Source organism: Pleurodeles waltl, chromosome 3_1, assembly GCF_031143425.1.
Source record: "Pleurodeles waltl isolate 20211129_DDA chromosome 3_1, aPleWal1.hap1.20221129, whole genome shotgun sequence".
Classification (NCBI taxonomy): Eukaryota; Metazoa; Chordata; class Amphibia; order Caudata; family Salamandridae; genus Pleurodeles; species Pleurodeles waltl.
The window spans coordinates 581,695,456-582,233,094 of record NC_090440.1 but is presented as its reverse complement, the minus strand read 5'-3'; the positions used below and the strand labels follow the sequence as shown (position 1 = coordinate 582,233,094).

At 44.5% G+C, this 537,639-nt stretch overlaps 2 protein-coding genes across 2 annotated transcripts; one reads left to right on the top strand and one right to left on the bottom strand.

Annotated features, from left to right (window-relative positions):
* Positions 1-52,596: 52,596 nt before the first annotated feature.
* MRPL21 (mitochondrial ribosomal protein L21) lies at positions 52,597-178,949 on the bottom strand. Its single transcript, XM_069223025.1, has 7 exons — positions 178,788-178,949; positions 158,902-158,959; positions 132,133-132,218; positions 105,259-105,422; positions 91,595-91,647; positions 69,305-69,408; positions 52,597-52,721 (listed from the first exon to the last, which is right to left on the bottom strand). The coding sequence occupies exons 1-7, from the start codon at positions 178,885-178,887 to the stop codon at positions 52,657-52,659; spliced, it is 630 nt and encodes a 209-aa protein (XP_069079126.1). The 5' UTR covers positions 178,888-178,949; the 3' UTR covers positions 52,597-52,656.
* An 872-nt stretch (positions 178,950-179,821) lies between these two features.
* Positions 179,822-399,017, top strand: IGHMBP2 (immunoglobulin mu DNA binding protein 2). Its single transcript, XM_069223024.1, has 15 exons — positions 179,822-180,002; positions 208,526-208,695; positions 227,426-227,618; positions 228,223-228,320; positions 240,945-241,108; positions 245,513-245,713; positions 256,072-256,219; positions 266,265-266,439; positions 272,797-272,979; positions 286,681-286,799; positions 287,120-287,214; positions 324,994-325,117; positions 357,031-357,900; positions 371,384-371,568; positions 398,801-399,017. Exons 1-15 carry the CDS (start codon positions 179,923-179,925, stop codon positions 398,996-398,998), a joined length of 3,003 nt encoding a protein of 1,000 aa, XP_069079125.1. The 5' UTR covers positions 179,822-179,922; the 3' UTR covers positions 398,999-399,017.
* The last annotated feature ends 138,622 nt before the right edge of the window (positions 399,018-537,639 follow it).

Sequence of the window (537,639 nt, the reverse complement as noted above, 5' to 3'; positions counted from 1 at the left end):
TCTGTGAGTGGTTGTGTCAGTGTCTGTGAGTGGGTGCATCAGTGTCTGAGTGGGTTTGTGAGTGGATGAGTCACTGAGTGGGTTGGTGAGTGGGTGCACTAGTGTCTGGGTGGGTCTGTGAGTGGGAATGCCTTGGTGGGTCTGTGACTGGGTGTGTGAGGATTAGAGTGGGTCTGTGAGTAAATGTGTGAGGGTATGAGTGTGCCAGTGAGTAGGTGCATCACTGAGTGGGTCTGTGAGTGGGTGCATGAGGTTCTGAGTGGTCTGAGTGGGTGTATGAGTCTCAGTGGGTCTGTGTGGGGGGAATCAGTGTCTCACTGGGTCTGTGAGTGGGTGCATCAGTATCTGAGTGGGTCTGTGAGTGGGTGAATGAGGGTCTCAATGGGTCTGTCAGTGAGAGCATTAGGGTCTGAATGGATTTGTGAGTGGACGCATAAGGGTCTGAATGGGTTTCTGAGTGGATGTGTCAGTGTCTGTGTGGGTCTGTCAATGGGTGTGTGAGGGTCTGAGTGGGTCTGTGAGTGGGTGCATAAGGGTCTGAGTGGATTTGTGAGTGGGTGCGTAAGGGTTTAAATGGGACTGTGAATGGGTTGATGAAGGTCTGACTGGGTCTGTGAGTGGGTACATTAGTGTCTGAATCGGTCTGTGAGTGGGTGCATGAGGGTCTGAGTGGGTGCATGAGGGTCTGAGTGGGTGCATGAGGGTCTGAGTGGGACTGTGAGTGGATGTGTGAGGGTTTCAGTGGGTCTGTGATTGGATGTGTGAGGTTCAGAGTGGTCTCTGAGTGGGTAAATGAGTGTCTCAGTGGGTCTGTGTGTGGGTGCATGAGTGGGTACATTTTTTGCTTTCAGTAATGACCGAGTTGACAAAAATCTCTGGAATGCACTTCTTAGTTTAAAGAAGACATTTATTATTACTTCACCACAAGGTTTCTGAAAAAGATTAGTGTCTGAGTGTGTCATGAGTGGGTGCATGAGGGTCAGAGTGGGTGCATAAGTGTCTGAGTGGGTGTGTAAATGGGTGCATGAGTATCTGAGTGTGTGTGTAAGTAAATGAGATAATGTAAGAATGAGTCAGTGGTTTTTCTTCCAATTTGTTTCATATTTGCGAATATTTTGTGAATTATTTGTGAATATTCATGAATATCATGCTATAAGTTGCCCCTAAAACACACCTATATAAGACCCCTGGGGTCAGGGTACCTCCACCCTAATCCCTTCTGCCACTTTCAATTAGGATTTTTACCCCTGGGAAACGTGTCTCATGAAATAAAATGGCAGCCGCAACTTTCTAGTTAGGTTGGGGTCAGCTAATTACAGTGCTTCTTTTTTCACACACATTCATGAATTTCCACAAATGTAGGCAAATTATTTGTGAGCCCAAATATAGAAATTTGAATTTCCTTTAATATCTCAAAAACTACTCAACGAATTTACACCAAATAAGCAAAAGCGTAATCTGCGTACTGAAAGTTAGCTTTCAGCTAAATTTGGTGTAATTACGTCCAGTGGTTCGAACTTACCATGGAAATGCAACTTTTTTGACCCTACCACTTTTTCTCGCTCCCCGCTTGAGTGATCACCCCCAAACTTTCCAAGCGTAACAAGAATCACCAGGGCACTTTTTGGGAAAATTTCAAATACATTCGTCAAACGGTGCCAAAGATATAGGCAAGTCAAAAAAAGCTTTTTCGATGGAAACTAGGTCCTAACTATAACTACCTACTGGCGATATATATATTACAGGACTCAGGGTCTCTGACCTTGTGTACTCCATAACAAAACAAAAAAACTATAAGGGGGTAGAGTGGGGACACCCTGACCCCAAGTTATTATTAGGGTTGAGGGGGACACAAAGGGACCACTCGCCCGATTAATGTTATAAGTGGGTAAGGTTCAAAGACCTTAACTTTTGATTAAAGAAAAATCTCTGGAAGAAAACAAAGGTTGAGTATAGTTAGGTGTTAGAACGATTCATGGGCTTATGTTAAAAAAGAAAAACGCTGAAATACACCAGTTTTATATTTCTTAACTACCTATAAATGTAGTTGGCTAAACTAAAAAGTGTTAGTAGGATGATAGCATTCTAGAGAACTGTTGACTGATGTGAATATGCATAATTTATATAAATATATTTATATTTAGGTTTCATCCCATTATCACTGTTATCAGAATTGATCCAGCTTGGACTACATCTACAATTGTTAACTCCGATTAATTTTTCCTACTGTGTTCCGAGGGGCGAAGAGACTCACATCACAATTATTTAAGATCAATTACAGTGCAATCAAATGGTCACACATTCAATTTTGGAGACCAACTTAAAGTTTCAAAGGGCCTTATTACAAACTCAAAGTCAAACTTACATAAATTAGTCTCAAAACGATGGTATTGTTATACAGAATCACTAAAGGAGAGTTAAGTGTTGCACAATATTGAATCGAATTATCATATGGAATACAAATATCTCAATAGCAACAATGCAGAAAATCAAGAAAAGCGTTTGATGTTTAAAATACAAAATCAAACTCTCTTGCCTAACCATTTAATCTAGATTCCTAACTATTCTAATATTTAAAAATGTTTCAGAGAAAGGTCAGCATAACAGAATGTCAGTAGACGATTCTGTCAAGAGAGTTGTGTGCAGCATAAAGCCGCTCAATCTCCTCAAATACGTCCGCTCTGTTCAAGGGAATAAAGGGGTCCCAACCTTTTGCGATCTAAACCACACTTAAATCTTGGCCCCTCTAAAGATTACATCAGTTTCAAACTCTTCCTCTGCAAACCAAAGCCATAAATCAAACAAATAATTAGTAACAGTATAAACTTTAAGGGCCATATGTACAAACACTTTTTCCCATAGACACAGAATGGGTAAAAACCTTTGCTACATCTGGTCCTAAGTTTCTTCTATTTGGCTTTGGTGCATCCTCAGGCTCAGGAATTTCAAAACGATAACTGTCAATTCAGAATACTCCTATCCTTGTAATGCTTCTCTCAGACTTTCTTATACCTCACGCACAATAGGCTCCTGATTAGTCTTGGCATCTGCAGCTTCAGAAAAACATGCAAAAAGCAACTTTACAATGAAATTAAAACACAGGAATAATGTGGCCCTTCACTCCGGCCAAGCTAAAAATGCACAAGTACACTTTCGAATTAAATAGTTTCTGTACGTCTTCTTATATTGAATATAAAATAACTGTAAAGAATAATAATACTTAGAATACTATAACAAACATTTTTCAAACAATGTTTAAGTACAGCATACATGAAACATTATATTCATTTGTGCACTTTACTTGTATGAAATTTATTGCATCACGTTTAAATGGGAAACATTTTCACATTATGCAGAAAAACAACCACGCTTCATTTCATGTTTTAAAAGACATAGGTGGTCATTACAACCTTGGCGGTCGGTGTTAAAGCGGCGGTTAGACCGCCAACAGGCCGGCAGTAAAAAAAATGGAATTACAACCGTGGCGGAAACCGCCAACATAGACAGCCACTTTAACACTCCGACCGCCATGGTGGTACAAACAAACACAGCGGAGGTCACCGCCAACAGACAGGCGGAAGACAATGTACCGCCCACAGAATTACAAGCCACCAATCTGCCACCTTTTCCGGGGCGGATTTACCGCGAACAAAAACACGGCGGAAACATCACTTCGAAGGGAAAACGCTCACCTCTGCACACCCCACGTGGAACCAGGACGCCATGGAACCAGAGCTCCAGATTTTTCCAGCCTTTATCTTCCTGCTCCTCTACCAGGAGCACGAACGCCGGCGGCGAAGTCCACGGTGAGTACTGCACCTACGACACAGGGGAGGGGGGAAGGAAAAAACAGTGACACACACACACGCAACACCCCTCCCCCACCCTCACCCACTACAACACACACGCTAATACATCATGATACATCACAGTTACAACCCTCAACCCCCCCTGGAAGAATGCAAGGACAAAAGGAAATGAGTTGAATGATTGTGATATATTCAATTACATACATCTAAAATATTTACAAATATATACATTTATTGCCATATACAATTAAATACACCAAGAACACAAGTCCAAGGGAGTCCACCATCATAGTCCGTGGATCACTGGGCCCAAAAGGCATGGGCGAGGCCCACACAAGATACCCAAACAAGACGGAGAGAACACTGCAGGGGCATCAGATAGAAATAAAACAGGCACCTCAGGGGGAGGGGAAAGGGTGGGCACCTCAGCTGGTTGAGTGCACGATGCCAAATCCACGAGGGGGCCCCATGCCCACTGTTCAATCCTGGGGAGTGCAAAGCCACAGTCTCTCAAGTCTCTCCAGTGGGTGGGTTGCCCACTGCTATATCCTGGGGAGTGCAAAGCCACAGTCTCTCAAGTCTCTAAAGTGGGTGGTTTGCCCACTGCTATATCCTGGGGAGTGCAAAGCCACAGTCTCTCAAGTCTCTCCAGTGGGTGGGTTGCCCACTGCTATATCCTGGGGAGTGCAAAGCCACAGTCTCTCAAGTCTCTACAGTGGGCGGTTTGCCCACTGCTATATCCTGGGGAGTGCAAAGCCACAGTCTCTCAAGTGGATGTCAATCTCCACTGGTTCTGGAGGGGGCCTTGTGCCCAGAGTGCTTCATCCTGCAAGGACTCAGGTAGTGGATGTCAATCTCCACTGGTTGTGGAGGGGGCCTTGTGCCCAGAGTGCTTCATCCTGCCAAGGACTGAGGTAGTGGATGTCAATCTCCACTGGTTTTGGAGGGGGCCTTGTGCCCAGAGTGCTTCATCCTGCCAAGGACTGAGGTAGTGGATGTTAATCTCCACTGGTTCTGGAGGGAGCTTTGTGCCCAGAGTGCTTCATCCTGCCAAGGACTGAGGTAGTGGATGTCAATCTCCACTGGTTCTGGAGGGGGCTTTGTACCCAGAGTGCTTCATCCTGCTCGTGGCTGCCTCAGTAGCGTCAGATCTTTTGGCGCTCATGGGCCTGCGGTGCTTGTGGCGGCGGTGTCCTTGGCAGCGGTGCTTGTGACAGCGGTGTCCTTGGCAGCAGTGCTTGTGGCAGCAGTGTCTTTGGCAGCGGTGCTTGTGGCGGCGGTGTCCTTGGCAGCGGTGCTTGTGGCGGCGGTGTCCTTGGCAGCGGTTCAGCTGCTGGCGGTCCTGTCTGTGGCAGTGGGGCTGCTGGCGGTCACCTCCTGGGCAACAGGGCTGCTGCTTTTGGTCCTGTCTGGGGCAGTGTGGCTGCTGGCGGTCGCCTCCTTGGCAGCGGGGCTGATGGCGGCCTTCTCTGCCGTGCTGATCTTCCCAGACTTGCCGGTTTTCTTGTGCCCCTTCCCCACCTTGGAAGGTGTCGCAGCTGACTCCACAATCCCAACTGACCCCTGGGAGAGGCTTTGGTGGCTGGTGTCTCCCCCCTCTCCCGCCGGGCACTGGCCAACTTTTGATGCTTGACAGGTGGTGGACTGTCCGTGCTGTGGCTCCTTGCCACACTGCCTGCCCTGCTGCCTGGTGCACTCCATAATCCGGTGACTACTGGCACCACTGGTCCCTCCGATGTTGTGGCTGAGGTGCTAGGTTGGGACCTGGAGAGTCGGGCCCTAGGAGACTGACGGGGTGGGGGAGGTGAGGGAAAGAGGTCAAGGGTGGCCAGGAAAAGTTTTTTAGGAACACTGGGACAGGTAGATGGAGGGGGTTTGGGAGTGGAGGAAGAGGTAGTGGTCGTAGGAGGTGTATGTTTGCTGACTTTGGGTGAAGGTGCATGGGCTGGAGGCTGTCGTGAGGTGGATGGCTGTTGGGTGGGTGTGTGGCTGCGTTTGTGTAGTTTGGGAGGAGGGCTCACAGACACACTGGTACAGGACACAGGGGATGTGTGAATGTGAGTGGGGGTGGTGACTGCACGTGAGCAGGGTGTGGTGGTGGGTGTGCTGGTGATGGACGTAGTGGCTGAAGATGTAGTGCATGCAGGTGTGAGTGGAGACGAGACAGGGAGGGATGAGGGAGACGAGGAGGAGGGGGACACAGTGGAGGCAGTGGATGTTGGTATGTCTGCATGTGCGTGATGCTTGCGTGAGTGCCTGTGGGATGTGTGGTGCTTATGTTTGCCTGAGCTTCCTTTGTGTGTTGAGGTGTGTGCATGCTGGTCTGATGGTGTGCTTGGGATAGGCTGAGGTACAGGGGTGTGGGTCTGGCTGGAGGAAGTTGGAGGGGGGAGGCTAGAGACAGAGACAATGGCTGCCATTAGTGCTGAGGCCAGAGTCTGAAAAGCTCGCTGAAGGGCTGCCTGACCAGAGTGAATGCCCTCCAGGAATGCATTGGTTTGTTGCAACTGCCTCTCTACACCCTGGATGGCATTCAAAATGGAAGACTGCCCAACAGTGAGGGACCTGAGGAGGTCAATGGCCTCCACACTGAGGGCAGCAGGGGTGACAGGGGCAGGGGCTGAGGTGCCTGGGGCGAAGGTGATGCCCACCCTCCTGGGTGAGCGGGCACAGGGAAAAGGCTGAGGTGCTGCTGGGAGGGCGGTGCTGGGGGGGGGTGGCGGCTGTACCTGTAGATGCGGGGGGCACAGATGGGCCCGCCACCGCAAGCGTGCTCCCATCAGAGGAGGAGTCCGTATCGCGGGTGTCAGCTCCTGTCCCCGCCGTGGAGCTCCCCTCGCCCTCCGTCCCACTGGTGAATTCGGAGTCCGTAGTCTCGCCCTCCAGGGCCATGTGGGATACAGCTCCCTCCTGCTCCAGTGCCACTGCTCCTCCGCCTGATGATGCTAATGCACACAAGTACAGGGAGACCACAAAAAGGGGGTGGGAGACAGAAGAAAGACATGTTGAGTGCATGCAATACCGCTACCGTTGGCAGAGACGACAGACACAGAAGCCCCCTGCACTACGCCGTGCACTTGGGGTCCACTAGTCAATCCCGGGGACATGGCTTACAAGGCTATGGCCGATTTCTGCACACATGGATGTCACAGGAGCCTGACTAGGTGTAGTTGGCACTGTACCCAGGTGGGGTGGGGTGCCACAGGGTCTGCCTGAAAAAGGGGACTTAACTAGCAAACTCGCCCTGGCCTAGGGGAACCCACAGCCCACATCCCCCACCCAGACACCTACAATGCACGCTGAATCAGCTGAATGAGAGTGTACTCACCCCCTTGTTGCTGCTGTGATGCCCTCAAGCGCCCATCCAACTCGGGGTACGCCACCGCCAGGATCCTGAACATCAGGGGGGTCATGTTGCGATGGGCACCTCTCCCACGTTGGGAGGCCATCCCCAGCTGGGCCTCCATCGTCTTCTTGCTCCAGCAGCGAATGTCCTCCCGTCTTTTCCAGCAGTGGGTGCTCCGTCTGTGGTAGACCCCCAGGGTCCGGACGTCCTTGGCGATGGCACGCCAAATATCCTTCTTCTGGTGGGCAATGACCTACAGGAATTGTACAGGGGAAAAAGAGAAGTTATTACCAACGGCACCGTCACAGTCATTGGCCCGCATCCCTACCCTTGCCATGTGGCACATGCACTCACCGTCGTTTCATGCACGCCTCATTCTCCCCCCCACCTATCTTTCATCCACACCACTCCACACAGGCATTGCCCATACAGCATGCTCCCAGTTTACTTACCTGTTTGTCTGGAGGACCGTAGAGTAGTGTGTACTGGGGGAGAACCCCATCCACAAGTTTCTCCAACTCCTCCGTGCTGAATGCAGGGGCCCTTTCCCCAGACGCACGAGCCATTGTCTCTTCCAGACTGAGGTCACTGCAGCACTTGCAGTGTAGGTCCTCTCCTTTCGAAGATCAGGTATCGAGTGATTGAACAGATAGAAAATGGCGGTCACGTCCGCGGCAGTGCGTACCGTCACCGCCGGCGTACATCGTCATTGGCTCCTGGGACTCATAGGGTCCAATGTTAACCAATGCAGAATTGTGCCGCAGTCTTCGACTGCCTACCGCTACAGTGTACAACGCCAGCGCAGTTACCTCATATCCCATTGTCCCACTTTACAGGTCAGGCAGCTGCCATTTCAGGGGCCCACATGGCTTTATTTTTAACTGCGTCACACATACCGAGGGCTTGGCTCAACACTCGTACAGGCAAATTTCGGTTTATGAATAGTTTTCTGAGTAAGCTGTGTTTACGTACCTCAGAGTTGGTTGACTCTGTGCTCGCTGTTCTCCTCCATAGGCACCTTCCACTGGGGCATGTGAGGAGATGGCGGCATCCTCCGGTGTACAGACCGCTGGTGGACCTGTCGACAATGGAGGAAAGACATCTGAACATCACCTACAGGCTTGATCGTGCCACAATCCAGGAACTGTGGGCCCAGTTGGAACCAGACCTTATGTCAGCTATCCGCCATCCCACAGGAATCCCCCCTCAAGTGCAGGTGCTGTCAGTAGTCCATTACCTTGCAAGTGGGTCTTTTCAAACAACAGTGGCCATAGCATCAGGGATGACCCAGCCTCTGTTTTGCAACGTGTTGTCCAGAGTGTTGTCTGCCCTGCTGAAACACATGCGCAGCTACATCGTTTTCCCTCAGGTGGAGGATTTGCCTACAGTGAAAGGTGATTTCTATGCCCTGGGACATATCCCCAACATCATAGGTGCCATTGATGGGGCACATGTGGCCTTGGTCCCCCCCGCAGGAGTGAACAGGTGTACAGAAACCGGAAGAGTTACCATTCGATGAATGTGCAGATGGTGTGTTTGGCAGACCAGTACATCTCCCATGTTAATGCCAAATTCCCTGGCTCAGTGCATGACGCTTACATCCTGTGGAATAGCAGCATCCCTTATGTGATGGGGCAACGCCAGAGGCACCGTGTGTGGTTATTAGGTGAGCACCTGGAACCAAATCAGTGGGAATAGTTGTCCGGGTCTGGGGATATCCCTAAGAGTTAGTGTGTGTCTAACAGTTGTCCCTCGCCATTTGCAGGTGACTCTGGTTACTCCAACCTGTCATGGCTACTGACCCCAGTGAGGAATCCCAGGACAAGGGAAGAGGAACGCTACAATGAGGCCCATGGGCGAACTAGGAGGATTATTGAGCGGACCTTCGGCCTCCTGAAGGCCAGGTTCCGGTGTCTCCATATGACAGGTGGTTCCCTATTCTACTCTCCAAAGAAGGTGTGCCAGATCATTGTGGCCTGCTGTATGCTTCACAACTTGGCTTTGTGACGAAAGGTGCCTTTTCTGCAGGAGGATGGTCCAGATGGAGGTGTTGTGGCAGCTGTGGAGCCTGTGGACAGTGAAGATGAGGAAGAGGACATCAACAACAGGAACTCAGTGATCCTGCAATACTTCCAGTGAGACACAGGTAAGAAGACAAACCTGCCTGCTACATGTACATTAACACTACTACCTCTCTACTGTCTGTCCTTTTAACCCAGTGTATGGTCACTGAGTTTTCACTTTCCCTTACGATTTCACAGATGTGGGTCCCACTGTGTGACATCTGCTTTGTTTCTTCATGGACTAGAGCTGTGTGACATAGGTATGTTGACATTACATTTGAAAGAGCATTTTGTCACTGTAATTGCTAATACACTAATTTGAAATCACAGACAGACTCCAGATTGTTTTGTGCTTTAATGGTGTTTATTTAAGTGCTCAATATTGGAGGGGGTTGTAAAATGGTGAGGGGTGATGGTGGAGGAATGTCCATGGCAGAGTCCAAGCTATTAGTCTCACAGGTGCATTGTCCAAAGGGGCATGGGAAGTGGAGCTGGGGCAGTTTGAGGATGGACCGGGTGACAAGGTGGGACAAAAGGATGACAATCAGGGTGGTCTGATTTCTTGGCGGGGTCTTGGCATCGTTCTCTGTCTTTGTCCTGGATCTCAGGGACCGTTTGCAGGGTGGTTCTCCATCTGCAGGGGGTGGGGTGCTGGTCCTGTGGCGGTGCCTCCTGTCCACTAGCGCCGGCGGAGGTGGTGGGCAGTTCATGTTGTGCCACAGCATCCCTCCTGGTGTTGAGGACTTCCTTCAGCACCCCTAAGATGGTGCCCAGGGTGGAATTGATGGATTTGAGTTCCTCCCTGAAGCCCAAATACTGTTCCTCCTGCAGCCGCTGGGTCTCCTGAAACTTGGCCAGTACCGTTGCCATCGTCTCCTGGGAATGATGGTAGGCTCCCATCATGTTGGAGAGGGCCTCGTGGAGAGTGGGTTCCCTGGGCCTGTCCTCCCCCTGTCGCACAGCAGCCCTCCCAGTTCCCCTGTTTCCCTGGGCCTCTGTGTCCTGAATCGTGTGCCCACTGCCACTGCCCCCAGGTCCCTGTTGTTGTTGGGGTTGTGGGTTAGCCTGGGTTCCCTGTAGTGGTGGACACACTGCTTATTGACGTGTCCTGGGGACAGAGGTATGGGCCCGCTGGGTGGGTGCTGTGCTGGTGTTTCCAGAGGGGGGAAGCTCTGTGGTGGCCTGTGACTGTGTCAGGGGAACAGACTGTCCTGAGGTCCCAGATGGGCTGGGCTGGTCGTCTAGATCCAGTTGGACAGAGCTGCTGTCATCACTGTGGGCCTCTTCTGTTGGTGGTGTGGACATGTCTGGACCCTCCTGTCCGGTGACATTGGGTAGGGGTCCTGCAGGGGTGTAAAAGCATGATTATTGCATCTGTGTGTGCCATGGTGTGCAATGGGTAGGTGACTGTGTACCTCAGTGCTTCCATTCCTGTGTGGGACCTTCTGTGATAATGGTTTAGGGGGGTGTATGGGTATGTGCAGTGGACATGCTTTGGTGATGGGTGTCCATGCTTTGGTGTTACATGCAGGGCTTTGGGATGTGTGGTTTGTGATATTGGGACATTTGTGAGGAGTTGGAGTGATGGGGTGAGGGCGACTGTGGGGGTATGTGATGGCATGCAGGTAGGGTGGGGGATGTAATAGTAAAGATTTGACTTACCAGAGTCCATTCCTCCAGCTACTCCTGCGAGGCCCTCGGATTCAGAATAGCCAAGACTTGCTCCTCCCAAGTTGTTAGTTGTGGGGAGGAGGTGGGAGTCCGCCGCCAGTCCTCTGTACCGCGATGTGGTGTCTTGAGAACACGGAACGCACCTTCCCCCGTAGGTCGTTCCACCTCTTCCTGATGTCATCCCTATTTCTTGGGTGCTGTCCCACTGCGTTGACCCTGTCCACTATTCTTCGCCACAGCTCCATCTTCCTAGCTATGGAGGTGTGCTGCACCTGTGATCCGAATAGCTGTGGTTCTACCCGGATGATTTCCTCCACCATGACCCTGAGCTGCTCCTCAGAAAACCTGGGGTGTCTTTGCCATGCCATGGGGTGGTGTGGGTGATGTGTGGGTTGGTGTGTGTTGTGATGTGTGGGATGATATTTAGTGGTGTGTTGTGTGAGGTGCATGGATGTTATGTGGGTGATGGTGTTGAGTGCCTGTGAATGCTTGTTTGTAGATTGTTGTGTCTCTCTCTGGCCTTCTTTTGGAATTTTTGGTATTAGGGGTTTGTGGGTGATGTGGGTGTGTGTTTTATATTGTATTGGGTGTGTGGGAGTGGTGTGTATATGTGTATCAGGTGTGTGTATTTCGAATTGTCCAATGTGGTAGTGTTTTGTAAATGTGTGTGTATTTTGAGCGCGGCGGTGTGTACTGCCAATGCAATACCGCGGTTGAAAGACCGCTGCGTCGATTCGCGGGTCGTGATAGTGTGGGTGTATATCCTGTTGGCGTGACGGTGGAGGTTTTGTTTTCGCCAGTTTATCACTGACCTTTGGTGTGGCGGACTTGTGTGGGTGTCTAGATTTTGGCGGATTCCGGGCTGTGGGTTATAATGACCGTGGCAGTATTCCATGGCTGCGGCGGTGTGTTGGCAGTCTTCTGCACGGCAGTAAGCGGCTTTTACCGCCAATGTTGTAATGACCCCCATAATGACACAGTCAGGTTACACTCTCAACCTTCCGTCTGATGATTTTTAGAGTTATCATAAACCCACGTCATCCGTGAATAAGACTCTCTAAAACCTGGTTGTTTTATACAACTTGTACCTAGATTCCGCCAAGAGTTTCATATCATCATGATATTTAGACTGGTTATCTTCCATCTCAACTTCTGCTCTCTTTCTCTTTCTTCCTTTCTGAATCCTCATTCTATGGAAGATTTTATATCAAACCAACAGAACTATTCCCAGAATAGAAATAATCAACAATGGTCTCAACACAAAGACTACAATTCCACTAGAGCAGAAAATCCATTTCCAAGTGCTTCCCGTGCACCAGTCACTTAAGGCTCTTTCAAATCCTTTGTCAACCCAGAAATATTCTGGATATACTAGTGCATATTGTTACTTTTATCCGGAACATAGGTACAACATTGTTGGCCCTTCAGCATGCAACCGACTCCTCCCTCTTTTGCGAGCAGCAAGTCTAGCACAAGTCGATTTAGCAAAACTATTGATCTTATGGCTACCATCTCGGTGTTTACCAACAACAATGCATTTGAAGTGTTAGTAGCTAATTTATCCACTATTGTGGACAACTTTCTAATCTTCAGGTTATTCAGAATCACTCTCACTGATGGAATCAATGCACCAAAGGCATCCCCTACTGTTAGACCTGACAGCCTTAGGGTGGTCACCCCTAACTTTTTGCCTGCTTCCCTCCACCTTTTAGATACTGTTTTTCCTGGTTTTAAGACTCTGCACACTTTACCATTGCTAACCAGTGCTAAAGTGCATATGCTCTCTCCCTTTAAACATGGTAATATTGGATCATACCCAATTGGACTATTTCATTTACTTATAAGTCCCCAGTAAAGTGCACTATATGTGCCCAGGGCCTGTAGATTAGATGCTACTAGTGGGCCTGCAGCACTGATTGTGCCACCCACTTAGTAGCCCCTTAGCCATGCCTCGGGCCTGCCATTGCAAGGCCTGTTTATGCAGTTTCATTGCCAATTCGACTTGGCATTTAAAAGTACTTGCCAAGCCTAAAATTCGCCTTTTTCAACATATAAGTCACCCCTAAGGCATGCCCTAGGTAACTCATAGGGCAGGGTGCTGTGCAGGCAAAAGGCAGGACATGTACCTGTGTAGTTTACATGTCCTGGTAGTATACAACTGCTAAATTTGTTTTTACACTGCTGTGAGGCCTGCTACCTTCATAGGCTAACATTGAGGCTGCCCTCATACATTGTTTGAGTGGTAGCTGCTGATCTGAAAGGAGTACGAAGGTCATATTTAGTATGGCCAGAATGGTGATACAAAGTCCTGCTGACTGGTGAAGTTGGCTTTAATATTACGTTTTTAGAAATGGCACTTTTAGAAAGTGAGCATTTCTCTGCACGTAAATCCTTCTGTGCCTTACAATCCACGCCTGGATGGGTTTAGTTGACAGCTCCCTTGTGCATTCACTCAGACACACCCCAAACACAGGATACTCAGCCTCACTTGCATACATCTGCATTTTGAATGGGTCTTCCTGGGCTGAGAGGGTGGAGGGCCTGATACTTGCATGTAAAAGGACAGTAGCCTGCCCTTACACAAAGGACTGCCACACCCCCTACTGGGACCCTGGCAGACAGGATTGAACTGAAAGGGGACCTTGTGCACCTCTCAACCACTCTTTGAAGTCTCCCCCACTTCAAAGGCACATTTGGGTATCTAAACAGGGCCTCTGTCCTACCAACTCAGATACTTCCTGAAGAGAACCTGAACCAGAACCTGCATCCTGCCAAGAAGACCTTCCTGGCTGCTTAAAGGACTCACCTGTCTGCTTTCTGTGAAGGACCGCTGCCTTGCTGTTGCCCTGCTGCCTTGCTGCTGTCTGGCTGTGGTGAAGATGTGCTCTCCAAGGGCATGGGTAGAGCTTGCCTCCTGTTCCCTGAAGTCTCAGGACCAAAAATACCTCATCTCTACAAGAAGGACTCCTTGTGCGGCGAAATTCAACGCATAGCCTGCCAGAAATGACACACAGCCTGCACTGCGGTGAAAATGTCACTGCACGCCGAATCGGAACTACGCTGCCCGACTTCGCATCAAGAAGATCGATGCAGCGCCAGCGTAGCGACCAGAAATTTAACACGCGGTCCACCGGATCGACGCACGGCTAAGCCAGAACAACGCAGCCCGTCTTCCAGAGAGGAATAGACCCAGCGACTGCCGTGCAGTAGAAAATTAGATGCAACGGCCACCGAATCGATGCAGCTCCTGTGACTTCGTCCTGCCAGTGCAGGAAATCCACATATCGTCCCCGGGGTGCCCAAAAATCCCGCAACCCGAAGAGGATCTACGACTGAGTGCCGGAAATCGTCGCACAGCCATCCCTGCGTGAGAACTAAATGACGCATCGCCATGTGCGGCCCGAGAAATTGACGCACACCCCTTTATTTCCACACATCTCCTCCTCTGCGGTTCTTTGAGGAGATTTTGCACGCGAACCAGGTACTTGTGCTTGAAAGAGACTTTGTTTGCTTTTAAAAGACTTAAGACACTTTATATCACTTTTCCAGTGATATCTAAACATATACTTATTGCATTTTAATCAGTTTGACCTGCATCTTATCAGATAAATATTATATTTTTCCAAACATTGTGTGTTGTATTTTTGTGGTGCTATATGGTGTTATTGTATGATTTATTTCACAAATACTTTACACATTGCCTTCTAAGTTAAGCCTGACTGCTCAGTGCCAAGCTACCAGAGGGTGGGCACAGGATCATTTGGATTGTGTGTGACTAACCCGGACTAGAATGAGGGTCCTTGCTTGGACAGGAGGTAACCTGACTGCCAACTAAAGACCCAATTTCGAACATCTACTATTTCAGCAGCACTTCCTCCTCATCTAGTTCTAGCTTTCATCCTCCACACAGGATGTTTAACCTCTTAGCTGCTGGGCCTTTTCTCCCCCAGTGCTGAGCCCTTTTTTGGCTATTTGGGGTAGTTCGTGCTTAGGCCTTCATAACTTTTTGTCCACATAAGCTATCCACGCCAAATTTGCGTCCTTTTTTCCAACATCCCAGGAATTCTAAAGGTACCCAGAGTTTCTGGGTTCCCCTGGAGGAGACCAAGACATTAGCCAAAATACACCTAAAATTTCGTTTTTCTTTTTAAAAAATGGGAAAAAAGGGCTGCCAAAGAAGGCTTGTGTTTTTTTCCCTGAAAATGGCACCAACAAAGTGTTTGGGGTGCTAAAATCACCATCTACCAAAGCTTTCAGGAACAGGCAGAGTCAAATCAGAAAACCACATTTTTCAACACAATTTTGGCATTTGACTGGGACATACTTAATTTTTACTATTTTTGGTGCTTTCAGCCTCCTTCCAGTTATTGACAGGAATGGGTATGAAACCAATACTGTATCCCGGAAAGCTAAGCATTTCTGAAAAGTAGACAGAATTCTGAATTCAGCAAGGGGTCATTGGTGTAGATCCTACAAGGTTTTCCTACAGAAAATAACACCTGAAATGAAAAAATATTGAAATTGAGCTAAACAAACAGCCATTTTTCTCCACGTTTTACTCTGTAACGTTTTACTGCAATGTCACATTTTTTAAAGCAATATAACGTTTCGTGTGCTGGACTCTTCTGGTCGCAGGGATCTATAGGTAGATTCCTTAAGATCCCTAGGTACCCAGAGCCAATAAGTGAGCTGCACCTTGCAATGGGTTTTCATTCTATTCTGGGTATACAGCAATTAATTTGCTGAAATATATAGAGTGAAAAATAGGTATCAAGAAAACCTTTGTATTTCCAAAATGGCCACAAGATAAGGTGTTGAGAAGCAGTGGTTATTTGCACATCTCTGAATTCCAGGGTGCCCATACTAGCAGGTGCATTACAGGCCATTTCTCCAATAGATGTCTTTTTTACACACTGTCTTACATTTGGAAGGAAAAAATGTAGAGAAAGACAAGAGGCAAGCACACTTGTTGTGCTATTCTGTGTTCCCCCAAGCCTCCCGATAAAAATGGTACCTCACTTGCGTGGGTAGGCCTAATGCTCGCGACAGGAAAGGCAATATGGACACAGCACATTTTTACACTGAAAGCTGACATGTTTTTTGCCAAGTGCCTAGCTGTAGATTTTGGCCTCTAGCTCAGCCGGCACCTAGGGAAACCTACCAAACCTGTGCATTTTTTAAAACTAGACACCTAGGGGAATCCGGGATGGGCTGGCTTGTGGGGCTCTCACCAGGTTCTGTTACCCATAATCCTTTGCAAACCTCAAAATGTGGCCCAAAAACACTTTTTCCTCACAATATGTGCTTGGGAAGGGACAGCAGGACTGTCCTCATCACCTCCCTCACAATTTACTGGAAGAGGAGTTATCTAATGGGACTTCTCTGACTGAAAAATCACTCCCAGAGTCTGCGCCATTGTCCTATCCCTCAGATGCTGTCTCAGTATTTGCTGTCTCAGTCTCTGATCCTATGTCAGAGCTGTCCTCTATAACCTGAGTGACAGCGTCAGCAGCAGTCATCCATCAAGATGCCATCTCTGCTATTAGCTAAACTGTTGCTCTAAAACACTAGCCTACGTAAACAGTCACAAAATTGATTGTGTGTGATACGTGCAACAGTAGAGGCCACCTTACCTGCGCTTCATCCCTCAATCAGCACATTCTTTCAAAACACTCAAAAACACCTTGTCACATACCATTCGTCACAGTCTTTAGTAACTCTAGCGCCCAGTCCAACAATCATTATTGGTTCTCCCACTCCCATGTCTTCCTCCTCGGATTCCCTCATTACCATCCAGCAAAAGTGCCTTTCATCTCTCCATAGCCGCCACCCCTCCCGCACATACATTTGATTAGTATTAAAGCATAGGAAGTGGCTCACTTTACTAATGTACTCAGCTATCTACATAAAATACAGATTTGCTCTTTGCAGTAGGTATATAAACCTTCGGCGCTTCTTTATGGCACTAAAACTGCCACTAGACAAAAGTCTGATCCTTTTGTATCAGAAACATAATCACAAAATCTTTTTTTATTGCTGCCTAAAAGCTACAGTTGAAATGCGTCAGATGAAGTATGTGCTTTGCTTTGAAGACGCAAGCTGCAACTACAAGACAACTGGTGGCAAATATATATATCACTTTGATATGTGGGTCTGGTTTTCCTGGGGGCCGATCACAGCCCCCAGGCAAACCACCCTTATTGACAAAAGTGATATATATATATATATATATATATATATATATATCTCTCTCTCTCTCTCTATATATATATATATATATATATATATATATAGTTCTCTACATAGATATATCTATCTACATGGATTTATCTATAGCCATGTAGATAGATATATCTATATACATAGATAAATATATCTATATGTATAGATCTATATATATTTATATATATAGATCTATATTTGTTTTTAGTAGTTGTATGGTTTCCTTGGGGGCCGATTGCAATCGCGCTTGATTGCGACCCCCCCAGGGGCCACCTACCTCATTATGAAAAAACATATGCCCCTGGGGGAGGGGGTTAAATCTCTGGTGTCTAGTGGCGTTTCCTGGCCCTCGAGGGCCAGGAAATGCATTCAGGAAGGCCTCGTATGAAAGGGGAGAGTCTCCCCTTTCATATGAGGCCTTCCCGAATGTGGGGCCATTTTCCCCATCGGAGCAGGAAGCAGCCTTACGGCCGCTTCCTGCTCCAATGGGGAAAACAACAATGTGACGTCAGCGCGCCTCGTGGCGCGCTGATGTCACAAAGGGGCGGGTGGGGGTGGTGGGGAAGACACGGAAAATCTTCTGTGTCTCCTGGGTAGTGAAAAAAAAAATCCTCTGGTGTGATGCACCTGAGGATTTTCTAACCCCCTCCCTGGTGTTGGCCACTGGTCGTGACCCGCACCAGGGAGGTAGTGCGGGCGTCGTCCACTGGCCGACGCCCGCACTCAGCGTGTTAAGGTGCTCCACATGATAAATCTTTGGAAACACTATTGCTAGATAACATGTACCCTGCCAACCTTTTGCCAACTTAAAATATGCATGCTGTCCACAAATTAAATACACTCCAAGGATCACAGGATCATTTCCATCCAAAAAGAAATCACTCTATCCTCTGACATCAAAAACATGCTCACAATCACAATTTTGCTTACAAACAGTGGATCTTTATACCTCTGGTCAATATGTATACACAGTTTCCCTTTGTGTTGCCAGTCTCAAGTCAATGCTTGTAAATTCCCTTGCACTTGATGTTATATTTCTTCCTTCTTCCATTTGTGTTGTGCTCTAAAATTTGCATCTGTTTTTTGGGGATTTAGCTTCTAATTCTCTTCCTCAATATTTTACCAAATTCAGGAATTTGTTTTCAATCTCAGTCGTTGAGCAGGTTAAATTATGTCTATGTGCATATGTAATGTCTAAAGGTGTCAATGATGCAAAATATTTCCCTGCAAGTTCAGCACCTTTAAAAGAAGGGTTTTTATTCAGATGCTTAAACAAGGGAACTTCTGGCAACACTAACTTACAGTTTGAAAAATAATATAAAAGCTTCCCTCTCTATAAAATACACTCATTAGTTTATTACAAGAAATACAGTCTGTCAGTAGAATATGGCTAGTGATACCCTCTGAAGAAGAATCAGGTAACTGTGTACAAACATAACAATCCCTTGCATCCATTGTATTAATATATTTATATAGCAATTTAAAATATACATTAGCAGAATAATCTCCTCTAGATTCATCTAAATGTACCGCTTTTTCATTTAACTTGTAGTAATTATTATCTTTAGGGCTAAAAGTCAACAGGGAAATACTAGAGGATAGCTCCTTTTCTTCAGAACGTGTGGGAGAAAATGCTCGGATTAAGCAATACTACTAGTATTACAAAGAAAATGAGCACCAAAACACCAACTATGTATTTGCATCTAACTTTCTGATTTGGCTCCATTACATCTTTAGAATCAGATCGATTATCAAATAAACACAGCAATGGTAAAATACTTCGTCATTGGTTTTACCAACGGAAACAGCAAGAAAGTTCAAAAGGTTCAAAGTTCATTTATCAGCAACATGCAAATCTTCATGAGACTTCCCGAGCCCTACTCCGCATTTTTCTACATGACAACCCTCCTTCTTCTTCTACTGGGGACTAGGAAATCTTCCAAACTCCTTATCCCTATCAATGTAAATGTCTCCAATGTGCACACAAACCTAGCTCATAGATGACAATGAAACTTCAAAATACAGTTCAACCACAATGTTCAGTTCTTGGAGGTACAGCTGATCTTGTATCTTGATCCCAATATTTCCAGAACTCTTGATCTGTGGCTGTGTCATTTGCAAAGTAGGTCCACTCGGGTGAAGAATACCTACGACTAGGCACTCTTGTGCTTTTCGACCTTTTCAGCGTCATACCCTCATCTTCACTTTCACTAAAGTCAGAGTTTTCATTCACCTCAGCAATCATTAGTGGCACTCGTTCTTTAGACAAGCTCACTTTTCCTTATTCTTGTCTTCTGGGTCAATGGTCTCCAGCTTCCACTCGCTTTCTTCCAGCACTCATTCCTTCTCCTGGGTCTGATTCTGAGTCTGACTTGTTCACCATAGGACAAGACTCTATACTTTCTGCTTCAGAGTCAGATGTGACTTGTTCAAGACCCTCTTCTGCTTGCTCAAGTGCTGTTACAAACTCAGGTAGGTCTCTGACAGCTTGACTAACCCCTGCTGTCTGTCTCGTACCTCTGGATCCTCTGGAGCAGGTGCTGTTATATAAAGGGGACGTTCAATCCTATGAGTATGGGAAGTGTGTATCTAGTTGAGGAGACCGTCACACTTCACAGCAGTCGTTGTAACCAGTATCACCTGATATGGCCCACGCCAAGGGGGTTCCAGACATGTTTTCCTAATGTGCTTTTTCACCAATACCCAGTTTCTGTTCAATACACAGCACTGTTCTCATTATGGGGGGGACTGTGACTGCTCCAATCTGATGAGAGACAGAACACACTACATCAGATAGCCCCTTGCAATAATCTAGGACCATATCATCTGTTATATTCACCACTTGATTTGCGGGAATCACTGACAGTCTCATCGCCCTCCTCATCAGCATTTCGTGGGGGGACAGTAAGTTTTTCGATTAGGTAAACTCCGAAGACATATCAACACAAGGGGCAAAGCATCAGAACATTTCAAATCAAATCAAATCAAATCATTAACATTCATAAAGCGCGCTACTCACCCGTGCGGGTCTCAAGGCGCTAGGGGAAAAAGGGGGGGTTATCGCTGTTCGAACAGCCAGGTCTTTAGGAGTCTCCGGAAAGCGGAGTGGTCCTGGGTGGTCCGGAGGCTGGTGGGGAGGGAGTTCCAGGTCTTGGCCGCCAGGAAGGAGAAAGATCTCCCACCCGCCGTGGAGCGGCGGATGCGAGGGACAGCAGCGAGTGCGAGGCCAGAGGAGCGGAGGAGGCGGGTGGGGACGTAGAAGCTGAGGCGTCTGTTGAGGTATTCCGGTCCCTTGTCGTAGAGGGCTTTGTGTGCGTGGGTGAGAAGTCGGAAGGTGATCCTTTTGCTGACAGGGAGCCAATGCAGGTGTCTCAGGTGTGCGGAGATGTGGCTGCTGCGGGGTATGTCGAGGATGAGGCGGGCCGAGGCGTTTTGAATGCGTTGCAGGCGATTTTGGAGTTTGGCTGTGGTCCCGGCGTAGAGGGTGTTGCCGTAGTTCAGGCGGCTCGTGACGAGGGCGTGGGTCACGGTTCTTCTGGTGTCGGCGGGGATCCAGCGGAAGATCTTGCGGAGCATGCGGAGGGTGAGGAAGCAGGCGGAGGACACGGCGTTGACTTGCTTGGTCATGGTGAGAAGAGGGTCCAAGATGAAGCCGAGGTTGCGGGCGTGGTCTGTGGGGGTCGGTGCGGTGCCGAGGGCCGTGGGCCACCAGGAGTCGTCCCAGGCGGACGGGGTGTTGCCGAGGATGAGGACTTCCGTTTTTTCAGAGTTCAGCTTTAGGCGGCTGAGCCTCATCCAATCTGCGACGTCCTTCATACCCTCTTGTAGGTTGGTCTTGGCTCTGGCGGGGTCCTTGGTGAGGGAGAGTATAAGTTGGGTGTCGTCGGCGTAGGAGGTGATGATGATGTTGTGCTTGCGTACGATGTTGGCGAGGGGGCTCATGTAGACATTGAAGAGTGTTGGGCTGAGTGATGAGCCTTGGGGTACGCCGCAGATGATCTCGGTGGGTTCTGAGCGAAACGGAGGGAGGTAAACTCTTTGGGAACGGTTTGAGAGGAAGGAGGCGATCCAGTCCAGGGCCTGGCCTTGGATCCCGGTGGAGCGGAGGCAGGTGATTAGGGTGCGGTGACAGACGGTGTCAAAGGCAGCCGAGAGGTCGAGCAGAATGAGGGCGACTGTTTCACCGTTGTCCATCAGGGTTCTGATGTCGTCAGTGACTGAGATGAGGGCGGTTTCAGTGCTGTGGTTGGTTCGGAATCCGGTTTGTGAGGGGTCGAGCAGGTTGTTGTCTTCCAGGAAGGTGGTCAGCTGTTTGTTGACGGTCTTCTCTATTACTTTGGCTGGGAAAGGCAGAAGAGAGATGGGGCTGAAGTTTTTTAGGTCGCTCGGGTCAGCCGTAGGTTTCTTTAGTAGGGCCTTGACTTCGGCGTGTTTCCAGCATTCGGGGAAGGTAGCAGAAGAAAAAGAAGAGTTGATGACGGTCTGGAGGTGCGGGGCGATGATGTCGTCGGCTTCAAAGACATCAAAGCACAAACTTTTGCAAGTCTTGATATCATCATGCCATTTTCCTGCTCAAGAAGACCTAAAGCCTCATGTCTGCAGCTGCAATGCAATCTATGTTCCATTTGCAATGCTGCACACAACAATTTCAGGACCTCATTGTTAAAATTAGCTCCTTGATCTGATTTCAAAGTAGTCGGAAACCCAAATCTGGGAATGAGTTCCCTCAACATTAGTTTGGCTACAGTAAGACTATCATTTCGCCTAGTTGGGTACGCTTCCACCCAACAGGAAGATGCACACAATGACCAAACAATACCTCAATCCATTGCGCACAGACATCTCAATAAAATCCATCTGTATCCTATTGAAAGGTCCTCCTACCCTTCCTATATGACTCAATGTGACTGCAGTTCTTTTTACAACATTATTCTGTTGATATAAAACACACCTGTGACATAACGCCTCAGCCATCATTCTGAATTTTGGATCAAACCAGGAGTGCCTAAAGAACCTCACCATTGCGTTTCTACCAATATGAGTTGGGCTGTGGAAAAGTCTAGCCATAGGAGGTAACAAGCTGTTTGGTAGCACTTGTTGACCATCCATTGAAACCCAAATGTAATCATCTCTTGTGACGCAACCTACTCCAACCCAGTTCTGTTTTTCCTCCTCAGACACTTCCTCTTGAAGCCTTTTCACATCATCCCAGGTATCAGCTGTTGTCAACAAGAGGTTAAAGTTAGTCTCCTACATTCCCTCATTTGTGAATTCACCATTAAATGTACAACTATTATGAGCACAATACTTGGCTACCTCATCGATGTACCTATTGCCCAGAGTCACATGATTATCTCCAGAACGAAGGGTAGGGCACTTGAGCACTGCAACTTGTTCAGGAAATTGTAGTGCAACCAGGAGGATTCTCACTTGTTCACCGTCCCAAATCGGAGATCCAGAGGACGTCATAAAGCCTCACTGAGACCACAGTTGTCCAAAAAATTGAACAACACCAAAGCTGTATTGACTATCAGTAAAGATTGTCACTTTCCATTGATCAGAAATGCAACAAGCTATGGTAAGAACACTCAACTCAGTCACTTAGGCGGAGAATATTCCTTCAAGCCAGGAAGCTTCAACAACTCCAGAAAAGGTACAGACCACATAGGCTGCTCTTAAACTTCCTCCACTGTCTCTCAAAGATGAACCATCAACATAAAGAACAAAATCGAATTCAAATAATGGTTCATTTTGAATATCTGGGCTCAGTTTAGTGCACAGTTCAGTAACATCAAGACAGTTGTGGTCCCCTTCACAATCTTCACTGGTTCCTTGACCCACTATTAGTAACAGAGTAGTAGGATTCAAAATCCCACAACATTTTGTCACATTCTCTGCAGCCAGATTCATTTGCTCATATTTAGTCAGTCGATTGCTTGTCAATTTCTGTGTTCTGGTTCTAGTCAAAAAAAAGTTATACCAAGTGGGGCACGTACACAGTTAATGGGTACATCACAGCAATATTTTCACACCTCTCTATACTAGTACTGACCACTGCTACTGATTTTAGACATCCAGCCAATGCAAAAGGACCAGGATCTAATGTGGCTGAAAAGTATGCCACTGGTCTCTTAGCATTTCCATGTGTTTCAGTCAGCACTGAAAGAGTACACCCCTTACTCTCACTGCAGAAAACTGCAAAAGATTTGTTATAATCGGGCATCCCCAGAGCCGGGGCACGACACAGGTATTCTGTCAGCTCTAGGAATGCGACAAGGCAATCATCGCCCATGATACTAGATCGGACACATTCTTTTTGTAAAGGCTTGGACACCAGGGAAACAATGGGAGTCTACTATCTACAGTAGCTCACCATTACAAAAAACATTTTGACTTCCCTCTGTGTAGCTAGTGGACTCATTTTCAATTTGGCTGAAATCCTCTCTTGTGACACCTTTCTCACTCCTTTTTCAATGTGGTGTCCAAGTTATTGTACCTCTTTCTGACAATATTGTAACTTTCCTGGGGATACCTCATGTCCATTCTCAGCCAAGTGGTTCAGTAATGCAATGCCTCTTGAGTATTCAATACCACCATCAGGTCCTTGATAAATTGAATCAGGAGTGAATTGCAAGTCATGACCAAAGATCCTACATTTTTCTTTAAAATCTGATTAAAGATCAATGGATATTCAGTCTACCCTTGGTAAACTTGGCACCATGCCAAAACCCTGTTTCTGACCAGAAATGCAAAAAGGAATTGCCTATCCTCATGCAACGATACTGGAAAGAAGGCCTGGCACAAATCAATGACAGTGAACCACTGATCCTCACATGGAATCAGAAACAATATTACAGCTGGATTTGGTACCACGGGGCAACACAGACCAACAATGTTGCTTTTTTTTCTACGTTCCTGTACAATTCTGAACCTGCCTTTTGGCTTCTGAAGACCCATAATTCGAGATTTGCGAGGGCTCCCCATTATCTCCTTCAGGATTCCCTGTTGTATCATGTACTCGATTACAGGAGTTATTCCAGCAACCATCTCAGGGGTCAAATTGCCCTGTGGGGTTTTCAGGAATCCAGCATTAAGTTTAAAAGTTATTCAGACAGGTTTGACACCTTTAATCAGTCTGATATCTTTTGCTGAGAAATCCCACACTTCATGCTTGCCAGCTTCTCTCAAATCTGGAAGCAAATTGTGAACTGTTAATTAAGTCAATAAGGTGCAACGAGATGAATTCCTTGGCACTTTACAGAAAGCATCTTCATCCTGAGTCTGAATCTTTATTCTGTATGGGGTACAAAAGAAAACATAATTTAACTTTGTAAGCAAGTCTCTTCCCAAAAGGTTAACTGACTGTGGTTATTCAGGATAAACCTGTGCTTGTACTCAAAGGATTCTATTTTCACAGTTATTGGAGCAGTTTTTTGAGCAGTCATTTGCTTGGTCTCTACACCAAACACTTGGATTTGTTTTCCAGAGAGGGGTAGGTTTGGAACTTCTACTGCTCTCAGAAGGTTAGCACCAGTGTCAACCACAAATGACACAGGGTGGCCATCCACTTCACTGTCTATGAATGTTCTACTGTGCTCTACCTCTATGGCTGTCTTCCTCCTCTCTCGCGCACCGTCAGGCTGTCTGACCAGAGCCATCTCCCTCATTTGAATCGGACAAAGGGTATTGTTGGAATGAACTGTTATGCTGAGTCAAACTTGCCTTCATTCTCAAACCTCGATTCATTTTCTGATGCCAGCCAACATCATTTTGCTATGGCAGCGAAGATTGAGGTACTTGCATTATTTAAGCTTCGGGTACATCAAAATTTTGGCTCCTGGGTCTTTGAACACCTTTCATCTGATTAGAGATACTATTCTGAGAAGACAAAAACCCTGCATTTTGGGCCTGTTTAGGTGGTTTCAAACGACATTTCTGCTTCCAGTGTCCCAGCTTATTGCAGATGTGATAAAGAGTTGGTCTTTTAAGGCTATTTACATCCATTCCTTGACCTTTATTGTGAATTGGATTTTGTGGTTGTTGGTGTTTTAAGAGACATACTGGCAAGGCCAGGTTATGCTCTCTCAGGATGATACCATTCACTTACACAGCTAGCACTATCCACTGGGACATGGAAACATAACATGCGCTACCATTCAAATACAACACCAGTGTTATTTGAGAGTTTATTTGCATTCATATCATGTTCTACAGCCCTGCACACTTAGTAAAACAAAAGTCCATTTCAGAATGCCACCTCTGCTTAAGAGTTTAAATAAGATCTTCCTTATTTTCTCAGAAAGCTCCAGTAGCTGAAAGCCATTTTCCTTAAGCCAGCCAGGGAAGTGCACTTCACCACTGCCCTTCTTTACACAATTTATATTTACTTCCTTAATGTACTTCAACCTCTTTTTAAAATTGTTTCTGGGACATCCTAACCTCTGTTGAGAAAACAAAGAAATTAATTGATTTTCTACTTTCTTAAATGCAATGCACAAAGGCTGGCTTTCTGGAGTATCAATTCCTATTGATTAAATGTTTTGAAATTCTAGATCTCATCTGAATGTTACTGTGAAACAACCCTTATTAACAAACATAGGTTTACCATCCTCTGGTGAAACTTAAACTGTTTTTTGAGACTACTGTAATATGTACAAAATAAAATGCTTACTCTAGTATCTTGCTTTTTTTTATACAAATGAAAATTGCAATATTTCTTTATGTCCTATTTATTGATGAAAATATATATTTACTTTATTTCTACTACCTATATTGTCTCAGAGAGCAATGCATTTCTGCTTGCCAAAAATTCTACACTTTTTGGCTTCATCTATGAAACACTTTTTGAATATGTAGTATTAATCTATGGACTGTGCGGGTGGTCACCATAGATATATAGCCCGAATCCGGTTCAAGGAAAACTCGCACTGCAGATCTATAAATACAGGTGTTTTATTGTCATTCCAGGAACTCATCACATCAATATGTTTCAAACCCTAGGTTTTGTCCCTGTTCCATGTCAGCATGCTACCACACTTGTGAGCAATGAAAGCAGTGACAGAAGCATATATTTTCATCTCCTTTTTCACAACTGAAAAAGTAAATCATATATAGGGATCCCAGTTTTGTGCTATTTTAATCATTTCTGTCTGTATTTATCCATATTTATTCTTTTGCCATTTTATTGGAATTTAGCCATATTTATTTCGTGTTTTCAGAATACATGGAATTGTTAAATGGTATATTTCCATACCTATTAACTGATTCAACTGATAAACGCCTGTTGTGTTTTAGCAAATTGAGCAGCCAACTATAACAAAACACTACAACCACAGGCATATAGTAGTAGTGTATACAAATATATGTTAACATATGATTATACTTAAGAAAATCTCATCATGCGACAATCACTCAATAAACACAATTCTCTTATTTTTCCACTTTTAAAAGTGAATACTGACAGGAAAAACACTGAAGCAGTTGCATTGGGTGGGACGGATTGCTAGTATCTGCATGCCTCAACTCACCAGAAGAATCTGCATTTTACAGCAGAGCATGAGCCTGCATCCCCCCTGCAACTAGCTGTCACTGGTTCCTCTGTTGCAACTGGCAGAGAGGGCAAGTATTGAGACTTTTGGCAGAAGTCATGGAGGGGAGTTTGTTATATATTGTATGTAAAATGGGTCTTGTAGTAGTGTGCATATGAGGACAACACCGTTTTTATCCTTTTTACCAGGCTTAAGATATCAGGTTACTAGTTCAGCAGGAAGTAATCATCATTCACCAGCAGGCAAACAATAACACCCAATAAATGATTGTTCAGTCAGTGCTTTTTCTTTGAAAAAGTGAAAGTACATTTATTACACACATATATATGTCAGGCAGGTTGAAATATCTTTGGTGACATTCTGAAATCACATTTGACTCCTACTGAGTCATGACCTCCTGAAAATCACAGCACCCCCACCCCCACCGATGCTAAAGAGAACTTCAAAAAATAGGTGGGTATCACTTTAAATAAAGCAGGCCTATTGGCTTTGTCACAGGTCACCACATCAATATATAAGGCAAGCCTATTGGCTTTGTCAATGGGTCACCACAACAATATGTAAACCTATTGGCTTTGTCAAGGGTCACTACGTTAACATATGAGGCACACCTAATGGCTTTGTCAAGGGTGCCCAATGTTTATCAAAAAGCACAGTTGTCAATATGCCGACAATAAAGCATTGAAAAGGGAACATAACACATATCTTTGAGTCCTTCTTATACTCTTTTAGATCACATAGTATGCAGCACTGGACTCAACAACTAGAGGTCCCTGCACCCCCAGGTTATAAAACAACTGTTCCAGCCCTAGGAGTGCTTTAAAAATAATGACAAAGTCTCCCCAGGTCATGAGAGACAGGGTTGATTTGTAAATGAATTTTGTGGGGGGTACTACAGTCCCTTCAGCCCCCAGAGTACATGGAATTTATGTTGGTGTAGCTAGCCCCTGCCCTACTGGGGTCACCACATGGAAAGACAAACATAGGCACACTGAGCCCCACAGGGCATTATGGGGTGCCTCCTCAGTGGATCAGTAAATATTACAGCAGTGACTCTTCTGCTGTTCAGGAGAGCCACATGCCTTCATTTTCTATGTTGTTCCTCTTTTTATGGCATGTCCTGGTCCAACCCAGGGCACCCCCAGCCATCTACAATTGTTGGGGCAGCTGTTGTGTTTGCCACTGTAAAATAATTTACTGTGCCTGCTTTACTACTGTTAAGTAATTTGTTATGCAGCAACTATGGTCCACTCTTGCAACAATGGGTAACGATCCTGCACTGCTAGATCTACTCATAGATTATGTGAGAACAACTTTGCACAAGCTGGAAAGGGGATGGCGGTGAGTTGACTGGCCATATTCCAGCCAAGCGAGGAGTGTGTCAGGGATGTGTTCTCACCCCAACCTCGTTCTCTTTTTATGTAAATGATGTAGTCAACTTTCTTAGTGCTTGTGTTCATGACTCTGCTAGGCTGGGGGGTTGTTGCATCCCTGCTCGGATCTTTGCAGAAGAGACCCTTCTGTTATCTCGAACCTCACCTGGGCTCGAAAACCTACTCAACAAATTTGCTGATTTTTGCAATCATCAAGGTTTAGAAGTGAATATTACAAAAACTAGATCAAGGTATTCAAACCTCACAGAACAGGCAGAGGTGAGCTTCTAATGAAGGGTTTGACTCTGCAAACGGTTAACAAATTTGATTATTTGGGAGTCAGAATTGATAAAACTAGAAATTGGAAATCCCATATCCAAAAATGTGAACTAACTGGTTCACAACGCTACAGTGCTAATAAAGGGATGTAAGGCCACCATTTCCAAATCTGTCTCTACCACCATTGAGATCTACAGGGCACAGGACCAGGCAGCAGCCATGGAGGGGTCAGAGATCTGGGGTTTTGAAAACATCAGTGGTTTGACCCTCTAGGAAAACAGCTTTCTGAGATTCCTGTTTAATCTATCTCAGAGTACCCCCAATGACCCTGCTATTTTTTAACACAGGACTCAAAAGGATAGGTCATGTGGCATGTCATGTGGCATCTCTAAAACCCCTTCTCTATTGGGTTAGGTTGTGGTCCACCCCCAATCTACAGCAATACAGGCTTGTTGCAGAAGACATTTTGAACTCGGGGAAAAGCACACCTTATCCCATGGTTCTCGGATGTTAAATCCCATTTTACTGACCTGGGTTTAAGCGCCTACTGAAGAAATCCCTCATCAATTAACACTTGTGCCAAGCTCGCAGTAAAAGCTGCTTTTTGGAACAGCAAGATCATTGCTTACCTTTGAAATGCTGAAGTAGGGGGGTCTGATGGGTGATTGTTTTAACAATTAAACCTGTACCTGCCCTGTAACCGTATATGGCTGCAATCCAACCGCCCCGGGCCCACTCCTTGTTTTTAAAATTCACATTTGTCTGTAAAATTACCTCTAATTGGAAATCAAACCGAACCAAAACACCATAATGTGCATTTTGTAACTATGCGATTGAGGACATTGAACAAGTTCTATTTTTTTGTGTATACTAGGCCAAGGCAGACCTGGATTAAGACACTTTGCATCACATTAAGCTTGAGACATTTTAAAGTGGCCCACTTTTTACTATCGGATACTAGTCCTCTCCGTTTTCGGACTTAGTCTACATTTATATGCTGTGTGGCTACTTAGGAAAAGGGCAGGTATTATGTTACAACACTGTATGTTTTACTTTCATTAGTTGTTTTGCCCTTTACTTGCTGGTTTACTTTATTTATGTTGGTATGCCTATAAATCATGGATCTACGCAATTATTTTACTATGCACTTTATACTGCTACTAGCTCTTATGGACTATTTGGCCCATGCATAATTAAGATTGTGTTTTTAGACGTTACTTCAGATCACTTTTTATACTTACCAGTAGCCCACGCCAATTGAAATGCACATTTTATTGTTAATTTTTAAGCACAATTATGTATATGAAAAAGCATTTTTTAAATGTGATTTTCCACAAAGCTAAAAATGTGTTATGGGCTAATTCCTGAAATAAACCTTAGTATGAATGAAAATGTGTTATGCTTGCTTTTTATTGACTGTTATTCTTTGTTATGGTTTGAGTTCACTTACCTGCACGGAGCTTCCTCGAGCACCGTAGGCCTGTTCTAGCATGTTAGTTGGAGTTACTGGTGAGTTGGAAGCTGCCTGCGACTTCTGCTAGTCTCCTCAAGCTGTTGGGGAAGCTCATGATAATAAATTCCCTGGTTGCCTTTCCTTCGCCAGCTGCCTCTTCTTCATATTGGCGACGAGTCAAAGGAAGCTCCCCCAACCGTGCTACACCGCGGTTGGCACCGCATCTGTCAAGTACTGGATTGACTGAGACTTTGTTCCAACTTCTCAACGGTTGCTGACGAGTACTGACCCCACCATCTTGTAATCACCACTGTGGTGCACGGTGTGTGCTTGACATTTTGGAGTTTACATATTGGCCAGACGCAATTGCAGCAGTCATCGCATCCGCCCACGTCGTCTCCTCAGTTGAACAGTTTAATGGCCTGATATAAAAGCTCCAGTCCGTACAGCAAGTTTCTGCTGTGAGCCATCTAGCCCCCTCATGTGTTATTCCGCCGAAGTAGAAGCTGCAGTCCATGAAGTATGTTTTCTCCGTGAGCCACCTGGCCTTCCTCATATGTGCGTGCCGCCATTAGGTTTTTTGAAGTTGCAGCAGCAGCAGCTCTTGGTGAATAATCTACATTAAGCCACGCACTTTGCATAATTCTCGAGTCTCGCCATCATATGATTTACAGTACCTGTGTTTTACAAGCTGGCTCCTGAATACGGGTGCAGTCGCGCCTTATTTAACTTAACTCATTCTTGACATTTTTACAGTGCCTCTTTAAATCACATCAACTATTCAGCTATTTTTTTGTTTGTTTGTTGTTATATTCTTCTTACCAGGCAGCAGTGTTGCAACCCTCCACCACCTTTACTTCAGAGTCCTGGTCATCAGCTAATGAAATGGAGCAAATGGCTTGGACTTTTTAATAATTTTATAATAGTCATTGATGCGGACTTTTTTTTTTTACTACTGCAAGGAAGAAAGGGTAGTTATTACATATCATAAGGGACGACGCACAATAAATATTTAACCATCTTCTTGTTATAAAGGTTCTGAAAGGCGTTGATGATTATGGTGAGCTTCAGGAAGCTTTAGACAGATTGAGATAACATTTTACCATTGGACCAAATATTGTTAAGGAGCATTATCATTTTATTACAGACATCAGTTACCTAATTAACCTATTGTGGCTTCTCTACACATTTTGTTTGCAACTTCTGATTCTGGCAATATCACTGAACAATACATTTCTGACCAAGTTATCATGCATGGTCACAAACAAAATACAGGAGCAACTACTGAGACATAGAAATGACGACTTGTTAGAAGTCATTGTGGCAGCTAAATGGATTGAGAGAGCAGTGAGATCTGTAAAGCCTTTAAATGGTGGATAGTTTGAAGTGGCTGTTGTACGTAGCTTTAAAATAAATAAATTTGACAGAAGTAACAAAGCCGCCATGAATACATCTAAGTGCTCAAGATGCAGTTCTGGAGCTCATTTCAACAAATCTATGTGCCCAGCTATCTCAAAGGAGTGTTTTTAAATGTGGAAGGGTAGGTCACTTCTATAATGTTTGAAAGTCTCAACATAATGTCAATGACATTGTTGAAAACTCCTTGCAGGAGTCATTCAAGGAAACTATGGTGTTGATGTAGGAAAACAATGATGCCATGCTTAACTGCTGAAAAAAAAAACCTTCTGTATTTCCCAACCAGGAAGTCGTCAGTGGTGTAAAAACTGTAAAGTTGGTGGATTACGGAACACCTTTTCTCGTTGATGTCTGATTCATTTTTCAAGAAACAGTGGAAGGACAAAATGTTAGAAAAGAATGATGTGCAGGCCTACGGTTACAGTAAGGCAGCCATTAATATTTTGGACTATGCGGATTCCATCTCATTCTCGCATTATCTTAGGAACAATTTATGTATTAAAAAATGGTCAACATGTGCTGGGGTGGAGGCACCAAGGGAATTTGGGACTTGTCTTGGAGCCATCGTCTGACCTTCCAACTTACTGTATGGCTATAAATCAAGGTATTGAAAGTGTAAGTCACCAAAATAAGGAGGTTTTTCGCAAAGAGCTGGGTGTTGTAAAAAGGTTGTCTCACAAAATCGTACTCAAGGCAGGAGCGAGCCCTGTTGGACATAAGCTCAGAGATGTATCAGTTAGTGCCAAGAAAGAACTTAGTTTATTACTCTGACAACTACAAGATGAAGGTTTCATTGAAGCAGTTGACTCCTCTTGAATGGGACTCACCCATAGTTTTAGTCAGAAACAAATACCGTCCTGAGATTATGTGCTGATTTGAGGTCACTAAACAAACAGATCATTGTGAATTGTCATCCATTACCTAAAATTCAGTAGCTCGAAGGAGCTAGATTTTTCACTTAACTTGAACGCAAATCAGCGTGTCATCAGATCGAACTGGAAGAAGGATGTAGACATTTGACCATTTTTACTACACCTGAAGGAGCATTTAAGTATGTTGTTAGACTGCCTTTTGGTTTGGCATCAGCTGCATCCATATTTCAAAAATGTATGCATTCCTTGTTTAAAGGTATTGATGAGGTCATGATTTTCAGGACAACATCCTGGTGTATGCTAACACTGTTCTCTGAAGTTTTAAAAATGTTGTAGGAAAAAGGGATGAACTTACAGATGGAGAAATGTAAGTTTCTTACCCAAGAAGTCGAGTATTTAGGTCATATCATTTCTGGTAATGTTATTGTTTGATTCAACCCACTGAAACTTTAAGGAAACCTTCTGACAGAGATCAATTGAGATTCTATTTGTGAGTGTGTGAGGTTTTAGTTTCATTCCAGGTTTTAGTTTTATTCCAGGCTTGTTAATATTTTTTATCAAATAGCACTATCTCTTAGTTATTTACTTTAAAAAGGAGAAAAGTTCAGTTGGTTGCCGTAACACCAAAATGCATTTGATAAGCTCAAGCACTTAATTATGAATGCTTTGCCGCTTTTTCCATTTAATCACAAACTATCATCTGTATTGCATGTTGACACCAGCATTGAAGGTTTACGAGTTACGCTTAGTCACAAATGGCAGAACACTGAAAAGACGGTGGCTTTTGTCTCAAGGTCCTTATCTTTGGAGGTTTCTAAGTATTCTAACTCTTGAAAGAGAGGCCTTGGCATGTGCGTGGGCAGTCAAACATTTCAAAACACATCTTTGTGGAACAAGATTTACCATTAAAACTGACCACAACACACTGTTAGCGTTACTTAATAGTAACAATACAGGTAAAGTTTCTGCTCACTTGGTCCGGATTCTTTCTAAGATGCATGATTATAATTTGTCTGCTGATTATGTTCCCAAATCTAGCAATATTGTGGCAGACTGTGTCTAGGTTGCCTATCTTCACTACCAGAGGTAATAAAGAAAATAATTGAAAAATGTGTGTTTGCGTTAATTACATTTTGGGTTTGAGTGAGAATATGTTTTGCAAGGAATGTTGGATTGAAGATCTTAAAGAGGATGCCGAGTTAAAGAAAAAAGTTGATAAATTTACCAGCAAAGGCTGGCCTTGTGAGAAACTTCTCTCTCCCACTATGCAATTTTTTGGGAAATTCAGAGATTCCATTTTTTTGGAAATGATTTATTTATGAAGGAAGAGCCTGTTATTCCTCTTAATTCCATTTGCCAGGCGATTATTAGTTTGGCGTACTCTGGGCATTAAGGTCAAACTCTGACTAAGGAACGGGGCCACATATGGACTCTCAGATTTCAAGTTACATTAAGCAATGCACATTCTGTTGTAATTCAGACAAATCATTGGTCACTAACAGAGTTGAGACTATTCACACAAGTTTTCCAGTCAGGCCTTGGGACAAATTTTCATTGGACATGTGTAAAGAAATGGCTCCCTGTTGCAGTTACCCCCCACTTTTTGCCTGATACTGATGCTGACTTGACTGAGAAGTGTGCTGGGACCCTGCTAACCAGGCCCCAGCACCAGTGTTCTTTTGCCTAAAATGTACCATTGTTTCCACAATTGGCACAACCCTGGCACCCAGATAAGTCCCTTGTAACTGGTACCCCTGGTACCAAGGGCCCTGATGCCAGGGAAGGTCTCTAAGGGCTGCAGCATGTCTTATGCCACCCTAGGGACCCCTCACTCAGCACAGACACACTGCTTGCCAGCTTGTGTGTGCTGGTGGGGAGAAAATGACTAAGTCGACATGGCACTCCTCTCAGGGTGCCATGCCAACCTCACACTGCCTATGGCATAGATAAGTCACCCCTTTAGCAGGCCTTACAGCCCTAAGGCAGGGTGCACTATACCACAGGTGAGGGCATAGGTGCATGAGCACTATGCCCCTACAGTGTCTAAGCAAAACCTTAGACATTGTAAGTGCAGGGTAGCCATAAGAGTATATGGTCTGGGAGTCTGTCAAAAACGAACTCCACAGCTCCATAATGGCTACACTGAATACTGAGAAGTTTGGTATCAAACTTCTCAGAATAATAAACCCAAACTGATTCCAGTGTTGGATTTATTAAAACATGCACACAGAGGGCATCTTAGAGATGCCCCCTGTATTTTACCCAATTGTTCAGTGCAGGACTGACTGGTCTGTGCCAGCCTGCTGCTGAGAGACGAGTTTCTGACCCCATGTGGTGAGAGCCTTTGTGCTCTCTGAGGACAGAAACAAAAGCCTGCTCTGGGTGGAGGTGCTTCACACCTCCCCCTGCAGGAACTGTAACACCTAGCAGTGAGACTCAAAGGCTCAGGCTTCGTGTTACAATGCCCCAGGGCACTCCAGCTAGTGGAGATGCCCGCCCCCTGGACACAGCCCCCACTTTTGCGGCAAGTCCGGGAGAGATAATGAGAAAAACAAGGAGGAGTCACCCGCCAGTCAGGACAGCCCCTAAGGTGTCTTGAGCTGTGGTGACCCCTGCCTTTAGAAATCCTCCATCTTGATTTTGGAGGATTCCCCCAATAGGAATAGGGATGTGCCCCCCTCCCCTCAGGGAGGAGGCACAAAGAGGGTGTAGCCACCCTCAAGGACAGTAGCCATTGGCTACTTCCCTCCCAGACCTAAACACACCCCTAAATTCAGTATTTAGGGGCTCCCCAGAACCTAGGAAACTAGATTCCTGCAACCTAAGACGAAGAAGGACTGCTGAGCTGACAAACCTGCAGAGAAGACGGAGACAAAAACTGCTTTGGCCCCAGCTCTACCGGCCTGTCTCCCCACTTCAAAAGACCTGCTCCAGTGATGCGTTCCACAGGGTCCAGCGACCTCTGAAGCCTCAGAGGACTACCCTGCATCTAAAAGGACCAAGAACTCCAGAGGACAGCGGCTCTGTTCCACAAAGACTGCAACTTTGCAACAAAGAAGCAACTTTGGAAAACAACACGTTTCCTGCCGGAAGCGTGAGACTTGGCACTCTGCACCCGATGCCCCCAGCTCGACTTGTGGAGAACCAACACTACAGGGAGGTCTCCCCGGCGATTGCGAGCCCGTAAGTAGCCAGAGTTGACCCCGCTGAGCCCCCACAGCGACGCCTGCAGAGGGAATCCAGAGGCTCCCCGTGACCGCGACTGCCTGCTTCAAAGACCCAACGCCTGGTAAGGACACTGCACCCGCAGCCCCCAGGACCTGAAGGATCCGACCTCCAGTGCAGGAGCGACCCACAGGTGACCCTCTCCCTTGCCCAGGTGGTGGCTACCCCGAGGAGCCCCCCCCCCCCTTGCCTGCATCGCTGAAGAGACCCCTAGGTCTCCCATTGAACTCTATTACCAACCTGAAGCCTGTTTGCACACTGCACCCGGCCGCCCCCGTGCCGCTGAGGGTGTACTTTTTGTGCTGACTTGTGTCCCCTCCGTGCCCTACAAAACCCCCCTGGTCTGCCCTCCGAAGACGCAGGTACTTACCTGCTGGCAGACTGGAACCGGGGCACCCCCTTCTCCATTGAAGCCTATGCGTTTTGGGCACCACTTTGACCTCTGCACCTGACCGGCCCTGAGCTGCTGGTGTGGTAACTTTGGGGTTGCCCTGAACCCCCAACGATGGGCTACCTTGGACCCAACTTTGAACCCTGTAGGTGGTTTACTTACCTGCAAAACTAACAAACACTTACCTCCCCCAGGAACCATTTTTGTGAAAACTGTATATGCTATTTTGCTAATTCAAAGTTCCTAAAGTTCCTAAGTGAAATACCTTTTATTTAAAGTATTGTTTGTAAATCTTGAACCTGTGGTTCTTAAAATAAACTAAGAAAATATATTTTTCTATATAAAAACCTATTGGCCTGTAATTGTCTTTATTGTCTTTGAGTGTGTGTTCCCCATTTATTGCCTGTGTGTGTATAACAAATGCTTAACACTACCCTCTGATAAGCCTACTGCTCGACCACACTACCACAAAATAGAGCATTAGAATTATCTCTTTTTGTCACTATCTTACCTCTACGGGGAACCCTTGGACTCTGTGCATGCTATTTCTTACTTTGAAATAGTACATACAGAGCCAACTTCCTACAACATGTTTGGGTGCCCATGAGAATATTTCCAAGGCAAGGTCTATGTTTTAGTTCTCAATTACTATTTCTCCAAATGGGTAGAAATGAATGCTTCCTTAGAGAATCCTCAACGTCAACACTTATTATTAATAATGGTAAAGAATTTACTTATCATGCCTTACAGAAATATTTCAAAGACAAGGACATCTTTCATGGAAAAACTGCCCTATATTCTCCTAATATGAATAGCCGTGTTGAGAGGTTTAACAGAGTTATAGTGGGAGCTGTAAAGGCAGCATTAGCTAACAGAACTGACATCAATACGTTTGTAATGGAAAAAATGTAGGGCTTACCATTCCACTCCCAAACTGGCTACTGGAGTTTCACCATTACCATGTTAAATGGGAGTGTATCTCTTACCTCCCTCAATGCTTCTTGGATTAAGCAACATTTACCAATCATTGGCCTCAAGCATATGTACAGTAAAGCTAAAGTCAATGTTTCCTGTAAAATTGGTCATGGTAAAGATAAAGTAAAAACCTCTTCTGTAAAGTTATCTGTTGGGGATTGTGTCAAAATCAAATTAACCTTTCATATCAAGAAAGGTGAGCCCACATTTTCTAGAGTTTTCAAGATCGCCAGGTTGGGAAAATGCTCCAACAAACTCAACAACAATTCCTGTGGGAGTTTAACCAGATTAACTGGAGTTTGTGAACATTTGTTGTTTTGCGAAAGTGAGAATGATGACAGCAGGCCCAATTCTGGGGGAAGTGTAGAAGAAGGCTCTCAATTTTCATCTCTTGCAGGAGAAGCTGTGTCTGCTTCCCTTGTTAGTTCTTCCCTTCATAAGGTTCCCAATCCTGGATCTCAAGGTATTATTGTATGAAAAATGTGAGGGGGGGGGAACTAGTCATGGAGATATGTTTCGTTATGATCTGGAAACGTCTGATTCTCAACATGTTTTAGAAGCACCGTTGTCTGAGGAGATTGCGGTGGATCGGCCCACGTTAGAGACTGTGATACCAAGAAAATGTTCAGATTTTGTTTTAACTTAAAAACATTTGTTTTGTATATGTTAGGGGAGGATGTTCTGATTTTATATTAGTTTAAATATAACTGTTTAGTTATACATATATATATTTATTAGGGGAGAAGATGTGTTATGTTTACTACTGTTAAGTAATTTGTCCTGCTTGCTTTACTACTAAGTAATTTGCTATGCTTGCTTTTATTCACTGTCATTCTTTGTTTTGGTTTGACTTCCCTTTCCTGCACGGAGCTTCCTCGAGTGCTGTAGCCCTGCTCTATAATGTTGATTTGAGTTACTGGTCAGTTGGAAGCTGCCTACCTCTCTGGCCGGTCGCCTCCTGCTGTTGGGGAAGCTTATGACAATAAATCCACTTATTGCCTTTCCTGCCTGCTTTCTCTTCTTCAGGAGCACAAGAGGCCCACTCCTGCGCTGCTCAGCCGCCCTTCTACCTTCAGTGGTGCAGGAGCTGGCAACAGCTTTTCCTCCTCTCGCCAGGTAGGAGCAGTCTTCTTTCGTGGCTCTCGATCGTGGCAGGAGCAGTTCATGTTTCTCTTGGGTCCCAGGGATGGAGTCCAGGGACTGGTTTTGTCTTTGTGGGGCCCAAGGATGGAGTCCTGGGCCCCCTTTTCGGTTGATACTTGCCAGGTTGGATCCATTCCGTCATCCAAGGTGCAAGTCTGGGAGGGGGCACCATGCATGCCCCCCACCAGAGCAATAATTAATTTAAACATGTGTCGACCTCTGGCCACTGGCCCAACCTGGGGTACAATTCAGGAACAACAGCAAAGCACCATGTGCTCCATTTTAAAGCACAGGGCAAAGGTCAAAATCTTAAAACAAGCATAACTCCAGGCTCGATGGGACGATTTTGACAAATTTGGGCTAATTTTACTTCTGGTGTTGAGTTCTAGCCACCAGATGTCTTTTCAGCAGACCTAAAAAGGGTGCACTTTTCAGGGAGCTGATTTCACTGGCTTCCTGCACCAGCCTTCCTCTCTGCTGTGTCCTCCATAGCCAATATCCATATCCAATGGGAATTCAGCCATTTTGCAGGGCATCTGGAGGGCAGTGGAGTTTAAGTCTTTCACCACCTAGTTCTCAGTGGGTGATAAGGGGCCAGCATAACTGGCCCTTGGAGTGACCCACGAGTCCTGTGATCAGCTGCAGATGAAGTACTGTCCATTCAGACATCAGGGGGCTTGTCCTTCAAGCTGCCCAAGGTGTTGCTGCTGTCACAATCCAGGTCCAAAGTCTTGCTCTGCTTAATGTTCTGGGGTGCCACTTTTATGCCCAGTCCAGCTTGTGGAGGAGGGGGGGGGGTTCCCCCTTTGTCTAACTTTCCTCCTTTCCTGGGTTTGGATCCAGCCCAGTTAGTGACACAAAGGTTGGTTGCAGGTTTCTGTGTGTACTAGGGAAAGTCCCTTTGAAGCGTTATCAAGGCAGGGCCCAAATCTTTCCTAGCAATCCAATCAGGAAGACCCACTCCCTTTACACCTAGGTCCCTTTGTGCACTGGCTGGCTCTATACAAATTTCCTACTGGAAAATGCATCACCAGTCCAGGCAGCTGGAAACTCCCAGAAAATTTAGGAAGAATAAGACCAACTTTCTAAAAGTAGAATTTCTCAAATTATAATTTAAAATCTACCCTCATCATCAAAGAGGAATTTAAATCACAATTCAAACGAGTGTAAGTAGTATTTTTTAGCTACTACCAATTGAAATTTAGCATTTAATAAATATACCTCAATGATTCCCTATGGCAGCAGCCAGCCTTGCTACAGTGCAAATCGTTTTTGGGTATAATTCACTGTAAGCACATGTTCAACATTAATTTCTAGATGTCCTACTTTTAAATATCTGAATTCAGCCTTTATGGCCAATAAGGATTGCCTATGAGTTACGTATTTAAAAGGAAGGTTTACACCTGTCAAAAGTAGTATTTTGACAGGTCAGATTTGCAGTTTAAAACTGTGAAAGGCAGTTAAACTGTGTGCACAACTATAGTCTCTTACATGTAGCCTGTACTACAGTAAATGTGTTCATATGTAACCAGCCCAGTGCCCCTTACCCTAGCTGCATTGCAGCAGCCTTATCTTAAAAAGCAAACATGTGCAGCCCAATTTACCATGAAATGACTTGAAGTGAGACTCCTAAACGGACACTCATCCACAACAGAAGTTCAAAACCGGGTGATTAAAAATAAAAACAATCTGGGCATACTACATGGGCAGAACACATTTGCAAAATCAGGTATCTGTAATTAATAGGCATGTGGTGTGTCTTGTGTATGTGGTGAAGGTGGTATGTTAGGTGTGTTGTGTTATGTTATGTGGATTTGTGTAGCACAATATCACCTGTGATGGTATCCTGGTGCTTTGCAGGTGTATGGCTTACTTGAAGAGCCAGGTCTTCAGCTTCTTGCAGAATTAAAAAAGAGATGAGGAGGCTCTAATGTGGTGTGAGAACTCATTTCACGCTTCAGCGGTGATGTAAGGTACGACCTCCTAATATGGTTTTTTGAATGTGTGGGATATGTCCCACAGAGAGTCTCCATGGTTGCTGGAACTGCACGTGGCCCACCAGGAGATAAGCTCAGCAGGTGAACTATTTAATAGTAAAAGCAGCTTCATTCTTGAGGCAGAGCTGAGGAAACATCTTGACAGGAGGGCATCCGGAACACCAGTCGGCCAACTATCAAATAAAAATAGGATAAAGCATCCAAACGTTCTAAACATGAAGCAACACAAGGGCAGGGCAGGGAAAATGGAGGCTGATGGAGAGGAAGAGGAGAAGAATGGAATAATTACATTGCGCATAATCGATGGACCACAGAATGAAGCAGTAATACACCAAAACATAACAAAACTCTCCTTGTTTTCTGCTCAAATGAAGAGGCCATTTTCATGTGGCATATTGTGCAATAATCAAAGGAAAATCATTTTAAATATAAATTATGCTATATCGGCTCTCTTTCATGCTGGCTATCCACGCAGTGCTCCACCATTTGTTTCACAGCACCGACACGTACTGGAATGCAGGGGTGCAGCTGCTACCCACGATAAGAGTCAGTGGGGCCACACAAGAAACCCCTCATTCAAAGTTGACCACTACACATGAAGCTGACTGTTGGCCATCATAGGTGACACAGATGAAGGAATTCCTCTCACTGTAGGCCCAAAGCTTGTTACGTTTGCAGGCATTAACAACGCAAAAGCAGGATATGGCGAGATAGCACTGCCTGACGCTCCCGTTGACTCTCACTACATTATCCTCCTGCAGGTTAATTGGTGGCAGTTTGCCTAGGCCCAACACATGTGCCTTCAACCCCTTCTGTGCCGTGGACGTAATAGTTACGTCCAACGGCACAGTGCTCATGTGCCGAGGACATAACCATTACGTCCTCGGCACTGAGCTCAGAGGGTGTGGGCTTCCCTCCCAACCCCCCAAGGCAGGGATGGAAGGTGAAGCCCTTACCCTTGCACCACCGACCCCCCCCCCCCTCGAACCCCCCAGTGATGTCTGATGACATCAGTGCGCATTCACGTGCTGATCTCATCAGAGGCCACTTCCCCATAGCGCGATCAGAAGAGAAATGCAGAGCATTTCTTTTCCAATCATGTGATGGGGGCCCTGAGAGGCTTCAAAGGGAAGGAAAGGAATTTCCTTCCCTTTGAAGTCTCTCGGAGCATTTCAAAAGCCGGATTGTAAAGCGATCCGGCTTTTGAAATGCCCACTAGACACCTGGGATGTATCTTTCAAAGGGAAACTGGCATTAGGGGAGCGACCCCGTGGGCAAGGGTCGCTCTCCGGGGAGCAATGTTTTTCAAGGCCTATTGCTGTTAGGCCGATCTAGGCACTGGGGATCTTTTTTTTTGGCGCCAATTTCACGCAAGGGGAGCGACCCCTTAGGCAAGGGTCACTCCCCGTGGGGGGGCAAATTAATTTTTATCCATTTCTGCACCCCCTGGGAGCAGACCGGCCTATTGGTATTAGGCCGATCTGCCCCCAGGGGGGGCAGAAAACTCTAGGCGCCAGGGAATTTTTTTTGTTTGTTTTGTTTTGTTTTTTATAAGTGGGGATCGACCCCTTAGGCAAGGGTCGCTCCCTGGGGGAGGGGGGTGGGGGGAGGAATGAGGGGCAAATTTATTTTATGCCATTTCTGCCCCCCCCCCCTCCTCGGGGGCAGATCGGCCTATTGTTATTAGGCAACCTCTAGGTGCCAGGGATCATTTTTTGGGGGGTTTTTGTTTGTTTTATTTTTAGAGATGGGGAGCGACCCATTAGGTAAGGGTCGCTCCCCTTGGGGGCAAATTGTATTTAGATCATTTCTGCCCCCATGGGGGCAGATCGGCTGACTTTTTGTTAGGCCAATCGGCCCCCAAGGGGGACAGAAACAACTAGGCACCAGGGATCTTTTTTTTGCACCAATTTCACGTAAGGGGAGTGACCCCTTAGGCAAGGGTCACTCCCGGGTGAGGGGGGGGGATTTATTTTAGACCATTTCTGCCCCCCCTGGGGACAGATCGGCCTATTGTTATTAGGCTGATCTGCCCCATCTAGGCGCCAGGGCTAATTTTTTGTGTTTTGTTTTTTAGAGGTGGGGAGCGACCCCTTAAGCAAGGGTCGCTCCCCTGGGGGGAAAATTGGATTTAGACCATTTCTGCCTCCCTTGGGGGCAGATCGGCTGATTTTTGTTAGGCCAATCTGAAACCACTAGGCACCGGGGATTTTTTATTTATTTTTTGCTCCAATTTCACGCAAGGGGAGCGACCCCTTAGGCAAGGGTCGCTCCCCTGGGGGGGCAAATTTATTTTTGGCCGTTTCTGCTCCTCTTGGGTGCAGATCAGAGTATTTCTATAAGGCCGATCTGCCCCCTGGGTGGAGAAACCCCTTAGGGACCAGGGATTGGTGTGTGTGTATGTGTGGGTTTTCTTTTGGGAGGCAGCCCCCCCAAGGGTCGCTCCCTATGGGGGCACATTACTGTTGGCCATATCTCTCCCCCTTGGGGGCAGATGTGCCTATTTTTGGAAGGCCCATCTGCCCCCAAGGGGGAGTGGGGGGCAGAAAGCCCACCAGAGACCAGGGAAGTTTGTTTTTTCCCCAAAATTAAGAGGGTGGGGGTATGGCCATCCGCCCACCCCAAATAAATGGGGCCAAAGTTGTTCTGCCCCTGAGCCACACCTCGGGGGGGGGCAGAAAGTCTACTAGATGCCAGGGAATTAAAAAAAAATATTTATATATATTGGGGAGGTGGCTACCAACCAGTATGGGCCTGGTTATGCCCCCATCCCAACTGAAGGGGATAACAGTCTTTCAGCTCTCCCCCGCACTCTAAAACATCTTATCCCACAGCAAGCAAGAAGACTTTTGATTATTTTGGGTTTTGGTTTTGCATTTGGGCCATTAGAGCTTGGCTAACTCTCAAAATCGTTCCACTTGGAATGGTGAGGGCTGCACTTTATGGACTTTGGGACGCTGCCATGTAGAAAAATCCACAAGACCTAGACACATCTGAAAAGTAAACATCTGGGTGATTCCAGGGTGGTGTGTTTCACATGCACTCCGCACCATTTTTGTACCCCCAATGCCCTGCAAACCTCCAACTTTGCTGGAAATCACACATTTGTCCCACGTTTTTGTGATGGAACCTTCCGGAATCTGCAGAAATCTACAAAATTCCTACCACCCAGCATTGTCTCATCTATACCGATAAAAATTCTGCTGCACTTGTCAGCTTAATTTTTTTTTCTTCAAACTGCCCTTTTGGACCCTTTTTGGTTCCCCCTCAATATCGACATGTTTTTGGCTCTTCTCTTTCACAAGCACTCGGCCCACCTACACAAATGAGGTTTCATTTTTTCCGGGAAACTGAGGGGAACGATGGGTGGTATGTAATTTGTCCCAGTGCAGTGGTCCCACACAGAAATGTGGGGAAAATTTGATTTTTTAGCTAAATGTGAGGTTTGCTGAGGATTCTGGGTAAGAAAACACTGGGGGATCCACGCAAGTCACACCTCCCTGGACTCCCTCGGGTGTCTAGTTATCAGAAATGTCTAGGTTTGGTAGGTTTCCCTAGATGGCTGCTGAGCCCAGGGCCAAAAACGCAGGTGCCCCCGCAAAAACAGGTAGTTTTGTATTTGATAATTTTGATGTGTCCAGATAGTGTTTTGGGGCATTTCCTTTCGCGGGCAGTAGGCCTACCCACAAAAGTGAGGTACCATTTTTATCTGGAGACTTGCTGGGTGGAAGGAAATTTGTGGCTCCTCTCAAATTCCAGAACTTTCTGTCACCGAAATGAGAGGAAAAAGTGTTTTTGGGCCAAATTTTGAGGTTTGCAAAGGATTCTAGGTAACAGATCCTGGCCAGAGCCCCACAAGTCACCCCATCTTGGATTCCACTAGGTGTCTAGTTTTCAGAACTGCACAGGTTTGCTAGGTTACCGTAGGTGCCGGCTGACCTAGAGGCCAAAATCCACAGCTAGGCACTTTGTAAAAAACAGCTCTGTTTTCTTTGTGAAAATGTGATGTGTGCATGTTGTGTTTTGGGGCATTTCCTGTCACGGGCCCTAGGCCTACCCACGCAAGTGAGGTACCATTTTTATTGGGAGACTTGGGGGAACACAGAATAGCAAAACAAGTGTTATTGCCCCTTTTCTTTCTCTGCATTTTTTCCTTCCAAATGTAAGACAGCGTGTAAAAAAGACATCTATTTGAGAAATGCCCTGTAATTCACATGCTAGTATGGGCACCCCGGAATTCAGAGATGTGCAAATAACCACTGATTCTCTAAACCTTATCTTGTGGCCATTTTGGAAATACAAAGGTTTTCTTGATACCTATTTTTCACTTTTTATATTTCAACAAATGAATTTAGCTGTATACCCGGTATAGAATGCAAACCCATTGCAAGGTGCAGCTCATGTATTGGCTCTGGGTACCTAGGGATCTTAATGAACCTACAAGCCCTATATATCCCCGCAATCAGAAGAGTCCAGCTGACGTAACGGTATATTGCTTTAAACAATCTGACATCGCAGGAAGAAGTTACAGAGTAAAACGTGGAGAAACATTGCGGTTTTTTTCACCTCAATTTCAATATTCTTTTATTTCAGCTGTTATTTTCTGTAGGAAAGACTTGTAGGATCCACACGAACGACCCCTTGCTGATTCTATAATGTTGTCTACTTTTCAGAAATGTTTAGCTTTCTGTGATCCAGCATTGGTTTCTCACCCATTTCGGTCACTAACTGGAAGGAGGCTAAAAGCACAAAAAATAGTAAAAATGGGATATGTCCCAGTAAAATGTTAAAATTGTGTTGAAAAATTGGGTTTTCTAAATCAAGTCTGCCTGTTCCTGAAAGCTGGGAAGATGGTGATCTTACCACCGCAAACCCTTTGTTGATGCTATTTTCAGGGGGAAAAAACACAAGCCTTCTTATGCAGCCCTTTTTTCCAAATTATTATTTTTTTTTTTTAAAGAAATTTTCCCTTTATTTTGGCTAATTTCTTGGTCTCTTCAGGGAAACCCACAAAGTCTGGGTACCTCTAGAATCCCTAGGATGTTGGAAAAAAGGACGCAAATTTGGCGTGGGTAGCTTATGCGAACAAAAAGTTATGAGGGCCTAAGCGCAAACTGCCCCAAATAGCCAAAAAAAAGGCTCGGCACAGGAGGGGAAAAGGCCTGGCAGCAAAGGGGTTAAATCCTGGTTGGCAACAGCACACACAAAGGGGATCGCATCAGCGAAAACAAGTACATCAGAACAGGATGTACAAGGAAGAGCTGAGATGCCATCTGTGCAATGACAAAGTCCGGGGCAGAAGATCTTTGACTACCTGTGTGTGCAGTCCAACCCGAGCGACAGAGAGGAGGTGGCCCGGAAAACATCAATCAAGGGCAGGCTCTGATTCGCAAAAGTTGAGCCATGCTTTAACAAACCTTCTAATTGGCTACACGTCTGCCAGAAATGGACACAAATGGAGAACACAATGTCAATATCCAGATGCACGGTGATGAAGAGAGAGAATATCGGAGGCAGAGTGGGCGAGAAGAGGGAAATTAAAAGTGACGGGGGGTAAGGGGCAGCCACTGTGTGTGTGTGTGTGTGTGTGTTAATTCAGGTCAGTAACTTAAAAAAAAAATGTTAACATCCATGACATGCCAAGGACTGAAAGACGGCCTTTTTGCCAGTGCCAACACTTGCTGGAGCCAATGGCTGAAAGGTTTGTTCAAAGGTACCTGTCAATATATGTGTATGCCTTCCTATTTATGTAATTTTATTGGATTGCGTGTTTGTGAAGTTTGATGAAAACAGCTCTTGCAAGACAAAGCTGTCTTTATGTACGACCTAAAAACCAAAAAGCTCTTCATAACATCCAATGACACTTTCTAGAAAAAGTAAAGCAAAAAGTGTAGTAAAAAGTGGAGAAAAAACTCTTTAGCCACTTTCAAAACTGGGGAAATATGATTGTATGTAATACATTTACACACGCACAAACGTTGTGCATCAGTTAAGTCAACACTATACAATGATCTTCTCGACTAGCATCTGTGCCACAAAACCTAAAAAAGCATTGAAATTTCCCAGAGAAGGTAGTTACATGACCTTGCCTCAAATCCAGGGTTCATGACTTATAGCCATGAAGAGTAGGCATTCTGAACCCAATCCTCGCCCCCTGTACTCAGTGAACATTATCTTGATTTGTAGTGGTCGTTAGGCAGAGTGCTGGCAGTGGATGAGGGGGGGCATGGGATTTGGTCGCATCTTGCATTCACTCCTCGTGATACACCCAGACTGCAGCAATGTGAAACTGTCAATTTGCACAGATCGTGACTTGCGCCAACGCCCCGGCTAGTCCACGTGACCCCTGAACCCACAGCACAGTGCCTCGGAACTCATTACACGTAGCTTTTGTCCATTCACCCAATGAGCAAAGATGCGGGGCCTGTCCAGAAATCAGACCGTCCAATCAGCCTTCATTCCGTGGAAATCAATATAAACGGCCTTCTGTCAACCCTGTAAACACAAACTATTTACCATAGACAATCGGGTACAGGGTGCACTGTGCCACGTCCTTTGCCTAGTTCTCATATCCACAGTACATGACCTTTGGATGTGAGCACAGGGCACTGGGTGCAGTGTACGACTTCCTGGGGTTGGCCAAAACCTCTGCTTACAACCTTTGAAGATGTACTCCGTGCCTTGTGTAGTCAAATTCCTCAGGAATTGGCCTTCAGCCCTTTCTGTGGGCATTTCTGGTATTGAAGAAGGCACGGGTTGAAGGGCGTGGGACTGGATTATACCCTCTGGCTATTCTTTGTGCCCAGATTAGCAAAACACACGGCTTATGACTGTCCTCAGCAGCCGCTGGGCAAAGAGCTTGGCAGAAAACATTCGGCGGAAGTGGTGGCCGCACACCTTGTATCCACCCCTTCAATACTACTGTGGTGAATAGAAGTTTCGGTCCACAATAAAGGTATTATAAACAGCTTTAATGGTAATGCGCGACCTAGCGTCCAGCAACTCGGAGAAACAGCAAACTGTCATCTCCCGAATCCACTGAACACAAACATTCTGAAGAGCGCGCACCGAACCCAAACACAACATATCCTCTTGCCTTCACATAGACTGTGTACAAAAGGAAATATCTAACATAAAACATAACTTAAACAAAAACAAGTTGTTACTTAATAATACAGTTTTTTGTTTTTTTTAAATCAAAAACAATTATAAAACCAAATCACTTCAAAATATAATCTTTAAGATAACCAGGACATCTGCGAGACCTCGTCAATTGCTCACAAACCACTCCTTCTGTTCGAGACTTCTCAATCTCTTGAGTTACACTTTGTGATTCACTCTCTCCAGCCTCAGAAACATAACCCCTACCAGGAGTAGATTCTCTACCTTCATTTCTTACAGCATCAGAATTAGTACTGTGACTTATATCTGACTCACCATCAACACTCCAAAAGAAAGAGCTAGAACATTCATCCTCCACCTGACTCGAAACACACTTCCCCCCCTTCTGATAAAGAGCCACATTTCTCACATTCCACTTCTCTCCTTCCTCAGTCTCAACTTGAAATCTTCCAACCTTCTTCACACGAAAGGGGCCTCTAAATTTTGAAACACCCGCTCTTACTCTACCTGACTTAACCTTGACCCAGTCACCCACACTCAATCCGTGATCATGCTGACAGGGAACACCCGTCTTGTTACTACCACCAGATGCAACCCACTCTTGAAGCCAAGAAGGAATCAATTTCGTCCCCATCGGTCTCCCCCGCATCACACTGAAAGGAGACACACCCATAGTACTATGAATCGTGGAGCGATATGCTCTTACCACATCAATTATCATCTTCTGCACACTACAGTGATTAGCCAAAGCTAGCTGTATAGTTCCCTTGATTAATCTGTTAACCCTCTCAACTATTCCATTACCCTGTGGGTAGTACAGAGAAGTCCTGGTGTGTCGCACTCCACAATTCTTCAAGAACAAACACATCTCATTCGAAGTTAACTGAGTGCCATTGTCCGTGATAAGAACCCTGGGAATACCTTCCTCCATGAAAATGTCTTCCAAAACTTTTATGGTCGTGGTAACATCATGTACAATTCTAACCACTAACCATCTAGAGTGAACATCCACAATAACAACAGCAAAGCGCATTTGAAAGGGAACTTCCATTAGTGGACCAATGAAATCCAAACAAATCGTGTGCCAAGGTTTTCCCGGATCTTCAATATGGCCTTCCACCCTACCAACTCCCACTTTCAACCTTTTCTCACTCTCTTTGCATAGTGCACACTGCTCCACCCAACACTTAACCTGCCCATCCAAACCAGGCCACCAAAATTTTTCTTTCAATCTTCTGCTAGTCATCCCCTGGCCCAAATGACCCTCATGAGCTAAAGAAAATAACTTAAACCTCAGTCCCACAGGCGGAACAAAACGTTCCCCTCGCATCAATACACTGTCCCCACAACACGACAGCTCATCCAACACATCCAAGAAAGGCCTGACAGACAGTGGAAGCGTACTCTCCCTTCGAATTCCCAAGGAAACTAATCTAAAAACACTTTTAAGGCAATCATCAACTGCCATCTCATTCTTCCATTCATCCAATGTAAATGTACCTAAACCCCATTCAACAACACTACCAATAGAGGCCACAGCATCATCTGTATCACAAGACTTTACCAACTGGGCATCCACCTTCTCCCAATCCAGAGACAACTTGGACAGACAATCAGCCTGAACATTTCTCCAACCCTGAACATACTCTACACAATACAGATACTCTTGCAATCTTGCAGAAAGTCTAGCTAACCTTGCTGACCCCTTACCAGCACCACCAGCCGATAATATTCTCAATAAGGGTTTGTGATCACTCCTTAAAGTAAACTCCAACCCCCACAAATACGTTCTGAAATGTTCTGTGCCCCAAACAGCCGCTAAAGCTTCCCGCTCAATAACAGAATAGTTCCGTTCCGTTTGTGTCAACGTACGAGACGCAAACGCGACTGTCTTCTCTTGTTTCCCATGAACTTGTGACAACACAGCTCCTAAACCAGTCCCACTGGCATCCACAGTCAGGATAGAACGTAAATTAATATCAAAAGCTGACAAAATACCTGCACTACAAATCTCACCTTTAATACGATTAAAACCATCCACTTGTTCCTCAAGCCAACAAAACTTACTCCCTTTCCTCAACAACTTCCTTAGACACTCAGTCTTGCTCGCAAATTTATGTACAAACTTGGAGTAATACTCCACCAGTCCCAAAAAGGACCTCAACTGGTCTTTGTCAGCTGGTGCAGGTGCAAATTTGATGGCTTCCAACAGGCTTTTCTTCGGTTTAATACTACCTTTAGCAATAGAATACCCAAGATAGTCAATTTCCTCTACCAAGAAAATACACTTCTCCTTATTCAAGCTTAGACCAGAATCTCCAATGATCTTGAGTACTTTCCTCAGTGTGACATTGTGTTCATCAACGGTATCACCCATCACAAGTATATCATCTTGAAAAAATAATACATCCTTGAATTTTCCAAACATCTGACCCATCAATCGCTGAAACACACTCGCAGCGGAAGCCAAACCAAAAGGCATGCGAGTAAATTGGAAAGTACCTTCCGGAGTGACAAATGCTGTGACATGCTTGGAATCAGGATGAAGTCTAATCTGATGATAAGCACTCCTCAAATCTAATTTAGAGAAAAACTTACCATTTTTTACCGCAGATAACAACTCATTTATATTGGGTAAAGGGTAAGTATCTACGACAATGTTCTGATTTACTGACCTCAAGTCCACACATAACCGAACCTTCCCATCCGATTTCCGCGTAATAACAACCGGGGAAATCCATGGAGACACTTCAACCAGTTCAATGATACCCTCAATCAACATGTTGTTAATCACTTTCTTGACTTCCTCTCTTGCCACAAATGGTATCTTGCAGACTTTATGTTGGATAGGATGGGCATCTTCTCTCAATACTATTCTATGCACGTAGCCCTTTAGACATCCTAATTCTTTTTTAAAGACATCCCCAGCACCTTCCAAAATATCTTCCAAAAGTATATTCGCAACCACCAAAACCTGATTGGACGCTCTGGGACTGATGACAATGTTGAGATCATATTGATGCATCCAACCCAATATAGGTGGGCCCTCAACAGACACATAAACTTTTCCAAGAACTTTCCTACCCCCAAAATGAATTTCCTTCAACATGTAACCCAGCAACCTAATTTCCACCCCTTGATATCCCCCCGGGGATATATCCTTAGGTAATAACTCTTCATTACCCCAAAAACGTCTGAAAAGACTCTCAGGAATAATGGTGTACAACGAACCCGAGTCCACCATGAGGTTTAATTGAACCTCCCCAATTAAAAAAAAAGCTGTCGGTCTATAACATCGACGATCACTCACACTCACTTTCACGTTGGAGTCTTGTCCAACCACAAGTACTCTATCCTCACAAGGAGACTCACCACCTTCCTCAACCAAATTTATGCTTGATTTAAACTCCTTAGTACCCCGAGTATTTTCTCTACACACACGGGCATAATGTCCTCTGCGACCACACTTGCGACACTCCTTATTGATGGCAAAACATTTCTTGAAGTCACCCAAGTGCAAAGTACTACCACACCTAAAGCACTCCCTCCCCTTACTTCCACCAAGTATGTTTTTCTTTGCTGCAGTTCCCGTTTCTGGTCTCAAAATTTTAGAATCATTTGTTAAAGCCATAACTTCCACAGTTTTCTCTTTCCTTTCCAGTTCCTTAATACAGCGTTTCGATTCCTCCATCACTTTTGCCAAATCAATTGCTTCTTGTAGCGTGGGATTCTTTGCTGCCCATAGTCTCTCCTGAATTTTTTTATCGCGGCACTGCACAATGAGTTGATCACGTATCAGTTCTTCTGTCATAGTACCAAACTTGCATTTAACAGACAATTCCCTCAACCACGACACCAAAACATCAATAGACTCATGATGATCTTGAGGTTGTGTGTAAAACTTATACCTAGCTAAAACTAAATTAGTTTCTTTTGCAAACCTGTTCTCCAACCTCTTAATTGCTTCTATATAAATATCGTCCATAGGCTGTCCATTGGGCCCCATACAAGGAGGAAGATATTTAAAAATCCTTTGACCCTCACACCCCAGAGTACTCAAAAGGATAGCTTTTTTCCTTTGAGGAGTATAACCCTGACCATCCAAGGCAACAATGTAATTCTCCAGCATTTCCACCCAATCCTCCCAAGGTAAGACTGGCACCCCTGGAACAGGTAGAAATAAAGGTGGTGGAGAAATATTGGAGTAGTTGGCCATCATAGCAATTGTCAAATACGTATTAACACAAAAGAAACGATACAATGCAGTAAACAGAAAAGCTATGTGGCCATTACTTGAACATCATAAAAGCAGGTAAAAAATTCTCACAGTAGAGGCACTTAAATGCAGTCAGGAGTTTCACAGAGTCCCTCTAGGAACGAGCAGAACAACCAAAATAATGTTCTCCCACCTCCACCTGTTTTAACACTTAGACGAACCAAGGCAGTAACACTTCTGGGATATAGCCTCAGAATCTACTTCCTACACAAGAGGTTCCGGTTGCACAAGAGGTTCAGGATGTAAAAAAACAAAGACGTCACATCAGCGCCGGCTCCTGCGCATACTGAAAGCCCCAGCCGTTCCGCTCCTCCAGAAAACACTGCTCACACACAGGAACAGCAGTAGTGTAATAAGTAATGACACTCCTTCCTCAGTGCCGGCTCTCCGCTCACACACCCGACCGAACACTAGGAAAACCGCTCTGGTGCTCCACCCAAAAACTTCAATGTCAATGGCAGTATCAGCGCTGGCTCTCCGCACGACAGTAACGACGTTGGCTCACAGCACGCTAACACGAAGCAGCACACTCAAAGCTGCCTCGCCACTCCAGTGAAAATCGAGGTGTGAACAATGGCGCAGGTGCACCCACTTCTCCCTTGGGAAACAGCAATGTCGATCGTATCCACATCTCCAATAAAACACCCTGCCGCTGCTGACCTAGGTCGCGCCAAGTCCCTCGTCGCCAAACTGTGGTGAATAGAAGTTTCGGTCCACAATAAAGGTATTATAAACAGCTTTAATGGTAATGCGCGATCTAGCGTCCAGCAACTCGGAGAAACAGCAAACTGTCATCTCCCGAATCCACTGAACACAAACATTCTGAAGAGCGCGCACCGAACCCAAACACAACAACTACCTCATGCTCTAAAACGTACAGCACATGACCTTTACCACTGCACAGTGGGCGCTGGGCGCAGTGCTTGGCAATGCCCTGCCTCATCATAGCGCATCTATACCTGGCGCACAAAGCTTTCATAAAAGTACAGAACGCCGAAGGCACAAGCATCGTCCATCAATCAGGCCTTTCACCCTTGTTCCGTCAACCTTCGGCTGTGGACAGCAGGCACTGGGCACACGCAAACAGTTTCTGTGCACCCTGCATCCACTACCTGCGCCCTTTAACTAAAGGAGGCCCTGGGAGTCAGACATGCCATTTAGCCGCACCCAGTGCGCAGTCGTGATGCTGCTACTCTGCAGCCTTTGGCCACTAACAGCAGGCACATGCCCAGGTGCCAGCAGAATCAGGGGACATAGGCCAGGCACTTTGGCCACATGCACGGGGAATAGCCGTGACTTCTTTTCACGAGACAGAATAAGGACTGAGGGTGGGGTAAAAGTTGCATAAAATTACATACCATTTTGCCAGTTCGGCACTACGATATCGCTGAAACAAATGCCCAGAATACGAAGAGTGAGAGGGAAAATATTTTTATTGTTTGCTTAATATAAACGTGAAGAATTGGAAACCCCTATTACGACAACCGTGGAGCAAGTTCAATAGTGTTTATCCGCAGGACCGTCTCCGGGTACACAATAACTGAAAAACAGAAATGAAAAGTGTTTAAACCGGCAAGTCACATACAAAGCATTAAGTTCTTCTGGTACACAGGAATTCAATGACTTGAACGCTAATGCAAAATGTCTTCATAATATTTATATAACTATCTTACAGAAAGCGCCTGGGTTTCGGACCTTCAAAGAAAACTAATACTTGCTGGATTAAAAAAACGTTACTTCGCCGGTAGTATTCATTTGTCGCGCATTTCTTTGCTCAGTTAACATAAAAGGTATTTGAATTATGTGAATCATAACTGCGATAAAAACTATTTAGTGGCAACCAAATGATTTAAATCCTGATTTTGTAAAAGGCTCTTAACTTGGACTGCTCCCATAAATCAGAAAGAAGGGTGTGGATTAATGTGAGAACTGGTGTCCGTTAATGAAACAATTAAAGAGGGAACGGCAGAATGAATGGGTGACTGAAAGCATAAACTGGCAGATGAATAATTAAATCAGTGCACTGCTGGCTGTAGGGGGGTGGGGGGTCTTGACGAAGCTGGAACTGAAGGATCATGGTCTAAGAACAAAGGGAATCAGAAAAGTCAAGTGGATAATGGCGTGAATCCTAGTGAGGGCACACCAACACAACCATAATATTGTCAAACACTGAACCAGAGACAACTTTTTTTAATGTTAAAAAAGATAAGTATCACACAAGAGGCTATCCTGACGATGAGCAAGTGTGAGTCCATACAAACCTACAGCCTTGAGGGACTACTTTAAAGGCCAGGTCTTCAGCTTCTTGCGGAACTCAATAAGTGAGGAGGAGACTTTTATGTGTAGCAGCAGCTCATTTCATGCTTTAGGAGCAATCTGGTCTTCTGGTTGCGAGGGATGAGTGCATGTAGGAGTCTGGATGAGCAGAGGTGTCTGGAAGGTTCGTGAAAGCAGATGTGATTGTTGATGTGTGCTGGGCTAGTGTTATGTAGTACCTTGAAAGTGTGGGTAAGGATTATGAATTTTGCTCATTTAAATATGGGGTGCCAGTGGAGCTCTTTCAGGTGTGGTGTGAAGTGATGGGAGTGCTGCATGGGAGACAGGGAGTGATTCTGGCATCTGACTTCTGAATGCTCTGCAGCCTTCTAGTGAGTGTTTTGTGGATCCCAGAATAGTGGGTGTCTCCATAATCTAGCCTGCTTTTGACAAGGGTGTGTGTGAACGGTTTTCCAAGTGCTGAGTGGGAGCCATTTGAAAATCTTCCTCTGCATCTTCAGGGTCTGAAGCCTAGGCAGTGATGGTGTTGACTTGGGTAGTCATGTGGAGTTTGCGGTTGATGATGATCCCGAGGTTCTTTGCATTGGCGTAGGAATGCATTTCCTTGGATTCCGGTGGTCGAGTTGGAGGTGGTCACTGGTGAAGTGAGATTCTTTACAATGGCCAAGATGTCTTTGCTTCTGTTGGTGTTAGCACTGATGTGGTCTACCTGAGATGTGCATTTGGTGGCCAGTACCATTTCAGGTCGACCGCAATGGATTGAAGTTTGGGTAAACCAGGCGGGTTGCACTGGTCAGTTTTTTCTTTGGGACTTAATCTACTTTCTGGAACTCAATGTTTTCCAGAGTGGCAAATTAGAGAGCTGAACCTGGAGAGGGTACCTTAAAGTCGGGAATGCTGTCATTATGCTTCCACTGAAATCACTTATTTTGGTACCAAAAACTCTGACCAAGCCAAATCTGTATTTTGTAGTAGCAGAGACTGCTTCGCTACTGGGACAGATTTGGATCCTTACATCAGTCCAAATGTTTAGCTTCAGACGTAATCAATTTTTCGGTTCTCAAAATCCACTAGCATGGGAATACTGGTAGCTGTTGCCAGTAGTGCTCCACCAGGCCAGATACCTTTATTGCAAAAGCCAGTTTTTAGACAAACCTGGTGTTCTTGCTTACTGAGGGAGCACCCTCCCTGGGGGAGCCTCAGCACTTTGTTCCAGTCCCCAGGAGGTAGTAAGATAATAGAGTCATTTTCTCTTATAGGAAATTTCTTGGTCACTCCTGAGTGGTGTTACGTAGTACGTATGCATTCATTATTCATGATGAAATGGTGCTCTAATAATGTCTTGTGCTCTATTACTATAGCCTCAGAGCCTATACTGGCCATTAAAGGCCTGCTCCAGCGTTAAAGGCCCGAGCTGAATGCGAAGGCCTTTAACAAGGGAGCGGGACTTTAATTGGTGGTATAGCCCAGCTACGGTAGGCTATATGGCTATTAGAACATTCCGCGACTAGAGGGAAGAATGTTCTAATAAAATAAAACAAAGTCCTCACGAACCCAAGGGGATTAGTGAGGCCTTTTTTCAAGGCTGTTGCTGTGAACAAAGAACATTGGAATGTTGACGCTCCGGGCTTTTACCAGCCAGTAAAAGCCCAGAGTACTCCATTGTCTCCAAAGGAGCTCCCAACATTCCAATGTTCTCATAGCTCTTAGATGTAGATAGTTCTATCCTTGGCAGTTGGTGCCTGGCTGATGAGATGTGCAGATTAATCTGGGGTTGCTGAATAACCTAGTTTACTATCTTTGTAAATGCATCATTAATCACAGACTTTCAACAATCGCAACTCTAGGAGCTCAAACTGTTGATAGGAACAATTATTTCTGCTCTATAAATAATTGTTAATTTTATTGGATCTGCTGCTGATCCTGCTTCAAGGTGAGACAACGTATCTGTTTAGTGGAGATTTAGATACATTAGGAGCAACTCCTTAGGCTCAGAGGGACCACAAATTTATAGTCAAAAAGAAATCTGCACAACTGAAGAAAAAAAGATGTACTTAAAACTGCATTGGATGATCTCACTACTCATTTTCAACCATGGTTTGCACTGCTATGGATAGCTTTTTTTCCACTGTAAACAGGGTATTTCAGAACCAGTAGAAAATAATGTGTCAGCAAAAAACACACTGACTATTTCATGTAAATTTCGTGCGTTGCATGAGGAAATTATTTGTGATCAAGTAATCCCTATATCAGTGGGTCAAGTGCTCAATAAAGGCTCTGAGTCACAGAAAATCCTAACGGGAAGGAAGTAGTAGCAATAGATAAGAAGGCTGAGCTTTCCAAGATATGTGCTAAATCTTCTTTAAGCAATACTGTAATTGCCAGACGCTGAAAAAAATAATTTAAAACAGATAATTTCCACCAAGAAACGAAACAAAAAGTCTGGTCGTGGGGTTTAATCTAAAATTCTACAAATGGAACTCTAAATGATTAGGACAACCGTTCTGAGTGCTATCCATGAAGAAGTAAAACACATTAAATTCAGAATAACTGTTGCCCATCAGTTAGACAAAAGTGTTCGTTCTGTGGCATTGTAAGTCACTTTGCCTGAGTCTTCTCCAAAAGATGTCAATTTCAATATGAAATTCAATGTGAAATGTGTTAATGATCGATCCAATGCTGAACCACCATGCATCAAATAAAACAGTGGAATGGAATGTTTCGAGAGTGTAGACTGTGACGTCTGAGTTTAAATACCAATACTAGGATGAGCCTGTATCTAAACTGGAGAAGGGCGGCAAGTCACTTGAGATTGTCGCAGATTCTAGTTCATGTTTTATTACTGTTAAAAGGAATGAATGGAGGAATACATTTGCAAGTATTACTGGAGATGGGGATGAATTATTGTCGCCAGGATATATTTACAGAAGGTTTTACAGTTTATGTTATAGGGCCTTGCCATTTGGCTTTAAAAGAAGAAAGACATAAGGGGAGTTTTATATAACTGTAATAGGTCCATCTGGCCTACGGTGGATAGACCAGGGAGATTTAGGTATCACAATGGATCCTAAAAGCAAGGAACATGTTGTAGTATTACTGGACGGTGAGAGGAATTGTGGACATACTGTATGCTATAAATTGCCAAATATGTATTCTAGAAAAGTTAGGTCACTAGAAGGATTTCACCAAAAGACCATTCATAGGAAATAGTCTAACCCAGTGTCTCACAAAGGCAGGGCCACACCCCTGGGCATCAGGGACTTGGCACCTGTAGAATTAGATAAAACAGAAATGTTGAGCAACGTCTTTTTTGTGACCAAGTGTCCTAGCCATAAAAGTGCCAATTTATACCTGTACAAATCCAATTTCCCTAGATTTTGTAATATGGCCAGTTTATGATAAGGGGACATGACCAACCCCAAACCGTCCCTAATGTGTTGAAAACCTCTTTCCAAAACTGAGATTGTGCGGCACAGCTCCGAGCTCGGTGCAAGACATCTCCATTGTGCCTATGACAGCTCTATCACTACGGGGAAGAGATCAATCCACTTTTCCACAGCCTTTGTCTGCTAAAGTGCATGCTGTGTAGGTATTTTAGCTGGATGAGCCAGGAGTGAGTGGTCAAAGCAGACTCTCTAGGGGATGCCAATGCTTCCATTCAGCCCTCATCAGAAATACGGCCCATATCTTTTTCCAATGCCTGGTGGAGCGCACCGAAGGAATCAGGGGTGTTGATGACCAGGGACAGATAGATGTGTGTTATTTTTTGGTCCTGAGGATCCTCGAGGCTACAGCCTCATCTCAAGTGAGTTAAAGCGAGGGAGCATCTAAACGTGTGCCACATAAGGGGCCAGTATGTGACACAGTTGAAAGAACAGAGTTTGGTGCAAACCATGCTCCTGAGTAGGGGTTTAAGGGTGTCACCTATCACCACATATCCCAGGCAGGGCATTCCCATTATGTCCCATTGGTGAATCCCTGGAGTGCTGACACTTGCAGGAACATTGTCCACGTAGAGAGGGATTTCCTTAATCATTTTCTGTCCCCAACCCAGGTCCCCGAGATTGTCTCTCCCCAATCAGAAGACTATCTTGGTGGCCAATGGGGGTGAGGGATTCCCCTTGCAATTTAGTGTGTCATAATATTGCTCATTAATGACCAAGAGGTACAATGCTGTATAACAGGACATGATGCTGACTGCCGCAATGAAACCATCATAGGTGGATTTAATGCAATCTGGTTAGCAACCCTCAGTACGTCGTGAATCTCTAAGAATAGAGTTGATGGTAGCAAAGGACGCAGGGGGAATCTCAAATGGAAACTTTTTTAGTTGCTACTATAATTGCAGAAATGCCACCATTTTGAAAATGGACTACCTCTCCAAGATGGAGAGTGGAAGCCTCAACTAAATCCTAACATAATCAGTTAGTTTGACCAATAGTGGCTGACTGTTATGTGTCCATGCCTATCAAAGGTTCTGAGTGATATACGCACCCAAGTATTTAAAGCTGCCTACTGTAGCTGTATGTCATGGGCTCAGTGTAGACGCTGTGGGTGTTTATCCACCAGAAACACAGAGGATTTGGTTTTATTTAAATCTGCTTATTTCTCTAAGATGCAGAGCACCTGTAGGGTTCAAGGACATGACCATTCCAGACCCATCGAGAACAGTAGCACATTGTAGGCATAAAGAGCAATCTCATCAGCCAACCCTGGCAACCACTTAAATCCTATTATTTTGGCATCTATCCTGACCCACTCTGCTTGCGGCTCAATGGTCAACATGAAGAGCAGGGGCGATAGAAGGCAACCTTTGTGCGTCCCACACTGTATCGGGAATGAATCAGAAACATCCTTCCCCACTCAGACTCCAGTAGTGAGGTCTGTGCATACGAGTCCAACACATTTGATAAAAGTATCACCCAAGCCGATTTTGCGCAATAATGCAAATAACTAGTTCCACTCCACAGAAGCAAAAGTGTTCTCAAAGTCAGCTAGCAGAATCCATGCAGGGCTATTTAGATGGTCTGCCCATGCCAGAGTGTTATGTAATCACTGTATGTAATGTCGTATGGTACATTTGGGCATGAAACCAGACTGATCCTATCGGATCGAAGAGAGAATGACAGTAGTCAGTAGGTTGGAAATGCATTGGCCAGTATCTTGACCTCCACATTTAGGAAAGAGATCGGTCGATATGATGAGTACAGGTCTGATGGTTTGCCTGACTTGTGTACTAACACAACCGGGAATCTATTAGGTCAAGTGCTGCTGATAATTTTTGTGTAGTAACCACTTCTTCAAGGGCATTATCTTTGATTCCAACAAGCATATTGTGGGTAAGCCTCAAAATCAGCTAAAGCTTTGAGTCAGACACGTGAGTACAACCTGGAAATTTACAAACTTTGGGGGTCACTCCGACCCTGGCGGTCATGGACCGCCAGGGCCGGGGACGGAGGAAGCACCGCCAACAGGCTGGCAGTGCTTCAGGGGCAATTCTGACCGCGGCGGTAAAGCCGCGGTCAGAAAAGGGAAACCGGCGGTTTCCCGCCGGTTTTCCCCTGCCCCAGGGAATCCTCCACGGCGGCGCTGCAAGCCCCCCTTCCCGCCAGCCTGTTCCTGGCGGTTTACAACGCCAGGAAGAGGCTGGCGGGAACGGGTGTCGTGGGGCCCCTGGGGGCCCCTGCAGTGCCCATGCCACTGGCATGGGCACTGCAGGGGCCCCCTAACAGGGCCCCATTAAGATTTTCAGTGTCTGCAAAGCAGACACTGAAAATCGCGACGGGTGCCACTGCACCCGTCGCACACCAGCAACTCCGCCGGCTCCATTCGGAGCCGGCTTCATCGTTGCTGGGGCTTTCCCGCTGGGCGGACGGGCGGCCTTTTGGCGTTCGCCCGCCCGCCCAGCGGGAAAGTCAAAATGACCGCCGCATCTATTTGTGACATGTAGTGCTACAGATTCACATGCTTTGCTTATTCCTGCCATCTAGTGCTGGGCCTGGATGTGTGTAAGTTGTTTTTCTTTGAAGAATTCCTCTCGGGTCATGAGGTAATAGGACTCCACCTTTTGCTTGTAATGGGCAGGGTCATCAGCTTCACTGTTAGATTGTTTTCCACACAGCGGGTGAGAATGGAGCTGGAGCAAAGGGATATAGGAAAGAGAGACAGAAGAATGACCATGCATGAAGAGTAAGAAGGAATGATAACTGCAACAGCCAGAGGCGTCTGGGGAGCAGGGAGGGCGCATGAGAGTTTAAAGTGCTACATGCCATGAATAGGTGCTTGCAGGGTAAGTAACATTTTCCGTTTGAGGCACGTGTGGCTGTACATACAGATGCTGTGCACAGACTGTAAAGCAGCACCCCCCCCCGCCAAGCAGTGGCTAGCCTATGGAAGTTGCAGAAATTGGAAAATGGTACATACGGTTGGCAGGCTAATACATCCACACAGTAGTGGTTAGTGAAAGTATGAGGTGTAGACCAAGTAGCTGCTTTAGAAATGTCAGCTATGAGGATATTCCTGAGGAAGGCCCTAGAGGCCTCTTTCTTTCTAGTGGTGTGTGCCTCTGGAGGAGGAAACAAAATCATTTTAGCTTTCATGTAACAAGGTTCGATACATTTAACGATCAATCCGGCTATGCCTGATTTCGATAAAGCCTTCCCGACATAACAATAGTCTTCAAACGTTTTAATGCCGCACCCCGCAGTGGGGAAAAAAACCATCGGCCCCCCTCCAAATCTTTCACTATTATTCTGTTAATTTGGCAATGTTTTAATATGGCTAAACTTAAGCATTGCAGTGAAGTTCTGTTCCTCTTTTAAATGCAATCAAATACATGATGCCAAACATTCTATTCTGGTCAGGAAGACCTTACTAATGTGTAAAAGTATCCACAGTGTGATAATTAGAAGTGGGGGTTTGGAAGTGTACTTGGAGTCCCTTCCCTTTTGACACATACTCCCAGCTTGGATATAAATGACAAAACATGGCCCATTACAGAACGGTTTACTGCTGGTCATTTTTTTCAGCTTAAAACAAAGCCCAGTTATTAGCTTAATGCTTCTCTTGGCCAGAGCCTGGTGCCCTCCCTGGGATTACTTCAGGGACCAACGGGGGGCCCACCCCCTACCTTGAGGACCTCTGCCTTATACAGTTCAGAAAAAATGACTAAAAGTGGTTGAGTTTTTATAAAGGAGTTTGTCCTATCCACATAGTACATTAAAACTTGTTTAACATCTAAGGTATGAAGAGCTCTTTCTGGAACAGTCAGGTTGAGGGGAAAAAATTGAAGTTCTATAGACTGGGTAACTTGGGAAGAAATTTAGGGTTAGTGTGAAGGACCACACTATTCTTATGAACCTGAAAGAGGTTCTTCCAAAGTTAAAGCCTGGAGCTCAGTGACAGCTCAGTGATGTGGAGTCTTGTGAGGACAATGTTATGATTCCAAATCAAGGCTGCAGGTACCCAAAGAGGAAAGACTCCGAGGTTCTCCATAATGTTTTAATAACTGGAATCCTAAAAAGGGAGACTTGCTGCCTATTTTGGAGATAAGCAGGCACAGCCACCAAGAGCGGCCGCCTGGGTTGCAGACTAGTCCACATGTTTAGAGGTATAGGAGGTAACAAATTATGTTCTGAGCGTTAGCTGGCAAAGGTTCAATATAGTTTGAAAGGCAGTAGCAAACCTTTTCCATTTGGCATCACAACAGGCAGAAGCAGTGGGCCCATGTGTTTCCTTAACTATATTCATGCATTTAGGAGGAGGATTGAGGTAACCAAAATCTAAGACTTCAAAAGCCAGATCACATGTTTGAGATTCCTGGGGTCTAGGTGCCCGATTTCTCATGGTTCTGCGTGAGAAGGTCGAGTCTGTTGGGGAGCTTCGAGCGTAACCACCAAAAACTCAATAAGGTTGGTGAACCAAGGCTGTCTGGCTCCAGTGGGAGCCACTAGGATGAGGGAGGTTTGCCGCAGCCGTCAAACCCCAAATGGAAGGAAAGGGAGAAGTGGAAAAGAGTAGGCAAATATCCCTGACCAGTTCATCCATAGTGCTTTGCCCATGAACTTTGGGTGTGGGAATCTGGAGGCGTTGTTTGGGCATTTAGCGTATTCTGCTGTGACGAAGAGGGCCACGTTTGGAAATCCCCAGATCTGGAAGTACTAAAACAGGACTGTCAGGTGGAGTTCCCACTAGTGGACTTGTTGTCACATCCTCCTGAGTAGGTCGGCAAAGTCACTATCCATTCCTGGGATGTACTCGGCCAGCAGATGGATCCTATGGTGTAGAGTCCTGCAACAGATGGACTGAGCTAGCGGAGAAAGCTGCGGAAGTGAGTGCCTCTCTGTTTTTGTATGTCCTGCAAGGCTGTCACATTGTCCATCCTGACGAGGACCATCTTGCCCACTATGTGGTGAAAGACTGCTTTGAGAGCTACATGGACAGTCAGCAGCTCTAGATAGTTGATGTGGAGACACATGCGACTGGGATTCTACTGTTCCTGGACAGTCAGATTCCATAGATGTACCCCATCACCCAGTGAGAGATGCTTCTATTGACATGATTACCTGAGGAACTAGGTCAAGAAAAGGCTGCCTTTGCAGCAAATAGTTGGTGTTCCACTACTGCAGAGCACGATGAAGGTGGCCGCTGATCAACAGTAGATCCTCCCAATGACCTTCTGCCTAAGACCTTTGATGCGATAAGCATTCCTGCAGTGGGTGCATGCGTAGTCTTGCATCAGACACTATGGCAATGCAGGAGGCCCTTATGCTGAGGAGGAGCATGACTGTCCAGACTCTGACCTATTTATCTGGCTGAAAAAGAGGTAGCAATGCATAGAATGACTGGACTTTTGCCGGACTCAGTTAGGCTTTTAAGACCTCTGCATTGAGGGTCGCTCCTAAATAGAGCTGCATTTGAAGGGGTTGAAGATGGGACTTTACAGCGTAGACGGTAAAGCCCAGTTTGTGAAGCAGGTTTATAGTGGCCTGGGTGTGTACACAACACTGCTGTTGGGTTGTTCTCTTTATCATTCAATCGTCAAGGTATTGGAATACACGGATGCCCCGTCTTTGTAGGTGCATGGCTACTACTGCAAGGTATTCTGTAAAAACCTGAGGAGTGGTGACCCTGAAGAGTACCATTTTAAACTAGCAGTGTTTTCCACTTACCACAAACTCGAGGTAGAGCTGATGTGCTTGATAAACCGGGATGGGGAAGTAGGTGTCCTCGAGGTGGAGTGCAGCTATGAAATCTCCGACAGTTTTGTATGAGAAGATCGGGTCGGTGGCGAGCTGGGAGCAGGTGGCACAGACTTGATTGCCTTCAGCACTTTCTTTGCCATTGAACCGAAGCTGGGTGTAGGATTCAAAGTATAGGGTCGGTGCAAGCTTTGCCCAAAGGCTGTGGTGGCCCAGAAACCTGTCTCTGTGGGTATAGAGCAGCTGAATGGCCATCGTGTGGTGGAAGTTTAGAGCGGGAACAAGGGAGAGAGGAAGTAGGAGCTGTACTCATGACCTGTTGAGCCAGCAGGAGGTCTTCAATCTTGAGGTTGGAGCCGGAACTTTTGTTGGGCGAGAAAGCTTACTCGTCAGTGGCTGATGGCTACAGATGATGTTCCCCGTAGAGGTCCAGGGTGCCGAAGAAGTCTGGGGTATTTTCACCACTCCTGCGCAACATCTCAAGTCTACTGGTACAGCGATCTCAAAGAGTCGTTTTCGACCAGAAACACCTGCATACTTCGCACGAGGCCTCACCGTGCTTGGGTGAGAGGCAAAGATCACAGACCTTGTGGATGTTGGCCCAGGGGTTTTTCGCATGACACGGAGGGCAATATTGAAAAGGTTTCCGTTCTATCGCAGGCGAAGCAGGGTGAGAGCGGACCGGATGGAGGGGAAAGAGGCCTCAAAGGGCGAGGCCTCACTGGGGCCTGAAGTCAACCGTAAAACTACCCAAGGCGACTGCAGGCATCGGCCCAATACGCGTGAAGGGGAACGCAATTGAATACAATACTGACTAAGGGAGGGGAACCATGGAGGCAGAAAAGAACACCGTAACAGCATCAATCTGGAGCATGGGTGCATACGTTCGAACCAGAAAACAAAAAGAAAACAATCTAACAATGCAGCCAAACTCCATGCACATTACAACCATGAGTTGGCATCACATTACCTCGTGACTTGAGAATTCTTCAAAGAAAAACAACTTGCACACATCTGGGCCCAACACTAGATGGCAGGAATATGCACAGCATGTGTATCTGCAGCCACACATGCCTCAAACATATATTAATCAGGGAGTTTGGCTCACCATAGAACGATCCTGTGAGTCCAACATATCGACTGATGTGGTCAATCTAGGTGTGTGTGATCTGCAGCAGCACCCTTATCAAAGAGGCATGGCAAAACCTCTAGATCCCACTTGAATCAAGAGTGGATCAACTGGGTGTACCCCACATGAGCCATGAATGGACAGTTTGTCCCAAGGAGAGTCTCTTGAAGGAGAACCATGTAAGGGCTATAGTGTTAGCTGCCTTGAGGACTGCACTTCTCTTTATTTTGTCCAATAATGCATTAATGATCCATGCGTGGAGGTGAAGGCGCACTCCTCTTCCAGACATATCTGCAGTCATGGGGAATAGGGGAACCATAAGGGTGCATATATGTGGTGCACTGTAGTCTGAGGTGTTGTGCTTAAAGTTAGTTGAACACATAAAATAAACTGCTAAACAAACCACCCAATGCTCCCACATTACGTTGCATGGAACTGAAGCATCTGCTGAGGGGCATCGCCAAGATAGCCGCCAACGGGGCAGAAAAGTCCTACTGTCTCTTGCGTAGTCGGAAAATACATGATTCTCCAGGATTCGTAATAATGGACCTTGTTCTCTTGTGAAGCACATGATTTCGTCTCAATCTCTGTAATCCAAAAAACGGACAATCACAGGAGTAGGAGGGACCCCCGGTGGTGGCCACTCTGCCCGGGCCCTGTGTGCCATTTGCATGATGAAACATTAGGAGAGTTTATGCCTCAGCACCAGTGTAGAAAGCCATTCTTGTAGAAACTTTTCTGGGTATGTGCCCTCGCAGGATTCTGACACCCAGGCCTCTGCCTCTGTAAGCATGTCAACAGTTTTTCAGAGGTCTTGATGGAGCAGGGCAACATTTAAGCCTACTGCTCCTATTTTACCCTTGAGGGTTTCCTTGGAGTTTTTTGCCTGTAGAATTGCTGATACTTCCATTGTGTAGGATTCCGATGGTTCTGGTTGAGCTTCTATATAGGGTAGTGCCTGTGAAGCATGGATCCCCCTAGGAATGCGTGAACTTATCAAGTCTGCCTTGTTTTGCCCCAGGTGTGGTCTTGCTTTTGCCCAGGTTATCATGTTGGGTTTCTGCTAGACGCCCGGAGTGTCAAGTGGAAAAGTGCCAACCAGCCAGCCCTTTATAGGAGATGTCACTCCACAGGCTGCAAGGCCCCAACCCCGCATGAGTCACAACACCCTGCAGCCAGCGCAGTCTATCCGAGGTGATCTAGACCACTGCATCAGTCTTTTAGGGGCCCCAGACGCTGCACCCTCAATCAGCAACCTCAATAAGAATTCCCTCCCACCCTCCTTCAACATGCTCCTCGCCGTTGGTGGGAAAAGAAGCTTACATCCTCAAGATAGGCTTCAGGGCAATGGGTTTTCTCCAGCCAGAGGTCTTGCAGGGCCCAGTTCTCCGTGGTCAGCTGGGGCTTCTGGGAGCCAGGTGTCTTTCTGCTTTTTGTGTCCCAGTGGCATGTAAAAGGAGGCCAACCACTTGCAATATGGTGATAAGTTCCAGTCAAGGACAGGAGTTCTGGCGTCTTCTTCCTGCAGTCAGGCAGTAGTCCTTCAATATGTTTTCACCCAAGATCCAGGATGTTCTGGTTATTTGGTTTTGAGATGGCAATCTTATCTTGCGCACTAGCCTGTGATTGGGAGCATTCCCTACACTCAATCATGACTATTTTCCTGAAGTATCACTACATCCGTTTCAGCTCGTCCTCTCTTTTCAGAGAGGATTTAAAGAGATTGGGTGGCTAAAGTACTCTGAAGAAGTTGGAATCAGTCTTAACCAAGCTTTTGAAAAGCAAAGTGAGTTATAGGAAACATGATATGAAAAGCGAAACAAGATTAGGTGTCATGGATACAAGGCCCTATGAAGAATGCTCAACTAAAAACAGGGTAGTGTACATCAAAACAACATGAGAAAAAAAGACCAGCACATAATCCTTGACAAAAGTATGTGTACAAATTGCATAGGGCGTGGAAACTGCATTCAATAGATTTTATAGCAAAACCAACAAAATTCAATAACATAACACATTCATTAAGGGGCATTACAGTACATTATAAGGACTATACACTAACCATGTTAAAATGAAAAATCTTAAAAATCACTGGACACAACTTCAGAGGAAGGGTCATTAGGGTTATAGTTAAAAAAATTAGAATCCCTTATATTTTCAATTAACATTAGCTTGGCAAACATGACTATTCCAAAATGTACTATACATGATCCTACATACCTAAGATGCCATCATTTATGATGCATATCACTCCTGTTGGAAATTGTGCCTGCCTGCAGGGTCACCTTTTTGCTGAACCCTGTTTTTATTGACAGTAGAACTCTGTGCACTTTGCCCGTGCTAACATGATAACATTGGCACATATAACTTACCTACAAGTATCTTTTATATGGTGCCAAGGTGTACCCCAGGCATGTAAGTTGTGCCATCCACTACAATGCTTCGTAAACATGTCTGCAGGCCTGTCATCAGTAGCCTAGACATAGAGGTTTTCAATGCAAATTTGACCTGTTAAAATAACCCCATTTGGCAGGCCTAAACCTTCCTTTTAAATATTTATAAGCCACCCGAAGTAGGCCTTTATTGCCCTTAAGGCAAAGTACAGAGTATTTAAAAGTAGGACATGTCAGAATGTAATGTTAAACATATCCAAAGTGAAAAAAAGTCCTAAGAGCTATTTTTACGTAACAGGGTTGGCTGTTCCACCAAAAAGCATTGGGATAGAATATTGCGTTTAATACATGTTATCTCCACCTAGGACATAGCTGGAAATATAAGTGTTGGATTTTTAAACATATTTATTGCAAGCCCAATACGCTGGTGAAGTTGGATTTGTAATACATATTTTGGAAATATGACTTTTAAAAGGTTACCTTTGCCCTGCCTGAAGTCCCTGAAAGCTAAATCTGCATTTTGTTCTTCCACGTTCACCAGCCACTAATTAGCATTTCAATAGGCGTGAATGAGGTATGAACTTGCTCACAGGACAGAAAAAAATAATCTTGGCTGCGGGGAGATGATGTTGTCCCCTTGACAGGATGGCCTGTGGGCTGGGCCCAACGATTTGATTAACTTCAATGAAATCTACCCTGTCATAGGCAGAAGTAGGTAACACCCAGGTCTGAACCCTTCTTTTGTCACTCCCGCCAGACCGGCCACCGCCAAAGTGGGCCTCTCGCTGACATCACAATGTCAGATCCTGCTGGACTGTCAAGACCTGCCTGACAGGTTTTGGGGGATTTTTCATGATATTTGGGGTACACTCCACAAGAGGGACACAAACAGCAAAACAGTTTGTGTGCATCTACTATATGGTTGCTAAAAGCTCAGCTTTGTTCTACAGACTTCTATCTCAGAGTTTGTTGGGGGTACAGGGAAAATTTTAAACTGTGTTTAAGTGTGTTATATGTGGGAGTACACTAGGCTTACCATAATATACTCCTTACTCAGACTCGCAGTACTCAGAGCCCAGCCCCGAGAACCTTTACCTCGTTGGTCAGGGCATCCACAGGGGTCATTCTCATCCACTAGCTGGTGCCAGGCATAAATGAAGCATCTCCAAGCATCCACTTCAAACACCCCTGGACCTGTTGAAGATCAAAAGAGGACTGACCGCTGTCTAAGACCTGAGAAGAGCCCAGAAGACTGGCCCTGCTTTCCATGTACCCAGGATAAAGCAGTGGACTCCCAGGGCCATAAGGCTGTCCTCCTATTAAAGCTACAGGGACACAATAAGCTCTAAAAAGTATTTTCCTGCAACTGCCCAGTGGCAAGTGGGCTTGGGCTGGACTCTTTCATTGGCCTCTGTCTTCCACACTTTGAGTCTCTAAATGCCACCCCTATGGTCATGGGGGCTTTAAAAAAGTACTCCTGTGGTGGACTGGAACTTCATATAATAAAATCTGAGGTAATTTCTTTAACCAGGAACCTGCTTAGTGTATCTGACCTGCACTCCATCACGGTTAGCATTAAATTGTACCTTCATCCTGTTCTACAGCAAACCACTGACTATTATTCACACTTTGTGCTTCTTGGCGCTATTTCTACTTAAAACCTTAAAATTTCATATCTCTGGTTACCTTAATTGGATTTTTGTCATTTTATTATTTACATTTTGCTCAATTTTCTAATTCAGTTTGGAATTTTTAATATTTTGCATTTTTACTTTAAACTGTTTTAGTACTGCATAAATACTTTACACATTGCTCGAAGTCAAGCCTGTCTGCTCTGTGCTACAGGAAGTAATTATTACTTGAGGTGGGCACTTTCCCCATCAACTAATAACTCAATTTCTTACAAAGCCTCTGTGCCACAGACCCTTCCTGGGGCCTTTTATGTAAGGGCAACATAAGTAGCTAAAAGCAATGTATTGGGTACATGACATAGCCACATTTGTATTAGCATAGATTAGAGTGAAATCGCATTTAAAGTTGTGCAAATACACACAAATAGTAACAGAGGTAGGGACTGTTAGCCCACAGAAAAATAGCTTTTTATGTTTATCATGTTGTCCTTGTTTAGCCAATTTGAACATAACTTTCCAAAACTGACAGCCTACTTTGCTTTTTTAGTCAAGTTATATGTAGAGGGACCCAATGCTACACTTTTCCGACAAAAGTATAGGAGAAATGATGACCAAGCACACAGAATTACACCAAATGAGGTTTGGAATTAAAACTTTGTAGAACTTGAAATCCTGTAGAGGTTTGGTGTAAGCCCTTCATTTGTGAAAAGGGTGACATTAAATGACTGATTTGAAAGAATTATTTTTGAATGTTATATTTTCTACAAAGATACATTTATGAACAACTGAGGTTCTCCTCGCTGCATACAAAAAATGTAAAAAGAGATGGCATCTAGTTTTGGAAAACGTAATTTACCAACATGGCAGAACTATGATAAAGCTCCATAAAGGATGCATGGTAACACATACCTACATGTATATGGTTTGATAATATTTGCCATGACAAGATGATAATTATTAGGAAGTAGCAAGTAGTTCTTCTAAGGAGCAAAGGCAGTTCACCCCACATTTACAAGTTAGCCACACTATTTGAGCTATGTTTTCATTAGCTACCAGGTTGGACATTTGTCCTAATGTATGTGTTTTCATTAACTATCTAGCTAGACACTTGACTCAATGTATGTGCTCTTCCCATCAAGGACCATACCTAATTATGATCTGGGATAAACAGTATACTTCCCTTGTGCCTCACTGCAATACTTCCAATTTATCTGAGGCAATATTACATCTCAGCTCTTTATATAACGTTTTTATTAAAACTACAAATTTTGGACTGAATCCCCCAAAACATGGAATCCTGTACAAAAAAAAGAAATCCCAAGCCAGAGAATCAAATGCCTTAGGAATCTCAGACATTAGTTTTTTCTATCTTCTACAGTTATAAGCAAAATAAGGTGTTTTTTCTATTATCTTCTAGCACCTTCTAATTACTGTACTGACAAAAGTGTATTAAAAATAAGCACAACGCATGAGAAAGGACACATATTTCTTACTCTTTTTTCTTTGGTAACGGTGCCTTTTCCAAAAGCGCATGAGAACTCTCGGGCAGCATTCTGTCTTTTCAATGACTGTAGCTTCTATTCGTACAAGGTCTTTCCTTAAGGGAGAAAATGAGAAGACAACCTGAGAAAAAATCTGCAGTGCATCTCTGAAATTCGCATTGCAACGAACAAAATGAAGCTATTCAGCTGAAAATCTAGTTTACAAAAATTATTCCGTATTTTAGTTCCATGATTATTAACTATTCCCCAAAAGTCAAGTTATCCCTATATTCCGAACAAAATTGAACTTCATATTGCAAGCCACATACTAGGGCTGTTTTAAAAAAACCTGTAGAGCTTTATCTAACCCAGACTTCTCTGCTGCATTTGGAACTCTTAATTCAACACTGTCTTAGTGAGATTCTGAATATGTAATACACTCTGTACCACCTCTGGGGAGGTTGGTGGGGGAATACATGAATCCACAATTGATGCCAATGCTGAAAAACTAGCAACTGCTTTACAAGCAAATAACACATTTCGTCAACAATGGATCCTTTAAAGATCTATACGCCCGATGGCTAGAGCAAAAAGAGGAAATTTCCTGGGAGCTGGGGGAAGGTGGTTCTTCACTGTATAAACATCTTTAGGAACATGTTGCCAAAAGGCATGCATAGGTAGATATGACAGCCGAAGAAGATCAGAAACCGACAGGAGGTTGGTTTGTATATTCCTGGCAAATATGTTTTTGGCAAGCAAGCAGGGGTTGAAATATTGCCTTTGGTCAAATGACCTGTACCACTATCAATTAGTTGTCTCATTGGCCTTGTAAAATGCGTATTACACAGTGAAAAGGCATATTTCATCTTGATTTTAGCCCTCCCATAGGCAATGAAAAATTGAGAACCCATGTGGAACAAAATTGTGTGTCGATTAAAGTAACTTATCACTCTATTTCCATCTACCATTGGATACTTATGACGTCTGATTGAAAGACATAGAAAGAATGTTTCAGATGGAATTTTAAAAATATTTCCAGACAGAATCCGGAGTATGTATTTATTATCACCTATCTGCCTAGGGGCATATCCCGTGTGGCGAGGATTTCACTACCCCTCCTTGCAGAAATTGATTTTAAAAAAAACTTTTTACTCCATTTCTGCACCACCTCTGATTTCCAACAGATAAATAGGCAGTTTTAAGATTACCTGGAAACTAATAAATTAGTTAATACCAGTCAATCTGTTTTTTGTCTAAGACACAGTATGGAGACACCGTTACTTGAAGTGACCGAACATATTAAATTATCCCTCAACCAAGGTGGCAATGAGCCTGCTTGCTCTATCAGTGGCATTTGACACTGTTTTCCAAAGAGCTTCTGCTACAATGCCTTAAATATCTAGGAATTGATGGCTTAGCGTTATACTGGATAAAATCATTCCAATCTGTTTGGCTGGTCCCGTTTTCGTCTGGATTGAAGCTGCTCTCTATCAGGTTGCCCCAGGGCTCCTTCCCTAGCCTGACTGTTTTCAATGTTTACTTGGCTCCGTTAGTGATCTTGGTGGAATAATTTGGGTTCTGGGTGTGTCCTATGCCAATGACACCCAGCTTTTTTCTTTTTCGAAAGGGGCTAAGATTGATTGCTGTCCTCTTAAGCCCTACCTAACTGTGGTTTCTGATTAGCTTTGTGCCAGTAATTTATTGTGCAACACAGAAAAGGAAGTGAATCTACTGTTTGGGTCTTTTCTTAAGCATTGGTGCCCTAATCTTTGGCCTCACTGGGCCCCACCATCACCCTCAAAAGTTGTATAAAAAACTCAGACTTGGGGTATGATAACATCTTATCCCTTCAACTGCAGATATCTACAGTGATATGAATGTGTATTGGCCTGTTAAGAGCCTTAAATAATGAAAATGTCACTTACCCAGTGTACATCTGTTCGTGGCATCAGTCGCTGTAGATTCGCATGTTTTGCATAGCTCGCCATCTGGTGTTGGGCCGGAGTGTTACAAGTTGTTTTTCTTCGAAGAAGTCTTTCGAGTCACGGGACCGAGTGACTCCTCCTTTTGTCTCCATTGCGCATGGGCGTCGACTCCATCTTCGATTGTTTTTCCCCGCAGAGGGTGAGGTAGGAGTTGAATTGTAGTAATAGTGCCCATGCAATGGATTGACTAAGTATGTACCTATTTAAGGTTGAGATGATATATATACAAATAGTTGAAGGTAACTTCCGAACTGCTACAGGCTCCCGGGGAGGCGGGTGGGCACATGCGAATCTACAGCGACTGATGCCACGAACAGATGTACACTGGGTAAGTGACATTTTCAGTTCGATGGCATCTGTCGCTGTAGATACGCATGTTTTGCATAGACTAGTAAGCAGTTATCTCCCCAAAAGCGGTGGCTCAGCCTGTAGGAGTGGAAGTAGTTTGAAATAATGTTCTTAATACGGCTTGACCTACTGTGGCTTGTTGTGCGGATAACACGTCTACACAGTAGTGCTTGGTGAATGTGTGAGGCGTAGACCATGTGGCTGCCTTACATATTTCTTGCATTGGGATGTTTCTTAGAAAGGCCATGGTAGCACCTTTCTTTCTGGTTGAGTGTGCCCTTGGTGTAATGGGCAGTTGTCGTTTAGCTTTAAGGTAGCAGATTTGGATGCATTTAACTATCCATCTGGCTATACCTTGTTTTGATATTGGGTTTCCTGCATGAGGTTTTTGAAATGCAATAAATAGTTGTTTAGTCTTTCTGATGTTCTTTGTTCTGTCAATGTAATACATCAATGCTCTTTTGACATCTAATGTATGTAGTGCCCTTTCAGCTACGGTATCTGGCTGTGGAAAGAACACTGGAAGTTCCACTGTTTGATTTAGATGGAACAGTGAAATAACCTTTGGCAAAAATTTAGGATTAGTCCTTAGGACGACCTTATTCTTGTGTAGTTGTATAAAAGGTTCTTGTATTGTAAACGCCTGAATCTCGCTTACTCTTCTTAGGGAAGTAATGGCGATGAGAAATGCAACCTTCCAGGTTAGGAACTGTATTTCGCAGGAGTGCATGGGTTCGAAAGGTGGACCCATAAGTCTAGTTAGGACAACATTTAGGTTCCATGAAGGAACAGGTGGTGTTCTTGGTGGTATAATTCTCCTAAGGCCCTCCATGAATGCTTTAATGACTGGTATCTTATATAGGGAAGTTGAATAGGTAGTCTGCAGGTATGCAGATATTGCTGCAAGGTGTATTTTAATGGAAGAGAAAGCCAGGTTAGATTTTTGTAAGTGAAGCAAGTAACCCACTACATGTTCTGGAGTTGTGTGTAATGGTTGTATTTGATTAATATGGCAGTAGCAAACAAACCTCTTCCATTTACTTGCATAGCAGTGCCTGGTGGATGGCCTTCTGGCTTGCTTTATGACTTCCATACATTCTTGGGTAAGTTGTAAGTGCCCGAATTCTAGGATTTCAGGAGCCAGATTGCTAGATTCAGCGATGCTGGATCTGGGTGTCTGATCTTTTGGTGGTGTTGTGTCAACAGATCTGGCCTGTTGGGCAATTTGATGTGGGGTACTACTGATAGGTCTAGCAGCGTTGTGTACCAGGGTTGCCTTGCCCAAGTTGGTGCTATTAATATGAGTTTGAGTTTGTTTTGACTGAGTTTGTTTACCAGGTAAGGAAGGAGAGGGAGAGGAGGAAAAGCGTAAGCAAATATCCCTGACCAGTTCATCCATAGGGCATTGCCTTGGGACTGTTTGTGTGGGTATCTGGATGCGAAGTTTTGGCATTTTGCGTTCTCCTTCGTCGCAAACAAGTCTATTGCTTAACAGAGTTTGAAATAGGTGTTCAGAATTTGGGGGTGAATTTCCCATTCGTGGACCTGTTGGTGATCTCGAGAGAGATTGTCTGCGAGTTGATTTTGGATCCCTGGTATAAATTGTGCTATTAGGCGAATTTGGTTGTGAATTGCCCAACGCCAAATTTTTTGTGCTAGCAGGCTTAACTGCGTGGAGTGCGTCCCCCCTTGCTTGTTTAGATAATACATTGTTGTCATGTTGTCTGTCTTGACGAGAATGTATTTGTGAACTATTATTGGTTGGAAAGCTTTTAGTGCTTGAAAAACTGCTAGAAGGTCTAGGTGATTTATATGCAGTCTTGTTTGATGTACATTCCATTGTCCTTGTATGCTGTGGTGATCGAGGTGTGCTCCCCACCCTGTCATGGAAGCATCTGTTGTTATTACGTATTGTGGCACTGGGTCTTGGAAAGGCCGCCCTTTGTTTAAATTTATGTTGTTCCACCACAGAAGCGAGAGGTAAGTTTGGCGGTCTATTAACACCAGATCTAGAAGATGACCCTGTGCTTGAGACCACTGTGATGCTAGGCACTGTTGTAAGGGCCTCATGTGCAGTCTTGCGTTTGGGACAATGGCTATGCATGAAGACATCATGCCTAGGAGTTGTAATACCATCTTTGCTTGTATCTTTTGTGTTGGATACATGCGCTGTATGATGGTGTTGAAATTTTGAATTCTTTGGGGACTTGGAGTGGCTACTCCTTTTGTTGTGTCTATTATGGCTCCTAGGTATTGTTGTACCTTGCACGGCAGAATGTTGGATTTTGTGAAGTTGACGGTGAACCCTAGTTTGAAGAGGGTTTGTATGATCTGATTTGTGTGATTTGAGCACTCTATTAACGAATGGGCCTTGATTAGCCAGTCGTCTAGATATGGGAACACATGTATTTGCTGCCTTCTGATGTGTGCAGCGACTACCGCTAGACATTTGGTAAAGACTCTTGGTGCGGTTGTTAATCCGAAAGGCAGTACCTTGAATTGGTAATGTATTCCTTTGAATACAAACCTTAGGTATTTCCTGTGCGATGGGTGTATTGGTATATGGAAATACGCGTCCTTGAGGTCTAAAGTTGACATGTAGTCGTGTAGTTTTAGCAATGGTAATACTTCTTGTAGTGTGACCATGTGAAAATGGTCTGATTTGATGAATGTGTTCACTATTCTGAGGTCTAGGATTGGTCTCAGCGTTTTGTCCTTCTTTGGTATCAGAAAGTACAGTGAGTAAACCCCGGTGTTTATCTGTGTGTTTGGCACTAATTCGATTGCATTCTTTTGCAATAGTGCCTGCACTTCTATCTCCAGGAGATTGGAATGATGTTTTGTCAAATTTTGTGCTTTTGGTGGTATGTTTGGAGGGAATTGTAGAAATTCTATGCAATAACCATGTTGGATAATTGCTAGAACCCAAGTGTCTGTAGTGATTTCCTCCCATGCTTTGTAATAATGACTTATTCTTCCCCCCACTGGTGTTGTGTGGAGGGGATGAGTGACATGTGAGTCACTGCTTAGTAGTAGGGGTTTTGGGGCTTTGAAATTTTCCTCTATTCCTAGGGAATGGCCCTCCTCTATATTGTCCCCGAAAACCTCCTCTGTACTGTCCCTGGTAACTGGACGGTGTTGCCTGTGAGGTGCTGGCTTGTGTGCTCTGACCCCGAAACCCCCCTCTAAAGGGTGTTTTACGGAATGTGCTGTAATTCCCTCTGCTCTGCGGGGAGTAGAGTGCGCCCATGGCTTTAGCAGTGTCCGTGTCTTTTTTGAGCTTCTCAATCGCTGTGTCCACTTCTGGACCGAACAGTTCTTTTTCGTTAAAAGGCATATTGAGAACTGCTTGCTGAATCTCTGGTTTAAATCCAGATGTTCGGAGCCATGCATGCCTTCTGATAGTTACAGATGTATTAATTGTCCGTGCAGCTGTATCTGCAGCGTCCATGGAGGAGCGGATTTGGTTGTTGGAAATGGTCTGTCCCTCCTCAACCACTTGTTTTGCCCTATTTTGTAGGTCCTTGGGCAGATGGTCAATGAGATGTTGCATCTGATCCCAATGGGCTCTGTCATAGCGCGCAAGTAGTGCCTGGGAGTTAGCCATGCGCCACTGGTTTGCAGCTTGTGCTGCGACTCTCTTACCAGCTGCATCGAACTTGCGGCTTTCTTTATCTGGGGGTGGTGCATCTCCAGATGTGTGGGAGTTGGCCCTTTTCCTAGCTGCTCCTACAACGACAGTCTGGTGGCAGCTGTGTAGTGATGAAAGCCGGGTCTGTAGGAGGCGCCTTATACTTTTTTTCCACTCTTGGTGTGATTGCCCTGCTTTTGACCGGCTCCTTAAAGATTTCTTTTGCGTGCCGGAGCATACCAGGGAGCATAGGCAGGCTTTGGTAGGAGCTGTGGGTGGAGGAGAGTGTGTTGAATAAAAAGTCATCCTCGACCTGTTCTGAGTGGAGGCTTACATTGTGAAATTGTGCTGCTCTAGCCACCACTTGAGAATACGCAGTGCTGTCCTCTGGTGGAGATGGCTTCGTAGGGTATGCCTCCGGACTGTTATCTGACACTGGGGCGTCGTATAAGTCCCATGCGTCTTGATCTTGGTCACCCTGGCTCATGGTGGTGTGAGCTGGGGAATGTGATGGAGTTTGTGCTGGTGAGACGTTAATCACAGGTGGAGGAGAGGGTGGTGGGGTAACATTTTTCACCACTTTTGTTTGTGGTGTTTGTTCAGTTTGGAACTCCAATCTTCTCTTTCTTCTAATAGGGGGAAGGGTGCTTATTTTTCCTGTCCCCTGCTGTATGAAAATACGCTTTTGCGTATGGTCTACATCAGTTGAGTGTAGCTCTTCCTCAAACCTATGCTTTTGCATTTGGGAGGTTAGCGAGTGCTCTTCTGTATAAGAGCCTGAAACTGGGTCGGTTGCAGTTTGTTTTGGCACCGAAACCCTGTCTGCATCTTTTTTCGGCTCCGAGGTGACTTTTTTCTTTTTCGGGGCCGAAACCTCTCGGCGTCGATCTTCTTCGGTGCCGCTGTCTCGGCGTCGAGCCGTGTCTACACCGGTATCTCGGTGTCGATGCTTGTCTCCAGCACTTTCTCGGTCCCGAGAAGGCTGCATGCCGGTGTCTCGACCGGAGTCGGACGATCTCGGCACTGTTTGGGCCTTTTTCGGTGCCGACGGTCGGTCACCGAATTTATGGGTCGAGCCATGGCCTGGTGGCAGTGGCGTCCCCTGGGCCTTGTAAATCTTCTTCTGAGTGGCTTTCGACGTCTTACTCACGGTTTGTGTATCGTCGAATCCTTCGGAGTCCGATTCTTGGATCGAAAAGGTTCCCTCCTCTTCTTGTTCCTCGAACTCCCGGTGGGCTGTCGGCGCGGACGCCATCTGAAGTCTTCTGGCTCGATGGTCTCGGAGTGTTTTTCGGGACCGAAACGCACGACAGGCCTCGCAAGTGTCTTCACTGTGCTCAGGTGACAGGCACAGGTTACAGACCAAGTGTTGGTCTGTATAGGGGTATTTATTGTGGCATTTGGGACAGAAACGGAACGGGGTCCGTTCCATCGGCGTTCTTCTGCACGCGGTCGGGCCGACCAGGCCCCGACGGGGGATCGAAAAACTACCCCGAAGGGCACCGGAGCTCTTCGATCTTCGATGCGGTGTTGAATCTAACTACGCCGATCCCGAACGCAACAATACTGACGAAAATCTTCCGAAATTAGCTATCTTTCCGTTCCGAAACTCGGAGCGACAGGAACACGTCCGAACCCGATGGCGGAAAAAAAAACAATCGAAGATGGAGTCGACGCCCATGCGCAATGGAGACAAAAGGAGGAGTCACTCGGTCCCGTGACTCGAAAGACTTCTTCGAAGAAAAACAACTTGTAACACTCCGGCCCAACACCAGATGGTGAGCTATGCAAAACATGCGTATCTACAGCGACAGATGCCATCGAACATTTATTTTTATTTTTCTAGGACAACAGTTGTCCATTTCATTATTACATCCAGGATGGACTATGCAAATGTCTAGTATCTGGGGATTGCCAACTATTTGATTAGGAGGTTTCAGGGTGTCTAGAATGCTTCTGCTCAGCTCATTCTTAGGCTTCTGCATCACACGCCTATGTCACCTCATTTGTGTTCATTAATTTGGCTCCTAGTAAAGAAGATACTTCTATGTACATTTTTTGTCATGGCATATGCAGACTTATCTTGAGTTGGCCCTCAGTATTTGTCTTTAAGACTCTGGTGGTCATTACGACTTCGGTGGTCTTTTCGTAAGACCGCCAAAGCAGCGGGCGCCAAAAGACTACCAGTGCGGGCAGTCTGAAGACCGCCATATTACAATGTCATGGTGATTTCTGGTGGAAATCCGACACTGCCTCTATTACGACTTCGACCAGGCTGACAGTTTCCACTGCCAGCACTGCCACATCAACAGGACTCCGCCTGCCGTATTATGATGCGTAATACGGCGTGGCGGTTTCCTGCACGCCAGGGTGGTGCCAGCGGTGGAAAGCTCAGAGACCCATCCCTTCCCAGATGGCCACCTCGCCGAAGCAGGTAAGGAGGGGGCTAGGAGTGAGAGGGTGTGGGGTGTTGTGTGAATGGGAGTGATGTCTGTGTGTGTGGAAGTGCATGTATGTCGAGGGTTGTGTTGTGTGTGTGTGAATGTGGGGGGAGTCTGAGTCCATGCATGCAAGTGAATGGGTGTACCTGAGTGAGTGTTGGGGTGCGAGTGTATATGTAAGTGAATGCGTGGGTGAGTGGGAGGGTCTGTCTGCTGGTGACAGGAATGGAGATTCCTGTCGCCGGGGTGCATGACCGCCAGCATTTTTATGGCGGGGCTACCGCCACGACAATGCTGGTGGTCTACAGAGTCATAATACCGATGGCAATATTGCAGCTCCTGTCTGGCCAGAGGTGCTTACCTCCGGCCCAGGGGTCTGACTGCCCTGGCGGTACGGGCGCGTTTCGGTGGTTTGGCTTCAGCCAAACCGCTGAAGTCGTAATATGGCAGTCTTCACTTCTGGCACGGCAGCAGTAAGACCGCCACCAAGAGTCTGGTGGTCCAATGAACGCCAGACTCCTAATGACCACCTCTGTTTTTACTTGCCAGTCACAGCTTTACGCTTCTGTGAATCTTTCTTGGCTGTAGTTCCCAGGATCAGACAAAGCCAGGAAGGGTAGATGTTCCTTCTCCTATCTTGCTGCAAAGGAATGGAAGTAACTTCCGTCTGGACTTTGTTTTCTTAAGTCTGAGTCCACATTTAGAACTTAAAACCTGTCTATTTGCTCTGGAATACCTGTCCTCTTGCTGTTAGTGCCAGTGGCCGACACCCGCATAGCCTCCGCAGCAGAGGGTTGGGGAGGGATCAATGGATCCTGTGGTGCAGAAATACTTGGTGAAGTTGAAAATACAAGGGTTTATTCATGGAAAAGGACTCCAGCCTCCAAACACCCAACCTCTTTCTTCTGATCTCTCAACTGTCCACTACCAGAATACAGAACTTATAAATGCAAGAAAAGCACATTCCAAGCAAGGAAAATAGCTAACTGTCCCACATCTTCCCCCTAAACATAACCACAATAAAAATGAAGAAAAGAAGACAACCAACACAGAGAACATAGAGGAGGAAGGAGGGAAACCTACAAATATTACAGAACAAGAGGAAACCACAAGGTAAGACAAACACAAAATAACACAAGGCTAATCTCTCCCATATGCTGTAATCCAAATGATAATACAATACAATGTACAGAAAAAGTAACTCCTTATGCATTAAAATACATACATAAATGATTAGTTGATCATAACTACACGTTTCAGATTCCAAATACACCCATCTTTCACTTTAACAGCTTTTTTAAACATCTTAATAACTTTGAACTTGGAGGCATCAGTTTTTTTTTTACTAGAAGTTTTACTACCACCAGATCTTAAACATTAACTTCCATGTGAGGCACACCTTTACATAAATCCTAAACACCCTTTCTCTGTTCCTGTTGGCTCCTTTTGCTTTGTAAGCAGCCATTAGAAATCTTTCTATATCTTTCCAACCACCCTCGCGCCCCTCTCTCAGCATTTTGTTTTCACCCAATATGGACAATCACTGGTACTCAGTTTTCTTCTCTGAAACATCTCAAAGGGAGTTTGATTAGTAGTCTCACAAGGAGTAACTCTACAAGCCTCAAATGTCCTCCATATTTCATCCTTCCAGTCCTTTCCAGACACTTTAGCAGGTTGTATACTCTCTTTCAAAGTTCTAATACATTTCTCCACCATTCCATTCATTTGCAGATGATAGATCGAGCATTTATACTATTGTATATTCCTTGAACTCAAAAGGTCTTCCATTGCTTTTTATGTAAATTGAACCCCATTTTCTGCGTGAATAGCACCTGGATTACTTTTTCTACAAAAAATATTTTCCAAACATTGTATCACTGCCGCTCTGATTCTACTGCAACTTTGGACCATCTAGAAAACATGTCCATCGATATCAACAAACGAGTTTGACTCTCATGTCAATGGGGCCCACAATGTCTAATGCAACTTCTTCTCGGGGTTCCAAAGGGATCTCTACGTATCATCGGCGGTGTTCTCACCTTCTTAGTCTTGTCACTCAATTAACATTCTACACATTCTCTAATTACTCTATCAATCTGTACATCCATCCCTGGCCACCAATATTCACACCTTAGTTATTCCTTCGTTTAGCATATTCTTAAATGTCCAACATGATCTAAGTCTATTAACTGTTTTTCTAAAAATCTCTACAGGTACTAATTCCTGCTTTCTCAAGACAAGTCCTCCATTTACAGATAATTCATTTTGTGCTCTGACATATCCTTTCTCCTCCTCATTTGATGACTCCCACACTTCAATCAGAATTTTGTCACACACAGAAAATAGAGTTTAATCCTTACAAATTGCATCCAACCATTCAGATTCTGAGATACTCCCCCTGTTACCTTGCACACTTTGATGGCTTCATCCACTCACCAATCTTTGACCATACCACAGCCATCATTCTTGGTTACAAGCCTTGAAAGCCAATCTGCAGCCTTGTCTGAAATACCATGCATATACCTCACTTAAAATTGAAAATCCTGGAAAGACACAATCCATTTATTTACAAATATGAGTAGACACTGAATCCAAACCATTCCCCCCCCCCCAGAGACTTAATGTAAGGGTTTATGATCTGAATATACTGAGAATCTTTGTCCCCATAATAAATGTTTTACATTTCTTAATAGCCCAATAAACTGGTAGAATACCTTTATTCTGGTCCTCTCACCGACCTTGAGGTAAAAGTTAAGGTAACCTCAGAGTTATTTTTGGTTAAGGTAACCTCAGTGTTATTTTGAAGTTGTTTCAACACTGCTCCCATACCTGCTGCTCACTAGCATCAATATGAACAGCACACTTCAGTCCTGAAATAAATCTACTCAAACTTTGAGCTTTTCCCAAAGTCTTGTTTATATCAACAAATTCCTTTTCCCAAAATTGAGTCCATCAAAATTCAACAACTTATAAAAAAAATCTTTCTCTCTAATGCTGTATGAATACTCCTCGCTTTGGAGTCGATTGGTGCTGTGTCTGTTTTCAACCAAATACCATGCAAATAGCACCCCACTTTACCAGAAAACACAGATGGGAATTCCGCTACCAAATCCTTGGGAAAATTCTTCACACAACTTATTTGTACTTGCGGAACAACATTTGGGTTTAAAGTATGGCTAATAATTTCTGATGGGGCCAACTTAATAGAGTATCACCTACCACAGAAACAAAGACCTTGCCCTCTGCTTCATTATCTCTAAAATTAAAATGACCATCAAATTACCTTAGTAACTCTATCAGCTTTCCACCATATGCATAGGGATTTACATCAGGCTCCAACAATTTTGCTTTCCCTTTGAAAAGTTTGTCAGACATCACATAAGACACGACAGTCAATGTGCACCAGAATCCATCACCATTTTCACGTTCACTCCATTCACCATCACAACGTCCGTGGGATAACCACACTCTTCCTTTATCTAATTGACTGCATCAGATATGGTTAATTCAGAACACTAACTTCATTTACTTTCTCCCCACTTCTGTCATTCAATTTCCCATTGGTTTTGGGAATAAGCCCAATCTTGCAACACATACCATAATGCCCCTTCTTACCACATACATTGAACTCACACTTAATAGCAGGACAACCCTTGCTATTTGCCCAAAGGCCAACATTCTCACACCTGAAACAAGCCCCTTTAAATTTCTGAAAATTCCTGCTCTTGCAGAAATAATTATTCTTTGTACCAATAGCGTTTACTACTGGTTGTTCACTTACACCTTAACATAAATTTATCTCTTATGCGTTCCTCAACATTTGCTCCGAAATTACAAGTGGGAGATAGTTGTTTTAATGTGGTGACATATTCTTCCACTGACTCCTCCGGTAGTTGAGGATGTATGTAGTATCAATACTTTGGGTAGGTAGTGCCCGTCTACTTTCTTTACATACATTTCATACTCGTTCAAGCAAGACACAGTATCATCACCCTCTTCCTCATCAGACAGAATTGGAAGATGCTTGAAAACCTCTTGCCCTTCTGACCCAAAGCAATACAATAACAAGGAGGCTTTTTTCAGCTGAAAAATTTGATCTACATACTTTTAATAATTGCAAAATTTCTTCCATTTGGACTATTTTGATATTGGTTCACCAGGCCTGGGTAAAAGGGGGAGGTGAATTGTTCTGCATTTTTTAAACACCAAAAACAAGTACAACACTCATACCACAAAACAACAAAATATAACAGAATAAAACACCAGTGCCCAATGTGATACTTGAGTCTCCACTTAGAATATTACCTGACAAATTACTATTTCTCAACTAAAAATCATTGAATGGTAGACCGTTACCATATTTTTAAAGTGGAGGTAAATATATTTCTAAACATGAAAGATCTCACCATCAATATCATCCAAACCAGCAGAAAGCACCAACCAAGACAATTTTGCAGTAGCAAGGTAATTCCATAGAAAACCAGAACACCCTAAACGCACAGCGATGTTCAGTAGAAGATCCCACCCACTTTACCAGATCCCAAATATGCTCATCGTACAAAGCAGAAGAATCCACGCTTCAGAAAATAATAAGCACTGTGGAGTTAATGTGTAGACACCAAAGCCAAACAGTATTTGTTTACGTGAGGGAGACGCTCACATCAGCACCGTAGCTTAGCAATATCTGTGAAGTGATGCTGATTTGAAGACACACATATCAGCGCCATACATGCTCTGTGACGCACGCGGGCTGGAACACGTGCGTGTTGAGGATTCTGGAGGCTCATTACAGATCAGAAGACAATACTCGCCAGAAGTAAGCCCATGCATTTTCAGATCCATAACCAGTTAAAGAGCGCAACAGTCAGCAATGAAAGTAACAATTTGGCCAGGGATTAAATAGGTAAAAACAACGTACTTCAACAACAATTTAGGAGCATCTTTCTCTCCTTCTCTCACTAGCTTAGCGCAGAGCCGCTGAGGAATCTTGACATCCCAGGCCCTCCAAATAGAAATTATAAATATATCCTACACCCACCTTGCTTAACAGAGAAGCACGATGGCCCAAATGAGGTCCAGTAGTATGGGAAGGGAAAGAACAACATGCCAAGGTTTGAGACTGGTTCTATTTTAAGGGGAACCAATGAGGGAATCAGACGCCCGCCAAGCACAGAAGGGACCTTATTAATAACAGCAAACAAAGAAGGAGGTGCCCGTCATCGCATTATGCACGCACAGAGATCCCTGGAATGGGCGTGGCTTCCAAACGCCCTCAGCTACTGACCCTAGCAAACAGCTACTGGCTAACTCCTACCAAGCAATAAGCCCTAATTGAAAATTCAGCTCTTGGAATGTACGAGGCCCAACTGACTGTGAAATCAAGGCAGCGGCTATAATTAAGGAATGTGATCTTGACACCTTGCAGCAAACTTGAGCTCTCCACTCGTCCCCCTGGCCTGACTTCACAGCCTATGAATCACCAGCAATAGCCTTACGGGCAGTGGGCCACGCCTCCTGAGGGGTGTCAATTTATGTCAACAATAATTTGACGGCAATCAGCGAGACGCTATGTTAAGGAAATGGTGACTACATCTTTATTAAACTATCTGCGGCTAAGGCTGACAATGTAAAAACCAGGCTAACAATTATCATTTTAGGGTGTATCTATGTTCACCCAGCAAAAGCGAGAACAGAGGCAACCTTAGCCACATTATTCCCCATTCAGAAAGATCTATCGGTCACCTACCCAGAACACACGTGGGTCGTGATGGGTGATTTTAATGCAAACCTGATGCCCTCCATGTTGGACTCCCATTTGTGGCACAGAACGATTAAGTATGGGCCATACTCCTGATTAATAGGCAGCCCCAAAGAACTGATAAACAGGGAGTTGTTTTGGCCTCCTTTCTAAATCAGGCTTGGCCTGCGCTTATTAAATGGGAGGTTCAGTACAGACTCACCTGCTGCTTATACACATATCTCCTGTTTCAGATGGCCACCCTGGACTACATCTGAGTGTTGGTGGCTCATTTCTGAGACATCACCAAGTTCAACGTGACTCTTCCCTGGCCAGTGACCATGCCATTCTTTCCTGTGAAGTCCAAGTCCTAAAGCCCACCCGGCCCAAGATAAGTCACCTTGGCATCCAGGAACAGCTTGAGCCTGTCAAGAAAATAAAGTGGTCCATGGTGAACCAAGAAAAGCAAGGAGGAATTGTGAACCTTTTCTTGGATACTACCCAGCAAGCAAGTAGCGAAACTATTGCCGTGAATTTCTGGAGTCTCTAGCCAACTGCTTGAGACAAAATCTAAACAGTTCAAGTGTGATAGAAAATGGCAAGTCATCTGCACATTCCAGCTCAGCAGCAGATATGAAATATCAAATAATGAGCTTAAAAAGCAACCTAACAAAGTCCTGCAGAAGCTTAGCAAGCACAAGGTGGGAAATAACTAACTGCAAACCCGTATTGTCACCATCCACCTAAAATACAGAAAATCCCTCCATGCTCAAAGGAGGGACGAGGAAGCAAAGAGGGGGAGTCACCTCACACAAGCTTATAAAATCCAGAGACCAGAGAAAAGTTTGGCAATGGGTCAACAAATGCTTCAAGCTGAACCACCAGGCAACTGACACCAATATCGCTCTGGGAAACGGGAAACCCCCTATAAAGGGTCTTTACATGGACCATGCAGTAGTCCATAGCCCACCATAGCTACCAGAAAGGAACCTCAACTGACTCACAATGCAATCTGACCCAAACAGTGAATGCTTCTGACCAACATAAGCCTGTGAGGTCATACCACCACTAACCACAGCTCAAGCTGCGCTTGTCCTCGAATCAATGTGAGCAGGAGGTGCGCCGGGTCCAAGTGTCATCCCTGCTGCAGTATACAAGTGGGCCCCTTTTCCATGGGCCACAGTGATGGCACCTCCTCTCTAGGACTTTGGGCGAAACGTAGCAACTGGGGTATTCCCCAGAATCTACTAAAAGCAATCATCACCTTCTATTCGGATATCTGGGTGAAGACAAGGGTTAGCACTGGATGGGTTACCATGGGCAAAATCCAGACCAACAAAGGCCTGAAGCAAAGTTGCATACTAGCACCACTTCTATTCCATTTGAATCTGGCAGACCTCCAAGACCACCTGGCATGGGTGAGGGCATTTCCACCCGTAATGGCCAGCCTCAAAACTCAAACACTGCAGTATGCAGACAACACAGTCCTGCTAGACCAAACACTGATCGGCCTCCAGAGACTCTCACAATACTAACAGTCTACTGTAAGGCCACCTGCTTGAAAGTAAATATATATAATCTCCCGGAAACTAACAAAAAAATGGGGCATGGTTCAACAAGGGAAAGGCTTATGAAGTGGTGACCACTTATAAATATTTGGGAGTCTGGCTGGACTATAGGGGCCGCCTAGAAGCTCATATCACTGCTCAACAGGTGGTAGCCAACTTCCTAGAAGGGGCCTTCTACAAAGTAAAAAAATCAATGAGCACTCTGGATCTATTGCCACTTCTGAGGGTAATAGGATGTAAATGTATCCCCACTGTGGCCCGTGTGGCATTGACCTTTAGAAACAGAGTGGCCAACAGACTGGATAGAGCACAGTCATCTTACTACTGAAGAGTTTTTTGCTCCCAAATTGCACTTAACATGCTCAAATCCAGCCAGAGTTTGGGCTAACCTTGCAGCAATGGCTATTAAATGCCGAGTTTGTAGCTTACAGTCTGAAAGCCGTGCAGGCGAGGGAGCACACGCTCAAAAACTTCATTCGGAAATGCCCGGCAACACACTGGCACAGGTTTCTCATCCAGGCATTGGAGGATTTAGGGGCACATACAATCTGGACAAGCTGGCTTACGGTACTAGTGGCGGGCAAACTAAAACAAGCCAGGCTAATTTAAGCAGATCAAGACGCACAAGCAGTGAAAACATTGGGGCATGGTAGCCTGGCTTCGATGTATGGGCCAGTGTTACTGCCATCCTACCTCTCCTTGCTCTTCAATCTAACCATGAAACAACAAATATTGGGCTTGGGTTTTGGGTTAGATCCCTTGAAGGCCTATTGGTATGGGTGGAGGAACTCAGTGGAGTAAGATGCTTATTCAGAGGTAAGAAGAAAAACTTTCCTGAGCTCTTCCAGAAAATCAGTGAACACTAAGATTGCGAACAAAGATGCCAAGGTCCAACTTTGCAATATGGAGTGATTGTAGACAAAAGCCCAAATAACAGAAGAAAAATGTATGGAATATTCGGTCAAAAAAAGACTATACTGTCTCATTGTGGTACATTCTGCTTCTGTAGACACCATATGCAGAACCTCTTTCTTATAAAGGCATTCCTTGTCCTTGTGGAAGGTGCTTTGCCGACTCCAGTACGTCCACGCAGTCTGGAAGTAGATTCAGATGGCCATCCTGCATATTTACAGAAGCTTGGAGGTGACTTTCAGAGATGCAAGGCTGTGGTGAGAAACTTGTTTGATGTCCTGGAAAGGGGGTCAAACCAGCACAGTGGCGTACTGATTGATTTCTGGAACAGGAGGTAATGATTGAGGTGCCGCTACTGAGGAAGCAGCAAAAATCATGTTTGCACTGTGCTGCTACAGCTTCAGTGTTTCTTGATGAGAAGCAGTAGCAGTGGAGAAGCATCAAATCCCCAACCCCTGTACATTGGTTCTGTGAATCTAGCAATGGAGGTTTAGCACTTTGCAATTTCTTTCCCTGTTGACAACATATCAATTTTTGATGTTCCCCCTACTCAATTATGACACAACTGTGTTTTCTCTCCAGAATCTGCTCTGTTCAGCCATCTTAGAGATCAGAAGACCCATTGCGCAGACCTCAATGATGCACGCCTTTATAATAATATTGAGTCAAATATCACTTCTTCTCAACAGATTTTTTGATAATTGCTGTTGAATTATTTGTTTGTATCAACCCTGAGTCAAAAGTGATGGATGGAAGGAATAAATTCAGAGACAGGTTGAATGCATGCTCAGAGGCCAACATCGGATATGGAATGACTGCTGTGGACTGTCACATTGTCCATTATGCAAGCCTACATTCCATGAATGAGTCTGTAATGATAGTTTCAGCTGTCTATCACATCTGAAAACACACGCCTGACAGCAGGATCACAAGGGAAAGAAAGGGACTTCTATTAGATAAAATGTCAACCTGTTAACCCAGTTCCCAGTTGTCTGGCATTACTTCTTGAATGGGCACACATGCAATGGTCTTATGTGGAGCCAAGTGTTCAGCAAAGGGAAGAGGCTCAATGTCATGGAGCCCAACAGTGAGAACATCTGCCAGGTTTTGAGAAGATGCAAAGCTACAGGGAGTAGTTATCACTTGAGAACTCTGTCTGAATGTGTATTCTTTGAAATTAACCTGGAATGGTTCCTGGACTGATTGGCCGGAGTCAGTGATAGTTTCTTTTAATTTATTTGCAGTCCAGATTACACAAGACTTCTAAAGCTGCATGAATAAACTGTAAAACCTTGCGAGACCAATACTTTCTCTGGATGTAGATAGGTGATAATCCACTGCTGTCTCTACTGCTACAATTCTAAACAACACCCTAGTAGCTGACATGAGACAGGACATATGATTGATAGGGTCAGTTTCTTACTTCCAACACACAAAAAATCCTTTCTTCATTCATTAGTGTAAAGTGATGGTATGCATCCTGTGGGTTAAAGGAAATAATGAAATCCCTTTATCCCAACTGTTGCTAAATTTGATAAAGCAGTATAATTCTCAATCTTTCTTGTTTTACCTTTGCTGTCAGCCTTAATGTCCAATATAAGGTAAAATATGTTTTTCAATAGTTCTTTCTTTGAAAGTAGATTCCTTTATTTTTCTCTGGTATTGCAACAAGAATTCCAGAATCTAAAATGGAAAACATCCTATAAAACTACCATCCATTTGCCTCTTGCTATGCTCTACTGGATGACATGGGCTTATTTCACTCACCAGGGTGTTCAATGGTGTTGGTAGAGTTACTGACTGGGCGGTCTTCCCAGTGCAGCCAAGGGATGATGGCCCCTATGCCCCGGATGATCTGATCCTGCAACTGGAAAAACATTTCATTCTGTTGCTGAGATTGCAGGGTCCATTGCCTTCTCCAGAAGGGTGTCTGAACCTTCTATTTGTGCTTATGGGAATTAACTTCTCTTTTTGATTCTAACTGTTATGAGTGTTTCTGGACCAGTCTTCATTTTCTCTAGTTTTCTCCACTGTATGTGCCAAACCGAGAAGATCCTGAAACAGGGAGCTCTATGATGTTTAGATTTATCTGAAAGTTACAGGGAAGCAGTTGAGCTACAGAACCTAATCACTGCACTTACTACAGCCCCGGACATGGACTGGCAGATTTCCTGCATCTTTCATTACAGTGGTGATATAGTCTGAGTTGGTCATTCCATCCTTAATTTTTTAGGGAAAATGCGCTTTACGATCCGTGAATTACTGTAACAAATCTTGTAATTATCTTGTGTACAGACCAAATACGGCAGATGAGCTAGCCACACAAAGAGCTTTTGCCGGCCTTCTTCCCTGTGGAATGCAAACATCAGTTCTCGTTGTTGAAATGCTACTAAAGTCTATAATGTAAATGAGAACACATTCAACATTCTTCCGCAAAGTTCAACAAACAAGAGAGTTAGGAGGTAGGTCTTCTGCAACAAAGAGAAGCATTGGTCTTTAGCATTAACTTTTGTCTTGTCTGCTTTTCGCGGTACTGACTTAAGACAGAGATTAGGACAATTTCAAAGCTTAGTTGAAGGTGGAAAGGTTAAAGACTTCTCTGGAGCTCAAAGCTGTGATGTTCTAAACAGTACAGAGGTTTCTTCCTAAAAAGTGGTTGTTCTAATGTGCACCTTTATGGATTTTCTGTTAATAACTTCTTAGAATACCACATTGTTTTCAACTATTGACTTAAGAATCTGGATGTCATTTAGAGTTTTGAAGCAATGTTGTCCTAGCTAGTATCCTGATGTAATGCATGAAGGCATATGCCTGTATTCAGAGTGGCGATCTTGAAGAGGTGGGTCAAGGTGCCTGAATCATCCCCTCAGCTTCACCATCAGGCAAGGAACATTTAATTATAGTGGGACCTGAATTAGCCTTGGTGGTACCAGAGTAACCAACTCCACCAATGGAGAACAATAAGAGGGTGCACATCCTCTACTAGAAAGAAAGACACTTCACATAAAGCTGTTTTGCCTATTCCCTTGAAGAATAAGGTCTCTTTCATGATTAGCCCATAACATGAAGGCTCCCGATGGCTGGGCTCCAGATCTAAGCCAATGGATGGCCTACTTTAAGATAACAACGCCATTCAACTCCTTGGCCTTTTCACAAAGGTAAAATTGCATGCGAGTCAATCTCCATGTGTGTATTTACTCTTATACTTTATAGTAAAGGTATTACTTTTAGCTATTCACCACTTCCCAGTGTAAAGGTACTACAGAAGTGTAGACTTGCTTGTCTCTACGCCCTGTACTCCAGCTCAGACCTCGAGTAAGCACAGAACCACACATGGCCAACCACTGGTACTGCAACATCGTCCCTCAGAAAATAATGGAGCTTAAAATAGAGGGCCAGAGCAAATAATGTAAAGTAAATGAATTTACTTTAAAAATATATATATTCTTAAATAGTAAAAAATGTATATAAATAATATTTTATAATAAAATATGTTAACTTTTTAAAAATGTTTTTATGTTAAATATCTACATTAATTTAAATTAATTCTATACATAGCACAATCCTTCAGTTTATTTTTCAACATTTATACAGCTCTTTATTTTGTCTCTTATTTTAAGTCGAGCCTACCAGACAGCAAAGCTGTCTTACTGCAAGGACATATTGGGCGCATGCCAAAAGCTTACCTAGGAATACATCCCGCTCATTGCTTACCATTGGCTTTGAGTTTTGTCACTCACATTTGCTTGCTTTCTATTTGCTGGATTTATTTGTTTCAGCCCATCCATCTTGTCTTCGCCCCTCTTGTGGAGCAGAGCCTGCTTACCCCCTCTCTAGTAGGCTCCTTCTATTCCTACTCAAGTGCTTTCTTTTCGGATTTTTTTTTTTTTCTAAAAGCACTCCATGAGCATGCATGTTTTCTTCCAGCTTTCTTCCTGTTGCACTTCACTGCCCACCCTGAGTGCACCACACTGTTTTCTTTTCCTCACCCTCGGTTATTCATTGCTTACCCCCACCATCATCCTTGCTTGCTGTCTGCTCTTGCACGCTCTTTGTGCCTGTTGTGCTTTTGAATCTGTGCTGCTGCAGCTCGCTCATTAGTCACTTAAATGATATGAACTCTAGTCCTGTTGTTTACACAGCGTACTGCTTGACCCAGCATTTAGGTTCGCCTTTGTGAGTTTTATGCTAATTTCATCTAGATATATAACACAGCAATGAGCAAATTTCTAATACAAGCCGGACCCTTTTTAGGGTTGAGCCTGTGTCGCATGCACTTGCGCATGCATATCGCTTGCGAGACGCTTTAGTAGTTAGAAAAGGGCTCTGAGCCCCGTCCATGTCACGTCAGTGTTTTTCTTTGGTTCGTGGGCTTACCTTTTAAAATCTGCTTGCTTTCATTAGTGGAAGGAATGCACACGTCATGCCTTTTCCAGTGGTTAGCCCTCCTCGAGCGCAGCAATCAAGTACTGAAAAGGCTCGCTGTTTTCCATCCGATTTGTGGACTACTTTGTGGACTACTTTTAATCTTTTTTTGCAGCGTGATCTCACTTGGCAGAAGTCGAGGGCTCTACATGACATGGACCCTGTTACATAGTTAATTGCACTTTTGCCGGTTACGTAGATAATTGCACTTTTGCCAATAGGTTTCACTACAAGTGAACTGTAGCGGAGGTCTTTTTTCCCATTTAATGTGGCAAGAAAAGTCAGGTTGGGAGTTTACAACTGCTAATAGCTCTAACTCGGAGAAATGCGAGACCTGTGCATTGCAAATGCTTGTTGGCTTTGTGAGTGTACGTTAGCAGTTTCAAATAAATGAATAACAACAATAAACGTATTGTAAATTAGAATTGGTAATTACAAATGGTACCTATGAGTCCATCACTCTGTGCACACTGGAAAGAGGCCAAGGTTTGGGTGAGCATGTAATTTGAACACCGTTATGACCCACCAACTCACACTGCCTTCAGCCTCAGCTCCATAGCTGCCAACCTTGCCCTATCATGAGCACCCTCCCACAACCACAGTTAATCCAGACACGTAAATGCAACACAGCTCACATGTACCATACAGGCATAGAAAAAAAACAATAGCTCAGCCTTTTAGAGACAACACCTCTTGACTTTGCTAACAGTTATTAAAGCCAGTTCCAATTACAATGCAAAATTGCAATAAAGCAAAGAGAGTTTACAAATGTTAACAATTATGAATGTCACTACTTCCCTAAAATGTGCAATGAGTATATACAGTAAAATATTGATAACCCACTGGCAAATCCAATATGCCCCGTTGGCAGACCTATTGCTTCGGCTGATGCTTGCTGATTGCTTTTGTTATGGTGGTGTTCTTATTCATTTTTGCTTGCTGGATTTTCTTGCTTCTGCTTATTACCTCTTCCTGTTCTCCTCTCAATTTTCCGTTCTCCTGCTGTGCTGTCTTTTAGAGGATAGTTATGATGTATTGCCCAAAAACCCTTTTCTTGCTCACTCGAGGTTTTTGTAAGATGGCAGTGCAGTTTTACCCCTTTCTCTGGTGCTTAGTCCTGAAGGTACCCATTTGCCTATCTGTCTTGTTAAACAGCAGTACCTCTTGACAGCTCTGTACAATAATCAGTGAACTTTATAGAGGACTTACAATCACTATGCCTAATCACGAAAAACATTATCACAAATCATCTTACCCCAGAAGAGGTTTTCCAATCAATGTAAAATCATCACTGCCAACAAGCAAGACCTAAAACAATAAAAAAAAAACTCAGTCTGATCAGATATGTTAAACGTTACTCCCTTAAAAACACAGCCTTTTTCGTCCACCCGTACCCTTCTTAATGAATCATGCCTCTCAGTGCAGACAATACTGTTTTTTTTAAATTGCAGTTTGTTTCTTTCCTCTATTCTGGTCAATATTGGAAACTTCCTCTACCACAAAGACTTTTCTACACATACCTTTACCACGCATGGTTAAAAAAAAAAAAAAAATCACCTTAAAAAAAACCCAAAAGTTACAGTGACGTTATAGTTAGGTTCTGAAGTTACTGGTACAAAACCTTAGCCATTCACCAGCTTAGTTATAGTTATTTCAAGTAACTTAAGTAACTATAACTCATGCCCCCGCCATGCACAGTTTGTTATGAATAATTTTATAACAAATGTTACAGTGATATTATCAATTATATTATAAAAGATGTCATGAGTGTTGTGATATCTGGGGTAATTAGCAGTGCATGGTGAGGGCGCAAGTTATAGTTTCCTAAGGGCACGAGTTATAGTTACTTGAAATAACTAACTAACTGGTGAATTTCTAAGGTTTTGTATGAGTAAACTCAGAACCTAACTATAATGTCCCTGTAACCTTTGTTTTTTCCAGTGAATGTCTATGCTTTTTTAAAACGCAAAGTCATTTTAATTACTATACATTAACCCAACCACCGCCACCACGGTGGGGGTTGGCTACAGGTCCTGGCCTGGGGCTAGGCCCTGTTGCCAACCCCCTATAACCTCCCGACTCCTGGCGGCACACAGCCAAAGGGTCGGTCTCTTTGGATGTGCGAATAGGTGTGAGAGGGTGTGTCTGGGTGTGAGTGTCTGTCTGGGTGTGAGAGTTGGTGTATGAGGGTCTCAGTGGTACTGTGAGTGGATGTGTGATGGTCTAAGTGGGTCTGTGAGTGGGTACCTCAGTGTCCGAGGGGGTCTGTGAGTGGGTGCATAAGTGTCTGAGTGGATATGAGAGTGGCTACATCAGTGCCTGAGTGGGTGCATGAGTGTGAGTGGGTGCATGAGTGTGAGTGGGTGCATGAGTGTGAGTGGGTGCGTGAGGGTCTTAGTGGATGTGTGATGGTCTGAATGGGTCTGTGAGTGGATGTGTCAGTGTCTGAGTGGGTGCATCAATTTCTGGGTAAGTCTGTGAGTGGATGCATCACAGTGAGTGGGTGTGTGAGTGGAAGAAAGACTAAAAGAGAAATTGAGAGAGAGGGAAAGAGATGGAGAGTTTTTAATCTTTGATAAATGATATCCTTAGAATGAGATATTACTGGACAAATTGAAAAGAAAAATGCATTTGTCAATTAAAAAGAGCGAGATAACCTTTCAGTAGGAACCTTAAACTTTTGAAGTTTAAAAAAAATTAAAGAAGGGAAATGACAAAGGACACACCTGGAGTAGAACCCTGAACGTTTAGACCATAGGTGACTCCTTATTGTGATGCTTCCAGACATACCTATGACAGTCAAACCACGCATGTGGATGGAAAGAAATGTGACTCACTAGGAAGGTATAACAGTCAAAACACTAGTAAATGAACAAATACTCTGCCAAGCGATACTAGGATTTGAACCTTCAGCCTACTGAGTGACAGCACAAGACCCTGACTATTACGCCAGAAGTGACTCTGTTCTGCATCCAAACATGAATCTAATATTCATAACAAAACATCTTGTTAGTCTGACTCTTTGAAGTCACTGAATGGAGAAACCATTGCAGTAACAAACTCTATCCCTCTCTCTTCCGTTCCTTTATGGGACGGAAGAGAAATAAAGGGAGTGACAGGACAGCGAGGGGAGGCTGAAGGCTTCCACGGTCCTAGCTGGATCCCCACATCCTGCAGGAGTCGGCATTTCCACCACAAGCAGGGAGCTTTAAATGGCAGCTCCTTGCTTATAGGAGCGATGTTTTCATCTGTTTCCCTGCAAGCATATGTGCGTGCAGGAAAACAGATGAAAACTACACTTTTTGCAAGCAGGAGCTGTTTGACTGCTCCCCTGTCAGAAAGGAGACTTTGTTTGCTTTTGTTTGATGGGAGTTATCAGCTCTCACCAAGCAAAAGCAAACAGATATGTCCCAAGGATGGGCACCACAGGACATAGCAGGAGTCAGCCCTGGAGGATGGAGGTCTCCAGGGCCATCACTGGCTCTTTGAGGGGGACCATGCGTCCCCCACCAATGTGAACAAGCCCTGAGGAGGTGGTGGTCCCCAGGGCCGAGGGTCCATGACGGACCCCCTTCCTATTTTAAATTCAGCCCTGGGGAGTCAGCAATCCCCAGGGATGCAGGGGGAGGGGTTGCGCACCCTCCCACATTCATTTTAGTTTAAAGCAACAGGAAGGTGGTGGACCCCGGGGCTGTGAGGAGGCAGACATGCTCCCCCACACTAATTTTACTTTAAAGTCCTGGGGAGGTGGTGGTGTCAGGGGGAGGCCATTTGACTTCCCCCACATGAAACTATTTTTTTTGCCCAAGGGAGGTGGTGGTCCCCAGGGTGGCCATGTGGTCCCCCTGCATTTTTCATGCTGATCGCCTCAGGGGGAAAAAAACAACTTTTTAGCCCTGGGGGGTTGGGGGGTGGGTCCCACTGGGTGCCCAGCACCAAAGCTAAGGAGTCAGGGTGTTTCTACTCTGGCACCTTTCTTTGGTTTTACTTTTTTTCTGGACTCGAGTCCAAAGATGGCTGCCAACACTTCCTGCTTGAAGTGTTGGCAGTCAATCACTTACCAGCACGGGGACAACTGGGTGCGTGGAGGATGTGTGTCCCTATATCTATATATTCTTTAAACTCTAATTTCTCCAAAACTACTGATTAGATTTACACCAAATCATGAAACGTGTGCTTTCTGGACCAAGACCTAACTTTCTGCCAAATTTGGTGCAATTCCATTCAACGGTTCGGGCTGTAGTCGTGTTCAAAATCCCTATGGGAAAATAACAGGTGAAAACGCTTTTTGGTACCCCCCCCTTTTTCTCAGCCCCAGCTTGACGAATCACCCTGAAACTTTCCAGATAGCAGCTGAAGTGAGTGTAATTTTATTTTTATTTTTTTAGGAAAGATTCATCAACTGGCGCAAAAGATATAGGCAGGTCAAAAGACACTTTTTCTATAGAAACTAGGTCCTAACTGTTCCTAGTGGCCACCACCAATAGGTAATGTTATCTATGGAAAATATCACTTACCCAGTTTACATCTGTTCGTAGCATGTAGTGCTGCAGATTCACATGCTATGCATAGCTCTTCTGACATCTAGTGTTGGGCTCGAAGTGTTACAAATTGTTTTTCTTCAAAGAAGTCTTTTCGGAGTCACGGTATTGAGTGACTCCTCTCGGTTACACTGCGCATGGGCATCGACTCCATTGTTAGATTGTTTTTCAGCAAAGGGTGAAGGAAGGACTAATGGAGTGTAAGAATATAAATAGATGTCCATGCAAATGTAAATGTATCTACATATGTACAAATGATAAAACTTTCAACGACTACAGGCTTCCGGTTAGGAGGGAGGGTGCATATTAATCTGCAGCACTACATGCCACGGACAGATGTACACTGGGTAAGTGACATTTTCCGTTCAATGGCATGTGTAGCTGCAGATACACATGCTATGCATAGACTACAAAGCAGTTAATCCTCCCTAAAGATAGCGGTGGCTAGCCTGTAGGAGTTGAAGTTGTTTGGAATAGTGTTCTTAAGACAGCTTGGCCAACATTAGCTTGTTGCTTTGAAAATACATCTATACAATAATGTTTTGTAAGTGTATGAGGAGTAGGCCATGTGGCAGCTTTACATATATCAGCCATTGGTATGTTTCCTAAGAATGCCATAGATGTACCTTTCTTTCTTGTAGAATGTGCTCTAGGTGTGATTAAAAGTTGTCTTTTTTGCCTTAATGTAACATGTTTGTATAAATCTAACAATCCATCTTGCTAATCCTTGTTTAGCGATAGGATTGCCTTTATGTGGTTGCTGGAAAGCAACAAAAAGTTGTTTTGTTTTCCTAAAATCTTTAGTTCTATTTATATAGTACATAAGAGCTCTTTTGAGATCAAGAGTATGAAGGGCTCTTTCTGCAACTGAGTCTGGCTGTGGAAAGAAGACTGGCAATTCCACTGTTTGGTTTATGTGAAAAGGAGATACTACTTTTGGTAGAAATGTGGGATATGTCCTAAGTACCACTTTATGTGTATGGACATGGAAAAAAGGTTCCTCAAGAGTGAATGTTTGTATTTCACTAACTCTTTGTAATGAAGTAATAGCTACTAAGGAGGCAACCTTCCATTTCAAAAATTGAATTTGAGAAGAATGCATGGGTTCATGAGTCTGGTAAGTACGATATTTAGATTCCAAGTAGGAACAGGTGGTGTTCTAGGTGGATTAATGAGTTTTAAACCTTCAATGAAAGCTTCTATAACTGGAACTCTAAATAGAGAGGTGCGTTGAATAGTCTGCAAGTATGTTGATATTGCAGTAAGATGAATTTTGATGGATGAGAAAGCCAAATTTAATTTCTGCAAATGAAGTAGCTAGCACACAATATCTTGTATTGATGCTGTAAGTGGATCAGTGTTTTTAGATTGACAGTAGCAAACAAATCTTTTCCATTTGTTAGCATAACATTGTCTAGTAGTAGGTTTACATGCCTGCTTAAGCAATTCCATACATTCTAATGGACGTTTTAGGTACCCAAATTCTATGGCTTCAGGAGCCAAATCGCTAAATTGAGAGCACTGGGGTTTGGGTGCCTGATTTGACCCTTATTTTGTGTTAATAAATCGGGTCTGTTTGGGAGTTTGGAATGAGGTAGTACCGACAGGTCTAGGAGTGTGGTGTACCAATGTTGACGTGCCCATGTTGGGGCTATGAGTATCATGGTGAGAGATGTCTGACGTAACTTGTTGACCAGAAAGGGAAGGAGTAGGAGAGGGGGAAAAGCGTAAGCAAATATCCCTGACTAATTGATCCATAGAGCATAGCCCTTGGATAGGGGATGTAGGTGTCTGGATGCGAAGTTTTGTCATTTTGCTTTTTCGCTTGTTGCGACTAGGTCTATCTCTGGTGTTCCCCACTTCTGAAAATACTTGTGAAGTACCTGAAGGTGAATCTCCCATTCGTGTGTCTGTTGGTGGTTCCTGCTTAGGAGATCCGCCAGCTGATTGTGTATTCCTGGAATGTATTCTGCTAAGAGATGAATGTGATTGTAAATTGCCCATTTCCATATTGTCTGGGCTAAAAGGGACAGTTGAGATGAATGTGTCCCGCCTTGCTTTTTCAGGTAATACATGGTCTGTTTTTATCAGAACAATCTTGTGCTTGAGAAGGGATTGAAATGCTTTTAGGGCAAGGAACACAGCTAATATTTCTAAATGGTTTATGTGAAATTCGTTCTGTTTGGAATCCCATTCACCTTGAATGGTAAGGTTATCGAGATGAGCTCCCCAACCTATCACTGATGCGTCTGTTGTTATTATGGTCTGAGGCACAGGGTCTTGAAATGACCGCCCCTTCATTAGATTGTTGAAATTCCACCATTGAAGAGACGTGTGCGTTTGGCGGTTCATCAACACTAGATCTTGCAATTGACCTTGTGCCTGAGACCACTGTTGTGAGAGGCATTGTTGTAAAGGCCACATATTGAGTCTTGCATGTGGTACTACTGCTATGCAAGATGCCATCATTCCTAGAATCTTCATGATAAATCTTAGTGTATTGTTGATTTGGCTGTATGTGTGGCATGAGATTTTGGAAAGCCTGAATCATTTGTGTATTTGGCTATGCTAGGTTTTTTTTGTGTATTTAAAATAGCACCTAAATAAGGTTGTACTTGTGCTGGTTGAAGGTGAGATTTCTGGTAATTTAGAGTGAACCCTAATGTATGTAGGGTCTCTATTACGTACTGAGTGTGTTGCTGGCATTGTGTAAAATTGCTTGATTTTATTAGCCAATCTTCTAGATATGGAAAGACGTGAATGTGTTGCCTTCTTAAGTAAGCTGCCACTACTGCTAGACATTTTGTGAACACTCTTGGAGCTGTTATGCCAAATGGCAGAACTTTGAACTGATAATGTTTTCCTGCTATGACAAACCTAAGGTATTTTCTGTGAGCTGGATGGATGGGTATATGGAAATAAGCATCTTGATTCTGTAGTAGTGGAATAACATCCTGCAGAGTTGCCATGTGAAAGTGTTCTGACAGGATGTATAGATTCAGAGACCTGAGTTCTAGGATGGGTCTTAGAGTGCCCTCCTTTTTGGGAATAAGGAAGTATAGTGAGTATACATACTCCTGTTCCTTGTTTAGAATGTGGGACCAATTATATTGCTTGTTTTAGTAGTAGCAATTGTACCTCTTGTTGTAATAGAATGTTGTTTTCTGGGGACAATTTGTAGTAACGTGGGGGAATGTTTGGAGGGGTGGAGATCAATTCTAGGCAATAGGCATTGCGGATAATTGACAACACCCAATCGTCTGTGGTGATATTTTGCCAATGAGAGTGGAATCACTGTAGTCTTCCACACCTCCCTCACAGCCCCCCCCACACAGGAGATGTGTGAGGTTGAGGGATGGTAAATAAGTCACTGTTTGGATAGTGTAGTGGTTTTTTTTTTAGGTTTGGAACTTGCCTCTGTTTCTAAAATATTGGTCTCTGTAAGACCCTCTAAATCCCCCTCTTTGATATTGTTGCTGCTGTTGTCCCTGCTTTTCCTGGGAGGTAGAGGCATCAGAGGATTGTGGTTTGAATCCTCTGCTAAACTGTTGCCTGCGAAAGGAGCTTCTATATGGTGTTGTGTATAATGCTCCCATTGCTTTGGCAGTGTCTGCGTCTTTCCTCACTTTTTCTATGGTCGTATCGACCTCAGGACCAAACAAATGTTCCTTGTCAAAAGGCATATTGAGTACTGCCTGTTGGATTTCTGGTTTAAAACCAGAAGAACGTAGCCATGCATGCCTTCTTATAGTAATGGCAGTATTGACACTCCTTGCTGCTGTATACGCAGCATCCAGGGCAGACCTTATCTGATTGTTGGTTATAGCCTGTCCCTCGTCTAAAATCTGCTGTGCCCTCTTTTGATGTTCCTTTGGGAGGTGCTGTAGGATTTCTTGCATCTCGTCCCAGTGGGCTCTGTCGTATCTGGCTAGAAGTGCTTGCGAATTGTAGTTCACCATTGGTTGGCAGCTTGTGTGGCCACTCTTGCCAGCAGCAACACATTTTATACTGCTATTAGCCCTCTTTCTAGCTGCACTCACTACCACTGAATCTGGAGGAACTTGGTATGTGATGTAGTCTGGGTCTGTAGGAGCAGGTTTGTACTTCTTGTCAATACGCAGAGTAATTACTCTAGCTTTGACTGGCTCACTAACATTTTGGTCTGCATGTTTGACCATTCCAGGCAACATTGGAAGGTACCGATATCTAGAGTGAGTGGAGGACAGAGTGATAAACAAGAAATCCTCCTCTAGGGGTTCAGAGTGCATAAGCACCCCAGGATAAGCAGCTGGCCTGGAAACAACCTGCATGTATGCAGTAGTGTCCTCAGTGGAGAAGGCTTGGAGGGGTATAAGTCAGGGTCATTATCAGGAATAGGATCTGGGTTGTATAGATCACAAGGATCCACTGTATCCCCATGTGAGTACTGCGAATACGTTGGTGAAGGCAACAGTGGTGGCCTAGTGGATGGAGGTGAAAAATAAAGCTTTGGTGAACGAGGAGGAGAAGTAGGGGCAGGTACTAGCTTCTCTTTCTGCTTATAAAGTTTTGCTGATGGCTGAACAGTCTAATTCTTCCTGAAAAGCCAGATTTCTCTTGGTTTTCAAAAGGAGGTGCAGTAACAATTCTGCCAGTCTCTTTGAGGATGTGGATTCTGGGTTGTCTTTCATCCATAACCTCCAGGATAGGCTGAATCTCAGTGTCCTCATCAAAAGGTCTGTAAGATTCCTGCATTGGTTTCGAACGTTGAGATGCCTCAAAAGTCCTTGTTCTTCTGTATAAAAATATTTTTGGGGTTCCGAAGTTTGGATCTTTTTCGGTCCCGAAAATGGAGTTTGTTGTTTCGGCTCTGAAACAAGGTGTCGAGGCTTTGACTCCGAGGAGTGAGGACACTTACTCGAGTCCGAGGCAGAACTTTTTACAGATTTACTCGACTCCGATGTTGACGGAGGAGTGGCCTTTTTCGGCTCTGAACCCGAAGGTCGGTAGCTGATAGTCTTTTTTCGGGTCAGACCATGGCCTTCTGGCAGTGGTGTACCCAAGGCCTTCAATGGTTTCTTGCATATGGGCGAAGGGGCAGACGTACTCACGTGCTGGCCAGCAGTGCTAGGCCTATCTTCTTCCAATTCTTGCTCGGAGTCGGTGTCTCGGATGGAGACCGCTGTCTGCGCTTGTTCTTCTTCCATGATGTCGAGATGTTCTGTACTTTTCAACGCCATCTCTAACCTTTTTGCTCTCCGATCACGCAAGGTCTTCTTGGATCGAGGCGATCAGAAGGCCTCACAATCCTCTTCTCAGTGGTCCGGAGAAAGACACAGATTGCAAACCAGGTGTTGGTCTGTATAGGGAAACTTTGTGTGGCACCGTGGGCAGAATCGAAATTGAGTCCTATCCATCAGACTTCCAGTCGGTAGGCCCGAACAGGCCTGAGTCAGGCGCACCCACCCAGAAGGGTGAAATCTATATTCCAACAGTACTATCGGTTTTAGGCTAGATGGAAACGCAATCGAAACAATACCGACGATTAAATGAGTTTTCTAAGGTTTCTGATTTGAAATCTCCAAGCGAGAGGAAACACGTCCGAACCCGTAAGTGGAAAGAAAACAATCTAACAATGGAGTCGATGCCCATGCGCAGTGTAACCAAGAGGAGGAGCCACTCGATCCAGTGACTCCGAAAAGACTTCTTTGAAGAAAAACAACTTGTAACACTCCGAGCCCAACACTAGATGTCGGAAGAGCTATGCATAGAATGTGTATCTGCAGCTATACATGCCATCAAACAGATATATATATATATATATTCACTTACAAAACCCAAAGGTTACAGGGACTTTATAGTTAGGGTCTGAATTTTTCCTCTACAAAACCATGGAAATTCAGCAGTCATAGTTAGAGTGCTTTCTATTGCTCTGTTTTTTTTTTTTTGTTTAGTCTATTTCCTAACTATAATGTCCCTGTAACCTTTAGCTTTTTCAGTGAATTGTCACTTTTTTTTGTTAAACATTAAGTAATTTTCATTACTATACGCTAATCCAAACACTGCCACGCACGGCCTTTGGCCCTGCACAGCTGCAGTTGTCCCAGGGCCTGCAGCCGACCCCTATAACAACCTAACCATGTGCTGAGCACGGCCGAACAGTCTATCTCTCTTCATGTGAGAATAGGTGTTACAGGGTGTCCCTGGGTGTGGAAGTGGGTGCTTGAGGGTCTGAGTGGTTTGAGAGTCGGTGCATGTGGGCCTGAGTGGATCTGTGAGTGGGTGCGTCAGTGCCGAGTGTGTATGTAAGTGGGTTAAACAGTGTGAGTGGGTATGTGAGTGCGTGCAGGAGGGTCTGAGTGGGGTTGTGAGTGGGTAATTCTGTGAGTGGGTGCATGAGGGTCTGAGTGGGTCTGTAAGTGAATGTGCGAGGGTTTCAGTTGATCTGTGAGTGGGTGTGTGAGGCTGAGTGTTCTTTGAGTGAGTGTATGAATGTCTCAGTGGGTTTGTGTGTGGGTGCATCAGAGTCTCACTGGGTCATGCCTGTGAGTGGGTGTGACAGTGTCTGAGTGGGTATATGAGTGGGTGCCTGAGAGTCTGAGTGGATTTGCGAGTGGGTGTGTGAGGGTCTCAATGGGTATGCTGGTGGGTGCATAAGGGACTGTGTGGGTCTATGAATGGGTGCATCAGGGTCTGAGTGGGTCTGTGAGTAGGTGCATCAGTGGCTGAGTGGGTCCGTGAGTGGTTGTGTCAGTGTATGAGTGGGTCTATGAGTGGGAGCGTGGGTGTCTATGTGCGTCTGTGAGTGGATGTGTCAGTGTCTGAGTTGGTCGGTGAGTGGGTGCGTAATTGTCTGAGTGGTTGCATGAGTGGTCTGTGAGTGGGTGTATGAGTGTCTCAGTGGGTCTGTGTGCATCAGTGTCTCAGTGGGTCTGTGAGTGGGTGCATGAGGGTCTGAGTGGTTCGGTGAGTGGATGTGTGAGGCTTTCAGTTGATCTGTGAGTGGGTGTGTGAGGCTCTGTGTGGTCTGTGAGTGGGTGTATGAGTGTCTCAGTGGGTTTTTTGTGTAGGTGCATCAGTGTCTCACTGAGTCCGTGAGTGGGTCTGTGAGTGGGTATATAAAGGTCTGAGTGTGAGTGGGTGCCTGAGTCTCTTAGTGCATGTATAAGTGAATGAATTGGTGTATGCATGATTCTGTGGTTCCTCTTCAAATTGTTTTATATTCAAGAATATTTTGCATATAATTTGCGCAAATTTACAAATATCACACATGGTGACGCAAAATTATTTTAAACCCATAATTTGCCCCTAAAATACACCTATCTATACCATGCCCCTGGGGTCAGGGTACCTCCACCCTGACCCCTTATGCCACTTTCAATTAGGATTTTCACCCCTGGGGACTGTGGCCTGTGAAATAAAATGGCGGCCGCAACTTTCTAGTCGGGTTGCGGTCAGTCAATTACTGCGATTCTTTTCTTGTGAAAATTTGCGAATATTCGCAAGCTCCGATATACAAATTTGGATTTCCTTTAATATCTCAAAAACTACTGAACTGATTTATACCAAATAGGCAAGCGCGTAATCTGCATACCGAAAGCTAGCTTCCTGCCAAATTTGGTGTAATTCCATCCAGTGGTTAGGGCTGTAGTCGTGTCTAACTGTCCTATGGGAATTAACATGGGAAATGCAATGTTTGTGACCCCCCCATTTTTCTTTGTCCCCGCTTGACGGATCACCCCAAACATTCCATGCACAACAAGAATCACCAGGGCACTTGTTTGGAAAATTTGGTGAAGATTCATCAAACGGTGCCAAAGATATAGGCAAGTCAGAAAACTCTTATTCGATGGAAACTAGGTCCTAACGAAGACTACCTATTTGTGACTGCCATACATACGTGTGTGTATATATATATATATATATATATATATATATATATATATATATATATATTTATATTTATTTTCTTTTTCCAAACCTCTGCCTTGCCTTTCTCTGGTCTTACCCACCAAACGGGGTCCGTGCACAGCAGCAGGCACAGGACCCTTTACTCCACGCCACATCCGACGCAAAAGAAGGCCAGCACTCCAGTAAATGTACACTAATTAAATCCATCACAGATTACATTTCCTGGAGCGCTGGCCTTCTTTTGCGCCTGATGTGGTATGGAGTATATATGTGTGTGTGTGTATATATACATATATATATATATATATACATATACATACATACATACTCCATACAACATCGTTAGTGGGGTATCATGTATGACTTGCGTTTGTCTGACAGTCCAAACTCACAAGTTTAGTTATAATTTGTGTATTTGAATGTCTTTTTGTAAGTTGAGAAATTGTTTTCCTAAAAAGACTGCAATACCTCAGACATTTCTTGTGATAATGGAATATTGCAGTTAAATTTTATGAATGGCCACTTGGCCAAAATGGTGGTGATCACTATATCTGCCAATAGGTTATAGTTTTCTTTTAAAAATTTAAGAATTTGTTTAAAAGGTTTTTTTTTTTTTTTAATTGAATTTTTTTGAGATAATGACATTTTGTATATATATTTTGAAAATAACAGACATTATTATTATTTTTGGATGATTTTATTTTAATTATGATTTGGATTTATTTGGGGTGTTTCTGAAATTGTTCTAAGTGTGGGGTGTTGTGGTGTTCTCGTCACATAATGATCTGTCTTCTACGTCTAGAGAAACCATGGGTATATTTTCTAAGGGAGAGGGGGCTTCTGTAATTATCTGGGATGATGAAGAAGACTGCGATGGTTGCAACGTGTAGCCTTTGCAAGACGAGAAATTGTTCGCTTTAAAACGTTGTGACGGCCTTGAGTAAATAAATCAATTGTTGTTTGGAGTGCCGTCGTTTGGATAACTTTCGCTGCTGTATAATTATTAACGGGTCCTGCGCCTGCAAACGTGCACTGGCTTAGTTTGGCCCTGTCAGTTTAACAGCAGGAACTACTCTTCGTAAATACTCAGATAGATATATAAATATTTACCATACCTATACTCATCCTGCATGGTATATATATCATGTGTCATATACACACACACATATATATGTATATACATACACACATAAACACAGTGTTTTAGTTACCTTACATATACTTACCATGCGCAGGTGTGGTAAAAGCATCTGTGTGGAAAAGTCATGCATAGTAAAGTCATGGGATGTAGCGTCATACAACTGAGATAATGTAATATGTTTTCTACTCTCTCAGTCATGCACAGCATCTCTTGAAGGGTGAAAATTAATCTGGAAGGCACTTAGCCATCAACTCATATGATCAGTTATACCTTCGCTGTCTACCCATATGCTCAGTAATAAAGTTTGATGATAAAGGACAGCGTGCTAAGGACAGTGACAAAACAGATCATTCAATACATATACCAAAATTGGTTCTGCATGATATGAATATCCATCGCCAGTATTTAGTTCTAACTCTCCTAAGAAACATGGATCTGGCTGCACCATTGAAGACACAAGTATGACAAAATTAAGGTCATGTTTCATTTTAATAAGTTAAAAGAACAGATGATAGATGGAATGCTGAACAATGTCAAACACTCACCCCCAGCCACAGATCTGGGACTAAAGCCATTGTTTTTCTGCTCGCCATGCCATTCCAGTTGGTCCCGGACTCACTGTGACACTGGATTCAAGCTAGCCTGCCTGATGAGGGGTGATACCCTAAAACCAGCCACAGGATGCTTGTTCCTAGTCTAGGAGAAACTCGCCTGGCAGTTTGGGCTGGACTGTTCCATGGGGAGCTGGGTCAAAACTGATTTGCATATGGCTGGGTCAAAACTGGGGTGGCATGGTGGGGAAAAAAAAACAATGGATTGGGATGCGGTCATGAACCAATGCCAGTGGCTGAGATTAATTCAGGCATTCAGTCAATCACCTTGTTGTTTTTGCATTTGTCATCTTAATATGTTGGCTGATGAATGGGTCTTGGAGCACAATAATGATGTTCTTTGCCATTTCATGTAACATGACTGGCTTCCTACAGAGCTCTTTGGGAGCTGCCAGAGAGGTCCTTTTCACACTAGAATGGAATCACAGGGTTTAAGTGCAGGGAAAGAGTCTCCATTTAAAAGACTCACGACGGCTCTGAACTTTCCTCGAAGCTAGGCGGTCGCATGACTTGTGACTATGATGCAAAAAGCACAAGAGCAAATACAAGCAAGGGTAAGCATGACTCGTGTGTTTTCATCAATTCTTGCACAAAACATTTACCGAAAAGCAGGCCTTGCATCAGTTTCAAACTAACAAATGGATACAAAGGCCAGCATATTTAAATAATGGTATCGCTTTTCAGAATTAGATTAATTAAATCAAGCTGTTCGATGTCACTTTCTGTTGTCGCCTACCTTTTCCAATCGGATTCGGTCTCCACATTCAGCATCAAAAATGCCACGAGTTGAAATCAAATCTTCATTGGTTACTTTCCACTGACGACTGGCAAACTGAATGACGGCAAAGAGCCTTCCGAACTGTCCATTTGCTATGAGATTGTTTACTCGCTGCACAAGTTCTAAATAAGAGAAAACAAATGAGCTCATAACCGTTGAAAAACACAAAAAAAAAAACATACATTACTCTTTTCACAAAGAATGCTAAAAGGATGTCTCTCCGAGAAATATACTTTTGAAAACACCAATTCAATAAAAAAATCGAAAGCATTGTTCAAAGGAGCTGCACACTTTGTGTCTTTGAAGCTTGCTATGGTGAGACTCTTCAGTTACTTGACATGGCTACCTAATGAACAAATAATACACTTACAACTTGTTTCAAGTTTGGCCCAGGATTCATTTTATTCACTCACAAGCGGTATTCAGCTCATAGATAACGCTGAAATTTTACTAATGAATATTTAATGTATTCTGAATGTTGAATCTGCATAGAAAATGAATTAACGTAGAAAATTAATACACAAGTTGAAAATGTGCCTACTTGAGTGACCACTAATAATCACAAAGTGTACATATTAACGGCTTATTAATGTGAAATGTTGAGCTTATATTTGGATTAATGTAGAAGTATGTCATATTAATGGTAATGTATTATGTATTTGCTTTAGTAATCATATGCCCTAATTTAGCGAGGTCTGGGGCCTAGGTACAAGGCCTCATGTCAAGTTGCATTGCTAAGTCGAACCCTAAAATGGCTGCTCAGAGAACTAAACTGTGATTTTCCATTGCATTGACCAAATACTAGTAGCTGAAATTCCTTCCCATGAGAACTGCTTGCTAAAAAATGTTTTACTAGCTATAGATTCTTTGTATAACTTACAGTGTGTAAAAGCGAGGATCTCTGCAGCGGGCAATGCAAACACTGACTGGAATATAAGCTGATACAATTTTGTTACCTCACGAGCACAACGACGGGAACAGGAGAAGAAGAGCCAATCATTGACATGTGAACAATGGTTTAGTAAATTCTTAGATTTGTTGGTCTACTTTCATTAGACTAAACGTAAACTTACAATTGTTTGACCAACAGCAAAATGGGACGTAGTTTTAGGGAATCTAACTTAGCCAGACTGCTCTGAGAGGAGATATGCCATTCCGCATTATCCTTCTCGACCGTCCCGAGAGGAGATGTGCATAACTTTCCTTAACTTTGTTACCTAGAAACAACATTCTATTATATCTATTCTTGAGACAGTTCAATCATTGCTGAATTTCAATGCTTTGCTGAACGAACAGGTGTCCAATTGACGAACACTGTTACCGCTTGCTAAACCATACCGAGGTAAGGTATAGCACGATGTTACTGATTATTATTTCGATTGTTAGACTTTTCATCCTTGGTGTGGTCTCCCTTAACTTTTTGCCTCTGTTTCCCAGGTTGTTGATGTGTGCTGGACTCTGTTTTTACTGTTTTTGTTACTCTGGGCACATTACCACGGCTAACCAGTGCTAAAGTGCAAGTGCTCGTATACCAAATGTGTATGTAACTTGTTAATCCATGAGTGGCATATCTGATTTACTGGTAAGTCCCTAGGACAGGACACTAGAGGTGCCCAGGGCCTGTAAATCAAATGCTACTAGTGGGCCTGCAGCACTGGTTGTGCCACCCACATAAGTAGCTCTGTAAACATGGCTCAGATTTGCCACTGCAGTGTCTGTGTGTGCAGTTTTAAACTGTAAATTCGACTTGGCAAGTGTACCCACTTGCCAGGCCTAAACCTTCCCTTTTCTTACATGTAAGGCACCCCTAAGGTAGGCCCTAGTTAGCCCCAGGGTGCAGTGTATGGTTAAGGTAGGATATATAGCCCCTCATTACAACCCTGGCGGTCAATGGAGAAGTGGCGGTAATAACGCAAACAGGCCGGCGGTAAAAAAAAATGAAATTACAAGCATGGTGGTGACCGCCATGGCAATCCGCCACTTCTCCACTCCGACCGCCAGGGTGGTAATGACCGCTGGGCTAAAGACTTCGGTCTCCAGCCCGGCGGCCGTCACTACACCGCTGGCGGCATCACGACCCCGCATACCGCCATGGATTTTGTGGGGTTCTGTACTGCCACGAAATCCATGGCGTAAGGCACTATCAGTGCCAGGGAATACATTCCCTGGCACTGATTGGGGTCTCCCCAACCTCTCTCCCCCTCCCCAAAGTCCTCCCCCCAAACCCACGACCCCCCTACCACCCCCCAAAGGTGGTAGGACCCCACACCCCACCAAACATTGACACACACACACACACACACCCTACACGCACACTCACACAACTACTACACATACACACAGACCGATATAAATGCACACATTTCCCATACACACACCACACCCCTGCATGCATACATGCACTCACACACCCCCTCTACACACTCACATGCACACCCCTGTGCACACACACAACACACAACAATCCCCCACCCCCCTCCCCTAACAGACGATCACCTTACCTGGTCCGGTGATCCTCCGGGAGGGAACGGGATCCATGGGGGCTGCTCCGCCGCCAGCACCCCGTCACCAGAACACCACCACGCCGAATCCTGGGTTGTGATTCAGTGGGTGGTGTTCTAATGACGTGGCAGTGGAGGTGGAGCAGCATCCACTTCACCGCCGACCGCCAGTATGACTGCTGGCGGCTCTCCGCCCGGAAAAGGGCGAAGGGCTGCCAGCAGTCACAATACGCTGTGCCTAAAAACAGCCTGCACTGGCGGTCTTCAGCACCGCAGTACCTCTGTGGTCTTGAAAAAAAGACCACTGAGGTCCAAATGAGGGCCATAGTCATTTTTCACTGTTGCAAGGCCTGTCTCTCTCAAAGGTTAACACAGGGGCTACTTTTAAATATGATTTAAGTGAGATTCCCTTTGGGAGCGGATAGACATGGAGTTTGGGGTCTCTGAACTCACAATTTAACGATATCTTTTAGTAAAGTTGATTTTAAGATTGTGCATTTGAAAATGCCAGTTTTAGAAAGTGAGCATTTTCTTGCTTAAACCATTTCTGTGACTCCTGTTTGTGGATGCCCTGTCTGGGTCAGTTTGACAGTTGGGCTGGTTGCACCTCTCACTAGACAGTGACACAAAGGGAGCTGGGGTGTGGCCCGCATATCCTGATGAGCCATCTGTGCTGGGAGGGAGAGGAGAAGTGGTCACTCACACCTGAAAGGGCTGTGCCTGCCCTCACACAATGCAGTCTCCAACCCCATGGTGTGTGTCTAGCCTGGGCAAGGCAGGATTTCACAAACAAGAGTGACTTTTCTTTGAAGTAAGCCTACTTCAAAGGGCAAAATGGTTATAAGAAGGGCACCCAAAACCACAGACTTTAAATCACTTCTGTAAACCAAGAGGAACCTCCGCCTGGAGAAGAGCTGAGGAAGAAGAGCTGCCATGCCTGTGACTGTGCTTTGTGGAGATGTCCTGCAGTTGTGCTTCTGATTTTGCAAGGGGACAAAGACCGGTCTTTGTGTGCATTCCTGCTTGTGAAGAACTCTCCAAGGGCTTGAATTAGAGCTTGCCTCCTGTTGTAGAAGTCTCAGGGACAGTAAAGGCTTCTCTCTGCCAACACCTGGAGCCTCTGCTGAGACTCCTACCCTGCCAAGCGGTGCCCATCCAGTTCCTGGGACCCTGAAAGGAGAAGCTGGCAGAACAAGAGTAAGAAATCCACAGAAAGACCGCCGTGCAGAGAAAAGATTGACCCAACTCCGAGACGCGGCTGAAAAAATCAACGCGCCGCTGGCTTCGTGGCTGAAAATTGACGCTCACCTGCAGACCAGCTGGAAGATCGATGCACGCGGCTGGAGAAACAAGGCGCAGCATTGCTGACAGAGGCTGGTGTGATCGCAACCCGCGCTGTGCGGTTTTCGGATCATCGTGCAGCAGGATTCCCGACGCAAACATCGCTGGGCGTGTAAAAATGACGCAAGGCCTGCCAAGACCCAAGAGTGCTGTTCAAATCGACGCATCGCTCTCCTGCAGAGAGAAGAAACGACACACGCCGAATCGACTGAAGGAGAAACAACACAGGGTCTCGCTCGTGAGTGATATCGACGCATCGCAAGCCCCTTTTGACGCACACTCTCAGGAACATTTCCACGCTAACAGAATTGGCATTTTGTTTAAAATTACATGAAGACTCTTTTTGGTTTTTAATTGATAACTTGACTTGTGTATTGTGGATTTTTGTTGTTTTGGTCTTGTTTTGTTTAGATAAATATTTAATATTTTTCTAAACCTTTGTTGTGTCATTTTGTAGTGTTTTTTTTCAGTTACTGTGTGTGTTGGTACAAATTCTTTACACCTAGCACTCTGAAGTTAACCCTGCCTGCTCGTGCCAAGCTACCAAGGGCGTGAGCGGGGGTTAGCTGAGGGTGATTCTCCTTTATCCTGACTAGAGTGAGAGTCTTTGCTTGGACAGTGGGTAACCCCCCATTTTTAACATCTATTTGTTTTTGTCCTTGGGTACCAACCGCTAATTTTGATAGAGCCATAGTTAGATGCTTTCCAAATTTGTGTTGACTAAATTGTTTTGCCTGAAGCCCAAACATGCTATTCTAATCAGAAGGTTGGTTAGGATACTCACTGATGATGCTTGCTAAATACAAGAGTTGATGTATTTTATTTGCTGAATCTAAATGTATGCCATTTCGTTTGCACAGGTATTCTAGCTATTGATTTGTACTGTAACCTTAGAATGTGTATTGGTCCAAGCTTTGATTAAATTGCGATTCTTTAGAAGATTTGGTGAACCAGTATTGTTTCTGTATGTTTATAATTTGATTTTGAGACTAGGTTACGTGATATTAGCATTGTTAATATAGGGAAATAAACATTCTAACTTTCACATAAAGGTGTGGTTATTCATGGCCAATGGGTCTTGGTGCGTGGAAATTATTGACTCCCAAGATTATTGATGTTATTGATTGGTATTGCTATTAATTTGTTTTGGAACTGGGTCTTATGGTGGAAACTACTCTTAAGCGCAGTCAAAAGGTGTATTGAACCTCTAACGCGTCCCCTTATAATCTAAGGATAAGAAACCAAATAAGGTCAGACGCGCTAACAGTGATGGTAGCAAAGTACGATGGTTAGTCTACTTAAGAGCCCATCATAAAGGCCTGGTACAAGGTTAGTCCCCTAAAGTGAAAACAATTTGCAGAGAGTTTGGATTTTCAGATTTGGTAATACAAAGTGGGGAGGAAATGTATCCCTAAGAACCTAGAATGACTTTCCCAGAATATTGGAGCTTGTCAATGATTGTTTGAGGATGTTCTCAGCATTCTAGTAACAGTGTAAATGAAGTAGGTTTTGCGCTTGCACAACTTATGCAAATCGCAGGTGAATTGTGATGTTTGTAAGGGTTTAGGGAGTTTGCCTACTCCTGATGAAGTTGTTGAAGGAGTTTGCGTACTCCAAAGTGTGAGAGTAGGTAAGTCGTCGAACTTCACATGTGTGTGGCGCTTTCTGCTCAAACAATTGTCAACATGGTTGTTGGTATACGGGCCCTGCAAGGTCTAAGACTCCAGAGTACACTGGAAAGTGCATTAGACACTTGTTTTTTGTTGTAATTTGTCTGTTTTAGTAGGTCGATCGGGTATGGTCAACAAGTGAGTCAAAGGGAGTGAAAGTTTTTGACTGAGATCTGGCGAGTCCTATGTGCACCTGGACAGACCCACTGATCAGTTGAGAGTAAAATTTGCGGGTCAAATTTTGCTTGTAAATCAGGGAAACTGAGAAACAAGTAGCAGCTGCTAGAGCGAGAGGCCATCAGTGAAAAAACATCTGTAAGGTTTCTGAAACTATTGTGTTACCCTACTTGTCATAAACGGACTGTAGGAAAATACCACTGTTGGCATGGTCAGCCCCACTTTTTGTCTAGTGTTGATGCCAGCTTTGATTGAAGTGTGCTGGGACCCTGCTAACCAGGCCCAGCACCAGTGTTCTTTCCCTAAAACCGCACCTTTGTTTCCACAATTGGCTCAGCCCTGGCACACAGTTAAGTCCCTTGTTATGTTATGAAACTTTATAGAGCGCATAGCTACCCAAAGGCCTCCCAGTGCTAGTAAAAGGTACCCCTGGTACCAAGGGCCCTGTGGCCAGGGAAGGTCCCTAATGGTAGCAGCATGTATTATGCCACCCTCAGGGACCCCTCACTCAGTACATGCACACTGCTTTGCAGCTTGTGTGTGCTAGTGGGTAGAAAAGATAAAGTCGACATAGCACTCCCCTCAGAGTGCCATGCCCACAAACCACTGCCTGTGGCATAGGTAAGTCACCCCTCTAGAAGACCTTAAATCCCTAAGGCAGTGTGCACTATATCACAGGTCAGGGCATAGCTGCATGAGCAATATGCCCCTACAGTGTCTAAGTCAATTCTTAGGCATTGCAAGTGCAGGGTAGCCATATTGAATATATGGCCTGGGAGTTTGTCATTACGAACTCCACAGCACCATAACGGCTACACTGAATACTTGGAAGTTTGGTATCAAACTTCTCAGCACAATAAACCCACACTGATGCCGGTGTGGGATTTTAGTGAAAAATGCACACAGAGGGCATCTTAGAGATGTTATGTTAGCCCAACTTGCTAGTGTAAGGCTGACAGGTCTATGCTAGCCTGCCAATTCCAGACGAGTTTCTGACCACATGGGATGAGTGCCTTTGTGTTTTGGTCAAAAACAAAGCCTGTCCTGGGTGGAGGTGCTTCACAGGCTGAAGCCTGGTGTTACAGTGCCCCAGGGTACTACAGCCAGTGGTGCTTCAAAGGCTCAAGCCTGGCGTTACAGTGCCCCAGCCAGTGGAAATGATCCCCCTCTTCCCCCCCCGGACGAGCCCCCACTTTTGGCGGCAAGTCCAGAGGGATAATGAGAAAAACAAGGAGGTGTCACCCCCTCAGCCAGGACCACCCATATGGTGTCCAGAGCTGAAGTGACCCCCTTCTTGAGAACTCCTCCATCTTACTTTGGTGGATTAGGACCAACAGGGATAGGGATGTACCCCCCTCTCCAGAGGGACTGGGCACAAGGAGGGTGTAGCCACCCTCAGGTACAGAAGCCATTGGCTACTGCCGCTTGACCTAAACAAATTTAGAATTTAGGGGCGTTCCTGAACCGAGCTCTTCAGATTCCTGACAATCTCAAGAGAGCTGAAAACCCCGCAGAGAAGACAAGGAGACACCAACTGACTCAGCCCCAGCCCTACCGACCCGTCTCCTGCTTTAAAAAGCTGCAAGAAAAGAAGCAACACGTTCTGCAGGACCAGCATTGCCTGAAAAGCCTCCAGGGGACTGCCTGCATCACTGAGGACCAAGAAACTCTCGTGGACAGCGGACCCGTCCAGAAAAAAAGACAAAGAAACCATCTTTAAAGGGACTCTCACCTCACTTCAGAAGCGGGAGTCCAACTACTCTGCACCCGATGCCCCCGGCCTGTGTCCAGAGAAACCAACTAGCCAAAGAGGATCCCCAGGCACCTCCAACGACGTGTCCACCCTGGGATGACCTCTCTACACCACCACCACAGCACCTGCAGAGGGAATACTGAGGACCCCCCGACCGCAACTGCCCGGGACGAAGATATCTGTCGCCTGGAGTAGCACTGCACCTGCAGCCCCCAGGCCCGAGAGAAACCGACCACTGGTGCAGCAACAACCAGCAGGTGGCCCTCACCCTTGCCCAGTCGGTGGCTTGCCCGAGAGGCCCAGCCTGTGCCATGCCTGCAGCGCCTAAGTGACCCCCAGGTCCCTCCATACAGTTTTATTGAGAACCCGACGCCCTGTTTGCACACTGCACCCGGCCGACCCCGTGCCGCTGAGGGTGTGGTTTTTGTGCCTACTTGGGGCCCCTCCAGTACTCCTCCAAACTCCCCTGGTCTGCCCTCCGACAACGTGGGTACTTACCTCTAAGCAGACCGGAACCGGAGTACCCAGTCTCCCTAGGGGCCCACGTTATTTTGGCTCCTGTTTGACCTCTACACCTAACCGGCCCTGTGTTGTTGGTGCAGAGTGTTTGGGGTCATCTTGAACCCCCAACGGTGGGCTACCGATGCCCCAGAGATTGAACCTGTAAGTTTGTTACTTACCTCAAAAACTGTACTTTACTTACCTCCCAGGAACTGTTGAAAATTGCAGTGTCCAATTTTAAAATAGCTTTTTGCCATTTTAAAGGAAACTGTATACATTATTAATTCTATTCAAAGTTCTAAGTATTACTGTGTAAAGTACCTTTCATTTGATGTACTTACCTGCTAAAAGGATCTTGTGGTTCCAGAAATAAATTAACAAAATAATATTTTTCTACATAAAACCTATTGGCCTGGAGTTAAGTCATTCAGTGTGTGTTTTCACTTATTGCTTGTGTACAATAAAAGCTTAACACTACCCTCTGATAAGCCTAACTGCTTGACCACACTACCACAAATAAAGCATTAGTATTATCTATTATTGCCTCTGTCAAGTCGCTTGGGAACCCCCTGGACTCTGTGCACACTATATCTCATTTTGATATAGTATATACAGAGCCAGCTTCCTACACGGACAAATTGGGTTTTGATTTTGTTTAGTGCTCGCAATAATTTTGCTTTAGTTGAGTGTGAATCTGAGTTTAGGAGGACAAGCCGCAAGACTGTGTCAGCCACTTTACATGTGAGAGTGACGTCATTGGAGCCGCGTTGGGATAGGTTGGTTCGTGAGAAGGGTCGCACACGGATTGGCGGCCAACCGTGAAGTGCAATTGGTGGAGAAGATTTCACATAAAGGTTGCAGAAATTAAAATTTTCAATGCTTTAAAGAATGCCTTAAGGGAGGATAATTATATTACAACAAGTATAGGGGATATTGCACTGCCAGAAGGTACACCAACTTACATTGTAATGGAAGAAAAGGGTGCTGCGTCATGTCTTTAGCTGAAACAATGGTGCAAAGTGACAGAGAAAGATGGGAGTTTACCGTTTCCAGCCCACGGAACATTTAATTTGAGGAGCTTAGAGAATTTAAGGAGGGTGCAATATGATTTGAAACCTCCTCTGAGACCAGCACAGTTTGAGGCATTAACAATTTGGGAATTAGTAGCCAGACAGCAACAGCAACAGAAATTTGAGAGAAGAATGAGAAAGGCAGAAAAGACACTAGCGGAGGCTAGGTGGGATAGCGATCAGAAATTTCAGAGAACTGAGACTTCACATGGAATTAAGTTGTTTCCTGCAATTACACAGGACAATGAGGGAGAGGAAAGGAAAGCTATCAGAAAGACAACTATAAGTCCCTCCGAGAGTAGGGAGCAGAGATCAGAAGAGTCTAGGATATCTTTAACACTTGAGGAAGAATCGGAGGATGATGAGTTCATTTTTACAGTTACTGAGAAATCACCCCACACCACACGCAGCACAAGAGTAGTCCGAGCACTAATGTAAACCATTCTGCACCTACACTTGTTAATATGAAGACGAGTCCAGTGCAGATTAACTCTAGCATGACACAGAGCTCAATGCAGAGCAGTCTTAACCTACCTACTACTTCGGCAGCTCAAAATTCAATGCTACAACCGAATGTTCAGAGAATTTACCCTGATGTACCCATTGTAGAACCTGCACAAACCTGATAGTGCCAACAGGACAGGTTTTCCCGAAACCGACATTGGTTCAGACAGAGCCAACTCCACTCTTACTGCCTCAAGTGCAGTCACAAGCAATGCCATAACAGGGACACAGACAGGTATGTCTGTACTAATGAATCAGAACACAGAAATTATGCACTCACAGAATTCGAACGTTAGGCCAAACCCAGATGCTGTGTTTGTACCCGTCACCATTGGACCAGCCATTCCCTTGTTTGCCCAGGGAAGTAACAATACAAGCGGACAGGGAGCCCTGAGTCAGAATTCAATGAGGGGAGGACTCAATGAGAATAATCGAATAGCCTCTCCTGTAGGACAGGCCTTTGACGGAACAGGATCATTGTAAGATCTTAGTCCAATCGGAGTTCCACAGAATGCTGGAACCATGTCAAACATCAGTCATAGACTGAAGTTACTGACAAAGCAGTCTCCAAACTTAGCTGTACAGCTGTTGCCAAATACTCAGCCCAACAATGTTTCACTGCAAGTGACTGAGTGGTTCCTAGGGGAGAGGAATACTTGTACTATACTAGACTAGAGATGGAAGCAGGTGAGCTTACTGAAGGAACTATGGGTGCGAACAGACTCGAATCTTACACCGAAGAAGAATTGAGATACTCGTGCCCAAAAATTACAAGAGAAGCAAGCGAGATACATCCAAAGCTAGCAGACTTAGCAGAGAGATATGGTATAGAAATAGAGAAAACAAAACACTTGAAGAGGTGATACAGGTTAGATATGGACTCAAAAGATTTCAAACACATGTGATCTGCAGAAATGAACGTACATGTTAGGGAGTTACACAAAGCGTCCAGACATGGGGAGCATTAGACAAGTGGGAAGGCAGAAGGGTAAAGAAGAGAGATAAAAGGAAAAGGGATTCTGTAAATCTTACTGCGAATGTGCAGCAGGTCGAGGATTTGGTAAAGATTTTACCAACGAGAGAGATTCCAGAAGGGAACTTTGTCCTTTACGAAGGATTATCCCAGGTTGAGAGAGAAACCCGTAGAATGGTACCAGCAGACAGACAGGTTTTTGAAACTTGCAAAATGCCTCTGGGAGGATTTGAACACTCTATTAGAGATAGTGGTTCCGGCTAATTTATGGATGGAGTGCAAGGGGAGTATAGATTGGCCGGCAAAGGAGCCAGAGAGAGATCTGATTACAGGTGCACCATCTCCTGAGGTAATGAAATACTACTATTAAGTGATTGCATTTTTTAAAACAAGAATTTCGCCCAAAAACATTAACTGGCAGAGAATAGACAGGACACCCCATGAAGTGAAAGAATAAATACATGCGTATTATGAAAGATTGTTGCAGGTGTTTAGGCATTACATTGGTACAGAAACAATTAAGCCGAAAGACATGATTCATTTTGTGTTCAGATTTGTGGAAGGATTGAGACCTGAAATTAGCCACATAATTAAGAGTCATTTGATTAGCTGGGAAACAAAGCCAACTGATGAGGTATTGTAGTATGCAAAGTACTGTAGTGACAAGACTGAGTTGAAACAGAGAAAGTTGAAAGAAAAGGCGATGGTGCTGCAGATCAGGGCGGCACAAACAGGTATGCAAGGAATTTTTCCACAACAGCAGCAGCAACAGCAATAGCAGGGAAATGTGGCATTTCAAAATCAGGCGAGAGGTAGAGGTGGCGAAGGAATGGGAAACGGAAACCGTAGTGGTTCAGAATGATGTTCAGGGAATGAAGAGATTGTTGCCTTGTCACGCTTGCGGAGGGATCGGACATTGGAAGCGAGAGTGTCCGATGATGGTACAGGAAGGTGTTGTTCAGCAAACAAGTGACATCAATTTGTTTCAAAGTATGAGAGGAACAAGAATGAAGTCATAATCCAAATTTTCAAAACCATGTGAACCAAATGCAAAATTTCAAAACCCATGCAACAGGTGCAAATGCCATGTGAGCAGATGGCACAGTCATAGCCTATGGAACAGCAGGTTCAAATGATACCTAGACAGCAAATACAAATACCTCAAGCCCCAATGGGGCAGCAGCAGGTAATGCTTTCTCAACAGGTCAAAGGTTTAACCAGAGTAATACACAGTACACCAATTCCTGTTACACAGTCAGAATGGAATAAACAATGATTGGATGAGCGGGAGTTGGGATGAAGAGGAATGTATGCTTGCAGCTTCCTTAGAGGTAGATCGGAAGGGTCCATATGTGAGAGGAAAGGAAATGGGTCACAAAGTTTTATTCTTGGTTGACACAGGAGCTACACGCTCTACAGTGAGAACTACAGAAGTTCGAAACTTGCCCCTTTCAGGAAAAACAGTCCAGACTGCAGGAGTAGTGGATCAGTATTTGGCCAATCTAATTACAGAACCAGTTCAGGTTAAAATTGGCAATTTTAAGGATTACACAAATTCATAGTCTGTGACTCAAGTCCGGTATCCCTACTGGGAAGGGACTTGAAGTGCAAAACAAGATGCTCGATTACTTGCTCAAATGATGAAATTGAAATATAGACTAACAGTGATGATGAGGATGACCCAGCTCCAGAGACAGGGTTTGAGATAATAAATGAGGAGTACCTCCCCTCCAATTAGTTTCTTTCCAGTTTTCACAGTGAAGGATCTTCCTTCTGACTTGCAGGGAACAGTTAAAGAGGGAGTGAGGGATTTGAGAGGGAAGGACATTGTCCTGATAAAGGGAGTTGACCTAGTTAAGGTTCCAGTAAGGGGAAACACAATTTTTCCCCAGATCCCCCAGTATCACATGAAACAGGACATCATTGAAAAGGTCGCTCCCATAATTGCAGAATTTGTGAACCAAGTGTTTGGAAAGAAGTATTGAGCAGCCCATGAAATTCGCCGACAATGGGACTGAGAAAGCCATGTGGGAAAGTTTGAATTGTTCAGGATCTGAGAAAAATAAATTACATTGTGATTAAATGTTGTCCCGTGGTGCCAAATCCAGCTGTGATTCTGTTTCAGATTCCATGTGATGCTGAATGGTTCACTGTCATAGACTTGTCACAATCAATCTTTTCTGTACCTCTACATGAGGATAGTCAATTTCTCTTCTGTTTCAAATTTTTAGACCAAGTTTACTGTTGGTGTAGAATTCCTCAAGGGTTTTCAGAATCACCTTCCATATTCAATCAGATCTTGAAAAGGAACTCTTGACATTGGTTCAGTATATTGATGATTTGTTGATTGCATCCAAGACAAGTGAAGAGTGCAAATATGACATGATTGCCTTACTGAACCATTTAGGAAAGAATGGTCATAAAGTGTCCCCACTTAAATTACAATACCGTCAGAAAAATCAGTCATAATGCAGATGAGTTCCCCAGCCACACAGAGATGTCAGGATGTTTTTGGGAATGGTAGGCTACTATCGCCAGTGGATTTCCAACTTCATTCTTTTCAAAGCCATCGCAGAAGCTGACTCTCAAAGAAGTCACTGACCCCCTAGTATTAGATCAGGCCTGTATGAAAGCATTTTCTGAACTGAGAGTTTGTGCAAAGCCCTGATACTCACTGTTGATGATTGGTAAATATTAACAACAGTTGATGTATTTTCTTTGCTGAAATTTAAATGTATGCCATTTTGTTTGCACAGTTATTCTTGCTATTGATTTGTACTGTAGCTTTAGAATGTGTAGCGGTCCAAGCTTTGATTAAATTGAAATTCTTTAGAAGATGTTGTCAACCAGTATTGTTTCTGTATGTTTATCATTTGATTTTGAGACTAAGTTGTGTGATATTAGCATTGTTAATATAGGGGAAATAAACATTGTAACTGTCACATAAAGGTGTTGTTATTCATGGCCAAGGGGTCATGGTGCGTGAAAATTATTGACTCCCAAGATTATTGATGTTATCGATTGGTTTTGCTATTGATTTGTTTTGGAACTGGGTCGTATGGTGGGAACTGCTCTCAGCGCAGTCAAAAGGTCTATCGAACCTCTTAAGCGTCCCCTTATAATCTAAAGAAACCAAATAAGGTCAGATGTGCTAACACTTGGGCCAGGATGCACTTCGTTCACTCACAAGCGGTATTTAGCTTATGGATAACTGTGGAGTACAGAGGAGTGGATGAGAAATCTAGAATTTCTTCACAAGTATCTCTTCCCCGGTCTATTGCATGAACTTTAAAACACAAACTTCAATAGTTTTCATTTCACATGTTATAAACAATAGCGTATTACCATAACCATGTATGTACATAGGCAGTTCAGGGCAATATATGTTTTCAGATATTGCACATTGCAGATCTGTATGGGAACAACAAACTGTTAAGTCTTCCTCGTCAGTATGACAGGCCTGATTTACACTTGACTGTACCTATGCCTTGACATTCCCACCCTTGCCCCTCCAAGGCCTCGCTGGAGGGCACACTAAAGGACTAGGACTCAGCTGGCATCAACTGAAAAGCAGGTATTTAACTGTGTCCTTGGACAAGGAAGTGGGCATTTTGGAGATAGTGATGGTCGTCTTTTGAGGATGTACGTCAGTGTTGTGCTGCCTGTTCTTACTGATGCAGTCTGTTCCAGTACTATGCCTTGCTCTTGTCTTCCACGCTTCAAATGAAAGTTTGCTAACACAACCATGAATTTCTGATTAAGAGGCACTGTGCTATCGTCTGAGATTCTTAATATATAATATAGGTTGGAGTCTGTTTTTAAGTATGTAGGGCAGTGTAGGCTTCCACATGGTTGCAGTGACATATAAAGTTGCATTACGTTCAATGAGTAGCCCTGCAGCCACTGCTGAGGGCATCACAATTTAGTTGGATAAACCACTGTCTAAAGTTTGCAGTCACTGCATGCTTTGAGTAATGTGCAAGGGCAGGAAGTCACAATGCCAGAGTACAAAGTGCCAGTACTCTTCAATACAAATATTGCATAATTCCCAAGACGTTCTGATACTCTCCCTTTCAAATGAAAGAAGTTCGGTACTCAGTACCGGACAGTACCTGCCAATCTAAAGCACCGCGTATACTACACTATGAGTGAGTAGGTAGGTGAGACTATGTTTTTGAATTTTGGTTGGCTGTGCAAAAGTATGAGAGGAATCTTGGAATTCTAGGACCTGTATCAGTCAAGATATAGTTTCTCTGGGCCAGAAGAAATCCCAAGAGCTGGACTGAACCACTGAGGGGCAGGTGCTTTTGTAGTGTTAACCTGTGAACTTCTGGTTGTGCAAGCAAGTACCTGGTGAATATGTAGCTGGAGGGCGTGTTTAGGCTTTTTTGCTACAGCTCTCCAGATAAGCGGAGATCGTCCCAATGGTTGATTGCGAGCAGATGAATGTGTTTTTGCGAGCTCTGGTCTTCATGTTTGATCCTTTCAGCTCACAGCAGATGACCGATGTGGAACTACTGGGGATAAGTCAAACTGATACCAACAAACTTGCTTTAATTTGTGCAGTCACATGTATAATTGAGCACCTAACTATTTAACAGTGTGTGTATCAAAAAAAGGTAAGGCAGTGCAGGAATGCCCTTCACCTAGAAAACAAACTCTGGGTGGCCACGTCAGGATGTTGAAAGTAAAAGTGAGGCGAAGTAAAACATACTCTAGGGCTGGAAGGATGGTCAAAAAGCTTTAAAAAAAAAACAAAAAAAATCCTAAACTAAATGGCTCTAATCCAGAGCAGAACTAATTCACTCAGCGATTAATTACATTCTAATGAGCAGACGTTGAAGGCGCATGCAGGTGAAGGACTTGCTAGACAAGTTTATGTTCAGTATGGCCTGCATGTTTCCTCTGTGTGCGTGGATGCACCGCTGCTCTCAAAAACTCTTGGAGCAGTTTAGTTACTACAGGCACAACAGAAGCACTGGAATAAAGGAAATGTAGTAGCCAATGGTGGAGGGCTCTGGATGGTCTAAGGTGAAAGAAACCACCTTTGGCTACATTAGTGATTTTGGGGTCCGAGTGAATGGATTGCAAACAATGAGGATACACTATAATTTTCCAATGTTAAAAAACCTTTAGAAATCAAGGACCGTATCATGATCCCGTTTTCTGCACTGCAGCAGCACAGAAGACTTATGTGCATTTCTTTCTGTCATCATGAGAGCATACATTAATTCGAAATATCTGAGTTAATACATGTTTTCAGTGGCGGCTGGTGACATTTGAACATGCTGTGGCGCAAAAGTTTGTGAAGAGTGCCCAGTGGTGAGCGAGAGCAGCAAGAACATTTAGAAAAAAAAGTGTGCAAATGGAGCATTTTGAAGCATATTTGAGAAAGCAACAATTTTAATAAAGCAATTGTAAAAGTGTTGTTATGACATCAGTAAAGAGACTTCGGCCCATATTTATACTTTTTGACGCTAAACTGCGCTAACGCAGTTTAGCGTCAAAAAATTTAGCGCCGTCTAACGCCATTCTGAAGCGCCATGCGGGCGCCGTATTTATGGAATGGCGTTAGCCGGCGCTAGCAGACCGGCGCTGCCTGGTGTGCGTGGAAGAAAACCACGTAGACCAGGCAGCGCCGGCGTAGGGGGAAAATGGCGTTAGGGCGTCTTAAAATGGGGCAAGTCAGGTTGAGGCAAAAAAATCGCCTCAACCCGATTTGCGCCATTTTTTTCGACGCCCAGACGCCATTTAAATGACTCCTGTCTTAGTAAAGACAGGAGTCATGACCCTTGCCCAATGGCCATGCCCAGGGGACTTATGTCCCCTGTGCATGGTCATTGGGCATAGTGGCATGTAGGGGGGCACAAATAAGGCCCCCCTATGCCACCAAAAAAAATTAAAAAAAATAAAAAATTATACTTACCTGAATGTCCCTGGGATGGGTCCCTCCATCCTTGGGTGTCCTCCTGGGGTGGGCAAGGGTGGCAGGGGGGGTCCCTGGGGGCAGGGGAGGGCACCTGTGGGCTCATTTTGAGCCCACAGGCCCCTTAACGCCTACCCTGACCCAGGCGTTAAAAAGTGGCGCAAATGCGGGGTTTTTTGACCCGACCACTCCCGGGCGTGATTTTTGCCCGGGAGTATAAATACGACGCATTTGCGTCGCCGTCATTTTTTTAGACGGGAACGCCTTCCTTGCATCTCATTAACGCAAGGAAGGCGTTCACGCAAAAAAATGACGCTATTTGCCCATACTTTGGCGCTAGACGCGTCTAACACCAAAGTATAAATATGGCGTTAGTTTTGCGCCGAATTTGCGTCGAAAAAAACGACGCTAATTCGGCGCAAACGGAGTATAAATACGGGCCTTCATGTTATAATGACGTGGGTAGCTGCTTATTCAGTATAACCAAAGAACTTCATAACAGACTTTGCGATAATAATGCTGAGTACCTCACAGAATTCTTTATTCAGTAAACAGAGAAGCCTGAGGGGGAGTGCGATAGGCTTTTCTCATGTGTCACAGATGAAAATGTGTTTTAACCGCTGAGACGGCCCTTCTAGCAATGTTCAAAGTAAGCAAGTGAGCAGTTCCAAATCTTATAGTGTGAGGGGTGGTAGTAGTGTTACAAATTACAGAGACATGACTAAGTGCCCAACAATTTTACATTCCGACATCTCACTACACTAGGAGAGAAAAGGAATGGTTTATGTTAGTGCACTGCACTTTGTATGTTTTTGTGTGATCACGCATGTGCAAAATAGCGCAGATGCAGGCCTACTTTGAGAAAAGGGAGACCTATGTGTTAGGTCTTTGTCGCACACATATGTATAATAAAACCTAAACATGACAATAACTTTTGTTGTGAATCTTACACTCTCGGCTGCCGCCGCAGCTAAGTAACACCTACAGGCTGCATCTGATCCTAAAACGCACTATAAGACCCACATTAGGACCCTCACACTGTACATTTTGTAAACCCCTCATTTTGTAAACCCTATTTGTTGCTTTGATTTTTTTCGGCTAAAACTATTTAATGTATTATCTTCTGCTAGTTGATATTTAAAAACAATTAATTTTTTCGTTATGTCTGCATTTGTGAAATGTCTTCACACATAGTCACATGAGAAATTTAAAATAATCCTCCAGCAGTCAGCCTGAAATGTTCTTCAGAAAACGCAGAGGGCAGACTGCTACACATCGAGGCCTGCAGCCTGCCTGCTCACCATGTCAAACTGCACGGTGAATATGTGCTTCTGTCCCAGTTAATATTTCAGCCATGCCCCCTCTTCTCAAGTCAATTCCAGTTGTTTCCCAAGACAACTGATGTTCAATGTGCCTCTTTTGCTGATTGCGTGTTATGTGCAGTGCTACCTCCGTGTAGCCCAATGCACATGGTCTATCTTCGGCAATCCGTGTCCCTTTGCTCATGATAGCTTTCTCTGTTCTTAGCGCCTTGAGACCCGCACGGGTGAGTAGCGCGCTTTATAAATGTTAATGATTTGATTTGATTTGTGTGAAACCACTAACATGGTATCCGGTCTGGAAGCCACCCCAGTTTTAATGCGACATTTCTCAACACCATTTTGAAGTATTGTTTGTGAGGCTGAGACTCTCTTGCCAGAGCAGAGCTAGTACCTAACATGCAAAACCAGCATGCACCGATCCAACGGAACTGACAGCGATAACTGATCCAACAGTGCTGGGTTGGCATTGTGCAGTTGCCGGTGTGCTGATGATGAGTACAGACAACCGCAGGTGTGTTGATAACTTAATTTGTAACCACAATCACACAAGGATCGGAGTCAGGACAAAAATGTGTTTTGAGCCTGGCCAAAGCAGAGGTCATGAGGTGTGGTCTCCGTCTGGTCTCTCCCTCGCACGCTTGTGCAAACAACATTTTGCAGACGAAGGGTGGGGGGCAAGGGGTAGGAAGACACTGACAGGCTGGCTGAGCAGCCCTGCCCAACAATGGCCAATCACTGCATGGCTTCACAATAAGCTGTTACAGTGATTGGCCATGCTCCCAGCCCTGCGGTGTCATGCGGTCTGCAACAAAGGCCTAGCAACCACATCTCGCAACCAATCCAGATGCTGCTCCCTTGCTGTTACACGGCATGAGAGCAGCGCTAGGATAGGCTTGTGCAGGCAAACTCAACGCTCATTAAAAGACCAGGGATTGCGGCTTTGATCAACCTTTGGTCACTAATGTTTAGGTGGAGAGAGGCCTCTAGGGCGCATGTCGGGCTGGCTGAAGAAAGGTAGCCGTCCAACCAGACATGCGCACTTTGTGGGCCTATGTGCTATGCTCTTGCTCACTCCAGTATATTACTGGTGTGGTGTCTATCAAAAATGAAGCCCGACCCCTTCACATCTGCTGATGCCCATGGCTGAACGCGGACTGCCACGGGACACAATATAAATGCATAATTTTAAGTGTTTTGGAATTTAAAATGTATTTATATATTCACATAGAAAAAGGGCCTTGAGGTAGGGACCGCCCCTGCTTCTGCTCAGAAAAGGGGTAATTAATGCCCAGTGTTTGCAAGTTTTGTTATGAACAAAACATACACTAACTCAGATATATTTCGAGTTTTTGTACGCGCTAAAGATGCCAGAATTAAACGCACAGGTCCCTTCTTCGCTGGCGCACTAAAAAAGCAGCCCATTCTTTAAGTGGCTTTTGGATTCACTACTTAAAAAACAAGCATTTTGCAATGCAAAGGGTCTCGAGTTTGCTCAAGTTGGAGCTATAAGCGTTTTAAACTCCTAACCGGACTTTTCTTGCCACATAAACTGAAAAGTAAAACAGTTTCACATAAACGAGAGCCATGTGAGCAAAGCAGACACACAAAAGGAAACAGAAGTTTGCTTGCAGTGAATCGAATCTGCAAACGTTTTGCTATGTAACAGACAAAAGTGCAATTATCCATGTAACAGGGTCGATGTCATGCAAAGTGCTCGATTACTGCCCAGCGAGATCACGCTGTTTACGAAATAAAAAGAAAAAGTAGTCCAGAAACCATATGGAAAACATCGAGCCTCTATGTTTTCCGTAGTTGGCTTTTGCGCTCGAGGAGGGCTAAACACCGGAAAAGGCATTATATGGGAAAGCCTTTCACAAATTAAGTCAAGTGAATTTTTAAAGGCAAGACCATGAACCAACCAAACTGATGGGCGTGACACGGGGGTGGTTAAAAGCCCACAGAGAGATTACACTAGGGACAGAGCGCTTTGCGTGCTCGACCTGAACAAGAAAAAAAAAAATGTGATCCGGGAAAGTTACATTTGTCTGCCATCTAGTGTTCAAAAACAAGAAAAACAGCAGGAGACATTCTCTGCATCTTTCTCAAGTGTATTGTGTTAAACATTGAAATGAACCACCCAAGCACTTTGACACCCAGGTTCGATCCTTCTACCAGTTATTTATTTCTGAGAGTAATAAAATATCTTCAGGAGTTGTCATGACCAGCAAACATTACGTTAATTTCCTTAAGATTATCAAACATTTTTTAACAGAAAAAGCTTTGACCACAATTTGGTGCTTCGATCGACACAAAAACTAAGACACAAAAAGGCTTAACGTTTGACAACTCCATTATTTACAAAAGTTAACGCCAGTCATCGGGAAGGATTCGTTTTCCCTGTTGTTTTAAATGTGTATTAGTATCTATAATAAAAACTAACTCAATATAAAGGCAAACCGTGATTAAAATCATCCCTGAGTTTTTAAGAATAGCTAGTTATCAGGCGAATAAAGCAAAATATACAGCCATCTTTTGTAAATGCAACTCTGCAAAGCTCGCAGAAGAGGAACAAAGTTGCAACACACCGACAAGATAAATTGGTATATTTGTGTATAGCTAAATTATGGGTGCTTTCTTCGAAAAATAAAGTTTGGGTTTCAGATCCCTACGAAAGCCGCCATCTCCTATTGGGAAGCATAAATATAATAACAAGCATCAGAAAAGCTAACAGGTCTCGCCTATGCCATGATCTGTCATCACGAGACACAGTTTCTAGCTCAAAAGCTGAAACGAATCAAAAATTGCATATAATCCTGAAATGTAATGCAAGGCAGCTTCCAACGCTCTATTGAAGTTCCCTGAACAACCGTCACTAGTTGATAGCTTTATTGATAATCAGAGGAGGTAAATTTCTCTTCCCTAGTTGAAGTCGGTAGCCCTAACTTGGCTACTTTCTTGATGTGCTGAGGAAAGATGCCTTTGACCTTTAATTCATTAGGAATCAAAATCTACATGTTTTCATAGATTATATTAGCAAATCGCAGCTCAGGACAATACTCGAAATGCTGCGTTCATATTTTACGTTATCGAAAGTAAAATATTTCTCAAACTGTTTGAGATACACACGGTTTACAGTAAAATGTTCTCAAAGCAGCAGTTGATTCAAGAGGCCAATTGCAATTCAGAAAAACCCTGAGCATTTTACAGTTGTTTTGAAAGTCTAATCGCTTCAACAGTAGCGGGTCTCCGAGGCCTCATTTAATAGCGACATTCAGTGCGCATCCTTCAGAAATTGGTACTTCAGCGGCCTTACAGTGTGAACATAAAACAAACCATACACTGATCTCCGGGACACGCACAGGCGCCCCATTTACAGCAAGAACAGGGCGTATCAGAGTTAATATTACTGTGTATATTTCCTGTTTCTAAGAGTTTTCTTTATTTCAAAAAATGAATTATTTTCAATAGTACCTCGTTCTGGTTTGCAACAAAACCTCACCATATTTCAATCTTGACTCTAGCTAGATAAATAAATATGCCTCAGATATGTTGCTGAATCTTAATTGTCTCAAATAATGTGCAGCATCATTAATCGTTTCTATGCCACAAAATTCATCTAGCACTGCCATACAATTTGATGTCATATTGTCACATAATTTCAAAGGCAGGGCCTGCAGCAGAGGCTTGTAACAAATGTATTCCATGCACCAAGAAATCCGCATTTGGTTGCGCTTGTGCATACTATGGGTTGCGTTAAAAAAAAAAAAAAGGTCGAAAAAAAAAACGATATGATTCCGCCACTGCTAGCCGCGTTATTGCACTTTTCTTCCTTAGGGCAGGTGGATTGTGCACACATGGGCAATAGAAGGGTGGGTGGGACGTAAGTGGCAGCATAGGGAACAGGTAATGGGGCATTAAAAAAAAAAAAGCACTATGATGTGGCCAGAGCTGGCCACGTCCTACTGCTTTTTTCTTATGGCAGGTGGAGGGCAATACAGATAATGTGAGAGGAGGGGAGGGAAGAAGCAACACGACCAACGTGAGGGTAGGGGTGGGAGGGAAGGAGCAACATGGCCAATGGGACAGTGCAGGGTGGAAGGGAAGAAGCAACACCGACAACGGGGGTGAGAGGGTAAGAAACAACAGGGACAATGAGGGGAGAAGAAAAAAAGCAACAATGACAACGGGGTTGGGAGGGGGAGGGGAAGAAACAACACAGACAAGAACAACAGACAGGCAAAGAAAGAAAATAGTACCTCCACCACAGTGCACCAGTGGCAGGACATTAATCAACAAAGCCGTCAGTACTTGCTGGGAACCCAAAGCAGCCCTGGCAAATTTTGTCAGACCAGCCCCCATAGGATGCATAGAGACTGAACCTAACCACTACAGTGGAACTAGGGGGTTCTCCCTGCCAAGAAAAGTTGGGAAGAAACGGCAAAGACAGTGAATTCTACAACACATTTTTCATTATATGTTCAATTGCATTCGATTTTAAAGCATAGTAATCAATGACCTTACAGTGCCACGAGGATACAGCAATCTTTATTGGTGCTCTTCACTGATTCCCTCACCATCACCCTCTAATAGTGCCTCTGATCTCTCAGTAGCTCCTCTCTCATGTGCATTTCATTTGATTTACAGTGCCTCTCTTACCAGCATAAGGTGTTGGAGCACTTTACATCACACACACATAGACACATAGAATTATACATGTTTACACAGTGTATAGAAAATGTTACATCCGACAAAGGGGGCTACAAGGTGTAGGATTCACATGCCATCCATACTGGTAGGCATTTTTAAAGAGTGCTTGGTCTGGGGAACCATAAACTCAGGATTCAGAGTGTAACACAGTGGTTAGAGTTGACTTTACCAATGACAATTTATTTCTATCCTAAAAATCATTTTTAGCAAAATTAGAATAATCAAAGACTTGGAAAATAACATAACCTGTGCCATGCAGTTTGCATGCAGCTTTTTGAGGACAGTTCAAAGCTCGCAGTGCTAGATTAGGATGGTAACTTATGAAATGCACATTAACAAAAGGATCTCTGTGACAAAAGCAGAATCCCACTGACCACTGCACATAAAATACTATTCTGTGATCTGCACAGTATACGTTCTTTGCAGCAGGCATATTAACCCTCTGCACTACCTTAGATGAGTCAAAACTGCCACTATACCAAACTCCATCTCTCTCCAGCAGGTCCTTTAATCACCAGAATCATTGTTGCACTTGTACTGTACCTTAAAACTGTTGGATGTACAAGGAACTCTGATGTGCTCTTAAAACTGGTGCACTGCTACAAGCTGCCCCCGCCCAGTAACCAAAGCATTTCCCTTCCAGTCTCCCAGTGAAACGCCCAATGTTGGTATGACCAGTCCAGCCTAGAGTACTTGATCCATGCTCCACACAAAAGAGGAAGCGAGGACTCCATGTGCTGGACAATCAGGCAAGGAAGCAAAGCAGAGTGACAACAAAGTGAATGAATGGTAAACAATGGGTGGGATCCTAGCCCCTAAACGATATATATCTCAAGCGAAAGAACACGTGCTAGCATAGTCAAGACATAAACATGGTGATTTTGCTACATTGTTCATTTTTGTTTTAGACCTCTGCTTTGCTTATCTGAAAAAAAGGAAACATTTTTTCAACACACTATTGGGATGTTGATATTTTACATTGGGTGAAGGCCAGTGCGTGTCCAAATTCTGTGCCAAATTAGAAGACAGAGGTCAGATGTTTCTTGATTTTGAGAACTATTATTTGGCCGCATTCTTAATGGTAACACAGAGTGTAGTTATCCCTGATATTAATGGCCAATTGTGGTCATTAATTCCAGAGGAAATGACAAAGGGATATGGCATGTTTAGTTTACTCCCAAATTTAAAGATCTTTGCCACCTCGAAAATGTCAAATGAAATACACTTCAAGCCCTTGATCTTAAATATAGATTGTGGATTACAAAGAAGCACGCAAATTGGGTAGGACAGTTATCCTTCTCTGGAACAATCCGAACTTGACTTGAAAATTCATGAAAGGGAGGTTGAGTTAAGGAGGTGGGATAAAAAAGCAGGTAAATATTAATAGACCAGAAAGGGTGCTCAAATTTGCAGGATACAAATGGAGTACTTTTGTGGCAATATTAAATGAATCTGCATTGAGAAGCTACTTTTCTGGTGCTGGCTGATGGGGAACATATATATACACATACACACACATATCTATGTTAAGAAACTATAACCCGTGGCCTAAAGTTATTTAAAGGCACGAGTTATAGTTTTTTCAGATAAGTACAAATATAACTGCTGAATCTATATAGTTTTGTAAAGGTAAGACGTCAACCTAACTATAACCTCTCTGTAACCTTTGTTTTTTTTCAGTGAATATCTATTTTTTTTCATGTAAAATAATATCCAATTATTGCATTTTTTAGACCAACCCCCCAATACACGCACCCAACCCCACGCCACACATGGCCTTTGGTCGTGCGCAGCAAGTTTTGTGTGTGAGGGTTTTTTTCCATTGTTTTTTTGGGATCTGCGGGTCCTTCTTAAGTTTACTCGGGGGGAGCAGGGGAGCCGCATTGGCACCGCGGTGCATCCGCAAATTGACCCAAAAAAATATTTGGGCTATTTTTCTCTATCTCTCCCGTATGCCAGTTTTTAGTGTATTTTGCTCCCCTTCTGCCCAATGCAAGGAAGAAAATGGCAGTTGCAACTTTCCTCCCAGGTTGTGGCCAGCCCATCAGAGCCTTGCTTTTCCCCGGGATCTACAATTCTCTGCCCAGTGGTCCCACAAAGGGTACATGTCCCTAGATATATTCCTTTTTCCTTTAATAACTCTAAAACTACTGAAAGGATTTACACCAAATAACAAAAGGGCTCTTTTTAAACCAAGAGCTACCTTTCTGACAAATTTAGTGTAATTCTGTCCAGCGGTTTGGGCTGTAGTCGTGTCTAAAATCCCTATAGGAAACTGCATGAAGGAAAACACGTTTTGAGACTCCCTCTTTTATTCGGCCACGGCTTCAGGAATCATCCAGACACTTTTCACACAGCAGATAAAGTGAATGGTGTACTAGTTTTGAATCTTTCATGAAGGTTCCTCAAACGGCACCAAAGATACAGGCAGAACAAGAAATACTTTTCCAAAGGAAACTAGGTTCTACCTATAACCACCTAATGGCTATTGCCATGTCTCTAGTAGGTAGCATACTTTCAGAATTAAGGCCCCGCTGGTCTGATGCACTACCAGAAATTAGATACTGAGTGGACAGTATGGAGAAGACATGAAAAAAAGACCGATCTGTGCTAGAAACCCTAACAAGATAGCCAGAACTATTACAACCATTCTGTATGGAGGATACAAATTAAGTACACTAAGGAACAAGAGAACAGAAAATCACATAAAAGTACTGTGCGTGAGTCGTTGGCCTGACTGTTTACCTCTGACACAGTTTCCAGTACTGTCTCCTAGCATGTGGAGCGTCCACACCCTGTGACAGGATGAACGTGGATTTAAGACAAAGGAAATGCACTGGGATCAATAACATTCTTCACATTATGAGAATATGACAGCACTGAGAAAAGCTAAGAGAGTTGAAGGGAAGCTCTGTCAAGGTGCTTTGATCGCAGTGAAGAAGTACATACTGGGCTCACGCCTACCACCATAAATTCGTAATATTAGCATGGCTCAAATCAACTGCCTCAGAAATGGCTTTGCAAGCACAGCAGATCCTGAGCCACGTAGGCTAACCTTTGTCAGACAGCACGTGGACGTTTTTCATGAACAGTCACGTGAATGACAAAATTAACATGATCAATTGTAAAGTGAATATTGCAGAGAATATATGTTTGGTGCTGGCCAAGTGAAAGTATTTCGATTGCTGAAATTTAGTGCCTGTGTAGCGTTATGAAATAGAAGAAACATAATTGTTCCATTAAAATATAAAAGCAAATACGACCTCCCTAACTTAGAGTGACTAAAAAAAGTAGTGTAGGATTGAATCAAGGTACTTTGCACATTCCTCTAAAAACGATTCCCAAACTTAAGGGAAGGTCTCACCCAATGACATCCCCTTGCTAATCTGAAGAGCTGCCTCACAGTGACTGTTTGGACTGGGAAAAGATAGACAACAGACACGAGTGCAGCACAAATTATACAACTCAAAGGTGACTAGAACGTTAATGATGGAAAAGGCAGAATCACTGGTAAATTTCTACATCAATCGTAATAACATATTTAAAAATATAAATGCAATCAAGGGGCGAATGTGGCAATTACATTTTTGGCTCCAGGGGGACACGACACACGTTATTCTTAAACATAAGAGTTAGGGAGGTGCTAAGGAAGAGACTTAGCATGTTCTCATTAGGAATTTAGAGCTCCAAACCGAAAAGGGGTTTAGAGCAAACTACAAATACACAACTTCTGAATATTAAATAATAAGAGACCCTACTTATTATCTTTGACTCAGTAAGGCATATAAAAGTCGAATAATGACATGGCTGCAATCTAAATGGCAGAAATCTAGATGGAATAGGAGTAGCATATGAAGTGTCAACTGACTAAAATGTATGCATGACGTCGTTGAAACCTTGTTTTGAGGGCTTCGATTCAGGAAGCCAGCATCGGCAGACAGTTCCATCCAGAAATGGGTATAACTCTTGTCGAAAAATGTACTAGATTTCCAGATTGAACACTGGAGCATATCTCTGACCATGGGTGTGACAGGAGAGCTCTTGGCCATTTGTTTGGCATAATGCTGGTTTGATGGCACTTATAAATGCATTAAATGTCTCGCTGAGGGATGATGAACAGGAAACGTTACAAAAGGTTATTTTTAAACTTTAACTGGTAATAATAAACCTAAATAAATTAGCATAACTAAATGATAACCAAATAGTGATCTACTAAGGCAATGTCACTGACAACTTGACAGAGGCCGTCGCTAGTGATGGCCTTTACTTTACCTGAACACAGATTTCAGGATACTAGAATTCTAAAAGAGAATGCACATGCATCTATTACAATAGTGTATAACAGAACCAGACTGGTCCTGAGAGGAAGTCACACAACTCAACTGACCAGCATGTTGCACGGCTTCTTCTCTTGGATCTGGAAGTTTTATCTGAGGCCATGGGGGTGAAGACAGCGAGGTTTTAGGTACATACCTGCCAAAAGAGGCCACAATTAGTTGTAACAAATGCTCAACGTGCCCATGTAAAATTCAACAACATATTTCTTTTCACAGATATCAGGCTATGTTAAAATACACTGTAAATGTATAGAACATTTTTCATCTAATGGATTAAGGTTAAAACTCTAGATATGTTTCCTTATACCCCAAAGTGCTGTGCTTTAGGCAAGCACATCACTGAAACCGAAGAGGAAGGCATACGGTTATGAAGGAGTCAGAGGAAGAAGAAGAGGTGGAACTGGCAGTGGATTCAACAATAGGTCAGATGGAATGAAAAATAGTGAGTTAACCAATAGATATTACCTATTACATCTAATATTTAAACAGACTGTTTGAAATAAACATTAGTCACTGCATTAGCATATGCACACAATAAACATTGACCCAACAACACCGGTAAATATTTAACAAATTGTGTTGTAAACATCAAATTCATGAACGTTTAATGAATTTTTCATTTAAGATCATCTACTTTATTGTAAATAAAGACATGACAGAAAGACGACATGATGTGTAGAATAGTTATTTAGAAGGGGGTTTACGTACTACCACAATTAAACACTTCAGAACTCTAGGAGGGGAACAAAAAACACAAAATAAGGGGTTTGCTTCCAATTGTGGAGAAGGTGCTAGCTCAATTAGATTACCTACATTTTCAATATGTTTTCCAATTGACGATGGTTGGCTGGAGCTGACAATTAACTGTATGTCATTCTTCAGCCATGGACTCTAAGTGACCTTACGAAGAAGCTTTTTCGGATCAGATGAGAGAAAGCAGAGTAGTAGCTGCAAGCCAAATTTGCAGGTAACCATGGCATTTTCTCTAAAGTCTGGCTTGACATTGACAAAGCTTCATAGGAGCAGGCACTTCATGGATGCCATACTCGACACCCTTTGCAGCTTACTCTTGAGTGGCTAGGGGAGACTGATATCAATCAGATTGTATCAGCCCAGGTGCACCACCATCAGACCTCATGTGAGTTTAAGTTAGTTACTACTGTGAAGGAACAGGACAATTGTTCCCTGAAGGGTGCAGATTGGGAGTTTGTTTCCTTGACAAACGCATTCACTTGTGGGATAAAGGCAGTTACTCTGCTTTCAATGGGGAGTTCCCCATCTAACCGCACACTGTTAAACATATCAAATTTAACCCCACTTTTCCCAATAGTTCTTCTGCATTTTTGTCATCTATCAAATTTGGCTCTCCATCTGATCTGTGCCCTACTTAACTAGTTCAGTCACGACAGAGTATCCTAACAAATATACTGTTCGAGCACTGCTCCTGCTCAACTACTCAAGCCCAGGTACAATTTGGAAATCAGCGTTTGTTATCCCACCATTGAAAAAAACCTAACACTGACGCTTTGTTCTTGAGCATTTTTTTGTCTCATCTCTCTTCTCCCCTTCATAGTCATAATGACTCAAAAATAAAAAAAATCAACAGTTATCTCTTTGTTTGGAAACCTGTAATCTATTAGTTGAAATCCAATCTGGTTTACGATCAGTCCACAGCAAGGAAACCACATTAGTGTCTGAGCTTGAAGATCCACACTTTCCTGCAAATAAGGGCTCCTCATGTGTTCTGGTGATCTGTCCTAGTGCTGCTAGACTACTGCCCCCCACTCACTCTTCCTAGATCGCCTGAGACAGAAATACAGGGCCGAACCTTAGTATGGCTCAACTCTTATTTATAGCACCGATCCTAGACTGCTTCCATATATCCTTTCCAATCAGATTCCCATCTAGCAGCTCAAGCATTGCCTCAGGGTTCGTCCCCGAGTTCTACTTTATTAAATATCACTGTGTCCCTATTATCGCTTTTCATTCTTTCTCTCTCCTTCAACCTCTTGAGCTACGCAGACACTATCACAACTGATTCCACCAAGTTTACAGACTTAAATTAAGATTCATGTGGGATCATGATCTTTCTTTCACCTTGCTCAAATCTGAAGTGAACAAATTGGTCTCCTTGTGCAACCAGCTCTTCAAATTCTTGGTAAAAATTATTCTTCCTTACCTTCCGTGCATCTCCATCTAGTAGTAGTCAACTTGCTTTATATAGTTGCTCTGGCATATGTCCACTCTAGTTTACAACAGCTCCAAAACACAGCTGCCAGACTAGCCCTCTCCTTTCCAAAGTACTCATCAGCCACCAAAGCCTTAAATGACCTCCAAAGGATCCCCATAAAAAAATCATCTAAGGTTTAAAACACTCTATCTTGCTTTTTAAAGCCATTCACAGCCTTGGACCTACCTGTCTTTTTAAGAGGTTTGTCTTCTACAATCCTATAAAAGCTCCTAAATCAACCTTGGCAAACTCTTGTTTGTGCCAAGGTTTCATTGAGTCAGAGCAGGAGGCAGGGCTTTTCCCATAGCTGCAGCCTCTCTCTGGAGTAGGCTTCCTGTCCAACTACACACTCAAACCCAACTTCGAACTTTTCGCAAGCTCCTAAAACTTGGCTATACTCCAAATAGCCCCTCCTTTTGATGAGCATTGTTTCTACACTCATCTTAGTGCCAGGACACCATCGTTGGTAATCATGCAAGCTACAAAACAACCACATAGAATGTCAAGTCTGACTTGAAAACAATCATCAGGTTTCTGATGGGTCGCACAGGGGAGGTCAGTAATCTATAAAATTCTAGTCTCTGCATCTTTTGAGCAAAATAGTAGCTGCTTCTTCCAGTGCTAAAAAGCACCATCATGCTGTTATCTAAGTAGATACGACATGGCTCTCGTTCGCCAAATCCTAAATAAATATTGATATACATTTGGGTATCACAGGTTGCGGCGGAACCTCCACCAGGTGTATATCCTGTACTAATGACGATGGAGCATGCAGATACTGTAAAGGAGGGGGAGGAGCTCTATGGTACTCTACACTGCAATCTATGGGAGGATGAAGCCTAAGATAATATGTTGTGGAAGAACAGAGCAAATCAAAACAAGGACCAGCATAATACACCTTAAGCTGCTGGAACATCAGAGCATATGTCATAGTTTTTTGATAAGTCAGACTCAAAGTTGCTAATAGCTAAATGGTTACAATCAATTGAGACAATTTTGACATTTTAACTACATCCAAAACACCAAATAATGCCAATAACTTGTTTTATAGTGAAGCCTATTTATTGCATTGTGTTGGGAGAACAGAGTAAGATGCCATCCTTCCTCAAAACTGTCCATCTGATTCATTGAATGTTTTGCATTTTCCCCCACAGAAGTCCTAATAAATAGAACATTTTAGCTGCAAGGCTTATTTTGAAAAGGCATGCAGCAGTCCGAACCTTAACTATGCTGTTCTTCCCACAACAGAGGTGGACGCTCTGAAAGGGGAATAAAAATGAACTTCAGCAGAGTACATTTCTAAACACCAACTGCTTCCCTTCGGGTAGACTCGGATAAACCCACATTAACTGCCAGCATATGCAAGGTTAGGCCTCTGTGTTTACCAAGAATCAACCCATTGACAGACCCAAGCAATACCGAAATGTTTAGCAGGTCCAAAATGGGAAGTACAATTCTGAGAAGTTCTGCTGACAGAAAGGTCCAGCAAATAAGGGAGCGCCGTTTTACCAAGAAGCATCGCTTACCTCCAATCGTCTGCATAGATTAGATACACAATTTAACACAAATAATTACTCGTAATGATAGGGAGCCAATTTAACGCATTAAAAGCAGATGTCGGCCATTATACGTAGTGAAAGGAAGTGCTTAGAAGATCTTCTCTTAAGCAAAGATTTGTGCTGGACGGGAGAGAGTTTACATGTGCCAAATGAATGCACAAATTTTTACTATGTATTTCTGTGAACCTGATTTTTATCTTAGAATACATAACCTAAGGGTTACATGTATAATTGTGTCCCTTTGTAAGAAACTCTCACTCTTTTTCTCAGGGACTCACAGTTGCAGTGGCCATCAATCTTTCAAAAGAAGCTTCACTAGTGTTCTTTGATTCTCAGGATAGAAGACCACACAGTTATCAGTTAAGGTGCCCATGTCCAGCGGGCGCTGAGCGCACAGACTTTGAATAATATTAGAGGGGTTCTCAGTGACATCACATAGGCAACAAGAGAGATGTTCGAGGTATCTATAATCCCAGAGGTGAAAACATCTCCATTATTTATAGGTATCCTATATTTTTATGCCATGTATGGACCATCCACCCAATTTTCCCCTGCTCAGAGGAGAAGCAAAGAGGGATTTAAATGGAGTCATACATAAAAAGTAGTTCTGCCACCCAGTTCTACTCCTATACAAAAATAAATAAACACCCTGCTACCCTCCTCATCCACCCTGTGCAACACCTTCACCACCCAAGGTAAAAAAAAAAAAATAAAAAAAAATGCAAACATGCATCCTGTTGCCCTCCAACTACACCCTAAACATTAACCCTGCCCTCCCAAACACATTTAAAAAACGTTAATATCTGACCACCTTCCATCCTAATACCCTAATTTATATTTTAAAAAACTGGCCTTCTGCAAAAAAAACCACTTGACCCTGTCTTACATTCCCCTCCCCACTGAAGTAGTGCTCTCACACAGAAAGTGGAGATCTGAGCAGCTCTCTGTGAGATACTCATCAGTGTGCCATGTTTTCTCCTGTCAGTGCAGATATGCAGAGACCATAGCTGTGACAGGCTAGTCAGTGGCCGGTGTGGGAACAGTAGCGCTTGCATTCTCCTACATGCCTCAGGAGAAGACCAACTTTCCGTCCTCGAGGTTCAAGTGAAGGGGTGTTCTGGAGAGGTCAAGCATTGTCCTTATGTGGGTAAAAAATATTTTTTCCCTGCAATTTATGGAACGGGGCAGTTGAGAATGGAATAAGTGTTCGGTAGCATTGAAGCATCTCTGCACATTTTCATTCCATTCCACCCTTGCTCACAGAGGCGGGGTGGAGTCACATGTGCGAGGTGCTGTGTAGCACACAGAGACTTCTGACCCTGCTCTCACTGCTAGAGTGAGACACCATGGCTTGGTAGTTGTAGGGCAGCGAGATCAAGACAAGTGCCACTTGTAGGAGGTTTGTCCTGGGGCCGCCTCATATGGATCCGGGCGGTTTTGCCCATGTAAAGTTTGGTTGAAATTAAGTGTAGGGATTGGTTTCAGTGCTAAGATGTCTGATCCAAGTCATTATTTCTGTTGATGGACAGTTTGCTTAATTTCGTAGGTTAGTTGGAATTGTGCTAGCTTAGTTTGAATCAAACAACTGTGTACATATTGTTTATAATCTGTTATTCTTTGGTAGGTGAGCCATATTTGTAACTAAACACGACCAGAGACTAGCCCAACAGGGGTGAGTATGTGGTTATTGTCTCTGTTCTGTTAAATTGGGTGGAGTGGGGATCAAACCGGGCACTTCCCTAGCATATAAGGCTGCAGAGATATATACATAGGGCCTTGAGGCTCAATCTAGGTGAACAGAAAACTCATTGAGATTGTCTCCTACGTGTTTACAAAGTGCATTATACAGTCACTAAAAGTTTTTTTCTTGTACTTAAACGTGAATGTACACTTATATTCAGATACCAAACATACTCCTTGCAAGTTACAGGCATCGGTTTGCGGTGGATGGATACCTCTTTACATAGTTTATCAGGATTGTAACTGGGCCACGGATACATTTATGGTATGCTAGTGTAATATTACAAATTTCATATTATACATGTTATGTGAAATTCCTGAAATCATGCCATCATGCTGTGTGCCGTGTTTCCAGTAAAATTGTAGTGTGAGAGCACAAGAACAACCAGAATGAAAGTGGCTGTTGTTTTCAGTACTTGTGTTTTTTTACACTACTTATTTAGTGTGAAATGTGTTTTCGCAGAATTTCGTGCTAAAATTGAGCACGTAACGCCAGCTTTGCAATTAAGTTAATTTTGCACACCCCTAACTGTAATTTGTGACCCATGTGTTACATAGGTATCAGAGCAACAAAAGAATGAACTCACAGAGCTATCTTGCGTAGAATACAAAACTATTGCCTACGTTTACATGCAGCACTTTGGAAATGTTGTATCAATGCAGCACTAAATTTATCATCACCCTGACACCATCCCACTGGATCCAGGGCTCTCAGTCACACAGTGCATGGATGAACGGATGACACTGACATGCCAAGAGAAAGCTTGATTAAAGATGGAAGTGGTGCTTCAGTGAGTCAGAATATAGTCTTAGCAAGAAGATGATCCAACAATCAGCTTAGTCTTTTTAAAGGTGAAGGGTTAATTTGTGTTTCGACCCATGTACCATCAAAACTCAGTGCGCGCAGCTCCAAAATTCTGTGACACACATGGCTTTCGGAGCGGGAAGTAGGTACTGCTGTGGGGGAGAAAAAGGTGGAATTAGAAGAACCCTCCATCTAGCTGGCTGAAAATGTCCCGACTCCTGACCCAAGCTCCATGGACTGCTCTAGAGTACTATGCACAGCTCTGGCGTGCGTATGCCCACCATGCATATCAGGTTATTGGGATCATCTAGCCCGCTATGCAGTGTAGGTGAGGCAGGGCCGCACAATTTTGAATTACATCCATGTTCTGGACCCAGCCTGCACAACAAAACATGTACATTATGATATAAAATCTCCTTCTCCAGAGAGCGACGGGCAAAAGTAATCAGACTAGGGCTGCCACCTGGCCGGTTCTAAGCCTGCATGATTGGTATTTTAATGGCCCCGCCAGTACAAAAAATTTGAAAAATCACATAAAACCGATATTTTATTGTTATGTTAGCTCGAGTAAATACAGTAAGCAGGTCTGCTCGGCTCCGGTGCCTAAGCAGCTCTCCACCTGAATGCTGGACAGCGGAACCTTGTACATGTCATGACAACCCCAACATTCCATGCCACCTGCCATTTTTCTAATTATTACACTATGTATGTAACCATCATACATCCTCCCCTTTTTATAATTAACAAAATATATACCAATCTGGCATGTAACACATCCCCTTAATATAATATAAAAAGACAATTAAAACAATGTGGAGTACATTCTTCCTCACCCTAAATTTAAATGTATATGTGATACCAAATACATAACTTACCGAACAAATAACCCTTCCCCCCAAAAAATTGAAATAAACAAAAAAGAAAAAAAAAATGTGCGAGTATGCAATAATACAGTAAATTTCTCAATATTTCATTATATAATCTCTCAAACCATCCAGGCAAAACCCTTTTCGTACTATTCAAATCATCGCTCACATTTGGCTACTGACTATTAACTCCACTGACATCATGATTGACGCCATCAACCTCAATGTCTCCATTACCATCCATGCTATCTTCTCCCACTTCTACCTGGTCTTTCTGTAAATCAGACTGTACCCTTCCATCTTCAAAATTGTCATCAAACTACACAGAATTCTTGTACTCATCCTCCTTCAGTCTACTCCTCTCTCCCCCACAGTTATTTACACATGCCCTGAAGCTATGCATTTAAGATTCCATAGGCTACTGATGGAGCAGATATGTTGATCAAGAAATTTCTAATGACTTGTGTGTTTACTAATGAAAAAACCATGTGTACTAGAAGAACTAAAAGATGCAAAGTAATGAAAAATGTATAAGAAAAATGCACTAATATGTCATAACGGAATGTATAACCTATGTTTTATATTCATTCATCTTCTTAAATTAGCCGGACTAAGGGCCTGGTTTCACTGGGCCTTGCTTGCTCTAAACATGGATAATTCGAACGCTTTACAAAAGGGCTGGTAACCGGGGATTGCAACCTTGAACCGCTCAGAGTTCAAGTCGCTCAGCTAGAACATTCTGCAAATGTACCAATGGACAAGAGATGATGAAGACAATTTGATACAATTATGTGTAGTGTAGGCTAAATGTACTTTCCCAGGACTTGAACAATAGAGGCACTGACTGAAGACACGTATGCAACAATTTTGTTACCTGAAGAGCCAGATGATGTTCTCATCGCAAGAAGAACCAATCAGTTTTATGGGACACAAGACATATGCAAACTCAAAGATTTGGTAAACAAAAACTATAGGTTACAGTCAACTTCCTTTAGACTGACCAATTAGCAATTAGTGGGATGGACTGGGAGAACCTAATAAAATGTCATGACAAGGGGTGATGAATCAGACCAGAGAGGAGAAAGTTGATGACGTCAGGAGACGCTGTCCGAGGTGCTGATATTAGGCTCATACTCTGAGCCTGAGCCTGATCTGTAGCCGACTATTGATGACCTGAAGACAAAGACTGACTTGTTGCTGATCCACCCTGGATAGGTAGCTATGAAAATGTGACTGATGATTTTGTGCCTTTTCTTCTGGGTACCAACTGCGCTGGTTCAAAAAGATTCACTCTTAGGTAGATTTTTTCAAATTAATGTTTTTCTCTAAATTGTTTTTGCATGAAGACCCCCATGCTAATGCTAATCTTGGTTAGGTAGGCTGTTAGGGGTGACGTGGACAGTGACAAATGACTGACAAACTTTATTGCTGAATTACATTGTTAATGCTGATATTCATAGCTTATGGTGTTGCTTGGTCGCATATGTTTTCTTTAAGAGATAATGTCTTTTAACTGATTAATTAATTAATAAAGAATCGATTTGAATGAACTTTGAACTAACAGATGACCTAGAATTGTAAGCAACAGGGAATAAAACTTGTTAACCTTTTTCATGAGTAGTGGTTATTTCTTATTAGTATGATCTCTATTGTGGTTTCATAATATGTTTATCTTGGTTATTGATGTTGATTTCTGGTTCAGTGGTCACTGCACGGCTAGGATTCAAAAGGTTCATCAACCTATATGCGTCCCCTTGTAAGTTTACTAGCACTACCATTTTTTGAATGAACAGCATTCCTTAAAAGCTCCACAACTGCCTGACGTTCAAAGAACTGATTCTCTCCTTTGGTCACTTTAGCAGGTTTGCTCAATCTCACCCAATCTCCACTTTGGCTTGAACTTGTTGGACAGCATGTTTTTTTTTCATAATATAATTGACTCTTTTCGTGATCCTCCTCCAATTTCTCCTTCACCAAACTAGGTGACCACTGCTCTACTTCACTGTCCCGTAGCCAAGCAGAGGTAAATTTACACTTTAGTCTTCTTCCTCTCATCACAAATGGAGCTAACCCACAGCATCATTATTAGTAACTCAATATGCCCAAACTGTTTTATTTTTTTATTTTTATTTTTTACCTCCAGGCGCCAATCATTCGGTTTGCTAACTGCACTTTATATGGAACCTTTAATCACATGGTTAAACCTCTCCAGTATCATTCCCACTTGGATTATAAAGTGGTGTTGTTCTGTGTTTCACTCCAGTTCTCTCAAAATATTTCTTTGCTGCACTGGAGGGGAATTGTACACCATTATCACTCAACACAACAGCAGGAACCCCCACAGAGACATAAAGTCCATCCCAAACGCCAATATCATGTTGTTGTCTATTCTCTCAACAATTTCTACCACCGGCCACTTAGAGAATAACTATCAACCCAATTAAATATTCTTGCAACTGTCCCAAAGGACCAAACAGGTCCACTGCAACACACTCCCAAGACTGTTTAGAAATGAGACCTTCACTCATAGGTGGTTTTAATGTGCGCAGCGACTTGTCAGATCAAGAGCACACTTCACATGTTCTCACAAACCTTTCCACAGCCTTATCAATCCCTGGCCTCCAAAACACTCCTTTTACCACTGCATTGGTCCTTACAGTCCAAAATACCCTTTGTGGCATAACTCCAAAATCATATTCCGTAAACCACCAGGCTGAACAACCCTGTTGCCCCTTAAGACCAAATCATTAGTCACTGACAACTGCGATCTTACCTCCCCAAAAGGTCTCAAATCTTCTGAAACTTGTTCCTTGCTAGGCCAACCTTTATATATAGACTTCATCACTCTCTGTAAAACCAAATCCTTCTTTTGTTCTATTTCCCATTCCTCTTTTTTAATTGCTGATTTGCCTGAGTCATGAATCAATGCAACTTTGAAGTCATTCCAAGGATCATCTTCACACACTTCCAATGGAGCAGGCAATCTGCTATCACATTCTCTCTGCCTGTAGCATACACAATGTTATATACATAGTCTTTCATTCACATGGATAATTTTGCCTTTCTAGCAGAAGCATTCACACTTTCCTCCACAGTCATTCAATTTAGTCAACAACTTATGATCGCACCGGAGGGTCACTGGCTTGCGCCAGCCAAAAGCACGGAAATTCTCTAGAGCCCACACACAAGCCAATGCCTCCTTTTCAATAATTGAATACTTTGCCTCGGCAGGTGATAGTAATCTAGATGCAAACAAAATGATTTTCTCTTTGCCCTTAGAGTCCCTCTGCAATAACACCGCTCCCAAACATTTATTGCTTGCATCTGTTGTGAGCCGACAGTTCAAACTTGGGTCAAAATTACCTAAAGAGGCACCTTCTTTAGTAGATCCTCGATTTCACATAATTCTGCTTCACACTGCTAGTTCCACACAAACTTTGCATTTTTTTTTTTTAGCAACTGAGAAATATTATATACAGTGTCTTCAAAATTTGGAACGTTTGTCACAATACTCCACCATTCCGAAAAATGATCTTACCTTATCCTTGTTAACAGTGCAGAAGTACCCATAATGGCATTAATCAAAACAGGTTTACGTCTGACCTCTTCATCGCTAATCACATGACCTAAATAGGTCACACTCCTCTCCACAAACTTACTTACTTACTGCACAGTCAATCCCACAGCCTCCAAAAGTCTACGCAATCTCTCATCATGCTTTTTTCTATCCACCCCAAACACAAGAATATTGCCCTGGAAGAAGATTATTCCGAATTCCTTTCCAAACAGTCTATGCATCAACAGTTGGAATACAGCAGCCGCGAACGCTAAAGAGAATGGCATAGGTTTGAATTGATAACATCCAAACAGTGTGATGAACGCAGTGTATTTTCTAGACTCTGGCTTAAGGACAATCTGCCCAAAGGTCTAAAGTAGAAGACCATGTAGCTCTATTTAGGAATTAAACCATTTCTGTGATATTTGGAAGTGGAAACTGGTCAAAAACTATATTATTGTTCACATGGCACAAGTCCACAAAGACGGATCTTTCCATTGCTTTTGCATGGCACTACAATAGGCGAAATCCCCTCTGAACGTTCAATCAGTTTAATTACAACCAACTCGATCAGGTTATCCAACTCCTTTGATACCTCCTCCCTTATCATTATAGGAATCATTCTCACTTTATGGACTTTTGGAGTGGCGTTACTCTTGAGCATGAAATTGTGCTCAAACCCCTTCAACGGTCCTAAGTCTTTGCTGAATACTCTTGGAAATGTATCTGCCATAGCCTTCCCCACCACACTTCCATCATCCACTATGAAAATGTTTCAACACTGTTCGGATCCAGAACGGTGTGTAGGTTCCCTTAGGTCTACCCATTCCAAAACCGATGGTCCATGCTTTGCAACATACAGTTTCCTCTTGTGAGTCTGCCCTTGAAGGAGAAGGTTAACCATCTGAACCCCATGATGTCAATCTTCTCACCCGTAAAACTCTCCGGACTTATATCCGATGGTAACAAATATGAGCCAACTTTCTCGCAATTTTTTTTTGGTCCACACCTCTTTGTTCAAAATAGTAGATGTCAATCCAGAATATGCATACATTTTGATTGATACTCTGCCTATTAGCATATCACATACACGCTTGCTTTTACAGCTACTTTTGTTAATGTTAAGTACAAATGTCCCTTGCAAACTCTTGATACCATCCAGTTTTAAATTCTCTTCCTTTGTATCACTTCCCTCAGGGCTGTTCCCCTCCAAAACACACTTGACATTATTCTTCTTCCTTTTACACACTCTCAAAAAGTGACCCGTTATTCCACAGTTACTGCATTTCTGTTTTGCAGTGGGGTAGTTCTTACTATAGGCAAGATGATTCTTACTATCACAACAATAGCATCTTCTCGCCTTTTTTTCCTTAGCATTACTTTGTTGTTACTTTTCTTACATTTTGTACTTATTATTTTGCACTTTGTATAGGCTTTCCAAGTCTTTGTCCGATTGCTTCAATTAAGTAGCGCATTTTCCTGAAATCTCAGCCTTCAGTACAATTGCTAATACTTATTCCAGTGATGATCTCCATTAATCCACAATTGCTCTTGAATAGCGGCATTGTTCATGTGCATAACCAATTGGTCCCTTATCAAAATCATCATGTAAATTCCCAAATTTACAGTCAATGGCTAATTTCTTCAATTCTGCCACAAAATCATCTACAGTGGCCCCTTTGTCTTGTTTGAGTTGAAAGAATTTATACCACATAATGCCCATACACACTTTAGGTGCAAAGTAAGCATCCAAGTCTTTTAACACTGCTTCAAAAACATTAACTTCTCCAGTTACGACTGCTTTTGGCATGCAAGTGTGAGTTTTCAGGCCCACGGGCCATAAGGAATGCAGAAGGATTCTTTTCTTTTGTTCCATTTTCATTTCCCTCGTTTCATCCACAGCATTGATATAGTTAAAATAGTCTTCCCATTCCACCCATTTCACAGTTGGTTCGGATCCTGACACCCAAAATGGACATGGCGGACTAATCATGAAATTCTATTGGGCCATAGTACCTTTAAATATAGGTATGTCTTTGTTTAAAATGAACTTTAAAGACTATGAATGTGTAAATCAATGTGCATTTTGTAGTAATCACTGCAGTCTTATTTTGATGTAGGTTCTTTATTTAGCAGCCCCAGACAACATTGTACAGGCAGAGAAACCTTCACCACCAGCTTCCTCCACTCCAACCGCCACCCATAGAATTCCCCACACCAAAGGTTCTAATGTTACATCACCCATAGAATTCCCCACACCAAAGGTTCTAATGTTACATCATAGCACAAGACTGTGCTAATCTATCAATATACATAAGTGTAAGGAATTACATACATTACCTACGTTACAACACATCTTCCCTTTTTATATTTAAAAAAAATAAAATAAAAATAATAGTAGAACTTTAATACACGTATATTTTATCACATAAATACACTACAAGCAAGTTACACATTTTCTTTTTAAATTCATACAGGTTGATAAAAACAGAAATGTAAAAAAAATCTAACAGAAACAAACATTATATTTTTCCATTAAACTGTATTAACACATACAAAGTCATCAAACCTCTTTGGTTTGGAAATAATCCTACCAAACCTTCCAGTGTTGATTTGACTGTCATTGTTTGTACTGTTTTGTAAGTTTTGTGTACCTGTCGCTTCACTTTCACGTAGCGAATGCGGAATACTATCATGAATTGGTGTTTCAAGCGCACGCGTTTTACTGTCACTCCTCACTAATCTACTGTATAAATTTACCTCTTCACTACTCGCCTTTTCATCTGTTTCCAACCAATCATAACTCTTGACATTCTCTGTTTCAGCATGTTTAACATTCCTACACTTGGAAACCCTGCCCAAATGCCACACTTTCCCATCACTTAATTTAACTGAGTTACGGAATACTTCATATACTTTCAGAGGCTCTGAATATCTGCTTTCTCCTTTTTGGACTTTTCTCTCTTTTCTCACTTTAACCCAATCTCCACATTTTACTTTGGATTCTCTTGTTCCGATTTTCTTGTCATACCACTCCTTATATGCTTGTTGATTTTCAATCTTACTTGATCAGGTGACCATTTGACTCGCTTACCAGATGACAGCCAACCAAGATCCTTGCAGATAGGTTCACGACCTCTCATCAAGGAAAATGGACTTTCCTCAGTGACTCTACTGGGAGTAATTCTGTAAGCCCAAATTAACTTACATAGCTCACTTTCCCAATTCAAACCATTACTCTTGGCCAACTGGATACTCCCTTTGATGACCCTGTTGAATCGTTCCACTAAACCGTTTCCTTCTGGATGGTATAATGAGGTAGTGATATGGATTACACCATTTCTTTTTTTTTTAAAATTGAATTTCTCAGTCACAAATTGAGGGCCATTGTCAGTAATCATAGTTTTAGGTAGACCTTCTCTTGTAAATATTTGGTCTAAAAATGTAATAATTCTTTCACATTCTGCCTTATGAACTATTTCAATCTCTGGCCATTTTGAAAAATGGTCCACTGCGACCAGAATAAATTTGTATTCACCATTATTGCATTCCACCGGTCCCACCACATCCAAACCTATCTTTTCCCAGGGCATATTGGGGCAAGCAATGGGTAATAAAGGTGGTTTAAATGTTTTCTGACACTTATCAGAACTATTGCATTCTATGCAGTCTCTTATTTTTTTTTCAGTTTGCTTATCAAGACCAGGCCACCAATACCTGCTTTTGACTCTTTGTTTAGTTTTGGATATTCCAAGATGTCCTTCATGACATAAATCTAGGATCTTTCTCCTAAGAGAAACTGGAGGTACAGCTCTTTCACCTCTGTACATCATATTGTTTTCTAAATAAAGTTCATTTCTCACCTCCCAGAATTTTTTTCCATCTGCCCCAAGATTTCTTTTTTAAGGCCAACCTCCATTTATGTAACCAGCTATTCTTTTTAAACTGTCATCCTTAATCCATCCTTCCTTCCATTCCATAATATCAATACCTTCCATTCCCTCATCAAATAATCCAGCCACACAACTCTCCTCACCCATTAGTTCATCTACATTTTTAATTGATAATGACATTCTACTTAGAAAATCCGCTACTTTATTCTTGACTCCAGGCCAATACTGTACATCATAAGTAAAATCCAACAATTTTACCAACATCCTGCTCAATCTCGGAGATGCATTTTGTAATCCAGCAGTCGGCAAAACCTTTGTTAAAGGTTTATGATCAGACCTCAACAAGACATGCAGTCCCCACACAAATTAACAAAAATGGTTCAATGCCCACACACAAGCTAATGTTTCTCGCTCTATGACTGAGTATCTCTCGTCAGCTGGGGTCAAAGACTGTGATGCAAAGGCAACAACCCATTCATTGTTCTCATCATCACACTGTGTTAGTACCGCCCCCAACCCTTTATTACTTGCATCTGTTGTCACAGTGGATTTGCATTTGGGATCAAATCCCTTCAGAAATGGTGCTTTACAAATTTAAAATTTTAAATCCTGAAACGCCCTTTGACACTCATCTGACCAAATAAATTTGGATTTGTTCTTGAGTAATTGTTGTATATGATACGTTTTTTCAGAAAAGTTCCTAATGAACTTTGAATAAAATTCAATTAAACCTAGAAAAGCTCTCACATCCTCTTTCCCAGCAGGACAAGGAGCCTCTTTGATAGCTTCCACTAAAGCTTGCTTCGGTTTAATGCCATTCTTGCTGATGCTATGACCCAAGTAAACCACTTCTTCTTGAGCCAATTTACATTTACTATACTCTATTGTCAAACCTTTCCTCTTAAGGATTTCTAGAACCTGTTTCAACTTATTGTCATGTTCCTCTCTATTTTTACCCATGACTAGGATGTCATCTTGGAAAAACATCACCCCCAGAGATTCCACTAAATATATTACTCATAATCCTTTGAAACATCGCTACAGCTGATGCCAGTCCAAAAGGCACTCGGGTATATTGATAACATCCAAAAGGCGTTATGAACGTTGTGTATTTCTTACTATCCTGGTGTAATGGTACCTGATGGTAAGCAGATTTTAGGTCGATAGGCGAAAACCAACACATATTCTTTGTTGCGGAAAACATTTAATTTATGCGTGGTAATGGATACTGGTCAATTAAGATGTTTTTATTCAGCTCCCTAAGGTCCACACATAATCTTACTTTACCATTGGAACGCCTTACAACTACTAATGGAGAAACCCATTCTGCTGACTCAACTTGCTCAATAATGCCACCCTCCACCAGCTTTTTCAATTCATCATGAACCTCCTCCTTAATAGAGATAGGTATGTGTCTAACCTTATGAATACATGGCATTGCTGATGATTTTAATTCTATTTTGTGCTGAAAATCATTCAACAGCCCCACGTTACCAGAAAATAATTCTGGGTAAGAATCCAATATTTCTTCCTTTCCCTCACAATTTTCTTTAATTGTCAACACTGGATCCGGACTGTTGGGGTTCAAAATTATTCCTAAATCACCCTGGTCCGTCCAACCTAAGACTGAGGGTCCCTTTTTTTAGAAAACGTACAATTTGCACTGTGCTTTCCTTTCTTTAAACTGAAATTCTAACTCCCAGAAACCCACAAATTCAATTTTGTCTCCAGTATAGCTCTTGTGCCTAATGTTTCCACCAATTTATCCTTCCATACATTATAGTAAAGGGTGAACCTGAATCTGCAATCACCTTAATCATCACCCGTCCTACCGCCAATTCACACCATGGTTTCATCCTTTTAACTTGATCTACACCTAAAATGTCGTAATTTATACAAAACACCTGATGAACATTCGTATTCTCCAAATCATCAGAATTAGAGTCACTGTCCTCTCTAATGTATTTAACATTCACTTTTGAGTTAACAGATTTCCTCCTGCAAACCTTTGCATAGTGACCTACAACACCATAATGAGAACACTTTTGTTTCCTTGCAGGGCATTTTTTGAAAAATGCTAAGTGGTCAGCGCTCCCACACCTATAACACTTCTTTTGTTCCACACTTATGGGTTTGCAATTATAATCCGTTGCTTCTTGAAGCTTTTTTTTAGTTTCACCACCTTTCCAGTATTTTGCATTAGATATTTTGTTAACTTCTTTTATTTCTTGTACTTCATCCTTTACCGCTTTGGCACATCTACCTGTAAGTTCTGCTTTCCTTACTAGAGCAATCACTTCCTTTAGAGGTGCTTCACCGTTGACCCACAGTTTATCCTGAATATTTGGGTTGCTCGCATGCATAATAATTTGATCACAAATAAGTTCTTCTTGGAGTGGACCAAAACGGCATGTTAACGCCAGAGCACGAAGTGCAGCAACGTAGTCATCCACATTTTCAGTTTTTCCTTGTTTCCTCTGGAAAAACTTATACCTATCTACAGCAACAAACACACTAGGTGAAAAATGTGCATCAAGATCCTCCAAAGCATGCGTAAATACATTCCCTCCTTCTCTGGGTTTCTTTTCAATCTGATTGTATGTTTTAAGCCCTCCTGGACCTAAGCAATACAGCAGTACCTTTTATTTTCCTCCGGTGAAAAATCCTCTTCCTCAAAAGTGTCTATATAAATTACAAAAGTACTCTTTCCATTCCTTCCAAGGCATAGTGGGCTCTCCTTTCGCAGGAATAAATGGTTGAGGATTGGATAAGTTCAATGAGTGTAATGCACACGTTTCACGTTTGTAATGAGATGGCAGAAACAAAGAAAATAACACAAGTGGACAATATATCGGTTAAATTTGATAATAAACAGCAATGTGTAAGTAATAGAGATCAACTAACATGTGAACAGTTGATTGTAATAATACAATTGTGTAAAATGCTGTTATTACATAAAAGCCCAGTAGGTGGCGCAGTTGTATAACATTTTAATGATATTAAGCTCTCCAAATTGATTCCACATTCAAAATGTTCGAACGTTCTTGTTCGTAATCAGCTGTGATGATCAGCAGAGAATGATTGACTCATCTGTCAACAATATAAGCTGTGCTGATCAGCGAATCTTTGTAATGCTGAAATTTAACCAACAAGCAGTGTGGAACAGCAAATGTACCAGAAATATGTCTGCCAGGAGGAGACACTGTGGGTAAATTCACAGTACAGTTATATCATATGGTAATGAGGATACACAATCCTCGAGATCCGGCAGTTGAGGACTGGCTAGGAGACACATAAAGTAGGTAATGAATTTTAAATGTACTCACGTTCGTGCTTAATTAAGCGTATACTTGCCACAGCTGAATCCGTCCTCTGAGACTGTCGAAGTGCATTCCTTGTATGTTTAGAGGACTCATGTGGGAACGAACAAGTATTTTGTGGTTCACTAATTAACAGTTTCCTTGGTCCTCTTCAATCCTGTACTACGTCCGATTCTCCTGCCAAGCTTGATTACGGTAGGGCCTACAGTATCATTGCAACGGGCAGAGTAGTGTCACTGCTTCTCCATCAACACAATCTGCTTCGCCACGTCCAGGGCTGCGCCACTTTCGTCGCCAATTTCTGTAGTAATCACTGCAGTCTTATTTTGATGTAGGTTCTTTATTTAGCAGCCCCAGACAACATTGTACAGGCAGAGGATCCTTCACCACCAGCTTCCTCCACTCCAACCGCCACCCATAGAATTCCCCACACCAAAGGTTCTAATGTTACATCATAGCACAAGACTGTGCTAATCTATCAATACACATAAGTGTAAAGAATTACATACATTACCTACGTTACAATACATTTCTTTATAGCAGTTACACAATGTCACAATTTTAATTTTGAGTAACATAGGGTAAAGAATCACCCTCACCTGTTTCCTGTATGATTGCTATGAGATAGGGTATTGCTTTTATATAATTACGATGTTATGGCTTCATGTATACTATGATGTCATATGGTTCTTTGGGGAAGCGAGATGGAGTGGAATGCGATGACGAGAGGATTCCGAGAGAGACGGTTGAGGAAGTCGGAGGAGAAGAAGGAGAGGTGAAGTGCGACGGACTTTCCCGGTGGATGTCGATATGATTATTGAAGTTGCTTTGATGTAATAAAGATATCTGAAATACATCTTGGCATTTGGCGACGAGGTGTTCGACATCCACATTTGAATCCACGCTGAGCAGAACTGAGCAGGCTGCCAGTAGAAGGAAGAATTGCTGTTGATTTTCCATCAACAGGCGGAGACACGGCGGACACCGGTGTGGGCGTCGCGATCTTTCAAAGAAGAGCGGTTATTTTTTTTCTTCCATGGCTGCATAACGCAAGAAGACGGGAACAGGCAGAAAGTCGGGGGGACACTGGTGCGAACGCCGAAATTTTTTTTTTGGTTTCTTTCCCCAGCAGCGCCACTCACCTCAGTCACTGGGTTTCCTTGGGGCGGCCGGCAGCAGGATTCCTGGTTCCAGGAACACTTCTTTCTCCGGGGGGCTCCTGTTCACGCTGGAGTTGACGCTGTGCTGACGCTGCACGCTGTGTGTGGAGCACTTAACTGGGAGTGTGCTCACCGGATTTTTGCTCGCAGGAAGTAGGAAATAAGGAAAAAAACCCTACTAAGATATCTAGATATCTAGAGTGCTAACTTTACGTGGATGAACTATAGCAACTAGAGTGCTGACTTTTACTAGAACTTTAGGACATTATAAGGACATGAGACAATGTATGATAACTATAGTTAATTAATATTTTCTTTATTGGTTTCATTCATTTCAGTACGCAGTTTATTATGTCTCATCATTCTCCCCTCAGTATGTCCCAACCTCCACAATTTTTATCAGAACGTGGTGAACCAATTTTGCCATGGAAGAAATGGATAAACTTATTTGACTCATATTTGATTGGTATTGGTGGTGAAAAGTTCTCACCAGCAAGGAAACAAGGAATTTTACTGCACAATTTGGGAATTGAGGGACGTAATATTTATGATAGTCTTGACCTTATAAGCATTGGCACTGCTGAAGGTGAACCGAGAGACAGTTATGAGATGTCTCTCATGATGCTTAAGAAGCATTTTGACGGTCGCATCAATGTTGTTATGGAAAGGCACAAATTTTTCATGAGATCTCAGGCAAAAGATGAGAGGGTTACTAATTATATTGCAGCACTTAAAACGTTAGCTCAGACATGTGATTTTGCAGATTTAACTGAATCTCTTATACGGGACCAATTGGTACGTTGTACGAACAATCCCAGAGTTCAGGAAAAGTTATTGGCTAAAAATCCTACGTTAAAGGAAGCAATTATAATTGCAGAAAGCATTGAACATGCTATTCTTTGGGTCAAGGAGATAAAGGATGTGAACACAGGTTCTCATATGGACTCGGGATACACAGCTATGTCAGCTGCAATCTCAACTTTTGATGATGAGTGTGGGAATGAGTTAGTACATAGAGTTTCGGAGAAAATGAGGGTCAGCAATGATGTACAGAAAGACTCTAAGATCAGATGTTTTAAGTGTGGGAATGCTGGTCACTTGGCAAACAATCCTAAGTGTTTTGCAAGAAATGTTAATTGTAGGAAATGTGGGAAGAAAGGACACTTTGCGAAAGTTTGCAGAAGTTCTAAGATAAATTTGGTGGGAGAATCTTCTGCTGATCAACAAATTGTATTGTGTATTAATAATACGTGTGCTGGAGATTTGCAATCTGATGGGTGTTCAGAGGATAAACTAGTCATGCCGCAGTGTGATGTTAATATTGGGGAGAAAACTGTTGCAGTGCTTGCTGATTCGGGATCCCCGTTTACATTGATTGGTGATAAAAATTGGGAAAGAATTTTTGGTGATGATAATATCAAATTGATTCCACCTGATATTTCTCCGGTTGGTTATGGGGGGCAAAAAATTGATTTGTTTGGCTACTCCATAATGTCAATTAAATTTAAAGGAAGAGAGACTGTGGGTAAAATATATGTAGCAAAACGTGGCAATAATCTTTTGGGGTGGCGTCATCAGAGAGATTTGGGAATAATTTTAAATCCAAACGCCCCTGACCAAGTTCTTTCTGTTACCAGTATGAGTGATGATGCAGGATTTGCCAGTGAGTTTCCTGAAGTTTTCAGTGACAAATTAGGTTTACTAAGGAATTTTAAACATAAGATTATTTTGAAAGCAGGTGCGAAACCAATTGTGTACAAAGTTAGGAAAGTTCCTCATTTAATGTTACAACCATTGCAAGAGGAACTTAATAGACTGTTGGAATTAAAGGTCATAGAGGAAATTGAAGCATCTGAATGGTTGGCCCCCATAGTTTTGGTCCCCAAGGACAATGGAAAAAAAATAAGGTTATGTGTTGACCTCAGGGGCCTTAATCAGTCTATATGGGTAGACCGTCAACCTTTACCAAATATTAGTGAGACGTTGACCATGCTGACTAATGCCAAAGTATTCAGTGTTATGGACTTATCAGCAGCATATCATCAAGTCATGCTTCATGAGGAGTCAAGACACCTTACCTCTTTTGTTACTCCTTTGGGTGCGTTCAGATTTCTCAGGATGCCGTTTGGGCTAGCCTCAGCTGCGGCTTGTTTCCAGAGGGTTATGAGAGAAGTACTTAAAGGTTTCGATTCAATCTTGTTTTTTCAAGATGATATTTTGGTGTATGGTGAAGACACAGCGAAACATGATGAGGTTCTAAGATCTGTATTAGAGAGACTAAAAAATAATGGGTTGACGTTGAAGAGGGAAAAGTGCATATTTAGAGTAAATTCTGTCTCATTTCTTGGACACACTATTTCTGGGGATGGCATAAAACCCAAATTGGAATTGGCCAGATCAATTCTGGTTGCGCCAACACCTACTGATAAGGATCAAGTAAGATCGTTCCTTGGGCTTGCTGAATACTACTCGAAGTTTGTTAGAAACTTTGCAAGTGTAATTCAACCTTTAAGAGTAATTTTAAAGAAAGGAGTGCGTTTTGAGTGGTCTTCAGAGTGTGATGAAGCATTTAAATCAGTGAAAAATGACATTGGTAAAATGCCCACTTTAGGTCACTTTGATGTCAAACGCAAGACCATTTTGTCTACGGATGCTAGTTTGAAGGGTTTGGGTGCCGTACTTTCTCAATTAGTTGATGGTGAGGAGAGAGTGGTAGCATTTGCTTCCCGTTCACTTAAAGGAGCAGAAGAACGATATTCAGTAATTGAGCGTGAAGCATTGGCTTGTACTTGGGCAATAACCCATTTCAAGTTCTATTTGTGGGGTTTACCTTTTACTCTCAGAAGTGACCATAGACCTTTGGTACAATTGTTTGCATGTAGAAATAATGAGAACACCACACCTAGGATTAAACGTTGGGTTGAAAGTTTGTGGGATTTTAATTTTTCATTGGAATATTATCCGGGGAAGAAGAATATTCCTGCGGATTTCCTTTCTAGATTGTCGGTTTTGGATCCAGGCATGATTGAGCATCCTCCTATTTTGTGGGTTAAAGAAACTGCTTTTGGTGTAGGAGAATGGAGTGAAGAATGTGATAAAGATATTGTCTGCAGTTCAGTTATGAATTTTGTGGTGCATGGGTGGCCGTGTTTGAAGGAATGTTTAATTGATGTTGGAGCGTTCTGGTGTGTTAAAGATGAACTTAGTATTATAGAAGGTAACCTGTATAGAGGAGATAGATTAGTTCCACCTGCGGGATTGTATAAAAAATTGATCAACTTGGCTCATGATGGACATTTGGGTAGAAATCTTACCAAATCTAGTATTAGGGAACGTTATTGGTGGCCGGGATTGGACAAACAAGTTGAAGCTGTGGTAAAGGAGTGTTTCCAATGTGCCAGTAATGACAAATCTAAAATAGTGCGAACTGCTCCTTTGTCTCCGATATCTGTTCCAGAGGTGCCATGGGTCAAGTTAGGTTTAGACTTGGTTGGACCTTTTGAGCTATTACCTCCTGGTGAGAAATTTGTAATTGTTCTTGTTGATTACACTTCCAAATGGGTTACTGCTAGTTGTGTGAGTTCCATCACCACAAGAAATGTGATTGAGTTTTTAACTGATGTATTTGCATGTGAAGGTATCCCCAAGGTGGTTATTACGGATAATGGTGTACAATTCACTTCTTTGGAAATGAGGAATTTTCTTAATAATTTGGCAATTTCCCATCATCGAACTGCGTTATATGCTCCACAAGCAAATGGTTTAGTGGAAAAGATGAATCAGTTAGTGAGAGCGAGTGCTCAGGTGGCCTTTGAACATAGGATAAGTTTGAAAGCGGTTCTGAGAGAGAAGTTATGGGCTCATAGGAATGCACCTAATGTTATCACAGGAATGTCTCCTTTTCGAATTTTGAAGGGTAGATTGGCGGGTTCCAAATTGAATCCTTCTTGGTTGCATTCTGGATTACAAAATCTGAAAGAGTCACTTATTTCTAAATCTGTTCGTGCCAGAGTAATTGAGAATCAAAATAGGTACAAGAAAAGGTTTGATGAGAGGAAGTGTGTAAAACAGAGGGATTGGTCTAAAGGGGATTTGGTGTTTATAAAAAAACCAGTATGGTGTAATAAAGGTGTTTCCAAATTTATAGGGCCAAAGAAAATTGTTGAAATAAGGAAAAATGTTGTGGTACTTGAGGATGGTGAAGTTTGGAGTATGTCTCGCTTAGCCAAGTGTTCTAATGGGAAGGAATTGAGTAACACAGTACCTGATTCAGAGATGAGTGAGAAGCTAAGAAGGAGTGTGAGGAACAGAATTTTTCCAAAGCACCTATCAGACTTTGTGAAGTAAATTTTGAAAGTCATATTTTGTTGTGTATATAATTAGAAAATTAATTGTTTTTTGTTTGGGTTATGTTTTGTTCCCTTAATTGATACAATGTTGAATTAATCGTCTTAAACATTCCGATATGTATTTAGATTGTATTATAGTTTTATGCAATATTATTTTGTTATATTTTGTGAATTGTAAGGGGGAAGATGTGTTATGGCTTCATGTATACTATGATGTCATATGGTTCTTTGGGGAAGCGAGATGGAGTGGAATGCGATGACGAGAGGATTCCGAGAGAGACGGTTGAGGAAGTCGGAGGAGAAGAAGGAGAGGTGAAGTGCGACGGACTTTCCCGGTGGATGTCGATATGATTATTGAAGTTGCTTTGATGTAATAAAGATATCTGAAATACATCTTGGCACAATTGTTTCCTGAGGTAAAGCTCAGATCTTGATGAGCTTCCTTGTGTGCTGCAGGTTTCCAAGGTGTGTCACACGCAGGGCCACGCTGCGTGACTCATTGCGTTATGACGATGAACACAACGTCCACGCTGATACCGCCTACTTGATGCAGCATCTTAGAGTGTTGACGCAGCCTAAATGATGCGATCTCTGGATTACAAAAGACTCCTTCCAGGTAACTCTGTTTATTCTTCCCCACGACAGCAAATCAGGTCTTTATGCAGCCACGTCTTTCTTCTAGCACATAAACTCCAAAATGCGACAGTTGTTTTGGCTCGCAAGGTTTTCTTTTTCTCCAACAAGAAACTTGCCTGAAAACACAAACCTAATCTGGTTCTTCCAATTACTTTCAAATGACCCTCTGGCTCTCTCCAACAGCTGTCTTCACTCTGCTATCTATTCCATATTCCATTTCCTTTGTAGAAGATTATAGATAGTACAATCAATATTTGTCGTTTACCGAGGTTCAGCAAATGTGAGTCGCTCCTAGACTTATTCTTGCCATCCTCGTCGCCAATTTGTTACGCTGGATGTTTCACTCACATAAACTCTCACGGACTGCATGCATAAATAACTCTGTATTATTGGCTCAAGTAAATGCAGGAAACAGGTCTGCTTGGCTCCACTGCCTCTGCAGTTCTCTACTGGAAAGCAGGACAGTGGAAACCTTGTACATGTCATGACAACCCCAACATTCCATGTCACATGCCAATAGCTAATTAATACAATATGTATATAAGCACAACATTTATCCCCTTATCAGCACATACTTTAAACAGTAAACGTAAGAAGAACACTTTAAAAAGTGTTCTGGATCGACCGTAATGGCCCCTGGATAATAATTAAAGTAAACAAAGATAGAAACGTTTTGGTAACAAACGAATAAACATGATTTCATATAAAGTGCTACTTAGGTATAATGTCCGGTCTTATGTAGAATCATAAAATATAAACATATGGCCAGTATTTTTCTCTTGGTGGCAACCTTAGATCATACCCAACTGTTTCTGTGGGCCATGCTGTGACTGAAAATTTGCTGGGTGGGGCGTTCCACCCCAAATACCCCCCAAAGATACACCTCTGACTGTTGTTACATCACAGCAGTAAACAACTGGATTTCAATCCAGTTATTCATGATAAAGCCTTCTAATGGAAGCAATACAGAACATAGATGTATATGTTTAGTACAAATAACAATTCAAATGACAAGAAATGCACAAAAAAGGCAGTGCAACTAACTAAGATCGCAACCAGGGAATTTGGCTAAGCTTTGCTGTTTCTGATCATTAAATTATTGTGAACATGAGAACCATCTTGAAAACATATAGTGCTAGACAACTAGGAGATGGGAAATGAGAGGTTTAGAGTAAGAATACAGAGGATTATTTAATGAAGGAAGGACAGCTTCCAGGCAGTGGGTTTCGAGGCATTTATTCATCTAGCATCACAGGTAAAGACTTCCAAGCACAAGGGAAGGGGGCTGAGATAGGCATTTCTAGTAGGCCTATTGGACACATTTACCTAAAGAAACCAAAGCAGATGACAAGGTTGTAGGGTGTGAAAACTATTTAAGATAGGTTTCCATAACGCACTTATTAACAAGCTGGTTCTACAGAAAACTGCTTTCATCAAAGTTTTACACTTCATCTTAAATTTCTTACTATGTTTTTTGGGAAATACATTTTACTCTATTCATGATTCAGGGGCAATATATATCTCCTTACCTCATTTTCTAACTTAGTAAGTACATTTAAGCTCAATAATGAGCTGCTTATAGGTCAGCCTTTTTCTTAACAAGAAAGGTGGAAGATGAGCATGTATTGGTACCTCTTAATCCCTGTACATCTTAATAATGACTGCAAAGGAGCCTCTATCAGGCACTTTAACTACGCAAGTCACATAAGAGTGCACAATGAGCAATATCATCCTCTTTGTTACTCTCCAGTGGCAATAGCAAGATTGCACTGTTTGTTACTCTCAAGGGGAACCCAATACGTGTGCAGGAAAGAGCACCTTTATTGTAGGCAAAATAATCTGCTCATGTGGGATGGCACAAAATGCATTTGTCTCTCAGCCTGGGAGGTGATTCAATTCACAACAACATGGGTAGGGGCACAGCATTTATTTGAACCAATAATACATTGTGAATGAAATCCCACCTACAGAGTTGTCTTTTAATAATAAAACATCTCTAAATACAAAGGCCTACATCAAGGTAATGGTTTATTCACTTCTTTTGGAAGAATTATTGGGAAAATACTGTCTGGAGTATAGTCACAATATTTGTATGTGTGAAAAATATCAAAGGACAGAACCTAGAAAATATGTTATCTTGCTCTAATAGTACTGCCACACCTCTGAAGAGAAGAAGTAAAAAAAACAAAAAATAAAAAAAACATTTTCTACACTAAAAGTGTATTATTGGTGCAAGACTGGTAAAATTAATGCATAATTATCTAATCAATGTTGTTGTTTGACCCAACCAAATGTCTGCTAGGTGTCGCTTGGACTACTTAAGAATGTTTTACTAAAAATGCATTTCCTAAAACCATTCTGTGGATAATATTTATTTAGCCTATTCCACTGAATCCTTAATATTCACACATGCCATCGCTGTACACACAAGTTAAGAAACAATGTCACATAAACAATGTCACATAAACCTTGGGTCGGCATAGTGAGGAATGAACAAGAATCTACGGGTTAACACAAGTGTGAAGATCAGTATTGATCAGTGGATTAACGTTTCAGAAATCATGAATTTCCATCACATTTCATAAAACAGCAGTAAGAAGTGAGGGAGGCTTAAAGGAAAAAACTGCTACTTGGTAGTTGCCATTTTGCAGTGGAATTTTAAGGTTCAGCACAGTGACTAACAACAAAACATAGCTTCACATTACCCTGGATCTAGTGATGTGCTCTGTAAACGCCGACTTTGAACTGTAGATGTTGCGTATTCTGGGGAAGAAAAAAAGGAAGCCTGTTAAAAACGCGCACCAGACAGCAAAAGTAATGCTGTGTAACATACACAGAAAATCTGTCAAACAGAAACCAAACACAAACAAGCACTGGCAAGGCCAATAGGTATCGCCTATGAAACAGCTATTGGTTTTGGCAATGTGTCTCAGCCATGTTGTAAACCAGCATGGTTGCTGTTCAGAAAAGCTAAATGTTAGTGGTGTTGAGGGGAGTGATATGGCACAGGGTGGCGTAGTCTCGCATGGAGTGGGTGGTGTGTCAGAGTTGCATAAACTGGAGTGCTGTAGAGGGTTGTGGAGGAAGTAGAGTTGAGTGGAATAGTGTGGAAGGGTGTTGAGTGGAGGGGCATAGAGTGGTAGGGTGTAGAGTAGAGTGCATTGGCATAGAGTGTTGTACAGTGGAGTGGCGTAGAGTGTGGTAGAATGGCATGGCTTAGATTGCAGTGGCATGTTGTAGAGTGGAGTGCCGGGGCACAGAGTGGAATACTGTGGAGTGACATAGCATGTCGGCGAGTGGAGTGGAGTAGAGTGAAGTGGTGTAAAGTGGAGGGCATAGAGTGGAGCAGAGTGGGGTGCTGTAGAGTGGATTAGTGTGTCACAGTATAGAGACAAGTAAAGTGGCAAAAAGGAAGTTGTGCATGGTGGAGTAACAGTTTATGGAGCAGAGTACTATAAAGTGGAGTAAAGTGTTATAGAGTGGTGTAACACAGAGTAGAGTAAAGTCCCAGAGTGGAGTGGCATGGAGTTGAGTGTCCTAGAGTGGAGGGATGTAGAGTATCATTGCGTAGAGTGCAGGGGTATAGACTGGGGGGGCTTACAGTAGAGTGGCATGTCATAGGGTACAGTGATGCGTCACAGAATAGAGTGGCGTTTCAGAGTAGTACTGGTGTATAGGTGAGTGGCGTAGAGTGCTGTATATTGGAGTGGGGTGGTGTAGAGCGGAGTGGTGCAGTGCAGAGTATGCATGGCGTGGTAGCACACTGCCATTACAGACAACACATTTTCAAATAAAATATACAGCACATTTGCACAGACATAGTTTTACTAATAAAGGTATACAGCGCACAAACAATAATGTGTGGAAATGTCATCACTTAGTGTATGGACTAGTTTTGACCGTTTCAAATATTTACTTACACCACCCTTCAGATTTATAAAAAAAATGTGCTTCATTTGTGATTTTTGTAATTCTGATACATTGCCAATTATTTGCACAGTTCATTTACAGACAATTTTGTTGTGTGCTAGAAAAAAAGCATTTCCTTTCACAGCATAAATCTTCTCACTTTAAAGTCAGAGAAAGAAAAGTAAACACCAACCTCCCTCCAGAAGACAGAACCTGACATTTGACCACTGTCTTTGAAAGCACAGCAAACGTGACAAGAACAAGATTTTAAGGCCTGTTTACAGAAAGTGAGCACTTGTGGAAGAATACAGTAAATAAGCTATGCTCCATAGGAGGGACCAACTCAAGCTGGACAGCCTAAAACAAATCCAGCAAATAGAAAGCAAGCAACTGTGAGTTAAAAGCACAATGCCAATGGTAAGCAATGTGCAGAATGCATTTCCAGTAAAACTTTCAGAATGTCCCCAAGAAGTCATTAGCAAGGCTTCGACCTTTCTTACTCATGCTACCCTACAGCTGTTACTGTCTGAGTAAGGTGCAAAACTTTATCAGTTATAGCCACGTAGGTCACCAACAAAGTTGTATAATTTGCTGTTCTGCTTCTCGTGAGGCAGTATGCAACTTATGTTTTCTGATTTACTGTGCAGTACTACCTATACTCACTTAATAAATACTTAGATTTTAGTTTATTAATTTAAAGCATATACAAATGTACATCTACTGCTTGTGAATAGAAGTAAAACAAAAAATAAAATCCACAAATAATATAATACACAACATACTGTGTCACATCAGTGAATACACAATAACGTACATTCATACCTTACATTGCTAATATAAAAATGTTTAGATTCCTCAAATGAGGCAATCCTATTACATAATACTTCATTAAAGAGCATTTCATTTGTAACAAGGCCCTTATGTATCAATGCATTTTCCAACAGACACAGAATGGGTGAAACCCTTGGATATTTTTCAGATCCCACGTTCATTTAAGATGTTTTGTGACTTTCCCCACCATGTTATCCGCAACCACCTCAGCACATAAACGTCCAATTGACATGATTTTACTAAAGGCCTGGACAGTACATGATGTTGCTGGATCATGCAAAAATGTAATTATACATTTTGATAAGTGTTCAACCATAATCCATTTAACTCTAATCTCTTATGGCAAATTCGATTTTATTTGCAGATTTATGAAGCATGAATTGGACCCAAGGGTATTAGAGCACTTTACGTGAGCCTACATTTCCACAAGGTATTTAAGTAAGGGAGAGTAAGTGGTTTGCCCAGAATCACAGGAAGTTTGGCTGATGTCAGGACCTGAACCTGGAGACCCAGTAACAAAGGGTGCAGCTCTGGATGTTACACCACATTCCTCCCCCAGGCTGAATATAGGCCTAAGGAAACCCAAGACTGGTATTTATCACACTTTGCCTGAACCTTCCAGATCAGCAAATGGTGCTGTATAGGTTATTAATCTATTTTTCCACTCATTGTCGATCCAATTTTCGACCTCTCCGCTCATTTTAAGACACCTTTCCTACAATACCCTAGTCATGATGCGCTCAAAATAATCAAAATGTTTATTATTCCCACATACAAATATAGTCAAGAGGAAAACTGCCGGCTTGAACAGTACATTATTCCACCTGCTCCAGCTATTTCTCTCCATACCTTTGCATCACCGTTTCATTCTTGATTACCCCACCAGCATTAATTGTCATCACTGACTCACACTCCTCTCTCCATATGACACACAATAATCATTACCTGCATTGAGGACCAGACATCCATCAGCACGTGTTCCATGGTATATTGTTTATCGCTGTGCCCTGATGGGTAAACGTGCAAGAGTTGCACAGACCTTTACCACTCCATAAGGTTAAAAAAAAAACTCAAAAAGCACTTAAGGTATCATCATAACACGATTTGTTACGTGTTGTGCGATATTTGTAAAAACAATGCAAGGTGGGGCACGTAACAAGGGTGGTGTCAAGAAGAAGGAAAGAAATCACAAGCCTGGGCGGAGGGAGAGCTGGGGCGGGATGGGAAAGCAATCACGGACAGTTGGAAGAGGGCAGGAGAAGATAAAGCAAGCAGAAGTGGACAGCTGGGGGAGGGTGGGCAGCTGAAAGAGGAAACGGACAGTGTGAGGAGGGCACTCTGGCAGGAAAGAAGCAGAGGACAGCAGGAGGAGGGTGGGGGTGATGGTAAAGAAAGAGTGGACGGCGGGATGAGGGCAGGGGAAAGCAACACGAGGGAGGGAGTAGCAACAGCAGGAGGAGGGCCGGGTTAAGGGGAGGGACTGCTGAGACATGCACTCCATAAGAGTGCATGTAAAAAAGTAAAGTACCTGTAAGAGTCTGCAGCAGTGGAAGGATATTAGCTACCAACAGAAAGCTGTACTTGGTCAATAAACCACAGCAGGGACACACAACGCCCCAGGAGGAAGTGTAGGTGAGGAGGAGGTTCTGACCAACAAGAAACAAGGTAACAAGAGTGAGGTTGGAGCTAACCAAGGTTAAGTAATAGTAAATAAGGGGCAGGCTCTAAACCGGTTCTAAGATTTTTTTTTTGTTAGCAACAGATTTTGCTGACAGCGCATGCACTCTATTCAGACAAGACCTAAAAAGAGCTCAAGAAAGTTTCCCAGAGGTATGGCAGAATAGTAGTATAAGAGGGCACCATGTGTTTGATGAAAACATATTTAATGGTAGAAATTTAGAGCTAAAGGAACATTCATCCAGGTGGACCAAAGAAACAATAATATTCTTATCAATTACCATGCACCCCATACTCCTCTTTAGCTCTTGCCTACCAGGCAGCGTAAACTGCCCTACTGTCCTCCTACATAAGCTTGGAGACTGCCCTTTGTGTACCATTAGTTAGCCCAGTTGCTTGCTTTTTATTTGTTAGCTTGTGTAGTCTTTCCTTCCTCTTCTTGAGTTTCTCTTTCCTCTGGAGCTTAGGCTCTTTACGTGTGTACTTCCAATGCTCACTTTTCATGCACTACTTTTTTCTTATTCGTTAAGCACGTTATGACAGTGCATGTATTTTCCAGCTCTCTACCTCTCTTGCTTGTGTGCTTCTCCCTCCTCCCACTTGCCTACTCCCAGTTGCTATCTTATCCCACTCACTCGCTCCTTGTTGCCATCTACATCCACAGTCTTTTCTTCCTTTTTTGTGGACTAGGCAGCAATTCCATTTTTTGTGGACCAGGCAGCAATTTACTTTTGTCCTAGTTCTATTTCTTTTTTTATTTATCAATCCAACGTGGATCTGTCTGCATCATTTTTGTAGGTGTGCATGAGTAGTCCAGCATGCGTGTTCCTACAAAATGATGTGGCCACGTCACTTAGCCTTTTTAAATCTGTTCGTCCTGATGTACAGCAAGGCCACAAGACATTGCCAAATACGATAGGTTCCAAAGGCATGACCTCCTTACGTTGCCAATGCTTGTTTCTTTATATTTTGTGACTGCATTATGCCGAGAATCTTCTGCAGTGCTTTAGTACATCCTTTTTTGGGTAGAAAAAGGTCTCTAGTTATGTTTTTGACAGCATTCTTAACCACAATAACCCCTTATTTTTTATCTGCCACATCATCTTCAGCTTGCAGGACAGTAAAAGGTAAGAGACAGTCTGGACCATCTTTCTGCTGTCTTAGCAAATAAACTACATCAAAGGGCGGGACATGCAGACTCAAGCCTCATCCAAACATATGCTTTGATACCATAGCCAAATCCATATATGTTCAAAACTTAATGACAGCTCAGAAAACTGCTAAAGCTTTTTTCACTAGGAATGAATACCTGACTTCTGGACCTCAAAAAATTATCAATGCAAGCCCAACCACACATTTCCTGCTTCTGTAATCTGTGCTATTGTAGCACTTGACCCATAGTTGCTTGCATCAGTAGTAATAGTAGTTTGGGAACCTAATGTAAAATTATGGAGGGTCAGTGCCATAATTATGCTATCCAGAATAGTGTAAAATTCAGTTTGGCACATAAATACCACTTGATTGCCACATATGTTTTATTTAGCAGTTATATATATTGCAAAACCAAAAGTGACTATGGGCCTCATTATGAATTTGGCAGTCCAATGGTCGGACTGCCAAAATCACAGGGAGGAGGCCGATGTCAAGCCGGCAGCCTCACAACCTCTGTCATGTTACAATGTTTCCACTAGGCTGACCAGAAGAAATTTCATATTACGATGTTTCCGCCGGTCAGCCCGGTAGAAACAGAGTGGTGGCATTGGCCTCGGGTCCCTTAGCGAGTCGAGGCCAATGGCATCACACACCAGCACCCTCGGAATGTGCCCTGTCTGCATAGCAAACAGTGTGCGTCCCAAGCCCACGACATGGTCATGGGCAGTGTAGGGGCCCACCTCTAGCCCCCAGCATTGGCTTTCCGCCAGCCTTTTCACGGAGGTGCAACCGCCATGGAAAGGCTGCCGGAAAGTGAAGACGTGATCAGCACTGCAGTGCCCCCATCGGCACTGTCGTGTCTGACAACAACTTCGATAGCCGCCAACCAATTGGGGTCCGTGATCCCAGAGGTGGTGGCAGTTTCCTGGCAGTCTGACCACCAGGATCATAATCTGGCGGTCGGACGGCCAAGAGTGCAACGGTCAGACCTTCCTCGGACTGCCAAACTCATAATGAGGCCCTATGTGTTGGAGCACTTTACATTGGTAAATAGAATCAATGGTTACGTGGAGAGGTGCTTCAAGAAATAATTTCTAGAATGTCTGGTAAGAACAATATACATTAAAAGCAGTAAAGGGGAGATAGGAATGCTCCTCAGGATATGTTGGGACATAGGGTCCATTATGGGGTAAAGTGGGAGTGGAACAGAAAGGGATTTGTCTCGTTTAGGAACCTTCAAAGTAGGTAAAGGATTGATTTAGGGCTGTAATTACTTCACAGAATACATATATCATAGTTTTTCTTTCCTAAATGCTGGCACTTTTAGTCGTAGAGAGTCTTAGCTCCTAATATCATGTTGGCTACCAGACAGGCACCACAAATCCATCTGTCCTACAAGCTATACCTTTGGGAAAGGTTTGTAGATATTCATGCAAGTTTGAATTACCTCCCTGCTGAATAAGATTTTCACATATATTTAAGGATTGTCAGTGTAGAATAATTTTCAGTTAGGTTTACCAGGGTTTGAATATATAGGTTGAAGAGTGCTGGTAAAAGGAAAAGCCTTGGAAAATCCCTTATCTGAGATAAGAAGTGTTCGACAATAAGCTGGAACTTGTTCTTTTTTTATAATGATCTATGCATTTCTGCATTTTCTTAACAAACCCATCCACTAACAATGAAAAATATTCTTATAAAGCAAAAAATAGCAATACCTTTTCTTTGGAGTATGTGCGGCTTTACCGACACCCTCATAAAAGTTTTTTCCCTTCAGCTGAGATCTCATGAAGTAAATGTTTCAAGGAACTCTTCCAATCATACATTGTGCACCTCCTTTTCCCAAAAACTAAAGTGTAATCCTGAAAAAACCCTATATCCTTTCTTTCCTTTATCATATGAGTCATGACAAGCTGGAAAATAGATGATGCCGACACCAGACCCAAAAGCATTCTTCTAATCTGAAACTCTTCTTTCAGGGTAGTGAATGTTGTCAATTCCCTTGAAGAGGCAGCTTGAACTAGTGTTAGACCTTTAAAATATTGAGAAAACTGTGGCTTTCCCCCAAAATTTACCCATTTATCTCATTAGTGTGCAGAAAAAAGATAATGACTTTGACACAACATATTCCTACCGACCACCCGTCTTACAGCATAATGTGCCTCATCTCATCCAACACCACTCCTCTGCCTGTCTCTACCTTCCCCCTCAACTTGTTCAACAAATCTCCGAAGCACAGACGATCATCATCCAATAACTAGTGCCCCTAATCAAAACATATATTGTCAAAGAGTAGATCCGGACTGTAAACTGAGATGAAAAACTGCACAACCCCCAAGCATGCAACTGACAGTTAACTCTACCCTATTTTCATTCCTTCTACTTTGCAATTTGTTTTTCGCATACCTTTTCACCCCCTAAGGACATTTTAATCAAATCTCTAACCAATCCTCTAAGAGCACTCCCAATACTTCTACCTCCTCGACACACCCAAACCCAGTAAAATGTCTCCTCACCATACTGAAGCAACACAACAAACCCACAACTAGACTTTGCTCAGCATCTCTGCTGGTAATAAGGAAGAAATATACAAGGATAGGGAGGGAAAGCCATCGAATAAGGAAGAGAGAGTTGAGATCGATACAAAATCTGTCCGTCATGAACAAAGGCTACCCCAAATCCCATTCTATGGATAGTTTTGTAGAAAATAGGCCATCACCTGCAGGAGCTTTGAGACCGTCCGTACGGGCATCTTTGGCCTTAGTGATATCTCTGATGGACCATACAAATGGACTTTACACTTGACATCCTAGAAAACTAATTGGCAAACTTCAAAGAATCCAGAATAGAGCAGCCAGACAAGTCCTTGACTTATGCAGATGGAGTCACATTACTTTAGCTCTCAAAGCTCTTTACTGATTGTGAGTAGTAAAAACCTTTTGTCTCAAAGCACTAAGCATTACACATCAGCTGATTCATGGGAGTGTACCAACATTCTTACAACGCACATTCAAGTGATACAACCAAAGGAGAAACTTTAGATTGAATATAGTTCTATACCTGATAATACTCCCACTTATCAAAAACTCACCTAGGTAGTAGCTCCTTCTCGGATATGCAAGCTCTAGAAGACATTCCAAAATATGACAAGGATCATCAACAATCATTAAAAGCAGTCAAAAGAAAAAGATCTAGCCTGTAGGAACGTTTCGATTATCTCATGATTGATCAGCATTTTGAATTGATTAGCAAGGTCCAGAAAATGTTCAGGATGATTATAAATAATGTTTTCTTGTAGGTCTGGTGACTAGATTTCGAACTGGATTCATAGAAAGCATAATGTATTTAATTTAAAGCAATGCTATGGTGTATAGCGGACACATGTAGAAAACGAATTAAACTTGATGCATAAATAGAGTAGCTAAGCTTGCATATTATGGCACTACGGCTCCTTATTTTTGGATTACATCATTTTTGTGCAAAAATATAGTTTACGTTTTTTGTATGCAAGGTAAATTATGTACCTGTGGGTGTGATTAGATGCTGGTGGAAGTAAAGAAAGGTTGTATATTATGCTTTCACAATATTACCATATGATCGATGATGTTGTGTATATTAGCCTGATATATATTTAGTGACCTCAATTAAGAATTGAATCTGAATGTATGATGGAGAACTGGCTGATTTATTGAGATGGGTAGCATCAATTAAACTGCCAAGCTATAGAAGGGGTAGGGGCTGCTCAGATAAAACATTATTATGAGTCAGCGTGTGCATGAACCTGATAAAAATTAGGATACATTTTGCTGAGGACCCTAGCTTCAGCAATTTTATTTTGGAAAAGAATGGGTGCATCTGGCTTTCTTACTAACCCCAGATCAAAAGGAAGACAGTAAAATAAAAAAAATCAATTGTAAGGATAATAAATGCATTAGGGTATATGTGGCAACGTGGGCACCTTCTTAAAAGGGATAGACGTCACGGTCTTGGAAATAAATTACAGTAAGGTCACTGAAGACTGTCCTGTTTAACCATTCAGATATAAAGATGTTACATTCTGTCTTACTCCCTACGTTATATATTCCTCACACTCTCTCTCTCTAACAAAAACCATCCGATTATTTTATTATGGGGTAGCATCTGACGTGTTGCATGAACTGCATTTTTTACACGTATTTAAAAGTGCACCTTATAAGCGGAGATCCAGTCAGAGAAACTGATTAAAAATTGCAACAGCAAATAATGCCTTTCACTCAATATAGTATATTGAGTATGTTGCATCATTCGCAATGGTTACACAGAATGCAAATGTAGAATGTCAGTACTAAAAAAAAACATTTTATCAGATGTAGAATGAAATGTAGAATATTAAAAATAGAAATAAATTCCTCATAAATCCGTGCAGAGAGTTATTATTTATTCTACGTGTAGTAGTGAAGGAATATAGGGCCTGATTACAACTTTGGAGGAGGGTGTTAATCCGTCCCAAATGTGACGGATATCCGTCCCAAATGTGACGGATATCCTGCCCACCGTATTACGAGTTCCATAGGATATAATGGACTGGTAATATGGCGGGTGGTATATCCGTCACATTTGTACGGATTAACACCCTCCTCCAAAGTTGTAATCAGGCCCATAATGTGGAGATACATGTAATGTAGTGCAAATTGGAGAATGACAGACAAGCAGCAGTGGATTTGCAATTGGTGCAAAAACAGCGCAGAGTGGAGGAAGATGCGCTGAGAGATGTACAAAAACAAACAAACAGGCATGTAGTTCTAAAGGCAGACCTAACTTTGCGCCTGAAGAGTGAAGCTGATGAGCTGATAAGAAAATATGATCAGCAGATCTTGCAAATTAAGTAGGACTTTTTAATGGAGCAGGAAGAATGACTGTTGGTGCATGAGGCTGAGGGACTGAATAAAGCTGTCTAAAAAGGGGTATTTGTTGTTGAGCCAGCATGATGACTGGTCTCTAATGGAAAGACAAACAACATTAAGTGCTTTCAAACTGCACAAATAACAGATCCAAGATCTGACAGTGCAGATGCAGAGAGAGGATGGTGTGATCTTAGGCACAAGTTCAAGATCTGGTGCAAACCGCTAACCAGACTGCAATTTTAGTAGCCATCCAAAGAAACCCAAAAGAGCCAACAATTAAATAGCATATGTGAGACATGACACACTTCAGATAAAAAGAGTGAATGAGCAACTAGCTTGAGAATGGTTACAAGCAAAGGAAACGATCGCTGAGTTACAGTCTAAACAAGAGAAAGTATCAGACCTGGACAGATTTACATCACTACCACAAACAGGTGCAACGTTTGCCTAGCAAAAACCGCAGAGAGAATCAGTGAAAAACAACACACATCCACTGATCATGCCTCAGATAAGGCAAAAGAGTCGTTCTTTGATTATCAGCTATCACAGGCCGAACCAGAACCTGATACCGGGAACACTCTGGTCTATGATCCCAGAGATGAAATAACTCATGAGCCGGTGAAAACAAACAGAAGTAGTACAGGAACAACTGCGAAATGTTGTCAAAGTGAGAGTGCCGTTTTGCACTGACAGCGACTTACACAGAGAGAAGAATGCTTTTGAAACGCCTATCACACATAAAGTCAGATTTGAGCATAAAGGCCATGAACCACACACCATATTCTTAAACCCTCAATTTCGATCTTTTGGAGGGTGAAGGGGCGAGTCCACCATGTATGCAGAATATGTAGAAAAAAGTCCCCTCAGTAGACAATGGGGGAAGCACAGGATATGGAGTTGGCAGGCAGGCAAGAAAGAAGCAGAGAAATTCAAAGATTTCAACGATAACCGCTAATCCTATTACCACCTTTTGCTAAAGTAGTCAAAGGCCTAAGGCAAATGATTACACCCTACTGTAGGAAGCGGACCTGGCTTATAGTGGGTACCTTGTGGTACTTACACCTCGTGCCAGGTCCAGTTATCCCTTATTAGTAGAGTAGTAGTGTTCTAGCAGATTAGGCTGATAGAGGTAGCTATAGCAAAGCAGCTTAGGCTGAACAAGGAGACATGCAAAGCTCCTACTATACCACGTATATCACTTAGCACTATATCATAAGAAAACACAATACTCAGAGTTACTAAAAATAAAGGTACTTTATTTTAGTGACAATATGCCAAAAATATCTCAGAGGATATACTCCCTTAGGAGGTAAGTAATATACACAAAATATACACACACAAACCAAAATCAGGTAAGTAACAGTTAGAAAAGTAGTGCAAACACTGTAGGACACAATAGAATGCAACAGGGATAAATAGGCCTGGGGCAACACAAACCATATACTCCAAAAGTGGAATGCGAACCACGAATGGACCCCAGGCCTAGTGTAGTGTGTAGAGGGTCGCTGTTAGTGTAAGAAAACACTAAGGGTGTCCAAGATACCCCACCCCAAGACCCTGAAAAGTAGGAGTAAAGTTACCCTACTACCCCAGAAAGACAGTAAAGTCGAGATAGGGGATTCTGCAAGGACAACAACTGACTGCAAAGCACTGAAGACGGATTCCTGGACCTGTAAAGGAAGGGGACCAAATCCAAGAGTCCTGCAAGTGTCCAGGGGGGGCAGGAGCCCACTAAACCCCGGATGAAGGTGCAAAAGGGCTGCCTCCGGGTGGAAGAAGCCGAAAATTCTGCAACAACGGAAGGTGCCAGGAACTTCTCCTTTGGTCAGAAGATGTCCCACGGCGTGCTGGAGGATGCAGAGCTGTTTCCACGCAGAAAGACGGCAAATAAGCCTTGCTAGCTGCCAGAGTCGCGGTTGAAGGTTTTGGGTGCTGCTAGGGCCCAGGAAGGACCAGGAGGTCGCCCTATGGAGGAGGACACAGAGGGGGCGCTCAGCAACACGGAGATCCCACGCAGAAGCAGTCAGCACCTGCAGAAGCACCTGAACAGGCACTTAGAAGATCTGAGGACAACGGTCGACTCAGAACAACAAAAGAGGGTCCCACGAGGTCGGAGTCCAACTCAGCGAGTTGGGCAATGCAAGACGGAGTGCTGGGGACCTGGGCTAGGCTGTGCACAAAGGAAGTCTTGCAAAAGTGCACAGAAGCCCGAGCAGCTGCAGTTCACGCAGTACACAGGATTACTGTCTGGCGTGGGGAAGTAAGGACTTACCTCCACCAAATTTGAACAGAAGGGCTACTGGACTGTCTGGGACACTTGGACCCAGCTCCTGTGTTCCAGGGACCACGCTCGTCAGGATGAGAGTGGACCCAGAGGACCGGTGATGCAGAAGTTTGGTGCCTGCATTGGCAGGGGGAAGATTCTGTCGACCCACTGGAGATTTCTTCTTGGCTTCCAGTGCAGGGTGAAGGCAGACAGCCCTCAGAGCATGCACCACCAGGAAACAGTCGAGAAAGCCGGCAGGATGAGGCACTACAATGTTGCTGGTAGTCTTCTTGCTACTTTATTGTGGTTTTGCTGGCGTCCTGGAGCAGTCAGCGGTCGATCTTTGGCAGAAGTCGAAGAGGGAAGTGCAGAGGAACTCTGGTGAGCTCTTGCATTCGTTATCTGGTGAGATACCCACAGGAGAGACCCTAAATAGCCCTGAGAGGAGGATTGGCTACAGAGAAAGGTAAGCACCTATCAGGAGGGGTCTCTGACGTCACCTGCTAGCACTGGCCACTCAGAGTTGTCCATTGTGCCCTCTCACCTCTGCATGCAAGATGGCACAGGTCTGGGACACACTGGAGGAGCTCTGGGCACCTCCCCTGAGTGGTCACTCCCCTTTCCTTTGTCCAGTTTTGCACCAGAACAGGGCTGGGGGGATCCCTGAACCGGTGCAGACTGGCTTATGCAGGGAGGGCACCATCTGTGCCCTTCAAAGCATTTCCAGAGGCCAGGAGAGGCTACTCCTCCCAGGCCCTTCACACCTATTTCCAAAGGGAGAGGGTGTAACACCCTCTCTCAGAGGAAATCCTTTGTTCTGCCTTCCTGGGACCAGGCTGCCCAGGCCCCGCGGGCAGAAACCTGTCTGAGGGTTGGCAGCAGCGGTAGTTTGGCAGAATGGTATTGGGGTGACAATTCCATGATCCTAGACATGTTACATGGCCATGTTTGGAGTTACCATTGTGACGCTACATATAGGTATTGACCTATATGTAGTGCACATGTGTAATGGTGTCCCCGCACTCACAAAGTCTGGGGAATTTGCCATGAACAATGTGGGGGCACCTTGGCTAGTGCCAGGGTGCCCACACACTAAGTAACTTTGCACCTAACCTTCACCAAGTGAGGGTTAGACATATATGTGACTTATAAGTTACTTAAGTGCAGTGTAAAATGGCTGTGAAATAACGTGGACGTTATTTCACTCAGGCTGCATTGGCAAGTAATTGTCTGAGCTCCCTATGGGTGGCAAAAGAAATGCTGCAGCCCATAGGGATCTCTTGGAACCCTAATACCCTGGGTTCCTAGGTACCATATGCTAGGGAATTATAAGGGTATTCCAGTGTGCCAATGAGAATTGGTAAAATTAGTCACTATCCTGCAGTGACAATTTTAAAAGCAGAGCATAAACACTAAGGTTCTGGTTAGCAGAGCCTCAGTGGTACAGTTAGGCACCACACAGGGAACACATTCAGGGCATACTTTATGAGCTCTGGGGTCCTGGCTAGCAGGATCCCAGTGACACATAGGCAAAAACAAACATACATACAGTACAAATGGGGGTAACATGCCAGGCAAGATGGTACTTTCCTACACCTACACATCCAATTGCCCACATTAAGTTGCAGAACACTTAGAATTCTATGGAAAACTCACAAAGTCCCTAGGATTTTTCAAGATCAGAAGATAATGTGAGATCTGTACAATGGACATTTGTAGAATATGAACAGTTATGTGCTCCTTAAAAGAACAATCATTAGAAAAAATGTCATTATGTTAAACTTGGCATGACAGACAAAAAGTCAGTTATTTAAGAGAACAGTGTATTTGATGCACTGCTAATCTGAGGGAAGTCCAATAGAATGTGTACCTGCATTAAGGGCATTTCAAATAGCTGATGGTTTTGTACATACAGGCAGCCAGCCATTTCTACGTACTTTTAAGTCAGCTTTCTTTTATGGGCTGGCTGCACAATACCAAACAAAGGCAACTGACCAGAGACTTCGAAGATGGAAAGTAATTAAAAGGCTTATTGACCAAGCCGCATCACAGTATGAACTGTGACGCCACATGAATACAAGCTCAGTCCAAACACAATAAAACCACAGCAGCTATGAAAGTGGCAACAGCCGAGATGACCCCTGAACTCCTACTGTAGTCAAGGGGGGGGGGGGGCTTAAAATTATGCTCAGTTATTGCAGACTAGCAGAAGTCCTAACGAGCTGAAAACCTGAGATATCAAAACATGCTCCATAATGAGGGACCAACACTTCTCCCTGTTGAAAGGATAAGTATTCTGTCCCAATGTACAGATATCTTCTCCCAAATCAAACACTGACCAGTTGTGCAAAAGTCAATGAGTGCTACTCTTCCTTCTGGTTCAGTTGACCTTAAACATATTCCCTCCTGCCCATTTCCAAGTCCCCAACCAGAAAAGGGCGCGGGGAACATAATAGAAATCAAAACAAGGTACAGGACAGAAATATGCCACCAAACCAATATATACCCATGATGCATCAAACAATGTAACATAATGGGCCAAATGTAGTAATATAGTGGTTGAATAAAGTGGTCACAAATTGCACACCAAGGTTTTGTGACCAGTATTTAATGCAATTAGGTTGATTAGCAAAATCATCAATCACAGGGAGTCGCAGAATGACATGCCCAATCAATATTAGCCAGCAGGTCACGATGCCTGTTTTTGCACTTTCCAAACAGATTTTTTTACTGGTAACACCTCCTCCACAGTGCTGGAGATCGAGAAAAGCAAGATGTTCAACACGAGGAAAAGGACCATGGTCAGTAGAGCCAGGACCTTAAGAGCCAACCAAAGAATAAAAAGTAGAAGATAAAGGACCAGGTCCTGGACCATGAGGTACATGACGACCAGGAAGAGGATCAGGAGGATGATGGAGGGAACCAGTAGCAAGAACAAAAGGAACAGAAGAAATAGGATGGCCAGAAAACAGAGGAGTAGGACAAGGGGGAGAGAGAGACAAGGATCCTGACTTGCAGGAGGACTAAGACCAGGAACAGAAGGAGCAACAGTTTGACCAGGAACTGGATGACCCAATCCAAACTGAAATTTAATGACGGGAAATCAGAGGTAATGATTGGGGGCAATGCCCCCCCCCCAAATCCCTTTGGCACACCACTCAGAGGCTTTTGGCAGTGTCCCCCCCACCAAGGTACATATCAAAAGCTTTGGCTCTTGGCTTGATCCCCGTTTCACTATGGAACTCCAGTCCAAAAAGGTATTTTCCATGTGTTTCGGTCTCCTAAGATCTCTTAGGAAGATTTTTAATCTCCTACCCTCTACAGCCAGAAGAATCCTCATTCAAGGTCTGATTCTTTCTCGCCTCGATTATGGCAACTCCTTATTTCTTAGTTCCCCGGATTACGTGGTAAAAAAGCTTCAAGTCGTACAAAATGCAGCAGCCAGACTCCTCACTAACCTACCCAGACACCTTTCTGCGAAGCCAGCACTTGCAGCACTTCATTGGCTGCCCCTAAAACAACGCATCCATTTTAAAGCCTTATGTCTTACACACAAAGCCTTACACAACAAGGGCCCCCTTTTTCTCAGATAACACATTTTTGTTCACGTCCCCACCAGAAGTCTGAGATCTTCCACTTCTCTGCAAGTCTTTATACCACGGTTCAAGAGATCTTGGGGAGGCAATTCTTTTTCAGTTAAAGCTGCCCATCTCTGGAACTCCACCTAGAGCTCGGACATGAACCATCGGAACGTTTGTTTAGAAAGAAGTTAAAAACTGTCCTCTTCTGCCGCTAATCTTCTTTTCTAGTGTTTTCTTTCTCAGGAGCTGTCATGTACCTTTAGCGCTGGGATGCCCTAGGGTAGCTAAGCGCTTTATAAAATTGTAAAACTAAACTAAACCAGTGTCAAGAGTATTGTGATTTTAGGGCAGATAGGATCATACCCAAAGAGAGAAGGACAAAGAGGACAAGAAGAAGGACCTGTAAGAGGAGGGGGAGGATTAAGAGAACACAACTAGGACCATGATAACCAGGAGGACCGTTAAAAGAATCACAAGGAGAGACCCACAGGAACATGATTAGGAGAAGAATAAAGATTGCCAAAGAGGGACCATGAAGACCAGAAAAGGGAGGATAGGAAGGCAAAATTCGACTATGAGGCCTGCGAGAACAAGGACCAGAAATACCATGGGAAGGAGGATGAAGACGGACAAAACTGGGAAGACCACATGAATGAAATTGATCAGGGCAACATTGGGGACAAGAATAACCAGCACCGGAAGGACCAGAAGGATGAAGAGAGGGGCTAGGAGGAGGGCCTGGGAGCAGAAGAGAAGGGAGAATGTGTGGGAAGAAGCATACCAGGAAGACCAGGTGGATGAGGCTTAGTACCTCCAGGAGACCTAGAATAACCAAGATGACTAGAACCATGGGGACAAGAGAACAAATGTTGACATGTTTGCTCATTCCTCAAAGGGCAGCATATTCACAATAGCAGACCTGCAAAGTTTAAGGGTTTTGAATTCCCGGAAGTCCAGAAAGGTTATGTTATGTTAAGAAGATTTATAGAGCACATGGCTACCCGAAGGCCTCCCAGCATTAAATACCAATTTTCAGAAAATGGTATGACGATTAAGCTCTAAAAAGCCAGGTTTTAAGCAATTGACGGAAGGAGAGCTCATGGCTGGTCAGCTGGAGGCGGAGAGGTAGTAAATTCCATAATTTGCCTCCTAAAAAGGCCATTGAGCTTCCACCAAATCTCCCCCCCATCTGGCATTTTTTTACAATTGGGGGTCTAACTGGTGCCTCCGCCGAAGGTCTAAGCTGCCTCGAGGGCGTGTAGAAGGAGGCTAAAGGCCTTAACAAAGAAGGACCTCTGTTATGAGGGACCTGTGAATATAACACCGAGCTTTGAATTTTATGCGCTGTGCCACGGGAAGCCAATGAAGAGAGGAGATAGCCTCTTTAACAGACATATGTCTAGGTCTGTCAGACGGAGCCGAGCCGTTCTGACCACCTGCAATTTCCTACTTACATATTTTGGAGAGCCGAGATACAGTGCATTACCACAGTCAAGCTGGGAAGTAATAGTGGCCTGAACAATTAATCTTTTAGCTACAAATGGAAGAATTCTGAAGACTTTCCTCAACAGTTTAACCAGACTGAAACAGGTTGCAGAAATCTTTTTTACATGGTAATCCATCATGTGCCGAGGGTCTAGCCAGACACCTAGGCTCTTGATATTCTCTTTAGGGGAAGGCGGATTCCCTAAAGGATCCAGAGTGTGAGAATGTAGCTCCAAGTAGGGAAGATGTCCTAATACCATTATTTCAGTTTTATCTTCGTTAAGTTTCAGCTTACATTGCGACATAAATCTGGTCACTGCCTGGAGGCAAGGTAAGAGTGTAGAGCAGTTAATGCTGGGGTTAGTGGAAAACGAAACTACCAGCTGAGTGTCATCTGCATATGAAACTATTGACAGACTGTAAGGCTTCACAATCTCTGCGAGTGGAGACATGTAAATATTGAACAAGTTGGGGCTAAGGGAAGAACCCTGGGGTACCCCACAGTTGATCAATAGTCAGTTAGATAGAAAGGACCGGTACCTGAAAGGTCCTCCCTTCAAAAAGGAGGAGAGCCAACTCAGAGCACTGCCTGTAATTCTAAGCTCCACCAAACTTAAAAGAAGTATGCTGTCATCTACAGTGTCAAAAGCCGCACTGAGGTCAAGAAGAATAATGGCAGTTGCAACGCCTCGATCAAGGCACCATCTAGCCTCCTCAGTGACTGCTAGCAATGCCTACTCTGTGCTCTGGAGTGATCTAAAACCCATCTGAGTGGGATGAAGAATGTCATTATCTTCAAGGAAACCAGACAGCTGGATGTTCACATGCTTTTCTATTATTTTAGACACTGCTGGTAGCATTGAGATAGGTCTGTAGTTATTCATAAGGGCTACATCAAGATGAGGCTTTTTCAATGGATGCTTGACTATGGCATGTTTCCATCGGTCAGGGACGATGCTCCAGTTAAGGGAGGAATTCAGAAGATCGTGGGGGAGCAGGATCAAAAGAAGAGCCTGATTTCAGTGTGGCTAACGAGTTGGAAACCCAATCTTCAGAAAGGGGAAAGAAGTGTGAAAGTGAAATGCCATGTGGGATGTCCTGACATAGTATTAGGAGCATAATGTGAGTTTCCAGAAAAGGTCGAATAGATATCTGCTATCTTTTGTTGAAAATAGAGTGCTAAGTTGTTACTATGTAGTTGGGAGGCCTCCGAGAGCTCACTATGCATGTTAGGCTGCGCAACCTCTAAGTATTTGAAAGATATCCTTAGGTGAGTTGGAGGACTGTTCAATTCTTGATGCATAGTAAGAGACTGGGCTGACTTAATTTTCAAATGGAAGTGTCTGATTATCTTTCTATAATTCCCCTTTAAAGAGGGATCATAGGATTTTCTCTATTTTCCTTCCAGGCACTTACAGTCTTTTTTAATAGGTGATGGTGAGGGGAAAACCAGGGAGCACTTTTCTTTCGTCGGTTCCCTAATTCGGTTGAATAAGGGAGTAATATATCTAAGGTTTTAGTAATTCACCCATTGAATGCCTCTGAGAAATCAGCAGTATGATCAGTAAAGGATGGTTTCAAATTTTCAAGGGTTTTGGTCCAGTCGCTTGTTTTAAGTTTGTGCCATCAGCGATGAGGTTGCGTTGTAGTGGGAGGGGTCTGCAGATAACAGAAGTAAGTAGCAAAATTAAGTGTTATCAATTTAATAGCCAAAGGGAGGGGGGCATTGACGTTAACCCGGTTGTGTAACTGAAGACCAAATCAATAGTGTGGCCTTTAACGTGTGTGGGACCGCTGACTAATTGAGCCAGATTCAAAGCAGCCAGATCACATAAGAGAGATCTGGCAGCTGGGTTATCCGTGTCTTCTGCATGGATATTAAAATCATCAAGTAGTGTAAAATTCGTTTTCTTACAAATTAGGTCTGAAATATAGTCAGGGAGGGATTGTATGAAACTACTGGAAGGTCACGGGGCTGATAGATGAAAGCCCCTGAAAATGTATATTGGGGGTTGAGGGTAAGGGTAAAAGACATACTCTCACAACCAGGAAGCAATAGAGGCTGGGACACAAGCTTTACCGATTACCTATAGATAATGGCAATTCCTCCCCCTCTAGATGTGCCTCTATCCAACCCATTTATGCAATAACCCTGGGGGGGTGCCAAGGCAACATCAGTGAATGATGCCTCGTGAAGCCATGTCTCACTCAGGAACAGAGCTATCAGTGAAAATTTGTTCAAAAGAAAGAAGATGTCAAGTTAAGTTTATATGCCGCCTGTGAAATAATTCATTTAAAAAAAAGTATTTGTAATTTTATGCACAAGCCCAAACCTGATACCCCAGTAACTTGAGCAATAAAGCCATCAAACATATTTTACAGGCATGACAATACAGAAACAAAACACAACATGATTCCCATCATAAGAATACAAATAAATAAAAAGGCGAATCTGCTATCTTCCAGTTTTTTATATATGTGTGGCCAAGACAACCCTTTCAGAAAAAGTCCACAATCAGAGGTAGTCTTAATGTAAAACTACTTCAGATTGTGGACTTTTTTGTATCTGGGGTATCAGGTTTGGGCTTGCGCATAAAATCATTTGATTATGTATCTCCTATTTTCATCGTGCTGAACCTTTGTTGATCAGCACACAGATTGCCATTTTTTTTGTTTCACATTAGTTTGAACCAAGGTGATGTGGGGATAATATATGCAAACCCTAAGTGTGGTTCGTCACAGTTCAAATCTTCAGCACCACATTCGATGTTAACACCTGCTTTTCATTCACACTCCTTGCTTCTACTTACCAGTCCACGAACACCGGGTCCCCAAGGTTGGCAACAGCTTGCACACACCACTAAACATCCTCTGGCAGACTACTGGGACAGCCATACTACAGAGTGTCATGATAACCCTGACAAACACATGGGGGTGTTATTGGGTAGGGACCAGTACGCTCGCACTCTTTCTTTCCCAGTGTCCCCGGCCGCCATCTTCACAGGGGTTCGACTGCCGCTGAACCATCCACCAACCATTCGTCATTTTTACTATTAAAGTGTTAAGTTGCACCTAAAACTCTTAAAGGTTCGAAGCGAGTAGCATCTTGATAGTGATCGTTCTTTTAGCAGACTACTTAAATGGGAGTAGCAATCACTATAAAATACGAAGGATTCTTCTAAATGTTTAGTACAATAACATTATTTTGCAATACTTCATAATAATTTTGTTTCATGTTTAAAACTGTCGCACTGCCATTGTAGTAAAAGAAAGCATCACTACTTACAAAATGGCCTTCAGAAGTTACCAAAATAAGCACAGCCGTGAGACTTTGGGTCAATTACTTGATGTTCTTCCTGGTTACGTTGCGAGCTGCACTAGGCAAAATCCGATCCCTATCCGTTTCACGGTGCCCTATCAAAGATGGCAGCCATAGCTCTTAAAAGCGTGAATCGACTGCCTAGGGTTGTGATGCCGGTAAAGATACAAGCGCTAGCCTGAACGCTAGCTCCATTGGTTATCTGTGCAAATTGAATTGTTTACAAGGTCCTCGCATCTTCATTGAATAGCGTGAAAAATAAATTGTTTACGTTGCCGAAAAATAATATGGAGCGGGGATGGTCTGACGGTTATAACAAATATAGTAATACGGCAGTGAGTCCGTATGAGGTGTCTCTATTAGAGGAAAGATGATTATTGAGGAATTTGCTTTGAAAAGTATAATTCTCTCCTTAGTTATCGTGATGAAGCTGATTGGGGAACCCCTCCATGATGGCCGCCAAAACCGCACGTAACCATAGTTCTGTTACTGCTCTAGCCTTTTCCTCTCTCCGCAGCGGGCGCAGCTGCTTTCAGAGGCGTCCAGGAGAAATCCATAACCAACTCCGCTCGTATCTGTGGGTATGCTTCTTCTAGGTCTGTGCCATTAAGGACGCAACGGACTGAATGGCCACTATGGAGAACTTTGTGAAAACCAACTTGGCCCTACTACAGGAGGAGAGGGAGGCTGAGATACAAGAGACTAGGTACCACACTAACCTTTGTAGTATTGCCAGGTCCTTCCGTACAAACCAGTCGCTTTTTGGCCGTAGCGTACATTTTTAGAACCATAACAGTTTGGTACTTTTATTAAATATTTGTTAAAATATGCAAATCATTTTCTCTCGAGTATATAACATGTTAAAGGTGTCATTCGCTGAAGGTAAAAAGGTTTCTGTTTACCCAGTCCTGCATCACTAATAATTTTCATCAATAAGCATTCTAAAAGGCCTGCTTAAAAGCCATCTTTCGTCATTCGCAGGTTCATAGGTGAGATACTTGGTTGTGTCTTATTCATTGCATTTTTTTAAATGTTCTGAGAGTCCAGATTTTAGTGTCTTTTCCGCAGCATGGCATCCGCTGAATGACTAGGCCACACACGGAGCTGTAAATAACACATCTTTATTCCTCTGCTTGTACCTGTGAACCTCAACATTCGAAACAAGCTCTTACACATTCTGTTGTAGCAACTACATCATACACTGATACGGAGTCCGCAGGGAGCCAGAAAGGTTCTGTTCTAAATCAAGACACTACATCGTCCCCTCTGTTAAATGAAAAAGTGCTCATTTTTAGAAAATCATGAGACAGATGCAAATATCTACATATATAAAAAGTGTACAGTTAAATCTCTTCAATTAATCTTATTGGCAATTTGATCTGCTGACCTGATCAGGTTTCTTGATGTTGTAAATGGTTGTCTTCAATGACAGAAGTTGTTAATGATGGTAATGAATCATCAACAGTCATTGAGTTTTGAGAATCAGTCTGTCTTTCACCATCTCAAGTTGAAGACCAATGAAACACAGGTGTAGCAAGGTGAAGGTATTATATGGTATGACTAGGTAGTCTTACAAAGGAATACCTATACAATACCCTGTAGTGGACTTCGGATTCTCTCTCAGCAAACCCTAGCTCATTCCTCGTAGTGTGGCAAAGAGCAGTCAGGCTACATAGAGGAGCATGCGTAAAGCATTTTACATTACCAACATGGACAATAAGTAAATGACCCGACTTGGTAGAAATCCAATACCAATTTTGAAAAATAGATTCGATTTTCATCTCAATTTAGACACCAAAACGAGCTTTGTAGCTTTTTAAGTCTTTGGAAAATACAGTACTTTGCAGATTTTTAGGGCTTCCATTGAAGTAAATAGGGAAAATAGCAGTGTGCACTCGAGCACTTGTAGGGTGAGTTCTGGCAAAACCACAGGAACTCACTTTTTATAAGGCTGAAGAACTATTTGACGATGATTTAGATGACCATCAACTTGGTTTAGTATCTATTTGCCTCAACTGATCGAACGTTGCTTCTGGAACATTCTGGGAGCCATTTTGTCTTCACGTCATGACATACTTACTTTTTTCTTCGCTCTACACATAGTCACAAAATGGTTCTCTTTACCACAGCCTTTGCATACCTGACCAATGGCAGGCCACTTTCCTTCTTATGGAAATGCAAATCCACACCTACAACACAACTTTTTTTTACATGTAGACATCGCTTTGTGTCCTTCAGTCTTTTGTTCTGGATTACTTTTCACACTTATGACTGACTCGCTCTGGGCACCTCTGGCCTCCGTGTCGCATCTTGTCTCTCAGCACGTTCCTCAGTCTTTTTTTTTGGATTACTTTTTACATTCATGACTGACTTGCCCTGAGCACCTCTGGCCTCCATGTCAGCATCTTGTCTCTCAGCAAGTTCCTCAGCTCTGGCAGCCATCAACACTCGCTCAACATTAAGAGTTTCTCTCATCATTCGTCGTCTGAATGAATCAGACAAGCATCCATCAGTTACTCTAAGCCTTATGTCTTCTTCATCATTAAAACCCTTGAAGTTACAGGGTTTGATGAGTGTTTCAAGCCTTTCCACAAACACATCAATTGTTTCATCAACTGTTTGATGTTCTTGACTGAAAACATATCATTCATTGTCAACATTTGGGACTGGATTAAATTTGAGATTCAAAGTATTCTTAATCTGACGGTATGTGACCTTCTCATCAGTTCTTGGCATTTTCTTTATGACTTTTTTCACCTAAGCAAAAGTTTTGAGATATTTGATATTCTTCCTGTTATCAGTCTATTTAAGTGCATCAATGATATCTTCAAATGTCTCTGTCTATGCAGTCCTTCTTTCATCAATATTTTTATTTTTGGCAGTGTGGAATGGTGGTGGTGGGTTGAGGAAGGCAGCAGCATTGTAAATCGGTGTGGAACTTACTGGCACTGAGAGTAACACTTTTCCTGTCACCTCTGACTGGAAATCAAGATTTTTTCCATTCGTGCCCCGGTCCCGGCCCTGCGATGGGCCAGCTTCGGGGTCGTCCTTGATGGGCTCCATTTGCAGAACAGCCTTCTGCCAAGTTTCTGGCAGCTAGAAATACAGACTGCTCACTTAGCACAACCCCGGTTCTTTTTCTTGGCCCAGCGTCGGCTGTGATGTAGCGACTCTCTTTAGCGAGTTCAGTAAGTCCTTTACTTTATTCTTTGTATACTTCAGTTTGTATTGTTTTACACCTGGTTGATCCGCTTTTAGCACTATTTGATAGTTGTCTTTAACTGTGCTCTGTTAACCTTGGTCGAAGTCGCCTTTAGTGTTAATGCTCAGTATATTGTATAACGTTATTTAGCGTAGCTTTTTGTATGTTTTTGTTTGATCTTGATCGTATTTTTCTTGACCAACGATGCATAGACTTTTTTTGTGAAGCTCTCTTTCCATGCACATGCTTCACACCAGCTGGAGTTGCACTTTGACCCCACATACGTTAACCGTCAACTCTGCACTTCGATGAAGGCACTCACAAGCAGTTTGCTTGGACCACAGAAAACTCTCCAGCAGAGAGCTTTCTTCTTCGGATTACTTATCCCCTATCTCGTCACCAGTTGTAGCGTCTTCACCAGCCTGGTACATGCCAAATGACTAGGCGCACATATATCTTTAAATCATACATCTTTATTTATTTGCGTGTACCTGTGCACCCTAACATTCTAAAGCAAGCTCTTGAAAACACATTCAAAAGGCAACAACTTGAACAAATGAAACTAAATCATAGCTCTTTAAACAGTTTTTAAATGGGCTGTAACTCACCGGTACTAAGTACCAGCACTTTCCAATTTTCAGCCTTTGAGTACCAGAACTTCTCCTTTGCCAAGGAGAGTACAAATACTCGGAGGAAAACAACAGCAAAATCAGTGGAATGACTCTGTAAGCGCGCCGCTGTACAGCCGTGCATAAGTGTTTCTCTAAGCTGAGACGCTGAGGAATCAACAGCAGTTCATTTACTTTATCAGGGGTGCCCCCAGGTTTTGCATCGTACAGTGATTAACGGTGTAGGGTCCATTAACCCTTGCCAGTTATTCCGATTGTAGGGGTGCAGTGCAGGGCCGGCTTCATGTCCAATACAAAAGGGGACATTAAATTCAAGCTGTCTAAAGTTATTATTTTTATAATTATTATTTTTTTAGCAGATCTGAGTGGTTTTGCTCTACAGTGGAGTTTGGAAGACAAGAAGCACTGTGAAAAAAGACTTGAGTTCTGTGTGGACACAATTTTACAAGGACAAATAATTACGCAGCAATTAATTTCCCTCAGTGCTCATAAGACCGTGAGAGAAAGTGAAACGAGAGAGAAACAGGTGAGAGAAGAGAAAGAAAGAGGGGAGAATGAAGAGAGGGAGAGCGAGCAAGAGATATAGATATAACCGAAAGGGACAAATTTCATAGACATGGAATTTGTGAACACTTTATAAGACGCTGTTCAAATCAAACAAGAACTCTGTATGGGATATCAATTGAACCGCCTTCCAGCACCTTTTTTTTTTTTCTCCAGCTATTTCGAACTTTCTACATGTGATCCACTTGCGCCCAAAGTAAGTCATACTCTGCTACAGTTTATTCTGTATCACTGATATGGTCATGGCTGCACTACTGTTCTGTTTATTTTGTGCAATATAGGTTGGGCCACTGGAATTATGCGGCAAGGGAAGGCAAATTATGTGACCTAATGTGGCACAGATAGTATTACTTAATTATTTTTACTTATGATAACACTGTCTAGGAAAATATATCACCTTATTAGTACACGTTTAATACCCAGATACAGCAATAGGAAACTCCATGATGACCAGCCAACCTTTGCGCAGGGCCTTCCTGTGCACAGGGAGGAACACGTTGTTATGTTTTTACTAACTTCTGATCCATTTAAGATGGATACAAATTATTTTTGGTAAAATCTGCAGATTATGCAGCAGATAATGGTTTATGTGGCATATGCGACAAGTCCATTATAGTACAGATAACATCTCATCATTGCTTAATTCCAGTGGCCCTGAATATAGGGTTGCAAACTAGTGTCCTGAAATGCAAGCACCAGTTGTTTTACTGCTGTGACAAGGCTAATACCATTTGACACTGATTCTCTGGCAGATAGCTCTTTCTAGTATATGATCTGTATGAATATCAGTCTGTGAGGGTAACAGTGATTGACTGGTGATTTGGCTGAGTTGTCTAATCTAGAGTTTTGCATGTGCACCTTTTTACCATTCGAAAGGAGATGGCTATAGAAAGGATAATAGAGACAAACTGGAAGTAAGGTGAGATAGGAGGAATACCAATAAGAAGAAGAATAGAAGGATGAGTGAAAAGAAGGTAAAAAAAGAGAAAGAGAGACAAAGATGCGAAATAGTGATAGAAGAAATATTGATGGAGAAGACAAGCAATATTAAGTAGAAGAAAGGGGGATTCAGACAGGGAGTCCCAGGGATATAGTTAAATAAAGGAGGAGGTAAGAGACCGATGGAAAGGATGAGAGCAGGAGGAAGAATGAGGGAAAAGGAGATGAGAAAAGTGTAGTTTTTAATTTAAAATGAATTACAAATGCATCAATTTAAGGGGGTTCCACTTAAGTAAAGAAGTAGCTTGGCTCCAAAATTCTTTGAAATTTTATTTTTCCTCATGTAAGGTTACATGCTGAAATGAAGGAAAAATGAAACCATAAATATGTATATTCATGGTAAATATTTAAATGTGGCTCTTGGGCCCTTTAAATACAAATAAAAGCACACAGGAGGAACTATGAATTCAATTTCAACTTTGCCATGAATTCAAGTGGCCCCCAACAACATTGGGTAATTAAATAAATCCTCAGTGCTTATTTTCTTAGTCACCACATAGAGTTCTACAACCTTTGTTCCTGTTTACATCAGTGTCCTTCATTATTAACTGACTCGTCCCACGTTAGGTGAATACACATTTTTATTGAATTCAAGGGTATTACAATAGGTACTATAAAGGAACCACCATAGTTGAACAAACAGGAAAACTATAGATGAAAAGTAGAGGTGGAATCTGTCCTCACTAACTTGATCATGGTATGCCCTTCCCTAGGAGGGGTGTAGAATTCATATAGCCCGATGCCCAGGACATATTGTTTGGGGTCAAGGACAACAAGTTTCCATGTTTATTTTCTCCTTGGGACAAGTAGGCCCAACCCCATCCAGCACAGACCCTTTGGCTGCCAGTTTACAGGGAAGGGAACTGTCTGCAGTTGAGGTAATGTTTGTGCCCATATGTTAATGCTGTTCGAACTTGAATTTATGGTTCATTAATGCAAAGCTTCTATTAGGGGGAGCTCTTTAAATAAATGTAGTAAGGTCACACTGCACTACTGACACTAGCTCCAGTAAAAGTAGTGTACACACGTTTGAAGAGCTTAACAATATGAGGCTATTTGTAATGCTCCCAGAATGCTCTCCGATTAGATGCAAATGTTTGCAGAAGCTCGTAAGCAAGATTGGTGATTATTTCCTTTCAAGATAAAATGTTAAAAAAATGAAAAAAAGGAAAAATGTTTTGTTAAATTACTGTGAAATTATAGGTACTATTTCGTTGAAGCACCATTTAGTAAATGTGTTGATGCATGTTAGTATTTCCAAAAACATATTAATAACGGAAAATCACAAGATTATGAGAAACATGAAAATAAACAAGCACTGGTAATGCCAATCAGTCTAACATTGGCTGTCAGTCTTTTGGTTTTGTCAATGTGTATCTTGTTTTGACATGGCTTTGGTAACACTTTATTGTTGTGGAAGCTGTCAGACTCTCACCCTTGTAACAAACATTGACAAAAAGCAAAACAGTGTTTTGGTCTCATAAGCACACGTTGTCACAGTAGTTCCTGGCCCTGAACAAAACTACTTTGTGTGCCAATATGCTCCTTGTGGAAGAGCAGAATGCTATCGGTTTGTGTGCCAATATGCTCCTTGTGGAAGAGCAGAATGCTATCGGTCACAGTAAAGCCAGCCGATAGATATAGAGTAAAAGAGAATTTTAATAAAAACAAAATGTCTTGGTTAATGCCAGACCTAATTAGGGGCCCAATACTCAGAGAGTCACAAAGATCACCCATTGTATCCGTCTTTGAATTAATGACTTTCATGAATTCACAAGAATTTACAGAAGTAGACCAGGAAATCGTACTCCTAGAAAATATTTGTGAACTGTATTTTAGCATGAGCAAATATGCATATGTAGATTTGCTCATGCGAAAATCTATTGAGCGTTTACAAGTTCACTTCCCCCAACCACTTTTTACCCAACCCTGGAAGAACTTGTCAGGAGTACATTTCCAACCTTTCTCAGTATGGAAAACGATTAGAGAAAAGCCAGTGAGAATCCTTAAAACATGCAAGTTAGTAGGTTTTGACATCCTCAAAGGCATTCCAGCCCTGGAACTGTTGCTTACTGCTTCCTCCAGCCCCATTAAGCAGATCTGCAGAAAGGTGGCAAAATGAGGAAACTGCTGTAGTAGGGCTTGAAATTGCTAGTATTCAAGCTCTACTATAGTAATAACCCTGGCATAATTAGAGAGTCTATTATCAGAGCTCTTACATAATGAAATAGCTGCCTAATTTGTCGGCGAACTACATGGCACCAAAGAGTCCGGAAGATTTGATTTTTACAGGACAAGTTGATTGAAGAAGCAACCTGTCCCATGGACAAGTAGATATGTTATTAAATTCCACACCCCTGCCTAGGTTTCTTTGTCAGACCACACACAATAATCCATTATTGTAAATAAGTGAAAATTCAAATGTTGTTCAAGGGCCATAAGGGCAGTAGCAATCTGCACACATTTTAAATTTGAAAAACATTGCTAAATACATCCTTTTGCACCTGCAAAAATAATACAGATAGCAGAAAAGTTTCTGTATCGTCATGCACAATTTTGCACTGTCTTAATCTTGTTAACAAATGTTTCCTCTTAGCCACACCCCTAGCTCTGCCTCAAGCTCCACCCTTAGTCCATGCATCAATTTGATGAGTACCTGCACTTATTATTCCTGTTTAAAGTATTGTCTTCAACAATAATTTAAAAATGGGAAAACATGTCAGTGGCAAATAGCGAAGGAACAAATCGACCAAGGACATCTATTTTTGGAAATAAGAGGAAAGGCTAAAAATTAACACAAATATCTATACAACCACTTCACTTACAACTAATAAGCGACCCAGGCACTGTATGGCCATTTTGGGCGATTTGGATATGGTATTTTAGAAGTTATCTAAAAGTACAAGTGTTCCAGCAGGACACAAAGAAGCAGCATTTGTTGTTGCTTTGCGTAGGCCATAAGTGAGTAATTTGTTACCAAAAACATACTATGGATCCATGAATATTTCATGCAGAAAAAGTCATATAAATGGACCATTTTCATACATGGTTATGCAATCCAAAGTCAGTGTTTACTTCAATTATCATTATCCTACTCAAAATAAGAGCAAATTAACCTGTGAGTGCCATTCTCAGTTAAGGTATTGAAAGAAATGAAAGATGTAGCACAGTAATTAGCTAAAGAGCACACTACAAATTGTGAACGTATTGAAAAACTGTCAGTGAATGTAGAAATTAACAAACTATGTGGTGGTGAAGAAAGTCAGAGTAGACAAGCACCAGCTTGTAAACAAGGAACCGGCAGAGGTAAATAGATGACCTAGGGGAGACCATTAATTATTGTACCAATTGCAAAGTACAGCATCAGTACAGAAATGAATGCCTTTCATACAATACACATGTTAATTTTTTTAATGGTTGCGGCTTTATGGAATGGAGCTGGACTGGTGTTCAATACTGTGTCACCAGGGAACTCATGGGCACCATTGTGAAGAAAGTCCCATCAGGACCACCTGATGGTGGGGAAAATGACCAATGCTAAGATCAAGAAGGTGAAGCCCTTTGAAGCTCCTATTGCAAGTATAATTTTGGGATGGAAATTGCTGAACTTTGGCTTTCTGTAAGGGACTGTGCCACACATATCATCTTCCCAACAACGGTGAATAGTTTAGCTCCAATAACATCCAAAATAGACCAGAGGTAGTTTATACAGAGCTGTGAGTGTCACTAGGCTCCAACTCTGAATATAGACTAGAGTGTGCAAACACTGCTTGCTCACAATCAAGCACGGAGTGCAACCATCACTAATTACCGCTTCTACTACTCCAGCTTATCTTATCTCTACTTCTTCTGCATTCACTACCGCTTATCCATATTATATCATTACATCCTCCTGAGCATCTTCCTGCATGTCACACCTCTGATACAACGCTATTCTTCTTCTGTTTCATTTCTGTCCATGGTTCTCTAATCTGCAAGCATGTTACACCATGAGAGTGGTGGAACGGGGACTGTGGCGCAAGCACTCATGACTACAGCATCTCAATTCCAGTAACAAGGACATCACCATGGAAGTTCAGACAAAATGTGGTGTAGCATGACCTTATCGGAGAGCTTCACCCACTGGCAACTACAGGCTCAAATGAATTGGAGTGAACCGTGGATGAACAGTTACAAAGGAAGCAGTCATGAAGCAAAGTTATAAAGGCTGTACCGAGCTCATGCTGCAACCTGGAGTATGGAGGCATAATTATAGTTTTCCTTAGCAGTTGGCAAAATCTCTCCTGAGTTGGCTGGCGTAAATAAAGAAAAGGTAACAGTCTGCCTCCCTAATTGTTGGCTCAGAGAGTAATCTGAGAGAGAGCCAACTTCTCCATCAATCTGAGTTCGTAAAACGTACAATATGGTGTATGCTAAAAGTTTATCCAGCAGCCATGATTTCCCTCTCAACCTGGGGCATCCCAACATAGCGGATAGAATTTTAAAAAAATTGTGGTAATTCTGAATAGCCTGAATTTCAATCCTGCTAGGAACAAAACTCTGATACTGGCTAAGCTGGGGTAGTAGTGCCAGCTTGTTTTCAAACATTGAGCAGTGGCACTAGATCAAAAAGGACAATCTTTTGCAGGCATTTGAAAGGAGGCTAATGTGATATTGATAAGATTTGTAAGGTCAGTCAACATATCTATGATGCAATACAAGTTTTATGCGTAAGATCCAATGAAATTACAGAAGAGTGTGTGGTATGTTTTAAAGAGTTAGCTATAAAGTTTCAAGTTGGTTACATAAAAGATTAAAAACCAACCTACTATACATAGTGCTCAAGCATGCAGATGCAGGAAAGTCTATTGCTGAAGAGATTTCCTAACCTGAAGGAGGTCTTAGATATTTCCAAAGTTGACGAAGATTTGAACTCTTGTATTAAGAAAATGGAAAACATTGAAAATAGTAAGGGTTAAGAGGTAACAACAGAGAGAAGGAGGCAATGCTAGAGGGTAATGCCATCAATTGGAAAACAAGACTAGGGGCTAAGGGATCAGCAACGAGGTAGGCAAGGGGAGTTTTAATGTGTTGGAGAGGCTATCACAACACTTCCAAAAATAACCGTTTTGAAAACAAATATTATAGGACGTGTAGCAGAATGGTCCACTTTGCTAGAATGTGTAATGGAAGAGGAAAGGACAGTATTGCTTCCATAAAATAAGATGAGAAAGACTTAGAAAGAGTACTGAGGGTGGAGAACAAAGAGAAAAAACAGAAGGGAGAAAGTTTAGCCCCAAAATGTCAGCAAAAAAGATCTGCTAGAAGATTTCTTGTCCACATGTGCCATCATTCCAGGAGATTTATTGATAGTGATGTGGGGGCTGTAGGTCTGGAGCCTAACAATAGTAATTGCAGTTGATGCCAGGGCAGTTCAATATAAGTGGTGCAGTACATGTGGGAAGAGAATCATGAATGAGAAGGTGTATATGACAATGTTGAGACCACCTATTTTGGTTTAGGTGCACTAATGACTTGCATATAATTGTTAACCTGAGCACAGACCATCAGGATATGGTGGTGCCGAGCAAGAATGTGGAAAAGATAGTTTGAGAAGGTAATGCAGTCGTTGAAGAGAAACTGGGATTATTGAAGAGCTGTGTTTATTTGTTTTGAAGCAAGAGACAATACAGATTAGGCAGAAAAATTAATACTGATTGTGTCAAGGACATGCTGCAGTAGATGCTTCATGATTGTGTGATACAACCTGTTAAAGATTGGGCATTTCCTGTAGTGGTTACCAAGACGTCAGATGGTGAGTTTAATTTTTGTGTGGACCATATTGTTTGAATCAAAACTATGTAGCAGATGGCTTCCTCCCATATAAGTGAGCTGGTGCTGTTTCTAAATAATGGGAAGTATCCTCAAAGTTAGATCTGCATAGCACTTAGCATCAGATCAAAGTGCATAAGGGTTCAGAATCATTAACTGCTTTCATACCAGCTGGGGGTGTGTTCCATTTCACCCGCCTGCCTTTTGGTCTTGTCTCAGCAATGAGTGTGTTCCAGCAGACAATGTCCAATATTTTTACAGACCAAAGTCAGGCTGTACTCATCCAGGATGACAATTTTGTTGACGGAAGAACCGTGGAGCAATTTAGTTTGGCTTTAAAACAGGTCTGGACCATCTGGGAATATCTGGTATGGCCCTTTCTAAGGATAAATTCAAATTCCTTGAGCAAGAGATGTCATATTTAGTTTAAACATCTTTGCCAATGGAATGAGACCAAAGGCAGATTTGCTGCGGGTAATTAGGGAGCATCCAAACTGCAAGACTAGTTACAACTAAGGTCTTTTATATGCTTGATTGAGCATACACTAAGTTCTTGAATAACCTTGCGGACAACACTAAACCGTTGAGAGTGTTTTTACATAAGGGACCATTGTTTGAGTGGACGGATGAACCAAAAAACGTGTTTGAAAGGTTAAGGAGAAAATATTTAAGGCCAAGGTCTTGACTCCTTATGGCATCAAAGCTAATACCATAATCACAGTAGATGCCAGTGGCAAGGGGATGGCAGTGGCCTTTTGTAGGAGGCTGGACTGGCTTGTAGTGAGTACCAAGGGGTACTTGCACCTTGCACCAGGCCCAGTTATCCCTTATTAGTGTATAGGGTGTCTAGCAGCTTAGGCTGATAGATAATGGTAGCTTAGCAGAGCAGCTTAGGCTGAACTAGGAGATGAGTGAAGCTCCTACAGTACCACTTAGTGTCATATGCACAATATCATAAGAAAACACAATACACAGTTATACTAAAAATAAAGGTACTTTATTTTTATGACTATATGCCAAAGTATCTTAGAGTGTACCCTCAGTGAGAGGATAGGAAATATACACAAGATATATATACACAATAGCAAAAATATGCAGTATAGTCTTAGAAAACAGTGCAAACAATGTATAGTTACAATAGGATGCAATGGGGAAACATAGGGATAGGGGCAACACAAACCATATACTCCAAAAGTGGAATGCGAACCACGAATGGACCCCAAACCTATGTGACCTTGTAGAGGGTCGCTGGGACTATTAGAAAATAGTGAGAGTTAGAAAAATAACCCTCCCCAAGACCCTGAAAAGTGAGTGCAAAGTGCACTAAAGTTCCCCTAAGGATAAAGAAGTCGTGTTAGAGGAATAATGCAGGAAAGACACAAACCAACAATGCAACAACGCTGGATTTCCAATCTGGGGTACCTGTGGAACAAGGGGACCAAGTCCAAAAGTCACAAGCAAGTCGGAGATGGGCAGATGCCCAGGAAATGCCAGCTACGGGTGCAAAGAAGCTTCTACTGGACAGAAGAAGCTGCGGTTTCTGCCGGAACGCAAAGGGCTAGAGACTTCCCCTTTGGAGGACGGATCCCTCTCGCCTTGTAGAGTCGTGCAGAAGTGTTTTCCCGCCGAAAGAACGCCAACAAGCCTTGCTAGCTGCAAATCGTGCGGTTAACGTTTTTGGACGCTGCTGTGGCCCAGGAGGGACCAGGAGGTCGCAAATTGGACCAGGAGGTAGAGGGGACGTCGAGCAAGACAAGGAGCCCTCTTAGCAGCAGGTAGCACCCGGAGAAGTGCCAGAAACAGGCACTACGAGGATGCGTGAAACGGTGCTCACCCGAAGTCGCACAAAGAAGTCCCACGTCGCCGGAGAACAACTTAGGAGGTTGTGCAATGCAGGTTAGAGTGCCGTGGACCCAGGCTGGACTGTGCACAAAGGATTTCCGCCGGAAGTGCACGGAGGCCGGAGTAGCTGCAAAAGTCGCGGTTCCCAGCAATGCAGTCTAGCGAGGTGAGGCAAGGACTTACCTCCACCAAACTTGGACTGAAGAGTCACTGGACTGTGGGGGCCACTTGGACAGAGTTGCTGGATTCGAGGGACCTCGCTCGTCGTGCTGAGAGGAGACCCAAGGGACCGGTAATGCAGCTTTTTGGTGCCTGCGGTTGCAGGGGGAAGATTCCGTCGACCCACGGGAGATTTCTTCGGAGCTTCTAGTGCAGAGAGGAGGCAGACTACCCCCACAGCATGCACCACCAGGAAAACAGTCGAGAAGGCGGCAGGATCAGCGTTACAGAGTTGCAGTAGTCGTCTTAGCTACTATGTTGCAGTTTTGCAGGCTTCCAGCGCGGTCAGCAGTCGATTCCTTGGCAGAAGGTGAAGAGAGAGATGCAGAGGAACTCGGATGAGCTCTTGCATTCGTTATCTAAAGTTTCCCCAGAGACAGAGACCCTAAATAGCCAGAAAAGAGGGTTTGGCTACCTAGGAGAGAGGATAGGCTAGCAACACCTGAAGGAGCCTATCAGAAGGAGTCTCTGACGTCACCTGGTGGCACTGGCCACTCAGAGCAGTCCAGTGTGCCAGCAGCACCTCTGTTTCCAAGATGGCAGAGGTCTGGAGCACACTGGAGGAGCTCTGGACACCTCCCAGGGGAGGTGCAGGTCAGGGGAGTGGTCACTCCCCTTTCCTTTGTCCAGTTTCGCGCCAGAGCAGGGCTAAGGGGTCCCCTGAACCGGTGTAGACTGGCTTATGCAGAATTGGGCACATCTGTGCCCAAGAAAGCATTTCCAGAGGCTGGGGGAGGCTACTCCTCCCCTGCCTTCACACCATTTTCCAAAGGGAGAGGGTGTCACACCCTCTCTCAGAGGAAGTTCTTTGTTCTGCCATCCTGGGCCAGGCCTGGCTGGACCCCAGGAGGGCAGATGCCTGTCTGAGGGGTTGGCAGCAGCAGCAGCTGCAGTGAAACCCCAGGAAGGGCAGTTTGGCAGTACCAGGGTCTGTGCTACAGACCACTGGGATCATGGGATTGTGCCAACTATGCCAGGATGGCATAGAGGGGGCAATTCCATGATCATAGACATGTTACATGGCCATATTCGGAGTTACCATTGTGAAGCTACATATAGGTAGTGACCTATATGTAGTGCACGCGTGTAATGGTGTCCCCGCACTCACAAAGTTCATGGAATTGGCTCTGAACAATGTGGGGGCACCTTGGCTAGTGCCAGGGTTCCCTCACACTAAGTAACTTTGCACCTAACCTTTACCAGGTAAAGGTTAGACATATAGGTGACTTATAAGTTACTTAAGTGCAGTGTAAAATGGCTGTGAAATAACGTGGACGTTATTTCACTCAGGCTGCAGTGGCAGGCCTGTGTAAGGATTGTCAGAGCTCCCTATGGGTGGCAAAAGAAATGCTGCAGCCCATATGGATCTCCTGGAACCCCAATACCCTGGGTACCTTAGTACCATATACTAGGGATTTATAAAGGTGTTCCAGTAAGCCAATGTAAATTGGTAAAATTGGTCACTAGCCTGTTAGTGACAATTTGAAATAAATGAGAGAGCATAACCACTGAGGTTCTGGTTAGCAGAGCCTCAGTGAGACAGTTAGGCACTACACAGGGAACACACACATATAGGCCACAAACTTATGAGCACTGGGGTCCTGACTAACAGGGTCCCAGTGACACATAACAAACATACTGAAAACATAGGGTTTTCACTATGAGCACTGGGCCCTGGCTAGCAGGATCCCAGTGAGACAGTGAAAACACCCTGGCATACACTCACAAACAGGCCAAAAGTGGGGGTAACAAGGCTAGAAAGAGGCTACTTTCTCACACCTTTGCTTCTTGTTCGCAGTCGGATTCGAAGCAGAATTACTCTGTAATTGAGTGCTACATTGCATTGCATTGAGTGCTGCATGGAGTTTTGCTGCTTTAGGACATTTTTTGGGGTGTGGATTTGACCTTTAGCAAGAACCACATGACTTTAATCAAAGTACTGCTGCCTAGCGGCATGATTAATATATGTTAGATTAGCTTGGTAGCTGCCAAGTTGCAAGAACACTGATAAATGGCTGAATTATGTGTGGAAGAATAAATAGGCAGATTGTATTTGTATTTCTTAGTTGCATTTTGGCTTTGGTGAAGGATGGAGGAGAGGGTCATCTAGAAGGAAACGGTTGCGAGAGTGCAGTGGAACAATGACAAAAAACGAGTTGTTGGAGGCAGATAAAGACTATGCTCAATTGACAGAAGAGACATAATCAAGAAAGGAAGTAAGAGAGAAAGTTGTATAAGCGTTATTGTCAGTCCATTTTTCAAACCTCTTTTACTGCTCTGAATGCCCAAATAATCCTTGCCAAACTCTTCACCATCCCATCCAATAATCCTTTTCATCCAACAAACAGACAGACATGCCGACTGCCCCACCACTCTCAGTAACAGTTGATATTTGCCCCTATTAATCCACAACTTACCCACTTTTGGGTTCTGAAGTAGCATGCTACTTTCCAAAAAGCACTTTAACGCCTCATATGGGGTTGTAAAGGCTATATAATACAACATTCTTATGCAAACTGCTCCCTAAAGATCAAAAGCCACTCATTATTTTTTTCAAACTGGATTTGCGTTAGGGAAAAGATATCTAGTCTGGGCTGAGGGCAGCTAACACTGATTTTATGTAATCAGAAAAGGTGGCCAGATAGTTATGTGACTTGTAGTGCCATATTTGTATTCAGTAGAGTTGGGCGAACTACTGAAAGCCTGAACCAGCTCAGGCTCAAGCCTGCCTCCTGATAAGCTTGAGGTCCTTTTGGAACCTCAAGCCCATAACATGCCAATCTTTCATTTGGCTTCTGTTTGCCTCTTTCTCTGTCTATCTAGGATGTGGTGTTACGACCTGAGCTTCTAACTTTGGAAACAGGGAACCAGCAAGATTCAAGTTTTGGTGTCAGCTCAACATCCTGTGATTCTGGGCAAATCGTTTAATCTCCCCTTGCCTATAACTAATACATGTGAGATTGATTAATGTAAGTGGTGCTCATGTAAACTGCCCCAGTACCTTTTGGGTCGAGTTTGCATTATATAAAAAGTGCAGGAAAATGCGCAAAGAGGTAAAAACAAATCCTTAATAAAAGGTGTTGGAAAATGGCCTCTCTGAAGGATCACCCCAAACTTTTTGCCTTCCTCCTCTTCTATTTCTGATGTCATTTTTGCTGGCTTTAGGACTCTGGCCACTTCACCACTGCTAACCAGTGCTAAAGTGCATGTACTCTCTCCCTAAAACATGGTAACATTTGCTCATACCGAGTTGGCATATTTAATTTACTTGTACGTCCCTAGTAAAGTTCACTACGTGTGCCCAGGGCCTGTAAATTAAATGCTACTAGTGGATCTGCAGCACTGATTGTGCCACCAACGTAAGTAGTTCCTTAACCGTGTCTCAGGCCTGCCATTACAAGGCCTGTGTGTGCAGTTTCACTGCCACTTCGACTTGACATTTAAAATTACTTGCCAAGCCTTAAACTCCCCTTTTTCTACACATATGTCACCCCTAGGGTAGGCCCTAGGTAACCCATAGGGCAGAGTGCTTTGTAGGTAAAAGGCGGGACATGTACTTATATGTTTTACATGTGCTGGTAGTGAAAAACTCACAAATTCGTTTTCCGCTTCTGTGAGGCCTGCTCCTTTCACAGACTAGCATTAGAACTGCCCACATATACTTTTGAGTGGTAGGTTCTAATATGGAAAATTCTGCTTACTGGTGAAGTTGGATTTAATATTGCCATTTCAGGAATGCCACTTTTAGAAAGTGAGCATTTCTCTGCACTTACTACCATCCGTTCCTTACAGCATGTCTTCAATACACGTCTGGTCTGTGCTGGTTGACACCTCCCCTTGTTCATTATACCCAGACAAACACAGGACACACAGTCACATCTGTATTCATCTGCATACTGAATGGGTCTTCCTGGGCAGGAAGGGTGGAGGGGCTCACACATACATTTCAAAAGCCAGTGGCCTGCCCTTACACAAAGGTTTGATAAACCCCCCACAGGCATCCTGGTAGTCCGGACTGGGCTGAAAGGGGAACCTGTGCACTTCATAACCACTCTTTGAAGTTTTCCCCACTTCAAATGCATTTTTGGGTATATACACTAGGTCTCTGACCCCACTAAACCAGACACTTCTGGAACTACACCTGCACTGTGTCAGAGGAACTGCCTGTCTGCCCCAAGGGCTCATCTGGACTGCTTTGCTGAGAAGGACAGCTGCCCTGCTTGTTGCCCTGCTGGCCCTTGACTCTGTTGGAAGGACAGCCTTCCTTCTGAAGTGCTCTCCAAGGGCTTGGATTGAGCTTGCCTCCTGTTTCTGAAGTCTCAGAGCCAACAAACACTTCACCTCTTCAAAAACCTCCTTGTGCGTCGAAAATCGACGCAACGTCTGCATCTTGGCTGGGCAGCACCGACCAGAACAACGCAGCACTGACTTCCCAGCGGAGAATTCGAGGCAGTCCCTGCCTTGCAACAGAAAATTTGACCATCGCCTACCAGATCGATGCAGCACCTACTCCTTCTACCAGCGAGTCGAGGATTTTCAACGCATCGCCCCTGGGCATCAAAATATCCCAGCATCACAGTGAGAAACCAAGACTGGGCGCCAGAAAAAAATACAAACCCTTGCAGCATGGAAAGAAACGCCGCATCGTCTGTGCCGCGCTGGAAAATCTGATGCAACACCTTATTTTTTTATGCATCTCCTCCTCTGGGGTCCCCGTGCGTTATTTTTGACGCATTACAAAGAAACAACAATTGATTTCCAAGGATTGAGACTCTCTTAAACCTTTCAAAAGTGATATTTCAACTTGTCCCTATTGGATCTTTGTCGTATTGACCTTATTTTATTCAGATAAATATTATCTATTTTTCTAAACCTGTGTAATGTATTTTTGTGGTGTTTTCAGTGTGTTACTATATGATTTATTGCACAAATACTTCACACATTGCCTTCCAAGTTAAGCCTGACTGCTCAGTGCCAAGCTACCAGAGGGTGGGCACAGGATAATTTGGATTGTGTTGCGACTTAACCTGACTAGGATTGTGGTCCCTACTTGGACAAGAGTGTATACCCCTGCCAATTAGAGACCCAATTTCTAACGAAAGGAAACACAAATAGAGACTCATTTATTGTCTAATTTGTAAAAATGTAACCAAAAAACCTGGATGACCTGGACTCTTGGCTTGACTCTGACTCAGCTCTCCCTTTTCATTTGTTGGTTTGCCCTCCTCTAGTATTTAATGCCAGTATATGTGGTTAAATACACATTTTTACCGAAAGGTAATATGGTCATATATCTGTTTATTAGTTTCCGAAATATCAGAAGCGCCAGGAAATGTGCCAGTTGCGAACCTTGAAGTTGTTATTGAGCTTATTGTCTGGACATCTTTGTAAGGTACAGCAGTCAAAGCGAAGAGTTAAAAGTATGTATTGTGACCCTAACACCACATGGCAACACCCTCCAAAGTCAGCCTCCAACCATCCTGTCTCTCCTGATCCCAACACTTTGTAACTACTGTGTGCAATACAGACTGTACAGGGTGATACCAAAGGAAATACTTAACTATGTCTGTAGTACACTAAATAACATTAAATCATTTTGTACCTCTCAGGACTCCCTACCAACGGTGCTTCTCTCCATAAATGCTAACTTGTGATGCTCTGGAGTGACCAATAGGGGCACCCATCAGACACAGCTTTGAAGAAAGTGGTGTAGGACAGATAGTGTCCCTAGCAATTTACAGTTGAAGGCTTGAGAGGCACTGAATATTCATGTAGGAGCCGATACAGTGACTCCTGTCAGTAACTCACAAAAAAGTGAACCTAAATCCATCAGCCCCTTTCATGTAGTGAGCAGTCCTTTCACTGAAGGGGAAATATCACTACAGGCTGCCCTCTAGGCATGGTGGTGGATATACCAATATATCGCTCTGCTTCCTTTCCGCAATACCTTACAAAAGCTTGGTAAAGCTCTGGGGTACCAAGATGTGGAAAAACTTTGAGGCCGATAATACGAAATTGAAGTGTCTCTCATTTCAAGAGATCTTGATCATTTCTGCAGTTTTTCCCCGATGACGTGTTACAGCTGCTTAAAACGAGATACAAAGTATACTGGAAAACATTGACCTTTGAATAAGAAACAAATCTCTAGTCATTTCCGATTCTGTCAGGACCGGAGGCCCCAGATTATGCATTCTCATTTTTGCTTTATTTTTAACAGAAGCCATGTAACCAAAAAGAACAGTAACCATAGTATATGTAAAACTACAACTCTCAGAGTTCCAACATGAAGTACACATCTCAAGGTAGAATGTCCAATAACCAATCAACTGTCACGAACACATATAAACAGGGTAGACAATATTTACTCCTCTGCTTCTTTGCTGCTCGGCAGCCATGTTAAGTATCTCTCTCAAGATTTTCTTTGACAAATATCATTGAATGTTGATTTTATCAGGTTAATAATGGAAACACTGCCTTGCTTATGTTTTATTGTACCCTCTTGACCATGTGGACATAGTCAGCGGTAATCGATTTCCCTGATGATTTGTTCCCCAGCTGGTATGACACCATTTTGAAGCCTTCATTGCTGCCATTTTCTGACACTTCTGTCAGTGAGTCGACGATCACAAGTGTGCTCCCCTTCTACTTCTGTGGTTTCCTAGTGATTTTATTGTCTCTCTACTCCATTGTGGCAGCTGGGTGGAACATCATTGCCTCTCTGTCCTCTGCCTTCACCCCCTGCCTCTTCCTATGGAGCGTGAGCTGCAGGCTGTTCAGCGCGCTCGCTCCTCAACCTGACTCCATCCACATTCTTCCTTGACTTCTCCTCAGACCATCCCTGTCTGCCGAGGCAGTTCCTTCCCTCCTGGCGAGACGCCCCTCCTGAGACCTGCTATAATCTATGCTTACTGACGCCCGTTTGTGGGTGTCAGTAATGATTGAAGGCAGGCTGTAGCCTGCAGGTAGTTTGCTCAGTTTTTGTCTTGTCCAGGTGCCATATCCAGCGATACTGTCATTGTCTATTTCTATATGATAGAAATATATGCAAGCCTGGTATGGAAATACATGCAAGCCTGGTGATGATAGGGGGCAGACCCTAGTGAGGCAGGCAGCACTTCTGGTCTATAGAATGGACTCTCTCTCTTCTCTCTCCTCTCTTTCTCTCTCTTTTCTCTCTCTCTTCTCTTCTCTCTTTCTCTCTTGCGTTGTTTGCCTCGCTAGGGTCTGCCCCCTATCATTGCCAGGCTCCCTAAGATGGCTGCCGATGTACAAAGCAGATTATGTAATTCTTTTCCCAAAGAAGTTAGGGCCCGCCTCAGGGCAGAATCTCCCCGACCTTCTCTTTTGGGTGGAGTAGCCCTACCCCTGAAGTTGACCCACCTTTCCTGAGAAGTTTGTCAAGGACCCTAAAAAGGGATAGACAGATTCTGGAAAGCTTGCCAGAATAAGCTTGTATACATCTCTGGTCTTTTGTCTAAGGTTCTGGACAAGGCTTTCAGAGCTAAAGACCAAGGCACCCCCACTGACCCTGACATTCTGGCTACTTTGCGCAAGATGCATGGGTATATCAGACTGTTGAGGGGTGCAGCCTTCAGTTCAATGCGACCCCAGTCCAATCCTCCCATTCCCATCATCATCACTTTCCATCTCACAAAATACACTTCATAACCAAAGATATATATTCTCTCCTACACAAACAGGCCATAGCTCCATGCAGTCTGCATCCCTTGGGATTTAACAGCAACATCTTCCTAGTGGACAGAAAAGGCAGAGGCTGTGGCCTAGTCATAAATCTCAAAAGAATTCACCACTTTCATCTTCTACCCCCACTTCAAGATAGAGGGGGATCTAAGAGAAGGCAACTTTATTGTCAGACTGGATAGGAAGGACGCCTTTTTGACAGTCTGAATCCTTTCACCTCATCATCAGTTCTTGCAATTTCAATGGCAACATCTTACTTACTAATTCTTAGCAATGCTGTTTGGACTATCTTCAGCCCCTTGGTGCTTTAGAAAGCTTCTCAAGCCTGTGTTAGAGTTCTAGAGAGTCAGGGCCATCTCTTTGATCGCCTGCCTGAATTACATTCTTTTGATGTCACAGGACCCAGTTGTACTCCAGAACCACTTGGCCCTACCTCTTTCATTTTGGAATCTCTAGGGTTTGTCATCAACCATGAAAAATATGAGCTTTGTCCGGCACAACAAATTACTTTTCTAGGTTTCAGGATTGATTTGGTCTCCGCTGCCTTGGCCCTTCCGGTTCAGATGATCGGAGCAATAAAAGAAGAGATCCGCAGGAGACTAGCAAAAACAACTATTACTCTTCCTTGGCTAGCAAGTTTAGTAGGCCTGCAGACATCATCGATCCAAGCACTTTTTCTGGGCTTTCTCCATTATTGTGCTCTACAGTGCCTGAAAATCGCTCACTTGCAGAAAGGTCTGTCTTATTCGGATCAGGTTGCATTCACCTCACTCATCAACTACAAAGGTGGCTCAACTATATGGATGCCTGTAATGGGAAAGACATTATTGGTCTCATTCTGGATTTGGTGGTTGAATACTATGCCACCCGTTGGAGTTTGGGAGCTCCCTGTGACGAGGTAACGACTAAAGGACAATTGTGCAAAATAGAACTCTCTTTACGCATCAGTTGTCTGGAGCTTTTAGAAGGCTCCTTTGCAGTTTGCTCCTTTTCTCCAAAAGGAGCACATGTGGTGTACTTCAGAGGATGGACAGTGTGTCAGCAGTTCAATATGTCAATCTCTCGGGAGGCATGGAATCTCGCCTCCTCTCAGAAACTGCAAAGGCTTTCTGGCACTATGGCCTTCACCATCAGATTTCAGTGATAGCTCTTCACGTTCTAGGCTTTCTGAACTCAGTAGCTGATTGGCACTCACAATATCTCAAGGGTGCTGAAGAGTGGAAACTGGATCTGAGCCTGTTTGACAGGAGTATGCAGGAATGGGATCCAAGGCAGTTGGATCTTTTTGCATCTCATCTGACATACCAATTACCATCCTTTTTCAGTTGGAGAGCAGATCCCCTGGCACAGATGCATTTTTGCAAAAATGTCCGGGTTTGACTTTTGCCTTTCTCACATTTCCAATGTTGTTGAAGGTGACCCTTTAGATCAGTCAGCAGTCACCAGAAGTGCTCCTGATATCCCCTCTATGGCGAGCTCAAAGTTGTTTCCTGATACCTCTGGAGCATTCTTGTGATTTCCCTCTTCTTCACCTTGCTTCTCGAATCTCCTAGATCCTCTGGGTTATCAACATCCCTTGGTCCTGAATCAATAGTTGAGATTGGTAGCATGGAGACTTTGCAGAGACATTGGTATGTGCAGGGACTTTCGGAACACGCTCTAATCCTTGTTGACAGGGCTTGGGCAGAATTCTACACATAAACAATACCAATCACCCTGGATATTTTGGTCTTGCTGTTGGGTGGAACAGGATCTCAGTCCCCTGGCAGCAGATATGAGTTTTATTGTCAATTTCTTGGCCTGCTTTGTTTCTGACAGGCTTTCCTACAGAATCGTCAGTTCTTACAGATATGCAATTTCTGTGGGTCATTTTCCTATTGCTAACAGACCAGTATGGGAGCATTCCCTTATTTCTAAAGTCCTTAGAGAAGTGCGCTTTTCGGCTCCTCCTCTGCCACAGTATTATTCTATTTGGTATATCTCATTGGTGCTTACATTTCTTCAGGACTTGCCAGAAAACTCTTTACTCTCCAGAATGCAGCTTTTGGCAAAATTGATGCGCTTGTTGTGTCTACTCACTTGCAAACGCAGCTCTGGCGTTCGAGCTCTTGATCTGGCTGTAAGAATTTTTCAACCCAGAGGGTGTGACATTTATGATCACCAGAAGGAACAAATCAGCAACTAAACATGTCGTTTTTCCAACGCTTCCAGGAGATTGGAAGCTGTGTGTTGTTCATTGTCTACAAGAATGTGAAAAAGTAACTACTCCCTTGTGGAACTCCCCTACTGGTCCTTTATTGATTTATTTGGTGCAGCCCTATGCCCCTGTCTCATGTCTTACACGTATATGCTGGGTGGAATTTCTTTTGGAGGGAGCTATAGGTACTTCTATTTTGGAGCACAGTCAGTCTGGGGTGCTGTGGCTTCAACACCTTTTGCTATAGGAGCTCATTTAGAAGACATTATCCATATGACTGACGGGTCTTCGGATTCCATGTTTAAAGAATTTTACCATTAACCAGTAAGTAATCCTTTTTCTGGGGTGGTAGATAAACTTTAAACTTGCATAATACGAAACCTCTGGTCCTGACATGGAATCGAAAATGTTATACCATACATGAAAAATAATTTTCAATTCTATTCAGGACACGTAGGCGAAGATTATCCCAACCATTGATTGCATAATACAACAGTTAATGTCTTGTTTATGAAGATGATGATGTATTACCACAGTGCTAGCACTTGTATGTTAATGGCATTTGAACCCTCCTTTGTTTTAGTACAGATGTTTAATTTCTTTATTTCAGTTTGAGATCAGAAGAAAGAATCAATCAACCATTTCTAAAGCGCGGCCCATAGGGACCCGTAGGGTCTCAAGGCACTGTTTGTGGGCCTGCTGCTCAATCGAACAGCCAGATCTTGAGGTCCTTCCTGAACTGCTTGAGTGATTGCTGTCTGCCTGAGTTTGAGAGGTAGCGTGTCCCATATCCGGGCTCCAAGGTAGGAGAAGGATCTTCCTCCTACTGTGCTTTTCTGGATCTTGGGAACGGCTGCATGGGTGAGCTGGGACGAACAAATGTGTCTGTTGGGTACGTAGAAGGCGGGGTGGTGGTTGAAGAATTCCAGTCCTATGTCGAGTAGTGCCTTGTAGGTGTAAATAAGAAGTTTGCATGTTCACTAATTGACCTGGAGCCACTGTAGGTCTCTGAGGTGGGAGAAGATGTGGATGTGTCGGGGAATGTCCAGGATGAGTCTGGCTGCTGCATTCTGGATTCTTTGTCGTCTTGATTGCAGTTTCTTGGTGATGCTGGCATGGAGTGTGTTTCCCTAGGCCAGTTTGTTAGTGACAAGTGTGTGGGTGACTGTCTTCCTTCTGTCGGAGGGGATCCACTTGAAGATCTTTTGAAGGATTCGGAGGGTGTGGAAGCATGACGATGAGACGGCGTTGACTTGGCGGGTCATGGATAGTGAGGAGTCCAGGATGATGCCTACATTGCACGTGTGATCCATGGGGGCAGGGGCGTTTTCCAGTGTGGTGGGCCACCAGGAGTCGCTCCAGGTGGAAGGGGTAGAGCCGATTACGAGGATCTCTGTCTTGTCTGAGTTGAGTTTGGGGCAGCTGGCTTCCATCCAGGTGGCGACTGCTCTCCCATTGTGGAATCTTCTCTTGGCCTTCACAGGGTCGCCGGACATGGAAAGGATCAGTTGGGTATTGTCGGCGTAGGAGACCATGTTTAGCCCGTGTTGTTTGGTGATCTGGCTAGCAGGGCCATGTAGTTGTTGAAAAGTGTTGGGGTGAGTGATGATGCTTGAAGTATTCCGCAGCATGTATGTTTGGGTTCTGATGTGAACAGTGGTAGACTGACACTCTGTGTTCTTCCAGTGAGGAAAGACCTAATCCATTCCAGTGCTTTATCTCGGATGCCAGCGTTGTGGAGTCTAGAGCAGAGGGTGGGGTGGGAAACGGTGTTGAATGCAGCATAGAGGTCGAGGAGGATGAGTGTGGCAGTGCGTCCGTGGTCTAGTATGGTGCAAATGAAACCATTAATTTTACAACCTCGAAAGGAATTCCTCGCAGCAGAAAACGTGGAGGTAATATTGTCTACCCTGTTTATAGGTCTCATGAGAGTTGATTGGTTATTGGACCTTCTACCATGAGATGTGTACTTCATTTTGGAACTGTAAGTTATAGTTTTTCATATACAACTCTATGGTTACTGTTTTGTTTGTTGACATGGATGCTGTTAAAAATAAAGCAAGGAATAGAATGCATAATCTTCGCCTCTGTGTCGTTAATAGAATTGATCACGTATGCTATCAAGTTTCTGATACTCATGACATTTTCTGCCAAAACCATATCGAGTGTTCCAGAGCAATCTACTCTAGATTATGACTTTTCTAAGGCTGTAAGATCCATTTCACATTCACCCCCGTCATGCCATGGCTAAAAGAATTGTACTAAGCTTGTTATGTATTGCTTTCCTAATGCACTCGGTCATCAAATAGTTTCATGACAATGACACAAGCTGATTATGAGTACCACAGCTGCAAACAGGAACAGAACTACAAGGTGGAAAACAGCTTACGATGTATTTTTTCAGAATGCGAATATACATAATCCAAATGACAAGAGAGACTGTAACACAGCAGTTGAGCTTCCATCCAGCATTTTTCTTACAAAACTGAGGGCAATCAAAATATCTAAGCATTTAAATAGAAAGGTTACATGTGTACTATTGACAACCAGGATTTTATTTTCAGAAAAAGGAGCTGGTGTCGCAAATTGCTCTAAGAGTCAGAGGGCCTTAAAATGAACTCCAGCAGCATCCAGGACCAAGGAAGAGAGCCTTAGGGGAAACATGATCCCAGCTGCTTCTCTCTAGATTAAGCCAGGAAGTGCCATTTTGTACCACTTGTAAGCTCTTGAGTATAGATATTCATTGGAGCCCAAAACATCCCATTGCCCTGACTGAGGTTGGGTCTGTTTATTACAGTTACTATGAACGTTGGTCCTTCAAGAGTCATAGTGGGCAAAATACAAACGAGCTAGTTGCAGGTGGGGGAAAACGAGATGGAATCCGCATGTTGACTTGTGTTCTAAGGGACAAAGCATTGTCACTCTTTAAGAACATATTTTTTCTGACCATCACTGGATGTAGGCAAGCTCTCATATAAGTTGAACAGAAGATTCCTCTCCAGAGCCTCTTTTACTTCCTCCTATAACCATGATTGATCAGTCTTTTGACGTTTAATTTGAAACGTTCAGTGCTCATCCAGTCCCATACTACTATCATGCATATTTGGCATCCTGATGCTATTACATCCAGCTCTCGCTCAGGCGTCTGGGTAGAATCAGCGTGCACATAGCAGTGAAATGTACCCACTTGGTAAGAAATGCCTTGAAAAGCGGTTGAAGACAGCTGACCCCATAGTGGCATCACAACCAGATTGATAAGAGTCAGATGCCTAAGTAGGCAAGGAAAGTGCCTGACCCATATCTGCAAAAGAGAAGTATAACTATTCCATAGCTGAACCTCCAGGTCCAGTTTCCTGCAAGGGTAAAATCAAGATTGCGTGGTTGACAGAGTGATAAGCAACTGGCAGGTCCGTCAAGGCTAGGCTGGGACATTGCGGTCATCTGCCATTATTCCTACATAATCCTTTATTAACAACCATTGTGATTTTGTGCCATATAGCAATTAATAGTGGCAACAAGAGGCTCTAATACAGTCTTGAGACTTTTCAGCTTGAATATATTCCAAAATATTAGCAGCTCCAGATAGTAAGGTGGATGAAAACTGTAGGGACTAAAAGGATCCAATAGTGTATTTGTCACTTAGATGCTGTTTAGCAAGATAACCCACCTTCTTTAGGATTCCTTTGTCATTTTTAATGGAAATTACCTCTATTTTGACAGTATTGTGAAACGTGCACACTTCACTAGCAAGATCCCAGTCATGGTGAAGAATCATTTTCAAGGTGCTGTGTTATCCTTTTATGCGAATGAAGTAACCCAGAGCTCTGGAGTGAAAATTCGCTGCATCGCCCTCCAGACCATTGTTGGGAGACAACTCAAAGAAAGGTTGAGTACACAGATTCTTCTCATACTGCCTGTACTGCCAAGGACCCATAGGGGCTTATTACTGCAGCAGACAGAAAAGCCTGTCCGCCGAAGTCCCGACGGATAGGTTGCCGCCAATGTGGCATCCTCCTGGCTTGGCCCGTTACAAGTTTCCTGCTGGGTCAGTGGGCGGAAACACATTTTCCACCTGCTGGGGAAACAGCCTACAGAATTGTCTCCGACTCATAATATAGCCGGTGGCAATGCTGTAGTGCTTAGGGTGCACTAGCACCCATCACAATGTTCACTGTCTGCTAGGTCAAGGACAACAGGTGTATTCTGTCCTTGGGACAAGTAGACTCAACCCCCTGCAGAACAGACACTTTAGCTGCCAATTTACAGCACCACGTTATGGAGCAGGAAATGGAATTGTCTGCAGCTAAAGTAATATTTGTGTCCATATGTTAACGCTGGCCAAACTTGTATTTATGGTTCATCACTTTAAATAAATGTTGTAAGCACAGACTGCACTACTAACAGTGGTTCCAGTAAAAAATTTGTACACTCATTTGCAGAGTTTAACAATATGAGGCTACCTATAATGCTCCCAGAATGCTGTCTGATTACATGCAGATATTTACAGAAGCTTGAAAGTAAGATTGATGATTCTTTGCGTTCAAAATAAAATGTTCACAAAAAATGCAACTAGGAACAAAACGTCATACTAAACTACCATTTCTTTGAAGAATCTTTTATTAGAATGTGTTGATGCATGCTAGTATTTCCAAAAAATATTGATAATGGAAAGTCAGTGTAACCAGTTTGAAAAGGATTATGGGAAACATGAATATAAACAAGCGTTGGCAAAGGCGATAGGTCCTATATTGGTGGTCAGTCTTTTGATTTTGTCAGTGCGCATCTTGTTTTGACATGGATTTTGTAAAACTTTATTGTTGTGAGAGCTGTTGGGCCCTCACCATTGTTAATATTTATTTGGTCTCAAAAAGCACACATTGCCATAGTAGTTCATGGCACTGAACAAAACTACTATGTGTGCTGACATGCTCCTTGTGAAAGAGCAGATTGTGATTATTCACACTGAAGCCAGCAGATAGATGAATAGAGAGAGACCTATTTAGGGGCCCAATTCTTAAAGTCACAAAAGTGCTCCCATTGTATATGTCTTTGCCATAGTACAGGTTTACCTATTTCATGATTTGACAAGAATTTACAGACGTAGACCAGGAAATCATAATCTTAGAAAATATTTGTGAACTGTGTTTTACCATGAGCAAATATGCATGTGCAGATTTGCTCATGTGAACATCTGTGAGCATTTAAAAACTGACCTTCCCTTTAACCACTTCTTTACTCAACCATGGAAGCAGTTTTACTTCTGACCCTTGTCAGGAGTACATTTTCAACCTTTCTCAGTATAGGAAATGATTAAAGAAGAACTGGTGAAAACCCTTAAACCAGGCAAGTTAGGTTTGCACAAACTTAAAAGGGTATTCCAGACCTGGAATTATTGCTTGGCGCTACCTTTAGCTTTAGTATGTAGATCTGCAGAGAGATGACAAAACAAGGTAACTGCTAGTATTCAAGCCCTACTATAGTATTACCCCTGGCACAATCAGAAAAACTATTATCAGAGTAATTCTTTGAGGAGATTGCTGCCATAAGTTGTCACCACACTACATAGCACCAAAGAGACATGTAGATTTTTTTACAGGACAAGTAGATCTATGAAGCAACCTGTTGCATCGACAAGTAGATATCTTATTAAATTCCACACCCCTGTGGCTGATGAGCCAATATCACTTCACAAAATACACATACAATGAGATCCCTCAACAGGTTGTTCCATTGTGTCTGGAATGCGGTCAGTTTTAGAATCACTGTTCTAATACTGTCAGAGTGAACATTCCTTATTATTGCACAGTATTTTTGATGGGTTGCCAGCGTTCTGCAACTAGACTTCTATTTGTGTGAATGTTTGCTAAGTATGTCATAGCATGTGTTGAGTGTTAAGAGTATATGCGTTGTAATAATCATAACCGCTCTGAGTTGCTGTTTGTGATTGGCATGTGTTCTCAATGTGGCTGTGTTTTTATATATTTTAAGAATCAGAATCAAGTATGAAATTCCTTATTTGCTCTGATAACATTGCACCTTATAGTTTTGACTTTGTGTTTTTTCAGGCAGTGGCAGGAAAGTGTCTCCTTAAAAGAGCTCCAGCGCAGAGGAGTCTGTCTGTTAAAATTGCAAGTAACCAACCAACGAACTGGGCTTTACGGTCGACTATTGGTAACATTTCAACCTCGGAAATTTGATGCAGAAGCAGTGCTGCCGAGCAACAACTTCGGGCCTGGTGCGTACTTATTCACATTTTTGGAAATTACCCATATCCTTTATTAGAGCTGCACAAATTGCCTTTCCAACTAAATCAGCAAAAATGTAACTTATGAGATTGAAGTCCTGTGTATTTATAATGTGATGGTTCCAATATAAGGTGTGCTAAGTTACTACACCTACGCCCTGACTCATCTGTTCCTCTGTAGTGCTGTGTTTGCGTACATGCAACATGTATATGTGAACAAAAATCTTCACTTGCCATATGTGTGAGCGCGTCAGACTTTAATTGGTTTCTTATTTTTAATTTATAAGAGGATGCGTTAGAGTTTCGATGGACCTTTTGACTGCGCTTAGAGTAAATCCCACCATAAATCACAATTTTATGCAAATTCATCAACAACATCAATAAACAACCTCAATAACCTTTGGAGTCAGAAATCTTCACGCACCATGACCCATTTGGCCATGAATAACCACACCTTTAGGTAAAGTTAAATTGTTTATTTCCCTATAATAACAATGCTAAAATTACTTAAATCAGTCTCAAAACCATCTGATACACATAAAGGAACAACACTCGTTGACCAAACCTTCTAAAGAATCTCAATTTATTTAGAGCTTTCATCACTAAACATTCGAGAGTCACAGTACAAATCAACAGTAAGAATAACTGCGCAATAGAAATAGCATACATCTAGGTTCAGCAACTGAGCAACATCAATTATTTGTTAATAGCGACCTGTTAACTTGTCAGGATTTCCCTTACTAACCTTCTGATTAGAATAGCTTGTTTGGGCTTCATGCAAAACAATTTAGTCAACATAAATTTGGAAAACATCTAACTATGGCTCTATCAAAATAGCGGTTGGTACCTAGAAACAAAAGACAAAACTTACAACAAAAACAATAGCATTGTGTCATACCTCTCCTCAAATGGATCAGCAAGCTGCCATTATCTTCGTCAGTTGGACATGAGTTAGGTCAGTATCAGCAACGGGCCATGAAAGTGAATGGTTCAGAAATGGGGACTCTAAGCTATCTGAACCATTAGGAAAGCAATATCTAGGGATCAGCATTCAGCATCAGAAGTTTAATCATTAAAGTTAAAGATAAATAAATCATTAGGACCTGTTCAGCTCCTCAGACAGAATAGAATGAGCCCGTCTCCTTTGTGCAGTCAGGCTAAGTTAAAATCATCTCAAGAACTTGCCACATTGCCATTGATCAAGGAATCATATGTTTACAGTTAGTCTAAAAAGGATTTATTTCCAAATCTAAGATATAACTAAACTGTCTTTCACTTGTCAGTGATTGGCTCCCCTTCTCCTGTTCCCACCGTCAGCCTCGCCACGTAACATTTTTTTGTATGCATCCGTGCTCCAGTCAGTGCATCCATTGTTAGTTCCTGGGAACATCACTGTCTCGCACATCAATCTATAAATTGTAGCAATAACTAGTACAAGACTTTCTAGCAAGCAGTTCTCAAGAGAAAGTTAAAGACATCTGCTAACGTTTAGTCAACTCTGGAAAAACAATACTTGAATTAATTTCTCTTGTCCTACATTCCCACTAATTTACTTAAACAGCGCAGCTAAACATGAGGCTGTGCAATCTGGGCCCAAACCTTGCTAACCTAAGGCCTACAATTAATAAAGCAAATACATAATGCAAAATGATTAATATATCACTCTACTACATTTTCCTAATGCAGATACTTCAATTAATATTAATAAGCCTTTAATAAAGACACTTTGTGATTAATTGCGGCTACTCAAGTGGGCACATTGATTTTTCTGTTAGTCAAATTCTATGTAGATTCATAATCCAAAATACATGAATACGCTATTAGTAAAATTGAGCGTTCACATATGTACACATCCTTTTTGAGTCTGACTTAACACCGTAGTTGTCGCTGAACTTCTGTGATCACCAGAAAGTGAATCTTAAAGAACCAATGCTGAGAGATTGTCTTAGACATTGATTTTCTTCTATTAAAGCTTTTGTTTGGGCAGAATCTGAGAACTTCTTCCTAAAAAGTTCTTTTATTCAGGGCCACTGGAATTATTTGTCAGGGAGGACCAAGTTGTGCAGCAGTTTTGAGTCAATTATACACCAAGAAAAGGCAAAATTATATGCAGTGTAATGCAGAACATTGTGTGACAGTATTGCTTCACTTTCCGTCAGTTTTCCATATTGTAATATTGTCTGGGCAAATAGTTCACCTCATTATTAACCTTTGCGAAGGGTCTTCCACTGCGCAGGAACATGCACATCCATGTTTAAGGTAACCTTTGATCCGATTGAGCTAGAAAAAGAAAGTTAAACACTGCAGATTATGCAACAGATGATGATAAAGTGGAGAATGGGGTGAATCCATAATTATGAGGAAAATGAAGCATCCACAGTATTGCATAACTCCGGTTTCCCTGCTTGTATGGCACCTTTAATTTTACTCCCCATAGAGTTTGTCTGAATTAGTTATGGTGACAAGCCAATGATCTAGGCAGTATGCATCAATGGTTAATTAGGAAAGGTTGTATCAGATGCCATAGGTTTGGTCTGTTTACTATGAAAAGTTACACTCATACGCCTAACATACTTATTGTGAAAAGAAAGGTTTAAAGCAATGGGCTCATATGAGTGGTCTTCTACTGTGTTGGTGTGAAAGCCTGTAGATGGGTATTTCATTACATCAAATAGTTTTGGTGTTTGTTACTCCATTTGACAAACCATTGGGGTAGAAGATTTGTTCTGTGATAATCCTTGTTGAGTCTTAGTAGAGGTCGTATGTTTTGCCATCTCTTAATTTTGTACATATTTATAATTTAATCTTTAGTTTTTAGCTATGATTTTATTAAAGTATTTGCTGTCTGCCGTGCCCCCTTAATGAAGAAGACAAAAAAAAAAAATACACATTCATGTACAGATGTTTGATGGTTTTTGGGTCAGTCCTCTTAAGCTTTTGGCCCATTTGAGTGTCATTGACATACTGCTTCCGCCTATGACAGTATATTGCATGGTGTAGTATACAAAAAAGTGATGGATGGAATGCTTAAATTAATCTCAGCCACTGGTAATTATTCGCATACCAGTCCATCATTCTTTTGCTCACCATGATGTCTCAGCTTTGACCTAGCTGTACGCAAATCACTCTTGATTCTGCTCCAGTTGGAACAGTCCTGCCTGAGCTGTCAAGCCAGCGGGAACAGCAATGCTTATTTATGACAGTGTTTGCCGCTGTCGTCACCGGCCCTTATTTTTAAATACTGGCACTTGTGGGTGTACACCTCTTGATGGCTCTTTCAGCCTATGTTTTGAACTTAGCACAAGTGTTTAGCAATTAAGTGTAATAAAAATGATAAAACTCAGACTTTCAAGCCATCCCTACAGCTTGTGATGACCTGCAGTAATCCAAACTGTCGCACTTTTTTTTAAGTGTGATGGTTGCTTGAAGCCTCTGCTAACTCCCTGATGGTCCCCAAAATCCCTGCTTACCTACTAATTCTACATGGTCTCTAGATTTACCTTTGCTCACTTTTAAGATCTTGACTCACTTATGACCTCATTAAATAAGGATAACTTCTGCTCATCCACAAATGTAGTAATGCTTCAAGATCTCACCCTTTTCCATCCTCTCACAGGGAACTAAAAGACTTTGAAGGAGGTATGGGTAGTGCCATCGTGAGAGAACAGGGCTGATTGCAGAGGCCCCCTAACTTTTTGCCCCCATTTTCCACTTTTTGCTGGTGTTTTCCTGACCCTGATGGTGCCCTGGGTACTGCTAACCAGTACCAGGGCCTGTGCTCTGTATAAAATCAGTATGCAAATTAGACTAATTATAATCGGCAAAATTAACCTACCTATAAGTCCCTAGTATATGGTAGGGCATGGTGGTTTAGGGACCCCAGCACAGGCAGTGCCCCCATAGGTGCACTGCTGAGGAGCCCATTGTCATTTTAAAGGCAGGCCTGTCTTGCTGGCTGCTTTTAAATTAAAGTTATATGCAAATTCGACTTTGGAATTAAAAGTAGTTACAAAGTCTTAAACTACCTTAGTTTTACATATGTCACCCCTGAGGTGTGCCATGTGTGCCCCTAGGGCTTGGTGCCATTTAACTATAAGCAGGGACCTTAAAAAATAGTTTTATAAGCCTTGGTGAGGTAAAACAGCCACATTCGTTTCCCCTCTTTGTAGTGAATGGCCTCCATAGGTTAGAATGGGGAGACTTTATTTTAATTTTAAAAGTCCCCTTAAGTAACAGATACCAGACGTTTGGTATCAAATTAATTGTTACAATAAATCCCACAACTTCCAGTTGTTGGATTTAATATAATTTGTTCAGCTAAAGAGTTTTAAACTTTACCTGAAAAGTTGCCAACTTCAGCCCTGCAGTGTTTTTGCTGCTGTGCTCTGATTGACCAGCCTCTGGCAGCATGGCCAGGCTGCCTTGATGAGGTGTGAAGTGGCCTGGCTCCACACAAAGAGATGTGCCTGGGGGAGGAGATCTCCCTTCAGCAGATGGTGAAGCAGGAAGGAAGAGGGCTGCCAAACTGGTCTTCAAAGGCAGAGAAGGACATTTGGAGCAACCCAGCAACACCCTCACATCCTGCAAACCCAGACAATTAGGTGCCCCCTTGATTAGATTAGGAGAGGGCAGGAGAAGGGTGTGTTTAGGATTTTTAGCCACACCAGTGGGTGGGCTCAGCCAGATGTAACCTCCAAAAATCACTTTCAGCCATGATGGATTTTTGAGGAATGTTGCTCCCTGGGATTGATTTTTGCCACACTTCCCAGGAAGTGGTCATCACAGGGGGAAGGACCCTGCCCCTGATTAAAGAACCAGGACCCCCCTGTTTTTCACCCAGGAGCAAGGATAAAACTGGCAGACCTGCACCCAAACCTCAGATCCCCATCAGATTCCAACAAGGAAGAACTACAGGAGAAGAAGGACTGCCCTGCTGGACCCCAGACCTGCACCTGGACACTGCACTCTGGAGGACTGCACCAGCTGCACACTTGGGCTTCACCACTAAAAGGACTTTACCTGTCTTCCACTGCTTCAAGCAGGGACTTCCTGTTTGCTACAGGTACAAAGAAGTTGCCCAGAGTCCCCTGCATCAAGTCCTGCAAGCAGAGCCCAGCTGACCAGCGTCCAGTGGCCATTTGAGGATTCTGACCAGGTGCATTCTGGAATTGTAGTCCCAACTCCCAAGGAGCAACTCCGAGCTTCTGGAACCTTGGATCAAGTTGTGGACACTTCAAGGACACAAAAAAGGACCTCTGGAAGAAGATCCAGAAGTTTGGAGACGTTTGGAGCAACTTCATAAGTTGAAGAGGTGCATTGTGGGAGTTGTAGTCCCAGGCCCCAAGAGGCACACCAGAGCCTCTGAACCCTTGGCTGGTGCTGTGGACCACTTTCCCGAATCAAACACATCTGAAAGTAAGTGTGACAGTGTTACCTCGTGGGTGGCCTGAACTCTGGACTTTGTTCCTTTCTCGTGTGACTTTTTTTATTAGCCCTTTGAGCGCTAGTTGCTTCCATGCGCTAGAAAGCATTAATTCTTTAAAAATGTATATCTCCGGTTCCCCTTATCCGATTTTATTTGTTTTGGTGTCATTTTAAAGATAAACATATGTCCTATTTTTATAAATTGATTTTGGATTTTAAAACTGTTTCCTGTGTTTTATTTAATTACTGTTTTGTGATATTTGAATGCTTTACGCTTTGTCTCCTAAGTTCAGCCTTGTCGCTCGTTGCCAAGCTACCAAGGGTTGAGCTGGGTTTAATTTACTGAGACCTAACTGGATCTAAGTGGAGGTTAGTGGCCTATTGCTAACCTGCCCTTAGCAATATACTGTACTTACCTGCCCTTAGCAATAACCCATTTTCCAACAGCGATCTAGTTAACATCTTCTCTCAGTGTGCTATAATCAACGGAGTCTCTAAGGAAACATTAGTCACTTTTCCGGAGTCATACAGAGGCATGGAATTCTAGGACCCTATTCCTGCTTGGAGTTCATCTATTCAGGGTATGTGCAACAGATGGAACATAAGGATTATAAGGGCGCTGTTTATGCAGCACCCTATAATGTTTTCCCTCCTTTGTAGGCATTTTGAGAATCAAGAATTAGTGTACAGCACAAACCACAATACTCTGCTTTGAGGGATCCTCCCTGCCTGGGTCTCAACTACAGAGTCAGAGGGGACCAAAAATACGCCCGTGCGCCAAAACAAAAAGTGATCCGCCTTTGGGGATCGCAAACTTTCACAAAGTAGTATTTCATAGTACCGGAGCTGATTTTTGGGGAAGTTTGTGATACATTAATCAATTTACAGCTTCTGGGGTCAGTAACGTTGGTCAAGTCTGAAAACACTAATATTCCACTGCTGCTCACTCATAGGTCCCCTGCTGTTCATCTTCAGGTCCAAGAATCTCCTTCAACTTGCTCACCCACAGATCCCTGAGGCCACTCCCTGCCAGTAGGCCCTAAAGCTCCTGCTTATTCATGGGTATTCTCACTGTCCATTCATTGTCCAGCAAGTCCTCAGAGGATTATATTTACCTATAGGTCTGGCTTCTATTTACTTAAAGGAACTGTGTGCCCTGATTATCCTAAGACAATGAGGCTTTTGCTCATCATCAGTGGGTCCCAAACGACCCATTCTCCCTCGGAAGCCTGAAAGGAAGGGTAAACTGGTGAATCGGTGTGCTACTTTTTGTGATTAAAAAGGAAGAATGCATTTGATTAAAGAGATGGAAGTTAAACTATTTGACATTGCCTGTGGCCCTGTGTCATCCAGCTGCTCTTCCCCCACCCACCCTCTTTCAGTGATCCTGAATAATTGTAAAATTATACATTACTTTGTAGTTTGCCATCCCAGCACAAATCCTGCATGGCTCGCTGTTACCTAGCTTTAAACCCAGTAATTACACTAGTGTCTCCTTTAGATTAGCAGTACTCGCACCCTTATTATAATGGGCAGTGTACCCCCTCACAGTCTTTATCTGCATCCTTGAGTATAACGCACTGTGCGCTCCTCACCCACTCCTTACCCATTTTCTGTACCATTACCAAGTTGTGACATACCTTCAATGGCAAAACTGTCAGTAGCTAGAAGAGCAGACAAACCAGGAGAGCGGGCATAAAGGGCCATAAACAAATACATCCAGGATCCAGAATACTTAGGCTAAAGGAAATACAAATCACCCTGATGTGCTGAAAAACAGACTTTTACAAGGTGGCAACTAATTGCAACACACCCTGCCTCCCAAAAGTGGAAACTACCACTAGATTCTGGCAGCAAGAAAGCCGAGACCTTCTCAGGAAACATTTTGTTGTGGATGATGATGTTGGATCTATCCTACCGATAGATCTAGAGCTCTGATGTTACCTGTATCATCTCTGGACACCAACAGGCTCCAAGGTACAAACAATGCAATTCACAGCTTGCAGTAGGAAGGATCTTTTTATTTTGACCAAAATAGTTTCTCTACTTTCTGTTAAAAACAACTGTCCCTGAGAGGGTAATGCTGACCTTGAGTGCCAGGTGCCTCAGATTAAAAGGGAGAGTGTTGGTCTGCTGTAGTGTGAAGTAAGAGGGATAGGGCAGCTAAAGAAGCAAGCCTTCCCTCTATGGTGCCTGCTACCTGAAAGAAATGTAAATGTGTGCAGGTCATGGGACTGGAAATCTAAAGGATGCTTGAGAGCTAGTGTAGTCTTTCATTGATAGAATCATTTGAGCTTCATGGTGGCAAAGATGTATCCTCTTTAAGCACATTGAAAGTGTTTCAGCCCCTGAGTTCAGGAGTGTGTCTTTTAATTGGGACTTGTAAAATGTTTTGCATTAGCTACAGTCTAAATGTGTCTTGCTCTAAATATATATTTTCAAAGTACTCCTGTGCATTTTACAGCAGCTTACATTATTTTGTGCATAATACAGTTTTAAAATAATTACATTTTCACAGTGCTTTTTCTCACCGTCTGGACCTCAAAAGACTGTCTCCAGTACTTCAACCAGGATTTATTCCTGGGACCCTCCTGTTACAGAGACATCTACAGTGGTTACATTCACCAACTGAGCTGTCCTACTCGAGTGGAATGCAGTTCATACAGAATAGTTTATCTTGGGTATATTTTTCATTTAAGATATGTTGGAATGGCCTTTCTGCGGGGTCACCCCCCAAACCTTTTACCTTCCTCCACTTTTTCTGATCTCATTTTTGCTGGCTTTAGGACTCTGCACACTTTACCACTGTTAATCAGTGCTAAAGTGCAAATGCTTTCTCCCTTAAAACATGGTGACATTGGCTCATACCCAATTGGCATATTTAATTAATTTACTTGTAAGTCCCTAGCAGAGTGCACTACATGTGCCTAGGGCCTGTAAATTAAATACTACTAATGGGCCTGCAGCACTAGTTGTGCCACCCACATAAGTAGCTCTTAACCATGTCTCAGGCCTGCCACTAAAAAGGCCTGTGTGTGCAGGTTCACTGCCACTTCGACTTGGCATTTAAAAGTAATTGCCAAGCCTTAAACTCCCCTTTTTCTACATATGTCTCCCCCGAGGTAGGCACTAGGTAGCCCATATGGCAGAGTGATATGTAGGTAAAAGGCAGGACATGAACATGTGTGTTCTATATGCCTGGTAGTGTAAAACTCCTAAATTTGTTTTACACTGTTGGGAGGCCTGCTCCTTTCCTTGGATAGCATTAGGGCTGCCCTCATGTACTGTTTGAGTGGTAGAGTCTGATCTGTAACCAGGTTATATTTAGTATGGCCAGAATGGTAATAGAAAATCCTGCTTAATGGTGAAGTTGGATTTAATATTACTATTTTAGAAATGCCACTTTTGGAAAGTGAGCATTTCTCTACACTTAAATCCCTCTGTGCCTTTCAGTACACGTCTGGCTGAGTTAGTTGACAGCTCCCTTGTGCATTTCACTCAGACAGTCCCAAACACAGGATGCTCAGTCACACCTGCACACATCTGCATACTTAATGGGTCTTCCTGGGCTGGGAGGGTGGAGGGCCTGACACATTTTAAAGGACAGTGACCTGCACTCACACAATGGACTGACAAACCCCCTACCACGACCCTGGCAGGCAGGATGGAACTGAAAGGAGACCATTCACACTTCTAAGCCACTCTTTGAAGTCCCCCCCACTTCAAAGGCACATTTGGGTATTTAAACAAGGCCTCTGGCCCTACCAACTCAGACACTTCTTGACAAGATACCTACTGGGAAAGAAACTCTGAACCACAACCTGCTAAGAGAAGCTACTTGACTGCCCAAAGGACTCACCTGACTACTGTGCTGTAAAGGACTGTTGCCTTGCTGGCCTCTGGCTCTGCTGAGAAGTGTTCTCCAAGGGCTTGGATTGAGTTTGCCTCCTGTTTTCTGAAGTCTCAGGGCCAAAAAGACTTAATCTCTGCAAAGAACTCTGTGTGCAGCGAAAATCGACGCACAGTCTGCTGGAATCGATGCACAGCCTGCATCGCAGTGAGAAAATCACCACACGCCGAGCCGGAACTTCGCAGCCCAGCTCCCTAAGTGGAGATTGACGCAGCGCCAGCGTTGCAACCGGAACTTCGACGCACAGCCCACTGGATCAATGCATTGCTGAGCTGGAACAATGCAGCCTGACTTCCTGTGAGGAAGAATCGACGCAGCACCTGCCGTGTGACAGAAATTTTCCCGCATCACCTACTGGATCGACACAGCTCCTGTGACTTTGTCCGGCATGCCCAGGATTTCTCTGCATCGTCCCCAGGGCATCCAAATATCCTGCAACCATAAGAGGATCCAAGTCCGTGTGCCGGAAATCAACGCAAGGCCCTTGCAGCTTGGAAAATATTGAGGCATCGTCTTTGTGCCCCCGGAGAAACAGATGCACACCTCCCAGTTTTCTATGTATCTCCTCCTCTGCAGTCCCTTTCGGATAATTTAGACACAAACCATGTACTTTGTGCTTGCAAGAGACACTAATTCCTTTGAAGAACTTAAGGCTCTTGTTATCATTTTCTAAAGTGATATTTCAACGTGTACTTGATCATTTTGACCTGATTTTATCCAGATAAATATTCTATATTTTTCTAAACCTGTGTGGTGTATTTGTGTGGTGTTTATACTGTGTTATTGCATGATTTATTGCACAAATACTTTACCCATTGCCTTCTTAGTTAAGCCTGACTGCTCAGTGCCAAGCTACCAGAGGGTCGGCACAGGATAACTTGGATTGTGCGTGACTTACCCTGACTAGAGTGAGGGTTCCTGCTTAGACAGGAGGTAACCTGACTGCCAACCAAAGACCCCATTTCTAACAAGGTGTATGCGTAGTATTTTGTATGCAGTTACGTGTAGGTGAAAGCCAACAGAATAGCTTGCAAGGCATTTTGTTTATTTTAGCTGTATTTCTGCCTCATACCTACACCTATTGACCATGTCCCCATTGCACTCAAAATCACAGTTGCATAATTATTTTTATAGACTTGATTCTCTAATGGCAATTCACTTTCCTCACCTGCAATGGGATGGTAACCATCTTGTGGAACTATGTTTGCTACAGGAGGTGAAAGCAGAACTCCCTCGAGTCCTTTTACTCTATTCAATGCCTCTTATTCCCTTCGCAGAGGATTGGGAACTCTGCTGCTCACAGACTTTCTCTTGTGAGGAACTCCCTGTGCTGCCCTGAGCGGGACTTAGGTGGTGCACCACATGCTGTGACCCAAAGACCATTGTTATTCTGTAGTAGGTGAAAATGGGCTGTCTGAGTGTGTGCTGGGGGAGGTGGCGGAGGCAAAAGGGCTGCTGCAACCTTTGGTCTTTGGCATAAGACGCCTTCCAGCTCCATCTAATAAACATATATGAAAAAAAAACGAGCATGATGCTAAAAAGAAAAGCGTCCCACAGCTGGTCCTCGAGCACTGGCCCATCGGCTGCTGCCTGAGTGCATGCTTTCCCAACCTGACCCTGCTCCTAATCACTACACCCTGGGATTACAGAGTCTTTCCTTTTAGGTGAATCTTAACAAGCCATACTGGGATTGGATGTATCATTTGAGTTGTCCTGTGCAAACGAGCTCACCTCCTCCATCAGGCATGACCTAACAGTCCAATGTAGGCAAGGAGCATTCGCCTTCGGGCTTCATTCACATTGCTGTGATTGAATCAACATCCTGTACGGTACTAACTAGGGTTCAGATTCACTGTTGCCCTATTAGTTGAGAAAACTCCCTTGAAAAAAATCAAAAAATGAACAATGCAATGTAAGTCTTTAGGACAGTCCCCTCACTCACTCATATCCAGCAAGATTAGAATACATGCAGGCGGTGTCAGTCTTTTTACCCGTTGATGGCTGCCTTAAAGTTCTTATGGTTGGTGGTACTTTCTTAAGTTTTGTTGCATTGGACTATGAAATACATGGTCCTCTTCTTTGCTCTGCCTCGCTTAGAAAATACTTCAAAGCGAGGTATACGAATCAAGAACATGTCATGTCTGTCATTATGAGTGGCGGAGTGGTGGGGGGGAATGGGAGGGACTGGGCAGGTCGGGGGGAGTCTCAGTGAACATTTTTTTTATTTTATTTTTTAAGCTTACATGTGGGGAAACTCACTCAGCTCTCCCTCCGTCCTCTTCCTGTTCCAAGGCTCCCAGCCAATCACGATGCTACTGTCACCAGCAACAGCAGCATCCTGATTGGTCTGAGTGGCCTGCTTCACCACTCAGACTGGAAGTGGGAACCTGGGGATGTTCTCCACTCAGCTGTGCAATACAGCTGGGTAGAGAACATGCAAAGTGGGGATAACTGTCTGGCCAGCCCAATCAGACATGCGCATTTTATAGTGCAAATACCCCTCCTCTGGCCTCCTCCCTCCAGCGCAGTCCAGCCGCGCCCCACCCCTTCTCGCAGGAAAAATAAAATGATAATAACTTAGCATTATTATCATTTTATTTTTCCTTTCCCCACAATCCAGTGAGGCGCGACGCTCCACCGCCTTAGTGGAGGAGCCGCCCCTGTATCCAGCACTGTTTTTGGCAGTGTTTGTGCATTGGGTTTCTTCTGTATAGTAGTCCTGTTTGGCCCCTCTTCTGTCAGAAACCGTCAACCTCAGTGAGGACTGTGATGGGAAACGTGCTACAGAATGCATTTCTGGCAAGAAATTACTTACTGGATTGTCCTGCAATTTTTCTTTTTTTTTCTTTTATTTTTTCCTAATAAACTCAACATTTTCTAGCCCATACAAGATCATGTGTGAGCTTTTTTGCCTTCCTGTTGGAGCACAAGGGGCACTTGGACTGAGGTAGCAAACGGAGGCTATTACTCTCATAATAATGGGTGGTTAGTGCCTTCTTATGCAGTGTGGGGGCTGATGATTTGTGGGAGTTTATTTGATTCTGCAGAGTCATTCACCTTTGTATTATACCTTTGAGAAAAGTCTAGTGAGTCTTGTGAAAAATCCAGTCATTCCCCTAAAACTATGGTTTTTCGCATTGCCGTCAATGTGTGTTATGAAAGGGGCTGTTGGTGTGTGTGTGTGTGTGTGTGTGTGTGTGTGTGTGTCTGTCTCCTTGTACTATAGGAGTGGATTCCTCCTCTAGGACACTTTGGTTGCAGCTCAGGATGAAGGTCCCCTTCAAATCACCTTGCACTGGTGGCCACTTATCAGTCTGGGCATTTTGAGAGTGTACTCTATCCTGGATGTTTGCATGCTATGATGAACTGGCTGCAGTCTGCCTAAGTTACTCTGGCACCAGATCAGTCCAGCAACATCAACGCCTTCGTGTTGATGTTAGGCCATATGACAACCCAAACATTTTGTACTAGTTCCTCCCTTTAGTGGAGAGAATCTGACTTACTTTGAAGAACTGGCTTTATATTTTTTGAAGCTGGCACACCTCATTGGTGCTGGCTGCTACCCACAAGTGCCCTCAGTTTCAGGTAGCTACAGGCCTAACAGATGACTTCATATGAATCTGTGCAGCTCCATCTAAAAGGAAAATGGACCTGTTTTGAACCCAATTACACAACACCCCTACATGTCAGAATTTGTCCAGCTTGTCTATGCCAAACCAGTTGACTTGTGGGCTGTTTGGTTATAGCCACACGTCCCGCACTTTGGCTCATGCTCATTAGCTGCTGTTTTTAGAGGCCCATGTTACAGGGGAAACTAAGTCAAAGGGCAGCTCTGTCATAGTAGCATAGGTACATTGTAGCAGCCTTTTTGACTGAACTGACTTTGAGGCACCTGGAAGTAGTCGCCAAGGGTACCCATGACAATCTTAAATATATAGGCCCTCATCAGTTGCTATATATATATAAATAATTGGAGTATTTCAGTCTTAGAAGTTGTCATGATAACCTATGTTTTTACTTTAGCTGTACTATCATTCCAACATGTGCAGAAAGACCTATTTTTTGTATATAATTGCTTTGATCTGACACGTTTGTATTGTGTATGATTTCTTTGTCATAATGTATTTAAGTTTCAAACCTAGTATTGAGCCTTCATTGCCCTGTCAAGCTACTGTTGGAGAGTCGGAAGAAAACAGGGTATTACTTATCCAGCTGAAGTGTAATATTATCGTTTCCCCTGAAACATCATTGGTTAGTTGCAGTAATACTGAGTGTCAATTTGAGTGTCACAGGAACCAATAAAAGGCTTCACTCTTTTCCTCCCCCACGGCAAGTAGATGCATACTAGAAGAGCTAAGTTGAGAAGATCTGACAATGTACCAGTTGTTTATTCCTCCATGAGACAGACTAAAAGCTTTGGTGAGTTCAAAAAGGTATTGGTTGCATCTATGGCACAAGTCTGAAAAGTTCACCACACGTATTAACACACTTCAAGACGATTATTTTCAACCCCCAAAAAATGGCAGATGATCAGAAACTGTGATGCCTCACTCACTTGTTTAACACAGCTTCATCCACCATGAGGCGCTAGCGAGTTGTTGAAATCTGTGAATGTTGAAAAAAAGAGGCTGAGGAGAAAGTTAATAACATCCCAGTCAGTCAGGAAAATCTCATTGTTTCCTTTTTTTCTTAAAATATATGCATACTTTTTAGACCTGTTTAACCAATGTATATATTACTTCCGATTAAATGTGTGTGCGCCCATATATATATATATATATATATATATATATATATATAAATATAAGTGTGTGTGTGTGTGTGTGTGTATATATATTTATTTTTTTGTGTGTGTGTGTGTATATGTTCTATGCCTAACATGTTTATAGGTCATTACATAGTTTCTGTATGTTGTTTGATTAGATGCTTATGAGTTTATTTATCTATCACAATAGGTAAATATTATCCATTACTATTGAAATATTGAGTAAAAGATAAAAAAGTTATAAAACATACACAAATAAATTACCTTCAAATACTGCAACACTCTAAAGTTTGTTTATACAACTCTAAATCTCAATATATTATAATCCTTACACATATATTCCCTTTCTATGTACTCATATATATGTATTTATTACTTTAGTCCTACTGTACAAGCGAAAGAAATCACTCTGCCCAATGCACTACTCTCTCACCCTGTACCTCTCTCAATCCATTCTCTATCTCCAGTCTCTGACTCATCCCAAACCTCATTCTACAACCTGTGATCTCCAAAATAACCCCTCCTAGACCATTCCCTCCTCTATCCCTCCTGGCACACCCCATACCTCAGTTAACAACTATGATCTCCAAAACAAGCCTACTAAATTGATCTCCCTAATCCCTTTCTACAGACTCTTCCCTCCTCCTTCTCTCCTTTTACTCATCCCAAACCTCATTTTACAACAGTGATGTCCCAATTAAGTTTCTAGATTCTTCCCTCTTCTAGCCCTCCATTATTCTATTCAATCCAACTAACAGACTCACATGTCCACCACTTGAATTAACTCTTATTTCCCTGCACCAATACTATACTCATATTTACCTATACTAATCCACCACTAATATTTTTGGGTTCCAGAGTAGCGTGCTTATCACCGAGAAGTGCTTCGACGCCTTGTCCAGGGAATTAAGCACTATATAAATACAATTACAATTAACTAACGAGATTCTTCATCCATATCAAGAAGGAGCAATCTCATTAAAATTGCTAAACTCCTCCCAAAGAGTACTGAGTAGAGAGCCCACTTCCTTCCATATCTTAACTTTGAAACCTTTCTTTTTGTCACTAGCATTCATCCCTCTCCTCTTTCTCAGACCTTTACTGCCCCGTAAAGAAGTACATCAGAAGCACTCTAAATCTAGCTACCCCTTCCTTGGGTGAGGCGAAAAAGAAAGTCGGCTGATGTAGCTATGCATAGTAACATGAGTGTAGGAAGTTGGCTCTGTATGTGCTATTTCAAAGTAAGGAATAGCATGCACAGAGTCCAAGGGTTCCCCTTAGAGGTAAAATAGTGGTAAAAAGAGATAATACTAATGCTCTATTTTGTGGTAGTGTGGTCGAGCAGTAGGCTTATCCAAGGAGTAGTGTTAAGCATTTGTTGTACATACACATAGACAATAAATGAGGTACACACACTCAGAGACAAATCCAGCCAATAGGTTTTTATATAGAAAAATATATTTTCTTAGTTTATTTTAAGAACCACAGGTTCAAATTCTACATGTAATAGCTCATTCGAAAGGTATTGCAGGTAAGTACTTTAGGAACTTCAAATCATAAAAATTGCATGTATACTTTTCAAGTTATTCACAAATAGCTGTTTTAAAAGTGGACACTTAGTGCAATTTTCACAGTTCCTAGGGGAGGTAAGTATTTGTTAGGTTAACCAGGTAAGTAAGACACTTACAGGGTTCAGTTCTTGGTCCAAGGTAGCCCACCGTTGGGGGTTCAGAGCAACCCCAAAGTCACCACACCAGCAGCTCAGGGCCGGTCAGGTGCAGAGTTCAAAGTGGTGCCCAAAACACATAGGCTAGAATGGAGAGAAGGGGGTGCCCCGGTTCCGGTCTGCTTGCAGGTAAGTACCCGCGTCTTCGGAGGGCAGACCAGGGGGGTTTTGTAGGGCACCGGGGGGGACACAAGTCCACACAGAAATTTCACCCTCAGCAGCGCGGGGGCGGCCGGGTGCAGTGTAGGAACAGGCGTCGGGTTCGCAATGTTAGTCTATGAGAGATCTCGGGATCTCTTCAGCGCTGCAGGCAGGCAAGGGGGGGATTCCTCGGGGAAACCTCCACTTGGGTGAGGGAGAGGGACTCCTGGGGGTCACTTCTCCAGTGAAAGTCCGGTCCTTCAGGTCCTGGGGGCTGCGGGTGCAGGGTCTCTCCCAGGCGTCGGGACTTTAGGTTCAAAGAGTCGCGGTCAGGGGAAGCCTCGGGATTCCCTCTGCAGGCGGCGCTGTGGGGACTCAGGGGGGACAGGTTTTTGTACTCACAGTCTTAGAGTAGTCCTGGGGTCCCTCCTGAGGTGTTGGATCGCCACCAGCCGCGTCGGGGTCGCCGGGTGCAGTGTTGCAAGTCTCACGCTTCTTGCGGGGAGCTTGCAGGGTTCTTTAAAGCTGCTGGAAACAAAGTTGCAGCTTTTCTTGGAGCAGGTCCGCTGTCCTCGGGAGTTTCTTGTCTTTTCGAAGCAGGGGCAGTCCTCAGAGGATGTCGAGGTCGCTGGTCCCTTTGGAAGGCGTCGCTGGAGCAGGATCTTTGGAAGGCAGGAGACAGGCCGGTGAGTTTCTGGAGCCAAGGCAGTTGTCGTCTTCTGGTCTTCCTCTGCAGGGGTTTTTCAGCTAGGCAGTCCTTCTTCTTGTAGTTGCAGGAATCTAATTTTCTAGGGTTCAGGGTAGCCCTTAAATACTAAATTTAAGGGCGTGTTTAGGTCTGGGGGGTTAGTAGCCAATGGCTACTAGCCCTGAGGGTGGGTACACCCTCTTTGTGCCTCCTCCCAAGGGGAGGGGGTCACAATCCTAACCCTATTGGGGGAATCCTCCATCTGCAAGATGGAGGATTTCTAAAAGTTAGAGTCACTTCAGCTCAGGACACCTTAGGGGCTGTCCTGACTGGCCAGTGACTCCTCCTTGTTGCTTTCTTTGTTCCCTCCAGCCTTGCCGCCAAAAGTGGGGGCCGTGGCCGGAGGGGGCGGGCAACTCCACTAAGCTGGAGTGCCCTGCTGGGCTGTGACAAAGGGGTGAGCCTTTGAGGCTCACCGCCAGGTGTCACAGCTCCTGCCTGGGGGAGGTGTTAGCATCTCCACCCAGTGCAGGCTTTGTTACTGGCCTCAGAGTGACAAAGGCACTCTCCCCATGGGGCCAGCAACATGTCTCTGGTGTGGCAGGCTGCTGGAACTAGTCAGCCTACACAGACAGTCGGTTAAGTTTCAGGGGGCACCTCTAAGGTGCCCTCTGTGGTGTATTTTGCAATAAAATGTACACTGGCATCAGTGTGCATTTATTGTGCTGAGAAGTTTGATACCAAACTTCCCAGTTTTCAGTGTAGCCATTATGGTGCTGTGGAGTTCGTGTTTGACAAACTCCCAGACCATATACTCTTATGGCTACCCTGCACTTACAATGTCTAAGGTTTTGTTTAGACACTGTAGGGGTACCATGCTCATGCACTGGTACCCTCACCTATGGTATAGTGCACCCTGCCTTAGGGCTGTAAGGCCTGCTAGAGGGGTGTCTTACCTATACTGCATAGGCAGTGAGAGGCTGGCATGGCACCCTGAGGGGAGTGCCATGTCGACTTACTCGTTTTGTCCTCACTAGCACACACAAGCTGGCAAGCAGTGTGTCTGTGCTGAGTGAGAGGTCTCCAGGGTGGCATAAGACATGCTGCAGCCCTTAGAGACCTTCCTTGGCATCAGGGCCCTTGGTACTAGAAGTACCAGTTACAAGGGACTTATCTGAATGCCAGGGTGTGCCAATTGTGGATACAATGGTACATTTTAGGTGAAGGAACACTGGTGCTGGGGCCTGGTTAGCAGGGTCCCAGCACTTTTCTCAGTCAAGTCAGCATCAGTATCAGGCAAAAAGTGGGGGGTAACTGCAACAGGGAGCCATTTCTTTACAATGAGGATATAACATACTTTGCCTGTGCTTTGTAGGACCGACAGCCTTATTAGAAAACTCCTCTGTGTTTGAAAAGGTGATGACTGATCTTTCCTAGAAACTGTACAAAAAGCATCTTCGTTTGTAGCCTGCACTGGTGCCTCTTTTTCCAACGTATTTCAAGAAAAAGTTCTTGGTATCACTAACCCCAAAGTCCCCGCAATCTGCTCTTCCATCTCCCAGTCAAGGTACCAAGCTTGGTATCTATTGTGATGTGAGCCACTTCTCTCATAAAGCGGTGTTATTGTGTCTGAGAGAGTGGAAACCCAATGCCTGTTGTGTACAGAGTGAACACAACAGGCTACATTGGACATTCCTTGATTTAAAACGTGGGGCACCGAAGAGCTATTTTGTTTTCTACTGACTCATCATGTCACACAATGTTTATTAATGTCAACTTTGAGCAAAGTGTAGGTCCACTTGTGGGTAGGTTTCAGATTTGCCAATTCAGTTTAACATGGGTGCGGTAAAAGTTATCCATTTAGTGTTGTGTGCTGACTAAAGTACTTTTAAGCTTGAACACGCTCCACGCAGATTTAATTTTTCATGTATTTCTCCTTTTTCCACATGTTCATCTCTCTAGTCCTTCAGTATAGTGCCATAGCTCTGAAATAATATATAAGTGATAGTAAAGGCCTGATTCAGAAATGTTTTAAGTATGTCATTTTAACCTTTTCTACATCTGCAGGTGACATTGTTGGTCTTTATGAAGCCAGTGGAGGAAAGGAGCCGCTTGCTACAGGAATTGTGACAAGAGTTACTCAGAAATCTCTAACTGCTGCTTTTGATGAGACCCACGATGGTGCACTCAGTGTGGACCGTGAGAATGCCTACTGCCTGCTGAAGTTAGCAAATGATGTCACCTACAAGAGGATAAAACAGTAGGTGTTGTTTTTGCGTTGTTGCTTTTTATGTGGTCTTCTAAATCCACTTAACGCTGTCAGGGCTTGTTGTTTGACTCATCGTGTGTTAAGATGCATTTTCGGTTTCCTGTCCATTCCCTTTAAGGTATTCAAATAGCCACGTATATTGATGCTCGGGCTTGTTCCCAAACAGGTGCCTGATCTTTAGCGTCACTATAGAAGTGTGTAGCAACTTCTGATTTCATATATAAGATTCAGCCACATTGTGTCAGGAACGGTGCGGTTTTTAATTGTAATAGCCTATCATCTTCTCAGTAGGAAAGCAGAAATCTTTGCACTGTAGTTCTCTCTTTAGAGCCTCTTACAACGTTGTACCAGTGACTTTCAGTAGTCAGCTTTGTTTTATCGAGTTTGAGTTATTGTTGAACATATTTCTGTGACCATTACTTTTTCCAGCTTTGATGCGGGTGTGATCGATGTGCTTTTTGAATCAGGTCTGAGGGCAAGCCTGACTCTAGCCAGTTGCAAGTCCACGTCGTTCTTATTTTTAACCTTCTCTCACCTTATAAACCTTGCGGACAGTGAGTGACCCTTTATTGGTAACGTGTGTTGCCTTTTGCAGGGCTTTGAACCTATTGAGCCAATACCATTCTGGGCCAGCAGTGAATCTGATTGATGTGCTTTTCGGCCAGTCGGAACCAAGTCCCCCAACTGATGCAAGTAAGTGTTTCTTATTATAATTCGTGGCCGACTGACTGATAGCAATTATAATGCAGCCACCACCGACTGGTTCTCGGGCAGCTGGCATGGAAAAGTAATTGACTCATCTGAACAAAGCCCAAGTTTACATTTTAGTTCATTGAAGTTAAATAATGTAATTCCTGTCCTTCCATCGTATTCTTTTAGTTTTTTGTTAGTCTAGCACGAGTTGATTTTTGTTAGTGCAGCAAGAGCTAAGTCTGTAATAAACTATAATTTAACTGGCTCCATTCTGTTGTCTTTTGCAGGAGGGAGGCACACTGTGCCATACCCTCTTCCGCAGCAATGTTACCCAAAATCGCTAAAAAGTGACTGTCATTGAAAAGATTAGGTATTTTTCTATCATGGAAATACCTATTTAATTTAATGTTTTTATCACACAGCTGAAGATAAATCCTTTTCCACTGACTTCGAGCTCTATAACTAAATGTGCTGCTCCTTTCACCTGCCCATTTCATGATTACAAAAAGTAGTCATTTGGGGCAGTCACATATATTTCTGATTAGTGTGGTTTAATTATCTTTTTATTATGGAAGCAAGACCAACCTATTCTATAAATGAAGGTAGACATTTCCTGTTCAGTTAGAATGAAGATTTGAGCATTTCTGTTTATCTGGAAAGATATTTTTTTTAATGGCTGACAATGCTTATTGAAAAGTATTCCATACTGGCATCATAATCATTGTGTCACGCCAGTGATGTCATGCTCAGACAGACAAGGCTGGAAAATGTGCGGCAGAGATGTGGATAGGCTTCGTATACGTTTATGGTAACAATAAAACCATGCTATACAGGCATGAGCTAGGATAAAAAATGGCAGTGTATTCCTCTTTGCATTAAGAGCATTTATTGTGCCGACAGCTATGGTTTAGATGTCAAGAGTGAATGTTTCACAACCGGTCACCCTGAGTCAGGTCAAAGACGTTACATAACACTTTATTTTTTTTTGTTTTAAGAAGATGCACATCCACCAGTCAAAAGTGAACAGAAGTGTGTGATGTTTCTTGTAGCGGAGAAGTGAGTGCACCTAGAAGTGTGGTGCACTCGTGAGTGATCAAGGCTATTTTTGACTCAAGAACGGTGGTTCCCAACCTGTGGTCCAGGGATCCCTGAGGGTCCGGGAAGCCTCCTCAGGGTGTCTGCGACTGCCTAGGAAATTAAGTATTAACAGATTAGGACCCCAGCTTGCATTAATGACTCAGTAGGGGGTCTCCGGATTCCAATAGTGATTCAGTGGGGGTGCCCGGGTTCCAGTAAGGATAAAGTGGGAGTCCACAGATGTCAAAAGGTTGGGAACCACTGCTCTAGAAAATTAGATGCACACTAACCAGAGAACATGATGCTCTTGGTTGAGTGCTGAGTCAAAAGCGAGGCCACAGTAGGCTATGAATACCTGTCGGGGAAATGTGCAGGAAAGTGGTGCTGAATAAAGCAATGTTGATATACATGCTTGAAGTACGTAGATCACTCACTAGTAAAAAATTTCAGAGTGCATGATCCTCATTGCCAAGTCCATGGCACTTTTCTTGTCGTTGCTGAATTTTGAGTATTTAAAAAAACGCTGTATATGTGTGCAAGGCATTGTAAACAGCTCAACTGGAAGCTGCAGCCCTAAGTTGGCAGGTCTCATTTCCCCCACTTCTGCAATCTGGTCATGAATCCAGTTGCAAGGGATCAACACTGGTTTTGACACCAAGAAATAAAAAATTTGCAACACAATTGCCTTTCTTCTCGCGTCCAATAATCAGCTAAAGAATAATTTGCTGCCAGTCAATCAATTTACCAAAAATCGAGAGGATCCACAAGAATAATAAAGCAAACACAGAAGACAGTCTATCACCTTAACCATATGAAGAGGAAACAAATGAGGATGGAAGGTGAGAATTAGCACTTGAGTCTGCCTACAATTAGGATTTCAAATAATGCATGCTTCTGTCAACAGTCATCTGACAAGGAGATTATTTGCTGGAACTGCAATTATTCTAGCATACTGGGTTTTATGCTCACTTAAAGTGAGCAGTAGCAGCCATATGTATGACTATAGTTTAAGCAGGACATGAGGAGTTGGCCTGATTGAAGTCCCTAAAGTACATGAAAAGTGATGTATAGAATGCTCAAATTAATCTAAATCGCTGGTAATTTATTGAGGCCACATCACAGTCCATTATTTTGCACATCATGCCACCTAAGTTTGGACCCACCCAAATGCAAATCAGTCTCGACCCTGCTTCAGTGGGAATAGTCCAGCTCGAACTGCCAAGCTAGGTCCTCCCTGAACCAGAACACAAGCAATCCAGGACTGGTTTCGCCCTAGTTAGGGCTTATCAGCCAGGTATAGCTTGGTTCCAGCGACACAGTGTGCACAGGACCTACACCTGGGCATACCCGGAGATTAATTTAAGCTTTCCATCCATCAGTTTTTTGTATACTTTTGCTTGTCGCTGTAAGTGAGTTACGTGCACACGGTCCCTGGAATGGCTGCAAACATCTGAGGAACTTTTGATTGCTTCACGCCGCCCTCCCATCCAATTGTTTTTCATTCTCTGTACTAATTCAAAGAGAGCACATCTATGTGGAAATCCGACATAGCTCTGCTCCGAATAGAAGCACACAATATCCCCAAAACGATTTAGACTAATTTGACTCATCAGTGAGGTATATAGTTTGAGTCCTTTAACACAGCATCTAGGGAACTACTTTTAAGTCTTAGGCTCATGCTTTAAATAAAGAGTGCTTTGTCCAAAATGTTATTTAATTAAATTTTTCACTATGTAGTTAGAGCCAGCTGCATTTGGGTCAGGTGCAGAACTGTGATGGTTGGTATAATGGGATGCTCGTGTTATGCCCCACCAGTACAGCAGAGGATGCTCTTAGCATCTTCCAGCTACAGAAGTAACAAGCATTAGCAAAAACAAAAACCCTGACTGTAATATGCCAACACAAGTAAACACAAGTGCTCACAAACACTGTTTATATTCATTTTTTATACATCACATTAAGCCTTCCTTAGCCAGCGCCGGTAGAAAAGTATTGCTCGCTGTATAAAATGCTCATAGAAGATAAGGAACTGAAAGTGACAAGCAGTTTCATAATTGTGTATACTTTTCAGATATAAAATAACCCATCATACATTCCAGTGGAGGCACTTCCTGGAAAGTAGAATGATAAACTAAATGACCTGTAGGGGCGTGGCCAAGATGGCGATCGGAGCAGCAGCATAAACCGCAGCTCCGTCGCCCAGCCCGAACAATTATCCTGCTATTAAATATCTAGCCCCCACTGGGGCAGGGCGAGGAAGCCGTTTGGGGGACCCCATCCAGCGGTACCACCGTTCAACCAGCGCTCTCGGAGATGCTCCATTTCCGGAGCTACGGAACAAAGTAAGCGCACCGCCGCGATCGGCGCCTGACCCGTGGGCCGCCTAGCCCAGCCGTTCGGGAGCCGCGCTCACCGGAACCGGCGCTGGGTCTCAGCCGCCGCTAAACCAAGGTAAGGGCTCGCCGCTGCGTCCCCGTCGTGTGCGCCGGGGCGGCCCTCTGATCTCCGGGGAAGCCGCTCGGCGTGCACAGGGCCAGCCGAGCCCTCCCGCAGGCGTCTTCATTCCGTGTAGCGCAGCGCTGGAGCGCGCGCATATCAGAACAGCCAAAAATCCTGCGATCACCCAATAGACACCTGCGCTCTGTTTCGGAACTCTGCCGCATATTTGTACAAGCTGTAATTTAATTCAGATGCTATCGGCAGCGCAGGAGGCGGCCTGGGGTGTGGAAAACAATGGCATAATTGAGCACCCGTAGTACCGACAGTCACCATTTTGGTTGCCTAGGATCTTGCGAAGCTCAAACGTCTGAGGCTCAGCAACATTATTTCAGCTGGCAAAACAAACCAAACTGCACAATTATCCCCCTTAAACGTATTGCATATCGGGGGCAATGGCTGGTAACAGTTAAACAAGTACACTACCTCAAGCCTCACTGCGCCCCCTTAGGGCACCAAATATGCGAGTACTGGCAAAGTTAATGCAATAGGCGCAAGCAAGAGGCAGTAAGATCAGTACAAACTGTGGACACATCCTTTTGGAATACTAATAGCGCAAACCAAAATATAAGGGGTGCTTCCCAGTGAAACTCGCCGGCTCGCAGCCCCGTAAAGTGTTAAACACTCCTTCGTAACAATCCTAAATATTCAGCACAAATAACGCCTCCATCCGATATAGAAACGCCATATCTACGCCTCTTCCACAACGCTGTATCCGAATCTGGCCGACTCCCTCAACTGCACCCTCCTCAAGCAGCTGGTCAACGTCTACAATTGTTCCCTTGTCGCTCAACCACTAGCCGCGTACTCCGGTCCCCCGGCTCGCCACAATACTTGATCTGACAAGCTTGTGCCGCTGTGGCCCCGATTGTAACACTAAATACATAGCCACTGCTGCAATTTTCAAATGATGAAGCCAAAAACCACTTGTGCATCCTCCACCAAAATGGATCTTACTACAACTCCCCATCCGGAAGTGCACGCCAGTGCGCAATCTACATTACAGAAGCTGGAACTAACTTTACAATCACACACTTCACAATTCGAAAAAATCCTGCAAGCCATCCTAGACACGAAGTCCACCTTGGAAGCCAAAATAGGCTCTGTAACAGAGGACCTCAATATCCTCCGCACCGATCAACACGCTCTAGCGGATAGAGTATCCGAACTCGAAAAAGACACGGCGCCCCTACCAGGCGCTATGGAAGACCTGCAACTACAGCTATCGCAACTATCAACAGAAGTTGATTTCTTAAAGCGCAGAACAGAAGATGCAGAAGGCAGGTCTCGGCGCAACAACATTCGCCTGGTCGGTTTTCCGGAACGTGCTGAGGGCTTAAGCGCAGAACTGTTTATCGAAAAATGGCTTATAGACACAATTCTCAAGAACAACATCCCGAAGTTCTTCTCAGTAGAAAGAGCACACAGAATTCCAGGCAGACCCCCAGCACCAGGTTCACAACCACGCCCTCTTATAATAAGACTCCTTAATTATCGTGACAGAGACCTTATCCTCCAACTATTCCGCAAATCAAGCCCAGTGTGCTACGAAAACGCCATGATAACAGCTTATCCTGATTTCACGGCAGAAGTGCAAAAAAAACGCAACTCCTTCTACAGTGTTAAGGCATGCCTTCGCAGACATGATGTCAAATATGCACTGATGTTCCCAGCCAGACTTCGAGTACAGGATGAATCTCGCTCCTTCTTCTTCACCACCCCGGAAGATGCCTGGACCTGGCTACACGCCAAAGGCCTAGCTGATCCGTCGGATGCAAGCACTCAAATTGACAACAGAGCTCTCTCCACGAGATACCGTAAGCAACGTAGGAGACAGGGAGCCAGACCCTCACCTGAGCAGGTGGAATCCGAGCGCTCCCGTCTCCTCCGTACAACATCTAGCTTTGTCAATGCTCCCTCCGCCGCCTCACCATCGCAAACGGAAATCGAACAGGAACTAGTCTTACACTCCGACTCAGCTGACTCCATATGCGGTCCTCTTCTCACACCACGCACAGCAGACGACATCTGAAGAATGTTTAGCCTAGTACACTTGTAGCCCAAAAACAGCATCGCAGCTTTTTCGAAGCTTCTACAGGGGGTCTAGCAGTCCATGGACTTCCCCCGGTCGTCACACTTCGCCTCTTAAAACATGCGGAACCCGGGCAGGGTAAAACAATATCTTTGCACTAATGCCAACTGGCACCCCCCTGCTCCATATGGACAATTACCCCACACCGGATTTTTCCGGTATTGTTTTTTATATGTTACCAGTTCATTTGTTATATGTTGTTTCAGCGTGCACCTTTATATTCAGAGCATGGAGTTATAAGAGAAGGGCCAAATACGAAAACAGCAGTGAACATATAAGGGCCGCCAATAGCAGCAACAAAAACACTGCCCACAGCTTATTTCTTGCTCGCCGACCAGCTACAGCGACTGAGTCCCATAATAATGCCAACACCGGGTCGCCAGATAAGAGCAACCCCGTTCATATAATACACACAAAACTACTATGGCTACTCATAGACACCAGGGAACCCTAAAATACAAAACACTCACTTGGAACGTTAAGGGTATGGCAAATCCTCGGAAACGTCAAAAGGTTCACGCCTTTCTCATAAGGCATCAAATACATATAGCATTCCTACAGGAGACCCATTTCACCAAACTTATCCTAGACACCACACGTCCAAAATGGAAGGGGCAATTACACGCTACCACTACCTCATCCTTTGCTCGAGGAGTAGCAATCTGGATAGCACCAAATGTCCCGTTCACATCCTCCCGCACGCAATGTGACCCAAACGGCAGATATGTAATACTGGAAGGTACCCTAGACGGGTCCCCATTAGTCCTGGTTGCACTATACTCCCCAAATTCGAACCAGCGCGACTTCTTATCCACGCTCACTACAGGCAACTTCAGCGACCCCACATTGGAAAGCATATGGGGAGGAGACTTTAATAGCGTCCTAGACACACACATGGATCGCTCATTCCCTCCTCTCAATGCAGCCCCCGCCAAACGTGCTTCAGAATCCCTAGCACAATGGGCATTAAATAATAGACTAAGCGATATATGGAGGGTGCATCACCCCACTCAGCGCGAGTACTCTTACTACTCCCCAGTCCATAAATTACACACTAGGATAGATTTTTTCTTTGTATCCACTACTGTCAATCACAAAATATGCTTATCCGAATATTTAGCACGCACAATATCAGATCATAACCCATTATTCCTAACGTTGACATGGGGACACATACAAACTCGGATACCAACATGGCGCTTGCAACCAGTAGCCCTCCTAGATCCTCCTTTTCAAAAAGACCTCTCCAAAAGCTTAATCGATTACTTTCTATCAAACAAAAATACAACCTCTTCCCGTGCTATAGAATGGGACGCTCATAAAGTGGTGATAAGGGGTCAGTGCTTATCGGCTACAGTGGGGATCAGAAAGATACTCATTAAGGAATTACAAGACTTAGAAATAAAGCTCCGCAACGCAGAAAATGCAAATGAGAACAGCGAACCCGCATTAGCAACACTACATCTGCTTAGGGCTTCTCACAAGGAGACGGATAACAGACTGAGTAAGCACGATTATAGACACTACAGGGCAAGACAACACGCCGAAGGCGATAGATCTGGCATCCTTAGCTTGGTTGACTCGGCAACCATCACAACCAATACCCATTGGCGCAATACGCCTAAATCCGGACACAATCGTTAATACCCAAGCAGGCATAAATGATGCCTTCTCCACATATTACCAGACCCTATATTCGCCTCCTCCACCACCTCCAGAGCAATATATTATCCACACACTAAGCCTGATCCCCCAAAATCAACTTATCCTTGACAACACCGCCATCCTAGACGGCCCCATTACTATTGATGAGTTGCGCCTGGCATTATCACAAATAGCATGCAAAAAAACGCCTGGCTCAGACGGTCTACCGATAGAATACTACAAGTCCCATGCTTCCCTCTTATTACACCCATTAACAGAAGTATTTAACGAAGCACACCATAAATTACAATTGCCAGACTCAATGTGTGAAGCATTGATAGTCGTCCTCCCAAAATCAGGCCGCGACCCCCTAGATGTTACATCATACAGACCGCTCTCCTTGCTGAACACAGACTGCAAACTATTAGGTAAAATACTCGCAAACCGACTCCTCCCTTATTTATCGTCTTTGATACACCATGATCAATCAGGCTTTATCCCTGATAGAAGCACTTTCCTGAACATTAGAAGACTCTTACATATAATACACAGTAATACAAACTCGGCAGCAGTGGCCCTATCTTTAGATATAGAAAAAGCATTTGATACACTTAGTTGGAACTATCTGCTACACACTCTTAAAGCGTTCGGATTTGGCGCCGGTTTTATTAACTGGATCAGGACGCTCTATTCCAGGCCCACTGCCCGTGTTAAAAACGGACGTGTTATCTCTGAAGCATTCCCAATAGGCAGAGGTACTAGACAGGGCTGCCCATTATCCCCATTGCTGTTCGCTATTGCTATGGAGCCACTAGCGATTAAACTACGGAGCGTCACACACATATGGGGTATACCAGAGGCTAACACCCACCATGTCGTATCTATGTACGCAGATGACACCTTAATATACCTGCGCGACCATTCAGCCTACATGGCTGAGGCCCTGCAGTTGTTGGACTCCTTCGCTGTCGCCTCTGGACTACACGTCAACTGGTCCAAATCAAGCATATTCCCCATTTCTCCGTCCCCGGTAGCTCACCATACAGGGAGTGCAGAATTATTAGGCAAGTTGTATTTTTGAGGATTAATTTTATTATTGAACAACAACCATGTTCTCAATGAACCCAAAAAACTCATTAATATCAAAGCTGAATATTTTTGGAAGTAGTTTTTAGTTTGTTTTTAGTTTTAGCTATGTTAGGGGGATATCTGTGTGTGCAGGTGACTATTACTGTGCATAATTATTAGGCAACTCAACAAAAAAAAATATATACCCATTTCAATTATTTATTATTACCAGTGAAACCAATATAACATCTCAACATTCACAAATATACATTTCTGACATTCAAAAACAAAACAAAAAAAAATCAGTGACCAATATAGCCACCTTTCTTTGCAAGGACACTCAAAAGCCTGCCATCCATGGATTCTGTCAGTGTTTTGATCTGTTCACCATCAACATTGCGTGCAGCAGCAACCACAGCCTCCCAGACACTGTTCAGAGAGGTGTACTGTTTTCCCTCCTTGTAATTCTCACATTTGATGATGGACCACAGGTTCTCAATGGGGTTCAGATCAGGTGAACAAGGAGGCCATGTCATTAGATTTCCTTCTTTTATACCCTTTCTTGCCAGCCACACTGTGGAGTACTTGGACGCGTGTGATGGAGCATTGTCCTGCATGAAAATCATGTTTTTCTTGAAGGATGCAGACTTCTTCCTGTACCACTGCTTGAAGAAGGTGTCTTCCAGGAACTGGCAGTAGGACTGGGAGTTGAGCTTGACTCCATCCTCAACCTGAAAAGGCCCCACAAGCTCATCTTTGATGATACCAGCCCAAACCAGTACTCCACCTCCACCTTGCTGGCGTCTGAGTCGGACTGGAGCTCTCTGCCCTTTACCAATCCAGCCACCGGCCCATCCATCTGGCCCATCAAGACTCACTCTCATTTCATCAGTCCATAAAACCTTAGAAAAATCAGTCTTGAGATATTTCTTGGCCCAGTCTTGACGTTTCAGCTTGTGTGTCTTGTTCAGTGGTGGTCGTCTTTCAGCCTTTCTTACCTTGGCCATGTCTCTGAGTATTGCACACCTTGTGCTTTTGGGCACTCCAGTGATGTTGCAGCTCTGAAATATGGCCAAACTGGTGGCAAGTGGCATCGTGGCAGCTGCACGCTTGACTTTTCTCAGTTCATGGGCAGTTATTTTGCGCCTTGGTTTTTCCACACGCTTCTTGCGACCCTGTTGACTATTTTGAATGAAACGCTTGATTGTTCGATGATCACGCTTCAGAAGCTTTGCAATTTTAAGAGTGCTGCATCCCTCTGCAAGATATCTCACTATTTTTGACTTTTCTGAGCCTGTCAAGTCCTTCTTTTGACCCATTTTGCCAAAGGAAAGGAAGTTGCCTAATAATTATGCACACCTGATATAGGGTGTTGATGTCATTAGACCACACCCCTTCTCATTACAGAGATGCACATCACCTAATATGCTTAATTGGTAGTAGGCTTTCGAGCCTATACAGCTTGGAGTAAGACAACATGCATAAAGAGGATGATGTGGTCAAAATACTCATTTGCCTAATAATTCTGCACTCCCTGTATGTCGCTACCACAATACAAACTGCCCTGGTCACATATAACCTTTAAATATCTGGGTGTGCAAATCTATCACTCTATCACGGATCTAAAAGAGGGAAACATAGATAGAATTCTCAGCTCCGTTCGCGGATCAATCCCCTTCTGGAGCTCACTCCCCCTATCCCCAATGGGCCGTGTGGCAATAGCCAAAATGCTTATCCTCCCAAGGTTTCTGTATTACTTTACGGCTCTGCCGCTGTGTTTGCCGCGTTCCTTTTTTAATAAACTGCAATCAATACTAACGGATCTACTCTGGGGTAAGGACAGGCGTAGAGTTGCGCTGTTAATAACGCAACATCCGCAGGAGCTGGGCAGATTGGGAATGCCTAACTTCGAAAGATATTATGCAGCCGCCCAATTATCATGGCTGTCTACATGGGTAGGTGACACCCCGTCAGCCGAAAGCAAGATGTTACAGACACATATACCATCACGGAGGCTGCTACTTTCGATACTAACTAACATCCCCCATACGTCCCCAAGACTAATATTGCTAGAGGCAGCTCGATTCTGCTGGCGCAGATATGTCCAAACTAAGTCCACGTCTTTTCCCTATTCGCCTTTGCTCCCATTATTTCAACTCCCGGATACCCAACACTTATCAACACACCATGATACACGCAAAATGTACACGCTCCAAATGGGTGATTTATACTCCTGTTCCGTTTTGCGTACTTTCGCTGAACTGGTAACTGCAGGTATTATGCAAAACGGGGCCTTCCTAACATTTAATGCCATAAAGCTATTGCTTAACAAGATCTGGGGCGCAGGAGACTCGGAACCTCCTGAGGCTTCGCTGCTCACCACAATACTAACTATTGGCAGCTCAAAGAGCATTATCACCACATTATATAAAGTATTGCTTGAAGCAATATGCACAACACTACCGAACGCAAAAGCAAGATGGGACGCTGTCCTTCCCACCCCACTATCACAGAAGACTTGGATCACTGCTCTCACAACAATCAAATCAGTATCCCGCAATCCTCGCCTACGATATACTCAATTTAACTATCTCCATCAATCATACTTATCTCCAGCCCGTATCCAAAAAATCTACCCCCATACAACACCAACATGCCCTAGATGCGCTACACCAGCAGCCGACTTCTACCACATGGTTTGGAACTGTCATTCCATAAACCTGGCCTGGCAGCGCGTGACGGAGGTAACAGCAGAGATCTCATCCCACACCTTAGTGTCCACTCCCGATTCCTGCTTACTCGGCATAAGGCACCGTACTAAAGCACACAAACATACGCACAGGTTCATCGACCTGGCTTTCGTGGTGTATAAACGCTTGATAGCAATACATTGGAAAGCTCCACAAGCCCCTTCCCATGCGTCATGGTTGCGAGACTTACACAGCCGATCGCAGGCTGAAGCCCAGACACTTCACTTGCTACAACACAGAGGTCTCATCTTAGCTGGCCCGGAGATTTGGGACACATTTGTGGTTGCAATGGAGGCCAGAGACGACTTGTATCCTCCATGAACAGGTCTCGTCCCACTGCACACCACAGCCTGAGTTAACACTATTGAAGCTGGAATCGCATAGTAGCAACTTTGACTTGCTTTTAAACACATTCATTACTACTATCCTCCCTTCCCCTCGGAAGTTACTTCTAACCTGTGCCCAATCACTCATCACACGCTTGCACAAGCCTATAATATACAATCACGACAAGTAAAATAGTCCTGCCCTTGAACCCGTCGACACTGTAGTCACCCCTCACACTTCCACAGAGTTTACTATATTAGTTACAGATATCGTCAGTATTTGGCCAACCCTCGTAAGCTGCAAGCGGCCCTCATAACAGCTTGCTTGTTAAACATCACTGCACTCTCCTTATACAATGCCCTTAACTCTCTCGCATTATCAAGTTAAGTTGTTAAAGTTTATTCCTCCCGATGTTCCCCTTTCTCCCCCCCCTTTTTTTTTTTTTTTTTTCTTTTTCTCCATCTCCCTTCACCCCTTCTCTCCTTTTTGCACCTTTTGTAATGGCAATGCTGTGTAAAAATTATACAATCCTGTAAAAGTATTGCAAAATAACATACAGCTATTGTATCGATGTGTGCTGTTTGCGTTCAATAAACAGATTTAAAAAAACAAAAAACTAAATGACCTGTAACTTCTAGTGAGATAGTAATCTTCTGTGCGAAGCCAAAGTCCATTCCAAGTTTATTTTTAAAGCATTGACAAGAATACATCTTGTAGACAGTCACACTGTCAAAGGAGGCCTAAAATCCAAACTTACTGGTAGATTATTAGATTTTTTTTTTATTTCCGTGGACTGTGTTTTGTTGTGCAAAGTCCTTCTGTCAATCTCTACTGGATCGTGCTTGTGTGGGGGGTGTACTTCTGTGTTGCTGCCATCATACAGGTTTGATCCACACCACCCAAACTCTGCATGTCCCAGGATATGCACTATGCTAACTAAAGGAACCTGCTGGGGCAAGACCAGTAAAAGTCTGTTCATAACCCATAACATCAAGAGCCACTTCATTCCCGGGAAGGCTCATGCAACATAGAAGAGGAGCCTGCTTTTTACTACATTTGGGCTTTGCTGCTATCTGTGAGCCCCTAGTGACTATTTAAGTTTTATGATTGCACTGTTAAACATCTGACTCATTTGCTTTCATACTCAATCTATTTATGATCTGTTCTCAGAGCCTTTGGAGTTTCATAACAAATCCCTGGATGACTCTCAAAAGGAGGCGGTTTCATTTTCTCTTTGCCAGCGAGAGCTTGCTATAGTCCATGGTCCTCCCGGTACTGGTAAAACAACAACAGTGGTGGAAATAATTACTCAAGCTGTGAAACAAGGGTTGAAGGTGAGCAGCATGCAGGAATGTTATTAATCAATTCATCTTTGAGTTATGCTTTTATATGTTATCCATATATTCTGCTGCCTTTAATGCTCCTCTCCCGTTATGGTTAGAATTGTTAGAAGTCATAAGGAGTGTACCAGTACACCACATATGCCGTCCTCACTGAAACATGGATGAACTCCTCATCAGAACACGACATCGCCATAGCCATCCCAGAAGGTTACAAAATCCCCCGTAGAGACCGCACCAACAAATATGTAGGAGGTATCGCCATAATACACAAAAACACTATCAAAATTTCCAACGACACCCTAGACTACGCAGAATACCCACACTTTCAAATACACATCAACGCCAACACCACCCTTAGAGGAACCCTCATCTACAGACCACCAGGACCCTGCCCCCCATTCTGTGACACCTTCGCCGATACCATCAGCTCCCACGCCCTCACCTCTACATACTCCTTGTTGACCTCAACTTTCACCTGGAAAGCACCCACGACTGCAGCTCCACAGCCCTGCTGGACAACCTCACGAACCTCGGCATCAAGCAACTGGTCACCTCACCCACCCACTCATCGGGACACACGCTAGACGCCATCTTCACCTCCAGCAGCCACATCACCTTCACTCACACCGCCGAACTCCACTGGACTGACCAACACTGCGTCCACTTCTCCTTCATGAAACCCACCGCCCACCACCACCAACACACTATACCCTACCGCAAGTGGGTACAAGATCTCCAAAGAACACCTGATCTCCAACCTCGCACAAGCTCCACCTCCCATCACCAACGACCCCAACACCGCCGCCCACAACCTCACACAATGGCTAGAAACCTGCGCAGACTCCCTCGCCCCTTTGAAAACAAACAACAACACCCGCACCATCAAGACCGCCCCCTGGTTCACCACAGAATTCCAGTCTTCCAAACGAGAATGCTAAAAAATAGAGAGAGCCTGGCGCCAAGAACCCTCAATGAGCAACTTCTCCGCCCTTAAAACAGCCATGCGCAAACACCACCAACTTATCCAGACCACCAAACGGTCCTTCTACAAAGAACGCGTAGACAACAACACACACAACAGCAAGGAACTCTTTGCCATCATCAAAGAACTCACCAAACCAAATCCTGCACCATCGACCCTCCACACTCCCAAGACCTCTGCAACTCCCTCTCCAACTACTTCCACCGCAAAATAGCAGACATACACGACCGTTTCACATCATCAGCACCCACCATCACCACCACCGACACAACCAACACCACAACACCCTGCAGCACCAACTGACTAAACACCTGGACCCCCACCAACGATGAAGAAATTGGCAAAACCATGAACTCCATCCACTCAGGCTCCCCAACAGACCCTTGCCCCCACCATATTTTCAGCAAAGCCAGCCAAATCATCGCTCCCCATCTCCGTGCTGTCATCAACAGTTCCTTCGACACCGCAACCTTCCCAGATATTTGGAAGCACGCTGAAGTCAACACTCTTCTAAAAAAAAAAACAAAGCAGATCCGGAAGACCTCACAAACTACCGACCCATTTCTCTTCTCCCCTTCCCCGCAAAGGTCGCTGAGAAGATAGTAAACGCACAACTGTCTCGCTTCCTAAAAGAAAACAACATACTCAATGCCTCCCAGTCTGTGTTCCGCAAGAACCACAGCACTGAGACCGCCCTCATCGCCTGCACAGACGACATCAGGACCAGAGTGGACAAGGAGAGACCGTCACCCTCATCCTCCTAGACCTCTCTGCAGCTTTTGACACTGTATGCCACCAAATGCTTCGCGCATGCCATTTCGATGCCGGAATTCGCCACAAGGCCCTGGACTGGCTCACCTACTTCCTCTCCGAAAGAACCCAAAGTGTTCGCCTCCCTCCTTTCCGGTCTACAGCCACCAAGATCATCTGTGAGGTCCCCCAAGGATCCTCCCTCAGCCGCACCCTATTCAACATCTACATGGCTGCTCTCGCCAGCATCCTCAGCCCCCATGGCATCAACATAATTTCATATGCTGACGACACCCAGCTCATCATCTCCCTCACCAGGACCCAGCCACCGCCAAGATTAACCTGCACGCCGTACTCCTTGACATTGCCAAATGGATGGCAACAAGCCACCTCAAATTGAACTCAAACAAAACAGAGATCATCATCTTCGGCCCCAACAAGACAGCATGGAACGACTCCTGGTGGCCCAACACCAACCACCCATGCACACAACCTTGGCATCGTACTGGACTCATCTCTCTCCATGACCCAGCAAATCAACGCCATATCATCCTCCTACTTCAACACCCTTTGCATGCTACGCAAGACTTTCAAATGTATTCCTTTAGAAACAAGAAGAACAGTCGCCCACGCCCTCACTAGCAGCAGACTGGACTAAGGCAACGCCCTCTACGCAGGGACCACAGCCAAGCTTCAAAGAAAACTCCAGCGAATCCAGAACGCAGCCGCACGTCTAATCCTCAGCCTCCCTCGCCACGGACACATATCCACCCACCTCAGATCCCTACACTGGTTTCTCATCAACAAAAGGATAATTTTCAAAGTCCTCGTCCACGCTCACAAAGCCCTCCACAACACTGGACCGGCCTACCTCAACGAATGAGTAAACTTCCACATACCAACTCGACCGCTCCGCTCCGCCGACCTCGCCCTTGCTACAGTCCCCCGCATCCAACGCACCACCTCTGGTGGCAGATTCTTCTCCCACCTCCACGCCAAGACCTGGAACTCCTCGAGAGATCATCGTGCTGGTCATATGTCCTGGATCCTGCTGATACTGTTAGCAAGTTGTTCCCTACCAGTTTGGTATCCTTGTGGGTTTCCCCTGTGGATTACGTTTTTTAAACCATGTGAACTTGTAGAGTGAGAAAGCATAGCTTCATTTAGCTATATCCATGTGTTAGTCCTTCATTTTGGACTACAAATTTGAAGTTGGAGAGTGTTTAATCCAGCCTGTAAGGGATATCTAAGTTCTTTCATATCTAAGGCAGGTTACAAGATGTACGTATGCCAATTATACTGAATCATAAAGTCCTGATGAAGGTGTATTTATATTTTTCTTCACTCACCGAAACGCGCGTCGGCTTGTAAATTGGCATGTCTTGAACATTGGCATGAAGTGTTTGAAATTGGCAAATTTGAAGCCCTGACCAGGATTGGCTACCATCAGGCCTGTAACACGAGAATTTGAATCAGGAAATTATAACCTAGAATTGGCTGTTATGTTGAATTTTATACAATCCAAACTACAACGCATAATTGTAGCATCAAAGCAGTAACTTTATTGTGCTGTTTAAATATCCTCTCATGTATGAGGCGGTTGTAATTTTGTATGTATACTATTTTGTGATTTTGTTGGTTCTGTGTTATTTGTTTATTTTTGCGTATTTACTGTTATGTTATTTATGTTTTCATATATGTATGTTTCATTTAGGGTAGGGGGTTGTATTATATATTTTTTTGGGGTTGATTCTATGTTGATTATATTATGTGCGAACTGAATGTTTAATTAGCTATAATAAATATCTAAATTGAAATATATTGTATGTTGTATATTTGAATTTAAGATTTCCATTCCTATGTTTGCTATGTTAATGGAGAGTAAACTACGTTATACTCATAGTACTCCCTCCCCACCAACCTACGCAAGACCCAGGACATCCTAACCTTTAGAAAGCACCTTAAAACTTGGCTTTTCGAGCAGTAACCACCCCCACTCCCAGGGCCTTGAGACCTTACTGGGTGAGTGGTGCGCTTAAGAAATTATTTGATTGATTGATTGACTGAATCATTGCTTCATGCAAATGGAACATATCAAGTGCTCTTCACACAGCTAATGTGAGATGAGTATGTCTAACCCTTTTCTGAATTCTTTATCATAGTGGGAACCATTTCAATTCATGTAGGGAGGAACACTAGTGGATATCTTTACGAGTCAATGGGCCTTTGGTTGATCTTGAAATGCCCATGCAATGGCTTTAGGGTTTCAAGTAATGTGCAATTGTGCCATTAGAGTAATCAAAGTGGTTGACGTTTTAGATGAACTTGCACAGTGATTGAAGTCTTGTCATGGAAAAATGTAACCTGTATGTTATGTCCTAACTTTTACTGATGAAGCTGTAGAGTTGTGGTGAATCTCCAATGAGTGTCATACAATGTTTATGGTACACTTGGGGCTTATGTACCACCATTGGGCAGACAAGGTTTGATCGCATCCAGACAAATGCTTGCTTGATTATAATCCAGAAATAGATTTAACATTACATATGAGGCACCAAATATGTTTGGTTTATAAATGGTTTCATTATCTATTATAAAAGTTCAGTAGGTCATATGTTTTCTTACATGTTAAACCTTACGAAGGAACATTGTCTTTTTCTAAGGTGTTATGCTGTGCTCCTTCTAATGTGGCGGTGGATAATCTGGTGGAACGTTTAGCAGAACGTAAGGAAAAGATCCTGCGTCTGGGTCACCCAGCCCGCCTGTTGGCATCTATACAGAGTCATTCATTGGATGCAGTTTTGGCAAAGAGTGACAATGCACATATTGTAGCTGATATCAGGAAGGATATTGATAGTGCATTTGTAAGTATTATGTTCTTTAAGTTTTCAAATTAATGTTTTTTTTTTTTAAGTTAGCTATCACACTGGGTTGATCTTGTGCTTTTTATGTTACATATTTGTAGAAACATATGGGCCAAATTAGCATGAAGTGTACTTGTCCTCACGTGTTGGTTGTGCCTTGTCGATAAGATAGTCGCCTCATAATCTATTGCTAGCTCTAGGCAAGTGTTCAGTGTAGTTAGAGAATTGTCTCCCTGTTCTGATGTGTCTTTCTGTTCCATTGTCGTCTCTCTGTCAGGTCTCAGCACCATCTGCACCATGATCATTCCTCCCACCTTCAGGGAGAGAGAGTGTTTGTGTATTTATGTGTTTGTGTATCTATGTCTCCCTTTTCCATAGTCCCTGTATCTCTGTTCCCAAATCTGACTTTTCATGTCCCAGATTCTATATCTACCTGTCCCTGGGTGTCTGTTCCCATGTCTGTTTATCACTGTCACGGTGTACCTTTCTCCCTTCTCCCTTATCCATTGACTCTCAATGTCCCAGTGTTTTTCTCCTTGTCATTGTGTCTTAATGTTCAAGTCTGTTTCTAACGTTATCAGTGTATTTCTCCAACCCCGTTAAGCTTGATCCTATGCTAGGTTTTCACTGTCCCAGTGCTTGTATCACCCTGTTCAATATCTTTGTCTTGATGTCCATATTTCCATGTTCAGGGGCTTGCATCCTCTGGTTTCAGTATCTGCCTTTAATGGTCTTAGTATTTGTCTACAACTCGGTCTCCTTGTTGCCAGCCTTACTTCTCTCTGATCTGTGTTCCATGGTTTGTGTCTCCATATCTCCAGGGTCTTATTCTTATGTGACCATCTCCATGTTTCGGTGCTTGTGTCTCCTGGTCTTAGCATCTCATTTTCATTGTGCCTGTCACACTTTCCCAGTCTGTGGTTCATTTTCCTTCTGCCTGTCTCCAGGGATTGGAGTCCTTGTCCCCATGTTTGTTTCCTGTATGTTCTATTGTACTGGAATAAACATGGAAACAGCATCTCAATCCCTGTTCTGTTGTCAAATTTTCCCATTCCTTGTGTCACCCTGTTCCAGTCTCAAGTTCCCATTTTCTGAGGATTTGTGTCTCAATTCTCCAATGTTTTGTGCTCTGTATCCCTGTGTCCTTATTCTCGTGTCTGATACTTATTGAAGAACACAGAGTTTTCATCACCGAGAGGGAATTGGTATGCTCAAAAGAGTGGGTAATTCTCCCCGCCATGTCTCTAATAGAATTGAAACTTTCCTTTAAGATTGCTAGAACATTTTACATTCTATGTCTGAATAGGAAACTCAGATTGTGCTAGTTAACAACCAGAGAAGTAATACCTGTAACAGGTTTAAAATAAAATGTCTTAAAAGTGGAGTCTGAAGACCATTCAACAGGTCTAAGTATATATCCCAGTCCTCCCCTCCCCCAGAGAAGGCTTTAGACGCCTTAGCCCCTCTGGTTGAGTGTACCCCAAAAGATGTTGTGTCAATCTCTGCTTCCCCATGAAACTGGCTCCAGTCCTGTAGGAAAGCATCCGTCGCTCCCGCTAGAGGTTCTGGATGCCAGCTGAAGAAGTGTGGAAGCTGGTGGTTGAGTCTCGAGGCAAAAATGTCCACTGGGCATGGACTCCAGTGATGTATTATCTTCTGAAAGACAGATGGATCCAATTTCCACACACTGTAATCCCTGAGGAGTCTGGAGTGCCAATCCGCTGACTGATCGAGCTCCCCCAGGAGATACTCTCTTGTCACCTTCAAATGATGATCCAAACAGTAGTCCCAAAATTATCTCGCCAGATCCACTAGTACCTTGGACTGAGTGCCCACCTCTACCCCCTCTTCCCCTAACCCTCCACCCAGACACCCGTACCCAACAAGCCTCCCCTCCTCCCCCTCCCGCCCTCGATTGATGTATCGGACTGTGGAGACGTTGTCCATCTTCGTTAGAAAAGAACACAACACATTATTGGCCACTAGGCTCTTTTCTGCGAAGGACCATGCTAGGAGTTCCAGGTAATTTATGTGAAGTTTCTCTTCTTCTTCTCACCACTATCCTCATACGGTAGTATCTTCACAGCACATGCCCTAGCCTGATTCAATTATAAGGTCCAGGGCTGAGCCAAAGATGGTCCTGCCGTTGTAGGCCTGCATGTGATCTTGCCACTACTGGTGTTCCATCCTTGCTTCGAAGGAGAGGGAGATCTCCTGCGCATACGACAATCCTCTCCTGAGTTGTTGGCCTTTTAGGCGTTGTAGTACTCAATAATGTAGGGGCCCTCGCAAGATTTATTGTATCAGTGAGGACAGTAGTTGTACTATCCTTGCCAGGTGCTGGTGTGAGACTTTCTCCTTGTCCAGCGTCTTGCAAAGTTCCTAGCAAATCAGGAGCACCTGCTTTCTTCCTTTCATCCCCGGTGAACATGCAATTCCATGGCAGAAATTGAATACTTTTTTTTTTTTATGCACTACACAAGTGTGCGTGCCACCTCTCTGGAAATGGAGAGGATAATGTCATTGCTTATGCATTACTTAGGTACAGAGGGACAGAAGGTGTTTGAACACTTTCCCAAATTAATTATCTTTAGATAATGGTAATGGTCTCAATGAATATGAGATTTTCCTCCAAAAACTTAACTTACAATATTTACCAAAGGTTAGCACCATTTTGGAACAGTATAACTTTGGGAGAAGAATACTGTATGTGGTGGAGTCAGTTGAAATTTATATAACAGCATTGCTAAAATTGGTTTCCACATGTAATTTTGGTGCTGCAGCTGATGAAAGGTTGCATGACTGTAAAGAAATGGCTCCCTGTTGCAGTTACCCTCCACTTTTTGCCTGATACTGATGCTGGCTTGACTGAGAAGTGTGCTGGGACCCTGCTAACAAGGCCCCAACACCAGTGTTCTTTCACCTAAAATGTACCATTGTTTCCACAATTGGCACACCCCTGGCACACAGATAAGTCCCTTGTAAAAGGTACCAGTGGTACCAAGGGCCCTGTGACCAGGGAAGGTCCCTAAGGGCTGCAGCATTTGTTGTGCCACCCTAAGGGACCCCTCACCTAACACATGCACACTGCCATTGCAGATTGTGTGTGTTGGTGGGGAGAAAAAGGCAAAGTCGACATGGCATCCCCCTCAGGATGCCATGCACACAAAATACTGCCCGTGGCATAGGTAAGTCACCCGTCTAGCAGGCCTTACAGCCCTAAGGCAGTGTGCACTATACCACAGGTGAGGGCATAGCTGCATGAGCAATATGCCTCTACAGTGTCTAAGTCTATTCTTAGACACTGTAAGTACAGTTGTGGCCATATTAAGTATATGGTCTGGGAGTTTGTCAAAAACGAACTCCACAGCTCCATAATGGCTACACTGAATACTGGGAAGTTTGGTATCAAACTTCTCAGAATAATAAACCCACACTGATGCCAGTGTTGGATTTATTAAAACATGCACACAGAGGGCATCTTCGAGATGCCCCCTGTATTTTACCCAATTGTTCAGTGCTGGACTGACTGGTCTGTGCCAGCCTGCTGCTGAGAGACGAGTTTCTGACCCTATGTGGTGAGGGCCTTTGTGCTCTCTGAGGACAGAAACAAAAGCCTTCTCTGGGTGGAGGTGCTTCACACCTCCCCCTTGCAGGAACTGTAACACCTACCAGTGAGCCTCAAAGGCTCAGGATTCATGTTACAATGCCCCAGGGCACTCCAGCTAGTGGAGGTGCCCACCCCCTAAACACAGCCCCCATTTTTGGCTGCAAGTCCAGGGGAGATAATGAGAAAAACAAGGAGGAGTCACCCACCAGTCAGGACAACCCCTAAGGTGTCCTGAGCTGAGGTGACCCCTACCTTTAGAAATCCTCCATCTTGGTTTTGGAGGATTCCCCCAATAGGAATAGGGATGTGCCCCCTCTCCCCCCTCAGGGAGGTGGTACAAAGAGGGTGTAGCCACCCTCAAGGACAGTAGCCATTGGCTACTGCCCTCCCAGACCTAAACACACCCCTAAATTCAGTATTTAGGGGCTCCCCAGAACCTAGGAAGGTAGATTCCTGCAACCTTAACCAGAAGAAGGACTGCTGACCTAAAGCCCTGCAGTGAAGACGGAGACGACAACTGATTTGGCCCCAGCCCCACCGGCCTGTCTCCCTACTTCGAAGAAAACTGCAACAGCAACGCATCCAACAGGGTCCAGCGACCTCTAAAGCCTCAGAGGACTACCCTGCATCTAAAGGACCAAGAAGCTCCCGAGAACAGCAGCCCTGTTCAAGAAATTGCAACTTTCTGCAACAAAGAAGCAACATTTAAAGACCACACGTTTCACGCCGGAAGCCTGAGACTTTCCAATCTGCATCCGACGCCCCCGGCTCGACCTGCGGAAAACTAACAGTACAAGGTGGACTCCCCGGCGACTGCAAGCCCGTGAGTAGCCAGAGTTGACCCTCCTGAGCCCCCACAGCGACGCCTGCAGAGAAAATCCAGAGGCTCCCCCTGACCGCGACTGCCTGTAACAAGGAACCCGATGCCTGGAACCCACACTGCACCCGCAGCCCCCAGGACCTGAAGGAATCAAACTCCAGTGCAGGAGTGACCCCCAGACGACCCTCTGCCTAGCCCAGGTGGTGGCTGCCCCGAGGAGCCACCCCTGTGCCTGCCTGCATCATTGAAGAGACCCCTGAGTCTCCCCATTGATTCCTATCTGAAACCCGACGCCTGTTTGCACTCTGCACCCGGCTGCCCCTATACCGCTGAGGGTGTACTTTCTGTGCCTGCTTGTGTCCCCCCCGGTGCCCTACAAAACCCCCCTGGTCTGCCCTCCGAGGATGCGGGTACTTACCTGCTGGCAGACTGGAACCGGGGCACCCCTATTTCCATTGAAGCCTATGTGTTTTGGGCACCATTTTGACCTCTGCACCTGACCGGCCCTGAGCGCCTGGTGTGGTAACTTTGGGGTTGCCTTGAACCCCCAACGGTGGGCTACCTTGGACCCAACTTTGAACCCTGTAAGTGTTTTACTTACCTGTGAACTTAACATTTACTTACCTCCCCCAGGAACTGTTGATTTTTGCACTGTGTCCGCTTTTAAAATAGCTTATTGCCATTTTTGTCAAAACTGTACATGCTATTGTGATTATTCAAAGTTCCTAGAATACCTGAGTGAAATACCTTTCATCTAAAGTATTACTTGTAAATCCTGAACCTGTGGTTCTTAAAATAAACTAAGAAAATAAATGTTTCTATATAAAAACATATTGGCCTGGAGTAAGTCTTTGAGTGTGTGTTCCTCATTTATTGTCTGTGTGTGTACAACAAATGCTTAACGCTACCCTCTGATAAGCCTACTGCTCGACCACACTACCGCAACATAGAGCATTCAAATTATCTTTTTGCCACTATCTTACCTCTAAGGGGAACCCTTGGACTCTGTGCACACTATTTCTTACTTTGAAATAGTTTGTACAGAGCCAACATCCTACAATGGCCAATTCATGTTAGGATGTGTGCCGGACAAGGCAAGAGAGGCTGTTTGGCTGACACATAAGCCCACGCTCAATGAGTTATTAACAATGGCTAAAACGTGTGAGCATTCACTAGTGTGTGTTGAAATTTTACGCAACCAAAAGTCTGGTGAGGAAAAAAAAAAAAGAAACCATGCAAGTAGTAAAATCCAAGAGCTTTCTGACTGCTCCTGGTAAGCAAGAAGAAAGGGTTGTGAAGAAATCCGTGTTCAAATACTTTAGATGTGGCAATAGCGGACATGTAGCAAATTTCAAGGAGTGTCCAAGATGGAAAGCCAAGTGGCAAGAATGGTCACTGCACATCCTGTTGCAGGCATGTTAAGAGTCTGAAAAAAGTGAGAGGTTATAAATGATTCTGAACCAAAATGTGAGGAAATAATTCTACAAATAGGAAATGGGGAGTTTGAAGGACCGGATGAGATGGTGCGGATCAGTGGTTCTTCTGTAAAGATGCATTTTAATTATGTGGCAAAAATAACATTAATTCCTAGGAATTATTTGGAGGAGAGTCTGAAGGGTTCAGTGATCCTGATGTCAAGCCCAAAGCATAGGTAGGACAGCCTGTCAAGTTCATGGGGTACTTTTGGGGAACAAATTGGGTTTGGTTTCCAGCTAAAATATGTGTCCTTCAAGGGTAATTCCTTGATTAGTTACTTTAACCAGAGAGATCTATATGTATTTTTAGATCCAAATTAAACACCTTCAGTGAAACTAAGATGTTTGGGTTGCAAAAGAGAGGGTCATGATGTCAAGAGTTGATGGTGCGAATAAAGCTTTTGACAATGAGGCACAATTCCCTGAGGTCTTTCGAAAGGAATTGGGTCATCTGAAGAAGTATGCACCATATAAGATTTAAGTCAGGGATGATTCCCAAGGTTGGGAAAGTAAGAAATGTGTCTGTCATGGTAAAGATGCAATAAAAAAGGAATTAAACAAATTGCAGGAGTGTGTAGTGATTCAAGAGGTGGAGGCGACTGAATGGGTGTTGCCAGTTGTGATGGCTAGAAAGGTGAACGGGGAAGCCAGGCAATGTGTGGGCATGAGAGAGCAGAACAAGGCTGTGGTAGCAGATCGCTGTCCTTTACCCAGCATCACGGAGATGTTGTGCTATCTAGGTGATGCTAAGTTCTTCACTTCATTAGGCTTAACCTCAGTTTACTGCAGATATCACTGCATCCCCAGTCATAAGAGTTGACCTCGCATATTACACACTTTGAGACTTATAAGTATTTACCGATGTCTTTTGGTTTAATTTCTGTTTCTGCTGTTGTTCACACTGCTATGGAGTATGTAGTAGAAGGTGTTGATGGAGTGAATATCTACCAAGATGACTTGTTGGTACATGGTAGGAGTCAGGAGGAACATGATGTCAGGTTATGTGAGGTGTGGAGGAGATTGAGTGTGAATGGACTGACTCTAAAGATTGAGAAGTGCAAATTTGGAGTGACAGAGATACAGTTCTTTGGACATCTGATTTTAGTAGATGGATGTCACCCCCAGAAAGATCTAGTGAATACCATCAAGGAAATGGCGAGTCCTACTTGCAAGAATGAGCTGATAAACTTTCTACGGAGTTTTATAGCAATTTTTTTCTCGGATTTGCAGACGGGTGTAGTAGCATGAGAGAGTTATTAAGAAAAAGTGTGGAATTCACTTTGCCGAAGGAGTGTGAGAATGAATTTCAAGAACTGAAAAGAATCTTGTCCTAAGCATCATACTTGTGAAGTTTTGAACCAGGTGCTAAGACCATATTGAGAACAGATGCCAGTGCAAAAGGATTTGGGACATTATTGGAGCAAGTGTCTTCTGGCAAGGTTAATACAATTCTGTTTATTGTCTAGAGCATTGTGTGGAGCTGAGACAAACTATTCAGTCATAGAAAGGAGGACCTAGCTGTGTACAGTAAGGAGACTGAATTTTTTTTGTGGGGCAGTCCTTTGAGGTAAAAACAGATCATAAACGTTAAAAGGAGTTTTTTCGTAAAAGGAATATTGATGCAATTTCCAGTAGAATTCGAAGGTGGGTGGTGGCATTGCAGGAGTTTGATTTTGTAGTTTCTCATGTGGCTGGTGTTATGAATATCATTGCAGATTGTTGTTCTAGGTTGTGTGTGTGTGTGGGACTAGTGGAAAGGAAGACATCATTTTGGAGGATGAATTTGGTCATGAAAGCGTCATGGTCTGTGCAATATCAAGTGGTAGAATAAAGAAAACGAGTGGAGGAATGAACAGATTAATGACATGCAGTTACTGGAAAGTCCCACCGGAAATAGTATGGAGATTGAGGGAAGGTTGGTCTGAAGAAGTTAAGGTGAGTGGTAATGTAAAGGGATCTGGCAGGTGAAAGATGAACTTTCATTGTAAGATGTTTTGATAATGAGAGGGGGAAGACTGGTTCCACCAGCTAAGGTGAGGTTGAGGCTCATTGAGAACACCCATGAAAGCCATCCATGTATATCAAAAACTAAAGAGAGAATGAGAATGAATTACTTTTGGCCAGGCATGGGTCTTTTTATTGAAAGGGTGGTACTTGACTGCGTTGAGTATGGCGAAGGGGACAAAATGTTAAAATGTAGAACACAATCTACGGTGATCAGGGTAACCATACTTGGACCTTGGACTGAAGTCGCTTTGTATATTGTGTATCCGATCAGCGTTTCAGGTAGTGATAAGTTTATCATCACTTGCATGGATATTTTCTCAATGGACTGATATTATTTTGTTTATAGAGGACATTTTTGAAAGAGAGGGCTTTCCTGTTGCTTTGCTGACAGACAGTGGTGTGCAGCTGACGTCTAAGATGATGGAGGATTTTTTTATGAGAGGGATATCAAGCACAAAACAACTTCTTTATATCATCAAGCAGCCTATGGTATGATTGAGTGCTTTAATAAGGTTGTCAGTGACTATATACAGCATGCAGTGGTACATAGTATTAATTGGATGGAGGAACTTAAAATGAAAATTTGTATGTATAGATTAACTCCCCATTCCTCAACAGGAGCTATATCTTCTTTGTTATTTAAGAAATGATCCCCTAATGATACGGTGAGTGCAGCATGGGTGAATGGGTTGTCTGTAACAAAACTGATCCCTGAGAGTGAGGAATTGAGAATGGAGAAGGGAAGAGAGGTTATGAGAAAGGAATATTTTGAGAAGAGGATGGCTGTAAAGAATACTCTTGTCAATGTTGGGGATTGGTTGAATATAGAAACCCAAGGAAAGGTGGGTTGATAGAGAGGTTTACCCAACTTTTAAGAATCATTAAGCTTCTCAAATATTTTATCACAACTGAGGATCATCGAATTTGGAACTTGAGTAGAGCTGCGCTGTGGCAGAGTGCTATGCAAAAAAAAAAAACTGTTATTAACTCTGAGCATGAATTCGAATATCCTGTTTCCAGGAGCAGGCAGAAATCTGGGAAGGTCTGCTCGAAGGATTCTTTTGATGGTGACAAATTGCAGACTGTCAGCAGGAAAAGTTTGAGACCAGTTTTCAAGTTTGTGAGTGACAATGTATCTTCTTGTAATGTATATTGTATTAGATTTAGGCTTAGTATTTAGGAAATAATGTGGGACTTTACTGTTTGTATTAACGGGGGGAGCGGTATGTAGTATGATGTGCTAAGTGTTTTGTGTTAGGTTGTATTACATTCTGGAAGGGTTAGGTGTTGAGTGCTCCAGACAAGAGTGTTATTGTTTGAACTGAGTGGGAGTTGGAGCTAAGAGCTGCTCACTGATGGATGAAGTCTGATGTACTAAACGCAACTACCTGAAAAAGGAACAAGATGATCTTATTGTGTGGACTACTTTTTCACATCCTGCCCTGCATGGTGCATATAGCAATTCCGCTACCATGCTTTGTATGACACACATTGTTAGGTGGTCACAATACCTCGGACTGTTCGCCTGTATCACTGTGGATTGACATCTTTGAGAGCAGCATGCTGAGTTCCCTATCAGGAGTGTGCTTTTGTAGTACTTTGCGTCCAATATATTTAGTCTCAGCCTCCCTGCACTCCAGTTTTTTTTTTTTTGCAATAACAACCAAGTGAGAGAATACCCTGCTATATAATAACCTAGTGTTGAATTTTGCTATGGATATTTATCATACAAAGCCATTCATTGCAGCGTTTGCCCTGAAGCTACCCTGCCTTTAAAAATAATCATAATCGTACTTAGAACACTATTTAATCGCTTGGAAAAGCCTTGTTTTAAAGATTCTGAATTCCGCGTGAGATTTTCTGCTCATAAGACTGGCCTGTGCGTCTTGAGATTGTCTTGTTTATTGTGTCTTCGGAGCAGGCACCAAACCAGGTTCCGACTAAGAGTGTTACAGACACCTCTGAACTTCCTGTTTTCCCCACTGATGATGGTACTGATTGCTTAGATTTTTCCACAACAAAATAGGTGCATAGGGAGCATAGTATATTTTTCATTAATACTTAAGTCGCCTTTTCATTTTAAATGTGCTTGCTGCTTTTACATGATTTTTAACAACCGTATCGTGTAGGGCATTCACCAGGCAGCTGATGACTGTAAGTGTGCTAAGCAGAATAGGGAATCTACCGATGTTTCTTTCTGCTACAGACCATCATTGAAACAGTGCCCATGTCTGTAGGATAGAGACATATTGGTCGCATTAGTTCTTGTAATTTAGCGATGTAACAGCTCATTTAACATGAACTGCATAAATCAAACAGATGCAAACATTTGGTATTTAAGAATACTTGTCTGTTTATATCTACCGTCCTACTGTATTTCAATTTATCTTATTGAAATTTTCCAAAATCCGTTATATATGAACTGAAACCACTGCTTTCCATGCAGACACAGGCTAAAAAGACAAGGGACAAAGGCGAAAGGAGTCATCTTCGAACTGAGATCAAGACTCTGAGAAAAGAACTCAGGGCAAGGGAGGAATCCGCCATGATCGACATTCTGACGCGTGCAGATGTAATTCTTGCAACAAACACTGGTTAGTTGTCTTACTTTGTTGATCCCTTTGTTTGATAACTGCCAGTTAAGTTTATTTTTTATGTTTGTACGTATATTAATACTTGATGATCGGGAATGCATTGGAATTTTTTTTTTTACTCAAACCTGCCGAACATTGTTTGGATGAAGGAAGGAGCGGGTGCTGTTTATCTGACAACAGGGCATATGACAATAGGGCAGAGGTCTTCAAACTGGGGGGCGGGCCCCCCTTGGGGGGCCTCAAGTGATCCCAGGGGGGGTGCCAAACTCTGGCCAAAATAAATATTATACAGATAACAAGCCTTTGTTTTAAGCAGAAGCATGTTATTGCAGTTTTAAAAAGGTAACCGTACTTAACTGCAATGTTTAAATAGGATTAGACCTATTTAAACATTGCCATCTTTCTAAAATAATTGTGAAAAATTCTGAGGGGGTGCTCAATGATTTTTATTTTTCAACTGGGGGGGGCGCGGCATTAAAAAGTTTGAAGACCACTGCAATAGGGTATAGGTAACCGTTTTAGTTTGTAATTTGACCGAGGCCTGCATTGATGCCAGCAGGGTAGCGGTCATGGTTGGGGGGAGAGGGATGGTTCAGGCGTATGTAGGAAGTAAGGTTGTTTAGGAGAAGCGAAGCATATACATCTAGTGGCTGATTTGCTCAATGTGATATCAGAAAACCTGGATTTTATCCTGGTGTCCCCACTTAACTAAATTGTGTGACCCTAGACAAATTTTTTTCCACTTTCCCTCCATTATCACATATAAGAGGATTCGAAGTACAGGACTTCAGGATGTGCACTGTACAAAACTTTCTTCTTTGTTTAATTTAATAAATTATAATGTTGTCCATGTATAATAAAAACCTAGGCCACCCAAAAGGTCACATAATAAGTGACTTGTTTGTTAGTTCAGTATTGGCATTGCTGCCAGGTTGGGGGAAGAATTGATCTTTCTAGATTCATGTTTAAAAAATGATCACTTAAAAATAAATAAATAAATAAACTTCTCAATGCACTGATATAATATGATTTACTAAGGTGAAATTGTTCTTCATGTTAATGAAATACACTTTTTGAATTCTGAAGAGACGTTATCATATTTTTACACTTTTGGTGCAAGGTGTCTTTAAAAATGAAAGTGTTTCTAATATCACGTGGTACAGGAGAACCTAGTTACTTCAGTTTTTTTACTTTCAGGAAACGTGTAAATAAATTCTAGCCTGTTAAGGGAACATTTTGAGGTCAAGCACGCATGCGCTTTGACCTGTTGTAAGTATTCTGGGTTTTAACCACCCTCATCTCATGGCCATCACTTTCATTTATTCCTGGGCTTGCCTTTCAAAGGTCACTTGATGTCTTTGGTAAATGCTTTACCTTTGTCCCGCCGTGAGGCTGTTTTTGTCACGCCTTGCAGACTGCCTCTGTTACATGAATTATTGCACGATTGCTGATATACTTCACCGTGGTTGAACTGTTTTCAAGGTAAGTGACCTTCTGCTATTTTAAACAAGTTGAACAAAAACACCTGGCTCGCCTCAACCTCCAATCGACTTTAAACCTAAAAAACCCAATAATGAGGCAGAGCAGATGGTGTGGGCGAATGCCTCCCACCTAATGTCAGGATGTGAGCTACCCACAACTTGTCTGTAGTCTCAAAACACTACAGTTTGTCCGCAGCTCTACATTTATCCCAGAACTGGAAGCCTAGACTACCAGAGAGGAGGATGAAATCAAGATCAGATAGGAGATCCATAGCGACTGGCTTAAAGGGTTGTTTCTAAGAACTGAATAATAAGGACGAGAAGAACAAGGTGGGACATTCCTAAAAGCATACAAGATGGGTCTGCCAGGAGTATCTGAAAGCATTGCTTACTTGGCAGGTTGTCTTATCAGAGAGGAGAAAAACAGAAGAGGCCCTGCCAGGTGATTGAGACAGCAGCACCCACCCACCCTGGTGAACCCTTCTCGTGCAATGGTCCGCTGTCGTGCTTGTGAAGGGTAAGCAGTGGCCAGACTCCTTGGATGTTTGTGCTGAGCAAATGCACACTCTGTCCCTGTCTCAAAATGGTTTTGCAGTTGAACAAAGGCCAAATCAGTTGCTCCTCTTTAAGTGCCAAAGTACATGTAGAATCTTAAAATATTGGTGATGTAAATTACACAAACAAATTGTTAGAACTTGATAAATATTTTAAAATGTAAGAGGTGTTTCTTTAACATATGGTAGTGTTTTCCCCTTAATATACAATAAGACCACATTTTGAACTAGGAATCAGTTATCTTTTGATACCTAGGGATTCATATCTACCTTTGCCCCACTGATTTGCAGGATGGAAATCTGGGCAGAGCAACACAGTCTCTCTGATCCTAAGTTGCTTTTTAGTATTCTCTTCCGCTTTCAGTATTGGGCCCGTGGCACTAGTGAACAATGGTTGTGCTACCCTGGTTATTGTATTATTTTGCAAACCGTCCCTTGCTCATCCTTTCTTCAGATATTTCCCACATCTGATTTAGGGGTTGGGGTGCTGTCGGGTAGCTGTTTCAATCAATCAATCAGTGCTTGTATAGCGCAACTACTCACCTGTTAGGTTCTCAAGGCGCGGGGGTGAAATTGTAGCGTTTACCGGTGTGGTGGTTCTTAAAAGAGCCATGTCTTCAGTTGAAGCTGAGGAGGGAGGTGGTTTGTCTGATGTGGAGAGGGAGGGCGTTCCAGGTGGTGGCTGCGAGGTAGGAAAAGGAGCATTCTCCTGTTTCCATTTAAAAAAAACTACCCATGACTACAGGTGGATTAGCTCTTCTGGACTTAGAACGCTATTATTTAGCTACACAGTTCCAGGGGATGGCTTGCTGCTGTCTGGCCACCCCAGCATGAGATGGAGTTTACCCATAAAGTCTTTAAGAAGGGCTTACTGCACAACTCATTCTTTCCTACTGACCATTATACCAAACACCCCTGGGGTTATTCTACACAACTTTCTCTTGCCTTACTAAAACTTGTACACTTAGTCACTGATAAAGACTATTAGTTGCAGATTCCTTACCTTAGAATTTCCCCCAGACGCCAGACTGGATTCGGAGATTTTTTCTTCGAGCAGTACCCTTGTGTGCCATCAGGTGTCATCGGTCGACTCCTAGTCTGTCGTGCTGATGTTGTGGTCGTATATAGGTGCCACCCCAGCGCGCTGACGTCAGTTCTTTTCTTTATGCACCAGCCTATGCGCAGATCCAGGGAAGAGCTACCCTCAGTTGTTTTTGACTGACTTTTCAACCTTTTTGTCAAAGTTTTTGACTACTCAGTGCGTCGAGGTGTCTTCCTGCAAGACCATATTCAAGCCTTGTGACTCCTGTCACCACATGATGTCTGTGACGGATTTGCACTTAGTGTGCTTGTGGTGCCTGGAGCGTGACCACAACCCAAAGTCATGCTTCAAGTACTGTGCCATGAACCCAAAGACTTTGAGGGAGTGGTCCCTAAAGCTCATGGCGACCTGGCGCCCAGCTCTGCGTCGCTCCCGGTCTCGTTGGCGAGGATCTCTTGAGACCACTCGCGGAGCCATCACCACTCCTCCTCGTCCCACTCCATATCGTCAGGACATTCAGGTCTCAAGACTAAGTCGTCGAAGAAGAACAAACGTTCTTCAACTTCATCCCGTCACGTGGATTATGGGACTCGGGAGGAGTGACGTTGCTCTAGGTCTCTGTCTTTGGATCCTGCTTCTTGGTCGGCTCTGCACCTCCCCGAGTTCCTGGGAACCAGAGTCACCCCCTGCCCAACTCAGAGTTTTACAAAGCTAAGCGCCTCAATTTTGGGCAGACTGACCTTTCTGTGACGTCTTTGGGCCCAGTTGGGTTGGAGGGGGTCCCCTCGGGTTCTAAGCCGGTGGCTTTGGCCTTGGCTCTGAAGAGCACCCCAGGATCCGTTACCGGATCCATACTGGCACAGGTCGTGCCATCACGACCTTCCCTGGCACTGGTAAAGAAGTCAATGCTTCCGACGCCGGCCAGGCCCACGATCGACATCGATCCCATACTCCTTCCCGAATCAGCTCCGGAACAAATTTGCTCGACGCCGGATCCGTCTTCAACAGGGACTGTGTTCCCCAGATCGGATCCTGACCCTCATGCCTACGGGTATGAGTACGGGTACTGTGAGAGTATGGAGCGTTAACTGGACCCTTTAGAATTCCAGCTAGAAGATCCTGAAATGGACTGGGCTCAGGAATTAGGCAACACCAGTAGTCTCTGCACCTTCAATGACATTGGCATGCTTTCTTCCCCTACTGTGGCTACGGAGAGGGGAGACACACATTCAGTGGTGGTGAGAAGAGTGTCCAAAGTCCTGGGCCTCGAGCTGCCTTTGGTGGCTGTCAAGTCTAGCCTCCTGACTGAGGTTCTTCAGCCAGAGGCTTCTACGTCTGAACCCCTTTTGCCCTTTATTGAAGCCCTCACTAATGTCCTGCTGGCGACGTGGTCTAAACCCAGCACAGGGGGCTCCTGTCAACAGAATAACCACCCGCTGCCCTAGGCCTGTGCCTAATAACCCTAAATTCCTGCCCCATTATCGCACGACTGAGAGTCCAGTCATTCAGGCCTCTTCCTCGTCTGGCACATTTCCATCCACACCCCCGGATTGGGATATAAAATGACTGGACCAACTTGGGAAGAAGATGTTCTCTTCCTCCAGTGTGGCGTAGCTATCTGTGAACACCGCATGCCTTTTGGGTCCTGGAGAAAGCCTAGGCTGTTCTCTCCCGAGCTGTTGCTGACAGGAGAGATGCAGCCAAGTTCACAATTCGTTGTGGCAGATCAGTTGGTCAATGGTGGCTCTGAGACGCCACGCTTTGTTGAGGACATCTGGCTTTTCGGGGTATGTCTAGCATATGGACATGCCATTCAATGGCACCCATCTCTTTGGAGACAAAGCGGACTCAGAGCTCGAGCGATTTAAGGAGTTTTGAGCTACAGCTTGGTCCCTTGGCTTCACAGCTGCTCCCCCCCCCTCCCCCCCCTTGTCTGCTTTTAGCCCTTTAGTGGCTATGGAAGAGGCACCCAACCACATCCATTTTCCTCCAGCAACTATGTGTGCATGCTGCCCAGCCTCTGCATGGCTGTGGATGCGGGATCCAAAGTGCCCGTGAACAGGGAGCCAGCAGTCAGCCCAGTCCACCCCTCCCGCTGCAGCCTCCAAATTTCAGAGTCCGTTGCTCCATCAGGGACCAGTTGAAGGGAGGATTCACCATCTCCTGCCCCACTGGGAATCCTTTACGACGGATAGGTGGGTTTTGCAAATCGCCCGAAGGGGCGCTCCTCCCTCCCTTTCAAGACTAGCCCTCCGGCCTTTCCACCATCCTATCGTCGGATAATGGAGGATCACTTGGCACTTCTCCGTGAGGAAGTTTTGACTTTCTTGGCTAAGGGAGCCATAGAGAGATCCCTGTGCCAGAAGCAGGTTGTGGTTGTTATTCCTGCTACTTTCTGGTGCCCAAGAAGGACAAGGGCCTCTGCCCTATCCTAGACCTCCTGCCCCTCAATCTCTTTATCAGAAAGCAAAAGTTCAAAATGCTTACTCTGGTTCAGGTCCTATCTACCCTGGAGACAGGATGGTAACGTTGGACTTGCAGAGCGTCTACTTTCCCCTCCCCATCCTGCCTACCTACAGACGTTACTTGCGGTTCATGGTAGGTCACAAGCACTTTCAGTTGGCCTTAGCAGCAGCCCTCGAGTGTTCACGAAAGTGATGGCGGTGGTCCCAGGTCATCTCCGCAGTCTAGGAGTTTCAGTTTTCACCTACTTCGACGACTGGCTGTTGAAGGCGGGCTCGCCCCAGGCTGTCATCTCCCACCTTCAGACTGCGGCAAACCTCCTGCATTCGCTGGGGTTCACTATAATTTTCATGGGGCAGTTTGTTATACAGAAAACCTTTGAAATTTTGTGCTACCTCTTCATGAATTTATGTAGTCCAGCACAGTTGTTCCATAAATGTACGCTGAAATCTGTTGCCACATATCTGGCTACTATCCTGCTATGTAATCTCTTTGGCATACAGCAATAAAATCTTTAAAAAAAACACATATGGTAGTGTTTCAGTTTAGAGCATTAGGCCTCAACATTGCTTTGCCATTTATATAAAGTAAAAGCTTCTAAACGTGAACTTAAAAAAATTAATTACCCTCCCTCTTGACCAACACCACGATTGAACAAAGTGAATCGATTATCTGTTGTCCCTTACATCACAGCCGATAATATTGTTGTGAATAGTGGAACATTGCAAGCTAATAAAAAATCCAAATGAGTTTTTTGTATGCAGTCCATCCTAAACAAAATTACTTGATAGTGCTCTCAAATATAACTTTCAAGTAATGCAAACGTCTTCCAATAAAGGGTAGCAATGGTAAAACAAAATGCACCTCCTATAAATGTCCAACAGTATGGGGTAGAACGGACTTATTTCAGTACATCTACCAATGGAGCTATGTGGTTGACTACCTTACTACCCAAAGGCAGAAACATGTATTCACAAGTACATGATAAATCTAAACAATACAACCACAGCACTCAGTTTAACAATGCAATTGACAATCATAAGGTCATGTGAATCTCAAACCAGTCTGTCTTGTGCTTCAAAATATTTTTTTATTGTCAAATGTCAATCCGATTCATATTCCAATACAATTCTTAATTTCAATGATTCACACTTGACAGCCAAAACATGTTCATCACAGAGTGACTTTATCAAGGCTGCAAAGTACAAAAGTGAACATGTGTACATAATCCTAGTAAACTTAATATTCATCAACCATACATCATGTTACTAACACAATGGTGGAATGCCTACACCAAGTGCAACCGTATATTGTATTGCAACAAGATAGTGCAATGTCTATAACTTACGTGAAAACAAGTTAGAAACACCCATAGTGCCAACTTAGCCAAATGAATTGTGAGATCAACCAAATAAAAAGAGTACATAAAAGCACCAAACCCGTGTGATATAAAGCAGAGAAAGGGTATTAACTAGATCCAGAATACTAACCAGCAGATCTTCAAAAGACCAATTATCATATGTGATCCATAATGTAGCTCCAATATAGTCAGTATATGCGCGGGAACCGTTTTTTCCCTCAAAAGCGAGTCCAACAAATTATTTTTTTATTTTATGCCATAAAAAAAATAATTGTGTATCCAGAGTTATAATGCAAGGGCCATGATACGCCCAGTAATCTGTCAATGAAAAAAATGTGTATATTACAGACTACCAACACCTAGTGGCTGCCAATAATGATAATGCAAAGAGAACCTGTATCATTTGATACACACAACTGTCATTATGTGAATTCGTGTGAGCCCACATGTATCTGAACTATTAGTATACCGCCCTTCACGTAGTGCATGCCAATAGTAATGCGCATAGAACCCACATGTACCTGAACTAAATATACTGCTCTCTACTCTTTTTATTTGGTTGATCTTACAATTCATTTGGCTAAGTTTGCACTATGGGTGTTTCTTACTTGTTTTCACGTAAGTATTAAACATAGGATGATATTAATGTACGCACTTGGTGTAGACATTGCACTATCTTGTTGCAATAAGATATATGGTTGCACTTGGTCTAGGCATACCACCATTGTGTCAGTAACATGATATATGGTTGATGAGTATTAAGTATACTAGGTTTATGTACACATGTTCAGTTTTGTACTTTGCAGCCTTGATAAAGTCACTTGTGACAAAACACGTGTTGGCTGTCGAGTTTGAATAATTGAAACGAAGAATTGTATTGGAATATGAATCGGACTGATATTTTACAATAAAAGAAGATTTAGAAGCAGAAGACGGACTGGTCTGAGATTCACATGACCTCATGATTGTCAGTTGCCTCGTTGAACTGAGTGCTGTGTTGTATTGTTTAGATAACTTTCAAGTAAATTAGACACATGGAGTAATTTGATTTGATTTAGGTCGCACAATTTAATCTTGCACTAAATCCATGATTTGCACCCAGGCTATCCGGTCAAACATAGTGCACATAAGCCACTGACTAGGTTCATTTCTTTTTCTCAATCCCCTTTAAAACCAGAAGACCGTGTTTTTGTACTATTCAGTGAGATGAATAGTGCACTGTGTGAAATAAATACAGATCACAGGTTAATCTGACACAGAATCTGAAAAAGTTCACAAGGAAGGGAAGTATGCCAACATCAATATCACTGGATTTTTCAGACATTAGATAGCATGCAGTAGTCGAAGTGCATTAAAAAGCACATGGATACGCAGTGGGGAACAGGTCAGTGAAAAGGCCGGCATTAGGGCGGTGGAACCAGTGCCACCACACCTGCCGCCGAGTTCACGGGTGCTGATTTTGGGGGCGCTTTGTTGGGAAATAACATATGGGTTCAAAAGCACCTGCTGCAGAGTTCCTAGTGTGTCCAGATTTCCAGATTTAGGACAACAATACAAATGTCAAGATAACTCTGGTGATTAATATTCATGCTGAATAATCAAGATTGAATTTTGTCTCACAGCAGTTTTCACTGATTATAAAGTAGCGCAGAGCGTTAATATCCCTGCTGCAAAAAACGTGTACCGTGTAGATCACAGAACTGTCTTTATGTGGTAGTTCAGTGGGGTACAGCTTTTGTCACAGAGATCCCTTTTTTACTTGCAGTTCATAAATTACAATCCTATTATAGCACAGTGACCTATGAACTGTCATCAAAGAGCTGCATGCATACTGAATGGTATAGCTTATAGTGTTATGTTTTTCCTCAGGCTTTCATAATCCTAACGTTGCCAAAAAAAAGGGGTTGATTTATATAGAAATTAATGATTCTTAGTAAAATCAAGCCCAACCACTATGGTATGTATGTTTTAGGTCCTATGTTTGTGCTTCTTCAGAACCAACACTTTTAAAATATACTGCTACTAGTATAGATGACATATTATAATCCTCATTGTTTTAAGCAACATTTCCTATAAACTGATTTACACACATATGATTCGTTATCTCCGTATAATGAGTGTGTGATGTATAGTGCTTTGACACACTACATTAGTGTGAGTAGTGCTATAAAACAAATGAAATGTTTTGTCTCTTCTAAGCAAAGAGATGTGTAACCATTCACTGTTTGCAAGATTCCAGACCATCCTATGCAGGATGACTGTGTGATGAGAGGGAGTGGTTATTGGCTGGACAACTTTGTATGGCTAGAGTGTGTTCTGATCATAAAGTTATGCCTCATCCAAGAGATTGGAAAGACATATGTAGAATGTTGAACAGAGGGGTGGAAGAGGAGATGACTTCGAACAAAACACACTAGGAATCCCTCTTATTTTCGACGGGAAATATACTGTGTTGTCCTGGACCAACTGTGCAACTTACGTTGGATGCTATTTCCTATGTGGAACACCGCAGTACTTATCAGCTGCTCGATTTAGTTTTGTATTGTGTTGTATTTGTTTCTTATAAAATCACTAAAGATGTTTAAAAAGGCAAAAAAAATATTTTCCGTGAGAGGGCCTCCCTTCCCTCATAACTCCTGCGAAAATGAGGATTTCCATTCACTTTGCTATATTTACTTCTCCACTTTCACCTAGTTCTTTCACGCACACGTTTATAAGTGAAGTAAGTGTGTAAAAGGCATAACACATATGAGCATTTTACAGAGTTACAGTCTCAAAAGTTTTATGCACTCTTCCCCTGAAACTCTTTGGGGGAGTACACCCGCTAGCATTATAAATGGACGTAGACCAGCTACCCAAATGGCAGGAGTCGCACAGTCATATTTGGCATTGTTGAATATGGAACTGTGCTGATTTTAAATTTTATGATTCAGAAAATGATAATTTTGTGTGCTAACGGCACTTTTTCTGTATGTATGTTTTTTTTGACCCATCAAAACTGTTTGCATGTCATTGAAATTGCAATCAAAATGGCATCTCTGTTATTTAATTTCATAAATTGTTTTTTTGGTTAGCTTACTGTTATACAATGCCATTCTTCTGAGGGAGTATTCTATATGATATTCCTCTGTAATCCCAATTTTAGGTGCTTCGAATGATGGTCCTCTAAAGTTACTTCCAGAAAATCACTTTGATATTGTTGTGGTTGATGAGTGTGCACAGGCATTGGAAGCAAGCTGCTGGATCCCTCTGCTGAAGGCCAAAAAGTGTGTTTTGGCTGGTGATCACAAACAGCTACCACCGACCATAATTTCTCACAAGTAAGAAACTGTATTTAAACATGTTCACTCAGTTTGTAAATGGTTTTAGGCTTCTACCAGATATTTCACCACCTTATCAACATTAAAGACACTAGTTATGGTCACAGATGGGATACCAGTAGTACTTCAAGGAAGTCATTTACTTAATTTCACCAATAGATTCCTTTGCTCTTTTTTGACATAAACTCTTAAAAACCTCACCAGAGGTAGTAGGCGCTATATGAAAGCAATTACATTAGAATGCAATACTAGAATACAATGCAATCAAATAAAACTACTCTTAGATTCTTCTGTCCTTAACTGCCAATCACTGCGGTTTGGCTCCACCATATAATGATCAGGACAACTGTTTTGATTTGTAATTTTCCACAGCTGTGCGTACCCTGTACTGTATATTGTTACACATTGATTATTGCACCCCTGTACAAATGTGGACTGTCACGAAGGTCAAACAACCCCCTCATGTTGTCATATCTCTAAGAGTAGGGTGACCAGATTTTGAAAACCAGAAACCTGGACAGACCAGAAATAGATTTGGGACTAAATGTAGACAGTGATTTAATTAATTTATATGTGCTTAACCATAATAGCAAGTTTTTGTGAGTCTGTGTGTGTGTGAATATATATTTATTTATATATTTCACTTTAAAAAAAACAAAGTTTACAGTGACGTTATTGTTAGGCTCACATTTTAAATGTACCAAACCATAGAACTTCACCTGTTAGAGTTATCTATGCTAACTATAACCATAACTTGTCCCATAAGGTGACTGTAACTCGCACCCAGATGTCATGAATGCCGTAATTTGTGGGGTAATTAGCAGTGCACGGCGAGGGCGAAAGTTATGGGTACCTTAGGGCACGAGTTATGGTAACTTGAGGTAACTGTAACTGGTGAATTGCAGTGGTTTCTGTGAGTTTAAAACATTACATTGTCACTGCAATTTTCACCAAACTATAACGTCACTTTATCCTTTGTGTTTTTTCAGTGAAATTCTAGTTTTTTTTAAACATACAGTAATATTTTATTATAATACGTAAAGCCAACCGCTGCCACGTACCAGCCTGTCAAGGACCGGACTCAGAGAAGCTCTTCTTTGTTTCCTTTATAATTGTTTGAAGAATGAGTGACTCCTGTCAGTATCCATCTTTCCACATTGGACACGTAACAAACATGTTAAAGATATTGTGTGTCTCCTTATGAGGTTCACATTTAGGAAGGGAAACCATAAAGGGCAGAAAATATACTTGGCAATATGAACAGCTTTTGATTGAAGTTGAAGAGCTTCATAAGAGTTGGGAAGCAACACACTAAAACCGCCGTGAGACAGAGTGGAGTAAAGTTAAGCATTTTTTCCCGATCTAAAATATCCTTCATGGAAAAACAGCAGCAGAAAAAATTAGCAGAAGTATAACCAGGTTCTAAGATGGGTAATAAACATTCTGAAAAATAGTGGAATTTAAATTGGTGTGACTCTTCTTTCCCAGATCTGAGCTGCATTATGTATGTGGAGAACAGGAAATGACTTCATAGGAAAATGATTGAACACTATCTTCAAGAGGGAACTTGTAGCAACACAAACTGGAAGATAATCGTTTAAGTTACAGATGAATATAATCCTAACCACATCCACTGTCAAAGGAAAATTGCATCTTGTAAGGCGGTGCAAGAAAGGGAAGAACACTTCTTGAGAGTTGGCAGTGATTTCCTGCGACACTGCCTGCTCGCCCCCTGAGGCCATCCAACATGATTCCTGAATTAGAAACTGTTCTCTGGGGGCGGCGTCGCTTTGCAAATCATTATCACCTCAACTTGTGGGATAACTTTTCAGTGGTTCACAACAGCAATTGAAGCCATAAACCTCTTTCAGACCCTCTTTTGTTTGCAATTCAGAAAGTGTGTGATATTTCTGTTATGAATCAGAAACACTTTTCTGACTGGTAAAAAGGGTTCTGTACATTGTAAAAGCTTGTTTTGTAGGTGCAATGCCTGATTCTAAGGTTTTACAACTGCCAAATCATTTAATACATGAAGCCCCAAGCACCTTTGGTAGTATGGATGGGAAGAGCTCTTCTGTCAGTGGTGGATTTGGAAGGCAGCTTCTGTGCTATAGGTAAATGCCAAGTATTCCTCATATTAAAAATATTGAGCTTGCTGTTTAGCACATTTCACGGTGTCTGACTCCAGAAAGATTCCATCACATAAAATAACTGGTAAACCAAGGCCATTTTCTAGACGTCACATCTTTCATTTCCCTTCTCTTGGGAATAATTGTTCAAATGTAATCAGCCGTTCATCTGCTTGAGGCAACACATCAAGCCTTGGCTTCATTCCCTTTTCCAGCTAGTATGCTGCCTCTTAAATACATTTTACCTGTTGTATTATATTGAGGGTAATAAAAACTTGGAATCCAATACCAGAGCATAGCATTCATTCTCATTTGCACCATATTCCAAATCTGGCATTTTCTCTGATATTTTTGTCTTTTTTTCTATCAGAGAATTTACTTAGTGCCCTCAGTTCGACTCCTGACTGTGAATATGAAAAAGGTTTTTAGATGATGTTGTTATTAATCTGATGAGGAATAAGATGTGTTCCTTCCATCAAGCTCCTAAGAATTTGAAGACCAACAACTCATGGAGGATTCAAGTAGCCTCATTTTGGCCTCTCCAGCTTTTTCCCCCTACGAAAATGTTCTATCAGACCACAGCCTTTTGATGGTTCCTAAGGTTCCATATATCCAAGTTCATCTGTAGCAGCAGATGCTACTAGGAAGCAAAACAAGAGCAAAATAAATTAGCTTGTATTCCGCATTTGGCTCCTTATACAGTAGCAAACTATCTGAATGATGTTTTACCTTTTATCATTTCTCTGGTTGATGCCAGAATGCTTATGAATTCAGATGAATGTTACCTTTCAGCCATTGCAGCATAAGGGAGAAACATTATTTTTAAAGAATAAATGGGTGAAATTACATTTTGAGGCATTGCTTCATTTTCACCTTCACTCTGCTAATAGTGATACAGATTCTAAATAGGAAGAAGAACTCTTCCTGGCTTACCTCAGGCACACTTGATTGTACTACTGAATATCAACAAGAACACTGCTGTGGTGCAAAAAATATCTAAGGCAGAATATCAAGGGACAAAATATCAAAAGGTAAGTACATATAGAGAAGTATAAATTTACTGTTCCTATCTCCACATGTATGACTTCTGAATATATGATATGGTCCACGTAGATAGAGATATGTGGAGTTTGGTATAGAAAATCTACATTTTATATTTTATTTTTGATATTGTTCCCTCAATATTGTCTCATCGATACTGTGGTTTCAATAATCAAGCGGCCAGTGTTGCACATCCTGCGTCCCTGTGAAGTCTTACATGAGTCTCCCACCAGGAGTCTGTCTCCCTTGCATATGCTCAAACCCTGGATGTTTTAAGTAAATTTAACTAAATTAGCATAGTCAGTTAAAACCATGAAGCAGACTAAGCCTATATTTGTGGGAGTTTGTTTCTGGTCCTGCCTGGTCTATAACCCAGTTCCCAACCAGTCATAAAGTATTAAGAGTCACAGAATAGCCGTGAAGTTTTTTTTCTTTTTATAACATGAATTCTTAAAAGAAAGCTTTGTTGTATGGTGCTCTCCATTGCGCTATAGTCAGTGGAGGTATTTGCTCTTGTATTTGGTATATACCTGCCAGCACTTTTTTCAACTCCCACTGCTTCTTAACCCCAATAAATGCCATCTGTGGTTTAGAAGGCCCTGTTATTTACCTTCTGACCCTTTTATTTGTTCAGTTTGAAAACATGACAAGGTGTTTGGGGATTTCTAATTTTCTCCTGTGCTGGTTCAATGTTCTGGTCTGTGGCTCCTCTTCACCTATTGTTGGCACGCAGGCGCATAAAGGCCTCAAGATCTCATTAGTCGCAGCATTCCCTCCAGCATATAAAAGGACAAGCCTGCGAGAAAAGAAGGCTCATGCCACAGCATATCCCCAGCTCTGCTGCATCATATACTGTTTGTTGTGCAGTCTCCACTGAGTAGCTATGGTTTGGACCATGTTTCCATAGAAAATAGATTTTTTTGGTTTCCTTAAAACTTTGGTGCTTTTTCACAAATCTTCTCAAAAACCCGCCAAAAAAGTCTTATGCACCTTGGCTCCTTTCTTGAAAGTTTTGGGTTGATCCTTCTAGTGAGGGATGAGAAAAGAGGTGGGGAGGGGGTTCCAAAATATGCTTTCCCCATGCAAATTTCCATAGGCAAAGTAAACTTTGATATCATAAAAACAGTTGAACAGAAGTACACCAAGAAAGCAAGATCTTGGTCCAGACACCGTGCTTTTGTGATTTGGTGTAAATCCGCTCAGTAGTTTTTGAGAAATTAGAGATTAACATGTATGAATGATTCACCCCATGGAGGATTCACAGATTCAACAGTTCAAAAGAGATCTGATTCACTAACACCACATCAACAAAGATGTGGAGGCAGCCATTTAAGGATGGGGGCTTAGTCCCCTGTTCTATTAAAGAAAATATATACCTATACATAGGTAGCAGAGTAGGTGTACTATGCCCTCCACATGCCTGGTGGGAGGTTCACAGAGGGACCCACTCCCGGGCCAAAAACCGGGGACCCTTTACAATTATTTTTATAAGGGATGAGAGAGAGTGCCCCTTATATTATTACAAGCCTCCTAAGCCCATTCCCTGAGGTCAACAATTACATTTCGAGAAGGGGGTGTATGGCCTCCCTCCCTGAGCCACATAAAGGCTCTGGGGACCCCAAAGACCCAGGCTCTCCTTCCGTAGCCTATTCGATGCCCCAGGGACCTCATACACCAGGGCTGAATTATCGATTTAGGAGAGTGTGAGCCGCGTGGCCCTTGGGGCTCTCCCGCAACCCCTAGCAACTTGAGTATTTGAGTTGCCACCTAAAAAAATAATAATAATAACATGAATTTGCAATGCATTGGGTCTCGTGTTTGCTCAAGTTCGAGCTATTAGCGTTGTAAAATCCTAACTGGACTTTTCTTGCCACTTAAATTGAAAATGAAAAGTAAAACAGTTGACATAAGGGAGCCGATTCAAAAGGCCATGGCCGCCATGAGCATGGCACGAAATAGAGACACAAAATTTTTTTTTGGGCTCACAGTAAAATCTATCCGCAGTCATGCAATTATCCATGTAGCAGGGGAAATCTGCAAGGGGGTAACAAAACCGTCCCAAGGAGGGGAAAATTTAAAGCATTTACCAATGATAACAAAGGATTTTTGAAAGGCAAGCTCATGAACGAGAGAAAGTGATGGGCGTGCGGTGAGTGTGGTTAAAAGCCCACAATGCTTACAACAGGTCAAAGCACTTGCCCGCGCGACCTAATAAATGAGTATCAGGAGCCGTTCATTTATACTCCACTGTTCCAAAGAAGTAGCACCCCATAAGGCCCAGCAGGGATTATTTACTAATATTTTGGGATGATGGTAGTACTTTTAGAAAGGGAAAGTGCACCACAAATAATTTTCTAATGTTGCGGAGAGTTGCAGAAAGTGCTGCAGCTCCACAGCAACATTAAATAAAAAACACAGTAAGTCCCCTGGGTCATTGAATCCATGACCCCAGAAGACATTGCCATATTTTTAAAGCACTCCAAGCTGTTGCTGTATTCTCTTCAATTAAATTGCTAGAACACCTTGTGGTTGGTCCATACATGCACACCCATGCATACATATGTATATAGCATATTCATCATTTATTATGGCCTGTCTGAAAGAAAGAATGTAGTTTTCGAAATAATTAGAACCTTAAAATAATAGTGAAAATATGTGTGACATATAATTTACAAATGTATTGCTAAGTGTTCCCTCTTGGTAGCAATCAACATTAAAATTTTAGAGATGACTGGATTCATTTGAAAAAAAAATATTGATAAAACTGATTAATAAAGTTTGCATCTTACCGTTTGCTGAACGCCAGTTCTCAAAATTGCATGAAACTTTTATTGGACATATTAAATTGGAAGCTGTCTTTATAACGTTAATTTATACCACATCATTTAATAAAATATTGTACATTTATTGCATTTTGTATTGAGATATTAAACTTACAAATTGGTGTCAAATGAATGATTCCCGTGCAAGTTTATGTATGTAGTACTTTCTTTGTTTTTGTGCAAGATTGTCTGTAATATGTTCTCCTATTCTCAGTTATGTTAACTTTTCTTTGTTAATGTGAATAGCCTATAGTAACGTTCTCCTACAGTTGACTTTGTAAAATTATTCTTTTTTGATGGAAAAACTGTGAATAATTTCATGTTCTATTATCTCAGCTTTGTTAATTTATTTTTCCTTGGCGTAGTGCTGCTGCAAAAGGCCTTTCTCTGAGTTTAATGGAGCGTCTACTTGAGAAGTATGGTGAAAAGATAGTAAAGATGCTGACAGTGCAGTACCGGATGCATCAGTCTATAATGCAATGGGCTTCTGACGAACTGTATGGTGGGTGTTTGAATGCACACTCATCCGTTGCAAAACATTTGTTAAAGTAAGTTACAGTATTCACATTTTTTCCAGTTTAGTACTGTTGAATTCTAGTTATGTTAAATAAAGTAAATGATGCACAGCTGCCTTACTATTCATCTAGCTAACTGTGAAAATGTAGGTTTCCTTAGTGAAAAGTTAGCTAATGAAACAAGCATTGGCAAAGCCAATAGGTCACACTGATAGGCTAGCAATTAGCTTTGCCAATCAGGTGAGGAACAATCACTGAGACATTTAAAATAAAAATAAAAGTGCTATGAAGTGGCCAGTGCAGAAGCAACATGGAGGGATGGGGAAGGGTGGGGAAGGAGCAAAGCAGATAGGTGGGTTAGAGGGAATAAGCCACGTATACTGGGGTTCAGAGGGGAATAAACAACACGACAGGGAAGGGTAAGAGATTGGTAAAAACACTGTGCTTGGTGTCAGTGGTGTAACATCATTAGTCACATGCACAAGCAGTACCAATTTTATCTACTTTCCTTATTTAACTAAAACATGAGATCAATTAAAAATTAAATGCATATCAAGGCCAACAATGCATTAGGTAATGTATAAAACAATACTGCTTATCACACATGCAGTTGTAGATCCCACCAAAGTGATCAATTCTTTGTGGGTTGCTCCTGCACTACAGATTCAGATAGTCAAATAAATTAAACAACGAAATTAATAACATCTGGTTCAGAACTGTTTCCTAAAAAAAAAAAATCTTATCCTCATTTATTCAGTTTTTTTTCTTGAAGTAACTATTTATGTTGACTGCCACAGAACGGAACAAGGTAATGCCTGTTTTGCAAGATTAAAAGTAATTTAAAATGAAGGGCGAAAAGGACTAAGAGCCTCATTACGAGTCTGGCGGTCCTAAGACTGACAGACTTGCAGTGGCAGTCAGACTGCCACACTCATGGCGGTCGACTGCCAAATTACAACCCTGGCGGTCGGACCGCCAGCGGATTGCCTCCACCGCCAGGAACATGGTTTTCAGCAGGGTGGCGGCAGTCAGAGTCGTGGTCAGCCTCAGTGGCTCTGAGTTCAGCGCCGCTGTGCGGCTCATGAGTCCAGTTTCCGTCAGCCTTATCATGGCAGAGACCCCACCATGAAAAGGTTGGAGGAAAGCCACTGCTGGGGGCAACAGAGCGGCCCCTGAACTGCCCACGATCATGTCATGGGCAGTGCAGGGACCCCCTTGCCGAGCACCCTCGGACTGCACACTGTCTGCTACGGCAGACAGTATTCATTCAGAAGAGAGCCACCCTCCGTGCAAGAGCATTTGCCTCAGCTCCCTGAGGAGCCGAGGCCAATGTCGCTGCACTGTTTCCACTGGGCTGACCAGCAGAAACCTCCGATTTCAGAGGTTTTCGCCGGTCCCCTCAGAGGAAAGCTTTTAATTGGCCAGGGAGGACCACCAGCTCCACGGCGGTCTCCTCTCCACAGGACTGGCGGCCGACAGTCTGTCTGCCAACTTCGTAATGAGGCCCTAAGTAACCAGAAAATTCACCACACGTGTGAAACAAGTCCTGCAAATGTACTTTCCCTGCTGAGCCCTTGAAAAAACTGTGCAAAGAAAACTGTTTTGAAATGGGAATCGATAGGCAAGAGTGGTAAGGGGAAATGTCCTTATATTTCCTTATATGCAATTTGAAGGACATCAACTATGGCTGTGCTTAGTTAGCTTATAAAATGTAGGATCTGTCTTTTTTTCTGGTGTTCTAGAGCAGGTCAGTTCAACGCGCTGTTGGCGGAAAATATAACTAAGCTCTTGGGTTTCAAGGATGGAGAGCAGTTGGCATAAATGAACCCTCGCGTTTTCAGCCTGCAGCTCAAATCGAGTTATCTTTTGTTTCCGTCCATTTACCAAACAAGTGAAAGTATTGTAGTGCATTTTCCTTGAACTCCTATTAAGCTATTGCAGGTGTTAACTGTTCTTATAGTAAATAACAACAAGCAAGTATATGCTCTGTAAACCTATGAATTGTTTTTTTTTTATTAAGGGCCCTGCATTGAAACCTGAGCCTTCCAACTCTTTTAAAGTGTTCTGCTGCAAACCACATGTTGCTAATGAATAACAAATAAATTAAAGGCACTGCCCTTCTTGTCACCTCATTACAGAGATAATGCGCCCCTCAGCCCCTTACCTTTGTCTTTGGGACATACCAAGCACTCCCTGGCGGCAATTTCGCCGTAAGTAAACACTAGATGGCAGCATGCCAACTTTAAATTATGCAATCTTTAAACCCTGACATTTGAAAAATGAATATGGATAATAATAGCAGGCAGTACCATGCTTACCCTTAGGGCCAAGGTTGCCGATTTTGTAACTGGGTAACCGGTCTAGGCTCACAAGCCCGTGATTGTCGACCCATCACTTCATCTCCCCATGCCTTAAAAAAAAAGCATGAGTGGGGAAGCAAGGATCGATAGAGGGAGCAAGCAGCAACGACAAGGGAGCGGGGTGAGGGGAGGCCAAACAGCAAAGAGGGAGAAGGTCAGGGGACGGGCAAGCAAGACGAGCCAGTGTGAGGACAATAGACAATAACAAGGATTTGCAATGCAATAGGTCTCGCATTTGTGATCATTAGAGCTATTGGTCTTGCTTATGTTATTGTATTAGAATACAAATGCTATTGTGATTATAGAACGGTCTCTGTTAGTGATGTTTGTGAGACACAGTACTTGTGTCAAAAAGAGAGCGCGTGTGTATGGGAGAAAGGATGTGTGTATGAGACCATGTATGTGTGAGAAAACTATGTGTATGTGTTATAAAAAGAGATAGTTGAGATAAAAAAATAGTGGCAGTGTCTGTGTGAGTGAAATAGTGCAGTGTATTAGGGAGGGGAGTGAGAGAGACAAAGAGAGAGAGTGCTGTGTAAATGAGACTGATTGAGAGAGACAGAAAGAAAGAGAAATAGAGTGTGTATGTGTTATAAAGAAAGAGAAAAAAACGTAAGTGTTGGACAAAGGATGTGTATATGTGTGTCACAGCATGCAACAACACAAAAAATGTGCATAATATTACTGTAAGGTAATTATTCATCAAAGCAGTGTAAACACGATCTGAAAGCTAATGCGTTCACTGCTAGATGTAATAATGTTTTGAAAATTTCTAAGCAAAGGTGTGCAAACAGGATATTGTTAATAATGAGCGCACTGCTATATGTAATCATATTAAGAAAATGTACATAGCAAAATATCTGTGCAAAGGTGAGATAAAATGAAAAGTGCACACTGCAGTGTTGACATACATGGCGAAAACACGGAATAAAATCTTTGTAAATGTTTTTGTAAGTATCATGTATGTGTTATAATGATTAATGTAACAGTACGAAAACTGTGCTTGATATTGCTGTAATGTAATTAAAATTTGAGAGTGTGTAAACATAAGATAAAAGGCAATGCATGCACTTGTACCTTTAAACACGTCTAAAACATTTATAAGCGAAATATCGGTGCAAACACGAGATAAAGACAAAGCGCACACTGCGGTGTTGATATGAGATGGTCAAACCTTACAATGAAATCTATGTGCATGTCTTTGTAAGTTATGTGTGTGAAACAGAGTATGTGTGTGTAAGAGAGAGTGCATTTGTATGGGAGAAAGGATGTGTGCATGTGTCTGAAAGGTAGTATGTCTTAAAAAGTGTTTATGTGCGTGAAAGGTTGTATGTTTTAGAAAGCGTGTGTGTGTGATTAAAAGAGAGAGGGAGGCTGAAGTAAGAAAAAGAGTAAATGTGTGTGGCAAAGAAATAACGGTTTGTATGAGTGCGGTGGGTGCCAAAAGTAGAGAATGCTGTATAAATGTGAGAGTTGAAGAAAGACAATGAGAAAGTCAGACAGAGAGTATGTGAGTAAAAGAGGGCGAAAGTCAGTTTGTGTGGAAAACAGAAAAGTGCCTGTTTGTGAAAGTGTCTATGTTTGAGAGAGCATATGTGGGTTATGCGGACCAATGTGACAGGACGGATACTTTGAATGAGATCGTGGCAAGCTAATTAATAACTGAAACTTGTCAACCTCAGGATAAAAGCTAATGTGCGCTCTGCTCTGTGTAATAATGGTTCAAAAATTACTAACTAAAGCTGTGCATACCGTAGATCAAAAAAAAATTGCACATTTAAATTGAAAAATAGGCATTTCTTACATTTTTAAAACTAAAACTGTTCAAAGACGAAGTAAAACACAACGCACACACTGTTTTTTTTTATGAATGTATATAAAATTAGTAACCGAAACTGTGCAGAAAGTGTGTAGTGATGTGATAATTAGAATAAATAGGCAGTATTCGTCAAAGATCCTACTCGGCTTCAGTGAAGCATGAATTAGCATACTTGTAAACCTCACCATGAACATCCACATATGGTGTTTAGGTTGATGATAACGATCTTTAAAGCTATGCTAATTGTCTACTGGACCCTGCCTGGCAACTGCAGACTCTGTGACTAAATTGCTTTTGTTCCTGGGAAAAAGGTAGCGGCAAATGCCTTTAAGGATCACATCCTTTAACTGTTTTTTTGTAATAATGAAGTTTAACAAAAACAGTGCAATAGAAGCCTGTACTTGTAAGGTTTAAAATTAGGTAAGTGTATAATTAAAACTGTGCTGGAAGAGTTGAGATCTGTGAATTAACAACACGGAAACTCTGAATAATATGGCTGTGATGTAATTGTTAACCGAAACTGTGCAAACACAAAATGAAAGGCAAAGCGCGTGCAGCGGTCTTGTCCTAAAATGGTCAAAACGTAAAAAATTCAAGGAATATGAATGTCTCTGTGAGTGCTGTGTGTGACACTGAATACGTGTGTGTAACAGAAAGCGCGTGTGTATGTAATAAAGGATGTATATATGTGCGTGAGAGCTTGTATGGTTAAAACTGCGTGTGTGTGTGAAAGAAAAACTAAACAAGCACATTTAGAAAATTACAAACCGAAGTAACATTGAAAACACAAGATCCATTTGTGCAAACATTACATAAAAAGCAACGCGTGCACTGCTATATTTAAGCACGTTTAAAAAATAACCAAAACAGAGCAAACGCACATTAAAAGCAACGCGCGCAAAGCACACAAAAAACCGTGAAACTGGTGCAAAACATACTGATCGCTACAGTGCAACTACAAAGAGTAAAAAAAATAGTTCTACTAACATATTATTAAGAAAAAGCCTGTGTAAGAAGATTGTACTTGGTCGCTGCACTTTGGGAGGGATAAACACGAAAGGAGGCATGACAAATGCATGCCACAAACCAATAGCAAACAAAGAAAAAGCAAACAGCCAATAAAAAGCCAGTAGGTGGGTATAGAGCCCACAGAGTAATTACAACAGTCCGAGAGACAGCCATGCGCACTGCCTAGGCTCAACCTAAAAATAGTACCTCAATGGCAGTGCGAGCAGAGATTAATCAAAAGGAATCGATCTGTACTTCATCCAGCTGCCAGATTCAAAACAGGAAGTGACGCTGATCAATACGGTTCCATCAAATAAGAGGAACAGTGGAGTCAACAAACAGGAAGCAAAGGTGGGTCAAGCCCTTTATTGTAAACAATACCCCTCGCAAGCACAGCACATGTGCTGTATAGGCGAGACCTAAAAAATCAGGAACATGCTTTAAGGTAACTGCTTTGAAGGTAAGTCAGTTCACTCACTGGTCTCATCAGCAGACTAGGCGTCTGATGCCGGAGAGTGAGCCGAGCTGTGCAAAGATAGCTGACGTACTAGCCAAGGCGTTATGCTGTCTTCTCTCACCTCTATTAAATCATGTTTCTGCTCAGATTATTTGAAATTGAAGCCCTATCCACTACCCTCCTTTTTCCCCCCATCCCGTGGCTGCCACACCCTACACTTGCCTTGCAATGTATCGTTGGACCACAACCGTTATTAGGTGGCTAGCGTTTGACACAGCACTGTCTGCTGTTCCCAGTATTTTTATCACGCTGTTTTTTTTAATGAGTTTCAGCCCGTGTTTTTAATTATATGTGTTGCTAAACCAGGTAGCAAGCAGCTCTCAGCAATATGATTATCTTTCTGTTCCTCCTTCAATAAAAGCAAGACGTCAGAAAAAGTAGGTCACTACATGTTGCAGTTTCTCTTAAGATGAACAGGCAGAGATTAATTTATGCACCACAACAGCAAACCTGGTCCTCTGAGAACCGAATTGTACTTAGTAGCTTTAAAATTGAGATGGAATATGGTGTCCCTGATGATACCCCTTCAATAAAGGAGAATGAGTAGGTTGGAATTATATTTACCTGCAGATGGTTATAGAAAACTGTTCCCCATTTTAGCAGCGTTGTGTAGTAAATATTTCATATAGATAAATTGTGCTAATTTCAATATGCTTTACGCCATGCAGCAAGGAATATAATGTTTTGAATTAAAGGCTATTTATTGTGCGCAAGCACAGTAGTGTCTGACAGCAGTTAGATATGCACTCTCAGTGCAGTTTGAACAGGAATTGACAATACCAGTAGACCTTGCTTTTGATAGGAGTAGGCCACCGTTTGGCTTTGGCAGTGCCAGTTGGTGATCTTTTTCAGCATTGGCAAAAAAAGAAATTTCTGTTGGTACAGATCAGCACCGGTACAAAAAACAGCCCTGAAAATAGCTGACCCATCACTATGAAGCGTACTTGTGCCTATGTCAGGGGCACAACTAGACTCAAAGTTTGGAGGGGGCTACCACTGGTGGTAGAGGCATTGGTAAAACCTGAGGTAAAATTACTTCTTTTGCTTAATTGTACACTGCATGCCTTGTGAAGATGTTTTTTTGACAGTGTCCAGAGGTAAGGTACATTTTTAAGCACACTGGGCCAATATGTTCAAATTATTTGAACAACATGACAACTCCTTTCCTGTTTGGGTGAAGGGAACACCATTTTCAGGCTCTGTGGCATGTAGAATGTTGAAGCTTCCATCCAAAGTTGTCTATTGGCATAGGAGTGCTGGGCCCAGGCCCGTGGCGCCAATCTTCAGATGGGTGAAAAGAACTATCTGCATCTCCTCTTGGCCTGAGGAACACTTAGAGAAAGTGGGCTACCTAAAAGGGCAAAGCAAGGAGTGACACTTTCTGCAGTTGGTCTCCTGGTCTGTCTCCATGGTTCCCATTCAGAACCGCACCAAAAGTCTACTGAAGCTTCCACTGCAGCAGTGGGTCACAATTTGGTACTATCACTGGTGGCACGAGAAGCTGCTATGCCACTGATGGATAGCTGATAGGCCTGGAAAGGCTGAAATGGCCAGGAACATACATCTTTCTGCACTGGCCTGAAGATGGGCTGCAACAGCCATGCCATGGGACATACCTGCACTGGCTAGGATGTGGGTTGTGTAGGAACTTAGGTTACTAGTTAAGGGGGTGAAACTCTACTCACGCAGTGCCAACAATTCCTGTCAGGGTAAAGTCACTAGCAAACCCCAAATTAACCCGTGCTAAACCCTCTGGCAGAAAGAGATAACTCCTGCCCCCAGATGACCAGGGAGCAATCAATGAGTAGGGCTTACCTGCACTACCATTGGAGTATTCACTGTAGGCTCCTCTCTGAGAACAGCCACTACTGCCTATGCCCTAAAACTGTTACGGTCTTGCCTAAATCAGCCTCTGGGCGTGCTTTGACCTCTCTGGGGACTTTAGTTCTTGAAACGCCAGGCCAAGCTAGCCTCCAAAAATGCCAGTGCCATACTTCTTTCCATAGAGAGGCCTGCACCTTGTCCAAATTGACAAGTATTAAAAAAAATTGAAAGAACGTTGGCATAAGGTGTCCGCAAACCTGCTTTGGAGGAGGTCAACTATGCAAGCTTTGAGTTGATTTTAAGGATGCTGGATCTCCTCTCTTGGCAGAGATACAACATGTTGTGTTACCAAGCATATGTATAGAGCACTGGACCAAGCTGGACAGGCTCTCAGGGTCTACCATGGAACCTTCCTCTTTGGCCGCCTTCGGCATCTTCATGACGGGCCTGTTTTATCAAGCACCTTATTCTGGCATGCTCACCAGGATTGATTATTCCCCTTCGTAAGGTCCAAAGATTATTTCCGTAGAAAATACACTATCTTGTGGCCCAGATCTCAGACACTCTGCTTTTAGGTGATTGCGTAATGCCTTTGGTTGACTTAACATGCAAACTTCTCTGATGGCACTGTTTCTGCAGAGCACAGGTGATAAAGCTGCTCTGGGTCTAAAAGCTCCTGCTGTGCCTGGTGAGGCACTCAGAGTAACAAACACTCGGGCCCTCTGGCTCCGTCTCACAGACACAAGACCTTTTCTGGATCGTATGGGAGGGCCACCATTCTGGACTGGAATTACTCTCTTCTTTGAACTCCTCAGATGAATACACAGCCTCCTCATCAGCATTTCCCTCTGAGAGAGCTCCTGACCTGTCTGGGCCAGTGGCTATCATCATTATCTCTTCTTTTTAGGGTACCTCATTAACCATAAGGGAAGTTTGCTTTCCAGCTATATCCAAAAATGTTGTAAAAAGGTGTCCATGTGGATAGAATGGCATCCCTCATAACCAGTACCCAAATGCTGCCAAGCAATTTATTTTATTTTTGTATTTATTTTGCCGTTCCTCGTTTGGTCCCCATGTCATCAGGCCCATCTTCTGTCACATCAAAAGGTGGGAGAGGCTGAGGTTCTTGGGACTTTATAGTCCTTTTCCACCAGATTTTCTTGGCAGCTGCTTATGCCCTAGGGGCTGATGCATCACTAAACTCTTCAGGCAGTGCTTCGCAGGAGTCTTCCTTCTCCAAGTTCTTCCCTGGGATACTGTTACTCCAAACCCCATTACTACTTATCGGATAAGCTCACTGCTAATTGTGTGTTTAGGTGTTAACTCCTCTGAGTCCCAGTAGTCACAGTCTCTGGCCTGCTCAGGAGATACGGTGCTGTCAGAGGTCAAGCTCTTGTCCTTCCACTACCTGGCCTCACTGTCAAGAATTCAAAGAGTCAATAATCTGAAACCAATCTGAAGCCAAGTTCCAGTTCACTTGCTGCTTTCTTCTACTTGCATCTGTGATATATCCACACCTAAAATGGTGGTGCCTCATAGTTGAAACATAATTGAACTGCCGGCTGTACTCCCGTATGGTCCGCCAGTGCATCTGAGGCGCAAAGCTTTGCTGCTCAAGATGCACTGAGCACAAGCATCATTGGGGACTTTCAGACCTTAAGCCCACTCCCCTTGTCACAGGCAATATCCATACATGTTTTTAGCTGGGCTGAGATGTCTGCACACTTAACTTGTGGCCTACATTTGGCCTGCTCTGCTTCCATACCCTGAAAGATTACTGCTGCCCTGTAATCTATTGAGCAAGTGGCATCAGGCACATGTGCATCCTATGAGAAATAAAGTAATGTCAGCAATCATTATGTCCTACTTAATAAGCTAAAGGGACTATAACAGTGAAAAGATTTCTTAACCCCACGTCTGAGCATCACAGAAAAAAAGGATGAGTAAGAGCATAGCAGAGACTTTATTGTTAATAATAATACAATATGATTGGTGATTTGAAGTCACATTTGGTTTGATACATGTGAGCATCAATTGTTGTTTGATTTGGATGCTCATGCGAGACATGATCTAATACAGATGTCTAATTGGCTACTAAGTAATAAAGCAAGACAAATAAAAGCATAAGCTTTGGCTCCGGTCCTGGCAAATAATCTGTTGGGCTCCAAGGCCTTGGTAAACTTGAAGCTTGCTGTATGCAAAATCTGGTTCTCAGTGAAACTTTTCAGCTTTCTCCACTGTTCCTCTGGTGTAATGGTTTGGGTCAGCAGAAGGCAGATTATCAGTTAGTTCTCTTCACTGATATGGTCTCCCTCTAATTTTGTGGATGTGATTCTGGTTGCCTTGCACTTTGGCCTAAAAATAATTAGTCTACAACATGAATTGTTGCTTGCATTTTAAGAGGGATGTGCCGGCCTGACAGTGAACAGTCATCCCCTGTGGAAGAGCTTCTTCTTATGTTCCCTTTCTAATTGTGTTGCACCTGCTTACAACTTAGCTGCTCTAGCAGTCACACTCTCATAGCAGCATGAGGAAAGCAAACTCACTTAAGGGGATGGGATAAGTGCATCCAATCAGTCTAACCATTCGCAATCACTCAAGGTAGCATTCTAACCCATCATTCTTTTACCCACAATGTAATCTCACATTAGATCAGCCGTAGCAAATCAGACATTGGTCCTGGTGCAATAGGAACAGCCCAGCCTTAGCATGAGGAAGGCTCGAGATTCCTTTTTAAAAGCAGTACAACCTCATGTTATTCCCCATGTCTGAGACTTAACTGACTGATAGAAACTTACAATCCTTGTCCTTTTTGCTCACACATGCTCTTTCCCTGTCTAGTTGTCAAGATTTCAGTCACATGGCTAGCCCAATTCTAGTGTGACATTAAAGGTGCAGACCTGGAGCCTCAAACATATACTTGCTCTCATTCCTCACCATATGCAAGAAAAACTGTCGGCCCACAAACCCCTGAATACAGACACTGCAAATAATAAAGACTTCAGCTTTGAGTTCTGCATCAATAACTTTGGAAATGCTTTTGTATAAAGACTCTTTATTTTTACTGTTTCATCCCAGCCCATCCCCTGTCAAGATAGCAGGAGATAATAAGGAGGCACTTGGGGCCTGATTACAACTTTGGAGGAAGGTGTTAATCCGTCCCAAATGTGACGGATATACCACTAGCCGTATTACGAGTCCATTATATCCTATGGAACTCGTAATACTTCTGGTGGTATATCCGTCACATTTGGGATGGATTATCACCTCCTCCAAGGTTGTAATCAGGCCCTTAGTAGCTTTAAATCAATTTTCTTTATGTTCTTGGCCCCCTGCACAACTCACTGGCACTTTGGGGGTTTCTGGTTTCTGGCTTGCTGTAGGAAGCAGGGAATACATTTGATGTGTCAGACGCATGAAAACTTAATGATACACAGATTTTACTTCCAGAGACAGATCTGCCAACGTGGAAGGAAATTGTGAGATTATTTGAAGTTAATTGAACCTGAAGAGAAATATGCTTCCCAATTTATCCAAAAATGTCTTCTAAATATTACATCACTCAACATGAGCTTCTCTATTAACAATTTGCTCTGTGGACCCAGCTTTGATCCAGCTCTCCATCTTCAAGTGCATAAGCTGTCTGAGCTCCAGAAAATGCACAAAAAGAGAATCAACCAAGGCAAGACAACTTCAGGACCTTGTAAATTTGCATTCTGCATTGGTTTTTGAAAGGCATCTTATAGCTGCCTGAACTTTTGTCTTCAGGATCTCTCTGGGTATCCAGAGCTCTGAAAACCTTGTTCGATTTAATCACACATTTTGCGGCATTCCAATTCCAACTGCCTCAAAATCAGATATTTTGCTTCTGAGGGCTCCCTTGTTCTTTAGGTCTACAAAATGTTTATTATCTGGATGCAAGAACTCTCACCCACCCAGGTGGCATGCTTCGTCCTCAGGTCTTGTTTTGCTTTGGGTCAGATGTGCAATACTCAACAGGCCCAAAACGGCACTCTTTATGGAGATGTTTTCATTTTCTAGACATCCCAAGTGTTGAGGTACCCCTATTTTTAGATTTGGCATGTGTTTTATGTATAAAATTATCTGTTGTAAAAGTATATATTAGTCTTCCTGTTAGACCTGACATCCTTGATATGTGGTCTTCCTTCAAGCTGTTTGCCTTCACCCTTTCTGTTTTCTGAAATATGTTTTTGTTGGCATTAGGACTCTGTGCACTTTGCCCCGTCTAACCAGTGCTAAATTGCTTGTGTTCTCCTGTAAAAACATGGGAAAATTGGTCACATCTCATTGGCACATTTAATGTACCTATAAGTTCCTATTTTTTACTACTACATGGTACCCAGGGTCTGTAAATTAGATGCTACTGGGAAGCCTGCAGCACTCGTGCCACTCACTAAAGTAGCACTTTAAAACTTTTCTCAGGCATGCCACAGCAGCCTGTAGTGCAGTTATAAACTGCCATTTTGACCTGGCAAAATAAACATTTTGCTAGGCCTAAACCTTCCTCTTTAGGTCGAGTGGGCTGCTAAGCACGCCCATCACTATCGCTTGTTCATGGGATTGCCTTCCAAAAATCCGTTGTTATCATCTGTAAATGCTTTATGTTTGTCCCTCCTTGGGGCAGTTTTGTTACCGCCTTGGCCATCGACCCTGTTACATGGATAATTGCACGTTTGCCAATACGTTTGACTGCTAGCAATCTTCTTTTTCCTTTTGAGTCGCTCCTTCTCGCTCATGCCGGCCATGGCAATTTCGAATCGGCTCACTTATGTCAACTGTTTTAGTTTTCATTTTCAATTTGAGTGGCAAGAAAAGTCTAGTTAGGAATTTACAACATTAACAGCTCTAACTCAAGCAAACGCGAGACCCATTGCATTGTAAATGCATATATCACCTCCAAAGTAGCACCTAAGGAGCCCATAGGTCAGGGTGCATTGTATTTAAAAGGTAGAACATGTGCTGTTTTACATTTCCTGGTGGTGAAAAACACCTACATTTATTTTTCACTACTGTGAAGCCTACCTCTCCCATAGGATAACACTGTTACCTTAATACATTTAACAAGTGCTAATTTTCTGATTTGTAGCAGGTAGAAATGCCATGTTTGGACTCAAAACAACTGTTATTTAAATGATAAAGTCTGCTTTAAGTCACATCTGAAAATGCCAGTTTTAAACAGTTATATAACTGTAAAGCAGAGGTTCCAGGCTAAATGAATAATTGTAAATATCCAAATAAAGGTTTTCAAAAGAAACTCCAGAATGCGTTATCAAATTTAATATTAGGAAGCCCACCTTTTACCAAAAGAATTACATAGATTTGCTACAAAATTAATTATATTCTGCTGTTAACAGTACTCTGTGGTCAGCACTCAATCGATCTCATAGTGAATAAAGATGAAAACTGTACAAGATGTATTTAAATTGGGCAAGGCACAACAAAGGAAAAGCACAATGTTTTATATCCAGGGTACAAATACTAATAATCTTATATTAGAGTTATGTTCCTATTGGCGGAAGGCCCAATGGTGTTTCAACCCAAATATTTGAACGGGTCATCATCAGGACAACAGTTAGTTTAGATGAGCAACGACATCAGTCCTGAAAAGGGACTCAAGGGACAAAAAGGAAAAAAGTCAGCATATGCTTCAATAAAAATGAAAAGATGAATGATCAACAAACAATTAATCTGGACCAAAGGGAAATATAACTAGAGTACATTGGATAGGAAACATGCAATCTGTAAAAAGACAACGTTAAATATAGCCAGTTAGGAAAAAAAGACTTGGCCATCACCAGAATGGAAAATTTAATGAGGAGAATTGCACGTACTCAGAACCAACTGGCAGAGATAAATGAAAGGAAATGGGTAGCTTTAGCCACCTATAAATCCCTTGATCCAGATTAATCGTTTGTTGATCAATGTACTTGCTGAGTTAGTGTCACTTTATAATAATGAACTTTTGCATAATGTTGTTGGTTTAGGTTCAATAGGTAGTTTAAGGTGAGGTGCTCGTAATTCGCAGGATAGATAGCATAAATATGATACATTAATTGAATTTTCTTTTCATTGACTACAGTGTTCCTATAGGCTTTCCAACCTGCAGTACAATTGAAATGAAACTGTTATACATACCCAGAATTGCTTTCCTTTTGCTGACTTCCTAACCATTATTTATTTGTTAGGGATTTACCTGGAGTTGTTCTAACAGAAGAAACTTCTATTCCTTTGCTGCTTATTGACACAGCAGGTTGTGGTCTTTTAGAACTTAATGAGGAAAATGAACAGTCCATAGGAAACCAAGGTATTATCATTTTAATATGTTAATTTGACTTTGCGTCTGTGACTTGAGTTCAGTTGTCTGCATCAAACTGTTCCATTTTTGCAGCACAAATCAATACCTCCTGATCTAAATGTTTAAACATTTTAGGTGGCAATTTAAATTTAATGATTCAGAAATTTCTGAAAAGTGAAAAATGTAATGCAAAACCTGTCATTTTCCGCTCAACTTTGTGGTTAGGGAAAATCTCTGGAGAAAATTGTACATAATAGAAATGCAGATTTGTGTTTTTTTTGCTTATTGCTTGTTTTAATTTGTTCAAGCATGGTGTCTTTCTGCTGCAGGTGAAGTTCGGCTCGTTGGTTTACACCTCCAGGCATTGGTGGATGCTGGTGTTAAAGCTCGTGACATTGCTGTCATTGCACCATACAATCTTCAGGTAGCTGTTGTTTTTATTACGTTGCATAGCATAAACATGTACCGGGTGTTTGGGATAGTTACACATAGTAAGAAAGAGAAACATGCATTGTTATACTTAATGAAAACTGGATATAAGCACCAAGCCTAGTGAATACCACAATCCCTATCAACATTTTGTAACATAATGCATATAATCTAGGCTACTCTAAGAAACAATCTAAGCCGGAAAGGCATGTTGTGTTTATCTATGCGAGTGCCACTGGGGGTTCTGCAGTATTGTCTGGAGAACTTTGGAAAACTTGATTGTTAACTTAAAATGATTTATTTTTAAAAGGACTCAAAACCTCACCCACTTAGGTTTCCTCCATCATCAAAGGATTTTAGTCCTGCCTGAAGGTTTTTAGGTTTCCACAGTGTGAACGCAGTCCAGTGGGGAGCTCTTTGAATATGTAGGAGGGTAGCCTCAAATTGAAAAGGTACAGACCTATATGTAAAATATTGCCTCTGGTAGATCGGTTTCACTGGTATTGAGTGTAAATCCTAGAAAAAAACATTGTTTACAACATTTCATCTTAGAATCACATCATGAGAGAACAAATAACAGTCTGCTGCTGGAGTTTTGCTCTCACCACCATTGTGTAGTTCTACCGCTTTACGTTCTCCAACTGTGTTTAGTTAGCATTTTGGTGCACACACAGACTTGATAAAAAGCCAACTCTGTTTTTTTTTATACCCTTGCTTAATTTCAGCTGGTGGCTGCGGGTTGGGAACCAACACTTATTTTTCCCAACTGACTTTAACCCAGTGCAACAGAGGGGAAAACACAGGGGAAAAGAAAGAATGGAAAAAATCACGACAAAGGGTGAAAGCCACCTGCGAGAGTGGGATAAAGAGGTTGTGATGTATTAACCCCTTAGCTGCTCGGCCTCCCCCCCTACCACCCCCCTCCCAGTGCTGAGACCTTTTTTTGGCTATTTGGGGTAGTTCGCGCTTAGGCCTACATAACTTTATGTCTACATAAGCTATGCACGCCAAATTTGCGTCATTTTTTTCCCCAACATCCTAGGGATTGTAAAGGTACCCAGAGTTTGTGGGTTCCCCTGAAGGAGACCAAAAAATTAACCAAAATACAGCAAAAATTAGTTTTTTTCAAAAACTGGGGAAAAAGGGATGCCGAAGGCTTGTGTTTTTTCCCTGAAAATGGCATCAACAAAGGGTTTGCAGTGCTAAAATCACCATCTTCCCAACTTTCAGGAACAGGCAGACTTGAATCAGAAAAACAAATTTTTCAACACAATTTTGGCATTTTAATGGGACATAGCCCATTTTTACTATTTTTTGTGCTTTCAGCCTCCTTCCAGTTAGTGACAGAAATAAATGGGTGTGAAACCAATGCTGGATCCCGGACAGCTAAACATTTCTGAAAAGTAGACAAAATTCTGAATTTTACAAGGGGACATTTGTGTAGATCCTACAAGGTTTTTCTACAGAAAATAACAGCTGAAATAAAAAAAATATTGAAATTGAGGTGAACAAAACCTTTTTCCTGCGATGTCAGGTGTTTGAAAGCAATATACCGTTATGTCTGCTGGACTCTTCTGGTTGCGGGGATATATAGGGCTTGTAGGTTCATCAAGATCCCTAGGTACCCAGAGTGAATGAAAGAGCTGCACCTTGCGATGAGTTTTTATTGTATACAGGGTATATAGCAATTCATTTGCTGAAATATAAAGAGTGGAAAAATAGCTATCAAGCAAACCTTTGTATGCTCAAGATAAGGTGTTAAGAAGCAGTGGTAATTTGCACATCTCTGAATTCCAGATCTCAAACACTCTGCTCATACTTGCATGTGAATTACAGGGCATTTCTCAATAGACGTCTTTTTTTACACTGTCTTACATTTGGAAGGAAAAAATGTAGAGAAAGACATGGGGCAATAACACTTGTTTTGCTATTCTGTGTTCCCCAAGTCTCCCGATAATAATGGCACCTCACTCGTGTGGGTAGGCCTAATGCTCGCGACAGGAAACGCCCCAAAAAGCAACATGGACACATCACATTTTTACATTGAAATCTGACGTGTTTTTTGCAAAGTGCCTAGTGGTAGATTTTGGCCTCTAGCTCAGCCGGCACCTAGGGAAACCTAGCAAACCTATACATTTATGGAAAGTAGACACCTAGGGGAATCCAGAATGGGGTGACTTGTGGGGCCCTAACCAGGTTATGTTACCCAGAATCCTTTGCAAACCTCAATATTTGGCCAAGAAAACACGTTCTCCTCATATTTCGGTGACAGAAAGTTCTGGAATCTGAGAGGAGCCACAAATGTCCTCCTACCCAGTGCCTGCGACAGGAAACGCCCCAAAAAGCATAATGGATATAACACATTTTTACATTTAAATCTGACGTGTTTTTTGCAAAGTGCATAGCTGTGGATTTTGGCCTCTAGCTCAGCCGGCACCTGGGGAAACCTTGCAAACCTATACATTTATGGAAAGTAGATTCCCAGGGGAATCCAGAATGGGGTGACTTGTGGCGCTCTCACCAGGTTCTATTACTCAGAATCCTTTGCAAACCTCAGAATTTGGCAAAAAAAAAGACTTTTTCCTCACATTTGGGTGATTGTGGCTCCTCTTAGGTTCCAGAACTTTCAAATTTCCCTCCACCCAGCATTCTCTCAAGTCTCCTGATAAAAATGGTACCTCACTTGTGTGGGTAGGCCTAGTGCCTGTGACAGGAAATGCCCCAAAACACAACGTGGACACATCACATTTTCCGAAAGAAAACTTACCTGTTTTTTGCAAAGTGTCTAGCTGTGGATTTTGGCCTGTAGTTCAGCCGGCACCTAGGGAAACCTACCAAACCTGTGCATTTATTTAAATCTAGACACCTAGGGGAATCTAAGATGGGGTGACTTGTGGGGCTCTCACCAAGTTCTGTTACCCAGAATCCTTTGTAAACCTCAAAATATGGGCAAAAAAACACTTTTTCCTCACATTTCGGTGACAGTAAGTTCTAGAATCTGAGAGGAACCACAAATTTCCTCCTACCCAGCGTTCCCCCAAGTCTTCCGATAAAAATGCTACCTCACTTGTGTGGGTAGGCCTAGTGCCCGCAACAGGAAATGCCCCAAAACACAACGTGGACACATCACATTTTCTCCTAGAAATCAGAGCTGTTTTTTGCAAAGTGCCTAGCTGTGGATTTTGGCCTCTAGCTCAGCTGGCACCTAGGGAAACCTAGCAAAGCTATATATTTTTGAAAACTAGACACCTAGGGGAGTTCAGAATGGGGTGACTTGTGGGGCTCTCACCAGGTTCTGTTACCCAGAATCCTTTGCAAGGCTAAAATTTTGGAGAAAAAAAAAACACATTTTCATCACATTTCGGCACTGGAAAGTTATGGAATCTTAGGGGAGCCACAAACTTCCTTCTACCCTGGGTTCCCCCCAGGTCCCCTGATAAAAATGGTACCTCACTTGTGTGGGTAGGCTAGTGCCCGCGACAGGAATGGATCACACAAGGGTCAATGGTAGTCTTTGCATGAGGGCTACTGTCAACCCTGGAGTGATCCTTTCCTGACACAGGCACTAGGCGCAGGCACACAAATGGGGTTGTGTTTTTATCAGAACAAGTGTAGAAACACTGGGTGGTAGGAATTTGGAGGATCCCTGCACATTCCTGTAGTTTCTGTGATGAAAAAGCAGGGAAAAAAATAGTGTTTTTAATCAACGTTTCGCTTTTGCATGATATTCTGGGTAAGAAACTTTGTGAAATCCAAACACGCCACACTTACGTGGACTGCCTTGGGTGTCTAGTTTTCCGAAATGGGTGGGTTTGGTAGGTTTCCCTATATGGCTGCTGAGCCCAGGACCAGATACTCAGGTGACTGTTTTGTGGTAGGTAATTTTGATGTCTCCACAATCCGTTTTGGGTACTTCCCTGTTGTGGTCACTTGCCCACTCACTAAAGTGAGGCAGTTTTTCACTGGAGACTTAGAGGAACGCTAAGTGGTGGAAAATTTGTGGCTGCCTGCAGATTCCAGGACTTCTGCTCACTGAAATGCAAGGCATAAATGTTTTTTAAGCAAATTTTGTGATTTCAAGGGAATTCTGGGTGAAGGAAAACCTAAGTCCTGCACCCTTGGACTCCCCTAGTACTAGTATATTAAAGTTACCCCACCACTCACTCACACTGATTGGTTTTAGCACCTCCAGACATTATGGTTTCAAATCATGAATACTTATCAAAGTATCTGAATATTGAAACCAAGCCTTCTGAAGGTGGGCCATAAAGTCACATCCAGGCACCAACCTTTTTATGGTCCATTCACATGCCATTCATGCACAACAAACACTTTCATACCGCCGGCCACGGGCCCAATCCAACCAATCACTCCACTCACATTAAGTTACCACTGCCTGACAAAGCCCCATCACATTCACACACCACATAACGGAATAGGTTTGACTACATTTTACCACCTGTCAAGTAACCGTCTCCTTCTTCCTGAACATTACCGAAGGCATGCGTAACAAACCTTTACTTATGACTCCCATGACAGCCACCCAAGGCTCAGGAAGACATGTTTTTCATGCACCTTTAACACACTCACTGTGCTAAATCCAACTCCTTCCAATTTGTGGATGCAAGTTGCGGGTGTCCAAGTATGCTGTACAAAGCGATTCCTCCAACTGAGTGAGCATATCTACCTTCGAAACTAAGGGAGACATGCTGGGGAATTCTCACGATGTTACCTAAAGAGAAGGTCATAGGCTATGAAATAGGGTAGTGAGAACGTAGCATATGTCCCAACCAACATTATGTGCATTGCTGTGACTGTAATGCACTTATCAAACAGCAAACTGAACATTTACTAAATTCTGATGGAGGATGAACATGAAAAGCAGGTCAAACACTGACCCATACATGTCATTGTCCTTCAGTGCTGGGATGGCAGCAATGGGTTTGAATCCATAGTTGTTGATGATGTACATCTGTACTACCTTTACTATCTGCCTTCTACCTGTGTAATATCCCTGTGAAGGCACACCTACCATAAGCTTTCCTTACCCATTCATGTCTCTGTTCTCAAAAGAGTCCTGACTAATCCTGTATAATTGACAGGTGAACCTATACTAGTTTGTGGATGCAAGTTCGGGGTGTCCGAGTATGCCTTGGGAGGCCTATTTCTCAAAATGAGCGAGCATATCTACAGTTGAAACTAAGGCAGACATGCTGGTTAAGAAATCCTAAGCTCTCTAAAGTAAAAAGTCAAACAAATATCCTGTGGGACTCATTCACCAACACTTCTACTTTTTCTTTGAAAGTGAAGCTACAAATTGAGTTTGCACCATTTCAAACAAGTAGAAATAGAAATGTTGGTGAATATATATTAGACGGGACATTTGTTTGACTTATTACACTTATTCTTGTTCTCGTTGGCAATCATGGTGGTCCTTGTGTAGCATACATAAGTTCCCTAACAAACACTTCAGGATTCAGTCATGCTTTTAACATTCTGGCGCACAGGGTACTCCGTGACAATGTGGCATATGTTCTGTCCACTAGCATATGCAGTATGGGGACTATAATACATGTTAATTGAACAGAACACCTACCACGTTCTGACAGTGGATATAGGTCTCAAGCAGGCCATAAGGAAGTCCATGATTTCATGAAGTAGATGAAGTAAAATTCTGTGGCTCCTTGCCTAACGAAGCAGTGGCCCATGGGCGTTCGGTATCCATTCACTGCCACTGAAATAATTACCCAACTGCAGCTCCACCTCAGTCGATTTCCCAGATATTTGCTTTAGTATGATACAACGTAAAGCAAGTAGGGACACAGAGGACTGGTTGTGATGGGCACTGGGGACAGTAATAGCGACTCTCCTGCCACTTTCCATGCTTCAAACACACTTTACAGTGACAACATGGACCATCCTTTTTGGGTGTTTTAGGAATGCAATCAGCAAAGTATCGCTCCTGCAGCCTTGCCACATCCTCCAGAACATATGAGGTGGAGGCTGCTGCTGCTTCTGTAACAGCAGTGAGGCTTTTGATTACAGACAACAGGAAATCAAGGAAAGTCATGAGTCTTCCTGTGGTTGTCTGACGGCATACGTTGCCATCTGGATCAGGTGGGTAAAAAGCTTCTTGTACCAAGTGAGAGTTTTACGACACACGTTGCATGGTTGAAGAACCTTGTCGTTCTTGTCCACTCCTCCCATGTACTTCTTGTTATCAAGTATACAGATGGGCTTGTGGACTTCGGCCATCTGACCCCAAACAGTGATGGGGGAAGTGCTCTCATCATGAATTGTAGTGAGCACGTATACATCATGCCTATCCAAGAACTTGACTGCGAGCAGTTCGTTGGAAAGTAATGCAGTACTCTGGGATTTCTGGAGCTTCTTGCAAACAAGCTCCTAAGGGAATCCTTTGAGGTTCCAATGAAGTGTACCGCAGGCCACAGTGCCAGCTTTGTAGAGCTCAGTGAACAGCTCTACTCCTGTATAGAAATTGTCCACATAGAGGTTATAACCTTTGTGAAGAAGTGGCTGGACAAGTTCCCATACAATCTTACCCCTGACCCCTAACACGGGAGGGCAACCAACAGGGTTTAGGGTAGAGTCCTTCCCTGTATACACTCTCAAGCTGTACACATAACCTATGCACTCATGTCAAATACAATTCTTAACATGGAAAGTAGCCTTCCTAGTCGCAATTACTTCATTGCGAAAAGTTAGTGAAATTCAAGCTTTCACAATTTAAGAACCGTTCATACAAGTCCATAAGCATAAAGTCGTACTTTGAACTAACCCTAAATTTCTTCCAAAAGTAGTATCACCTTTTCATATCAAACAGACAGTGGAACTACCAGTCTTCTTCCCACAGCCAGATTCTGTGGCAGAGAGAGCCCTGCATACATTAGATATTAAAAGAGACATAATGTATTATATTGATAGAACAAAATCATTCAGAAAAGCTAAACAGTTATTTGTGGTCTTCCAGAAACCTCCTACTGGTAAACCCATTTCAAAACAAGGTTTAGCAAGATGGATAGTAAAATGCATCCAAACATGATACCTTAAAACTAAAAGACAGCTCTTAGTTGCACGTAAAGCACATTCCACAAGGAAAAAAAGGGGTTACAATGGCTTTCTTAGGAAATATACCAATGGCTGAAATATGTAAAGCAGCTACTTGGTCAACACCACATACATTTACTAAACATTATTGTGTAGATGTGTTAGCAGCGCAGCAAGCCACAGTTGGTCAAGTTGTACTAAGAACATTATTTCAAGCAACTTCAACTCCTACAGGCTAACCACCGCTTTTATGGGAGGAACAAATGCTTTTTAGTCTATGCACAGCATATGTATCTGCAGATACACATGCCATTGAACGGAAAATGCCACTTACCCAGTGTACATCTGTTCGTGGCATGTTCCGCTGCAGATTCACATGCACCCTCCCAGCTCCCCGGAAGCCTGTAGCCGTTTAAGTTAAACAATCACTTGTATATGTATATGTATGTGTGTGTATATATATATATATATATATATATATATATATATATATATATATATACATACATATTCCATTTGCATGGACATCTCTTTTCTTTATACTGTATCACTCCTACCTTACCCTCTGCGGGAAAACAATCTAACATGGAGTCGATGCCCATGCGCAATGGAGCCGAAGAGGAGGAGTCACTCGATCCCGTGACTCGAAAACACTTGTTTGAAGAAAAACAACTTGTAACACTCCAAGCCCAACACTAGATGGCAGACGTATGCACTGCATGTGAATCTGCAGCGGAACATGCCACAAACAGATGTACACTGGGTAAGTGACATTTTCCATATATATATATAGATATATATATATATATATCTATATATATATATCACTTTTATATATGTGTGGTTTTCCTGGGGGGGCGATTGTGGCTCCCGGAAAGAAAACAACACATGTAAGATATTTATATATATATTTGAGAGAGAGAGACTGACTCTCTACATCACTTTTTTTTCATTCATGTGTGCTTTCCCTTGGCAAAGCACACATGTATAAAAAAAAAAAAAAATCACATCTATTTGACCCGCCCGATTTCCCCCCCCCCCCCCCCCCCAAAAAAAACAGAAAACTATAATGATTAAATTCAGGTCCAGGGGTCGGCCTGTGTTCGAAGGGCCGACCCCGCCATTTTTTTTCTTTTTTTTTATTATCTGGGAGGGGAGCGATCGCCCCTCAGAAGAACGCCAATTTTTTTTTTTTTTTTATCTGTGGCCCCACATGGGGGGGGGGGGGGGCATTTACATGGGGGGGGGGGCATTTACATGGGGGCAGACCCCCCCCCCCCCCCAAAACAAGATCCCTGGTGTCTAGGGGCGTTTCCTGCCCAAGGATTGCAGCCGCGCTGCGATCAATGGCCAGGAAACGGTGCCAGAAAGGCATAGATGGAAAGGGGAAGACTCTTCCCTTTCCATCTGTGCATCTGGGGAGGCCATTTTGGCCTCAACCCCCCCCCCCCCCACAGGTATAGTGAAAGGATGCTTACCTGCTCCTCCGCTGCTCCGGGGGGGGGGGGGGGGGGGGAATGTGGCGTCAGGACACCTCGCAGCGTGCTGACGTCACAGAGGGGTGGGGGAGGGGGGTGGGGAGTGCAGGTGGAGACGCGGAGGTTCTACTGCATCCCCAGCCTTAAAAAAAAAAAAGGCCCTCCCTGGTGTCCACCACTGGTCGTGACCCGCACCAGGGAGGTAGTGTGGCCGACGCCCGCACTCTAGGGGTTAAAGAAGCGTGAGATGGAATTGAGATTGCATGACCTCGGTATTCGGCATACCGACATTCAGTAGCGCCGGAAGCAGGTTTCTGAGCAAAATTTTGAGCCTCAGCAATCACTATGTTAAAAATTAAGCACTGCAGTTACCAAACTAACCATGTTGCATTCAATGTGTTCACTCATTTAAGCTTCTTTTAGGAAGGGTGACAGGGCTAACTCACCGAGTACTTATATAACTCACTGCAATGAGAAATGTGAATGAAGGCTAGTTCAGAGATATTTAAATGAGCAAAGAGCTTCAACAGATATGTGCTGTTATAAAATAAATGTTTCACTGAACACGGACGCTACGCACATCCTTTGTACTATCTCTCACGTGGTAGGATGCTCTTAAAACATACAGTGATGTCGCCCAAAAACATTTACCGAAGCAAAGTTTATAAACGTACCCACATGGGTGCCTTCATCTAGGTCCTGGAATATGTTCCCTCGTTGCAGGTCTGCTGCATATCAGTACTGAAAATAGAAGCATGTTTTATAGACATACTCAAATAGGTCCTGCAGCCAATGAACCCATTCTTGTCTGTATATAAAATCCACTTCCATCCTGTGACCATCTTTTAGGGGGGTGGGTAGCAGCGGATATTCAGGGAGAACCGCAACACACTAATGTAAAGACAGCGTTGAATACATAGTCCATGGAAAGTACGTACTCTTTTCCATGTAAAGTATGTACTTGTCTGCAATCTACCAAACACTATAAATTCGTAGCTATGTAAAAAACAGTAAAGACCCCATGAAATAGTCATGTTTGGAACATAAGCACAAAAATACATGATGTTGGATATACTTCATAAAGACTCCTAAAACATTGGTTGGTTAAAAAATGTAGCATAATCAAAGCGAGATCATTAAGATAATTTTCTTCAGTACCAAGCTGAGCAGTCGTGTTTAGTAAAGGTTTGTTCTATTAATCTAAAATTGTGTCATCACTTGAATGTATTTGCAGTAATTAGGGGCTCTCGGTGCTAGGTGTATGTGGTGAAATTTCAATGCGAATGTTAGTCAAGCAGATAATACGTTATTTTGTTTACAACTAAGACACATTTCTTTGATTTACAAAGTAAGGTATTAGTTCTAATTAGGACACATAGGCGAGGACTGTCATCTTCCTCTCATTTATTACAAATTAAGCAACTTTTGACAAGCTCTACTTTCACCAGCAATAGATGAAGAGAAATAACTACAGTACCCACAAGCCTACAACTCTTAAAATTATTAATACTCAAAACAAGCATAAACCGACATATTTTCTTAACCTTTCTATGGTATAACAGAACATGAATACTATATTTCCTTTAGTTGTTTGCTTCATCTTGAAATCCCTTATAATTTGTTCTAACCCTATTGTTGTTTTTTTGAATTTTTATTTATTTACACTGTCCATAATTTCATGAACTTTTTTCTGCCCCTCAGACTCTAAGTGATATCCAAGGAGGACAGACAGTGCAATCTATAAATCCATTCTAACAATAATGCTATAAAGATAATGATTGTTTTGCATGTTGCTGGGAAGTAAAAGAAAATATAACTGCTTACTTTGCCCTGTTTTGCTGCGTTAGGTCAGAATATACATATGTGATATTCATATAGTGCTAACATAGCAGGAAGCTGAGTAGGAAAACAGATTTATTACTGCAGTGTCATGTAGTGTCCTTCGAAGAGTGGTGCCTTCAGCTTTCATTTATCCTTAAATTGCCCTTCCAATTGAATGAGGTTTGGGGCTGTCCTGATTGATACGTTGCAGGCCCCGGGTGCATCTATTCTTGTTTTTTCACTTTTAATTCTCTTAGTCTCTAATCAAGCAGAGTTTGAATGCTGGTTTGCTGAAAGTCGCCAGAGATGGACAGCTCATCAGTCAGAGATAGACAGCTTGTGAGCCAGAGAAGTGGGGTTTCTGCTCGTTCTGGGGTTTCTAGACACTGCAGCTAGTCTTGAAAGCGGTGTGCACCACTAGGTGAAGCCAGAGACATTCCAGAGTGGTGGAGGTGATGCTGTTGAATTTCTTTAGGCCCTTAATGAGCTGTCTTGCAGCAACATGGATGCCATTCAGAGAAGTCAGACTGATTTCTGTTAGTCTGAGGAAGCAGAGCGTTGTCACCATCCAGACCCATTATGTGACTGCAGTTCTGAATTCACTTTCCAGAAAGAACTGCTGCAGTTTCTTTTTTAGAGTGCAGATGTCATGCCATCTTGGTCTTCTTCACAAGTCTACCTTAAAAGTGTCAACACACTAATTAAAACAATTAAGAGGGTTGATGTATAGGATCGGGATTATCTGAGTCGTCGTAAGATTTAGTCCAAGCCAATAAAATAAACTTACATGAGGCAGGTTTCTGGGCTAAACCTTACAGGTCTATTATAAATTAAGATTGTTACAGAATGCAAAAAGTGGTTAGTTAATTAATAGCAATCAAAGTCTCAATGGTAAATAAAAATTTAATAATGCAAAACGATCAGCATAACGTCTATTTCCAAGGTAAGCAAATCGGCAGAACAAAATATAGTTCAACAAGAGGACCAGCATCGAGCAAAGGAAATCAAAGCAAGTCTGGCACATATTCCAACAATGTTTAAAATTAAAGAGTTTCAGACAGAACTAACACACAGGCACACACACACAGCTGTGTGATATGACAGATTAGGACTGTACTAGCACTGTATCACTCTAGTAAACAAAAGAACATTCAAATACATAAGATCAGTTCAAAAAACGACATCTAAAAAAAACACCTACTTCTACATATTAACGTACGAGGTAGGTGTGCATAGCAAATTACATATATATATATATATATATATATGCATATATATATATATATATATATATGTTCTATGGCATGTGTAGCTGCAGATACACATGCTATGCATATTCTGCCATCTAGTGTTGGGCTTTGAGTGTTACAAGTTGTTTTTCTTCGAAGAAGTGTTTTCGAGTCACGGGATCGAGTGACTCCTCCTCTTCAGCTCCATTGCGCATGGGCATCGACTCCATTTTAGATTGTTTTCTTTCCGCCATCAGGTTCGGATGTGTTTCATTTCGCTCCGATAGTTCGAATCGGAAAAGTTCTATAACTCGTTAATTCTCGTCGGTATTGTTTAGATCATGTATCATCTCTCATCAACACTTTGGTACAGTTGCCCTTGGAGGCACCTGCCCCCAACTCGGGCCTAGTCGGGCTGACCGCGTGGAAGCCTCATGGACCGGACCCCATTTCGCTTTTGTCCTGGGTGCCACGCCAAATTTCCATATACAGACCAACATCTCGTCTGTAATCTGTCTCTCTCCAGACCATCAGGAGGAAATTTGTGAGGCCTGCAGATCCTTCCGTTCGAACAAGACTATCCGAGACAAAAGAGCACGAAGGTTGGAAATGGCGTCGAAGAGCACTGAACGTCTCGATGTAGAGCAGGAGGAGGAGACTATGCACACCGCAGTCTCTGTCCGAGGGTCCGACTCTGAGCAGGAGTCCGAGGAGGACAGACCGGTCACAGCAGGACAGCACGTGAGTAAGCCTGCCCCTGTCCCAGCCAAGCCCAAACATAAGGTCTCGGGAACGCCACTGCCGTAAGGCCATGGCTCGACCCACAAAAAGACCTTCGGTGACCAAGCAACAATTTCGGCACCGAGAAAGGCCACGCCACCAAAGCCTTTGGATTTGAGCCGAAGCACTGGCTCCGAAACAGGAAAACATCGACCCTTCGAGTTGAATCCTCGAAAATCGCTTTCGGAGCCGAGTCCAACATCCACTCCCAGCCTTTCGATCCAGAGAAAACCGGCTTCGGAGCCGAAATGGCCAAGTTACACCGAGGAGCATGGACTTTCGAAAGTACTTAAAGCCATACATTTTCGGAGGAACACACACAGATGAAGGACATTGATGAAAGGCAAGCCAGAATTCACATTCACAAGGACACTGGCAAGATCATAACTGCACCTCCCCTGAAGTCTAAGAGGAAGCTGGCCTTTCAGGAACAATTGGACACTGCTCATCCGGCTAAAGTGCTAAAGCCTAAACAAACATCTCCACCTCCACAATTTTTACCTCCTCAGTCTCCTCACCTGCTTGTCTCTCCACCTACTACTCCTACACCTGCACAGTCTCCTGTAAATTCTTTAGATTCACAACAAGACAATGGGGATCCATGGGATCTCTATGATCCAGATCCCATTTCAGATAACAGCCCAGACTGCTATCCTTCCGAATCATCACCACCGGAAGATAGCACCAGATACACTCAGGTTCTGGCTAGGGCGGCATCATACCACAATGTCGCCATGCACACCGAGCCCTTGGATGATGATTTTCTCTTCAATACATTATCCTCCACACACACTACCTACCTGTCCCTTCCCATGCTTCCAGGCATGTTAAAGCACGCACAACAGGTATTTCAAGAGCCAGTCAAAGCCAGGATAATTACTCCCAGAGTGGAGAAAAAGTATAAACCACCTCCCTCTGATCCGGCATTCATTACACAACAACTGCCTCCTGATTCTGTAGTTGTAAGTGCGGCTAGGAAGAGGGCCAACTCCCAGTCACCTGGTGATGCACCACCACCGGACAAGGAGAGCAGGAAATTTGACGCTGCTGGCAAAAGATTAGCATCACAAGTAGCCAACCAATGGAGGATAGCCAACTCCCAAGCACTATTGGCTAGATATGATAGAGCTCACTGGGACGAGATGAAAGATATCATCCAACGTCTCCCCAAAGACCAACAAAAAAAAAGCACAACAAATAGTCGAGGAAGGGCAGGCTATTACTAATAACGAAATTAGATCAGCCCTAGATTCAGCAGACACAGCAGCTAGGACAATCAACACTGCTGTTACTATTCGGAGACACGCATGGCTTCGGCCGTCAGGGTTTAAGCCTGAAATTCAACAGGCTGTCCTTAATATGCTGTTGAATCAAAAACAGCTTTTTGACCCTGAAGTTGATACGGCCATTGAAAAAATGAAAAAAGACTCCGACACCGCTAAAGCCATGGGTGCTTTGTATACAACACAATACCGAGGATCCTTTCGGAAACCTCAATACAGAGGTGGTTTTAGAGCGCAAACACCTGAGGTATCCACCTCACAATCGAAGTCAACCTACCAGCCTCAATACCAACGAGGCGGGTTTAGAGGTAATTACAGAGGCCAATTCCCCGGAGGCAGGGGGAAATATCAGCCAACAAAACAAGCCTCACAGCCAAAACAGTGACTTTCTCCATCTCTTCCCAACTCACACCTCACCTGTGGGAGGAAGACTGCAAAGGTTCCACAACAATTGGCTACCCATTACAACAGACAAATGGGTATTATCTATTATCCGCAATGGTTATTGCATAGAATTGGCACAAATTCCCCCAAATATACCTCCAAAACCACACAAACACTCCTCCCAACATATCTCAATGTTGCAAGAAGTAAAATCACTATTACTCAAACAAGCGATAGAGCTTGTACCACAAGATCAGATAGGAACAGGGGTTTACTCTCTGTACTTCCTTATTCCCCAAAAAGACCGAACCTTCAGACCAACATTAGATCTCCGAACTCTCAATCTTTATATCCTGTCAGAACACTTTCACATGGTAACACTACAGGATGTGGTCCCACTGCTACAACAGCAAGATTTCATGGCAACATTAGACCTCAAGGATGCGTATTTTCACATACCCATCTATCCAGCGCACAGAAAATATCTCAGGTTTGTAATTCAGGGAAAACATTACCAGTTCAAAGTGTTACCCTTCGGGATAACAACAGCTCCCAGAGTATTTACAAAATGCCTAGCAGTAGTAGCTGCCTACCTAAGGAGACAACACATTAATGTCTTCCCATATCTCGACGATTGGCTAATAAAATCCAACAGTCATACACAGTGTCAAAACCATACATATTATGTAATGTAAACCCTACACACTCTAGGGTTCTCCATAAACTACCAAAAATCCCATCCACAGCCTGCGCAAATTCAACAGTATTTAGGAGACACACTAAATACACAAACAGCACTTGCAAGCCCAAGTCCACAAAGAGTGCAAGCATTCCACAATGTATTAGCACAAATTCAGTCAGGCCAACAGTACACAGTCAAATTTGTAATGAAACTATTGGGCATGGTGGCATCATGCATCGCCATTGTCCCAAATGCAAGATTAAACATGCAGCCTTTACAACAGTGCCTTGCAAAGCAATGGTCGCAGGCACAGGGTCAACTTCAAGATCTAGGCTTGATAGACCGCCAAACACGCATATCACTTCAGTGGTGGAATCCCACAAATCTAAACAAAGGGTGGGTATTTCAAGACCCTGTGCCTCAGACCATACTTACTACAGATGCATCAATGATTGGATGGGGGGCACACCTCAACAATCACAACATTCAAGGACAATGGGACACCAAACACAAATAATTTCACATAAGTCACCTAGAATTGCTAGCTGTATTCCTAGCACTCAGAGCCTTTCAACCTCTTCTCATTCACAAAAACATTCTTATCAAAACAGACAACATGACTACGATGTATTACCTAAAAAACAAGGAGGGACCCACTCATCGTAAATGTCCTTTCTAGCACAAAAGATTTGGCATTGGGCAGTCCACAACAAAATTCACCTGGTAGCACAATACATTCCAGGAATACACAACCAATTGGCAGATGTTCTCAGCCGAGATCATCAACAAACACACGAGTGGGAAATTCATCCCCAAGTGCTTCAGACATACTTTCATCACTGGGGAAATCCAGATATAGACCTATTCGCCACCAGCGAAAACGCAAAATGCCAAAACTTCGCATCCAGGTAACCACACCCTCTATCCAAGGGCAATGCTCTATGGATCAACTAGTCAGGGATAGTTGCTTACGCTTTTCCCCCTCTCCCGCTCATTCCATTTCTAGTCAACAAACTGCGTCAAAACAAACTCAAACTCATAATTATAGCACCAACATGGCATGTCAACTCTGGTACACAACGTTGTTAGATCTGTCAGTGGTACCACATATCAAACTCCCCAACAGACCAGATCTGTTAACACAAAACAAGCAACTGATCAGGCATCCAGATCCCAAAATACCCAATCTAGCGATTTGGCTCCTGAAGTCTTAGAGTTTGGATATCTACAGCTTCCAACAGAATGTACGGAAGTAATTAAACAAGCAACAAAACCCACTACCAGGCAGTGTTATGCAAACAAATGGAAAAAGGTTTGTGTTTTACTGTCAATCTAAACAGATTGCCCCTCTTTCAGCGTCAATACAAGACATTGTAAGTTATTTGCTTCATTTGCAAAAAGCAAATTTAGCTTTTTATCCATCAAAATACATATCACTGCAATTTCTGCGTATTTGCAAATTATACAACACACCTCTCAATTTAGAGTCCCTGTTATCAAAGCCTTCATGGAAGGATTAAAACGCATAATTCCACCGGAACACCTCCAGTGCCTACGTGGAATCTAAACATTCACACGACTCATGGGTCCACCATTTGAACCTATGTATTCATGTCAGATGCAATACCTAACATGGAAAGTTGCCTTCCTAGTTGCAATTACTTCATTAAGAAGAGTTAGTGAAATCCAAGCTTTCACTATTCAAGAACCGTTCATATAAGTACACAATCATAAAGTTGTACTTCGAACAAACCCAAAGTTTCTCCCAAAGTTCATATCACCGTTTCATATCAATCAAATAGTGGAACTGCCAGTCTTCTTTCCACAGCCAGACTCTGTAGCAGAAAGAGCCCTGCATACATTAGACATTAAAAGAGCTATAATGTATTACATTGCTAGAACTAAATCATTTAGAAAAAACAAACAGTTATTTGTGGCGTTTCAGAAACCACATACTGGTAACCCTATCTCAAAGCAAGGACTTGCTAGATGGATAGTAAAATGCATCCAAACATGTTACCTAAAAGCTAAAAGGCAGCTAGTAGTAACACCTAAAGCACATTCCACCCGCAAAAAAGGGGCTACAATGGCTTTCTTAGGGAACATACCAATGGCAGAAATCTGTAAAGCAGCCACTTGGTCAACACCACATACATTTACCAAGCATTACTATGTAGATGTGTTAGCAACACAATAGGCCACAGTAGGCCAGGCTGTACTAAGAACACTATTTCAAACAACTTCAACTCCTACAGGCTGACCACCGCTTATGGGAGGCAAACCTGCTTTGTAATCTATGCATAGCATGTGTATCTGCAGCTACACATGCCATTGAACAGGAAATGTCACTTACCCAGTGTACATCTGTTCGTGGCATGTTCCGCTGCAGATTCACATGCACCCTCCCGCCTCCCTGGGAGCCTATAGCCGTTTAAGTTAAACATTCACTTGTACATATGTATGTATATTCCATTTGCATGGACATCTCTTTTCTTTATACTCGATCACTCCTACATTACCCTCTGCGGAAAAACAATCTAACATGGAGTCGATGCCCATGCGCAATGGAGCCAAAGAGGACGAGTCACTCGATCACGTGACTCGAAAACACGTCTTTGAAGAAAAACAACTTGTAACACTCCATGCCCAACACTAGATGGCAGAATATGCATAGCATGTGAATCTGCAGTAGAACATGCCACGAACAGATGTACACTGGGTAAGTGCCATTTTCCATATATATATATATGTATATATATTGTATGTTCGGTGGCATGTGTAGCTGCAGATACACATGCTGTGCATTATCCTGCCATCTAGTGTTGGGCTCGGAGTGTTACAAGTTGTTTTTCTTCGAAGAAGTCTTTTCGAGTCATGGGACCGAGTGACTCCTCCCTTTCGGCTCCATTGCACATGGGCGTCGACTCCATCGTAGATTGTTTTCTTTCCGCCATCAGGTTCGGACGTGTACCTCTTCGCTCCGTATTTTGAATCGGGAAAGTTAGCTAAAGTATCAAATTCTACGGTATTGTTATCGCTCGGTACCGGGTTAGTGTTAGTGTATCGGCACCGACATCAAGACCGCTTCGGCGGCCCTTCGGGGCTTCCACTCTTCACCCAGGCCTGGTCGGCCCGACCACACCCTTCATCCCGGACTAATGGACCGGACCCCCTTCAGTTTCTGTCCTAATTGCCACGCAAAGTATCCTTATATAGACCAGCACCGGGTCTGTAATCTGTGTTTGTCACCCGAACACAGAGAGGATACCTGTGAAACTTGCTGAGCGTTTCGATCGAAAAAGACCTTGAGGGATCGACGTGCAAGAAGACTGCAAATGGCGTCGAAACCGAAAGAACAGCTCAACGTCGAAGAGGAGGAAAGTATCTCCATCCAAGAGATGTACTCTGATGAATCCGAAAGTGAACGACCCTCGACGGTGCAACGAACCATGAGTAAACCTGCCCCGTCCCAAAGTCAGGTTCATACAAAAACACTTAAGGCCATGGGGACGCCACCGCCAGCAGGCCATGGCTCAACCCACCGAAAGGAAGGTGACCAAACATCGGCACCGAAAAAGGCCTAGGAGTTGCCGAAGACTTCCGATTCTGGTCGAGAATCCGGCACCAAACGATTTTGACACCGAGTGATCGAATCGACTAAGCCCCGAAAAGCAGCAGAAACTTTGGTCCCGAAAAAAGCAGCCTCGGAGCCGAAAAGAAGCTCTTATACAGAAGAGCGAGGACTTTCCAGCCAACTCAAGGAAAGACATTGATTCGAGCAAGAGTTAGGTATGGAAGAACCTGACCATACACAACGGAGGTTACATATCCAAAAAGAGACTGGCAAGATACAGACTTAACCTCCACTCAAATCGAAAAGGAAGCTTGCATTTCAGGAAACAGAAATGCAACCTAAGGCAAAAGTGGTTAGAGACAAATCTCCACCACCAATGGTCTCGCCACAACCGTCCCCACCGCACTCACCACAATTGTCACCAGTGGGAACACCTATAATGCAGTCACCCACACATACTGGGATGACACAGGATGATGCTGATGCATGGGACTTATATGATCCACCAGTATCGGATAACAGTCCAGAATGTTATCCAACAAAGCCGTCACCACCAGAAGACAGTACTGCATATACGCAGGTACTATCCAGGGCAGCTACGTTCCACAACATAGCAATGCACACAGAGCCAGTGGAGGATGACTTCCTTTTTAACACTCTGGCATCCACCCATGCTTCCTATCAGAGTCTGCCGATGCTCCCAGGCATGCTCAAGCATTCGCAACAGGTCTTCCAGGAGCCTGTAAAGGGAAGAGCTATCACGCCTAGAGTTGAAAAAAAGTACAAACCACCCCCAACAGATCCTGTGTTCATAACACAGCAGCTCACACCGGACTCAGTGGTTGTAGGGCCAGCAAGGAAAAGAGCAAACTCTCAGTCGTCAGGAGATGCTCCACCACCTGACAAAGAAAGTAGAAAATTCGACGCTGCAGGCAAGCGAGTGGCATCACAAGCAGCCAATCAATGGTGAATTGCAAATTCACAAGCCCTAATTGCACGCTACGACAGGGCACACTGGGACGAGATGCAAGACATCATACAGCACTTGCCCAAGGAACATCAAAAACTTGCAAGTAGTGGAGGAAGGACAGGCCATATCGAAAAACCAGATAAAATCTGCACTAGACTCGGCAGACACGGCAGCACGGACTGTCAACACGGCTGTAATCATTCGCAGACATGCATGGCTGCGAAGTTCTGGATTCAAGCCAGAGATTCAACAAGCTGTGTTAAATATGCCATTTAATCAGCAACAGTTGTTTGGGCCGGAAGTCGATACAGCCATTGAAAAAATGAAAAAAGACACGGATGCGGCCAAAGCCATGGGCGCGCTCTATTCCCCACAAGTCAGAGGCACCTTTACAAAACCGCAATTCAGAGGAGGGTTTCGGCAACAAACATCTGAGCCTTCCACCTCTCAAACCAGACCCACCTATCAATCAGAATACCAAAGGGGAGGGTTTTGTGGTTCCTATAGAGGACAATTCCCAAAAGGAAGGGGAAAATTCCAACCAACCAAGCCAGACCAAGCAGTGACTTCAATGTCACAACACCCCAACACTTGTCACCAGTGGGGGGGAGGCTAACCACATACTACCAAAACTGGACACACATTACCACAGGCGCATTGGTCCTATCGATTATCCAACATGGTTATTGCATAGAATTCACAACATTCCCTCCAGATGTGCCACCCAAAACGCACAGACTGTCTCAACAACACTTAGACCTATTACAAATAGAGGTCCAAGCACTGCTACAAAAACAAGCAATAGAACTCGTACCCAATCATCAAAAAGGAACAGGCGTCTACTCACTATATTTCCTGATTCCAAAAAAGGACAAAACGTTAAGACCTATCTTAGATCTCAGAACACTGAATATCTTCATCAAATCAGATCATTTCCACATGGTAACACTTCAAGACGTAGTTCCCTTATTAAAAAAGAAGGAATACATGACAACATTGGATCTCAAGGATGCATATTTCCACATACCCATCCATCCTTCTCACAGAAAATACTTAAGGTTTGTAATGCACGGCATACACTATCAATTCAAAGTGCTACAGTTCGGAATAACAACAGCCCCCAGGGTATTCACAAAATGCCTAGCAGTTGTAGCCGCTCACATAAGGAGACAGCACATGCACATATTCACATATTTAGACGAATGGCTAATAAAAACCAACACTCAACAACGGTGTCTTCTTCACACGCAATACGTCATAGAAACTCTACACAAACTGGAGTTCTCTATAAATTACCAAAAATCACATCTGCAACCATCCCAAATACAACAATACTTGGGAGCTACACTCAACACACAAAGGGCAATTGCCACTCCAAGTTCGCAAAGAGTCCATTTGTTCCAAAATATAAGATCAAGCATACAACCAAACCAACTCTACACGGTAAGGTTTGTAATGAAACTACTAGGCATGGTGTCCTCATGCATAGCCATGGCCCAAATGCAAGATTACATATGTGGCCCTTACAACAGTGCCTAGCAAAACAATGAACACAAGCACAGGGTCAACTTCAAGATCTAGTGTTGATGGACCGCTAAACACACTCCTCGCTTCAATGGTGGAACCCTATAAATTTAAACAAAGGGCGGCCATTCCAAGACCCAGTGCCTCAAGCTATTATCACAACAGATGCTTCCATGATTGGGTGGGGAGCATACCTCAACAATCAAAACATACAGGGTCAAAGGGACAATCAACAAAAACAACTTCACATAAATCACTTGGAACTGCTAGAGGTTTTTCTAGCATTAAAAGCGTTTCCACCACTAGTAGCCCACAAACACATTCTTGTCAAGACAGACAACATGACAACAATGTACTATCTCAACAAACAAGGGGGGGGACACTCGTCACAACTGTGTCTCTTAGCACAAAGGATTTGGCATTGGGCAATTCACAACCATATTCGCCTAATAGCACAATACATACCAGGCATTCAGAATCAGTTAGCCGTCAATCTCAGTTGAGATCACCAACAAACTCACGAATGGGAAATACATCCCCAGATCCTACAGGATCACTTCCACCGCTGGGGAACACCAAACATAGGCCTATTTGCAACAAAAGAAAATGCTAAATGCCACACCCTCAGTTCAAGGGCAATGCTCTGTGGATCAGCTGTTCAGGGATATTTGCTTACGCTTTTCCCCCTCTCCCACTCATTCCTTATCTGGTCAACAAACTAAGTAAAAAAAAACTCAAACTAATACTCATAGCACCAACCTGGGCTCGCCAACCGTGGTACACAACATTGTTGGACTTATCAGTAGTACCTCACATCATACTACCAAACAGATCAGATCTGTTAACATAACACAAACAACAAATCAGACACCCAAATCCAGCATCGCTCAATCTAGCAATCTGGCTCCTGAAGTCTTAGAATTCGGACATTTAAATCTTACACAAGAGTGTATGGAGGTCATTAAACAAGCGAGAAAACCTACAACAAGACATTGTTACGCAAACAAATGGAAAAGATTTGTTTGCTACTGCCACACTAATCAAATTCAACCACTACATGCCTCCACAAAGGACATTAACTATCTGTTACACTTACAAAAGTCTAATCTAGCATTCTCTTCCATTACAATCCATCTCACTGCAATATCTGCCTATCTGCAGATTACACATACAACATCACTTTTTAGAATCCCAGTCATTAAAGCATTTATGGAGGGACTAAAAAGAATCATACCCCCAAGGACACCACCAAAGTACCTTCATGGAAACTTAATATTGTATTAACACGACTTATGGGCCTACCATTCGAACCCATGCATTCTTGTCAAATCCAATATCTGACTTGGAAAGTAGCCTTTCTAATAGCCATCACCACTCTTAGAAGAGTGAGTGAAATACAAGCATTTACTATTCAAGAACCCGTTATACAAATACATAAACATAAAGTGGTTCTCCGTACAAATCCAAAATTCTTACCAAAGGTCATATCACCATTCCATCTAAACCAAACTGTGGAACTCCCAGTCTTCTTTCCACAACCAGGCTCAGTAGCTGAAAGGGCCTTACATACATTAGACATAAAAAGAGCACTAATGTATTACATTGACAGAACAAAACAATTTCGTAAAACAAAACAATTGTTTGCAGCTTTCCAAAAACCTCATGCAGGTAACCCTATATCCAAACAAGGCATTCCCAGATGGATAGTTAAATGTATTCAAACTTGCTACATTAAAGCAAAAAGAGAATTACCTATTACACCAAGAGCACATTCCACTAGAAAGAAAGGCGCCACAATGGCTTTTCTTGGGAATATGCCAATGACAGAAATTTGTAAGGCAGCCACCTGGTCTACGCCTCATACATTTACTAAGCTTTACTGTGTAGATGTGTTAGCAACACAACAAGCCACAGTAGGACAGGCTGTATTTAGAACATTATTTCAGACAACTTCAACTCCTACAGGCTAAACCACCACTTTTTGGGGAGATTACTGCTTGGTAGTCTATGCACACCATGTGTATCTGCAGCTACACATGCCACCAAATGGAAAATGTCACTTACCCAGTGTACATCTGTTCGTGGCATGAGATGCTGCAGATTCACATGTACCCTCCCACCTCCCCGGTAGCCTGTAGCCGTTTTTTTGTTGCATGAAAAATTTTAAATAAATAAATATCGTTTTAATAGACATTAGGTACATACATTACTACTCCATTGCATGGGCACCTCTAGTATACTCACAACTCCTACCTCACCCTCTCCGGGGACAACAATCGAAGATGGAGTCGACGCCCATGCGCAATGGAGGAGTCACTCGGTCCCGTGACTCGAAAAGACTTCTTCGAAGAAAAACAAATTGTAACACTCCGAGCCCAACACTAGATTGCAGGATAATGCACAGCATGTGTATCTGCAGCTACACATGCCACAAACAAATGTACACTGGGTAAGTGACATTTTCCATATATATATATATATATGTGTATATATATATATATATAGACACACACACACACACACACAGATATATACACATAGATAGATCGTGAGCGACTGAGAGATATATATAGAGATATATATTTTTTTCACTTAAAAAAAACAAAGGTTATAGGAATGTTATAGTTCGTCTCACATTTTAAACGTACCAAAACATAGACATTCACCAGTTAAAGTCAGGGATGTCTCAAGTACCTATAACTCGTGCCCTAAGGTAACTATAATCTGCCCCCCACACTGCCATTCACAGTTTTTTCATCAAAAGTGTTACTGCAAATATTACATTGATATTATCAAGAATGTTATCAAAGTTGTCATGAGTGCCGTAGTTTGTGGGTTAATTAGCAGTGCATGGTGCGGACCCGAGATATAGGCCCTCATTAGAACCCTGGCGGTCGGTGATAAAGTGGCATTAATACCACCAACAGGCCAGTGGTAATTACCGCCAAATCATGACCACGGCGGAAACAGCTCAGGCAGACAGCCAATTTAACACCCCGACCGCCACAGCGGAAACAACAGGCACCACGGCGGTAACAACCTACTGCCAGGCAGAAGACAATGTTCCGCCCGCTGTATTAAGACATGCCAATCTGCCACCGTTTCTGGGGCAGTACCAATGACATCTAAAGCCTGACGGAAACACTGCACAGAAGGGAAACAACTCACCTGTGGAGACTCAGGGAAGAACCACGCCGCCATGGAGTCCGAGTTGCATGTCTTCCCCATGCTCTTCTATGTGCTGCTCCACTACGAAGACCAACGACTGCGAAGACGACCATGGTGAGTACAGCCACCTAGCACACAGGGGAGGGGAGGAGGTAAAAGAGGGTGACACACACACACGCAACACCCCCACCCCTTACACACAAGCAGATACAGTAACATAACATTTTGACCCTGTATCCCTCAGGAATAATGCAAGGACAACACCAATAGATTAAAGTGAGTGTAATAAGATAAATATTGTAGGAATACGTGCATCCAAATAAAAAAGTATATACATAATTACAAATCAAGGGACACTGCCCAGTCCACATAGTCCAAAGCCCCACCTCACTCCTGCAACAACACGGAGAGAGCACTGCAGGGGTATCAGGTCGAAAATAGACAGGCACCTCAGGGGGACAGGGAATGTGGAGAGGGCACCTCAGCCGGAAGATGGTACAACGCCACTGGTCCTGGAGGGAGCAACATGCCCATTGCTCTGTCCTGGGGAGTGCAAGGCCACAGTCTCTCAAGTGGATGACTTCTCCACTGGCTCTGGAGGGGGCATCGTGCCCAGTTAGCTTCATCCTGGGGAGGATGGGGTGAGTGGATGGCTTCCCCACTGGTTCTGGAGGGGGCATCGTGCCCAGTGAGCTTCATCCTGGGGCGGATGGGGTTAGTGGATGGCTTCTCCACAGGTTCTGGAGGGGGCACCGTGCCCAGTGATGCAGATCTTGGGGAGTACAAGGTCACAATCTCTCAACTGGGTGTCATACCAACAGGATTTGCAGGGGCCAGGCCGCACAATAGTCCATGGACGCAGGACTACTCACTGCAGCTGTTCAGTGGCGGTGCTGCTGCTGGTGGTGGTGGGAGGAGGCTCCAGCCCATCCCCTGCAGCCTCGGATGGCTGCCCACTGGGCTGTTGGTGGTGGTGCTGCTCGTGGTGGCGGGGGAGGCTCCAGCCCATCCCCTGCAGCCTCGGGCGGCTGCCCACTGGGACTGCTGCTGGTGGTGTTTGGGGGAGGCTCTGTCCCATCCCCTGCAGTCTCGGACGGCTGCACCACTATGGTTGATGGTGGGGGCTCCTACTGAGTCCCAGCACCAGGCCCCTTGTCCTGTCCTTACTGGCTGCTGGTGCAGACCCCTTGCCCTTCCTGCCAGCAGCTGGGGATGTTCCCTTGCCCCTTTTGGCAGCAGCTGGTACTGGCTCCTTGCCCTTCCTTCGTGCAGCTGGGGCTGGCTCCTTGCACTTCCGGGAAGCACTTGGGGCAGGCAACCTTTCCGTCTTGCTGGCTGGTGGCTGGGATCCTTTCCCAACTGGAGTTGCTAGGGACACTACTGTGCCCGCAGACTTGGTGGCTGAGGTGTTTGCCTGGGTTTTGACCACCCTGGCCTGACATGAGGGACGAGGGGAGGAGGGGTAGGAAAGAGGTCAATGGTGGAGAGGAAAAACTTCTTAGGGACATTGGGGCAGGAAGAGGGAGAAGGTTTGGGAGTGGAGGAAGAGGGAGTGGTTGTAGAAGGTGTCAGTCTGCTGTGTTTGGGTGCAGGTGCATGGGCTGGGTGCTGTTGTGAGGTGGAAGGCTGTTGGGTGTCTGAGTGCTTGCGTTTGTGTAATTTGGAAGGAGGGGTCACAGACACAGAGGGAGAGAACACAGGAGACGTGTGCATGGATGGGGGGGTGGTGACTGCCAGTAAGGGGTGTTTACTGCTGGGTGTGCTGCTGATGGTGGTAACGGATGAGGATATAGTGCATGCAGGTGTGAGTGGAGACGCTACTGGGAGGGAGGTGGACGAGGAGGAGGAGGGGGCCACAGTGGAGGCAGTGGATGTTGGTATATCTGCATCTGGATGGTGTTTGTGTGAGTGCCTGTGGGATGAAGTGTGGTGCTTGTGTTTGCCATGTTCACTCTTGTGTGTTGTCCTGTGTACATGCTAGGCTGCCTGTGTGCTTGGGATAGGTTGGGGTTGAGGGGAATGGGATTGGGTGGAGGAAGTTGGAGGGGGAAGGGTGGAAGCAGGGACAATGGCTGAGGAGGCCAGAGCCTGGATTGATCTCTGTTGGGCTGCCAAGCCAGTGTGAATGCCCTCCAGAAATACATTGGTCTGTTGCATTTGGTCTGCCAGTCCATGGATGGCATTTACAATGGTTGACTGCCCAACAGAGATGGATCGCAGGAGGTCAAAAGCCTTTTCACTCAGGGCAGCAGGCAGACTGGGGCAGGGCCTGAGGTGCCTGGAGTGAAGGAGATGCCCACCCTCCCGGGTAAGCGGGCATGTGGAACTCGCTGAGCGGCTGCTGGGAGGGCGGTGCTGGTACGGGGGATGGCGGCTGTTCCTGTAGCAGGGGTGGGCACAGTGGTGTCCGCCACCACCAGGGAGCTTCCATCAGGGGAGGTATCTGTGTCCAAACTGTCTCCTCCAGTCTCCACCGTGGTGCTCCCCTCGCCAACTGTCCCACTGGTACCCTCACCATCTGTGGATTCGGCCTCCTGGGTCCTGCTCCCTCCATCGCCGGTGCCTCTGCTCCTCTGCCAGATAATGCTAATGCACATAAGGACAGTGTGACAAAACAAAAAGGTGGGGAGGGATAGAGACAAAGGATACACTTGGTCAGTGGCGGCACCAACACCACCGTTCGCGTACACAACACACACAGGGAACAGCTCTACGCATTAGGCAATGCACTACCAGTCACAATGCTAGTCACCAGTCCATGGATAGGGACACCTAACGCCAATTTCAGCATACCTGAAACCCCTGCCCAGTAATAGATGCCTACTAGCTTGGTTGGAGGACCTTCAAATCCGAACCCTGCCCAACATGGGACTTAACCTGCAATGTCAGACCTGGCCTAGGGGCACCCGCAAGGTCCTCCCCACCCACCCGGATACCACCCCACCAGGTGTAATTTGTAATGAAGGGCACTGTACTCACCCCCTTGTTGCTGCTGTGATGCCCCCAAGCGCCTATCTAGCTCTGGTTAGGCCACCTCCAGTATGTGGGCCATCATGGGGGGGTCAGGGTTCGACGGGCACCCCTTCCTCGTTGCGAGGCCATCCCCAGCTGGGCCTCCGCCTTCTTCCGTGCCCAGCGTCTCAGGTCCTCCCACCGTTTGCGACAGTGGGTGCTCCCCCTGCCGTAGACCCCCATTGTCCGCACGTCCTTGGCGGTGGCATGCCATATACCTTTCTTTTGATGGGCACTGATCAGCAGGGAAATACACACAGGGAAAGGTATTAGTCCGACAGGCCTGCCTGTTAAACTTATGGCCCACCATGCCCCTTCCCATCCCCATTAGCACAGACATGGCCCAGCATACATGCTGCACGCTGCCCATGGCCCAACCATCAACCCCCCCCACATGAGGCCTTCACACACAGCACTCCATGCACTCCATGCATTCATGCCCCATGCATCGTGCTCACAGTGTACTCGCCTGTTGGTCTGGAGACCCATACAGCAATCGATACTGGGGTAGGACCCCATCCACCAGTTTCACCAACTCCGCCGAGGTGAAGGCAGGGGCCCTTTCCCCAGTCACACGAGCCATGGTTGGTTCCAGACACAGGCCACAGCAGCACATGCAGTGTAGGTCCTCTCCTCTTGAAGGTCAGGTAGTAAGTGAGGGAACAGATAGAAAATGGTGGTCACTGCCGGCGTACATCACTATTGGCCACTGTACTCCATAGGACCCAATGACAGCCAATGTGGAGTTGCACGGCGGTTCTCAACCGCCTCCCGCAATGACGCACAACAACAGGCGGACGCCATTTCAGTGGGGGGGGGGTGCAGTCCGTGGATCCTAACTGTGTCACATTACACATTACACAAAGTCACATTTTGGACCTATCACACATAAATAATGTAACAATCACAATATGCATAGAACTGTAGTGGTTGCAATGTACAGATGATGACCAGCTGCTCACTCTTTTGCCACATAGATTGCAACCGCTGCGGATGAATAGGAGAAGGAGACATACCCCCGTGTAGAGACCCCTGGTGGACTTGACAGCAATGGAGGACAGACACATTATTCTCACCTATAGACTTGACAGGGCCACAATCACAGAGATGTGTGCCCAATTGGGCCTGACCTAATATCTGCTATCTGTCACCCCACCGGGATCCCCCCTCTTGTGCAAGTGCTATCTGTGCTCTATTTCCTGGCAACTGGTTCTTTCCAAGTGACAGTGGGCTTGGCAGCAGGAATGTCACAGCCAATGTTCTCAATACTGCTGACCAGAGTATTGGCTGCCCTGATTAAACACATGTGCAGCTACATCGTTTTCCGCCAGGTGGAGGATTTGGCCACTGTGAACGCTGACTTCTATGCAGTGGGACATATCCCCAACATCATTGGAGCAATTGATGGAACACATATTGCAATTGTTTCTCCCCCCCCCCCCGAGCCCCTGGACCCCCCGCACCATTCCCCCCCCCCTCCAGCAGAATGAACAGGTCTTCAGAAATCGAAAGAGTTTTCACTCCATGAACGTCCAGATGGTGTAGTACATCTCCCACGTCAGTGATAAGTATCCTGGGTCTGTGCTTGATGCCTTTATCCTGAGGAATAGCAGCATCCCAAATGTGATGGCCCAACTCCAGAGGCACAGGGTGTGGCTAATAGGTGAGCCCTGGTTGCCACCCAGTGGATGTTGGTGTATGGGTAAGTTGTGGGCCCTAAGGGTGAGTGTGTGGCTAACAGTTGTCCCTCGATATTTGCAGGTGACTCTGGTTACCTCAACCTCTCATGGCTAGTGACCCCTGTGAGGAATCCCAGGACAAGGGCAGAGGAATGTTAGAGTGAGGCACGCGGGCGAACAAGAAGGATAATAGAAAGGACATTCGGCCTCCTGAAGGCCAGGTTTTGTTGCTTCCTTCTAACTGGTGGATCCCTGTGCTACTCACCCAAGAAAGTCTGCCAGATCATCGTGGCATGCTGTTTGTTGCACAACCTTGCCTTGCGCCACCATGTGCCTTTTCTGCAGGAGGAGGCTGGAGATGGGCGAGTGGCAGCAGTGGACCCTGTGGACAGTGAAGATGAGGAGGCAGAGGATGAGGATGAGGACAACAGAAGTGCAGTCATTCGTCAATACTTCCAATGACACAGGTAAGACAGTGTTATTTCACATTTCATTTACAGTTTGATGTGTGACATTGTCACTGGCAGGCTGTGAGTTCCTACTTCAATGCCCACTCACTCTACCCTTTAGCATCTCTGTTTGCAGATGTTGGTGCCCCACTATTGCTCCTGGTGTGTTCAGTGCAGCCAATTACAGGTCTTTACTATGCAAACATTACTGTACAGTTGAATTGCAATGTTTGAACCTTGTTAAACGAATACATTTTGAAATCATTTGACATACACTATAGTTGTATTTTTTCTAAGTGAGTTTATTGCAGTGCTCTGAAGAAGAGGGGGTGGTCAATGGGCTGGGTTGATGATGGAGGTAAGTCCAGGGTAGAGTCCAGTCTATTTGTATCACAGGTGTAGTGTCCAAGGGGGCATAGGAAGGGGAGCAATGGCAGTTCAAGCTGGACAGGATGACAGAGTGGGACACAAGGGTGACAATCAGGAGAGTCTTATTTCCTGGCGGGAGTCTTGGCAATAGTCTCTGGCTTCTGCTTGGATTGCAAGGAACGTTTGCAGGGTGGTTCACCTTCTGCAGGGGGAGGGGTGCTGGAGGCCTGTTGGTCCTGTGGCGGGGCTTCCTATCCACTAGCGGCAGCGCAGATGTAGGGCTGTTCAGTAGTCAGGCTAGTGTCAGGGGCCCGGTGGTGTGTCACTGCCTCCCTCATACTGTTGGTTATGTCTGCCAGCACCCCTGCTATGGAGACCAGGGTGGTGTTAACGGACTTCAAGTCCTCCCTGATCCCCAGGTACTGTCCCTCCTGCAGCCGCATGTTCTCCTGCATCTTGTCCAGAATCTGACCCAGCGTATCCTGGGAATGTTGGTATGCTCCCAGGAACGCGTTGAGTGCCTCCTGAAGGGTTGGTTCATAGGTGGGTTGCCCTATATGATTGTTATTGCCCTGGCAGCTTTGCCTTGTGTGAGTTGTTTTTTGGTGGACTAGCTGATTCTCTCTAGTGTGCATGCTTTTGTGATAGCTGTCCATGCAGGGCTGTGTGTAGAGTGATGTGAGTGAGGGTGGGGGTATGTGTCGGCATGCAGGTAGGGGTGTAGTAGTAGTATAGAGTTGTCTTACCAGAGTCCAGTCCTCCTGCTACTCCTACCAGGCCATCAGGATGCATGACTGCCAAGACTTGCTCCTTCCATGTTGTTAGTTGTGGGAGAGGAGGAGGGGGTCCACCGCCAGTCCTCTGAACAGCGAGTTGGTGTCTTGCTGCAATGATATGTACCTTCCCCCGTAGGTCGTTTCACCTCTTCCTGATATCATCCCTTGTCCTGGGGTGCTGTCCCACAGCGTTGACCCTGTCCACGATTCTCCGCCGTAGCTCCATCTTCCTAGCCATGGATATCTGTTGTGTCTGTGATCCAAATAGCTGTGGCATTACCCGGATGATTTCCTCCACAATGACCCTTAGCTCCTCCTCAGAGAATCTGGGGTGTCATTGTGTTGCCATGAGTGTAGTGTGAGGGTGTGTAGGTGATGTGTTGGGGTGTGTGTTGTAAGGTGCATAGGTGGTGTATAGTTGATGGTGGTGTGTGGGTCGGGTCTTGTCAGTATTCGTGATGTCAGTTTGTTTGCAATAGTTTGTAGTCGTAAAAGGTTGTGGGTAATGTGGGTGTGTGTTTTATAGTGGTGTGGGTGTGGTGTGTGTATGGGCGTCGGGTGTGTGTAGTTTGAATTGTCCAATGTGGTGCTGTTTTGTTTGTGTGTATGTATTTTGAGAGCAGCGATATGTACCGCCAGTGGTTTACCGCCATTGAATGTCCGCCGTGGTGATTCGTGGATCATAATGTGATGGGCGTTGTTCAGTTGGCGTAACGGTGTGGATTTTACTGCCGCCACTTTATCACTGAGCTTTGGTGTGGTGGATTTGTGTGTGTATCTAAATAGTGACGGATTGGTGTGTGTGTGTGTGTGATAATATGATTAGCGGATATCCGCGACGGTATGTTGGCGGCAATCTGCACGGCGGTAAGTGGAATTTACCGTCAATGTTATAATGCGGGCCATAGTTACCTGCAATTTGCCCCATAGAGGTGGTTGTCTGCAGGAGGGACCACTAGGCCCCAACATATATCATGAAAATTGCCCCAGGGAACCGGGCTGCGGGGATCAGACAGCCCTTCCCCCTACACTCCTATAAAGAATGCCCCCATGACTTGGCCGACCTGGTTGGGGGCTTAAAAAACCCACTTATTTATTTATTTTTTTAACTTTCGCTGAATCCACGGATCTGGTACGAATCGTGAAAACATTTGTTTTTAAAAATGCTTTTTAGCCCGGGGAAGACACCATCAGAACTGCTGAGTCCCAGGGTGGCTGCCAACACTTCCTGGTTGAGGTGTTGACAGTAAATCAGATCTCAGCACGAGATCGGGAGGAGTCGCAAATTCTTCACATCCCTAGATATACAAACTACTGAACAGATTTACACCAAAACATAAATAGGTTTTCTTCTGGACCAGGACTTACATAACATTATAATTGGGTGAAGTTCTCACAGACCATGTTAACGTTTTGAACTAATAAAAAAACACAGAAATTCAGTATAGTTAGCATCACCAACTATAATGTGCGCCTCCGGCCAGGCACTACTTATGACTTCACATATGACATGTTCTAGACATCATTTATAATTTCACTGATGACACCTCAAATGACTCAAGTGTGTTTTTTAATTTGATTTTCTTTACTAATGTACTTATTTATGATTGACTCAGGTCCTGGAAATTAAATGTTACCTGTGGATTGCAGCACATAGGGATCCATTCATAGGGTTGGCTTGTAAAACATGGCTTCAGGCGTACCATGTGTAGCCTGACTGTGGAAGTCTAAAAACCTGCTGTCAAACCTGTCAAAATAATCATTTTTGGAGGTGGGAAACCGTGCTTGTAACCATTACCAAGTAACCCATAAGTGCACCTTGTTGTCCACAAGATAAGATGCCTGATAGTTGAACATGTGTGAAATTAAAGTTGGCATGTTCCTCTAGTGGCTAGACCTTAAAAGCTATTTCCACTGGCTGGGCTGTAGCTGGATCCTAAAAAATTTCACTTTTTATAAACTTTAATCTATTACTTCCGCCAGTCTTTCCATGGTGTTGCATGACATTTTAATATATTTGCCCCTATGTGTTTCATGAGTTATAATTTCAACACTACTAAACACTGTTAGATTTACTACACAAAATTACCCTTTCCACCCCATATTCTACATTGCTGTCAAATTTCATCTACGTTAGTTCAGACATTTTAACTGAATTCTACAACCCGCCATTCCACTTCCCTGCAGTGTAAGACTTGACACTCCAATATATGACATCAGTCCACTCTGGCATGCCACTCCACTCTAAGACATGCTACTCCACTCTAACGCATGCCATTCCAATCTATAACCCAATACGCCACTCCACTGTATGACATGCCACTCCTTTCTACCACATGCCACACCACTGTACAACATTACAATCCACTGTACTCCATTCCACTTTGTGACATCCCAGTTCACTCTATGGCTCTCTTCTCTACGACCCTCTACTCTAAAGCACTGTACCGCATGCCACTGTGACATGCCAGTCCACTCTATTGTACCGCTTGCCACTACGCTGTACACCATTTCACTTTACGCAGCTCTTCACCACTCCACTCTGCTATAAACTGCTCACAGCCGATTCTTTGCATTTATCTCAACCCACTCCCTTGTTTCAGCCTTTATCCCTTCCGTGTCGTTTTTGGTTTCCCATATGTCCTTTTATCAACTGCCTCATTCCTCTCACTCATCATCTCTCCTCTTAGCCTTTTTGGCTTTCATGCGTCTTTTACGGTATCATCTATTAATTTATTCTGTCAGCACATTTTTTCTTTCTTTCCCTAATGCCAATTCTAATTTTGTTTCTTATTTAATCTGTATTTCTTTATCTTTCATTTTATCTTTCGCTTTTTTGTTTTTCTTTGTCATTCAATTTTTCTTTCCGTTTTTTTCTCTTTTTCAAAGGATACTTTTTTCTTCTACTTCCTTTCTTGCTTAATTTTTCTCTTTTTTAAAAATTTCCATTTCCCTTTCTTCCCAGTTTCTCTCTCCTTTCTTCCTTCTCTTTATTCTTTTTTATATTGTAATATTTTTTCTCCAATGTTCTTTCTTCTCACCTTTCGTTCTTCTTTCTTTCCTTCTTTCACTTTTTTCTTCTCTTTAATTTTCTTCTTACATTTATGGCTTTCTCCTCTTTGTGCACCACACTCCGTCATTCTTTCTCCCTTTTGCTCCATATGTTTTCTCTTGCGTTTTCATCCCTTTTCCTTTCCTTTACTTCTTTCTCTAATTTTCTTTGTTTTGTTTTCTCCTTTTCCTCATTTCTCTTTTTCCCTATTTACTTTTTGTGTTTTCTTTTATTCGCAGGCAGTCAACTTGTTTTCCTCTATCACTCTCCTTTTTCATCATTTTCATAATTTATGATTGACACTCTGCTTCGCTGTATTCGGGTCGTTTATCTAGCTTTTACCGCCAATCCCACAGCTCTCTTGTTGCTTCACCTTAATGTTATTAATGAGTATGTGTCTGCCGACCTGCTGGCAGAGGACAGCCAATAAAATAGTTTGTGACCCAGCTTACCAACCCATTGGACCTAGGGTCAAGCTTTGTTACATCTGCTGATGTCAGAAGTGGGTTGGTGGGGGTTTGGAGGTTACAAAACACAGCTGCACAGCTTAAGCCAAGCTCAGCACTCTGCCAACCCCTCTCATTTACATTCATAAGGTTGAGCATAGCAGCACACAAGTGCTGCTTTTCTGACGTCTTGGTATGTATGTGGGTTTTTAAACCACGCCCACCATCACTATCACTCGTTCATGGGCTTGCCTTTTAAAAATCCTTTGTTATCATTGGTAACTGCTTTACGTTTGTCCCTCCTTGGGGCTGTTTTGTTACCCCCTTGGGAACTGACCCTGTTACATGGATAATTGCACGTTTGCCGGTGTGTTTGACTGCAAGCAAACTTCTTTTTCCTTCTGTGTCTCTCCTTCACGAACACGCTCATGGCGGCCATGGCGCTTTAAATCGGCTTGCTTATGTCAACTGTTTTACTTTTCATTTTTCCTTTTGTGTGGTTTTTAGAGTTGCCAGACTGTGAACATTGTGCTTTTTGTATGTTTCATTAAGTTATTCACATTGGACTGGCCAGGTAAAACGGTAAACAGTGCATATGTTTCATGTGCTTAGTGTAGTCAAGCTCATTGTTAATAGTTCTCTGTCTGTCTCATGGTTAGTGATGCAAGACAGCACGAGGGGAAACGCTGCGTGTTTGTACAGTGTGTTTAGTGTGGGATGCCACATCACAGGCAGAGACACTGCACTATTGTATGGTGCTTAGTGTAAGAAGACAGAGACTGTAAACACTGGGAAGACACGGAGGGGGAAAAGCACTGACCACAAGTTCTTCACTCCTTATATTGTGTGCTTATTACAGGCAGACACGCAGAAACGGAGGAAGCACTGCACTGTTTGTATCATGTCCTTAACGTGGACAGGCACAATGAAAAGCAGCATAGGCTGCACAGCTTGCACCGCATTGCTTAGTGTGGACAGGCACACAAGGAGGAAACACTGCACTTTGCGCACTATGTTATTATTGGCAGGAGAAATGGACCGAAGGAGGCAGTGCACAGGTAACACCATGGGCTTAGTCAGACAGGCACACAGGGAGGAGACACTGCACTGTGTGCACAGAGCTGTAATCTGCAGATATAATGGACCGAAGGAGGCAGTGCAGGGGTTGCACCATGGCCTTAATCAGATAGGCACACTAGGAGCAATGTGCTAACTCAGTGCTTTTGGTTGGCATCTATAAGAGACTGATTTTTTTACCTTGTGCATAGTGTAGGCAGACAGGAGCGATTGCACTGTTTGGAACATGTGGGCAGACACTCATGCACTGCATGTTACAGGCACTGTACTTACATTTTGGAGAAGTGCTGAATGTTATGTATCAAGCAGAGACTTGTGACATGCTCTTAGATCCTGGGTAGATGGTGTACCTGCATTAGAGACCATAGACTGAACCAACTCTGTTTTCTTAGCCTCCCCACCACTCTCACTCGCCTCCCTCGGCTCTATCATTCTCTCTCATACTGAATTTCCACTACCAATAGTTCTCGATCTTTTTTCTCATACCTTTCCCTTCTGCATCACCCCTCCAGCCTTTGTCCAGCCCTTTCCCTGCATAAACAGTTACTTTTCTTTCTCTGCTGCACCTCACCTGTTTCCCCACTGTCTCTTTTCTTGCTCCTTTCCTCTCTCCCTAAAATTAACCTTCTCTTTCTGTGTCTCTATTCACTTCTTTCTGCTCCTTTCTCTGTCTGTCCATTTCTGTCCCCTGCATCCTTTTTGCTGAAGTCTTTCACCATTTTTAGGTTGGGAACTTGAGGGCTTTGACCTGTTGTAAGTATTGTGGGCTTTTAACCACTCCATCACTTTCACTCGTTTGTGGGCTTGCCTTTCAAAAATCCTTTGTTATCATTGGTAAATGCTTTGTGTTTGTCCCTCCTTGGGTAGATTTTGTTACTGCCTTGCAGACTGACCCGGGCACATGGATAACTGCACAACTGCCGATATGTTTGACTGTGTGCAAACTTCTTTTTCCTTTTGTGTCTCTCCTACGCACTTATGGCGGCCATGGCGCTTTGAATCGGTTCGCTTTGGCAACTAATGTTTTACTTTTCATTTTCAATTTATTTGGCAAGAAAAGTCCAGTTAGGAATTCACAATGCCAATAGTTCCAACTGGAGCAATTGTGAGACCCATTGAATTACAAATGCTTGTTTTTATATGCTGGAGGAAAACTGTATTCACAATTTTTCAATGACACTGGAAAACGTGCCATGCCCACCCTCGCCCACATATTGTATACTCTTCTGCACGTTCATAACGCCCTCAATCGAAACATTTATATACAAAAAATGCTGTCTATGCTCATCCATATCACAGTCTTGCTTCCATTCTGCACACTCAGCCACAATCTACTCACATTCAGCCAAGCTCGTGCCTAGTCAGCCAGACGGCTCAGCTGTGCAAGGTAATCTCAGAGCACTTCATAGCAACCTTTCATACCTGTTTGCTGCCTCATCAAGTCACCTGCTAGCTCATAGATCATTGTTCCCCCCCCCCAGCGGCCTTGTGGTGAGGCACCTCAGCTGTCTCACCAAAGGGGTGCATGGATGGTTACTGAAAATAGAACAAGCTGGTTGTTGAAAAAAAGAACAAGCATTGGCAGTGCCAATAGGTCTGCCTTATGAAAGCACTGACAGCCAAACCAAATATCCATGTAGGTTAATGACTGCCTTCCTCCCATCTGTGCTGCTGGCAGAAACAAATATCTAGTTATCGAAGACACTTTAATAGCATTCCAGTGTCATGTGTGTGCCCCTGAAAATTCAACCTCAGTCAGCTGGATAAATAAAATGATCACAGCTGTGTGGAAGCCAAGCAGGTTTTTGTGAAATCACACAACATCCTCCCAATCAAAACATATACTCCTGGCTCCCAACATTTGGGCAGAGCCAAAGCCCCTGTCTAGTGGTGCTCACATAAGTATCTGGTGACAGTTGCACTGTCAAGCCAGACCATAATAAGGCTGCGGAGAAATTAACGGTGCAAGTCAGTGCAGTAAGGGCATCCTTTGGCTTATTTACCCCATAAGTGGAAGGTTTTCATAAGAGTAGGTGCACAGTGGGGAGACATGCCCAAATAATATATGTTCAACTTGCTTTTTATATAATCTTAGGTTTCCAAATAGTTTGACAGGTCACCTTTCCGTAGTGTAAAACCCAGCTCAGGCTGCAGCAGCCAAATTTTTTTACACAGTAGGTACTCATCACCACTATTCTTGCTATACCTTAGAGTAGTGGCACTAGCAATCCTGTTTAACTCAAGATAACTATTCTTATTTCTTCAGTTTTTTTTCTATGAATTCTGGAACCTTTAGTCCTGTTTTATAATAAACACACAGAACTGGGAACTTTGGGGGGCTGGCACGTTATACAGACAAAGCACATTCTGGATGAATTGAGTTAGCTATGTTTCTGGCTAAGTTAGTGGAGGTTACTGATGATAATTTGTCTTGGCTACAATGCACTCCATACCACATTGCTTGCCATCTTGGTTAATTAATTCACTGAATTTCATGGCATCAGTGGTAGGCACATTTAAAACATAGCTTCTCTGTGCATATTATCCAAGGGACAATCTTTGTGCCTCATTCTTTCTGCCTGCAATGCAAATATTAATTTGTTGTTCATGTAGCCATACCAAAAAAGTGTCAATACGCTTAATATATTACATGCAACATATTGATTGAGTCAGGATAATGCTTTTTATTCATATGCAAACGGAATGAGTGTTTTGTAGATAGAAACAATGGAGGTCAGGTTATTAGCTAATTAGAAGTGGAAGCATTACAGATCAATTTTGAATTATGTTCAGTATTGAGCACTGTGTGAATTTCTCAGTTTCTTTTAGTTGAACGCAGTGCTGAATATTGTAAGCATTAAATGCAAGGAACAGTAAAACATTCAGTTTCTGTTGTATCTGCCACTGATCATATATATAGCATTAACACTGACATTCCCATGTTCCTTTTCAGGTCGACATGCTTAGACAGCACCTTAGTCATCAGCATCCAGAACTAGAAATCAAGTCAGTTGATGGATTCCAAGGAAGAGAAAAGGAAGCTGTTTTGTTGTCTTTTGTGCGTTCTAACAAAAAAGGTATGTGTTAGAGGGATTTCTGAGGAGTTGTATCTTCTTACACATTCTTCACCTTGTGAGCTATCCTTCCTTGCTTCATACTAGTCTGGTTAGCATTTCATTGGCAATATATCTCCGTTGTTGCAAGGTGGTGCCATGCATTTTCAGCTGCAACTCCAACCCCAGGGTATATGAGGGGCTGGCCATAGTACTATCCTCAGTTCCTGTTTTTCACACCTCATCAAAGCAGGTTTGGATCTCTCTTGCAGAGTCCTATCTATAAAATGCCCCATTGCAGATGCTGCAAGAAGAGGTCCCTGACAGATACACATAACATCTGCGTGTGCTGTCTAGGATCAGTGCAGAGCACTGTGCCTGTAATCCTATGCACCCAAAGGCCACCAAAGAACAGTAGACTAAGTCGTTTTTGGCCAAGGCCTGCAGGGAGACAACAAAGCGTCCTCCCTCACGTCCAAGTAAGTCACCTGTTAGGGAATGATTTCCTACTAGATCTTGCAATAATAGGGGAAAAAAAGTGCCAGAAGAAGGTGACGTTTTCCTCTTTCTAAAGGTAACAGTCTCCCATGACTGCACAGAATTCAGAAACCATATTCTTTCTCAAAGAAGATTCGGACACCGAAAAATGAGACCTGGGGTTCTGGCTGCATTGGCTGATTCCACACAAGTTGAGGCCTTATGGCTGGCTATCTTAAATCTTTTTTGACAAGCTCTATTACTCTCCAGTCTTCCCACCAAGCATGAACCATTTACTGTCAGCTTGATAACTTCGGCCTTGCCAACAATAATGAATCCTGATGCTGCACCTGCCTGGGCTTGTGCACCCGGCACCCAAAGACAAGTCAAAGTCTGCTAAGTTGCTGCCCCTACTCAGTTGGCACCTGTTTTGGCAGCAACTGTGATGCCACCCTCAAAGTTGTTCATGTTGGAGGAAATTATTTGTGTAGCAAAAGAGCAAAAGAGAAAGTTAAGGTGAACTTCAACAATACTCCTTGATAGTGCACCTTCCTAGAGGAGAGATTTGCCAGAATGGAAGAGGATTTTGGCACCGGCTCCAAGGCCCTAACAATTACTGGTAAGAATTATGGCTGTACAGGGGATGCTAATTTGGAGACTGGTAACCTCCGTCTTTATTATAATACAGACAGTGGTTTGTATCTGAATTTTAAAAATGCTAGTGTCATGGACACTTAACCAACATGGGTCATCTCGTACACCTCTGGCTCTACTTCAGATGAAATTTCACCATTTATAACCGTGGTTAAAAAAAAAAAAATCAACCTCAGTCTTGGAAATGGAAATTGCTCTCTTTGTTAAGTTTTACATTTTAATTCTGATCTTGAAACCCACCTCCTGAGTGACAAAGCCCCTGCTTACATTTAACAAGGTCTTCTGGACCCTTTTTGGGCTGAGCAGTCCACATACAGACATTCAGATGCCATAGACTTGCTCCTTGTGACCCACATTTTTTGTCTTCTCACCCATCACTGAAAAATCTGATAGCCTAAGCTTCTCTCAAATGTGAATGCCTTTTCTACAGCACCTCCCAATAGAGTCAAAGAAGTTTGATTCTATGATCTGAAGACTACTCACTTCAAATAGTGCCCCATTCCACACAACTAATGCAGCCTGTCTTCTGGGCAATACGTACAGTATCAGCTTGTCAGACCAAATGAAAAAGACATATGGATCAGGTAAATGGTGGTTTGAATGCTTACAAACAGATCTTGAAGCTCTGCCTGGACTCTCCAGACTCCATTCCTTGATCGATGGGCATTGCTTTCATGGTGCATCAACACTCTTGGATGCTTTCCTTAGTTACTCTGATGGTACTCAAGCCACAACTATGGAAAAACCCTTTAATGGCAAGCAGGTAATCAGAGAAAAGGCCACCTCCTTCCTTTAATGTTTCAAAAACAGAAAAACTATGGCTCTCCTGCTGAACCAGACTCCACAGTGTGACATTTATAATCAGTGTAAGAAGTTTTTTGGGCCAATCCATGGCAGTCCTTCACTGACAGAGGCAACTTTCTCTACTGGTCTAGACAATACAGCAGTTCTCTCTCAACTCAGGGCTGAACATTATTAAAAACATATAATAATCGGATAAATAGTCATCTGACCATGGCATCATTAAAAACTAACCTATGATGTTTAACAAGTATTAGTAATTGTGCAATGGGGGCGGCAAAAAAAATAATACATATTCACCAAAAAAGCTAGTGCCTCAGACCTTGACCAAATCTGATAAAAAAAACTGGTTTAAAAAAAATGAGTGAGTAAATAATGAGGACAATCAATAAGATCAAGACAAATAGAACATTTCATTTTGAAAAACATTTACGTATTTCTTTATTATCCCTTATTCAATTGTACTATTTGAGGGTGAGAAAAGATTGGTTAATGCTCTAGCTGCATTTTAAGTAGATTTTAAGAGCTTAGCACATTTTGGGATTTAGGAGATCTGTCAGGTAGAGGAAAACCTCTGCCTTACCAAGAGTGTTAATTTTGAGTATTAATTATAGGGGGTTTCTTAAAAAAGATATTCAATATCCAATGCTTAGAAGGCAATAAAGCAATCATCTCTCTGAGTGAGTTTATTAGGAAATGGAACCCATATAGATATTGTACCAAAAGTACTATAAACGGTTTAAATTTCATTAACTTTTTTAATAAGACTCGTGGGCCATTTCCTTTCACTTAGGAAAATCTCTTCCCAACATAATTTTAACAAGATCCATTATCCATCATTTTACACATGATCTGTTGCCTCATACTCCGGTTGACCCTTAAGCCATCATCTTCTGTTGGGGACTCCCATTTTTCTTCGATTTGGGAGCCAGCTAATCTGAAAGGACAATGCCCTACCCTTCATTCCAGACCTCCATCCTTTCACCAGGATGTGCTCTTTGGCACACGTTGATATCTTGGAGTCTGACATTCTGCCTTGCTGAGCAAAGGGGCCATAGAAGATGCGCCTCTGGACAAAAAGAGCACAGATTTCTACTCCCTTTACATCTTAGACCCCATGAAGGACAGAGGTTTAGAACCCACCCTGGACCTCTACCCTCTGAACTTGATCATTTCTATAGGCAAGTTCATGATTTTGTCCCTGAGCCAATTTCTGTTGGCTCTGAATGGGGGGCATTGGTTGGTGTCCTTGCATCTCCAGTATGCCTACTCCCATCTTTCATTTCTCCCCACCCACTGAGGGTCACCATAGGGTCCCAGCACTATCTTCTTGCAGCACGTCTTTTTGAAAGTGCTAGTGATTATGGTAGTCTAATAGACACAACCACTGTGGGTCATCGGTCATATGTGTATTTCCATTTCTGGATGATTGGCTAATGAAAATAGAGTCCTCAATGAAGGTCAAGGAATACTTCCAGTGGACGATCATCAGCACCCTAAAGTCTCGCCTCTCTCTAACACAGATGCTAATCTTCATAGGGGTGGTGGTGGACGCACCCTGTATGACGACCTTTCTTCATCCTCAGAATCATAGCTATTCAGGGAGATTATTCAGAGGTAACTGACTCAACTCTGATTCCGGTACTGAAGGTCTTGTTTCTGCTTGGCCTTTGCATTCTGTTGGTGCCACACATCACATTACGGGTGAGGGCCCTTCAATGGTGCCTGAGTTCACAGTTGCACTATAATGAGTGGAGCCTCTTGGCCCATGTGCACCTCTGTCACCGTGGTCATTCAGATCTGCACTGGGTGGATTGGTCTTCCAAACATTTGGTGGGTCATCCTTTTTGTCTTTCACAGCCTTCCACTACTGTGTTTAGAGACACATCCTTACTGGCATGGGGTGCCCATATGACTAATATTGAAAGAACAGGGTCTTTGGACCGCACCAATGCAGTGCCTGCACCTAAATGTGCTCAAGCTGCTAGTGGTATGTCTTGTCATGAATGTATTTCTCCCTTCCATCTCCGGGGCAACCTTTAGTTTCCGTCGGACAACATCACTGTCATCCATTATTTCAATAGACAGAGCTGTGCTGCATCTTGGATCTTATGCTGGGAGGTGATCATGTGTTTTGTAGAGAGAGGGATATTTTCCCAGCATCAACTCATCTTGTAGGTTCTTCCTTTCCAACATTCTGCGATTCGGGTATGGTATATCCTTGCTCAGCATGGCATGATAGCGGTTACAGTTAAGGGCCATTTGGCTGCCCTATCTACTTTCACCTATCTTCATGATCAGCCTTCCCTTTTTGATGCATACTTCTAATTATAGATTACTTGCCTTGTGAATCTCACCAGACAGGATCTGGAAACTCCTGAATAGTTCCTCTATGCTGACAGGTGTCACCGTTGACCTCAATTGTAACTCCATTTCACCTCCAGAATGATGGATGGCTGCAAGCTTCATTAAAGATGTGACGATCTCACTTTTGTGGTGGGGTCAGACCATTTACATTTGCCCCACAGGTCTTTAGAAATGTCATTTTAGTGATTGCGGCATGTATGAGCAGATTGGAGATCTGTGGCAGCTAGTCTTGATCGCCTTCAACAGACAGTGTTGTTGCTGCACACCCTGGGGTTCCCCATCAATGGGCCTAATGCAGTGCAAAGGATTCCGTTTATCTGGGTCATTCTTAACACTCGCTCGGAAGGCCTTTTAAGCACATTCAGCCAATGACCCTAATACTTCAGATGAGAGCTTCTTTTCTGTCCTTGCTAGTTATAAGGATGCCTGAGCTCCTGGCATCATGCATTCTGTTAATGCCTTACCTCCATTGGCATATCCGGGCCCCTTCATGGGATCTGTGGCCACAGCGGATCTAGCACTGGTGATGTCTGTCAGACACAATCTGCATCATAAACTAGGCGATTTAGGACCTCTATTGGTGGTTTACAAACACCAATCTGATGTGTGACAAGGCGTCTTCCTTGCCCCCTCCAGAGCTTACTGTAATGATGCATGCATTGTCTCTGGGTTGGGGAGGTAATGTGGACGAGGTGGAAGTCAGTTTCAGATGGAGCAGTGCAATCACATAAGTCTCCGAAAATGTGAGCATCTGGCTTTCCGTAGCAAACTCCTAGCAGGTCCCCTCCACACCAGGGCAGATGAGGTCATCGGGCGTCAGCTAGCCAATCCCCAATGGTATCGGCATCCAGAGAAGGCGCAGATTATTGTTTCCAGTGAGTTATACCATTGGTAGACCTGCTTGCTACCTCCCATAATACCCATTGTCCAGCGTCTTCTACTCTGGAGTTCTCTATGCAAGAGTTTTTGGGAGACCAATTCTTCTTTTTGTGGGACTGTGGCCTCCTATATACGTTTCTGCCTTTGATTCCACAAGTCATGAACAAAGTGAGCCGAGAATGATACCATTTGATTCTGGTGGCCCTGGATTGGCCCAATAGGGTCTGATACTCCAAACAGCTGACTGAGGAGGTCATTCTGACTCCCGCGGGCGGCGGTAACCGCACGCCCGGCGGGAGCCGCCGAATGACCGCACCGCGGTCAAATGACCGTGGCGGTCATTCTGAGTTTCCCGCTGGGCTGGCGGGTGACCGCCAGAAGGCCGCCCGCCCGCCTGCCCAGCGGGAAACCCCCTTCCACGAGGATGCCGGCTCCAAATGGAGCCGGCGGAGTGGAAGGGGTGCGACGGGTGCAGTTGCACCCGTCGCGATTTTCAGTGTCTGCCACGCAGACACTGAAAATCTATGTGGGGCCCTGTTAGGGAGCCCCTGCAGTGCCCATGCCGATGGCATGGGCACTGCAGGGGCCCCCAGGGGCCCCACAACACCCGTTCCCGCCAGCCAGGTTCTGGCGGTGAAAACCGCCAGAACCAGGCTGGTGGGAAGGGGGTCGGAATCCCCATGGCGGCGCTGCTTGCAGCGCCGCCGTGGAGGATTCCCTGGGGCAGCGGGAAACCAGCGGGACACCGCCGGTTTCCCGTTTCTGACCGCGGCTGTACCGCCGCGGTCAGAATGCCCATGGAAGCACCGCCAACCTGTTGGCGGTGCTTCTGCGGTCGTTGGCCCTGGCGGTCCATGACCGCCAGGGTCAGAATGACCCCCTGAGTGTCTGCAGTCTACTTCGGCTTCTACTTGAGGGGCGCCTGCAGCCCCAGCAGCAAGGAAGGATGATGCACCCAAAACTCCACAGGCTACATCTTATGTGTGGAGTTTGAACAGAACTGACAGGTGCTTTGATCCATCATCTGAGGTTTTTAATGTAATTTGGGGCGGTTGGTCCACGTTTGCCATCTGGTGGAAAGAAGTGAAGGCTGACTGGGTACAATTGTCTGATATGTTTTTGATTGTGTTATATTTGGGCAGGCAAGTCTTTGCATACTGTTTAGGGGTACTTTTCAGACATGACCAGTTGTCATTATTCGTTTTCTAAAAGAGATTTCACATTTTTATAGAATTTTCACTTTACATAAGAAGATTTAATTGAGCCAAAAGTTAAATACAAAGCGATTCCACTCTGCATTGATCAAACAGACCCTAACAAACATTAAGCAGGGAGTGCATCTTGGCGTATAGGAAAAAGAGCCCTCATACAAAAGAAAAATAAGGATAAAGAAAGAAAGAAAAACACAAGTAAATCAACACATCCACAGCAGCCTGGCCATCTCTACATGTGGCCTGAATCAATGAGAAAAAAGATCTTGGCCTGTGTAGTGTTCTCTAGTGGTACAGTCCCATGATGGAGGGCATATGATTATATGGTGTAAATTAGTCATCATTTAATGCCTATCCAGTGGTGCCCCAGGATACACAGCATGATGACACATCCGTTTTTGCCCATGGCCCTACAGCCCTCAGGAAGCTGGCCTTATGCGTTGACCCATAGTTTGCATATCTTTAACTGATGCCTTCACTGTAGTGGCCAGGCCCATGTACCATGATATGGTGATCAGCTCTTAAGCAAGACCAATGCCAGTTGCGCGAAACATCTGGTGGCACAAGGAACTTGTTTCATGTAGCACAAGAGAGTCATCAGTGGAAAGGCCATTAGCTGAAAATGAGATATTATAGTTACCCTTTGCGTTACTTGTATTTGTATTACCTGTTGCCAGAACTAGCAAATGGGCAGGGACAACCAAACAAGATGCATAAAGTATGCATGTGCAGCATGAAATCCAGTTTTTTTGGTGACATATGGTTGAATCAGTTCTGTTCAGTTTGCTGGGTGTGCAATTACATTCTGTGTAGGAGGTTAGAATGAAGAAGCCTAATTGAGAAATACCTGCACCGTCTATGCACAACAGTATCTCCAATAGTCCTCGAACATCCTGCTGCCAGTGTTCCTCCCATGCCAAGTCTGCTACAGTCCGTTTTTGTATTTTAGGCCTCCGTAACCATGGAATATAGTCTGGTCATCCAGTGTTTGGAATCAAAGGTTTAAGTTCTATCAATTCTTTCTGGAAATCGTTGTGGCTTCTCATGTTGAAAGTACATGAACATCTCTGGGGGATTAATCTCCCCGCCCAATTTGTAAAGATCTAGTGTTATAAAGTCCCTGTCACTATATAGGTGACTGAATAGGAAAACGCTTACTCTGAAAAGTGATGCTTGCATCGTTCGTTCTGTGGTTAACAGCAGGAATGGATTCCTCCTCACATCGGTTAGTATGAGAATCTCCCAACCGACACAATCTGGTCCTGCTCCCCATACCAGACAACTAAGATCCAAACAGAGAGCACTGAAAAATACTTTATTTAATGGGATGAGTATGTTCACACATTGGTACAAGAAATGTGGAATTTGCCTCAACAGTCACCTCCAGCTTTTGCAGTATTGTTGTCACTGAGTATCTGAGTCAGTTCATCACTGCAATAGACATACCTGTAAATCAACCAAAATGGATTGTCTCATGAATCACTGGCTCCAGATTCTCCTATGGGGGGGGTCTGATCAACAATAAAATGTCACCTGCAAACATTTACAGGTGTATGTGGCCCTTGCAGAATCAAAGGCCACTATTAATGTATTTCTCCCTAATTCATAGATTTATTACTCTCACTCCAACACAATTCCTGAAACATTCTCTGGAGAAATGGTCACTCCAGGTAGCCAGAGGCCTTTTGTACATCAAGAAGGACTGCTGTGGCCTTCACCGGTGGGTTCACCTGGTGAATAATTGTAAATAGTGTGTGCAATTGGGTAACATTGGATCTCCTCTTCACAAACCTGGACTGATCTGCAAGAATAAGATCCATCATCCAGCTAATTGTCGATCTGGAAGACTGATGCTTACACCTGCCTGATGTATAGGAGGGTGTAGAAAGTCTGAAACTCTTACAGAATGTCCTCGCCATCTGTTATCAAATCATCCTCATCCCCCTCTATCTGTGTGACCCTGGCACTTTTCCTATTCCTTTTTAGGAGCCATGCCAGAGGTTTTCTGGGGCACTCACCCTCACCATAATGTTTGGTCAAGGCATATTTTTCATGGGTATGCCCATTCTCAGTCCGCGATATCTCTGAACTTGGCTAATACAGTTTGTTTTATGAAGACATTACCCCTCCCATCAGTCATGTTCTTGGTCAGCGTCTGCAGTTCTCCTTTTATACAAGATAGCTGTGTATTTATGTCTTGGAGTTAACCATGTTGCTAGGCTATGGCCACTACCCTTTAATGGGCCTTAAGTGCCTCCCATACTGTAGCCTGAAGGTGCATCACCGCAGTGTTAAAACGAAAACAGTTTAGAGTTGCTTTGCACGTCATCTCGGAACACTGTCAGCTCCTTCACTGGGAATCTCCAGGTAAGCAACTTGTTTTTCAAGGAAGGGAAATACATTGTAAGCACAGTAGGTGAGTGATTGGAAAAAAGTGTGTGTTTTCCTCTCAAATATGAGACTTTTCCTCTCCCTGTGGTTATCTCCCATGTGATCAGCCAATCATCTAAGCGTGACAGGGAGTCAAGTGGTGCAGAGTGGAAGAAGTACTCTCTCAAAGTGCTGACTCGCAGGTGATAAATATCGACTAATGTCATCATGCACATCAACTGCAGGAGTGTATTAACAGTAAAGGGTTCTGTACTCTCATCTCTCCATGATCTATTTAATGTTGGGTTAAGCCTTAAATTGAGGTCGCTTTCCCACACTATGATCTCTGTGTCTGTTTTTCTGAGTAAATCAGGGATTGTCTCAAAGAAAGCTGGGGTATCATCGTTCAGATCATGTGTTAACCAAGGTCAGTCCCCCTACCCAGAAAGAAAACCTTAAGGATTAGGCATCTGCTTTCGGGCTCTGAGTTTATCTTGAGCAGCCTGAAATCCAGTGAACTGAGCATCAGAACCAGAAGGATCTGTGATCTCATCAGCCTCTAGTGAACCATGTTGCATGCCTTTGCTCGAGGTGCATTTCTTGTAGCATGGTAGTGGAAGAAATACTCTCTTAACCTCTGTGTTTGAGGTGCCAAATACCCACCAATGCCATCATGTCCCAAAGTCCTAACAGCAATGAGTTCTGAAATCTCGTCCTTGTTCCAAATATACTGTAGGGAATAATATCCACAAATTGTGATCAAAGGTTTCCTGCCAACACGTGTTTCGTGGCAACTGCTGCCGCTTCTTCAGGGCTGAAAATGCAAACATACAACATAATATTGGAGATAGACTCCATCCACATGAGAAGTACCATTATGCAAAATACCTTGACTGCTCGCCCACCAATAATTAACCATACATCAGGGGACAATACATCTCTTGAGTCATCTCAGGTCCCGTAAGGTATTTTCTCGCAATGGGCAGCATGTTTACGGAAGCTTTCACCATTTTTGACATGTGCAGTAGATTTTCTGTATCTGACTTCTGTGCATAATTGATGTTTTGCAATTCCCCTGATGAGTGTAACTTTTTGAGATTCAAGAGTAAAGTAAAATTTTGATTTTTGAGGATCAAGCATCATTTGCATCAATAAACAACTAGGATCTGAGAGTATGATGAACTGTTGAACTGCAAAATTAGGCCCTCATTACAACATTGGCGGTAAATGCCGCCTACCGCTGTGCTGACGGCCGCCAACATACCGTGACCGCGGCGGTATACCGCTACGGGTATTATGACCCACACAGAGAAATCCGCCAGTATACAGACACCCACACAAGTCCGCCAGCCCAAAGGTCAGTGATAAACTGGTGGTACCAAATCCCACACCGTTACGCCAACAGGAATACGCCCACGGTATCGGGACCCATGAATCATGCGACGGTCTTTCAACCGCAGTAAACCATTGGCGGTACACACCGCCGCGCTCAAAATACACACACACTTACAAAACTCCACCACATTGGATAATTCAAACTACACACACCTGACACACATACACACACCACACACCTACACCACTATAAAACAACCACCAACATTACCCACAACCCTTTCAACGAAAAAAAGATAGCTAACAGAGAGCGAGACAAGCCAGAGCACCCACTCAATCTGAGCCACAGAACACCATCACCCATACACCATCCACACACCTCACAGCACACCCAACACATCACCCCACACATCCTCACACTTACCACTCACCAATTCCATGGCACCCCAAAGACAACCCAAGTTTTCAGAGGAGGAGCTAAGGGTCATGGTGGAGGAAATTATCCGGGTAGAGCCTCAGCTATTCGAATCACAGGTGCAGCAGACGTCCATTGCAAGGAAGATGGAGCTATGGCGGAGAGTCGTGGGCAGGGTCAATGCCGTGGGACAGCACCCCAGAACAAGGGATGACATCAGGAAGAGTTGGAACGACCTACGAGGGAAGGTGCATTCCGTGGTTGGAAGACACCAGGTAGCTGTACAGAGGACTGGTGGTTGACCCCCACCTCCTCCCGAACAACTAACAACATGGGAGGAGCAAGTCTTGGCAATAATGCATCCTGAGGGCCTCGCAGGAGTAGCAGGAGGACTGGACACTGGTAAGTCAAATCTTTACTACTTTATCCCCCACCCTACCTGCATACCATCACAAACTCCTACCCCTACCCTCACCCCCGTCACTCCACCACCTCACAAATACCACACTATCACAACCCACCCATCCCAATACCAAGCCCTGCATGCAACACCTATGCATGGACACCCATCACTAAAGCTTGCCCATTAGAGAGAATCACCTAGCCCACAAAATCAACATGCACACAAGGCAAAGCTGACAGGGCAATCACAACCATACAGAGAAACACACCCATGCACAAGATGGCACACGCAGATACAATAACACTGCATTTACATCCCCACAGGACCGCCACTCAATGTCACCGGAGAGGAGGTGCCACCAACGTCCAGTCTCCCCACAGAAGAGGCCCACAGTGATGACAGCAGCTATGGACAGTGGGTCACGATGACCAACCCAGCCCATCAGGGACCTCTGGACAGTCGGGTACCCAGGCACAGTCCCATACCACCACAGACCCTCCCCCTTCAGGAAACACCAGTGCAGCACCCACCCAGCGGGCCCATACCACTGTCCCCAGGACACATCAGTCAGAAGTGTGTCCACCACTACAGGGACCCCAGGCAACCCCACAAACCCAAGACAATCAGGGACCTGGGGTCAGTGGCAGTGGGCACATGGTTCAGGGGACAGAGGCACAGGACAACAGGGAAGCTGGGAGGACTGCTGTGCGACAAGAGGAGGACAGGTCCAGAGAACCCACCCTCCACGAGGCACTTGCAGGGATCCTGGGAGCATACCACCATTCCCAGGAGACCTTGGGCCAGATACTGGCCAAGTTGCAGGAGACCCAGCGGCTGCTGGAGGGACAGTACCTGGGGATCAGGGAGGACCTGAACGACATCCACACCATCCTGGTCACCATTGCAGGGGAGCTTGCTGACATGGCCAACACCATGAGGGAGGTAGTGGCACACCAACGGGCCCCTGACACTAGCCACACCGAAGAACAGCCCTCCACCTCCGCCGGCGCTAGTGGACTGGAGGCCCCACCACTGGAACAACAGGTCACCAGCACCCCACCCCATGCAGAAGGAGAACCACCCCGCAAATGGTCCTTGTGATCCAGACAGAAACCAGAGAACATTGCCAAGACCCCAGCCAGGAAATAACTCTCCTGATTGTCACCCTTGTGTCCCACTCTGTTACCCTGTCCACCTTGAACTGCCATTGCTCCCCTTCCTATGCCCCATTGGACAATGCACCTGTGATACAAAGAGACTGGACTCTTAACTGGACATTCCTCCACCATCAACCAGGCTCGTTGCACATCCCCCTCAACCTCTTAGCACTTAAATAAACACCCTTGGAGCAAATACAGATCTGGAGTATGTCAATTGATTGACAAATGTTTTAGTTCAACAATCTGTAAATATTGCAATTCATATGTACAGTTATATATACATTGGTATGACCTGTAGTGGGCAGCAGTAAACACACCAGGAGCCAGAGTGGGGCACAGAGACCTGAAAATAGAGATGCCAAAGGGTACAGTAAGTGGCCATAGACATAGGGAAATCATACTGCCATGTCCAATGTCCAACAAAAAACTGCAATGTAAAGTGAAGTTACAGTGTCTTACCTGTGTGTCACTGGAAGTACTGCTGTATGAAAGAACGTCTGTTGTCCACAACTTCATCCTCTGCCTCCTCTTCCTCACTGTCCACAGGCTCCACTGCTGCCACAAGACCATCTCCAGGCTCAACCTCCTGCAGAAAAGGCACCTGGGGTCTCAAGGCCAGGTTGTGCAACATGCAACGATGATCTGGCACACCTTCTTGGGTGAGTAGTACAGGGATCCACCAGTCAGATGGAGGCACCTGAACCTGGCCTTCAGGAGGCCGACAGTTCTTTCAGTTATCCGCCTTGTTCGCCCATGTGCCTCATTGTAACGTTCCTCTGCCCTTGACCTGGCATTCCTCACTGGGGGTCAGTAGCCATGAGAGGTTGGGGTAACCAGAGTCACCTGCAAATATCGAGGGATACCTGTTAGCCACACACTCACCCTTAGGGACAACCACATACCCATACACCAATATATACTGGGTGGGGACCTTGGGCTCACCTATTAGCCACACCCGGTGCCCCTGGAGTTAAGTCATCGCATATGGCATGCTGCTATTCCTCAAGATAAAAGCGTCATGCACAGAGCCAGGATACATGGCATTCACATGGGAGATGGTAGCTTTTTCTATTCCTGAACACTTGTTCATTTCTCTGGGGAGGGGGGGAAATGCTACATGGGTACCATCAGTGGCAACAGTGATGTTGGGGATATGTCACAGGGCATAAAAGTCACCATTCACTGTGGCCAAATCCTCCACCTGGGGGAAAGCGATGTAGCTGCGCATGTTTTTCAGCAGGGCAGACAACACTCTGGTCAACACGTTGGAGTACATTGGCTGAGACATCCCTGATGCCATGGCCACTGTTGTTGGAAGGAACCACTTGCCAGGAAATGGAGCACTGACAGGACCTGCACTAGAGGGGGGATACCTGTGGGATGGCGGATAGCTGAAATCAGGTCTGCCTCTAATTGGGCACACAGTTCTTGGATTGTGGCCCGATCAAGTCTGTAGGTTAGTGTAAGGAAATGCCTCCTGGGCATGGCTAACCCCTGACTTTTTGCCTTTGCTGATGCCAAGTTATGATTTGAAAGTGTGCTGAGGCCTGCTAACCAGGCCCCAGCACCAGTGTTCTTTCCTAAAACTGTACCTTTGTTTCCACAATTGGCACACCCTGGCATCCAGGTAAGTCCCTTGTAACTGGTACCCCTGGTACCAAGGGCCCTGATGCCAGGGAAGGTCCCTAAGGGCTGCAGCATGTCTTATGCCACCCTGGGAACCCCTCACTCAGCACAGACACACTGCTTGCCAGCTTGTGTGTGCTGGTGGGGAGAAAATGACTAAGTCGACATGGCACTCCCCTCAGAGTGCCATGCCAACCTCACACTGCCTATGGCATAGATAAGTCACCCCTCTAGCAGGCCTTACAGCCCTAAGGCAGGGTGCACTATACCATAAGTGAGGGCATAGGTGCATGTGCACTATGCCCCTACAGTGTCTTAGCAAAACCTTAGACATTGTAAGTGCATGGTAGCCATAAGAGTATATGGTCTGGGAGTCTGTCAAACACGAACTCCACAGCACCATGATGGCTACACTGAAAACTGGGAAGTTTTGTATCAAACTTCTCAGCACAATAAATGCACACTGATGCCAGTGTACATTTTATTGTGAAATACACCCAGGAGGGCATCTTAGAGATGCCCCCTGAAAACATACCCGACTTCCAGTGTGGGCTGACAAGTTTTGCCAGCCTGCCACACACCAGACATGTTGCTGGCCACATGGGGAGAGTGCCTTTGTCACTCTGTGGCTAGTAACAAAGCCTGTACTGGGTGGAGGTGCTTCTCACCTCCCCCTGCAGGAACTGTAACACCTGGCGGTGAGCCTCAAAGGCTCACCCCCTTTGTTACAGCGCCACAGGGCACTCCAGCTAGTGGAGATGCCTGCTCCCTCCTGCCACGGCCCCACTTTTGGCGGCAAGGCCAGAGGAGATAATGAGAAAAACAAGGAGGAGTCACTGGCCAGTCAGGAAAACACCTAAGGTGTCCTGAGCTGATGTGACTCTGACTTTTAGAAATCCTCCATCTTGCAGATGGAGGATTCCCCCAATAGGATTAGGGATGTGCCCCCCTCCCCTCAGGGAGGAGGCACAAAGAGGGTGTAGCCACCCTCAGGGCTAGTAGCCATTGGCTACTAATCCCCCAGACCTAAACAACCCCCTAAATTGAGTATTTAGGGGCCCCCAGAACCAAGCAAGATAGATTCCTGCAACCTGAAGACGAAGAAGGACTGCTGACCTGAAGCCCTGCAGAGAAGACGGAGACACAAACTGCTTTGGCCCCAGCCCTACCGGCCTGTCTCCCCACTTCAAGAAAAACTGCACCAGTGACGCGTCCCACAGGGTCTAGCGACCTCTGAAGCCTCCGAGGACTACCCTACATCTAAAAGGACCAAGAACTCCCGAGGACAGCGGCTCTGCTCCAAAGAAGAAACGACTTTGCAACAAAGAAACAACTTTTAAAGGACTGCACGTTTCCCGCCGGAAGCGTGAGACTTTCCACTCTGCACCGATGCCCCCGGCTCGACCTGCGGAGAAACAACACTACAGGGAGGACTCCCCGGCGACTGCGACCCTGTGAGTAGCCAGAGTTGACCCCCCTGAGCCCCCCCAGCGACGCCTGCAGAGGGAATCCAGAGGCTCCCCCTGACCGCGACTGCCTGCTTCTAAGAACCCGACGCCTGGTAAAGACACTGCACCCGCAGCCCCCAGGACCTGAAGGATCCGACCTCCAGTGCAGGAGCGACCCCCAGGCGGCCCTCTCCCTTGCCCAGGTGGTGGCTACCCAGAGGAGCCCCCACCCCCCCCCCCCCCCTTGCCTGCCTGCTTCGCTGAAGAGACCCCTGGGTCTCCCATTGAACTCCATTGCAAACCCGACGCCTGTTTGCACTCTGCACCCAGCCGCCCCGTGCCGCTGAGGGTGTACTTTTTGTGCTGACTTGTGTCCCCCCCAGTGCCCTACAAAACCCCCCTGGTCTGCCCTCCGAAGTCGCGGGTACCTACCTGCTGGCAGTCTGGAACCGGGGCACCCACTTCTCCATGGAAGCCTATGTGTTTTGGGCACCTCTTTGACCTCTGCACCTGACCGGCCCTGAGCTGCTGGTGTGGTAACTTTGGGGTTGCCCTGAACCCCCTACGGTGGGCTACCTTGGACCCAACTTTGAACCCTGTAGGTGGTCTACTTACCTGCAAAACTAACAAACACTTACCTCCATCAGGAACTGTTGAAAATTGCACTGTGTCTAGTTTTAAAATAGCTTATTGCCATTTTTGCCAAAACTGTACATGCTATTTTGCTGATTCAAAGTTCCTATGATACCTTTCATTTGAAGTATTGTAAATCTGGAACCTGTGGTTCTTAAAATAAACTAAGAAAATATATTTTTCTATACAAAAACCTATTGGCCTGGAATTGTCTTTGAGTGTGTGTTCCTCATTTATTGCCTGTGTGTGTACAACAAATGCTTAACACTACCCTCTGATAAGCCTACTGCTCGACCACACTACCACAAAATAGAGCATTAGAATTATCTCTTTTTGCCACTATCTTACCTCTAAGGGGAACCCTTGGACTCTGCATGCTATTTCTTAATTTGAAATAGTATATACAGAGCCAACTTCCTACAGTTAGCATAATGTCTGTCGTCCATTATCGCCAGGTCCACCCGGTGGTATGTACACTGGAGGATGCCTCCATCTCATATTCATCCTCAGCGGTTGAACTCTAGGGAGGAAACGCTGAGCAGAGGGTTATATTCACACATCTATTGAAATAATGATGCATATCTTCATTTACAGAACCAGTATTTGAATCCGAGAGTCAGTTGATGTGCCAGTATCTGCTGTGACGCAGTTAGGTACCATGGCCTGTGCCCCCCTGAAATGGCGGCTGCCTGACCTGTGAGGAGGGACGAGTGAAAATGACGTACTTGGTGTTGAGCGCCGTTGCGGTTGACCGTCGACGACCACCTCGTAACTTTGCATTGGTTGACATTAGTCCTTATGGGTTCCAGGAGCCAATGGCGATGTACGCCGGCGGTGACGGTACGCATCGCCGCGGACGTGACCGCCATTTTCTATCTGTTCACTCACTTGCTATCTGACCTTCAACAGGAGAGGACCTACACTGCAAGTGCTGCTGTGACCTGTGTCTGGAAGCGACAATGGCTCAATTGTCTGGAGGAAAGGGCCCCTGCCTTCACTTCGGAGGAGTTGGAGAGACTGGTGGATGGGGTCCTACCCCAGTACACTTTACTCTATGGTCCTCCAGACAAACAGGTGAGTACACTGTGAGCATGATGAGTGGGCCATGAATGTATGGAGTGCTGTGTGTGTAATCCACATGTATGGGGGGCTGAGGTGTCCTGGGCAGAGTGCTGCATGTATAGTGGTCAATGTATCTGCGTAAGATGATGGGAGGGATATGGTGGGGCATGAGTATGACAGTCCGGACGGTATGACTAATCCCTTTTCTGCTGTATTTTTCCTGCAGGTCAGCGCCCATCAGAAAAAGGGTATTTGGTGTGCCATCGCCAAGGAGGTGCGGACCCTGGGGATCTTTGACAGGTGGAGCACCCACTGCCGCAAATGGTGGGAGGACCTGCGCCACTAGGCAAGGAAGATGGCGGAGGCCCAGCTGGGTCTGGCCTCCCAGTGAGGAAGGGTTGCCCGTCGTACCCTGACCCCCCTGATGTTCCGCATCCTGGGGGTGGCCTATCCGGAGTTGGATGGGCATTTGAGGGCATCACAGTAGCCAGAACGCGGTGAGTACAAATTCAGAATCATGACTTTGCGCGCATTAAGGTTTTACCTGGGTGGGGATGTGGACTGTGGGTGCCCCTAGGCCAGGGCGAACATGGCAGGGTAGGTCCCTTTTTGGTCAGGCTCTGAAGCACTCCAACCCCAATGGTGTTTGCGGGCATCTCCTACTGGTCAGGGCCCTGTTTGTTTCAGGTGTGCAGCTGATGGCGTTATGCTATGTACCCCTTGGGCTGATGACTATCTTTGTAACTGGTAGTGCATGGCCTAGTGCATAGGGCTGATCCCTCACTGTTGGGCAGTCAACCATACTGAATGCCATCCAGGGTGTCGAGAGGCATTTGCATCAAACAAATCCATACCTGGAGGGCATTCGCTCTGGCGGCCCAACAGAGGGCATTTCAGGCTCTGAACTCTGCACTGATGGTGGGCATTGTCCCTGTATCCAGCCTCCCCCTTCCCCCTCCAACTTCCTCTACCCAGTCCCAATCCCCTCAACCCCAGCCTATCCAAAGCACACCTTCAGACCAGCATTCACCCAAATCAACACACAGAAGTGGCTCAGGCAAACACAAGCACCACACTTCATCCCACAGGCACTCACACAAGCACCATCCCCATGCAGACACACCAACATCCACTGCCTCCACTGTTGTCCCCCTCCTCGTCCTCCTCCCTTCCAGTTGCGTCTCCGCTCACACCGGCATGCAGTACATCTTTATCCACTACCTCCATCACCAGCACGCCCATCACTACACACCCTTCACTGGCAGTCACCACCCCCACATCCATGCACACGTCCCCTGTGTCCTCTCCCACTGTGTCTGTGACCCCTCCTCCCAAAGTACACAAACGCAAGCACACACCCACCCAACTGCCATCCACCTCCCAACTGCATCCAGCTCATGCATCTACACCACAGACTGACACTCCTACAACTACTCCCTCTTCCTCCACTCCCAAACCTTCACCCTCTTCCCGCCCCAATGTCCCTTAGAAGCTCTTCCTAGCAAACATTGACCTCTTCCGTACCGCCCCCTCCCCGTCCTTCACCTCAGGCCAGGGTGGCCAGAACCTAGCCCAGTCCAGCCACCAAATCCATGTCCACTGTGGTGTCTGCAGCTGTCAGAGGCTCACGGGGGCACCCGTCAGCCCAGCCATTGTGCCACCAACCCCTGCCAAGGGCAAGAACATTCCGCCACCTGGCAAGGTGAAGAAGGGGACAGCAGCCAGCAAGGGGAAGGGGCCAAAACCACCCAGCAAGGCCACCTCAAAGACTTCTGCTGCCAGACCCAAGGTGACACCACCATCTGCCAAGGGCAGGAAGGGGCACAAAACACCAGCCAAGGCATGTCAGCTGCCCGAGCCTGCAGGTGAAGGCCTGGTGGCTACCAGCACAATCGCCAGCACCGCCACCTGCACTGGGGCCAGCATCGCTACCTGCACCTCCGCAAGCACCACTACTGTCAGCAGCAGCAGCCCCAGTGGGCAGCCGTCCGAGGCTGCAAGAAAGGGCTGGAGCCTCCCCCAACCACTGGCAACACTAGCACCGCCACCTGCACCGAGGCCAGCAAAGCCACCTTCACTGCCGCAAGCACCGCCACCTGCACTGCTGACAGTAGCACCACTGCCAGCAGCAGCAGCCGCCCCATTGGGCAGCCGTCCGAGGCTGCAGGGGAAGGGCTGGAGCCTCCCCCCACCACTTGCAGCACCGGCACCTGCACCGGCACCTGCACCGGCACCTGCACCGCGGCCAGCACCGCCACCTGAACTGCCGCAAGCACCGCCACCTGCACCGCTGGCAGTAGCACCACTGCCAGCAGCAGCAGCCCCAGTGGGCAGCCGTCCGAGGCTGCAGGGGAAGGGCTGGAGCCTCCTCCCACCACTGGCAGCACCACCACCAGCACCACCAACACTGTGCAGCCGTAGCCGCCGGCGGATGGACTGTAGCCCTCCCTCCATGGACTTTTATGCATCCTGGTCACTGCCAATATCGTGGCTCTGACACCCAGGTGAGGGACTGTGACCTGGCACCCCCCATGTGCTGCATCACTGGGCACCAAGCCCCCTCCAGAACCAGTGGAGAAAGGCATCCACTCACACTATCCTTGGCAGGATGAAGCACACTGGGCACCAAGCCCCCTCCAGAACCAGTGGAGAAAGGCATCCACTCACCCTATCCTAAAGGAATCCATTCACCCTATCCTTGGCAGGATGAAGCACACTGGGCACAAAGCCAACTCCAGAACCAGTGGAACATGTCACCCACTTGAGAGACTGTGGCTTTGTACTACCCAGGACCAAGCAGTGGGCATGGAGCCCCCTCCAGGAGCAGTGGTGTAGTACCATCTTCCGGCTGAGGTGCCTGTGTGTTTTCCACCTGATGCCCCTGCAGTGTTCTCTCCAGTTTGAGGCAGGAGTCAAGTGTGGGATTCACCTATGTGTTATAGCCCAGTGGGCCACAGACTATTTTTGTGTGGCCATTGTCCCTCATTTTGTATATATTGTACATACTGTTTATTTATTTATGAACGTATTTCTCTAAATTTCTAATATTACACTCATTTGACTCCATTCCTTTTGTCCTTGCGTTATTCCAGAGGGTTGCGGGGTGTATTTGTAATGTTGTAGCATGTGTTTGTGTTGTATGGTGTTGGGTGTGAGGGTGGGGGTGTTGGGTGTGTGTGTGTCACTCTAGTTTTCCTCTGACCCCTCCCTTGTGTACTAGGTGCAGTACCCACCGTGGTCGTCGTCGCCAACGTTGCTACTCCTGGTATATGAGAAGATACACCAGCATGGGTAACACCTGTAGTTCAGGCTCTATGGCATCCTGGTTCTTCCTTGAGTGTCGAGAGGTGAGTGGTTTCCCTTCAAATTACTGTTTCTGTCGTGCTTTTGATGGCGTTGATACCGCCCCGGAAAAGCGGCAGCTTTGTTGTAATGGGGTGGGCGGTACATTGGCAGTTACCTGCGCGGTGTTTGTTGCTACGGCCTTGGCGGTCGGAGTGTTAAAGTGGCTGTATGTGTTGGCGGTTTACGCTGTGGTCATGATTCCATTTTTGTTACCGCCGGCCTGTTGGCGATATTACTGCCGCTTTAACACCGACCGCCACAGTGGTAATGGGGGCCTTAATCTTTAAAAACCTTTTTTGAAAACATGAAAACATTTTCTGAACTGGTAAAAAAAATTGCATTTGAACTGGTTGATTTCATTGATCAAGTGATTAGCCTTCGGACATTTAACGAACACGTGCTGGGACTAGTGCACTTTGGGGGTCCCTAGTATGCTCTCCGTCCCTCTAGCATGCAGAAACTCACCAGGTAAGACCGATGAGATTAAGGGTCTCATGCTACACATGCCTCAAGCAAGGACACATCCTCCATTCTGCATCATATCCCATGATGGGGGAACCTGTTACACTCCAAGGGTGTCTCAACATGTTGATTCAGTCCCTGCGTGCATGTACACCTGGCCTTCCCTTGGGACTTAGCTCCCCGCATGCTGGTCTTCTTGTTGTGCAGGAAGGGGCGAATGTGCTTCACCACCCACTCACCAGTCTTGTTGGTGAGTTACTTCTGGAGGGGAACTTGGCAGTGCTGTATCTGCGGCACCACCAGCTCTTACCAAGCTCTCTAATAGAGCCCTGGCGACCTCCGCAACAATTTGCCAAAATCCAAGGTGGGGGCCAGAGGCTATGCTCCTCTGTCTCCCATGCTGCAGCTTCTGCCTCTGCGTACCGACCACTGGCACCATGCCCCCACAGCATGGCAGGTTGGGAAGGACAGGAAGAGTAATCAGGGACCCGATGTAAGCAGGGACCCGGGGAACATGTAGCAGTATCACTTGTCACAGTGGGTGATTGCGTCCCCAGCCGCAGGCTCACCAGCAGCCCCGTCACTGGCAGGCTTTCAAGGCTGTGAGCACACACATGGCTGGAAGCAGAGATCTGCCTTAAAGGAGTCTACAGTGCACAATATTCTCATCTCATCATGATACTTCTTTCCCCCAGCTGCTACATACCTTTAAAGCCACTGGGGACCCTCATTTGCCGCAGCAATGTGCACTGTTATCCCGGACATCATTGGACTGGTATTCCTTCAGACTTTTTGCCTTCATTCCCCTCTTTTAAAATGGCCATTTGGACTTGCCCACTTTATTCCTGCCAACCAGTGGTAACGTGCTACTTCTCTCTCCCTAAAACATGGTAAAGTTGGCCCACCCCTAATTGACACATTTAATTTGTTTGTATGGCTGTAGTACAGGGTGCAGCATATTCCCAGGCCTGTAAATTAAATGCTGCTAATGAGCAGTAAACTAGATTAAACTAGCACTGCAACACTTGTCTCAGCTCTGCCGTTCCTACCTGGCAAGATGAACCTTTTGCCAGGCCTAAAACTTCTTTTTTTAATATTTATTAAAACCGAAGGTTTAGACCTGATAAAATGTTCATTTTGGCAGGTAGGATAGTTAAAGAAGAAAAACATTTTCTAATGAAGCTTAAATAATTGCAGCTGAAAAGCTGCTTAAGCCGTTCTACAATGCAAATTATTTCAGCGTATTGTATTGTATAATTCGCCTGCATGATTGGAACTAACCACTCATAGGGCATTGTGCATGCTATTTAAAGGGCAAGATGTGTGTATTTAAGTTGTATATGTTGTGAGAGTGAAATACTTCTAAAGTTTTTTTTTATTGCTGTAAAGCTATCTCTCCTATAGACTAATACTGTGTTACCTTATAACTCTTAATACTTAATAACCTTAATATGGGGAAGATAGAGAAATTCTTCTTCTACTGAAATTAATTGTAAAAAGTCCTCTTTAGTGCTAAAATCGGATTTTCAGCTGCTATTCTGAAAATTCCAGTTTTAGAAAGTTGGCATTTTACTGCCTCAACCAAAAGTTCCTTTCTGCCAGTGTCAATTGACTGTGGTGTTTTGTGTATTCCTCAAAGACATGGAGACAAAAGGACCTTGGGTGTGGGGCAGGGTGTTTTCCTACTGAGCAGGATGTCCTGGGGTGGTACTCAGCCTTCCTGAGCTTCAATGGGGGTAGCCTCAGGGCTCTCCGACACTCTTCTTGACTTCTAAGGGCTGCCTGCCCTTACACTTAAAATTCAGCTGAACCCTATCCTGCCTGCCCTTTGTTAACCTGGACAGTTTGGTACCAAACCCAGGGAAATGGGAAGGTTATCTAAAGGGGGCATCAAGCTGGCCCTGGGGATAAAAGTGGCACCTTCAGAACCTCTCATCAAACGCTCCAGGGCCTGTGCAGGATTCGGAAGAAGGACTGCCCTGCTGTGTGAAAAAGAAGATTGGGCCTGAAGTGACTCCAAAGGTCAGTTGGCTTGACCTTCTGTTTAAAATACATGGACACAGCTAGCTTCCAGAGGCCTCTCCTGCACCTGCCCAGTATTAATATTAACTTTCATTTTCTATACTGGGTTGGGATTGATCCTGTGTTGTGTTTTTATTTTTGTAATGTTTGTGTGCTGCATACATACTTTACATATTGCCTCCAAGTTAGGCCCGACTGCTTTTGTGATGAGCTAACAGTGGGTTAAGCAGAGGTTTATTTAGTCACTTTGTGGTTCACCCTGACAAGGATTATGTTTGTTTGAGTGGGCCTTTTACCCATCTCAACTAATAACCCAATTTCTTACATGCACTGATTGTCTGCTTGTAGCATAAGCTTTTTAGCCATGCTGGCTGACAGCTAGTCATGCCCCTGGGCTTTCACAATGATTTCCACTTGTTACTTTTATTATGCCACAATGAGACATCAATCTCATTGCATCATTTCTGATGTGTGACTCTTTCAAGCCTCTTGACTGTTCTACAGGGAGACTCAGTTTAGAAGAAAATATTTATCATTGCCATCACGTAAATGTGCTACTGGTAGTGTCAGTTTGGACTCTGTATACTGTTTTTTTCTAGAAAACCCGTGCTCAGAATGTATGCATCATTACTCCTGAAAGTGGTGTTACTTTTCCACATAGGGCAGGCCGTAAAACTTTCTATGTTCTTTTCTCCATCACATCCTTCTAAAAAGAAGGAAAGGTTAAAATGGTTGGATCTGGCATGTGCCCTTAGTTTGTGCATAGATACGATTAGTGACTACCTGGTCGATGATCTGTTGTTTGTTGAGTTTACCTATGTTAAGAAAGGCAATGAGGTTCAGAAACTGACCTTGTTCTCCTGGATTGCTTCTGCATCAGTTTTATGCCCTGGCCAAGGAGGCTTTGCCAGGAGTCTTTGGGCTCATTCCAACAGAGCAAAAGGCTAACTAATACTTTAGCTCAGGGTGTTCTGGTCTTGGGCATCTGCCATGCAGTCACAGGGCCATCTGTCCATACCTTAACACCACACCTTTGTATCATTTCATAAGTCCACAGACAATGTAATTATGTCCGCTCGGTCCTGCACGACTTCCTGTTGTAAAATCAACTCTCCAAACGCACATCCTAACAGTGGTCATTACTTTGGTATTGATTCGCGAAGTGAGGAGTCTGCGGTTAGAAATATCTGTCAGAAGAATAAGTTACCTTCTTTTACACTTCTTCTGGTGGATACTTTAACAGCACCACAACCCACCCCTCCACCCCATTCTGTGGAGTGTACGTTTCTTAAGTGTGTGACATAACTTAGATAACTAATGATGAAAGTGCTGTCCGCACATTGGGACATCACCCTTATGCGGTTCTGTCTCATGTCCAGATGTGAGATGGAATCACAGTGGAAGTCATTAGCGAAACGTATGGTTGTGCAGGAGCTATTGGAAGTTTGGTCAGATCCAGCCTGGCGCATGGGGGAGATTCACAAGGTGGGGAATCTACAGTTAAAGTATCCACCAGAAGAATCATTACAAGTGGTACATTTAGTTTGTCACTAGTAAGTTTTTAGAACAACTTGTTTTACTTTTTATTACTCACAATATTCATTGTTTCTCAGTGGAATTTGAATATTATGTTACATTTCTCTATGGCTTACAGACTCAAGCCAATGCACCGTTGGCCAGTTCTGCGTTTAACTTGATGACAGTTCTGTTGGCAAATTCATCTTATAGAGTCAGAAAAACTTGGTCTTATTGTTTGCCCACCATTGACAGTTTCCTACTTGTATAGGTTGGCCCTTTGCACATGTAGAACCTTCTTACTCGAGGTGGTACTTCCATTTCATACAGGTCAGGCTTTACACTCCGATTTTCCTCTTCACATGACCAAGTTTGAAGAACGTTGTATAGAATTAATATTTAAAATATCATCCATTTTTGACAGGATGGTGTGGATGATCATCTCTTTGTGGGAATCAGTGAAGCTGTAAAGGGCTAGGTAGTGACCAAACAATCAAGATTTGCTGTGCTCCGGCCAAGAAAAATCCTTCAGAGAGCATTTGCGCCCATTTCACTTGGGCCTTGATGGTCCCCACAGCTCTCTCCAAAGGCTTCTAAAATTTGCTTGGCAGCACATGGTCATCCTTAAATACTTCTGAAGCATGCAGTGATGGGTACTTTGTGGAAGCAGTGTTGCACGGCTTTCCTTGGTTAACAGGCAATACTTCCATAGAGGTACCTTAATCATAAGGTGAGAAATCTGCAGGAAGATGTATCCATTAGGAGGAAAAGTTACTAACCATTGAAAAAGACATTACTGGTGGATACATAATCTTCCCTCTGATTTCCCACTGCCTTCCCTATTTGCCCTTGAGTAAGCACCATGGTTAATAAGGGAAAGGGATGCCATAATATTGCATCCTTTTTTGTCAATGTTGTTGATAAAAAACATAAAAGAATAACATAGATATATATTGTAGATGTACACATAGAAAAGGAATTGAAATAAAAGCGGGTTTGTAAGGGTTTCAACCCCCAATAAAAAGACAGTAGCAACAGTAATGAAAACTCCTTTGCACCAAAAACACAGTTTATTTAGTGCACTAAATAAAGTTGTTTTGCTGCAATGGAGTTATGCAATAGAGTTCTGTTTTGTTGATTGTATTGCTGTGGCTTGGATATGTTAGGCAGGAGTCACGCTCATCATCGTTAACGATACCAACCAGGTGGACGAGGTTGCATCATGTGAGCTTTTCAGGTGGATGAGGCCACATCGTATGAGCTTTTGTGGGCACTCATATCTATATAAATATTAGAGATATAGATGGAATGTCAGCAGTAGGGATTGTGTAGTTATTGCTAAATTAGGCTTTCTATTGAAAAGGCATTTTTTTCTTTGATGATAACTGATGCCATTCAGGAAATTTAAGGATACGTAAGGGGGCAGGGGTACTTCACCCTAACTCCCAGGCATATATGGGACCATGAATATAAAATAAAATGGCCCCCATGGTCTTGAAATCTTATCTGGGGCCACAAACCCAGCACCTGCTTCATGGGCAAGGGTTTGCAAACCTAGGGCAAGCTTCATGGGGACCCATGTTGGCCCTTTTGTAGGTTATGTGAATCAAGAACCACGTTTTCAGGGCCCACAGAAAGTCCAGCATAGGTTCCCAATATAGTGAACGGTTTTAATCCTATTAAAGGATCTGCCAATGCAAAAATAAAATAAAAAAACGCAACCTGTTGGCCACCTGCAGTCCATTGTAATAGGCCAGACCCAGGAGCCAAGACCTGCGCATAGCAAACGTTGGGTATTTGCTTGTAAATAGGGAGGCTAAGCGCAAGAAAGAACTGGATGTGATATATGATCAAAACCTCAGAAAATCATTGAAAACAATGTGCTAAAGTGAAGTTATGGCTAGCATGTGAAACTACTTTGTATTTATTTAAGATCCATTATTTCACACGTTCTTTGACCACAACTAGCATTTCCATCATTCACTGTATGTGATTAAATTGCTTTATAAAGCTAAGCTTCTTGTTAACCTGGGTTGTAAGACATCTTTGTTTCATCTAGCAAACTCCCAACAGAAATCACACTAAAAAGAAACTGGCAGTGCGCTGTACAGTGTGATATTTGTCATCTTGGAAATATTGTTACAATGGTTAATCACCAGGACAGATTGCTTGCATGGATGATGATCAGTGTCCCCACGCTCAACAAAGGACCCTTCACCTCCCTACACTGCTGTTGCTCCTGCAACGTGGGCACATCTGCACACATTAACACCCGGACTGCACCCACACAGAAGACTACGAACACTCAAGCAAGCCTCCAGTGCATTCTGCTAAACACCTGCTCCTTATACAAACATGCCATGGAAATCTGGGACACCATCACCACCCACAACTAAGACGTTGCTTTCATCACTGAAACATGGCTAAAACCCTCCTCCAACCCCGACATTGCCACTCCCACCCCAGAGGGCTACAAGATGAGACACCAAGACTGCACCAACAAACTTGTGGGGTATCACCATCATCTTCAAGGAAACCATCCAATGCACCATCACCAACGATGACTCAATGCCCCTCATGGAGCACCTCAACTTCTGACCAATGCCAATACCAAGCTGCGAGACACTTTCTGCATCGCCGTTGCCAACCTCATCGCCCCCTCAACATCGACTGCCTCCTACTCAACTATCTCAATTTCCACCTCTACGACACCAACTTCATTCCCCTCATAGAGAACCTCAGCAACATAGGCCTCACCCAACTGGTCACCAAACCTGCGCACAAACTGGACACACACTGAACACCATCCTCACCCAACAGAATCAGTTTCACCCACGTGACTGAACTCACTGAACCAACCACGTCATTGTCCAATTTACCATCTCCAATTCCCAGCAGTTCACCTCCAAGCACCTCAGCACCCCCAACCGAAACCTGGGGCTGGTAACCGAGACCCTATGGGCACAAGTCCTAGGCGCTGCACAACCCAAGCCCACGGCAGACTTTGTCCTCAACCAAGCAGTCCAAAATGTCACCACCTCTATCACCAAATCCGCGGACAGTCGCCCCGCTGAAACCAGCAACACCTCCAAGCGAGCAAGATGGTACACTCTGGAGCTCAGAAACTCCAAACGCAACTGCCACCGACTCGAGAAACAATGGCACGTGACCAAGAACCCCTCAGACAGAGCTGCCTACAAGGCAGCCCTCAACAGCTACCACCACCACATCAAGGCAGCAAAAAGAGCAGCAATCACTGCCTGCATTGACACTAAAGCCAACCACACAAAAGAACTCTTCAGAATCATCAAGGAATTCTATAACCCGATAACCACAGAGACCACCATCCACCCATTCCAGGAACTCTGCAACACCCTATCACATTACTACCACAGCACAATCTCCACCATATACAACAATTTCGACCCCCAACTCTCTACCTCCAGCCTAAACAACATCTCTCAAGTAACGAACAGCACACACCACTGATTACCACACAGACCACCTCAGCCATCATGTCATCCATCCACCCCAGGGCATCCACCGACTTTTCAGCATCGGAGCCAACACTGTTAGGACAAAACTAACCTGCATCCTCAATACCTCCATCTCAACTGTAACCTTCAAGGACTAATGGAAGCATGCAGAGGTCAGACCACTCCTGAAGAAAGCCTGTGTCTACCCCAGATACCTAAAAAACTGCAGACCGATCTTCTTGATCCCCTTCCTGGCCAAAAGGCTAGAGAAAGCCATCAACCAACAGCTCACCAACTACCTCGAATGAAATCACCTTCTCTACACCTCAAAATCCGCATTCTAGGCTAAACACAGCCCAGAGACCTCATTGATCGCCACTATGTACAACATCAGGACCCTCCTAGACCGAGGAGAGTTGGCAGCTCTGATCCTTCTGGATCTCTCCACAGCGTTCAATACAGTTTCCCATCATACTCTCCTCAACAGACTCCACAACATAGGCATTCAACAAAATGTCTTTAAGTGGGTCGCTTTTTTCCTCTCAGGCCGCACACAGAGCTTCCACTTTCCTTTCACTTCTACACCCAAGAACATTACCTGCTGCGTACTCCCAGGATTTTACCTCAGCCCAACCCTGTTCAACATCTACATGACTCCCCTCGCAGACATCGTCAGATGCTGCAGACTTTAATTTAGTCTCCTTTGCAGACGAAACTCAGCTAATCCTCTCACTCACCGAAGACCCCCACACCTCCAAAGCCAACTTCCGCACCGTCAGGACCAACGTAGCAACATGGATGAAAACCAGCTGCCTCAAACTAAACACTGACCAAATGGAATAACACCTTTGTCTGGGATCACAGCTGCAGAACTCGGGCCAATGCCCTCTCCATCAGACCATGCAGGAAACCTCTGCATCATACTCGACTGCCAACTATCCATGAATCGACAAGTAAATCCAGTCGCCTCCTCCTGCATCTCCATCCTCTGTATGCGCTGCTAAATCTTCAAATGGATCCCTACCAACACAAGAAAGACAGTCATGCACGCCCTGGTCACCAGCTGCCTCGACAGTGGCAATGCTGCCTAGGCCACTGTGTCCTCCCAGCTACTTAAAAGACTCCAGACTCTACAGAACACCACAGCCAGACTCATCCTGAACATCCCCAAGTGTTCAAGCATCACCCAACACCTCCACAGACTCCCCGCCAGAAGAGATGCCAATTCAAAATCCTCACACTCACATATAGGGTTCTACACAACCTTGGGCCATCCTACATCAACCATCAACTGAGCTTCTACGGCCCAGCAAGACAACTACTCTCCGCCTTGCTAAACCTCGCACACACTTCCTGCATCCATCACAGTGGAGTCCACTCCTCTTACACAGCAACCAAGTCCTGGAACAGCCTGCCCCTCTACCTCCAAACAGCTCCCTACCTGGCAGACTTCCGAAGGAGACTCAAGGCGTGGCTTTTGGACTAAGACACAGCACTCTCAGCTCCCTGAGATCCTTAGGGGTGATAGTGCTGTGCTTTACAAATGCTTTGCTTGATTGATTAATTGAGTACTTTTTGGGATGCTTCACCTAATCTCACCCAGCTTTCACATCAACTGCTGATGGTCTGGAATTGTGGTTGTCGGGGACCCAACCACCAACATCGTTCCCTCTCTTTTTACTGGCAAATGCACATGCTTCCTTGCTGGCAACAGTTCTGTCACTTTAACTAGCTCCTCTACCAGTTCTTTTTTTAATAACTTCAACATTTGTATATTGTTAGCGCCCATAGGCTTCTCTTCACTCAGAGTGACCACAGTCAATAATTCAAGGCATTGTTGTTCACCACGTTGGTCTCTCGTAATCTGACTAGCTGGCAAGCAAACCACTTACTAGCTGACCACAAACACAGGAGGGCCAGGAAAATGTTAAAAATATCAAAAGTGGGCACAGAGGGGTGTGTTTCCCATGCAGCCAGATTAAGCTCACCTGCACTCATAGTAGTCATTTCCTGGGCAGCTACTCGTGTATCTGGTGAGGAAGAAGATTGATCAAGATCCTAAAACCACTTCTCTAAACTCTTTAAACAGGCTGTGGTCGTCGACCCACGCAGTCAGCAGGAGGACATGGCAGACCAGCAGAGTACCAGCAGTAGTTAATCTTCAAACTTATACTCAGCCAGGAGAAAAAAAGGCAGCTCTTAACTCCATGTTCTGTATGCACAGATTCATGCAAATGTATCCAAAAGGTATTCTGAAAGCCCTAGGGAAGCTCCAGCTTGTCTGTCCAAGCTCAAGCTGTTGGCTATAACAATTTGAGTCCGTGCATCCTCCAAGTTGAAAAGGAGCAGACTTCTGCCTGGGACAGAGTTTCCCTTCTCAGGCAGAGTTCTGGGATGGCCCCCTTACTGGAATGCTTTGCATTTGTGACTGCCTACGTACAGACTGATGACCAGTTACACCTTTGAGTGGGGTGCTCTGACTGAAAACCTTGTTTACTTCTTGAAGATAGCCCTGAGAACAATTCACAGCAGAGGAAGAATTGGGTCTTGGAACTGTACTGTGTGTATAGCATCCACCCTTCAACTGATATTATAGCAAACGGATAAATACTTGCAAATATCAGAGGGTAACACTGAAGGGCACACTGTTGCATGTTAAGCAAGATAGTTAAATAACAGGTGTGTTAGTAAGATCAGTTAATGTTAAAAGTACACTGTCATGGCACAGAGAATTAATTGTAAGTGAATGGGTCAGAGAAACAGTGTTAGAATTGAACCTGCATAATCCACTCCCCAAGCTCATTAGGCTTTGTAGAGCAAACCCAAGCTTGTGCACCAGAAACTGATTTAGTAAGTGTTCACATTTTGGAAGTTGAACATTGCCTTGATGCAAGTGGCCATTTAATTTAAAATACATCATACTACAGCGTTAAACGAAATAGGTCACATAATTAATAGTGGTGCTTAGAAATGAGCGCCAGCCATGTTGTCTTTTTGTTGAGTGCACCACTCTGCTGATCTTGGCCAAGTACTTTATTGCGGATCACAGAACGGATAGCTTGTTTTGAACAAAGTAACTTTGCCTCATTCAAGTCGGACGAGTATTATGTGTAATTATAATTTTTCCCTGAGTCTGCATCTTCAACAACAAAAGTCAGAGAGCAATAGTCCCTCTGTGCTGAATATTACTCTTCCTTTCAAAGAGAAAATGAATGGGTTTCCTGAGGCTTCAACAACTATCAGATACAATTTGAGAGTTGACCAGATTCCTAGTGTACTACTAGCGCGGTGTCACAGATAGCTGGCAGAAACTGATTTCCCCAGCTACGTTTTGAAGATGCCTAAATGAGGAAACGTGTCATACATGGAGAGCATTCCAGTGTATGACCTTGCTGTCTGAAATGGCTCCATGTGTAAGTGTTTAAGGAAAGCATTGGCACACACTCTAATTAGATGCTCCCTGATAGGCCACATATTTGTTAATATGTCTCACAACGGGAAAATTCCAGTTAATTTGCATGGTATTGAGGTAGCTAACCTGGTTTACACCCTGGTTAGATTAAGATTGTGTGAATTCTCATTACAGTGTGGTGTGTTACCTTTGAGTCAAGTACCTTGAAATACACAATCTTGGGGTAATAAATTGAAAATATTGGAAAAGATATTGTTAAACAAAAATATGAAGGAATAATGAGTGATCAGGTAAAATGCAGCTAAAGATAAATATTAAAAGAAGTGGAAAGACTTTGGGATCTGCTCTGCAGAAATAAAGGCAATTCCATGATTTACATTGAAGTTTCTGAGAAAAATAGCTTGAGTTATTTTTTTTTTTCTCAAATAATAGTGCAAAAACAGGAGTTTGATTTTCATTTTACAGAGATCAGTCACCTGGAATTAATATTACATTGATTATCCTGAAGATTTCTGGTAACTCCCGTCAATAATTATAGTTTGTAGGTCAGACTATTTTGTTACCAGACACCATATTGACAGCGCCTTAAGCTGTGCTAGATGCGTTTGTTGGGTGTCGTTTATTAAGAAGAGTTAAATGTGTCAGTCCAAGTTGTAATTTTTTACCTTTCTGGCTGTTGAATCAGTGTGCACGTTGGTGAAGATTAACTCAAATCGTTGCAAAAGTGCATTAGCCAGCAGAAATCCCAAAAATGGAACCCAGATTGATAAATGTATATGTTATATACTTACACTGGTTGTTTTGTTTTATTTTCTTGTTCCAGTAAAGTCAGTCCCTTCTTCTAATATTTCAGTTTTTCCATAGGTGATGTGGGTTTTCTGTCAGAAGATCGAAGGATAAATGTTGCCATTACTCGTGCCCGCCGCCACCTAGCTATAATCTGTGATTCTCGAACTATCAGTAGCCACAAGTTTTTAAAAACTCTGGTGAATTATATGACTGAAAATGGAGAGGTTAGAACAGCTTTTGAGTACCTTGATGATATTGTGCCAGAGAACTATTCACTTCCTCTGAGTGCTAGTGAGCAGGCAGACTCTTTAAAGACAATACCAGTTCACTCTAAAGACAAATTGAAAGAACCACGCCAAGGGAGCCAGAAATCTAAAGGATTTGAGAAGGTACATAGAACACCCTCCACTCAGAAACCAAAACATATTAATTCTTTTTCTACCCAAAATGAAAGTGACACGACTTTGGAAAATATGAAGGAAGGCTCTTCAATGAAAGACAATTGCAGTGAACTGAACCGTATGATCACTGAATTTCTGAAGGACACAAGTAAATTGCACTTAGACTTTCCTTCAAATTTAAACTCTCACGACAGATTGTTAGTGCACCAGCTAGCTGAAACACACGGACTAGACCACGTGAGCACAGGAGAAGGAAAAGAGCGATATATTACTGTCAGAAAAACCAATGTGGCATTGGCATTCAATCAACCTCCTGCAATATTACATGAGCAGAAAACATCACCTGCAGTAAGTCCAAAGGGTGAAGATGTGGTTTCAAAGGTGGAAACAAATGGAAACTCCCCTGCAAAGGTGCTTGATCTGAAAACTTTGCATTTGGAAAGAATGCAGAGAGAAAAGGCAAAGCGTGAAGAAAAGGCCGAAAAACTCAGTGATCAAAATATGCAAAAATCTTCACTGAAGAAGAAAAACTCTGACGCAAAAGGTATGCAACAAGAAAGAATCTATTTTCCCGTTATTTTTGTGTGTGTGTTTGTTTTATCTATCATTGTTTTGTTTGAAAGGCCTGTGGAATGAGTGAAAGACGTTTCTGTAATTGTATTCATATAGCGCTTACTACCCCTGATGAGGCGTCAAAGCACTTTTCGCTGAGTAGCACGCTACTCTGGTACCCAAAAGGATTAGTGGTGGATTAGTATAGGGAAATATGAGTATAGTATTAGTATAGGGAAATTAGTTCATTTGAGCGGTATGCATGTGATTCTGTTAGTTGGATTGAAGAGAATAATGGAGGGATTGAAGAGGGAAGAATCAAGAAAGTGGTAATTGGGAGATCATAGTAGTAAGATGAGGTTTGGGACGAGTATATGAGAGCTGGAGGAGGGAAGAGTCTGTTGAAAGGGATTAGGTTGATCATAGTAGTTAAATGAGGTTTAGGATGATTCAAAGGAGAGATACATGAGGGAGAATTTAGTAGGGTTGTTTGGGAGATCATACTAGTAAACTGAGTTTTGGGGTGAGCCAGGAGGGGTAGAGGAAGGAAGAGTCTAGGAAGGCTTATCTTTGAGATCATAGTAGAAGAAGGAGGTTTGAATTGAGTCAGAGAGTGGGGATAGAGGATAGATTGATAGAGGTATAGGGTGAAACAGAGTATTGCATTGGTGAGTGTTTATACCTCTTTTTTTTCCTCTCTTGTACAGTAGGACTAAAGTAATACATGTATAGATACATGATTACATAGGAAGGGAATATATTTGTACTGAAAATACTATATTGAGATTTAAAGTTGGTTAGTATAAACAGACTTTCAAGTGTTGCAGTATTTGAAGTTAATTTATTTGTGTACTTTTTATACACAAATAAATTAACTTCAAATACTGCAACTTGTTAGAACATTATTTTTATCCTTTCTTCAGTATTTCAGTAGTAAAATGCTTGTAGATAAATAGTAAAGATAATATTTACCTATTGTGATAGATAAACAAAACAGAGACTCATAATCATCTAATAAAAAATGTATATAGAAACTATTCAACAACCTATGAACATGTTAAGCGTTGAATAATATAAGTATATGTAACCGTAATTATTAATACATTTGTTGAACAGGCCTTAAGAGTATGTATATATTTCAAGGGAAAAACATAGTTATTATACATATTTGTACAAAGAAATACACATGTCGAAAAAGCTTCCGCTTGAGTAGTCTTCTGAAGTCTTCTGAAGATAAGATAGTTATCCGCGGATCATATATTTGGGCGTAATGAATTCAATAGTTTGGCCGCTTGAGCAGAGAAAGATGTACGTCCTATTGTCATTTTCTTGTATGGTGGGGTTTTGAGGCTAGGTCCCAATCTTGAGCGGAGATTCCTTTTTTTAATGTATTTGTTGATTTTATTCCTGATGGAAAGTGGTCCTGTTCCTTGTATTGCTTTTTGGGTGATACAAAGCAGCTTGAAGGTGGATCTGCTGGCAACCGGTAACCAATTTAGGGCCCTCAATGCAGGGGAGATGTGAGTTTGTGGCTTTGCATTTAGGAATAGTCTGGCAACAGAGTTCTGAATCAGTTGAAATCTTTTCATAGTAGGTAGAGATGATCCATTGTAGAGGCCATTGGTGTAATCCAGTTTAGACAGTACAAGAGAGATAGTAGCCTGGACCTTGTGTGGAACTTCCAGGTGGGGGAAGATACATCCCGGAGTTTTCATGGTGATGAGGCTTGATTTTGATAATTTGTCCACTTGGTCATTCATTGTTAATTTGGAGTCTATGGTAATTCCAAGGTTTCTTCTTTCCTTAGATATTTTAGAAGGTGGTCCCAGATCGTCAGGCCAGGGGCAGAATGAGTCATGATTTTTCCAATTGCCATATGTGAGTATTTGATGTTTTAGAAGCATTCAGTTTGAGATATGGAAATGTCATCCATTGATCAACGGCTCTTAGGGAACTGAAGATTTGTGAGTTTCCAATGTCTTTGGGGCATTCCAGTTTAAGGAGTATTTGTCTGTCATCTGCATAGTTGTAGCATGTGAGCTAAAATTCATTGATCATTGACTGCATGTAGATTTTAAAAAGCATCGGTGAGATGATAGAGCTTTGCGGGACCCCTGCTTTTGTAATGTATGGTTTGGATGAGAAAGTGGGGGTATGTATGACATTTGTTCTGTTTTGAAGGTAGGATGGGATGCAGTCCCCTCTCTGCTGGCTTCATAGAGTCTTTGTATTAGGGTGTCATGGTCAACTGTCTCAAAGGCAGCTGAGAGGTCCAAGAGAAGTAGTACAGCAACTCCATTGCAGTCTACTGTGTTTTTGAGTTCATCCCAGATGGCGATGAGGGCAGATTTGGTGTCTCTTCCTGGGTGGAATCCAGTTTGGTAGTCTGAAAGTATGGAGTTATCTTCAATGAACTGTGACATCTTGGCGAATGCTGCTCTTTCTATCAGTTTGCCCAGGAAAGCCCCATTTGAAACCAGTATGTAGTTGTTGGCATCATACGGGTCCAGGTTGTTTTCTTTAGTAATGGGCAAATATATGCCTTTGTTTTAGATCTTTTGGAAAGATTCACATAGTTAAAGAACTATTAATGATTCTTCTTACTAGTGTGGCAGCCGAGGTAGATAAAAGGATGTTCTTGAAAATGTGTGGTGGACAAAGGTCAAGAAGGGCAGCCCGAAAGCCTGTTTGCTTTGACCAGATCCATATATTCAGTTTGTTGGATTTGTTGGCAGAGGCTGGGTTGACTTACTCTTGGAGGTTTTTTGGAAACGGGTTGGTGCTGGTGGTTGTCCTTTTGTTTTAAATAGGAGTCCAATGTGTCTGCTTTGGTTGTGTAATGATTTGTCAGCGTGTCTGTGAATTCTTGAATATTGGGATGAGTTTCTTCCATTTTGAATTCTGTCTGAATAGTACCTTTTTTTATTTTTTTTAGCTTTTTGGATTGTGGATTTGTACGTTCTGTTAAGTTTGCATAGGTGAAGTTTGTCTTGACTGCTGTTTGTTTTGACTGTGAACACAAAAAGTATTGGGGTGGGACGAGAGACGAGACCAGCTTGTGGTTGTACCACTATTGCTGTGATCCACTCTTTTCCGGAATGGTTGTGAAAACCATTAATGTGGGACCTATGTTAGGGGTTCCTCCTTATGGAATAGGTGGTCTTGCACACATAATAGTGCCATGCTTCATCATTCGGCCACCTACCCCCCACCCAGGTAGGACAGTGCTACCTCAACGGACTCAACCTTGTGGTTAAATGAAACCAGATGGGGCTCTTAGATTATATTTTTCTGTATAATACAAGGTTCCTGTTTAAGTAAAATTACCTAACAGATCACAAGTGTAAATCGCACCTTTAATAGTGGTGCCTGCTGGTAAAACAAAAACAAGAGAAGGACATTTTTTGAGTGCAATGACTAATTTGGTCACTATAATCCTAACGGCCAGCATATTTCTGCCCACACGCTAAGCCATAACCGATCTGGCACATTCTTCAAGCCCTGAGATCCCTAGTAAGAATGATGTGAAGAGGAGTCTATCCTATCCTAATAGAGAGAGCCCATATGCAACACATTCAAGGCCTACATGCAACACATTCAAGGCCTACCTGAGTATTACTCACATCTGGAGGTACCTATGTTAGAGGAAAAGAGGAACAGAGAACAGGAAACCTAGTCATAGCTTAGAGAAGCTCTGTAAGTGGCATGCACTGGTGACTAGAACCACAGCAAATCACTGCAAACACGGCGCCAAATCACATGCCACTGTGGTATCACAAACCATGCAAATATTCATTATTGTGGATGTAGCGCCTATAATCATTACTTATTATATCCACTTATTCTCTAGTGGCATGTGATTTGGCACCTTGTTTGCAGTGGTTTGCTTTTGTTCTATACTACAACCTGGTCTCATCTCTCATCACCCCCCATACTTTGTGTTCACAGTTTTGATTTTTCCTCATCTGTCCTTGTGTGTAAACTGCTGTTTGTTTTGAGCCAGCCTTTTGATTTGTTGTTTTATCTTTTTAGTTCTGTATTTCAAGGTGCTTGTTTCCTTTTGTCCTTTTTTTGTTGTTCTGAGTGGTATTTGGATATCGAAAGCTTCCTGTAGCCACTTATAAAGTTTTTGAACAGAAATTATTGTGCCTAGATCTGTGTTGGCTGTTAGTAATTTTTCTAAGTATTCAAAATTGTTTGTTCCGTGATCGATAGGTGAATGCATGCAAGGTGGATTTCAGCGTGTTGATTTGTGGTGTTTTATGTTGGAAAGTTACCAAATGTTGATCTGACCATGTGACTGGTGTCATGCTTTGAAAGGTAACTGGCTCTGAATTTGCAAAAATTACATCTAAGATGTGTCCAGCGATGTGTGTCGGATTGTGTATGATTTGATGTAAGTTCAGTGTGACTAGGCCAGTGAGGAGGATGGGGCATATTGGGTTTGTCAAACCAGATGTTTACGTTTGCAAGAATGCATAGGTTGGAGTACAGTGTTATAAGGGTTGAAACTGTCTCTAGAAATGTGTCTGGGAATGTTGCATTGCTAGGTGGTGGTCTGTAAAAGAGGAGGAAGTTACAGGAGGAGGTTGGTGTAGGGTTGCATCTGGTGATGAAGTCCTCACAACCGTGTATGGAAATGTACTATGTTGTATGAGATTCATTGTTTGCTTGAATATAACAGCTAGTCCAACTTTTCCTCTATCAAACTAGCACAGAAAACTGTATAGGCAGTCTGTAGAAACGGCTTCATGCAACTCTGGAGCCATGTCATCTCCCAACCGTGATTCATTTATGAAGAGTAAGTCAAGTTGTGTGTCAGTGAGTAGGTCGTAGATGTGGTGCTTGTTTTTAGAGCGTGATCGAGCATTTATTAGTATGCAGTTTAAAGATTGTGATTCGGTGTTGGTTTGACTTTGTTTTGTAGAAGAGTGAGCAATGTAGCAGATCTGTCATTAGTGTTTATATTAACTGTATGAGAGTCACAATATTGTTGTTTTTATATGTTTATCATGTTCCTCGTCCAGCATGCTTGGAAGGCTTTTTCATGGTCTGCGTGTGTTGGTGGTGGAGATGGTAGCTGAGAGTGAGATGGTGAGTTTTGTTGTTTTTGTAGAGTGGTCTTGTTGTATAATAGACATGGGGATGCAAAGTCGTGTAGAGTGGCATGTTGTTTATTTTGTTTGTCTGTTTAGGGTGGAAGGAGTATGGATTAGGGGTGGAGCATGTAGGTCATATTCTACAGCTCTAAATTGTGCAATGGATGAGAGGCAGGTGATAGAGATTTGTCTTGTATTTGTTGCTGGTGAAGTTAGAAAATTACGGATTAAAGATTAACTGAAAAGACGCTAGGCATTGCTGAGCCGTTTATGTCACAGGCTAGGCTCAGTTTAGGACATCTGGAGTTTTAGGCAAAAACAATATGGTTCAAAGAGTTGGGGGCATGAACTGAAAGACCCAGCAATCTGCACCCTTTTGTCTGGTTCACGCTTTAGAAATACCACTTACATATGCAGTTCTGGTAGTTTAAAAAAGTTGTTCTCATTCAGTACAGTTATTGGTGTCCTTTTCACATTACACTGCTATGAAACCGATTGCTATACTTCAATCATTGTGTAGGTCACCTCTGCACACTTGGGATCCTAGTTCTCAGTACCCACATTAACACTTCCAAAGACAACAAAATCAGCTGCAAATTGTATTTTCTGTGCATTTTAAACACAGTCCATAGGACTTTTACTATCACCAATATCAGTATACGAAATTGTTCACTACTGTGTTTTTATCAATTTCTGTAGATTGTGTGTATAGATCTAGTACCATTTTGAGTTAAAAAAAAAAAATGGGGAACCATCTCATTGTACTCATTTTAAGTCCGATTGACAACATCACATTGAAAAAGTATACCACAATGGGCCACAGTGATCCTTGACAAAAATAAGACTGTTTCCGAGTCCAGTCAGATAGCTGTGCAGCAATGTACGATGGAACAAATAGTATAATCTGAAAAAAAGAAAGGACTGGAATAAAATTCTCATGCACATTGCTAAACAAATACATATTGTAAACACCTGGCTCAGCGGGTAATTCAACGGCAACCCATTAACCCCTGTACGTATGCGAGCGTGATGAGCACAACCTGAAAAAAGTTTTCTCACAAAGTCTGATGCTACCGCAGCTGCAACAGGTTCTTGGAAAACAAAAAGAAGAGAAAAGATTAGAAAAGTAAAACAGACTAGGAGCATAAAAGAGATAAGCAAAGGATAGACTTAAACAGAAGAAAGAGAATTTAAATAAAAGAGAGAGACTCACTATTTCTCATTGGTCCTCGCAGCAGGAAACAGAGCACCAACTCGAGAGACAAGGAACGTGAACTCAGAGAGCCCTCCACTGAAGGGTCTAGTTCCTGTAATGGTTCCGAAAAAGACCATGGCTAACCAGCTGGGTGTCTGTGAGGAATTGACATACAAGTTGGTGATGGCGGCACTAGGGAGTCTAAACAAACACTTTGACTTGAAGCAAAAAGGGAAAACCAAAGAAAAGTAGCATGTAGTGTCTTGAAGGAGATATAAATTTGACCCTCTTCAGGGAAAGGACTAATTTAATGGTTGAGCGTTATTCTGTGGGAGTACCTAGTTCAAAACTCATAGCATTTAGAAAAAGGGATCACACTGGGAATGTTGAGAAGCAACATGGTGTGAAACATCATGGGCTAAAATCAAAATTATAAATTCTGTCTCTTTTTTTGAAGAATTAGAATAATACCAAAAGCAAAGGCTATCAAAAATTGATCTCTGATATTTTGGGATCTATCAAGGAAGTTTAACAGGTAGGCTATGGCCTATGCCTCACAAGGCACAACTGCAGACACACCTGTTTTTGGGGTCCTCTGTGAGTTACTAGGGCTGCCACTGAAATGCATCATATCACTCACTGATGACACATTGTCTTTAACAGTCATGGACTCTCGTTTAAACTTTTAGAAAATGACACATTCCCGGTCACTATTTCAGTTCATTTCCTGGTTGTCACTTGACTTCCTGCCACCCTCCCTGTCATCCACAGACCAGTCTCAAACTGGAGTCAAAACGTGCTCCCCAGGTTCCAGTCTTTAAGGAGCACTCTATCCCCAGTAGTTATTGTGGACCACTTGGATCTTCACAGTCCACTGGATATTACACCTATCACACCGTCTTATTCAGGGAGCCAGAGTCCCTTCTTCTTCAGGGGATTCTGGAACCCATGATGAATGATGCAAGATGTAATCATTTACTACTGTCTCTTGGCACAAATGAGCCAGCACTTTTTTGCTAGCAGGGTGAGGAGTCAAATGATGTTCCCACAGAATCTCAAAGATGCCCCACTCCACACTGTGACTTGCAGCATGAGCAATTCTCAAAGCTTTCAACAGAGTTTTTGCAAAGTGTTGAACTTCCCCATTTGCTTGGGGCGAACTTAGGTTTCTTCAAATGTTTGCTCCCCAGTGACAACCAATATTCTGATATATCTTGGCCTTGGAACAAGCATCCATTTTCAGTTCTCAGTTTAAAAAACAATCTATGCATGGTGATGATGCCTCTTGGCTGTGGGATCACATCTTCAACTGACTTGGAATTCACTATTTCCACTTTTGGGTACTTGAAGTAATCATCAACAATTAACCAACATAATCTGCACCTTGACCCAGAGATGGGGCAGGATATGTGTTATGATGTGGGCTGGTGGCTCATAGGGATTGGCGGCATGGCAGTAAATGCACCTCTCAGCGTTGTCTTCTACCATCTAGTCCAGGAAACCGACCCCTTCATGCCCAGCATGAGCAAGCTGCACTGCTTGCTGGGCTAGCACTCAGGATATAACTATTCATTTTCCTCTGAGGAGGAGCCCCTCCGGCATTACAGTTACCTTGTTACTGTGTAATGACTCAAGTGTTATTTGTGCTTCAAGGTTATCTTAAAGTGCAGACATCTTTAGGCACCAGACAATGACTGCTTGAATTTCCTCCAGGGACATGAACTTTGGGACCAGATCTTTGCACTATAAATCATATATACTTCTCAGTCTCAATAGCCTCATTCATTTCTAGACAGGCCCCAGGCCAAGGATGTCTTAATAGGAAGTGTGCAGGATTTTGTGACCCTAGTCAGTAATTCTCAGAGACTTCTCAAAGCTGAAGAATCCACTTCTGTAAGATAGAGGTTTACCTACTTTGAGGTAGAGATTTTGAGAAGGACCCTTTTAATAGCGAGATCATAGGCTTGTGATAGGTGGTCACTCTGAAGGGATAGCCATGTAAATAGAGAAGAAACTAGGGACACACCAATGTATCACAATAGCCTCTTTCTCAATGAGTATTGCTGTTCTGTGGCAGTCAGCACCTGCCTTGCGAAAGCCACTGGCACCCGTTCACCACACTGTTGTTTTTGTGACAGTACTGCACTAGGCCCAGTGAGACTAGCATCCACCAGTTCTGTTTCCTTAGATGGATCAAAATATTTTAACATAGTCTCCTCAGACAATGCCTCCTTGGTAGCATGAAATGGGTTTCTCTGTGCCTCACCCCTGTTCCAGTGACTGGTTGACTTCAAGAGTTGGCTCAGTCAGAGAAGTGAGATTCAGTATGTCGCCATGCCCAGGAAACTCCTTGCTCCAGATACTGAGGATGAAGAGGGTGAACTCTTAAGATCACCCACTTTGGCCAGATCTGGAACAACTCCCTGATTATAGAATCATAGCTAATATCCAGATGAAACAAAAATCACTTTCTAGTCAGTGAATCCAAAACCTGCTCAGTATCTGAAAAACATTTTTTTGTATATAAGTATGGTGATCTTCAATTGTAGCAGCATGTATGAAGAGAAAATGATAACCCCCACCAGTCTGGGCAGCACGCTTGCATGGTGTTTAGAAAAACCTCTGCTGCACTAGAAATCCCGAAGTTTGGTCTTTGGTAGCAATGGAGGCTGAGGTGTACCAAGAATGTGGTTATATATCTGGATATGGGATCTAAGAGCAGCGGGTGGTTCCTTGGTTGAGACCAACTTTTGAGAAACATCTTAGCTTCTAGTTGGTCTACTGGTTCTGTGGCATTCATGCTTGAGAGCAGCAATCGGCAGTGCATATTTAAACAGATAGAGTCTGGATCAGGTTGTCTAGGTATCCATGTGACAACGATGGGGGGAGAAGGGGACCAGGGAATGGGCTCTTCCACTTGTTTAGTAATGTCTGCTTTCTCCAGCTTCCGGAGCTCGGCTTCTATTTTGGAACTGAGGTGGAAGGCCATCCTTCAGAGTTGGAGGGTAACAGGTTGGACCAATGGCTCAATATGCAAAGGGACCAATTTGTCCTGGGGACAGCTAATCCCATCAAACAGGCTTCTGAATTCTGAGAGGCGAGAATCTGTCATTAATCTGGATGGCGAAAGCAAAATATCATTTGTAGTTGCTGAGCATCTATGGTAGCTCAACAAGGTCCCCTCGCTGTCCTGAGTGATTCATATTTTTGAGTTGATAGTGATTATTGAGATTCACTTTCTTGTGGAAGACACCACTGAGGATTAGCTGTGTCTTTTTACCATATACAAAAATGTTCACTAGTCTGTTTTGGGATGACAGTGGTGCTAGACGATCAAACTCTATGACATCACACTGATGGATACTCCTGTGTCAGTCAAGGAGGTGAACGTTTATTTTCCTAATTGACGCCCTGGTTGTGGCTGCCCCTTCATTCTGCTTTACTTAGTGGTGCAGGCCACATGCACTATTCCTTTGTTATCTTGCTGATCATGATGCTTGTCATCACTTCGAGCGGCGTCTGATGGGGAGGCAGTTATATTGATTGTCTTCTTTGGCGGATTCTTCCGCATGCAGACTAGTATACTTATGCAAAGTGATTAATCTTTCTGCATGCCCCACACTTCTTTCCTTTAGCAGGGCATTCTCCAGTGTGCAGAAGGCCTGCACGGAATCCACAAGGTTTTCCATTCGCCTCTTTTGGCACTCATTTGGCACCTGCGGCCCCTTTCATCAGGGGGTTGACAGGATCTTCCTTGGTGGTGTGCGTGAGCTGGTCTCCGTATGCAAAGTAAGGTCACATGATCATTTTAAAGACCACCTCATTGTCAAGATATCTGTTAGGGATTTGGCTGGTTTATGCAGGATTTAATCGCTCAACTTTACATAGGCACGTCCCTGAACGAACTGAATCGAGATTTCATGAGCCTCATTTGGTAGGGTGCCTCTGCCTGCTGGTTCGTTGATGCCAGTATGGCGTGCGTCAATGGATGCGTAATGTCTTTGTTCTGCTTGTCTTAAAAGGAAGCCTTAACGGTTTAGCATGGCAATGGGGACAAAGTATTTAGGTTGGCTGGTTTCTCAAACAGTGCAAGAGTTCGTATATATTTTCTACTAGGTGAAGCAACATGTTCCTTCTTCTTTTGTCAAGGACTACAGTTGCAGCGAAGTATGTTTCATGCCTGTTCACCCACCGAGTCTATTGAGAGACATATATATTCATTCCATTACTAGGGGGCTGCCTGGAAGGTGGGAGCCCTGACCAGTTGCCTCCTGTTTAAAACGAGCGGGCCAAGATTGGGATTGGGTGGTGGCATGTACTTACTTCTAGACTTGATCTTCTATGCACCATCAGCTTTTGCTCCTTTTTTATTTCTATGCCAAGGTAAGAGTGTGGCATTTCTAGCTTCTGGTTTACTGGACCTTGCACTGTGAGCTGCTTTGACCGACAAGAATGTGCTCATGACGAAAATATTTGGGGAAGCCTTCCGAATCTTATGGATGACGGCATGCGGTCCTCTAGTGGTGATCACTTAGCAATGCAGAAAATTAGGGTTTCAGGCTACAGTGGGTCTGGTGTCTGTTTATTACTTGAAAGCAGGCCTGCAAAGTACCATGTATCACAGGTGATACTTACGCAAATTGACTAGACTGTCTGTGATTAATAAGGAAAATTACTTGTTTATGTCTATCCTTAGCTCTCACTCCCTTATGGGAACTAGTCAGATCATTTGCACAGGATTGTAACCTATCTGGAATCTAACAGGCCCGTGACTGTTTACAGCGCCTCTCACTCTAATCCCAGCCCGGTACTAGTGCGGCAAACTGGCAGCGACCTGAGACCATATAAAGGAAGTACACAGCAGGTGCACTACTGAGAGGGGGCACTATTATGCTGTGGAAAGAGGAAATGCATTTAAGAAAAAATCTGAATCTGATGATATGTTTAAATTCTGCACTTTTGCCTTGAGCTCGTTATAGTAATGTTTGGTTCTATAGTTTCTGTAATTTTAATTACATTATTGTAAAGGTCACACTTCTTTCCTCTAAGCTTCAGAAACAATTCCCAGAGTGCAGTGGGCTAGGTATATACTTTCTCTGCAATACTTTATAATTTGACCACATATGTTCTTCTAAAAATACTTTTCAAGCATTCCTTTCAATTTCAGTTTTTAATGGTAAATAATTGCAATTGAAACTTTCACCAAATTACACATAACTGGCTTTTCTGGTCGTTTTGATGGGGTGATATAGAAAAGGCAGGACGGGAATCTTTCCCACCCAGAAAACAGCTCTCCATAATATCCACATCATGTTTTAATCTCCTCATTTACATGAGGAGTGAAGTGAATAAATGTAAGTGCTTAGTAACTTGGTATGATTAACAACAGCTTAATTAGTAGTGTGTTGTAGTATTAGGCTCATAGTTCTGCTTTTAACAGCGTCAGTGTGGTATCAATACCGAAAATTTTGGAGGACAGTAGTTTTATAGACAAAAAGACTGATATGTTTGTCCATGGTTTGTCCATGTTTAAACACACTCCACTTTAATACCAGTTAGATTAAAATAATATTAGCCCAATCTGTGTCTAACTCTATAGAACTAACCATCCCTTCTCATAACGGGCGCCTTAGAACTATCTGGTGTAGTACTGTTGATTGCAGTCGGTATAAATGAATACACAACGAAACAACGAATGCTGGAACCTTGCATGCCTGAACAACGCTGTCAGAAAACTGACAGCGTTGTTAACACGGGTTCCTTCTGATTCCTTCCCCTGATTTTTCGTTGAAAAGGCATGCCTAGTAAAGGCATGCGTGGAACGCCATGGGTGGTTCCAGCAAGCAACCCTCCCTGACCCCCCCTGACCCTGCCTCTAAAACAATCCTACCCTTTTCCCCCACCCCTAAAAACAATCTTACCCTGACCCCCCCACCCCGCCCCTAAAGCAATCCTACCATGACCCAGCCCCTAAAAACTAAAACTACCCCGACCCCCACCCCTAAAAGTAGAATCTACCCCTGCCCCCCACCTGCCCCTAAAAACTAAAACTACCCTGACCCCCACCCTTAAAACTGCCCACCACTCCCACCCCTAAAACTACAGCAATCCCCCACCACTAAAATGTAAACTACCCCGCCCCCAAAAACTGAAACTGCCCACCCCATCTCCAAAACTTAAACTACTGTGACCCCGCCCCTAAAACTTAAACTACCCTGACCCCTCACCCCACACTTTAAATCTGAAACTACCCTGACCCCCCCACCCTGCCCCTAAAATCAGAAACTACCCGACCCCCCCACCCCGCCCATAAAACTAAAACTATCCTGACCCCCAGCCCTAAAACTAAAACTACCCCACCCCTAACTACCACGATTCCCCAACCCCACACCTAAAACCGCGACCCCCAACCCTGTCCCTAAAACTTAAACTACCCCTCCATTAAAAACTAAAACTACCCAGACCCCCCACCGTGCCCTTAAAAACAAAAATGACCCCACCCCTAAAACTACCATGACCACCACCCTGCTCATTAAAACTAAATCTACCCCGACCCCCCCCCCCACCCCGCCCCTAAAAGGTAAATTACCCCGACCCCCACCCATAAAACACTAAAACTACCATGACCCCCACCCCTAAAAACTAAAACTACCCCCACCCCTAAAACTACCCCACTTACCTGACCGCATCCTCTCCCGATCCATAGTCCGTTTGCCTCTGCCTTAACCATGCATGATCAATGTTAAGGACATGCGTGGTTAAGGCAGAAAAAAACAGTAGTCATTCACGAAAGCGTTGTTTCGCTCTTGTGGACAACGTACCTCGTTGTTCAGGAGCCATTGTTTAGGCTATTTCCCGTTATAAATTACATAATGCACCATGAAACCATGTTATATCTTGAAACTCTACTCGGCTGAACGGCAAATTAATCTGCATCATCAACACTACCCCGCGCACATTATGACAAGCCCCATTGGATATAAAGCGTTTATAATAAAGCGAACGGGATATCCGTCATGAATGTGAGAGTGGCCTGTCTGACAAGCTCTAAATCGGACCCTCGCGCTTTAGGTTGTCATTGCACCCATAATAATACTGGTTTGTATAGAATTGTGTTTATTATTTTTTGCAGTGGACCTTTGAAGTGATTAACTAATTTCTGTTTTTGACGTGACCTATAGCCAAGAGCACTGCCAAAACGGGGACTTCCATCTCTCCTGAAGATGATTTTGATGCACTAATCGCTGCTACGATTAAAGCTGACAGTACGTGTGGATTCCCTAAATGCAAAGCAAGTGTTCTGACAGTGGGACAGCTCTGCACACACTGCAGAAAGCACTACTGCTTGAGTCACCATATCCCAGAGGTAAAATATTATTAATTGCAGTTAATATGTAGATACAATTATGTTCAGGAGCTTTTTAACCAATAATTTGCGGAGTATGCGTTGCCCCAACCTGGCAGAGCCAATAATTATTTCTGAAATGTACTCTTAAAACCCTGCAAATATTTATTAAACTAGTTCAGTTTTCTAACGATCAGTTTAATTGTTTAGTATTTTGTTCTCGGGAAATTTGAGAAATTATGATGGCAAAAGGATTGCCTCCAGTTAGTTGATAAGAAAAGGGGCATTTAAAACAAATATTGACAAACCAATGCCCACATTTTATGAAAACTATTACAAACATTATGTTGGCTCAAGCATTACAGCACCGGTGAGAATCACATAAATGTAAAAAGAGTGAGCATTTGTTCTGTGCATAATTAAACTGCACTAACAACTATACGGACATTTGTTGGAGTACACTAGTTACAGCAGTTGTGATGTAGGTAAACATCTTCTGGCTTAAGCTCTTCATATACCATGTAAACATATTATAATGGATGATACTTTTCACAGCTGGAGCGCATGATAATCAGAAACAGCCAGAGACAGAGGGACACTATTCTTAATATAGATGTTGTTCTCTTTTTGTATTCCAAGGATAAACAAGCATTGGCAAAACCACAAGATCTGACTTTGGCTGCAAGCCTTTTGTCTTTGTTAGTGCTTACATTTTTTTCCCCGTGTTTTTTGTTAAAGGCTTCCGGATGCAGAAGTGCACGGTCCACTCCTCACCAATACAAATAATGGTGAAAGTAGAAATATTGGTTTGGTTTTCAAAAAAACTAAACTGCCATAGAAATAGCTGCCACTGAAAGGAACTACTTTGTGTTTCATGTGAAAGGGAAAAATGTCGTCACTCAAAGGGAAATTATGCAGTGACTGAAGTGGAATGACTAGCTGTTGGAAGTCGGATTATTAGTAGAGGTAAGTACACACCTACCACTAGCAATAATGCCCCCAAGACAATGTTAGGTTCAGTCTTGGTCCCAAACCATTAGCCCCTGGCTGACCCCCTGATAGCATTGTGCGAGCAGGCAGGCTTAACTTGGGAGACAGGTATGTAAAGCATTTAATACGCCACTACGATAAATAAGACACAACACACAACAAAAATGCCACACCAATTTATAAAAATAGGAAATGTTTTTATCTTTAAAATTACACCAAATGACAAAAATCCAATATAAGAAAACAGAGATATTAATTTTTAAAGATTAATTTAAAAAATGTGCTTTCTAGTGCTTAGAAAACAATAGCACCAACCGGAGGCATCTGGTTGCACTAGACCAAGACCAAGTCACAAATTGAGGCCTACTGCGATGGAGCCCTGCTTCACTGAGCAGGAGGCCTCGGTCAAAAGTTTACCTTTGTACTTGGAAACTTTTCGGGAGCTTTTCTCTCTTGACGTCGTGCGGTCCTCTCCAGAAAGCTGATTTTGATGCAACATCGATTGCTTTTCCCCGAGGCCCCTGTCAAATCTTGGAAGTCTGAAGCTCCGGAGATTTCAGTGGGATGAACCTGAAATTCAGGCGTGGTCGCTGTTGAAGGTAGTCGGCTTGACTCATGACTTAGGGTTGGTCCACTTATGGAGCTTTATTCAAAAGTTGCTCCAAACTTCTGGAACTTCTTTCTGAAGTTCCTCTTGATGGTTCAAAGTATCCCAAACACAAATCTAAGGGTCTGAAAGCTCTGAGATGGTCCTTGGAAAAATTCCCACAGTGCATCTTGCCAAATCCTTAAAAGTCCACTAAATGCACTCCATGCTGGGGACTTTTGTGACAGTTGGTCCAGGCAAGCTCTGTTGACCTGTTGCTTTCAGAGTCCACCCCTTAGCCCTTTTTGAAGAAACACAAAGTCGTTATGGCTGTATTTTCAGTGTGCAACAGTCGAAGTCCTTCAGAGTGCAGTCCTTTGGGTTGCAGACCAGGGTTCCAGCGGAACAGTCCTTCTTTTGGTTTCAGGTAGCAGATCTGAGTTGCAATGCAGTTTCCAGGTATTTGATCAGTCCTCTTGGGGGACAAGTAAGGGGACACCCATGTCCAATGAGATGCAGGGTGCCACCCAAAAGCATGACAGCTTCCTCTAACGTTAGGCATTTTCCTGCCCCACAAAGCACTGCACTTTAAAATCCAAGATGAGTGATTTTTTCTCCAGAGGAGAAGGACCCGGCTAAACAAAAGTACTGGTGTGGATCATTTTCATTAACACTTCCCCTCCAGACCATCTGCAAATCCCTTTGCTGGGCCTGCTATATATATGTGGGGTACAGGGTGAGAGGGCAGGCCTGGCTGGTATTCCTTGCTGTCCTGCTTCTTTTGAAGCCCAGATTGATTTACCGAGCTCCGTTCCTGGCCTGGCCTGGCCTCAGCAGCTTCAGAACTCACCCATCATACAACATCTGCTCAGTGCAGGCCACTTACCACCTCATCAAAGCAGCCTGGCTAATCCTGTTAAGGCTGACTAATCAGGAGCAGCCACTAGCAGGCTGGATTTTGGCTTACAGAAAAGAAAGTCCTATAACTTTATTTCTGTATTATTTATGATAAATTAAACAGTGGCAAGTTGTAAAATGTATCATTTCCAATCTTTAGAGTCTTTTGATGATACATTTAGCTCCTTCCTAGCATGTATGTATACTGAAATATTTCCATGTTAGCCCATGGATCTAAGTATCTACTATGGGGGGATGAAATGGGCCTCTTTCCCCTCACCAGGGCATGTAAAACATCTTTTATAATGTCTTTGCTTATACTTACATGGCACCACACTCGTGGTTGTCCATAAGGGTGACATCTGTAAAAATAAAGTAAATTATCACTTTGGCAGTGCCTTTAATTCCAAAGTCGGATTTGCACACATTTAACTTTTTAAAGCCAGTCTGCAAGGGAGGGCTGCCTTTAAAAATGACAGCAGGCAACACAGCAGTGCAGGAAATCTACTGGGCCTCTAACCCTCCCTGCCCTATTATATACTAGGGACTTAAGCTTGAATCCCTATTATATACAGCAGTCTGTCATTGACAATTGTATTTGTACAACATTATCATATACCTTTTGATCAGAGCACTGGCCATGGTTTGCAGAGCCCAGGGCACAGTCGAGGATAGTTACTGACAGTATCAGTAAAAAAAATGAGGTTGAACATGCAAAAAGGGTGACTTTATCAACCAGCTGCACCCTGTTAAATGATGTAGGTGGCAGAAAAAATGTGAATGATAACAGACCTAAAGGTTAGGAGGGCTGCCCGAAAGTCCAAAAAAAACCCAATCCTGCCTGACACAAGACCTGATATGCATGGGAAAAGCCAACAATAGGTTCCGGCGTTTACCACCAGCCTTTTTTGAAATTGCTTTGTCTTGATTTTTACAAAACAGTACATATTACCATTGTACTCCCTGGCACTGAAGGGAAATACTTTGTGTGTGGATGTACTCCTTGTGAAAGGGCAGCATGCCATACCTTAGTGAAATAAGTCTCTGGCTGAAGTAGGGTTACACATTGTTGGACTTGGCTTTTTTGACAGGGTCATCCCCAACATTTTTGCCTCCTTCCTCCTATTTTTTCTGACCTGTTGTTGTTGGCTTTTGAACTCTGGGCACTTTACCACTGCTAACCAGTGTTAAAGTGCATATGCTCTCTGTGTAAATTGTACTGTTGATTGGTTTATCCATGATTGGCTATTTTATTTACTTGTAAGACCCTAGTAGAGTGCACTATATGTGCCTTGGGCCTGTAGATTAAATACTACTAGTGGGCCTGCAGCACTGGTTGTGCCACCCACTTAAGTAGCCCCTTCACCTTATCTCACCCCCTACTGGGACCCTGGCAGACAGGATTGAACTGAAAGGGGACCTGGTGCACTTCTTAGCCACTCTTTGAAGTCTCCCACATTTCAAAGGCACATTTGGGTATAAAACAGGGCCTCTGCCCTACCACCTCAGACATTTGCTGGAGAAGAAACCTGAACCAGAATCTGCATCCTGCCAAGAAGAACTTCCTGGCTGCCTAAAGGACTCACCTGACTGCTTTCTACAAAGGACTGCTGCCTTGCTGTTGGCCTGCTACCTTGCTGAACTCTTGTCTTGCTGCAAAAGTGCTCTCCAAGGGCTTGGATAGAGCTTGCCTCCTGTTCCCTGAAGTCTCAGGACCAAAAAGACTTCTCTTTTTCAACAGGACTCATTGTGCGCCTAAAAAGTTTACGCACAGCTTGCTCCGCGGTGACAAATTTACTGCACGCCGATCCGGAAAGACGCCGCTCGACGCGACGCCTGCGGTGCGACCGGAACTTCGACGCATGGCCTCGCCTGGACAACGCCACCCGACTTCCAGAGAGGAAATCAACGCTACGCCTGCCGTGAGGAAGAAAATTCCACGCACAGCCCACCGGACAACGCGCAGCTGGTTAACAAGCCTAGGATTCCACGCACAGACCCTGGGACATCTGGTAATCCCGCGACCAACAGAAGGAGGCGGTCCGCGTCCCGGAAAACGACGCACGTCTTCCTCGAGTGAAAAATAACGATGCAAGTCCGTGTGTGAAGGGGCGAATCCAACGCACACACCATTTTTCTTCCCGTCGAACGACTCACGTCTCCCCGCATGGAAAATTCTAATGCAAATCCGTGTGTGAAGGGGCGTAGCTGACGCACACACCATTTTTCCACGCATCTCCTCTTCTGCGGCCCTCTGCAGAGATTTTCCACTCCGAACCAGGTACTTTGTGCTTGAAGGAGACTTTGTTTACTTTTTAAAGACTTAAGACACTTCATATCACTTTTCAGTGATATCTTTACAAATTCATATTGTATCTTTGATCATTTTGACCTGCAAATACCCAGATAAATATTATATATTTTTCTAAACACTGTGTGGTGTATTTTTGTGGTGCTATATTGTGTTATTGTATGATTTATTGCACACTTTACACATTGCCTTCTAAGTTAAGCCTGACTGCTCAGTGCCAAGCTACCAGAGGGTGGGCACATGATAATTTGGATTGTGTGTGACTTACCCTGACTTGAGTGAGGGTTCTTGCTTGGACAGGGGGTAACCTGACTGCCAACCAAAAACCCCATTTCTAACACATTGATCCTTTATGCATGCTGGAGTGGGTGGAAGAAAAATATGAATGATTCAGTCACAGACTATAGTGGATGTCTGGCTGAAAACCCTTACAATTAACTATGTTGTACATACTTTTAGTAAAATCAAAAGGTCTTGTCTAGCACAGATCTAAAAAAAACAATCTGGCTGGCATACAAACAAGGAAGGCAGAAAGGGAGGGAAGGAAATCAGAAAGAAAATCAAAGAAGCAAAAAGGGTACATGACAAGGAACGACAACAAAAAAGGGAAAAAGAGCAAAAATAAGGGAGCTAGACCTAAAAAAAAAAAAAATGCTGAAAGAAGGCAAAAAAGAAGGAAGTAGTGAAGTGATAAAAGAAGAAAAGGTAAGAAAAAGGAAAGAAAGAAAGAGAAAAGGAATGATGGCAAAAGAAAGAAGGAAAGAAAGCTCGAAAGAATGAAATAAAGATGTCGGGAAAGAAAAAGGAACAGAGGAAAATTTAAAAGAATGCAAGAAAGAAAAAAGGAAAACTCAAAAGAGGGGGCAAAAAATAAAAGAAACGGGGAGAAGGAAGAAAAACAGAAATATGTCAAAAAGAAGGAAAGTAGGCAAAAAAGGAAAGCAAAAAAAAAAGAAGGCAAAAAAGAAAGAAGGAATGAAGGCAGAAAAGAATAAAAGGAAGATGGAAATAAGAAAAAAGATGGCAACAATGAAAGAAAGCAAAAGAATGAAATAAGGAAAGTAAGACAGAGAGAAGTAAAATAGTAAGGAAACGAATGAATGAAGGTAAAAAGGAAAAGGAAAAAGAAGGAAAGAAGGCAAAAGGGCAAGCAAAAATAAAGCAGGAAAGAGGGCAAAAAAGAAAGGCACTAAAAGGGAAAAAAAAATATGAAAGAAGCAATGGAAAAGGAATAAAGATTGAATTACACTCCAACTATGTTTAAATAAGTGTTACAAGTGTGCTGCAAATTAACCTCACTGTTGCCGTGTGCCGAGGACAAGGCCAGCTCGTCCTGCACCTGGCCCTAGGGAGGAGCGCCTGGGCCTCCTACCCACACACCCCCTTCAGGGATGGAAGGTGAATCGCTTCCTCTTCCACCGACCCCCCCCCCCCGATACCCACCCTTCCCTCTCCCCCACCCCGCCCAGTGACATCTGATCAGAGGTCGCCACCCATCGCGCTGGAAGATGCTAAGCGTTTCTCTTCCGCTCGGGAGGAGGGGGCAGGCAGAGACATCGAAAGAAAGGAAAGGGTTTTCCTTTCTTTTTATGTCATTCTGAGCATTTCTGTAGCCTGATCGCGATGCGATTGTGCTGCAGAAATGCCCAAAAGACACCAAGTATTTTTTGTATTTTTTTTATTTGTGTAATAAGGGCTGTTCCCCAGGGGGGCAAATAATTATTAGGCCTTTTCTGCCCCCCCCCGCCCATATTGATTAGGCCGATCTTCCCTGGTGGTGGAGGAGAGGGTGGTGGACACCAGGGATTTTTTTTTGTTCTTGTTTTATTTGTTATGTTTCATAAGGGGAGCGACCCCTTAGGCAATTTGATTAGGCCTATTCTGCCCCCCCTGCGGGCAGATTGGCCTATATTGATTAGGCCGATCTGCCTCCGGGGGGGGTGGAGGGGGAGAGGGGCAGAAGCCACTAAACACCAGGGACTTATGCAAGGGTCGCTCCCTTGGGGGGCAAATTTATTTTAGGCCATTTCTGCCCACCTTGGGGGCAGATCGGTCTATTTTTCTTAGGCCGGTCTGCCACCAAGGGGGGCAGAAACCTCACCAGACACCAGGGAAGATTTTTTTTCGAAAGACGAGGGTGGGGGTATGGTATACCCCCACCCCAAATAAATGGGGACAAAGTTGTTCTGCCCACCATGGGGCAATTACCCCCGATCCACTCCCTCCCACAATCGGGGGGGGCAGAAAGCCAACTAGTTGCCGGGAAATTTAAAAAATAAATAAATATATATATATATGTTAGTGGCTACCAACCAAAATGGGCCTGGTTATGCCCCCACCCCAACTGAAGGGCGTACCAGTCTTTCAGCTCTCCCCCGCACACTAAAACATCTTATCCCACAGCAAGCAGGAGGACATTTGATTATTTTGGGTTCAGGTTTTACATTTGGGCCCTGAGATCTTGGCTAACTCTCAAAATTGTCCCATTTGGAATGGTGAGGGCTGCACTTTTTGGACTTTGGGACGCTGCCATGTAGAAAATTCCACAAGACCTAGACACATCTGAAAACTAAACATCTGGGTGATTCCAGGGTGGTGGGCTTCACATGCACCCAGCACCATTTTCTTACCCACAATGCCCTGCAAACCTCCAACCTTGCTGGAAATCACACATTTCCCACATTTTTGTGAGGGAGCCTTCTGGAATCTGCAGGAATCCACAAAATTCCTACCACCCAGCATTGCCTCATCTATATCCACAAAACATCTGCCCCACTTGTCAGCCTAAAAATGTTTTTTCTTTTCTTTTCAAACTGCCCTTATGGACCCGCTTTGGTTCCCCCCTCAATTTCGACTTGTTTTTGCCTCTTCCCTGTCACAGGCACTTGGCCCACCTACACAAGCGAGGTATACGTTTTACCGGGAGACTGGGGGCAACGTTGGGTGGTAGGAAATGTGTCCCGGTGCGGTGATCCCACACAGAAATGTTTTTTTTTTTTTTTAGCTAAATTTGAGGATTGCTGAGGATTCTGGGTAAGAAAACATTGGGGGATCCATGCAAGTCACACCTCCCTGGATTCCCACTGGTGTCTAGTTTTCAGAAATGTTTGGGTTTGGTCAGTTTCCCTAAATGGCTGCTGAGCCCAGGACCAAAAATGCAGGTCCCCCGCAAAAACAGGTAGTTAACTATTTGATAATTTTGATGTGTCCACATAGTGTTTTGGGGCATTTCCTTTCGCTGGCACTAGGCCTACCCACACAAGTGAGGTACCATTTTTATGGGGAGACTTGGGGGAATGCTGGGTTGAAGGACATTTGTGGCTCCTCTCAGATTCCAGAACTTTCTGTCACCGAAATGTGAGGAAAATTTTTTTTTTAAAAAACTTTTGGAGGTTTGCAAAGGATTCTGGATAACAGAACCTTGTGAGAGCCCCACAAGTCACCCCATCCTGGATTCCCCTGGGTGTCTAGTTCTAAAAAGTGCACAGGTTTGGTAGGTTTCCTTAGGTGGCGGCTGAGCTAGAGGCCAAAATCCACAGCTAGGCACTTTACCAAAAACAGGTCTGTTTTCTTTGGGAAAATGTGATGCGTCCATGTTGCGTTTCCTGTCGCAAGCATGATACCTACCCAGGCAAGTGAGGTACTATTTTTATCGGGAGACATGGGGAACACAGAATAGCAGAACAGGTGCTATTTTCCCTTGTCTTTCTCTACATTTTTTCCTTCCAAATGCAAAACAGTGTGTAAGAAAGACGATCATTTGAGAAATGTCCTGTAATTCTCATGCTAGTATGGGCACCCCGGAATTCAGAGATGTGCAAATAACCACTGCTTCTCAACATCTTATCTTGTGCCCATTTTGGAAATACAAAGATTTCCTTGATACCTATATTTCACCAAATGAATTGCTGCATACCCAGTATACAATAAAAACCCATTGCAAGATGCAGCTCATTTATTGGTTCTGGGTACCTAGGGTTCTTGATGAACCTACAAGCCCTATATATCCCCACAACCAGAAGGGTCCAGCAAACGTAACAGTATATGCCTTTCAAAAATCTGACATCGCAGGAGAAAGTTACATATTATAACGTGGAGAAAAATGGCTGTTTTTTTCACCTCAGTTTCAATATTTGTTTTATTTCAGCTGTTATTTTCTGTAGGAAAACCTTGTAGAATGTACACAAATTACCCCTTGCTGAATTCATAATTTTGTCTACTTTTCAGAAATGTTTACCTTTCTGGGATCCAGCATTGGTTTTACACCCATTTCTGTCACTAACTGGAAAGAACTGAAAGCACAAAAAATAGAAAAAGTGGGGTATGTCCCAGTAAAATGCCAAAATTGTGTTGAAAAATTTGGTTTTCTGATTGAAGTCTGCCTGTTCCTGAAAGCTTGGAAGATGGTGATTTTGGCACTGCAAATCCTTTGTTGATGTCATTTTCGGGGGGAAAAACCACAAGCCTTCTGCAACCTTTTTCCCCATTTTTTTTTTTTAAGAAAACTCAATTTGTGCTGTATTTTGGCTAATTTCTTGGTCTCCTTCAGGGGCACCCACAAACTCTGGGTACCTCTAGAATCCCTAGGATGTTGGAAAAGAAGGACACAAATTTTGCATGGGTAGCTTATGTGAACAAAAAGTTATGAGGGCCTTGGCGCGAACTGCCCCAAATAGCCAAAAAAAAGGCCTGGCACCTGAGGGGGAAAAGGGCTGGCAGCGAAGGGGTTAAACAGGAAACTGTTTGGTTTTCTTCATGGTCAAAGTACCATTGATGAAAGCAAGGTACAAATAACTGCAGTCAGATAAAGAAAGACCCCCACAAAATAAATTTACAACAGCATTGGCAGGAGAGAAGAACTGACAGAGCTGTAATGTTTCCTTTGCTCACTCTAAAAGGTGTCCTGGTATCACTTCAGGCAACACTAAAAAAACATAAGGTAAAACAAAAATACTACCACTAATGGGAACTACCTTGTGTGCACATCCACCTTGTGAAAGAGCAAAATGCAGTTACTCCAAGTGAAGTAAATCAGTGGCTTAAGTAGACTGACCCATTGCCCTTTGCTGTATGCGGTAATGGGCAGAAGCAAAATGTAAATAACGCAACAGACCAGTGAAGGAAGACAGGTGGCTGAAAGCCTTAAGTAAGTATATTTTACATATTATTTTAGTAAAATCAAATGGTCTTGACTAACGCCAGACCTAAAAATGAACTGTGAAAAATGTTGGGAGGGGAAACTCCTTTAACATGTCCACAAGCAAGGGGCCCTCAAAGGTAATACAGCACGTTGAAGCAGCATGCTCACTGCCTGCCCTGGATAGAAAACTTCCTTTTATTCTCCAGACATGCGTGATTACTGGGATATGTTTATTATAATGTATTTATATGTGTTTATGTCTGTTTCTTGTGTTCATTCAAGCAGCTTAAACCAAGCCTAGTCAAATGCTGTTATTTGCTGTGAGCCTCAACAGGTCTAGTATACAACAGGGACATTAGATAGTTTTTTGTCTTCTTTAATTAATTTAATACTTGTTTCTCTATTGTGAATGAGAGCTCACTGCTGCTGGAAGACAGCCCTTCCGCTGTCTGTCAGATGTCTTGTTCACACAGCAGCTTGAGACACCAACACTATAAGTACTCTACAATGTTTCTACTACCCCAACATCTGACGGAGAAGACCGTACACCAGCATGTAACCACCTGCGCTGTGATTGTGTGTCTACCGTCTACTGGAGGCTAGAAGAGAGACTAAATAAAAACACAAAACAGTGACAAGCAAGTGTGCTGTTCTGCCACATGATAAAATGGTTGCATGTCATTTGAATTGATAGAATGATTGAGTGTCTTCTAGAATTGTTGGGTAATCGTTGTTGCCATGGGGGAATTTGAATGTAGACAGTTATACCAGCAGGTACGTCCAGAGGTAGTTGTGGGCGGACCTCTGCTGCAGGGCTGCGATATTAGAGTTGTGCCAACCTGGATGGAGTGATTGTAAAGTAGAGGTCCACACATGCAAATAAATTATAATATTTATTTAACTCAACACCTCCCTAAATACATGTCTTTCTCTTCTCAACGCTGTGATGTACTTTCACTTTTCCAATAACTGTTCACTTTTCCAATAACTACATTCTAATATGGAATGAAAGGAATCCACACCGTTTGCTGGTAAATTCACAACACATCTTTCCCCTTCATGAAAATTATACCTAAAACTCTAAAAATGTATGTTTACGTGTACATAAGAAAAATTCATATAAGAACAAGACATATCCAATATAAGCAGACCTAACTACAATAATATTAATTATGGTAATAGGAGGGAAAATAAGAGACTAGGAAAATAAATAAAAAACAAAAAATAAATGAAATTATTCCATAAAGTCAGACATCTATACTGGTTTCTTCTGATTCTTTTTCCATCTATAGCACAGCTACCACCAGCAGTCTGTACCTCAGAAACTTCATTTTACTTGCTTGACCCGCTTTGGGCATCCAAATTTTATTCAGCTTGGACACACAAACCATTCTCTCTTTCCTTGTCTCCACTTGAGAGATTTACTTCATGCTCAAAATCATGTATATCATTAAAACATTTATTCAAATACACCCACTTTACACACTTTAAGATGGCAATACGTTTTAAGGTCCAAACCTTACCATCACTCAACCTCACAGAATTTTTCAAAACCTCCACCACTTCATAAGGTTCTGAAAATTGACTTTCACTTTTCTTTACTCCCCATGGTTTCTTCACTTTAACATTCCTACTTCAATGTTTGTTCCTCCCTTGGTGCTTTTCCTTTTGTCAAATTTGCATTTGTAACTATTATGAGTCTTCTCTAATCTTTGTCCCACAATATCTAAATCTATGGTGATCACAGGGTTCTTAACCAACCACGCAGGATTAGTCTAGAGTGCACGCTGTCATCTCATTGATAGTGGTACGAAACAGCTAAACCGTCTTTTGTAATTGTAACTCCCATTCATCATTCATAATCCCTGCAGGTTGACTGGCCCCCTTGAAAACTCTGTTGAAATGCTCAATCATGCCATTACCACTTGGATTATACAGGGATGTAGTACAATGTTTTATATCTACTCTTTTAAAATAATTCTTGGCTTTTCCTGACAAAAATTGCAACCCATTATCGTTGATCACTTGAGTTGGTATACCTTTATTGATAAATATGGTATCTAAAAATTGAAGAACCGCTTCTGTGTCAACTTTGTCATCAATCTTAACAAGCCATTTAGAAAAAAACATCTGTTGCATCAATGACTTATTTACCCTTGTCACCTAGGGGACCCATTATGTCAAGAGCAATCTCCTCCCATGGATTATTTGGGATACCACGTGTACCCATATTTGGTTTTAGTGTTTTTAAAGATTTATCAGCATTAGAACACTTTATGCAGTTCCTGACACAACGTTCTACAAAAATATTCAGCCCTGGCCACCAAAAACCTTTTTTGACTGATTGTTTAGTCTTCATGACCCCTCGGGGTCCTTCATGGCATTGCATTGTAATCACTTTTCTTAAATTGGTAGGGAGAATAGTTTCTCTCCTCTCCATAAGAACTATTGGCTTGTGATAAATCATTCTTGTCCTCCCAAAGTTTTCTCAAACGTCACTCTAATTAACCGTTATTAGGCCAGCCAACAGTAATGTAATTCAAAACTTTCTGAATAGTTGTCTTTAATATATTCCTCTTCCCAAATTTTCTTCATAATGAAAGCAATATTATCATTATGCACCAAAGCAATGTAATACTCATCCCACCCACTACTTGTAGTGTCCTTGATCTGTAGTGGCATCCTAGATAAATTCGGCTGATACCTAGTCTTTACCCCCGTACATATGTTAATTTGTAAACAAAATCTTGGAGTCTCATGGACATCCTAGCTATGCGTGCAGATGCTTTGCTCATGCCACTGGTAGTGAGTAACTTAACGGTTTGTGATCACTTCTTATTTTACACAATTTGCCCCACACAAAGGCTCTAAAATGCTCTAGAGCCCACACACAGGCTAATGTTTTTCTTTCTATAACTGAATGTTTCTTGTCAGTTGCTGTGAGAGCCCTAGGAGCATAAGCTCTTATTGATTCTCCTCCTTTTTTTCAATTTTAGGGGTAAAACCTCACCCAAACCTTTTAAGCTAGTATCAGTAGTAATGATACCTGTTAAATTGGGATCAAACCCAGAAAGTGCAGTAGCACTTGCAGTAGCTTATTTGACATCTTCAAATTCCTTTTCACACTCTATACACTAATTAAACTTGTTTTTGTTCTTAAGTAACTGTCTTATATGAAAAGTCCTACTTGAAACATTTGTTATGTATTTTGCGTAAAATTCTTTAAGACCAAGAAATGATCTTACTCCATCTTTAAAGGTGGGTGCAGGAGACAACCATATTGCTTCTACTAAGTCCGGTTTGGGCTTTACTCCATCTGCACTCAAAACATGCCCTAAATATGTAACATATTGTATTGAAAACTTGCATCTTGAAAATGTTACAGTTAAACCTCTATCCTCTAAAATTCTTCAACACAATCCAACTTTTGACTACGTTCAGCTCTGTCTTTTCTGTAAAGTAATATATCGTCTTAAAAACACTGGATGTTAGTCATTTCTCCAGACAATGAGTACATAAGCCTTTAAAACACTGCAGCAGCTGATGCTAATCCAAAAGGTTTCCTTTTGTTTTGATAGCAGCCAACAGGTATAATAAAGGCAGTGTAATTCTTGTAACTTTCCTGTAATACAATCCAGTGATATGCTGCAGAAAGGTCTATAGTTGTGAAAAACCTTGCACCATTAATTGAAGACAGCATTTCAGAAATGTGGGGCAATGGAAACTGATCTATAAGTATATTATTATTAAGACAGCGTAAATCAATGCATAATCTAATATTGCCATCAGATTGTCTAGCAATTACAACATGAGAAACCCATTCTGAAGATTCTATTTTCTGTTATGTCTCCTGCTACTAACTTATTCATCTATTTTTCCACTTCCTTCCTCACAGTCATTGGAATATTTCTTGCTTTAAAAACTTTTGGGACATCATCTTTGTTAAGAACAAAGATTATCGTAAAAATGTGTTAGTTTGCCTATTTTATCACTGAAAACTCTCTGAAATTTCTCACACATCAATTTATCTGTTTGTTCACTTTCATCAGTTACCACTACAGGTTCTGGACTATTGGGGTCCAGAATAATACCAAGCTCTCCTTGATCTTGCCACTCTAAAACAGGGAGTGCCTTTCTGGCCACATACAATTTGCACACACTTTCTCTGTTTTTAAATTTAAACACTTTTTTTGATACCCTAACATTTCAGTTCTTTCTCCTGAGTAACCTTCTTGAGAAATATCCAGACTCTCTAGTTTATGGCTAGGTTTTTCTACAAATGTCATTTATGATAGAACATGGATATCCTGACTTTGGCATACATCTGAATATCAATACCCCCAATTCTCATGTCACAAACAGGTTTATTTTTTACCCTGTCATTGTCTACATTCAAAATGTTGTCTTCATTGACTTATATTTTAGAACTAATTTGTCATTTTCCTGCATTCAAAGGAATACGTATCATCATCTATGCACTTAACCTTTAGATTTTCTCTTTTTGCAAATGTTGGAGAAATGGCCTATCATGCCGCACACAAACATTTTTGTTTAAGTGCAGGACACACCTTGCTGTTGGCTAAATGTGATTTACTATCACATCGCAATTACTTCAGAACCTTTCTAGAACTTTCTTTAAATCTTACTCTATATTTTTCCTATTTTTTAACCCCTTCTTTTTTCCTGAAGTTTGGTGTGCACTTTACTAACACACTCCTCTTGTTTGGACTCCCTTTGTAATACCTTAGCACTTCTGCTGGGCATTTCTGACTTTCTGACAATATCCAATATTTGCTGCAGGTTAGCATCTCCATTCACCCACAGTCTTTCCTGTATAGACGTGTCTTTTACATGCGTAACCTCCTGATCTCTTATGAGTTCTTCTTTTAGGAGCCAAAACTTACAGTCCAGAGATAATGTTCTTAATACTGCTGCGAAATCAACAATGTTCTCATCACTTTCTTGTTTCCTATGGAAAAATGTATATCTTATGACACCTATACAAACTTTGGGGAAAAACTATTTAACCAAATCACTGATAGCACAGTCAAAAACATTCCTATCCCCTTCTCCTCCAGTATCCTTAGTCATTTGATTGTAGGCCGTTAATCCTTCTGGACCCACACAATGCAGGAAAATGTTTTGTTTGTTCAATATCAATGGTTTCAATATAATTGATTAAAAAAATATTTCCATTCAGGCCATTTCGTGCAAGGAACACCACCTGCCGGCCAAGACTATTGTAGAGGAGGTAGGGAAGAAGCTTTGTGCACACATTTGAAACACTGCTCAGGCAAATTAATGTGCATAAAGGTATCAACTAAAACTGCAAATTCACCAATATATAGAATATAACAATTATGCATAGAAATTATACTATTAAGTAATATGTCATTAAAAATATCAGCTCAGAAACAAAAATGAGCAAAATAATCACTTGCCTGCAGAGATGGCTAGAACTAAATGCTAAGTGCACAAATATATTTAAGCACAGAATGGTATAATAATGGGTTGAAACCTCAACCGGGAATAAGGTTTAAATGTTATTGTACACTAGAGAGATTTTACCATCTAAAAAAAAAAGAAGTGCAGTAAAACGTTTTCCATACGGCAAAAGGCAGCTCAGAATTGCGTGCCCGTCGCCGATGAACCCAACTTCATTGTTGTAAAGGCACTTCTTGGAATTCTTAGTACATGTGGTCAAATCCACACTGTGTGATGGCACTTGGGGGGGGGGGGGGCACATCATGTAACTTCACGTCACAGTCGCAATCCACTGCACGGTAGGTATGGAAGGAAAGAACGCATAGAAGTTTTGGGTAAGGTACAAAAATGCCAAACGCCGTAACTGAAAAACCACAGCTCGATTCTCTACATGACTAAAAAAAATCCTCTGAAATGCCTCACAGGAAGGTCCATACAAAATACTGTACTTCAAATGTTAATTTTTTGTAGGGTATATGTTGCAAGGTCACAAATAAAAGGATCCTTCTAAAGTTGTACGCCAGAGAAAACGTCGGATGACAAGGCAGACAAAAAAAAACAATACAAAAGTAAATCTTTAACGGTTTCCTCATGTTCGGTAGATGGCACCCTCCAGCAAGAACAATATACAGTTTGTAAGACTTCCGGTAAACAGTTGAAAGTACGGCAGGCAGCAGAACAACTTAAATTCCTCAAAAAGTTGTTGACACTAGTGAAGGTTTGTTGGGTGGTGCTCCTCTTCGCCACTTGTAAAGTAGAGGTCCACACATGGAAATAAATTGTAATATGTATTCAACTTAACACCGCCTCAACAGGCCAGGTGGTGGCATCGCCATCTTACACAGGGAAACCATCAAAGTCACCACCAGTTCCCAAGACACTATCAACAACACAGAACACATGCACTTCCTGATCCACATCAACAACTCCACCCTCAGAGGTACATTAATCTACAGACCACCAGGACCACGCCCCGCCGAGCCTTCTGCGACACCATCGCCGACACCATCAGCTCCCACGCCCTCACCTCCACAGACTACATCCTCCTCGGTGATTTCAACTTTCACTTAGGAAACCTACAAGACCACAACTCTACCTCCCTCATAGACAACCTCACCAATCTCTGACTCAAACAACTGGTCACCGCACCCACCCACTCAGCAGGACACACGCTTGACGCAATTTTTACCGCAAGCCAACACATAGCCTACACCCACACCACCGAACTCCTCTGGATTGACCACCACTGCGTCCACTTCTCCTTCACCAAACCCCCCACACACTACCATCAACACACCACACCCTACCGCATGTGGGAACAGATCCCCACAGAACAACTAAACTCCCAACTGGCCCATAACTCCCCACCCCTCCCCCCCACGCCAGCGACCCCAACACAGGAGCACACAACCTCTCCAAATGGATCACCACCTGCACAGACACACTAGCCCCCTCAGAAAACACATCGCCACCCGCAACATCAAGAACGCCCCATGGTTCACCCCTGAACTCCAAGACTCCAAACGCAAATGCCGCCAAGCTGAGAAAATATGGCGACTAGAACTCTCTACAACCAACTTCTCCACCCTCAAAACCACCATTCGCACCCATCACCAACTCATATGCACCGCCAAAAGAGATCACTACAGGACACGCCTTGGCAACAACTCTCAAAACAGCAAAGAACTCTTCACCATCATTAATGAACTTGCCAAACCCAGCAACATAGACCCCTCACACACACAGCCCCTATTTGACGCCCTTTCCAACCACTTCCTCCACAAAATCCTGGACATCCACAACAGCTTCATACCACACATACCCACCACACACACACCCCCCACTCACCCAACCATACCCCCACTCTTGACCCCCCCACCACACCCTCCACCTGGACCCCCACCACACACAAAGAAACCGAAAAAACCATGAACTCCATCCGCTCCGGATCCCCCTCCGACCCCTGCCCACATCGCATCTACAACAAAGCCAGCCCAACCATCGCCCCCATACTCTGCAACATAATCAACTCCTCCTTCGACTCCGCCACCTACCCAGACCCCTGGAAGAATACGGAAATCACTGCTCTCCTCAAAAAAAAACAAGCCGACCCGGAGATCCTCTCCAACTACCGCTCCATCTCCCGCCTCCCTTTCCCCGCCAAGGTTGCCGAAAAACTAGTCAACGCCCGCCTATCCCACTTCCTCGAAGCAAACAACACTCTTGACCCCTCACAATCCGGGTTCCGCAAGAACCACAGCACAGAAAGAGCCCTCATCGCATCCACTGAAGACATCAGGACCAAAGTCGACAAAGGTGAGACCGTCGCACTCATCCTCCTAGACCTCTCCGCCGCCTTTGACACCGTTTCCCACCACACACTCCGCAAACACCTCCACAACATAGGAATTCGCCACAAAGCCTTAGACTGGCTCACCTCCTTCCTCACCGACCAGACCCAGAGAGTCCGCCTTCTGCCCTTCCACTCCAACTCCACCAAGATCACCTGCGGAGTCCCCCAGGGGTCCTCCCTCAGCCCCACACTCTTCAACATCTACATGATCCCCCTAGCCAACATCCTCCGAGCACACAAATCACTATCCTCTCCTATGCAGATGACACCCAACTCATCCTCTCCCTCACCCGCAACCCCACCATCGCCAAAACCAACCTACACACTGCTCTCCTCGACACCGCCAACTGGATGATTAACCACCTCAAGCTCAACTCCAACAAAACTGAGATCATCATCTTCGGCCCCAACAAAACCACATGGGACGACTCCTGGTGGCCCACCGCCCTAGTTCCCGCACCCACCCCCACAAACCATGCAAGCAACCTCGGCATCATCCTGGACCCCTACCTCTCCATGACACAGCAAATCAATGCTCTACCCTCCTCCTGCTTCCACACACTCCGCACTCTAAAAAAAATTCCTTCAAATAGATTCCCCCAGAGACCAGGAAGACAGACACCCACGCACTCATCAGCAGCAGACTGGACTACGGTAACACCCTCTACGCCGGCACCGCATTCAAACTCAAACGCAAACTCCAGGGAATCCAGAACACAGCCGCACACCTCGTCCTTGGCCTCCCCCGCCACAAACGAATCTCACCACACCTCAAATCCCTTCACTGGTGCCCCATAGACAAGAGAATCACATTCAAGATCCTCATCCACGCACACAAATCCATCCACAACACCGGCCCAACCTACCTCAACGAAAGAGTGAACTTCCACACTCCCACACGCAACCTCCGATCAGCCGACCTTGCCCTAGCCACAGTCCCCCGCATCCAATGCACCACCACAGGAGGCAGGTCCTTCTCCTTCCCCCAAAACCTGGAACTCCCTCCCCACGACCTTCGCAAAACCAAAGACCTCCTGCTCTTCAGAAAGAACCTCAAGACATGGTTGTTCGAGCAGTGACCCATCCTGCCCCCCCCCTTTGATTTCTTTACCCTCCCCCCCACCAGCGCCTTGAGACCCTCACGGGTGAGTAGCGCACTCTACAAATCTTTTTGATTGATTGATTGAACACCACCCTGAAAACACATCTTTCGCAATAAATACATCCTAATATGGAATTTAAGGAATCCCCACTGCGCACTGGTAAATACACAACAGTGATCTTTCTTAACGTGACAACTGGACGCAGCTCTGGGGGTCGGGGAGTTAAACCCCCCCCTAATATGTAGTTTGTAATAAATGGTTGCGTATAAGAGCTTTCTGTTGGGTAATGTGGAGTGTCTGTCGAATTACACCTGGGATTTTTATATGCCCGCACTGACAAAAACACGAACACTCTTTCTCGTCTATGCTTTGAAGGCTTTAAAAATGTTGATTCGTTGAAAAATATTGCATTTTAGGTACCCCTACCAGACTGCACGCCTTTCTCTTTCTAATACCCCATAAGCCTTCCTTATGTCCTAGCGTGATTGTTGAGAAATCAGAAGCTCACCCCCCTCCCCCAGTCATACTGGCCAATCTACACCCCTGCTGACAGGTGGCAATGAAATTGCATAAATATTTGCGTATTGGTTTGTCTGAACTAATGAAAGCTGGATACATTATGGAATGCTAAAGTGCAGAGCACTCCAGTGACAGTAAATGTGCGTAAACCAGAAAACATGAAGGGAAGTGACTTCCAGTGAAGACATAAACGTGACCTGCGTGCGGCCATATTGGGCTGCATTGGTAAAACGTATTTTGGAGCCAATACGTGCGGAGATTATAAGTACTGGGTGAATTGTGGGCACACCTACACAGGAAATCTTCTCATCTAGTCTTCAGCATTCCTTTCATGCTTTGATATCTGGACCCTCCTATGTCTTAAGCTTGTCTTTGATTTCACACTACCCATACTGCCACTTGGATGGCACAGCGTTAGTTTTCTTGCCAGCCTCATGCTTTCCAAAAATATCATACAAAAATACATACATATATATATATATATATATATATATATAGGCTCTCAATTAACGCTCTTTCACAATTAATCTGTTCAGTATCCCTCAGTTTATGCTCCCTCCCACCACTGCACAAAGTATAGGTCCGTGGACCAGCCCACTCTAACCACTGGATATTTTCACTTTGAATGACTGCATGTTGCCCTTGCACAATAGCAATAGAACTTTTTAGACTCTTGTGTCTCCCAAGCAGGGTGTAATCAAATATTTCAGCAACATTCAACACATCTTTTGCAATGTTGATTCATCCCCCTACATCAGCTTTGGTGTATTTCTCCTACAGAAAAGGAGCACTGGTCATTGCAGTATCAAGAAAATATATACACGTTTCTAGGTTGAAGCCACACACTCTCAGCTATGTGACCTGTATTCACGCACATGTATCTGAGTTGAGGGAGACCTCTAGTAACGACTTGTAGAACTATAGCTTCAGAAAATAATTTAAATACTTTACCATCTGTCTTGAGAGGGACCTATAGTCATGCTTTGATGAACTGCAGCTCTGTGAAAGAATTTTGGAGATCTTGCATCTAGCTTGAGATAGACCTCTAGCAGCAACTTTAGGAACTGCAGCTTCATGAAAGAATTTCAATGCTTTTACATCTGACTTGAGAGGGAGGCCCATAATGCCTTGAGGAACTGCAGCTATGTGACAGAATTCTGAAGATTTGCAGATCTGACTCAAGGGACAGTTATTAACAACTTGAGTATGTGCAGGCTTGTGAATATATATGTGTGTGTGTGTGTGTGTGTGTGTGTGTGTGTGTGTGTGTATTTACTGATGAAATAAAAGGTTAAAGTGATCTTATAGTTAGGTGAAAATGTCAGAACATAGTATTTAAAAATAAAAATACATTGAAATTCACCAGTTACAGTTAACTAAAGTAACTATAACTCATGCCATGAAGTAACTATAACTTCTCCCCCTTGCCACAGCATTGTCATATTTTGTCATTTCAGATGTCATCAGTGATGTTATAAATACTGTTATCGAATATGTCGTGAGTGATGTGATATGCAAGGTTATAAATGCTGCATGGCGAGGGCAAGAGTTACTTCATGGCTCCTGAAGAGTTGGAGGACAGATAAGCAGTGAGAGAGCTAAGGCTGCAACTGGTCACTCTGGCTATAAAGGAGAAAAGGTTGGACATGGAAGAGAAGAAAGCAGCTGAGCCCCTGGCGGCAAAAATTAAAGTAGCTGAGAGAGCCTTACGGAACAAAAGGAGGACAATAAAATTGTGTTGGCCATGAGATGAGCCATAAAGAACTGAACCTAAAAGCCAGGACAGTCACTAGAGAAGGTAAAAGGGTCCGCATCCCCAAAGACCTGGTGCTTAGCTTTGTGGTGGGAGGTTATATTGGCAAGGGGTGTGAGGCTTATGAGATAGATTTTTTGCATGCACATAGTCCCAGAGGACGATTGAGGGCTAGTGTCTGGAAGCATATGCCAGTCACTGGCCCTTGATACAGCCAACAGATGAGGGATGCCACTGTGAAAGAAACCCTTGTTGTCAGGTTTGGTCATACCCCAGAGGTCAGTGACTGTGCCCCTGGTGGCCAGGTCACTGATGAAACTATTTTACCTTGTGAGTTTCCCCAGGAGGTTGTGTCTGACCGGGGCACCAGCTTCATGTCCACTTACATGAAATCCATGTAGGAGGAGTGTGGAGTAAACTGCAAGATCTCTACTTCATACCACCCGAGACCATTGGGCTTGTTGAAAGATTCAACAAGGCCCTGACAGGCATAATTATGGGTCTACCAGAACCCATGAGGCATAAGTGGGTCATCCTCTTGTCATGCCTATTGTTTGAATACAAGGGCGTGCGTCAGAAAGGAGTGAAGTTCAGTCCCTTTGAACTTCTGTTTGGTCAATTGATCAAAGTAGATTTACTTTATTGTGCTCTCACTCAAAGTTACAGTCAAATATTGCTTGGGAATAGAAGTAAATGTTTTGTCATGTGGGTTGTTGGATTATATTTCCCCTCGGGGGAGACCAGACTTATTATGCAATGTCATCCAAAAGTAATTCCATCAATTTGTGTATATTTGTAAATTGTTGCATAGTATTGAGTAGTGTGTGTAATAACTGTACTTTACGTTATCAACAGAAAAAGTACAGACTGGGCAATCATTTATTGAATATTATTTTTGTGTACTCGTGAATGGTGATTACTAGCCCACACCACCTCCCTTTAGAAAGCCTTGTACTGCTCTGCAATGCTACTCTGAGAGTCAAGTGCTGCAATGGGGTGTTTGGTTCCCAGTGGTGGTCGAGTGCAGCCTAATTACTTGTGCAGCCCACACATTTAATGACCCATCTTCCAACATTCTGTTTGGGAGCAGCTAAAAAAAAGATTCAAGGACTTACTTTAACAGTCATTTAAAATCCAACATAATGGTAAATGAAAATGACACTTTTAGTGTTAAGTTCTCATTTTCTTGCCTACGCCAAATGTGCCTTTCTGGAAGTGCCCACTGACTGGTGAATGAGTCTTCTGTTTTAAGATGTTTATTGCTCCCAGATAGTGGACATAAAGTGTTTTTTCTTCCTTGAGCAGGATGACCTGCAGGGTTGTACCCACCCCTTCCCGAACTTCAAATGTTGCCTACCCTGTAGCTCAGACGTAGATCTGCCCTCCGTTTGTCTTCCTAGTCAGCTTGGCTCCTCACCCAATGGGAGTAGGAAGCTGGCCCAGAACAGGGTTGGAGTAACCACAAGGGAGGGTTTGCCCATTTGTGTATCCACACCCTTGGAAGAAGGGTTCTGACAAGGAAAAGAAGGGTTCTGCCTTGATGGATTAGGTGTAAAATGGCACTGTGCGATAGGGTACAGTAAAACTCAAAAGAAGTCCTTCAGTGGTTCGTAGGGTCACCACTGGGAACCTTTAGCCCATTGGTTAGGGAATGGCCAGGTGTTTCCCCCACTTAGGTTAGCATTTGGCATACAAGTGTCATACCCTGTATACCTCTCAGAACAGAATGACACTTGTATGCCAAATGCTATCAGAAGGAGGACTGCCATGTTCTCTGAATCCTGAAGGAAGCCTAGGCTTGCTTGCCTTGACCCCAGGACCCTTAACGTGGCTCTGGCGGTCAGTTGACTGACCTTTTGAGCTACAGGGACCAAACAAGCTTCCAGAGGCCTTTTCCTTCAATTGCCCAGCTGACCAATAGCAGCTGGATCTGGCCTGGGCCAGCCCTGGACCCGCAGTGGGCCAGTCCTGGACCCTGGTGCTGTCCTCTGTTGAAGTGAGCCCTGATTTTCCCCCCTCCCACCCCCAAATGGTGCCCCCCCAGGTTGTGGACCTTTGGCTGGTGTTAGAGTGAACTCCCCCTGTCCAGTCCCCAAACTACAAAAAGTGAGAATTATAAACTTTTTGCTAATTTTGCCAGTCGAAGCCGCAGCCCACGACATCGAAATGCTGATTTGCCTCAACTTGGTAGTTTGCCCCACTGAAAAAGACCTGACTTCCAGGAAAGTTTCTAAATTTGAACATAACGGGCTTTATTAGGACATCCCTCGAGCATCAACTCATCAACATCAAGGCCTTCCTGGGTACACACTTCGGACTTCGCACATTCTGAGCTTTTCTGCCTTTGCCAGTTACCTCACCAGGACAGCTGACATCAGCATGCCACCATTTTGGAGCCCTGCTTCAGATCTGACTTGCAACTTGCTACGCCAACAACTTGTCAAACACCACTTTTTCTCCATAAAATATTTCTATGCCAGATGGTTAACTTTCCACCGGGATAAACCTAGTCGCTGTAGCTAACATGCAGACCATTGCTGTCAGTCTTAACTTTCGACTTTGACCCAGTGGAGCTGGGTTGGTGCTTTGTGCTTTTTGACGCTATTTTCAATTCAAAGGTCTAAAAAAAAATCATCTTTCCAGTTCCTTCATATTTTCTTTTGTAGTTTTGGTGTCATTTTATGTATTGAAATATTTTCATACATTGGTTTGGGATTGTTTTGTGTTGTTTTCACGTTACTACTGTTTGAATACTGCATAAATATTTTGCCTTTTGCCTCTAATATAGACCTGACTGCTTTATGCCTGGCTACGAGAGGGTTTATCACAGGTTAACTTGGCAGCTTTTGGGCTTCACCCTGACAAGAATTGTTATTTTTTTTAGATGGGCTGTCACTACCCTACCAAATTATTTCTACCTACATAGAATCCATCAATGACCATGTTGATACTCGGGGATAGTTAATTTTTTTTTTTTACATTTCCCTACTCTTCATTTAGATGCAGATCTAAATCCCTTTATTCTTTTACTTTGGATTTCTAAACTAGGCTTTAACCATTATCTTAGGAAAATTTCTAGTCTTTCTGGTGGATGTGGATTCAAGAACTAGAAACATTACTGTTCATTAGACAACAGTATTGATTGTGCAGGACAGTGTAACATTCTTATTATTGTGCCTAGTTATCCACATTTTCTCTTCACATGTGTTTGAACCATTGAAGTTGTTATCTAAAACAACTCCAGGGGCCTTCGCTTGTTTGATGCAATTCAATACCCTCCTTATTCTCCTGCACCCATACCTGTAGCCATGCCACGTGATGGTTTTTCACTTGTACAGTCAGACAAAACACATTTCTTGCCTGGTATAGATTAATGTTATCGTATTAATCAACTACAGTTTGACCTTATCCATGTGAATTTTATGGAAAGATGTCGTAGTAGAGTTCATTGTCTGTTCACATCCTCACCATTTGCAACCTCAAGCCAGCTAAAGTTGTGTTTTCGCCATTTAAATCATATAACGTTTGAGAGAGTATTAACATGACCTATATAATATTTGGTGGAAATGATGTCTGGGAGTGCTTAGAGCCATGACTCGTGAAATTTTTTCTGTCCTTTTTCTAACCAGCCTGAGCAAAGTGTACACATTATGTAATTACTGTGGTGCACAGTTCTTGGTGTTGGAGTCTGGTATCGCAAGTACAATTTTTTTAAAGACATGTGGGGGATTGAGAAGCCCACAATCAACAGTTTTCTAGCAAGAGAGCACCATATAATTAGTGGCCTTGGACCTTGTTCTTGAGCAACCCTCAAAACTTACTTTTTTTCTTGTGTAAATGAACTTGTTATCCTTCGAAAATGCTAAATGTTTTAAACGAGGCTATAAAGTCTGCTTGTCAATGAAACAAGTTCTGCACCTATGTAATCAGACCCGAAGTTCAATTTTGAGAACTTTCCCCAATGGCCAGTATCAGAGCTGGGTAGACTGTGTGTTCCTGGGCTTTCTCCTCCCAAATCGCCATTAGAATACTCTGATCTTTGGTTTATTGCTATTAAAGTTTAGATTGGCCTGCTGTTTATCTAATTTACTCCTGAGGATCAAAATAGTACCTGCACTTTTCATATGTGATTACAGATAATTGTATGCGTAAGGCCCCTTCTGGAACCTGCTCTCATTTGGTGTTCTAGAGTTCAAATGAACTTTGACGCTAGTTACAGGAGATGTGCAGCACTGCATTGCCCCGGCCCTAGGAACCTTTAGTGGTATCAATATGTAGAGTCAGGTGATTGCTGGGGGTCTTAGAAACAGCTCAGGAGAAGTCTCAGTGTTCACATCAGAAATAGATCATTGACTTATGGGATCAAACCCACAGCATTTAAGCGGGCAATCTCCAACACGTTCTATCCAGTCTCTTTGCTCATGACACTTGCTCACATTTATGAAAATGTCATAGTCCGACAACCTGCAAGACGGAGTCCTGTTTATGAGAACATTACTCAGAGAAAACAGTAAGTTCCAACATAAATGTGTCCATCAAAGCATTGCAAAATCTAGCTTGGTCCCAGAGACTTGTCCCACTAAAGACTAAAGTGATTTTTCTGAACATTTTTGTCCTAATATTGATGTAATTAATTCCAAAAATATATATTTTTAGTTCTCGATGAATTGTTAACCCTAAGATCTGTTTTGTCTATACATTACAGTCTTTATTTTTTTAGATGGTTATTTTGCTTTGTTATTTCTTCCATCGGTAAATTACCTATTGAAGCTTTAACCTTTGCCGGCCATCCAATGGTAATCCATGGGTACAGCAGGGAGACATTGACTTATGTGACTTTGTAAGTAGCTGAGTCCAGATACTGTGGAACTCAGCTAAATCTCAGTAAGACTTTGGTCGCACTCTTCCTATTAATAGGCCAGTTACATCTACCAGAGACATGGTTAAAAAGCTGTTTCCCTTGCAGGAGCTCCAAAACAAAGTAAACATTATATTCTTGATTGATTACACTATGCCCATTGCTGCCTTTATGATTTCAGAGAGGGTCGTTTTTTATTTTTTTTCAAGGGCTCCCTGTTTTCGCTGTTTAGCAGTTGCAGAACTCTGCCCTGAACTGTTCTTCTCTACTACTCCCTCAGAGCAGGCTGATTCGAAGGAAGAACTACTTCGGGTCCTGCAGCCCGCTTCAGTGAGCCAATGGATAGTTCAGTATGTGCTTTATCTGGAGGAAGCCACATTATATTTGCACCCACTCACTCATCCTAGCAAAGTACCGCTCTGCGAAGTAAACCTGACACCATTTAATGTATCTGGGGTTGCCAGGGGCCCCCACGGGATTTGATGTGCTTCTTCTCTCTAGGGCGAGCTATTCCCAAGCTTGTGGTCTCCTACATTCCAGAAGCTGTGTGCTGTGCTCACTGGGCCCTGGGCACTGCGCTCACTGGGCCCTGGGCACTGCCTGGTTCACACAACTCCAGTGCTCACTGGGCCCTGGGCACTGCCTGGTTCACACAGCTCCAGTTACTCCAGGCAAGTAGATCCTGTTGCACAATCCTTGTGTCTGAGTGCTGGCGGGTTTACAGAGCAGACTTGCTCTGTGTGTCTTGTGACAGTGAAGAAAACGGGAACCCCTCTTTAGCTGTTGCCATATTCACAGGATAGCATCCTCACCAGTGGTCACCCTGGGAGGATGCCCACTGATGTTGCGTCTGTGCACTATGAGAAGCCTGATCTTGGGGGAACAAAGAGTGTTTTCGTCAGCAGCTCCATAGAAGCTCCGAAGCAGGGGGATATATCCATTTAGAACTGACCAAGGGTCAAATCTCAGGATGCTTTTTCAAATGTAGACCTTAAATGTATCATACGTTTATTGGGAAAAGCACGAATGTCTGTGAAAAGCGAAAGCAATTGCTCTTTATTCACTTATTTTAAATGTTCTCGTTTACTTTCCACTGCATTTTTATGTAAAAACTTTCCATTCTTAAACTGAAAAGGTATCTCCCAAACTTCCACAGTTTCCAGGCATAGAACAATTAAACAGCGTATGTTACGTAAAGTATGATACAACGTTAGTCTTGCGAATAACAGCTACAACTGTATTTATTGTATCTCTTCCAGGTGCATGGCTGCGGAGAGAAAGCTAAAGCAAATGCTCGTGCAAGGATCAGCAAGGAAGGAGTTCTTTATGCTGGAAGCGGACACAAAGATAACTCAATTGACCCAGCGAAAAAGGCACACTTACAGAGAAGATTAGATAAAAAACTTAATGAACTTACAGACCAAAGAAAGAGCAAAAAGAAAGAAAAAGAAAAATAAACAGTTGAATAACAGAAAAGTATTTCTGTAGTACTGGTGTCTTCTGGCATATAGTTTGGTCATGTGTCTCTGAAATCATGCAAGTGCATCAGTGATTTGGGGCCAGATGTATCAAAAAAGCCTTTTGCGATTCGGAAATAGCGATTTTTAAGAAATCGCTATTTCTGAGTTGCAAGATGCTATGTATCATATTTGCGATTCGGTAATAGCGATTTCTTAAAAATCGCAAATGCTATTACCGAATCGCAAATTGCGATACAGCCCCCATAAGCACCTATGGGCCTGTCGGCCCATATTTGGGAATTTTTTGCATTTCCCAAAATGTGAATTCCTAACTGGAATTCGCAATTTGGGAAATGCAAACTCCAGGGTGCTGGGGGCCTAAGGCCCCCTCTGCTGCACCCCAAAACAATTTTGGAAGACATGTAAGGTGCACACATGCCAAAAGGGCATGTGTGCGTTACATGTCAATTTTAAAAATGCATTTTTAATGCATTTTAAAAATTTGCACATGGTTACCACCAAGTTCAAGTTGGTGGTAATAGCGATTCCTTAATGCCCAATTTGCATTAAGGAATTGCTTCATACATGTGCTTAAGAAATCGCAAATAAGGATTCCTTATTTGCGATGCCGCATTTAGAGAATCACAAATTGTGATTCTCTAAATGGGGTCGCAATTTTAAGGAATCGCTATTTTAGCGATTTCTTAAAATTTCACTGAGAATACCTTTCTTACATTCAGAAAGGTGATTTTGCATTCGCAAATGACCGAATTTTGCAATTCGCACCGTTTGCGAATGCAAAATTCTTTGATACATCTGGCCCTTGGTGCCTAACTCAATATTTTGAACAGCTAATACCCATCCCACTTTCAACTAGATCAGTGTGACAATATTGGCATCTGGCAGCACAAATACAAATAACTAATAGTTAAAAAGCTACTAAAAGCAACAAAAGACACATTCACTACCACCAAAGTTCTGACTTTCAAGAGCTGGCGGTCGGTTTACCAAGCGTGTGTTTTTGCAGCAAAATGGTGTTTCACTTGGTTTAAACATTCTTATTTGTTTGGAAAGAGACATAATAGAACATGTTTTTTAAAAATATTTTTTCATTGTTGCTTTTATTTATTCAAGCACTTAACAGTGAAATATAAATATGTATACACTTAATGAAAATAAAGCTTAAATAACATTCTTTAAATACATACTGTGAATTTTAATGTACAGATTAGCCTACCAAGGAAAGAAAATACGGCTGGGAAATGAGGGATATATATATCACATCATTTTGTGGGCTATTTGCTGCACTCTACAAATAAAAATTATTTGTGTATAAATATACAGAGAGAGAATTTGCTGCACTATACAAATATATATATATATATATTTATTTTCACTTAAACCACCAATGGTTACACAGGAATGTTCTGTTTAGGCTCACATTTTAAACCTACAAAACCATAGAAATTCAGCTGTTATAGTTGAAGATATTTCAAGTAACTATAGCTTGTGCCCTAAGGTAACTATAACTTGCGCCCCCGCCATGGACAGTTTTCTCCTCAATCACTTTACTGCAAATATTACATTGATATGATCAATGATGTTATAAAAGATGTCATGAGTGTTATAATATGTGGGGTAATTAGCAGTGGATGGCGAGAGCACGAGTTATAGCTACTGGAAATAACTTTAACAGTTGAATTTCTATTGTTTTGTATGTTTAAAATGTGGGACTAACTATAATGTCCCTGTAACCTTTGTTTTTTTTAAGTGAATTTCTATGTTTTTCTTAATGTTACTTCCTAACTATAATGTCCCTGTAACCTTTGTCTTTTCAGTGAATTTCTATGGTTTTTTTTTTAAACATGAAGTAATGTTAATTACTATACGTTAATTCCACCTCTGCCGTGCACAGCCTCCGGCCATGCGAAGCATGGGTTGGCTGCAGGGCCTGCTGCCAATCCCCTATAACCACCTAATTCCACACCACACATGGCCTTTGAGTAGGTGCATTGAGTGTCCGAGTGGGTCTGTCAGTGTGTGCATGAGTCTGAGTGGATCAGTCAGTGGGTTGATGAGAGTGCCAATATTTGTTTTCTCCAATGTAGGTGACTTCTTTGCGATGCTTCACAGGGGGCCATGCTGGATGCTGTGGCAGATTCATGTCAGGGGAAAGAAACAACTTTTTTTAAAACTTTGCTATTTGATTCATGAGGTCAGAGTCTCCCCTCCCACCCTGTCCCCTAATGCCACCTTGCACATGTTTTCCACCTCATTTCCAGAGACCATTCCTCATTTTCGAAATTGGCAGTCGCAACTTTCAGATCAGGTTGGAGCCAGCCAATGAGTGATTTCCTGTGGCTCGAGGGTTCAGGAATGCGCAGTGAGAGGATTTGCGAAGGGTTCGCTCCTTCAGATATACAAATGTGTTTTTCTTTTAATATTTTAAATATGGATGAACAGATGATTTACACCACATAACAAAAATCACTCCATCTGGACCAAGAGCTACCTTCCTGCCAAATTTGGTGTGATTCCATCCAGCGGTTCGGGTTGTAGGGATGTCTAAAATCCCTATGGGAATTAAAATGGGAAATACATTTTTGTTTTTACCCCGCCCCCTTTTTTTCTCAGCTGCCACTTGATAGATCACCCCGAAACTTCTCATGCACAAGAAGGTTCCCTGGCACACGTTTTTTGGAAACTTTCGTGAAGGTCCGTCAAAGAAAGCCGAAGGCCTAGGCAAGTCACAAAATGCTTTCTCTATGTAAATTAGATACTAACTATACCTACTGGTGACCACCAGTAGGTAATACATATTTTTTCACTTTAAAAACAAAGGTTACATGGAGGCTATCGTTAGGTTCAAGTAACTATAACTTGTGCTTTGTGGTAACTATAACTCGCACCCTCGTGATGCACAGATTTCTAATTTTATAATTTTACTGCAGATGTTAGTGATATTATCAATGATGTCGCAGAAGATGTCAGGAGTGATGTGATATCTGGGGTAGCTAGAAGTGCATGGCCAGGGCGCAAGTTATAGTTACCTTAGGGCATGAGTTATAGTTACCTGAAATAACTATAACAGCTGAATTTCTTTGGTTCTGTGTGTGTAAAATATGAATCTAATTAAATCATCCCTGTAACCTTTGTTTTTTTTCAGTGAATTTCTTTTTTTTTTTTTAACTGTAAGTAAAATATCCATCTCAATGCGCGGGCGGGGTGGGGGGGCTGGAGTTGGACACAGGGGCCTGGCTTTGTGCTGCCCCCACAAACGGTTGCTGCTCCTGCTCCCCCATCCTCCTTTCCATCCATTGTCCAAGTCCTTGCCCCTGCTTCCTCATTACAGCCATGCATGGCTGTTGTTTTGCCACTGCCCTTCCCGCCTGCCCTGAGCAGTTTGCTTCCTACCATATCCCCCTCCTCCCTACCCTCTGTTGTCCGAGTCCATGCACCCACACCCTCCCTTCTGCCCTGCATGGTCCAATGTGCTGCCACTGGCCTCCATTTAGCTTGATGTCCCTGCCCACTCCTCCTACCCACTGTTGTCCAATTCTGTGCTGCATCATTGCCCTCCTGCGTAGCCTCTGTGGTTAGCTTGCTGCCCCTACCCACCTTCTCCCTGCTCTTCGATGACTGGGTGCTTGCCTCTGCTCCCTCCATCTTGCTCACCATGTTCCATGGGCCTGCCACCGCCCCCCATGTACTCTAAGTGTTCTGTTGAGCTGCCACTGCCCCTCCTACCTGCCTTGTATGGTCAGATGACTGCCGCCTGTCCCTACCACCTCTACCCTGCCTGCCCAATTTCCATTTCCCCTCCTTCCGGTCCATTTTGCTGCCACTCATTTTTGCCCTCCATGCTCTGTTGAGCTGCAGCTGCTCCTCCTGCCTACCCTGTGTGGCCTGTTGTGAAGCCCCTTCCCTTGCCCTCTCTTGCCTGCATCCAGCCCCTACCCATCCCTTTTGTCTTCCATGGTCCTTTGTGTATACCCTTACCCCCTCCCTACTGGCCACCTTGGCCATTGTGCTGCCACTAACCCTTCCACTTGCCATGCATGGCCTTCTGTACAGCCACAGCCCGTCTCACATGCCCTGTGTGGTCAGCCTACTGCCCCTGACCCTCTCCCACCTTCTTTCTTCTGTTGTCTGTGTGTATGATGTAGGAAAGTACCATCTTTCTTGGCATGATACCCCCAATTATACATGTATGTCAGTATGTTTTTGCCTGTCTCACTGGGATCCTGCTAGCCAGGACCCCAGTGCTCATAGTTTGTGGCCTGAATGTGTATACCGGTGTAGTGCCTAACTGTGTCACTGAGGCTCTGCTAATCAGAACCTCAGTGCTCATGCTCTCTCTGCCTTTACATTTTTCACTATAGGCTAGTGACCACTTTTACCAATTTCAATTGGTATACTGGAACACCCTTATAATTCCCTAGTATATGGTACCTAGGTACCCAAGGTATTGGGGTTCCAGGAGATCCCCATGGGCTGCAGCGTCTCTTTTGCCACCCATAGGGAGCTCGGACAAACCTTTACACAGGACTGCCATTGCAGCAGGAGTGAAATAACGCACACGTTATTTCACAGCCATTTTCACTGCACTTAAGTAACTTATAAGTCACCTATATGTGTAACCTTCACTTGCTGAAGGTTAGGTGCAAAGTTACTAAGTGTGAGGGCACCCTTGCACTAGCAAAGGTGTCCCACATAGTTCAGGGCCATTTTCCCGGACTTTGTGAGTGCGGGGACACCATTACACATGAGCACTACATATAGGTCAACACCTATGTGTAGCTTCACAATGGTAACTCCGAATAGGGCCATGTAACATGTCTAATATCATGGAATTGTCCCCCCATTCAAAATCTGGTATTGGGGAGCCAATTCCATGCACCCCAGGGGCTCCACTATGGATCCTTGGTACTGCCAAACAGCTCTCTGGGGTTTTCTCTGCAACTACCGCTGCTGCCACCCCACCAGCAGGGTTCTGCCCTCGTGGGGACTTGGCAGCCCAGTCCCAGGAAGGCAGAACAAAGCATTTCCTCTGAGAGGATGGTGTTACATCCTCTCACTTTGGAAATAGGTGTTAAAGGCTGGGGAGGGGTAGCCTCTCCCAGCCTCTGGAAATGCTCTGAAGGGCACAGATGGTGCCCTCCTTGCATAAGCCAGTCTACACCGGTTTAGGGAACCCCCAGCCCCTGCTCTGGTGCAAAACTGGACAAAGGAAAGAGGAGTGACCACTCCCCTGTCCATCACCACCCCAGGGGTGGTGCCCAGAGCTCCTCTAGTGTGTCCCAGACCTCTGCCATCTTGTTTCCAGAGGTGTGAGGGCACGCTGGGGGCCTCTGAGTAGCCAGTGCCAGCAGGTGACATCAGAGACCCCTCCTGATAGGTGCTTACCTGACTAGGTGGCCAGTCCTCTTCTGAGGGCTATTTAGGGTCTCTCCAGTGGGCTTTTCCTTAGATAACGACTTGCAAGAATCCAGCAGGACTCCTCTACACTTCTCTCTTCGACTTCTGCCAAGGATCGACTGCTGACTGCTCCAGGATGCCTGCAAAACTGCAACAAAGTAGCCAGAAGACTACCAGCGACATTGTAGCACCTAATCCTGTCGGTTTTCTCGACTGTTTCCTGGTTGTGCATGCTCTGGGGGCGGCCTGCCTTCACCCTGCACTGGAAGCGACGAAGAAATCTCCTGTGGGTCGCTGGAATCCTCCTCCTGCTCCAGCAGGCACCAAACTTCAGCTTCACCGGTACTCTGGGTCCCCTCTCATCCTGACAAGCGTGGCCCCTGGGACACAGGTGGTGGACCCAAGTGACCCAGACTGTCCAGTGGTCCAACTGTCCAAATTTGGAGGAGGTAGGTCCTTGCCTCCCCTCTCCAGACAGTAATCCTGTGCACCGCGTGAACTGCAGTTACAGGGGCTTCTGTGCACATTTCCAAGAAATCATGCATGCACAGCCGAGCCTAGGTCCCCAGCACTCCGTCCTGCGATGCTCAGCTCCCTGAGTTGACCTCCGGTGTCGTGGGACCTCTCTTTGCAGTGTTGAGATGACCGCCATGTTCAGACTTCTTGAACCCGTGTTGAAGAACTTCTGCTGATGCTTCCTTCATGTCCGACGGCTCTTCACGTTGCTGAGGGCCCCCTCTGTCTCCTCTCCCAAGTGGCCACATCCTGGTCCTTTCTGGGCCCGGGCAGCACCCTTGCAGCTAGCAAGGCTTGTTTGCGGTATTTTGCCAAGGAAACAACGCTGCATCCTCCAGCACGCCGTGGGACATCTTCTGCACGAAGAAGAACTTCCTACCTCCTTCTGTTGTTGCAAAACCTGCAGCTTCTTCCAACCAGAGGCAGCCATTTTGCACCTTCATCCGGGGTTTAGTGGGCTCCTGCCCCCTTCTCCCCCCCCCCCCCCCCCCCCCCCCCCGGACACTTTAGCGACTCTTGGACTTGGTCCCCTTCCTTTGCAGGCCTTCAGGTCCAGGAATCCGTCTTCAGTGCTTTGCAGTCTGTTGTGGTCCTTGCAAAATCCTTTATCACGACTTTAGTGTGTTTCTGGGGAAATAGTAGTACTTTACTCCTATATTCAAGGGTCTTGTGGTGGGGTATCTTTTACACCCTTAGTGTTTTCTTACACTCCCAGCGACCCTCTACACACTACACTAGCCTAGGGGTCCATCTGTGCATTCCACTTTCTTAGTATATGGTTTGTGTTCCCCCTAGGCCTATTGTATTCTACAGTCAGCCTGGCTGCTCTGCTATAGCTACCTCTATCAGCCTAAGCTGCTAGAACACTACTACACTCTACTAACAAGGGATAACTCGACATGGCACAAGGTGTAAGTACCACTAGTACCCACTGTAAGCCAGGCCAGCCTCCTAAAAATGCCTAAATAGTCTCACTGTGCTCCTCCACGGTATGTTGTGCTTCCAGGGTCCATCCAGCCTGCCCTCCATGGCCAGCTTGCTGCACCAGCCTTGCCCCCTGCCCTCCGTTTTCCATCCTCTTCCTCCTGTCTTGTCTGGTCCGTTGTCCCGCCCCTGCCGCTCCCTCCTGCCCTTCATGGTCTGTTATGCTGCAACTTTCCCTCCTGTCTGTCGGGTATGGTCAGCTTGCTGTCCTTGCCTCTTTCCACTCTGCTCTGTTGTCCAAGTGCTTGGCCCTGTCCCCCCCACTGCTTTCTATGGGCTGTTGTGCTGCACTGCTATCCCGCTTGCCCTTTGTGGTGTATTGTGCTGCTGCAACACCTGCTGTGTAAGGTCAGTTTGGTGCCCTTACTCCTCTCCCTCCGGCCATCTGTTATCCAAGTCCGTGTTCCTACCCCATTCCTCCTGCCCTGATTCAATGTACTATACTTGCCAACGTTTTGAACTTGGTAAGAGTGGGATTTTGAGAAAACAAAACCTGGGGAATTGATTTACCCCATTGACTTACATTGAAAAAGAGGAGGTTTTAGGCAGGAGACAGATGCAACAAAGCCCTTTTGGGATGAAAAACATCAGGGGTCTCCTGCCTGAATCAGGTCTGTTGGCATGTATGGTTGTACTGCCACTGCCTCTTCCTTCTGCCCTATGTGGCTTGTTATGTTGCCGCAGCCTCTCTTGCCTGTCCTGCATGGTTGGTTTGTTGCCCTTGCCCTCCTTTGCCCTGCCTTCCATGGTCCCTTGTGCTGCCACTGCCTCTCTCGTCTACCCAGTGTGGTCATCTTTTTGCCTATGCTCCCTTCTGCCTGCCATCAATTATCAAAGTCCATGTCCCTGACATCTGCCTCCGCACAGTTTTCTAATAAACTAGATTGCTAACGTTCTATATTTATTACGAAAGTGTGGCATGCCTGATGTCATCTTGTTGTAATCAAAACTGTAATACCTAAAACATTTCCTTTAGAAATTATAAAAGTCAAAGGGTCTTATTCCCATAGAAATTATGGTTAGTGCTCTAAAAAACTAAAATGAGAACACGTTTTCGGAGTTCTCAAATAGCGACAAAGCACTGCTTTATATTTGCTATTTGACTTTGTTTTTTTATCCAGTTGATCACTTGATTATATGTTGCGATTAGGGGAGGGAATGTGGCGTTACGGCCAAAGCTGCAGACTTTTCCACTGTTGTACCAGGTTTGAGTTTCGGCATCAGCTCTACATCCTGTGATTCTGGGCAAATCACTTAGGGCCTGATTACGGCCGCAATGGGACCCCAGCCCAGAACGAAGGGGTCAGGGTGTACGTACCTTGGCCACTTATCTTTATTTTTAACCTTTTTTCAGGGACTCAGCTTCAGCTGAGTCCCAACATGGCTGCCAACACTTCCTTGTTGAAGTGTTGGCAGCCAATCAGATCTTGAGTTGCGAGATCCGGAGGGGTCACAAATCCTTAGCGTGCCTATATATACACATTGAATTTCCATAAAATTCTCAAAAACTACTAAATGGATTTACACTAAATAACAAAAAAGGGCTCTTTACTTGACCAGGAGCTACCTTTCTGCCAAATTTGGTGTAATTCCGTCCAGTAGTTTTGGCGCTATTGCTGTTCAAAATCCCTATGTAAAAATGGGGAAAATGTGTTTTGGGACCCCCCCCCCCCCCCTTTTTTCTTAGCCCCCGCTTGACGGATCACCCTGAAACTTTCCAGACAGCAGCTGAAATGAGCATCGTAGTTTCTTGGAAAATTTAGTGAATATTCATCAAACGGCACCAAAGTTACTTGCAAAACAAAAAATACTCTTTCTATATATACACACATACTGGAAGATGCAGGATCACAAGAAAACAACAGCCAGCCAGGGCAAAAATCTGGATCTCAAAGGATACAAAGAGCCACAAGAAAATGTAATATCCAAGAAAGAAGTGACTCAAACATTGTAGTAGAAATATATTTTTGTTCTTTAGTGAGATCATCTGTTTGAGTCACTTCTTTCTTGGATAGATATATATATATATATATATATATATATATATGATCTGTCCATAAGAAAGGAACCTATCCATCTTGCACATCCCTGCTTGCAGACTCGCTATAGTAAGATGGGAGTGGAACACAAAATAAAAGGTTGTAGATTGGTCCTGCGACATCTAGAGCAGTTGTTTCTGTACTATGTTCTTGTTTCCATTCTGATTAGGACATATCCAGCAATCTGTGTCTAGATAACGGGAGATTGCTGCTTCTTCTAAAATGTTTGCTGGAAAAGGTAAAATAGGCATGAAGTTAGAGAAGATAGGTCAAAAGAACGTTTCTTTCGCAAAGGAACTACTGGAGTCCTTTTCCATGTATCAGGTACCGTGGAATTGGAAAGAAACACATTCTTTAGATTTGACAGATCGTTGAGAGAAAGTTGGCAATAAGATGGTATATACTCGAGGAGGACGATCTTCAGTTCAGAAGGAGAGCCAGATACATATGCAAGAATCCCTTTATGTGTTTCTGATTCAAAGTTGGTTATATTTTCCAGAGGTGATAAGCCTGCAAAGAGGAGAACAGTTCCTCCATGAACGAGAGACTGTTTAGGGCCAGTGGTGCAGCATATGAAATATAGATCTTAACCATCTTGCCCTGAAAGGAGGCATGTCCCTGTATAATTTCTGATAAAGGTTAATTTCTGTCCTTAGAAGGGGGATTGAGAAAGGATTTAACGATAGAGAAGATTTGTTTCAAACAGTGATTGTCCTTTTCATTTTTTTCATTGTAGCAGGCAGGCAGTGTCTGCAGCATTGATAAATTTATCAAAATTCCGGATGGCAACTCCGAATGCTGGTTTAGCTATAGGGTGACCACCCGTCCGTAAATTTCACGGACTGTCCGTAATTTTGCCCTGCTGTCCGTTGTCCGTGATGAAAGCTTTAACGGACGGCATTTGTCCGTAATTTTAGCCTTTCACGTAAAGGGCAACGGAGGCAGGGAGAAATTACGGGCAGAGGAGTTTCCCCAGCTGGACTGGAAGGCAGGGGATCTCCTGTACTCTGAGGGAGGGAGGGACAGACAGACAGACAAGAAAAGGCCTGCTTGCAGGGTGTCTCCTTCCCTAAAGACATGCAAATGTGGGCAACTGGTAAATCTGCAAATATAAAGGGGCTTGAAAACCTGCATTGACTTTACTAAAAGGAGTCACTTGAAGTTTTCTGGTGGCAAAGATATTTCTTTCAGAGAGGCATTGTAATGGTGTTTCAAGGTGAGCTGTGAAGTGTGTGGTTTTTATGTAGTGTTATACATTTGTTTAGCACTAGGTATAAACTGTATATTATTCAAATCTGTATTTGAGAAGCACTTTTTTTTATTTAACCAAAATGTATTTGCGCATTTTGTAGCAGCCTTTATTATGATGCAATTGTATTTTTTATAGTTCTTTCAGGTACTTCAGTACCTCATAGTATTAACAAACATTGGCAAAGCAATAGGTCTCATCTACGAAAGAGGTATTGGCTTTGCTAATGTGTTTTAGCCATTAGCCATGTTATACACCAGAGTAGCTGCTGTTCAGCATGGCTTAAAGCTAGTGGCATAGTGGTGTGGAGTGGAGTAGAGTAGCATAGGAGCAGTGGCGCAGAGCCCAGTGGTGCAAAGTACAGCGCAGTGGGGTACAGTGCAATTGTTTAGAGTGCGTTAGCGTAGAGTGCAGTGCTTTAGAGTGCAGTGGCATGGAGTGGCATGGGACAGAGTAGAGTGGCACAGAGCAGTGGCGTAGAGTACAGTGGTACAGAGTAGAGGGCAGTGGCGTACAGTGCTGTTGTTTAGAGTGCATTGGCGCAGAGTGCAGTGGCATAGAGTGGCATGGGGTAGAGTTACATAGAGTGCAGTGGAGTAGAGTGGCATACAATAGAGTAGCAGAGAGTGCAGTAATGCAGAGTGGTGCAGTGTCAAAGAGTGCAGAGTAGACTTATGTGGCATAGAGTGTAGTGGTGCAGAGTGGAGTATTGTAGAGTGGTGTAGAGTAGAGTATAGTGCCTAGAGTGCAGTGGCATAGCGTAGAGTGGTGTAGAGTGCAGAGTTGCAGAGTAGAGTGTCAGTACAGTGGTGTAGAGTGGTACAGAGAACAGTGGCATAGAGTACAGTGGTGCAGAGTAAAGGGCAGTGCAGTTGTTTAGAGTGCACTGGTGTAGAGTGCAGTTGCATAGAGTGGCATTGGGCAGAGTAGAGTGGCATAGAATGCAGTGGAATAGAGTATATTGGTGCAAAATGCAGTAGTACAGAGCAGAGTGTTGTAGAGTATAGTGGCGGCCTGAGCAGTGTTGCAGAGTGTCAGCTTGCAGTGGTGTAGAGTGCATTGAACTAGAGTGCAGTGGTCAGAGTGGTATAGAGTACCGTGGCGTAGAATAGATTGTTTCAGAGTAGAGTGCAGTTGCATAGAGTGGAGAGGTGCAGGGTAGAGTGCAGTGGCATAGAATGCAGTGGCATAGAATGCAGTGGCACAGAGTGCAGTGGCATAAAGTAGATTATTTCACAGTAGAGTGAGATGGCTTAGAGTGGAGAAGTGCAGGTTAGAGTGGAGTTGCATAAAGTGGCATAGAGTGTGATGGCATAGAGTAAAGTAGTGTAGAGTGTTGTGGCATAGAGTGCAGAGGTGCAGAGTAGATTAGAATGATGTTCAGTGTATTGATGTAGAGTGTCGGGGCATAGAGTTGAGTGTTACAGAGTAAAGTGCATTAGCATAGAGTGTATTAGCTTAGAGTGCAGTGGCATACAGTGTAGCGTTGCAGAGTGGCAGAGAGTGGAGTTGTTCGGATTAGATTGGTGTTGCCTAGACTGGAGTGGTATGGCGTGCAGACGAGCAGAGCGCAGTGGTGTAGAGGCGTAAAGTGCAGTGGCTTAGAGTAGAGTAGTACAGAGTAGAGTAGAGAGGCATAGTGTGAAGTAGCAATGAGAGCAGTGGCATAATGTGGAGTGGTTCCGAATGGAGAAGAGTGCAGTGGCATGGAGTGGCGTAAAGTGGAGTGATACAAGCAACGGGCAGAATGCATTCACAAGGAAGCACTATGAATTTACTTAAAGTGACAGCTGTGGGAAACTTTGTGGGGAAAGTCCAGTATTTTAGTCCATATCTTGCAGAGGTTTGGCTACATCAATCACCCAGGTAGTATGACAAGAAGACCTGGAGTGGTTTCCATGTTGCAGGATAGGTCTGTACACCTATTCCATCAGTTTGCCACCATTTCCTATGGTACAGAACTTCTGGCACACCTCTTGTAGGGTTAGTGCTAGGTAGCAGACATGAAATAGGGCATGTAATGATTATTTAAGGTGGTTGTAAGTAATGAGTTGACCGGGGTGAAGATGGTAGTCTGTCACAAGGGTTTGGAAATTTAGTAGCTCACTGTTCAGAAACAAAGTCCCCAATTTTAAGACACCTGCAACATGCCACTGATGGAGTTGCTCTGAACACAGCCATCCTGTGCGAGTGGGAAGGCTTAGCAAAGGTAGTGCAGGAGCATAGGGTTTCTTCGTGTCAGTGGGTTTACAGGTTCTGGCAAGGCAAGAGAAAGCCATGCATGATAACCCCGGAAGGTGATCCATAGAAGTGTGAGTAGGAAACGATGAGCAGTGCATTAAGCCTTCTTAAAAGTCTTTACTGGTAAACCCCATCTCATGCAGGGAGGTTGGCAGAAAGCCAGTGAGCCACCCATTGAACATCTGCATCTGAATAAAAGCATTCTAAGTCCAGAAGATCTAATCCACCCGCAGTCACAGTTAGCTTTAGAGAGGAAAGATCTCCCGATGGCGCAGCAGCGACCAAATCAGATGTGTGGCCTGTCTGAAGAAGGAATGAAGAACGAGCAGGGGAAGGTTTGCAAAATAATACTATCATTGGGGTAGCACACCATCTTCGCTAGTGCCACGTGGCCTCTACAGAAAGCAGAAGAGAAGACCAAAAAGCAAACTGGGCTTGGAGGGACCGTTCGCTCTGCCGAGATTTTCATCCTGGAAATCAGTGTAAGAATGGTAGATCTTAATGACTAGGTATCAAAAAGGTTACTGGTTCCCAGTTCAATCTGAGATCTAATTGTATATAAAGGGGAAAACAGTGCCATATGTTAAAGAAACACTAATTACATTTTAAAATGTGTACATTGTAAAATTTACATCCCAAATATTTTGAAGATTCTATGTGCACTTGACACTTAGGGATAACCCAGATCTCTAGTTTTGCTTTTGCTCAATTTCAAAACCATTTAAAGACATGGTCAAAGCAGGCAATTGCCTTGCACAACCTTGCAAGGGGTCTGGCCCCTGCTCACCCTTCACACGCACTAACAGCAGACCATTGCACCAGAAGAGTTTGCCAAGGTGGATGGGTGTTGATTGTTCAACCACTTGACAGTGCCCCTTCTGTTTCGCTCCTGTGTGCAGACAACTCCCCAGGTACCCAATACCTTCAAATAGTCTTGGTGGACCCATCTTGTCTGATTTTAGGAATTGTCCCACCTTGTTCTTCTCTTCTTTATTTATCCAGTTGTTAGCAACAACCCTTTGAATTACTTGCCGTGGATCTCCCATCTAATCTCGATTTCATCCTCCTCTTTTATTATCCTTGATTGGTAGTCCAGGCTCCCATTTCTGAGATATATGTAGAGTCCCAAACATACACTCTAGTGTAGTGAGACAAGTTATGGGTACATCACATCCTGTCATTAGGTGTGAGACTGTCACCCACACCATCTGCCCTGCATCTTTAAGAAATATTAGGTTGAAAGTCCATGGGCGGTTGGGGTAAACCAGATGTTTTTGTTCAATTTGTTTAAACTAGCATAAAGTTAATTACCTTAATGTTTCCCAAACTGTTTGCCAGGGGTTTTGAAATGTTCAGAAACATAATCAAACTTTTGCTGTTACTTTCTCTTCAGGAAAGATCGGGTAGATTTGGGTAGGGGTGATGGCCTTGCCGTGAAGGGCATTAATTTACTACTGAACAAGGACGTAATGTGACACCTGAATGTAGCACAACAGGAGGCAATCACAAAAGGTCCACAGTGAATAAATAGTGCTGTGTTAAAAAAAGAGTAAATAAATGCACTGACAACATAGTGAGGCATGGCCTCTCTTGAGTGTGTCTGTAAAACTGATGTTTGTTCTTGAATTTTTGTCCTGAATTTTGACCCTTTGTCCTGAATTTTTGTCCTGAATTTTGACCCTTTGTCCTGAATTTTTTACAGTCCTGTCCAGAATTTGCCTCAGTGCCAGGTGGTCACCCTATTTAGCTACCGTCTCATAAATAAATTGCCATTCCCATTCAGATTTTTTACATTGGCGCTTGCTATTAATATTAGTAGTCGAGGACCAGGGTACTGTGGGGGTTGTTCAATAAGAGACAGGTTCTAGCTTTTTAGAGGAGAAATTACTTCTAGTGCTGAGGTAATCCAGTTAAATTTAACTGCGTCATTGCGGTGAATCATACTTTGTGATAAGTCCTTTATTCACCACGTCAAGTATGCATGTAGTGTAGAACTATGTATTTCATGTTCAGCGTAAAATAGCATTGTAAAATGTTGTATTTTAAAATGGCCTGCTCGAGGCTGTTTTTGAGCTGAGGATTCCGAAGCAGTTGCACACGGAAGGCACAGGACAAGCACGCTTATCGGTGAGCTCCTACAACATTCATATAAAACCACTTAAATTTATTCAGATTAGTATTATTTGCCTTCTTTCACCTTACGCTTCATCTGCTGATGAGCATGAACACGAAGTGCTTTTCACAGGAGCTCAACAGAATTTCGACATGTTCCGAGTTTGGTTTGTTAAGCGTCTTCGGAGTTCTGGCTCGTCTCCGCACCGCATCTATCGGACCCCTGAGGCTGTTCCGGTCTCTGCTCATCAGACTGTGACTGCAATCTTGTCAAGCTTCGTGACCACCCTTAACCCCTTCGCTGCCAGGCCTTTTTCCCTCCCGTGCTGAGCCCTTTTTTGGCTATTTGGGGCAGTTCACGCTTAGGCCCTAATAACTTTTTCTCCACACAAGCTACCCATGCCAAATTTGCATCCTTTTTTTCCAACATCCTAGGGATTCTAGAGGTACCCAGACTTTGTGGATTCCCCTGAAGGAGACCAAGAAATTAGCCAAAATAGAGCGAAAATTTTGTTTTTTTCAAAAGAATGGGTAAAAAGGGCTGCAGAAAAAGCCTTGTGGTTTTTTCCCTGAAAATGGCACCAACAAAGTGTTTGCAGTGCTAAAATCACCATCTTCCCAGCTTTCAGGAACAAGCAGGCTTGAATTAGAAAACCCCATTTTTCAACACAATTTTGATATTTTACTGACACATACCCCATTTTTACTATTTTTTGTGCTTTCAGCCTCCTTCCAGTTAGTGATAGAAATGGGTGAAAAACCAATGCTGGATCCCAGAAAGCTAAACATTTCTGAAAAGTAGAAAAAATTCTGAATTCAGCAAGGAGTCATTTGTGTAGATCCTACAAGTGTTTCCTACAGAAAATAACAGCTGAAATAAAAGAATATTGAATTTGAGGTGAAAAAAACAGCCGTTTTACTCTGTAACTTTTTCCTACAATCTCAGATTTCTTCAAGCAATATACCGTTACGTCTGCTGGACTCTTCTGGTTGCGGGGATATATAGGGCTTGTAGGTTCATCAAGAAACCTAGGTACCCAGAGCCTATAAATGAGCTACACTTTGCAATGGGTTTTCATTGTATACCAGGTATACAGCAATTAATTTACTGAAATATAAAAATTGGAAAATAGGTATCAAGTAAGCATTTGTATTTCCAAAATGGGCACAAGATAAGCTGTTGAGAAGCAGTGGTTATTTGCACATCTCGGAATTCCAGGGTGCCCATACTAGCATATGAATTACAGGGCATTTCTCAAATAGAGGTCTTTTTTACACACTGTCTTACATTTGGAAGGAAAAAATGTAGAGAAAGACAAGCGGCAATAATACTTGTCTTGCTATTCTGAGTTACCCCAATTCTCCCAATAAAAATGGTACCTCACTTGCGTGTGTAGGCCTAATGCTCGCGACAGGAAACACAAATTGGACATATCACATTTTTACATTGAAATCTGACATGTTTTTTGCAAAGTGCCTAGCTGTGGATTTTGGCCTCTAGCTCAGCTAGGGAAACCTAGCAAACCTGCACATTTTTTAAAACAAGACACCTAGGGGAATCCAAGGTGGGGTGACTTGTGGGGCTCTGACCAGGTACTGTTACCCAGAATCCTTTGCAAACCTCAAAATTTGGCCCCAACAAATTTTTTTCCTCTTATTTCGGAGACAGAAAGTTCTGGAATCTGAGAGGAGCCACATATCTCCTTCCACCCAGCGTTCCCCCAAGTCTCCCGATACAAATGGTACCTCACTTGTGTGGGTAGGCCTAGCGCCCGCGACAGGAAATGCCCCAAAACACAATGTGGACACATCACATTTTTCCAAAGAAAACAGAGCTGTTTTTTTTGCAAAGTGCCTAGCTGTGGATTTTGGCCTCTGGCTCAGCCGGCAACTAGGGAAACCTAACAAACCTGCGCATTTTTGAAAACTAGACACCTAGGGGAATCCAAGATGGGGTGACTTGTGGGGCTCCGACCAGGTTCTGTTACCCAGAATCCTTTGCAAACTTCAAAATGTGGCCAAAAAAACCTTTTCCCTCTAATTTCGGTGACAGAAAGTTCTGGAATCTGAGAGGAGCCACAAAATTTCCTTCCACCCAGCTTTCCTCCAAGTCTCCCGATTAAAAATGGTACCTCACTTGTGTGGGTAGGCCTAGCACCTGCGCAAGGAAATGCCCCAAAACACAACATGGACACATCACATTTTCCCAAAGAAAACAGGGCTGTTTTTTTGCAACATGCCTAGCTGTGGATTTTGGCCTCTGGCTCAGCCAGCACCTAGTGACACCTAGCAAACCTGCGCAGTTTTGAAAACCAGACACCTAGGGGAATCCTAGATGGGGTGACTTGTGGGGCTTTGACCAGGTTCTGTTACCCAGAGTCCTTTGCAAACCTCAAAATGTGGCCAAAAAACACTTTTTCCTCTCATTTCTGTGACAGAAAGTTCTGGAATCTGAGAGGAGCCACAAAACTCCTTCCACCCAGCGTTCCCCCAAGTCTCCCGATAAGTATTATACCTCACTTGTATGGGTGGCCCAGGTGCCTGCAACAGAAAAATGCCAAAAACCTGTAGTGATTGGGGGGATAGCACAGCGAGTTGAAATGCACACATTTTCCTTTTATACATCTTCACCTAGCGTGTCACAAGTGTGCTGCGACGCCTGATTACAGCGGAGCAGGTTTTGACAGTTTTACCACACATACTGGTTAGATTTGGCACAAGGGTGAATGATGGTTCAGTGGATAAAATTATATTTACAAGAGATTTCACAAAAATGAAATGCACTGTTAAAAACTGAAAGGCCAAAAAAACTGAACCAATGACTCAGTTCGTGAGTTGTAAAGCCACGACAAGGCACCAACAGCTTTACACTCCATTCACACACCTTTCATACATGACATGCACAAGACCATTCATGCCGCCAGCCACGGGCCCAGCACATTACAACACTCGCTACAGCGGCGCTCAAGTGCCCATCACTTACATACGCCCACATGCCTGATACAGCAATCACACCAGCTGATGGGAGTGTGTGGACTGGCGTTTGGCTGGCAGTGTGTTGCAGTAGCCAACAGCAAGTCAATATTTTCACCGCCAGCCAAGTGTCACTCCACACACAATGGCATCACTTTTTGTTTTTTGTTTTTTGTTCTAAAAACAAAGAAACCTCTAACTAATTAGAAATAATTACAAAACTACAAACACAAAAGTTCTAACTAAGTACATGACAGTAATGCCAACCATGAAACTGAACACATGAAAATATAAAACAGGCGATTATACCCATGGTAGTTCACAGTAATTCTTCTAGGTGTGGTAATTCCTGAAACAACCACCTGAAGGACAATCTGGGCAGTACATTCGAGTATCCCTCTGGATACCTCTTCGAGCACAGACTCTACATTTCTTAGCTGGAAAGTATTTTTTAGGCTTGGGATGAATGTGCTCAGCAAAGTGGCTATCTTTCAATCTAGCCACATCCTACACCACTGCTTCTCTAGGAACGCTTGCCTGTTCCACCACAATAAGGCTCTCTATCACTGACTCTGGAGACCTATCCTTGAACACAATAAAAGCATTAAAAGTTGCCGAGTGGAAGAGGTGAATTGCTAACTCAGACCAAATGTAAGACTTAAGAATAGCAGTATAACGTTCCAACCTCTGATCAACTACATAAAAATGGTGACCTTTGTTAAACAGTGTTATACCAAGTTCCCACAAATTTTTATCAGTAACTCCAAAAGTGGGAGGACAATCAGGGGGGTCAATACTGGAATCCCTACCAGTGTCGACCCAGAAATTATACACATATCCTGTACTACTTTCAGACAGCATATACAATTTAATTCCATATCGTGCCCTCTTGCTAGGAATGTACTGCCTAAAAACCAAACGACCCTTGAAGAAAAGGACCAAAGACTCGTCCACATGCCTGGAACATAGACCTCTGAAAACCGATCTACAAAATGATCAAGGACAGGCCTGATCTTAAAAAGATAGTCAGAATCAGGGTGGTCTTGTGGCAAGGCTAAAACATTGGCAACAAAATGCAGCATCCTAAGAAGAAGAAAATACCGATTACGACTCATGGTTGCAGGAAATATAGCCGTTGCCATCAAGGGTCTAGTAGACCAATAAGAAGCCAGTGATGGCTTCCTTATCAACCCCAATCAAAAGTGTCAAACCCCAAAACTTATAATCTCCTCCAAATTTGTGGGAATCCACTGGGTAGCTCGAGAGTGTGGCCTAAGTCTAGCAGCGTTGTCCCTTAAATACTGCTCCGCATACAGTCTGCTCAACAATCTCTTACAAAAACACATCATCCATAAATAACTCAAAGAAATTGACAGGCAAAAAGTTATCTGTATTGACTCTACACCCAGGGAGACCAATAAAGGCAGGCAACTCTGGCTGCTCCATGTTTGGGGCAACCCAGAGTTCAGGACTTCTAATGGGAAACCTTTCAGCCGCAGGTTGCTGCACTGATGGCACATCAGTGTCCTCCTCTAAAACAGGCACTTTATCTGCACTGAGAGTTTTCTTTCTCATCAGAAGATTCCTCTCCGACAGAAACTTCATTGCAGAATCTCTCACTTCCTCCTCTGCCTCGGATGCAGTGTCAGTCTCATAATCATGATCAGACAATGACTCAAAAAGCATACCAACAACCTGCTGAGCGGTCATCCTGCAGCTAGCCATGATCCTTCCTATGAAAAGTAACTGGACAAATGCACCACCAACAACCAGCACTGTGTAAGATAAGTAATAAACTATGTGTGGTTTTATACAAAGAGTTATGTACTGAAAAACGGTACTACTCACTTGCCGGAAAAACCTACTCACCAGCAACTACTCTGCACAGACACAGCAATCACCAATGATATCCTACTAAAAAGAAAGAAAGAAAAACAAATTAGAAATAAGACAACACAAATATCATTGTGCACAAATCTAAGGACAATTTCACACACAATCCTGCATTTAGTACACCACCTACAAACATGTCATTCATGCATGGCAACAATACTCCTTTGGGGTAAATCGTTTTTACTTACCTAAAACATGCAACTATGCAAACCGCAGGTCAACCACCACCAAAACCGCAAGGAGTCACATCAAAGAAAGCAAAAGCTTTGAACTAGAATAAAAAGGAGATTTTTTTTATCACAAATGCAAATACTTCGCCAGCTGACAAACACCCCACCATCAAGCATTTAGAAATCGGTGCCTAAGTGGATTCTGCCCCCATAGGGGCAGATGGGCCTACTAAAAAATAGGCCTATCTGCTCCAAGGGGGGCAGAAAGAACCTTTAGTAGTGTGTCCCCATGGGGAGCGACCCTTGCTCAAGAGGCCACCCCCCCAAATAAATAAAGAAAAACACACACACACACCCACTATCCCTGGTGCCTAAGTGGCTTATGCCCCCTTGGGGGCAGATGGGCCTAAAGAAATAGGCCCATCCTACCCCCAAGGGGGGCAGAAATAGCCAACAGTTCTATGCCCCCCTTGGGGGGGGCGACCTTTGCCCAAGGGGGCACTCCCCACAGAAATAAACAAATAAAAAAAAATCCCCGGCGTTCCAGTGGTTTCTGCTCCCCTTGGGGGCAGATCAGCCTAAAAATAGGCCGCTCTGCCAGAAATGGCCATAAATAATATCAACCCTAAGGGGAGCGACCCTTGCCCAAGGGGCCGCTCCCCCATCCAATAAACACACACACATTATCCCTGGTGCCTAAGTGCTTCTGCCTAAAATAAATAGGCTGATCTGCCCCCAAGGGGGGCAGTAATGACCTACAGTTCTATGCCCCCCCCCACAGAAGTACACAAATAAAAAAAATGCCTGGTGTTCCAGTGGTTCCTGCCCCCAAGGGGGGCAGAACAGCCTAAAAATAATAGGCTGCTCTGCCCCCAAGCGGGGCAGAAATGGCCATAAATATTATGCCCCCCTAAGGGGAGCGACCCTTGCCCAAGGGGCTGCCTCCCCATCCTATAACTGCACACACACATATTATCCCTGGTGCCTAAGTGGCTTCTGCCCCGGGCCTTAAGAAATAGACCCATCTGCCCCCAACCCTTGCCCAATGGGGTGCCCCCTTCCAGAAATAAAGAAATAAAAAACATCCCTAGCATTCCAGTGGGTTCTTCCCCCCCCCCTTGGGGGCAGATCAGCCTAAAAATAATAGGCCGATCTGCCCCAAAGGGGGCAGAAATGGCCATAAAACCTATGCCCCCCCAAAGGGGAGTGACCCTTGCCTAAGGGCCGCTCCCCGATACACAAAAAAGCACACGAAAACAAAAAAAAAGCAAATACCTGGTGTCTAGTGAGCATTCCTGCTGCCCCAATCGCATGCTCAAAGAGATATCGGGGGGGAAAGAAAAACCCTTTATTTTCCCCCCAATGCCTCTTTGTTTGACACTCCCCACCCGCCGGAGGAGAAACTTACCTGCTTCTCCGTGATCGCGCTGGAAGCAAATGGCTTCCAGCGCGACCGGCACCCTGTAATGATGTCAGCGCGCAATTCCTTCATTATGGGGGTGGTGGAAGGGTAAGGGCTTCCCCTTCCATCCCTGCCATGGGGGGGTGGGAGGTCAGCCCACGGAGGGGGCACTAGCGCTCCCTCCGAGCTCATGTCCGCGGACGTAATAGTTCCGTCCTCGGCACAGGAGCAATGTGCCGCAGACGTAACCATTACGTCCCCGGCACAGAAGGGGTTAATTACCCTGCACTGCTATTCTGTTTGTTTTTGGTGCGACAGAGCATCTGTGCCTCGCTCCATTGGATCGCGCTAGGAACAGGCATCACGTGACGTGTGATGTCACCACGCCAAGCATGCCGGCCATCTTAAGTTGGGATCATTTTACTTTGGATCTACATTTCTTTCAACCCTACGTGGCAAGGCAGTTCACAACACCTCATACACTGATTATTATCTGTGTGGAAATCTTTCTTATACGTTCAGCTACAATTGATTCTATTTGCATTGTGAATTTTATTCACATCCAACTATAACACAAATGCAGATTTGAAGAGTACAGCTTTTCTGGTAGGTGCATGAAACATTCATTATATGAACTTATACGGGTAATTGTATTACTTCATGGATCTCTGCACCTCATGGCTTCTGCACAACAAGTTGTTCAGTTAAATGCCTTTCTACCGTTACCGGGGAAAATTACAATTCCATGGAAAATCTGGTATCGTTCTTTTGAAAATTTTCTGGTTGCAATAGATGCTGAAAACTATGCCCCAAAGATCTCACTTAAAAATGCTCCTAGAGGAATTGTTTAGATATAATTTGTGTACATAAGATCCAGTATTCAATTAATAAATAAGACAACTCCGTACTGTTAAAATCCAATATCTTAATCAATAGGATTCAGGAAGTTCAAAAATTTACAACAAATACAACAAATGTCCATCCCATTGACAACAACATACCCCCTTTAGATCGCACAATTGTATCCCAAAGGAAGATCCAGGAAGGGGTTATAACCCTCCTCTTGACACAGTCCTGCACAATAATTGCCTGGTTTTCAGTCCTAGTTCAAGCAATATCATGGTCTTTCAATTCAACTTGTCAAATGAGAAGGTAATGTCTACGTTTTGGTCTGTGTGGCAGTCAGAGGTCCGTCCGGCCATCATAAGGCTGGGTGTTATAAAATATTACCTACAAATAAGCAAAATTAATTATAAAACAGTACATGCAATCAGCCAAATCACACCATGTGGACCACCTGTTGAACCCAATAAAACACCGCAAACACAGGTGTGGATACTAGTATAGGCCACCACCTACATGACAAAGAAAGTTCAAAAAGTACCACAAAAACACAGGAAGTGCACACCACATAATGGCCATCATTGTGACAACGGCAGTATTGACCGTCTACCGCCCCGGCCGCCAAAGTCCCGTCGCTGCAGCTACCTGCCGTCTGCGATATTATGACCGTAGCCGGAATTCCGCCAGAAGGATGGTGGAATTCCAGCTTCGGCGGATGGTGGTAAGCTGGTGCTGCTGCCAGCAGCAGTGCCATGCCAGTAGACCGCCGCAGACTGTATCATGACACATGATATGGCCTGGCGGTGTTCTGCTGGCGGATGCTGCTGCTGGTAGCAGCGCCCCGTCCCATCTCCTGCCGGAGGACCCACTGCAATCAGGTAAGTCTGGTGCTCTGACAGGGGAGGGAGGTGGGGGGTGTTGGGTGGAGGTGTGGGTGGGTGTATGTGTGCATGCTGGTGTGTGGCGTGTGGAATGCGTGTGTGCAGGCATGGTTGTGAGTGTGTGTGTGTATGGTGTGTTGTGTGAATGCGTGGGTGCTTGTATTTATGTGTGTGTGGATGTGTGTGTGAATGGATGTATGCATGCATGGGTGAATGTGGGTATGATTGTGTGTGTACGTGTGTGTGATGGTGCGTAAATGTGCGCGTCTGTGGTGGGGTGTCTGGAGTGGGGGAGAAGTCTGGGGAAGGGGTGAGGGAGACCCCTATCAGTGACAGGGAAGGAATTCCCTTTCACTGATAGTGCTTACTGCCATGGTTTTCGTGGCAGTACGGAAGCTATGAAAACCATGGCGGTAGGTGGGGTCATATTCCCACGGGTGGGACAGTGACGGCCACCTGGCTGGAGACTGGAGTCTCTAGCTCGGGGGCTTTTACCGCCCTGGCAGACGGAGTGGTACATTGACGGTTTAGCTTGAGCCAAACCGCCAATGTCATATTTTGGGGAGGATTACCGCCAGCCTGTTGGCAGTACTTTTCTCCAAAATACCGCCATCCGCTAGGGTCGTAATGAGGGCCAATATACTGTGTCACGCTCCCAACCAAAATAACTGCGTTCTGCTACCTACAACAGGTTGCAAAAATAGACTCCGTACCAACACATAAGGGGAATTCAACCTACAAGCCCAAGTAAACAAACCCACAAATATTAAAATGTTAAAATCGCTTAACCGCCATACAACGTAAACTGTAGAAAAACGCTGCCTCCACTGTAGCATACTCATACCTTCTAAATATGGGACCGCTAGTGTCTGTCTCCATCCTCATCTTCTCAACCCATGCGAGTCGGAATCAAACGTTGCCAGTCTTTCTGGTGTGTTTAAATAAGGAAGTGACAGGTCTTGTTACCATTCCAGTGACTATGGTGGCCATCTTGAAATGATAAATATGCCTAACTAATACCCAGAGTTTAGAGACAGTTGAAAATACGGTAAGTTTACTGTTGGGGACCTCAGCAGTTAAATAAATATAATATCCATCTTGGCCATCCGCTCAGTCCGTGTTAGTAAGATGAACATGCTGCTGGTCTCCGTGATGCAGAGCATTCAAGTAGTAACATGTCATGTGCCTATTGCAATTACTGTGGCAGCCATCTGTAATGTGCTAATGGCCCATCTGAATGCTCTCCGACACTCAACCCACATTCACAACCCTGTTGTCAGTAGCCTCAGAGCCTAACTTATACACAGAACAGAAAGAAAAGTTTGACCCAACCAAGTATTCTCAGGGCAATATTAGCCAGGAACTACAACAACCAATACAACTTAATGTCAGAAATGTAAGTACAGATAAAGGAACTCACAACCCTCATACCATCCATAAGAAACAAAAAGAAACAATAGGTAACCATGAAAGGGACCATACCCCATCTAGTAGACATCAATTCAGCATCCGCAATTGCAAGCACAGAACCATGAAAGGAAGTTGTTCCGTTCAAGATAGTCCATCTATGACAATGCCAGTGATTGCCATTCCACCTGTTGATTCAGACTCTTCTTCACTGTATCAGTAAGCCAAATCCATCGGTTCTCTTTAATAGTCAGGTGGTTAACATTTACATATCATTTCAAAGGTTTTATATCAAGTACAAACCAGTGCATATTGTTTGGGGCATGTTTAATAAGATTGTAATGTTCAACCATAGGAGCATTCACGACATTACATCGTATTTCTGATTGATGTTGAATAATCCATTTTTTGACCTCTTGAGTTGTTTTACCAATGTAAAACAAAGAACATGGGCATTGAATACATATATAACATTTTTAGAACCACAACTAGTGAAATGTTTCAGCTGCCAAGTTCTCTCATTTAGACAACATGTTTTTACAATTTTGGTGGAAGCATGTGCACTGCAGTTCCCACACAGGTAATGTCCAGCCTTCGGTGTCAGCCCCCAGATGTTATTCAGTGTGCTTGGGTGTGGTTCAATGTAGGCCTTCACTAGACTGTCTCTCAAGTTCTTTCCCCTGTTGAAGCAAATAATGGTTTCTTAAGTGGAATGTCAAGAGAGGCTAACAAATGGCAATTTTTCAAAATAATATTTTTAATTCCATCTGACTCTGAACCAAAAGTTGTAACACAAGTCATACAGGAGTGAACAGATTTCTCTTTGACCTGGAGTAAGGCTTGCCGATCATAATACCAGGCAAGTTACAGGGATCTTTTAACCAGTCTATATGGATATTGTTAGAAATGGGGTATTGGCAGTCAGGTTAACCTCTGTCCAAGCAAGGACCCTCATTCTAGTCAGGATAAAGGAGAATCACCATCAGTTAACCCCCGCTCACCCGCATGGTAGCTTGGCACAAGCAGGCAGGCTTAACTTCAAAAGCAATGTGTAAAGTATTTGTACCAACACACACAGTAACTCAGTGAAAACACTACAAAATAACAGCACACTGGTTTAGAAAAATAGGTAGTATTTATATAAACAAAACAACAAAAATCCGACATACATAAGTCAAGTTATGACTGAGGAAAGTGGTAAAGCCCCACTGAATAAAGTTTGTATTTAAAGTCCAAATACCATAAATGCAGTAAGTTCGGGTGGACAGGATTACAAACAGCGTTGTTATTGATCCAAATAAATTGGTTTATTTTGTGTGGAGAAAATGAATGATTTCCAAAACGGAATACATCAGAAATGAGTCCAGAAAGGAACCATGAGAGTCAGCCAACACGTGTTTAGCCCCACCAGGCGCATAGGCCGGGGCTTTCTCAAGGCTGAAAGAAAGGAAAAAAGATTCAACTGAAGGTAATTCAGTGTTATAAAGAAGAATTAAAATAAAGCAACACCGAGACGTGAAAAATCCGGAATTCATGCAAAAGATTTAATTATCCAGGTGCAATTGGGCCCAAGGGGTGAAAATACATAAAAGCAATGCTGAAGTAAGATGAAGGATTTTAAAGAACAAAGGTTCATCCAAGGTGTGGGTTACTTTTTAACCACTTAATCAGTAGTGCAAAAATAAAAATGAAAATGTGAGGAGAAGTGAATCTCTGAGGAGGATGTGACTAGCGTGTCCTTAAAATAGGATCAACAAAGTTATATCTAGGATGAATAGTCAAATCGATTAATGGTGCCAATAAGTCAAGTTATGAATTTTAAAGAGAGTAAGAGTCTTAATCCTTAGAAAACAGTGAGAATGCTGCTAGTGCACAAAAGTACCTGGGTAGCGGCAAAATGAAGCCGCACAGGCAAGTGTGCATCGAAAAAGGCAAATCTTGCTTTGGTACGGTCGTGTGCGTTGTTCGTTCTCTCCTGCAAGAGAGCGATGCATCGATCCGGACGGGCACCTCGGGTCTGGGCAGGCTTTGTGTTGATTTTCTGCACTCAGCGATGTTACGTTGAAATCCAGTCACACAGTGTCAAGAAACCGCAGTGCATGGGGGCTTGCGTCATTAACAGCAGCAGCTGTCGGTGTTGCGTGTTGTTTCTAAAGCCATTCTGCGTCGATCTCCCAGCCGCGATGCAGGTGGAGCACTGATTTTAGCCACAAGGCCTGCAGCACATCGTTTATCAGCCGCAAGGTGGGTGGTGTGTCAAACGTTTCCCCGCATGGCAGTCTTTGCATGGATTTTCAGTTCTGAGCTGTCAGCTTCACCTCTCAAGGGCCCAGGGACTGGATAGGTCACCACTTGGCAGGGCAGGAGTCTCAGCAGAGGGTCCACTTGCTGGCATGGGAAGTCTTTGATGGCCCTTATACTTCAACAACAGGAGGCAAGCTCAGTTCAAGCCCTTGGGGATTCTTCTCAAACAGGAATGCACAACAAAGTCCAATCTTAGTCTCCTTTCACAGGTAGAAGCAGCAACTGCAGGATAGCCCAACAAAGCACAGTCACAGGTAGGGGCAGCACTTCCCAGCTCTTCAGCGCTTCTCCTTGGCAAAGGTTCCTCTTGATCCCAGAAGTGATCTGATTTTCAAGGGTTTTAGGTGCTCTTCTTATACCACTTTCTGCCTTGGAGGTAGGCCTACTTCAAGGAGAAGTTTCTGTTGTTTTCAAGATCCTGCCTTGCTCAGGCCAGGCCCCAGACACACCCCAGGGGGTTGGAGACTGCATTGTGTGAGAGCAGGCACAGCCCTTTCAGGTATAAGTGACCACTCCTCCCCTCAGCCCAGATGGCCCATCCGGATATGCAGGCTACATCCCAGCTCCCTTCGTGTCAATGTCTAGAGGAGAGGTGCAAACAGCCCAACCATCAAACTGACCCAGACAGGGAATCCACAAACAAGCAGAGGCACAGAATGGTTTAAGCAAGAAAATGACTGTTTTCTAAAAGTGGCATTTTCAAAGACACAATCTAAAAAACAACTTCGGTAAAAGATGTATTTTTAAATTTGAGTTCAGAGACCCCAAACTCCAATGTCTATCTGCTCCCAAAGGGAATCTGCATTTTAATAATATTTAAAGGCATCCCCCATGTTCACCTATGAAAGAGAGAGGCCTTGCAACAGTGAAAACCGAACTTGGCAGTATTTCATTGTCAGGACATGTAAAACACATTAGTACATGTCCCACCTTTAACATACACTGCACTCTGCCCATGGGGCTACGTAGGGCCTACCTTAGGGGTGCCGTACATGTATTAAAAAGCAAAGGTTTAGGCCTGGCAAGTGGGCACACTTGCCAAGTCAAATTGACAGTTTAAAACTGTACTCACAAACACTGCATGTGCAGGTCTGAGCCATGTTTGCAGGGCTAATAATGTGGGTGGCACAACCAGTGCTTCAAGGCCACTAGTAGCATTTGCTTTACACGCCCTGGGCACTTCTAGTGCACTTTACTAGGGATTTACCAGTAAATCAAATATGCCAATCATGGATAAGCCAATGTACACTTATAATTGATACAGGGAACACTTACACTTTAGCACTGGTCAGCAGTGGTAAAGTGTCCAGAGCAAACAAAAACAGCAAAAACAGAGTCCAGCACACAAAAACAACCTGGAAAGTAAAAGCAAAAGGTTAGGGGAGACCATGCCAATGATGCCAAGTCGAACACGTGTCCCCCCCAGCTGAAGGTGGGGAGCAACTACCCAACCTCATGGGAGTTCTCATCACTAAGGCAAAAGAATCTGGACAGACCATCATCGTTGGCATGGTTGGTGCCAGGGCGGTGTTCCACCGTAAAGTCCATTCCCTGTAGGGCGATGGACCACCTCAACAATTTGGGATTCTCACCACTCATCTGCATTAACCATCTGAGGGGCCTGTGGTCTGTCTGAACCTGGAAGGGAGTCCCAAACAAGTAGGGTCTTAGCTTCTTCTGTGCCCAGACCACAGCAAAAGCTTCACACTCAAAAGCACTCCACCTAAGTTCCCTGGGAAGTACCATCCTGCTAATCAAGGCTACAGGTTGATCTAGGCCCTCTTCATTAAGCTGTGAGAGTACTGCTCCAATACCGTGCTCTGAGGCGTCTGTTTGCACAACAAGTTCCATGGAATAGTCAGGTGCCTTCAGCACAAGTGATGTGCACATTGCAGCCATCAGGGCATCAAAAGCTGTCTGGCTAGACTCAGTCCAGATCACATTTCTGGGCTGCTTTTTGTCCCAAGACCCAGACTGAGGTGAGAGCCTTTTTAGGTCTTACTGGATACTATAGGAGGTTTGTCAAGAGGTATGGCACAGTTGTTGATCCCTCTACCTCAAAATGCTCCCACAGACCCGTCCCCCAATGAGCTTCAGGGACCAGATTCATATGGAGAGCAGGCTCATACACCCTGAACCACAAGAATATGTAATTCTCCCTTTTGTAATCCTTCACAACGTCTTTAGCAATGTGCACCCTCCTCTCAGGCTGCAATGTCATATTGCTGCCACCATCCCTACTGGACTGGCTCCTCTGATCCAGCTCCCTCAAGCTGAGCTTATGAGCCAGCTGTATCTTTTTCTCCTTTATGGCCATCCTCCTTTCTTCATCTCCCTTTGCATCCTAAACATTTCCAACTCCCGCTGGTGAGCCCTCTCTGCCTGTGTGTCCGGTAACTCTTCAGGAGTCAGGGCCTTGGATGACACACTGCTACCTGCCCTAGAGACTCTCTCCCTGGACATAACAGGCCCACCCACTATACCATTGTGCATGGATTGTACCTCCTCACCCTCCTCCTCCTCCTCTGTGTGCCCCTCAGCTTCCTTGGCTGTCACCCAGGCCCTCAGTGCCTTTTGCAGCTCCTCCTTCCTGGTGGAGCCCTTAATGGGACAGGCAAGATTTTTGCACAGCTGCCTCAACTGAGCAACTGTATAGCTCTCCAGTTTCCCTAAGTCAAAAGCAGCTCCAGCTGATGCATCTCCAGATTGAGACATGATGAAGAATCAACAAAAGTGCAAGTTCCAAGGAGATAAAAAGCGTTCCCAATGAAGTTTAAAAAAAATTCAATCAAAGACCAGCAAAATTATGGAAGTTCGAAAAATCGATCCAAAAAAGAAAAACAAAAACAAGCTGTATGTGGTCACGTAATGGTATGCACTGAAAACAGTAGTGTACACTTAATCACTGTATGTCAAGTACAAATACAAGTCCAATCCTCACCGCTAATCACCAATGTTAGAAATGGGGTCTTTAGTCAGGGTAAAAGAGAATCACCCTTGGTTAACCCCCACTCACCCCGTTGGTAGCTTGGCACGAGCAGGCAGGCTTAACTTCAGAAGCAATGTGTAAAGTATTTGTACCAACACACACAGTAACTCAGTGAAAACACTACAAAATGACACAACACCGGTTTAGAAAAATAGGTAATATCTATACAAAACAAGACCAAAATGACACTAATCGGACATAAACAAGTGAAGTTAAAAAGATTAAGAGTCTTAATCCTTATAAAACAGTGAGAACACTGTGCACAAAAGTACCTGGGTAGCATTAAAATAAAGCTGCACAGGCAAGTGTGCATCAAAAAAGGCCAGCGATGTGTCTATTTCTCTCCCACAAGCGAGAATGTGCCTCGTTCCTCCTTCGGTCAGGTCAGCGTGTGTCTTTTCTTCTCTCCTGCAAGAGAGCGATGTGTTAATCTTCATGGGCACCTCAGGTCCGGGCAGGCTTTGCGCTGATTTTCTGCGCCCAGTGATGTTGCTTTGAAATCCGGTTGCAAGGTGCGTGGGGGTTTCCGTCGTTAACAGCAGCCGCTGCGGGTGTTGCCTGTCATTTCTTCAGCTGTGTTATGTCGATCTCCCAGCCGTGTTGCAGGTGAAGGGACTGGATAGGCCACCACTTGGCAGGGCAGGAGTCTCAACAGACAGTCCAGGTGCTGGCAGGGGAAGTCTTTGTTGAGAGCGGAGGAGCGTCGCCCTGCTCAGAAAATGCTCCGCAGTAGCAGAAAAATTAAATGCTAATAAAATATATTTATTGCCATTTTATTTTTCAGCAATCTGTGCTGAACCAAGTGTGAGGACGGGGCCCAGCAATTGAGGTCGAGTGGCAGAAGGGAGCTGTGTACTACGTTTAAAGTGTGCATGTCCCTTTGGCCGGCTGTCTTGCGATGGCCAGCCTGACATGCGCTCTTTAAACATCTCTAACCCAGCTGTCTTGATATAGCTGGGTTAGAGAAAGCACAGGCCTCCAGTGCTTTTAAGAGCGCTGAGAGAGGCCGCTCCCACCAATCCTGACGCTTCTCTCATGCTGGTTAACAGCATGAGAGCAGCTTCTGGATTGGGTACCTCAGTTTCCTGGGTCCGGAGTTTCGAAGACAGAAGACACTAGAGCAAGTAGGACATTGTGTCAAGAAAATGAAGGTAAGTGCCTTTTTCTAGTATGTTAATGCCGTCCCACCACTCTAAATATATGGCAGCCACCACTGCGCACTGGTAAAAAGAATGGGGCAAATAAAATAAAAACATTGGAGAGAGCAACTTTTGCTTCCTTGCTTGTGGCACTACTGTGGACAGCAGTGTAGCTTAGTGAAATTCAGGGGGATGGGTGTGGGGGAACCGTCAATTTCTTAATTAAAAAACAGCATACTTAAGGGTGGAGGGATGACCAAGGTTTGGGATACACTGTTTCCATGAGGATCAGGTTCAATACTGATCTGCATTAGACGGACCTCTAAGTTCCTAAATAAAAAATAACAAGTTAAAACCTTTTAGTCAAACACGGGCGATGAGACAAATCAAAAGAGGCATAAGAGACCCATTTCAGGAACCAACTCTGAAACCCAAAAATGTATGTATTTGGGACCGTGTCACACCCCAATTGTCCCCCCCCCCTGAAGCTATGCCCCTAACTGTGGAAATTAAAATAAAACCAAACTTGTTGCACAAAATGAAAACCACAGAAGTATTAAAAGCAAAGAAAGACTCAGCAAAAGTTCGAGTCATAGAGTCATGTCGGAGCCAGGTACCTCTACAAACAGGTACAAGGACAATAATATGCAGCAGTCCGCATGGTCGTGCCAGTGAGGGATACAGTAGCAAGGAGAAGCCTGTGGTAAAAGATCACCCTACAGATGATACTCCAGCTTATTAACTACTTAAGACTATTTACATAACTATATATTTATGATATACTAACCTTTATTTTTGATGTAAAAAAGTATGGTGATAGAATCCCGTCTGATACAGTGGCGTGATGGCTATAGTAGAGCTGATATTAGAGATCCGCTACCTCATTGCTTTTCCTGGCTCTGACCACCAATGAATTTATGTGATATCAGACGGGGTGTGCTTTCAGCACAGCTGTAGTCCGTATGAGCAGAGACAATACAGTGTAACACCATATAACTATCATACAGTTTCAGCTGAGAATATAATCTCTTGGTCATGGTATAGCAGAAGTTGGATTGGTGTTGTGGGGTTCTTTAGTGAGTGAGAGGATTAGTTGAGTATCATTGGCATAGGAGACTATATTGAGTCCGTAAGATCTGAAAATGTCTGCGAGGGGGGTCATGATGTTGATCAGGGTTGGACTGAGGGAGGATCCTTGCAGTAAGCCAACGGTGATGTTCTTGGGTGTAGAAATGAAGGGCTAAAGGTGGATGCTCTGCGTGTGGCCTGAGAGGAAACAGGCAACCCACTTAAGGGTGTTTTGTTGAATGCCTATGTTGTGGAGTCTGTTGAGAGTGTGGTGGGAGACTGTATCGAACGCTACGGAGAGGTCAAGAAGGATCACAGCTGCAGACTCTCTTCAGTTGAGGAGGGTCCTGATGCTGTCAGTGGAGGGTATCCGTGCAGTGGTTGGCCCGGAATCCTGATTGTGAGGTGCAAGAATGTGGTTTTGTTCTAGGTACTTAGTGAACTGTTGGTTGTTTGCTTTCTCAAGCACTTTGGTCGGGAAGGGAGATTGGTCTGTAGTTTTTGAAGTTGCTGGGGTTGGTGGAGGGTTTCTTTCAGAGGAGTCTGATCTCTGAATGCTTCCATTGGTCTCGAACGTTGCCGTGGACATGGAGGTGTTGAGGATGTGGGTTAGTGCTCTGCTAATAATGTTGGCTCCCATGTTAAAAAGGCAGTGGAGGCAGGGCTCGTTGGGTGTCGCGGATTGGATGGGTGACACGATGGCTGTGGTGGTATGTTTGGTAATCGGGGGCAGGAGGTTATCGTGTGGTTGGTGTTCACTGCTTGAGGGATGTTCTCTAGGCTGGAGTAGGAGGGTCGAAATTGTTGTATATGGTGGTGATCTTGCTTTGGATTAGTCTGAGAGGGTGTCACAGAGTTTATGGAATGGGTGGAAAGTGGTCTCTGTGGCTGTTGGGTTAGAGAATTCCTTCATGATTCTGAAGAGTTCTTTTGTGTAGTTGGCTGTGGTGTCGATGCAGGCAGTGATTGCTGCTCTTTTTGCTGCCTTGATGTGGTGGTGGTATTAGTTGTTGAGGGCTGCCTTGTATGCAGCTCTGTCAGAGAGGTCCTTGGTCATGCGCCATTGTTTCTCGAGTCAGTGGCAGTTGCGTTTGGAGTATCTGAGCTCCGGAGTGTTCTATCTTGCTAGCTTGGAAGTTTTGTTAGTTTTAGCTGATTTCCGCACGATGACGCTTTTGGCAGATTTGGTGATCCAGGTGGTAAAGTTTTGGATGGCCTGATTGAGGTCAAGGTCTGTCGTGGGCTCGGGTTGTGCAGTGCCTACGGCTTGTGCCCATGGGGTTCCGGTTACCTTGGCCGAGCTCGGGGGGAGGGTGCTGAGGTGCTTGGAGGTGGTGTGCCGGGAATTAGAGATGGTAGAGTGGACAATGACATGGTCGGTCCAGGTAAGTTCAGTCACTTGGGTGAAATCTATTCTGTGGCTAGAAGTGAACATGGCATTCAGTGTGTGTTCAGCTTTGTGCGTGTGTTTGCTGACCAGTTGGGTGAGGTCGATGTTGCTGAGGTTCTCTTTGAGGGAAGTGGAGTTGGTGTTGTTGGGGTTGTTAAGCTGGAAACTGAGATCGCCAAGAAGAATGTGGTGGAGGGAGTCGATGAGGTTGGCGATGGCGTCGCAGATGGCTGAGCAAAGGTGGGTGAGTGACAGGAGTTACATAGATCAGGTTAGACTTAAACGTATGCAGGTGGTGAATGCTGTCACATCAGTATGATTTTGTGAATCCTTTCACCAGTCTCATACTCTGGCACGGCCGTCAATAGCTGATTTTGGGTGATGAGGTGTTGTAGTGAACACTGAGTTTCAGCACAAGACTTTACTACTGTACAGTGATACTAGTAGTGTACATACAACCACAGACACTCCTGCCATAATGGAACGGGCAGGGAGAGGTCACATCCAATCTCTAGTGCACCAGCTGCACCAATAAGGCATGCTTTAGCACATCCTTGTCAGTTTGGCTTTATGAACGACACAAATTTGCATCAACTCTGTGGAAAGGTTAATGGAGACAATATCTTCTCTTGTTGGACACTGTAAGAAAATGGGTCATTAGTTGTGTGGCCTGCACTAGTAATGGGTCCACATTTGTCCTCCACTGGAAACCTCACACCTCATTGTAGTGCTTGACTCTCACAGGGTTGGGAAGCAGAGCAGTCCAAGGCCTACTCAAGGGAGGTGGTGTGGGTGAGCAATCCCAATTCACAGCTACGCAGTAATAACACTCAATAAATGATTGTCCAGTCTGCATTTTATTTTGAAAAAGTAAAACTTATTACACACACTACTCAATAATATGCAGCAATTCACAAATACACATAAGCAGATGGAAATGCTTCTTGGTGATATTGCATAATCACTCTTGCCCCTCCCAAGAAAGGCCTCGGTCAACAATCACATGTCAGAACCTTTACTTGTGTTAAAATGGCATGATGGAGTATCAGTTTGAAAGAACACACTTAACATTGCCAATAAAACATGTGTATGGACATGAATGATTATCAGTGTTGTTACTTCATTAAAAAGTTCACAAGAGAAAAGGTCCAAGTATGTCTGGTTGATTGGTGAACTCAGCATAACTTTTATTATGAATATCGTAATTCAACACTGTTAATAATATTCAACATAAAATACTACCTTTTAAACACCATGAAGCAACAGATCAATGTAGTCACCTCCTTCTGCTTCCACACGCTCTGCTGGCTCCACAGACTCTTCAAATGGATCACACTCAGCTCCAGGAAGACCGTCACCTAGGCCCTGGTCACCAGCCTCCTCGACAACGGCAAAGCACTCTACTCCAGTATCTCTACCCAACTCCTCAAAAGACTCAAGACCATACAGAATGAGGTGGCTAGACTCATCCTGGACCTCCTCAATGAACACATACCACCCCCATCTCAGAAACCTCCACTGCCTCCACATCCAGAAGAGATGCCAGTTCAAGATCCTCAGGCATGCCTACAAGGGTGTACATAATCAAGGTCCAGGCTACATCACTCACCAACTGAACTCCCATCAACCCACCAGACTCCTGCACTCCTCCTCACTAGCCCTAGCATGCAGCTCCTGCTTCCGTCGCAGCGGCAGCCAATCCTTCTCCTACATTGCTGTCAAGAGCTCCACATTTGAACAGCACCCTCCCTTGTGGACTTTGGAAAGGAAGTTAAGACCTGGCTTTTCGACAGAGAAATCACACCCCGATGCCCAGATAACCCCCGGGTGACAGAGCTGCACTCTACAAGTATCGATTGATTGATTGAAACACGGCCCCTAAATGGCATCACCTTTGGTATTACACAAATATGCAATTGCCAACTTACACTCTTAGTGAGTGTTTGCCAGAATGAACCACTTTAGGGCACAAGGACTGCAGCCACAGTTTCTGCCCCTATAGGGCTTAACACTCCCAGCTGTAGAACAAAAGCTTTTGCCTGTGGAATGCTTGAAAATGCCAAGAAATACTGGGGAGGTTATTCTTTTTACATCCCACCAAAGTAATGTTGGGGACTTTCTGATTCTTGTTGTGGGAGGTTGTGCTGCTCCTGCAGTTCCCCTCACACTTTCAGATCCTTTTGGTGGTGAACCCGTTCTCTTTTGGCCACCACAAAGCCCACACAAGTGATTTTTCAATTAAGATGAGAGCTAGCTTGCAGGGCAATATGAGGCTCTCCTTGTGTGTGCTTCCTGAATATTTGAGCAGCGGCTCTCCCACTGTGCAAGGGGGAACCGCTCCGGCTTTCCTTTTTACTTTTATGTTTTTTGGCGCAGCATCACCTCACATTTTTCCTTTGTTTTTCCCATTAGTTGCTTGGCGTTGCACCGTTGGGCCATTCTTTTGTGCCAGGCTGTCTGGTCCAACCTGGGGAATTCACGCTGTGCCACACGTTGCAGGGCAGCATCATGAGCCCACCTGGGGCTGCCCTGAGCCAAATCCCAATGTGCCCTGCACTCCCTTGTGCAGCTGCTGGAGCCAGCAGTTTTTCTCCCCAGCCTGCTCCAGCGGGCATGGCTTGCTGCTCATGTGGAGCTGCAGGGTGTGCAGTGCCACTCCCCGATACTCCTCGATACTTGAGGCCTAGGGATGGGGTCCTGGGCCACCTCCCACCTTTGAGTGGGAGCGTGATGGTGCTCCCCCTCCCATTACTCTTCTAGAGCCCAGGGATGGGGTCCTGGGCCCCTCCCTGCATTTGAGGGGGGTGTGATGGTGCTCCCTCACCCTTCCCTGCTTTGGGGCCCTGGGATGGAGTCCTGGGCCCCCTTTGCAATGCAGAAGGGGTAGAGTGACAGTGCCCCTGCATCTGTCTCCATCACGGGGACCAGGCATGAGGTCCAGGGCCCTTTCCCAATATGGTGGGGGAGCACAATGGTGCAAGTCAAATTACGGTGGCCAAGCCCTATGCGCTTCACCAGTTCTGCAAAGGGTAAAAGGTTGTCCACTATTCAAATGGCAATAACTCTGGCCCCGTTGGACCTATCATGATGATCTTAATCTTGTTTTGCTCCTGGTGGTGAGCCCTTCACTCCCTCCTTGCGCAGAAGCCCAGTCTTTCTTCTTAAAAGGTCCTCTGTGGGTGTAAGAGGACCAGCTTCCCTGATCTTTCGGTGTGCCCCACTGGTCCTGCGGTCAATCAAAGTCAGACTCATGGAGTCAGTCAGAGTTCCTCCTTCCAATTGTTCTTGGCAACTGCCTCCAGTTCCAGTGTTCTGAAGAAAAGCACAACCAAGAGAGAGCTCCCTCCCCTATACAGCGCTTTTTAAATGAGGGAAGGAGTGTTTAGTATGGCTGCTCCTCTGGTCTATCTTGATGTGCCACATCATCTCTCTGCCCCTGTCCCAAACTCCCTGCAGTCTTCTGGGATAGCTAAAAATGGCGCCATCCAGGAGTCCCTTACCACATGTGGTCTGGTGGTCTCAGTTCCACCTCTCCTTGACATCACTGCCTTGGTCTTCTTCAGTAGATCTTCAAAGGAACACTCCTCCTGGTTTGGCTCCGGAGGTCTGGACTCCCTCCTCTGTTGAGAGGCCTGTGGCAGGCCCTCCTCCTGGCACAGTATGACAGCTGGCTGATTGATGTAGAGCAATTCACCTACTCCTGCATAATCCCTTCAATGCCTCGCTACCTGAGCGCAGTTTCTGGTCTGCACACAACAAGAGTTTCCCAGGCACAGCCCTTGAACTTGTACAGAAATGTGTTCACATATAACCAGCCAAGTGCTTCTAACCCTTGCTTTGTCATAGTGGCCTTATCTTAAAAGGCAGATACTGACGGTAAACACCCCAGCCCACATTACCATGAGTTTACTGTGGGTAAGTCACAGGTTATAAGGCTCCCCCACAGTAAAACATAAAAAAACAGGTGATCAAAAAGTGAAAATTCTGGGCGGAATAGAAGATCAGAACCACCTTCTCACATTAGTCATGTGTGGAATGAAAATGTTTCAGAGGCGCAAAGTAAATTAAACTACTTGAAAATGTTACTTAGGAGGCACTTTATGTTCAGGATGCGAGACACTGAAAAGCACATATAATGATAGAGCAGTAAAACAAAAACATGACAGTTTGTCAGAGCAAAGCATGCATCTGTACTTCTTTTTTCATTTATCTGTCAATATCCATAGCTGCTTAGAGGCACCTGTCATATGTGACTCTTTCAGTTACTTTGTTTTCATTCCATCAATATAACACTCTTTGTTAGAAATTGAGGTCTCAAAGGTGGCAGAGATATGTACCCTGTCCAAGTATGGACCACAATCCTAGTCAGGGTAGGTCACAACACAACCCAAATTATCCTGTGCTCATCCTCTGGTAGCTTGGTACGGAGCAGGCAGGCTTAACATAGAAGGCAATGTGTAAAGTATTTGTGCAATAACGCATGCAGTAAGACAGTGAAAACACCACAAAAGCACTCCACACCAGTTTAGGAAAATAGATAATATTTATCTGAATAAAATAAGGTCGAAATGTCAAATATACCATGTGTTCAAGCCAAGATATGAAATTTTTAAGATTAAGTCCCAATAAAACGCTAGATCCAACTGGGGCTATTACAAAGTCATTCCCAATGGAATTGCACAGACCCCCAGGCACAGTACCTTTGAAAACAAAGAAGCAAAGATGTCACACAGAGTCGTGGAGGTGAGATGTCGCTGGAGCCGGTGAGGCACCAGTCCTTTGCAGCATCTGGTGAGGTGAGGTATTAGTTTCGTACTCCGAGGCAGGGGAGGTGAAGTGAGGTGAGGCGAGGCGAGGCATCGGTTCCGTCCGGTTGCAGAGGAGCTGATGCGGGTGAGGGGCTGGTTCTTTGTGACCTGGCTGGGTCGATGAATCCGGTCGGTCAAGATGTGATGAGTCCACCTCGCAGTCCTGCGATCCCACTGAGGGACATCAGCAGCGTCGCGACATTGGACTTGCTTTGCCTGCCACAGTTGTGACATGCAGTGAGGACCATGGAGCAGGAGCAGGCCGCGGTGTGGCATCAGGCACTGGCATCGGTGCTGGAGTCACTGAAGTCAGTGAACTAACTAGACGCTAGTGGATGAGGTCTTTGTTAGCACTGAGACTTCAGAACAGGAGGCAAGCTCAATCCAAATCCTTGGAGAGCACTTGTGGGGAAGGAAGAGTCCTAACAGAGTCAGCAGTCAGCAAGCAGCAGGGCAACAGGAAGGGCAGCAGCTCTTCTCAAGAAAGCAGTCAAGACGAGTCCTTTGAGCAGCCAGGCAGTCCATCTGACAGAGCCCAGGTTTAGGTCCAGAAGTGTCTGATTTGGTGGGGTCAGAGACCCAGTATATATATACACCCAATAGTGCCTTTGAAGTGGGGGAAACTAGAAGAGTGGTTTTGAAGTGCACAAGTTCTCTTTTCAACCCATTCCTGTCTTCCAGGATCCCTGTTGGGGGTTATCAGTCCTTTGTGCGAGGGCAGGCCACTTGCCTTTGAAGTGTAAGATAGAGCCCCTCCATCCTTCCTGCCCAGGGAGACCCATTCAATATGCGGAAAAATGCAGATGTGACTGAGTATCCTGTGTTAATGGCTGTCTGGGTGTAATGCACAAGGGGAGCTGTCAACTAGCACAGACCAGACATGGATTGGAGACAGCCTGTAAGGCACAGATGGCAGTAAGTGCAGAGAAATGCCAATTTTCTAAAAGTGGCACTTCTAAAATAGTAATATTAAATCCAACCCCACCAATAAGTAGGGTTTTCTATTACCGTTCTGGCCATGCTAAACGTGACAGGGCTACTCCTTTCAGATCAGAATCTACCACTGTCAGAAATGGGGTCTTTGGTTGGCAGTCAGGTTGCCCCCTGTCCAAGCAAGGACTCTCACTCTAGTCAGGGTAAGTCACACACAATCCAAATTATTCTGTGCCCAACGTCTGGTAGCTTGGCACTGAGCAGTCAGGCTTAACTTAGAAGGCAATGTGTAAAATATTTGTGCAATAAATCATACAATAATACAATATAGCACCACAAAAATACACCACACAGTGTTTAGAAAAATATATAATATTTATCTGGTTATTTGCAGGTCCTTTGGGCAGCCAGACAGTTCTTCTTGGCAGGATGCAGGTTCTGGTTACAAGTTTCTTCTCCAGGAAGTGTCTGAGTTGGAAGGGGCAGAGGCCCTGTTTATATACCCAAATGTGCCTTTGAAGTGGAGGAGACTTCATAGAGTGGCTTAGAAGTGCACCAGGTCCCCTTTCAGTTCAATCCTGTCTGCCAGGGTTCCAGTAGGGGGTGTGGCAGTCCTTTGTATGAGAGCAGGCCCTCCCCCCTCCCAGCCTAGGAAGACCCATTCAAAATGCAGATGTATGCAAGTGAGGTTGAGTATCCTGTGTTTGGGGTGTGTCTGAGTGAATGCACAAGGAGCTGTCAACTAAACCCAGCCAGACATGGATTGTAAGGCACAGAAAGATTTAAGTGCATAGAAATGCTCACTTTCTAAAACTGACATTTCTAAAATAGTATTATTAAATCCAACTTCACCAGTCAGCAGGATTTTATATCACCATTCTGGCCATTCTAAATATGACCTTCCTACTCCTTTCAGATCAGCAGCTACCACTCAAACAATATATGATGACAGACCCAATGTTAGCCTATGAAGGGAGCAGGCTTCACAGCAGTGTAAAAATTAATTATCGAGTTTTACACTACCAGGATATGTAAACTACATAGGTACATGTCCTGCCTTTTGCCTACACAGCACCCTGCCCTATGGGTTACCTAGGGCATACCTTAGGGGTGTCTTATATGTAGAAAAAGGGGAGTTTTAGGCTTGGCAAGTACTTTTAAATGCCAAGTCGAATTGGCAGTGAAACTGCACACGCAGCCCTTTGAATGGCAGGCCTGAGACAAGGTTAAGGGGCTACTTAAGTGGGTGGCACAACCAGTGTTGCAGGCCCACTAGTAGCATTTAAACTACAGCCCCTGGGCACATATAGTGCACATTACTAGGGACTTATAAGTAAATTAAATAGTCCTATTGGATATGACCCAATGTTACTATGTTTAAAGGAAGAGAGCAACTCACTACACAACCAAGGCAGACACATTGGGCTCCTATTTAAAACAGAAGAAAACCATCAGCACCAACCCCTTTCCTAAAATACCCTTTAAGAATAAACCATCCCAACCTCTCCAGTCCTTCAAACAAATATCCCAGGATGAATTTATGGATTTGGTCAAAGCAAGCAGACCTTCTGGTTGCCCTTCTGACCCTTGCCCACCACAAATCTTCAAGAACATCCTTCTATCTACTTCTGCTGCCACACCTGTAAGAAGAATCATCAACAACTCTTTAACTTCAGGAACTTTTCCTGCAGACCTGAAAAAGGCATACGTACGACCTTTATTAAAGAAAACAAACCTAGACCCGCAAGACCACAACAACTACAGACCAATCACAAATGGACCTTTCCTGGGCAAATTGATAGAAAGAGCAGCATTCGCCCAGGTGTCACAATTCTTTGAAGACAATTCTATACTTTCAGACTTCCAAACTGGATTCTGCCCAGGAAGAAGCACTGAATCAGCACTCATGGCAATCTGGGACAATCTTAAAAACACAGTCGACCGAAATGGAGTTGCTGCACTACTTCTCTTGGACCTCTCAGCTGCCTTTGATACGGTTGACCATGACACCCTAACTCAAAGACTCCACGAATATCATCCACTCGCCCACCTTCTCATCCGAACCCTACCTCACAAAAGCAGGGGTCCCCCAAGGGTCAATCATCTCACCTTTGCTTTTCAACATCTACATGATATCTTTACCAGAACTGATCAATGATTTCCATCTCACATGCTACAACTATGGAGATGACACACAAATACTACTTAAATTAGAATGCCCCAAAAACATTGAAAACTCACAAATCTTCAGGTGCCTCAGAGCCGTTGATCAGTGGATGACCTGGAGCCATCTCAAACTAAATACCTCCAAAACAGAAATACTCATATGTGGTGACTGGAAAAAATTATGACCCTCTGTGCGTCTGGCCTGACGATCTCGGACCACCTCCTCAATTATCCAAGGAAGTTAAAAACTTAGGAATCACCATGGATTCCAATTTAACTATGAATGCCCAAGTAGACAAATTAGCACGCACAAGCTTCATCACCTTAAAGACTTTACGACACATCTTCCCCCACCTCGGATTTCCACACAAGGTTCAAGCTAGTATCTCGCTTGTACTATCCAAAATGGATTATGCCAATGGCCTCTACCATGGATCATCTCTACCTGTTATGAAAAAACTACAATGTATCCAGAATTCCGCAGCCAGGCTACTATTACATATAAAGCCGCAAGCCCACATCTCCCCTGCCTTGAGAGCACTACACTGGTTACCCGTTGCCAGAAGATGCACTTTCAAGCTGCTTTGTATCACCCACAAAGCTTTACATGGAACAGGACCGCTTTTTATCAGAAAGAAAATGACCAAATACATCCAACAAAGAACCCTCCGCTCAAGATTGGCACCCCGACTTAGAACACCACCATACAAGAAAAAGACTATAGGTGGTACATCCTTCTCCGTCCAAGCAGCCAAATTTTGGAATTCATTACCCCCAACTATAAGAGCCACAGATAACTTTCTTGTCTTCAGAAAACTACTCAAGAGTTGGCTCTTTCCTTCATAACCACCTTATTCAAACAATTATGAACTGCATATGCCTATGTTGATAAATATTTTTTTTAGATTATATGTATATTTCTATTTATTTATAGTTTCTTTAGAAAATATGTATTGCTACTATGTCATAACAATAAAATACACACACACTCTTTAAACCTGTTTGACAAAGTATTTTTTACCCATGATTCTAATTATGTATTGTATGTGCATATGTGTGTATATATATATATATATATATATGTATGTGTATATGTTGTTTCTGTGCTTGGCATGTTCATGGATCATTGCATGGCTCCTGGGTGGGTTGTTATACTAGATATCTATGAATTCCTGCTCTCATCTTATCACACTTATCTACTCATCACTCTGATGTCATGTCTCTATCAAACTATCCTCCAGTCTCACTCTGACTCATCCCAAATCCCTTCTTCCACTTTCATCTCCTAAATATCTATGCCTAAGCTCTTCCCTCCGCTTCCACATCTAACTCACCAAACCTCACTCTACTACTGTGACCTCCCACACAACCCTACTAAATTCTCCTGCATTTATTTCACCCTGCTACTATGCTCTCCCTAACCCTTCCACATACTCTTCCCCCTCCGCCCCCCTTTACTCTTCCCAAGCCTTTGGGTTGAGTAAATGAAGGATATACTCCCAATTAACACTTCTGGATTTCTTTCCTCCTCCACCCCTCCATTACTCCAGTCAATGTAACTAACAAACTCTCATATCCGCGGCTCAAATTAACTCATAATAATACTAAAACTGTACTCATTATTTAACGATACTAATCCATCACTAATTCTTGTTGGGTTCCAAAGTAGCGTGCTACTCATCGAAAAGCGCTTCGACGCCTCGTCAGGGGTAGTAAGCGCTATATAAATACAATTACAATACAATACAATACAATATGCACTTTAGCACTGTTTAGCAGTGGTAAAGTGTGCAGAGTCTAAACACCAGCAAAAACAGTGTCCAAAAAGTGGAGGGAGGCAGGCAAAAAGTTAGGGGTGACCACCCTAAGGCTTTCAGGTCTAACAACCACTTAAAATATATAAGGGCAGTTCTAATGATGGCTTATGAGAGGAGCAGGCCTCACAGTAGCAGAAAATGAATTTGTGAGTTTTTCACTACCAGGGCATGCAAAACACATAAGTACATGTCCTGCCTTTTACTTCCATGGCACCCTGCCCTATAGGTTACCTAGGGCCTAACTTAGTGGTGACTTATATGTTGAAAAATTTAAGTTTAAGGCTTGGCGAGTACGTTTACATGCCAAGTCCAAGTAGCAGTGAAAGTGCACACACAAACCTTGCAATGGCAGGCCTGAGATATGATTAGGGGCTACATATGTGGATGGCACAATCAGTGCTGCAGGCCCAATAGTAGCATTTAATTTAGAGGCCCCTGGCACATTTAGTGCATTTTACTAGGGACTTACAGGTAATTTAAATATGCCAATTGGGGAGGAACTAATGTTACCATGTTTAGGGGAGAGAGCACATGCACTTTAGCACTGGTCAGCAGTAGTAAAGTGTGCAGTCCCCAATCCAGCAAAAACAGGGTCAGAACAATGAAGGGAGGCAGGCAAAAAGATGGGGGATGACCACTCTAAGGCCGTCAGGTCTAACACTTTTTCAAGGAACTTGTCGTTTTGATTGTTAATACTAATTATAGGCTTAAAGTCCAAGTGTGCAAAACCCAGGATAGACTGAAGGTATTGCACATAAAATAGGACACATTCACATTCCCCCTACTACACTGCACCACATGCACCCTTTCTAAATATATATGCTTAACATGCTGCACATCACACTATGCCATCATAATGAACTCTGACTTCTGCCAGTTCAGCTGCATATTAGGTGCACATTAGGTGGGGCGGGCAAAGCAGATGCAGCCCAAAATAATCAAACCATCCATCCCTGCTCCACTCCTTTCCTTGGTTTGGCTCTTTCTTTACAACCATTCATCCTCTCTATTCTTAAGTACTCTCTCTTTCTCTCTTTTCGTTCTCTGATCGTTTCTTCGCTACCTCCCACACGCTCTCTCTGTTGAACACCCACTGTGCCTGCTGTGAGTAACCTTGGGGGGCTGGGAAAAGTGCAGCAGCCCTGGCCGTTCCAAACCGGCATCCAGTGGCTGTAGTCCACCCGTGAAATGCATGATTAATAAAAAGGCCAGTCTGGCCCTTTACCTCATCCACTGATCTCGTGAGCTCCCAGTGGTTCCAGGAGCCTCGTTATAATTTCTCCCTGGGTGAGGGTCACACCATGGAGTGCTACTGAAAGGTGCATGTCACCCTGCGCTCGCCTGCTGTACTTCACCTAATGTCCCTCACTCCATATCGGCCTGTGCTCCACTGAGACACATCACTATATGCCCGTGCTGTGCATGGTTATGCATGACGTCTATTCTGTGTCCACTGATGCCTAAATGTTTGTGTGTGTATGTATGTGTGTGTGCAAATTATACCTGTGCATGTGGGTGCATGCATGCCCTTTACAAGTGCAAAGCTATATATTGGCTCTGTCCATGCATCTTTTGTTCATTTGGATCTCTGAGATTATCCTGTTGAGTTAAGGCTTTGGTAATAAATTAATAAATGGTGCTTCCTGCCCCGAACCTATAGTTGAAATCATACTTCTTTCAGCCACTTCTGAAGTGCTCGCAGGATGGCTTGTCTTGCGCAGGCCACCTTCACACTCCAGCTGCTTTAAAATTATTGCACCCTCCAACACCAATTAGACAGAGATATCTGTCCTTCACACGTTTGGGGCCAATACCAAGTGGCCGGCCAAGCTAAACACTTGAAATCCCTGCTTATCCTGGAGCAATAAGCAATGTACCAGGCCACAGCCATCATCCCAATTAAGTAGAAAGCTCCGAGGTTAATGCATTTTAATGGCTGTTTAAAACTGTCTCGCAAGTGCTCCTCCAGGGCACAATTTGAAACGGAATTAGCTGACTTTTGTTAAATCGGCTAAATTGGAATAATTGTAAGTAATACTTTTTTCCTAATCATGCGAGTGCAGCATCCCTGCTTAAGAAGGTGCAATGGAATGGATGAGCTTCATGGACAAAATGCAAGATAATTGGTGAGAGCAAGCCACGATGTTCAGAAGCTTTTAAAAGTAGAAAGTAAACGTTCATCATTGAACATCTAGTTTAATTAAAATTGTCCTTTAACACCACATTCGCACATTAATGCTGGCTCTGTGCCAATACGATTTAAGCTCTCGCCAAGAGACAGCTTTTCCAGTGTTGACAGCCTCAGGTTTTCAAAAACATTTCTTTGTAAAAAATGCAAATTATTATGATTATAATAATTCTTCTTCTTCTTCTTAATATTCTTATTATTATTTTAGCTCTCAATGCTTCTACAAAAACTTTGCAAGATCAGCGGTGCAGTGAAACATCAGCTTTTTCTTCCTTAATTTCATCATGGCTTTCTGCTTAGTTTAGATATTGCATCATTATTTATTTATTTCAGGGCGTTTACATATTGCTGACCGTATTCCTTTCCATCCGCTTTTGAGCGTTCACTAGTGGATAAGTGGCGGCCTCATCACATCAAGCGCTAGTTTTTCTGAAATGGTAAATGTTGGAAATTACCATCATTTTGTGTCATGGCCTAAATTGTTGCCTTCTTTTGTTGAACCAGTTTTTGTTGGCCATAAGACACTGTGCACTTTACTACTGCTAACCAGTGACAAAGTACTTGTGCTCTCCATTTTAAACATAATAAACAAATGTATGTATACCTAATTGACACACCTAATTTACTTGTAAGTCAATAGTAAATGGAACCAAACACACCCAGGGCCTTTACATTAAATGCTACTGCTGGGCTGCAGCACCCTTTGAGCCAACCACTAAATTAGAACTGTAAAACATGTCTCGAGTCTTGCAAATGCAACCTGGGTGTAGCTTTTAACAGACATTGCAAACTGGCAAAACAACTTTTGTGCCAGGCCTGTACCTTTCTTCTTAGCACTTATAAGTCACCCTTAAGTTAGGCCCTAAATGTCCATAAGGCAGGATGCATAGTATATAAAACATAGGCCATCTATTTTACGTTTTACATGTCCTGGCAGTGAACAACCTACAAAGGTGTTTTTCTCTGTGGCAAGGCTGGCTTTCCCGTAGGAGACATTGGTTTACACTACTATATTTATTAAGTGCTAAATTCAGTTTGGAAGAAGGTAGAGAAATGGTTCAAGAATTCATTTTAATAGTCATTTATAATCCAAGTTAATGGTCAAGTCAGATTTTATGCTATTATTTTGGAAAATAAATTTTTAAAAAGTTTTAATTTTCCTGCCAGTGTCCAGCTGTCACCTGACCCCTGATGGCTCCTCTGTGGTCAAAAGTGTATTGCTCCCAGACAGCAGACAAAAGGCCTCGGAAATGGGCTCCTCCCTTTACAGGATTTCCTGGGGGGGTGAGGGGGTGCTGTTCCCAGCCCCTTCCTGAGCTTCAAATGATGCTTACCTTGTTACTGGCAGATGAAGCTCACACCAAGGCCTGCCTCCCTTTTTTCTCTCTAGTCAGGATGGCACCAAACCTCGTAGGGGAAGAGGGACTGGCCAGAATTGGTTTAGGGGTGGACAAAGGCTTGCCCTCAACCCAGAGACTGACACTGGGCATAACAGTTGTCCCTACAGACCTCTCCTCAGAACACTTCTGCACCTGTGAAGAATCAAAAGGAATGCACTACTGTCTGAAGAACCTGAAGCAAGACTGGGCTTGCTTGCCTTAAACCCAAGATCCCAGACTTGACTCCAAGGGTCAGCTTCGGATCACCTGTTTCAGCCACAGTGCGTCAGCAAGCTTCACGAGTCCTCCCTGCAATTGCACAGCCGACTAGTACCAACTGGACCTGCTCTGGATCCAGCTGCTATCCTCTGCTGGAGTGAGTCTTAACTTCAATTGGTGCCCTCCATGTCCTGGACCTTTGTCTGGTGTTAGGGTGTACTCCTCCTGACCCCAAACTGCAAGACATGGGCCTTGGAAACCTTTTTTGACAACTTTCTGCCTGGAGAACTGACAGAGACCATTATCAAGGTCGAAGCCACAGCCGTCGGCTTCTAATCACTGTCAGTCTCAACTTGTTAGATTTCCCTGACGAAGGAGACCTAACTTTCAGGAAAGTTTCTACTTGTGGACATCGAGGGATTCATCAGGACCGATGCTGAGCAGCATCTAATCAATATCAAAGCCTTCCCTGGCATGCACTTCAGGCTTCAACAGCTCAGAGCTTTCCTGCCTTTGTCAATAACTGCTGCAGGAGCATGCTCTTCAGCAATCCACTGTGGGTGAGCCCCGCTTCGGATCATTCATGCTCCGGGTGATGGATGCTTGTCTAATTTCGTTAGGCTGGGCTGTTTTGATAGATCCTATATATGAAGTGCTTGATTTTTTGAGACTGTGACCTTTGATCACCCTTTTTAGACTGATTCCTTGGTATTTGTTAGTTGATTTATTCCCGTTATTACTGAGGTAGTTCCTGTAGGGTCGTTAGTGGCACCTAGTTCTAAAGATGGTCTCACTGACTTCTTGCCCTTAATAGATCAAAACACCGATGACGCATCCATTCTGACCTTTGGCTAACCACAAACCACAATTTGGCAATCAGCTATGCAGGAATTTTGGTTGCATGATTTACTACTGGTTCAGTGGATTTCCCTATTATCGCTAATCACCACATAATGGATCCTGAGCAATAACCTGAGAGTATTTGGTGACGATTGTGCTGTCAATATTTGACCCTTTGCGAACATTCACTGACTGCAATATGTATATGTATTATTTTATGTATTGTATTTAATTATTCTTGATATTAAATATATTCTGTATAACCTATTCGCAGTAGGCCTCACTGCAAATATTTATTGTCTGTAGTACTTTCATTGTTGTTAGTGGTTAGATTTGGTTGACATTAACCACCAGGAATGAAGGAAATGACATGCAGGCTACTCCTTTAGGAACTCCCTTTTTTCCCTTCTTTGGATGCAGCTTTCAGCTTGCCCCTTTGATGACTTGTCGACAACCATTTTTTCTACATAAATGTTTGTACGTTAGAATGTTTACTTTCGACGGGGGCAAACCTGGTCCCTTTACCTGACACACACTCCATCAGGTTTGCCCTTAACCTTTGACTTTGACCTGTTGTGGTGTGATCAGATAATCATGGTTGGTGCTCTGTGGGTTTGGTTCTAATATTAATGTAAACTTTAAAAACATTATAGCTCCAGTTTGTATTTTTGTCCTTTCTGTATTATTTATTTAAATATTCTCTATTTTTCTAATTTGGTTTGTAATTTTGCTTGTATTTTTTCACTTTATTACTGTTTGAATACTGCTTAATTACTTTACAGATTTCCTCTAAATTAAGCTTGATTGTGATTATTTTTTGATGGGTTCTCACCTCCCTGAAGCTGTACTGCAAGTTCTTACAGCGGTTTTTCTTAAAATGTTACTGCTTCAAATAAACACAATTAAATAGTTATAGTGCACTGAAAGGTATGTTAGAGAACTGTAGTATCTGCCTGACATAGCAATGACCTGCAAGTGGGGCACTGAAGGACATGCCCTTTGAACATTATAAGGGTGGATGGGTATGGTGCGTGCAACATGGTTGCATGGGATGCAAGGCTGAGATAAGTGGCACAGAAACACCAAGCCTATATTATAGTAATTTAATTGCTCTTATACAGTGCTTTACACTTTATGTGATTGTCAACTTGGAGCCAGCACAGTGGAGAAAGGATCAGCAAGTGGTGCTCAGTCTGTCGCAGATCACACAACGCATTCTGTACCCTCTGAAATGTGAGAAGTAGCTTTATGCAGCCTCAAATCTGTGAGAGAATGAGAATAGTGGGAACGTATGTCTCCAGGATCTGAGGGGGAACCACCCTTTCTTAATCATTGCTGCAATCTAGTGTTCGTGACCACCTATATAATAATGCTGTGTTGTTCTCTCAAGAATTTGTGCAGCTTCACAAGTGGCTGTCTTGAATTCACCTGTGTGATACGTCACCATCCACCTATGGCTCAGGGATATTTCTGTATTATATGTTGATAGGCATTGATGCTGTCATTCGTTCGAGCGTAGTGTTCGATGTGTTGTATACTTTTTAAGTATACTTATACTGTGAGGTCCAGTGATTTCATTTGTTGGTTCCACTGTCATTCAAAAATCCTTGCTTGCTAGTGGTCAGTTCCCCCTCTTTGTCCTGCCTTTTTCTCTTTGGGAGCACACAAACTACTGTATAATTACACTTTGTCCTGTTTATCTCTTCTGAAGGGGACTTTTATTTTCAGTATTGGCCTGTTAGTCTTACACTGTGGGAGTATAATCAGCCCCTCCTCCCCACCAGCTCCCTCTGTAAACATAAACCAACAGCAGTGTTTTTTTTTTGAGGGCCAGCTCCCTCTCGCTCTCTTCCTCTTGTTATTTTTAGTCTGTGTGGCAAGAAAAGTCCATTCAGTAATTTACAACTCTAAGAGCTCTAACTCGAGCAAACATGTGACTGTTGCATTCCAAATGCTTGTTTGCTATCGGATTAAAACCCACATTCGCCCCCTCCTCTAATTTATTAGCTGTGTTGTGCCCCCATTCCAAGTCCTGTCCTTCCTTCACCTTATTACGTGTATTTGTGCCCCCCTCCCACCCCACCCCACCCCACCACACACACACACACACACACACACACACACACACACAGCCCCACTCGCTGGAGCGCGTGAGCGGAAATGTACTTTGTAGCAAAGCGTGCTCTGGACGTGTCATGCTAGCTGGGGTCCCGTGCAGAATGAGTCATTACGCCCTCACATTAGGACTGGGCATCATAAACTTTCAGTTTAGCGAATCCCACCACTTATGCCTTGCACCGCAGTGGGCACATTTTTTCTTCCTCTGCACCTTACAGGGGTTGGTGATGCTGAGGGTTGGTGGGGGCACTGCTGAGATTTTTAATTTTCTCACAACCTGATGATCGTGCCTACCTTGTCTGAGCTGTGACTCCTGATCGGTTTAGCCTCAGGCAGAACGAGTGGGGCACCTGAAACTATACTTCGCAGGGGTGGAGGGGGATGGTAGGATGGGATTGGTAAAAAGATGCTTTGGTTTGGTCCAATAGTTGCAAGCTGGTAGGTCAGTATTACTGTACCTTCCAGGAGACTGCAGCATGAGGGAATGGGTGTGGGGGTGGGGTGGTTGAGCACAGGGATGTTTCATTGGTGTATCTGGTGTAGGGTTTGATGACACTCTCAGTCATGCTTACCTTGAAAACCTTAATTCCCTCCCTAAATCCCGCACACAGGCCAGGTCACGGAAATCAGGCAGCACTCAGATAGTCACCTCCAATGTGATACCCTATCAGAGGTGCTGCAGTCAGTGCTGAAGCACGTTACATAGCTAATATGCAATACCTGGACTATGCCACAGCAAAAAACAGAGGAACAAGATGGACCCTAGCCTAATGCCGTCATTAAGTCAGCCCTCATTCTCTTGCAGACCGTCATCCTCCAAGCTTGAGATCTCTCATTGCCTTCTCCTTTTTCTTACATAGTATGTTTTTTAAATCTCAAACTCGCTCATAGCACTCTATTCCCCTTTGGGAATGTTCCGTTCGTCCCAGGTTTGATCTTCAAAAATCACAATGCAGAGGCACGTTAATGAAACTGTAATTCGGAGGGGGGGGGGGGGGGGGGGGGGGGGGGCATAAATATACTTGTGGAGACTATATACCTGCTTCAACTGGGCAAGTAAATGTCCAAGATTAGTGAATCTGTGCCCGCAATAATCTAAAGAAAAACAGTCTCTTTATTATTCAGTTTTAGTAGTGACTACTCTGATTTTAAGGACGACGCAAAACAAGCCACATCGCACGTTTATATTTTGCCTTTAGTGGAAGGGCGCGCTGCGTTACTTGTGAAGTCTCCTAGCTACTCATGCGTCAGACACTTAACGTGAAGAAACCGCAAAACGACACTTGCTTGTAAAAACAAGCATTTGCAATGCAATGGATCTGGCATTTGCTCGAGTTAGAGCCATTAGCGTTGTAAACTCTTAACTAGACTTTTCAAAACCACATAACTTGAAGATCAAACGTAAAACAGTTTCATATAAGCGAGCCGATTCACAGCGTTTTGGCCTCCATGAGCATCAGCGATAAGGAGAGACACAAAAGGAACAAGAAGTTCGCTGGCAGTTAAACTTATTGGCAAAAGTGCAATTAGCCACGTAACAGGGGTAATAGCCAAGGCAGTCACAAAACCTCCCCACGGGGGATAAACATAAACCATTTACCAATGTCATCAAAGGATTTTTGAAGGGCAAGCCTACTAATGAGTGGGAGTGATGGGCTGAGGTGGGCATTGCTAAAAGCCCAGATACATACCAACATGTTAGAAAAGCAGGGCATGTGCTCTGCTATGCTCGACCTAAAAACATACATCTAGCTATCATTAGCAGAGGACACAATTTTAACAGAGAGAAGTCCCGTTTTGGCCCTTTGTGTTCATTTCACAAAGTCATGAATGTTGTGAGTTGGTTTTTTTCCACTTCCTGCAACCAAGTAGTAGACTGAATCAGGACGAGATAAAAGTGTTTTAAAAAGGGATACCCCAGGGTGGTTTATAAAATCAGGAAGGCATACTCAGAGAAAATCACATAGAGCTGAGGCTATACGTTAACGGAGTGCTTTAAATATGCGCAGCTAGATAAAATAATACAACTTTTTGGGGCTAAAAAAATGAAGACTTCCCTGGCTAACTTCAGTGCTGTTCTGAATAAGTACACATCTCACCCACCAACCTGCTATAAGGGTTGCTCGTGAGGTTAGATGACTGTTCCAAATAAGTTGCGGTGGATGTTTTTTGTGGTTCAAGATGGGGTGGGGGAGGAAGATGTCAAACGGACAGGGTCGTGTTTGTGTACACTTGCCTTATCTGACAACACTGAAAGCGCTTTGAAAGAGGCTAGCCTAATTATCAAGTCATAAAAGTGGACATGCACAGCATGGGTATTATGCTCAAATAATTGTCTGGGTGAGCCACTAGGGCAGATATGTGTCTTCGTTCCAGAGTGATCGGTAACAACAGAGACTGCACAGGGTTACTGGCGTGTCAGTGGCATTCCTTACATATGCCAGGATTGCACAACACAGCACTGGGGCCCCGACGGAGGAGCCCTTGAGCCGGGCCAGAAGCTCTATAATTAGATCAGGTCATCTCAGGTGTGTTGGCCTTTTTGTCTGTGCTTATCACACGGTTATGAAATAGTAAAACAGAAGCACATGAGGGAAAAGTTCAGATGACACGAAAATGCAGCTGTTCATATGAAAATGTTAATAGGGTTGTAACAGTCGCCACTATGTCGAAATACATAACTTAACACCGGCTAACTTTCTTTGTGCACCCGGACTCCAGGTTGCACAACAGGAAAGTAGCGGATATGTAGAACCCTCCAAAATATCTGCAGCACAAGTTGAGGAGAAAAGCACATGGATGAGAACACACAGTATGGCAAGGTTGTACAGCACTTACTTCTGCAGCTCCTCGAGGTTGCATTTCTCCGAGTTAGAGCTATTAGCAGTTGTAAGCTCCCAACCGGATTTTTCTTTCCACATTGAATGGAAAAAAGCAGCCCGATCGTGCTGCTACAGTTCACTCGTAATGAAACCTATTGGCAAAAGTGCAATTATCTACGTAACCGGCAAAAGTGCAATTAACTATGTAACAGGGTCGATGCTATGCAAAGCGCTCAACTTCTGCCCAGCGAGATCGCGCTGAGAACCAAAGATAAAAAGTAGTCCACAAACCTGATGGGAAACAGCGAGCCTCGTATGTTTTCAGTACTTGATCGCTGCGCTCGAGGAGGGCTGAACACCGGAAAAGGCATGAGGTATGCGTGCCTTCCACTAATAAAAGAAAGCAGATTTTAACAGGCAAGCCCACGAACCAATTGAAGACACTGAAGTGACGTGGACGGGGCTCCGAGCCCTTTTCTAACTCCTAAAGCGTCTTGCAAGTGAAACGCATGCTCAAGCGCATGCGACGCAGGCTCAACCCTAAAAATGCAGTGCTGCCTATCCAGGAAGAATCCACACGGTGGTAGTTTGCGCGCTTTTTACACAATTCCTTTACTGCGCGGTCAATTTGAACAATTTAGTTTAATTATAAACAAAACTGTCCCCTCGGGGCCACAGTGGCATGGGAGCTCTATGACTGCATGCAAAACAATGGAGCACAGGCCAGCTAGGAAGTCCCCCTTGACAGACAGACCTAATTTGGCTGATGAGCCAGCAGAGTAGCGCAGGGCAGCAGGGAGCGGCCTCCTTCTCGAAGGGAGGGTGGCTGTCGCTGCCAGAGGTTACCATTTAGGAATTCCAATATTTTCTCGCTTAGGAGAGAATGTGTGTACTCTAATTGTGCGCTTGGCTCACAAGCACGTTTAATGGAGATAGTACCTTTCATTAATGGGTTTATTTAGGGGCTATGCAGTCAAACGTAGCTGATGAGATGACAGGAATTCGTTGCGCAAGAAACAACTGCGTTTTTATGAGGTTTCTTGTTAATTTGCTTCCCTTCCAGTTGATGGGCTCTGGGCCATTTCCCAACTTGCTTCTCTTGAGGCTGATTAAACTTCTCTCTGAAACAGGGGCATATTTCTGCAACTAAAGACAGGCGTTAACAGAATCAATCAAAAACTTTTCCTTTAACGAGAGCAAAGCCATGCCCACACACAGAAGAAGGGAAGTGAGCACTGCATTTTCTACCACATGAGACGCTTTTAATTAGCCTGCAGCCCAGGAGGTGCAAACTGACCAGCTGGGAGCTAACCACAAGAGAATCCAACAAAGACTGCCAAACATACAAAATAAAATAAAAAATACCCCAAAAGAACAACTGGGGACAGCTTAGAGGCGACGCGGCCTGGGTGAGCAGCAACAAAGCGATTTAGCGGCAAGGGACATGCTGCAAGGGTGATGCGAGCTGCCCGCGGTCATAGCCATAAACTAATAGAGAGCGGTCAAGAACAGAGACACAGAACAGTAGCCAGGGACAGCCCAGTGGGGCAAAGTGACCTGGCCACAATCACAAGACAAAAATAAACACAGAGGGCAACAGGACAGAGCCACCAGCCTGGGGCAGCCTACAGGGCGACACTATCAGGCTGCATCCACAGGCGCAAACTCAACCGGGGACACCCCAGTGGGCAACGTGACCCGTGTGGAGCAACAAACCATTAGCAGGGGACAGCCCGTACGGGGCGATGCAACCCTGTTACTGGCATCCCAAGGACCGACAACAGCACAGCTCAAGATGGAGATCCACGGAGAAAACAAGGAGCTCGATATAGAAGAAATCATAAAGGCAGCAACCGAAGCAGCGGCAAAACACAGCAAAGAGTGGATCCTGAAAAGGATCGGGGGAGATAGAGCAAGCGAGGTGCCGGCACAAGAAGGGCGCAGCAATGACAGAGCGAGTGTCTCAACCAGAGACGAGGAGGAACCACAGAACGAGGCAAAAAAGCAACAGAGGAACACAAGCAGAGGGGCCAAGAAGGAAGCAGGTTCCCCAGGACCAAGCAAACGAGCGAAAGCGAATACGGGTGAGCAAATTAGCGCAATTGTACAAGAATGCTTAAAATCAATTACTATTGCTACTATTACTAAATCAATTGCTATTTGCGAAGCCAGGTGGGGAAAGCGACACAGAAGGGTCTGGGGAGGTGAACCCAAGGGGGACATAACCTACAGTGACACCAGGGAAAATGGGGTCCAAACAGCTAAAGCAGCTATGCCATGCGAAGAATGCCCATCACCCAACAGGGGGGAGGAAGAGGCAACACCCTCAGGTAACAGGGCATCCCCAAGCCAAGCCTGGGGCAGGGACAATGAAGGGGACAGGCGCAGGCAGCACAGCCCAGCAACAGAGGGGTTGGCACCGGAGGCATACAAAAGGGGGAGCCTTGAGACACCTTACATGGTAGCAAGAGCGCCTGGCCTGGCAAGTATGATTCCACTGGCAGTAAAAGAGCAAATTTGGCGCAGGGAGTTCATCAACATGTTTCGATTCAGGTCGAGGGCTTAGACCTAACTACGGTAGACAAGAACGAGAATGAAAGAAGGGAAAGAAATAGGGTAAGGAAGGAAAAGAATTTCGACAACTGGCTAGATGCGTTCAGAATTATGGCTTGTATCATAGTTGAAAAATTCCCACACTGTGCAAAAGACTTATGGCTCTATGAGTCAAAGATTCACGAGGCACAAAGACAATTCACTGGGGATGCCTGGCTAGATTACGACAAAGGCTTTAGACTAAAAATGCAAGCCCATGCTGATATGGAATGGGACGAAGAGGACGTAGGAGGCTAAATGCACAAAATGATGATAGCAAGGGAGGCTAGGAGCTGGGCCAGCAAGGGCGAGCAGTCCTTTCGAGGGAGTTTCCACAAGGGTAGGCAAGAGAAAATAAAGTCCTTCTACAAAAAATCACACTACTCATAATGGAAAGGGCCACGGGCTGGGAAGGGAACAATATCAATATGCTTTAAATACGACAAAGATGACTGCACATGGGGGCAGCATGCAAATTCAGACACGTATGCTCCACAGGCGGAGGGGGACACCCCGCAACAGAATGCCAGAGAGGGGGAGGTAACAGCCACAAGAAGGAGAAAGAAAAGCAGAAATAGGCAGGGCGACATGGTAGCCTGGTTGGGGAGAACAGTAGAATTGGCTAGATACCCCATAAACACAGGCACACTGAGGCAGCTAGCCAACGAGTATGGCAACAAAAAAGACGTAGCATTATTATGCGAAGGTTTTGAACAAAGCTTTAGAATCCCCTCCAAATGTAGAAATCACAAAACCGAGCCCAAGAACCTGCGCTCAGTGGGGGACCACCCCACAATAGTAAAGGATAAGATTGATAAGGAGATAGGTCTGGGGAGAGTAGAAGGCCCACTAACAGGGCCCCACCGCCCAGCTTAATCATCTCTCCTCTGGGGGTGGTACCCAAAAAAGAACAAGGTAAATTTAGGCTAATCCACCACCTGTCCTACCCCGAAGGCAATTTAGTGAACGATGGCATTGACCCTGACGACTGCGCGGTGGGGTACGCATCAGTGGAGGACGCAGTTGGCATAGTGCGCACCAAGGGGCGAGGCTCCCTAATGGCGAAGGCAGACATAGAGACAGCTTACAGGTTACTCCCCGTTCACCGGGAGAGTTACCACCTCCTGGGTTTCAAGTTCAAGGAAAAAACATATTTTGACAAGGCCCTGCCAATGGGGTGCTCCATATCTTGTGCATACTTCGAAAAAGTTAGCACGCTCATCGAATGGGCACTGCACAAACAACACCCGGGGGTGAAACTTCACTACCTAGATGATTTTCTATTTCTGGGCTAGACCAGAGGACCTGAATGGCAGGAATTACTGCAGGCTTTCCAAAAACTAACAGCTAAGCTAGGGATCCCGCTGTTCGAAGACAAAACCATAGTTCCCACCACCAAGTTAGTTTTCCTGGGCATCGAACTGGACTCAGTAGCATTCACATCCTGCATCCCCCAAGACAAAGTAGAAGACTTAGCAAAGGACATCAAGGGGCTCCTGGGCAAACAGAAGGCGACACTGGGGGAGCTACAAGAGTTGATTGGAAACCTGAATTTTGCAGCAAGGGTCATCCCAGCAGGAAGGGTTTTCGCCAGACGAATTTCACACTTAGCCAGGGGGCTGGAGAAAAAAAACACCATCACGTCAGATTGAACGGAGGTGTGAAACAGGACCTGGCTACCTGGCTTGAGCTTTTGGTGAACTTTAATGGCACGCTAATATGGACGGAGGGCTGGGTGTCTGCTAAGCAGATGGAGCTTTACACAGACGCAGCAGGCAGCACGTGCTTTGGTGCCAAATTAAAAGACAAATTGTGCGTCAAAAAATGGCCACAGACGTGAGCAGCTTTAGGTATCACAAGGAACATCACGCTCTTGGAATTATTCCCCATCGTGGTGGCATTAACGATTTGGCAAAAACAGATGAAGGACATGAAGCTCACACTGTGGTCAGCCAACCAAGCAGTCGTACACGCGATTAACAAGGGGGCATCACAGTGCACACTAGTGTTAAAATTACTGAGGTACATGGTAAAATTGCAACTGGTAGGAAACCTTGATATTAGAGCGAGGCATGTGCAAGGCATTATTAAGAATAAAGCAGATGCACTCTCTCGATTCCAGATGGGGAGATTCAGGTGCCTAGCTCCCGGAGCAGAATGGGAGATGACACCTTTCCCCACCAGCCTGGAAGCTGTGAAAAAATTTATACATTGGGCTTTCTCTCAGAAAAAATCAAAAGCATGGGCACAAGTGCACCTGTCCGCTGTGGCACACCTTAGCAGGATAACAACAGGCAGAGATCCCACCAACTCACACTACATAAGAGCAGCAATGAAGGGGTGGCACAGGCTAGAAGGGCACACGAAGGACCAGTGGTGCCCAATAGATTTCAACATCTGCAAGACAGGCTAGAAGAGATCATAGCCACGCAGTACAAAAGGCCTGATGTGTTAATAATACATCTAGGGGACAACGAACTAGCACAACTAGGGAGGAAGGGCCTGTTAGAAAGCATAAGGGGGAACCTCACGAGGGTTGCAAGGCGCCTGTACAAATCAATGTTGATCCGGTCAGAAATCATCCCCAGGCAGAAGTGGAAGGGGGCAAATTCTACAGGGACTCTGGACAAATCAAGGAAAAAGTTACAAGTTTCAGTGAAAAAAAGTGGCAGGCAAAACGGCTGGGAAAGCATCAGACACGGGCTAATCAACTTCCAGAGACCAGAATACTTTGCAGATGACGGGACACACCTGTCTCGCCTGGGGTCAAAGGTGTTCAGGAGAAACTTGTGGGCAGCACTGTAACTTGCAGGCTGCGAATAGAGGGATCATGACGGGGGAGCTGCCTATTTGGGCGGTAACCCAAAGGCGGCGTGGCAGAGAAGGTCAGCAAAAGAACAACGAAGGCCACACCCAACACAGCAGGGTGGCAGGGCTACTTACCTTGGGATGCCTCACGGCATGGGTAAGTCAGTCGGAAGAGGTACTCGAAACACGGCACTCGCAGCCCGGATCAAGGACTAAAGAAGGTAGCGAGTTAAGCCTAAAAGGAAATGAGTACCCTCCTATATATAGAAAAGGAGTAACGCCAACGCCAAAGGGCAAGATACACCAAAGGACTAAACGCGAGAGTGATATGTGGCAAAGTATTGATGGACAGATGACATGCAGATATTAAAATATATAGGGGCTGTTAAGATGTAAAGGGCCATATTTATACTCTGTTTGCGCCGGATTTGCTTCGTTTTTTTTTACGCAAATTCGACGCAAAACGAACTCCATATTTATACTCTGGCGTTAGACGCGTCTAGCGCCAAAGTTCATGGAGTTTGCGTCATTTTTTAGCGTGGACACCTACTTTGCGTTAATGATATGCAAGGTAGGCGTTCCCTTCTAAAAAATTAATCCGAGGCATGTGCGCCGTATTTACACTCCCGGGCAAAAATGACGCCCGGGAGTGGGCGGGTCAAAAAAAATGACGTCCAGCCGCTTTTGCGTCGTTTTTTAGCGCCTGGTCAGGGCAGGCGTTAAGGGACCTGTGGGCTCGGAAGGAGCCCAGAGGTGCCCTCCCATGCCCCCAGGGACACTCCCTGCCACCCTTGCCCACCCCAGGAGGACGCCCAAGGATGGAGGGACCCATCCCAGGGAACTTAAGGTAAGTTCAGGTAAGTAATTTTTATTTTATTTTTTGTGGCATAGGGGGGCCTGATTTGTGCCCCCCTACATGCCACTATGCCCAATGACCATGCCCAGGGGACAGAAGTCCCCTGGGCATGGCCATTGGGCAAGGGGGCATGACTCCTGTCTTTGCTAAGATAGGAGTCATTTCAATGGGGGTTGGGAGTAAAAGAAAATGGCACAAATCGGGTTGAGGCGAAAATTTTGCCTCAGCATGACTTGCCCCATTTTTTGACGCCCAAGCTCCATATTCCCCTACGACGGCGCTGCCTGGTGTAAGTCATTTTTTTTTTGTGACGCACACCAGGCAGCTCCGCCGGCTAACGTCATTGAATAAATACAGCGCCCGCATGGCGCTTCAGAATGGCGTTAGATTTTTTGACGCACAACTGCGTTGGCGCAGTTGTGCGTCGAAAAGTATAAATATGGCCCAAAGTGTGTAATGACAAACCGTAACAATGTAAGCATAACCCTGGGGCTTTTAACCTCATGGGTTACCCCATGTTGCACATACATCTGAAATGACGGAATGATTTATGGCCCTCATAAAAGCAGGGCAAATAGGTTGTAAATCAATTGTAAATAAACTGCGGCCAACATTTCCCAAACCAATAACAGAGTCATGTACTACTTATATTTACGGGAATGGGCCATCTGGAGGGGTTTATGGCGGAGGGGGGTATGCTACTATTGTCAACTGTAGATAACAGAAGCGCCTTAACGCTTAGGAGCAAAGAGCACTGCAAAGCGCTGTGATGAAAAAATCTGATCTGTCAACAAAATATGTCTGCACGGCGGCAGCACCGAGCGACACCAATGCACTTTCCAGAGAATTCACCCTGCAATGGCACATTTACAACACCCAGGAAGTTTAACAGGATTTAGAGTATGACTGTGGTCTGGACGCGCGCTGCAGGAAAGGACTTGGCACAATGAAAGTGCCCCGCAGTTGACCTCTGAAGATGATTGGCTGCTGGCGCTTTCACGAGTGACAGAAAGAAGCTACTTACAAGAGTCATCATTGTTTAGGGGCAGAGAAAGAAAGAAAGTTTATCAGAAGTAGCAGTGAACTGAGCAACAGAGGGAAGCAGGAGAATACTGAGGGATAAAGTTACTCCATTTTTAAGAGGTTTTTGTCAGCACTTTTTGCAAAAATACATTGTTTAACATGTTAAAAAAAATAAGCAAATCACGTTTTTAAAGCCCATTGTTTTCTGGGCTGACCCACATCGATGTTTGATTGGTGTGTGTGTGTGTGTGTGTGTATGTATGTGTGTGTGTGTGTGTGTGTGTGTGTGTGTGTGGTGCAAATAATCTTATATAATTGAGTGATTAAGGAACCACAATTTAAATTTGATACTATTTTGAAAGAGTTTAAGTGATCACAAGAAAAAAAACACCTATCTAGGAGTAAATGCACTTTTCCATTTATGACTCCCACACACTGCTCTCCAAGTGCACCTCATTCTGATACTGGGATGCCTTGATATTTATTACACATTTGTTCAGGTGTCACTATGCTCTGGCATCAAGTCTTCACTCTTGCAGAAGCGCTAGTCACTTTCACATTGCTTCGTCTATGCCTCCTATGCAATGTATGGCACTGCCCATTCTAGAAGGGTATACCCCTCTGCACTCTCTTGGAGAAGTACCTGGCTCTAAACCATCTCCATTTACAGACATGGCTTCGTGCCCTCTCTCGAAGTCGAAGGATCTGGACAGCCTGTATCAATGCACTGTAATTTTTGTTGTTTTGCCAATTCATGCCTCTGTGCCTTCTCCTTGTACTTGTGCACGACATTAACCCTTCTACACGTACCACAGAATTTTTCTGTGGCCTCTATGCCCCTATGGCACTCCACAGACTTCTTTTCCCTTGCAGTAGTTCATGGGTCTGCCACACAGTGCCCTGTTTCTCTGCTTGTGCATGGCGTGTGACCCCACGCACAGTTGTGTGAAGTCTGCCTGTAGCAGAAGATATAATTTGTACTCTGCGTGGAGCAGTACACTGTGATGTTTCACTTGCAGCATACTCTTCTGTACTCTTTCTCTGTAGTGGGCAATGCTACATGGCTCCATGGCATCCTCTGAAAACGGTGCATGGCTCCACAATCTTGCATCCAAAACCTCATAAGGCTGAGTGTAAAGCAATAATGATCTTCCCGTTTAATTTGGATTTGATCTCCCTCAACAACATTTACAGTCTTGTATATTCAGAGAGTTTTTCACCTTATGCTTGCAAGGTGTGTTTCTGTTTTCCTTTGTCCGCTGGTTGAGGAAAGTGCCTATGTAGTCAAAGAGCACTGAAAATGGTAGGATGACTGTCCTAGGTGCTCTCATCTGCAATTGTATAAATGTGTAGTGGTCGAGGGAACCCCCTTCTTCGCATTTTCTATAACACAAGGTAGGCCTTTGTGTTATTGCTCTTACAGCAGCAATCCTTTTTTAGGGTCGAGCTCAAAGCGCTCTGCCCCTGGTGTAATCTCTTTGTAGGCATTTAACAACGCCCCTGTCACGCCCATCAGTTTGGTTGGTTTGTGGGCTTGCCTTTTAAAATTCACTTGGCTTTATTAGTGAAAGGCATGCATATGTCATGCCTATACCGGTTTTTAGCCCACCTTGAGCGCACCAGCCAACTACTGAAAACATTCCGTATGGTTTCTGGACTATTTTTAATTTTTATTTCGCAGGCAGCGCAAGCTTGCAGGGCAGTAATTGAGAGCTTTGCATGACATCAACCCTGTTACATGGATAATTGCCCTTTTGCCAATACGTTTCACAGGGAGCAAACTTCTGTTTCCTTTCGTGTATTTGCTTTGCGCTCATGGCAGCCGTCGGCTCGCTTATCTGAAACTGTTTTACTTTTCATTTTCACTTTATGTGTCAAGAAAAGTCTGGTTAGTTATGTGAAACTGTTTTACTTTTCATTTTCACTTTATGTGGCAAGAAAAGTTTGGTAAGGAGTTTACAGCACTAATAACTTTAGCTTGAGCAAATCCGAGAACCATTGCATTGCAAATGCTTGTTTTTGATTTATTGTAGGTATTGTCTTCCTGAACATTCCTCCTTCCGGAGTAATAACCAAAGTCGGAAGCATAAACTGTTCATCCAGCTCTGTTTGTATTGTGATGTATACACCACCAATTAGTGTCTGATGCACACTGTATTAATGCAGTCAGGGGCGGCTCCTTGGCTAAGGCGGAGAAGCGTCGCCCCACTGGATTCTGGGGAAAGGAAAAATAAAACGATAATAACGCAATGATATTGTAATTTTATTTCTCTTGGGAGTAAGGAGTGGGGCTGGGCTGGGCTGGAGGGATGGGGTGGATGAGTGCGTTAGGAGGGTTTATGCAGCACAAAGAGCTGATTTCCACAGCCGAGCGGAGAACATACCGAGGCTCCCACTCTCAGTCTGAGCGGCAAAGCAGGCCGCTCAGACCAGTCACTACGCTGCTGTCATGCTGGTGACAGCAGCATCATGATTAGGTGGAAGCCTGTGTGCAGCCGAGAAGAGGAAGAGGACATCTCCCCTCAAAGGTAAGCTTTTTTAAAAACCTTTTTGTTTTTTTTCACCCCTCCTCACCTTGCCCTATCCCGCTGCACTCTGCAAACTCCCATTGAATGGCAGCTGCCACTGAAAGCAGTGCTTAATGTGAGCTAGCGGTTGCAGGTAGGGCTCACTGCATTCAATTTTTGGGATAATTACTTATTTTATATCATCAGATTTTGACCCAGAACAAGAGAGACAAAGAAAGAAATGACAGAAAAAACAAGGGAGAGCAAAAAAGGTGAACAGTGACAAAGTGGGAAAGCAGGGGTGAAAAAAAAGTTGCAAGACTAGGATGAACACCTAGTTTGGAGGCAAATTTTGGACATGACTGTAAGAATTCAGGACTAAGGGTCAAATTGCAGGACACAAATTGACTCTCTTGAGCACTGTGTCAAAGGCAGCACCTCTACTAAAATCTACCCAATATTTCTTGGAGAGAAAGAAAGAAACAGCAACATGTTGATTATGTTTCTAAACATTTTAAAACCCACAGTAAACATTTTGGGAATCATCAAGCAATGTTACTTTTTCACCTTGTGCTTGTTAAGACGTTAAATAAAAGCATCTGGCTCATTTCACTCTCTAGCACATTAAATAATTTGAAGAATCCCATGTGTACTCAAGGAACTTCATACAAGGGATATGCCAAACAGAGCAGCACCATGTGCTGCGCAGTACACCATTACCTATTGTGCAAAGTGACCCCTCCAACAGCACGCTGCATCACCACACATAGCACAGTGCACGACCATCCTCAGAACAATGTGCCACCACCCTCAGCACAGTGCCCCATTACCAACTGTGTAGTGTTAGTACTCTGGTGGCTAGACCAGGCTCAGTCTAGTATTCCATCAGAGGGGTTACCTCAGACATGTACACTTACCTGCATGTGCCGCACACAAAGAGGACCAACCCATTAGAGGTTGTCAGAAAATGGCAATATAGTTAATATAGTTAAAATGTGATAAGTGTGCAAAGCAGCCATCCCTGAGCAGTCACCTCCAGAACAAGCAGCAGTGAGCTAGCTCCTGTTGTCATGCATGAAAATATAGCATACATTAAAAAGTGGAGAAAAGCAAAGAAATGAAAGATATAAAGTCCTTCTGTTCGGAAGAGTAGTCAGAGTTGGGTGACAGGCAGGGCAGAGTTGGGCCTGTGTAAGGCTTAGTAACAGGTGCTAAGCTAGACAGACTGAAGATTTCTGTTTCTGGTCGCAATATCTGGCAACATGCAAAACTTTGCAATATTATCTTCATGATATAATCACAGTGGTCTAATGTTCTGTAGGTGTGACGGTGCTACGTGAAACTGGGGCGGGGGACAGCAGAATATATGTGTGCCCTAAATAATATGTCATGGCAAGTGTGCATTTCATGAGCCAAGCTTTATAAATGGCCATTTCGAAGATGGTGGTCTGTCCACAAACAACAGCCTGCAGTTCCCAATTCAAGATAGAGTTAAGTCTCTTTCAGTCATGTCAGTTCCTGTCTGAATCATATACGAGGATTAATTGTAATGCATTTTTTCTCTTATTTTTCATTATGTTCATCTTCTACTTGCTACTGTTTTTCTCCCTGATTTTTGCTCCTTTTGCAATCAGATTTTCTTTGGATTTCTTCTGAAAGTCCTATTTTGGCACTTCTTTTTCCTGACGTTAATGGGGGTTTTGTGCAGTGCTTATCTACTTCTGCATAAACCATCACCTTCATCCAAGAAGTACAAGATTGCAAGGAGATTTATTTGCCATTGTGTTTTTTTCCACTTAACTAGGACCTTGTTTGTGAGACAAATTACATCTTTAATGTGTACCTTTAGGTTTAGGATGGCACTGTGGCTACTGAGTGGAGTCACCCTTTCTTTGTCCACTCAAGAACGAACTTGGCAGACCTTTACAATATAGTCCTTCATAACTATTGTTCGCTGACTCTACCTCAACAGCTTGGTCGAGTTCAAGGTGTAGCCCTTCAAGGAGCTTTAAAATGCAGGAAACAGCCATAATACTAAACATGCAAAGTGTAGACAAATCATATTGGAAGCTATGTAAAGTGCACATTTAAGTACAGCTAAGATACGAGGGCCTAAAATAAGAGCAATTGAGATAGGTTTAGGCCAAGATACTGGTGAGAGGGATGCCATGATTTTTTGCCCATTGTATTTTAAAATTCTGGCTTGCTTATATGAAGGCTACACTGGGAGTAAACCTCATTCCATACCTAGGACCTTTAAGGTTTGTTTGAGTGGGAGGAATGGAGTAAATCGTCACTCCTCCCACTTGGCCTAACTCGTGGATCCCGCACTCTATTTAGAGTAAGGAAAAACATGGGCTTGCAGCCAGCGGAGTCTGTGCTGGCTGTGCTGATAGTAAACACTGACTCATCAGTCCATCCCATCCACCACAGGATCTCTGGGTCATAGTGGAGGTCACCTATACAATAGCAGAAGTGGATATGATTAACCACACATCCCCCCTATGTTGTGACTATATGTAAATGAGTAATCAAAAATGAAATATTAATATCACTGGGTGTTTTTTTCAGGCAGCACCTTGCTACCAACGGGTTGCCATTAGTATGATGATTGATCAAGGATTACATAATTGACCAGAAGACCCTATTTATTTTTCGTAACTCAGCCGCATGAAAACAGCTGTAGTAGGAATCAGAAACAGTTGACACGTTTTGTCAATATGACTTTTTCAAGGCTGTAAATGATGCTAAAGTATCACAACTGATAAATTGAGAAAATTAGATAGGTAAATTTGAATTTAAATGTATTTTTTTCTTCTAGGGCATTTAGGAACTTCCCTCACAGGGAATTCCAAACAGTTGCCTACCACAAGTAAAGCAAGAGTAGCTAACAATTTTCATGCAAATCTGTTTCGCACTTGTTCAGTCTCAGCTCCTCCCACGTAGTGATCCAACAGACCTCTGCTCCCCAACCCTCCACCCATGCAGCCTCACGTTGTATTGCCTACTGCTGTTCGATCAGATGCGGTTGAGTTCCATTGGATGAGGATCGCTACTCATGCTGGGTCTCTTTGCAAAACGCAGGCTAGGTAGGGCATCTGCAAAAACAACAAATGATGGACGGGATGCAGAACATATCACACATTCACCCCCAGTCACAGATCTAGGTTTAATCCATCCATTTTTTAACTTGCCATGCCATTCCAGTTTGGACCCAGACATATGGAAATTAGTCTTCACCCTGTTCCCCATGGGAGCAGTCCAGCCCGAACTGCCAGGCCAGGTCCTCCCTGGACCAGAAACAAGCATCCTGGGACCAGCTTCAGGGTATCACCCGTCATCAGCCATGCTAGCTTGAGTCTGTTGGGATAGCAAGCATGGGACCCACGTCATGGCATACCCTTCCCACTTAGATCAACAAGGGCATCCAGCGTCACTTAGAGGTTGTTGTCATATAGTTATTTGTCCATATGTGTGCACATACACAGTCGCTGCCATCCAGCACTTTTGTCTTGACATATAGAAAATGGGATGTGACAGACATTCCTTGTTAAGAAACTGAGTCTAAATCTGTTGAATTGCCATAAAAGTTAGCTCGAAGTGACGCTCATTGCTTCTCCTGCCAATAAGAATCATGAACGGTCGAACTGCAGCGCATTAAGGGCTGAAAATGATCATGGCGGGAGCCGCAGTTCCAGAGTCAGCAGAGGCATGTATTGCCAGGTCCCTGCTCCGCGGCGCCTCTATTTGCTGTATGTTTATAAACAACTTTGCTATCACTGTATTTTGAAGATCTAAAATATCTTACGCTAATAAAACATGCAGCAAGGTTGGGACGGTCACCAATTTCCATTCTGGAAGAGCATAGCAGCCCAGGAATACACTAGGCCACAACCCAATGAACTTTCATTACTAAGGAAGGGTGACGAGAACATCAAAGGCAACAAGACACACTGTGTATAGTTGTTACTCGTCCGTCAGTGATAAATTGCCCTTATAATTCTGCAATGCAGAAAATCCTTTCCGATAGATACTTGATTCTGTTATCCAAATTAAAGTTACTGAACCCATCTTAATGATGCGAAAGGGATTAGGGGCCATATTTATACTTTTTGACGCAAAACTGTGCTAACGCAGTTTTGCGGCAAAAAAATTTGCGCCGGCTAACGCCATTCTGAAGCACCATGCGGGCGCCGTATTTATTCAATGACGTTAGCCGGCGTTAGCCGCCGGCGCTGCCTGGTGTGCGTGAAAAAAAACGACGTACACCAGGCTGCGCCGGCGTAGGGGGATATGGAGCTTGGGCGCCAAAAAATGGGGCAAGTCAGGCTGAGACAATTGTTTCGCCTCAACCCGATTTGCGCCATTTTTTTCGACTCCCAACCCCCATTGAAATGACTCCTGTCTTAGCAAAGACAGGAGTCATGCCCCCTTGCCCAATGGCCATGCCCAGGGGACTTATGTCCCCTGGGCATGGTCATTGGGCATAGTATCATGTAGGGGGGCACAAATCAGGCCCCCCTATGCCACAAAAAAATAAAAAAATAAAACTTACCTGAACTTACCTTAATGTCCCTGGGATGGGTCCCTCCAGCCTTGGGTGTCCTCCTGGGGTGGGCAAGGGTGGCAGGGGGTGTCCCTGGGGGCATGGGAGGGCACCTCTGGGCTCCTTCCGAGCCCACAGGTCCCTTAACGCCTGCCCTGACCAGGCGCTAAAAAACGGCGCAAAAGCGGCCGGACGTCATTTTTTTTGACCCGCCCACTCCCGGGCGTGAATTTTGCCCGGGAGTGTAAATACGGCGCACATGCCTCGGAGTCAAATTTTTAGACGGGAACGCCTACCTTGCATATCATTAACGCAAAGTAGGTGTCCACGCTAAAAAATGACGCAAACTCCATGGACTTTGGCGCTAGACGCGTCTAACGCCAAAGTATAAATATGGAGTTAGTTTTGCGTCGGAATTGCGTAAAAAAAAACGACACAATTCCGGCGCAAACAGAGTATAAATATGCCCCTAGGTTTTGTGTATTAGTTTCAGTACTGCATTTACACAAATTACTAGATATGATCTATGCACTGCAAGCGTAGTTCTATTCATATTTTTGCAGCCTCCTCATGCTACTTGGGAATGTGCAATGCCATTTATTTAAAGCACACAACAGTCAATTAAGGTTGCTGCTGTGATAAATGGCAGCTTAATCAATCCGGTTGATCGGAATAAAGTAGTGAATGTACCTTCAGTTCAAATACATGGACCAGGGTCAATATTTACTAAGAATCCTCAAAGGAAATGGAGCTTAACTAATGAACCACTGATTATAAATATGCACGAAGACAGAAATCCACTGTGAGGACAACAACATTCTGTGCTCATTAACCCTACCGCTACAGTTCAGCCAAGCCTTGCATTTAACATCACCACTGCCACTATCCACTGGACTTTGCCTTCAACTATGTCCAGGGATTTGTGGGTGTCCTTGGTCATGTCCAGAGAGCTCTTGGTGCAGGCCATACACTGAAGACCAAGGATCAATGGGTCAGAAGTATTAAAACAAGTTATAAACAGAGGTTGGAAAGTGTGCGCAGACTATGGCCCTCATTATGACATTGGCTGTAAATCCCGCTTACCGCCACGCTGATGGCCGCCAACTTACTGTGGCGGGGGCGGATATCCGTTCATCATATTATGACACACACACACACCAATCCGATAGAATACAGCCACAGACACAAATCCTCCATCCCAAAGGTCAGTGATACACTGGCGGTATCAAAAACCAAACCGTTACGTCAACAGAACAACGTCCACCACATTATGACCCACGAATCACCAAGGCGGACATTCAATGGCGGTAAACCATTGGCGGTACATACCACCGTGCTCTGAATGGACACCCACAGACAAAACAACACCACATTGGACAATTCAAACAACACACACCTGACACTCATACACACACCTCACCCACACACCCACACCACTATAAAACACCCACCCACATTACTCACAACCCTTTACCAATACAAATCATTGGCACGAGACTGACACCAAGACCAGTGCCACAACTACATACACACACCACATACACCCAGACATCCCTCACGCACCCCACTTCACACACCCCAACACACTACCAAACACACCCTCACAAACACACATCACATAACACCTATGGCACCACAAAGGCACCCGCGCTTCACTGAGGAGGAGTTAAGGGTCATGGTGGAGGAAATCGTCAGGGTAGAGCCACAGCTCTTTGGAGCACAAGTGCAGCAGATATCAATAGCCAGGAAGATGGAGTTATGGTGGAGAATCGTGGACAGGGTCAACGCCGTGGGACAGCACCCCTGAACAAGGCAGGACATTGGGATGAGGTGGAACGACCTACGAGGTAAGGTACGTTCCATAGCAGCAAGACACCAGCTCGCTATCCAGAGGACTGGCGGTGGATCCCAACCTTCTTCCCCACAACCCACAGCATGGCAGGAGCAAGTCTTGGCAATACTGCATCCTGAGGGCCTGGCCGGAGTCGGAGGAGGACTGGACTCTGATAAGTCAACTTTCAACAATTATCACCTCCCTACCTGCATGCCATCACATACCCTCACCCTCACTCCCATCACTCCACTACATCCCACACACTCCACCATCACATCTCACTAATCCCAATGTCAAGCCCTGCCATGATGTACCAATGCATGGACACCCCTCACAGCCCTGCATGGACATCCATCACTAAAGCATGCACAGCAGAGGGAAACTAACAATCCCACCACACATCAACATACACAAGTAAAAGCTGGCAGGGCAGCACCAACCAAAGAGTGGAAGCCAGGGATGTACAATATGTCATACACATAAAGCATAATACATCATTTACATCCCCACAGGTACCCCAGCCAATGTCACTGGAGAGGAGGTGCCAGCACTATCCAGTACCCCAACTGAAGAGGCCCACAGTGATGACAGTAACTCTGGTCTTCAGGATCTGGACGATCTACCTGGCCCACCAGGGACCACTGGGCAGCCGGTTGCCCAAGCCCAGTCACAGACCACCACAGACCATCAGACTTTACTTGTTTTGATACTGAATGAATACTTTACATATTGCCCTGAGAAACACCTGCCTGCTCCATGCCATAGCTACCAGAGGGTTGGGCTCAGGTTAAGTTAGTGACTTTAAAGGTTTCCCCTGTGATTATTCCTTCAGGTGAGTAGTCATGCATCCCGATTGATAATCCAATTTCTTCCCAAATCTGTTCAGATGTTTTTTCTGTTTTGGATAGCATAGCTTCCTATGGGAATTGAAATTGGAAATAATACTTTTGGGACCACTACTTACCACCTATGCAAAGAAATAAAGAACCCATGAATTAAAACACTGGGATGTGATGTGATTACTGCACATAGTAACAACTGACATTTGTTGGCAGGTGGTTTCTTGCCTTACCCCACGGATATCACTGTGTGACATCGATAATCCTGCAAAAACTTGGTGTATTTCGTTTGTGGAATGCCAGGTGTTCCTATTGTTCAGCAGGGTATCATTGCCCTGCTGAGAAAAACTTTGCTTAACAGTAGAGAGCTTTGACTAAGGGCAGTGAGCAAGGGCCCTCTGGAAAGATATGGGTCTTTTCTTTCTTGTCATAAGTATGTAGCAGAACTATTCTATACAGACTTTTTTACATTAAAGTACAAGTAGTATGTGAAATTGCTTGTGTGTGCCTAAGGAAATAAACAGATAGAGTTTAATCTGTATCCGCTCCCATCAATGTTGTCAGGATTTTATAACATCTCTTTTCAAATTGTGGAATATATGAAGATTATGCACCCAAAGAGAGGTTCTCTTTCTCTGGGAGTTATGCTCTTTGAATTTTATTGCATGTGTTGTTTCATTGTCCATAGTTCACTTGGAGAAAGAGAATACTAGGAATAAATCTGCTAAAAAGGATGGTGTAAGAAATTGGACTTTTGATGAAGGAGATGGGGACTCATTTCGAGGAATAATCACAATTCTTGTCAGGGTCAACCTCAAAAATCACTAAATTAACTTGAACTTAACCCTCTTATAGTCTGGCACAAAAGCAGCCAGGCCTAACTTAGAGGCAATGTGTAAAGAATTTATGCAGTACTCAAACAGTAATAAAGGGAAAGTATAACATAAGAAAAACAGCAAACCAATTTAGAAAAACAGAACAAATTTAAATAAATAAAATGACACCAAAACAACATTCTGAATTAAAATTAGCATAAAAAAAGCACAAACCATGATTACCTGGCCGTGCTAGAACAGGACAAAGTAAAAAATTAAGGTGATCGCTATGACACGTGTTGGATACAGGGACCAGGTTTGTCCTGGGGAGAAGTTTACCTTCAGATTTCATATTTTTTCTGTAAGTTAGATCTCCTTCAGCGGGGCAAACCAGCAAGCCGTATCTGACCAGTGATTTGACTTTGAAGGCCTCAGCTCAAAAGCAGTCCAGGTATGCCGCAGGTTATTTGGAGGAACAGTTGGCAAAATTAGTCCTGACTTTTACAGTTTGGACAGAATGAGTACACTCTAACATCAGCCAAGGGTCTAGGACTTGGGAAGCAGAACTTGAGGGATAGGACTCACTCTAATCAAGGCCAGCAGCAGAGTCCAAGGCAGGTCCAGTTGGAACTGGTCATCTGGGCTGCTGCCAGAAAAGGCCTCTGGACCCTTGTTGTATTCCTGTAGCTCAAACAGGTTATCAGCAAACTGACTTTTGGAGTCACTTCTGAGATCCTGGGTTCAAGACTCACAAGTCCACTATTCCTTCGGGACTCAAATAGCAGTACAACCTTCTTCTGATCTTCACAAGTCGAGGAGTTTTCAGAGAGTGGTACTGGAGATGCAACTTTATGTCCAGTGCAATACAGTGGGAAGAAAAGCCCCTGGCCACCTCCTAACTGATGTGGTAAGGGATGACCCTATCCACTTTTGGAGCACCTACTGAGTGTTTTACTGTAAACTGTTCCACAGTGCCCTTCTCTACCTAAATCCTAAATCCAACATTACAGAATCCTTCTTCCCCTGGTCAGAGCTCCATGTGTCTATCCAGAGGTGTGGCTATAATAATGGGACAACCCTACCTTGCGGCCACTACAAACCAGTTCTGGGGCAGCTCCTACCTTCCACAGGGTTTGGAGACAAACTGACTAGGAAGACAAAGGGAAGCAGGTCTAGGTGCGAACTACATCTGCCAGTGACAGGGTAGGCATCCTTTGAAGCGCAGGAAGCAGCTGAGCACTGCCACAAGGCCACCCTGCTCATGAAAGAAAAACAACTCTCCACATCCAAGCCTTTTCACCACTGGACAGTGGCAGAAAGGCACATTTGGTTTGGGCAGGAAAACAACTTTCTAAAAGTGTAAATTTTAAAATATTAATATAAAATCCATCTTTACCATTACGTTTGATTTGAAATTATTTTTAAATTAAGCCCTAGAATTATTTTTTTAGCAGCTCCCAAAACGGACTAAGCATTTAATTAACAGGAATTACCTGCATGTAGTACCATATACTACCATACATTGGGGACTTATAAGTACATTAAATGTGCCAATTAGGTAGATGCCAATTTTATTATATTTAAAATGGAGAGCACAAGCACTTTACCACTGTTTAGGAGGAGTAAAGTGTGCAGAATACTATGGGCAACAAAAAGATGTTCAACACAAGTAGGAAAAAAATCTGGACAAATACCACACAAAATATGGTGATTTCAAACAGATGGCAGTTTGGATGTTGGTAATGAGGATTATTAAGCCAGAATGGCTAGTCTGAAATATGAAACACACAAAAGGTTATTGGAAAGATGCTTGCAATATGTCTAACCACGTGTGATCGCTCGGGGTAGCATCCCAACCCATCATTCTTTTTCTCATCATGGCACCTCAGTTTGGACTCAACCACATGCAAATCCGTCTTGACCCTGCTGCTCATGGAAACAGTCAATCATGAATTGCAAAGCCAGGTCCTTTATGAACCAGAACACAAGCAACCCAGGAGCAGTTTCACCCTGGTTATGGGCTCATCAAGTGGGCAAAGCTTGGTTCCAGTGAGAAGCAGGTTCAAGACTGATTTGCATATGACTGGATCCAAACTGAAGTGGCATGGTAAGCAAAAGAATGATGGGCTGGTGTGGTACTCCGAGCTGTTGCAAGTGGTCAGACTTACTGCAAGCAGTTTCCCATAACCTTTTGTGTGTTTCATAGTCTGAAATGTGACCATTGTGCAAAAAGTATTCAGATTTATTATTCTGTATTTCATATATTTTTGGGGTTGCCCAATGTTGATTCAACTACATATCAATAAATGAGGTAAATCGTTCTCTCAGTAACTTTGAAGAATCAATGGAGAAAAATACTTCTCCCCACTTAGGCCCATATTTATACTTTTTGACGCCAAATAGTGCCATCTGGGCGTCATATTTATAACATGATGAACAATGGCGTTAAAAACAGGTTAGAGTAAAAAATGTAGACGTTAACCTTTGCGCCTTGTTGTAAGGTAAAATGATGTTAACGCTGCAAAAATGAAATTACTCTAACCTCTTTAAGGCAGTAAATATGTTGCAAAACGGATATGCACCATAATGCAGAAAACATTGCAAAGGAGAGGCAAAATGGACCCAGCAAGCCAGGAGAGACCCCAGGGTAACCCTATTCAACCAGGAAACAGCCAGGAGGACACACACAAGTCCCAGGGAAGGAGGAAGAAAAAGTGCAAGTGTCGTTTTAGTGTGGAGGAGCATGAAATCCCTGTGAGAGAGGTAAACAGTGTAGCAAAGGTGAGGAGAACCGTAACAGTGCAAGAAACGCTGGCATGATTATAAGTGAAGGACAAAGGAGAAAATTACAAGCAACAGGAAGGCAGCACTGCAAACTGGAGGTGGAATTCCAGCATCACAAGAGGACCTGGACAAGATGGAGGAGATGGTTGCAGCGGTCATCCCGGAGGAACTGGTCACTGGGATTGCAGGCTAGCACAGACTACCATGAACCACCACAAATGCAGGGTAAGTTGCATGGGGGAAATTAATGCAAAATTGTCAAATGCAAGAAGGGGGAGGCATATAAGACACACTCAATGCACGTGAAAGGAGCACAGGGGGACACATTGAACATGAATCAAGTTGCACCATTCAAACATTAGCAACACATGCACGTATGCCTTGGTTGCGCTATGCACCACAACACATACACAACCTGGACATCTGTTAATCAACAGGGCTACATACCAACATGTAGATATGCAGCACATAGGATGGAAGGCATGACTGTGCCTGTGATTATGTTATCACAACTTCCCTTGCATATAGTCAAAGAAACCTTACCAACACAACCAAGACATAAGAGACTAGGAAGTCAGTCAATACCATTCCTGGGGTTATGTCATGGTGGTGTCCCTTGCAGAAACTCCTTGCAACTGCCTTGTCCCATTGCCAAAACACGTGTGCTGCATCTCACAGCACACAATTAAATGCAACCTTTGCCAACATTACCCAGATATGTGCCGGAAGCACCACCACTCTGCACATAAACACTACATCCTCATAAGGTGGCCACTACTGCAACATGCAGTAAGGATGCCTCTCCGGGTGCAGGAAAAAGTAATCTGGGCAGCCGCTGGGGGAATTGCAGGGTGGTCCTGTATCACAGGAAACATGCCACTACCCAGTGTAACTAAACTGGTGTAGTGTGGAGCCACACATTTTGACGCTGATCAGAACTGTGCCACTAGAGAAAATATGTACTACAGATTGCAACCTGTAGGTCACAACACATACAGGCTGAGCCCACAACTACTCTGACACAACCATGTGAGACTCATAGGAATGGGGAAATAACACACAACCACAACACATAGTGTATGTCTGTGAACAAAATGGTGTACAATTTCACACTGACAGACGGGGAATGGTGCATGGGCAAATCTGGTGTTGGTAAGACTGCTAGTGCAGTGTACCCTTTGCGGTTGGCTGTATGAGTTACACGCTGGGATGGCGGGTGGAAATCTGTCTGCTCATAGCAGCTCTGTGGGGCAGTTACCACTACATTGTTGATGGATCAAATAGAGTCAGTGCCAATCTTGGGGTGCACTGGGCGTGACAGGACACACTGTTCTTAGTACTGTAAATCAGGCGGTGGACAGCGCAAAGGGCCTGGGCATGGTGCCCCCCCGAACTGCCCATGCCAGGTGCATGGGCTGTGCAGGGGCACCCCGGGGCACACCACACCACTTCACATCACCACCAACCTTTGCATGGGGGTTTCACTGTCATGCAAAGGCTGGTGGAAAAGCAGGAACATACCTGGTGGGTAGCTCTGATCGTAATACTGGTCTGTAAGTTGCCGGCAACCTGCCAGTGCCAGGACATTGGCCCATGGGCATTCCTCATGGACAACATGTGCCACTTCCGCCTGCACTGTTGGGGGTGGTCATATTGACAATGGTAGTCTGGTGGTCATAGGACTGGCGGATTTGTAATGAGGGTCCATGTATGCACCAGTATAACTACCTGCAAAATCTCCATCAAACTGGCTCGAGGCCCTGATCTAAGTTCAACTTTACTCAACTGACTATGTCCATTATTTTTTACCATTAGGCACTGTCATGTAGAAAATAATGTACAAATCAATAAATGATACTCATGCTGGCCATCCCTGGGTCCACCCCTGTGCCTGTGTTAAATTAGATGCACTGCCACAATGCTGCATCTCTTGCACCATAGTGCAAGGATGGCTGCACTGAGGGGGAGATCATAGTTGTGTAGGAAGGAGCAACTTCCAGCACAAACAGAAACTGAAATGGCAATCTGCTAGGTCCATGTGTGCTGTGCAATGTAGCACACATACACATACATCAACATGAGGAGCAATCAAAGAAAACAACAAAATAGTGCCTTGGTAATGTCATCCCTGCGGTGGTGTAAGGTTTTGTTAGCACCCTGGTGTATGTAAAACGTGTGAAACTGGGACAGGGGCTTATCGTAATGTGTGGTTGCGATATGCCCCTATGCCCCTGACACTGAAACACCCATTGCAAGGCCCTACCATGCAAATGGATGCATAGGAAGGGTCCACAATAACAAGATGGTGTCAGGCCACCAAAAGGATATACGTCACACCTAGTAAATATGACGCAGCAAATTCCACCACCTGAGCTTCCACTCATGTGACACTCAAGTGGGGCAAAGGGCTGATATATTGCACACATGATGTACAGGAACAATGTTTGGCTCTCCTCCTGATCTGCCTGTCATGCAGTTCCCCGATGACCTGGATGACCAGCTGACAACTATCAGCCAAGAGACCCTCCAAGATATCCTGGTATCCCCCCAGATACCACCTCCAGTTGCAAGGAGGACAAATAATGTAGCAGCCATCCAGATGCCCCACCCATTACCCCAATAGTACAACCTGCCAGCACCGACACAGTTGAGGACTCTAAGGGCCCAGGGACAAGCTTTGAGAGGGCAGTGGTAGGAGTACAGCGGGAGCTAGCCAAGCAGGTGCGGGTGGGGATGGAGACTGTGGCAGCCATCCTAGAGGAAATGCGCACATGCCTAGTGACGGCCAATGAACATTCAGCTGCCAAACGAGGCACACACTCCCCACTGCAAAGAGTCCAGCAGTGTCTGAGGGACATAGCTGCTGCCATGAGGAAGAGGCCACAACAACTGCTCTCCTAAACTGGCAGCAGCATGATTGAGAACATGCTGGACTCCATGCAGCGGGAAGTGGCCTCTGCAGGGCAGACATGGCTGCCTACCACTGGGATGTTGCTGCTATCCTGAAAAATTAGCAGCCCCTATTTGCTGCAGTGATGCCATATGTTGTTCCACAAATGCAGCCCCAGCTGCCGGGGAATTGGGATTCCACATCTTCAACCACTGAAGTGTGTGTGGCACCCTCTACCTCCCCACCACCACCATCAAGGGCAGAGGAGACACCACACACATCGGAGGATGAAGATGTGGAACAGATGAGCTTAACTTGTAAGAGTTCCCAGTAGCACCAGCCAATGCCACATGGGCAGTGTTCTCCTTTGTCCTGTGCTTGAGATCATGCCAGTGTTAGCACAGTTGGATATGTGCACTCTTCACCCACACACTGTTGACCTGTTTGCTATGGATTGTCATTGTCTCTCACTTACCAATTGGCAATTATTGTTCCTCTGCGCTTATCGACACTTCTCCCAAGCATGTCCCATTACATGTTCCTCAACCCTGGACTTGTGTTGTGTCACAAATGTATGGATTTCACAAATGGGGTCACTGACCTGGAAATCAAATATCTCACAACAACACTTCCACTTGTAAATAAACACCTTCTACACAATCAGCATGTCTACGTGTATTGTGATCCATCGACTTAGCTAAATGATTTTGATGTGTGAATCCATGTAATTGGTCACAGAATATCAGTACAAGAGTGCAGGACTGTGGAGGCACAAAGATACACACAAGGTCTCTAACATAACAAATGTGTATGCTGGTCTCATCACCTACAAGCAATTCACTGAGTATGTCACAAATGAAGAACACATGTATGCTTCCCTCATTATACGGCAGGAATGGCTGTAAAGCACGTGTAGGGAAATATCGTCAGCTGGGAGTACCAGTAGAACTTATTGGTGTTATACAGAGGTACTTAACCTCATTAGTGACTGCCACCGGTGAGTTTTGCAGGATAGGGTTCTAATTTAGGCTGTTATCTGATGTGCCACAATTCCCGACATTCCTACACAGGACCCCAACATTGACAGCTGAAGTACCAGACCTACCTGTCCAATGCAAAGCAAACATAGTCATCTTGAGTGGTGGGTACACTGGATGGCAGATGCAGGGACTAGTAGACATGATGTTGCTGCCAATGTGACAGCTCAGTTGTCAATAGGTGATGCATATGTCAAGAGAGGTATTTGGAGGCGGGACGGAATCCCTAGGCCAACCCCCAATTTGCCCTATGCACTCAGGGGAAGACCCTGAGACACATGCATATAACACCAATTGAATGGGAAAATGCAAAAATGCTTATTAAAAATTCAAGTAACCTAAAAAATAACTAAAACTTACCCTATCCTAAACTAACCTATTGTAACTATACTTATCCAACAACTAAGGCTATCTACCCTATGCTAAACTTAACTTAAACATTGAACACCACACTCTAAACATTCGCCCCCACCTACCTTAAGTAACAAGACACATGCAGGACAATAAATACTAATACTATGCATATACTAACTAATCCTAAACGAATATATATTTTTTGTACATTTTGTTTTATATATTTTTTCATTATTTTGTTAATAAAACACAGATACCCCAACATGACCCTCCCACCCAACCACAGACATATTAACACATAAGAAGAAAAACCCAACCACCAACTACACTTATCCTAACTAATCTACCAACCTACACTAACCTAACACTAACCCTCTAAAACCCCAAATAAAATATCTAAGAACTGAACTTGGAGGTGGCAGATCAGATTGCAGTTACAGTTTTGCCTTTTTTAGTTTCTTTTTTGATGTATTTAAACATCTTCTGGTTTCCTGCACCTTCCTCCTTCAATCTGTACAAACATTTGAGAACGAGGGACACGTCCCTCTGCAGATCCTGCAGCAACTATGTAGCAATGGCAGCAGGTGGTTTGGGATGTTGCGCTGGTGTGGTGAGTGCCACAGCTGATGTCGTTGGGGTGGTGCTAGCTGTGCCCCCCTGCACTGTTGATGAGCCTGGAGCTTGCTGAGCCTTTTTAGGCAGTGTTGGGGCCCCATATGGGAATGCCAGCCATTCCTCTGTAGCCTTCTCTGCACGGGAGCGGCAACCCATATGACTGTACCCAAACTTCACTGCCAGGATGTGGCGGTACCTTACTGTACTCTTCTGAAACTCACGCCTCTCCTCATTTGTCATATTGGCAGCTGTAATATGGAGACAAGCAACAATCAGTGTCAGCATTGTGGGGAGTCTGTACAGATTACTAGCTTACACTGCTGCATCTAATTACACATGCACTCCAACTCAAATTCCAGAAAGGCAAAGGCCCTGATAAATGTTACATCAATGTCGCCATTGCATTTTATTTTTTTGACACTAAAGCGACGCAAACCTACAAAATAAAATAATATTTTGTAAGTTTGCGCCGCTTTCACGTAAAAACATTATGCAAAGGCGGCACTAACTTTACATTGATCAGGCCCAAATCTCCTCATCATCTGTGTCTATTTCCAGCCTTACATCACCAGTAACTTGGACATGTCATTGGGAGGATGGAATGCTGTTGGTAACCATAAGGGGTTAAAGCTGATAGGTACACATGCAAGCCTGATTAACATAATTGTCACCTACACTGTGAACATCACATCTACCTACAAATTTTCTCTCCCACTGAGCCTAAGGGGGGATAGCCATGCTATCCATCATCTCAACAGTCCTGATCATCCACCACGGCCTGGCCACTCATACATTGAGTCAAGGAGTGGACCATATGTTAGGAGGACTGCCAACTAGGAAGCTGGTATCCATAGGTCAATCACATCTACATTCATGTGTCCAGGTGTCGACACCCATCAATACGGGATCTGCCACTCCTATTGCGTTCACACACAGTTCCATGCCAGCACACGCTGGGCCTTGAGTTGCATGCAAGCCAATGATATTACACAAAAGTGAAACTTACAGGGAGTGCAAAAGACGGAGCGCCATGCTGGGGGACAATTGCCAGCCCAGTCCTCCACCTTCATGACAATACAGGGATGCACAATTTAGGATCAATATTGTGCACCCTTGTGTTGTCACCTATGCCTGGGCACATACTGCTAAAATACGTCAATCCAGGGAGCCTTGCCCCATGGTGCATAGTTAGCACCTTCCAACACATTACAGTAACCGAGAAACAGGACATACAATAGATGTGTACTGCGTCATGCATCAGCCATTGAAAGTTCCCAATGGGAGGATACGTGAAAGTATTCATCCTTATTGCACATTGCTAAGGCCCCTCCTTGGAGTGTGTGCTGAATTTGGCACTCTCTCTGGTGTGAGCAAATCTGTTAATCTGGCACTGCATCTAAGTGCAATGGGTCTTGCTGTGCTGTGGTTGTGCCACAACAACACCCATTGCAGCTTATCATGCTGCCCCAGACATTGAAGTCTACTCACACCTCAGTCAGAGCAAATTTGGCTGAGCCCATGCCAATGGTGGCATTAGCAGGGTGCAATGAGAACATTTTGGCATGCTCCCTTGTTTGTTGCTCTTTCTATGCGTGCTGCACTCCGCAACACACAGAGTAAGAGCAAATCACATATGGAGATACTATTTTGTGCAGGTGGGTGTCCTTCTTGCACAACTACCCCCCCCTCTAAATGCAGCCATCCGTGCACCAGGGCACAAGGGTGGCTGCGTTGGTGCTTCGCTGCAAATTTAGGAACAACACAGGGGACAACACAGGGGTGTACTGTACACAATTAAACATGGCGCATCCCTGTGTTGTGAAAATGACGGAGTGCTCCACTACCAATTTTTTCACATTGTTGCACTCTGTCATTCTTAGTCACATATGGCCCTACATGTGGATTGTCATAACCTTGTATACACGATGCTGGCCATTGTGCACCACAAGCCTCACAAGACGTGACCCTCTGGTGGTACTTGGGGCTCTTTAAAATGGGCCATGATATCACCATCCAGCCTAGTATGATATCTGATTATTGGACAGTTTATCACATCTGACACCGTATTCAATGCACATGACTTACTCACACCAAACCCTGGATTACTTCACAGGACACACATTATCAAACTTACTGGATACATCTGGGTCTTTATAACGTGCCATTTCACCAATTGTGTAGGGGGCTGGCCCACCTATAAGACATGAATGGTAAACCATGCTTAGTGTCAAATCATAGTCACTGCGAGTGGGCAACACATTTCAGTGTGAACTAGTTAAAAGGAGTGAGCTAGTCATCCTAGTGGAAATGCAACAGACACACCACTACGATCACACAATGACACATACACTTAGGTGAGTTAGAGTCACACATCTGAACACTAGCACTGGGCCAGAGACTCTTGTAGTGCTATACCCTGCAACATTTATATGTGGCATTGTCATGCAGCTGTCTGTAGGCACACCTCCATTGCCAAATGGGACTGTTTTATCATATATTTTCCTTGGCTGTGCTATGGTTGTAGCAGTAGTAGGACCATTGTCACACCCATGGCATTTCTGCCTGCTACAGATGTAGGAAACAACTGTGTCATCATCATAGCTCACAGACACGCTATTACCCTGGGATTATGTTGTTATTGCAAAGTGTTGGGGATTTGCGTTACATACCCTGTAATGAACAGAGTTAAATGTGTGTGCCATCAGAAGGCAGACACACTTAAGGAATTGCTATGGCTGTGGACTCATGTGCAGTTGCTTTACCTACCTGCACATTGACTGCATTGTGATATGTACAGATTGCAAATAGTGGGTGGCCTGCCATTGTACACTATTGTCAATCCAGTGAGGGAGAAGTACATGGGCATAGAAATAGCGCTCAACACAGACACACTTGCTCTGTGGTCAGAGGATGCATCTGCTGTTGCAGGTTAGTGAGTGATGTGGCAGAGATGGAGTTGATGCTGTGCAGCCTCATACTGTCAGTGAGGAGTTGTAGGCCGGTAGAACAGACTCTGCACATGTGTGTAGTATGGGGGCGGTAGAGGTGACACAAAGGGGCCTAAAGGACAACAGTGGTGCAGCACCTGGGACTTGAGTAATGAAAAGTGAGCGCCTCCTTTGCATCATTTTCTGATGCTAAAGCAACGATAAATTACAAATCATGTGTTTGAGGTTAATTTTGTGCTGCTAATGCATCACACAAGGATGGAGGATGCACGGCAGTGATGACCTCTCATGAATCTGGCCCCTAGTGCTGCTTCACATGATGTGTGCCCCTCAGCACACTCCTGACAATACCATGTGTGGGCCGTCTATGCAAAACGGTGCAACATGGTGTAAGGGGAAGTTGTATAGTAAATACATGACACCACCCAGGTGCTTTGCAAGACTTACAACTCAAGTACTTAAGCTTGTCCTGCAAAGCACCCAGAGGTGCTTTGAAATTGAAATGCGGCTCAATTGAAAGTCTGCAATATTTATGCGTGGATTAATTCATGACTGATGTGGCAAAGTTGTCTCATGGAATCAAATGTGCCATATTCATTGACCCCTAAGGCTGGTAAACCCCCTTTGCAAACATAATGGCTGGGGCAGGGGTCATGTGCGTGAAATGTTGACAAAGTTGCGCTATGCATGCATTGCACCACTTTGTTGACACAATCCTGGGAAAAATGGTAGGGTGGCGGTGCCTTGACGTTTCATACATGACACTATGCCGCTGCACAGGTGATGTTATGGGCTCTGAAATTAATGCCTTTGTGATGGTTGTGCAGGACTCATCACACATCTGACCTGCATTGGTGTCATTGTCGGACATGTGAACTCCAGGCCTGAGCTGGCACAGACACTCTTCGTACCGGTTGCACACAACCTGTTCACAAGCATTGCATGCAGCTCTCCAACTTACCAACAGTTCTGCCGATCTTGATCCCGGGCCACCAGATCTGCCTAGTGATGCTTCAGCTGCTGGTCATTAAGGCCTGTTTGGTAAATACGTCTCATGTGGTTGAGCACCTTGCCCCACCGCAGCCGCCTGGCCTCTGTCCGGTAGCCGAGGACCACCCAGCCACCCATTTCTAGCATCATTGGCAGGTAGTGTGCAACCAACCAAATAAATACACCAAGCTTATCTGCAGGCATTCTGGACACCCTCCCATTGCCAGACATGTCGACTGATGTTCAGAGTTGACCCCAATACGTTAATTTACAAAATAGAAGGAAACTTAACCCCACTAACTTAACCCAACTATCCTAACTAATTAACAACCCTGGGCAGACCCCACAACATGACACAGGACACGGCAAAGGGACACCACAAACTTCCAATCACAACCAATAATTGATCACCAGTTCCAATACTCATACCACATACAGACATAGAGGCACAGACTGTAAAGAGAAAGTGAAACTACAACCACTGTAACATGCTTGTAGACTGGATTTCCTATTACATCACTTCTTGGGCGTGTGCGTCCCATTTTTCAGTTATGCATGTTTTTATTTGATGCATTTGGCCTATGGGTAGTGTATTTTAGACACATAGCGCACATGCGTTGTTTATGTTGAATGGCTTCATTAAGAGGAATGTGAACATAGAATTCACGCTAAGGGCCCATGTGTCATTTTCTTAACGTTTGCAGATGTTTGTGACACATTGCGTCATATTTTTTGCCTCATTTCTTGATTGTGTGTTTTTTTGCATTGTCCTTGGATGTACCCTGCTTCACCATACATATGACATAGGCTGTGCTGCAATGTGCATATGGGGAATGGCCACACGTGGAAGTCCATACAGCAATGTGGTAAGGGTGTGATTGGTCAGTTCCACCAATAGATGTGTTACGGAGTCAACGGCATGCAATCATCTGCATGTTGTGCATATATATGCATGTGTGACAACAGTGTGCCCACATATATTTATCATTCAGTACCATGCAATTGTTCTGAATTGTGCTTGTGTATTGTGTTTTGGTATGTGATGTCGTCATACAGAACATGCCATTTAAAACTGCATAAACAGGTCAGGCATTGATGATGATGGGCGAACTATTGCTACCTAGGAATTATAACCTGACATCTGACTCCATATTTAGATTTGGAGTTTCTGGAGACATGTGTGAAGACAGCATATTTGTCTGACACATGTATATCTTTGCTTCATGGTGTGTATGCCTACATTCCTCTCAGAATATGGTTTGATCACACATTTTTGATTTAACTCATTTACCATTTACCAATAGTTGTAGCTCTAGCTGCATATGTTCTCATCCATACTAATGTGAATTCCACAGTCGTGTCTGTGCAATGAGTGAGGTCATGTTTACCCTGTGTCAAGGTTGTGCCCCATGGCAGTGTCAGGACAGTTTACCATGGTTAGACTGCGCAGGCTCAACTTCTTCCATTGACAGTGTTCAGTTCCAACTTTACTTAATTTCAATTTTTTTACATCCTCTACCTCATGTGTAGGCCGCTTGCATACATCCTATTAGGACATGATGTGGTTGGGTGTGATGGGCTATTGATTAGCAAGTTGGCAACATGAATGTACAAAATATGTAGAGGTCCATGGATTGTGTCCTTTAGTTGTCAAATACCAGTGTAAGTGTGCAAGTGATGGTGGCAGTACAATCTAACCCATCACATATGATGTTGCTACATTACTTGACAGTTTAGTATTTGTTAAATGCTCCCTGAGGTTAGAGTCACATTCCTATTGTATATGTAGTGGAGATTGAATAGACCAAAGCAGGATTTGTTGTAAATGTGAACTGTTTACTTACACATTTAAATTGGTGACTTCTGTGGTTCTTATGTATAAAAGTTGTCAACAATATGTTGTCTCTGGCGTACCCCAGCAGCTGTGTTATGCTGTTCCCCCTCCATGTCGTCAGCACCATCCTCCTCCTCCTCCTCAGGCAGGTCAGCAACCTGGTCATACAATGGAACGTTCATTCACACATATATGCTGTGCAGGATTGCACATGTGAACATTATTTTACACACAATGGGTGGGGCATAAAGGAGGATGCCTCCTGTCAGGTCCAGATGCCTGAATCTGGATTTGAGGATGCCAAATGTACTTTCTGCTACATTGGGTGTCTGATGGTGTCCCTCACTGTAGGCACACTCTACTGCTGTGTCCGGGTTTGCAAATAGGGTTATCACCCACAGCTGTGTGTCACAACCCTGATCCGCTGCAAAGGTAAAAGATGTAAGTTGTTAAAGCTTGCAACAGGTTTAGTATGTAGCATGGCAGTTATTAGTTGGAGTGCGTTATGTCTCAGACGTGTTTGTGGTATGGTGTGAGTTCCTGGCCTTGTGCTAAGTTTTATTAGCACTATGTTGTTGGACATGACAGTCTTGGGAATTGGCTTAAAGACCTGGGACATATAATTTGTATTACTAACTGATGGTCAGTATGTATGTACCATGTGTTGTGTAGTGCATCTTTGTAGCAGTGTGCCATCACTAGAGGGGACATGACACATCTTTGCAACACAATGGGCTCAGATGTAGTGACAACATGGTAGCCCTACAAGCCTGGACATCCCAGCCATTTCGACGTGCCACTACAGATCAAGTGCAACACTTAGGCCCATTTTAATGAGTAAGTCCAAAATTGGCCGTGCTGTGCTGCATCATTTTCACTATGCAGGAATATATGTTACAAGGCAACCTTTTGTTGTTCCCTGCGCCGGTGCTAAACATGCAGCCGTGCACCAACACTGGCAACCTTGCACGAGGGTGGTTGGCTGGCTGCCCTGTGGAAGTGGATAAATCTGTGCAGGACGGGACACCTTCCTATACACATACTATTTTCATGGACAATTAGCTCTTTCTGTGTGTGCAGCAGTATGCAGCATGCATAGGTGGCACATTCATATGAGGTCAAATCACAATCTATTTCCTTATTGCAACCAACAAACGCCACCCCTGGGGTGGTGTTTGATGCTGGCACTGCCTCAGGTGTTAGGTGACACCTACATCCAAGTCAGCGTCATCATGCTATGTATCTTGCAGTGACACTCCTACGGCAACCCACATTGCATGCCCCTTCCACGCAAAGAGCTACGTAGGAGGGGGGGCCTACTTACAATGTGGCATCAAGTCACAAAATAGTGGTCATCCACCAGCTTGTACATACAGTGCAGGCAATGACAATGACACCTGGGGCTCTTACAGATGTCCCTTAGTGATATTGAGTGGCAGCTGATGTTCATTCCAGCCATCAGGTGTCCAAAGGTGTGTATCCCATTGTTTCAGGATGATCAACATTACTACCAGAGTGTTTCTCCTATCTTCCAAAACTTGAATCGACATTTATACTGTCAACACATGCATTGTGCGGGCTATGGGACGGGGCTCAGCTACTTTACCAATGTATCCTATAGTACAGTGCATGTAAGGTCAATGATGTCCTAAATACTCCTTCAGGGCCCAACTATAGCATCCATGATCTGCACTGTCTAACAGTGACTCTGGCCCATGGTGGACCATTTATTGTTTACAGTACAGACATGATGGTGTTGTGGGTCAGTAAGTTGTGCATGTAAGGTGGCACTACAGTAGGTGTGGTGCCACTTCTCACAAATCTGGCACATGGTATGTGATGACTGTTAATTTTGTATTCCTATGTGTGTGACCCAATGCATCAGGCAGATGTAATTACTACAGGTAAGACAGGCATCTATTAATGGGATGTAGTTGGTGTTGGCACCAGTTATATGGCATTTGATGTATGTTGTGTGCACAGCATAATTTAGGGGTCTGTGCCTATGTGTGACTTTTGTTACATGACCATGGTCTATGCCAATAACATTGCTGTGCTATTCTTTGTTTGGTGTAATGTGTGTGTGAAGTGTATTCAATTGCCAACCTGTGGGCACTTGTAGTGGTTTGTGGACATCTTCTGTTAGCAAAGGGTACATAGCTACACCTGTCCTTCACGTGGTGTGCCTGCCAAATTATGTGTGTGTTACGTACATGTGGATGTATGTGTTTGTGCTGTGCACTGATTGGGCTGTCTGCAGCATGGTGCATATGTATTGTTTATTGTTACCTGCACTTCTGTGTTACCCTGGCCATGTGTTTTTGGAGTGCTGTATGTCTTTTGTGTCCCACAGTGTGGTGTGAGTGTTTATATTACTAGGTTTGTTGACTTACCCACAAGTAGGCCATTACCATATTGGCCATCCTGGAAGTGTTCGTTGATCCTGCTGTGCCTGAATATTTAGGCGTCATGTACACTACCAGGATACTTGGCAAAAAATTTCATAAACAGTGCACGGTGGTCCACTATGGCCTGCACATTTATGGAATGAGTATGTTTCTGGTTCCTGTATAAATGTTATGTTGCTGCAGGTAGGACAAGTCCGACATGGGTGCAGTCCATTGTACCCAGAACATGTGGAAAGCCAGAAAATTGGTAAAAGCCCTGTTTTATGTCCTGCTGCACTTGCTGGCTGTTGGGGAAGCAGATGAGTTGGGGTGTCAGAGAGATGATCGTGTCTAATACCTGCGGCAGGAAGACCGAGAAAGACGGCTGTGACACACCAGCAACCAGTGCACCTGTTGTCTGGAATGGGCCACTTACAAAGCTGATAGCTGTCCTGCATATGCTGGCGACACGTGGTATGTCATGTGGTGTCTGCAGCCTGGCTGTGATCTGTGGCTCAATGTGGTGCAGAAGGCGTAGCAAGTCTTGCCGGTTGAGATGGTCCCAATGAGGTCTTGTTCCCTGAGGCCAAGGAGGGTTGTCCTGTTCTGGAATATCCTCTCCTGCCTTCTGCGTCGCCTTTGTGGGTGCCGTAGTGGTGGTTACTGCAGTAGTGGTGGCGGTTGATGTTGTGGTTGTTGTCATCTGCATCATCTCCCAAGCTGGAGCAGTAACACTTCCATCTTGTTCTGTGGGTTGCCAATGTTGCTTCTGTGTGTTTTCCTTAAGTAGTGGTGTGTGGGCCTCATGTTAATGCCTGGTCTGACCCAGGCATTAAAATTTGGCGCAAATCAGGGTTAACGTCATGTTTTGGGTCCGCTTCCCACTGATGTGTCATTTTTGCACGGAACGATAAATACGGCGCTACGGGCTTAGAGTCATTTTTTGGACGGGAACGCCTATGTTGCATCTCATTGATGCAAAGTGGTTTTGCACATCCAAAACATGGCATTAACTCCTATATTTGGACGTTAGATGGGTTTAGCGTCAAAATATAAATATGGAGTTAAGTTTGCACTGAATTAGCGTTAAATAAAATTACGCTAATTCAGCGCAAACTGAGTATAAATTAGGGGCCTTAATTTCTTTAGACAATGAATAGGGATGGGAACATTCAACAATAGACAAATGGAGAGAAGGACTCCTTCATATATGTGGACCAGTTACAACACCAACAGTTGTATCAATGACCTCAAATTTCATGGTTCTAAATAAAAGAGACATCATCTCTTCATGATTATTTAAGCATTATTTCCCACATCTGAGTGCAATAATAAGTGCTAATTGCCGCCTCCTGCAATTATGTGGGAGGGTCATTAAAAGCCATTATTGCCCCACAGATTAGGGCAATAAGGCTATTGGCACCCTCCATTTCACCATGAACAAGAGAGAATCCAGCACACTGTGGCCTTCATTACCAGTTGTCTGGATTTTGGTGATTGGGGGGTACCAGTGACACAGGATTCCTAATTCCAGCCAGTATGTACACACCTAAATGTGCCCACTACAAGTTTTCTCCAGAAAGTAGAATAAACAGCCAACTTAGAATTACTGTCCTTTTTCTATTTACTTTCTCTTCCAATGAGGTGTGAAGATATACAGAAAAATTCATGAAATGGATCTGGCTTTGAAATGGAGACCTTGAAAGAGGGGCTAGAAGCTGAGCTTGAGAAAAAGGGAGAGAGTACACACCAAGGGTGCAGAAAGCCAGAATTCTGAATGATTGCTGAGCGGGGCTGTTATAGTATTTATAGCTCGAAAAGGAAGCATTATGACCTGCAGTCTATCTCCCAGTGCTCTACTTTGGATGCTAATCATGGTTATGCAAGATGTAATAAAATACATCAAGCGTTTAGCTTTTTCATAAACAAAATTTGTATTGATTTTTTTTCTAAAACAAACCATTACTTACAGTGAAATTACGATATGTAGATGCAATACACTGGGGCCCATCCTGGTACAATACTGCCATTTGCTCAGCTCATGGTAGTCTCCCTCGCCCAAAATCTTTACGTTTTTCTGTCAGCACTCCCATGCCACATACTTGGGTTCCTTTATTTTTGCCACCAGCCAGTGGTTTTGGTCCAGTCAGCAATAGTCGGGAGCTTCTGGAGTTTCAACTTTTTTCTATATCCAATTTAACCAGGAATGTACCCATCTCCAACAATGTTTGCTCTCCCTTGTGTCCCCCCACATCCTTTGAAAATTCTAGCGAGTAATATGGGGTGAGGGGTCTCTCAGGTGCATCTGGACCCCTGAAAGTTGGTGTTAAAAATTGGGTCTCTAGTTGGCAGAGGTATGCACCCTGTCCAAATAGGGATACCAATTGCAGTCAGGGCAAGACAATAACACAACATAAATTAGCCTGTGCTCACCCTCTTGTAGTCTGGTACAGAGCAGGCAGGCCTAACTTAGAAGGCAATGTGTAAAGTACTTCTGCAACACACACACAATAACCTCAGGAGATACACCACATATAAAGACTTCACACAGACGTAGGAAAATAAAGCATTTTATCTGGTTAACTTTTAAGCTCATCACAATACAGATCAAGTTCACAAATAGTGAAGTATTGGCTTTGCAGACTCAAAGATAAAGCAAGGTTGATGAACAAATATACAGATCAAAAGGAGTGGGGCAGGGACTCCTCGGCATGGGTCTGCAATGTCCTGATGGATTCTGGTTCTGTCCTGGTTGCACTTCTCTCGGGGAGCACTGTGCGACTAAGCTGGGCAGAGCTACCCATGTTAACTGAGAGTAGCAAATGGCAAAGGAAAGTAGAGCCACTCAAAATGGTTCACAGATGCAAGCGGCCAAGGTTGACAAGGCTGCTGGGTTTGACTGCAAGCAGCAATGGAAAGCCGGGCCGCTCCAAACGGTTCACAAGTGCAAGTGGCAAAGGTTGACAAAGCTGCTGGGGTTAGGTTTGAAAGCAGCGAGAGGCAGAGGAAAGCAGGGCCACTTCAGACAAGTCATAGATGTGAGCAGCGAAGTTTGGAAAAAGCCCCTCAGGTTGAAATTGAAAGCGAGCGGCAAAGGAAAGCAGGGCTGCTCCGGACAGGTCACAGATGCGAGCGGCTAAGTTTGGCAAAAGACGCTCAGGTTGATATTGAAAGTAGTGAGCAGCAAAGGAAAGCAGAAACCGCTTGAAGTTGCTCTGGGTTTGGAGGATGATTCTTGGGCTACCGGGTAGAGAACAGTAGGCAGCAAGGCAGTGCAGCAAAGCAGGGCAGCAGTTCATGAGAGCAGTCAATCCTGGCGGAGTGGCAGTCTTGGCACACAGCAGTCTTTCCTCCAGCAGCGTTTTCTTGAGTCCCGAAATGTACTACTTTTAGGGGGTCAGGGACCCAGTAATTATACTGAAAAGTGCCTTTGATGTGGGGGTGTAACTATAGAGAGTTCTTGTGACGTGCACAAGTCCCCCTTTCAGGTCAGACTTGGCTCCAGACTATCAGTGGATAATTTGAGTTTGTTTATTTCTGCCTAATCCCCTTGGATAAGTCTGAGCAATGCCCCACAGGGTAGGCTTGCAAGAGGCCCACACAGATCCAGGGGATACTACCAAGCTCATATTAAGGGACTGGTATGCTGTTAGCTCATTGCCGAAGTACTGGGTACTTCGTTGGTTGGCCATGTGTTTAGAAATCACATTGATCGGCCTCCCCCACCCCGAGTACCAACGTGAATTGCCACAGGCACTTGATCTGAGATATCCCACAGCAGTATGTATTCTGCCGACATCTGTAGAATGTTCATAGCCCAAGGTTTTAGCAAGTCTCTGCAGGACATGGTCTTGTGGGCTGCTGACATATGTGTGTATGCAGAGGACTGGTTATTCTATACCCACCATTTGTCGCAAAGACCTAGGCAATCCACTCTCTCCATGAGTTTCCCCCTGTGCTTTGGGCTCATCCCCCTAGCATCAGTGGAGTCCTGGTGCAGTTGTATAATGTCATTGATGTCCCCACCAGCACAGTCATTCCATGTGGGAAGTGAAGCATTACTTAATGTCGATCCTCATGCCTGCCTTCAGCTATTAGTGGTGGACATACACTGAAAGTAGATCATATTGATGTCCTTTGAGGGACCCTTCAAGGGCTTCATACAACCTAGGGATAACATTCTACAGGGGACACCGCTAACAGGAATTGTCCATGCAATAGAATCACAACTCCCCCTTGAGCCCCTAATATGTCTTGCATTGTATAACCTGCTGTATCGAGCTAGGCCATGCATCAGGCACTCGGTGCAAGTTACAAATTCGGTTACTGGTTGAGGGGGGTAAAACCCTTCTCAAGCAGCAACCACAATTCTTCTCTGGGGCAGTCACAAGCAAACCCTAAATTAACCAGTGGTGAACCCTTGGGTAGCTTGGCACAGAGCAGTCAGGCTTAACTCAGAGGCAAGGTGCAAAGCTTCAGACAGAGATACAGTGAAAACACACCACAAAAGGAGCCCACCACAGAGTTAGTACAATAGGTTAAATTGTAATAAACAAAATAAAACCAAAACAACAAAAATCCAATCAGTAGAACGGGAGATAGCAAATGTGAAAGATTTTAGAAAAACTAGCACCAAAAGGTGTAAAGCACCAACTGTGGAATCTGGTTGTGCAGACCAGGACAAAGTCACAAGTTCAGGCTAAATGCAATGGAGCGCAGGCTGGCTACAGGAACTCAGTAAGGTCAGCTGAACAAAGTACCTTCAATCCTGGCTTGGGAGCGTTATGTAGCCAAAGTGATGCATAGGTTAGGTGAGACGGCAAGGCAGCAGTGCAACGTCCTGCTGCGTCATTGTCAAAGATCCTGTCAATTAGGGGTCACAATGCGAAGTCCGGAATCCAGGATGCATCACGCAATATGGAGGATGTGCCAATTCCGAGGATCTGCGAGGTTGCAATACGAAGTCTGTCATCATCATCGAGGCTGCCTTCAAAAAGAGATGTAGGGTTCTGCCCTAATGATGCGTCATGCAGCAGTGGTTCTGAAGGTGATGCGAGCTGTGATGGCGACGCAGGTCTTTGCGGCAGGTCCAATCCACGCAGCAGCAGACATGTGTATAGACTGCTCAAGGTTGCGCAGAAAAGCAGAGAAGATGTGTCAGTTTGCTGGATCCACAGAGGCTGGCAAAGCACCTTAGGCCCAATTCCAAGGGTCCAGGACTGTGGTGGCACCACTTGAAAGGATCAACTAACAGATGACAGAGTCCCGGTGCAATGTTGTCCTAAGGGTCAAGTCATGAGGCCAACCAACTAGCTTTTGGAGTCACTCTGGGGTTTTAGGTTCAGGCAATGTAGGTACAGACCTTCTCGCCAAGGCAAGAGGGCGTCAGAGATGGAGTTCCTTCAGAGCAGCAGTCCAGTAGTGTGGCAGTCCTTTCAGCAGCAGCACAGGAGTCCTTCTTCCTGGTAGAGTATCCACAGATTCAGAAGTGTACTGAAGAGTTGATATCTGAGGACCAGTACTTATACCCAGCTGTGCCTCTGAAGTGGCTGAAGGGGGGAGCTTTTAGTAGAAGTCCATGGGAATTCTGCCACCCCTGTTCTGGGTCTAAACTAACTTCAGGGGGAATGCAGCCCTTTGTGTGGAGGCAGGACACAGCCTATTCAAATGTAAGTGGATGCCCAGCTCCTCCACCAACTGTCAGCTACATCCAGTTACGTGAACCAGGTACAGGCTACAGATGTTGAAATTCTAAGGCAGGAAAATGCCAACTTTCTAAAAGTGGAATTTTCAAAATTTCGATTAAATATTTGACTTCATCATAAGAGAGATTTTTTCTTTACAATTTCAAAGGCACTAAACATGAACTGGTTACCTGTTCCCATTTGGAAGTTACATCCTAATAAATGTAATAAGGCAACTCTATGTGAGCCGTAGGTCGTGCAGTACTGAAAAATTAATTTAAGAGTTTGTCACTAACAAGAAAATTTAATATTCCATTTGGCTATAGGCAAATTCTACCATATTTTGAGGAGAGAGCACATGCACTTTAGCACCAGTGGTAAAGTGTGCAGAGTCCTAAAGCCAGCAAGAACCAAGTCAGAAAAACTGGAGGGTTGAAAGCAAAAAAGTAAGGGAGAAAAGCATGCCTAGGATGCCAAGTCTAACAAATTTCCTGACTGTAATTTCCAAACCCTCATAACAATGATGTACATCTCTCTCCTCAAAGCCTCTTAACCTGTTTGACCTCAACAACTCCAACACCCTGAATGCTCCAAAAACCATCCATACCATAAACAAACAAAACCATCTCATAAACACTCTACACACTGTTTGCAGCTTGCCCATCACCTGGCACAAAATGGGCCATCCTAAAGGGCAGACACTCTGCCTCCTCCTTCTCTCTCTCTTGTCCACCCCTCACACATCTGTTGCCCCAGCTCTCCTGCACTTGGTTTATAACCCCACAACAACTTGTCAAAAAAATGCTAGACCACCCTGGCTGCTATGGTCCTGTGACAGGGTTTTAGTGCCCTTGTCTCCGAATTACACGACTGTGCCGATGTGGTCGTACCCCGGGGATCCCAGAAGGGGAATCGAAAACCAGACCAGAATCCCAGATATCCGGAATACGGAGATTAAAAAAAACTCAGGTAGATGCAACAGGGCGAGAGGAGGAAGAAAAGGCAATGAAGGGAGGAACAAAGAGGAAGGAGACCGAAGGATCGAGGACGCGACTGGAGGAGATAGAGGCTGCCACAGGGGAAAGCGAAAAGAGAGACGTCCAACCGAAGGCGTGCCGAGACGCCGTACAGAGGAAGGACCCTGAGCCGCGCACTGAAGCAGGACAGACCGAAGAACCCAGCCTCGTTCCCCAGAGGCCAGCTCACACAGAAGTGTTGTGGGGTGTTATACACTGACCCCTCCCTATTCTCACCGGACATTTTCCTCTACCTTCTTTCTGTTCACTCCCCCCCTTGCACTCCTCTGACCGCCCTTCCTGTCTCCCTACACTCTAATTACAAGAGACACCAAACATAAACAAGATCCTCTTACCTTTCTTTTTTCCACGGTTCTTACTTTTTCCACATGATGCCGCATCATTTGGGAATGAGACTCTGAAGAGTGAATACCCAAGAAAGAATAGAAGAAATGGACAATTAAGGGAAGTTATGAATTAAGAGACACAACGAATAAAAGAAAACAACAGTGAATAGAAACAGGATTGGACAAGAATAACGGAAAAGAACTAAAGAAAACGAACAGAAGGAATATAAAAGATAAAGGACAGTGAAATGAGAACGTTTTTGTTTTCTCTCCCCACGGATAGAGCAATTAAGAAAATAAAGAGACCTGCAAGATTTATTAAGAATATAACCCGTTTTGTGTCTTCCATTTAAATAAGCCTCCCCCCACCTCGGGAACCCACCACAGTGATGTCAAAAGTGGGATTTGGTGGTATAAACTATATACATAATGGAAGACACACCTACTTTAGACATGATCCACCAATTGGCAGAAGGACAACAACATCTGCAATTGGTATGGGAGGAGCAACAAAGGGAGGCTCATAATGATTGTGAAACACTCCAAAATACCCTGAAAAGTCAAGCTACAATAATAGCTAATAACCAATTGGTCCATGAAACGGCATTCTGAAAATTAACCGATACCATTGCCTCTAGTCGAGTCCATCCAAACGTTCCCAGTTCAGTCTTGCAGAATTTCAAGAAGGGGAAGATCCGGACACGTTCTTTACTAACTTTGAGAGAGTTGCTGCATCAGCCGCATGGCCGGAAGATAGAAGGGGGCAGTACATTGCCTCACTCTTAAATGGGACACTACATGCTGCATATCAGGCTATAAACCTGGGAGGCACTAACACGTATCCAGAAATAAAGAAAGGGATTTTAGAACGCATGGGACACGATACGTAATACTTCTGTATCAAGTTTCGGAGTACAAAATGGAACCCTATGGAGAATCCACGTGCCCTCTATTATCGGATTCAGGACTTGGATCTAAAATGGCTGGCTCCCATAGGTACAGATAGGGATGAGGTGATTCAAATTATCCTGCTTGAACAGTTCCTTGAGGCCCTACTCCCACAAACCCGAAATTGGATTAAGCAACATCCAAACATAGATACCACCATAGCAATAGAACTAACCTGCGCATTCCACCGGGCTACTGAGTTTAAGTTGGGAAAAGGGCAAACTATAAGTAACCGCTTACCTAGTCCCTCATATCGGGTAAAACCAATGAAAGGTCCTGAGGAAACTCCCATATCAAAACCAGTAGACAGGAATCCGATTCAGTTACCCCAGTGTTATCACTGTGCGGAGTGGGGACACATAGCCCGGAATTGTCCCTACAAAATGGATAAAACTGAACCTATGGAAATAGGGGTCACTAGAGGGAGAGTTCTCTGTACGGGCAAGGACATTTCTCGTTACACTAAGGAACTATTGATAAATGGATGACCCACCAGAGCCCTACTCGATTCCAGGTGAAGTCAGTCGGTAATCCGTGTGAGCCTAGTACCTGAAACTTTATACACAAAAGACGAATGTGTCTCCATCAGTTGTATTCACGGAGATATGAAACAATACTGTCTGATAAAAGCAACAGTCGAGTGGAGAGGGCAAACTGAGAATCTGGTAATGGGGGCTCTTCCTCATTTAGTAGAAGAAGCCATTATAGGTACAGACTATGACAATTTTCCTATGTTACTGGACAGTGTCTGTGACAAACAAATGTTAGAGAAATTGTGGACAGAAGCTCCCTTTTCCCAGATTTCCATCACTACAGAGAAAGAACACATAAAACAAAGTAAAAGACAGAAAAGAGAAAGGAAGAGAGCATATCAAAGGGGAATAATGTTCAATGACTCACACACAGTCAGTAAACTGGTACTGGCAACACTACTGCCTTTCAGGAACAACCAAAGAGATGACCCTACTCTACGACATGCATGGGAGACAGCCGTAAGTGAAAAGACTGGACAGGTGGGTCCCTACTTTCTGGTCTGTTGTATCGGGTCACCCAACATAATAACCAAGTCAAAACACAGTTAGTAACCATATTGTACCCAAACCTTACATTTGGCCCACAGTCTTGTAGGAGGTGGACATTTTGGTAGAGAAAAGACAGAAGAATATCTGCTACGTCGGTTTTATTGGCCAGGCGTCTTTTCAGATATTCACCGGTTTTGTCAACAGTGTCCTAAATGTCAACTCATTAATCCCGGATCAAACAGGAAAGCTCCTATCTTTCCTTTGCCTATCATAGATATCCCCTTTTCAGGGGTGGGCATTGACTTGGTGGGACCTTTGACGCCATCCTCAAGAGGTAACATGCATATCCTTGTTTTAGTAGACTATGCTACAAGGTATCCTGAAGCCATCCCTTTAAGTAGTATGACCACTAAAGATGTAGCACAGGCTATGATTGTTTTTTTCTCTAGGGTTGGATTCCCCAGAGAATTACTCACAGACCAAGGGACTCCATTCATGTCCTGATTAATGTCACAAGTTTGTCAAATACTTGGGGTTACCCACATTTGTACCTCAGTCTACCACAACCAGACAGACGGCCTCATAGAGAGATACACCCGTACCCTGAAAACTCTCTTAAAAAAAACTATAGCAAATTCGGGTAAAGACTGGAATAAAAAACTGCCCCTAGTGCTTTACGCCATATGAACGCATGTCCAATCGTCCACGGGCCACAGTCCGTTAGAGTTGGTCTTCGGACTACCCTGGACTTTACTCGATATGGCTGCAGAGAAGTGGGAGGAAAACTAAAATGAGGACAAAGACATTCTAGAATACACCCAACAGTTGAAAGATCAGATTCATAGCATTTGGGAAGATGTTAGGACTCACCTCGAGGAGGCTCAGATGAGACAAAAAAAATACTATGATGGGAACACGTTTTTTTGAAAATTTCAACCCGGGGATGAAGTGCTGATATTACTACCCAGTTCAGAGAATAAATTATTAGCCAAATGGCAAGGTCCTTACAAGATACAAAAAATTGTGAGTCCTGTCACATATGGAGTAGAGCTATCCAACAATGCAAAAAGATATATCATGTTAACCTCTTAAAGAAATTGGAGGAAGCAGATGACTTAACAGGATCTATACAGACAGGATTCTTCATAAACAGTGTGAAACCTCTCGAAATTAATTTATGCCCACAGCCTGAGAAAATATCTAATGTTCTTCCTACACTTACATCCACACTCTCTCAAGAAAAACAAGATCAGCTGAGGTCCGTTCTCCTTAGCTATAAAAGCCTATTCTCCTTAACACCAGGAAAAACATCCCTCATTCACCATAATATCAAAACCCAAGAAGGAAAAATTATCCGGCTCCGACCATATCGAATACCAGAAGCACGTAGACAAGTTCTAGAATAGGAAGTCCAGAATATGTTATAGACAGGTATCATCAAACCATCTATAAGACCTTGGTGTTCACCAGTAGTGCTAGTTCCAAAACCCAATGGCTCTATCGGCTTTTGTATTGACTTTAGACAATTAAATAGCATTTCACAGTTCGATACATATCCTATACCCCGAGTAGACAAACTATTAGAACAATTAGGCAAAGCGCATTACATGTCGACATTAGATCTAACCAAGGGTTACTGGCAGATCCCTTAAGACCCCGAGAAAGAAAAGACAGCATTCTCTACCCCTGCGGGCTTCTACCAATTTACAGTCCTTCCTGTTGGTTTACATGGGGCCCCTGCAACCTTTCAAAGGTTAATGGACAAACTCTTATGGGGACACACTGGATATGCAGCCGCATATTTTGATGATATCGTAATTTTTAGTAACACCTGGGACGACCATTTATAACATCTAGGCAAGGTATTCCAAACATTACTCGAGGCAGGGTTAACTGCCAATCATGAAAAATGTAACCTTGCCCGTGATACCATTGCCGACCTAGGGTATCATATAGGAAAGAGGCAAATAAGACCCCAATTAGATAAAGTGAAAGTAATCCTGAATATACCACCACCTACCTCAAAAAGAGAAGTACATTCCTTTCTAGGAATGGTGGGATACTATTGTCGGTTTATACCAAGATACTCTACCAAAGCTGCCCCCTTGACTGGTCTCCTGATAAAGGGTAATCCCGCCAAGATCAAAGACTTAACTCCCTACCACCTCCATAGTTATGAAACACTAAAAAGAAGTTGGACAACAGAACCAGTCTTACAATGCCCTGACTTCTCAATTTGTTTTAATCTGCAAATGGATGCCTCTGACGTCGGTATTGGAGCAGTCCTATCCCAGAAAAATAAACATGATTCCCTTGATCCCATTGTGTACATCAGTAGAAAATTACAAACCAGAGAGCAGAAATACCCAATAATAGAAAGAGAGTGCCTGGCAATTAAGTGGGTGTTAGAAATGGGGTTTCTGGTTGGCTAGGGTATGCACCTCAGCCAGGCAGAGCCTACCCACTCTAGTCAGGGCTTGGTAGTTACACGTCCAAGATAACCCCTGCTCACCCCCTTGGTAGCTTGGCATGAACAGTCGGGCTTAACCTGGAGGCAATGTGTAAAGCGTTTCCACAACACACAACACACGTGACGCAAAATGTACACCACAAGGTAAACACAACACTGAGCTATATAAAAATAATCTGTATTGCACAAAACATAATTAGACCAACATTACACGTAAGTAATACCCTGCTACCTTAGCAGTTGTCAGAAGGTTACACAAGTTACTAATACTCTGCAAGAATATGCAGTTGTCACATTAGAACACGTAAGTACTCAGGATTCTGCAACATAAGCAGTAGTCAGGGATTAGAGTAAAAGATATATGCACTTGTTATGAACAATTCCTGAATAAAAGAACCCTTAGAGAATATATCACAAGTCATATATATACATATCAGCTAGACAAGCCCATAACAGGAACATTAGCACATATATGTAAAAAGAACATCAAACACAGGTAGGTAATATATGAACCAAAGAACTTTGGATTATCACTATTACTGGTCCCTTAGAAAAAGTAGCTGGTTGGATGAAGAGGCACTTCCAGTGCCTAAGGAGGAGTATGGGGGCCCCCGGCGCTCCTATGTGCGGAAAACGGGGACCTCGCCGGTCTCATGGGAGAGAGGGGTGATCTGCATCCTTCCTACCGTAACAAAAGAAAGAACGGGCCCCTCTGGGGACACGCGATCCTTGTGAGGCCCCGCTGGCCTCTAATGGCCCTCTCCGAAGGGGGGGGCCCAAAGTACCACAAAGATTAAAGGGGGGGCTATCGCGCCCCTAGGGCAGTGACCGGGGAGAAGGGAACTCCTGTTTCTCCCCGTGTCCTGCGTGCAAGGGGGCAGCCGCCCTTGTCCACGGTGCGGCTGCCCAAAGGAGGTAAAGGAAGCAGGGGCCTCCGTTGAGGCTCCTCGCCTGCTTCCTGCGGCGGCCGCACCCGGTCAGGTGCGCGAGCCGCTCTGCTGCCGTCCCTTGTCCACAAGGGAGGCAGCTCAGGGAGTTGGTGCCGTCGTGTTCCCCGAGGACGCTCCGTAAAGCGCGCGTCACCCGGTAGCACAATAGGAGCGGCCCAGCTCCTTTCTTAGCCTCAGCAAGTGCCCTGGGGGCACAACGAACAGCGCAGTCCTCACGCTAGTCACAGATGCGGCGCCTGGGTTGCAGCGGTGATTTTTCCCAACAACGAAGCGCTTAATAAGGCGCAAAGGTTCTCTTCCAAGCCTGGGTTGCGGCGGTGACTCCGGGAACAGAAACAAAGCGCTTTTTAAGGCGCTACGGCCAATCTGAAGCCCGAGCTGCGACGGTGATCTGGTTCTAGCAACAAGACGAGCGCCCTTTGAAAAGTGCTTGAGGCCAAAGTCTGTAGAAGGTTTGGCAGGGGTGAGGGCCCAGAGCACCCTGCCCTGGGAGCAACAAGGAGACAAGGGGAGCACAGACTGGTGGGCCCAGCTACAGGCCAGCACAAGATTTGCAGAGGGTGACAGTCCTTCTAGTGACCAGGCAGGTCACAGGTCAGCACAGCAGCAGCAGTCCAAGGTGGTTTCCTGGTAAGTCCATTCATCAGCGTTCTGTGTCCAGTTTAAAGTTCCAAGAGTGTTCAAATTGTGGGGAAAATTCCCCTGTACTTATAGTCAGTTCTGACAGTGTTTTACAATGGTAGGGAGAGGAGGTTCCAGCCAGTTACAACTGGTTTTCGGAGTGCCCCCTCTCTCCTTTCAGCACAGGCTCCAAACATCAGTGGGGGGTTAACGACCCTATTGTGTGAGGCCAGGGCACAGTCTTTACAAATGCAGGTGTGCCCCGCCTCTCCCTTCTCTCAGCCCAGGAAGGCTTTACAATATGTAGATGCACCTCTGTGTCACCTCCACCCTCCCTGTGTTCAGGCTGTCTGAGAAGTATGCACAAAGCCCCAACTGTCAGTCTGCCCAGACGTTGATTGGAGACAAGCTGCAAAACACCAAAGTCATAAGCACAGATAAATGCGCACTTTCTAGAAGTAGCATTTCTATGATAGTAATAAAAAATACACCTACACCAGTAAGCAGCATTTCTTACCACTGTCACAACCATACCAAACATGCCTACGCTACCCCTCATAAATCAGACAATGCCCCTTACACATAAGGCAGGGCATCTCCGATGCAATCCTATGAGAGGGCAGCACTCACAGCAGTGAGACACCAGTTAGGCTGTTTGTCACTACCAGGACAGGCCACGCAACATGGCACATGTCCTGCCTTCTACATACATGGCACCCTGGCCAGAGGGCTAGCTAGGGCGTACCTTAGGGGTGACTTACATGTAGTAAAAGGGGAGTTCTGGGCCTGTCAAGTAAATTTAGATGCCAGGTCCCTGTGGCAGGAAACTGCGCACACAGGCTCTGCGCTGGCAGGACTTAGATAGGTTTGACAGGCTACTTCAGTGGGTGGCGCAAGCAGCGCTGCAGGCCCACTAGTAGCATTTAAGTTACAGGCCCTGGGTATAGGGATACCACTTTACAAGGGATTTATAGGTCAATTAAATATGCCAATCAGGTAGAATCCAATCATACAAAATTTGCAAGAGAGAGCACATGCACTTTAGCACTGGTTAGCAGTGAAAAAGTGCTCAGAGTCAAAACGTCAGCCAACAAAGGTCAGAAAAATAAGGAGGCAAAAGCAAAAAGTCTGGGGACTGACCCTGTAAAAGGGCCAGGTCCAACAGTGGGCAATTGAGAGCCTCCAATACTACTTGTTGGGACATCCCTTTGTTCTATATACCGATCATGCCTCTCTCACTTAGTTGGCCAGACATAAAGACACAAATCCTAGGATATTGAGGTGGTTTATGGAACTCCAACCGTTTGTATTCCAGGTTCATCACCTCCCGGATTGTCAATTGTCAACCGCGGACTATCTCTCCAGACACCCCGTGGAACAAGGTCTCGATCAGCCCTTCTCGTGGGGAAGGGTGTGACAGGGTTGCGGTGCCCTGTGTTATGTAATGTGTTTTACTTGTAGGAATATAGAGTTATGTAGAATGTTATGGATTAAAAGAATGTTGGGTTGGAATAGAATGTGAAGGGTTGGAAGGGAGGCAGTTGGAGATTACCGGGGTGGCAGACAGAGGTCTTGGAGGTGTTGGCGAGAGAGACCCTTGCTGTTGTTTGGGGTCTAGAGCATTTCAGGAATTTTCTTTGGGGTTTTGACATTGAAATTAGGTGTGACCATAAACCCCTAATCAAAGTTTTAACTACTGAGGGATTGATAAAGGACACTGCAAGATTAGCTAGGATGTCCATAAGATTGTTAGACTTCAAGTATAGATTAGTATATGTCCCAGGAGTTAAGAATAAGGTGGCGGATTGTTTAAGCAGATTGCCTCTACCTCTCCAAGAAGTGGTGAATGATGATGAAGAGCTCATGGTTGCTTGGTCGGGAAATTATGATTGGACGGCCATTAGTTCGGAGGTTTGGGATGAAACAAACTCAAATGACTCTATGTTAACCACGTTAAAGAAATATATTTATGAAGTTTGGCCGGAAAAAAAAAAGGTTTCAGCTGAGCTCAGAATTTTTTTTGAGGTGCGTGATGAATTATCAGTAGACCATGGTAAGGTTTGGAGGGGTACCAGAATAGTTCCACCTGAGAAATTAAGGGACTCCGTTATTAAAATAAATCATGAGGGACATTTAGGTATAGTCAAGACTAAGAAGAAAATTAAAGAGAACTATTGGTGGCCTGGTATGGATGATAATATCGAGAGGATTGTTAGGAGTTGTGATCTATGCATGAATGCTGACAAATCTCTGGTAACCCTAAAACCAATGTTATATCCTGTACCTTGCCCTGAGATGGCTTGGGAAGTTGTGGGCTTGGATATAATGGGACCCATTATTGAGGAAAATGTACAATGGTACATTATAGTAGTGGTAGATTACTTCTCAAAGTGGCCAGAGATTAAAATTGTTTCGAGTGCAAGTTCGAGGAATGTTCTCATATTTTTAGATGAACTTTTCCAAAGAGAAGGATTACCTAGGGAAATCATAACTGATAATGGTGTTCAATTTAAGAGTGAGGAGATTAAGGAATTTTTAGAGAGAAATGGCATTGAACTCAAGTTGGTTTCTGTTTATCACCCGAGTGGAAATGGAGAAGTCGAGAGGTTTAATCGAGTTATTAAAGATTCTTTGCAGTTAGCTAAGTATAAGAATATTGATTGGAAAACCAGTGTTAAGAAAATGATTTGGATGTACAGAACCACCCCGACTGTAACAGGCCACACTCCTTTTACTGTCATGAGAGGAAGAATTCCATTCATGAAAGATAACCAGGGTTGGTTACGTAATTCTAGATTGAAGGAATGGTCACCTACTGAAATTAAGGCAAATATTCTAAAGGCACAAGATCTTTATAAAACCTATGTTGATTGTAAGAAAGGTGCTAAGGATATTAGATTGGAAAAAGGGGATGTTGTTCGTGTCAAACTACCAGGTAAAGTTAAAAAAGGTGATACAAGGTTTTCGCAACCTAAAACGGTTCTTGAAGTATACAAAAATTCTGCTAAATTATGTGATGGGCGGGTATGGCATATGAGTTGTTGTGCAAAGTTAGTAAAAGATTTTTCTGACGTGAATGAGAATTCTTCGACTGAAGCTATAAAGAATTATTCGTGGTTAGAAACTGTTTATAATGACTTCCCTTCTGGAGCGGCAAACATTATGGGAGCAGATTCTGCGTCAGAAGATACCTTTGTTAAGAATGACAATCCTACACGGGAAGTGGATGACGATCCTACACAGGAAGTGGAAGTTTCTGACAACTATTTGGATCACCATGAAAAGAATGGAACTTATAGAAGCAAACTGGGTAGAAATATTAAGAAACCATTGCATTTAAAGGACTATATCGTAGATTAGATGTTTCTTATTTGTAATTTTGTTGTTCATCTTTATATATTTTTTTTTGGATTTTCTTCTAAGGGGGGAAGATGTGTTATGTAATGTGTTTTACTTGTAGGAATATAGAGCTATGTAGAATGTTATGGATTAAAAGAATGTTGGGTTGGAATAGAATGTGAAGGGTTGGAAGGGAGGCAGTTGGAGATTACCGGGGTGGCAGACAGAGGTCTTGGAGGTGTTGGCGTGTATCTATAACTTAAATAAACTATAGTTACTGGATACGCCGTTTTCGTGTATTGATACAACACCCCTGTCTCCGAATGACACAACGGTGCCGATGTGGTCGTACCCCGGGGGTCCCAGAAGGGGGATTGAAGTCCAGACTAGAATCCCGGATATCCGAAATACAACGATAAAAAAAACTTAGGAAGATGCGGCAGAGAGAGAGGAGGAAGAAACGCCAGTGACGGGAGGACCAAATAGGAAGGAGACTGAAGGACCGAGGGCTCGACTGGAGGAGATAAAGGCTGCCACAGTGGGAAAACGAAAAGAGAGGTCCGACCGAAGGCATGGCGAGACGCCATACAGAGGAAGGACCCTGAGCCACGTACTGATGCGTGAGTGCATCCCCAGCACTCAGGGTTTTTTGTGGAAGTTGGGAGGCGGGACGAGGGACAATAGAGGGGTGGAGGAGGGATAACAGAGAAATAACGAAAGGGAAAAGAATCGGAGGCCCGGGAGTTGGGACTGTTGTGCCTCGGAGGCCGGCTCACACAGACGTTTTGTGGGGTGGTATACACTGACCCCTCCCTATTCTCACAGGACATTTTCCTCTTCCTTCTTTCTGTGCACTCCCCCCCCTTGCACTCCTCTGACCGCCCTCCCTTTCTCCCTACACTCTATTTACAAGAGACACGAAACATAAACAAGATCCACTCACCTTTCTTTTTTCCACTGTTCTTTCTTTTAACACATAATGCTGCATCATTTGGGAATGAGACTCTGAAGAGTGAATACCTAAGAAAGAAAAGAAGAAATGGGCAAGTAAGAGAAGTTATGAATTAAGAGACACAACGAATAAAAGAAAACAACAGTGAATAGAAACAGGACTGGACAAGAATAATGGAAAAGAACTAAAGAAAACGAACAGAAGGAATATAAAAGATAAAGGTCAGTGAAATAAGAATGTTTTTGTTTTCTCTCCCCACCGATAGAGGAATTAAGAAAAACAAAGAGACCTGCAAGATCTATTCAGAATATACCTCACTAAGGGGGTTATTCTAACTTTGGAGGAGTGTTAATCCGTCCCAAAAGTGACGGTAAAGTGACGGATATACCACCAACCGTATTACGAGTTCCATAGGATATAATGGACTCGTAATACGGCTGGTGGTAAATCCGTCACTTTTCCGTCACTTTTGGGATGGATTAACACCTCCTCCAAAGTTAGAATAACCCCCTTTGTGTCTTCCATTTAAATAAACCTCCCACTCCCCAGGGAGCCCGCCACAGGTCCCTCTTGACAAACCTTTCTCAATCAAATCCATTATAAGCTGTAATATATCTTCCTGTCTTTTATAGTGTTCATGAACATCACTTTGCCTCTCGGCCCTTAACTGCAAGAACTATTTCCATACTCTGTGTATGACCTACTTGTCAATGGCACCAAAGTACGATGAATCAGCTCCAGCATTCTCAAGCACCTATCTGCTGCAACTCTGGTGGCATTTCCGTTTTCTAAGCATGCACTCCCAGAGCAAGCTCATTAAATTTCTACAGCGAATACAACCAAGCATTTAGAGTTTCGCTGTTGATATCTGGGACATGATGTGCCTTGAAAACAATTTTGTGCTGCAAACAGCCCAGAATAAATGCTGCAACAACTGCCACACCTTCAAATCATGTGCTGACATCTGTGTTCATGATATTCACCACTGCAATGTTTCCCACAGCGAGGAGGAACTTTTTGTCTGCAAAGATATCCCACAGAGCGTCAAGGCTACCACCAATGAAAAGAAGTCTACGAAGGCAGTGCTGCACCCCCCATTCTTCCACACGTCTGGCTACTGCTCTGTGCACCATTTACTTTGCCAAAATAGGTCAGCTGAATCAGAAACAATGTCCTTATTTCATTCCACTTCTTCACCTAGCCCCTCCAACGAAATGTCTTTGGACCATTCCAGGAAGGTCCTCCACTTCCGCAAGTCGTGCTGCACTCCAGATGAACGCTTAATTCTTTGATGGGGAAGTGACAATCCCAGCAATGCTACGTCCTACTGCCTACAAAATGCCCTACTCACTCTTACCACTTTACACACAAAGTTTAGGCACCCTAGCAAAACCTGCTGTTCTATCACCTGCTCCTTTCTCTTTCCCAATCTTCTCATCCAAAATCTCCAGCATAACCATCTTCCTCCTCCATACTGAGTCTATCTCAATGCCCAAAAATGAAGGGACTGTGTCAGGACCAACTGTCTTCTATTTTCCCTGTGCAATCCCTACAACCTCAATCAATGTTTGGAAACATTCCAGCAACGTTTTACATTCTATCAAATCTGCAGTCCCCAAAATGAAAAGAAATCATGTAAGTAAAGAGTCACCAACTTGGATCCTGTCACAAAAGTGAATAACCACTGCAGAGATCAGCTAAATTTTTCAGTGGGCACATGACACTGAACATCCCATAGGCAAAGCTTTGTCTATGAACCACTCCCCTTGAAACTCTATCCCTAGCAATTCAAAATCCTCCGGTTGTACAGGTAGCAGATGGAAAGTTGTTTGATATCACTTTTTTACAATGTGTGTCCTGATGCCTACTTCCCTTATTAATTCTATTGCCATGTCCATTAATGAATATGTTACTGAAATCAACTCAATTTACACAAGCAACCCTTTGGCCATTACACGTGCAGTATCAATCTGAACTGTACCTTTTCTTTCTTTGGCACCACCCTGTAAGGAGAAACAATCAAAGTGTCAAAAGGTAATTCTTGGAATGAGCCTTCCATGCTACCCTCTAATATTTATTTGTGCAATCTGAACCTGACCATCCCTGAATGCTCTTTTGTACACTTCAAATTCTCCCCTCTTTCTGTTTCCCTTGTTACTGATATCCCAACCTGAAACCCTACTTGTTAGAAATTGGGTCTTTGGTTGGCAGTCAGGTTACCCCCTGTCCAAGCAAGGACCCTCACTCTAGTCAAGTTAAGTCACACACAATCCAAATTATCCTGTGCCCACCCTCTAGTAGCTTGGCACTGAGCAGTCTAAAGTATTTGTGCAATAAATCATACAATAACACAATATAGCACCACAAAAATACACTACACAGTGTTTAGAAAAAATGTATCATATTTATCTGGATAAATGCAGTTCAAAACGATTAAATAGATGAAATAAGAAAACGCAGGGATATCACTGGAAGTGATATAAAGGCCCTCATTACAACACTGGCAGGCGGTGTTAAAGCGGCAGTAATACCGGCAACAGGCCAGCAGGAAAAAAATGGGATTACGACCATGGCGGAAACCGCCAACATAGACAGCCACTTTAACACTCCGACCGCTACGGCGGTAGAAACAAACAGCGCAGTGGACACTGCCAACAGACAGGCATTAGACAAAGTACTGCCCACTGTATTACAAGAGGCCTATTCACCACCTTTTCCGGGGCGGAACCAACAACATCAAAAGCACGGTGGAAACAGCACACAGAAGGGAAAACACTCACCTCTCGACACCCAACGAGGAACCAGGACGCCATGTAGCCCGAACTACACGCACTGCCCATGTTGGTTTACCTCCTCTTCTGCCAGGAGTACGAACGGCGGCGGCGGCGACCACGGTGAGTACTTCACCTACAACACAGGGAAGGGGGGAGGAAAGAGAGTGTCACACACACGCAACACCCCCACCCTCACACACAACATACACACAAATACATGCAGCAACATTACATATACACCCCTCCACCCCCTGGAAGAATGCAAGAACAAAAGGAAATGATTGTAACAATTGTAATCAAGAAAAATCCATTAGTCAAAATTCAGTATACACAAATATGTACACCAACTACACAAGTCCGGATAGTGTACTAATCATTGTGCGTGGACCACTGGGCCCAAAATGCATGGACGAGGCCCACACATGATACTGACTCGAAACGGAGAGAGAACGCTGCTGGGGCATCAGATCGAAAATAAACAGGCACCTCAGGGGGAGGGGGAGGAGGCGCACCTCAGCCTGAAAATCGCACTACGCAACTGCTGCACGAGGGGGCTCTATGCCCATTGATGTATCCTGGGGAGTGCAAAGCCACAGTCTCTCAAGTCTCTCCAGTGGGTGGTTTGCCCACTGCTTTATCCTGGGGAGTGCAAAGCCACAGTCTCTCAAGTCTCTCCAGTGGGTGGGTTGCCCACTGCTTTATCCTGGGGAGTGCAAAGCCACAGTCTCTCAAGTCTCTCCAGTGGGTGGTTTGCCCACTGCTTGGCCCTGGGGTGTACAAAGCCACAGTCTCTCAAGTGGATGCCTTTCTCTACTGGTTCTGGAGGGGGCTTTGTGCCCAGAGTGCTTCATCCTGCCAAGGACTGAGGTAGTGGATGTGATACTCCACTGGTTCTGGAGGGGGCTTTGTGCCCAGAGTGCTTCATCCTGCCAAGGACTGAGGTAGTGGATGCCTTTCTCCACTGGTTCTGGAGGGGGCTTTGTGCCCAGAGTGCTTCATCCTGCCAAGGACTGAGGTAATGGATGTGATACTCCACTGGTTCTGGAGGGGGCTTTGTGCCCAGAGTGCTTCATCCTGCCAAGGACTGAGATAGTGGATGCCTTTCTCTACTGGTTCTGAAGGGGGCTTTGTGCCCAGAGTGCTTCATCCTGCCAAGGACTGAGGTAGTGGATGTGATACTCCACTGGTTCTGGAGGGGGCTTTGTGCCCAGAGTGCTTCATCCTGCCAAGGACTGAGGTAGTGGATGTCATACTCCACTGGTTCTGGAGGGGGCTTTGTGTCCAGAGTGCTTCATCCTGCCAAGGACTGAGGTAGTGGATGCCTTTCTCCACTGGTTTTGGAGGGGGCTTTGTGCCCAGAGTGCTTCATCCTGCCAAGGACTGAGGTAGTGGATGCCTTTCTTCACTGGTTCTGGAGGGGGCTTTGTGCCCAGAGTGCTTCATCCTGCCAAGGACTGAGGTAGTGGATGCCTTTCTCCACTGGTTCTGGAGGGGGCTTGGTGCCCAGAGTGCTTCATCCTGCCAAGGACTGAGGTAGTGGATGCCCTTCTCCACTGGTTCTGGAGGGGGCTTGGTGCCCAGAGTGCTCCACGTGCAGTGTGGCCGGCACAATTACCTCACCTGGGTGTACGTGCCACAAGATTTGTGAGGTTCAGGTAGCATGATACGCCATGGAGGCAGCGGCATACACTGCTGCGGCTGCGCCTTCCACCTGCAGGTGCAAACAGTGATGGAAGAAATGCCTCATGGAAGCTGCCCAGGGTCCAGGAACTCTCCTCCAGCCTCAGACGACTGACCACTGTGGATGGTAGCCATGTCAGCGGTGGTGCCTGTGTCCGAGGACGCCGCGGGGCCGGTGGCGGTGCTTGCAGCGGTGTCTGTTGCGGCAGTGCTGGCGGCGGTGCTAGTGGAGGTGCTGGCGGCGGTGCATGGCTCAGCACCTGCTGAGGGACACAGCAGGATATCTCCTGCAGCCTTGGATGGCTGCCCACTGGGGAAGAGGCCGGGGACTGTTGCTGAGGCTGTAGATGTGCCGGCGGCGGTGCAGGTGGCGGTGCTTGCGGCAGTGTCTGTTGCCGCGGTGCTGGCGACGGTGCTGGCGGCGGTGCTGGCGACGGTGCAGGCGGCGGTGCTGGCGGCGGTGCAGGCGGCGGTGCATGGCTCAGCACCTTTTGAGGGACACAGCAGGACGTCTCCTGCAGCCTCGGATGGCTGCCCACTGGGGAAGAGGCTGGGGACTGTCGTTGAGGCCATAGATGTGCCAGGGCTGGTGCAGGATGGCGGTACATGTGGCGGTGCAGGTGGCGGTTGTGGTGGCGGGCAGCTATCGGTGTTCGCCGCCGTACAGGTTGGCGTGGTCGTGGACAGGAAGTGTGACACTGGTCCCTCAGTAGGTGCCACCATACCCTCTCCTGACCTGCTCTTCATCTTTTGGCCCTTCCCCAGATTTGATGGTGCCGCAGTTGTCTTGCCACTATCCCCTTTGGTTTTTGCTGAGCCCTTGGTGGCTGGTACTTTCGGCTTCTCCCTCTGGGATGTGGGCACCTTTTTCACCTTGGCAGGTGGCGGAATGTCCTTGCCCTCGCTACGTGGCACACTGGCAGCCCTGATGGGTGGTGCACTCGATGACCCCGCATTTGCTGGCACCACTGTGCCTGGGGATTTGGTGGCTGAGGTGCGGGGCTGGGACCTGGAAAGCCTGGCCCTAGGGGAAGGACGGGGGGAGGTGAAGGGAAGAGGTAGAGGTTTGCCAGGAAACGTTTTTTTGACACACTGGGACGGGAAGATGGATGGGGTTTGGGAGTGAAGGTAGAGGTAGTGGTTGTAGGAGGTGTACGTCTGCTGAATTTGGGTGAAGGTGCATGGGCCGGAGGCTGTTGTGAGGTGGATGGCTGTTGGGTGGGTGTGTGCCTGCGTTTGTGTACTTTGGGAGGAGGGCTCACTGACACACTGGGAGAGGATACTGGGGATGTGTGAATGGTAGTGGGGGTGGTGAGTGTACGTGAGCGGTGTGTGGTGATGGGCGTGCTGGTGATGGAGGCAGTGGCTGAGGATGTAGTGAATGCAGGAGTGAGTGGAGACGATTCAGGGAGGGAGGAGGAGGACGTAGAGGAGGGGGACACAGTGGAGGCAGTGGATGTTGCTGTGTCTGCATGGGGATGGTGCTTGTGTGATTGCCTGTGGGATGTGTGGTGCTTATGTTTGCCTGAGCCACTCTTGTGTGTTGATGAGTGTGCATACCTGTCTGATGGTGTGCTTGGGATAGGCTGAGGTACAGGGGATTGGGTCTGGGTGGAGGAAGTTGGAGGGGGAGGCTGGACACAGGGACAATGGCTGCCATCAGTGCTGAGGCCAGAGCCTGAAATGCTTTCTGTTGGGCTGCCTGCCCAGAATGAATGCCCTCCAGGTATGCATTTGTTTGTTGCAAATGCCTCTCAACACCCTGGATGGCATTCACAATGGTAGATTGCCCAACAGTGAGGGATATCAGGAGGTCAATAGCCTCCTCACTGAGGGCAGCAGGGCTGACTGGGGCAGGGCCTGAGGTGCCTGGGGCAAAGGAGATGCCCACCTTCCTGAGTGAGCGGGCACGGGACACACGCTGAGGGCGGTGCTGGTAGGGGGGGTGGCGGCTGTACCTGTTGATGCGATGGGTACAGAGGTGCCCACCAAGGGAGCTCCCATCAGAGGAGGAGTCGCTGTCACTGCTGTCTGCTCCTGTCCCCGCCGTCGAGCTCCCCTCGCCCTCTGTCCCACTGGTGGCTTCAGACTCCGTTGTTTCACCCTCCAGGGCCAAGTGGGTTGCAGCTCCCTCCTGCTCCGGTGCCAATGCTCCTCCGTCTGATGATGCTATTGCACAAGAACAGGGAGACCACAAAAAGGGGAGGGGGGGAAGACAGAAGAAAGACATGTTCAGTGCATGCATCACCACTACCGTTGCAGACACAATACACAGGGAGCAGCCCTCTGAACTATGACATGCACTGACAGTTCCTAGAAATTTCAGCTGACCATGGAGTACGAGGCCTATGACCAATTGCTGCACACCTGAAAGTCACAGTGGCCTGACTAGGTGTTGATGGCTATTACCACTGGTGGGTTTCGGGTGCCACATGGCCTGCCTCACAAGGGACCTTGCCTACCAAGTCGCCCTGGCCTAGGGAAACCCACTGCCCACCTCCCCCACCCAGACACCTCATAATGCATACAGAGTCAGCTGAATGAGAGTGTACTCACCCTCTTGTGGCTGCTGTGATGCACTCAAGCGCCCATCCAACTCTGGATACGCCACCGTCAGGATCCGGAACATCAGGGGGGTCATGGTGCGACGGGCACCCCTCCCACATTGGGAGGCCATCTCCAGCTGGGCCTCCACCGTCTTCTTCATCCAGCAGCGCAGGTCCTCCCATCTTTTACGGCAGTGGGTGCTCCGTCTGTGGTAGACCCCCAGGGTCCGAACGTCCTTGCCGATGGCACACCAAATACCCTTCTTCTGGTGGGCGTTGACCTAGAGGAATGGTACAGGGGGAAAGGAAATTACTTACCTGTCAGGACCATCATACTCATTGCCCCCCAGTTCTCACCCTTGCCCTGACGCACATACACTCCCCATCCGCACATGCAGGCCTCAGCCCCCCCATGTATCTTCCATCCACACCACTCCAAACAGGCATTGCCCATGCAGCATGCTCACAGTGTACTCACCTGTTTGTCTGGAGGACCGTACAGTTGTGTGTACTGGGGGAGGACCCCATCCACTAGTTTCTCCAACTCCTCCGAAGTGAAGGCAGGGGCCCTTTCCCCAGACACATGAGCCATTGTTGCTTCCAGACACAGGTCACAGCAGCACTTGCAGTGTAGGTCCTCTGCTGTTGAAGGTCAGGTATCAAGTGAGTGAACAGACAGAAAATGGCGGTCACGTCCACGGCGGTGCGTACCACCACCGCCGGCGTACATCGGCCTTGGCTCCTGGGACCCATAGGACCCAATGTTAACCAATGCAGAATTGCGCCGCGGTCTTTGACCGCCCACCGCAACGGTGTAGACACCAGCACAGTTACCTCATTTCCCCTTGTCGCACCTTACAGGTCAGGCAGCCGCCATTTCAGGATGCCACATGGGATGGATGTTAACTGCGTCACACCTATCTAGGCCGGGAATATAGACAGATACTGGCACATTGCGGATTAATAATGTTTCTGCAAATAACAAATTGTGATACCTCAATGTTGGATGACTCTCTGCTCACTGTTCTCCTCCATAGGGCACGTCCGCTGGGGCAGGTGATGAGATGGCGGCATCCTCCGGTGTGCAGACCCCTGGTGGACCTGTCGACAATGGAAGAGAGACACATCATAATCACATACAGACTTGATCGTGCAACAATCCAGGAACTGTGTGCCCAGTTGGAGCCAGACCTGATGTCAGCTATCCGCCATCCCACAGGGATACCCCCTCTAGTGCAGGTCCTGTCTGTACTCCATTTCCTGGCCAGTGGGTCTTTTCAAACAACAGTGGCCATGGCATCAGGGATGTTGCAGCCAATGTTCTCTAACGTGTTGTCCAGAGTGTTATGTGCCCTGCTGAAACACATGCGCAGCTACATCGTTTTCCCTCAGGTGGAGGATTTGCCCACAGTGAAAGGTGACTTTTATGCCCTGGGACATATCCACAACATCATTGGTGCCATTGATGGTACACATGTGGCATTTGTCCCCCTCGCCCCCGCAGGAATGAACAGGTGTACAGAAACCGGAAGAGCTACCATTCTATGAATGTGCAGATGGTGTGTTTGGCAGACCAGTACATCTCCCATGTCAATGCCAAGTATCCTGGCTCAGTCCATGACGCTTACATTTTGAGGAATAGCAGCATCCCTTATGTGATGGGCCAACTCCAGAGGCACCGTGTGTGGCTAATAGGTGAGCCTAAAGTCCCCACACAGTTTCATTAGCTGTCTGGGTATGGGGCTTTCCCTAAGGGTTGGTGTGTGTCTAATAGTTGTCCCTCGACATTTGCAGGTAACTCTGGGTACCCCTACCTGTCATGGCTACTGACCCCAGTGAGGAATCCCAGGACAAGGGCAGAGGAACGCTACAATGAGGCACATGGGTGAACTAGGAGGGTGATCGAACGCACCTTCGGCCTCCTGAAGGCCAGGTTCCGGTGCCTCCATCTGACAGGTGGCTCCCTATAATACTCACCGAAGAAGGTGTGGCATATAATCGTAGCCTGCTGTATGCTGCACAACCTGGCTTTGTGACACCAGGTGCCTTTTCTACAGGAGGATGGGCCAGATGGTGGTCTTGTGGTAGTTGTGGAGCCTGTGGACAGTGAAAAAGAGGAGGCAGAAGAAGAGGATATCGGCAACCGAAACAACATCATCATGCAATACTTCCAGTGAGACACAGGTAAGAAGATGCCACTGCTTCCCAGATCTCTAATGTTGGAACTAGCATAAGTCTGTCATTTCATTTAGTGTTTAGACCCTGACTTGTCACTTTGACTTTCCCTTTCACAGATCTGAGTCCCACTTTGTGCCCTCTGCTATGTTTACTGCTGGCCTACAGCTGTGTTACATTGGTAGGTGAACAAGTAAATTGACATTGCTATATTTCATAGTTATTGCAAATACACATCTGTGAAAGCACAGACTGACTCTAGATTGTTTTGTGATTGAAGTGGGTTTATTCCTGTGCTAATAAGTGGAGGGGTTGTAAAATGGGCTGGGGGATGGTGGAGGAATGTCCATGGCAGATTCCAGTCCATTTGTTTCACAGGTGCATTGTCCAAAGGGGCATAGGAAGTGGAGCAATGGCAGTTTAAGGATGGACAGGGTGACATAGTGGGACAGAAGGGTGACGTTCAGGGGGGTCTAATTTCCTGGCAGGGGTCTTGACAATGTTCTCTGTCTTGTTCCTGGATCTCAGGGACCGTTTGTGGGTGGTTCTCCATCTGCAGCGGGTGGGGTGCTGGTGTCCTGTTGTTCCTGTGGCTGTACCTCCTGTCCACTAGCGCCGGCGGAGGTGGAGGGCTGTTCATCGTCCAGGCTAGTGTCAGGGGCCCCTTGTTGTACCACTGTGCCCCTCCTGGTGTTGGCAAGGTCTGCCAGCACCCCTGCAATGGTGACCAGGGTGGTGTTAATGGACTTCAAGTCCTCCCTGATCCCAAGGTAGTGTTCCTCCTGCAATCTGGGTCTCCTGAAACTTGGCCAGTACCGTTGCCATCGTCTCCTGGGAATGGATGGTAAGCTCCCATGATGTTGGAGAGTGCCTCGTGGAGAGTGGGTTCCCTGGGCCTGTCCTCCCCCTGTTGCACACCAGCCCTCCCAGTTTCCCTGTTATCCTGTGCCTCTGTCCCCTGAACCGTGTGCCCACTGCGCCCAGGTCCCTGATTTTCTTGGGTTGGTGAGTTTGCCTGGGTTCCCTGTAGTGGTGAACACACTGCTGATTGACGTGTCCTACAGAGGGATGGGCCTGCTGGGTGGGTGCTGTGCTGGTGTTTCCTGAGGGGAGAGGATCTGTGGTGGCTTGTGACAGTGTCAGGGGAACCAACTGTCCTGAGGTCCCTGATGGACCGGGCTGGTCATCTTGATCCATTTGTGCAGAGCTGCTGTCCTCACTGTGGGGCCTCTTCTGTGGGGGTACTGGATATGTCTGGCACATCCTGTCCGGTGACGTTGGGTAGGGGTCCTGTTGGGGTTTAAATGCATATTTATTGTATCTGTGTGTGCCATCATGTGCAAAGGGTGGCTGACCCTCTACTCCAGTGCTTGCATTATTGGCTTGGTCCTTGTGTGACTGGTGATTTTGGGGCATGAGTGAGTCTCTGTACTGGACATGCTTGGGTGTTGGGTGTCCATGCATTGGTGTTACATGCAGGGCTTGGTTTTGGGATGTGTGGGTTGTGTTGGTGGGGTATCTGTGGGATGTTGGGGTGATGGGTGTGAGGGTAAGGGTGGGAGTATGTGATGGCATGCAGGTGGGGTGAGGGGGATAAGGTGGTAAAGATTTGCCTTACCAGGGTCCAGTCCTCCTGCTACTCCTGCGAGACCCTCGGGATGCAGTATTGCCAAGACTTACTCCTCCTATGTTGTTAGTTGTGGGGGAGGAGGTGGGGGTCCACCGCCAGTCCTCTGTACAGCAATCTGGTGTCTGGAGACCACGGAACGCACCTTCCCCCGTAGGTCGTTCCACCTCTTTCTAATGTCATCCTGTGCTCTTGGATGCTGTCCCACTGCGTTGACCCTGTCGACAATTCGGCGCCATAGCTCCATCTTCCTAACAATGGATGTCTGCTACACCTGTGATCCGAATAGCTGTGGCTCTACTCAGACGATTTCCTCCACCATGACCCTGAGCTCCTCTTCAGAGAACCTGGGGTGTCGTTGAGGAGCCATGATGTGGTGCGGGTGATGTGTGAGGTGGTGTCTGTTGTGATGTGTGAGGGTGTGTGTTGGTATGTGTTGTTTGAGGTGCGTGGATGTTGTGTAAGTGATGGTGTTGTGTGTCTGTGGATGCTGGTGTTGTTTTAGTTAGTGTCTCTCTCTGGCCTGCTTTCAAATTTCTGGTGGTAAGGGTTTGTGGGCAATGTGGGTGTGTGCTTTATATTGGATTGGGTATGTGAGAGTGGTGTGTGTATGTGTATCAGGTGTGTGTATTTCGATTTGTCCAATGTCGTTGTGTTTTGTAAGTGTGTGTGTATTTTGAGCGCGGCGGTGTGTACTGCCAATGGATTACCGCGGTTGAAAGACCGCTGCTTTGATTCGTGGGTTGTGATAGTGTGGGCATATTCTTGTTGGCGTGACGGTGTCGGTTTTGTTAGCGCCAGTTTATCACTGACCTTTGTTGTGGCGGACTTGTGTGGGTGTCTGTATTGTGGCGGATTCCGGGCTGTGGGTCGTAATACCTGTAGCGGAATTCCGCGGCCGCAGCGCTATGTTGGCGGTCTTCTGCACGGTGGTAAGCGGGATTTACCGCCAGGGTTGTAATGAGGGCCAAAGTGTCTTAGAATTTAAATATTACTGTAAAAGCAATAAAAAGTGTCTTACGTTCTCCTAGAAACAACAACTGTCTCTTGCGAGGCAAAGAACCTGGTTTGCGTTAAAAAATCCTCGCAAGGGACCGCAGAGGAAGAGGTGCATGGAAAACGGTAGCTGTGCGTCAGTTTTGCCCCTTCGCACACTGACTTGCGTCGTTATTTTCCACGTGGGGAAGACGTTGCATCGATTTCTGGCATGCGGACTTGGATCCTCTTCGGGTTGCAGGGTTTTCAGACACCCCTGGGATGATGCATGGAATCCTGGGCTTGTGGATCGAAGTCACAGTGGCTGCGTCGATTCCAGTGGGCAATGCGTGGAATTTTCTACCGCACAGCAGGTGCTGCTTCGATTCCTCAGGAAGTCGGGCTGCGTCGTTCTGAGTCAGTTTGCGTCGATCCAGTAAGGCCGTGCGTCAAAGTTCTGGTTGCGTCACTGGCGCTGCATCAATCTTCTGTTGCGTAGTCGGGCTGCATCGTTCCGGACTCGGCGTGCAGCGAATTTTTCACAGCGAGCAGGCTGTGCGTCGGTTTTGGCAGGCGGTGCATCACATTTTTGCCGCACGTGATTCCAGTTGCAGGAGAGAAGTCTTTTTGGTCCTGAGACTTCAGGGAACAGGAGGCAAGCTCCATCCAAGCCCTTGGAGAGCACTTCTGCAGCACAGCAAGAGAGCAGCAAGGCAGCAGGGCAACAGCAAAGCAGCAGTCTTTTCAGAAAGCAGTCAGGTGAGTCCTTTCGGCTGCCAGGCAGTTCTTATTTGCAGGATGCAGTTTCTGGTTCAGGTTTCTTCTCCAGGAAGTGTCTGTGATGGTAGGGCAGATACCCTGTTTTTATACCCAAATCTGCCTTTGAAGTGGGGGAGATATCAAAGAGTGGCTTAGAAGTGCACCAGGTCCCCTTTCAGTTGAATCCTGTCTGCCAGGGTCCCAGTAGGGGGTTTGCCTGCCCTTTCTAGATACGCTTTTTTGTGGGTGCCATTAGGTGAGTACCCAGAGATTTTGTTATGCCCATTTAAGATAGCTTTTTTACCTTTAACTTCTTCTCCTTCCCCCTTCTTGTTAGCTTTCTGACCTTTTTGCTCTTCACCTTCCCTTTTTCTTCCATTTCTCCTCTATCTGCATTGTATCTTTCTTCCCATCCAGACCCACGCCTTTGTCTCCACATTTTGTCCCCATGTTCAACAGTATCTCCTTGCCATTCTCTCCATCCACCACCCCTGCTCAACCTCCGTAAACACAGTTTTTTGGCCTTGCCCAGCAACAAATATTTTACCTGGCCTCAGGTCAGGGCTCACAACAAAGTCTCACATTCTCCCAGTTGCTGTACCTACAGCACTTTAGCCACTACCACCTCTCCCATTTTTTTCCTCATCACCCCCTGTAAAACACCAATATCCCACTGTTTATTACACCCAGCCATCCATCAGTGAAATCTTCTGCCCACCATTGCCGTTCAGCATGACTCTCCTGCCGACCATTCTATCTCACCTCACCTTCTTCCAGTTCATCTATCTCCTTGTATTCTAATGGCGACATATCCATTCCCACACCTATATTTGTACCACTTGTCAAGGCAGTGTACCATCATCCACAGGACTCTCCATCTTATCCGCTTACGTAGTGCAATCATTAGAAATATTCCAGGCTGCTGAGATGAAAAGGCCACCAGACCTTCCCCACTCGTCCGCTGCCAGGTCCACCACTGCATTCCACTCAGCAGCCGACATTGCTGCGTGGCTGAAAGAGCAATACATACATTGTCCAGCCTGCCACTAAAGCTGCATGAGAGACCACAAGGGAGATTTAAACTGCACAGGGTGCATAATACACAGCCCTGAGTATCCAAGTATGCTTTGTCCTACGCACATGAAATCATAATATATATACATTATGTATTTCCCACCTATCTGCCTATAATTCTGGGACTATGGATCCATGGCAACCATTGCAAAAATATTCTTTATAGCACCGGCGGTGGCTGCAACTTTCATACTTGCGAAGATGCTTGAAGTGATCAAGACAAATGGTAAGGCGTTATTTGACATTTTGATTTTGTTGAATTTGGTTCAAATAAGGGAATTTCAAAGAGATCTCTTTATAATGTCTAGCACCTTGAACACCACTCAAAGCGAGCATCATTCTTGACCTTAATCAGCATTACTTCATTTTGAACATAATTAAGTATAGCTTGTTGACTAGAATAATATGAAAATATGAAGGGAAATGCATGGGTTCACATACATGCCAACGTTTTAGAAGAGAAAAGAAGGAGATTTTAAAAACATAATCAGGAGAATATATTTTTCCATTGACCTGTATTACAAGAGAGGCAATTACAGGCAGGGGACAGCCAAAATAAAGCCATATTTTGCTCCAAAAATTAGTGAGTGAAATGGGTCTGTTGACATGTATGCATTCATTTCTCACCCAGTGCTTGGCAGACCTCAGTGAATAACAGTTACAACTGCAGCAGGGTAGGTGCAGGCTGATGGAACATACACCTCCATGCTGGACTCCTAAGAAAAAAGGTATTGGTATCTCATGACCAAATGCACAAACCACATCAATATCTGATTGTAAGCATTATGCATGTGCCTGCTGACTGCACACAGGAGCTATCTCAAGAATGTCTTTTCGAATACCGTCACATGTCAACACATAGGCCCTTATTTTAAGATTGGCGGTAAATGCCGTCTACCGCCGTGGCAACGGCCACCAAAAGACCGTCGCCGCAGCTAACAGCCGTCCGCCAAATTATGCCACAGCCAGATTTCTGCCACAAGAAGGGCGGAAATACGGCTGTGGCCATACTGGCGGATGGTGTTAAGGTGGCGCAGCTACCACCAGCAGCGCCACTCCAGTAGACCGCCGCCAGCTGTATTATGACAAATAATAGGGCTTGGCAGTGTTCTGATGGCGGGCGCTGCTGGCGGTAGCAGCACCCTGTCCCGTGTCCTGCTAGAAGACCACCTGGATGCAGGTAAGTTGGGCTTCTGAAAGGGGAGGGGGGTGGGGGTGTTGTGTGTGTGTGGGGTTGTGTGCATGAATGTGTGAGTGTGTGCGTGAATGTGACTGTGTTGTTTTCATGGGTGTATGCATGTGTTAGAAATGGGGTCTTTGGTTGGCAGACAGGTTACCCCCTGTCCTAGCATGGAATCTCACTCTAGTCAGGGTAAAGGAGAATCACCCTCAGTTAACCCCAGCTCACCCCCTTGGTAGCTTGGCACAAGCAGGCAGGCTTAACTTCAGAGTCTAGGTGTAAAGTATCTGTATCAACATACACAGTAACCCAGTGAAAACATCACAAAATGGCACAACACAGGTTTAGAAAAATAGGAGATATTTATCTAAACAAAACAAGACCAAAACAGCAAAAATCCAACATACACAAGTCAAGTTATTGATTTTAAAAGCAAAAAGAGTCTTAAATCCTTGGGAAAACAGTAAAAACACTGTTAGTGTTCAAAAGTACCTGGGTAGCATAAAAATAAAACGCACGGGCGAGTGTGTGTCTGAAAAGGTTATAGAAATGCGGATTTATCACCCGCAAGCGAGACCATGCATTGTTTCTCCTCCTCCGGTCGGGTCAGCATGCGTCGTTTTTCCTCTCTGCAGGAGAGTGATGCATTGATCCGGGCAAGCACTTGGGTCCGGGCAGCCTTTGCGTTGTTTTTCCGCACCCAGCAAGGCTTTCATCGAACATCCTGACGCATGGTATCAGCAAAACCGTGCTATGTGGGTTGCGACATTATCAGCCTCCGTCAGTGGGTGTTGAGTATTGTTTCTCCAGCTGCCTGCGTTGATCTTCCAGCTGCAATGCCGGTGGAGCGTCGTTTTCTGCCGCGAAGCCGGCGGAGCATCATTTTTCAACTGTGTCTCGGAAGGTGCGTCAATATTTTCCCCGCACGGCTGTCTGTGCTTGGATTTTCAGTCTTGGTCTGCCAGCTTCACCTTCCAAGGCCCCAGGAACTGGATAGGGCACCACTTGGCAGGGCAGAAGTCTCAGCTGAGAGTCCAGATGCCGGCAGGAGAAGTCTTTGATGGCCCTGAGACTTCAACAGGAGATAAGTTCAGGACAAGCCCCTGGAGGTTTCTTCACAAACAGGAATGCACAACAAAGTCCAGTCTTTGTCCCCTTACACAGGCAGAAGCAGCAACTGCAGGATAGCTCCACAAATCACAGGCAGGGCAGCACTTCTCAGCTCTTAAGCTCTTCTCCAGGCGGAGGTTCCTCTTGATGTCCAGAAGTGATCGAAAGTCTGTGGTTTTGGGTACTTTTCTTATACACATTTTGGCCTTTGAAGTAGGTTTACTTTAAAGGAAAGTCTCTCTTGTTTGTGAAATCCTGCCTTGCTCAGGCCAGGCCCCAGACACACACCAGGTGGTTGGAGACTGCATTGTGTGAGGGCAGGCACAGCCCTTTCAGGTGTAAGTGACCACTCCTCCCCCCTTCCTAGCCTTGATGGCTCATCAGGATATGCAGGCTACACCCAGCTCCCTTTGTGTCACTGTCTAGAGAGAGGTGCAAACAGCCCAACTGTCAAACTGACCCAGAAAAGGAATCCACAAACAGGCAGAGTCACAGAATGGTTTAAGCAAGAAAATGCTCACTCTCTAAAAGTGGCCTTTTCAAACACACAATATCCAAACCAACTTTACTAAAAGATGTATTTTTAAATTGTGAGCTTAGAGACCACAAACTCCACCTGTCTATCTGCTCCCAAAGAGAATCTACACAAATCATTTTTAAAGGCAGCCCCCATGTTAAGCTATGAGAGAGATAGCCCTTGCAACAGTGAAAATTGAATTTGGCATTATTTCACTGTCAGGACATATAAACCACATTAGTATATGTCCTACCTTAAACATACACTGCACCCTGCCCATGGGGCTGCCTAGGGCCTACCTTAGGGGTGTCCTACATGTAAGAAAGGGGAAGGTTTAGGCATGGCAAATCGAATTGGCAGTTTAAAACTGCACAAACAGACACTGCAGTGGCAGGTCTGAGACATGATCACATGGCTACTCACGTGGGTGGCACAACCAGTGCTGCAGGCCCACTAGTAGCATTTGATTTATAGGCCCTGGGAAACTCTAGTGCACTGTACTAGGGACTTACCAGTAGATCAAATATGCCAATCATGGAAATCCAATCAACAATACAAGTTACACAGAGAGCATATGCACTTTAGCACTGGTTAGCAGTGGTAAAGTGCTCAGAGTTCAAAAGCCAACAACAGCAGGTCAGAAAAAATAGGAGGCAGGAGGCAAAAAGTTTGGGGATGAACCTGCATAAGGAAAAAAGTCCAACATCATGTGCGAGAATGCGTGTATGAATGGAAATGTGAATGCATGTTTGCGTGTCAGTGTGAATGTGTGCGAGAATGAATGGATGCATGTGTGAATGAATGCAAGTATGTCTGTGTGAGTGAGTGTGTGTATGCATGGTGTGTGTCTGTGAGTGTGCGTGAATTAGGGGGGTGGAGGATTGGAAGGGGAGCATGGGTGGGGGTGTCTGGGGAGTGTTTGGGGGTTGGGTGAGCCTCCTACCAGTGACAGGGAAGGAATTCCCTGTCACTGGTAGTGCCTACCGCCATGGTTTTTGTGGCGTTGCGAACGCCACGAAAACCATGGCGGTAGGCAAGGTCAAAATTCCGCTGGCGGCCTCTGGACTGGAGATTGTTGTCTCCGGCCCAGCGGCTGCTACCACCATGGCGGTTGGAATGGTACATTGGTGGGTTGGCTGCAGCCAACCCACCAATGTCATAATGTAGCAGTATGTACCGCCAGCCTGTTGGTGGTACTACCGCCACATTATCACCGACCCCCAGGGTCATAATGAGCCCCATAGTGTTATGGGTTATGAGAAATTTGGTGCTCATTGAGTATAGATTTCCAGACGTTGTTTGTGGTATATAGATATGCTCAGCACTAAAAAATGTGAACGTGAACTTAAAATCCTGCCCAGTAAAAAAATGAAATAAGGAAATTATGCATTTTTACATAGAGAATATTTTAAAATATCATCACGTTTCTTTCACTCCTCTTATGCTGACCACTGTTCTTATTCCTGGTCAGAGTTCTGACTTCACATGGCCTGAAAGGTATTTACTGCCTGTCTCCCAGCATCCACTTTGTATTCTGGCTGCCTACATAACTCAGTTTTGTGTCTTGGCCTTGCTTTGCTACCCACAATGCTACACAAAATGTTTTTTTTATTTTTTTTATCACATTCGCATGTTTTATTCAGGTATATTTCCCAAGAACATTCTTTCAATTTGACTTTCTTTTTCGATTTCCAGGAGGCTTCATTTCCAGCTACTTCATTGTCCTTGGAAAAATCTTGGTAATTTCTCAGACCAAACTTGTATCATTTCCCAGCAAGCTGGCATTGGGAGGTGTGGTTCCTTTGATCTTACTGGGACCAGCACTATGTGCAATGTAGAGTGCCACCTGGCCTCTACTATACAATGTAGGTACATGCACCATGAGGGCCGGGCTTGGCATAAAAGGTAGAAATAAAAGTACTGTTGGTCGCTTGTAGCCAATGCAAAACTACATCTGAGTGCATGTCCATTACTGGTGCGAAGAGTCTGCGCCCTAGGCATAGCATTGTGTTTGCCAGGCCGCAGACACAACACTGGCAATGACGATGGCTTGGCAGCTGTCCGGCTGCAGACCACGTGGTGCATGAAGGTGAACCACGACCCAGCAGTAAGGGAGCTGCAATGCTCTCCAGAATCTGGCTGGCTGCATGATTGCCCAACTGTGAAGGGGCGGTGACCTACCCCTGTCAAGTGGCCGGATCCGCTGCTGACCAGCACGGTGTGACCTTTTGGCCGCATTCCAGATTCTGCATGTGTGCAGTGCAGCCTGCTGAAGTTGTGGTAATCGGCTGCAGTACCACCTAGCGGTTTCCCCCTCTGCACTGCACCCAGTAATCAGAGGGCCGGTGTGAAGTGCCCTTAGCAAGTGAGGAGGCCCTGCGAGTAGGGCCACCTGGCTTGATGCATTGTGCAGGGTGCATGTGGGCTCAGCTGGTAAGACAGCGACATCCCAGAAAGGGGGCTTTCAAAAATTAAAAATTAAAAAAAATAACAGAGAACAATGATCTGAAGAATTGGAAAAAAAAACATGATAGACAATAAAAAAAATAAATGAACAAAAGGAAACACAGAGGAGAGGACAGTGCATTGGCAGCCATGCATGAGTGACTCGCTCCAGAAAAGGGGAAGGCCAAGCCACCAGCCCACAGTTATTAAGGAAGTGTCCAGTGACAGAACAAGACTTCAACTGCGCCGTTCACAATGACGGCTCAATAACCACTCCTGGCACTGAAGCCTCCAGCCCCATATGCACACCTAAGTTGCTGCTGGATCTGATGCCTACTACAATACTTTTGCACCACTAGCAAAACTGATGGAGCAGTGAAGAGGTCTTTGCTGATACATTTTTGGCGGGCAGAGCTATATGATTATTCGAGAACTTGCCTAACACGGGGGGAGGAGGGTGGGTGAGATAGTGACTTTGATGCTGCAGTAGCAGCCCTGATGAGACTTTTTGTTCCACAGCTCAATCCTGATTATGAGCGTTTCAAACTACGCCAAGCCTGGCAGGCGGAGGAAGAATCCATCTACATGTTCCATGTACAGCTCTGAAAGTTGTTGAGCATGTGTCTGAACATCGACCAACCAGAAGAAATCCATGCCTGGATAATCCAGGGCTGCAAGTCAGCAGTGCTCAGACACCTTATGTTGAGGCAGCAAGGCATCTCCCTGGACAACATCCTGGTCCTAGCCCATGCCCATGAGCTTTCAAACAGCAGGGTGGATGAAATGGAGGGAGCTCTAGGAAGGGGTACGGCCTCAGGAGGGTGTCTGAAAGGGGTAAAGGTGAAGAAGGAAAGGGTTGATGCGATCCAGAGATGCCCGGGACCTACCCACCCCTGGGCACGTCAAAGCAACAAGGGAACTGATGTGGCAGCTGTGGTCTGAAGTATCTGATGCTAAATGTCTGCCCTGCGAGAGGGAAAGCCTGCTCCAACTGCAGAAAAATAAATCACTTTGCCAAGGTGTGTAGAGGTGAGTGGCATGGGACTAGGGGAGGATACCTGAGCAGGACATCCATGGTTCTGCCCCAGGTGTCTCATGACCAGAGGGAGACAAATGGTGCGCCCAATGATGGCACGCAGGGTGATCCTGAAGATGATGATGAGGACAATTACGTGTTTGTGTGTCATTTGCTGGGAAGGGGTGGAAAAAGAAAACGGCCCCCTCCCATGTGTACTGTAGAGATTAAGGGGGTCATTCTGACCTCGGCGGTAAAAGTCGCTTACCGTCGGCCAGAAGGCCGCCATAACACCGCCGCGGCTGCGGTAAACCGCCACAGTCATTCTGACCCGCAACTGGCAAACCGCCAAAAACCCGACATCCACAAAAATCCGCCACACCAAAGGTCAGCGGGAAACTGGCGATGACCAAACCTCCACCATCACGCCAACAGAAATACGCCCATACCATTCCAACCCACAAATCCCCGCAGCGGTCTTTCAACCGCGGTATTCCATTGGCGGTACACACCGCCGCGGTCAAAATACACACACCTTTTACAAAACACATCCACATTGGATAATTCAAAATACACACACCTGAGACACATACACACACCACTCCCACACACCCAATCCAGTATAAAACACACACCCACATCACCCACAAACCCCTACGACCACAATTGCGAGTGAAGGACAGAGAGAGAGAGCACAGCATAGAGTACACCATCACACAGAGGCAAATCACAACATCACCCACACACTTTCCACGCACAAAACACCATACACCACCACACTCACCACACTCTACAACACATACACCACCCCTCACCTCATCCACACCACCCCATGGCACCCCAAAGACACCCCAGGTTCTCTGACGCAGAACTAAGGGTCATGGTGGAGGAAATAGTTTGTGTAGAGCCCCAGCTCTTCGGGGCACAGGTGCAGCACACCACCATTGCCAGGAAGATGGAGCTATGGCAAAGAATAGTGGACAGGGTCAACGCTGTGGGACAGCATCCACGCAATCGGGACGACATCAGGAAGCAGTGGAACGACCTACGGGGGAAGGTGCGTTCCATGGTATCAAGGCACAACATTGCGGTGCAGAAGACTGGCGGCGGACCCCTACCTACTCCCCCAGAATTCACAGCATGGGAGGAGGAAGTCTTGCACATCCTGCATCCTGAGGGCCTCGCAGGAATAGGCGGAGGAATGGACTCTGGTAAGTCAAATCTTCACTACTTCATTCCCCCCACCCCACCTGCATGCCAAATCATACCCCCACCCTCACCCCCACACCCACCCCCATCACACCAACTCCTTGCTAATGGCTCACCATCACAACCCACCCATCCCAAAACCTAGCCCTGCATGCCTTCCCAAAGCATGGACACCCATCCCCAAAGCATGCCCACTGCACACACCCATCACCCCCACAAGCCACCGTCACAAAAGCCCCCACAAGGGAATGCCAGCACTGGGGGACACGGCCACCCACCCGTTACACGAAATGCCACACACAGAAGCAATAACCATACTCTTATACCCCTGCAGGACCCGAACGCCACCACACCGCCACGGAGGGTCCAGAGATGTCCATCCCACCCCCAGAAGAGGCCCCCAGTGATGACAGCAGCTCTGTCTCCCTGGAGCCTGATGACCAGCCCGGCCCATCAGGGACCTCAGGACAGTCGGTTCCCCACAGACAGCCACAGGCTACACCAGACCTAACCCCCTCTGGGAACACCAGCACAGCTCCCACCCAGCGGGCCCATGCCTCTGTCTCCAGGACACGTCAATCAGCGGTGTGTCCACCACTACAGGGCACCCAGGTTGACCCACCACCCCAACAACAACAGGGACCTGGGGGCAGTGGTAGTGGGCACACCGTCCAGGGGACAGAGGCCCAGGGAAACAGGGGAACTGGGAGGGCTGCTGTGCGACAGGGGGGGGACAGGCCCAGGGAACCGACTCTCCAAGAGGCCCTCTCCTCCATCATGGGAGCATACCACCGCTCCCAGGAGACGATGGCTACGGTACTGGACAGGTTCCAGGAGATCCAGGTCATGCAGGAGCAACAGTACATGGGGTTCAGAGAGGAACTGAGGAACATTAGTTCCGCAATGGGGACCATCGTCGTGGCCCTAACCCAGATAGTCACCACATTGTGGGACCATGTGGCACCACAAAGGGCCCCTGTCGCTAGCCTGGACCAGGAACAGCCTACCACCTCTGCCAGCGCTAGTGGACAGGAGGCCCCCACACAACGACAGGCCACCAGAACCCCACCTCCTGCAGAAGAAGAACCACCCCGCAAGCGGAACCTGAGATCTCACAAGAAGACAGAGTAGGATTGCAAGACCCCCGCCAGCAAACGATACCCCCTGATGTCATCCCACTGTCCCACATTGTCACCCAGTCCAACCTTGAACTGCCCCTGCTCCATCCTTCCACAGGCATATGGACAATGCACCTGTGCGACTGAGAACTGGACTCTGCCATGGACATTACTCCACCATCACCCATCCCCGTTTTACAATCATGTTCCATAAATTTAGCACTTGAATTAAATCACTTTTTGCACTAAAGAAATCTGGAGTCTGCTTGTAATTTGAACAAATGTATTAGACATAACGGTGCCAAAATGTTCAGTTACATTGTGATGACAACATACCACTGTCACACAGCTGTAATCCATGGGCAAACAAAGCAGAGGTCACGCAGTGGGGCCCACAGCTCTGAAAACGGTAGGGAAAGTCACAACTCAGTTAACAGGAACTGGGGGGGAACTCAGACAGTAGAGAGGCAGGAGACTTTAAGTAAATGTAAAATGGCGTGGTTGATTCGTACCTGTGTACTACTGAAAATACTGTTGTATCACTGTGTCCCTGTTGTCTGTGTCGTCCCCGTCATCCTCCTCCTCTTCACTCTCCACAGGCTCCACAGCTGCTACAACACCACCATCTGGACCATCCTCCTGCAGGAAAGGCACCTGGCATCGCAAAGCCAGGTTGTGAAGCATACAGCAGGCCACGATGATATGGCACAACTTCTTTGGTGAGTACATTAGGGATCCCCCTGTCATATGCAGGCACCTAAACCTGGCCTTCAGGAGGCCGAAGGTTCTTTCTATAATCCTCCTAGTTCGCCCATGGGCCTCATTGTAGCGTTCCTCTGCCCTTGTCCTGGGATTCCTCACTGGGGTAAGTAGCCACGACAGGTTGGGGTAACCAGAGTCACCTATTAGCCACACACGGTGTCTCTGTAGCTGTTCCATCACATAAGGGATGCTGCTATTTTGCATGATGTACGCGTCATGCACTGACCCAGGGAACTTGGCATTTACATGGGAGATGTACTGGTCAGCCAAACAGACCACCTGGACATTCATAGAATGATAACTTTTTCTGTTCCTGTACACCTGCTCACTGCCACTGGGGGGAACCAAGGCCACATGGGTCCCATCAATGGCACCAATGATGTTGGGGATATGTCCAAGGGCATAGAAATCACCCTTCACTGTAGCCAAATCGGCCACCTCAGGGAAAACAATGTAGCTCTGCATGTGTTTCATCAGGGCAGACAACACTCTGGACAAAACCTTAGAAAACATAGGCTGAGACATCCCTGATGATATGGCCACTGTTGTTTGGAATGATCCACTTGCCAAAAAATGGAGTACTGACAGCACCTGCACTAGAGGCGGGATCCCTGTGGGTTGGCGGATGGGTGACATCAGGTCTGGCTCCAGCTGGGCACACAGTTCCTGTATAGTGGCTCGGTCAAGTCTGTATGTAAGTATGACATGACTTTCGTCCATTGTCGACAGGTCCACCAGCGGTCTGTACACGGGAGGATTCCTCCATCTCCTCGCAAGTCCCAGTGGACGGTGCCTAGGAAGGACAACATGGAGCACAGAGTCAAGCAACCCACAGGTACGTAACCACAGCTTGCACAGTACACGATTCGCTATGCATTGAATGGCTTGTATGAGCGGCAATGCAAGGCCTAGGCCTGTGTGACGCAGTAGAAATTCCCCGAAACCGGTCTCAGGATGCTTGTTTCCAGTCCAGGGAAGACCTGGCCTAGCAGTTCGGGCTGGACTGTTCCCATGGGGAACAGGGTCAAGACTGATTTGCATATGGCTGGGTCCAAACTGGAATGGCATGGGCAGCAAAAAAACGATGGATTAAACCCAGATCTGTGACTGGGGGTGAATGTTTGACAATGTTCAGCATTCCGTCCATCACTTGTTGTTTTTGCATTTGTCGCCCTAAGTGGGAAGGGTATGCCCAGACGTGGGTCCCGTGCTTCCCATGCCACTGGATTCAAGCTAGCCTGGCTGATGAGGGGTGAAACCCCGAAACCGGTCTCAGGATGCTTGTTTCCAGTCCAGGGAAGACCTGGCCTAGCAGTTCGGGCTGGACTGTTCCCATGGGGAACAGGGTCAAGACTGATTTGCATATGGCTGGGTCCAAACTGGAATGGCATGGGCAGCAAAAAAACGATGGATTAAACCCAGATCTGTGACTGGGGGTGAATGTTTGACAATGTTCAGCATTCCGTCCATCACTTGTTGTTTTTGCATTTGTCGCCCTAAGTGGGAAGGGTATGCCCAGACGTGGGTCCCGTGCTTCCCATGCCACTGGATTCAAGCTAGCCTGGCTGATGAGGGGTGAAACCCCGAAACCGGTCTCAGGATGCTTGTTTCCAGTCCAGGGAAGACCTGGCCTAGCAGTTCGGGCTGGACTGTTCCCATGGGGAACAGGGTCAAGACTGATTTGCATATGGCTGGGTCCAAACTGGAATGGCATGGGCAGCAAAAAAACGATGGATTAAACCCAGATCTGTGACTGGGGGTGAATGTTTGACAATGTTCAGCATTCCGTCCATCACTTGTTGTTTTTGCATTTGTCGCCCTAAGTGGGAAGGGTATGCCCAGACGTGGGTCCCGTGCTTCCCATGCCACTGGATTCAAGCTAGCCTGGCTGATGAGGGGTGAAACCCCGAAACCGGTCTCAGGATGCTTGTTTCCAGTCCAGGGAAGACCTGGCCTAGCAGTTCGGGCTGGACTGTTCCCATGGGGAACAGGGTCAAGACTGATTTGCATATGGCTGGGTCCAAACTGGAATGGCATGGGCAGCAAAAAAACGATGGATTAAACCCAGATCTGTGACTGGGGGTGAATGTTTGACAATGTTCAGCATTCCGTCCATCACTTGTTGTTTTTGCAGTAGAAATTCTGCCATGTGGGCCCTTGAAATGGCGGCTGCCTGACCTGTGAAGTGTGACAATGGAATGTGAGGTCAATGCGCTGGCGTGGTACACAGTGGCGGTAGGCGGTCGAAGACCGCGGCGCAAAGCAGCATTGGTTAACATTGAACCCTATGGGTCTCAGGAGCCAATGACGAAGTGCGCCGGCGGTCGCGGTACGCTCCGTCGCGGTACGCACCGCCGCGGGCGTGACCGCCATTTTCTAACTGCTTAATCACTCGAGACCTGATCATCCACAGGAGAGGACCTATACTGCAAGTGCTGCTGTGAACTCGGTCTGGAAGAGACAATGGCTGCTGCGACTGGGGAAAGGGCCCCTGCCTTCACATCTGAGGAATTGGATAAACTCGTTGATGGGGTCCTCCCCCAGTATGCGCTACTCTACGAACCTCCAGACCAACAGGTAAGTACACTGGGAGCACGTAGTATGGGCTATGCCTGTGTTGAGTGGGGTGGATGTAAGATGGTGGGGAGGGGAGCGCATGAGGAGAGCAACGCACGACAGATGAGAGCATGTGCCACACGGCAAGGTTGGGGAGGGGGGGCCACTCACATCGACCATGCAGAAAAGTGATGATATTTCTTTTTCCACTCTGTCCATGTCACATAGGTCAGCGCCCATCAGAAGATCGACATTTGGCGTGCCATCGCCAAGGACGTCCGGGCCCTGGGGGTCCACAACAGACGGGGCACCCACTGCCGCAAACGGTGGGAGGACATCCGCCGCGGGAGCAGAAAGACCGCCGAGGCTCTGCTGGGGATGGCCTCCCAACGTAGGAGGGGTGCCAGTCGTCAATTGACCCCCCTGATGTCCCGGATCCTGGTGGTGGCCTACCCCGATTTGGATGGGCGCGTGAGGACATCACAGCAGACACAAGGGGGTGAGTATCAGTACATTCTGCTATATTAGCGCACAGTGGAGGCGTCTGGGTGGGGGAGGAGGGCTGTGGCTATCTCTAGGCCAGGGCGGTAGGCTAGGCCCCTCCGTTAGACATGGCCCTGTGGCCCCGCCCCCCACCTCTGTAGGGTGCTAAGTACAGCTATCCATGGCCCGGGCTCACCTATGTGTGCATTTGTCGTCCATAGGCTTGTAGGCCAAGTCACAATAATTGAGTAGTGTACCCCGAGTGCGCGGCGTAGTGCAGGGGGCTTCTGTGTCTGTCCTCTCCGCCAACGGTGCCGCCAATGCAAGCACTCAACATGTCTTTCTTTCTTCTCCCCCCCCCCTTTTTTTGGGTGTTCCTGCTCATGTGTGCATTAGCATCATCAGGCGGAGGAGAAGTGGCATCGGCGCACGAGGGAGCTGCATCTCACATGGGCCCGGAGGGCCCTGCAACCGACTCGGACTTAACCAGTGAGACGGAGGGCGAGGGGGGCTCCACAACGGGGACCCGTGGAGACGTCAGCGACACCGACACGTCCTCGGAAGGGAGCTCCCTTGTGGTGGCGGCACCATCCGGGCCCACCGCAGAAACAGGTACAGCCGCCACCCAGCGCACCAGCTCCGCCCTCCCAGCAGCCCCTCAGCTTTCGCCCCGTGCCCGCTCGGCCAGGAACCCGGCCATCTCCTTCGCCCCTGGCACCTCAGGTTCTGCCCCAGTTACCCCTGCTGCCCTCAGTGAGGAGGTAATTGACCTCATCCGGACGCTCATTGTTGGGCAGTCTACCCTTTTGAATGCCATCCAGGGGGTGGAAAGGGAGGTGCATCGGAGCAATGCATACCTGGAGGGCATTCATTCGGGTCAGTCTGCCCATCAGCGATCGTTCAACGCTCTGGCCTCAGCACTGACGGCAGCAATTGTCCCTGTGTCTAGCCTTCCCCCTCCAACTTCCTCAACCCAGTCCCACTCCCCTGTTCCTCTGCCTATCCCAGACACACCTACAGACCAGCCTGCACACACATCAACACCCAAGGGCAGCTCATCCAGACATAAGCACCACAGATCACACAAGCATTCACCCAAGCAACATCCACATGCAGACACAGCAACACCCACTGCCTCCACTGTGTCCCCCTCCTCCTCGTCTCCCTCCTCCCTCCCTGTGACGTCTCCACTCACACCTGCATGCACACCACCATCAGCCAGTACGTCCATCACCACCACACCCACCAGAACAGTCCGCACACGTGCAGTCACCACCCCCACTACCATTTACACGTCCCCTGTGTCCTCTCCCAGTGTGTCTGTCACCCCCTCTTCCAAACCACACAAACGCAGGCAGCCACCCACCCAACAGCCATCCACCTCACGACAGCCTCCGTCACAAGCACCTGCACCCAAAGACAGCACACTTGACTCTCCTACAACCACATCCTCTTCCTCCACTCCCATACCCATTACAACTACCCGTCCCTGTCTTTCTAAATTGATTTTCCTTTCCAACCTTGACCTCTTTCCAACAACTGACCCACCCCCTCCATCTCGTAAGAGTCCAACCAGCACCTCAGCCACCACAAGCCCTGCACCTACTAGGACCATCGTTCAGGGCTATTGGAGTCCACCAGCTCCTAGGGCAGGAACATCGGCCAGCAGCAAGGGGACAGCCAGCCCACCCCCTGGGAAAAGAAGCAAAAAAGGGAAGGGCCGGCGCCACAGGCCTGAGACGGCTGCCCCCAAGGACACCAGCCTTGCACCGTCACCTGGCCCATCCACCAAGGGAGGCAAGGGCCCCAGGGATTCGTCCAAGGAGGGCAAGGGCCCCAGAGATACTTCCAAGGGAGGCAAGGGCGCCAGAGATTCGTCCTAGGAGGGCAAGGGCAGCAGGGCGAAGAAGTCCGGCAGCAGGCGAGCTGCCCAGGAGGGCCCCACCAGCCCCATTTGGGGTGTGACGGAGGACACCCACGGGCCCAGGAGTCCAGCACAGGAGAGCCCCGCAAGCGATAGGTCGGATGGCGACTGAGCGGGAATGATTGCCCAGATCTGGTTCCCTAGGAACACAAGACAAGCACCGCTGAACAGGGCCCTGCCGTGAGAAGCACCGCTGAACAGGGCCCCGCCGTGAGAAGCACCGCTGAACAGGGCCCCGCCGTGACAAGCACCGCTGAACAGGGCCCCGCCGTGAGAAGAACCGCGTAACAGGGCCCCGCCGTGAGAAGCACCGCTGAACAGGGCCCCGCCGTGAGAAGAACCGCTGAACAGGGCCCCGCCATGAGAAGAACCGCTGAACAGGGCCCCGCCGTGAGAAGAACCGCTGAACAGGGCCCCGCCGTGAGAAGCACCGCTGAACAGGGCCCCGCCGTGAAAATCACTGCTGAACAGGGCCCTGCCGTGAGAAGAACCGCTGAACAAGGCCCCGCCGTGAGAAGAACCGCTGAACAGGGCACCGCCGTGAGAAGCACCGCTCCGCTGGGCCCCGCCGTCTCTGCACCGCTCCGCTGGGCCCTTCATCTCAAGCACCACTCCGCTGGGCCCCGCCATCTCTGCACCGCTCCGCTGGGCCCTTCATCTCAAGCACACTCCGCTGGGCTCTTCCTCTCAAGCACCGCTCCGCTGGGCCCTTTCTCTCAAGCACCGCTCCGCTGGGCCCTTCATCTCAAGCACCGCTCCGCTGGGCCCTTCATCTCAAGCACTGCTCCGCTGGGCCCCGCTGTCTCTGCACCGCTCCGCTGGGCCCTTCATCTCAAGCACCGCTCCGCTGGGCCCTTCCTCTCAAGCACCGCTCCGCTGGGCCCTTCCTCTCAAGCACCGCTCCGCTGGGCCCCGCCGTCTCTGCACCGCTCCGCTGGGCCCTTCATCTCAAGCACCGCTCCGCTGGGCCCCGCCGTCTCTGCACCGCTCCGCTGGGCCCTTCCTCTCAAGCACCGCTCCGCTGGGCCCTTCCTCTCAAGCACCGCTGGCCCATTGGCAGGGCCGGATCTGTATCGGGCAGGGCTTCACGAAGCACTCTGGGCACCATGCCTCCTCCATAACCAGTGGAGTCTGTAATCCACCAGATGGACTGTGGCTTTGCACTCCCCAGGATGGTACAGTGGGCAATCCAACCATTGTAGAGACTTGAGAGACTGTGGCTTTGCACTCCCCAAGATGGTACAGTGGGCAATCCACCCACTGAAAAGACTTGTGAGACTGTGGCTTTGCACTCCCCAGGATGGTACAGTGGGCATGGAGGCCCCTCGTGGATCTGGCGTCGTGGACTCATGTTGCTGAGGTGCCCCCCCTTCCCTTCCCCCTGAGGTGCCTGTGGTTTTATTATCTGATGCCCCAGCAGTGTTCTCTCCAATGGAATCGGGTCTCGTGTGTGGGCTTTGCCCATGTGTTTATGCACATTGGCCCACGGACAATGGCATGTAGCCAATATGTGCCGGACTTTTGGACTATGTTCATATTCTTCATGTTGTGATTTATTTGTTTTAATAATCTCATATTTCACTTAAGTTCAAATATGCTTTAATATACTTCTATTTTAATGATCATTTTATTCCGGGGGGTTTGGGGAGTGTAAATCTGACTTGTTGCTCTGCATTGGTGTGTGGGGATTTGGGGGGGGGGGTGTCGCGTATGTGTGTGCCCGTAATCTTTTCTCCTCCCCCCTCCCCTGTGTCGTAGGTGCAGTACTCACCGTTGTCTCCTGCGGCGGCGTTCGTGCTCCTGGTAGAGGAGCAGGTAGACAATCGCTGGTAGGATGTTTAATTCGGGTTCCATGCTGTCTAGATTCCTCATGGAGTGTATAGAGATGAGCGTTTTCCCGTTCGTGATCTGTTTCTGCCGTGTTTTTATCCGCGGGGCTCCCGCCCCGGAAAAGGTGGCGGATTGGTGGGTCGCGATATGGTGGGCGGTACATTGTCTGCCGCCTGTCTGTTGGCGGTGACCGCCGCGCTGTTTGTTTGCCCCGCCGTGGCGGTCGGAGTGTTAAAGTGGCGGGCCGTGTTGGCGGTTCCCGCCAGGGTCAGAATTCCATTTTTTTTACCGCCTGCCTGTTGGCGGGTTGGCCGCCACTTTAACACCGACCGCCAGGGTTGGAATGACCCCATAAGTGCGCTTTCATAACAGCCTTAATAAACACCGGTGCTTCTGTGAACATCATGTACTCAGTACAATTTGATAGGATCGTGCTGCACCCCAATCTAGCTGCCACCAAGGCATGGACCTACGCCTATGCAGGCACCGAGCTGCTACCTCTGAAAGGGACTGTGGAAGTCAATGTTGTGAGCGAAAGCTGCACCACAAGAGCAAGGTTGCACATCAGGGAAGGAGAAATTGGTACCCTGTTGGGTGCCACTCCACGGAAGACGTGGATCCGGTGTTTTTTGCATGACATGCCTCAGCGATTATGCAAGAGTTTCCCCAACTATTCATGGGCCTTGGTTGGCATCAAAGGGTCCCGTTTTATTTAAGGCAGCAGGTGAAAAAGGAGCTCTAGGACCTGGAACAAAAGCGGTTCATAGAAAAAGTCACTTGTCTCATGCTTTGGGTGTCCTCGTTAATCATCGTGCCTAAGCCCAAGCAGCCCGGAGCCATCTGAACGTTTGTCGATATAAGGCTCCCAAACCAGGCCATTGGGCCAGAGCGACACATCACACTGACCATGGATGACATGTTTTCAAACCTCGCTTTGAACCCGAGCTACCACCAGTTGGAGATTGAGCCAGCCATCCACTATATCGCCATATTTTCCACCCACATAGGCATCAGGAGGTACCAAAAGATTAATTTTGCCATCTTGTCAGCCACCAAGGTGTTTGCAGAATACCTTCAGGGAGACTTGGGGCTAGCTGGGTGCTGAACGTAAGTGATGTTTTTTCGATATTCTCCTAGAGCCTCGAAGATCACCACGTGCATCTGACAGCCACGTTGCAGCGGATGGCACTGCACCAGAAAAAGTGCTTTATCTACACTATTGAGTTCTTTTGGGTACATCTTTTCAAGGGATGACCCGAGGGTGGACCCATGGAAAGTCTAGGCCATTCAGTATGCAACCATTCTGCAGAATGGAACAGAAGGAGTTTTCTAGGCATGGCAATGTATTGCAGCAGGTTCATCCCAAAGCTGGCCTCTCTATCAGAGCCACCGAGGGCCCTAATAAGAGTGGACACGCTGTGGGAATGGGGGTTACAAACAGACAAGGATTTTAGGCATGTGAAGGAGTCCCTCCTCTATGACGCCACAATGGCATACTTTGATCCCTGACGAAAAACTGAGCTTGTGGTCGGTACAAGTCCTGCAGAACTGGGAGTGGAGCTCCTGCAAAAGAAAGCAGAGGGCTCATGGGCCCCCTCGTCTGCATGAGCAGGGCGCTCTCAGACACCAAGACACGCTACGCCCAAATCATAGGGTGGGCGTATTGCTACTGCCATCTGTACTTGTGTGTGCAGGGATTTGGAGTGATCACAGACCACAAACTCTTTGTGGTGCGGTTTGAAGGATCGGCCAGGCTAATAGCTCTGAGGATTGAGTGATGGGCTGTATAGCTGAAACTGTCCTCTTTTGAAGTGATTTACCATCCGGAGCTGAACTACCCTGTGGACTACTTGTCCAGTCACCTGTCAATGGCGGAATGCTGAGAGCAAGCAGACGATGAAGAAGGGGCTGAGGATTTCCTGCGTGTGGTAGTTCATGAAGTATGGCAAAAGCTCAGGAAGCAACAGGGGCTGACAAGAGTCTCACGAATGCCAAAGAGGCGCTTTCCGGGAATCAATGGAAACACTTACTTGACTGAGTCAAGGCACTTATGTGTACAGAGCAAGGAATGAGGAAACCAGCTGTGGCAAGTACAAAACTAAATGAGTGCCAGCGAAGAGGGTCTCCTCCTCAGTGGCTGGCAGATTGTGGTGCCGCAGAGCCTGTGTACCCGGGTGGTTCACCTGGCACAAAGTCCAGGTTGAGGGACAAAGGGGGTTATTCTAACTTTGGAGGAGTGTTAATCCGTCCCAAAAGTGACGGTAAAGTGACGGATATACCACCAGCCGTATTACGAGTTCCATAGGATATAATGGACTCGTAATACGGCTGGTGGTAAATCCGTCACTTTTCCGTCACTTTTGGGACGGATTAACACCTCCTCCAAAGTTAGAATAACCCCCAAAGTGTGGTTCCCAAGGATGGACCATCTGGTGGAGAAGAAGGTGCACAACTTCCCCTCCTATGCCATCACCTGTGGGAACTTACACCCAGCCCCCATAATTACAGAAGAATTGAGTCTGAAGCTGTGGTCAAAAGTAAGGATGGATTTCAGGAGCTTCCCGGAAAGCCACTTCACAGCTGTGTTAATTGACTCTCACTCAAAGTTTCCGATGGTGCAAGTGGTGCAGTCAGCTGCATTTTTCAAAGTCAAACCAGTTTTGGAAAAGGTGTTTGCACTGGTCGGCCTGCCCGAGGAACTGAAGACAGACAATGGACCCCCGTTTCAGGTGCAGGAATTTTAAGATCTGACACAGGAATGTGACACCGCCCTGGTACCAGGCAAACGGGGATGTCGAAGAGTTCATGCAGACTTTAAACAGGGCCCTCAGAAGAGGGGTCGAGCAAGGCGAAGAGGCTGAATGCTTCCTTTATTGATTTCTATGGGCATACAAACAGCACCCGCACAGTACCACGAACTGTGTGCCGACAGATCTTTTGTACTGAAGACCAGTGGTTCAAATCAGTGAAGAAAATTACAAATATGGACCCACCAGTGGGGAAAGTTCATTCATGCACAGCCCACCAGGGCAAGGCGTGCCTCTCAGGTCCCTAGACTAACACCTCTCCTGGTGGCCGTAGTTCGTGGCTGGCACACAAGCCCCTGACCCAACCTGAGCAGACCTGGTAATCCCCGTTCCTGCCAGCTGTTGCAAAGGAAAGGCCAGAAGTCAGAGGTATGAGCTTCGCCCCAACCCTGCACCCAGCCAGCAGCTGAGAGACTATGCCTGCCTGTTAAGGGCAGCTGGTCATCGTGGAAAACATCAGTAAAAGTTGGAAGGGATGTAGAGTGCCACCCTGCCTCCACTATGCAATGTAGCCACATGCATCCTGAGGGCCGGACCTGGCCTAAAAGGTATAAATAAAATGATTGTTGGTAGCTCGTGGCCACTGCGGCAATATATGCCGTGTGTGTGTGTCTATTACTGATGCAAAGCGCAAGGGCCCCAGGCCTAGCTTTGTGTTTGCCAGGCCACAGACACAACATGCAAATAAATACAAGGAGGTAGGGGGCATGTTTTTCGAGGTGTGAAGCACACTGTGTACTAATGAGGAGAGATGATGATATAGTTTATTGCAGATGTCATAATTAGAGCGTAAAGTGCCTTGCCAACCTCTTACCAAATTAGCTGCTTCCGGCGACATGGTGTCATCTAGTTACCCCAGGAGAAGCATGTATTTCCTTTCCTGCGGCACACATTGTATTATGTATTGTTTCACCCAAATTTCTGGTAATAAAATTGTTGGTTGCATTCATATATAGGTTTTTGATGAAACAGGACTTTGGGGGTCATTCTGACCCTGGCGGTAAAAGGCAGTTACCGCCGGTCAGAAGACCGCCATAACGCCGCCGCGGCCGCGGTAACCCGCCAGGGTCATTCTGACCCACAACTGCCAAACTGACAAAAACCCGACCTCCACTGAAGGCCGCCACATCAGCGGTCAGCGATAAACTGGAGATGACCAAACCTCCACCGTCACGCCAACAGAAATACGCCCATGCCATGACGACCCACGAATCCACGCGGCGGTCTTTCAACCGCGGTATCCCATTGGCGGTACACACCGCTGCACTCAAAATACACACACATCTACAAAACACTGCCACATTGGACAATTACAAATACACACACCTGATACACATACAAACACCACTCCCACACAATCAATACGATATAAAACACACACCCACATCACCCACAAACCCCCACAAATCGAAATTCAGAGACAAGGCGCAATACACAGAGAGAGAGCACAGGGAACGCAAACCACAACACACACAGGAACCCAACATCATCCCCCACACGACATCTACGCACAAAACACCACACACCACTACACTCATCACCACAAACACCACCCCACACCTCATCCACACCACCCCATGGCACCCCAAAGACACCCCAGGTTCTCGGACCAAGAACTCAGGGTCATGGTGGAGGAAATAATTAGGGTAGAGCCCCAGCTCTTCGGCACACAGGTGCAGCACACCACAATAGCCAGGAAGGCGGAGCTATGGCAAAGGATCGTCGACAGGGTCAACGCTGTGGGACAGCATCCCAGAAATCGGGAAGACATCCGAAAGCGCTGGAACGACCTACGGGGGAAGGTGCGGACGATGGTGTCAAGACACAACATTGCTGTGCAGAAGACTGACGGTGGACCCCCACCCACTCCACCCGAATTCACAGCATGGGAGCAAGAGGTCTTGAACATCCTGCATCCTGAGGGCCTCGCTGGAGTAGGCGGAGGAATGGACTCTGGTAAGTCTAATCTCAACTACTTCACCCCCCCCAACCACCAGCATGCCAACCCACACCCCCACCCTCACCCCCAACCCCCAGCACATATCCTCCCTGCTAATGTCTCACCAGCACAACCCATCCAAACCAACACCAACCCCTGAATGCCAACACAAACCATGGACACCCATCACCTAAGCATGACCACTGCACATACCCATCCCCCCACCCAAACCACCCTCACAACTCCTCCCACAAGGGAATGCCAGCACTGGGGGACAAGGGCACCCACAAATAGCACGCCATGGCACACACAGAAGCAATAACCATACTCTTTTACCCCTGCAGGGCCCGAACGCCAACACACCAGCCCGGAGGGTCCAGAAATGTCCATCCCACCCCCAGAACAGGCCCCCAGTGATGACAGCAGCTCTGTCGACCTAGAACCTGATGACCAGCCCGGACCATCGGGGACCTCTAGACAGTCGGTTCCCCTCAGGCAGCCACAGGCCACAGCAGACCTACCCCCCTCTGGAAACCCCAGCACAGCACCCACCCAGCGGGCCCATGCCTCTGTCTCCAGGACAGGTCAAGCAGCGGTGTGTCTACCACTACAGGGCACCCAGGGCAACCCACCACCCCAACAACAACAGGGACCTGGGGGCAGTGGTAGTGGGCACACCGTCCAGGGGACAGAGGCCCAGGAACAAAGGGGAACTGGGAGGGCTGCTGTGCGACAGAGGGAGGACAGGCCTAGGGAACCCACTGTCCAAGAGGCCCTCACCACCATCATGGGAGCGTACCACCACTCCCAAGAGACG

What these genes read in the sequence shown, in the direction of transcription:
- MRPL21 (XM_069223025.1), bottom strand. Translation starts at nt 178,887, where the DNA reads ATGACACTCTGTAGTATGGCTGTCCCAGTAGTCTGCCAGAGGATGTTT. An exon ending in GACCCGGTGTTCGTGGACTG is followed by an intron (nt 158,960 to 178,787) that starts GTAAGTAGAAGC and finishes TTTCTTCCCCAG; the next exon opens with AATACGCAACATCTACAGTT. An exon ending in CCGTTACCAAAGAAAAAAGA is followed by an intron (nt 52,722 to 69,304) that starts GTAAGAAATATG and finishes TCTGTTTTTCAG; the next exon opens with TTATTGTGTACCCGGAGACG.
- IGHMBP2 (XM_069223024.1), top strand. Translation starts at nt 179,923, where the DNA reads ATGGCCACTATGGAGAACTTTGTGAAAACCAACTTGGCCCTACTACAG. An exon ending in GTTGCAAAACATTTGTTAAA is followed by an intron (nt 272,980 to 286,680) that starts GTAAGTTACAGT and finishes TTTATTTGTTAG; the next exon opens with GGATTTACCTGGAGTTGTTC. An exon ending in GAAAAACTCTGACGCAAAAG is followed by an intron (nt 357,901 to 371,383) that starts GTATGCAACAAG and finishes CGTGACCTATAG; the next exon opens with CCAAGAGCACTGCCAAAACG.